Here is a 470,396-nt window from a genome sequence, read left to right as displayed (position 1 = left end):
AACCCGGATTTAACCCACACAGGTAAGTCCAATGGGGTGCAGGCATGTCCTCTATGCTTACAGCTTCCCGTGGGTGTTGGTTTGATACCGTTTGGGGACAGCCAAGGAGGCATCTGCAGGCAACAAAGGTAGGTGTGTGCTTGTGTGTGTGTTTCCTATGCAGATCCTAAGCCCAGTGTCACATGCAAGTAGGAGGAGTAAGAAGGGTTCCTGGCAAATCCGGGTTATGGATTGCATTTAAAAAGGCCCCGTGGGAGTGCAATGGGCCCCTGTCTTGCTGCTTAGCAATAATGGTATGGGTTTAGGTTCTGCTGTGTGTACTGGTGGTTGACTGCCCCCCAGCCCAGAGTGTGCATGGAAAATTGTCTGGCAGCCTCCCTGACAGCAAGCAGTGATAGTGCCCATGAAGGGGACCTTGTTGGGCCCGCCCCTTTCACGGTTATCGCTTCTCGGCCTTTTGGCTAAGATCAAGTGTAGTATCTGTTCTTATCAGTTTAATATCTGATACGTCCCCTATCTGGGGACCCATATATTAAATGGATTTTTGAGAACGGGGGCCGATTTCGAAGCTTGCTTCCGTCGCCCTATGCATTGACCCGATATGGCAGTATCTTCGGGTACAGTGCACCACCCCCTTACAGGGTTAAAAAGAAAGATTCCTACTTTCATTGCTACCTGCTTGCTGGCTAGCCAGCTAGCCAGCCCTGTGGGCCTTGCTGCTGCTGCAGCCAAAAAACAAAAGGTGGTGCTGCTGCTGCTTCTGCTTCTGCTTGTGTCTGGCCCCTGTTGGAGCGTCCAGGCACAGGACTTCTGCTGCTGCTGACTAAATGGCCTCCTTAATTGGATCATTTGAGTAGCCAGCACACCTGTGCAGGTAGGGCATGACATGATAGGCAGCTGCCTTGATAGCGGGTGGGTGCTGAATGTTCCTAATTGACAAAATAAGATTAATGCTTATGAAGAAATATAAAATCTCATCCCTTCCCCAATATCGCGCCACACCCCTACCCCTTAATTCCCTGGTTGAACTTGATGGACATATGTCTTTTTTCGACCGTACTAACTATGTAACTATGTAACATAACATGGGGGGGGGGGGGTCTCCTGGCTGTTCACACAGGTGTGTCATTGCTGTACATTGACCATGCATTGCTTCTGTGGTATTGCAAAGGCAAAGACAAATGCTTCCAGCCATCCATTGCACTAATGGATTGGTCATCAGCTGGCTGTCTATGTCCCGCATCAATATAGACCAAAGTACAGAGGGTTAGGCTATGCTATTGTGCACCTACCTGATGCATCAGAAGGTGCGAGGCCCTTGCTAAATTCTGTGCACAGACTTTGAGATCTATGCTTTAGACTGTATCTAAACCTGCTCCAACATGGACTGACATTCTGGCCTACTTTCAGCCGATGCGACTTGTCTGTCGCTGAACAGTCGCTTTTTATGTATTCAGCACCTATGTATAATGTTGTAAAAATGCTCTAGAAGCTAAAGTCGCAGAAATGTCACACATATTTGGCCTGCAACTTTCTGTGCGACAAATTCAGACAGGAAAAATCAGTATAAATCCTTAGAAAATTATCCCCCAGTGTCTCCATCTGCTGGCGGTATTGAATAAGCATTGCTGCACTGATGGGGTATGCATTAGACGAAAAAAAAGAAGAAAAAGAAGAATAATACGCCCAGAAAAGAGGCGAAAAGGAGAAAAACGTAAAAAAACGTGAAAAAAAAGTAAGAGGAAGAGAAGGGAAAAAAAGGTGGAAATGGGTTTAAAAGTGATTTCGGCGGAGAAATATATATATATATATATATATATATATATATATATATATGCGCACACACACACATAGATATAAACGTATTCTCCGTTGAGATATTGCAGCCGCTGCTGTGTCCAGGCCCAGGAGCCTTAGCACTGTGCTGTGATGTCACTCAATACCACTGACATCACTAGGTGTAAAACAACATCTCTCCTTTGCTGTGTATGTGACTAATGGAGCTGTTGGTGATGTCGTCTATTACGGCCTTCATAGAAGCAACAGGAGATTGTTGCATCCATCTTGAACCCTCAGAACTACAGTGCTATGATGTCACTCACTTCCACAGGCCTTGCAGAGTGTAAACAACAACAACCCAGCTTTGTTGTGTATGTAACCATAGGGATTTGTGATGTCACCTAGAACCTTCACAGCAGCGACAGCTTTATGAGGAGCATCAGCACTGCTCTGCTGAGCAGAACCATCACCGCCATAGGTTGTCAAATAACCCGGATTTAACCCACACAGGTAAGTCCAATGGGGTGCAGGCATGTCCTCTATGCTTACAGCTTCCCGTGGGTGTTGGTTTGATACCGTTTGGGGACAGCCAAGGAGGCATCTGCAGGCAACAAAGGTAGGTGTGTGCTTGTGTGTGTGTTTCCTATGCAGATCCTAAGCCCAGTGTCACATGCAAGTAGGAGGAGTAAGAAGGGTTCCTGGCAAATCCGGGTTATGGATTGCATTTAAAAAGGCCCCGTGGGAGTGCAATGGGCCCCTGTCTTGCTGCTTAGCAATAATGGTATGGGTTTAGGTTCTGCTGTGTGTACTGGTGGTTGACTGCCCCCCAGCCCAGAGTGTGCATGGAAAATTGTCTGGCAGCCTCCCTGACAGCAAGCAGTGATAGTGCCCATGAAGGGGACCTTGTTGGGCCCGCCCCTTTCACGGTTATCGCTTCTCGGCCTTTTGGCTAAGATCAAGTGTAGTATCTGTTCTTATCAGTTTAATATCTGATACGTCCCCTATCTGGGGACCATATATTAAATGGATTTTTGAGAACGGGGGCCGATTTCGAAGCTTGCTTCCGTCGCCCTATGCATTGACCCGATATGGCAGTATCTTCGGGTACAGTGCACCACCCCCTTACAGGGTTAAAAAGAAAGATTCCTACTTTCATTGCTACCTGCTTGCTGGCTAGCCAGCTAGCCAGCCCTGTGGGCCTTGCTGCTGCTGCAGCCAAAAAACAAAAGGTGGTGCTGCTGCTGCTTCTGCTGCTTCTGCTTCTGCTTGTGTCTGGCCCCTGTTGGAGCGTCCAGGCACAGGACTTCTGCTGCTGCTGACTAAATGGCCTCCTTAATTGGATCATTTGAGTAGCCAGCACACCTGTGCAGGTAGGGCATGACATGATAGGCAGCTGCCTTGATAGCGGGTGGGTGCTGAATGTTCCTAATTGACAAAATAAGATTAATGCTTATGAAGAAATATAAAATCTCATCCCTTCCCCAATATCGCGCCACACCCCTACCCCTTAATTCCCTGGTTGAACTTGATGGACATATGTCTTTTTTCGACCGTACTAACTATGTAACTATGTAACATAACATGGGGGGGGGGTCTCCTGGCTGTTCACACAGGTGTGTCATTGCTGTACATTGACCATGCATTGCTTCTGTGGTATTGCAAAGGCAAAGACAAATGCTTCCAGCCATCCATTGCACTAATGGATTGGTCATCAGCTGGCTGTCTATGTCCCGCATCAATATAGACCAAAGTACAGAGGGTTAGGCTATGCTATTGTGCACCTACCTGATGCATCAGAAGGTGCGAGGCCCTTGCTAAATTCTGTGCACAGACTTTGAGATCTATACTTTAGACTGTATCTAAACCTGCTCCAACATGGACTGACATTCTGGCCTACTTTCAGCCGATGCGACTTGTCTGTCGCTGAACAGTCGCTTTTTATGTATTCAGCACCTATGTATAATGTTGTAAAAATGCTCTAGAAGCTAAAGTCGCAGAAATGTCACACATATTTGGCCTGCAACTTTCTGTGCGACAAATTCAGACAGGAAAAATCAGTATAAATCCTTAGAAAATTATCCCCCAGTGTCTCCATCTGCTGGCGGTATTGAATAAGCATTGCTGCACTGATGGGGTATGCATTAGACGAAAAAAAAGAAGAAAAAGAAGAATAATACGCCCAGAAAAGAGGCGAAAAGGAGAAAAACGTAAAAAAACGTGAAAAAAAAAAAGTAAGAGGAAGAGAAGGGAAAAAAAGGTGGAAATGGGTTTAAAAGTGATTTCGGCGGAGAAATATATATATATATATATATATATATATATATATATATATATATATATATATATGCGCACACACACACATAGATATAAACGTATTCTCCGTTGAGATATTGCAGCCGCTGCTGTGTCCAGGCCCAGGAGCCTTAGCACTGTGCTGTGATGTCACTCAATACCACTGACATCACTAGGTGTAAACAACATCTCTCCTTTGCTGTGTATGTGACTATGGAGCTGTTTGGTGATGTCGTCTATTACGGCCTTCATAGAAGCAACAGGAGATTGTTGCATCCATCTTGAACCCTCAGAACTACAGTGCTATGATGTCACTCACTTCCACAGGCCTTGCAGAGTGTAAACAACAACAACCCAGCTTTGTTGTGTATGTAACCATAGGGATTTGTGATGTCACCTAGAACCTTCACAGCAGCGACAGCTTTATGAGGAGCATCAGCACTGCTCTGCCTGAGCAGAACCATCACCGCCATAGGTTGTCAAATAACCCGGATTTAACCCACACAGGTAAGTCCAATGGGGTGCAGGCATGTCCTCTATGCTTACAGCTTCCCGTGGGTGTTGGTTTGATACCGTTTGGGGACAGCCAAGGAGGCATCTGCAGGCAACAAAGGTAGGTGTGTGCTTGTGTGTGTGTTTCCTATGCAGATCCTAAGCCCAGTGTCACATGCAAGTAGGAGGAGTAAGAAGGGTTCCTGGCAAATCCGGGTTATGGATTGCATTTAAAAAGGCCCCGTGGGAGTGCAATGGGCCCCTGTCTTGCTGCTTAGCAATAATGGTATGGGTTTAGGTTCTGCTGTGTGTACTGGTGGTTGACTGCCCCCCAGCCCAGAGTGTGCATGGAAAATTGTCTGGCAGCCTCCCTGACAGCAAGCAGTGATAGTGCCCATGAAGGGGACCTTGTTGGGCCCGCCCCTTTCACGGTTATCGCTTCTCGGCCTTTTGGCTAAGATCAAGTGTAGTATCTGTTCTTATCAGTTTAATATCTGATACGTCCCCTATCTGGGGACCATATATTAAATGGATTTTTGAGAACGGGGGCCGATTTCGAAGCTTGCTTCCGTCGCCCTATGCATTGACCCGATATGGCAGTATCTTCGGGTACAGTGCACCACCCCCTTACAGGGTTAAAAAGAAAGATTCCTACTTTCATTGCTACCTGCTTGCTGGCTAGCCAGCTAGCCAGCCCTGTGGGCCTTGCTGCTGCTGCAGCCAAAAAACAAAAGGTGGTGCTGCTGCTGCTTCTGCTGCTTCTGCTTCTGCTTGTGTCTGGCCCCTGTTGGAGCGTCCAGGCACAGGACTTCTGCTGCTGCTGACTAAATGGCCTCCTTAATTGGATCATTTGAGTAGCCAGCACACCTGTGCAGGTAGGGCATGACATGATAGGCAGCTGCCTTGATAGCGGGTGGGTGCTGAATGTTCCTAATTGACAAAATAAGATTAATGCTTATGAAGAAATATAAAATCTCATCCCTTCCCCAATATCGCGCCACACCCCTACCCCTTAATTCCCTGGTTGAACTTGATGGACATATGTCTTTTTTCGACCGTACTAACTATGTAACTATGTAACATAACATGGAGGGGGGGGGTCTCCTGGCTGTTCACACAGGTGTGTCATTGCTGTACATTGACCATGCATTGCTTCTGTGGTATTGCAAAGGCAAAGACAAATGCTTCCAGCCATCCATTGCACTAATGGATTGGTCATCAGCTGGCTGTCTATGTCCCGCATCAATATAGACCAAAGTACAGAGGGTTAGGCTATGCTATTGTGCACCTACCTGATGCATCAGAAGGTGCGAGGCCCTTGCTAAATTCTGTGCACAGACTTTGAGATCTATGCTTTAGACTGTATCTAAACCTGCTCCAACATGGACTGACATTCTGGCCTACTTTCAGCCGATGCGACTTGTCTGTCGCTGAACAGTCGCTTTTTATGTATTCAGCACCTATGTATAATGTTGTAAAAATGCTCTAGAAGCTAAAGTCGCAGAAATGTCACACATATTTGGCCTGCAACTTTCTGTGCGACAAATTCAGACAGGAAAAATCAGTATAAATCCTTAGAAAATTATCCCCCAGTGTCTCCATCTGCTGGCGGTATTGAATAAGCATTGCTGCACTGATGGGGTATGCATTAGACGAAAAAAAAGAAGAAAAAGAAGAATAATACGCCCAGAAAAGAGGCGAAAAGGAGAAAAACGTAAAAAAACGTGAAAAAAAAGTAAGAGGAAGAGAAGGGAAAAAAAGGTGGAAATGGGTTTAAAAGTGATTTCGGCGGAGAAATATATATATATATATATATATATATATATATATATATATATATATATGCGCACACACACACATAGATATAAACGTATTCTCCGTTGAGATATTGCAGCCGCTGCTGTGTCCAGGCCCAGGAGCCTTAGCACTGTGCTGTGATGTCACTCAATACCACTGACATCACTAGGTGTAAACAACATCTCTCCTTTGCTGTGTATGTGACTATGGAGCTGTTTGGTGATGTCGTCTATTACGGCCTTCATAGAAGCAACAGGAGATTGTTGCATCCATCTTGAACCCTCAGAACTACAGTGCTATGATGTCACTCACTTCCACAGGCCTTGCAGAGTGTAAACAACAACAACCCAGCTTTGTTGTGTATGTAACCATAGGGATTTGTGATGTCACCTAGAACCTTCACAGCAGCGACAGCTTTATGAGGAGCATCAGCACTGCTCTGCCTGAGCAGAACCATCACCGCCATAGGTTGTCAAATAACCCGGATTTAACCCACACAGGTAAGTCCAATGGGGTGCAGGCATGTCCTCTATGCTTACAGCTTCCCGTGGGTGTTGGTTTGATACCGTTTGGGGACAGCCAAGGAGGCATCTGCAGGCAACAAAGGTAGGTGTGTGCTTGTGTGTGTGTTTCCTATGCAGATCCTAAGCCCAGTGTCACATGCAAGTAGGAGGAGTAAGAAGGGTTCCTGGCAAATCCGGGTTATGGATTGCATTTAAAAAGGCCCCGTGGGAGTGCAATGGGCCCCTGTCTTGCTGCTTAGCAATAATGGTATGGGTTTAGGTTCTGCTGTGTGTACTGGTGGTTGACTGCCCCCCAGCCCAGAGTGTGCATGGAAAATTGTCTGGCAGCCTCCCTGACAGCAAGCAGTGATAGTGCCCATGAAGGGGACCTTGTTGGGCCCGCCCCTTTCACGGTTATCGCTTCTCGGCCTTTTGGCTAAGATCAAGTGTAGTATCTGTTCTTATCAGTTTAATATCTGATACGTCCCCTATCTGGGGACCATATATTAAATGGATTTTTGAGAACGGGGGCCGATTTCGAAGCTTGCTTCCGTCGCCCTATGCATTGACCCGATATGGCAGTATCTTCGGGTACAGTGCACCACCCCCTTACAGGGTTAAAAAGAAAGATTCCTACTTTCATTGCTACCTGCTTGCTGGCTAGCCAGCTAGCCAGCCCTGTGGGCCTTGCTGCTGCTGCAGCCAAAAAACAAAAGGTGGTGCTGCTGCTGCTTCTGCTGCTTCTGCTTCTGCTTGTGTCTGGCCCCTGTTGGAGCGTCCAGGCACAGGACTTCTGCTGCTGCTGACTAAATGGCCTCCTTAATTGGATCATTTGAGTAGCCAGCACACCTGTGCAGGTAGGGCATGACATGATAGGCAGCTGCCTTGATAGCGGGTGGGTGCTGAATGTTCCTAATTGACAAAATAAGATTAATGCTTATGAAGAAATATAAAATCTCATCCCTTCCCCAATATCGCGCCACACCCCTACCCCTTAATTCCCTGGTTGAACTTGATGGACATATGTCTTTTTTCGACCGTACTAACTATGTAACTATGTAACATAACATGGGGGGGGGGGGTCTCCTGGCTGTTCACACAGGTGTGTCATTGCTGTACATTGACCATGCATTGCTTCTGTGGTATTGCAAAGGCAAAGACAAATGCTTCCAGCCATCCATTGCACTAATGGATTGGTCATCAGCTGGCTGTCTATGTCCCGCATCAATATAGACCAAAGTACAGAGGGTTAGGCTATGCTATTGTGCACCTACCTGATGCATCAGAAGGTGCGAGGCCCTTGCTAAATTCTGTGCACAGACTTTGAGATCTATGCTTTAGACTGTATCTAAACCTGCTCCAACATGGACTGACATTCTGGCCTACTTTCAGCCGATGCGACTTGTCTGTCGCTGAACAGTCGCTTTTTATGTATTCAGCACCTATGTATAATGTTGTAAAAATGCTCTAGAAGCTAAAGTCGCAGAAATGTCACACATATTTGGCCTGCAACTTTCTGTGCGACAAATTCAGACAGGAAAAATCAGTATAAATCCTTAGAAAATTATCCCCCAGTGTCTCCATCTGCTGGCGGTATTGAATAAGCATTGCTGCACTGATGGGGTATGCATTAGACGAAAAAAAAGAAGAAAAAGAAGAATAATACGCCCAGAAAAGAGGCGAAAAGGAGAAAAACGTAAAAAAACGTGAAAAAAAGTAAGAGGAAGAGAAGGGAAAAAAAGGTGGAAATGGGTTTAAAAGTGATTTCGGCGGAGAAATATATATATATATATATATATATATATATATATATATATATATATATATGCGCACACACACACATAGATATAAACGTATTCTCCGTTGAGATATTGCAGCCGCTGCTGTGTCCAGGCCCAGGAGCCTTAGCACTGTGCTGTGATGTCACTCAATACCACTGACATCACTAGGTGTAAACAACATCTCTCCTTTGCTGTGTATGTGACTATGGAGCTGTTTGGTGATGTCGTCTATTACGGCCTTCATAGAAGCAACAGGAGATTGTTGCATCCATCTTGAACCCTCAGAACTACAGTGCTATGATGTCACTCACTTCCACAGGCCTTGCAGAGTGTAAACAACAACAACCCAGCTTTGTTGTGTATGTAACCATAGGGATTTGTGATGTCACCTAGAACCTTCACAGCAGCGACAGCTTTATGAGGAGCATCAGCACTGCTCTGCCTGAGCAGAACCATCACCGCCATAGGTTGTCAAATAACCCGGATTTAACCCACACAGGTAAGTCCAATGGGGTGCAGGCATGTCCTCTATGCTTACAGCTTCCCGTGGGTGTTGGTTTGATACCGTTTGGGGACAGCCAAGGAGGCATCTGCAGGCAACAAAGGTAGGTGTGTGCTTGTGTGTGTGTTTCCTATGCAGATCCTAAGCCCAGTGTCACATGCAAGTAGGAGGAGTAAGAAGGGTTCCTGGCAAATCCGGGTTATGGATTGCATTTAAAAAGGCCCCGTGGGAGTGCAATGGGCCCCTGTCTTGCTGCTTAGCAATAATGGTATGGGTTTAGGTTCTGCTGTGTGTACTGGTGGTTGACTGCCCCCCAGCCCAGAGTGTGCATGGAAAATTGTCTGGCAGCCTCCCTGACAGCAAGCAGTGATAGTGCCCATGAAGGGGACCTTGTTGGGCCCGCCCCTTTCACGGTTATCGCTTCTCGGCCTTTTGGCTAAGATCAAGTGTAGTATCTGTTCTTATCAGTTTAATATCTGATACGTCCCCTATCTGGGGACCATATATTAAATGGATTTTTGAGAACGGGGGCCGATTTCAAAGCTTGCTTCCGTCGCCCTATGCATTGACCCGATATGGCAGTATCTTCGGGTACAGTGCACCACCCCCTTACAGGGTTAAAAAGAAAGATTCCTACTTTCATTGCTACCTGCTTGCTGGCTAGCCAGCTAGCCAGCCCTGTGGGCCTTGCTGCTGCTGCAGCCAAAAAACAAAAGGTGGTGCTGCTGCTGCTTCTGCTGCTTCTGCTTCTGCTTGTGTCTGGCCCCTGTTGGAGCATCCAGGCACAGGACTTCTGCTGCTGCTGACTAAATGGCCTCCTTAATTGGATCATTTGAGTAGCCAGCACACCTGTGCAGGTAGGGCATGACATGATAGGCAGCTGCCTTGATAGCGGGTGGGTGCTGAATGTTCCTAATTGACAAAATAAGATTAATGCTTATGAAGAAATATAAAATCTCATCCCTTCCCCAATATCGCGCCACACCCCTACCCCTTAATTCCCTGGTTGAACTTGATGGACATATGTCTTTTTTCGACCGTACTAACTATGTAACTATGTAACATAACATGGGGGGGGGGGGTCTCCTGGCTGTTCACACAGGTGTGTCATTGCTGTACATTGACCATGCATTGCTTCTGTGGTATTGCAAAGGCAAAGACAAATGCTTCCAGCCATCCATTGCACTAATGGATTGGTCATCAGCTGGCTGTCTATGTCCCGCATCAATATAGACCAAAGTACAGAGGGTTAGGCTATGCTATTGTGCACCTACCTGATGCATCAGAAGGTGCGAGGCCCTTGCTAAATTCTGTGCACAGACTTTGAGATCTATGCTTTAGACTGTATCTAAACCTGCTCCAACATGGACTGACATTCTGGCCTACTTTCAGCCGATGCGACTTGTCTGTCGCTGAACAGTCGCTTTTTATGTATTCAGCACCTATGTATAATGTTGTAAAAATGCTCTAGAAGCTAAAGTCGCAGAAATGTCACACATATTTGGCCTGCAACTTTCTGTGCGACAAATTCAGACAGGAAAAATCAGTATAAATCCTTAGAAAATTATCCCCCAGTGTCTCCATCTGCTGGCGGTATTGAATAAGCATTGCTGCACTGATGGGGTATGCATTAGACGAAAAAAAAGAAGAAAAAGAAGAATAATACGCCCAGAAAAGAGGCGAAAAGGAGAAAAACGTAAAAAAACGTGAAAAAAAAGTAAGAGGAAGAGAAGGGAAAAAAAGGTGGAAATGGGTTTAAAAGTGATTTCGGCGGAGAAATATATATATATATATATATATATATATATATATATATATATATATATATATATATATATGCGCACACACACACATAGATATAAACGTATTCTCCGTTGAGATATTGCAGCCGCTGCTGTGTCCAGGCCCAGGAGCCTTAGCACTGTGCTGTGATGTCACTCAATACCACTGACATCACTAGGTGTAAACAACATCTCTCCTTTGCTGTGTATGTGACTATGGAGCTGTTTGGTGATGTCGTCTATTACGGCCTTCATAGAAGCAACAGGAGATTGTTGCATCCATCTTGAACCCTCAGAACTACAGTGCTATGATGTCACTCACTTCCACAGGCCTTGCAGAGTGTAAACAACAACAACCCAGCTTTGTTGTGTATGTAACCATAGGGATTTGTGATGTCACCTAGAACCTTCACAGCAGCGACAGCTTTATGAGGAGCATCAGCACTGCTCTGCCTGAGCAGAACCATCACCGCCATAGGTTGTCAAATAACCCGGATTTAACCCACACAGGTAAGTCCAATGGGGTGCAGGCATGTCCTCTATGCTTACAGCTTCCCGTGGGTGTTGGTTTGATACCGTTTGGGGACAGCCAAGGAGGCATCTGCAGGCAACAAAGGTAGGTGTGTGCTTGTGTGTGTGTTTCCTATGCAGATCCTAAGCCCAGTGTCACATGCAAGTAGGAGGAGTAAGAAGGGTTCCTGGCAAATCCGGGTTATGGATTGCATTTAAAAAGGCCCCGTGGGAGTGCAATGGGCCCCTGTCTTGCTGCTTAGCAATAATGGTATGGGTTTAGGTTCTGCTGTGTGTACTGGTGGTTGACTGCCCCCCAGCCCAGAGTGTGCATGGAAAATTGTCTGGCAGCCTCCCTGACAGCAAGCAGTGATAGTGCCCATGAAGGGGACCTTGTTGGGCCCGCCCCTTTCACGGTTATCGCTTCTCGGCCTTTTGGCTAAGATCAAGTGTAGTATCTGTTCTTATCAGTTTAATATCTGATACGTCCCCTATCTGGGGACCATATATTAAATGGATTTTTGAGAACGGGGGCCGATTTCGAAGCTTGCTTCCGTCGCCCTATGCATTGACCCGATATGGCAGTATCTTCGGGTACAGTGCACCACCCCCTTACAGGGTTAAAAAGAAAGATTCCTACTTTCATTGCTACCTGCTTGCTGGCTAGCCAGCTAGCCAGCCCTGTGGGCCTTGCTGCTGCTGCAGCCAAAAAACAAAAGGTGGTGCTGCTGCTGCTTCTGCTGCTTCTGCTTCTGCTTGTGTCTGGCCCCTGTTGGAGCGTCCAGGCACAGGACTTCTGCTGCTGCTGACTAAATGGCCTCCTTAATTGGATCATTTGAGTAGCCAGCACACCTGTGCAGGTAGGGCATGACATGATAGGCAGCTGCCTTGATAGCGGGTGGGTGCTGAATGTTCCTAATTGACAAAATAAGATTAATGCTTATGAAGAAATATAAAATCTCATCCCTTCCCCAATATCGCGCCACACCCCTACCCCTTAATTCCCTGGTTGAACTTGATGGACATATGTCTTTTTTCGACCGTACTAACTATGTAACTATGTAACATAACATGGGGGGGGGGGGGTCTCCTGGCTGTTCACACAGGTGTGTCATTGCTGTACATTGACCATGCATTGCTTCTGTGGTATTGCAAAGGCAAAGACAAATGCTTCCAGCCATCCATTGCACTAATGGATTGGTCATCAGCTGGCTGTCTATGTCCCGCATCAATATAGACCAAAGTACAGAGGGTTAGGCTATGCTATTGTGCACCTACCTGATGCATCAGAAGGTGCGAGGCCCTTGCTAAATTCTGTGCACAGACTTTGAGATCTATGCTTTAGACTGTATCTAAACCTGCTCCAACATGGACTGACATTCTGGCCTACTTTCAGCCGATGCGACTTGTCTGTCGCTGAACAGTCGCTTTTTATGTATTCAGCACCTATGTATAATGTTGTAAAAATGCTCTAGAAGCTAAAGTCGCAGAAATGTCACACATATTTGGCCTGCAACTTTCTGTGCGACAAATTCAGACAGGAAAAATCAGTATAAATCCTTAGAAAATTATCCCCCAGTGTCTCCATCTGCTGGCGGTATTGAATAAGCATTGCTGCACTGATGGGGTATGCATTAGACGAAAAAAAAGAAGAAAAAGAAGAATAATACGCCCAGAAAAGAGGCGAAAAGGAGAAAAACGTAAAAAAACGTGAAAAAAAAGTAAGAGGAAGAGAAGGGAAAAAAAGGTGGAAATGGGTTTAAAAGTGATTTCGGCGGAGAAATATATATATATATATATATATATATATATATATATGCGCACACACACACATAGATATAAACGTATTCTCCGTTGAGATATTGCAGCCGCTGCTGTGTCCAGGCCCAGGAGCCTTAGCACTGTGCTGTGATGTCACTCAATACCACTGACATCACTAGGTGTAAACAACATCTCTCCTTTGCTGTGTATGTGACTATGGAGCTGTTTGGTGATGTCGTCTATTACGGCCTTCATAGAAGCAACAGGAGATTGTTGCATCCATCTTGAACCCTCAGAACTACAGTGCTATGATGTCACTCACTTCCACAGGCCTTGCAGAGTGTAAACAACAACAACCCAGCTTTGTTGTGTATGTAACCATAGGGATTTGTGATGTCACCTAGAACCTTCACAGCAGCGACAGCTTTATGAGGAGCATCAGCACTGCTCTGCCTGAGCAGAACCATCACCGCCATAGGTTGTCAAATAACCCGGATTTAACCCACACAGGTAAGTCCAATGGGGTGCAGGCATGTCCTCTATGCTTACAGCTTCCCGTGGGTGTTGGTTTGATACCGTTTGGGGACAGCCAAGGAGGCATCTGCAGGCAACAAAGGTAGGTGTGTGCTTGTGTGTGCGTTTCCTATGCAGATCCTAAGCCCAGTGTCACATGCAAGTAGGAGGAGTAAGAAGGGTTCCTGGCAAATCCGGGTTATGGATTGCATTTAAAAAGGCCCCGTGGGAGTGCAATGGGCCCCTGTCTTGCTGCTTAGCAATAATGGTATGGGTTTAGGTTCTGCTGTGTGTACTGGTGGTTGACTGCCCCCCAGCCCAGAGTGTGCATGGAAAATTGTCTGGCAGCCTCCCTGACAGCAAGCAGTGATAGTGCCCATGAAGGGGACCTTGTTGGGCCCGCCCCTTTCACGGTTATCGCTTCTCGGCCTTTTGGCTAAGATCAAGTGTAGTATCTGTTCTTATCAGTTTAATATCTGATACGTCCCCTATCTGGGGACCATATATTAAATGGATTTTTGAGAACGGGGGCCGATTTCGAAGCTTGCTTCCGTCGCCCTATGCATTGACCCGATATGGCAGTATCTTCGGGTACAGTGCACCACCCCCTTACAGGGTTAAAAAGAAAGATTCCTACTTTCATTGCTACCTGCTTGCTGGCTAGCCAGCTAGCCAGCCCTGTGGGCCTTGCTGCTGCTGCAGCCAAAAAACAAAAGGTGGTGCTGCTGCTGCTTCTGCTGCTTCTGCTTCTGCTTGTGTCTGGCCCCTGTTGGAGCGTCCAGGCACAGGACTTCTGCTGCTGCTGACTAAATGGCCTCCTTAATTGGATCATTTGAGTAGCCAGCACACCTGTGCAGGTAGGGCATGACATGATAGGCAGCTGCCTTGATAGCGGGTGGGTGCTGAATGTTCCTAATTGACAAAATAAGATTAATGCTTATGAAGAAATATAAAATCTCATCCCTTCCCCAATATCGCGCCACACCCCTACCCCTTAATTCCCTGGTTGAACTTGATGGACATATGTCTTTTTTCGACCGTACTAACTATGTAACTATGTAACATAACATGGGGGGGGGGGGTCTCCTGGCTGTTCACACAGGTGTGTCATTGCTGTACATTGACCATGCATTGCTTCTGTGGTATTGCAAAGGCAAAGACAAATGCTTCCAGCCATCCATTGCACTAATGGATTGGTCATCAGCTGGCTGTCTATGTCCCGCATCAATATAGACCAAAGTACAGAGGGTTAGGCTATGCTATTGTGCACCTACCTGATGCATCAGAAGGTGCGAGGCCCTTGCTAAATTCTGTGCACAGACTTTGAGATCTATGCTTTAGACTGTATCTAAACCTGCTCCAACATGGACTGACATTCTGGCCTACTTTCAGCCGATGCGACTTGTCTGTCGCTGAACAGTCGCTTTTTATGTATTCAGCACCTATGTATAATGTTGTAAAAATGCTCTAGAAGCTAAAGTCGCAGAAATGTCACACATATTTGGCCTGCAACTTTCTGTGCGACAAATTCAGACAGGAAAAATCAGTATAAATCCTTAGAAAATTATCCCCCAGTGTCTCCATCTGCTGGCGGTATTGAATAAGCATTGCTGCACTGATGGGGTATGCATTAGACGAAAAAAAAGAAGAAAAAGAAGAATAATACGCCCAGAAAAGAGGCGAAAAGGAGAAAAACGTAAAAAAACGTAAAAAAAAGTAAGAGGAAGAGAAGGGAAAAAAAGGTGGAAATGGGTTTAAAAGTGATTTCGGCGGAGAAATATATATATATATATATATATATATATATATATATATATATATATGCGCACACACACACATAGATATAAACGTATTCTCCGTTGAGATATTGCAGCCGCTGCTGTGTCCAGGCCCAGGAGCCTTAGCACTGTGCTGTGATGTCACTCAATACCACTGACATCACTAGGTGTAAACAACATCTCTCCTTTGCTGTGTATGTGACTATGGAGCTGTTTGGTGATGTCGTCTATTACGGCCTTCATAGAAGCAACAGGAGATTGTTGCATCCATCTTGAACCCTCAGAACTACAGTGCTATGATGTCACTCACTTCCACAGGCCTTGCAGAGTGTAAACAACAACAACCCAGCTTTGTTGTGTATGTAACCATAGGGATTTGTGATGTCACCTAGAACCTTCACAGCAGCGACAGCTTTATGAGGAGCATCAGCACTGCTCTGCCTGAGCAGAACCATCACCGCCATAGGTTGTCAAATAACCCGGATTTAACCCACACAGGTAAGTCCAATGGGGTGCAGGCATGTCCTCTATGCTTACAGCTTCCCGTGGGTGTTGGTTTGATACCGTTTGGGGACAGCCAAGGAGGCATCTGCAGGCAACAAAGGTAGGTGTGTGCTTGTGTGTGTGTTTCCTATGCAGATCCTAAGCCCAGTGTCACATGCAAGTAGGAGGAGTAAGAAGGGTTCCTGGCAAATCCGGGTTATGGATTGCATTTAAAAAGGCCCCGTGGGAGTGCAATGGGCCCCTGTCTTGCTGCTTAGCAATAATGGTATGGGTTTAGGTTCTGCTGTGTGTACTGGTGGTTGACTGCCCCCCAGCCCAGAGTGTGCATGGAAAATTGTCTGGCAGCCTCCCTGACAGCAAGCAGTGATAGTGCCCATGAAGGGGACCTTGTTGGGCCCGCCCCTTTCACGGTTATCGCTTCTCGGCCTTTTGGCTAAGATCAAGTGTAGTATCTGTTCTTATCAGTTTAATATCTGATACGTCCCCTATCTGGGGACCATATATTAAATGGATTTTTGAGAACGGGGGCCGATTTCGAAGCTTGCTTCCGTCGCCCTATGCATTGACCCGATATGGCAGTATCTTCGGGTACAGTGCACCACCCCCTTACAGGGTTAAAAAGAAAGATTCCTACTTTCATTGCTACCTGCTTGCTGGCTAGCCAGCTAGCCAGCCCTGTGGGCCTTGCTGCTGCTGCAGCCAAAAAACAAAAGGTGGTGCTGCTGCTGCTTCTGCTGCTTCTGCTTCTGCTTGTGTCTGGCCCCTGTTGGAGCATCCAGGCACAGGACTTCTGCTGCTGCTGACTAAATGGCCTCCTTAATTGGATCATTTGAGTAGCCAGCACACCTGTGCAGGTAGGGCATGACATGATAGGCAGCTGCCTTGATAGCGGGTGGGTGCTGAATGTTCCTAATTGACAAAATAAGATTAATGCTTATGAAGAAATATAAAATCTCATCCCTTCCCCAATATCGCGCCACACCCCTACCCCTTAATTCCCTGGTTGAACTTGATGGACATATGTCTTTTTTCGACCGTACTAACTATGTAACTATGTAACATAACATGGGGGGGGGGGTCTCCTGGCTGTTCACACAGGTGTGTCATTGCTGTACATTGACCATGCATTGCTTCTGTGGTATTGCAAAGGCAAAGACAAATGCTTCCAGCCATCCATTGCACTAATGGATTGGTCATCAGCTGGCTGTCTATGTCCCGCATCAATATAGACCAAAGTACAGAGGGTTAGGCTATGCTATTGTGCACCTACCTGATGCATCAGAAGGTGCGAGGCCCTTGCTAAATTCTGTGCACAGACTTTGAGATCTATGCTTTAGACTGTATCTAAACCTGCTCCAACATGGACTGACATTCTGGCCTACTTTCAGCCGATGCGACTTGTCTGTCGCTGAACAGTCGCTTTTTATGTATTCAGCACCTATGTATAATGTTGTAAAAATGCTCTAGAAGCTAAAGTCGCAGAAATGTCACACATATTTGGCCTGCAACTTTCTGTGCGACAAATTCAGACAGGAAAAATCAGTATAAATCCTTAGAAAATTATCCCCCAGTGTCTCCATCTGCTGGCGGTATTGAATAAGCATTGCTGCACTGATGGGGTATGCATTAGACGAAAAAAAAGAAGAAAAAGAAGAATAATACGCCCAGAAAAGAGGCGAAAAGGAGAAAAACGTAAAAAAACGTGAAAAAAAAGTAAGAGGAAGAGAAGGGAAAAAAAGGTGGAAATGGGTTTAAAAGTGATTTCGGCGGAGAAATATATATATATATATATATATATATATATATATATATATGCGCACACACACACATAGATATAAACGTATTCTCCGTTGAGATATTGCAGCCGCTGCTGTGTCCAGGCCCAGGAGCCTTAGCACTGTGCTGTGATGTCACTCAATACCACTGACATCACTAGGTGTAAACAACATCTCTCCTTTGCTGTGTATGTGACTATGGAGCTGTTTGGTGATGTCGTCTATTACGGCCTTCATAGAAGCAACAGGAGATTGTTGCATCCATCTTGAACCCTCAGAACTACAGTGCTATGATGTCACTCACTTCCACAGGCCTTGCAGAGTGTAAACAACAACAACCCAGCTTTGTTGTGTATGTAACCATAGGGATTTGTGATGTCACCTAGAACCTTCACAGCAGCGACAGCTTTATGAGGAGCATCAGCACTGCTCTGCCTGAGCAGAACCATCACCGCCATAGGTTGTCAAATAACCCGGATTTAACCCACACAGGTAAGTCCAATGGGGTGCAGGCATGTCCTCTATGCTTACAGCTTCCCGTGGGTGTTGGTTTGATACCGTTTGGGGACAGCCAAGGAGGCATCTGCAGGCAACAAAGGTAGGTGTGTGCTTGTGTGTGTGTTTCCTATGCAGATCCTAAGCCCAGTGTCACATGCAAGTAGGAGGAGTAAGAAGGGTTCCTGGCAAATCCGGGTTATGGATTGCATTTAAAAAGGCCCCGTGGGAGTGCAATGGGCCCCTGTCTTGCTGCTTAGCAATAATGGTATGGGTTTAGGTTCTGCTGTGTGTACTGGTGGTTGACTGCCCCCCAGCCCAGAGTGTGCATGGAAAATTGTCTGGCAGCCTCCCTGACAGCAAGCAGTGATAGTGCCCATGAAGGGGACCTTGTTGGGCCCGCCCCTTTCACGGTTATCGCTTCTCGGCCTTTTGGCTAAGATCAAGTGTAGTATCTGTTCTTATCAGTTTAATATCTGATACGTCCCCTATCTGGGGACCATATATTAAATGGATTTTTGAGAACGGGGGCCGATTTCGAAGCTTGCTTCCGTCGCCCTATGCATTGACCCGATATGGCAGTATCTTCGGGTACAGTGCACCACCCCCTTACAGGGTTAAAAAGAAAGATTCCTACTTTCATTGCTACCTGCTTGCTGGCTAGCCAGCTAGCCAGCCCTGTGGGCCTTGCTGCTGCTGCAGCCAAAAAACAAAAGGTGGTGCTGCTGCTGCTTCTGCTGCTTCTGCTTCTGCTTGTGTCTGGCCCCTGTTGGAGCGTCCAGGCACAGGACTTCTGCTGCTGCTGACTAAATGGCCTCCTTAATTGGATCATTTGAGTAGCCAGCACACCTGTGCAGGTAGGGCATGACATGATAGGCAGCTGCCTTGATAGCGGGTGGGTGCTGAATGTTCCTAATTGACAAAATAAGATTAATGCTTATGAAGAAATATAAAATCTCATCCCTTCCCCAATATCGCGCCACACCCCTACCCCTTAATTCCCTGGTTGAACTTGATGGACATATGTCTTTTTTCGACCGTACTAACTATGTAACTATGTAACATAACATGGGGGGGGGGTCTCCTGGCTGTTCACACAGGTGTGTCATTGCTGTACATTGACCATGCATTGCTTCTGTGGTATTGCAAAGGCAAAGACAAATGCTTCCAGCCATCCATTGCACTAATGGATTGGTCATCAGCTGGCTGTCTATGTCCCGCATCAATATAGACCAAAGTACAGAGGGTTAGGCTATGCTATTGTGCACCTACCTGATGCATCAGAAGGTGCGAGGCCCTTGCTAAATTCTGTGCACAGACTTTGAGATCTATGCTTTAGACTGTATCTAAACCTGCTCCAACATGGACTGACATTCTGGCCTACTTTCAGCCGATGCGACTTGTCTGTCGCTGAACAGTCGCTTTTTATGTATTCAGCACCTATGTATAATGTTGTAAAAATGCTCTAGAAGCTAAAGTCGCAGAAATGTCACACATATTTGGCCTGCAACTTTCTGTGCGACAAATTCAGACAGGAAAAATCAGTATAAATCCTTAGAAAATTATCCCCCAGTGTCTCCATCTGCTGGCGGTATTGAATAAGCATTGCTGCACTGATGGGGTATGCATTAGACGAAAAAAAAGAAGAAAAAGAAGAATAATACGCCCAGAAAAGAGGCGAAAAGGAGAAAAACGTAAAAAAACGTGAAAAAAAAGTAAGAGGAAGAGAAGGGAAAAAAAGGTGGAAATGGGTTTAAAAGTGATTTCGGCGGAGAAATATATATATATATATATATATATATATATATATATATATATATGCGCACACACACACATAGATATAAACGTATTCTCCGTTGAGATATTGCAGCCGCTGCTGTGTCCAGGCCCAGGAGCCTTAGCACTGTGCTGTGATGTCACTCAATACCACTGACATCACTAGGTGTAAACAACATCTCTCCTTTGCTGTGTATGTGACTATGGAGCTGTTTGGTGATGTCGTCTATTACGGCCTTCATAGAAGCAACAGGAGATTGTTGCATCCATCTTGAACCCTCAGAACTACAGTGCTATGATGTCACTCACTTCCACAGGCCTTGCAGAGTGTAAACAACAACAACCCAGCTTTGTTGTGTATGTAACCATAGGGATTTGTGATGTCACCTAGAACCTTCACAGCAGCGACAGCTTTATGAGGAGCATCAGCACTGCTCTGCCTGAGCAGAACCATCACCGCCATAGGTTGTCAAATAACCCGGATTTAACCCACACAGGTAAGTCCAATGGGGTGCAGGCATGTCCTCTATGCTTACAGCTTCCCGTGGGTGTTGGTTTGATACCGTTTGGGGACAGCCAAGGAGGCATCTGCAGGCAACAAAGGTAGGTGTGTGCTTGTGTGTGTGTTTCCTATGCAGATCCTAAGCCCAGTGTCACATGCAAGTAGGAGGAGTAAGAAGGGTTCCTGGCAAATCCGGGTTATGGATTGCATTTAAAAAGGCCCCGTGGGAGTGCAATGGGCCCCTGTCTTGCTGCTTAGCAATAATGGTATGGGTTTAGGTTCTGCTGTGTGTACTGGTGGTTGACTGCCCCCCAGCCCAGAGTGTGCATGGAAAATTGTCTGGCAGCCTCCCTGACAGCAAGCAGTGATAGTGCCCATGAAGGGGACCTTGTTGGGCCCGCCCCTTTCACGGTTATCGCTTCTCGGCCTTTTGGCTAAGATCAAGTGTAGTATCTGTTCTTATCAGTTTAATATCTGATACGTCCCCTATCTGGGGACCATATATTAAATGGATTTTTGAGAACGGGGGCCGATTTCGAAGCTTGCTTCCGTCGCCCTATGCATTGACCCGATATGGCAGTATCTTCGGGTACAGTGCACCACCCCCTTACAGGGTTAAAAAGAAAGATTCCTACTTTCATTGCTACCTGCTTGCTGGCTAGCCAGCTAGCCAGCCCTGTGGGCCTTGCTGCTGCTGCAGCCAAAAAACAAAAGGTGGTGCTGCTGCTGCTTCTGCTGCTTCTGCTTCTGCTTGTGTCTGGCCCCTGTTGGAGCGTCCAGGCACAGGACTTCTGCTGCTGCTGACTAAATGGCCTCCTTAATTGGATCATTTGAGTAGCCAGCACACCTGTGCAGGTAGGGCATGACATGATAGGCAGCTGCCTTGATAGCGGGTGGGTGCTGAATGTTCCTAATTGACAAAATAAGATTAATGCTTATGAAGAAATATAAAATCTCATCCCTTCCCCAATATCGCGCCACACCCCTACCCCTTAATTCCCTGGTTGAACTTGATGGACATATGTCTTTTTTCGACCGTACTAACTATGTAACTATGTAACATAACATGGGGGGGGGGGGTCTCCTGGCTGTTCACACAGGTGTGTCATTGCTGTACATTGACCATGCATTGCTTCTGTGGTATTGCAAAGGCAAAGACAAATGCTTCCAGCCATCCATTGCACTAATGGATTGGTCATCAGCTGGCTGTCTATGTCCCGCATCAATATAGACCAAAGTACAGAGGGTTAGGCTATGCTATTGTGCACCTACCTGATGCATCAGAAGGTGCGAGGCCCTTGCTAAATTCTGTGCACAGACTTTGAGATCTATGCTTTAGACTGTATCTAAACCTGCTCCAACATGGACTGACATTCTGGCCTACTTTCAGCCGATGCGACTTGTCTGTCGCTGAACAGTCACTTTTTATGTATTCAGCACCTATGTATAATGTTGTAAAAATGCTCTAGAAGCTAAAGTCGCAGAAATGTCACACATATTTGGCCTGCAACTTTCTGTGCGACAAATTCAGACAGGAAAAATCAGTATAAATCCTTAGAAAATTATCCCCCAGTGTCTCCATCTGCTGGCGGTATTGAATAAGCATTGCTGCACTGATGGGGTATGCATTAGACGAAAAAAAAGAAGAAAAAGAAGAATAATACGCCCAGAAAAGAGGCGAAAAGGAGAAAAACGTAAAAAAACGTGAAAAAAAAGTAAGAGGAAGAGAAGGGAAAAAAAGGTGGAAATGGGTTTAAAAGTGATTTCGGCGGAGAAATATATATATATATATATATATATATATATATATATATATATATGCGCACACACACACATAGATATAAACGTATTCTCCGTTGAGATATTGCAGCCGCTGCTGTGTCCAGGCCCAGGAGCCTTAGCACTGTGCTGTGATGTCACTCAATACCACTGACATCACTAGGTGTAAACAACATCTCTCCTTTGCTGTGTATGTGACTATGGAGCTGTTTGGTGATGTCGTCTATTACGGCCTTCATAGAAGCAACAGGAGATTGTTGCATCCATCTTGAACCCTCAGAACTACAGTGCTATGATGTCACTCACTTCCACAGGCCTTGCAGAGTGTAAACAACAACAACCCAGCTTTGTTGTGTATGTAACCATAGGGATTTGTGATGTCACCTAGAACCTTCACAGCAGCGACAGCTTTATGAGGAGCATCAGCACTGCTCTGCCTGAGCAGAACCATCACCGCCATAGGTTGTCAAATAACCCGGATTTAACCCACACAGGTAAGTCCAATGGGGTGCAGGCATGTCCTCTATGCTTACAGCTTCCCGTGGGTGTTGGTTTGATACCGTTTGGGGACAGCCAAGGAGGCATCTGCAGGCAACAAAGGTAGGTGTGTGCTTGTGTGTGTGTTTCCTATGCAGATCCTAAGCCCAGTGTCACATGCAAGTAGGAGGAGTAAGAAGGGTTCCTGGCAAATCCGGGTTATGGATTGCATTTAAAAAGGCCCCGTGGGAGTGCAATGGGCCCCTGTCTTGCTGCTTAGCAATAATGGTATGGGTTTAGGTTCTGCTGTGTGTACTGGTGGTTGACTGCCCCCCAGCCCAGAGTGTGCATGGAAAATTGTCTGGCAGCCTCCCTGACAGCAAGCAGTGATAGTGCCCATGAAGGGGACCTTGTTGGGCCCGCCCCTTTCACGGTTATCGCTTCTCGGCCTTTTGGCTAAGATCAAGTGTAGTATCTGTTCTTATCAGTTTAATATCTGATACGTCCCCTATCTGGGGACCATATATTAAATGGATTTTTGAGAACGGGGGCCGATTTCGAAGCTTGCTTCCGTCGCCCTATGCATTGACCCGATATGGCAGTATCTTCGGGTACAGTGCACCACCCCCTTACAGGGTTAAAAAGAAAGATTCCTACTTTCATTGCTACCTGCTTGCTGGCTAGCCAGCTAGCCAGCCCTGTGGGCCTTGCTGCTGCTGCAGCCAAAAAACAAAAGGTGGTGCTGCTGCTGCTTCTGCTGCTTCTGCTTCTGCTTGTGTCTGGCCCCTGTTGGAGCGTCCAGGCACAGGACTTCTGCTGCTGCTGACTAAATGGCCTCCTTAATTGGATCATTTGAGTAGCCAGCACACCTGTGCAGGTAGGGCATGACATGATAGGCAGCTGCCTTGATAGCGGGTGGGTGCTGAATGTTCCTAATTGACAAAATAAGATTAATGCTTATGAAGAAATATAAAATCTCATCCCTTCCCCAATATCGCGCCACACCCCTACCCCTTAATTCCCTGGTTGAACTTGATGGACATATGTCTTTTTTCGACCGTACTAACTATGTAACTATGTAACATAACATGGGGGGGGGGGGGGTCTCCTGGCTGTTCACACAGGTGTGTCATTGCTGTACATTGACCATGCATTGCTTCTGTGGTATTGCAAAGGCAAAGACAAATGCTTCCAGCCATCCATTGCACTAATGGATTGGTCATCAGCTGGCTGTCTATGTCCCGCATCAATATAGACCAAAGTACAGAGGGTTAGGCTATGCTATTGTGCACCTACCTGATGCATCAGAAGGTGCGAGGCCCTTGCTAAATTCTGTGCACAGACTTTGAGATCTATGCTTTAGACTGTATCTAAACCTGCTCCAACATGGACTGACATTCTGGCCTACTTTCAGCCGATGCGACTTGTCTGTCGCTGAACAGTCGCTTTTTATGTATTCAGCACCTATGTATAATGTTGTAAAAATGCTCTAGAAGCTAAAGTCGCAGAAATGTCACACATATTTGGCCTGCAACTTTCTGTGCGACAAATTCAGACAGGAAAAATCAGTATAAATCCTTAGAAAATTATCCCCCAGTGTCTCCATCTGCTGGCGGTATTGAATAAGCATTGCTGCACTGATGGGGTATGCATTAGACGAAAAAAAAGAAGAAAAAGAAGAATAATACGCCCAGAAAAGAGGCGAAAAGGAGAAAAACGTAAAAAAACGTGAAAAAAAAGTAAGAGGAAGAGAAGGGAAAAAAAGGTGGAAATGGGTTTAAAAGTGATTTCGGCGGAGAAATATATATATATATATATATATATATATATATATATATATATATATATATATATATATATGCGCACACACACACATAGATATAAACGTATTCTCCGTTGAGATATTGCAGCCGCTGCTGTGTCCAGGCCCAGGAGCCTTAGCACTGTGCTGTGATGTCACTCAATACCACTGACATCACTAGGTGTAAACAACATCTCTCCTTTGCTGTGTATGTGACTATGGAGCTGTTTGGTGATGTCGTCTATTACGGCCTTCATAGAAGCAACAGGAGATTGTTGCATCCATCTTGAACCCTCAGAACTACAGTGCTATGATGTCACTCACTTCCACAGGCCTTGCAGAGTGTAAACAACAACAACCCAGCTTTGTTGTGTATGTAACCATAGGGATTTGTGATGTCACCTAGAACCTTCACAGCAGCGACAGCTTTATGAGGAGCATCAGCACTGCTCTGCCTGAGCAGAACCATCACCGCCATAGGTTGTCAAATAACCCGGATTTAACCCACACAGGTAAGTCCAATGGGGTGCAGGCATGTCCTCTATGCTTACAGCTTCCCGTGGGTGTTGGTTTGATACCGTTTGGGGACAGCCAAGGAGGCATCTGCAGGCAACAAAGGTAGGTGTGTGCTTGTGTGTGTGTTTCCTATGCAGATCCTAAGCCCAGTGTCACATGCAAGTAGGAGGAGTAAGAAGGGTTCCTGGCAAATCCGGGTTATGGATTGCATTTAAAAAGGCCCCGTGGGAGTGCAATGGGCCCCTGTCTTGCTGCTTAGCAATAATGGTATGGGTTTAGGTTCTGCTGTGTGTACTGGTGGTAGACTGCCCCCCAGCCCAGAGTGTGCATGGAAAATTGTCTGGCAGCCTCCCTGACAGCAAGCAGTGATAGTGCCCATGAAGGGGACCTTGTTGGGCCCGCCCCTTTCACGGTTATCGCTTCTCGGCCTTTTGGCTAAGATCAAGTGTAGTATCTGTTCTTATCAGTTTAATATCTGATACGTCCCCTATCTGGGGACCATATATTAAATGGATTTTTGAGAACGGGGGCCGATTTCGAAGCTTGCTTCCGTCGCCCTATGCATTGACCCGATATGGCAGTATCTTCGGGTACAGTGCACCACCCCCTTACAGGGTTAAAAAGAAAGATTCCTACTTTCATTGCTACCTGCTTGCTGGCTAGCCAGCTAGTCAGCCCTGTGGGCCTTGCTGCTGCTGCAGCCAAAAAACAAAAGGTGGTGCTGCTGCTGCTTCTGCTGCTTCTGCTTCTGCTTGTGTCTGGCCCCTGTTGGAGCGTCCAGGCACAGGACTTCTGCTGCTGCTGACTAAATGGCCTCCTTAATTGGATCATTTGAGTAGCCAGCACACCTGTGCAGGTAGGGCATGACATGATAGGCAGCTGCCTTGATAGCGGGTGGGTGCTGAATGTTCCTAATTGACAAAATAAGATTAATGCTTATGAAGAAATATAAAATCTCATCCCTTCCCCAATATCGCGCCACACCCCTACCCCTTAATTCCCTGGTTGAACTTGATGGACATATGTCTTTTTTCGACCGTACTAACTATGTAACTATGTAACATAACATGGGGGGGGGGGTCTCCTGGCTGTTCACACAGGTGTGTCATTGCTGTACATTGACCATGCATTGCTTCTGTGGTATTGCAAAGGCAAAGACAAATGCTTCCAGCCATCCATTGCACTAATGGATTGGTCATCAGCTGGCTGTCTATGTCCCGCATCAATATAGACCAAAGTACAGAGGGTTAGGCTATGCTATTGTGCACCTACCTGATGCATCAGAAGGTGCGAGGCCCTTGCTAAATTCTGTGCACAGACTTTGAGATCTATGCTTTAGACTGTATCTAAACCTGCTCCAACATGGACTGACATTCTGGCCTACTTTCAGCCGATGCGACTTGTCTGTCGCTGAACAGTCGCTTTTTATGTATTCAGCACCTATGTATAATGTTGTAAAAATGCTCTAGAAGCTAAAGTCGCAGAAATGTCACACATATTTGGCCTGCAACTTTCTGTGCGACAAATTCAGACAGGAAAAATCAGTATAAATCCTTAGAAAATTATCCCCCAGTGTCTCCATCTGCTGGCGGTATTGAATAAGCATTGCTGCACTGATGGGGTATGCATTAGACGAAAAAAAAGAAGAAAAAGAAGAATAATACGCCCAGAAAAGAGGCGAAAAGGAGAAAAACGTAAAAAAACGTGAAAAAAAAGTAAGAGGAAGAGAAGGGAAAAAAAGGTGGAAATGGGTTTAAAAGTGATTTCGGCGGAGAAATATATATATATATATATATATATATATATATATATATATATGCGCACACACACACATAGATATAAACGTATTCTCCGTTGAGATATTGCAGCCGCTGCTGTGTCCAGGCCCAGGAGCCTTAGCACTGTGCTGTGATGTCACTCAATACCACTGACATCACTAGGTGTAAACAACATCTCTCCTTTGCTGTGTATGTGACTATGGAGCTGTTTGGTGATGTCGTCTATTACGGCCTTCATAGAAGCAACAGGAGATTGTTGCATCCATCTTGAACCCTCAGAACTACAGTGCTATGATGTCACTCACTTCCACAGGCCTTGCAGAGTGTAAACAACAACAACCCAGCTTTGTTGTGTATGTAACCATAGGGATTTGTGATGTCACCTAGAACCTTCACAGCAGCGACAGCTTTATGAGGAGCATCAGCACTGCTCTGCCTGAGCAGAACCATCACCGCCATAGGTTGTCAAATAACCCGGATTTAACCCACACAGGTAAGTCCAATGGGGTGCAGGCATGTCCTCTATGCTTACAGCTTCCCGTGGGTGTTGGTTTGATACCGTTTGGGGACAGCCAAGGAGGCATCTGCAGGCAACAAAGGTAGGTGTGTGCTTGTGTGTGTGTTTCCTATGCAGATCCTAAGCCCAGTGTCACATGCAAGTAGGAGGAGTAAGAAGGGTTCCTGGCAAATCCGGGTTATGGATTGCATTTAAAAAGGCCCCGTGGGAGTGCAATGGGCCCCTGTCTTGCTGCTTAGCAATAATGGTATGGGTTTAGGTTCTGCTGTGTGTACTGGTGGTTGACTGCCCCCCAGCCCAGAGTGTGCATGGAAAATTGTCTGGCAGCCTCCCTGACAGCAAGCAGTGATAGTGCCCATGAAGGGGACCTTGTTGGGCCCGCCCCTTTCACGGTTATCGCTTCTCGGCCTTTTGGCTAAGATCAAGTGTAGTATCTGTTCTTATCAGTTTAATATCTGATACGTCCCCTATCTGGGGACCATATATTAAATGGATTTTTGAGAACGGGGGCCGATTTCGAAGCTTGCTTCCGTCGCCCTATGCATTGACCCGATATGGCAGTATCTTCGGGTACAGTGCACCACCCCCTTACAGGGTTAAAAAGAAAGATTCCTACTTTCATTGCTACCTGCTTGCTGGCTAGCCAGCTAGCCAGCCCTGTGGGCCTTGCTGCTGCTGCAGCCAAAAAACAAAAGGTGGTGCTGCTGCTGCTTCTGCTGCTTCTGCTTCTGCTTGTGTCTGGCCCCTGTTGGAGCGTCCAGGCACAGGACTTCTGCTGCTGCTGACTAAATGGCCTCCTTAATTGGATCATTTGAGTAGCCAGCACACCTGTGCAGGTAGGGCATGACATGATAGGCAGCTGCCTTGATAGCGGGTGGGTGCTGAATGTTCCTAATTGACAAAATAAGATTAATGCTTATGAAGAAATATAAAATCTCATCCCTTCCCCAATATCGCGCCACACCCCTACCCCTTAATTCCCTGGTTGAACTTGATGGACATATGTCTTTTTTCGACCGTACTAACTATGTAACTATGTAACATAACATGGGGGGGGGGGGTCTCCTGGCTGTTCACACAGGTGTGTCATTGCTGTACATTGACCATGCATTGCTTCTGTGGTATTGCAAAGGCAAAGACAAATGCTTCCAGCCATCCATTGCACTAATGGATTGGTCATCAGCTGGCTGTCTATGTCCCGCATCAATATAGACCAAAGTACAGAGGGTTAGGCTATGCTATTGTGCACCTACCTGATGCATCAGAAGGTGCGAGGCCCTTGCTAAATTCTGTGCACAGACTTTGAGATCTATACTTTAGACTGTATCTAAACCTGCTCCAACATGGACTGACATTCTGGCCTACTTTCAGCCGATGCGACTTGTCTGTCGCTGAACAGTCGCTTTTTATGTATTCAGCACCTATGTATAATGTTGTAAAAATGCTCTAGAAGCTAAAGTCGCAGAAATGTCACACATATTTGGCCTGCAACTTTCTGTGCGACAAATTCAGACAGGAAAAATCAGTATAAATCCTTAGAAAATTATCCCCCAGTGTCTCCATCTGCTGGCGGTATTGAATAAGCATTGCTGCACTGATGGGGTATGCATTAGACGAAAAAAAAGAAGAAAAAGAAGAATAATATGCCCAGAAAAGAGGCGAAAAGGAGAAAAACGTAAAAAAACGTGAAAAAAAAGTAAGAGGAAGAGAAGGGAAAAAAAGGTGGAAATGGGTTTAAAAGTGATTTCGGCGGAGAAATATATATATATATATATATATATATATATATATATATATATATATGCGCACACACACACATAGATATAAACGTATTCTCCGTTGAGATATTGCAGCCGCTGCTGTGTCCAGGCCCAGGAGCCTTAGCACTGTGCTGTGATGTCACTCAATACCACTGACATCACTAGGTGTAAACAACATCTCTCCTTTGCTGTGTATGTGACTATGGAGCTGTTTGGTGATGTCGTCTATTACGGCCTTCATAGAAGCAACAGGAGATTGTTGCATCCATCTTGAACCCTCAGAACTACAGTGCTATGATGTCACTCACTTCCACAGGCCTTGCAGAGTGTAAACAACAACAACCCAGCTTTGTTGTGTATGTAACCATAGGGATTTGTGATGTCACCTAGAACCTTCACAGCAGCGACAGCTTTATGAGGAGCATCAGCACTGCTCTGCCTGAGCAGAACCATCACCGCCATAGGTTGTCAAATAACCCGGATTTAACCCACACAGGTAAGTCCAATGGGGTGCAGGCATGTCCTCTATGCTTACAGCTTCCCGTGGGTGTTGGTTTGATACCGTTTGGGGACAGCCAAGGAGGCATCTGCAGGCAACAAAGGTAGGTGTGTGCTTGTGTGTGTGTTTCCTATGCAGATCCTAAGCCCAGTGTCACATGCAAGTAGGAGGAGTAAGAAGGGTTCCTGGCAAATCCGGGTTATGGATTGCATTTAAAAAGGCCCCGTGGGAGTGCAATGGGCCCCTGTCTTGCTGCTTAGCAATAATGGTATGGGTTTAGGTTCTGCTGTGTGTACTGGTGGTTGACTGCCCCCCAGCCCAGAGTGTGCATGGAAAATTGTCTGGCAGCCTCCCTGACAGCAAGCAGTGATAGTGCCCATGAAGGGGACCTTGTTGGGCCCGCCCCTTTCACGGTTATCGCTTCTCGGCCTTTTGGCTAAGATCAAGTGTAGTATCTGTTCTTATCAGTTTAATATCTGATACGTCCCCTATCTGGGGACCATATATTAAATGGATTTTTGAGAACGGGGGCCGATTTCGAAGCTTGCTTCCGTCGCCCTATGCATTGACCCGATATGGCAGTATCTTCGGGTACAGTGCACCACCCCCTTACAGGGTTAAAAAGAAAGATTCCTACTTTCATTGCTACCTGCTTGCTGGCTAGCCAGCTAGCCAGCCCTGTGGGCCTTGCTGCTGCTGCAGCCAAAAAACAAAAGGTGGTGCTGCTGCTGCTTCTGCTGCTTCTGCTTCTTCTGCTTCTGCTTGTGTCTGGCCCCTGTTGGAGCGTCCAGGCACAGGACTTCTGCTGCTGCTGACTAAATGGCCTCCTTAATTGGATCATTTGAGTAGCCAGCACACCTGTGCAGGTAGGGCATGACATGATAGGCAGCTGCCTTGATAGCGGGTGGGTGCTGAATGTTCCTAATTGACAAAATAAGATTAATGCTTATGAAGAAATATAAAATCTCATCCCTTCCCCAATATCGCGCCACACCCCTACCCCTTAATTCCCTGGTTGAACTTGATGGACATATGTCTTTTTTCGACCGTACTAACTATGTAACTATGTAACATAACATGGGGGGGGGGTCTCCTGGCTGTTCACACAGGTGTGTCATTGCTGTACATTGACCATGCATTGCTTCTGTGGTATTGCAAAGGCAAAGACAAATGCTTCCAGCCATCCATTGCACTAATGGATTGGTCATCAGCTGGCTGTCTATGTCCCGCATCAATATAGACCAAAGTACAGAGGGTTAGGCTATGCTATTGTGCACCTACCTGATGCATCAGAAGGTGCGAGGCCCTTGCTAAATTCTGTGCACAGACTTTGAGATCTATGCTTTAGACTGTATCTAAACCTGCTCCAACATGGACTGACATTCTGGCCTACTTTCAGCCGATGCGACTTGTCTGTCGCTGAACAGTCGCTTTTTATGTATTCAGCACCTATGTATAATGTTGTAAAAATGCTCTAGAAGCTAAAGTCGCAGAAATGTCACACATATTTGGCCTGCAACTTTCTGTGCGACAAATTCAGACAGGAAAAATCAGTATAAATCCTTAGAAAATTATCCCCCAGTGTCTCCATCTGCTGGCGGTATTGAATAAGCATTGCTGCACTGATGGGGTATGCATTAGACGAAAAAAAAGAAGAAAAAGAAGAATAATACGCCCAGAAAAGAGGCGAAAAGGAGAAAAACGTAAAAAAACGTGAAAAAAAAGTAAGAGGAAGAGAAGGGAAAAAAAGGTGGAAATGGGTTTAAAAGTGATTTCGGCGGAGAAATATATATATATATATATATATATATATATATATATATATATATATATATATGCGCACACACACACATAGATATAAACGTATTCTCCGTTGAGATATTGCAGCCGCTGCTGTGTCCAGGCCCAGGAGCCTTAGCACTGTGCTGTGATGTCACTCAATACCACTGACATCACTAGGTGTAAACAACATCTCTCCTTTGCTGTGTATGTGACTATGGAGCTGTTTGGTGATGTCGTCTATTACGGCCTTCATAGAAGCAACAGGAGATTGTTGCATCCATCTAGAACCCTCAGAACTACAGTGCTATGATGTCACTCACTTCCACAGGCCTTGCAGAGTGTAAACAACAACAACCCAGCTTTGTTGTGTATGTAACCATAGGGATTTGTGATGTCACCTAGAACCTTCACAGCAGCGACAGCTTTATGAGGAGCATCAGCACTGCTCTGCCTGAGCAGAACCATCACCGCCATAGGTTGTCAAATAACCCGGATTTAACCCACACAGGTAAGTCCAATGGGGTGCAGGCATGTCCTCTATGCTTACAGCTTCCCGTGGGTGTTGGTTTGATACCGTTTGGGGACAGCCAAGGAGGCATCTGCAGGCAACAAAGGTAGGTGTGTGCTTGTGTGTGTGTTTCCTATGCAGATCCTAAGCCCAGTGTCACATGCAAGTAGGAGGAGTAAGAAGGGTTCCTGGCAAATCCGGGTTATGGATTGCATTTAAAAAGGCCCCGTGGGAGTGCAATGGGCCCCTGTCTTGCTGCTTAGCAATAATGGTATGGGTTTAGGTTCTGCTGTGTGTACTGGTGGTTGACTGCCCCCCAGCCCAGAGTGTGCATGGAAAATTGTCTGGCAGCCTCCCTGACAGCAAGCAGTGATAGTGCCCATGAAGGGGACCTTGTTGGGCCCGCCCCTTTCACGGTTATCGCTTCTCGGCCTTTTGGCTAAGATCAAGTGTAGTATCTGTTCTTATCAGTTTAATATCTGATACGTCCCCTATCTGGGGACCATATATTAAATGGATTTTTGAGAACGGGGGCCGATTTCGAAGCTTGCTTCCGTCGCCCTATGCATTGACCCGATATGGCAGTATCTTCGGGTACAGTGCACCACCCCCTTACAGGGTTAAAAAGAAAGATTCCTACTTTCATTGCTACCTGCTTGCTGGCTAGCCAGCTAGCCAGCCCTGTGGGCCTTGCTGCTGCTGCAGCCAAAAAACAAAAGGTGGTGCTGCTGCTGCTTCTGCTGCTTCTGCTTCTGCTTGTGTCTGGCCCCTGTTGGAGCGTCCAGGCACAGGACTTCTGCTGCTGCTGACTAAATGGCCTCCTTAATTGGATCATTTGAGTAGCCAGCACACCTGTGCAGGTAGGGCATGACATGATAGGCAGCTGCCTTGATAGCGGGTGGGTGCTGAATGTTCCTAATTGACAAAATAAGATTAATGCTTATGAAGAAATATAAAATCTCATCCCTTCCCCAATATCGCGCCACACCCCTACCCCTTAATTCCCTGGTTGAACTTGATGGACATATGTCTTTTTTCGACCGTACTAACTATGTAACTATGTAACATAACATGGGGGGGGGGGGTCTCCTGGCTGTTCACACAGGTGTGTCATTGCTGTACATTGACCATGCATTGCTTCTGTGGTATTGCAAAGGCAAAGACAAATGCTTCCAGCCATCCATTGCACTAATGGATTGGTCATCAGCTGGCTGTCTATGTCCCGCATCAATATAGACCAAAGTACAGAGGGTTAGGCTATGCTATTGTGCACCTACCTGATGCATCAGAAGGTGCGAGGCCCTTGCTAAATTCTGTGCACAGACTTTGAGATCTATGCTTTAGACTGTATCTAAACCTGCTCCAACATGGACTGACATTCTGGCCTACTTTCAGCCGATGCGACTTGTCTGTCGCTGAACAGTCGCTTTTTATGTATTCAGCACCTATGTATAATGTTGTAAAAATGCTCTAGAAGCTAAAGTCGCAGAAATGTCACACATATTTGGCCTGCAACTTTCTGTGCGACAAATTCAGACAGGAAAAATCAGTATAAATCCTTAGAAAATTATCCCCCAGTGTCTCCATCTGCTGGCGGTATTGAATAAGCATTGCTGCACTGATGGGGTATGCATTAGACGAAAAAAAAGAAGAAAAAGAAGAATAATACGCCCAGAAAAGAGGCGAAAAGGAGAAAAACGTAAAAAAACGTGAAAAAAAAGTAAGAGGAAGAGAAGGGAAAAAAAGGTGGAAATGGGTTTAAAAGTGATTTCGGCGGAGAAATATATATATATATATATATATATATATATATATATATATATGCGCACACACACACATAGATATAAACGTATTCTCCGTTGAGATATTGCAGCCGCTGCTGTGTCCAGGCCCAGGAGCCTTAGCACTGTGCTGTGATGTCACTCAATACCACTGACATCACTAGGTGTAAACAACATCTCTCCTTTGCTGTGTATGTGACTATGGAGCTGTTTGGTGATGTCGTCTATTACGGCCTTCATAGAAGCAACAGGAGATTGTTGCATCCATCTTGAACCCTCAGAACTACAGTGCTATGATGTCACTCACTTCCACAGGCCTTGCAGAGTGTAAACAACAACAACCCAGCTTTGTTGTGTATGTAACCATAGGGATTTGTGATGTCACCTAGAACCTTCACAGCAGCGACAGCTTTATGAGGAGCATCAGCACTGCTCTGCTTGAGCAGAACCATCACCGCCATAGGTTGTCAAATAACCCGGATTTAACCCACACAGGTAAGTCCAATGGGGTGCAGGCATGTCCTCTATGCTTACAGCTTCCCGTGGGTGTTGGTTTGATACAGTTTGGGGACAGCCAAGGAGGCATCTGCAGGCAACAAAGGTAGGTGTGTGCTTGTGTGTGTGTTTCCTATGCAGATCCTAAGCCCAGTGTCACATGCAAGTAGGAGGAGTAAGAAGGGTTCCTGGCAAATCCGGGTTATGGATTGCATTTAAAAAGGCCCCGTGGGAGTGCAATGGGCCCCTGTCTTGCTGCTTAGCAATAATGGTATGGGTTTAGGTTCTGCTGTGTGTACTGGTGGTTGACTGCCCCCCAGCCCAGAGTGTGCATGGAAAATTGTCTGGCAGCCTCCCTGACAGCAAGCAGTGATAGTGCCCATGAAGGGGACCTTGTTGGGCCCGCCCCTTTCACGGTTATCGCTTCTCGGCCTTTTGGCTAAGATCAAGTGTAATATCTGTTCTTATCAGTTTAATATCTGATACGTCCCCTATCTGGGGACCATATATTAAATGGATTTTTGAGAACGGGGGCCGATTTCGAAGCTTGCTTCCGTCGCCCTATGCATTGACCCGATATGGCAGTATCTTCGGGTACAGTGCACCACCCCCTTACAGGGTTAAAAAGAAAGATTCCTACTTTCATTGCTACCTGCTTGCTGGCTAGCCAGCTAGCCAGCCCTGTGGGCCTTGCTGCTGCTGCAGCCAAAAAACAAAAGGTGGTGCTGCTGCTGCTTCTGCTGCTTCTGCTTCTGCTTGTGTCTGGCCCCTGTTGGAGCGTCCAGGCACAGGACTTCTGCTGCTGCTGACTAAATGGCCTCCTTAATTGGATCATTTGAGTAGCCAGCACACCTGTGCAGGTAGGGCATGACATGATAGGCAGCTGCCTTGATAGCGGGTGGGTGCTGAATGTTCCTAATTGACAAAATAAGATTAATGCTTATGAAGAAATATAAAATCTCATCCCTTCCCCAATATCGCGCCACACCCCTACCCCTTAATTCCCTGGTTGAACTTGATGGACATATGTCTTTTTTTGACCGTACTAACTATGTAACTATGTAACATAACATGGGGGGGGGGGTCTCCTGGCTGTTCACACAGGTGTGTCATTGCTGTACATTGACCATGCATTGCTTCTGTGGTATTGCAAAGGCAAAGACAAATGCTTCCAGCCATCCATTGCACTAATGGATTGGTCATCAGCTGGCTGTCTATGTCCCGCATCAATATAGACCAAAGTACAGAGGGTTAGGCTATGCTATTGTGCACCTACCTGATGCATCAGAAGGTGCGAGGCCCTTGCTAAATTCTGTGCACAGACTTTGAGATCTATGCTTTAGACTGTATCTAAACCTGCTCCAACATGGACTGACATTCTGGCCTACTTTCAGCCGATGCGACTTGTCTGTCGCTGAACAGTCGCTTTTTATGTATTCAGCACCTATGTATAATGTTGTAAAAATGCTCTAGAAGCTAAAGTCGCAGAAATGTCACACATATTTGGCCTGCAACTTTCTGTGCGACAAATTCAGACAGGAAAAATCAGTATAAATCCTTAGAAAATTATCCCCCAGTGTCTCCATCTGCTGGCGGTATTGAATAAGCATTGCTGCACTGATGGGGTATGCATTAGACGAAAAAAAAGAAGAAAAAGAAGAATAATACGCCCAGAAAAGAGGCGAAAAGGAGAAAAACGTAAAAAAACGTAAAAAAAAGTAAGAGGAAGAGAAGGGAAAAAAAGGTGGAAATGGGTTTAAAAGTGATTTCGGCGGAGAAATATATATATACTATATATATATATATATATATATATATATATATATATGCGCACACACACACATAGATATAAACGTATTCTCCGTTGAGATATTGCAGCCGCTGCTGTGTCCAGGCCCAGGAGCCTTAGCACTGTGCTGTGATGTCACTCAATACCACTGACATCACTAGGTGTAAACAACATCTCTCCTTTGCTGTGTATGTGACTATGGAGCTGTTTGGTGATGTCGTCTATTACGGCCTTCATAGAAGCAACAGGAGATTGTTGCATCCATCTTGAACCCTCAGAACTACAGTGCTATGATGTCACTCACTTCCACAGGCCTTGCAGAGTGTAAACAACAACAACCCAGCTTTGTTGTGTATGTAACCATAGGGATTTGTGATGTCACCTAGAACCTTCACAGCAGCGACAGCTTTATGAGGAGCATCAGCACTGCTCTGCCTGAGCAGAACCATCACCGCCATAGGTTGTCAAATAACCCGGATTTAACCCACACAGGTAAGTCCAATGGGGTGCAGGCATGTCCTCTATGCTTACAGCTTCCCGTGGGTGTTGGTTTGATACCGTTTGGGGACAGCCAAGGAGGCATCTGCAGGCAACAAAGGTAGGTGTGTGCTTGTGTGTGTGTTTCCTATGCAGATCCTAAGCCCAGTGTCACATGCAAGTAGGAGGAGTAAGAAGGGTTCCTGGCAAATCCGGGTTATGGATTGCATTTAAAAAGGCCCCGTGGGAGTGCAATGGGCCCCTGTCTTGCTGCTTAGCAATAATGGTATGGGTTTAGGTTCTGCTGTGTGTACTGGTGGTTGACTGCCCCCCAGCCCAGAGTGTGCATGGAAAATTGTCTGGCAGCCTCCCTGACAGCAAGCAGTGATAGTGCCCATGAAGGGGACCTTGTTGGGCCCGCCCCTTTCACGGTTATCGCTTCTCGGCCTTTTGGCTAAGATCAAGTGTAGTATCTGTTCTTATCAGTTTAATATCTGATACGTCCCCTATCTGGGGACCATATATTAAATGGATTTTTGAGAACGGGGGCCGATTTCGAAGCTTGCTTCCGTCGCCCTATGCATTGACCCGATATGGCAGTATCTTCGGGTACAGTGCACCACCCCCTTACAGGGTTAAAAAGAAAGATTCCTACTTTCATTGCTACCTGCTTGCTGGCTAGCCAGCTAGCCAGCCCTGTGGGCCTTGCTGCTGCTGCAGCCAAAAAACAAAAGGTGGTGCTGCTGCTGCTTCTGCTGCTTCTGCTTCTGCTTGTGTCTGGCCCCTGTTGGAGCATCCAGGCACAGGACTTCTGCTGCTGCTGACTAAATGGCCTCCTTAATTGGATCATTTGAGTAGCCAGCACACCTGTGCAGGTAGGGCATGACATGATAGGCAGCTGCCTTGATAGCGGGTGGGTGCTGAATGTTCCTAATTGACAAAATAAGATTAATGCTTATGAAGAAATATAAAATCTCATCCCTTCCCCAATATCGCGCCACACCCCTACCCCTTAATTCCCTGGTTGAACTTGATGGACATATGTCTTTTTTCGACCGTACTAACTATGTAACTATGTAACATAACATGGGGGGGGGGGGGGGGGTCTCCTGGCTGTTCACACAGGTGTGTCATTGCTGTACATTGACCATGCATTGCTTCTGTGGTATTGCAAAGGCAAAGACAAATGCTTCCAGCCATCCATTGCACTAATGGATTGGTCATCAGCTGGCTGTCTATGTCCCGCATCAATATAGACCAAAGTACAGAGGGTTAGGCTATGCTATTGTGCACCTACCTGATGCATCAGAAGGTGCGAGGCCCTTGCTAAATTCTGTGCACAGACTTTGAGATCTATGCTTTAGACTGTATCTAAACCTGCTCCAACATGGACTGACATTCTGGCCTACTTTCAGCCGATGCGACTTGTCTGTCGCTGAACAGTCGCTTTTTATGTATTCAGCACCTATGTATAATGTTGTAAAAATGCTCTAGAAGCTAAAGTCGCAGAAATGTCACACATATTTGGCCTGCAACTTTCTGTGCGACAAATTCAGACAGGAAAAATCAGTATAAATCCTTAGAAAATTATCCCCCAGTGTCTCCATCTGCTGGCGGTATTGAATAAGCATTGCTGCACTGATGGGGTATGCATTAGACGAAAAAAAAAGAAGAAAAAGAAGAATAATACGCCCAGAAAAGAGGCGAAAAGGAGAAAAACGTAAAAAAACGTGAAAAAAAAGTAAGAGGAAGAGAAGGGAAAAAAAGGTGGAAATGGGTTTAAAAGTGATTTCGGCGGAGAAATATATATATATATATATATATATATATATATATATATATATGCGCACACACACACATAGATATAAACGTATTCTCCGTTGAGATATTGCAGCCGCTGCTGTGTCCAGGCCCAGGAGCCTTAGCACTGTGCTGTGATGTCACTCAATACCACTGACATCACTAGGTGTAAACAACATCTCTCCTTTGCTGTGTATGTGACTATGGAGCTGTTTGGTGATGTCGTCTATTACGGCCTTCATAGAAGCAACAGGAGATTGTTGCATCCATCTTGAACCCTCAGAACTACAGTGCTATGATGTCACTCACTTCCACAGGCCTTGCAGAGTGTAAACAACAACAACCCAGCTTTGTTGTGTATGTAACCATAGGGATTTGTGATGTCACCTAGAACCTTCACAGCAGCGACAGCTTTATGAGGAGCATCAGCACTGCTCTGCCTGAGCAGAACCATCACCGCCATAGGTTGTCAAATAACCCGGATTTAACCCACACAGGTAAGTCCAATGGGGTGCAGGCATGTCCTCTATGCTTACAGCTTCCCGTGGGTGTTGGTTTGATACCGTTTGGGGACAGCCAAGGAGGCATCTGCAGGCAACAAAGGTAGGTGTGTGCTTGTGTGTGTGTTTCCTATGCAGATCCTAAGCCCAGTGTCACATGCAAGTAGGAGGAGTAAGAAGGGTTCCTGGCAAATCCGGGTTATGGATTGCATTTAAAAAGGCCCCGTGGGAGTGCAATGGGCCCCTGTCTTGCTGCTTAGCAATAATGGTATGGGTTTAGGTTCTGCTGTGTGTACTGGTGGTTGACTGCCCCCCAGCCCAGAGTGTGCATGGAAAATTGTCTGGCAGCCTCCCTGACAGCAAGCAGTGATAGTGCCCATGAAGGGGACCTTGTTGGGCCCGCCCCTTTCACGGTTATCGCTTCTCGGCCTTTTGGCTAAGATCAAGTGTAGTATCTGTTCTTATCAGTTTTTCATGCCGGTGGACAGTAACACCGATATGGGGCTGGTGGGGATGGGTGCTGCATGGAGGATGCAGGTGTACCAGGGCTTTCCGGGGCTGGTTCTGAGGAATCAGCTCGACGGCTGCCCCGATGTGACCTGTTCCCTCCGGGTCTCGCCATGAGGCTGAGAGGGTCTAGAGCCGAGGTACTTTTGTGCCTCGGGGAGTGGTGACCCCGAGGTGCCGAAACTCACTGGGAGAATAGACTCACTGAGTTGAAGCACGGGCACCATAATCTCTTCACCTTGTGGCACTCACCTCTTGATTCCCGGCCTTCTGGCTAGGATCAGAGAAATTTTTATAGATCCGGCCGGATGTCCGGGCAGTATATCTGCACACATTCACTTATTTATTTCTTTTTTGTCTCACTGTGTCACTTTTTGCGTGTTGTGTGTTCACAGGATTTGTCAGGATGCGGTAGCCCTTCTGGGTGTCCCTCCTGGCGGTCTAGGGGAGGTGTGTGTGGCCATTAGGTTCCGCACCTCCCTGCAAACACCCCGGGTACTCCTGCTTTGGCAGGGTACCTACCGTAATCGGCTCTGCGGGCAGATACCTTGGCTAACGCCAAGGGGGATGCCGGGAGCATTTGTGGTCCCCTAGTAGCTTCGGCGAAAAGGGACATCGAACCTGGAACCTCGCAGGTACCTTTTGGTCCGGAGGCGAAGGGTAAGGTTTGTTGGGGGGCCTCTCTCCTATCGGAGAAGGGCTTGCGATAGACCGCATCCTTTGTGCACGTTTTTTTAGTGTAACACGTTTGCACTTTTTCTTGCACTTTGGGTGAATCGAAAGCACGTTCCTCGGCTTTAGATAAAAAAAAAAAAAAATCTGTTCTTATCAGTTTAATATCTGATACGTCCCCTATCTGGGGACCATATATTAAATGGATTTTTGAGAACGGGGGCCGATTTCGAAGCTTGCTTCCGTCGCCCTATGCATTGACCCGATATGGCAGTATCTTCGGGTACAGTGCACCACCCCCTTACAGGGTTAAAAAGAAAGATTCCTACTTTCATTGCTACCTGCTTGCTGGCTAGCCAGCTAGCCAGCCCTGTGGGCCTTGCTGCTGCTGCAGCCAAAAAACAAAAGGTGGTGCTGCTGCTGCTTCTGCTGCTTCTGCTTCTGCTTGTGTCTGGCCCCTGTTGGAGCGTCCAGGCACAGGACTTCTGCTGCTGCTGACTAAATGGCCTCCTTAATTGGATCATTTGAGTAGCCAGCACACCTGTGCAGGTAGGGCATGACATGATAGGCAGCTGCCTTGATAGCGGGTGGGTGCTGAATGTTCCTAATTGACAAAATAAGATTAATGCTTATGAAGAAATATAAAATCTCATCCCTTCCCCAATATCGCGCCACACCCCTACCCCTTAATTCCCTGGTTGAACTTGATGGACATATGTCTTTTTTCGACCGTACTAACTATGTAACTATGTAACATAACATGGGGGGGGGGGGGGGGGTCTCCTGGCTGTTCACACAGGTGTGTCATTGCTGTACATTGACCATGCATTGCTTCTGTGGTATTGCAAAGGCAAAGACAAATGCTTCCAGCCATCCATTGCACTAATGGATTGGTCATCAGCTGGCTGTCTATGTCCCGCATCAATATAGACCAAAGTACAGAGGGTTAGGCTATGCTATTGTGCACCTACCTGATGCATCAGAAGGTGCGAGGCCCTTGCTAAATTCTGTGCACAGACTTTGAGATCTATGCTTTAGACTGTATCTAAACCTGCTCCAACATGGACTGACATTCTGGCCTACTTTCAGCCGATGCGACTTGTCTGTCGCTGAACAGTCGCTTTTTATGTATTCAGCACCTATGTATAATGTTGTAAAAATGCTCTAGAAGCTAAAGTCGCAGAAATGTCACACATATTTGTCCTGCAACTTTCTGTGCGACAAATTCAGACAGGAAAAATCAGTATAAATCCTTAGAAAATGATCCCCCAGTGTCTCCATCTGCTGGCGGTATTGAATAAGCATTGCTGCACTGATGGGGTATGCATTAGACGAAAAAAAAGAAGAAAAAGAAGAATAATACGCCCAGAAAAGAGGCGAAAAGGAGAAAAACGTAAAAAAACGTGAAAAAAAAGTAAGAGGAAGAGAAGGGAAAAAAAGGTGGAAATGGGTTTAAAAGTGATTTCGGCGGAGAAATATATATATATATATATATATATATATATATATATATATATATGCGCACACACACACATAGATATAAACGTATTCTCCGTTGAGATATTGCAGCCGCTGCTGTGTCCAGGCCCAGGAGCCTTAGCACTGTGCTGTGATGTCACTCAATACCACTGACATCACTAGGTGTAAACAACATCTCTCCTTTGCTGTGTATGTGACTATGGAGCTGTTTGGTGATGTCGTCTATTACGGCCTTCATAGAAGCAACAGGAGATTGTTGCATCCATCTTGAACCCTCAGAACTACAGTGCTATGATGTCACTCACTTCCACAGGCCTTGCAGAGTGTAAACAACAACAACCCAGCTTTGTTGTGTATGTAACCATAGGGATTTGTGATGTCACCTAGAACCTTCACAGCAGCGACAGCTTTATGAGGAGCATCAGCACTGCTCTGCCTGAGCAGAACCATCACCGCCATAGGTTGTCAAATAACCCGGATTTAACCCACACAGGTAAGTCAATGGGGTGCAGGCATGTCCTCTATGCTTACAGCTTCCCGTGGGTGTTGGTTTGATACCGTTTGGGGACAGCCAAGGAGGCATCTGCAGGCAACAAAGGTAGGTGTGTGCTTGTGTGTGTGTTTCCTATGCAGATCCTAAGCCCAGTGTCACATGCAAGTAGGAGGAGTAAGAAGGGTTCCTGGCAAATCCGGGTTATGGATTGCATTTAAAAAGGCCCCGTGGGAGTGCAATGGGCCCCTGTCTTGCTGCTTAGCAATAATGGTATGGGTTTAGGTTCTGCTGTGTGTACTGGTGGTTGACTGCCCCCCAGCCCAGAGTGTGCATGGAAAATTGTCTGGCAGCCTCCCTGACAGCAAGCAGTGATAGTGCCCATGAAGGGGACCTTGTTGGGCCCGCCCCTTTCACGGTTATCGCTTCTCGGCCTTTTGGCTAAGATCAAGTGTAGTATCTGTTCTTATCAGTTTAATATCTGATACGTCCCCTATCTGGGGACCATATATTAAATGGATTTTTGAGAACGGGGGCCGATTTCGAAGCTTGCTTCCGTCGCCCTATGCATTGACCCGATATGGCAGTATCTTCGGGTACAGTGCACCACCCCCTTACAGGGTTAAAAAGAAAGATTCCTACTTTCATTGCTACCTGCTTGCTGGCTAGCCAGCTAGCCAGCCCTGTGGGCCTTGCTGCTGCTGCAGCCAAAAAACAAAAGGTGGTGCTGCTGCTGCTTCTGCTGCTTCTGCTTGTGTCTGGCCCCTGTTGGAGCGTCCAGGCACAGGACTTCTGCTGCTGCTGACTAAATGGCCTCCTTAATTGGATCATTTGAGTAGCCAGCACACCTGTGCAGGTAGGGCATGACATGATAGGCAGCTGCCTTGATAGCGGGTGGGTGCTGAATGTTCCTAATTGACAAAATAAGATTAATGCTTATGAAGAAATATAAAATCTCATCCCTTCCCCAATATCGCGCCACACCCCTACCCCTTAATTCCCTGGTTGAACTTGATGGACATATGTCTTTTTTCGACCGTACTAACTATGTAACTATGTAACATAACATGGGGGGGGGGGGGGGTCTCCTGGCTGTTCACACAGGTGTGTCATTGCTGTACATTGACCATGCATTGCTTCTGTGGTATTGCAAAGGCAAAGACAAATGCTTCCAGCCATCCATTGCACTAATGGATTGGTCATCAGCTGGCTGTCTATGTCCCGCATCAATATAGACCAAAGTACAGAGGGTTAGGCTATGCTATTGTGCACCTACCTGATGCATCAGAAGGTGCGAGGCCCTTGCTAAATTCTGTGCACAGACTTTGAGATCTATGCTTTAGACTGTATCTAAACCTGCTCCAACATGGACTGACATTCTGGCCTACTTTCAGCCGATGCGACTTGTCTGTCGCTGAACAGTCGCTTTTTATGTATTCAGCACCTATGTATAATGTTGTAAAAATGCTCTAGAAGCTAAAGTCGCAGAAATGTCACACATATTTGGCCTGCAACTTTCTGTGCGACAAATTCAGACAGGAAAAATCAGTATAAATCCTTAGAAAATTATCCCCCAGTGTCTCCATCTGCTGGCGGTATTGAATAAGCATTGCTGCACTGATGGGGTATGCATTAGACGAAAAAAAAGAAGAAAAAGAAGAATAATACGCCCAGAAAAGAGGCGAAAAGGAGAAAAACGTAAAAAAACGTGAAAAAAAAGTAAGAGGAAGAGAAGGGAAAAAAAGGTGGAAATGGGTTTAAAAGTGATTTCGGCGGAGAAATATATATATATATATATATATATATATATATATATATATATATGCGCACACACACACATAGATATAAACGTATTCTCCGTTGAGATATTGCAGCCGCTGCTGTGTCCAGGCCCAGGAGCCTTAGCACTGTGCTGTGATGTCACTCAATACCACTGACATCACTAGGTGTAAACAACATCTCTCCTTTGCTGTGTATGTGACTATGGAGCTGTTTGGTGATGTCGTCTATTACGGCCTTCATAGAAGCAACAGGAGATTGTTGCATCCATCTTGAACCCTCAGAACTACAGTGCTATGATGTCACTCACTTCCACAGGCCTTGCAGAGTGTAAACAACAACAACCCAGCTTTGTTGTGTATGTAACCATAGGGATTTGTGATGTCACCTAGAACCTTCACAGCAGCGACAGCTTTATGAGGAGCATCAGCACTGCTCTGCCTGAGCAGAACCATCACCGCCATAGGTTGTCAAATAACCCGGATTTAACCCACACAGGTAAGTCCAATGGGGTGCAGGCATGTCCTCTATGCTTACAGCTTCCCGTGGGTGTTGGTTTGATACCGTTTGGGGACAGCCAAGGAGGCATCTGCAGGCAACAAAGGTAGGTGTGTGCTTGTGTGTGTGTTTCCTATGCAGATCCTAAGCCCAGTGTCACATGCAAGTAGGAGGAGTAAGAAGGGTTCCTGGCAAATCCGGGTTATGGATTGCATTTAAAAAGGCCCCGTGGGAGTGCAATGGGCCCCTGTCTTGCTGCTTAGCAATAATGGTATGGGTTTAGGTTCTGCTGTGTGTACTGGTGGTTGACTGCCCCCCAGCCCAGAGTGTGCATGGAAAATTGTCTGGCAGCCTCCCTGACAGCAAGCAGTGATAGTGCCCATGAAGGGGACCTTGTTGGGCCCGCCCCTTTCACGGTTATCGCTTCTCGGCCTTTTGGCTAAGATCAAGTGTAGTATCTGTTCTTATCAGTTTAATATCTGATACGTCCCCTATCTGGGGACCATATATTAAATGGATTTTTGAGAACGGGGGCCGATTTCGAAGCTTGCTTCCGTCGCCCTATGCATTGACCCGATATGGCAGTATCTTCGGGTACAGTGCACCACCCCCTTACAGGGTTAAAAAGAAAGATTCCTACTTTCATTGCTACCTGCTTGCTGGCTAGCCAGCTAGCCAGCCCTGTGGGCCTTGCTGCTGCTGCAGCCAAAAAACAAAAGGTGGTGCTGCTGCTGCTTCTGCTGCTTCTGCTTCTGCTTGTGTCTGGCCCCTGTTGGAGCGTCCAGGCACAGGACTTCTGCTGCTGCTGACTAAATGGCCTCCTTAATTGGATCATTTGAGTAGCCAGCACACCTGTGCAGGTAGGGCATGACATGATAGGCAGCTGCCTTGATAGCGGGTGGGTGCTGAATGTTCCTAATTGACAAAATAAGATTAATGCTTATGAAGAAATATAAAATCTCATCCCTTCCCCAATATCGCGCCACACCCCTACCCCTTAATTCCCTGGTTGAACTTGATGGACATATGTCTTTTTTCGACCGTACTAACTATGTAACTATGTAACATAACATGGGGGGGGGGGGGGGGGGTCTCCTGGCTGTTCACACAGGTGTGTCATTGCTGTACATTGACCATGCATTGCTTCTGTGGTATTGCAAAGGCAAAGACAAATGCTTCCAGCCATCCATTGCACTAATGGATTGGTCATCAGCTGGCTGTCTATGTCCCGCATCAATATAGACCAAAGTACAGAGGGTTAGGCTATGCTATTGTGCACCTACCTGATGCATCAGAAGGTGCGAGGCCCTTGCTAAATTCTGTGCACAGACTTTGAGATCTATGCTTTAGACTGTATCTAAACCTGCTCCAACATGGACTGACATTCTGGCCTACTTTCAGCCGATGCGACTTGTCTGTCGCTGAACAGTCGCTTTTTATGTATTCAGCACCTATGTATAATGTTGTAAAAATGCTCTAGAAGCTAAATTCGCAGAAATGTCACACATATTTGGCCTGCAACTTTCTGTGCGACAAATTCAGACAGGAAAAATCAGTATAAATCCTTAGAAAATTATCCCCCAGTGTCTCCATCTGCTGGCGGTATTGAATAAGCATTGCTGCACTGATGGGGTATGCATTAGACGAAAAAAAAGAAGAAAAAGAAGAATAATACGCCCAGAAAAGAGGCGAAAAGGAGAAAAACGTAAAAAAACGTGAAAAAAAAGTAAGAGGAAGAGAAGGGAAAAAAAGGTGGAAATGGGTTTAAAAGTGATTTCGGCGGAGAAATATATATATATATATATATATATATATATATATATATATATGCGCACACACACACATAGATATAAACGTATTCTCCGTTGAGATATTGCAGCCGCTGCTGTGTCCAGGCCCAGGAGCCTTAGCACTGTGCTGTGATGTCACTCAATACCACTGACATCACTAGGTGTAAACAACATCTCTCCTTTGCTGTGTATGTGACTATGGAGCTGTTTGGTGATGTCGTCTATTACGGCCTTCATAGAAGCAACAGGAGATTGTTGCATCCATCTTGAACCCTCAGAACTACAGTGCTATGATGTCACTCACTTCCACAGGCCTTGCAGAGTGTAAACAACAACAACCCAGCTTTGTTGTGTATGTAACCATAGGGATTTGTGATGTCACCTAGAACCTTCACAGCAGCGACAGCTTTATGAGGAGCATCAGCACTGCTCTGCCTGAGCAGAACCATCACCGCCATAGGTTGTCAAATAACCCGGATTTAACCCACACAGGTAAGTCCAATGGGGTGCAGGCATGTCCTCTATGCTTACAGCTTCCCGTGGGTGTTGGTTTGATACCGTTTGGGGACAGCCAAGGAGGCATCTGCAGGCAACAAAGGTAGGTGTGTGCTTGTGTGTGTGTTTCCTATGCAGATCCTAAGCCCAGTGTCACATGCAAGTAGGAGGAGTAAGAAGGGTTCCTGGCAAATCCGGGTTATGGATTGCATTTAAAAAGGCCCCGTGGGAGTGCAATGGGCCCCTGTCTTGCTGCTTAGCAATAATGGTATGGGTTTAGGTTCTGCTGTGTGTACTGGTGGTTGACTGCCCCCCAGCCCAGAGTGTGCATGGAAAATTGTCTGGCAGCCTGCAAGCAGTGATAGTGCCCATGAAGGGGACCTTGTTGGGCCCGCCCCTTTCACGGTTATCGCTTCTCGGCCTTTTGGCTAAGATCAAGTGTAGTATCTGTTCTTATCAGTTTAATATCTGATACGTCCCCTATCTGGGGACCATATATTAAATGGATTTTTGAGAACGGGGGCCGATTTCGAAGCTTGCTTCCGTCGCCCTATGCATTGACCCGATATGGCAGTATCTTCGGGTACAGTGCACCACCCCCTTACAGGGTTAAAAAGAAAGATTCCTACTTTCATTGCTACCTGCTTGCTGGCTAGCCAGCTAGCCAGCCCTGTGGGCCTTGCTGCTGCTGCAGCCAAAAAACAAAAGGTGGTGCTGCTGCTGCTACTGCTGCTTCTGCTTCTGCTTGTGTCTGGCCCCTGTTGGAGCGTCCAGGCACAGGACTTCTGCTGCTGCTGACTAAATGGCCTCCTTAATTGGATCATTTGAGTAGCCAGCACACCTGTGCAGGTAGGGCATGACATGATAGGCAGCTGCCTTGATAGCGGGTGGGTGCTGAATGTTCCTAATTGACAAAATAAGATTAATGCTTATGAAGAAATATAAAATCTCATCCCTTCCCCAATATCGCGCCACACCCCTACCCCTTAATTCCCTGGTTGAACTTGATGGACATATGTCTTTTTTCGACCGTACTAACTATGTAACTATGTAACATAACATGGGGGGGGGGGGGGGGGTCTCCTGGCTGTTCACACAGGTGTGTCATTGCTGTACATTGACCATGCATTGCTTCTGTGGTATTGCAAAGGCAAAGACAAATGCTTCCAGCCATCCATTGCACTAATGGATTGGTCATCAGCTGGCTGTCTATGTCCCGCATCAATATAGACCAAAGTACAGAGGGTTAGGCTATGCTATTGTGCACCTACCTGATGCATCAGAAGGTGCGAGGCCCTTGCTAAATTCTGTGCACAGACTTTGAGATCTATGCTTTAGACTGTATCTAAACCTGCTCCAACATGGACTGACATTCTGGCCTACTTTCAGCCGATGCGACTTGTCTGTCGCTGAACAGTCGCTTTTTATGTATTCAGCACCTATGTATAATGTTGTAAAAATGCTCTAGAAGCTAAAGTCGCAGAAATGTCACACATATTTGGCCTGCAACTTTCTGTGCGACAAATTCAGACAGGAAAAATCAGTATAAATCCTTAGAAAATGATCCCCCAGTGTCTCCATCTGCTGGCGGTATTGAATAAGCATTGCTGCACTGATGGGGTATGCATTAGACGAAAAAAAAGAAGAAAAAGAAGAATAATACGCCCAGAAAAGAGGCGAAAAGGAGAAAAACGTAAAAAAACGTGAAAAAAAAGTAAGAGGAAGAGAAGGGAAAAAAAGGTGGAAATGGGTTTAAAAGTGATTTCGGCGGAGAAATATATATATATATATATATATATATATATATATATATATATATATGCGCACACACACACATAGATATAAACGTATTCTCCGTTGAGATATTGCAGCCGCTGCTGTGTCCAGGCCCAGGAGCCTTAGCACTGTGCTGTGATGTCACTCAATACCACTGACATCACTAGGTGTAAACAACATCTCTCCTTTGCTGTGTATGTGACTATGGAGCTGTTTGGTGATGTCGTCTATTACGGCCTTCATAGAAGCAACAGGAGATTGTTGCATCCATCTTGAACCCTCAGAACTACAGTGCTATGATGTCACTCACTTCCACAGGCCTTGCAGAGTGTAAACAACAACAACCCAGCTTTGTTGTGTATGTAACCATAGGGATTTGTGATGTCACCTAGAACCTTCACAGCAGCGACAGCTTTATGAGGAGCATCAGCACTGCTCTGCCTGAGCAGAACCATCACCGCCATAGGTTGTCAAATAACCCGGATTTAACCCACACAGGTAAGTCCAATGGGGTGCAGGCATGTCCTCTATGCTTACAGCTTCCCGTGGGTGTTGGTTTGATACCGTTTGGGGACAGCCAAGGAGGCATCTGCAGGCAACAAAGGTAGGTGTGTGCTTGTGTGTGTGTTTCCTATGCAGATCCTAAGCCCAGTGTCACATGCAAGTAGGAGGAGTAAGAAGGGTTCCTGGCAAATCCGGGTTATGGATTGCATTTAAAAAGGCCCCGTGGGAGTGCAATGGGCCCCTGTCTTGCTGCTTAGCAATAATGGTATGGGTTTAGGTTCTGCTGTGTGTACTGGTGGTTGACTGCCCCCCAGCCCAGAGTGTGCATGGAAAATTGTCTGGCAGCCTCCCTGACAGCAAGCAGTGATAGTGCCCATGAAGGGGACCTTGTTGGGCCCGCCCCTTTCACGGTTATCGCTTCTCGGCCTTTTGGCTAAGATCAAGTGTAGTATCTGTTCTTATCAGTTTAATATCTGATACGTCCCCTATCTGGGGACCATATATTAAATGGATTTTTGAGAACGGGGGCCGATTTCGAAGCTTGCTTCCGTCGCCCTATGCATTGACCCGATATGGCAGTATCTTCGGGTACAGTGCACCACCCCCTTACAGGGTTAAAAAGAAAGATTCCTACTTTCATTGCTACCTGCTTGCTGGCTAGCCAGCTAGCCAGCCCTGTGGGCCTTGCTGCTGCTGCAGCCAAAAAACAAAAGGTGGTGCTGCTGCTGCTACTGCTGCTTCTGCTTCTGCTTGTGTCTGGCCCCTGTTGGAGCGTCCAGGCACAGGACTTCTGCTGCTGCTGACTAAATGGCCTCCTTAATTGGATCATTTGAGTAGCCAGCACACCTGTGCAGGTAGGGCATGACATGATAGGCAGCTGCCTTGATAGCGGGTGGGTGCTGAATGTTCCTAATTGACAAAATAAGATTAATGCTTATGAAGAAATATAAAATCTCATCCCTTCCCCAATATCGCGCCACACCCCTACCCCTTAATTCCCTGGTTGAACTTGATGGACATATGTCTTTTTTCGACCGTACTAACTATGTAACTATGTAACATAACATGGGGGGGGGGGGGGGGGGGGTCTCCTGGCTGTTCACACAGGTGTGTCATTGCTGTACATTGACCATGCATTGCTTCTGTGGTATTGCAAAGGCAAAGACAAATGCTTCCAGCCATCCATTGCACTAATGGATTGGTCATCAGCTGGCTGTCTATGTCCCGCATCAATATAGACCAAAGTACAGAGGGTTAGGCTATGCTATTGTGCACCTACCTGATGCATCAGAAGGTGCGAGGCCCTTGCTAAATTCTGTGCACAGACTTTGAGATCTATGCTTTAGACTGTATCTAAACCTGCTCCAACATGGACTGACATTCTGGCCTACTTTCAGCCGATGCGACTTGTCTGTCGCTGAACAGTCGCTTTTTATGTATTCAGCACCTATGTATAATGTTGTAAAAATGCTCTAGAAGCTAAAGTCGCAGAAATGTCACACATATTTGGCCTGCAACTTTCTGTGCGACAAATTCAGACAGGAAAAATCAGTATAAATCCTTAGAAAATGATCCCCCAGTGTCTCCATCTGCTGGCGGTATTGAATAAGCATTGCTGCACTGATGGGGTATGCATTAGACGAAAAAAAAGAAGAAAAAGAAGAATAATACGCCCAGAAAAGAGGCGAAAAGGAGAAAAACGTAAAAAAACGTGAAAAAAAAGTAAGAGGAAGAGAAGGGAAAAAAAGGTGGAAATGGGTTTAAAAGTGATTTCGGCGGAGAAATATATATATATATATATATATATATATATATATATATATATATATGCGCACACACACACATAGATATAAACGTATTCTCCGTTGAGATATTGCAGCCGCTGCTGTGTCCAGGCCCAGGAGCCTTAGCACTGTGCTGTGATGTCACTCAATACCACTGACATCACTAGGTGTAAACAACATCTCTCCTTTGCTGTGTATGTGACTATGGAGCTGTTTGGTGATGTCGTCTATTACGGCCTTCATAGAAGCAACAGGAGATTGTTGCATCCATCTTGAACCCTCAGAACTACAGTGCTATGATGTCACTCACTTCCACAGGCCTTGCAGAGTGTAAACAACAACAACCCAGCTTTGTTGTGTATGTAACCATAGGGATTTGTGATGTCACCTAGAACCTTCACAGCAGCGACAGCTTTATGAGGAGCATCAGCACTGCTCTGCCTGAGCAGAACCATCACCGCCATAGGTTGTCAAATAACCCGGATTTAACCCACACAGGTAAGTCCAATGGGGTGCAGGCATGTCCTCTATGCTTACAGCTTCCCGTGGGTGTTGGTTTGATACCGTTTGGGGACAGCCAAGGAGGCATCTGCAGGCAACAAAGGTAGGTGTGTGCTTGTGTGTGTGTTTCCTATGCAGATCCTAAGCCCAGTGTCACATGCAAGTAGGAGGAGTAAGAAGGGTTCCTGGCAAATCCGGGTTATGGATTGCATTTAAAAAGGCCCCGTGGGAGTGCAATGGGCCCCTGTCTTGCTGCTTAGCAATAATGGTATGGGTTTAGGTTCTGCTGTGTGTACTGGTGGTTGACTGCCCCCCAGCCCAGAGTGTGCATGGAAAATTGTCTGGCAGCCTCCCTGACAGCAAGCAGTGATAGTGCCCATGAAGGGGACCTTGTTGGGCCCGCCCCTTTCACGGTTATCGCTTCTCGGCCTTTTGGCTAAGATCAAGTGTAGTATCTGTTCTTATCAGTTTAATATCTGATACGTCCCCTATCTGGGGACCATATATTAAATGGATTTTTGAGAACGGGGGCCGATTTCGAAGCTTGCTTCCGTCGCCCTATGCATTGACCCGATATGGCAGTATCTTCGGGTACAGTGCACCACCCCCTTACAGGGTTAAAAAGAAAGATTCCTACTTTCATTGCTACCTGCTTGCTGGCTAGCCAGCTAGCCAGCCCTGTGGGCCTTGCTGCTGCTGCAGCCAAAAAACAAAAGGTGGTGCTGCTGCTGCTTCTGCTGCTTCTGCTTCTGCTTGTGTCTGGCCCCTGTTGGAGCGTCCAGGCACAGGACTTCTGCTGCTGCTGACTAAATGGCCTCCTTAATTGGATCATTTGAGTAGCCAGCACACCTGTGCAGGTAGGGCATGACATGATAGGCAGCTGCCTTGATAGCGGGTGGGTGCTGAATGTTCCTAATTGACAAAATAAGATTAATGCTTATGAAGAAATATAAAATCTCATCCCTTCCCCAATATCGCGCCACACCCCTACCCCTTAATTCCCTGGTTGAACTTGATGGACATATGTCTTTTTTCGACCGTACTAACTATGTAACTATGTAACATAACATGGGGGGGGGGGGGGGGGGGTCTCCTGGCTGTTCACACAGGTGTGTCATTGCTGTACATTGACCATGCATTGCTTCTGTGGTATTGCAAAGGCAAAGACAAATGCTTCCAGCCATCCATTGCACTAATGGATTGGTCATCAGCTGGCTGTCTATGTCCCGCATCAATATAGACCAAAGTACAGAGGGTTAGGCTATGCTATTGTGCACCTACCTGATGCATCAGAAGGTGCGAGGCCCTTGCTAAATTCTGTGCACAGACTTTGAGATCTATGCTTTAGACTGTATCTAAACCTGCTCCAACATGGACTGACATTCTGGCCTACTTTCAGCCGATGCGACTTGTCTGTCGCTGAACAGTCGCTTTTTATGTATTCAGCACCTATGTATAATGTTGTAAAAATGCTCTAGAAGCTAAAGTCGCAGAAATGTCACACATATTTGGCCTGCAACTTTCTGTGCGACAAATTCAGACAGGAAAAATCAGTATAAATCCTTAGAAAATGATCCCCCAGTGTCTCCATCTGCTGGCGGTATTGAATAAGCATTGCTGCACTGATGGGGTATGCATTAGACGAAAAAAAAGAAGAAAAAGAAGAATAATACGCCCAGAAAAGAGGCGAAAAGGAGAAAAACGTAAAAAAACGTTAAAAAAAAGTAAGAGGAAGAGAAGGGAAAAAAAGGTGGAAATGGGTTTAAAAGTGATTTCGGCGGAGAAATATATATATATATATATATATATATATATATATATATATATATATGCGCACACACACACATAGATATAAACGTATTCTCCGTTGAGATATTGCAGCCGCTGCTGTGTCCAGGCCCAGGAGCCTTAGCACTGTGCTGTGATGTCACTCAATACCACTGACATCACTAGGTGTAAACAACATCTCTCCTTTGCTGTGTATGTGACTATGGAGCTGTTTGGTGATGTCGTCTATTACGGCCTTCATAGAAGCAACAGGAGATTGTTGCATCCATCTTGAACCCTCAGAACTACAGTGCTATGATGTCACTCACTTCCACAGGCCTTGCAGAGTGTAAACAACAACAACCCAGCTTTGTTGTGTATGTAACCATAGGGATTTGTGATGTCACCTAGAACCTTCACAGCAGCGACAGCTTTATGAGGAGCATCAGCACTGCTCTGCCTGAGCAGAACCATCACCGCCATAGGTTGTCAAATAACCCGGATTTAACCCACACAGGTAAGTCCAATGGGGTGCAGGCATGTCCTCTATGCTTACAGCTTCCCGTGGGTGTTGGTTTGATACCGTTTGGGGACAGCCAAGGAGGCATCTGCAGGCAACAAAGGTAGGTGTGTGCTTGTGTGTGTGTTTCCTATGCAGATCCTAAGCCCAGTGTCACATGCAAGTAGGAGGAGTAAGAAGGGTTCCTGGCAAATCCGGGTTATGGATTGCATTTAAAAAGGCCCCGTGGGAGTGCAATGGGCCCCTGTCTTGCTGCTTAGCAATAATGGTATGGGTTTAGGTTCTGCTGTGTGTACTGGTGGTTGACTGCCCCCCAGCCCAGAGTGTGCATGGAAAATTGTCTGGCAGCCTCCCTGACAGCAAGCAGTGATAGTGCCCATGAAGGGGACCTTGTTGGGCCCGCCCCTTTCACGGTTATCGCTTCTCGGCCTTTTGGCTAAGATCAAGTGTAGTATCTGTTCTTATCAGTTTAATATCTGATACGTCCCCTATCTGGGGACCATATATTAAATGGATTTTTGAGAACGGGGGCCGATTTCGAAGCTTGCTTCCGTCGCCCTATGCATTGACCCGATATGGCAGTATCTTCGGGTACAGTGCACCACCCCCTTACAGGGTTAAAAAGAAAGATTCCTACTTTCATTGCTACCTGCTTGCTGGCTAGCCAGCTAGCCAGCCCTGTGGGCCTTGCTGCTGCTGCAGCCAAAAAACAAAAGGTGGTGCTGCTGCTGCTTCTGCTGCTTCTGCTTCTGCTTGTGTCTGGCCCCTGTTGGAGCGTCCAGGCACAGGACTTCTGCTGCTGCTGACTAAATGGCCTCCTTAATTGGATCATTTGAGTAGCCAGCACACCTGTGCAGGTAGGGCATGACATGATAGGCAGCTGCCTTGATAGCGGGTGGGTGCTGAATGTTCCTAATTGACAAAATAAGATTAATGCTTATGAAGAAATATAAAATCTCATCCCTTCCCCAATATCGCGCCACACCCCTACCCCTTAATTCCCTGGTTGAACTTGATGGACATATGTCTTTTTTCGACCGTACTAACTATGTAACTATGTAACATAACATGGGGGGGGGGGTCTCCTGGCTGTTCACACAGGTGTGTCATTGCTGTACATTGACCATGCATTGCTTCTGTGGTATTGCAAAGGCAAAGACAAATGCTTCCAGCCATCCATTGCACTAATGGATTGGTCATCAGCTGGCTGTCTATGTCCCGCATCAATATAGACCAAAGTACAGAGGGTTAGGCTATGCTATTGTGCACCTACCTGATGCATCAGAAGGTGCGAGGCCCTTGCTAAATTCTGTGCACAGACTTTGAGATCTATGCTTTAGACTGTATCTAAACCTGCTCCAACATGGACTGACATTCTGGCCTACTTTCAGCCGATGCGACTTGTCTGTCGCTGAACAGTCGCTTTTTATGTATTCAGCACCTATGTATAATGTTGTAAAAATGCTCTAGAAGCTAAAGTCGCAGAAATGTCACACATATTTGGCCTGCAACTTTCTGTGCGACAAATTCAGACAGGAAAAATCAGTATAAATCCTTAGAAAATGATCCCCCAGTGTCTCCATCTGCTGGCGGTATTGAATAAGCATTGCTGCACTGATGGGGTATGCATTAGACGAAAAAAAAGAAGAAAAAGAAGAATAATACGCCCAGAAAAGAGGCGAAAAGGAGAAAAACGTAAAAAAACGTGAAAAAAAAGTAAGAGGAAGAGAAGGGAAAAAAAGGTGGAAATGGGTTTAAAAGTGATTTCGGCGGAGAAATATATATATATATATATATATATATATATATATATATATATATATGCGCACACACACACATAGATATAAACGTATTCTCCGTTGAGATATTGCAGCCGCTGCTGTGTCCAGGCCCAGGAGCCTTAGCACTGTGCTGTGATGTCACTCAATACCACTGACATCACTAGGTGTAAACAACATCTCTCCTTTGCTGTGTATGTGACTATGGAGCTGTTTGGTGATGTCGTCTATTACGGCCTTCATAGAAGCAACAGGAGATTGTTGCATCCATCTTGAACCCTCAGAACTACAGTGCTATGATGTCACTCACTTCCACAGGCCTTGCAGAGTGTAAACAACAACAACCCAGCTTTGTTGTGTATGTAACCATAGGGATTTGTGATGTCACCTAGAACCTTCACAGCAGCGACAGCTTTATGAGGAGCATCAGCACTGCTCTGCCTGAGCAGAACCATCACCGCCATAGGTTGTCAAATAACCCGGATTTAACCCACACAGGTAAGTCCAATGGGGTGCAGGCATGTCCTCTATGCTTACAGCTTCCCGTGGGTGTTGGTTTGATACCGTTTGGGGACAGCCAAGGAGGCATCTGCAGGCAACAAAGGTAGGTGTGTGCTTGTGTGTGTGTTTCCTATGCAGATCCTAAGCCCAGTGTCACATGCAAGTAGGAGGAGTAAGAAGGGTTCCTGGCAAATCCGGGTTATGGATTGCATTTAAAAAGGCCCCGTGGGAGTGCAATGGGCCCCTGTATTGCTGCTTAGCAATAATGGTATGGGTTTAGGTTCTGCTGTGTGTACTGGTGGTTGACTGCCCCCCAGCCCAGAGTGTGCATGGAAAATTGTCTGGCAGCCTCCCTGACAGCAAGCAGTGATAGTGCCCATGAAGGGGACCTTGTTGGGCCCGCCCCTTTCACGGTTATCGCTTCTCGGCCTTTTGGCTAAGATCAAGTGTAGTATCTGTTCTTATCAGTTTAATATCTGATACGTCCCCTATCTGGGGACCATATATTAAATGGATTTTTGAGAACGGGGGCCGATTTCGAAGCTTGCTTCCGTCGCCCTATGCATTGACCCGATATGGCAGTATCTTCGGGTACAGTGCACCACCCCCTTACAGGGTTAAAAAGAAAGATTCCTACTTTCATTGCTACCTGCTTGCTGGCTAGCCAGCTAGCCAGCCCTGTGGGCCTTGCTGCTGCTGCAGCCAAAAAACAAAAGGTGGTGCTGCTGCTGCTTCTGCTGCTTCTGCTTCTGCTTGTGTCTGGCCCCTGTTGGAGCGTCCAGGCACAGGACTTCTGCTGCTGCTGACTAAATGGCCTCCTTAATTGGATCATTTGAGAAGCCAGCACACCTGTGCAGGTAGGGCATGACATGATAGGCAGCTGCCTTGATAGCGGGTGGGTGCTGAATGTTCCTAATTGACAAAATAAGATTAATGCTTATGAAGAAATATAAAATCTCATCCCTTCCCCAATATCGCGCCACACCCCTACCCCTTAATTCCCTGGTTGAACTTGATGGACATATGTCTTTTTTCGACCGTACTAACTATGTAACTATGTAACATAACATGGGGGGGGGGGGGGGGGGGGGGGGTCTCCTGGCTGTTCACACAGGTGTGTCATTGCTGTACATTGACCATGCATTGCTTCTGTGGTATTGCAAAGGCAAAGACAAATGCTTCCAGCCATCCATTGCACTAATGGATTGGTCATCAGCTGGCTGTCTATGTCCCGCATCAATATAGACCAAAGTACAGAGGGTTAGGCTATGCTATTGTGCACCTACCTGATGCATCAGAAGGTGCGAGGCCCTTGCTAAATTCTGTGCACAGACTTTGAGATCTATGCTTTAGACTGTATCTAAACCTGCTCCAACATGGACTGACATTCTGGCCTACTTTCAGCCGATGCGACTTGTCTGTCGCTGAACAGTCGCTTTTTATGTATTCAGCACCTATGTATAATGTTGTAAAAATGCTCTAGAAGCTAAAGTCGCAGAAATGTCACACATATTTGGCCTGCAACTTTCTGTGCGACAAATTCAGACAGGAAAAATCAGTATAAATCCTTAGAAAATGATCCCCCAGTGTCTCCATCTGCTGGCGGTATTGAATAAGCATTGCTGCACTGATGGGGTATGCATTAGACGAAAAAAAAGAAGAAAAAGAAGAATAATACGCCCAGAAAAGAGGCGAAAAGGAGAAAAACGTAAAAAAACGTGAAAAAAAAGTAAGAGGAAGAGAAGGGAAAAAAAGGTGGAAATGGGTTTAAAAGTGATTTCGGCGGAGAAATATATATATATATATATATATATATATATATATATATATATATACGCGCACACACACACATATATATAAACGTATTCTCCGTTGAGATATTGCAGCCGCTGCTGTGTCCAGGCCCAGGAGCCTTAGCACTGTGCTGTGATGTCACTCAATACCACTGACATCACTAGGTGTAAACAACATCTCTCCTTTGCTGTGTATGTGACTATGGAGCTGTTTGGTGATGTCGTCTATTACGGCCTTCATAGAAGCAACAGGAGATTGTTGCATCCATCTTGAACCCTCAGAACTACAGTGCTATGATGTCACTCACTTCCACAGGCCTTGCAGAGTGTAAACAACAACAACCCAGCTTTGTTGTGTATGTAACCATAGGGATTTGTGATGTCACCTAGAACCTTCACAGCAGCGACAGCTTTATGAGGAGCATCAGCACTGCTCTGCCTGAGCAGAACCATCACCGCCATAGGTTGTCAAATAACCCGGATTTAACCCACACAGGTAAGTCCAATGGGGTGCAGGCATGTCCTCTATGCTTACAGCTTCCCGTGGGTGTTGGTTTGATACCGTTTGGGGACAGCCAAGGAGGCATCTGCAGGCAACAAAGGTAGGTGTGTGCTTGTGTGTGTGTTTCCTATGCAGATCCTAAGCCCAGTGTCACATGCAAGTAGGAGGAGTAAGAAGGGTTCCTGGCAAATCCGGGTTATGGATTGCATTTAAAAAGGCCCCGTGGGAGTGCAATGGGCCCCTGTCTTGCTGCTTAGCAATAATGGTATGGGTTTAGGTTCTGCTGTGTGTACTGGTGGTTGACTGCCCCCCAGCCCAGAGTGTGCATGGAAAATTGTCTGGCAGCCTCCCTGACAGCAAGCAGTGATAGTGCCCATGAAGGGGACCTTGTTGGGCCCGCCCCTTTCACGGTTATCGCTTCTCGGCCTTTTGGCTAAGATCAAGTGTAGTATCTGTTCTTATCAGTTTAATATCTGATACGTCCCCTATCTGGGGACCATATATTAAATGGATTTTTGAGAACGGGGGCCGATTTCGAAGCTTGCTTCCGTCGCCCTATGCATTGACCCGATATGGCAGTATCTTCGGGTACAGTGCACCACCCCCTTACAGGGTTAAAAAGAAAGATTCCTACTTTCATTGCTACCTGCTTGCTGGCTAGCCAGCTAGCCAGCCCTGTGGGCCTTGCTGCTGCTGCAGCCAAAAAACAAAAGGTGGTGCTGCTGCTGCTTCTGCTGCTTCTGCTTCTGCTTGTGTCTGGCCCCTGTTGGAGCGTCCAGGCACAGGACTTCTGCTGCTGCTGACTAAATGGCCTCCTTAATTGGATCATTTGAGTAGCCAGCACACCTGTGCAGGTAGGGCATGACATGATAGGCAGCTGCCTTGATAGCGGGTGGGTGCTGAATGTTCCTAATTGACAAAATAAGATTAATGCTTATGAAGAAATATAAAATCTCATCCCTTCCCCAATATCGCGCCACACCCCTACCCCTTAATTCCCTGGTTGAACTTGATGGACATATGTCTTTTTTCGACCGTACTAACTATGTAACTATGTAACATAACATGGGGGGGGGTCTCCTGGCTGTTCACACAGGTGTGTCATTGCTGTACATTGACCATGCATTGCTTCTGTGGTATTGCAAAGGCAAAGACAAATGCTTCCAGCCATCCATTGCACTAATGGATTGGTCATCAGCTGGCTGTCTATGTCCCGCATCAATATAGACCAAAGTACAGAGGGTTAGGCTATGCTATTGTGCACCTACCTGATGCATCAGAAGGTGCGAGGCCCTTGCTAAATTCTGTGCACAGACTTTGAGATCTATGCTTTAGACTGTATCTAAACCTGCTCCAACATGGACTGACATTCTGGCCTACTTTCAGCCGATGCGACTTGTCTGTCGCTGAACAGTCGCTTTTTATGTATTCAGCACCTATGTATAATGTTGTAAAAATGCTCTAGAAGCTAAAGTCGCAGAAATGTCACACATATTTGGCCTGCAACTTTCTGTGCGACAAATTCAGACAGGAAAAATCAGTATAAATCCTTAGAAAATGATCCCCCAGTGTCTCCATCTGCTGGCGGTATTGAATAAGCATTGCTGCACTGATGGGGTATGCATTAGACGAAAAAAAAGAAGAAAAAGAAGAATAATACGCCCAGAAAAGAGGCGAAAAGGAGAAAAACGTAAAAAGTGAAAAAAAAGTAAGAGGAAGAGAAGGGAAAAAAAGGTGGAAATGGGTTTAAAAGTGATTTCGGCGGAGAAATATATATATATATATATATATATATATATATATATATGCGCACACACACACATAGATATAAACGTATTCTCTGTTGAGATATTGCAGCCGCTGCTGTGTCCAGGCCCAGGAGCCTTAGCACTGTGCTGTGATGTCACTCAATACCACTGACATCACTAGGTGTAAACAACATCTCTCCTTTGCTGTGTATGTGACTATGGAGCTGTTTGGTGATGTCGTCTATTACGGCCTTCATAGAAGCAACAGGAGATTGTTGCATCCATCTTGAACCCTCAGAACTACAGTGCTATGATGTCACTCACTTCCACAGGCCTTGCAGAGTGTAAACAACAACAACCCAGCTTTGTTGTGTATGTAACCATAGGGATTTGTGATGTCACCTAGAACCTTCACAGCAGCGACAGCTTTATGAGGAGCATCAGCACTGCTCTGCCTGAGCAGAACCATCACCGCCATAGGTTGTCAAATAACCCGGATTTAACCCACACAGGTAAGTCCAATGGGGTGCAGGCATGTCCTCTATGCTTACAGCTTCCCGTGGGTGTTGGTTTGATACCGTTTGGGGACAGCCAAGGAGGCATCTGCAGGCAACAAAGGTAGGTGTGTGCTTGTGTGTGTGTTTCCTATGCAGATCCTAAGCCCAGTGTCACATGCAAGTAGGAGGAGTAAGAAGGGTTCCTGGCAAATCCGGGTTATGGATTGCATTTAAAAAGGCCCCGTGGGAGTGCAATGGGCCCCTGTCTTGCTGCTTAGCAATAATGGTATGGGTTTAGGTTCTGCTGTGTGTACTGGTGGTTGACTGCCCCCCAGCCCAGAGTGTGCATGGAAAATTGTCTGGCAGCCTCCCTGACAGCAAGCAGTGATAGTGCCCATGAAGGGGACCTTGTTGGGCCCGCCCCTTTCACGGTTATCGCTTCTCGGCCTTTTGGCTAAGATCAAGTGTAGTATCTGTTCTTATCAGTTTTCATGCTGGTGGGGATGGGTGCTGCATGGAGGATGCAGGTGTACCAGGGCTTTCCGGGGCTGGTTCTGAGGAATCAGCTCGACGGCTGCCCCGATGTGACCTGTTCCCTCCGGGTCTCGCCATGAGGCTGAGAGGGTCTAGAGCCGAGGTACTTTTGTGCCTCGGGGAGTGGTGACCCCGAGGTGCCGGAACTCACTGGGAGAATAGACTCACTGAGTTGAAGCACGGGCACCATAATCTCTTCACCTTGTGGCACTCACCTCTTGATTCCCGGCCTTCTGGCTAGGATCAGAGAAATTTTTATAGATCCGGCCGGATGTCCGGGCAGTATATCTGCACACATTCACTTATTTATTTATTTTTTGTCTCACTGTGTCACTTTTTGTGTGTTGTGTGTTCACAGGATTTGTCAGGATGCGGTAGCCCTTCTGGGTGTCCCTCCTGGCGGTCTAGGGGAGGTGTGTGTGGCCATTAGGTTCCGCACCTCCCTGCAAACACCCCGGGTACTCCTGCTTTGGCAGGGTACCTACCGTAATCGGCTCTGCGGGCAGATACCTTGGCTAACGCCAAGGGGGATGCCGGGAGCATTTGTGGTCCCCTAGTAGCTTCGGCGAAAAGGGACATCGAACCTGGAACCTCGCAGGTACCTTTTGGTCCGGAGGCGAAGGGTAAGGTTTGTTGGGGGGCCTCTCTCCTATCGGAGAAGGGCTTGCGATAGACCGCATCCTTTGTGCACGTTTTTTTAGTGTAACACGTTTGCACTTTTTCTTGCACTTTGGGTGAATCGAAAGCACGTTCCTCGGCTTTAGATAAAAAAAAAAAAAAAAAAAAAATCTGTTCTTATCAGTTTAATATCTGATACGTCCCCTATCTGGGGACCATATATTAAATGGATTTTTGAGAACGGGGGCCGATTTCGAAGCTTGCTTCCGTCGCCCTATGCATTGACCCGATATGGCAGTATCTTCGGGTACAGTGCACCACCCCCTTACAGGGTTAAAAAGAAAGATTCCTACTTTCATTGCTACCTGCTTGCTGGCTAGCCAGCTAGCCAGCCCTGTGGGCCTTGCTGCTGCTGCAGCCAAAAAACAAAAGGTGGTGCTGCTGCTGCTTCTGCTGCTTCTGCTTCTGCTTGTGTCTGGCCCCTGTTGGAGCGTCCAGGCACAGGACTTCTGCTGCTGCTGACTAAATGGCCTCCTTAATTGGATCATTTGAGTAGCCAGCACACCTGTGCAGGTAGGGCATGACATGATAGGCAGCTGCCTTGATAGCGGGTGGGTGCTGAATGTTCCTAATTGACAAAATAAGATTAATGCTTATGAAGAAATATAAAATCTCATCCCTTCCCCAATATCGCGCCACACCCCTACCCCTTAATTCCCTGGTTGAACTTGATGGACATATGTCTTTTTTCGACCGTACTAACTATGTAACTATGTAACATAACATGGGGGGGGGGGGGGGGGGGTCTCCTGGCTGTTCACACAGGTGTGTCATTGCTGTACATTGACCATGCATTGCTTCTGTGGTATTGCAAAGGCAAAGACAAATGCTTCCAGCCATCCATTGCACTAATGGATTGGTCATCAGCTGGCTGTCTATGTCCCGCATCAATATAGACCAAAGTACAGAGGGTTAGGCTATGCTATTGTGCACCTACCTGATGCATCAGAAGGTGCGAGGCCCTTGCTAAATTCTGTGCACAGACTTTGAGATCTATGCTTTAGACTGTATCTAAACCTGCTCCAACATGGACTGACATTCTGGCCTACTTTCAGCCGATGCGACTTGTCTGTCGCTGAACAGTCGCTTTTTATGTATTCAGCACCTATGTATAATGTTGTAAAAATGCTCTAGAAGCTAAAGTCGCAGAAATGTCACACATATTTGGCCTGCAACTTTCTGTGCGACAAATTCAGACAGGAAAAATCAGTATAAATCCTTAGAAAATGATCCCCCAGTGTCTCCATCTGCTGGCGGTATTGAATAAGCATTGCTGCACTGATGGGGTATGCATTAGACGAAAAAAAAGAAGAAAAAGAAGAATAATACGCCCAGAAAAGAGGCGAAAAGGAGAAAAACGTAAAAAAACGTGAAAAAAAAGTAAGAGGAAGAGAAGGGAAAAAAAGGTGGAAATGGGTTTAAAAGTGATTTCGGCGGAGAAATATATATATATATATATATATATATATATATATATATATGCGCACACACACACATAGATATAAACGTATTCTCCGTTGAGATATTGCAGCCGCTGCTGTGTCCAGGCCCAGGAGCCTTAGCACTGTGCTGTGATGTCACTCAATACCACTGACATCACTAGGTGTAAACAACATCTCTCCTTTGCTGTGTATGTGACTATGGAGCTGTTTGGTGATGTCGTCTATTACGGCCTTCATAGAAGCAACAGGAGATTGTTGCATCCATCTTGAACCCTCAGAACTACAGTGCTATGATGTCACTCACTTCCACAGGCCTTGCAGAGTGTAAACAACAACAACCCAGCTTTGTTGTGTATGTAACCATAGGGATTTGTGATGTCACCTAGAACCTTCACAGCAGCGACAGCTTTATGAGGAGCATCAGCACTGCTCTGCCTGAGCAGAACCATCACCGCCATAGGTTGTCAAATAACCCGGATTTAACCCACACAGGTAAGTCCAATGGGGTGCAGGCATGTCCTCTATGCTTACAGCTTCCCGTGGGTGTTGGTTTGATACCGTTTGGGGACAGCCAAGGAGGCATCTGCAGGCAACAAAGGTAGGTGTGTGCTTGTGTGTGTGTTTCCTATGCAGATCCTAAGCCCAGTGTCACATGCAAGTAGGAGGAGTAAGAAGGGTTCCTGGCAAATCCGGGTTATGGATTGCATTTAAAAAGGCCCCGTGGGAGTGCAATGGGCCCCTGTCTTGCTGCTTAGCAATAATGGTATGGGTTTAGGTTCTGCTGTGTGTACTGGTGGTTGACTGCCCCCCAGCCCAGAGTGTGCATGGAAAATTGTCTGGCAGCCTCCCTGACAGCAAGCAGTGATAGTGCCCATGAAGGGGACCTTGTTGGGCCCGCCCCTTTCACGGTTATCGCTTCTCGGCCTTTTGGCTAAGATCAAGTGTAGTATCTGTTCTTATCAGTTTAATATCTGATACGTCCCCTATCTGGGGACCATATATTAAATGGATTTTTGAGAACGGGGGCCGATTTCGAAGCTTGCTTCCGTCGCCCTATGCATTGACCCGATATGGCAGTATCTTCGGGTACAGTGCACCACCCCCTTACAGGGTTAAAAAGAAAGATTCCTACTTTCATTGCTACCTGCTTGCTGGCTAGCCAGCTAGCCAGCCCTGTGGGCCTTGCTGCTGCTGCAGCCAAAAAACAAAAGGTGGTGCTGCTGCTGCTTCTGCTGCTTCTGCTTCTGCTTGTGTCTGGCCCCTGTTGGAGCGTCCAGGCACAGGACTTCTGCTGCTGCTGACTAAATGGCCTCCTTAATTGGATCATTTGAGTAGCCAGCACACCTGTGCAGGTAGGGCATGACATGATAGGCAGCTGCCTTGATAGCGGGTGGGTGCTGAATGTTCCTAATTGACAAAATAAGATTAATGCTTATGAAGAAATATAAAATCTCATCCCTTCCCCAATATCGCGCCACACCCCTACCCCTTAATTCCCTGGTTGAACTTGATGGACATATGTCTTTTTTCGACCGTACTAACTATGTAACTATGTAACATAACATGGGGGGGGGTCTCCTGGCTGTTCACACAGGTGTGTCATTGCTGTACATTGACCATGCATTGCTTCTGTGGTATTGCAAAGGCAAAGACAAATGCTTCCAGCCATCCATTGCACTAATGGATTGGTCATCAGCTGGCTGTCTATGTCCCGCATCAATATAGACCAAAGTACAGAGGGTTAGGCTATGCTATTGTGCACCTACCTGATGCATCAGAAGGTGCGAGGCCCTTGCTAAATTCTGTGCACAGACTTTGAGATCTATGCTTTAGACTGTATCTAAACCTGCTCCAACATGGACTGACATTCTGGCCTACTTTCAGCCGATGCGACTTGTCTGTCGCTGAACAGTCGCTTTTTATGTATTCAGCACCTATGTATAATGTTGTAAAAATGCTCTAGAAGCTAAAGTCGCAGAAATGTCACACATATTTGGCCTGCAACTTTCTGTGCGACAAATTCAGACAGGAAAAATCAGTATAAATCCTTAGAAAATGATCCCCCAGTGTCTCCATCTGCTGGCGGTATTGAATAAGCATTGCTGCACTGATGGGGTATGCATTAGACGAAAAAAAAGAAGAAAAAGAAGAATAATACGCCCAGAAAAGAGGCGAAAAGGAGAAAAACGTAAAAAAACGTGAAAAAAAAGTAAGAGGAAGAGAAGGGAAAAAAAGGTGGAAATGGGTTTAAAAGTGATTTCGGCGGAGAAATATATATATATATATATATATATATATATATATATATATGCGCACACACACACATAGATATAAACGTATTCTCCGTTGAGATATTGCAGCCGCTGCTGTGTCCAGGCCCAGGAGCCTTAGCACTGTGCTGTGATGTCACTCAATACCACTGACATCACTAGGTGTAAACAACATCTCTCCTTTGCTGTGTATGTGACTATGGAGCTGTTTGGTGATGTCGTCTATTACGGCCTTCATAGAAGCAACAGGAGATTGTTGCATCCATCTTGAACCCTCAGAACTACAGTGCTATGATGTCACTCACTTCCACAGGCCTTGCAGAGTGTAAACAACAACAACCCAGCTTTGTTGTGTATGTAACCATAGGGATTTGTGATGTCACCTAGAACCTTCACAGCAGCGACAGCTTTATGAGGAGCATCAGCACTGCTCTGCCTGAGCAGAACCATCACCGCCATAGGTTGTCAAATAACCCGGATTTAACCCACACAGGTAAGTCCAATGGGGTGCAGGCATGTCCTCTATGCTTACAGCTTCCCGTGGGTGTTGGTTTGATACCGTTTGGGGACAGCCAAGGAGGCATCTGCAGGCAACAAAGGTAGGTGTGTGCTTGTGTGTGTGTTTCCTATGCAGATCCTAAGCCCAGTGTCACATGCAAGTAGGAGGAGTAAGAAGGGTTCCTGGCAAATCCGGGTTATGGATTGCATTTAAAAAGGCCCCGTGGGAGTGCAATGGGCCCCTGTCTTGCTGCTTAGCAATAATGGTATGGGTTTAGGTTCTGCTGTGTGTACTGGTGGTTGACTGCCCCCCAGCCCAGAGTGTGCATGGAAAATTGTCTGGCAGCCTCCCTGACAGCAAGCAGTGATAGTGCCCATGAAGGGGACCTTGTTGGGCCCGCCCCTTTCACGGTTATCGCTTCTCGGCCTTTTGGCTAAGATCAAGTGTAGTATCTGTTCTTATCAGTTTAATATCTAATACGTCCCCTATCTGGGGACCATATATTAAATGGATTTTTGAGAACGGGGGCCGATTTCGAAGCTTGCTTCCGTCGCCCTATGCATTGACCCGATATGGCAGTATCTTCGGGTACAGTGCACCACCCCCTTACAGGGTTAAAAAGAAAGATTCCTACTTTCATTGCTACCTGCTTGCTGGCTAGCCAGCTAGCCAGCCCTGTGGGCCTTGCTGCTGCTGCAGCCAAAAAACAAAAGGTGGTGCTGCTGCTGCTTCTGCTGCTTCTGCTTCTGCTTGTGTCTGGCCCCTGTTGGAGCGTCCAGGCACAGGACTTCTGCTGCTGCTGACTAAATGGCCTCCTTAATTGGATCATTTGAGTAGCCAGCACACCTGTGCAGGTAGGGCATGACATGATAGGCAGCTGCCTTGATAGCGGGTGGGTGCTGAATGTTCCTAATTGACAAAATAAGATTAATGCTTATGAAGAAATATAAAATCTCATCCCTTCCCCAATATCGCGCCACACCCCTACCCCTTAATTCCCTGGTTGAACTTGATGGACATATGTCTTTTTTCGACCGTACTAACTATGTAACTATGTAACATAACATGGGGGGGGGTCTCCTGGCTGTTCACACAGGTGTGTCATTGCTGTACATTGACCATGCATTGCTTCTGTGGTATTGCAAAGGCAAAGACAAATGCTTCCAGCCATCCATTGCACTAATGGATTGGTCATCAGCTGGCTGTCTATGTCCCGCATCAATATAGACCAAAGTACAGAGGGTTAGGCTATGCTATTGTGCACCTACCTGATGCATCAGAAGGTGCGAGGCCCTTGCTAAATTCTGTGCACAGACTTTGAGATCTATGCTTTAGACTGTATCTAAACCTGCTCCAACATGGACTGACATTCTGGCCTACTTTCAGCCGATGCGACTTGTCTGTCGCTGAACAGTCGCTTTTTATGTATTCAGCACCTATGTATAATGTTGTAAAAATGCTCTAGAAGCTAAAGTCGCAGAAATGTCACACATATTTGGCCTGCAACTTTCTGTGCGACAAATTCAGACAGGAAAAATCAGTATAAATCCTTAGAAAATGATCCCCCAGTGTCTCCATCTGCTGGCGGTATTGAATAAGCATTGCTGCACTGATGGGGTATGCATTAGACGAAAAAAAAGAAGAAAAAGAAGAATAATACGCCCAGAAAAGAGGCGAAAAGGAGAAAAACGTAAAAAAACGTGAAAAAAAAGTAAGAGGAAGAGAAGGGAAAAAAAGGTGGAAATGGGTTTAAAAGTGATTTCGGCGGAGAATATATATATATATATATATATATATATATATATATATATATATATATATATGCGCACACACACACATAGATATAAACGTATTCTCCGTTGAGATATTGCAGCCGCTGCTGTGTCCAGGCCCAGGAGCCTTAGCACTGTGCTGTGATGTCACTCAATACCACTGACATCACTAGGTGTAAACAACATCTCTCCTTTGCTGTGTATGTGACTATGGAGCTGTTTGGTGATGTCGTCTATTACGGCCTTCATAGAAGCAACAGGAGATTGTTGCATCCATCTTGAACCCTCAGAACTACAGTGCTATGATGTCACTCACTTCCACAGGCCTTGCAGAGTGTAAACAACAACAACCCAGCTTTGTTGTGTATGTAACCATAGGGATTTGTGATGTCACCTAGAACCTTCACAGCAGCGACAGCTTTATGAGGAGCATCAGCACTGCTCTGCCTGAGCAGAACCATCACCGCCATAGGTTGTCAAATAACCCGGATTTAACCCACACAGGTAAGTCCAATGGGGTGCAGGCATGTCCTCTATGCTTACAGCTTCCCGTGGGTGTTGGTTTGATACCGTTTGGGGACAGCCAAGGAGGCATCTGCAGGCAACAAAGGTAGGTGTGTGCTTGTGTGTGTGTTTCCTATGCAGATCCTAAGCCCAGTGTCACATGCAAGTAGGAGGAGTAAGAAGGGTTCCTGGCAAATCCGGGTTATGGATTGCATTTAAAAAGGCCCCGTGGGAGTGCAATGGGCCCCTGTCTTGCTGCTTAGCAATAATGGTATGGGTTTAGGTTCTGCTGTGTGTACTGGTGGTTGACTGCCCCCCAGCCCAGAGTGTGCATGGAAAATTGTCTGGCAGCCTCCCTGACAGCAAGCAGTGATAGTGCCCATGAAGGGGACCTTGTTGGGCCCGCCCCTTTCACGGTTATCGCTTCTCGGCCTTTTGGCTAAGATCAAGTGTAGTATCTGTTCTTATCAGTTTAATATCTGATACGTCCCCTATCTGGGGACCATATATTAAATGGATTTTTGAGAACGGGGGCCGATTTCGAAGCTTGCTTCCGTCGCCCTATGCATTGACCCGATATGGCAGTATCTTCGGGTACAGTGCACCACCCCCTTACAGGGTTAAAAAGAAAGATTCCTACTTTCATTGCTACCTGCTTGCTGGCTAGCCAGCTAGCCAGCCCTGTGGGCCTTGCTGCTGCTGCAGCCAAAAAACAAAAGGTGGTGCTGCTGCTGCTTCTGCTGCTTCTGCTTCTGCTTGTGTCTGGCCCCTGTTGGAGCGTCCAGGCACAGGACTTCTGCTGCTGCTGACTAAATGGCCTCCTTAATTGGATCATTTGAGTAGCCAGCACACCTGTGCAGGTAGGGCATGACATGATAGGCAGCTGCCTTGATAGCGGGTGGGTGCTGAATGTTCCTAATTGACAAAATAAGATTAATGCTTATGAAGAAATATAAAATCTCATCCCTTCCCCAATATCGCGCCACACCCCTACCCCTTAATTCCCTGGTTGAACTTGATGGACATATGTCTTTTTTCGACCGTACTAACTATGTAACTATGTAACATAACATGGGGGGGGGGGGGTCTCCTGGCTGTTCACACAGGTGTGTCATTGCTGTACATTGACCATGCATTGCTTCTGTGGTATTGCAAAGGCAAAGACAAATGCTTCCAGCCATCCATTGCACTAATGGATTGGTCATCAGCTGGCTGTCTATGTCCCGCATCAATATAGACCAAAGTACAGAGGGTTAGGCTATGCTATTGTGCACCTACCTGATGCATCAGAAGGTGCGAGGCCCTTGCTAAATTCTGTGCACAGACTTTGAGATCTATGCTTTAGACTGTATCTAAACCTGCTCCAACATGGACTGACATTCTGGCCTACTTTCAGCCGATGCGACTTGTCTGTCGCTGAACAGTCGCTTTTTATGTATTCAGCACCTATGTATAATGTTGTAAAAATGCTCTAGAAGCTAAAGTCGCAGAAATGTCACACATATTTGGCCTGCAACTTTCTGTGCGACAAATTCAGACAGGAAAAATCAGTATAAATCCTTAGAAAATGATCCCCCAGTGTCTCCATCTGCTGGCGGTATTGAATAAGCATTGCTGCACTGATGGGGTATGCATTAGACGAAAAAAAAGAAGAAAAAGAAGAATAATACGCCCAGAAAAGAGGCGAAAAGGAGAAAAACGTAAAAAAACGTGAAAAAAAAGTAAGAGGAAGAGAAGGGAAAAAAAGGTGGAAATGGGTTTAAAAGTGATTTCGGCGGAGAAATATATATATATATATATATATATATATATATATATATATATATGCGCACACACACACATAGATATAAACGTATTCTCCGTTGAGATATTGCAGCCGCTGCTGTGTCCAGGCCCAGGAGCCTTAGCACTGTGCTGTGATGTCACTCAATACCACTGACATCACTAGGTGTAAACAACATCTCTCCTTTGCTGTGTATGTGACTATGGAGCTGTTTGGTGATGTCGTCTATTACGGCCTTCATAGAAGCAACAGGAGATTGTTGCATCCATCTAGAACCCTCAGAACTACAGTGCTATGATGTCACTCACTTCCACAGGCCTTGCAGAGTGTAAACAACAACAACCCAGCTTTGTTGTGTATGTAACCATAGGGATTTGTGATGTCACCTAGAACCTTCACAGCAGCGACAGCTTTATGAGGAGCATCAGCACTGCTCTGCCTGAGCAGAACCATCACCGCCATAGGTTGTCAAATAACCCGGATTTAACCCACACAGGTAAGTCCAATGGGGTGCAGGCATGTCCTCTATGCTTACAGCTTCCCGTGGGTGTTGGTTTGATACCGTTTGGGGACAGCCAAGGAGGCATCTGCAGGCAACAAAGGTAGGTGTGTGCTTGTGTGTGTGTTTCCTATGCAGATCCTAAGCCCAGTGTCACATGCAAGTAGGAGGAGTAAGAAGGGTTCCTGGCAAATCCGGGTTATGGATTGCATTTAAAAAGGCCCCGTGGGAGTGCAATGGGCCCCTGTCTTGCTGCTTAGCAATAATGGTATGGGTTTAGGTTCTGCTGTGTGTACTGGTGGTTGACTGCCCCCCAGCCCAGAGTGTGCATGGAAAATTGTCTGGCAGCCTCCCTGACAGCAAGCAGTGATAGTGCCCATGAAGGGGACCTTGTTGGGCCCGCCCCTTTCACGGTTATCGCTTCTCGGCCTTTTGGCTAAGATCAAGTGTAGTATCTGTTCTTATCAGTTTAATATCTGATACGTCCCCTATCTGGGGACCATATATTAAATGGATTTTTGAGAACGGGGGCCGATTTCGAAGCTTGCTTCCGTCGCCCTATGCATTGACCCGATATGGCAGTATCTTCGGGTACAGTGCACCACCCCCTTACAGGGTTAAAAAGAAAGATTCCTACTTTCATTGCTACCTGCTTGCTGGCTAGCCAGCTAGCCAGCCCTGTGGGCCTTGCTGCTGCTGCAGCCAAAAAACAAAAGGTGGTGCTGCTGCTGCTTCTGCTGCTTCTGCTTCTGCTTGTGTCTGGCCCCTGTTGGAGCGTCCAGGCACAGGACTTCTGCTGCTGCTGACTAAATGGCCTCCTTAATTGGATCATTTGAGTAGCCAGCACACCTGTGCAGGTAGGGCATGACATGATAGGCAGCTGCCTTGATAGCGGGTGGGTGCTGAATGTTCCTAATTGACAAAATAAGATTAATGCTTATGAAGAAATATAAAATCTCATCCCTTCCCCAATATCGCGCCACACCCCTACCCCTTAATTCCCTGGTTGAACTTGATGGACATATGTCTTTTTTCGACCGTACTAACTATGTAACTATGTAACATAACATGGGGGGGGGGGGGGGGTTCTCCTGGCTGTTCACACAGGTGTGTCATTGCTGTACATTGACCATGCATTGCTTCTGTGGTATTGCAAAGGCAAAGACAAATGCTTCCAGCCATCCATTGCACTAATGGATTGGTCATCAGCTGGCTGTCTATGTCCCGCATCAATATAGACCAAAGTACAGAGGGTTAGGCTATGCTATTGTGCACCTACCTGATGCATCAGAAGGTGCGAGGCCCTTGCTAAATTCTGTGCACAGACTTTGAGATCTATACTTTAGACTGTATCTAAACCTGCTCCAACATGGACTGACATTCTGGCCTACTTTCAGCCGATGCGACTTGTCTGTCGCTGAACAGTCGCTTTTTATGTATTCAGCACCTATGTATAATGTTGTAAAAATGCTCTAGAAGCTAAAGTCGCAGAAATGTCACACATATTTGGCCTGCAACTTTCTGTGCGACAAATTCAGACAGGAAAAATCAGTATAAATCCTTAGAAAATTATCCCCCAGTGTCTCCATCTGCTGGCGGTATTGAATAAGCATTGCTGCACTGATGGGGTATGCATTAGACGAAAAAAAAGAAGAAAAAGAAGAATAATACGCCCAGAAAAGAGGCGAAAAGGAGAAAAACGTAAAAAAACGTGAAAAAAAAGTAAGAGGAAGAGAAGGGAAAAAAAGGTGGAAATGGGTTTAAAAGTGATTTCGGCGGAGAAATATATATATATATATATATATATATATATATATATATATATACGCGCACACACACACATATATATAAACGTATTCTCCGTTGAGATATTGCAGCCGCTGCTGTGTCCAGGCCCAGGAGCCTTAGCACTGTGCTGTGATGTCACTCAATACCACTGACATCACTAGGTGTAAACAACATCTCTCCTTTGCTGTGTATGTGACTATGGAGCTGTTTGGTGATGTCGTCTATTATGGCCTTCATAGAAGCAACAGGAGATTGTTGCATCCATCTAGAACCCTCAGAACTACAGTGCTATGATGTCACTCACTTCCACAGGCCTTGCAGAGTGTAAACAACAACAACCCAGCTTTGTTGTGTATGTAACCATAGGGATTTGTGATGTCACCTAGAACCTTCACAGCAGCGACAGCTTTATGAGGAGCATCAGCACTGCTCTGCCTGAGCAGAACCATCACCGCCATAGGTTGTCAAATAACCCGGATTTAACCCACACAGGTAAGTCCAATGGGGTGCAGGCATGTCCTCTATGCTTACAGCTTCCCGTGGGTGTTGGTTTGATACCGTTTGGGGACAGCCAAGGAGGCATCTGCAGGCAACAAAGGTAGGTGTGTGCTTGTGTGTGTGTTTCCTATGCAGATCCTAAGCCCAGTGTCACATGCAAGTAGGAGGAGTAAGAAGGGTTCCTGGCAAATCCGGGTTATGGATTGCATTTAAAAAGGCCCCGTGGGAGTGCAATGGGCCCCTGTCTTGCTGCTTAGCAATAATGGTATGGGTTTAGGTTCTGCTGTGTGTACTGGTGGTTGACTGCCCCCCAGCCCAGAGTGTGCATGGAAAATTGTCTGGCAGCCTCCCTGACAGCAAGCAGTGATAGTGCCCATGAAGGGCACCTTGTTGGGCCCGCCCCTTTCACGGTTATCGCTTCTCGGCCTTTTGGCTAAGATCAAGTGTAGTATCTGTTCTTATCAGTTTAATATCTGATACGTCCCCTATCTGGGGACCATATATTAAATGGATTTTTGAGAACGGGGGCCGATTTCGAAGCTTGCTTCCGTCGCCCTATGCATTGACCCGATATGGCAGTATCTTCGGGTACAGTGCACCACCCCCTTACAGGGTTAAAAAGAAAGATTCCTACTTTCATTGCTACCTGCTTGCTGGCTAGCCAGCTAGCCAGCCCTGTGGGCCTTGCTGCTGCTGCAGCCAAAAAACAAAAGGTGGTGCTGCTGCTGCTTCTGCTGCTTCTGCTTCTGCTTGTGTCTGGCCGCTGTTGGAGCGTCCAGGCACAGGACTTCTGCTGCTGCTGACTAAATGGCCTCCTTAATTGGATCATTTGAGTAGCCAGCACACCTGTGCAGGTAGGGCATGACATGATAGGCAGCTGCCTTGATAGCGGGTGGGTGCTGAATGTTCCTAATTGACAAAATAAGATTAATGCTTATGAAGAAATATAAAATCTCATCCCTTCCCCAATATCGCGCCACACCCCTACCCCTTAATTCCCTGGTTGAACTTGATGGACATATGTCTTTTTTCGACCGTACTAACTATGTAACTATGTAACATAACATGGGGGGGGGGGGGGTTCTCCTGGCTGTTCACACAGGTGTGTCATTGCTGTACATTGACCATGCATTGCTTCTGTGGTATTGCAAAGGCAAAGACAAATGCTTCCAGCCATCCATTGCACTAATGGATTGGTCATCAGCTGGCTGTCTATGTCCCGCATCAATATAGACCAAAGTACAGAGGGTTAGGCTATGCTATTGTGCACCTACCTGATGCATCAGAAGGTGCGAGGCCCTTGCTAAATTCTGTGCACAGACTTTGAGATCTATACTTTAGACTGTATCTAAACCTGCTCCAACATGGACTGACATTCTGGCCTACTTTCAGCCGATGCGACTTGTCTGTCGCTGAACAGTCGCTTTTTATGTATTCAGCACCTATGTATAATGTTGTAAAAATGCTCTAGAAGCTAAAGTCGCAGAAATGTCACACATATTTGGCCTGCAACTTTCTGTGCGACAAATTCAGACAGGAAAAATCAGTATAAATCCTTAGAAAATTATCCCCCAGTGTCTCCATCTGCTGGCGGTATTGAATAAGCATTGCTGCACTGATGGGGTATGCATTAGACGAAAAAAAAGAAGAAAAAGAAGAATAATACGCCCAGAAAAGAGGCGAAAAGGAGAAAAACGTAAAAAAACGTGAAAAAAAAGTAAGAGGAAGAGAAGGGAAAAAAAGGTGGAAATGGGTTTAAAAGTGATTTCGGCGGAGAAATATATATATATATATATATATATATATATATATATATATACGCGCACACACACACATATATATAAACGTATTCTCCGTTGAGATATTGCAGCCGCTGCTGTGTCCAGGCCCAGGAGCCTTAGCACTGTGCTGTGATGTCACTCAATACCACTGACATCACTAGGTGTAAACAACATCTCTCCTTTGCTGTGTATGTGACTATGGAGCTGTTTGGTGATGTCGTCTATTATGGCCTTCATAGAAGCAACAGGAGATTGTTGCATCCATCTAGAACCCTCAGAACTACAGTGCTATGATGTCTCTCACTTCCACAGGCCTTGCAGAGTGTAAACAACAACAACCCAGCTTTGTTGTGTATGTAACCATAGGGATTTGTGATGTCACCTAGAACCTTCACAGCAGCGACAGCTTTATGAGGAGCATCAGCACTGCTCTGCCTGAGCAGAACCATCACCGCCATAGGTTGTCAAATAACCCAGATTTAACCCACACAGGTAAGTCCAATGGGGTGCAGGCATGTCCTCTATGCTTACAGCTTCCCGTGGGTGTTGGTTTGATACCGTTTGGGGACAGCCAAGGAGGCATCTGCAGGCAACAAAGGTAGGTGTGTGCTTGTGTGTGTGTTTCCTATGCAGATCCTAAGCCCAGTGTCACATGCAAGTAGGAGGAGTAAGAAGGGTTCCTGGCAAATCCGGGTTATGGATTGCATTTAAAAAGGCCCCGTGGGAGTGCAATGGGCCCCTGTCTTGCTGCTTAGCAATAATGGTATGGGTTTAGGTTCTGCTGTGTGTACTGGTGGTTGACTGCCCCCCAGCCCAGAGTGTGCATGGAAAATTGTCTGGCAGCCTCCCTGACAGCAAGCAGTGATAGTGCCCATGAAGGGCACCTTGTTGGGCCCGCCCCTTTCACGGTTATCGCTTCTCGGCCTTTTGGCTAAGATCAAGTGTAGTATCTGTTCTTATCAGTTTAATATCTGATACGTCCCCTATCTGGGGACCATATATTAAATGGATTTTTGAGAACGGGGGCCGATTTCGAAGCTTGCTTCCGTCGCCCTATGCATTGACCCGATATGGCAGTATCTTCGGGTACAGTGCACCACCCCCTTACAGGGTTAAAAAGAAAGATTCCTACTTTCATTGCTACCTGCTTGCTGGCTAGCCAGCTAGCCAGCCCTGTGGGCCTTGCTGCTGCTGCAGCCAAAAAACAAAAGGTGGTGCTGCTGCTGCTTCTGCTGCTTCTGCTTCTGCTTGTGTCTGGCCGCTGTTGGAGCGTCCAGGCACAGGACTTCTGCTGCTGCTGACTAAATGGCCTCCTTAATTGGATCATTTGAGTAGCCAGCACACCTGTGCAGGTAGGGCATGACATGATAGGCAGCTGCCTTGATAGCGGGTGGGTGCTGAATGTTCCTAATTGACAAAATAAGATTAATGCTTATGAAGAAATATAAAATCTCATCCCTTCCCCAATATCGCGCCACACCCCTACCCCTTAATTCCCTGGTTGAACTTGATGGACATATGTCTTTTTTCGACCGTACTAACTATGTAACTATGTAACATAACATGGGGGGGGGGGGTCTCCTGGCTGTTCACACAGGTGTGTCATTGCTGTACATTGACCATGCATTGCTTCTGTGGTATTGCAAAGGCAAAGACAAATGCTTCCAGCCATCCATTGCACTAATGGATTGGTCATCAGCTGGCTGTCTATGTCCCGCATCAATATAGACCAAAGTACAGAGGGTTAGGCTATGCTATTGTGCACCTACCTGATGCATCAGAAGGTGCGAGGCCCTTGCTAAATTCTGTGCACAGACTTTGAGATCTATACTTTAGACTGTATCTAAACCTGCTCCAACATGGACTGACATTCTGGCCTACTTTCAGCCGATGCGACTTGTCTGTCGCTGAACAGTCGCTTTTTATGTATTCAGCACCTATGTATAATGTTGTAAAAATGCTCTAGAAGCTAAAGTCGCAGAAATGTCACACATATTTGGCCTGCAACTTTCTGTGCGACAAATTCAGACAGGAAAAATCAGTATAAATCCTTAGAAAATTATCCCCCAGTGTCTCCATCTGCTGGCGGTATTGAATAAGCATTGCTGCACTGATGGGGTATGCATTAGACGAAAAAAAAGAAGAAAAAGAAGAATAATACGCCCAGAAAAGAGGCGAAAAGGAGAAAAACGTAAAAAAACGTGAAAAAAAAGTAAGAGGAAGAGAAGGGAAAAAAAGGTGGAAATGGGTTTAAAAGTGATTTCGGCGGAGAAATATATATATATATATATATATATATATATATATATATATACGCGCACACACACACATATATATAAACGTATTCTCCGTTGAGATATTGCAGCCGCTGCTGTGTCCAGGCCCAGGAGCCTTAGCACTGTGCTGTGATGTCACTCAATACCACTGACATCACTAGGTGTAAACAACATCTCTCCTTTGCTGTGTATGTGACTATGGAGCTGTTTGGTGATGTCGTCTATTATGGCCTTCATAGAAGCAACAGGAGATTGTTGCATCCATCTAGAACCCTCAGAACTACAGTGCTATGATGTCACTCACTTCCACAGGCCTTGCAGAGTGTAAACAACAACAACCCAGCTTTGTTGTGTATGTAACCATAGGGATTTGTGATGTCACCTAGAACCTTCACAGCAGCGACAGCTTTATGAGGAGCATCAGCACTGCTCTGCCTGAGCAGAACCATCACCGCCATAGGTTGTCAAATAACCCGGATTTAACCCACACAGGTAAGTCCAATGGGGTGCAGGCATGTCCTCTATGCTTACAGCTTCCCGTGGGTGTTGGTTTGATACCGTTTGGGGACAGCCAAGGAGGCATCTGCAGGCAACAAAGGTAGGTGTGTGCTTGTGTGTGTGTTTCCTATGCAGATCCTAAGCCCAGTGTCACATGCAAGTAGGAGGAGTAAGAAGGGTTCCTGGCAAATCCGGGTTATGGATTGCATTTAAAAAGGCCCCGTGGGAGTGCAATGGGCCCCTGTCTTGCTGCTTAGCAATAATGGTATGGGTTTAGGTTCTGCTGTGTGTACTGGTGGTTGACTGCCCCCCAGCCCAGAGTGTGCATGGAAAATTGTCTGGCAGCCTCCCTGACAGCAAGCAGTGATAGTGCCCATGAAGGTCACCTTGTTGGGCCCGCCCCTTTCACGGTTATCGCTTCTCGGCCTTTTGGCTAAGATCAAGTGTAGTATCTGTTCTTATCAGTTTAATATCTGATACGTCCCCTATCTGGGGACCATATATTAAATGGATTTTTGAGAACGGGGGCCGATTTCGAAGCTTGCTTCCGTCGCCCTATGCATTGACCCGATATGGCAGTATCTTCGGGTACAGTGCACCACCCCCTTACAGGGTTAAAAAGAAAGATTCCTACTTTCATTGCTACCTGCTTGCTGGCTAGCCAGCTAGCCAGCCCTGTGGGCCTTGCTGCTGCTGCAGCCAAAAAACAAAAGGTGGTGCTGCTGCTGCTTCTGCTGCTTCTGCTTCTGCTTGTGTCTGGCCGCTGTTGGAGCGTCCAGGCACAGGACTTCTGCTGCTGCTGACTAAATGGCCTCCTTAATTGGATCATTTGAGTAGCCAGCACACCTGTGCAGGTAGGGCATGACATGATAGGCAGCTGCCTTGATAGCGGGTGGGTGCTGAATGTTCCTAATTGACAAAATAAGATTAATGCTTATGAAGAAATATAAAATCTCATCCCTTCCCCAATATCGCGCCACACCCCTACCCCTTAATTCCCTGGTTGAACTTGATGGACATATGTCTTTTTTCGACCGTACTAACTATGTAACTATGTAACATAACATGGGGGGGGGGGGGGGGGGTCTCCTGGCTGTTCACACAGGTGTGTCATTGCTGTACATTGACCATGCATTGCTTCTGTGGTATTGCAAAGGCAAAGACAAATGCTTCCAGCCATCCATTGCACTAATGGATTGGTCATCAGCTGGCTGTCTATGTCCCGCATCAATATAGACCAAAGTACAGAGGGTTAGGCTATGCTATTGTGCACCTACCTGATGCATCAGAAGGTGCGAGGCCCTTGCTAAATTCTGTGCACAGACTTTGAGATCTATACTTTAGACTGTATCTAAACCTGCTCCAACATGGACTGACATTCTGGCCTACTTTCAGCCGATGCGACTTGTCTGTCGCTGAACAGTCGCTTTTTATGTATTCAGCACCTATGTATAATGTTGTAAAAATGCTCTAGAAGCTAAAGTCGCAGAAATGTCACACATATTTGGCCTGCAACTTTCTGTGCGACAAATTCAGACAGGAAAAATCAGTATAAATCCTTAGAAAATTATCCCCCAGTGTCTCCATCTGCTGGCGGTATTGAATAAGCATTGCTGCACTGATGGGGTATGCATTAGACGAAAAAAAAGAAGAAAAAGAAGAATAATACGCCCAGAAAAGAGGCGAAAAGGAGAAAAACGTAAAAAAACGTGAAAAAAAAGTAAGAGGAAGAGAAGGGAAAAAAAGGTGGAAATGGGTTTAAAAGTGATTTCGGCGGAGAAATATATATATATATATATATATATATATATATATATATATACGCGCACACACACACATATATATAAACGTATTCTCCGTTGAGATATTGCAGCCGCTGCTGTGTCCAGGCCCAGGAGCCTTAGCACTGTGCTGTGATGTCACTCAATACCACTGACATCACTAGGTGTAAACAACATCTCTCCTTTGCTGTGTATGTGACTATGGAGCTGTTTGGTGATGTCGTCTATTATGGCCTTCATAGAAGCAACAGGAGATTGTTGCATCCATCTAGAACCCTCAGAACTACAGTGCTATGATGTCACTCACTTCCACAGGCCTTGCAGAGTGTAAACAACAACAACCCAGCTTTGTTGTGTATGTAACCATAGGGATTTGTGATGTCACCTAGAACCTTCACAGCAGCGACAGCTTTATGAGGAGCATCAGCACTGCTCTGCCTGAGCAGAACCATCACCGCCATAGGTTGTCAAATAACCCGGATTTAACCCACACAGGTAAGTCCAATGGGGTGCAGGCATGTCCTCTATGCTTACAGCTTCCCGTGGGTGTTGGTTTGATACCGTTTGGGGACAGCCAAGGAGGCATCTGCAGGCAACAAAGGTAGGTGTGTGCTTGTGTGTGTGTTTCCTATGCAGATCCTAAGCCCAGTGTCACATGCAAGTAGGAGGAGTAAGAAGGGTTCCTGGCAAATCCGGGTTATGGATTGCATTTAAAAAGGCCCCGTGGGAGTGCAATGGGCCCCTGTCTTGCTGCTTAGCAATAATGGTATGGGTTTAGGTTCTGCTGTGTGTACTGGTGGTTGACTGCCCCCCAGCCCAGAGTGTGCATGGAAAATTGTCTGGCAGCCTCCCTGACAGCAAGCAGTGATAGTGCCCATGAAGGGCACCTTGTTGGGCCCGCCCCTTTCACGGTTATCGCTTCTCGGCCTTTTGGCTAAGATCAAGTGTAGTATCTGTTCTTATCAGTTTAATATCTGATACGTCCCCTATCTGGGGACCATATATTAAATGGATTTTTGAGAACGGGGGCCGATTTCGAAGCTTGCTTCCGTCGCCCTATGCATTGACCCGATATGGCAGTATCTTCGGGTACAGTGCACCACCCCCTTACAGGGTTAAAAAGAAAGATTCCTACTTTCATTGCTACCTGCTTGCTGGCTAGCCAGCTAGCCAGCCCTGTGGGCCTTGCTGCTGCTGCAGCCAAAAAACAAAAGGTGGTGCTGCTGCTGCTTCTGCTGCTTCTGCTTCTGCTTGTGTCTGGCCGCTGTTGGAGCGTCCAGGCACAGGACTTCTTCTGCTGCTGACTAAATGGCCTCCTTAATTGGATCATTTGAGTAGCCAGCACACCTGTGCAGGTAGGGCATGACATGATAGGCAGCTGTCTTGATAGCGGGTGGGTGCTGAATGTTCCTAATTGACAAAATAAGATTAATGCTTATGAAGAAATATAAAATCTCATCCCTTCCCCAATATCGCGCCACACCCCTACCCCTTAATTCCCTGGTTGAACTTGATGGACATATGTCTTTTTTCGACCGTACTAACTATGTAACTATGTAACATAACATGGGGGGGGGGGGGGGGTCTCCTGGCTGTTCACACAGGTGTGTCATTGCTGTACATTGACCATGCATTGCTTCTGTGGTATTGCAAAGGCAAAGACAAATGCTTCCAGCCATCCATTGCACTAATGGATTGGTCATCAGCTGGCTGTCTATGTCCCGCATCAATATAGACCAAAGTACAGAGGGTTAGGCTATGCTATTGTGCACCTACCTGATGCATCAGAAGGTGCGAGGCCCTTGCTAAATTCTGTGCACAGACTTTGAGATCTATACTTTAGACTGTATCTAAACCTGCTCCAACATGGACTGACATTCTGGCCTACTTTCAGCCGATGCGACTTGTCTGTCGCTGAACAGTCGCTTTTTATGTATTCAGCACCTATGTATAATGTTGTAAAAATGCTCTAGAAGCTAAAGTCGCAGAAATGTCACACATATTTGGCCTGCAACTTTCTGTGCGACAAATTCAGACAGGAAAAATCAGTATAAATCCTTAGAAAATTATCCCCCAGTGTCTCCATCTGCTGGCGGTATTGAATAAGCATTGCTGCACTGATGGGGTATGCATTAGACGAAAAAAAAGAAGAAAAAGAAGAATAATACGCCCAGAAAAGAGGCGAAAAGGAGAAAAACGTAAAAAAACGTGAAAAAAAAGTAAGAGGAAGAGAAGGGAAAAAAAGGTGGAAATGGGTTTAAAAGTGATTTCGGCGGAGAAATATATATATATATATATATATATATATATATACGCGCACACACACACATATATATAAACGTATTCTCCGTTGAGATATTGCAGCCGCTGCTGTGTCCAGGCCCAGGAGCCTTAGCACTGTGCTGTGATGTCACTCAATACCACTGACATCACTAGGTGTAAACAACATCTCTCCTTTGCTGTGTATGTGACTATGGAGCTGTTTGGTGATGTCGTCTATTATGGCCTTCATAGAAGCAACAGGAGATTGTTGCATCCATCTAGAACCCTCAGAACTACAGTGCTATGATGTCACTCACTTCCACAGGCCTTGCAGAGTGTAAACAACAACAACCCAGCTTTGTTGTGTATGTAACCATAGGGATTTGTGATGTCACCTAGAACCTTCACAGCAGCGACAGCTTTATGAGGAGCATCAGCACTGCTCTGCCTGAGCAGAACCATCACCGCCATAGGTTGTCAAATAACCCGGATTTAACCCACACAGGTAAGTCCAATGGGGTGCAGGCATGTCCTCTATGCTTACAGCTTCCCGTGGGTGTTGGTTTGATACCGTTTGGGGACAGCCAAGGAGGCATCTGCAGGCAACAAAGGTAGGTGTGTGCTTGTGTGTGTGTTTCCTATGCAGATCCTAAGCCCAGTGTCACATGCAAGTAGGAGGAGTAAGAAGGGTTCCTGGCAAATCCGGGTTATGGATTGCATTTAAAAAGGCCCCGTGGGAGTGCAATGGGCCCCTGTCTTGCTGCTTAGCAATAATGGTATGGGTTTAGGTTCTGCTGTGTGTACTGGTGGTTGACTGCCCCCCAGCCCAGAGTGTGCATGGAAAATTGTCTGGCAGCCTCCCTGACAGCAAGCAGTGATAGTGCCCATGAAGGGCACCTTGTTGGGCCCGCCCCTTTCACGGTTATCGCTTCTCGGCCTTTTGGCTAAGATCAAGTGTAGTATCTGTTCTTATCAGTTTAATATCTGATACGTCCCCTATCTGGGGACCATATATTAAATGGATTTTTGAGAACGGGGGCCGATTTCGAAGCTTGCTTCCGTCGCCCTATGCATTGACCCGATATGGCAGTATCTTCGGGTACAGTGCACCACCCCCTTACAGGGTTAAAAAGAAAGATTCCTACTTTCATTGCTACCTGCTTGCTGGCTAGCCAGCTAGCCAGCCCTGTGGGCCTTGCTGCTGCTGCAGCCAAAAAACAAAAGGTGGTGCTGCTGCTGCTTCTGCTGCTTCTGCTTCTGCTTGTGTCTGGCCGCTGTTGGAGCGTCCAGGCACAGGACTTCTGCTGCTGCTGACTAAATGGCCTCCTTAATTGGATCATTTGAGTAGCCAGCACACCTGTGCAGGTAGGGCATGACATGATAGGCAGCTGCCTTGATAGCGGGTGGGTGCTGAATGTTCCTAATTGACAAAATAAGATTAATGCTTATGAAGAAATATAAAATCTCATCCCTTCCCCAATATCGCGCCACACCCCTACCCCTTAATTCCCTGGTTGAACTTGATGGACATATGTCTTTTTTCGACCGTACTAACTATGTAACTATGTAACATAACATGGGGGGGGGGGGTCTCCTGGCTGTTCACACAGGTGTGTCATTGCTGTACATTGACCATGCATTGCTTCTGTGGTATTGCAAAGGCAAAGACAAATGCTTCCAGCCATCCATTGCACTAATGGATTGGTCATCAGCTGGCTGTCTATGTCCCGCATCAATATAGACCAAAGTACAGAGGGTTAGGCTATGCTATTGTGCACCTACCTGATGCATCAGAAGGTGCGAGGCCCTTGCTAAATTCTGTGCACAGACTTTGAGATCTATACTTTAGACTGTATCTAAACCTGCTCCAACATGGACTGACATTCTGGCCTACTTTCAGCCGATGCGACTTGTCTGTCGCTGAACAGTCGCTTTTTATGTATTCAGCACCTATGTATAATGTTGTAAAAATGCTCTAGAAGCTAAAGTCGCAGAAATGTCACACATATTTGGCCTGCAACTTTCTGTGCGACAAATTCAGACAGGAAAAATCAGTATAAATCCTTAGAAAATTATCCCCCAGTGTCTCCATCTGCTGGCGGTATTGAATAAGCATTGCTGCACTGATGGGGTATGCATTAGACGAAAAAAAAGAAGAAAAAGAAGAATAATACGCCCAGAAAAGAGGCGAAAAGGAGAAAAACGTAAAAAAACGTGAAAAAAAAGTAAGAGGAAGAGAAGGGAAAAAAAAGGTGGAAATGGGTTTAAAAGTGATTTTGGCGGAGAAATATATATATATATATATATATATATATATATATATATATATATATACGCGCACACACACACATATATATAAACGTATTCTCCGTTGAGATATTGCAGCCGCTGCTGTGTCCAGGCCCAGGAGCCTTAGCACTGTGCTGTGATGTCACTCAATACCACTGACATCACTAGGTGTAAACAACATCTCTCCTTTGCTGTGTATGTGACTATGGAGCTGTTTGGTGATGTCGTCTATTATGGCCTTCATAGAAGCAACAGGAGATTGTTGCATCCATCTAGAACCCTCAGAACTACAGTGCTATGATGTCACTCACTTCCACAGGCCTTGCAGAGTGTAAACAACAACAACCCAGCTTTGTTGTGTATGTAACCATAGGGATTTGTGATGTCACCTAGAACCTTCACAGCAGCGACAGCTTTATGAGGAGCATCAGCACTGCTCTGCCTGAGCAGAACCATCACCGCCATAGGTTGTCAAATAACCCGGATTTAACCCACACAGGTAAGTCCAATGGGGTGCAGGCATGTCCTCTATGCTTACAGCTTCCCGTGGGTGTTGGTTTGATACCGTTTGGGGACAGCCAAGGAGGCATCTGCAGGCAACAAAGGTAGGTGTGTGCTTGTGTGTGTGTTTCCTATGCAGATCCTAAGCCCAGTGTCACATGCAAGTAGGAGGAGTAAGAAGGGTTCCTGGCAAATCCGGGTTATGGATTGCATTTAAAAAGGCCCCGTGGGAGTGCAATGGGCCCCTGTCTTGCTGCTTAGCAATAATGGTATGGGTTTAGGTTCTGCTGTGTGTACTGGTGGTTGACTGCCCCCCAGCCCAGAGTGTGCATGGAAAATTGTCTGGCAGCCTCCCTGACAGCAAGCAGTGATAGTGCCCATGAAGGGCACCTTGTTGGGCCCGCCCCTTTCACGGTTATCGCTTCTCGGCCTTTTGGCTAAGATCAAGTGTAGTATCTGTTCTTATCAGTTTAATATCTGATACGTCCCCTATCTGGGGACCATATATTAAATGGATTTTTGAGAACGGGGGCCGATTTCGAAGCTTGCTTCCGTCGCCCTATGCATTGACCCGATATGGCAGTATCTTCGGGTACAGTGCACCACCCCCTTACAGGGTTAAAAAGAAAGATTCCTACTTTCATTGCTACCTGCTTGCTGGCTAGCCAGCTAGCCAGCCCTGTGGGCCTTGCTGCTGCTGCAGCCAAAAAACAAAAGGTGGTGCTGCTGCTGCTTCTGCTGCTTCTGCTTCTGCTTGTGTCTGGCCGCTGTTGGAGCGTCCAGGCACAGGACTTCTGCTGCTGCTGACTAAATGGCCTCCTTAATTGGATCATTTGAGTAGCCAGCACACCTGTGCAGGTAGGGCATGACATGATAGGCAGCTGCCTTGATAGCGGGTGGGTGCTGAATGTTCCTAATTGACAAAATAAGATTAATGCTTATGAAGAAATATAAAATCTCATCCCTTCCCCAATATCGCGCCACACCCCTACCCCTTAATTCCCTGGTTGAACTTGATGGACATATGTCTTTTTTCGACCGTACTAACTATGTAACTATGTAACATAACATGGGGGGGGGGGGGGTTCTCCTGGCTGTTCACACAGGTGTGTCATTGCTGTACATTGACCATGCATTGCTTCTGTGGTATTGCAAAGGCAAAGACAAATGCTTCCAGCCATCCATTGCACTAATGGATTGGTCATCAGCTGGCTGTCTATGTCCCGCATCAATATAGACCAAAGTACAGAGGGTTAGGCTATGCTATTGTGCACCTACCTGATGCATCAGAAGGTGCGAGGCCCTTGCTAAATTCTGTGCACAGACTTTGAGATCTATACTTTAGACTGTATCTAAACCTGCTCCAACATGGACTGACATTCTGGCCTACTTTCAGCCGATGCGACTTGTCTGTCGCTGAACAGTCGCTTTTTATGTATTCAGCACCTATGTATAATGTTGTAAAAATGCTCTAGAAGCTAAAGTCGCAGAAATGTCACACATATTTGGCCTGCAACTTTCTGTGCGACAAATTCAGACAGGAAAAATCAGTATAAATCCTTAGAAAATTATCCCCCAGTGTCTCCATCTGCTGGCGGTATTGAATAAGCATTGCTGCACTGATGGGGTATGCATTAGACGAAAAAAAAGAAGAAAAAGAAGAATAATACGCCCAGAAAAGAGGCGAAAAGGAGAAAAACGTAAAAAAACGTGAAAAAAAAGTAAGAGGAAGAGAAGGGAAAAAAAGGTGGAAATGGGTTTAAAAGTGATTTCGGCGGAGAAATATATATATATATATATATATATATATATATATATATATACGCGCACACACACACATATATATAAACGTATTCTCCGTTGAGATATTGCAGCCGCTGCTGTGTCCAGGCCCAGGAGCCTTAGCACTGTGCTGTGATGTCACTCAATACCACTGACATCACTAGGTGTAAACAACATCTCTCCTTTGCTGTGTATGTGACTATGGAGCTGTTTGGTGATGTCGTCTATTATGGCCTTCATAGAAGCAACAGGAGATTGTTGCATCCATCTAGAACCCTCAGAACTACAGTGCTATGATGTCTCTCACTTCCACAGGCCTTGCAGAGTGTAAACAACAACAACCCAGCTTTGTTGTGTATGTAACCATAGGGATTTGTGATGTCACCTAGAACCTTCACAGCAGCGACAGCTTTATGAGGAGCATCAGCACTGCTCTGCCTGAGCAGAACCATCACCGCCATAGGTTGTCAAATAACCCAGATTTAACCCACACAGGTAAGTCCAATGGGGTGCAGGCATGTCCTCTATGCTTACAGCTTCCCGTGGGTGTTGGTTTGATACCGTTTGGGGACAGCCAAGGAGGCATCTGCAGGCAACAAAGGTAGGTGTGTGCTTGTGTGTGTGTTTCCTATGCAGATCCTAAGCCCAGTGTCACATGCAAGTAGGAGGAGTAAGAAGGGTTCCTGGCAAATCCGGGTTATGGATTGCATTTAAAAAGGCCCCGTGGGAGTGCAATGGGCCCCTGTCTTGCTGCTTAGCAATAATGGTATGGGTTTAGGTTCTGCTGTGTGTACTGGTGGTTGACTGCCCCCCAGCCCAGAGTGTGCATGGAAAATTGTCTGGCAGCCTCCCTGACAGCAAGCAGTGATAGTGCCCATGAAGGGCACCTTGTTGGGCCCGCCCCTTTCACGGTTATCGCTTCTCGGCCTTTTGGCTAAGATCAAGTGTAGTATCTGTTCTTATCAGTTTAATATCTGATACGTCCCCTATCTGGGGACCATATATTAAATGGATTTTTGAGAACGGGGGCCGATTTCGAAGCTTGCTTCCGTCGCCCTATGCATTGACCCGATATGGCAGTATCTTCGGGTACAGTGCACCACCCCCTTACAGGGTTAAAAAGAAAGATTCCTACTTTCATTGCTACCTGCTTGCTGGCTAGCCAGCTAGCCAGCCCTGTGGGCCTTGCTGCTGCTGCAGCCAAAAAACAAAAGGTGGTGCTGCTGCTGCTTCTGCTGCTTCTGCTTCTGCTTGTGTCTGGCCGCTGTTGGAGCGTCCAGGCACAGGACTTCTGCTGCTGCTGACTAAATGGCCTCCTTAATTGGATCATTTGAGTAGCCAGCACACCTGTGCAGGTAGGGCATGACATGATAGGCAGCTGCCTTGATAGCGGGTGGGTGCTGAATGTTCCTAATTGACAAAATAAGATTAATGCTTATGAAGAAATATAAAATCTCATCCCTTCCCCAATATCGCGCCACACCCCTACCCCTTAATTCCCTGGTTGAACTTGATGGACATATGTCTTTTTTCGACCGTACTAACTATGTAACTATGTAACATAACATGGGGGGGGGGGGTCTCCTGGCTGTTCACACAGGTGTGTCATTGCTGTACATTGACCATGCATTGCTTCTGTGGTATTGCAAAGGCAAAGACAAATGCTTCCAGCCATCCATTGCACTAATGGATTGGTCATCAGCTGGCTGTCTATGTCCCGCATCAATATAGACCAAAGTACAGAGGGTTAGGCTATGCTATTGTGCACCTACCTGATGCATCAGAAGGTGCGAGGCCCTTGCTAAATTCTGTGCACAGACTTTGAGATCTATACTTTAGACTGTATCTAAACCTGCTCCAACATGGACTGACATTCTGGCCTACTTTCAGCCGATGCGACTTGTCTGTCGCTGAACAGTCGCTTTTTATGTATTCAGCACCTATGTATAATGTTGTAAAAATGCTCTAGAAGCTAAAGTCGCAGAAATGTCACACATATTTGGCCTGCAACTTTCTGTGCGACAAATTCAGACAGGAAAAATCAGTATAAATCCTTAGAAAATTATCCCCCAGTGTCTCCATCTGCTGGCGGTATTGAATAAGCATTGCTGCACTGATGGGGTATGCATTAGACGAAAAAAAAGAAGAAAAAGAAGAATAATACGCCCAGAAAAGAGGCGAAAAGGAGAAAAACGTAAAAAAACGTGAAAAAAAAGTAAGAGGAAGAGAAGGGAAAAAAAGGTGGAAATGGGTTTAAAAGTGATTTCGGCGGAGAAATATATATATATATATATATATATATATATATATATATATACGCGCACACACACACATATATATAAACGTATTCTCCGTTGAGATATTGCAGCCGCTGCTGTGTCCAGGCCCAGGAGCCTTAGCACTGTGCTGTGATGTCACTCAATACCACTGACATCACTAGGTGTAAACAACATCTCTCCTTTGCTGTGTATGTGACTATGGAGCTGTTTGGTGATGTCGTCTATTATGGCCTTCATAGAAGCAACAGGAGATTGTTGCATCCATCTAGAACCCTCAGAACTACAGTGCTATGATGTCACTCACTTCCACAGGCCTTGCAGAGTGTAAACAACAACAACCCAGCTTTGTTGTGTATGTAACCATAGGGATTTGTGATGTCACCTAGAACCTTCACAGCAGCGACAGCTTTATGAGGAGCATCAGCACTGCTCTGCCTGAGCAGAACCATCACCGCCATAGGTTGTCAAATAACCCGGATTTAACCCACACAGGTAAGTCCAATGGGGTGCAGGCATGTCCTCTATGCTTACAGCTTCCCGTGGGTGTTGGTTTGATACCGTTTGGGGACAGCCAAGGAGGCATCTGCAGGCAACAAAGGTAGGTGTGTGCTTGTGTGTGTGTTTCCTATGCAGATCCTAAGCCCAGTGTCACATGCAAGTAGGAGGAGTAAGAAGGGTTCCTGGCAAATCCGGGTTATGGATTGCATTTAAAAAGGCCCCGTGGGAGTGCAATGGGCCCCTGTCTTGCTGCTTAGCAATAATGGTATGGGTTTAGGTTCTGCTGTGTGTACTGGTGGTTGACTGCCCCCCAGCCCAGAGTGTGCATGGAAAATTGTCTGGCAGCCTCCCTGACAGCAAGCAGTGATAGTGCCCATGAAGGTCACCTTGTTGGGCCCGCCCCTTTCACGGTTATCGCTTCTCGGCCTTTTGGCTAAGATCAAGTGTAGTATCTGTTCTTATCAGTTTAATATCTGATACGTCCCCTATCTGGGGACCATATATTAAATGGATTTTTGAGAACGGGGGCCGATTTCGAAGCTTGCTTCCGTCGCCCTATGCATTGACCCGATATGGCAGTATCTTCGGGTACAGTGCACCACCCCCTTACAGGGTTAAAAAGAAAGATTCCTACTTTCATTGCTACCTGCTTGCTGGCTAGCCAGCTAGCCAGCCCTGTGGGCCTTGCTGCTGCTGCAGCCAAAAAACAAAAGGTGGTGCTGCTGCTGCTTCTGCTGCTTCTGCTTCTGCTTGTGTCTGGCCGCTGTTGGAGCGTCCAGGCACAGGACTTCTGCTGCTGCTGACTAAATGGCCTCCTTAATTGGATCATTTGAGTAGCCAGCACACCTGTGCAGGTAGGGCATGACATGATAGGCAGCTGCCTTGATAGCGGGTGGGTGCTGAATGTTCCTAATTGACAAAATAAGATTAATGCTTATGAAGAAATATAAAATCTCATCCCTTCCCCAATATCGCGCCACACCCCTACCCCTTAATTCCCTGGTTGAACTTGATGGACATATGTCTTTTTTCGACCGTACTAACTATGTAACTATGTAACATAACATGGGGGGGGGGGGGGGGGGTCTCCTGGCTGTTCACACAGGTGTGTCATTGCTGTACATTGACCATGCATTGCTTCTGTGGTATTGCAAAGGCAAAGACAAATGCTTCCAGCCATCCATTGCACTAATGGATTGGTCATCAGCTGGCTGTCTATGTCCCGCATCAATATAGACCAAAGTACAGAGGGTTAGGCTATGCTATTGTGCACCTACCTGATGCATCAGAAGGTGCGAGGCCCTTGCTAAATTCTGTGCACAGACTTTGAGATCTATACTTTAGACTGTATCTAAACCTGCTCCAACATGGACTGACATTCTGGCCTACTTTCAGCCGATGCGACTTGTCTGTCGCTGAACAGTCGCTTTTTATGTATTCAGCACCTATGTATAATGTTGTAAAAATGCTCTAGAAGCTAAAGTCGCAGAAATGTCACACATATTTGGCCTGCAACTTTCTGTGCGACAAATTCAGACAGGAAAAATCAGTATAAATCCTTAGAAAATTATCCCCCAGTGTCTCCATCTGCTGGCGGTATTGAATAAGCATTGCTGCACTGATGGGGTATGCATTAGACGAAAAAAAAGAAGAAAAAGAAGAATAATACGCCCAGAAAAGAGGCGAAAAGGAGAAAAACGTAAAAAAACGTGAAAAAAAAGTAAGAGGAAGAGAAGGGAAAAAAAGGTGGAAATGGGTTTAAAAGTGATTTCGGCGGAGAAATATATATATATATATATATATATATATATATATATATATACGCGCACACACACACATATATATAAACGTATTCTCCGTTGAGATATTGCAGCCGCTGCTGTGTCCAGGCCCAGGAGCCTTAGCACTGTGCTGTGATGTCACTCAATACCACTGACATCACTAGGTGTAAACAACATCTCTCCTTTGCTGTGTATGTGACTATGGAGCTGTTTGGTGATGTCGTCTATTATGGCCTTCATAGAAGCAACAGGAGATTGTTGCATCCATCTAGAACCCTCAGAACTACAGTGCTATGATGTCACTCACTTCCACAGGCCTTGCAGAGTGTAAACAACAACAACCCAGCTTTGTTGTGTATGTAACCATAGGGATTTGTGATGTCACCTAGAACCTTCACAGCAGCGACAGCTTTATGAGGAGCATCAGCACTGCTCTGCCTGAGCAGAACCATCACCGCCATAGGTTGTCAAATAACCCGGATTTAACCCACACAGGTAAGTCCAATGGGGTGCAGGCATGTCCTCTATGCTTACAGCTTCCCGTGGGTGTTGGTTTGATACCGTTTGGGGACAGCCAAGGAGGCATCTGCAGGCAACAAAGGTAGGTGTGTGCTTGTGTGTGTGTTTCCTATGCAGATCCTAAGCCCAGTGTCACATGCAAGTAGGAGGAGTAAGAAGGGTTCCTGGCAAATCCGGGTTATGGATTGCATTTAAAAAGGCCCCGTGGGAGTGCAATGGGCCCCTGTCTTGCTGCTTAGCAATAATGGTATGGGTTTAGGTTCTGCTGTGTGTACTGGTGGTTGACTGCCCCCCAGCCCAGAGTGTGCATGGAAAATTGTCTGGCAGCCTCCCTGACAGCAAGCAGTGATAGTGCCCATGAAGGGCACCTTGTTGGGCCCGCCCCTTTCACGGTTATCGCTTCTCGGCCTTTTGGCTAAGATCAAGTGTAGTATCTGTTCTTATCAGTTTAATATCTGATACGTCCCCTATCTGGGGACCATATATTAAATGGATTTTTGAGAACGGGGGCCGATTTCGAAGCTTGCTTCCGTCGCCCTATGCATTGACCCGATATGGCAGTATCTTCGGGTACAGTGCACCACCCCCTTACAGGGTTAAAAAGAAAGATTCCTACTTTCATTGCTACCTGCTTGCTGGCTAGCCAGCTAGCCAGCCCTGTGGGCCTTGCTGCTGCTGCAGCCAAAAAACAAAAGGTGGTGCTGCTGCTGCTTCTGCTGCTTCTGCTTCTGCTTGTGTCTGGCCGCTGTTGGAGCGTCCAGGCACAGGACTTCTTCTGCTGCTGACTAAATGGCCTCCTTAATTGGATCATTTGAGTAGCCAGCACACCTGTGCAGGTAGGGCATGACATGATAGGCAGCTGTCTTGATAGCGGGTGGGTGCTGAATGTTCCTAATTGACAAAATAAGATTAATGCTTATGAAGAAATATAAAATCTCATCCCTTCCCCAATATCGCGCCACACCCCTACCCCTTAATTCCCTGGTTGAACTTGATGGACATATGTCTTTTTTCGACCGTACTAACTATGTAACTATGTAACATAACATGGGGGGGGGGGGGGGGTCTCCTGGCTGTTCACACAGGTGTGTCATTGCTGTACATTGACCATGCATTGCTTCTGTGGTATTGCAAAGGCAAAGACAAATGCTTCCAGCCATCCATTGCACTAATGGATTGGTCATCAGCTGGCTGTCTATGTCCCGCATCAATATAGACCAAAGTACAGAGGGTTAGGCTATGCTATTGTGCACCTACCTGATGCATCAGAAGGTGCGAGGCCCTTGCTAAATTCTGTGCACAGACTTTGAGATCTATACTTTAGACTGTATCTAAACCTGCTCCAACATGGACTGACATTCTGGCCTACTTTCAGCCGATGCGACTTGTCTGTCGCTGAACAGTCGCTTTTTATGTATTCAGCACCTATGTATAATGTTGTAAAAATGCTCTAGAAGCTAAAGTCGCAGAAATGTCACACATATTTGGCCTGCAACTTTCTGTGCGACAAATTCAGACAGGAAAAATCAGTATAAATCCTTAGAAAATTATCCCCCAGTGTCTCCATCTGCTGGCGGTATTGAATAAGCATTGCTGCACTGATGGGGTATGCATTAGACGAAAAAAAAGAAGAAAAAGAAGAATAATACGCCCAGAAAAGAGGCGAAAAGGAGAAAAACGTAAAAAAACGTGAAAAAAAAGTAAGAGGAAGAGAAGGGAAAAAAAGGTGGAAATGGGTTTAAAAGTGATTTCGGCGGAGAAATATATATATATATATATATATATATATATATACGCGCACACACACACATATATATAAACGTATTCTCCGTTGAGATATTGCAGCCGCTGCTGTGTCCAGGCCCAGGAGCCTTAGCACTGTGCTGTGATGTCACTCAATACCACTGACATCACTAGGTGTAAACAACATCTCTCCTTTGCTGTGTATGTGACTATGGAGCTGTTTGGTGATGTCGTCTATTATGGCCTTCATAGAAGCAACAGGAGATTGTTGCATCCATCTAGAACCCTCAGAACTACAGTGCTATGATGTCACTCACTTCCACAGGCCTTGCAGAGTGTAAACAACAACAACCCAGCTTTGTTGTGTATGTAACCATAGGGATTTGTGATGTCACCTAGAACCTTCACAGCAGCGACAGCTTTATGAGGAGCATCAGCACTGCTCTGCCTGAGCAGAACCATCACCGCCATAGGTTGTCAAATAACCCGGATTTAACCCACACAGGTAAGTCCAATGGGGTGCAGGCATGTCCTCTATGCTTACAGCTTCCCGTGGGTGTTGGTTTGATACCGTTTGGGGACAGCCAAGGAGGCATCTGCAGGCAACAAAGGTAGGTGTGTGCTTGTGTGTGTGTTTCCTATGCAGATCCTAAGCCCAGTGTCACATGCAAGTAGGAGGAGTAAGAAGGGTTCCTGGCAAATCCGGGTTATGGATTGCATTTAAAAAGGCCCCGTGGGAGTGCAATGGGCCCCTGTCTTGCTGCTTAGCAATAATGGTATGGGTTTAGGTTCTGCTGTGTGTACTGGTGGTTGACTGCCCCCCAGCCCAGAGTGTGCATGGAAAATTGTCTGGCAGCCTCCCTGACAGCAAGCAGTGATAGTGCCCATGAAGGGCACCTTGTTGGGCCCGCCCCTTTCACGGTTATCGCTTCTCGGCCTTTTGGCTAAGATCAAGTGTAGTATCTGTTCTTATCAGTTTAATATCTGATACGTCCCCTATCTGGGGACCATATATTAAATGGATTTTTGAGAACGGGGGCCGATTTCGAAGCTTGCTTCCGTCGCCCTATGCATTGACCCGATATGGCAGTATCTTCGGGTACAGTGCACCACCCCCTTACAGGGTTAAAAAGAAAGATTCCTACTTTCATTGCTACCTGCTTGCTGGCTAGCCAGCTAGCCAGCCCTGTGGGCCTTGCTGCTGCTGCAGCCAAAAAACAAAAGGTGGTGCTGCTGCTGCTTCTGCTGCTTCTGCTTCTGCTTGTGTCTGGCCGCTGTTGGAGCGTCCAGGCACAGGACTTCTGCTGCTGCTGACTAAATGGCCTCCTTAATTGGATCATTTGAGTAGCCAGCACACCTGTGCAGGTAGGGCATGACATGATAGGCAGCTGCCTTGATAGCGGGTGGGTGCTGAATGTTCCTAATTGACAAAATAAGATTAATGCTTATGAAGAAATATAAAATCTCATCCCTTCCCCAATATCGCGCCACACCCCTACCCCTTAATTCCCTGGTTGAACTTGATGGACATATGTCTTTTTTCGACCGTACTAACTATGTAACTATGTAACATAACATGGGGGGGGGGGGGTCTCCTGGCTGTTCACACAGGTGTGTCATTGCTGTACATTGACCATGCATTGCTTCTGTGGTATTGCAAAGGCAAAGACAAATGCTTCCAGCCATCCATTGCACTAATGGATTGGTCATCAGCTGGCTGTCTATGTCCCGCATCAATATAGACCAAAGTACAGAGGGTTAGGCTATGCTATTGTGCACCTACCTGATGCATCAGAAGGTGCGAGGCCCTTGCTAAATTCTGTGCACAGACTTTGAGATCTATACTTTAGACTGTATCTAAACCTGCTCCAACATGGACTGACATTCTGGCCTACTTTCAGCCGATGCGACTTGTCTGTCGCTGAACAGTCGCTTTTTATGTATTCAGCACCTATGTATAATGTTGTAAAAATGCTCTAGAAGCTAAAGTCGCAGAAATGTCACACATATTTGGCCTGCAACTTTCTGTGCGACAAATTCAGACAGGAAAAATCAGTATAAATCCTTAGAAAATTATCCCCCAGTGTCTCCATCTGCTGGCGGTATTGAATAAGCATTGCTGCACTGATGGGGTATGCATTAGACGAAAAAAAAGAAGAAAAAGAAGAATAATACGCCCAGAAAAGAGGCGAAAAGGAGAAAAACGTAAAAAAACGTGAAAAAAAAGTAAGAGGAAGAGAAGGGAAAAAAAAGGTGGAAATGGGTTTAAAAGTGATTTTGGCGGAGAAATATATATATATATATATATATATATATATATATATATATATATATACGCGCACACACACACATATATATAAACGTATTCTCCGTTGAGATATTGCAGCCGCTGCTGTGTCCAGGCCCAGGAGCCTTAGCACTGTGCTGTGATGTCACTCAATACCACTGACATCACTAGGTGTAAACAACATCTCTCCTTTGCTGTGTATGTGACTATGGAGCTGTTTGGTGATGTCGTCTATTATGGCCTTCATAGAAGCAACAGGAGATTGTTGCATCCATCTAGAACCCTCAGAACTACAGTGCTATGATGTCACTCACTTCCACAGGCCTTGCAGAGTGTAAACAACAACAACCCAGCTTTGTTGTGTATGTAACCATAGGGATTTGTGATGTCACCTAGAACCTTCACAGCAGCGACAGCTTTATGAGGAGCATCAGCACTGCTCTGCCTGAGCAGAACCATCACCGCCATAGGTTGTCAAATAACCCGGATTTAACCCACACAGGTAAGTCCAATGGGGTGCAGGCATGTCCTCTATGCTTACAGCTTCCCGTGGGTGTTGGTTTGATACCGTTTGGGGACAGCCAAGGAGGCATCTGCAGGCAACAAAGGTAGGTGTGTGCTTGTGTGTGTGTTTCCTATGCAGATCCTAAGCCCAGTGTCACATGCAAGTAGGAGGAGTAAGAAGGGTTCCTGGCAAATCCGGGTTATGGATTGCATTTAAAAAGGCCCCGTGGGAGTGCAATGGGCCCCTGTCTTGCTGCTTAGCAATAATGGTATGGGTTTAGGTTCTGCTGTGTGTACTGGTGGTTGACTGCCCCCCAGCCCAGAGTGTGCATGGAAAATTGTCTGGCAGCCTCCCTGACAGCAAGCAGTGATAGTGCCCATGAAGGGCACCTTGTTGGGCCCGCCCCTTTCACGGTTATCGCTTCTCGGCCTTTTGGCTAAGATCAAGTGTAGTATCTGTTCTTATCAGTTTAATATCTGATACGTCCCCTATCTGGGGACCATATATTAAATGGATTTTTGAGAACAGGGGCCGATTTCGAAGCTTGCTTCCGTCGCCCTATGCATTGACCCAATATGGCAGTATCTTCGGGTACAGTGCACCACCCCCTTACAGGGTTAAAAAGAAAGATTCCTACTTTCATTGCTACCTGCTTGCTGGCTAGCCAGCTAGCCAGCCCTGTGGGCCTTGCTGCTGCTGCAGCCAAAAAACAAAAGGTGGTGCTGCTGCTGCTTCTGCTGCTTCTGCTTCTGCTTGTGTCTGGCCGCTGTTGGAGCGTCCAGGCACAGGACTTCTGCTGCTGCTGACTAAATGGCCTCCTTAATTGGATCATTTGAGTAGCCAGCACACCTGTGCAGGTAGGGCATGACATGATAGGCAGCTGCCTTGATAGCGGGTGGGTGCTGAATGTTCCTAATTGACAAAATAAGATTAATGCTTATGAAGAAATATAAAATCTCATCCCTTCCCCAATATCGCGCCACACCCCTACCCCTTAATTCCCTGGTTGAACTTGATGGACATATGTCTTTTTTCGACCGTACTAACTATGTAACTATGTAACATAACATGGGGGGGGGGGGGGGTTCTCCTGGCTGTTCACACAGGTGTGTCATTGCTGTACATTGACCATGCATTGCTTCTGTGGTATTGCAAAGGCAAAGACAAATGCTTCCAGCCATCCATTGCACTAATGGATTGGTCATCAGCTGGCTGTCTATGTCCCGCATCAATATAGACCAAAGTACAGAGGGTTAGGCTATGCTATTGTGCACCTACCTGATGCATCAGAAGGTGCGAGGCCCTTGCTAAATTCTGTGCACAGACTTTGAGATCTATACTTTAGACTGTATCTAAACCTGCTCCAACATGGACTGACATTCTGGCCTACTTTCAGCCGATGCGACTTGTCTGTCGCTGAACAGTCGCTTTTTATGTATTCAGCACCTATGTATAATGTTGTAAAAATGCTCTAGAAGCTAAAGTCGCAGAAATGTCACACATATTTGGCCTGCAACTTTCTGTGCGACAAATTCAGACAGGAAAAATCAGTATAAATCCTTAGAAAATTATCCCCCAGTGTCTCCATCTGCTGGCGGTATTGAATAAGCATTGCTGCACTGATGGGGTATGCATTAGACGAAAAAAAAGAAGAAAAAGAAGAATAATACGCCCAGAAAAGAGGCGAAAAGGAGAAAAACGTAAAAAAACGTGAAAAAAAAGTAAGAGGAAGAGAAGGGAAAAAAAGGTGGAAATGGGTTTAAAAGTGATTTCGGCGGAGAAATATATATATATATATATATATATATATATATATATATATATATATATATACGCGCACACACACACATATATATAAACGTATTCTCCGTTGAGATATTGCAGCCGCTGCTGTGTCCAGGCCCAGGAGCCTTAGCACTGTGCTGTGATGTCACTCAATACCACTGACATCACTAGGTGTAAACAACATCTCTCCTTTGCTGTGTATGTGACTATGGAGCTGTTTGGTGATGTCGTCTATTATGGCCTTCATAGAAGCAACAGGAGATTGTTGCATCCATCTAGAACCCTCAGAACTACAGTGCTATGATGTCACTCACTTCCACAGGCCTTGCAGAGTGTAAACAACAACAACCCAGCTTTGTTGTGTATGTAACCATAGGGATTTGTGATGTCACCTAGAACCTTCACAGCAGCGACAGCTTTATGAGGAGCATCAGCACTGCTCTGCCTGAGCAGAACCATCACCGCCATAGGTTGTCAAATAACCCGGATTTAACCCACACAGGTAAGTCCAATGGGGTGCAGGCATGTCCTCTATGCTTACAGCTTCCCGTGGGTGTTGGTTTGATACCGTTTGGGGACAGCCAAGGAGGCATCTGCAGGCAACAAAGGTAGGTGTGTGCTTGTGTGTGTGTTTCCTATGCAGATCCTAAGCCCAGTGTCACATGCAAGTAGGAGGAGTAAGAAGGGTTCCTGGCAAATCCGGGTTATGGATTGCATTTAAAAAGGCCCCGTGGGAGTGCAATGGGCCCCTGTCTTGCTGCTTAGCAATAATGGTATGGGTTTAGGTTCTGCTGTGTGTACTGGTGGTTGACTGCCCCCCAGCCCAGAGTGTGCATGGAAAATTGTCTGGCAGCCTCCCTGACAGCAAGCAGTGATAGTGCCCATGAAGGGCACCTTGTTGGGCCCGCCCCTTTCACGGTTATCGCTTCTCGGCCTTTTGGCTAAGATCAAGTGTAGTATCTGTTCTTATCAGTTTAATATCTGATACGTCCCCTATCTGGGGACCATATATTAAATGGATTTTTGAGAACGGGGGCCGATTTCGAAGCTTGCTTCCGTCGCCCTATGCATTGACCCGATATGGCAGTATCTTCGGGTACAGTGCACCACCCCCTTACAGGGTTAAAAAGAAAGATTCCTACTTTCATTGCTACCTGCTTGCTGGCTAGCCAGCTAGCCAGCCCTGTGGGCCTTGCTGCTGCTGCAGCCAAAAAACAAAAGGTGGTGCTGCTGCTGCTTCTGCTGCTTCTGCTTCTGCTGCTTCTGCTTGTGTCTGGCCGCTGTTGGAGCGTCCAGGCACAGGACTTCTGCTGCTGCTGACTAAATGGCCTCCTTAATTGGATCATTTGAGTAGCCAGCACACCTGTGCAGGTAGGGCATGACATGATAGGCAGCTGCCTTGATAGCGGGTGGGTGCTGAATGTTCCTAATTGACAAAATAAGATTAATGCTTATGAAGAAATATAAAATCTCATCCCTTCCCCAATATCGCGCCACACCCCTACCCCTTAATTCCCTGGTTGAACTTGATGGACATATGTCTTTTTTCGACCGTACTAACTATGTAACTATGTAACATAACATGGGGGGGGGGGGGGTCTCCTGGCTGTTCACACAGGTGTGTCATTGCTGTACATTGACCATGCATTGCTTCTGTGGTATTGCAAAGGCAAAGACAAATGCTTCCAGCCATCCATTGCACTAATGGATTGGTCATCAGCTGGCTGTCTATGTCCCGCATCAATATAGACCAAAGTACAGAGGGTTAGGCTATGCTATTGTGCACCTACCTGATGCATCAGAAGGTGCGAGGCCCTTGCTAAATTCTGTGCACAGACTTTGAGATCTATACTTTAGACTGTATCTAAACCTGCTCCAACATGGACTGACATTCTGGCCTACTTTCAGCCGATGCGACTTGTCTGTCGCTGAACAGTCGCTTTTTATGTATTCAGCACCTATGTATAATGTTGTAAAAATGCTCTAGAAGCTAAAGTCGCAGAAATGTCACACATATTTGGCCTGCAACTTTCTGTGCGACAAATTCAGACAGGAAAAATCAGTATAAATCCTTAGAAAATTATCCCCCAGTGTCTCCATCTGCTGGCGGTATTGAATAAGCATTGCTGCACTGATGGGGTATGCATTAGACGAAAAAAAAGAAGAAAAAGAAGAATAATACGCCCAGAAAAGAGGCGAAAAGGAGAAAAACGTAAAAAAACGTGAAAAAAAAGTAAGAGGAAGAGAAGGGAAAAAAAGGTGGAAATGGGTTTAAAAGTGATTTCGGCGGAGAAATATATATATATATATATATATATATATATATATATATATATATATATACGCGCACACACACACATATATATAAACGTATTCTCCGTTGAGATATTGCAGCCGCTGCTGTGTCCAGGCCCAGGAGCCTTAGCACTGTGCTGTGATGTCACTCAATACCACTGACATCACTAGGTGTAAACAACATCTCTCCTTTGCTGTGTATGTGACTATGGAGCTGTTTGGTGATGTCGTCTATTATGGCCTTCATAGAAGCAACAGGAGATTGTTGCATCCATCTAGAACCCTCAGAACTACAGTGCTATGATGTCACTCACTTCCACAGGCCTTGCAGAGTGTAAACAACAACAACCCAGCTTTGTTGTGTATGTAACCATAGGGATTTGTGATGTCACCTAGAACCTTCACAGCAGCGACAGCTTTATGAGGAGCATCAGCACTGCTCTGCCTGAGCAGAACCATCACCGCCATAGGTTGTCAAATAACCCGGATTTAACCCACACAGGTAAGTCCAATGGGGTGCAGGCATGTCCTCTATGCTTACAGCTTCCCGTGGGTGTTGGTTTGATACCGTTTGGGGACAGCCAAGGAGGCATCTGCAGGCAACAAAGGTAGGTGTGTGCTTGTGTGTGTGTTTCCTATGCAGATCCTAAGCCCAGTGTCACATGCAAGTAGGAGGAGTAAGAAGGGTTCCTGGCAAATCCGGGTTATGGATTGCATTTAAAAAGGCCCCGTGGGAGTGCAATGGGCCCCTGTCTTGCTGCTTAGCAATAATGGTATGGGTTTAGGTTCTGCTGTGTGTACTGGTGGTTGACTGCCCCCCAGCCCAGAGTGTGCATGGAAAATTGTCTGGCAGCCTCCCTGACAGCAAGCAGTGATAGTGCCCATGAAGGGCACCTTGTTGGGCCCGCCCCTTTCACGGTTATCGCTTCTCGGCCTTTTGGCTAAGATCAAGTGTAGTATCTGTTCTTATCAGTTTAATATCTGATACGTCCCCTATCTGGGGACCATATATTAAATGGATTTTTGAGAACGGGGGCCGATTTCGAAGCTTGCTTCCGTCGCCCTATGCATTGACCCGATATGGCAGTATCTTCGGGTACAGTGCACCACCCCCTTACAGGGTTAAAAAGAAAGATTCCTACTTTCATTGCTACCTGCTTGCTGGCTAGCCAGCTAGCCAGCCCTGTGGGCCTTGCTGCTGCTGCAGCCAAAAAACAAAAGGTGGTGCTGCTGCTGCTTCTGCTGCTTCTGCTTCTGCTTGTGTCTGGCCGCTGTTGGAGCGTCCAGGCACAGGACTTCTGCTGCTGCTGACTAAATGGCCTCCTTAATTGGATCATTTGAGTAGCCAGCACACCTGTGCAGGTAGGGCATGACATGATAGGCAGCTGCCTTGATAGCGGGTGGGTGCTGAATGTTCCTAATTGACAAAATAAGATTAATGCTTATGAAGAAATATAAAATCTCATCCCTTCCCCAATATCGCGCCACACCCCTACCCCTTAATTCCCTGGTTGAACTTGATGGACATGTCTTTTTTCGACCGTACTAACTATGTAACTATGTAACATAACATGGGGGGGGGGGGGGTCTCCTGGCTGTTCACACAGGTGTGTCATTGCTGTACATTGACCATGCATTGCTTCTGTGGTATTGCAAAGGCAAAGACAAATGCTTCCAGCCATCCATTGCACTAATGGATTGGTCATCAGCTGGCTGTCTATGTCCCGCATCAATATAGACCAAAGTACAGAGGGTTAGGCTATGCTATTGTGCACCTACCTGATGCATCAGAAGGTGCGAGGCCCTTGCTAAATTCTGTGCACAGACTTTGAGATCTATACTTTAGACTGTATCTAAACCTGCTCCAACATGGACTGACATTCTGGCCTACTTTCAGCCGATGCGACTTGTCTGTCGCTGAACAGTCGCTTTTTATGTATTCAGCACCTATGTATAATGTTGTAAAAATGCTCTAGAAGCTAAAGTCGCAGAAATGTCACACATATTTGGCCTGCAACTTTCTGTGCGACAAATTCAGACAGGAAAAATCAGTATAAATCCTTAGAAAATTATCCCCCAGTGTCTCCATCTGCTGGCGGTATTGAATAAGCATTGCTGCACTGATGGGGTATGCATTAGACGAAAAAAAAGAAGAAAAAGAAGAATAATACGCCCAGAAAAGAGGCGAAAAGGAGAAAAACGTAAAAAAACGTGAAAAAAAAGTAAGAGGAAGAGAAGGGAAAAAAAGGTGGAAATGGGTTTAAAAGTGATTTCGGCGGAGAAATATATATATATATATATATATATATATATATATATATATATATACGCGCACACACACACATATATATAAACGTATTCTCCGTTGAGATATTGCAGCCGCTGCTGTGTCCAGGCCCAGGAGCCTTAGCACTGTGCTGTGATGTCACTCAATACCACTGACATCACTAGGTGTAAACAACATCTCTCCTTTGCTGTGTATGTGACTATGGAGCTGTTTGGTGATGTCGTCTATTATGGCCTTCATAGAAGCAACAGGAGATTGTTGCATCCATCTAGAACCCTCAGAACTACAGTGCTATGATGTCACTCACTTCCACAGGCCTTGCAGAGTGTAAACAACAACAACCCAGCTTTGTTGTGTATGTAACCATAGGGATTTGTGATGTCACCTAGAACCTTCACAGCAGCGACAGCTTTATGAGGAGCATCAGCACTGCTCTGCCTGAGCAGAACCATCACCGCCATAGGTTGTCAAATAACCCGGATTTAACCCACACAGGTAAGTCCAATGGGGTGCAGGCATGTCCTCTATGCTTACAGCTTCCCGTGGGTGTTGGTTTGATACCGTTTGGGGACAGCCAAGGAGGCATCTGCAGGCAACAAAGGTAGGTGTGTGCTTGTGTGTGTGTTTCCTATGCAGATCCTAAGCCCAGTGTCACATGCAAGTAGGAGGAGTAAGAAGGGTTCCTGGCAAATCCGGGTTATGGATTGCATTTAAAAAGGCCCCGTGGGAGTGCAATGGGCCCCTGTCTTGCTGCTTAGCAATAATGGTATGGGTTTAGGTTCTGCTGTGTGTACTGGTGGTTGACTGCCCCCCAGCCCAGAGTGTGCATGGAAAATTGTCTGGCAGCCTCCCTGACAGCAAGCAGTGATAGTGCCCATGAAGGGCACCTTGTTGGGCCCGCCCCTTTCACGGTTATCGCTTCTCGGCCTTTTGGCTAAGATCAAGTGTAGTATCTGTTCTTATCAGTTTAATATCTGATACGTCCCCTATCTGGGGACCATATATTAAATGGATTTTTGAGAACGGGGGCCGATTTCGAAGCTTGCTTCCGTCGCCCTATGCATTGACCCGATATGGCAGTATCTTCGGGTACAGTGCACCACCCCCTTACAGGGTTAAAAAGAAAGATTCCTACTTTCATTGCTACCTGCTTGCTGGCTAGCCAGCTAGCCAGCCCTGTGGGCCTTGCTGCTGCTGCAGCCAAAAAACAAAAGGTGGTGCTGCTGCTGCTTCTGCTGCTTCTGCTTCTGCTTGTGTCTGGCCGCTGTTGGAGCGTCCAGGCACAGGACTTCTGCTGCTGCTGACTAAATGGCCTCCTTAATTGGATCATTTGAGTAGCCAGCACACCTGTGCAGGTAGGGCATGACATGATAGGCAGCTGCCTTGATAGCGGGTGGGTGCTGAATGTTCCTAATTGACAAAATAAGATTAATGCTTATGAAGAAATATAAAATCTCATCCCTTCCCCAATATCGCGCCACACCCCTACCCCTTAATTCCCTGGTTGAACTTGATGGACATATGTCTTTTTTCGACCGTACTAACTATGTAACTATGTAACATAACATGGGGGGGGGGGGGGGGGGGGTTCTCCTGGCTGTTCACACAGGTGTGTCATTGCTGTACATTGACCATGCATTGCTTCTGTGGTATTGCAAAGGCAAAGACAAATGCTTCCAGCCATCCATTGCACTAATGGATTGGTCATCAGCTGGCTGTCTATGTCCCGCATCAATATAGACCAAAGTACAGAGGGTTAGGCTATGCTATTGTGCACCTACCTGATGCATCAGAAGGTGCGAGGCCCTTGCTAAATTCTGTGCACAGACTTTGAGATCTATACTTTAGACTGTATCTAAACCTGCTCCAACATGGACTGACATTCTGGCCTACTTTCAGCCGATGCGACTTGTCTGTCGCTGAACAGTCGCTTTTTATGTATTCAGCACCTATGTATAATGTTGTAAAAATGCTCTAGAAGCTAAAGTCGCAGAAATGTCACACATATTTGGCCTGCAACTTTCTGTGCGACAAATTCAGACAGGAAAAATCAGTATAAATCCTTAGAAAATTATCCCCCAGTGTCTCCATCTGCTGGCGGTATTGAATAAGCATTGCTGCACTGATGGGGTATGCATTAGACGAAAAAAAAGAAGAAAAAGAAGAATAATACGCCCAGAAAAGAGGCGAAAAGGAGAAAAACGTAAAAAAACGTGAAAAAAAAGTAAGAGGAAGAGAAGGGAAAAAAAGGTGGAAATGGGTTTAAAAGTGATTTCGGCGGAGAAATATATATATATATATATATATATATATATATATATATATATATGCGCACACACACACATATATATAAACGTATTCTCCGTTGAGATATTGCAGCCGCTGCTGTGTCCAGGCCCAGGAGCCTTAGCACTGTGCTGTGATGTCACTCAATACCACTGACATCACTAGGTGTAAACAACATCTCTCCTTTGCTGTGTATGTGACTATGGAGCTGTTTGGTGATGTCGTCTATTATGGCCTTCATAGAAGCAACAGGAGATTGTTGCATCCATCTAGAACCCTCAGAACTACAGTGCTATGATGTCACTCACTTCCACAGGCCTTGCAGAGTGTAAACAACAACAACCCAGCTTTGTTGTGTATGTAACCATAGGGATTTGTGATGTCACCTAGAACCTTCACAGCAGCGACAGCTTTATGAGGAGCATCAGCACTGCTCTGCCTGAGCAGAACCATCACCGCCATAGGTTGTCAAATAACCCGGATTTAACCCACACAGGTAAGTCCAATGGGGTGCAGGCATGTCCTCTATGCTTACAGCTTCCCGTGGGTGTTGGTTTGATACCGTTTGGGGACAGCCAAGGAGGCATCTGCAGGCAACAAAGGTAGGTGTGTGCTTGTGTGTGTGTTTCCTATGCAGATCCTAAGCCCAGTGTCACATGCAAGTAGGAGGAGTAAGAAGGGTTCCTGGCAAATCCGGGTTATGGATTGCATTTAAAAAGGCCCCGTGGGAGTGCAATGGGCCCCTGTCTTGCTGCTTAGCAATAATGGTATGGGTTTAGGTTCTGCTGTGTGTACTGGTGGTTGACTGCCCCCCAGCCCAGAGTGTGCATGGAAAATTGTCTGGCAGCCTCCCTGACAGCAAGCAGTGATAGTGCCCATGAAGGGCACCTTGTTGGGCCCGCCCCTTTCACGGTTATCGCTTCTCGGCCTTTTGGCTAAGATCAAGTGTAGTATCTGTTCTTATCAGTTTAATATCTGATACGTCCCCTATCTGGGGACCATATATTAAATGGATTTTTGAGAACGGGGGCCGATTTTGAAGCTTGCTTCCGTCGCCCTATGCATTGACCCGATATGGCAGTATCTTCGGGTACAGTGCACCACCCCCTTACAGGGTTAAAAAGAAAGATTCCTACTTTCATTGCTACCTGCTTGCTGGCTAGCCAGCTAGCCAGCCCTGTGGGCCTTGCTGCTGCTGCAGCCAAAAAACAAAAGGTGGTGCTGCTGCTGCTTCTGCTGCTTCTGCTTGTGTCTGGCCGCTGTTGGAGCGTCCAGGCACAGGACTTCTGCTGCTGCTGACTAAATGGCCTCCTTAATTGGATCATTTGAGTAGCCAGCACACCTGTGCAGGTAGGGCATGACATGATAGGCAGCTGCCTTGATAGCGGGTGGGTGCTGAATGTTCCTAATTGACAAAATAAGATTAATGCTTATGAAGAAATATAAAATCTCATCCCTTCCCCAATATCGCGCCACACCCCTACCCCTTAATTCCCTGGTTGAACTTGATGGACATATGTCTTTTTTCGACCGTACTAACTATGTAACTATGTAACATAACATGGGGGGGGGGGGGGGTCTCCTGGCTGTTCACACAGGTGTGTCATTGCTGTACATTGACCATGCATTGCTTCTGTGGTATTGCAAAGGCAAAGACAAATGCTTCCAGCCATCCATTGCACTAATGGATTGGTCATCAGCTGGCTGTCTATGTCCCGCATCAATATACACCAAAGTACAGAGGGTTAGGCTATGCTATTGTGCACCTACCTGATGCATCAGAAGGTGCGAGGCCCTTGCTAAATTCTGTGCACAGACTTTGAGATCTATACTTTAGACTGTATCTAAACCTGCTCCAACATGGACTGACATTCTGGCCTACTTTCAGCCGATGCGACTTGTCTGTCGCTGAACAGTCGCTTTTTATGTATTCAGCACCTATGTATAATGTTGTAAAAATGCTCTAGAAGCTAAAGTCGCAGAAATGTCACACATATTTGGCCTGCAACTTTCTGTGCGACAAATTCAGACAGGAAAAATCAGTATAAATCCTTAGAAAATTATCCCCCAGTGTCTCCATCTGCTGGCGGTATTGAATAAGCATTGCTGCACTGATGGGGTATGCATTAGACGAAAAAAAAGAAGAAAAAGAAGAATAATACGCCCAGAAAAGAGGCGAAAAGGAGAAAAACGTAAAAAAACGTGAAAAAAAAGTAAGAGGAAGAGAAGGGAAAAAAAGGTGGAAATGGGTTTAAAAGTGATTTCGGCGGAGAAATATATATATATATATATATATATATATATATATATATATACGCGCACACACACACATATATATAAACGTATTCTCCGTTGAGATATTGCAGCCGCTGCTGTGTCCAGGCCCAGGAGCCTTAGCACTGTGCTGTGATGTCACTCAATACCACTGACATCACTAGGTGTAAACAACATCTCTCCTTTGCTGTGTATGTGACTATGGAGCTGTTTGGTGATGTCGTCTATTATGGCCTTCATAGAAGCAACAGGAGATTGTTGCATCCATCTAGAACCCTCAGAACTACAGTGCTATGATGTCACTCACTTCCACAGGCCTTGCAGAGTGTAAACAACAACAACCCAGCTTTGTTGTGTATGTAACCATAGGGATTTGTGATGTCACCTAGAACCTTCACAGCAGCGACAGCTTTATGAGGAGCATCAGCACTGCTCTGCCTGAGCAGAACCATCACCGCCATAGGTTGTCAAATAACCCGGATTTAACCCACACAGGTAAGTCCAATGGGGTGCAGGCATGTCCTCTATGCTTACAGCTTCCCGTGGGTGTTGGTTTGATACCGTTTGGGGACAGCCAAGGAGGCATCTGCAGGCAACAAAGGTAGGTGTGTGCTTGTGTGTGTGTTTCCTATGCAGATCCTAAGCCCAGTGTCACATGCAAGTAGGAGGAGTAAGAAGGGTTCCTGGCAAATCCGGGTTATGGATTGCATTTAAAAAGGCCCCGTGGGAGTGCAATGGGCCCCTGTCTTGCTGCTTAGCAATAATGGTATGGGTTTAGGTTCTGCTGTGTGTACTGGTGGTTGACTGCCCCCCAGCCCAGAGTGTGCATGGAAAATTGTCTGGCAGCCTCCCTGACAGCAAGCAGTGATAGTGCCCATGAAGGGCACCTTGTTGGGCCCGCCCCTTTCACGGTTATCGCTTCTCGGCCTTTTGGCTAAGATCAAGTGTAGTATCTGTTCTTATCAGTTTAATATCTGATACGTCCCCTATCTGGGGACCATATATTAAATGGATTTTTGAGAACGGGGGCCGATTTTGAAGCTTGCTTCCGTCGCCATATGCATTGACCCGATATGGCAGTATCTTCGGGTACAGTGCACCACCCCCTTACAGGGTTAAAAAGAAAGATTCCTACTTTCATTGCTACCTGCTTGCTGGCTAGCCAGCTAGCCAGCCCTGTGGGCCTTGCTGCTGCTGCAGCCAAAAAACAAAAGGTGGTGCTGCTGCTGCTTCTGCTGCTTCTGCTTCTGCTTGTGTCTGGCCGCTGTTGGAGCGTCCAGGCACAGGACTTCTGCTGCTGCTGACTAAATGGCCTCCTTAATTGGATCATTTGAGTAGCCAGCACACCTGTGCAGGTAGGGCATGACATGATAGGCAGCTGCCTTGATAGCGGGTGGGTGCTGAATGTTCCTAATTGACAAAATAAGATTAATGCTTATGAAGAAATATAAAATCTCATCCCTTCCCCAATATCGCGCCACACCCCTACCCCTTAATTCCCTGGTTGAACTTCATGGACATATGTCTTTTTTCGACCGTACTAACTATGTAACTATGTAACATAACATGGGGGGGGGGGGGGGGGGGTCTCCTGGCTGTTCACACAGGTGTGTCATTGCTGTACATTGACCATGCATTGCTTCTGTGGTATTGCAAAGGCAAAGACAAATGCTTCCAGCCATCCATTGCACTAATGGATTGGTCATCAGCTGGCTGTCTATGTCCCGCATCAATATAGACCAAAGTACAGAGGGTTAGGCTATGCTATTGTGCACCTACCTGATGCATCAGAAGGTGCGAGGCCCTTGCTAAATTCTGTGCACAGACTTTGAGATCTATACTTTAGACTGTATCTAAACCTGCTCCAACATGGACTGACATTCTGGCCTACTTTCAGCCGATGCGACTTGTCTGTCGCTGAACAGTCGCTTTTTATGTATTCAGCACCTATGTATAATGTTGTAAAAATGCTCTAGAAGCTAAAGTCGCAGAAATGTCACACATATTTGGCCTGCAACTTTCTGTGCGACAAATTCAGACAGGAAAAATCAGTATAAATCCTTAGAAAATTATCCCCCAGTGTCTCCATCTGCTGGCGGTATTGAATAAGCATTGCTGCACTGATGGGGTATGCATTAGACGAAAAAAAAGAAGAAAAAGAAGAATAATACGCCCAGAAAAGAGGCGAAAAGGAGAAAAACGTAAAAAAACGTGAAAAAAAAGTAAGAGGAAGAGAAGGGAAAAAAAGGTGGAAATGGGTTTAAAAGTGATTTCGGCGGAGAAATATATATATATAAATATATATATATATATATATATATATATATATATATATATACGCGCACACACACACATATATATAAACGTATTCTCCGTTGAGATATTGCAGCCGCTGCTGTGTCCAGGCCCAGGAGCCTTAGCACTGTGCTGTGATGTCACTCAATACCACTGACATCACTAGGTGTAAACAACATCTCTCCTTTGCTGTGTATGTGACTATGGAGCTGTTTGGTGATGTCGTCTATTATGGCCTTCATAGAAGCAACAGGAGATTGTTGCATCCATCTAGAACCCTCAGAACTACAGTGCTATGATGTCACTCACTTCCACAGGCCTTGCAGAGTGTAAACAACAACAACCCAGCTTTGTTGTGTATGTAACCATAGGGATTTGTGATGTCACCTAGAACCTTCACAGCAGCGACAGCTTTATGAGGAGCATCAGCACTGCTCTGCCTGAGCAGAACCATCACCGCCATAGGTTGTCAAATAACCCGGATTTAACCCACACAGGTAAGTCCAATGGGGTGCAGGCATGTCCTCTATGCTTACAGCTTCCCGTGGGTGTTGGTTTGATACCGTTTGGGGACAGCCAAGGAGGCATCTGCAGGCAACAAAGGTAGGTGTGTGCTTGTGTGTGTGTTTCCTATGCAGATCCTAAGCCCAGTGTCACATGCAAGTAGGAGGAGTAAGAAGGGTTCCTGGCAAATCCGGGTTATGGATTGCATTTAAAAAGGCCCCGTGGGAGTGCAATGGGCCCCTGTCTTGCTGCTTAGCAATAATGGTATGGGTTTAGGTTCTGCTGTGTGTACTGGTGGTTGACTGCCCCCCAGCCCAGAGTGTGCATGGAAAATTGTCTGGCAGCCTCCCTGACAGCAAGCAGTGATAGTGCCCATGAAGGGCACCTTGTTGGGCCCGCCCCTTTCACGGTTATCGCTTCTCGGCCTTTTGGCTAAGATCAAGTGTAGTATCTGTTCTTATCAGTTTAATATCTGATACGTCCCCTATCTGGGGACCATATATTAAATGGATTTTTGAGAACGGGGGCCGATTTCGAAGCTTGCTTCCGTCGCCCTATGCATTGACCCGATATGGCAGTATCTTCGGGTACAGTGCACCACCCCCTTACAGGGTTAAAAAGAAAGATTCCTACTTTCATTGCTACCTGCTTGCTGGCTAGCCAGCTAGCCAGCCCTGTGGGCCTTGCTGCTGCTGCAGCCAAAAAACAAAAGGTGGTGCTGCTGCTGCTTCTGCTGCTTCTGCTTGTGCTTGTGTCTGGCCGCTGTTGGAGCGTCCAGGCACAGGACTTCTGCTGCTGCTGACTAAATGGCCTCCTTAATTGGATCATTTGAGTAGCCAGCACACCTGTGCAGGTAGGGCATGACATGATAGGCAGCTGCCTTGATAGCGGGTGGGTGCTGAATGTTCCTAATTGACAAAATAAGATTAATGCTTATGAAGAAATATAAAATCTCATCCCTTCCCCAATATCGCGCCACACCCCTACCCCTTAATTCCCTGGTTGAACTTGATGGACATATGTCTTTTTTCGACCGTACTAACTATGTAACTATGTAACATAACATGGGGGGGGGGGGGGGGTCTCCTGGCTGTTCACACAGGTGTGTCATTGCTGTACATTGACCATGCATTGCTTCTGTGGTATTGCAAAGGCAAAGACAAATGCTTCCAGCCATCCATTGCACTAATGGATTGGTCATCAGCTGGCTGTCTATGTCCCGCATCAATATAGACCAAAGTACAGAGGGTTAGGCTATGCTATTGTGCACCTACCTGATGCATCAGAAGGTGCGAGGCCCTTGCTAAATTCTGTGCACAGACTTTGAGATCTATACTTTAGACTGTATCTAAACCTGCTCCAACATGGACTGACATTCTGGCCTACTTTCAGCCGATGCGACTTGTCTGTCGCTGAACAGTCGCTTTTTATGTATTCAGCACCTATGTATAATGTTGTAAAAATGCTCTAGAAGCTAAAGTCGCAGAAATGTCACACATATTTGGCCTGCAACTTTCTGTGCGACAAATTCAGACAGGAAAAATCAGTATAAATCCTTAGAAAATTATCCCCCAGTGTCTCCATCTGCTGGCGGTATTGAATAAGCATTGCTGCACTGATGGGGTATGCATTAGACGAAAAAAAAGAAGAAAAAGAAGAATAATACGCCCAGAAAAGAGGCGAAAAGGAGAAAAACGTAAAAAAACGTGAAAAAAAAGTAAGAGGAAGAGAAGGGAAAAAAAGGTGGAGATGGGTTTAAAAGTGATTTCGGCGGAGAAATATATATATATATATATATATATATATATATACGCGCACACACACACATATATATAAACGTATTCTCCGTTGAGATATTGCAGCCGCTGCTGTGTCCAGGCCCAGGAGCCTTAGCACTGTGCTGTGATGTCACTCAATACCACTGACATCACTAGGTGTAAACAACATCTCTCCTTTGCTGTGTATGTGACTATGGAGCTGTTTGGTGATGTCGTCTATTATGGCCTTCATAGAAGCAACAGGAGATTGTTGCATCCATCTAGAACCCTCAGAACTACAGTGCTATGATGTCACTCACTTCCACAGGCCTTGCAGAGTGTAAACAACAACAACCCAGCTTTGTTGTGTATGTAACCATAGGGATTTGTGATGTCACCTAGAACCTTCACAGCAGCGACAGCTTTATGAGGAGCATCAGCACTGCTCTGCCTGAGCAGAACCATCACCGCCATAGGTTGTCAAATAACCCGGATTTAACCCACACAGGTAAGTCCAATGGGGTGCAGGCATGTCCTCTATGCTTACAGCTTCCCGTGGGTGTTGGTTTGATACCGTTTGGGGACAGCCAAGGAGGCATCTGCAGGCAACAAAGGTAGGTGTGTGCTTGTGTGTGTGTTTCCTATGCAGATCCTAAGCCCAGTGTCACATGCAAGTAGGAGGAGTAAGAAGGGTTCCTGGCAAATCCGGGTTATGGATTGCATTTAAAAAGGCCCCGTGGGAGTGCAATGGGCCCCTGTCTTGCTGCTTAGCAATAATGGTATGGGTTTAGGTTCTGCTGTGTGTACTGGTGGTTGACTGCCCCCCAGCCCAGAGTGTGCATGGAAAATTGTCTGGCAGCCTCCCTGACAGCAAGCAGTGATAGTGCCCATGAAGGGCACCTTGTTGGGCCCGCCCCTTTCACGGTTATCGCTTCTCGGCCTTTTGGCTAAGATCAAGTGTAGTATCTGTTCTTATCAGTTTAATATCTGATACGTCCCCTATCTGGGGACCATATATTAAATGGATTTTTGAGAACGGGGGCCGATTTCGAAGCTTGCTTCCGTCGCCCTATGCATTGACCCGATATGGCAGTATCTTCGGGTACAGTGCACCACCCCCTTACAGGGTTAAAAAGAAAGATTCCTACTTTCATTGCTACCTGCTTGCTGGCTAGCCAGCTAGCCAGCCCTGTGGGCCTTGCTGCTGCTGCAGCCAAAAAACAAAAGGTGGTGCTGCTGCTGCTTCTGCTGCTTCTGCTTCTGCTTGTGTCTGGCCGCTGTTGGAGCGTCCAGGCACAGGACTTCTGCTGCTGCTGACTAAATGGCCTCCTTAATTGGATCATTTGAGTAGCCAGCACACCTGTGCAGGTAGGGCATGACATGATAGGCAGCTGCCTTGATAGCGGGTGGGTGCTGAATGTTCCTAATTGACAAAATAAGATTAATGCTTATGAAGAAATATAAAATCTCATCCCTTCCCCAATATCGCGCCACACCCCTACCCCTTAATTCCCTGGTTGAACTTGATGGACATATGTCTTTTTTCGACCGTACTATGTAACTATGTAACATAACATGGGGGGGGGGGGGGGGGTCTCCTGGCTGTTCACACAGGTGTGTCATTGCTGTACATTGACCATGCATTGCTTCTGTGGTATTGCAAAGGCAAAGACAAATGCTTCCAGCCATCCATTGCACTAATGGATTGGTCATCAGCTGGCTGTCTATGTCCCGCATCAATATAGACCAAAGTACAGAGGGTTAGGCTATGCTATTGTGCACCTACCTGATGCATCAGAAGGTGCGAGGCCCTTGCTAAATTCTGTGCACAGACTTTGAGATCTATACTTTAGACTGTATCTAAACCTGCTCCAACATGGACTGACATTCTGGCCTACTTTCAGCCGATGCGACTTGTCTGTCGCTGAACAGTCGCTTTTTATGTATTCAGCACCTATGTATAATGTTGTAAAAATGCTCTAGAAGCTAAAGTCGCAGAAATGTCACACATATTTGGCCTGCAACTTTCTGTGCGACAAATTCAGACAGGAAAAATCAGTATAAATCCTTAGAAAATTATCCCCCAGTGTCTCCATCTGCTGGCGGTATTGAATAAGCATTGCTGCACTGATGGGGTATGCATTAGACGAAAAAAAAGAAGAAAAAGAAGAATAATACGCCCAGAAAAGAGGCGAAAAGGAGAAAAACGTAAAAAAACGTGAAAAAAAAGTAAGAGGAAGAGAAGGGAAAAAAAGGTGGAAATGGGTTTAAAAGTGATTTCGGCGGAGAAATATATATATATATATATATATATATATATATATATACGCGCACACACACACATATATATAAACGTATTCTCCGTTGAGATATTGCAGCCGCTGCTGTGTCCAGGCCCAGGAGCCTTAGCACTGTGCTGTGATGTCACTCAATACCACTGACATCACTAGGTGTAAACAACATCTCTCCTTTGCTGTGTATGTGACTATGGAGCTGTTTGGTGATGTCGTCTATTATGGCCTTCATAGAAGCAACAGGAGATTGTTGCATCCATCTAGAACCCTCAGAACTACAGTGCTATGATGTCACTCACTTCCACAGGCCTTGCAGAGTGTAAACAACAACAACCCAGCTTTGTTGTGTATGTAACCATAGGGATTTGTGATGTCACCTAGAACCTTCACAGCAGCGACAGCTTTATGAGGAGCATCAGCACTGCTCTGCCTGAGCAGAACCATCACCGCCATAGGTTGTCAAATAACCCGGATTTAACCCACACAGGTAAGTCCAATGGGGTGCAGGCATGTCCTCTATGCTTACAGCTTCCCGTGGGTGTTGGTTTGATACCGTTTGGGGACAGCCAAGGAGGCATCTGCAGGCAACAAAGGTAGGTGTGTGCTTGTGTGTGTGTTTCCTATGCAGATCCTAAGCCCAGTGTCACATGCAAGTAGGAGGAGTAAGAAGGGTTCCTGGCAAATCCGGGTTATGGATTGCATTTAAAAAGGCCCCGTGGGAGTGCAATGGGCCCCTGTCTTGCTGCTTAGCAATAATGGTATGGGTTTAGGTTCTGCTGTGTGTACTGGTGGTTGACTGCCCCCCAGCCCAGAGTGTGCATGGAAAATTGTCTGGCAGCCTCCCTGACAGCAAGCAGTGATAGTGCCCATGAAGGGCACCTTGTTGGGCCCGCCCCTTTCACGGTTATCGCTTCTCGGCCTTTTGGCTAAGATCAAGTGTAGTATCTGTTCTTATCAGTTTAATATCTGATACGTCCCCTATCTGGGGACCATATATTAAATGGATTTTTGAGAACGGGGGCCGATTTCGAAGCTTGCTTCCGTCGCCCTATGCATTGACCCGATATGGCAGTATCTTCGGGTACAGTGCACCACCCCCTTACAGGGTTAAAAAGAAAGATTCCTACTTTCATTGCTACCTGCTTGCTGGCTAGCCAGCTAGCCAGCCCTGTGGGCCTTGCTGCTGCTGCAGCCAAAAAACAAAAGGTGGTGCTGCTGCTGCTTCTGCTGCTTCTGCTTCTGCTTGTGTCTGGCCGCTGTTGGAGCGTCCAGGCACAGGACTTCTGCTGCTGCTGACTAAATGGCCTCCTTAATTGGATCATTTGAGTAGCCAGCACACCTGTGCAGGTAGGGCATGACATGATAGGCAGCTGCCTTGATAGCGGGTGGGTGCTGAATGTTCCTAATTGACAAAATAAGATTAATGCTTATGAAGAAATATAAAATCTCATCCCTTCCCCAATATCGCGCCACACCCCTACCCCTTAATTCCCTGGTTGAACTTGATGGACATATGTCTTTTTTCGACCGTACTAACTATGTAACTATGTAACATAACATGGGGGGGGGGGGGGGGGGGGTCTCCTGGCTGTTCACACAGGTGTGTCATTGCTGTACATTGACCATGCATTGCTTCTGTGGTATTGCAAAGGCAAAGACAAATGCTTCCAGCCATCCATTGCACTAATGGATTGGTCATCAGCTGGCTGTCTATGTCCCGCATCAATATAGACCAAAGTACAGAGGGTTAGGCTATGCTATTGTGCACCTACCTGATGCATCAGAAGGTGCGAGGCCCTTGCTAAATTCTGTGCACAGACTTTGAGATCTATACTTTAGACTGTATCTAAACCTGCTCCAACATGGACTGACATTCTGGCCTACTTTCAGCCGATGCGACTTGTCTGTCGCTGAACAGTCGCTTTTTATGTATTCAGCACCTATGTATAATGTTGAAAAATGCTCTAGAAGCTAAAGTCGCAGAAATGTCACACATATTTGGCCTGCAACTTTCTGTGCGACAAATTCAGACAGGAAAAATCAGTATAAATCCTTAGAAAATTATCCCCCAGTGTCTCCATCTGCTGGCGGTATTGAATAAGCATTGCTGCACTGATGGGGTATGCATTAGACGAAAAAAAAGAAGAAAAAGAAGAATAATACGCCCAGAAAAGAGGCGAAAAGGAGAAAAACGTAAAAAAACGTGAAAAAAAAGTAAGAGGAAGAGAAGGGAAAAAAAGGTGGAAATGGGTTTAAAAGTGATTTCGGCGGAGAAATATATATATATATATATATATATATATATATATATATATATACGCGCACACACACACATATATATAAACGTATTCTCCGTTGAGATATTGCAGCCGCTGCTGTGTCCAGGCCCAGGAGCCTTAGCACTGTGCTGTGATGTCACTCAATACCACTGACATCACTAGGTGTAAACAACATCTCTCCTTTGCTGTGTATGTGACTATGGAGCTGTTTGGTGATGTCGTCTATTATGGCCTTCATAGAAGCAACAGGAGATTGTTGCATCCATCTAGAACCCTCAGAACTACAGTGCTATGATGTCACTCACTTCCACAGGCCTTGCAGAGTGTAAACAACAACAACCCAGCTTTGTTGTGTATGTAACCATAGGGATTTGTGATGTCACCTAGAACCTTCACAGCAGCGACAGCTTTATGAGGAGCATCAGCACTGCTCTGCCTGAGCAGAACCATCACCGCCATAGGTTGTCAAATAACCCGGATTTAACCCACACAGGTAAGTCCAATGGGGTGCAGGCATGTCCTCTATGCTTACAGCTTCCCGTGGGTGTTGGTTTGATACCGTTTGGGGACAGCCAAGGAGGCATCTGCAGGCAACAAAGGTAGGTGTGTGCTTGTGTGTGTGTTTCCTATGCAGATCCTAAGCCCAGTGTCACATGCAAGTAGGAGGAGTAAGAAGGGTTCCTGGCAAATCCGGGTTATGGATTGCATTTAAAAAGGCCCCGTGGGAGTGCAATGGGCCCCTGTCTTGCTGCTTAGCAATAATGGTATGGGTTTAGGTTCTGCTGTGTGTACTGGTGGTTGACTGCCCCCCAGCCCAGAGTGTGCATGGAAAATTGTCTGGCAGCCTCCCTGACAGCAAGCAGTGATAGTGCCCATGAAGGGCACCTTGTTGGGCCCGCCCCTTTCACGGTTATCGCTTCTCGGCCTTTTGGCTAAGATCAAGTGTAGTATCTGTTCTTATCAGTTTAATATCTGATACGTCCCCTATCTGGGGACCATATATTAAATGGATTTTTGAGAACGGGGGCCGATTTCGAAGCTTGCTTCCGTCGCCCTATGCATTGACCCGATATGGCAGTATCTTCGGGTACAGTGCACCACCCCCTTACAGGGTTAAAAAGAAAGATTCCTACTTTCATTGCTACCTGCTTGCTGGCTAGCCAGCTAGCCAGCCCTGTGGGCCTTGCTGCTGCTGCAGCCAAAAAACAAAAGGTGGTGCTGCTGCTGCTTCTGCTGCTTCTGCTTCTGCTTGTGTCTGGCCGCTGTTGGAGCGTCCAGGCACAGGACTTCTGCTGCTGCTGACTAAATGGCCTCCTTAATTGGATCATTTGAGTAGCCAGCACACCTGTGCAGGTAGGGCATGACATGATAGGCAGCTGCCTTGATAGCGGGTGGGTGCTGAATGTTCCTAATTGACAAAATAAGATTAATGCTTATGAAGAAATATAAAATCTCATCCCTTCCCCAATATCGCGCCACACCCCTACCCCTTAATTCCCTGGTTGAACTTGATGGACATATGTCTTTTTTCGACCGTACTAACTATGTAACTATGTAACATAACATGGGGGGGGGGGGGGGTCTCCTGGCTGTTCACACAGGTGTGCCATTGCTGTACATTGACCATGCATTGCTTCTGTGGTATTGCAAAGGCAAAGACAAATGCTTCCAGCCATCCATTGCACTAATGGATTGGTCATCAGCTGGCTGTCTATGTCCCGCATCAATATAGACCAAAGTACAGAGGGTTAGGCTATGCTATTGTGCACCTACCTGATGCATCAGAAGGTGCGAGGCCCTTGCTAAATTCTGTGCACAGACTTTGAGATCTATACTTTAGACTGTATCTAAACCTGCTCCAACATGGACTGACATTCTGGCCTACTTTCAGCCGATGCGACTTGTCTGTCGCTGAACAGTCGCTTTTTATGTATTCAGCACCTATGTATAATGTTGTAAAAATGCTCTAGAAGCTAAAGTCGCAGAAATGTCACACATATTTGGCCTGCAACTTTCTGTGCGACAAATTCAGACAGGAAAAATCAGTATAAATCCTTAGAAAATTATCCCCCAGTGTCTCCATCTGCTGGCGGTATTGAATAAGCATTGCTGCACTGATGGGGTATGCATTAGACGAAAAAAAAGAAGAAAAAGAAGAATAATACGCCCAGAAAAGAGGCGAAAAGGAGAAAAACGTAAAAAAACGTGAAAAAAAAGTAAGAGGAAGAGAAGGGAAAAAAAGGTGGAAATGGGTTTAAAAGTGATTTCGGCGGAGAAATATATATATATATATATATATATATATATATATATATATACGCGCACACACACACATATATATAAACGTATTCTCCGTTGAGATATTGCAGCCGCTGCTGTGTCCAGGCCCAGGAGCCTTAGCACTGTGCTGTGATGTCACTCAATACCACTGACATCACTAGGTGTAAACAACATCTCTCCTTTGCTGTGTATGTGACTATGGAGCTGTTTGGTGATGTCGTCTATTATGGCCTTCATAGAAGCAACAGGAGATTGTTGCATCCATCTAGAACCCTCAGAACTACAGTGCTATGATGTCACTCACTTCCACAGGCCTTGCAGAGTGTAAACAACAACAACCCAGCTTTGTTGTGTATGTAACCATAGGGATTTGTGATGTCACCTAGAACCTTCACAGCAGCAACAGCTTTATGAGGAGCATCAGCACTGCTCTGCCTGAGCAGAACCATCACCGCCATAGGTTGTCAAATAACCCGGATTTAACCCACACAGGTAAGTCCAATGGGGTGCAGGCATGTCCTCTATGCTTACAGCTTCCCGTGGGTGTTGGTTTGATACCGTTTGGGGACAGCCAAGGAGGCATCTGCAGGCAACAAAGGTAGGTGTGTGCTTGTGTGTGTTTCCTATGCAGATCCTAAGCCCAGTGTCACATGCAAGTAGGAGGAGTAAGAAGGGTTCCTGGCAAATCCGGGTTATGGATTGCATTTAAAAAGGCCCCGTGGGAGTGCAATGGGCCCCTGTCTTGCTGCTTAGCAATAATGGTATGGGTTTAGGTTCTGCTGTGTGTACTGGTGGTTGACTGCCCCCCAGCCCAGAGTGTGCATGGAAAATTGTCTGGCAGCCTCCCTGACAGCAAGCAGTGATAGTGCCCATGAAGGGCACCTTGTTGGGCCCGCCCCTTTCACGGTTATCGCTTCTCGGCCTTTTGGCTAAGATCAAGTGTAGTATCTGTTCTTATCAGTTTAATATCTGATACGTCCCCTATCTGGGGACCATATATTAAATGGATTTTTGAGAACGGGGGCCGATTTCGAAGCTTGCTTCCGTCGCCCTATGCATTGACCCGATATGGCAGTATCTTCGGGTACAGTGCACCACCCCCTTACAGGGTTAAAAAGAAAGATTCCTACTTTCATTGCTACCTGCTTGCTGGCTAGCCAGCAAGCCAACCCTGTGGGCCTTGCTGCTGCTGCAGCCAAAAAACAAAAGGTGGTGCTGCTGCTGCTTCTGCTGCTTCTGCTTCTGCTTGTGTCTGGCCGCTGTTGGAGCGTCCAGGCACAGGACTTCTGCTGCTGCTGACTAAATGGCCTCCTTAATTGGATCATTTGAGTAGCCAGCACACCTGTGCAGGTAGGGCATGACATGATAGGCAGCTGCCTTGATAGCGGGTGGGTGCTGAATGTTCCTAATTGACAAAATAAGATTAATGCTTATGAAGAAATATAAAATCTCATCCCTTCCCCAATATCGCGCCACACCCCTACCCCTTAATTCCCTGGTTGAACTTGATGGACATATGTCTTTTTTCGACCGTACTAACTATGTAACTATGTAACATAACATGGGGGGGGGGGGGGTCTCCTGGCTGTTCACACAGGTGTGTCATTGCTGTACATTGACCATGCATTGCTTCTGTGGTATTGCAAAGGCAAAGACAAATGCTTCCAGCCATCCATTGCACTAATGGATTGGTCATCAGCTGGCTGTCTATGTCCCGCATCAATATACACCAAAGTACAGAGGGTTAGGCTATGCTATTGTGCACCTACCTGATGCATCAGAAGGTGCGAGGCCCTTGCTAAATTCTGTGCACAGACTTTGAGATCTATACTTTAGACTGTATCTAAACCTGCTCCAACATGGACTGACATTCTGGCCTACTTTCAGCCGATGCGACTTGTCTGTCGCTGAACAGTCGCTTTTTATGTATTCAGCACCTATGTATAATGTTGTAAAAATGCTCTAGAAGCTAAAGTCGCAGAAATGTCACACATATTTGGCCTGCAACTTTCTGTGCGACAAATTCAGACAGGAAAAATCAGTATAAATCCTTAGAAAATTATCCCCCAGTGTCTCCATCTGCTGGCGGTATTGAATAAGCATTGCTGCACTGATGGGGTATGCATTAGACGAAAAAAAAGAAGAAAAAGAAGAATAATACGCCCAGAAAAGAGGCGAAAAGGAGAAAAACGTAAAAAAACGTGAAAAAAAAGTAAGAGGAAGAGAAGGGAAAAAAAGGTGGAAATGGGTTTAAAAGTGATTTCGGCGGAGAAATATATATATATATATATATATATATATATATATATATATATATACGCGCACACACACACATATATATAAACGTATTCTCCGTTGAGATATTGCAGCCGCTGCTGTGTCCAGGCCCAGGAGCCTTAGCACTGTGCTGTGATGTCACTCAATACCACTGACATCACTAGGTGTAAACAACATCTCTCCTTTGCTGTGTATGTGACTATGGAGCTGTTTGGTGATGTCGTCTATTATGGCCTTCATAGAAGCAACAGGAGATTGTTGCATCCATCTAGAACCCTCAGAACTACAGTGCTATGATGTCACTCACTTCCACAGGCCTTGCAGAGTGTAAACAACAACAACCCAGCTTTGTTGTGTATGTAACCATAGGGATTTGTGATGTCACCTAGAACCTTCACAGCAGCGACAGCTTTATGAGGAGCATCAGCACTGCTCTGCCTGAGCAGAACCATCACCGCCATAGGTTGTCAAATAACCCGGATTTAACCCACACAGGTAAGTCCAATGGGGTGCAGGCATGTCCTCTATGCTTACAGCTTCCCGTGGGTGTTGGTTTGATACCGTTTGGGGACAGCCAAGGAGGCATCTGCAGGCAACAAAGGTAGGTGTGTGCTTGTGTGTGTGTTTCCTATGCAGATCCTAAGCCCAGTGTCACATGCAAGTAGGAGGAGTAAGAAGGGTTCCTGGCAAATCCGGGTTATGGATTGCATTTAAAAAGGCCCCGTGGGAGTGCAATGGGCCCCTGTCTTGCTGCTTAGCAATAATGGTATGGGTTTAGGTTCTGCTGTGTGTACTGGTGGTTGACTGCCCCCCAGCCCAGAGTGTGCATGGAAAATTGTCTGGCAGCCTCCCTGACAGCAAGCAGTGATAGTGCCCATGAAGGGCACCTTGTTGGGCCCGCCCCTTTCACGGTTATCGCTTCTCGGCCTTTTGGCTAAGATCAAGTGTAGTATCTGTTCTTATCAGTTTAATATCTGATACGTCCCCTATCTGGGGACCATATATTAAATGGATTTTTGAGAACGGGGGCCGATTTCGAAGCTTGCTTCCGTCGCCCTATGCATTGACCCGATATGGCAGTATCTTCGGGTACAGTGCACCACCCCCTTACAGGGTTAAAAAGAAAGATTCCTACTTTCATTGCTACCTGCTTGCTGGCTAGCCAGCTAGCCAGCCCTGTGGGCCTTGCTGCTGCAGCCAAAAAACAAAAGGTGGTGCTGCTGCTGCTGCTTCTGCTTCTGCTTCTGCTTGTGTCTGGCCGCTGTTGGAGCGTCCAGGCACAGGACTTCTGCTGCTGCTGACTAAATGGCCTCCTTAATTGGATCATTTGAGTAGCCAGCACACCTGTGCAGGTAGGGCATGACATGATAGGCAGCTGCCTTGATAGCGGGTGGGTGCTGAATGTTCCTAATTGACAAAATAAGATTAATGCTTATGAAGAAATATAAAATCTCATCCCTTCCCCAATATCGCGCCACACCCCTACCCCTTAATTCCCTGGTTGAACTTGATGGACATATGTCTTTTTTCGACCGTACTAACTATGTAACTATGTAACATAACATGGGGGGGGGGGGGGGGTCTCCTGGCTGTTCACACAGGTGTGTCATTGCTGTACATTGACCATGCATTGCTTCTGTGGTATTGCAAAGGCAAAGACAAATGCTTCCAGCCATCCATTGCACTAATGGATTGGTCATCAGCTGGCTGTCTATGTCCCGCGTCAATATAGACCAAAGTACAGAGGGTTAGGCTATGCTATTGTGCACCTACCTGATGCATCAGAAGGTGCGAGGCCCTTGCTAAATTCTGTGCACAGACTTTGAGATCTATACTTTAGACTGTATCTAAACCTGCTCCAACATGGACTGACATTCTGGCCTACTTTCAGCCGATGCGACTTGTCTGTCGCTGAACAGTCGCTTTTTATGTATTCAGCACCTATGTATAATGTTGTAAAAATGCTCTAGAAGCTAAAGTCGCAGAAATGTCACACATATTTGGCCTGCAACTTTCTGTGCGACAAATTCAGACAGGAAAAATCAGTATAAATCCTTAGAAAATTATCCCCCAGTGTCTCCATCTGCTGGCGGTATTGAATAAGCATTGCTGCACTGATGGGGTATGCATTAGACGAAAAAAAAGAAGAAAAAGAAGAATAATACGCCCAGAAAAGAGGCGAAAAGGAGAAAAACGTAAAAAAACGTGAAAAAAAAGTAAGAGGAAGAGAAGGGAAAAAAAGGTGGAAATGGGTTTAAAAGTGATTTCGGCGGAGAAATATATATATATATATATATATATATATATATATATATATATATATATATACGCGCACACACACACATATATATAAACGTATTCTCCGTTGAGATATTGCAGCCGCTGCTGTGTCCAGGCCCAGGAGCCTTAGCACTGTGCTGTGATGTCACTCAATACCACTGACATCACTAGGTGTAAACAACATCTCTCCTTTGCTGTGTATGTGACTATGGAGCTGTTTGGTGATGTCGTCTATTATGGCCTTCATAGAAGCAACAGGAGATTGTTGCATCCATCTAGAACCCTCAGAACTACAGTGCTATGATGTCACTCACTTCCACAGGCCTTGCAGAGTGTAAACAACAACAACCCAGCTTTGTTGTGTATGTAACCATAGGGATTTGTGATGTCACCTAGAACCTTCACAGCAGCGACAGCTTTATGAGGAGCATCAGCACTGCTCTGCCTGAGCAGAACCATCACCGCCATAGGTTGTCAAATAACCCGGATTTAACCCACACAGGTAAGTCCAATGGGGTGCAGGCATGTCCTCTATGCTTACAGCTTCCCGTGGGTGTTGGTTTGATACCGTTTGGGGACAGCCAAGGAGGCATCTGCAGGCAACAAAGGTAGGTGTGTGCTTGTGTGTGTGTTTCCTATGCAGATCCTAAGCCCAGTGTCACATGCAAGTAGGAGGAGTAAGAAGGGTTCCTGGCAAATCCGGGTTATGGATTGCATTTAAAAAGGCCCCGTGGGAGTGCAATGGGCCCCTGTCTTGCTGCTTAGCAATAATGGTATGGGTTTAGGTTCTGCTGTGTGTACTGGTGGTTGACTGCCCCCCAGCCCAGAGTGTGCATGGAAAATTGTCTGGCAGCCTCCCTGACAGCAAGCAGTGATAGTGCCCATGAAGGGCACCTTGTTGGGCCCGCCCCTTTCACGGTTATCGCTTCTCGGCCTTTTGGCTAAGATCAAGTGTAGTATCTGTTCTTATCAGTTTAATATCTGATACGTCCCCTATCTGGGGACCATATATTAAATGGATTTTTGAGAACGGGGGCCGATTTCGAAGCTTGCTTCCGTCGCCCTATGCATTGACCCGATATGGCAGTATCTTCGGGTACAGTGCACCACCCCCTTACAGGGTTAAAAAGAAAGATTCCTACTTTCATTGCTACCTGCTTGCTGGCTAGCCAGCTAGCCAGCCCTGTGGGCCTTGCTGCTGCTGCAGCCAAAAAACAAAAGGTGGTGCTGCTGCTGCTTCTGCTGCTTCTGCTTCTGCTTGTGTCTGGCCGCTGTTGGAGCGTCCAGGCACAGGACTTCTGCTGCTGCTGACTAAATGGCCTCCTTAATTGGATCATTTGAGTAGCCAGCACACCTGTGCAGGTAGGGCATGACATGATAGGCAGCTGCCTTGATAGCGGGTGGGTGCTGAATGTTCCTAATTGACAAAATAAGATTAATGCTTATGAAGAAATATAAAATCTCATCCCTTCCCCAATATCGCGCCACACCCCTACCCCTTAATTCCCTGGTTGAACTTGATGGACATATGTCTTTTTTCGACCGTACTAACTATGTAACTATGTAACATAACATGGGGGGGGGGGGGGGGTCTCCTGGCTGTTCACACAGGTGTGTCATTGCTGTACATTGACCATGCATTGCTTCTGTGGTATTGCAAAGGCAAAGACAAATGCTTCCAGCCATCCATTGCACTAATGGATTGGTCATCAGCTGGCTGTCTATGTCCCGCATCAATATAGACCAAAGTACAGAGGGTTAGGCTATGCTATTGTGCACCTACCTGATGCATCAGAAGGTGCGAGGCCCTTGCTAAATTCTGTGCACAGACTTTGAGATCTATACTTTAGACTGTATCTAAACCTGCTCCAACATGGACTGACATTCTGGCCTACTTTCAGCCGATGCGACTTGTCTGTCGCTGAACAGTCGCTTTTTATGTATTCAGCACCTATGTATAATGTTGTAAAAATGCTCTAGAAGCTAAAGTCGCAGAAATGTCACACATATTTGGCCTGCAACTTTCTGTGCGACAAATTCAGACAGGAAAAATCAGTATAAATCCTTAGAAAATTATCCCCCAGTGTCTCCATCTGCTGGCGGTATTGAATAAGCATTGCTGCACTGATGGGGTATGCATTAGACGAAAAAAAAGAAGAAAAAGAAGAATAATACGCCCAGAAAAGAGGCGAAAAGGAGAAAAACGTAAAAAAACGTGAAAAAAAAGTAAGAGGAAGAGAAGGGAAAAAAAGGTGGAAATGGGTTTAAAAGTGATTTCGGCGGAGATATATATATATATATATATATATATATATATATATATATATATATATATATATATATATACGCGCACACACACACATATATATAAACGTATTCTCCGTTGAGATATTGCAGCCGCTGCTGTGTCCAGGCCCAGGAGCCTTAGCACTGTGCTGTGATGTCACTCAATACCACTGACATCACTAGGTGTAAACAACATCTCTCCTTTGCTGTGTATGTGACTATGGAGCTGTTTGGTGATGTTGTCTATTACGGCCTTCATAGAAGCAACAGGAGATTGTTGCATCCATCTAGAACCCTCAGAACTACAGTGCTATGATGTCACTCACTTCCACAGGCCTTGCAGAGTGTAAACAACAACAACCCAGCTTTGTTGTGTATGTAACCATAGGGATTTGTGATGTCACCTAGAACCTTCACAGCAGCGACAGCTTTATGAGGAGCATCAGCACTGCTCTGCCTGAGCAGAACCATCACCGCCATAGGTTGTCAAATAACCCGGATTTAACCCACACAGGTAAGTCCAATGGGGTGCAGGCATGTCCTCTATGCTTACAGCTTCCCGTGGGTGTTGGTTTGATACCGTTTGGGGACAGCCAAGGAGGCATCTGCAGGCAACAAAGGTAGGTGTGTGCTTGTGTGTGTGTTTCCTATGCAGATCCTAAGCCCAGTGTCACATGCAAGTAGGAGGAGTAAGAAGGGTTCCTGGCAAATCCGGGTTATGGATTGCATTTAAAAAGGCCCCGTGGGAGTGCAATGGGCCCCTGTCTTGCTGCTTAGCAATAATGGTATGGGTTTAGGTTCTGCTGTGTGTACTGGTGGTTGACTGCCCCCCAGCCCAGAGTGTGCATGGAAAATTGTCTGGCAGCCTCCCTGACAGCAAGCAGTGATAGTGCCCATGAAGGGCACCTTGTTGGGCCCGCCCCTTTCACGGTTATCGCTTCTCGGCCTTTTGGCTAAGATCAAGTGTAGTATCTGTTCTTATCAGTTTAATATCTGATACGTCCCCTATCTGGGGACCATATATTAAATGGATTTTTGAGAACGGGGGCCGATTTCGAAGCTTGCTTCCGTCGCCCTATGCATTGACCCGATATGGCAGTATCTTCGGGTACAGTGCACCACCCCCTTACAGGGTTAAAAAGAAAGATTCCTACTTTCATTGCTACCTGCTTGCTGGCTAGCCAGCTAGCCAGCCCTGTGGGCCTTGCTGCTGCTGCAGCCAAAAAACAAAAGGTGGTGCTGCTGCTGCTTCTGCTGCTTCTGCTTCTGCTTGTGTCTGGCCGCTGTTGGAGCGTCCAGGCACAGGACTTCTGCTGCTGCTGACTAAATGGCCTCCTTAATTGGATCATTTGAGTAGCCAGCACACCTGTGCAGGTAGGGCATGACATGATAGGCAGCTGCCTTGATAGCGGGTGGGTGCTGAATGTTCCTAATTGACAAAATAAGATTAATGCTTATGAAGAAATATAAAATCTCATCCCTTCCCCAATATCGCGCCACACCCCTACCCCTTAATTCCCTGGTTGAACTTGATGGACATATGTCTTTTTTCGACCGTACTAACTATGTAACTATGTAACATAACATGGGGGGGGGGGGGGGGTCTCCTGGCTGTTCACACAGGTGTGTCATTGCTGTACATTGACCATGCATTGCTTCTGTGGTATTGCAAAGGCAAAGACAAATGCTTCCAGCCATCCATTGCACTAATGGATTGGTCATCAGCTGGCTGTCTATGTCCCGCATCAATATAGACCAAAGTACAGAGGGTTAGGCTATGCTATTGTGCACCTACCTGATGCATCAGAAGGTGCGAGGCCCTTGCTAAATTCTGTGCACAGACTTTGAGATCTATACTTTAGACTGTATCTAAACCTGCTCCAACATGGACTGACATTCTGGCCTACTTTCAGCCGATGCGACTTGTCTGTCGCTGAACAGTCGCTTTTTATGTATTCAGCACCTATGTATAATGTTGTAAAAATGCTCTAGAAGCTAAAGTCGCAGAAATGTCACACATATTTGGCCTGCAACTTTCTGTGCGACAAATTCAGACAGGAAAAATCAGTATAAATCCTTAGAAAATTATCCCCCAGTGTCTCCATCTGCTGGCGGTATTGAATAAGCATTGCTGCACTGATGGGGTATGCATTAGACGAAAAAAAAGAAGAAAAAGAAGAATAATACGCCCAGAAAAGAGGCGAAAAGGAGAAAAACGTAAAAAAACGTGAAAAAAAAGTAAGAGGAAGAGAAGGGAAAAAAAGGTGGAAATGGGTTTAAAAGTGATTTCGGCGGAGAAATATATATATATATATATATATATATATATATATATATATATATATACGCGCACACACACACATATATATAAACGTATTCTCCGTTGAGATATTGCAGCCGCTGCTGTGTCCAGGCCCAGGAGCCTTAGCACTGTGCTGTGATGTCACTCAATACCACTGACATCACTAGGTGTAAACAACATCTCTCCTTTGCTGTGTATGTGACTATGGAGCTGTTTGGTGATGTCGTCTATTACGGCCTTCATAGAAGCAACAGGAGATTGTTGCATCCATCTAGAACCCTCAGAACTACAGTGCTATGATGTCACTCACTTCCACAGGCCTTGCAGAGTGTAAACAACAACAACCCAGCTTTGTTGTGTATGTAACCATAGGGATTTGTGATGTCACCTAGAACCTTCACAGCAGCGACAGCTTTATGAGGAGCATCAGCACTGCTCTGCCTGAGCAGAACCATCACCGCCATAGGTTGTCAAATAACCCGGATTTAACCCACACAGGTAAGTCCAATGGGGTGCAGGCATGTCCTCTATGCTTACAGCTTCCCGTGGGTGTTGGTTTGATACCGTTTGGGGACAGCCAAGGAGGCATCTGCAGGCAACAAAGGTAGGTGTGTGCTTGTGTGTGTGTTTCCTATGCAGATCCTAAGCCCAGTGTCACATGCAAGTAGGAGGAGTAAGAAGGGTTCCTGGCAAATCCGGGTTATGGATTGCATTTAAAAAGGCCCCGTGGGAGTGCAATGGGCCCCTGTCTTGCTGCTTAGCAATAATGGTATGGGTTTAGGTTCTGCTGTGTGTACTGGTGGTTGACTGCCCCCCAGCCCAGAGTGTGCATGGAAAATTGTCTGGCAGCCTCCCTGACAGCAAGCAGTGATAGTGCCCATGAAGGGCACCTTGTTGGGCCCGCCCCTTTCACGGTTATCGCTTCTCGGCCTTTTGGCTAAGATCAAGTGTAGTATCTGTTCTTATCAGTTTAATATCTGATACGTCCCCTATCTGGGGACCATATATTAAATGGATTTTTGAGAACGGGGGCCGATTTCGAAGCTTGCTTCCGTCGCCCTATGCATTGACTCGATATGGCAGTATCTTCGGGTACAGTGCACCACCCCCTTACAGGGTTAAAAAGAAAGATTCCTACTTTCATTGCTACCTGCTTGCTGGCTAGCCAGCTAGCCAGCCCTGTGGGCCTTGCTGCTGCTGCAGCCAAAAAACAAAAGGTGGTGCTGCTGCTGCTTCTGCTGCTTCTGCTTCTGCTTGTGTCTGGCCGCTGTTGGAGCGTCCAGGCACAGGACTTCTGCTGCTGCTGACTAAATGGCCTCCTTAATTGGATCATTTGAGTAGCCAGCACACCTGTGCAGGTAGGGCATGACATGATAGGCAGCTGCCTTGATAGCGGGTGGGTGCTGAATGTTCCTAATTGACAAAATAAGATTAATGCTTATGAAGAAATATAAAATCTCATCCCTTCCCCAATATCGCGCCACACCCCTACCCCTTAATTCCCTGGTTGAACTTGATGGACATATGTCTTTTTTCGACCGTACTAACTATGTAACTATGTAACATAACATGGGGGGGGGGGGGGGGGGGTCTCCTGGCTGTTCACACAGGTGTGTCATTGCTGTACATTGACCATGCATTGCTTCTGTGGTATTGCAAAGGCAAAGACAAATGCTTCCATCCATCCATTGCACTAATGGATTGGTCATCAGCTGGCTGTCTATGTCCCGCATCAATATAGACCAAAGTACAGAGGGTTAGGCTATGCTATTGTGCACCTACCTGATGCATCAGAAGGTGCGAGGCCCTTGCTAAATTCTGTGCACAGACTTTGAGATCTATACTTTAGACTGTATCTAAACCTGCTCCAACATGGACTGACATTCTGGCCTACTTTCAGCCGATGCGACTTGTCTGTCGCTGAACAGTCGCTTTTTATGTATTCAGCACCTATGTATAATGTTGTAAAAATGCTCTAGAAGCTAAAGTCGCAGAAATGTCACACATATTTGGCCTGCAACTTTCTGTGCGACAAATTCAGACAGGAAAAATCAGTTTAAATCCTTAGAAAATTATCCCCCAGTGTCTCCATCTGCTGGCGGTATTGAATAAGCATTGCTGCACTGATGGGGTATGCATTAGACGAAAAAAAAGAAGAAAAAGAAGAATAATACGCCCAGAAAAGAGGCGAAAAGGAGAAAAACGTAAAAAAACGTGAAAAAAAAGTAAGAGGAAGAGAAGGGAAAAAAAGGTGGAAATGGGTTTAAAAGTGATTTCGGCGGAGAAATATATATATATATATATATATATATATATATATATATATATATATATACGCGCACACACACACATATATATAAACGTATTCTCCGTTGAGATATTGCAGCCGCTGCTGTGTCCAGGCCCAGGAGCCTTAGCACTGTGCTGTGATGTCACTCAATACCACTGACATCACTAGGTGTAAACAACATCTCTCCTTTGCTGTGTATGTGACTATGGAGCTGTTTGGTGATGTCGTCTATTATGGCCTTCATAGAAGCAACAGGAGATTGTTGCATCCATCTAGAACCCTCAGAACTACAGTGCTATGATGTCACTCACTTCCACAGGCCTTGCAGAGTGTAAACAACAACAACCCAGCTTTGTTGTGTATGTAACCATAGGGATTTGTGATGTCACCTAGAACCTTCACAGCAGCGACAGCTTTATGAGGAGCATCAGCACTGCTCTGCCTGAGCAGAACCATCACCGCCATAGGTTGTCAAATAACCCGGATTTAACCCACACAGGTAAGTCCAATGGGGTGCAGGCATGTCCTCTATGCTTACAGCTTCCCGTGGGTGTTGGTTTGATACCGTTTGGGGACAGCCAAGGAGGCATCTGCAGGCAACAAAGGTAGGTGTGTGCTTGTGTGTGTGTTTCCTATGCAGATCCTAAGCCCAGTGTCACATGCAAGTAGGAGGAGTAAGAAGGGTTCCTGGCAAATCCGGGTTATGGATTGCATTTAAAAAGGCCCCGTGGGAGTGCAATGGGCCCCTGTCTTGCTGCTTAGCAATAATGGTATGGGTTTAGGTTCTGCTGTGTGTACTGGTGGTTGACTGCCCCCCAGCCCAGAGTGTGCATGGAAAATTGTCTGGCAGCCTCCCTGACAGCAAGCAGTGATAGTGCCCATGAAGGGCACCTTGTTGGGCCCGCCCCTTTCACGGTTATCGCTTCTCGGCCTTTTGGCTAAGATCAAGTGTAGTATCTGTTCTTATCAGTTTAATATCTGATACGTCCCCTATCTGGGGACCATATATTAAATGGATTTTTGAGAACGGGGGCCGATTTCGAAGCTTGCTTCCGTCGCCCTATGCATTGACCCGATATGGCAGTATCTTCGGGTACAGTGCACCACCCCCTTACAGGGTTAAAAAGAAAGATTCCTACTTTCATTGCTACCTGCTTGCTGGCTAGCCAGCTAGCCAGCCCTGTGGGCCTTGCTGCTGCTGCAGCCAAAAAACAAAAGGTGGTGCTGCTGCTGCTTCTGCTGCTTCTGCTTCTGCTTGTGTCTGGCCGCTGTTGGAGCGTCCAGGCACAGGACTTCTGCTGCTGCTGACTAAATGGCCTCCTTAATTGGATCATTTGAGTAGCCAGCACACCTGTGCAGGTAGGGCATGACATGATAGGCAGCTGCCTTGATAGCGGGTGGGTGCTGAATGTTCCTAATTGACAAAATAAGATTAATGCTTATGAAGAAATATAAAATCTCATCCCTTCCCCAATATCGCGCCACACCCCTACCCCTTAATTCCCTGGTTGAACTTGATGGACATATGTCTTTTTTCGACCGTACTAACTATGTAACTATGTAACATAACATGGGGGGGGGGGGGGGGTCTCCTGGCTGTTCACACAGGTGTGTCATTGCTGTACATTGACCATGCATTGCTTCTGTGGTATTGCAAAGGCAAAGACAAATGCTTCCAGCCATCCATTGCACTAATGGATTGGTCATCAGCTGGCTGTCTATGTCCCGCATCAATATAGACCAAAGTACAGAGGGTTAGGCTATGCTATTGTGCACCTACCTGATGCATCAGAAGGTGCGAGGCCCTTGCTAAATTCTGTGCACAGACTTTGAGATCTATACTTTAGACTGTATCTAAACCTGCTCCAACATGGACTGACATTCTGGCCTACTTTCAGCCGATGCGACTTGTCTGTCGCTGAACAGTCGCTTTTTATGTATTCAGCACCTATGTATAATGTTGTAAAAATGCTCTAGAAGCTAAAGTCGCAGAAATGTCACACATATTTGGCCTGCAACTTTCTGTGCGACAAATTCAGACAGGAAAAATCAGTTTAAATCCTTAGAAAATTATCCCCCAGTGTCTCCATCTGCTGGCGGTATTGAATAAGCATTGCTGCACTGATGGGGTATGCATTAGACGAAAAAAAAGAAGAAAAAGAAGAATAATACGCCCAGAAAAGAGGCGAAAAGGAGAAAAACGTAAAAAAACGTGAAAAAAAAGTAAGAGGAAGAGAAGGGAAAAAAAGGTGGAAATGGGTTTAAAAGTGATTTCGGCGGAGAAATATATATATATATATATATATATATATATATATATATATATATACGCGCACACACACACATATATATAAACGTATTCTCCGTTGAGATATTGCAGCCGCTGCTGTGTACAGGCCCAGGAGCCTTAGCACTGTGCTGTGATGTCACTCAATACCACTGACATCACTAGGTGTAAACAACATCTCTCCTTTGCTGTGTATGTGACTATGGAGCTGTTTGGTGATGTCGTCTATTATGGCCTTCATAGAAGCAACAGGAGATTGTTGCATCCATCTAGAACCCTCAGAACTACAGTGCTATGATGTCACTCACTTCCACAGGCCTTGCAGAGTGTAAACAACAACAACCCAGCTTTGTTGTGTATGTAACCATAGGGATTTGTGATGTCACCTAGAACCTTCACAGCAGCGACAGCTTTATGAGGAGCATCAGCACTGCTCTGCCTGAGCAGAACCATCACCGCCATAGGTTGTCAAATAACCCGGATTTAACCCACACAGGTAAGTCCAATGGGGTGCAGGCATGTCCTCTATGCTTACAGCTTCCCGTGGGTGTTGGTTTGATACCGTTTGGGGACAGCCAAGGAGGCATCTGCAGGCAACAAAGGTAGGTGTGTGCTTGTGTGTGTGTTTCCTATGCAGATCCTAAGCCCAGTGTCACATGCAAGTAGGAGGAGTAAGAAGGGTTCCTGGCAAATCCGGGTTATGGATTGCATTTAAAAAGGCCCCGTGGGAGTGCAATGGGCCCCTGTCTTGCTGCTTAGCAATAATGGTATGGGTTTAGGTTCTGCTGTGTGTACTGGTGGTTGACTGCCCCCCAGCCCAGAGTGTGCATGGAAAATTGTCTGGCAGCCTCCCTGACAGCAAGCAGTGATAGTGCCCATGAAGGGGACCTTGTTGGGCCCGCCCCTTTCACGGTTATCGCTTCTCGGCCTTTTGGCTAAGATCAAGTGTAGTATCTGTTCTTATCAGTTTAATATCTGATACGTCCCCTATCTGGGGACCATATATTAAATGGATTTTTGAGAACGGGGGCCGATTTCGAAGCTTGCTTCCGTCGCCCTATGCATTGACCCGATATGGCAGTATCTTCGGGTACAGTGCACCACCCCCTTACAGGGTTAAAAAGAAAGATTCCTACTTTCATTGCTACCTGCTTGCTGGCTAGCCAGCTAGCCAGCCCTGTGGGCCTTGCTGCTGCTACAGCCAAAAAACAAAAGGTGGTGCTGCTGCTGCTTCTGCTGCTTCTGCTTCTGCTTGTGTCTGGCCGCTGTTGGAGCGTCCAGGCACAGGACTTCTGCTGCTGCTGACTAAATGGCCTCCTTAATTGGATCATTTGAGTAGCCAGCACACCTGTGCAGGTAGGGCATGACATGATAGGCAGCTGCCTTGATAGCGGGTGGGTGCTGAATGTTCCTAATTGACAAAATAAGATTAATGCTTATGAAGAAATATAAAATCTCATCCCTTCCCCAATATCGCGCCACACCCCTACCCCTTAATTCCCTGGTTGAACTTGATGGACATATGTCTTTTTTCGACCGTACTAACTATGTAACTATGTAACATAACATGGGGGGGGGGTCTCCTGGCTGTTCACACAGGTGTGTCATTGCTGTACATTGACCATGCATTGCTTCTGTGGTATTGCAAAGGCAAAGACAAATGCTTCCAGCCATCCATTGCACTAATGGATTGGTCATCAGCTGGCTGTCTATGTCCCGCATCAATATAGACCAAAGTACAGAGGGTTAGGCTATGCTATTGTGCACCTACCTGATGCATCAGAAGGTGCGAGGCCCTTGCTAAATTCTGTGCACAGACTTTGAGATCTATACTTTAGACTGTATCTAAACCTGCTCCAACATGGACTGACATTCTGGCCTACTTTCAGCCGATGCGACTTGTCTGTCGCTGAACAGTCGCTTTTTATGTATTCAGCACCTATGTATAATGTTGTAAAAATGCTCTAGAAGCTAAAGTCGCAGAAATGTCACACATATTTGGCCTGCAACTTTCTGTGCGACAAATTCAGACAGGAAAAATCAGTATAAATCCTTAGAAAATTATCCCCCAGTGTCTCCATCTGCTGGCGGTATTGAATAAGCATTGCTGCACTGATGGGGTATGCATTAGACGAAAAAAAAGAAGAAAAAGAAGAATAATACGCCCAGAAAAGAGGCGAAAAGGAGAAAAACGTAAAAAAACGTGAAAAAAAAGTAAGAGGAAGAGAAGGGAAAAAAAGGTGGAAATGGGTTTAAAAGTGATTTCGGCGGAGAAATATATATATATATATATATATATATATATATATATATATATATATACGCGCACACACACACATATATATAAACGTATTCTCCGTTGAGATATTGCAGCCGCTGCTGTGTCCAGGCCCAGGAGCCTTAGCACTGTGCTGTGATGTCACTCAATACCACTGACATCACTAGGTGTAAACAACATCTCTCCTTTGCTGTGTATGTGACTATGGAGCTGTTTGGTGATGTCGTCTATTATGGCCTTCATAGAAGCAACAGGAGATTGTTGCATCCATCTAGAACCCTCAGAACTACAGTGCTATGATGTCACTCACTTCCACAGGCCTTGCAGAGTGTAAACAACAACAACCCAGCTTTGTTGTGTATGTAACCATAGGGATTTGTGATGTCACCTAGAACCTTCACAGCAGCGACAGCTTTATGAGGAGCATCAGCACTGCTCTGCCTGAGCAGAACCATCACCGCCATAGGTTGTCAAATAACCCGGATTTAACCCACACAGGTAAGTCCAATGGGGTGCAGGCATGTCCTCTATGCTTACAGCTTCCCGTGGGTGTTGGTTTGATACCGTTTGGGGACAGCCAAGGAGGCATCTGCAGGCAACAAAGGTAGGTGTGTGCTTGTGTGTGTGTTTCCTATGCAGATCCTAAGCCCAGTGTCACATGCAAGTAGGAGGAGTAAGAAGGGTTCCTGGCAAATCCGGGTTATGGATTGCATTTAAAAAGGCCCCGTGGGAGTGCAATGGGCCCCTGTCTTGCTGCTTAGCAATAATGGTATGGGTTTAGGTTCTGCTGTGTGTACTGGTGGTTGACTGCCCCCCAGCCCAGAGTGTGCATGGAAAATTGTCTGGCAGCCTCCCTGACAGCAAGCAGTGATAGTGCCCATGAAGGGCACCTTGTTGGGCCCGCCCCTTTCACGGTTATCGCTTCTCGGCCTTTTGGCTAAGATCAAGTGTAGTATCTGTTCTTATCAGTTTAATATCTGATACGTCCCCTATCTGGGGACCATATATTAAATGGATTTTTGAGAACGGGGGCCGATTTCGAAGCTTGCTTCCGTCGCCCTATGCATTGACCCGATATGGCAGTATCTTCGGGTACAGTGCACCACCCCCTTACAGGGTTAAAAAGAAAGATTCCTACTTTCATTGCTACCTGCTTACTGGCTAGCCAGCTAGCCAGCCCTGTGGGCCTTGCTGCTGCTGCAGCCAAAAAACAAAAGGTGGTGCTGCTGCTGCTTCTGCTGCTTCTGCTTCTGCTTGTGTCTGGCCGCTGTTGGAGCGTCCAGGCACAGGACTTCTGCTGCTGCTGACTAAATGGCCTCCTTAATTGGATCATTTGAGTAGCCAGCACACCTGTGCAGGTAGGGCATGACATGATAGGCAGCTGCCTTGATAGCGGGTGGGTGCTGAATGTTCCTAATTGACAAAATAAGATTAATGCTTATGAAGAAATATAAAATCTCATCCCTTCCCCAATATCGCGCCACACCCCTACCCCTTAATTCCCTGGTTGAACTTGATGGACATATGTCTTTTTTCGACCGTACTAACTATGTAACTATGTAACATAACATGGGGGGGGGGGGTCTCCTGGCTGTTCACACAGGTGTGTCATTGCTGTACATTGACCATGCATTGCTTCTGTGGTATTGCAAAGGCAAAGACAAATGCTTCCAGCCATCCATTGCACTAATGGATTGGTCATCAGCTGGCTGTCTATGTCCCGCATCAATATAGACCAAAGTACAGAGGGTTAGGCTATGCTATTGTGCACCTACCTGATGCATCAGAAGGTGCGAGGCCCTTGCTAAATTCTGTGCACAGACTTTGAGATCTATACTTTAGACTGTATCTAAACCTGCTCCAACATGGACTGACATTCTGGCCTACTTTCAGCCGATGCGACTTGTCTGTCGCTGAACAGTCGCTTTTTATGTATTCAGCACCTATGTATAATGTTGTAAAAATGCTCTAGAAGCTAAAGTCGCAGAAATGTCACACATATTTGGCCTGCAACTTTCTGTGCGACAAATTCAGACAGGAAAAATCAGTATAAATCCTTAGAAAATTATCCCCCAGTGTCTCCATCTGCTGGCGGTATTGAATAAGCATTGCTGCACTGATGGGGTATGCATTAGACGAAAAAAAAGAAGAAAAAGAAGAATAATACGCCCAGAAAAGAGGCGAAAAGGAGAAAAACGTAAAAAAACGTGAAAAAAAAGTAAGAGGAAGAGAAGGGAAAAAAAGGTGGAAATGGGTTTAAAAGTGATTTCGGCGGAGAAATATATATATATATATATATATATATATATATATATATATATACGCGCACACACACACATATATATAAACGTATTCTCCGTTGAGATATTGCAGCCGCTGCTGTGTCCAGGCCCAGGAGCCTTAGCACTGTGCTGTGATGTCACTCAATACCACTGACATCACTAGGTGTAAACAACATCTCTCCTTTGCTGTGTATGTGACTATGGAGCTGTTTGGTGATGTCGTCTATTATGGCCTTCATAGAAGCAACAGGAGATTGTTGCATCCATCTAGAACCCTCAGAACTACAGTGCTATGATGTCACTCACTTCCACAGGCCTTGCAGAGTGTAAACAACAACAACCCAGCTTTGTTGTGTATGTAACCATAGGGATTTGTGATGTCACCTAGAACCTTCACAGCAGCGACAGCTTTATGAGGAGCATCAGCACTGCTCTGCCTGAGCAGAACCATCACCGCCATAGGTTGTCAAATAACCCGGATTTAACCCACACAGGTAAGTCCAATGGGGTGCAGGCATGTCCTCTATGCTTACAGCTTCCCGTGGGTGTTGGTTTGATACCGTTTGGGGACAGCCAAGGAGGCATCTGCAGGCAACAAAGGTAGGTGTGTGCTTGTGTGTGTGTTTCCTATGCAGATCCTAAGCCCAGTGTCACATGCAAGTAGGAGGAGTAAGAAGGGTTCCTGGCAAATCCGGGTTATGGATTGCATTTAAAAAGGCCCCGTGGGAGTGCAATGGGCCCCTGTCTTGCTGCTTAGCAATAATGGTATGGGTTTAGGTTCTGCTGTGTGTACTGGTGGTTGACTGCCCCCCAGCCCAGAGTGTGCATGGAAAATTGTCTGGCAGCCTCCCTGACAGCAAGCAGTGATAGTGCCCATGAAGGGCACCTTGTTGGGCCCGCCCCTTTCACGGTTATCGCTTCTCGGCCTTTTGGCTAAGATCAAGTGTAGTATCTGTTCTTATCAGTTTAATATCTGATACGTCCCCTATCTGGGGACCATATATTAAATGGATTTTTGAGAACGGGGGCCGATTTCGAAGCTTGCTTCCGTCGCCCTATGCATTGACCCGATATGGCAGTATCTTCGGGTACAGTGCACCACCCCCTTACAGGGTTAAAAAGAAAGATTCCTACTTTCATTGCTACCTGCTTGCTGGCTAGCCAGCTAGCCAGCCCTGTGGGCCTTGCTGCTGCTGCAGCCAAAAAACAAAAGGTGGTGCTGCTGCTGCTTCTGCTGCTTCTGCTTCTGCTTGTGTCTGGCCGCTGTTGGAGCGTCCAGGCACAGGACTTCTGCTGCTGCTGACTAAATGGCCTCCTTAATTGGATCATTTGAGTAGCCAGCACACCTGTGCAGGTAGGGCATGACATGATAGGCAGCTGCCTTGATAGCGGGTGGGTGCTGAATGTTCCTAATTGACAAAATAAGATTAATGCTTATGAAGAAATATAAAATGTCATCCCTTCCCCAATATCGCGCCACACCCCTACCCCTTAATTCCCTGGTTGAACTTGATGGACATATGTCTTTTTTCGACCGTACTAACTATGTAACTATGTAACATAACATGGGGGGGGGGGGGGGTCTCCTGGCTGTTCACACAGGTGTGTCATTGCTGTACATTGACCATGCATTGCTTCTGTGGTATTGCAAAGGCAAAGACAAATGCTTCCAGCCATCCATTGCACTAATGGATTGGTCATCAGCTGGCTGTCTATGTCCCGCATCAATATAGACCAAAGTACAGAGGGTTAGGCTATGCTATTGTGCACCTACCTGATGCATCAGAAGGTGCGAGGCCCTTGCTAAATTTTGTGCACAGACTTTGAGATCTATACTTTAGACTGTATCTAAACCTGCTCCAACATGGACTGACATTCTGGCCTACTTTCAGCCGATGCGACTTGTCTGTCGCTGAACAGTCGCTTTTTATGTATTCAGCACCTATGTATAATGTTGAAAAATGCTCTAGAAGCTAAAGTCGCAGAAATGTCACACATATTTGGCCTGCAACTTTCTGTGCGACAAATTCAGACAGGAAAAATCAGTATAAATCCTTAGAAAATTATCCCCCAGTGTCTCCATCTGCTGGCGGTATTGAATAAGCATTGCTGCACTGATGGGGTATGCATTAGACGAAAAAAAGAAGAAAAAGAAGAATAATACGCCCAGAAAAGAGGCGAAAAGGAGAAAAACGTAAAAAAACGTGAAAAAAAAGTAAGAGGAAGAGAAGGGAAAAAAAGGTGGAAATGGGTTTAAAAGTGATTTCGGCGGAGAAATATATATATATATATATATATATATATATATATATATATATACGCGCACACACACACATATATATAAACGTATTCTCCGTTGAGATATTGCAGCCGCTGCTGTGTCCAGGCCCAGGAGCCTTAGCACTGTGCTGTGATGTCACTCAATACCACTGACATCACTAGGTGTAAACAACATCTCTCCTTTGCTGTGTATGTGACTATGGAGCTGTTTGGTGATGTCGTCTATTATGGCCTTCATAGAAGCAACAGGAGATTGTTGCATCCATCTAGAACCCTCAGAACTACAGTGCTATGATGTCACTCACTTCCACAGGCCTTGCAGAGTGTAAACAACAACAACCCAGCTTTGTTGTGTATGTAACCATAGGGATTTGTGATGTCACCTAGAACCTTCACAGCAGCGACAGCTTTATGAGGAGCATCAGCACTGCTCTGCCTGAGCAGAACCATCACCGCCATAGGTTGTCAAATAACCCGGATTTAACCCACACAGGTAAGTCCAATGGGGTGCAGGCATGTCCTCTATGCTTACAGCTTCCCGTGGGTGTTGGTTTGATACCGTTTGGGGACAGCCAAGGAGGCATCTGCAGGCAACAAAGGTAGGTGTGTGCTTGTGTGTGTGTTTCCTATGCAGATCCTAAGCCCAGTGTCACATGCAAGTAGGAGGAGTAAGAAGGGTTCCTGGCAAATCCGGGTTATGGATTGCATTTAAAAAGGCCCCGTGGGAGTGCAATGGGCCCCTGTCTTGCTGCTTAGCAATAATGGTATGGGTTTAGGTTCTGCTGTGTGTACTGGTGGTTGACTGCCCCCCAGCCCAGAGTGTGCATGGAAAATTGTCTGGCAGCCTCCCTGACAGCAAGCAGTGATAGTGCCCATGAAGGGCACCTTGTTGGGCCCGCCCCTTTCACGGTTATCGCTTCTCGGCCTTTTGGCTAAGATCAAGTGTAGTATCTGTTCTTATCAGTTTAATATCTGATACGTCCCCTATCTGGGGACCATATATTAAATGGATTTTTGAGAACGGGGGCCGATTTCGAAGCTTGCTTCCGTCGCCCTATGCATTGACCCGATATGGCAGTATCTTCGGGTACAGTGCACCACCCCCTTACAGGGTTAAAAAGAAAGATTCCTACTTTCATTGCTACCTGCTTGCTGGCTAGCCAGCTAGCCAGCCCTGTGGGCCTTGCTGCTGCTGCAGCCAAAAAACAAAAGGTGGTGCTGCTGCTGCTTCTGCTGCTTCTGCTTCTGCTTGTGTCTGGCCGCTGTTGGAGCGTCCAGGCACAGGACTTCTGCTGCTGCTGACTAAATGGCCTCCTTAATTGGATCATTTGAGTAGCCAGCACACCTGTGCAGGTAGGGCATGACATGATAGGCAGCTGCCTTGATAGCGGGTGGGTGCTGAATGTTCCTAATTGACAAAATAAGATTAATGCTTATGAAGAAATATAAAATCTCATCCCTTCCCCAATATCGCGCCACACCCCTACCCCTTAATTCCCTGGTTGAACTTGATGGACATATGTCTTTTTTCGACCTTACTAACTATGTAACTATGTAACATAACATGGGGGGGGGGGGGGGGTCTCCTGGCTGTTCACACAGGTGTGTCATTGCTGTACATTGACCATGCATTGCTTCTGTGGTATTGCAAAGGCAAAGACAAATGCTTCCAGCCATCCATTGCACTAATGGATTGGTCATCAGCTGGCTGTCTATGTCCCGCATCAATATAGACCAAAGTACAGAGGGTTAGGCTATGCTATTGTGCACCTACCTGATGCATCAGAAGGTGCGAGGCCCTTGCTAAATTCTGTGCACAGACTTTGAGATCTATACTTTAGACTGTATCTAAACCTGCTCCAACATGGACTGACATTCTGGCCTACTTTCAGCCGATGTGACTTGTCTGTCGCTGAACAGTCGCTTTTTATGTATTCAGCACCTATGTATAATGTTGAAAAATGCTCTAGAAGCTAAAGTCGCAGAAATGTCACACATATTTGGCCTGCAACTTTCTGTGCGACAAATTCAGACAGGAAAAATCAGTATAAATCCTTAGAAAATTATCCCCCAGTGTCTCCATCTGCTGGCGGTATTGAATAAGCATTGCTGCACTGATGGGGTATGCATTAGACGAAAAAAAGAAGAAAAAGAAGAATAATACGCCCAGAAAAGAGGCGAAAAGGAGAAAAACGTAAAAAAACGTGAAAAAAAAGTAAGAGGAAGAGAAGGGAAAAAAAGGTGGAAATGGGTTTAAAAGTGATTTTGGCGGAGAATATATATATATATATATATATATATATATATATATATATATATATACGCGCACACACACACATATATATAAACGTATTCTCCGTTGAGATATTGCAGCCGCTGCTGTGTCCAGGCCCAGGAGCCTTAGCACTGTGCTGTGATGTCACTCAATACCACTGACATCACTAGGTGTAAACAACATCTCTCCTTTGCTGTGTATGTGACTATGGAGCTGTTTGGTGATGTCGTCTATTATGGCCTTCATAGAAGCAACAGGAGATTGTTGCATCCATCTAGAACCCTCAGAACTACAGTGCTATGATGTCACTCACTTCCACAGGCCTTGCAGAGTGTAAACAACAACAACCCAGCTTTGTTGTGTATGTAACCATAGGGATTTGTGATGTCACCTAGAACCTTCACAGCAGCGACAGCTTTATGAGGAGCATCAGCACTGCTCTGCCTGAGCAGAACCATCACCGCCATAGGTTGTCAAATAACCCGGATTTAACCCACACAGGTAAGTCCAATGGGGTGCAGGCATGTCCTCTATGCTTACAGCTTCCCGTGGGTGTTGGTTTGATACCGTTTGGGGACAGCCAAGGAGGCATCTGCAGGCAACAAAGGTAGGTGTGTGCTTGTGTGTGTGTTTCCTATGCAGATCCTAAGCCCAGTGTCACATGCAAGTAGGAGGAGTAAGAAGGGTTCCTGGCAAATCCGGGTTATGGATTGCATTTAAAAAGGCCCCGTGGGAGTGCAATGGGCCCCTGTCTTGCTGCTTAGCAATAATGGTATGGGTTTAGGTTCTGCTGTGTGTACTGGTGGTTGACTGCCCCCCAGCCCAGAGTGTGCATGGAAAATTGTCTGGCAGCCTCCCTGACAGCAAGCAGTGATAGTGCCCATGAAGGGCACCTTGTTGGGCCCGCCCCTTTCACGGTTATCGCTTCTCGGCCTTTTGGCTAAGATCAAGTGTAGTATCTGTTCTTATCAGTTTAATATCTGATACGTCCCCTATCTGGGGACCATATATTAAATGGATTTTTGAGAACGGGGGCCGATTTCGAAGCTTGCTTCCGTCGCCCTATGCATTGACCCGATATGGCAGTATCTTCGGGTACAGTGCACCACCCCCTTACAGGGTTAAAAAGAAAGATTCCTACTTTCATTGCTACCTGCTTGCTGGCTAGCCAGCTAGCCAGCCCTGTGGGCCTTGCTGCTGCTGCAGCCAAAAAACAAAAGGTGGTGCTGCTGCTGCTTCTGCTGCTTCTGCTTCTGCTTGTGTCTGGCCGCTGTTGGAGCGTCCAGGCACAGGACTTCTGCTGCTGCTGACTAAATGGCCTCCTTAATTGGATCATTTGAGTAGCCAGCACACCTGTGCAGGTAGGGCATGACATGATAGGCAGCTGCCTTGATAGCGGGTGGGTGCTGAATGTTCCTAATTGACAAAATAAGATTAATGCTTATGAAGAAATATAAAATCTCATCCCTTCCCCAATATCGCGCCACACCCCTACCCCTTAATTCCCTGGTTGAACTTGATGGACATATGTCTTTTTTCGACCGTACTAACTATGTAACTATGTAACATAACATGGGGGGGGGGGGGGGGGGGGGGGTCTCCTGGCTGTTCACACAGGTGTGTCATTGCTGTACATTGACCATGCATTGCTTCTGTGGTATTGCAAAGGCAAAGACAAATGCTTCCAGCCATCCATTGCACTAATGGATTGGTCATCAGCTGGCTGTCTATGTCCCGCATCAATATAGACCAAAGTACAGAGGGTTAGGCTATGCTATTGTGCACCTACCTGATGCATCAGAAGGTGCGAGGCCCTTGCTAAATTCTGTGCACAGACTTTGAGATCTATACTTTAGACTGTATCTAAACCTGCTCCAACATGGACCGACATTCTGGCCTACTTTCAGCCGATGCGACTTGTCTGTCGCTGAACAGTCGCTTTTTATGTATTCAGCACCTATGTATAATGTTGTAAAAATGCTCTAGAAGCTAAAGTCGCAGAAATGTCACACATATTTGGCCTGCAACTTTCTGTGCGACAAATTCAGACAGGAAAAATCAGTATAAATCCTTAGAAAATTATCCCCCAGTGTCTCCATCTGCTGGCGGTATTGAATAAGCATTGCTGCACTGATGGGGTATGCATTAGACGAAAAAAAAGAAGAAAAAGAAGAATAATACGCCCAGAAAAGAGGCGAAAAGGAGAAAAACGTAAAAAAACGTGAAAAAAAAGTAAGAGGAAGAGAAGGGAAAAAAAGGTGGAAATGGGTTTAAAAGTGATTTTGGCGGAGAAATATATATATATATATATATATATATATATATATATATATATATATACGCGCACACACACACATATATATAAACGTATTCTCCGTTGAGATATTGCAGCCGCTGCTGTGTCCAGGCCCAGGAGCCTTAGCACTGTGCTGTGATGTCACTCAATACCACTGACATCACTAGGTGTAAACAACATCTCTCCTTTGCTGTGTATGTGACTATGGAGCTGTTTGGTGATGTCGTCTATTATGGCCTTCATAGAAGCAACAGGAGATTGTTGCATCCATCTAGAACCCTCAGAACTACAGTGCTATGATGTCACTCACTTCCACAGGCCTTGCAGAGTGTAAACAACAACAACCCAGCTTTGTTGTGTATGTAACCATAGGGATTTGTGATGTCACCTAGAACCTTCACAGCAGCGACAGCTTTATGAGGAGCATCAGCACTGCTCTGCCTGAGCAGAACCATCACCGCCATAGGTTGTCAAATAACCCGGATTTAACCCACACAGGTAAGTCCAATGGGGTGCAGGCATGTCCTCTATGCTTACAGCTTCCCGTGGGTGTTGGTTTGATACCGTTTGGGGACAGCCAAGGAGGCATCTGCAGGCAACAAAGGTAGGTGTGTGCTTGTGTGTGTGTTTCCTATGCAGATCCTAAGCCCAGTGTCACATGCAAGTAGGAGGAGTAAGAAGGGTTCCTGGCAAATCCGGGTTATGGATTGCATTTAAAAAGGCCCCGTGGGAGTGCAATGGGCCCCTGTCTTGCTGCTTAGCAATAATGGTATGGGTTTAGGTTCTGCTGTGTGTACTGGTGGTTGACTGCCCCCCAGCCCAGAGTGTGCATGGAAAATTGTCTGGCAGCCTCCCTGACAGCAAGCAGTGATAGTGCCCATGAAGGGCACCTTGTTGGGCCCGCCCCTTTCACGGTTATCGCTTCTCGGCCTTTTGGCTAAGATCAAGTGTAGTATCTGTTCTTATCAGTTTAATATCTGATACGTCCCCTATCTGGGGACCATATATTAAATGGATTTTTGAGAACGGGGGCCGATTTCGAAGTCGCCCTATGCATTGACCCGATATGGCAGTATCTTCGGGTACAGTGCACCACCCCCTTACAGGGTTAAAAAGAAAGATTCCTACTTTCATTGCTACCTGCTTGCTGGCTAGCCAGCTAGCCAGCCCTGTGGCCTTGCTGCTGCTGCAGCCAAAAAACAAAAGGTGGTGCTGCTGCTGCTTCTGCTGCTTCTGCTTCTGCTTGTGTCTGGCCGCTGTTGGAGCGTCCAGGCACAGGACTTCTGCTGCTGCTGACTAAATGGCCTCCTTAATTGGATCATTTGAGTAGCCAGCACACCTGTGCAGGTAGGGCATGACATGATAGGCAGCTGCCTTGATAGCGGTGGGTGCTGAATGTTCCTAATTGACAAAATAAGATTAATGCTTATGAAGAAATATAAAAATAAAATCTCATCCCTTCCCCAATATCGCGCCACACCCCTACCCCTTAATTCCCTGGTTGAACTTGATGGACATATGTCTTTTTTCGACCGTACTAACTATGTAACTATGTAACATAACATGGGGGGGGGGGGGGTCTCCTGGCTGTTCACACAGGTGTGTCATTGCTGTACATTGACCATGCATTGCTTCTGTGGTATTGCAAAGGCAAAGACAAATGCTTCCAGCCATCCATTGCACTAATGGATTGGTCATCAGCTGGCTGTCTATGTCCCGCATCAATATAGACCAAAGTACAGAGGGTTAGGCTATGCTATTGTGCACCTACCTGATGCATCAGAAGGTGCGAGGCCCTTGCTAAATTCTGTGCACAGACTTTGAGATCTATACTTTAGACTGTATCTAAACCTGCTCCAACATGGACTGACATTCTGGCCTACTTTCAGCCGATGCGACTTGTCTGTCGCTGAACAGTCGCTTTTTATGTATTCAGCACCTATGTATAATGTTGTAAAAATGCTCTAGAAGCTAAAGTCGCAGAAATGTCACACATATTTGGCCTGCAACTTTCTGTGCGACAAATTCAGACAGGAAAAATCAGTATAAATCCTTAGAAAATTATCCCCCAGTGTCTCCATCTGCTGGCGGTATTGAATAAGCATTGCTGCACTGATGGGGTATGCATTAGACGAAAAAAAAGAAGAAAAAGAAGAATAATACGCCCAGAAAAGAGGCGAAAAGGAGAAAAACGTAAAAAAACGTGAAAAAAAAGTAAGAGGAAGAGAAGGGAAAAAAAGGTGGAAATGGGTTTAAAAGTGATTTCGGCGGAGAAATATATATATATATATATATATATATATATATATATATACGCGCACACACACACATATATATAAACGTATTCTCCGTTGAGATATTGCAGCCGCTGCTGTGTCCAGGCCCAGGAGCCTTAGCACTGTGCTGTGATGTCACTCAATACCACTGACATCACTAGGTGTAAACAACATCTCTCCTTTGCTGTGTATGTGACTATGGAGCTGTTTGGTGATGTCGTCTATTATGGCCTTCATAGAAGCAACAGGAGATTGTTGCATCCATCTAGAACCCTCAGAACTACAGTGCTATGATGTCACTCACTTCCACAGGCCTTGCAGAGTGTAAACAACAACAACCCAGCTTTGTTGTGTATGTAACCATAGGGATTTGTGATGTCACCTAGAACCTTCACAGCAGCGACAGCTTTATGAGGAGCATCAGCACTGCTCTGCCTGAGCAGAACCATCACCGCCATAGGTTGTCAAATAACCCGGATTTAACCCACACAGGTAAGTCCAATGGGGTGCAGGCATGTCCTCTATGCTTACAGCTTCCCGTGGGTGTTGGTTTGATACCGTTTGGGGACAGCCAAGGAGGCATCTGCAGGCAACAAAGGTAGGTGTGTGCTTGTGTGTGTGTTTCCTATGCAGATCCTAAGCCCAGTGTCACATGCAAGTAGGAGGAGTAAGAAGGGTTCCTGGCAAATCCGGGTTATGGATTGCATTTAAAAAGGCCCCGTGGGAGTGCAATGGGCCCCTGTCTTGCTGCTTAGCAATAATGGTATGGGTTTAGGTTCTGCTGTGTGTACTGGTGGTTGACTGCCCCCCAGCCCAGAGTGTGCATGGAAAATTGTCTGGCAGCCTCCCTGACAGCAAGCAGTGATAGTGCCCATGAAGGGCACCTTGTTGGGCCCGCCCCTTTCACGGTTATCGCTTCTCGGCCTTTTGGCTAAGATCAAGTGTAGTATCTGTTCTTATCAGTTTAATATCTGATACGTCCCCTATCTGGGGACCATATATTAAATGGATTTTTGAGAACGGGGGCCGATTTCGAAGCTTGCTTCCGTCGCCCTATGCATTGACCCGATATGGCAGTATCTTCGGGTACAGTGCACCACCCCCTTACAGGGTTAAAAAGAAAGATTCCTACTTTCATTGCTACCTGCTTGCTGGCTAGCCAGCTAGCCAGCCCTGTGGGCCTTGCTGCTGCTGCAGCCAAAAAACAAAAGGTGGTGCTGCTGCTGCTTCTGCTGCTTCTGCTTCTGCTTGTGTCTGGCCGCTGTTGGAGCGTCCAGGCACAGGACTTCTGCTGCTGCTGACTAAATGGCCTCCTTAATTGGATCATTTGAGTAGCCAGCACACCTGTGCAGGTAGGGCATGACATGATAGGCAGCTGCCTTGATAGCGGGTGGGTGCTGAATGTTCCTAATTGACAAAATAAGATTAATGCTTATGAAGAAATATAAAATCTCATCCCTTCCCCAATATCGCGCCACACCCCTACCCCTTAATTCCCTGGTTGAACTTGATGGACATATGTCTTTTTTCGACCGTACTAACTATGTAACTATGTAACATAACATGGGGGGGGGGGGGTCTCCTGGCTGTTCACACAGGTGTGTCATTGCTGTACATTGACCATGCATTGCTTCTGTGGTATTGCAAAGGCAAAGACAAATGCTTCCAGCCATCCATTGCACTAATGGATTGGTCATCAGCTGGCTGTCTATGTCCCGCATCAATATAGACCAAAGTACAGAGGGTTAGGCTATGCTATTGTGCACCTACCTGATGCATCAGAAGGTGCGAGGCCCTTGCTAAATTCTGTGCACAGACTTTGAGATCTATACTTTAGACTGTATCTAAACCTGCTCCAACATGGACTGACATTCTGGCCTACTTTCAGCCGATGCGACTTGTCTGTCGCTGAACAGTCGCTTTTTATGTATTCAGCACCTATGTATAATGTTGTAAAAATGCTCTAGAAGCTAAAGTCGCAGAAATGTCACACATATTTGGCCTGCAACTTTCTGTGCGACAAATTCAGACAGGAAAAATCAGTATAAATCCTTAGAAAATTATCCCCCAGTGTCTCCATCTGCTGGCGGTATTGAATAAGCATTGCTGCACTGATGGGGTATGCATTAGACGAAAAAAAAGAAGAAAAAGAAGAATAATACGCCCAGAAAAGAGGCGAAAAGGAGAAAAACGTAAAAAAACGTGAAAAAAAAGTAAGAGGAAGAGAAGGGAAAAAAAGGTGGAAATGGGTTTAAAAGTGATTTCGGCGGAGAAATATATATATATATATATATATATATATATATATATATATATACGCGCACACACACACATATATATAAACGTATTCTCCGTTGAGATATTGCAGCCGCTGCTGTGTCCAGGCCCAGGAGCCTTAGCACTGTGCTGTGATGTCACTCAATACCACTGACATCACTAGGTGTAAACAACATCTCTCCTTTGCTGTGTATGTGACTATGGAGCTGTTTGGTGATGTCGTCTATTATGGCCTTCATAGAAGCAACAGGAGATTGTTGCATCCATCTAGAACCCTCAGAACTACAGTGCTATGATGTCACTCACTTCCACAGGCCTTGCAGAGTGTAAACAACAACAACCCAGCTTTGTTGTGTATGTAACCATAGGGATTTGTGATGTCACCTAGAACCTTCACAGCAGCGACAGCTTTATGAGGAGCATCAGCACTGCTCTGCCTGAGCAGAACCATCACCGCCATAGGTTGTCAAATAACCCGGATTTAACCCACACAGGTAAGTCCAATGGGGTGCAGGCATGTCCTCTATGCTTACAGCTTCCCGTGGGTGTTGGTTTGATACCGTTTGGGGACAGCCAAGGAGGCATCTGCAGGCAACAAAGGTAGGTGTGTGCTTGTGTGTGTGTTTCCTATGCAGATCCTAAGCCCAGTGTCACATGCAAGTAGGAGGAGTAAGAAGGGTTCCTGGCAAATCCGGGTTATGGATTGCATTTAAAAAGGCCCCGTGGGAGTGCAATGGGCCCCTGTCTTGCTGCTTAGCAATAATGGTATGGGTTTAGGTTCTGCTGTGTGTACTGGTGGTTGACTGCCCCCCAGCCCAGAGTGTGCATGGAAAATTGTCTGGCAGCCTCCCTGACAGCAAGCAGTGATAGTGCCCATGAAGGGCACCTTGTTGGGCCCGCCCCTTTCACGGTTATCGCTTCTCGGCCTTTTGGCTAAGATCAAGTGTAGTATCTGTTCTTATCAGTTTAATATCTGATACGTCCCCTATCTGGGGACCATATATTAAATGGATTTTTGAGAACGGGGGCCGATTTCGAAGCTTGCTTCCGTCGCCCTATGCATTGACCCGATATGGCAGTATCTTCGGGTACAGTGCACCACCCCCTTACAGGGTTAAAAAGAAAGATTCCTACTTTCATTGCTACCTGCTTGCTGGCTAGCCAGCTAGCCAGCCCTGTGGGCCTTGCTGCTGCTGCAGCCAAAAAACAAAAGGTGGTGCTGCTGCTGCTTCTGCTGCTTCTGCTTCTGCTTGTGTCTGGCCGCTGTTGGAGCGTCCAGGCACAGGACTTCTGCTGCTGCTGACTAAATGGCCTCCTTAATTGGATCATTTGAGTAGCCAGCACACCTGTGCAGGTAGGGCATGACATGATAGGCAGCTGCCTTGATAGCGGGTGGGTGCTGAATGTTCCTAATTGACAAAATAAGATTAATGCTTATGAAGAAATATAAAATCTCATCCCTTCCCCAATATCGCGCCACACCCCTACCCCTTAATTCCCTGGTTGAACTTGATGGACATATGTCTTTTTTCGACCGTACTAACTATGTAACTATGTAACATAACATGGGGGGGGGGGGGGGGTCTCCTGGCTGTTCACACAGGTGTGTCATTGCTGTACATTGACCATGCATTGCTTCTGTGGTATTGCAAAGGCAAAGACAAATGCTTCCAGCCATCCATTGCACTAATGGATTGGTCATCAGCTGGCTGTCTATGTCCCGCATCAATATAGACCAAAGTACAGAGGGTTAGGCTATGCTATTGTGCACCTACCTGATGCATCAGAAGGTGCGAGGCCCTTGCTAAATTCTGTGCACAGACTTTGAGATCTATACTTTAGACTGTATCTAAACCTGCTCCAACATGGACCGACATTCTGGCCTACTTTCAGCCGATGCGACTTGTCTGTCGCTGAACAGTCGCTTTTTATGTATTCAGCACCTATGTATAATGTTGTAAAAATGCTCTAGAAGCTAAAGTCGCAGAAATGTCACACATATTTGGCCTGCAACTTTCTGTGCGACAAATTCAGACAGGAAAAATCAGTATAAATCCTTAGAAAATTATCCCCCAGTGTCTCCATCTGCTGGCGGTATTGAATAAGCATTGCTGCACTGATGGGGTATGCATTAGACGAAAAAAAAGAAGAAAAAGAAGAATAATACGCCCAGAAAAGAGGCGAAAAGGAGAAAAACGTAAAAAAACGTGAAAAAAAAGTAAGAGGAAGAGAAGGGAAAAAAAGGTGGAAATGGGTTTAAAAGTGATTTCGGCGGAGAAATATATATATATATATATATATATATATATATATATATATATATATACGCGCACACACACACATATATATAAACGTATTCTCCGTTGAGATATTGCAGCCGCTGCTGTGTCCAGGCCCAGGAGCCTTAGCACTGTGCTGTGATGTCACTCAATACCACTGACATCACTAGGTGTAAACAACATCTCTCCTTTGCTGTGTATGTGACTATGGAGCTGTTTGGTGATGTCGTCTATTATGGCCTTCATAGAAGCAACAGGAGATTGTTGCATCCATCTAGAACCCTCAGAACTACAGTGCTATGATGTCACTCACTTCCACAGGCCTTGCAGAGTGTAAACAACAACAACCCAGCTTTGTTGTGTATGTAACCATAGGGATTTGTGATGTCACCTAGAACCTTCACAGCAGCGACAGCTTTATGAGGAGCATCAGCACTGCTCTGCCTGAGCAGAACCATCACCGCCATAGGTTGTCAAATAACCCGGATTTAACCCACACAGGTAAGTCCAATGGGGTGCAGGCATGTCCTCTATGCTTACAGCTTCCCGTGGGTGTTGGTTTGATACCGTTTGGGGACAGCCAAGGAGGCATCTGCAGGCAACAAAGGTAGGTGTGTGCTTGTGTGTGTGTTTCCTATGCAGATCCTAAGCCCAGTGTCACATGCAAGTAGGAGGAGTAAGAAGGGTTCCTGGCAAATCCGGGTTATGGATTGCATTTAAAAAGGCCCCGTGGGAGTGCAATGGGCCCCTGTCTTGCTGCTTAGCAATAATGGTATGGGTTTAGGTTCTGCTGTGTGTACTGGTGGTTGACTGCCCCCCAGCCCAGAGTGTGCATGGAAAATTGTCTGGCAGCCTCCCTGACAGCAAGCAGTGATAGTGCCCATGAAGGGCACCTTGTTGGGCCCGCCCCTTTCACGGTTATCGCTTCTCGGCCTTTTGGCTAAGATCAAGTGTAGTATCTGTTCTTATCAGTTTAATATCTGATACGTCCCCTATCTGGGGACCATATATTAAATGGATTTTTGAGAACGGGGGCCGATTTCGAAGCTTGCTTCCGTCGCCCTATGCATTGACCCGATATGGCAGTATCTTCGGGTACAGTGCACCACCCCCTTACAGGGTTAAAAAGAAAGATTCCTACTTTCATTGCTACCTGCTTGCTGGCTAGCCAGCTAGCCAGCCCTGTGGGCCTTGCTGCTGCTGCAGCCAAAAAACAAAAGGTGGTGCTGCTGCTGCTTCTGCTGCTTCTGCTTCTGCTTGTGTCTGGCCGCTGTTGGAGCGTCCAGGCACAGGACTCCTGCTGCTGCTGACTAAATGGCCTCCTTAATTGGATCATTTGAGTAGCCAGCACACCTGTGCAGGTAGGGCATGACATGATAGGCAGCTGCCTTGATAGCGGGTGGGTGCTGAATGTTCCTAATTGACAAAATAAGATTAATGCTTATGAAGAAATATAAAATCTCATCCCTTCCCCAATATCGCGCCACACCCCTACCCCTTAATTCCCTGGTTGAACTTGATGGACATATGTCTTTTTTCGACCGTACTAACTATGTAACTATGTAACATAACATGGGGGGGGGGGGGGTCTCCTGGCTGTTCACACAGGTGTGTCATTGCTGTACATTGACCATGCATTGCTTCTGTGGTATTGCAAAGGCAAAGACAAATGCTTCCAGCCATCCATTGCACTAATGGATTGGTCATCAGCTGGCTGTCTATGTCCCGCATCAATATAGACCAAAGTACAGAGGGTTAGGCTATGCTATTGTGCACCTACCTGATGCATCAGAAGGTGCGAGGCCCTTGCTAAATTCTGTGCACAGACTTTGAGATCTATACTTTAGACTGTATCTAAACCTGCTCCAACATGGACTGACATTCTGGCCTACTTTCAGCCGATGCGACTTGTCTGTCGCTGAACAGTCGCTTTTTATGTATTCAGCACCTATGTATAATGTTGTAAAAATGCTCTAGAAGCTAAAGTCGCAGAAATGTCACACATATTTGGCCTGCAACTTTCTGTGCGACAAATTCAGACAGGAAAAATCAGTATAAATCCTTAGAAAATTATCCCCCAGTGTCTCCATCTGCTGGCGGTATTGAATAAGCATTGCTGCACTGATGGGGTATGCATTAGACGAAAAAAAAGAAGAAAAAGAAGAATAATACGCCCAGAAAAGAGGCGAAAAGGAGAAAAACGTAAAAAAACGTGAAAAAAAAGTAAGAGGAAGAGAAGGGAAAAAAAGGTGGAAATGGGTTTAAAAGTGATTTCGGCGGAGAAATATATATATATATATATATATATATATATATATATATACGCGCACACACACACATATATATAAACGTATTCTCCGTTGAGATATTGCAGCCGCTGCTGTGTCCAGGCCCAGGAGCCTTAGCACTGTGCTGTGATGTCACTCAATACCACTGACATCACTAGGTGTAAACAACATCTCTCCTTTGCTGTGTATGTGACTATGGAGCTGTTTGGTGATGTCGTCTATTATGGCCTTCATAGAAGCAACAGGAGATTGTTGCATCCATCTAGAACCCTCAGAACTACAGTGCTATGATGTCACTCACTTCCACAGGCCTTGCAGAGTGTAAACAACAACAACCCAGCTTTGTTGTGTATGTAACCATAGGGATTTGTGATGTCACCTAGAACCTTCACAGCAGCGACAGCTTTATGAGGAGCATCAGCACTGCTCTGCCTGAGCAGAACCATCACCGCCATAGGTTGTCAAATAACCCGGATTTAACCCACACAGGTAAGTCCAATGGGGTGCAGGCATGTCCTCTATGCTTACAGCTTCCCGTGGGTGTTGGTTTGATACCGTTTGGGGACAGCCAAGGAGGCATCTGCAGGCAACAAAGGTAGGTGTGTGCTTGTGTGTGTGTTTCCTATGCAGATCCTAAGCCCAGTGTCACATGCAAGTAGGAGGAGTAAGAAGGGTTCCTGGCAAATCCGGGTTATGGATTGCATTTAAAAAGGCCCCGTGGGAGTGCAATGGGCCCCTGTCTTGCTGCTTAGCAATAATGGTATGGGTTTAGGTTCTGCTGTGTGTACTGGTGGTTGACTGCCCCCCAGCCCAGAGTGTGCATGGAAAATTGTCTGGCAGCCTCCCTGACAGCAAGCAGTGATAGTGCCCATGAAGGGCACCTTGTTGGGCCCGCCCCTTTCACGGTTATCGCTTCTCGGCCTTTTGGCTAAGATCAAGTGTAGTATCTGTTCTTATCAGTTTAATATCTGATACGTCCCCTATCTGGGGACCATATATTAAATGGATTTTTGAGAACGGGGGCCGATTTCGAAGCTTGCTTCCGTCGCCCTATGCATTGACCCGATATGGCAGTATCTTCGGGTACAGTGCACCACCCCCTTACAGGGTTAAAAAGAAAGATTCCTACTTTCATTGCTACCTGCTTGCTGGCTAGCCAGCTAGCCAGCCCTGTGGGCCTTGCTGCTGCTGCAGCCAAAAAACAAAAGGTGGTGCTGCTGCTGCTTCTGCTGCTTCTGCTTCTGCTTGTGTCTGGCCGCTGTTGGAGCGTCCAGGCACAGGACTTCTGCTGCTGCTGACTAAATGGCCTCCTTAATTGGATCATTTGAGTAGCCAGCACACCTGTGCAGGTAGGGCATGACATGATAGGCAGCTGCCTTGATAGCGGGTGGGTGCTGAATGTTCCTAATTGACAAAATAAGATTAATGCTTATGAAGAAATATAAAATCTCATCCCTTCCCCAATATCGCGCCACACCCCTACCCCTTAATTCCCTGGTTGAACTTGATGGACATATGTCTTTTTTCGACCGTACTAACTATGTAACTATGTAACATAACATGGGGGGGGGGGGGGTCTCCTGGCTGTTCACACAGGTGTGTCATTGCTGTACATTGACCATGCATTGCTTCTGTGGTATTGCAAAGGCAAAGACAAATGCTTCCAGCCATCCATTGCACTAATGGATTGGTCATCAGCTGGCTGTCTATGTCCCGCATCAATATAGACCAAAGTACAGAGGGTTAGGCTATGCTATTGTGCACCTACCTGATGCATCAGAAGGTGCGAGGCCCTTGCTAAATTCTGTGCACAGACTTTGAGATCTATACTTTAGACTGTATCTAAACCTGCTCCAACATGGACTGACATTCTGGCCTACTTTCAGCCGATGCGACTTGTCTGTCGCTGAACAGTCGCTTTTTATGTATTCAGCACCTATGTATAATGTTGTAAAAATGCTCTAGAAGCTAAAGTCGCAGAAATGTCACACATATTTGGCCTGCAACTTTCTGTGCGACAAATTCAGACAGGAAAAATCAGTATAAATCCTTAGAAAATTATCCCCCAGTGTCTCCATCTGCTGGCGGTATTGAATAAGCATTGCTGCACTGATGGGGTATGCATTAGACGAAAAAAAAGAAGAAAAAGAAGAATAATACGCCCAGAAAAGAGGCGAAAAGGAGAAAAACGTAAAAAAACGTGAAAAAAAAGTAAGAGGAAGAGAAGGGAAAAAAAGGTGGAAATGGGTTTAAAAGTGATTTCGGCGGAGAAATATATATATATATATATATATATATATATATATATATACGCGCACACACACACATATATATAAACGTATTCTCCGTTGAGATATTGCAGCCGCTGCTGTGTCCAGGCCCAGGAGCCTTAGCACTGTGCTGTGATGTCACTCAATACCACTGACATCACTAGGTGTAAACAACATCTCTCCTTTGCTGTGTATGTGACTATGGAGCTGTTTGGTGATGTCGTCTATTATGGCCTTCATAGAAGCAACAGGAGATTGTTGCATCCATCTAGAACCCTCAGAACTACAGTGCTATGATGTCACTCACTTCCACAGGCCTTGCAGAGTGTAAACAACAACAACCCAGCTTTGTTGTGTATGTAACCATAGGGATTTGTGATGTCACCTAGAACCTTCACAGCAGCGACAGCTTTATGAGGAGCATCAGCACTGCTCTGCCTGAGCAGAACCATCACCGCCATAGGTTGTCAAATAACCCGGATTTAACCCACACAGGTAAGTCCAATGGGGTGCAGGCATGTCCTCTATGCTTACAGCTTCCCGTGGGTGTTGGTTTGATACCGTTTGGGGACAGCCAAGGAGGCATCTGCAGGCAACAAAGGTAGGTGTGTGCTTGTGTGTGTGTTTCCTATGCAGATCCTAAGCCCAGTGTCACATGCAAGTAGGAGGAGTAAGAAGGGTTCCTGGCAAATCCGGGTTATGGATTGCATTTAAAAAGGCCCCGTGGGAGTGCAATGGGCCCCTGTCTTGCTGCTTAGCAATAATGGTATGGGTTTAGGTTCTGCTGTGTGTACTGGTGGTTGACTGCCCCCCAGCCCAGAGTGTGCATGGAAAATTGTCTGGCAGCCTCCCTGACAGCAAGCAGTGATAGTGCCCATGAAGGGCACCTTGTTGGGCCCGCCCCTTTCACGGTTATCGCTTCTCGGCCTTTTGGCTAAGATCAAGTGTAGTATCTGTTCTTATCAGTTTAATATCTGATACGTCCCCTATCTGGGGACCATATATTAAATGGATTTTTGAGAACGGGGGCCGATTTCGAAGCTTGCTTCCGTCGCCCTATGCATTGACCCGATATGGCAGTATCTTCGGGTACAGTGCACCACCCCCTTACAGGGTTAAAAAGAAAGATTCCTACTTTCATTGCTACCTGCTTGCTGGCTAGCCAGCTAGCCAGCCCTGTGGGCCTTGCTGCTGCTGCAGCCAAAAAACAAAAGGTGGTGCTGCTGCTGCTTCTGCTGCTTCTGCTTCTGCTTGTGTCTGGCCGCTGTTGGAGCGTCCAGGCACAGGACTTCTGCTGCTGCTGACTAAATGGCCTCCTTAATTGGATCATTTGAGTAGCCAGCACACCTGTGCAGGTAGGGCATGACATGATAGGCAGCTGCCTTGATAGCGGGTGGGTGCTGAATGTTCCTAATTGACAAAATAAGATTAATGCTTATGAAGAAATATAAAATCTCATCCCTTCCCCAATATCGCGCCACACCCCTACCCCTTAATTCCCTGGTTGAACTTGATGGACATATGTCTTTTTTCGACCGTACTAACTATGTAACTATGTAACATAACATGGGGGGGGGGGGGGGGTCTCCTGGCTGTTCACACAGGTGTGTCATTGCTGTACATTGACCATGCATTGCTTCTGTGGTATTGCAAAGGCAAAGACAAATGCTTCCAGCCATCCATTGCACTAATGGATTGGTCATCAGCTGGCTGTCTATGTCCCGCATCAATATAGACCAAAGTACAGAGGGTTAGGCTATGCTATTGTGCACCTACCTGATGCATCAGAAGGTGCGAGGCCCTTGCTAAATTCTGTGCACAGACTTTGAGATCTATACTTTAGACTGTATCTAAACCTGCTCCAACATGGACTGACATTCTGGCCTACTTTCAGCCGATGCGACTTGTCTGTCGCTGAACAGTCGCTTTTTATGTATTCAGCACCTATGTATAATGTTGTAAAAATGCTCTAGAAGCTAAAGTCGCAGAAATGTCACACATATTTGGCCTGCAACTTTCTGTGCGACAAATTCAGACAGGAAAAATCAGTATAAATCCTTAGAAAATTATCCCCCAGTGTCTCCATCTGCTGGCGGTATTGAATAAGCATTGCTGCACTGATGGGGTATGCATTAGACGAAAAAAAAGAAGAAAAAGAAGAATAATACGCCCAGAAAAGAGGCGAAAAGGAGAAAAACGTAAAAAAACGTGAAAAAAAAGTAAGAGGAAGAGAAGGGAAAAAAAGGTGGAAATGGGTTTAAAAGTGATTTCGGCGGAGAAATATATATATATATATATATATATATATATATATATATATATATATATATATATACGCGCACACACACACATATATATAAACGTATTCTCCGTTGAGATATTGCAGCCGCTGCTGTGTCCAGGCCCAGGAGCCTTAGCACTGTGCTGTGATGTCACTCAATACCACTGACATCACTAGGTGTAAACAACATCTCTCCTTTGCTGTGTATGTGACTATGGAGCTGTTTGGTGATGTCGTCTATTATGGCCTTCATAGAAGCAACAGGAGATTGTTGCATCCATCTAGAACCCTCAGAACTACAGTGCTATGATGTCACTCACTTCCACAGGCCTTGCAGAGTGTAAACAACAACAACCCAGCTTTGTTGTGTATGTAACCATAGGGATTTGTGATGTCACCTAGAACCTTCACAGCAGCGACAGCTTTATGAGGAGCATCAGCACTGCTCTGCCTGAGCAGAACCATCACCGCCATAGGTTGTCAAATAACCCGGATTTAACCCACACAGGTAAGTCCAATGGGGTGCAGGCATGTCCTCTATGCTTACAGCTTCCCGTGGGTGTTGGTTTGATACCGTTTGGGGACAGCCAAGGAGGCATCTGCAGGCAACAAAGGTAGGTGTGTGCTTGTGTGTGTGTTTCCTATGCAGATCCTAAGCCCAGTGTCACATGCAAGTAGGAGGAGTAAGAAGGGTTCCTGGCAAATCCGGGTTATGGATTGCATTTAAAAAGGCCCCGTGGGAGTGCAATGGGCCCCTGTCTTGCTGCTTAGCAATAATGGTATGGGTTTAGGTTCTGCTGTGTGTACTGGTGGTTGACTGCCCCCCAGCCCAGAGTGTGCATGGAAAATTGTCTGGCAGCCTCCCTGACAGCAAGCAGTGATAGTGCCCATGAAGGGCACCTTGTTGGGCCCGCCCCTTTCACGGTTATCGCTTCTCGGCCTTTTGGCTAAGATCAAGTGTAGTATCTGTTCTTATCAGTTTAATATCTGATACGTCCCCTATCTGGGGACCATATATTAAATGGATTTTTGAGAACGGGGGCCGATTTCGAAGCTTGCTTCCGTCGCCCTATGCATTGACCCGATATGGCAGTATCTTCGGGTACAGTGCACCACCCCCTTACAGGGTTAAAAAGAAAGATTCCTACTTTCATTGCTACCTGCTTGCTGGCTAGCCAGCTAGCCAGCCCTGTGGGCCTTGCTGCTGCTGCAGCCAAAAAACAAAAGGTGGTGCTGCTGCTGCTTCTGCTGCTTCTGCTTCTGCTTGTGTCTGGCCGCTGTTGGAGCGTCCAGGCACAGGACTTCTGCTGCTGCTGACTAAATGGCCTCCTTAATTGGATCATTTGAGTAGCCAGCACACCTGTGCAGGTAGGGCATGACATGATAGGCAGCTGCCTTGATAGCGGGTGGGTGCTGAATGTTCCTAATTGACAAAATAAGATTAATGCTTATGAAGAAATATAAAATCTCATCCCTTCCCCAATATCGCGCCACACCCCTACCCCTTAATTCCCTGGTTGAACTTGATGGACATATGTCTTTTTTCGACCGTACTAACTATGTAACTATGTAACATAACATGGGGGGGGGGGGGGGGTCTCCTGGCTGTTCACACAGGTGTGTCATTGCTGTACATTGACCATGCATTGCTTCTGTGGTATTGCAAAGGCAAAGACAAATGCTTCCAGCCATCCATTGCACTAATGGATTGGTCATCAGCTGGCTGTCTATGTCCCGCATCAATATAGACCAAAGTACAGAGGGTTAGGCTATGCTATTGTGCACCTACCTGATGCATCAGAAGGTGCGAGGCCCTTGCTAAATTCTGTGCACAGACTTTGAGATCTATACTTTAGACTGTATCTAAACCTGCTCCAACATGGACTGACATTCTGGCCTACTTTCAGCCGATGCGACTTGTCTGTCGCTGAACAGTCGCTTTTTATGTATTCAGCACCTATGTATAATGTTGTAAAAATGCTCTAGAAGCTAAAGTCGCAGAAATGTCACACATATTTGGCCTGCAACTTTCTGTGCGACAAATTCAGACAGGAAAAATCAGTTTAAATCCTTAGAAAATTATCCCCCAGTGTCTCCATCTGCTGGCGGTATTGAATAAGCATTGCTGCACTGATGGGGTATGCATTAGACGAAAAAAAAGAAGAAAAAGAAGAATAATACGCCCAGAAAAGAGGCGAAAAGGAGAAAAACGTAAAAAAACGTGAAAAAAAAGTAAGAGGAAGAGAAGGGAAAAAAAGGTGGAAATGGGTTTAAAAGTGATTTCGGCGGAGAAATATATATATATATATATATATATATATATATATATATATATATATACGCGCACACACACACATATATATAAACGTATTCTCCGTTGAGATATTGCAGCCGCTGCTGTGTCCAGGCCCAGGAGCCTTAGCACTGTGCTGTGATGTCACTCAATACCACTGACATCACTAGGTGTAAACAACATCTCTCCTTTGCTGTGTATGTGACTATGGAGCTGTTTGGTGATGTCGTCTATTATGGCCTTCATAGAAGCAACAGGAGATTGTTGCATCCATCTAGAACCCTCAGAACTACAGTGCTATGATGTCACTCACTTCCACAGGCCTTGCAGAGTGTAAACAACAACAACCCAGCTTTGTTGTGTATGTAACCATAGGGATTTGTGATGTCACCTAGAACCTTCACAGCAGCGACAGCTTTATGAGGAGCATCAGCACTGCTCTGCCTGAGCAGAACCATCACCGCCATAGGTTGTCAAATAACCCGGATTTAACCCACACAGGTAAGTCCAATGGGGTGCAGGCATGTCCTCTATGCTTACAGCTTCCCGTGGGTGTTGGTTTGATACCGTTTGGGGACAGCCAAGGAGGCATCTGCAGGCAACAAAGGTAGGTGTGTGCTTGTGTGTGTGTTTCCTATGCAGATCCTAAGCCCAGTGTCACATGCAAGTAGGAGGAGTAAGAAGGGTTCCTGGCAAATCCGGGTTATGGATTGCATTTAAAAAGGCCCCGTGGGAGTGCAATGGGCCCCTGTCTTGCTGCTTAGCAATAATGGTATGGGTTTAGGTTCTGCTGTGTGTACTGGTGGTTGACTGCCCCCCAGCCCAGAGTGTGCATGGAAAATTGTCTGGCAGCCTCCCTGACAGCAAGCAGTGATAGTGCCCATGAAGGGCACCTTGTTGGGCCCGCCCCTTTCACGGTTATCGCTTCTCGGCCTTTTGGCTAAGATCAAGTGTAGTATCTGTTCTTATCAGTTTAATATCTGATACGTCCCCTATCTGGGGACCATATATTAAATGGATTTTTGAGAACGGGGGCCGATTTCGAAGCTTGCTTCCGTCGCCCTATGCATTGACCCGATATGGCAGTATCTTCGGGTACAGTGCACCACCCCCTTACAGGGTTAAAAAGAAAGATTCCTACTTTCATTGCTACCTGCTTGCTGGCTAGCCAGCTAGCCAGCCCTGTGGGCCTTGCTGCTGCTGCAGCCAAAAAACAAAAGGTGGTGCTGCTGCTGCTTCTGCTGCTTCTGCTTCTGCTTGTGTCTGGCCGCTGTTGGAGCGTCCAGGCACAGGACTTCTGCTGCTGCTGACTAAATGGCCTCCTTAATTGGATCATTTGAGTAGCCAGCACACCTGTGCAGGTAGGGCATGACATGATAGGCAGCTGCCTTGATAGCGGGTGGGTGCTGAATGTTCCTAATTGACAAAATAAGATTAATGCTTATGAAGAAATATAAAATCTCATCCCTTCCCCAATATCGCGCCACACCCCTACCCCTTAATTCCCTGGTTGAACTTGATGGACATATGTCTTTTTTCGACCGTACTAACTATGTAACTATGTAACATAACATGGGGGGGGGGGGGGGGGGTCTCCTGGCTGTTCACACAGGTGTGTCATTGCTGTACATTGACCATGCATTGCTTCTGTGGTATTGCAAAGGCAAAGACAAATGCTTCCAGCCATCCATTGCACTAATGGATTGGTCATCAGCTGGCTGTCTATGTCCCGCATCAATATAGACCAAAGTACAGAGGGTTAGGCTATGCTATTGTGCACCTACCTGATGCATCAGAAGGTGCGAGGCCCTTGCTAAATTCTGTGCACAGACTTTGAGATCTATACTTTAGACTGTATCTAAACCTGCTCCAACATGGACTGACATTCTGGCCTACTTTCAGCCGATGCGACTTGTCTGTCGCTGAACAGTCGCTTTTTATGTATTCAGCACCTATGTATAATGTTGAAAAATGCTCTAGAAGCTAAAGTCGCAGAAATGTCACACATATTTGGCCTGCAACTTTCTGTGCGACAAATTCAGACAGGAAAAATCAGTATAAATCCTTAGAAAATTATCCCCCAGTGTCTCCATCTGCTGGCGGTATTGAATAAGCATTGCTGCACTGATGGGGTATGCATTAGACGAAAAAAAAGAAGAAAAAGAAGAATAATACGCCCAGAAAAGAGGCGAAAAGGAGAAAAACGTAAAAAAACGTGAAAAAAAAGTAAGAGGAAGAGAAGGGAAAAAAAGGTGGAAATGGGTTTAAAAGTGATTTCGGCGGAGAAATATATATATATATATATATATATATATATATATATATATATATATACGCGCACACACACACATATATATAAACGTATTCTCCGTTGAGATATTGCAGCCGCTGCTGTGTCCAGGCCCAGGAGCCTTAGCACTGTGCTGTGATGTCACTCAATACCACTGACATCACTAGGTGTAAACAACATCTCTCCTTTGCTGTGTATGTGACTATGGAGCTGTTTGGTGATGTCGTCTATTATGGCCTTCATAGAAGCAACAGGAGATTGTTGCATCCATCTAGAACCCTCAGAACTACAGTGCTATGATGTCACTCACTTCCACAGGCCTTGCAGAGTGTAAACAGTTGTGTATGTAACCATAGGGATTTGTGATGTCACCTAGAACCTTCACAGCAGCGACAGCTTTATGAGGAGCATCAGCACTGCTCTGGCCTGAGCAGAACCATCACCGCCATAGGTTGTCAAATAACCCGGATTTAACCCCACACAGGTAAGTCCAATGGGGTGCAGGCATGTCCTCTATGCTTACAGCTTCCGTGGGTGTTGGTTTGATACCGTTTGGGGACAGCCAGGAGGCATCTGCAGGCAACAAAGGTAGGTGTGTGCTTGTGTGTGTGTTTCCTATGCAGATCCTAAGCCCAGTGTCACATGCAAGTAGGAGGAGTAAGAAGGGTTCCTGGCAAATCCGGGTTATGGATTGCATTAAAAAGGCCCCGTGGGAGTGCAATGGGCCCCTGTCTTGCTGCTTAGCAATAATGGTATGGGTTTAGGTTCTGCTGTGTGTACTGGTGGTTGACTGCCCCCAGCCCAGAGTGTGCATGGAAAATTGTCTGGCAGCCTCCCTGACAGCAAGCAGTGATAGTGCCCATGAAGGGGACCTGTTGGGCCCGCCCCTTTCACGGTTATCGCTTCTCGGCCTTTTGGCTAAGATCAAGTGTAGTATCTGTTCTTATCAGTTTAATATCTGATACGTCCCCTATCTGGGGACCATATATTAAATGGATTTTTGAGAACGGGGGCCGATTTCGAAGCTTGCTTCCGTCGCCCTATGCATTGACCCGATATGGCAGTATCTTCGGGTACAGTGCACCACCCCCTTACAGGTGTAAAAAGAAAGATTCCTACTTTCATTGCTACCTGCTTGCTGGCTAGCCAGCTAGCCAGCCCTGTGGGCCTTGCTGCTGCTGCAGCCAAAAAACAAAAGGTGGTGCTGCTGCTGCTTCTGCTGCTTCTGCTTCTGCTTGTGTCTGGCCGCTGTTGGAGCGTCCAGGCACAGGACTTCTGCTGCTGCTGACTAAATGGCCTCCTTAATTGGATCATTTGAGTAGCCAGCACACCTGTGCAGGTAGGGCATGACATGATAGGCAGCTGCCTTGATAGCGGGTGGGGTGCTGAATGTTCCTAATTGACAAAATAAGATTAATGCTTATGAAGAAATATAAAATCTCATCCCTTCCCCAATATCGCGCACACCCCTACCCCTTAATTCCCTGGTTGAACTTGATGGACATATGTCTTTTTTCGACCGTACTAACTATGTAACTATGTAACATAACATGGGGGGGGGGGGGGGGTCTCCTGGCTGTTCACACAGGTGTGTCATTGCTGTACATTGACCATGCATTGCTTCTGTGGTATTGCAAAGGCAAAGACAAATGCTTCCAGCCATCCATTGCACTAATGGATTGGTCATCAGCTGGCTGTCTTATGTCCCGCATCAATATAGACCAAAGTACAGAGGGTTAGGCTATGCTATTGTGCACCTACCTGATGCATCAGAAGGTGCGAGGCCCTTGCTAAATTCTGTGCACAGACTTTGAGATTCTATACTTTAGACTGTATCTAAACCTGCTCCAACATGGACTGACATTCTGGCCTACTTTCAGCCGATGCGACTTGTCTGTCGCTGAACAGTCGCTTTTTATGTATTCAGCACCTATGTATAATGTTGTAAAAATGCTCTAGAAGCTAAAGTCGCAGAAATGTCACACATATTTGGCCTGCAACTTTCTGTGCGACAAATTCAGACAGGAAAAATCAGTATATATCCTTAGAAAATTATCCCCCAGTGTCTCCATCTGCTGGCGGTATTGAATAAGCATTGCTGCACTGATGGGGTATGCATTAGACGAAAAAAAGAAGAAAAAGAAGAATAATACGCCCAGAAAAGAGGCGAAAAGGAGAAAAACGTAAAAAAACGTGAAAAAAAAGTAAGAGGAAGAGAAGGGAAAAAAAGGTGGAAATGGGTTTAAAAGTGATTTCGGCGGAGAAATATATATATATATATATATATATATATATATATATATATATACGCGCACACACACACATATATATAAACGTATTCTCCGTTGAGATATTGCAGCCGCTGCTGTGTCCAGGCCCAGGAGCCTTAGCACTGTGCTGTGATGTCACTCAATACCACTGACATCACTAGGTGTAAAACAACATCTCTCCTTTGCTGTGTATGTGACTATGAGCTGTTTGGTGATGTCGTCTATTATGGCCTTCATAGAAGCAACAGGAGATTGTTGCATCCATCTAGAACCCTCAGAACTACAGTGCTAAGATGTCACTCACTTCCACAGGCCTTGCAGAGTGTAAACAACAACAACCAGCTTTGTTGTGTATGTAACCATAGGGATTTGTGATGTCACCTAGAACCTTCACAGCAGCGACAGCTTTATGAGGAGCATCAGCACTGCTCTGCCTGAGCAGAACCATCACCGCCATAGGTTGTCAAATAACCCGGATTTAACCCACACAGTAAGTCAATGGGGTGCAGGCATGTCCTCTATGCTTACAGCTTCCCGTGGGTGTTGGTTTGATACCGTTTGGGGACAGCCAAGGAGGCATCTGCAGGCAACAAAGGTAGGTGTGTGCTTGTGTGTGTGTTTCCTATGCAGATCCTAAGCCCAGTGTCACATGCAAGTAGGAGGAGTAAGAAGGGTTCCTGGCAAATCCGGGTTATGGATTGCATTTAAAAAGGCCCCGTGGGAGTGCAATGGGCCCCTGTCTTGCTGCTTAGCAATAATGGTATGGGTTTAGGTTCTGCTGTGTGTACTGGTGGTTGACTGCCCCCCAGCCCAGAGTGTGCATGGAAAATTGTCTGGCAGCCTCCCTGACAGCAAGCAGTGATAGTGCCCATGAAGGGCACCTTGTTGGGCCCGCCCCTTTCACGGTTATCGCTTCTCGGCCTTTTGGCTAAGATCAAGTGTAGTATCTGTTCTTATCAGTTTAATATCTGATACGTCCCCTATCTGGGGACCATATATTAAATGGATTTTTGAGAACGGGGGCCGATTTCGAAGCTTGCTTCCCCGTCGCCCTATGCATTGACCCGATATGGCAGTATCTTCGGGTACAGTGCACCACCCCCCTTACAGGGTTAAAAAGAAAGATTCCTACTTTCATTGCTACCTGCTTGCTGGCTAGCCAGCTAGCCAGCCCTGTGGGCCTTGCTGCTGCTGCAGCCAAAAAACAAAAGGTGGTGCTGCTGCTGCTTCTGCTGCTTCTGCTTCTGCTTGTGTCTGGCCGCTGTTGGAGCGTCCAGGCACAGGACTTCTGCTGCTGCTGACTAAATGGCCTCCTTAATTGGATCATTTGAGTAGCCAGCACACCTGTGCAGGTAGGGCATGACATGATAGGCAGCTGCCTTGATAGCGGGTGGGTGCTGAATGTTCCTAATTGACAAAATAAGATTAATGCTTATGAAGAAATATAAAATCTCATCCCTTCCCCAATATCGCGCCACACCCCTACCCCTTAATTCCCTGGTTGAACTTGATGGACATATGTCTTTTTTTCGACCGTACTAACTATGTAACTATGTAACATAACATGGGGGGGGGGGGGGGGTCTCCTGGCTGTTCACACAGGGTGTGTCATTGCTGTACATTGACCATGCATTGCTTCTGTGGTATTGCAAAGGCAAAGACAAATGCTTCCAGCCATCCATTGCACTAATGGATTGGTCATCAGCTGGCTGTCTATGTCCCGCATCAATATAGACCAAAGTACAGAGGGTTAGGCTATGCTATTGTGCACCTACCTGATGCATCAGAAGGTGCGAGGCCCTTGCTAAATTCTGTGCACAGACTTTGAGATCTATACTTTAGACTGTATCTAAACCTGCTCCAACATGGACTGACATTCTGGCCTACTTTCAGCCGATGCGACTTGTCTGTCGCTGAACAGTCGCTTTTTATGTATTCAGCACCTATGTATAATGTTGTAAAAATGCTCTAGAAGCTAAAGTCGCAGAAATGTCACACATATTTGGCCTGCAACTTTCTGTGCGACAAATTCAGACAGGAAAAATCAGTATAAATCCTTAGAAAATTATCCCCCAGTGTCTCCATCTGCTGGCGGTATTGAATAAGCATTGCTGCACTGATGGGGTATGCATTAGACGAAAAAAAAGAAGAAAAAGAAGAATAATACGCCAGAAAAGAGGCGAAAAGGAGAAAAACGTAAAAAAACGTGAAAAAAAAGTAAGAGGAAGAGAAGGGAAAAAAAGGTGGGAAATGGGTTTAAAAGTGATTTCGGCGGAGAAATATATATATATATATATATATATATATATATACGCGCACACACACACATATATATATAAACGTATTCTCCGTTGAGATATTGCAGCCGCTGCTGTGTCCAGGCCCAGGAGCCTTAGCACTGTGCTGTGATGTCACTCAATACACTGACATCACTAGGTGTAAAACAACATCTCTCCTTTGCTGTGTATGTGACTATGGAGCTGTTTGGTGATGTCGTCTATTATGGCCTTCATAGAAGCAACAGGAGATTGTTGCATCACATCTAGAACCCTCAGAACTACAGTGCTATGATGTCACTCACTTCCACAGGCCTTGCAGAGTGTAAACAACAACAACCCAGCTTTGTTGTGTATGTAACCATAGGGATTTGTGATGTCACCTAGAACCTTCACAGCAGCGACAGCTTTATGAGGAGCCATCAGCACTGCTCTGCCTGAGCAGAACCATCACCGCCATAGGTTGTCAAATAACCCGGATTTAACCCACACAGGTAAGTCCAATGGGGTGCAGGCATGTCCTCTATGCTTACAGCTTCCCGGTGGGTTTGTTATTGGTTTGATACCGTTTGGGGACAGCCAAGGAGGCATCTGCAGGCAACAAAGGTAGGTGTGTGCTTGTGTTGTGTGTTTCCTATGCAGATCCTAAGCCCAGTGTCACATGCAAGTAGGAGGAGTAAGAAGGGTTCCTGGCAAATCCGGGTTATGGGATTGCATTTAAAAAGGCCCTGTGGGAGTGCAATGGGCCCCTGTCTTGCTGCTTAGCAATAATGGTATGGGTTTAGGTTCTGCTGTGTGTACTGGTGGTTGACTGCCCCCAGCCCAGAGTGTGCATGGAAAATTGTCTGGCAGCCTCCCTGACAGCAAGCAGTGATAGTGCCCATGAAGGGCACCTTGTTGGGCCCGCCCCTTTCACGGTTATCGCTTCTCGGCCTTTTGGCTAAGATCAAGTGTAGTATCTGTTCTTATCAGTTTAATATCTGATACGTCCCCTATCTGGGGACCATATATTAAATGGATTTTTGAGAACGGGGGGCCGATTTCGAAGCTTGCTTCCGTCGCCCTATGCATTGACCCGATATGGCAGTATCTTTCGGGTACAGTGCACCACCCCTTACAGGGTTAAAAAGAAAGATTCCTACTATTCATTGCTACCTGCTTGCTGGCTAGCCAGCTAGCCAGCCCCTGTGGGCCTTGCTGCTGCTTGCAGCCAAAAAACAAAAGGGGTGGTGCTGCTGCTGCTTCTGCTTCTGCTGCTTCTGCTTGTGTCTGGCCCCTGTTGGAGCGTCCAGGCACAGGACTTCTGCTGCTGCTGACTAAATGGCCTCCTTAATTGGATCATTTGAGTAGCCAGCACACCTGTGCAGGTAGGGCATGACATGATAGGCAGCTGCCTTGATAGCGGGTGGGTGCTGAATGTTCCTAATTGACAAAATAAGATTAAATGCTTATGAAGAAATATAAAATCTCATCCCTTCCCCAATATCGCGCCACACCCCCTACCCCTTAATTCCTGGTTGAACTTGATGGACATATGTCTTTTTTCGACCGTACTAACTATGTAACTATGTAACATAACATGGGGGGGGGGGGGGGGGGGTCTCCTGGCTGTTTCACACAGGTGTGTCATTGCTGTACATTGACCATGCATTGCTTCTGTGGTATTGCAAAGGCAAAGGACAAATGCTTCCAGCCATCCATTGCACTAATGGATTGGTCATCAGCTGGCTGTCTATGTCCCGCATCAATATAGACCAAAGTACAGAGGTTAGGCTATGCTATTGTGCACCTACCTGATGCATCAGAAGGTGCGAGGCCCTTGCTAAATTCTGTGCACAGACTTTGAGATCTATACTTTAGGACTGTATCTAAACCTGCTCCAACATGGACTGACATTCTGGCCTACTTTCAGCCCGATGCGACTTGTCTGTCGCTGAACAGTCGCTTTTTATGTATTCAGCACCCTATGTATAATGTTGTAAAAATGCTCTAGAAGCTAAAGTCGCAGAAATGTCACACATATTTGGCCTGCAACTTTCTGTGCGACAAATTCAGACAGGAAAAATCAGTATAAATCCTTAGAAAATTATCCCCCAGTGTCTCCATCTGCTGGCGGTATTGAATAAGCATTGCTGCACTGATGGGGTATGCATTAGACGAAAAAAAAGAAGAAAAAGAAGAATAATACGCCCAGAAAAGAGGCGAAAAGGAGAAAAACGTAAAAAAACGTGAAAAAAAAGTAAGAGGAAGAGAAGGGAAAAAAAGGTGGAAATGGGTTTTAAAAGTGATTTCGGCGAGAAAATATATATATATATATATATATATATATATATATATATATACGCGCACACACACACATATATATAAACGTATTCTCCGTTGAGATATTGGCAGCCGCTGCTGTGTCCAGGCCCAGGAGCCTTAGCACTGTGCTGTGATGTCACTCAATACCACTGACATCACTAGGTGTAAACAACATCTCTCCTTTGCTGTGTATGTGACTATGGAGCTGTTTGGTGATGTCGTCTATTATGGCCTTCATAGAAGCAACAGGAGATTGTTGCATCATCTAGAACCCTCAGAACTACAGTGCTATGATGTCACTCACTTCCACAGGCCTTGCAGAGTGTAAACAACAACAACCCAGCTTTGTTGTGTATGTAACCATAGGGATTTGTGATGTCACCTAGAACCTTCACAGCAGCGACAGCTTTATGAGGAGTATCAGCACTGCTCTGCCTGAGCAGAACCATCACCGCCATAGGTTGTCAAATAACCCGGATTTAACCCACACAGGTAAGTCCAATGGGGTGCAGGCATGTCCTCTATGCTTACAGCTTCCCGTGGGTGTGGTTTGATACCGTTTGGGGACAGCCAAGGAGGCATCTGCAGGCAACAAAGGTAGGTGTGTGCTTGTGTGTGTGTTTCCTATGCAGATCCTAAGCCCAGTGTCACATGCAAGTAGGAGGAGTAAGAAGGGTTCCTGGCAAATCCGGGTTATGGATTGCATTTAAAAAGGCCCCGTGGGAGTGCAATGGGCCCCTGTCTTGCTGCTTAGCAATAATGGTATGGGTTTAGGTTCTGCTGTGTGTACTGGTGTTGGGACTGCCCCCCAGCCCAGAGTGTGCATGGAAAATTGTCTGGCAGCCCTCCCTGACAGCATGCAGTGATAGTGCCCATGAAGGGCACCTTGTTGGGCCCGCCCCTTTCACGGTTATCGCTTCTCGGCCTTTTGGCTAAGATCAAGTGTAGTATCTGTTCTTATCAGTTTAATATCTGATACGTCCCTATCTGGGGACCATATATTAAATGGATTTTTGAGAACGGGGGCCGATTTCGAAGCTTGCTTCCGTTCGCCCTATGCATTGACCCGATATGGCAGTATCTTCGGGTACAGTGCACCACCCCCTTACAGGGTTAAAAAGAAAGATTCCTACTTTCATTGCTACCTGCTTGCTGGCTAGCCAGCTAGCCAGCCCTGTGGGGCCTTGCTGCTGCTGCAGCCAAAAAACAAAAGGTGGTGCTGCTGCTGCTTCTGCTGCTTCTGCTTCTGCTTGTGTCTGGCCGCTGTTGGAGCGTCAGGCACAGGACTTCTGCTGCTGCTGACTAAATGGCCTCCTTAATTGGATCATTTGAGTAGCCAGCACACCTGTGCAGGTAGGGCATGACATGATAGGCAGCTGCCTTGATAGCGGGTGGGTGCTGAATGTTCCTAATTGACAAAATAAGATTAATGCTTATGAAGAAATATAAATCTCATCCCTTCCCCAATATCGCGCCACACCCCTACCCCTTAATTCCCTGGTTGAACTTGATGGACATATGTCTTTTTTCGACCGTACTAACTATGTAACTATGTAACATAACATGGGGGGGGGGGGGGGGGGGTCTCCTGGCTGTTCACACAGGTGTGTCATTGCTGTACATTGACCATGCATTGCTTCTGTGGTATTGCAAAGGCAAAGACAAATGCTTCCAGCCATCCATTGCACTAATGGATTGGTCATCAGCTGGCTGTCTATGTCCCGCATCAATATAGACCAAAGTACAGAGGGTTAGGCTATGCTATTGTGCACCTACCTGATGCATCAGAAGGTGCGAGGCCCTTGCTAAATTCTGTGCACAGACTTTGAGATCTATACTTTAGACTGTATCTAAACCTGCTCCAACATGGACTGACACATTCTGGGCCTACTTTCAGCCGATGCGACTTGTCTGTCGCTGAACAGTCGCTTTTTATGTATTCAGCACCTATGTATAATGTTGTAAAAATGCTCTAGAAGCTAAAGTCGCAGAAATGTCACACATATTTGGCCTGCAACTTTCTGTGCGACAAATTCAGACAGGAAAAATCAGTATAAATCCTTAGAAAATTATCCCCCAGTGTCTCCATCTGCTGGCGGTATTGAATAAGCATTGCTGCACTGATGGGGTATGCATTAGACGAAAAAAAAGAAGAAAAAGAAGAATAATACGCTCAGAAAAGAGGCGAAAAGGAGAAAAACGTAAAAAAACGTGAAAAAAAAGTAAGAGGAAGAGAAGGGAAAAAAAGGTGGAAATGGGTTTAAAAGTGATTTCGGCGGAGAAATATATATATATATATATATATATATATATATATATATATATACGCGCACACACACACATATATATAAACGTATTCTCCGTTGAGATATTGCAGCCGCTGCTGTGTCCAGGCCCAGGAGCCTTAGCACTGTGCTGTGATGTCACTCAATACCACTGACATCACTAGGTGTAAACAACATCTCTCCTTTGCTGTGTATGTGACTATGGGAAGCTGTTTGGTGATGTCGTCTATTATGGCCTTCATAGAAGCAACAGGAGATTGTTGCATCCATCTAGAAACCTCAGAACTACAGTGCTATGATGTCACTCACTTCCACAGGCCTTGCAGAGTGTAAACAACAACAACCCAGCTTTGTTGTGTATGTAACCATAGGGATTTGTGATGTCACCTAGAACCTTCACAGCAGCGACAGCTTTATGAGGAGCATCAGCACTGCTCTGCCTGAGCAGAACCATCACCGCCATAGGTTGTCAAATAACCCGGATTTAACCCACACAGGTAAGTCCAATGGGGTGCAGGCATGTCCTCTATGCTTACAGCTTCCCGTGGGTGTTGGTTTGATACCGTTTGGGGACAGCCAAGGAGGCATCTGCAGGCAACAAAGGTAGGTGTGTGCTTGTGTGTGTGTTTCCCTATGCAGATCCTAAGCCCAGTGTCACATGCAAGTAGGAGGAGTAAGAAGGGTTCCTGGCAAATCCGGGTTATGGATTGCATTTAAAAAGGCCCCGTGGGGAGTGCAATGGGCCCCTGTCTTGCTGCTTAGCAATAATGGTATGGGTTTAGGTTCTGCTGTGTGTACTGGTGGTTGACTGCCCCCCAGCCCAGAGTGTGCATGGAAAATTGTCTGGCAGCCTCCCTGACAGCAAGCAGTGATAGTGCCCATGAAGGGGACCTTGTTGGGCCCGCCCCTTTCACGGTTATCGCTTCTCGGCCTTTTGGCTAAGATCAAGTGTAGTATCTGTTCTTATCAGTTTAATATCTGATACGTCCCCTATCTGGGGACCATATATTAAATGGATTTTTGAGAACGGGGGCCGATTTCGAAGCTTGCTTCCGTCGCCCTATGCATTGACCCGATATGGCAGTATCTTCGGGTACAGTGCACCACCCCCTTACAGGGTTAAAAAGAAAGATTCCTACTTTCATTGCTACCTGCTTGCTGGGCTAGCCAGCTAGCCAGCCTGTGGGCCTTGCTGCTGCTGCAGCCAAAAACAAAAGGTGGTGCTGCTGCTGCTTCTGCTGCTTCTGCTTCTGCTTGTGTCTGGCCCCTGTTGGAGCGTCCAGGCACAGGACTTCTGCTGCTGCTGACTAAATGGCCTCCTTAATTGGATCATTTGAGTAGCCAGCACACCTGTGCAGGTAGGCATGACATGATAGGCAGCTGCCTTGATAGCGGGTGGGTTGCTGAATGTTCCTATTGACAAAATAAGATTAATGCTTATGAAGAAATATAAAATCTCATCCTTCCCCAATATCGCGCCACACCCCTACCCCTTAATTCCCTGGTTGAACTTGATGGACATATGTCTTTTTTCGGACCGTACTAACTATGTAACTATGTAACATAACATGGGGGGGGGTCTCCTGGCTGTTCACACAGGTGTGTCATTGCTGTACATTGACCATGCATTGCTTCTGTGGTATTGCAAAGGCAAAGACAAATGCTTCCAGCCCATCCATTGCACTAATGGATTGGTCATCAGCTGGCTGTCTATGTCCCGCATCAATATAGACCAAAGTACAGAGGGTTAGGCTATGCTATTGTGCACCTACCTGATGCATCAGAAGGTGCGAGGCCCTTGCTAAATTCTGTGCACAGACTTTGAGATCTATGCTTTAGACTGTATCTAAACCTGCTCCAACATGGACTGACATTCTGGCCCTACTTTCAGCCGATGCGACTTGTCTGTCGCTGAACAGTCGCTTTTTATGTATTCAGCACCTATGTATAATGTTGTAAAAATGCTCTAGAAGCTAAAGTCGCAGAAATGTCACACATATTTGGCCTGCAACTTTCTGTGCGACAAATTCAGACAGAAAAATCAGTATAAATCCTTAGAAAATTATCCCCCAGTGTCTCCATCTGCTGGCGGTATTGAATAAGCATTGCTGCACTGATGGGGTATGCATTAGACGGAAAAAAAGAAGAAAAAGAAGAATAATACGCCCAGAAAAGAGGCGAAAAGGAGAAAAACGTAAAAAAAACGTGAAAAAAAAGTAAGAGGAAGAGAAGGGAAAAAAAGGTGGAAATGGGTTTAAAAGTGATTTCGGCGGAGAAATATATATATATATATATATATATATATATATATATATATATATATATATATATATATATGCGCACACACACACATAGATATAAACGTATTCTCCGTTGAGATATTGCAGCCGCTGCTGTGTCCAGGCCCAGGAGCCTTAGCACTGTGCTGTGATGTCACTCAATACCACTGACATCACTAGGTGTAAACAACATCTCTCCTTTGCTGTGTATGTGACTATGGAGCTGTTTGGTGATGTCGTCTATTACGGCCTTCATAGAAGCAACAGGAGATTGTTGCATCCATCTTGAACCCTCAGAACTACAGTGCTATGATGTCACTCACTTCCACAGGCCTTGCAGAGTGTAAACAACAACAACCCAGCGTTGTTGTTGTATTGTAACCATAGGATTTGTGATGTCACCTAGAACCTTCACAGCAGCGACAGCTTTATATGAGGAGCATCAGCACTTGCTCTGCCCTGAGGCAGAACCATCACCGCCATAGGTTGTCAAATAACCCGGATTTAACCCACACAGGTAAGTCCAATGGGGGTGCAGGCATGTCCTCTATGCTTACAGCTTCCCGTGGGTGTTGTTTGATACCGTTTGGGGACAGCCAAGGAGGCATCTGGCAGGGGCAACAAAGGTAGGTGTGTGCTTGTGTGTGTGTTTCCTATGCAGATCCTAAGCCCAGTGTCACATGCAAGTAGGAGGAGTAAGAGGGTTCCTGGCAAATCCGGGTTATGGATTGCATTTAAAAAGGCCCCGTGGGAGTGCAATGGGCCCCTGTCTTGCTGCTTAGCAATAATGGTATGGGTTTAGGTTCTGCTGTGTGTACTGGTGGTTGACTGCCCCCCAGCCCAGAGTGTGCATGGGAAAATTGTCTGGCAGCCTCCCTGACAGCAAGCAGTGATAGTGCCCATGAAGGGGACCTTGTTGGGCCCGCCCCTTTCACGGTTATCGCTTCTCGGCCTTTTGGCTAAGATCAAGTGTAGTATCTGTTCTTATCAGTTTAATATCTGATACGTCCCCTATCTGGGGACCATATATTAAATGGATTTTTGAGAACGGGGGGCCGATTTCGAAGCTTGCTTCCGTCGCCCTATGCATTGACCCGATATGGCAGTATCTTCGGGTACAGTGCACCACCCCCTTACAGGGTTAAAAAGAAAGATTCCTACTTTCATTGCTACCTGCTTGCTGGCTAGCCAGCTAGCCAGCCCTGTGGGCCTTGCTGCTGCTGCAGCCAAAAAACAAAAGGTGGTGCTGCTGCTGCTTCTGCTGCTTCTGCTTCTGCTTGTGTCTGGCCCCTGTTGGAGCGTCCAGGCACAGACTTCTGCTGCTGCTGACTAAATGGCCTCCTTAATTGGATCATTTGAGTAGCCAGCACACCTGTGCAGGTAGGGCATGACATGATAGGCAGCTGCCTTGATAGCGGGGTGGGTGCTGAATGTTCCTAATTGACAAAATAAGATTAATGCTTATGAAGAAATATAAAATCTCATCCCTTCCCCAATATCGCGCCACACCCCTACCCCTTAATTCCCTGGTTGAACTTGATGGACATATGTCTTTTTTCGACCGTACTAACTATGTAACTATGTAACATAACATGGGGGGGGGGGGGGGGTCTCCTGGCTGTTCACACAGGTGTGTCATTGCTGTACATTGACCATGCATTGCTTCTGTGGTATTGCAAAGGCAAAGACAAATGCTTCCAGCCATCCATTGCACTAATGGATTGGTCATCAGCTGGCTGTCTATGTCCCGCATCAATATAGACCAAAGTACAGAGGGTTAGGCTATGCTATTGTGCACCTACCTGATGCATCAGAAGGGTGCGAGGCCCTTGCTAAATTCTGTGCACAGACTTTGAGATCTATGCTTTAGACTGTATCTAAACCTGCTCCAACATGGACTGACATTCTGGCCTACTTTCAGCCGATGCGACTTGTCTGTCGCTGAACAGTCGCTTTTTAATGTATTCAGCACCTATGTATAATGTTGTAAAAATGCTCTAGAAGCTAAAGTCGCAGAAATGTCACACATATTTGGCCATGCAACTTCTGTGCGACAAATTCAGACAGGAAAAATCAGTATAAATCCTTAGAAAATTATCCCCCAGTGTCTCCATCTGCTGGCGGTATTGAATAAGCATTGCTGCACTGATGGGGTATGCATTAGACGAAAAAAAAAGAAGAAAAAGAAGAATAATACGCCCAGAAAAGAGGCGAAAAGGAGAAAAACGTAAAAAAACGTGAAAAAAAAGTAAGAGGAAGAGAAGGGAAAAAAAGGTGGAAATGGGTTTAAAAGTGATTTCGGCGGAGAAATATATATATATATATATATATATATATATATATATATATATATATGCGCACACACACACATAGATATAAACGTATTCTCCGTTGAGATATTGCAGCCGCTGCTGTGTCCAGGCCCAGGAGCCTTAGCACTGTGCTGTGATGTCACTCAATTTCACTGACATCACTAGTGTAAACAACATCTCTCCTTTGCTGTGTATGTGACTATGGAGCTGTTTGGTGATGTCGTCTATTACGGCCTTCATAGAAGCAACAGGAGATTGTTGCATCCATCTTGAACCCTCAGAACTACAGTGCTATGAGGTCACTCACTTCCACAGGCCTTGCAGAGTGTAAACAACAACAACCCAGCTTTGTTGTGTATGTAACCATAGGGATTTGTGATGTCACCTAGAACCTTCACAGCAGCGACAGCTTTATGAGGAGCATCAGCACTGCTCTGCCTGAGCAGAACCATCACCGCCATAGGTTGTCAAATAACCCGGATTTAACCCACACAGGTAAGTCCAATGGGGTGCAGGCATGTCCTCTATGCTTACAGCTTCCCGTGGGTGTTGGTTTGATACCGTTTGGGGACAGCCAAGGAGCATCTGCAGGCAACAAAGGTAGGTGTGTGCTTGTGTGTGTGTTTCCTATGCAGATCCTAAGCCCAGTGTCACATGCAAGTAGGAGGAGTAAGAAGGGTTTCCTGGCAAATCCGGGTTATGGATTGCATTTAAAAAGGCCCCGTGGGAGTGCAATGGGCCCCTGTCTTGCTGCTTAGCAATAATGGTATGGGTTTATGGTTCTGCTGTGTGTACTGGTGGTTGACTGCCCCCCAGCCCAGAGTGTGCATGGAAAATTGTCTGGCAGCCTCCCTGACAGCAAGCAGTGATAGTGCCCATGAAGGGGACCTTGTTGGGCCCGCCCTTTCACGGTTATCGCTTCTCGGCCTTTTGGCTAAGATCAAGTGTAGTATCTGTTTCTTATCAGTTTAATATCTGATACGTCCCCTATCTGGGGACCATATATTAAATGGATTTTTGAGAACGGGGGCCGATTTCGAAGCTTGCTTCCGTCGCCCTATGCATTGACCGATATGGCAGTATCTTCGGGTACAGTGCACCACCCCCTTACAGGGTTAAAAAGAAAGATTCCTACTTTCATTGCTACCTGCTTGCTGGCTAGCCAGCTAGCCAGCCCTGTGGGCCTTGCTGCTGCAGCCAAAAAACAAAAGGTGGTGCTGCTGCTGCTGCTTCTGCTGCTTCTGCTTGTGTTCTGGCCGCTGTTGGAGCGTCCCAGGCACAGGACTTCTGCTGCTGCTGACTAAATGGCCTCCTTAATTGGATCATTTGAGTAGCCAGCACACCTGTGCAGGTAGGGCATGACATGATAGGCAGCTGCCTTGATAGCGGGTGGGTGCTGAATGTTCCTAATTGACAAAATAAGATTAATGCTTATGAAGAAAATATAAAATCTCATCCCTTCCCCAATATCGCGCCACACCCCTACCCCTTAATTCCCTGGTTGAACTTGATGGACATATGTCTTTTTTCGACCGTACTAACTATGTAACTATGTAACATAACATGGGGGGGGGGGGGGGGTCTCCTGGCTGTTCACACAGGTGTGTCATTGCTGTACATTGACCATGCATTGCTTCTGTGGTATTGCAAAGGCAAAGACAAATGCTTCCAGCCATCCATTGCACTAATGGATTGGTCATCAGCTGGCTGTCTATGGTCCCGCATCAATATAGACCAAAGTACAGAGGGTTAGGCTATGCTATTGTGCACCTACCTGATGCATCAGAAGGTGCGAGGCCCTTGCTAAATTCTGTGCACAGACTTTGAGATCTATGCTTTAGACTGTATCTAACTGCTCCAACATGGACTGACATTCTGGCCTACTTTCAGCCGATGCGACTTGTCTGTCGCTGAACAGTCGCTTTTTATGTATTCAGCACCTATGTATAATGTTGTAAAAATGCTCTAGAAGCTAAAGTCGCAGAAATGTCACACATATTTGGCCTGCAACTTTCTGTGCGACAAATTCAGACAGGAAAAATCAGTATAAATCCTTAGAAAATTATCCCCCAGTGTCTCCATCTGCCTGGCGGTATTGAATAAGGCATTGCTGCACTGATGGGGTATGCATTTAGACGAAAAAAAAGAAGAAAAAGAAGAATAATACGCCCAGAGAAGAGGCGAAAAGGAGAAAAACGTTAAAAAACTTGAAAAAAAAGTAAGAGGAAGAGAAGGAAAAAAAGGTGGAAATGGGTTTAAAAGTGATTTCGGCGGAGAAATATATATATATATATATATATATATATATATATATATATGCGCACACACACACTAGATATAAACGTATTCTCCGTTGAGATATTGCAGCCGCTGCTGTGTCCAGGCCCAGGAGCCTTAGCACTGTGCTGTGATGTCACTCAATACCACTGACATCACTAGGTGTAAACAAACATCTCTCCTTTGCTGTGTATGTGACTATGGAGCTGTTTGGTGATGTCGTCTATTACGGCCTTCATAGAAGCAACAGAGAGATTGTTGCATCTCATCTTGAACCCTCAGAACTACAGTGCTATGATGTCACTCACTTCCACAGGCCTTGCAGAGTGTAAACAACAACAACCCAGCTTTGTTGTGTATGTAACCATAGGGATTTGTGATGTCACCTAGAACCTTCACAGCAGCGACAGCTTTTATGAGGAGCATCAGCACTGCTCTGCCTGAGCAGGAACCATCACCGCCATAGGTTGTCAAATAACCCGGATTTAACCCACACAGGTAAGTCCAATGGGGTGCAGGCATGTCCTCTATGCTTACAGCTTCCCGTGGGTGTTGGTTTGATACCGTTTGGGGACAGCCAAGGAGGCATCTGCAGGCAACAAAGGTAGGTGTGTGCTTGTGTGTGTGTTTCCTATGCAGATCCTAAGCCCAGTGTCACATGCAAGTAGGAGGAGTAAGAAGGGTTCCTGGCAAATCCGGGTTATGGATTGCATTTAAAAAGGCCCCGTGGGAGTGCAATGGGCCCCTGTCTTGCTGCTTAGCAATAATGGTATGGGTTTAGGTTCTGCTGTGTGTACTGGTGGTTGACTGCCCCCCAGCCCAGAGTGTGCATGGAAAATTGTCTGGCAGCCTCCCTGACAGCAAGCAGTGATAGTGCCCATGAAGGGGACCTTGTTGGGCCCGCCCCTTTCACGGTTATCGCTTCTCGGCCTTTTGGCTAAGATCAAGTGTAGTATCTGTTCTTATCAGTTTAATATCTGATACGTCCCCTATCTGGGGACCATATATTAAATGGATTTTTGAGAACGGGGGCCGATTTCGAAGCTTGCTTCCGTCGCCCTATGCATTGACCCGATATGGCAGTATCTTCGGGTACAGTGCACCACCCCCTTACAGGGTTAAAAAGAAAGATTCCTACTTTCATTGCTACCTGCTTGCTGGCTAGCCAGCTAGCCAGCCCTGTGGGCCTTGCTGCTGCTGCAGCCAAAAAACAAAAGGTGGTGCTGCTGCTGCTTCTGCTGCTTCTGCTTCTGCTTGTGTCTGGCCCCTGTTGGAGCGTCCAGGCACAGGACTTCTGCTGCTGCTGACTAAATGGCCTCCTTAATTGGATCATTTGAGTAGCCAGCACACCTGTGCAGGTAGGGCATGACATGATAGGCAGCTGCCTTGATAGCGGGTGGGTGCTGAATGTTCCTAATTGACAAAATAAGATTAATGCTTATGAAGAAATATAAAATCTCATCCCTTCCCCAATATCGCGCCACACCCCTACCCCTTAATTCCCTGGTTGAACTTGATGGACATATGTCTTTTTTCGAGCGTACTAACTATGTACCTATGTAACATAACATGGGGGGGGGGGGGTCTCCTGGCTGTTCACACAGGTGTGTCATTGCTGTACATTGACCATGCATTGCTTCTGTGGTATTGCAAAGGCAAAGACAAATGCTTCCAGCCATCCATTGCACTAATGGATTGGTCATCAGCTGGCTGTCTATGTCCCGCATCAATATAGACCAAAGTACAGAGGGTTAGGCTATGCTATTGTGCACCTACCTGATGCATCAGAAGGTGCGAGGCCCTTGCTAAATTCTGTGCACAGACTTTGAGATCTATGCTTTAGACTGTATCTAAACCTGCTCCAACATGGACTGACATTCTGGCCTACTTTCAGCCGATGCGACTTGTCTGTCGCTGAACAGTCGCTTTTTATGTATTCAGCACCTATGTATAATGTTGTAAAAATGCTCTAGAAGCTAAAGTCGCAGAAATGTCACACATATTTGGCCTGCAACTTTCTGTGCGACAAATTCAGACAGGAAAAATCAGTATAAATCCTTAGAAAATTATCCCCCAGTGTCTCCATCTGCTGGCGGTATTGAATAAGCATTGCTGCACTGATGGGGTATGCATTAGACGAAAAAAAAGAAGAAAAAGAAGAATAATACGCCCAGAAAAGAGGCGAAAAGGAGAAAAACGTAAAAAAACGTGAAAAAAAAGTAAGAGGAAGAGAAGGGAAAAAAAGGTGGAAATGGGTTTAAAAGTGATTTCGGCGGAGAAATATATATATATATATATATATATATATATATATATATATATATGCGCACACACACACATAGATATAAACGTATTCTCCGTTGAGATATTGCAGCCGCTGCTGTGTCCAGGCCCAGGAGCCTTAGCACTGTGCTGTGATGTCACTCAATACCACTGACATCACTAGGTGTAAACAACATCTCTCCTTTGCTGTGTATGTGACTATGGAGCTGTTTGGTGATGTCGTCTATTACGGCCTTCATAGAAGCAACAGGAGATTGTTGCATCCATCTTGAACCCTCAGAACTACAGTGCTATGATGTCACTCACTTCCACAGGCCTTGCAGAGTGTAAACAACAACAACCCAGCTTTGTTGTGTATGTAACCATAGGGATTTGTGATGTCACCTAGAACCTTCACAGCAGCGACAGCTTTATGAGGAGCATCAGCACTGCTCTGCCTGAGCAGAACCATCACCGCCATAGGTTGTCAAATAACCCGGATTTAACCCACACAGGTAAGTCCAATGGGGTGCAGGCATGTCCTCTATGCTTACAGCTTCCCGTGGGTGTTGGTTTGATACCGTTTGGGGACAGCCAAGGAGGCATCTGCAGGCAACAAAGGTAGGTGTGTGCTTGTGTGTGTGTTTCCTATGCAGATCCTAAGCCCAGTGTCACATGCAAGTAGGAGGAGTAAGAAGGGTTCCTGGCAAATCCGGGTTATGGATTGCATTTAAAAAGGCCCCGTGGGAGTGCAATGGGCCCCTGTCTTGCTGCTTAGCAATAATGGTATGGGTTTAGGTTCTGCTGTGTGTACTGGTGGTTGACTGCCCCCCAGCCCAGAGTGTGCATGGAAAATTGTCTGGCAGCCTCCCTGACAGCAAGCAGTGATAGTGCCCATGAAGGGGACCTTGTTGGGCCCGCCCCTTTCACGGTTATCGCTTCTCGGCCTTTTGGCTAAGATCAAGTGTAGTATCTGTTCTTATCAGTTTAATATCTGATACGTCCCCTATCTGGGGACCATATATTAAATGGATTTTTGAGAACGGGGGCCGATTTCGAAGCTTGCTTCCGTCGCCCTATGCATTGACCCGATATGGCAGTATCTTCGGGTACAGTGCACCACCCCCTTACAGGGTTAAAAAGAAAGATTCCTACTTTCATTGCTACCTGCTTGCTGGCTAGCCAGCTAGCCAGCCCTGTGGGCCTTGCTGCTGCTGCAGCCAAAAAACAAAAGGTGGTGCTGCTGCTGCTTCTTCTGCTTCTGCTTGTGTCTGGCCCCTGTTGGAGCGTCCAGGCACAGGACTTCTGCTGCTGCTGACTAAATGGCCTCCTTAATTGGATCATTTGAGTAGCCAGCACACCTGTGCAGGTAGGGCATGACATGATAGGCAGCTGCCTTGATAGCGGGTGGGTGCTGAATGTTCCTAATTGACAAAATAAGATTAATGCTTATGAAGAAATATAAAATCTCATCCCTTCCCCAATATCGCGCCACACCCCTACCCCTTAATTCCCTGGTTGAACTTGATGGACATATGTCTTTTTTCGACCGTACTAACTATGTAACTATGTAACATAACATGGGGGGGGGGGGGGGGGGGGGTCTCCTGGCTGTTCACACAGGTGTGTCATTGCTGTACATTGACCATGCATTGCTTCTGTGGTATTGCAAAGGCAAAGACAAATGCTTCCAGCCATCCATTGCACTAATGGATTGGTCATCAGCTGGCTGTCTATGTCCCGCATCAATATAGACCAAAGTACAGAGGGTTAGGCTATGCTATTGTGCACCTACCTGATGCATCAGAAGGTGCGAGGCCCTTGCTAAATTCTGTGCACAGACTTTGAGATCTATGCTTTAGACTGTATCTAAACCTGCTCCAACATGGACTGACATTCTGGCCTACTTTCAGCCGATGCGACTTGTCTGTCGCTGAACAGTCGCTTTTTATGTATTCAGCACCTATGTATAATGTTGTAAAAATGCTCTAGAAGCTAAAGTCGCAGAAATGTCACACATATTTGGCCTGCAACTTTCTGTGCGACAAATTCAGACAGGAAAAATCAGTATAAATCCTTAGAAAATTATCCCCCAGTGTCTCCATCTGCTGGCGGTATTGAATAAGCATTGCTGCACTGATGGGGTATGCATTAGACGAAAAAAAAGAAGAAAAAGAAGAATAATACGCCCAGAAAAGAGGCGAAAAGGAGAAAAACGTAAAAAAACGTGAATAAAAGTAAGAGGAAGAGAAGGGAAAAAAAGGTGGAAATGGGTTTAAAAGTGATTTCGGCGGAGAAATATATATATATATATATATATATATATATATATATATATATATATATGCGCACACACACACATAGATATAAACGTATTCTCCGTTGAGATATTGCAGCCGCTGCTGTGTCCAGGCCCAGGAGCCTTAGCACTGTGCTGTGATGTCACTCAATACCACTGACATCACTAAGTGTAAACAACATCTCTCCTTTGCTGTGTATGTGACTATGGAGCTGTTTGGTGATGTCGTCTATTACGGCCTTCATAGAAGCAACAGGAGATTGTTGCATCCATCTTGAACCCTCAGAACTACAGTGCTATGATGTCACTCACTTCCACAGGCCTTGCAGAGTGTAAACAACAACAACCCAGCTTTGTTGTGTATGTAACCATAGGGATTTGTGATGTCACCTAGAACCTTCACAGCAGCGACAGCTTTATGAGGAGCATCAGCACTGCTCTGCCTGAGCAGAACCATCACCGCCATAGGTTGTCAAATAACCCGGATTTAACCCACACAGGTAAGTCCAATGGGGTGCAGGCATGTCCTCTATGCTTACAGCTTCCCGTGGGTGTTGGTTTGATACCGTTTGGGGACAGCCAAGGAGGCATCTGCAGGCAACAAAGGTAGGTGTGTGCTTGTGTGTGTGTTTCCTATGCAGATCCTAAGCCCAGTGTCACATGCAAGTAGGAGGAGTAAGAAGGGTTCCTGGCAAATCCGGGTTATGGATTGCATTTAAAAAGGCCCCGTGGGAGTGCAATGGGCCCCTGTCTTGCTGCTTAGCAATAATGGTATGGGTTTAGGTTCTGCTGTGTGTACTGGTGGTTGACTGCCCCCCAGCCCAGAGTGTGCATGGAAAATTGTCTGGCAGCCTCCCTGACAGCAAGCAGTGATAGTGCCCATGAAGGGGACCTTGTTGGGCCCGCCCCTTTCACGGTTATCGCTTCTCGGCCTTTTGGCTAAGATCAAGTGTAGTATCTGTTCTTATCAGTTTAATATCTGATACGTCCCCTATCTGGGGACCATATATTAAATGGATTTTTGAGAACGGGGGCCGATTTCGAAGCTTGCTTCCGTCGCCCTATGCATTGACCCGATATGGCAGTATCTTCGGGTACAGTGCACCACCCCCTTACAGGGTTAAAAAGAAAGATTCCTACTTTCATTGCTACCTGCTTGCTGGCTAGCCAGCTAGCCAGCCCTGTGGGCCTTGCTGCTGCTGCAGCCAAAAAACAAAAGGTGGTGCTGCTGCTGCTTCTGCTGCTTCTGCTTCTGCTTGTGTCTGGCCCCTGTTGGAGCGTCCAGGCACAGGACTTCTGCTGCTGCTGACTAAATGGCCTCCTTAATTGGATCATTTGAGTAGCCAGCACACCTGTGCAGGTAGGGCATGACATGATAGGCAGCTGCCTTGATAGCGGGTGGGTGCTGAATGTTCCTAATTGACAAAATAAGATTAATGCTTATGAAGAAATATAAAATCTCATCCCTTCCCCAATATCGCGCCACACCCCTACCCCTTAATTCCCTGGTTGAACTTGATGGACATATGTCTTTTTTCGACCGTACTAACTATGTAACTATGTAACATAACATGGGGGGGGGGGGGGGGGGGTCTCCTGGCTGTTCACACAGGTGTGTCATTGCTGTACATTGACCATGCATTGCTTCTGTGGTATTGCAAAGGCAAAGACAAATGCTTCCAGCCATCCATTGCACTAATGGATTGGTCATCAGCTGGCTGTCTATGTCCCGCATCAATATAGACCAAAGTACAGAGGGTTAGGCTATGCTATTGTGCACCTACCTGATGCATCAGAAGGTGCGAGGCCCTTGCTAAATTCTGTGCACAGACTTTGAGATCTATGCTTTAGACTGTATCTAAACCTGCTCCAACATGGACTGACATTCTGGCCTACTTTCAGCCGATGCGACTTGTCTGTCGCTGAACAGTCGCTTTTTATGTATTCAGCACCTATGTATAATGTTGTAAAAATGCTCTAGAAGCTAAAGTCGCAGAAATGTCACACATATTTGGCCTGCAACTTTCTGTGCGACAAATTCAGACAGGAAAAATCAGTATAAATCCTTAGAAAATTATCCCCCAGTGTCTCCATCTGCTGGCGGTATTGAATAAGCATTGCTGCACTGATGGGGTATGCATTAGACGAAAAAAAAGAAGAAAAAGAAGAATAATACGCCCAGAAAAGAGGCGAAAAGGAGAAAAACGTAAAAAAACGTGAAAAAAAAGTAAGAGGAAGAGAAGGGAAAAAAAGGTGGAAATGGGTTTAAAAGTGATTTCGGCGGAGAAATATATATATATATATATATATATATATATATATATATATATATATATATATATGCGCACACACACACATAGATATAAACGTATTCTCCGTTGAGATATTGCAGCCGCTGCTGTGTCCAGGCCCAGGAGCCTTAGCACTGTGCTGTGATGTCACTCAATACCACTGACATCACTAGGTGTAAACAACATCTCTCCTTTGCTGTGTATGTGACTATGGAGCTGTTTGGTGATGTCGTCTATTACGGCCTTCATAGAAGCAACAGGAGATTGTTGCATCCATCTTGAACCCTCAGAACTACAGTGCTATGATGTCACTCACTTCCACAGGCCTTGCAGAGTGTAAACAACAACAACCCAGCTTTGTTGTGTATGTAACCATAGGGATTTGTGATGTCACCTAGAACCTTCACAGCAGCGACAGCTTTATGAGGAGCATCAGCACTGCTCTGCCTGAGCAGAACCATCACCGCCATAGGTTGTCAAATAACCCGGATTTAACCCACACAGGTAAGTCCAATGGGGTGCAGGCATGTCCTCTATGCTTACAGCTTCCCGTGGGTGTTGGTTTGATACCGTTTGGGGACAGCCAAGGAGGCATCTGCAGGCAACAAAGGTAGGTGTGTGCTTGTGTGTGTGTTTCCTATGCAGATCCTAAGCCCAGTGTCACATGCAAGTAGGAGGAGTAAGAAGGGTTCCTGGCAAATCCGGGTTATGGATTGCATTTAAAAAGGCCCCGTGGGAGTGCAATGGGCCCCTGTCTTGCTGCTTAGCAATAATGGTATGGGTTTAGGTTCTGCTGTGTGTACTGGTGGTTGACTGCCCCCCAGCCCAGAGTGTGCATGGAAAATTGTCTGGCAGCCTCCCTGACAGCAAGCAGTGATAGTGCCCATGAAGGGGACCTTGTTGGGCCCGCCCCTTTCACGGTTATCGCTTCTCGGCCTTTTGGCTAAGATCAAGTGTAGTATCTGTTCTTATCAGTTTAATATCTGATACGTCCCCTATCTGGGGACCATATATTAAATGGATTTTTGAGAACGGGGGCCGATTTCGAAGCTTGCTTCCGTCGCCCTATGCATTGACCCGATATGGCAGTATCTTCGGGTACAGTGCACCACCCCCTTACAGGGTTAAAAAGAAAGATTCCTACTTTCATTGCTACCTGCTTGCTGGCTAGCCAGCTAGCCAGCCCTGTGGGCCTTGCTGCTGCTGCAGCCAAAAAACAAAAGGTGGTGCTGCTGCTGCTTCTGCTGCTTCTGCTTCTGCTTGTGTCTGGCCCCTGTTGGAGCGTCCAGGCACAGGACTTCTGCTGCTGCTGACTAAATGGCCTCCTTAATTGGATCACTTGAGTAGCCAGCACACCTGTGCAGGTAGGGCATGACATGATAGGCAGCTGCCTTGATAGCGGGTGGGTGCTGAATGTTCCTAATTGACAAAATAAGATTAATGCTTATGAAGAAATATAAAATCTCATCCCTTCCCCAATATCGCGCCACACCCCTACCCCTTAATTCCCTGGTTGAACTTGATGGACATATGTCTTTTTTCGACCGTACTAACTATGTAACTATGTAACATAACATGGGGGGGGGGGGGGGGGGGGGGGGTCTCCTGGCTGTTCACACAGGTGTGTCATTGCTGTACATTGACCATGCATTGCTTCTGTGGTATTGCAAAGGCAAAGACAAATGCTTCCAGCCATCCATTGCACTAATGGATTGGTCATCAGCTGGCTGACTATGTCCCGCATCAATATAGACCAAAGTACAGAGGGTTAGGCTATGCTATTGTGCACCTACCTGATGCATCAGAAGGTGCGAGGCCCTTGCTAAATTCTGTGCACAGACTTTGAGATCTATGCTTTAGACTGTATCTAAACCTGCTCCAACATGGACTGACATTCTGGCCTACTTTCAGCCGATGCGACTTGTCTGTCGCTGAACAGTCGCTTTTTATGTATTCAGCACCTATGTATAATGTTGTAAAAATGCTCTAGAAGCTAAAGTCGCAGAAATGTCACACATATTTGGCCTGCAACTTTCTGTGCGACAAATTCAGACAGGAAAAATCAGTATAAATCCTTAGAAAATTATCCCCCAGTGTCTCCATCTGCTGGCGGTATTGAATAAGCATTGCTGCACTGATGGGGTATGCATTAGACGAAAAAAAAGAAGAAAAAGAAGAATAATACGCCCAGAAAAGAGGCGAAAAGGAGAAAAACGTAAAAAAACGTGAAAAAAAAGTAAGAGGAAGAGAAGGGAAAAAAAGGTGGAAATGGGTTTAAAAGTGATTTCGGCGGAGAAATATATATATATATATATATATATATATATATATATATATATATGCGCACACACACACATAGATATAAACGTATTCTCCGTTGAGATATTGCAGCCGCTGCTGTGTCCAGGCCCAGGAGCCTTAGCACTGTGCTGTGATGTCACTCAATACCACTGACATCACTAGGTGTAAACAACATCTCTCCTTTGCTGTGTATGTGACTATGGAGCTGTTTGGTGATGTCGTCTATTACGGCCTTCATAGAAGCAACAGGAGATTGTTGCATCCATCTTGAACCCTCAGAACTACAGTGCTATGATGTCACTCACTTCCACAGGCCTTGCAGAGTGTAAACAACAACAACCCAGCTTTGTTGTGTATGTAACCATAGGGATTTGTGATGTCACCTAGAACCTTCACAGCAGCGACAGCTTTATGAGGAGCATCAGCACTGCTCTGCCTGAGCAGAACCATCACCGCCATAGGTTGTCAAATAACCCGGATTTAACCCACACAGGTAAGTCCAATGGGGTGCAGGCATGTCCTCTATGCTTACAGCTTCCCGTGGGTGTTGGTTTGATACCGTTTGGGGACAGCCAAGGAGGCATCTGCAGGCAACAAAGGTAGGTGTGTGCTTGTGTGTGTGTTTCCTATGCAGATCCTAAGCCCAGTGTCACATGCAAGTAGGAGGAGTAAGAAGGGTTCCTGGCAAATCCGGGTTATGGATTGCATTTAAAAAGGCCCCGTGGGAGTGCAATGGGCCCCTGTCTTGCTGCTTAGCAATAATGGTATGGGTTTAGGTTCTGCTGTGTGTACTGGTGGTTGACTGCCCCCCAGCCCAGAGTGTGCATGGAAAATTGTCTGGCAGCCTCCCTGACAGCAAGCAGTGATAGTGCCCATGAAGGGGACCTTGTTGGGCCCGCCCCTTTCACGGTTATCGCTTCTCGGCCTTTTGGCTAAGATCAAGTGTAGTATCTGTTCTTATCAGTTTAATATCTGATACGTCCCCTATCTGGGGACCATATATTAAATGGATTTTTGAGAACGGGGGCCGATTTCGAAGCTTGCTTCCGTCGCCCTATGCATTGACGCGATATGGCAGTATCTTCGGGTACAGTGCACCACCCCCTTACAGGGTTAAAAAGAAAGATTCCTACTTTCATTGCTACCTGCTTGCTGGCTAGCCAGCTAGCCAGCCCTGTGGGCCTTGCTGCTGCTGCAGCCAAAAAACAAAAGGTGGTGCTGCTGCTGCTTCTGCTGCTTCTGCTTCTGCTTGTGTCTGGCCCCTGTTGGAGCGTCCAGGCACAGGACTTCTGCTGCTGCTGACTAAATGGCCTCCTTAATTGGATCATTTGAGTAGCCAGCACACCTGTGCAGGTAGGGCATGACATGATAGGCAGCTGCCTTGATAGCGGGTGGGTGCTGAATGTTCCTAATTGACAAAATAAGATTAATGCTTATGAAGAAATATAAAATCTCATCCCTTCCCCAATATCGCGCCACACCCCTACCCCTTAATTCCCTGGTTGAACTTGATGGACATATGTCTTTTTTCGACCGTACTAACTATGTAACTATGTAACATAACATGGGGGGGGGGGGGTCTCCTGGCTGTTCACACAGGTGTGTCATTGCTGTACATTGACCATGCATTGCTTCTGTGGTATTGCAAAGGCAAAGACAAATGCTTCCAGCCATCCATTGCACTAATGGATTGGTCATCAGCTGGCTGTCTATGTCCCGCATCAATATAGACCAAAGTACAGAGGGTTAGGCTATGCTATTGTGCACCTACCTGATGCATCAGAAGGTGCGAGGCCCTTGCTAAATTCTGTGCACAGACTTTGAGATCTATGCTTTAGACTGTATCTAAACCTGCTCCAACATGGACTGACATTCTGGCCTACTTTCAGCCGATGCGACTTGTCTGTCGCTGAACAGTCGCTTTTTATGTATTCAGCACCTATGTATAATGTTGTAAAAATGCTCTAGAAGCTAAAGTCGCAGAAATGTCACACATATTTGGCCTGCAACTTTCTGTGCGACAAATTCAGACAGGAAAAATCAGTATAAATCCTTAGAAAATTATCCCCCAGTGTCTCCATCTGCTGGCGGTATTGAATAAGCATTGCTGCACTGATGGGGTATGCATTAGACGAAAAAAAAGAAGAAAAAGAAGAATAATACGCCCAGAAAAGAGGCGAAAAGGAGAAAAACGTAAAAAAACGTGAAAAAAAAGTAAGAGGAAGAGAAGGGAAAAAAAGGTGGAAATGGGTTTAAAAGTGATTTCGGCGGAGAAATATATATATATATATATATATATATATATATATATATATATATATATATGCGCACACACACACATAGATATAAACGTATTCTCCGTTGAGATATTGCAGCCGCTGCTGTGTCCAGGCCCAGGAGCCTTAGCACTGTGCTGTGATGTCACTCAATACCACTGACATCACTAGGTGTAAACAACATCTCTCCTTTGCTGTGTATGTGACTATGGAGCTGTTTGGTGATGTCGTCTATTACGGCCTTCATAGAAGCAACAGGAGATTGTTGCATCCATCTTGAACCCTCAGAACTACAGTGCTATGATGTCACTCACTTCCACAGGCCTTGCAGAGTGTAAACAACAACAACCCAGCTTTGTTGTGTATGTAACCATAGGGATTTGTGATGTCACCTAGAACCTTCACAGCAGCGACAGCTTTATGAGGAGCATCAGCACTGCTCTGCCTGAGCAGAACCATCACCGCCATAGGTTGTCAAATAACCCGGATTTAACCCACACAGGTAAGTCCAATGGGGTGCAGGCATGTCCTCTATGCTTACAGCTTCCCGTGGGTGTTGGTTTGATACCGTTTGGGGACAGCCAAGGAGGCATCTGCAGGCAACAAAGGTAGGTGTGTGCTTGTGTGTGTGTTTCCTATGCAGATCCTAAGCCCAGTGTCACATGCAAGTAGGAGGAGTAAGAAGGGTTCCTGGCAAATCCGGGTTATGGATTGCATTTAAAAAGGCCCCGTGGGAGTGCAATGGGCCCCTGTCTTGCTGCTTAGCAATAATGGTATGGGTTTAGGTTCTGCTGTGTGTACTGGTGGTTGACTGCCCCCCAGCCCAGAGTGTGCATGGAAAATTGTCTGGCAGCCTCCCTGACAGCAAGCAGTGATAGTGCCCATGAAGGGGACCTTGTTGGGCCCGCCCCTTTCACGGTTATCGCTTCTCGGCCTTTTGGCTCAGATCAAGTGTAAACTTGGTCTGGGTCAGGGGTGCGTGTTTCTCTGCTTGCAGAGGGTTTTTTTCAGGAGGCGATACTGTGGTCTCAGACCGACAGAGAAGATGGCAGCTGGATTCGTTAAGAACACTATTCGGGTGAAGGTGGAGGTTTCTGATGTGGAGAAGAATAAGATCACGTTTGTGGGGCGTCGTTTGGTGGAGGACATGGCCGGGATACCGATGAAGGACGTCTTTTGCTTACAGGAAAGTAAGCGGCAAGGTATATATGATGTGAGTTTCTACACTATTAATGGGTGCCTGTCCTTTTACCAGAGCCTGCGTGAGAATGTGGAAAATACCATTATGAAGAATGTGTCATTTGAGCCTTTGTTTGAGTTGGAGGAGAAACCCCTTTTAGTCCGTGTATACAACCCGGTTATGGATGTGAAGTTGGTGGAAAATTTTTTGAAGCAGTACTGTGAGACTGTCAGAGGAGGGATTGCACAGAAGAGCATATTGGGAGTGTTTAATGCGGAGTATAAGTTTTTGGTGAAGTTGAAGCAAGATGCCAGTGGAATTTACGGAGTGCAGCATCCCCCGGCGAGTTTTTCTATTGCGGGGCAGAGAGGTTATCTTACCTACCCTGGGCAGCCCATGTTCTGCAGAAAGTGCCATATGTTTGGGCATGTGAAGGAGAATTGTGCGGCTGTGAGAGTGTGCAGGAATTGCCAGAAAGAGGGACATGAGGCCAATGCGTGTCCTGAGCCAAAAAAATGCCATGTATGTGGAGAGGCTGGACATGTGATGAGAGAGTGCCCGGAAGAGAGAAAAAGGAGGGAGGAGGAGAAGATCGAAAGACAGAAAGAGGTAGAAAGGAAGCAGGAGGAGGGAAAGAGATACCTGGAAGAGAGAGATAAAATGGAGACAAGTGCTGTGATGGAGGGGACTCCAGTTTTGGAGGGGACTCCAGTTTTGGAGGGGTCTCCAATTTTGGAGGGAAATCCAATTTTGGAGGGAAAGCCCATTTTGGAGGGAAAACCCGTTTTGGCGGGAAAACCTGGACTTAAGCTTATGGAGAGCAAGACTGTGGCTGTGGTGCAGAAGGAGTTGGAGGAAGAGATGGAGAATGAGCCTGTGATTGAAGATTTTACTACCGATTCAGAGAGTGCTGTGTCTTCAGGAAGGCATAGAGGGAAGAAAGTGGCGGATGATTTGTGTCACAGGTATCCAAAAAAAGCGAGAAAGAAAGAATGGGCTGAGAGGAGTGAGGAGACTTCGTTTAGTTCGAGAAACCCTTTCGAACCATTATTTAGATCCGAGGTGGATCAGGAAGGTCATGGACAAGTACCGCTTGGTACCTTAACCCGTAGAACATCGCATTGATTGGTGTTTTCTTTTGTATATAGGTGATTGTTTTGTTGTGTTTTTTTCCTTTGTTTTTTTTCATATGGGGATAGTAGTATGTCTTTTAAAATAATTTCATCTAATGTTAGGGTGTTTAGGAGTAGGGTTAGGAGGGCTGCAATTTTGCAGGAGTTGGCAGGTATGGGGGCTGATGTTATTTGTGTACAAGAGTGTGGGTTGGTGGAAGAGGTAGGGAAGGGGGAGTGGGGATATGGGGATTCTGTGTGGTCTATGTCTTCTGTAAATAGGAATGATGGGGTTGGTGTGTTATTTAAGGATAAGAGGTTCAAGGTAGAGAGCCATACAGTGATTGAAGAGGGAAGGTGTTTGATGGTTAAGGTGGAGGTGGGTGGAGTTAAGGTTCGAATATTTAATGTGTATGCGTCTGTTAAGAAGAATGAGAGGGTGGAGTTGTTTGAGAAGTTAAAGTTGTTTTTGCCGGGGAGAGAGCCTATGGTATGTGTGGGGGATTTCAATTGTGAGATTGAAGGGAGTAAGATCGATGTATCTGGTAGGATGTTGAGGAATGTGGTGAATGATTTGAGGTTGCAAGATGTGGCTAAGTTGTGTAATGTTGATGTGTGTCCGACTTATTTTTCAGATAGGGGAAAGTGTGCTTCAAGATTGGATATGTGTTTTGTGTCAAAAGGAGTGGTGGGTAGGGAGTATATGCAAATGAAGGTATTGTATTCAGATCATGAGTGTGTAAGATGTGATTTGGGGTTTAATGTGGAATGTTTGAGTGGGCGGGGTTTATGGAAATTGAATGTTAGTTTGATGGAGGAGGGAGGGGTGTATGAGAGGTATGTGAAGAAGTATGAGGTTTGGAAGAGGAGGAAAGCTGATTTTGTGGATGTATTGCAGTGGTGGAGTTGGGTGAAGGAGAGAACGCATGTTTTCTTTAAAAGAGAGGGGTATAAGAGAGCTGCGGGAAAGAGAAGAAGGTATGAGTGGCTGCAGAAGAGATTGATCTTTTTGAAAAAATGGAGGAAGAGTGGTGGTTGTGTGGAGAGTGAGATTGAAGAGATTAAGAAGGAAGTAGAGAAGTGGATGTTGGAGAGAGGAAGAGAGATTGTGTATCAGGCTAAGTTGAATAAGTTGGAGAAGGGTGAGAGATGCTCAAGGTTTTTCTTTAAAAGGGTGTCTGGTAAAAGAGAGGAGTTGATAGAGGTGTATGATAAGGATGGTGTGATGGTTAAAGGAAAAAGAGTGTTGAGTGTGGTTGAGGATTTTTATAAGGATTTATATGCTGAGAAGGAGTGTGATATGGGTCTGCAGTCTGAGGTGATTGGGAAGATTGAGAGCAGAGTGCATGACAGGGAGGCAGATAGCCTGGTGAAAGGTGTGGGAGTGAAAGAATTGGAGTTGGTGATTAAAAGTATGGCTAGAAATAAGACACCAGGTGAGGATGGGTTGCCGGTGGAATTTTATGCTAGAATGTGGGAGACGGTTAAAGTGGATTTGGTGGAGATTTATGATTTTGTGTGCAAGAATGGTAGATTGGAGGAAAGTATGAAGAGTGGAGTGGTGGTATTGATCTTTAAAAAAGGGGATAGAAAGGATGTGAGGAATTGGAGACCGATTACGTTATTGAATGTTGATTATAAAATTCTTGCAAAGGTGTTGGCGAATAGAATGAGGGATGTGATTGATCAGGTGATTGGAGAAGAACAAGTATGTGGTGTGCCAAAAAGAAGGATAAGTGAGAATTTGGGTTTGTTGCGTGATGTATTATGGGATTGCTTGGGTAGAGATCAGTGTGTTGGAGTGTTGTCTTTGGATTTTGAGAAAGCTTTTGATAGGTTGTCACATGAGTTTTTATTTAAAGTGTTGGATAGAATGGGTTTTCCGGAAGGTTTTGTTAAAATGATTAGAGTATTGTATGATGGAGTGTATAGTAAAGTATTAATTAATGGCTGGGTTAGTAAGAAAGTGAATGTGTGTTCTGGAGTGAGACAGGGGTGTCCCCTGTCACCCTTGGTCTTTATATGTGCGATAGAGCCTTTGTTGGAGTTGTTGAGAAGGGATAAGTGTATGAGAGGTGTGAGGATTCCTGGGAGTGGTGGGAGAGACTTGAAAGTGTTGGCATATATGGATGATGTTTGTGTGATCTGTGAGTATGTTGGAGCTTTGCAGAGAGCAAAGTTGTTGGCTGGGTTTTTTTGCGGTGCTTCTGGTTTTAGAGTTAATTGGGATAAGAGTGAGTATAAGGTTTTTGGAAGGATGTATGAAGTAGAGGATGTAGGGGTGAAATGTGTAGACGGAGCGATTAAGGTGTTGGGAGTTAAATTTGATGAGAGGCTGGATGGAAGAGAAAGTTGGGAAGAGGTTGGTGTTAGAATAAAGAGGAAGTTGGATTTTTGGAGTATGAGAGAGTTGTCAATGATTGGTAAGATTGTGGTGATCAAGAGTGTGATATTGCCGATCCTGTTGTATGTGGCTTTGGTGTTTCCACCAGGTTATATGACACTGAGAAAGTTGAATAGGATTTTGTTTGTATTTTTCTGGGGGTCGAAAGTGGAGAAGGTGAGAAGAGAGAATGTGATGAAAGAGTGTAGGAATGGAGGAATGAATTTTCCTAATGTTGAAGTGTATCTGGGGATTAATCTATTGTTTGCTGTGAGGAGAAGTATGGGAGAGCAGTGGAAATTTGCATGTATGATGAGGTTTCTAGGAGGGGGTGTGTTATGCAGATTAGGGTGGATGGAGAGAGATCTGAGAAAGCCGTATGCTTTGGTGAGTCCTGGTTGGTATGGGTTTGTTGAGGTGTTCATGAGAAAGTTTGGTTTGATAGGTGTGAGACAGGATGTGTTAAAGGAGAAGAAGAGTATGGTGAAGTGTATTAGGGAGAAGGAAGTTCAGTGTAATATTAATATGGTGAGAGGACAGAATGTGAGTAAAGTGTGGAAGAGTTTGCAGACAGATGGTATGACTAATAGACAGAGAGAGATTGTATGGCAGAGTTTGCATGGTGCATTGCCAGTAAGAGAGGTACAGAAGAGTCGGGGGATTGGAAGGAGTGAGAGATGTCCGAGAGAGGGTTGTGGAGGGAATGAGAGTATTATGCATTTGTTTTGGAATTGTGATAGAGCGCAAGAAGTGTGGAAGGGAATTGGTCCGTTGGCCAAAGAATTGATGGGGGTAAGAAAGTGGTCTTTTGAAATGATTATGTTTGGTCTGGCGGTGGTAGGTGGGAGGAAGGAGAGAATGTTATATGTGTTGTTAGCGATAATTAAGGAGGTATTGTGGGATGTTAGGAATTTGTATATATTTAAGAAGAAGGATGTGTCGGTTGAAGAGTGTATGAGAATGATATTAGATAGATTGCATACTGTATATTTGTGGGATAAGAAGAGATTTGGAGAGGATGATGCGGAGGGGACTTGGAAGTTTTTAAAATGGAGACACGTGGTGAGGGTTTGAGGGTGGTGTGTTGTTATGCTATGTACTTTGTTTTTGGGTGTATTTTGTTATATGTTGATAAAGTAACCTAATGATGAGTTTGATGAATTGTGACTAAGTTCAGTAAATCTGAGAGGCAAACGTGAAGTAAACCTGAACGATTAAGTTTTAATTCAAACCTGAAGGTTTTAAAAAAAAAAAAAAAAAAAAAAAAAAAAAAAAATCTGTTCTTATCAGTTTAATATCTGATACGTCCCCTATCTGGGGACCATATATTAAATGGATTTTTGAGAACGGGGGCCGATTTCGAAGCTTGCTTCCGTCGCCCTATGCATTGACCCGATATGGCAGTATCTTCGGGTACAGTGCACCACCCCCTTACAGGGTTAAAAAGAAAGATTCCTACTTTCATTGCTACCTGCTTGCTGGCTAGCCAGCTAGCCAGCCCTGTGGGCCTTGCTGCTGCTGCAGCCAAAAAACAAAAGGTGGTGCTGCTTCTGCTGCTTCTGCTTCTGCTTGTGTCTGGCCCCTGTTGGAGCGTCCAGGCACAGGACTTCTGCTGCTGCTGACTAAATGGCCTCCTTAATTGGATCATTTGAGTAGCCAGCACACCTGTGCAGGTAGGGCATGACATGATAGGCAGCTGCCTTGATAGCGGGTGGGTGCTGAATGTTCCTAATTGACAAAATAAGATTAATGCTTATGAAGAAATATAAAATCTCATCCCTTCCCCAATATCGCGCCACACCCCTACCCCTTAATTCCCTGGTTGAACTTGATGGACATATGTCTTTTTTCGACCGTACTAACTATGTAACTATGTAACATAACATGGGGGGGGGGGGGGTCTCCTGGCTGTTCACACAGGTGTGTCATTGCTGTACATTGACCATGCATTGCTTCTGTGGTATTGCAAAGGCAAAGACAAATGCTTCCAGCCATCCATTGCACTAATGGATTGGTCATCAGCTGGCTGTCTATGTCCCGCATCAATATAGACCAAAGTACAGAGGGTTAGGCTATGCTATTGTGCACCTACCTGATGCATCAGAAGGTGCGAGGCCCTTGCTAAATTCTGTGCACAGACTTTGAGATCTATGCTTTAGACTGTATCTAAACCTGCTCCAACATGGACTGACATTCTGGCCTACTTTCAGCCGATGCGACTTGTCTGTCGCTGAACAGTCGCTTTTTATGTATTCAGCACCTATGTATAATGTTGTAAAAATGCTCTAGAAGCTAAAGTCGCAGAAATGTCACACATATTTGGCCTGCAACTTTCTGTGCGACAAATTCAGACAGGAAAAATCAGTATAAATCCTTAGAAAATTATCCCCCAGTGTCTCCATCTGCTGGCGGTATTGAATAAGCATTGCTGCACTGATGGGGTATGCATTAGACGAAAAAAAAGAAGAAAAAGAAGAATAATACGCCCAGAAAAGAGGCGAAAAGGAGAAAAACGTAAAAAAACGTGAAAAAAAAGTAAGAGGAAGAGAAGGGAAAAAAAGGTGGAAATGGGTTTAAAAGTGATTTCGGCGGAGAAATATATATATATATATATATATATATATATATATATATATATATATATATATATGCGCACACACACACATAGATATAAACGTATTCTCCGTTGAGATATTGCAGCCGCTGCTGTGTCCAGGCCCAGGAGCCTTAGCACTGTGCTGTGATGTCACTCAATACCACTGACATCACTAGGTGTAAACAACATCTCTCCTTTGCTGTGTATGTGACTATGGAGCTGTTTGGTGATGTCGTCTATTACGGCCTTCATAGAAGCAACAGGAGATTGTTGCATCCATCTTGAACCCTCAGAACTACAGTGCTATGATGTCACTCACTTCCACAGGCCTTGCAGAGTGTAAACAACAACAACCCAGCTTTGTTGTGTATGTAACCATAGGGATTTGTGATGTCACCTAGAACCTTCACAGCAGCGACAGCTTTATGAGGAGCATCAGCACTGCTCTGCCTGAGCAGAACCATCACCGCCATAGGTTGTCAAATAACCCGGATTTAACCCACACAGGTAAGTCCAATGGGGTGCAGGCATGTCCTCTATGCTTACAGCTTCCCGTGGGTGTTGGTTTGATACCGTTTGGGGACAGCCAAGGAGGCATCTGCAGGCAACAAAGGTAGGTGTGTGCTTGTGTGTGTGTTTCCTATGCAGATCCTAAGCCCAGTGTCACATGCAAGTAGGAGGAGTAAGAAGGGTTCCTGGCAAATCCGGGTTATGGATTGCATTTAAAAAGGCCCCGTGGGAGTGCAATGGGCCCCTGTCTTGCTGCTTAGCAATAATGGTATGGGTTTAGGTTCTGCTGTGTGTACTGGTGGTTGACTGCCCCCCAGCCCAGAGTGTGCATGGAAAATTGTCTGGCAGCCTCCCTGACAGCAAGCAGTGATAGTGCCCATGAAGGGGACCTTGTTGGGCCCGCCCCTTTCACGGTTATCGCTTCTCGGCCTTTTGGCTAAGATCAAGTGTAGTATCTGTTCTTATCAGTTTAATATCTGATACGTCCCCTATCTGGGGACCATATATTAAATGGATTTTTGAGAACGGGGGCCGATTTCGAAGCTTGCTTCCGTCGCCCTATGCATTGACCCGATATGGCAGTATCTTCGGGTACAGTGCACCACCCCCTTACAGGGTTAAAAAGAAAGATTCCTACTTTCATTGCTACCTGCTTGCTGGCTAGCCAGCTAGCCAGCCCTGTGGGCCTTGCTGCTGCTGCAGCCAAAAAACAAAAGGTGGTGCTGCTGCTGCTTCTGCTGCTTCTGCTTCTGCTTGTGTCTGGCCCCTGTTGGAGCGTCCAGGCACAGGACTTCTGCTGCTGCTGACTAAATGGCCTCCTTAATTGGATCATTTGAGTAGCCAGCACACCTGTGCAGGTAGGGCATGACATGATAGGCAGCTGCCTTGATAGCGGGTGGGTGCTGAATGTTCCTAATTGACAAAATAAGATTAATGCTTATGAAGAAATATAAAATCTCATCCCTTCCCCAATATCGCGCCACACCCCTACCCCTTAATTCCCTGGTTGAACTTGATGGACATATGTCTTTTTTCGACCGTACTAACTATGTACCTATGTAACATAACATGGGGGGGGGGGGGGGGTCTCCTGGCTGTTCACACAGGTGTGTCATTGCTGTACATTGACCATGCATTGCTTCTGTGGTATTGCAAAGGCAAAGACAAATGCTTCCAGCCATCCATTGCACTAATGGATTGGTCATCAGCTGGCTGTCTATGTCCCGCATCAATATAGACCAAAGTACAGAGGGTTAGGCTATGCTATTGTGCACCTACCTGATGCATCAGAAGGTGCGAGGCCCTTGCTAAATTCTGTGCACAGACTTTGAGATCTATGCTTTAGACTGTATCTAAACCTGCTCCAACATGGACTGACATTCTGGCCTACTTTCAGCCGATGCGACTTGTCTGTCGCTGAACAGTCGCTTTTTATGTATTCAGCACCTATGTATAATGTTGTAAAAATGCTCTAGAAGCTAAAGTCGCAGAAATGTCACACATATTTGGCCTGCAACTTTCTGTGCGACAAATTCAGACAGGAAAAATCAGTATAAATCCTTAGAAAATTATCCCCCAGTGTCTCCATCTGCTGGCGGTATTGAATAAGCATTGCTGCACTGATGGGGTATGCATTAGACGAAAAAAAAGAAGAAAAAGAAGAATAATACGCCCAGAAAAGAGGCGAAAAGGAGAAAAACGTAAAAAAACGTGAAAAAAAAGTAAGAGGAAGAGAAGGGAAAAAAAGGTGGAAATGGGTTTAAAAGTGATTTCGGCGGAGAAATATATATATATATATATATATATATATATATATATGCGCACACACACACATAGATATAAACGTATTCTCCGTTGAGATATTGCAGCCGCTGCTGTGTCCAGGCCCAGGAGCCTTAGCACTGTGCTGTGATGTCACTCAATACCACTGACATCACTAGGTGTAAACAACATCTCTCCTTTGCTGTGTATGTGACTATGGAGCTGTTTGGTGATGTCGTCTATTACGGCCTTCATAGAAGCAACAGGAGATTGTTGCATCCATCTTGAACCCTCAGAACTACAGTGCTATGATGTCACTCACTTCCACAGGCCTTGCAGAGTGTAAACAACAACAACCCAGCTTTGTTGTGTATGTAACCATAGGGATTTGTGATGTCACCTAGAACCTTCACAGCAGCGACAGCTTTATGAGGAGCATCAGCACTGCTCTGCCTGAGCAGAACCATCACCGCCATAGGTTGTCAAATAACCCGGATTTAACCCACACAGGTAAGTCCAATGGGGTGCAGGCATGTCCTCTATGCTTACAGCTTCCCGTGGGTGTTGGTTTGATACCGTTTGGGGACAGCCAAGGAGGCATCTGCAGGCAACAAAGGTAGGTGTGTGCTTGTGTGTGTGTTTCCTATGCAGATCCTAAGCCCAGTGTCACATGCAAGTAGGAGGAGTAAGAAGGGTTCCTGGCAAATCCGGGTTATGGATTGCATTTAAAAAGGCCCCGTGGGAGTGCAATGGGCCCCTGTCTTGCTGCTTAGCAATAATGGTATGGGTTTAGGTTCTGCTGTGTGTACTGGTGGTTGACTGCCCCCCAGCCCAGAGTGTGCATGGAAAATTGTCTGGCAGCCTCCCTGACAGCAAGCAGTGATAGTGCCCATGAAGGGGACCTTGTTGGGCCCGCCCCTTTCACGGTTATCGCTTCTCGGCCTTTTGGCTAAGATCAAGTGTAGTATCTGTTCTTATCAGTTTAATATCTGATACGTCCCCTATCTGGGGACCATATATTAAATGGATTTTTGAGAACGGGGGCCGATTTCGAAGCTTGCTTCCGTCGCCCTATGCATTGACCCGATATGGCAGTATCTTCGGGTACAGTGCACCACCCCCTTACAGGGTTAAAAAGAAAGATTCCTACTTTCATTGCTACCTGCTTGTTGGCTAGCCAGCTAGCCAGCCCTGTGGGCCTTGCTGCTGCTGCAGCCAAAAAACAAAAGGTGGTGCTGCTGCTGCTTCTGCTGCTTCTGCTTCTGCTTGTGTCTGGCCCCTGTTGGAGCGTCCAGGCACAGGACTTCTGCTGCTGCTGACTAAATGGCCTCCTTAATTGGATCATTTGAGTAGCCAGCACACCTGTGCAGGTAGGGCATGACATGATAGGCAGCTGCCTTGATAGCGGGTGGGTGCTGAATGTTCCTAATTGACAAAATAAGATTAATGCTTATGAAGAAATATAAAATCTCATCCCTTCCCCAATATCGCGCCACACCCCTACCCCTTAATTCCCTGGTTGAACTTGATGGACATATGTCTTTTTTCGACCGTACTAACTATGTAACTATGTAACATAACATGGGGGGGGGGGGGGGGGTCTCCTGGCTGTTCACACAGGTGTGTCATTGCTGTACATTGACCATGCATTGCTTCTGTGGTATTGCAAAGGCAAAGACAAATGCTTCCAGCCATCCATTGCACTAATGGATTGGTCATCAGCTGGCTGTCTATGTCCCGCATCAATATAGACCAAAGTACAGAGGGTTAGGCTATGCTATTGTGCACCTACCTGATGCATCAGAAGGTGCGAGGCCCTTGCTAAATTCTGTGCACAGACTTTGAGATCTATGCTTTAGACTGTATCTAAACCTGCTCCAACATGGACTGACATTCTGGCCTACTTTCAGCCGATGCGACTTGTCTGTCGCTGAACAGTCGCTTTTTATGTATTCAGCACCTATGTATAATGTTGTAAAAATGCTCTAGAAGCTAAAGTCGCAGAAATGTCACACATATTTGGCCTGCAACTTTCTGTGCGACAAATTCAGACAGGAAAAATCAGTATAAATCCTTAGAAAATTATCCCCCAGTGTCTCCATCTGCTGGCGGTATTGAATAAGCATTGCTGCACTGATGGGGTATGCATTAGACGAAAAAAAAGAAGAAAAAGAAGAATAATACGCCCAGAAAAGAGGCGAAAAGGAGAAAAACGTAAAAAAACGTGAAAAAAAAGTAAGAGGAAGAGAAGGGAAAAAAAGGTGGAAATGGGTTTAAAAGTGATTTCGGCGGAGAAATATATATATATATATATATATATATATATATATATATATATATATATGCGCACACACACACATAGATATAAACGTATTCTCCGTTGAGATATTGCAGCCGCTGCTGTGTCCAGGCCCAGGAGCCTTAGCACTGTGCTGTGATGTCACTCAATACCACTGACATCACTAGGTGTAAACAACATCTCTCCTTTGCTGTGTATGTGACTATGGAGCTGTTTGGTGATGTCGTCTATTACGGCCTTCATAGAAGCAACAGGAGATTGTTGCATCCATCTTGAACCCTCAGAACTACAGTGCTATGATGTCACTCACTTCCACAGGCCTTGCAGAGTGTAAACAACAACAACCCAGCTTTGTTGTGTATGTAACCATAGGGATTTGTGATGTCACCTAGAACCTTCACAGCAGCGACAGCTTTATGAGGAGCATCAGCACTGCTCTGCCTGAGCAGAACCATCACCGCCATAGGTTGTCAAATAACCCGGATTTAACCCACACAGGTAAGTCCAATGGGGTGCAGGCATGTCCTCTATGCTTACAGCTTCCCGTGGGTGTTGGTTTGATACCGTTTGGGGACAGCCAAGGAGGCATCTGCAGGCAACAAAGGTAGGTGTGTGCTTGTGTGTGTGTTTCCTATGCAGATCCTAAGCCCAGTGTCACATGCAAGTAGGAGGAGTAAGAAGGGTTCCTGGCAAATCCGGGTTATGGATTGCATTTAAAAAGGCCCCGTGGGAGTGCAATGGGCCCCTGTCTTGCTGCTTAGCAATAATGGTATGGGTTTAGGTTCTGCTGTGTGTACTGGTGGTTGACTGCCCCCCAGCCCAGAGTGTGCATGGAAAATTGTCTGGCAGCCTCCCTGACAGCAAGCAGTGATAGTGCCCATGAAGGGGACCTTGTTGGGCCCGCCCCTTTCACGGTTATCGCTTCTCGGCCTTTTGGCTAAGATCAAGTGTAGTATCTGTTCTTATCAGTTTAATATCTGATACGTCCCCTATCTGGGGACCATATATTAAATGGATTTTTGAGAACGGGGGCCGATTTCGAAGCTTGCTTCCGTCGCCCTATGCATTGACCCGATATGGCAGTATCTTCGGGTACAGTGCACCACCCCCTTACAGGGTTAAAAAGAAAGATTCCTACTTTCATTGCTACCTGCTTGCTGGCTAGCCAGCTAGCCAGCCCTGTGGGCCTTGCTGCTGCTGCAGCCAAAAAACAAAAGGTGGTGCTGCTGCTGCTTCTGCTGCTTCTGCTTCTGCTTGTGTCTGGCCCCTGTTGGAGCGTCCAGGCACAGGACTTCTGCTGCTGCTGACTAAATGGCCTCCTTAATTGGATCATTTGAGTAGCCAGCACACCTGTGCAGGTAGGGCATGACATGATAGGCAGCTGCCTTGATAGCGGGTGGGTGCTGAATGTTCCTAATTGACAAAATAAGATTAATGCTTATGAAGAAATATAAAATCTCATCCCTTCCCCAATATCGCGCCACACCCCTACCCCTTAATTCCCTGGTTGAACTTGATGGACATATGTCTTTTTTCGACCGTACTAACTATGTACCTATGTAACATAACATGGGGGGGGGGGGGGGGGTCTCCTGGCTGTTCACACAGGTGTGTCATTGCTGTACATTGACCATGCATTGCTTCTGTGGTATTGCAAAGGCAAAGACAAATGCTTCCAGCCATCCATTGCACTAATGGATTGGTCATCAGCTGGCTGTCTATGTCCCGCATCAATATAGACCAAAGTACAGAGGGTTAGGCTATGCTATTGTGCACCTACCTGATGCATCAGAAGGTGCGAGGCCCTTGCTAAATTCTGTGCACAGACTTTGAGATCTATGCTTTAGACTGTATCTAAACCTGCTCCAACATGGACTGACATTCTGGCCTACTTTCAGCCGATGCGACTTGTCTGTCGCTGAACAGTCGCTTTTTATGTATTCAGCACCTATGTATAATGTTGTAAAAATGCTCTAGAAGCTAAAGTCGCAGAAATGTCACACATATTTGGCCTGCAACTTTCTGTGCGACAAATTCAGACAGGAAAAATCAGTATAAATCCTTAGAAAATTATCCCCCAGTGTCTCCATCTGCTGGCGGTATTGAATAAGCATTGCTGCACTGATGGGGTATGCATTAGACGAAAAAAAAGAAGAAAAAGAAGAATAATACGCCCAGAAAAGAGGCGAAAAGGAGAAAAACGTAAAAAAACGTGAAAAAAAAGTAAGAGGAAGAGAAGGGAAAAAAAGGTGGAAATGGGTTTAAAAGTGATTTCGGCGGAGAAATATATATATATATATATATATATATATATATGCGCACACACACACATAGATATAAACGTATTCTCCGTTGAGATATTGCAGCCGCTGCTGTGTCCAGGCCCAGGAGCCTTAGCACTGTGCTGTGATGTCACTCAATACCACTGACATCACTAGGTGTAAACAACATCTCTCCTTTGCTGTGTATGTGACTATGGAGCTGTTTGGTGATGTCGTCTATTACGGCCTTCATAGAAGCAACAGGAGATTGTTGCATCCATCTTGAACCCTCAGAACTACAGTGCTATGATGTCACTCACTTCCACAGGCCTTGCAGAGTGTAAACAACAACAACCCAGCTTTGTTGTGTATGTAACCATAGGGATTTGTGATGTCACCTAGAACCTTCACAGCAGCGACAGCTTTATGAGGAGCATCAGCACTGCTCTGCCTGAGCAGAACCATCACCGCCATAGGTTGTCAAATAACCCGGATTTAACCCACACAGGTAAGTCCAATGGGGTGCAGGCATGTCCTCTATGCTTACAGCTTCCCGTGGGTGTTGGTTTGATACCGTTTGGGGACAGCCAAGGAGGCATCTGCAGGCAACAAAGGTAGGTGTGTGCTTGTGTGTGTGTTTCCTATGCAGATCCTAAGCCCAGTGTCACATGCAAGTAGGAGGAGTAAGAAGGGTTCCTGGCAAATCCGGGTTATGGATTGCATTTAAAAAGGCCCCGTGGGAGTGCAATGGGCCCCTGTCTTGCTGCTTAGCAATAATGGTATGGGTTTAGGTTCTGCTGTGTGTACTGGTGGTTGACTGCCCCCCAGCCCAGAGTGTGCATGGAAAATTGTCTGGCAGCCTCCCTGACAGCAAGCAGTGATAGTGCCCATGAAGGGGACCTTGTTGGGCCCGCCCCTTTCACGGTTATCGCTTCTCGGCCTTTTGGCTAAGATCAAGTGTAGTATCTGTTCTTATCAGTTTAATATCTGATACGTCCCCTATCTGGGGACCATATATTAAATGGATTTTTGAGAACGGGGGCCGATTTCGAAGCTTGCTTCCGTCGCCCTATGCATTGACCCGATATGGCAGTATCTTCGGGTACAGTGCACCACCCCCTTACAGGGTTAAAAAGAAAGATTCCTACTTTCATTGCTACCTGCTTGCTGGCTAGCCAGCTAGCCAGCCCTGTGGGCCTTGCTGCTGCTGCAGCCAAAAAACAAAAGGTGGTGCTGCTTCTGCTGCTTCTGCTTCTGCTTGTGTCTGGCCCCTGTTGGAGCGTCCAGGCACAGGACTTCTGCTGCTGCTGACTAAATGGCCTCCTTAATTGGATCATTTGAGTAGCCAGCACACCTGTGCAGGTAGGGCATGACATGATAGGCAGCTGCCTTGATAGCGGGTGGGTGCTGAATGTTCCTAATTGACAAAATAAGATTAATGCTTATGAAGAAATATAAAATCTCATCCCTTCCCCAATATCGCGCCACACCCCTACCCCTTAATTCCCTGGTTGAACTTGATGGACATATGTCTTTTTTCGACCGTACTAACTATGTAACTATGTAACATAACATGGGGGGGGGGGGGGGTCTCCTGGCTGTTCACACAGGTGTGTCATTGCTGTACATTGACCATGCATTGCTTCTGTGGTATTGCAAAGGCAAAGACAAATGCTTCCAGCCATCCATTGCACTAATGGATTGGTCATCAGCTGGCTGTCTATGTCCCGCATCAATATAGACCAAAGTACAGAGGGTTAGGCTATGCTATTGTGCACCTACCTGATGCATCAGAAGGTGCGAGGCCCTTGCTAAATTCTGTGCACAGACTTTGAGATCTATGCTTTAGACTGTATCTAAACCTGCTCCAACATGGACTGACATTCTGGCCTACTTTCAGCCGATGCGACTTGTCTGTCGCTGAACAGTCGCTTTTTATGTATTCAGCACCTATGTATAATGTTGTAAAAATGCTCTAGAAGCTAAAGTCGCAGAAATGTCACACATATTTGGCCTGCAACTTTCTGTGCGACAAATTCAGACAGGAAAAATCAGTATAAATCCTTAGAAAATTATCCCCCAGTGTCTCCATCTGCTGGCGGTATTGAATAAGCATTGCTGCACTGATGGGGTATGCATTAGACGAAAAAAAAGAAGAAAAAGAAGAATAATACGCCCAGAAAAGAGGCGAAAAGGAGAAAAACGTAAAAAAACGTGAAAAAAAAGTAAGAGGAAGAGAAGGGAAAAAAAGGTGGAAATGGGTTTAAAAGTGATTTCGGCGGAGAAATATATATATATATATATATATATATATATATATATATATATATATATGCGCACACACACACATAGATATAAACGTATTCTCCGTTGAGATATTGCAGCCGCTGCTGTGTCCAGGCCCAGGAGCCTTAGCACTGTGCTGTGATGTCACTCAATACCACTGACATCACTTGGTGTAAACAACATCTCTCCTTTGCTGTGTATGTGACTATGGAGCTGTTTGGTGATGTCGTCTATTACGGCCTTCATAGAAGCAACAGGAGATTGTTGCATCCATCTTGAACCCTCAGAACTACAGTGCTATGATGTCACTCACTTCCACAGGCCTTGCAGAGTGTAAACAACAACAACCCAGCTTTGTTGTGTATGTAACCATAGGGATTTGTGATGTCACCTAGAACCTTCACAGCAGCGACAGCTTTATGAGGAGCATCAGCACTGCTCTGCCTGAGCAGAACCATCACCGCCATAGGTTGTCAAATAACCCGGATTTAACCCACACAGGTAAGTCCAATGGGGTGCAGGCATGTCCTCTATGCTTACAGCTTCCCGTGGGTGTTGGTTTGATACCGTTTGGGGACAGCCAAGGAGGCATCTGCAGGCAACAAAGGTAGGTGTGTGCTTGTGTGTGTGTTTCCTATGCAGATCCTAAGCCCAGTGTCACATGCAAGTAGGAGGAGTAAGAAGGGTTCCTGGCAAATCCGGGTTATGGATTGCATTTAAAAAGGCCCCGTGGGAGTGCAATGGGCCCCTGTCTTGCTGCTTAGCAATAATGGTATGGGTTTAGGTTCTGCTGTGTGTACTGGTGGTTGACTGCCCCCCAGCCCAGAGTGTGCATGGAAAATTGTCTGGCAGCCTCCCTGACAGCAAGCAGTGATAGTGCCCATGAAGGGGACCTTGTTGGGCCCGCCCCTTTCACGGTTATCGCTTCTCGGCCTTTTGGCTAAGATCAAGTGTAGTATCTGTTCTTATCAGTTTAATATCTGATACGTCCCCTATCTGGGGACCATATATTAAATGGATTTTTGAGAACGGGGGCCGATTTCGAAGCTTGCTTCCGTCGCCCTATGCATTGACCCGATATGGCAGTATCTTCGGGTACAGTGCACCACCCCCTTACAGGGTTAAAAAGAAAGATTCCTACTTTCATTGCTACCTGCTTGCTGGCTAGCCAGCTAGCCAGCCCTGTGGGCCTTGCTGCTGCTGCAGCCAAAAAACAAAAGGTGGTGCTGCTGCTGCTTCTGCTGCTTCTGCTTCTGCTTGTGTCTGGCCCCTGTTGGAGCGTCCAGGCACAGGACTTCTGCTGCTGCTGACTAAATGGCCTCCTTAATTGGATCATTTGAGTAGCCAGCACACCTGTGCAGGTAGGGCATGACATGATAGGCAGCTGCCTTGATAGCGGGTGGGTGCTGAATGTTCCTAATTGACAAAATAAGATTAATGCTTATGAAGAAATATAAAATCTCATCCCTTCCCCAATATCGCGCCACACCCCTACCCCTTAATTCCCTGGTTGAACTTGATGGACATATGTCTTTTTTCGACCGTACTAACTATGTACCTATGTAACATAACATGGGGGGGGGGGGGGGGGGTCTCCTGGCTGTTCACACAGGTGTGTCATTGCTGTACATTGACCATGCATTGCTTCTGTGGTATTGCAAAGGCAAAGACAAATGCTTCCAGCCATCCATTGCACTAATGGATTGGTCATCAGCTGGCTGTCTATGTCCCGCATCAATATAGACCAAAGTACAGAGGGTTAGGCTATGCTATTGTGCACCTACCTGATGCATCAGAAGGTGCGAGGCCCTTGCTAAATTCTGTGCACAGACTTTGAGATCTATGCTTTAGACTGTATCTAAACCTGCTCCAACATGGACTGACATTCTGGCCTACTTTCAGCCGATGCGACTTGTCTGTCGCTGAACAGTCGCTTTTTATGTATTCAGCACCTATGTATAATGTTGTAAAAATGCTCTAGAAGCTAAAGTCGCAGAAATGTCACACATATTTGGCCTGCAACTTTCTGTGCGACAAATTCAGACAGGAAAAATCAGTATAAATCCTTAGAAAATTATCCCCCAGTGTCTCCATCTGCTGGCGGTATTGAATAAGCATTGCTGCACTGATGGGGTATGCATTAGACGAAAAAAAAGAAGAAAAAGAAGAATAATACGCCCAGAAAAGAGGCGAAAAGGAGAAAAACGTAAAAAAACGTGAAAAAAAAGTAAGAGGAAGAGAAGGGAAAAAAAGGTGGAAATGGGTTTAAAAGTGATTTCGGCGGAGAAATATATATATATATATATATATATATATATATATGCGCACACACACACATAGATATAAACGTATTCTCCGTTGAGATATTGCAGCCGCTGCTGTGTCCAGGCCCAGGAGCCTTAGCACTGTGCTGTGATGTCACTCAATACCACTGACATCACTAGGTGTAAACAACATCTCTCCTTTGCTGTGTATGTGACTATGGAGCTGTTTGGTGATGTCGTCTATTACGGCCTTCATAGAAGCAACAGGAGATTGTTGCATCCATCTTGAACCCTCAGAACTACAGTGCTATGATGTCACTCACTTCCACAGGCCTTGCAGAGTGTAAACAACAACAACCCAGCTTTGTTGTGTATGTAACCATAGGGATTTGTGATGTCACCTAGAACCTTCACAGCAGCGACAGCTTTATGAGGAGCATCAGCACTGCTCTGCCTGAGCAGAACCATCACCGCCATAGGTTGTCAAATAACCCGGATTTAACCCACACAGGTAAGTCCAATGGGGTGCAGGCATGTCCTCTATGCTTACAGCTTCCCGTGGGTGTTGGTTTGATACCGTTTGGGGACAGCCAAGGAGGCATCTGCAGGCAACAAAGGTAGGTGTGTGCTTGTGTGTGTGTTTCCTATGCAGATCCTAAGCCCAGTGTCACATGCAAGTAGGAGGAGTAAGAAGGGTTCCTGGCAAATCCGGGTTATGGATTGCATTTAAAAAGGCCCCGTGGGAGTGCAATGGGCCCCTGTCTTGCTGCTTAGCAATAATGGTATGGGTTTAGGTTCTGCTGTGTGTACTGGTGGTTGACTGCCCCCCAGCCCAGAGTGTGCATGGAAAATTGTCTGGCAGCCTCCCTGACAGCAAGCAGTGATAGTGCCCATGAAGGGGACCTTGTTGGGCCCGCCCCTTTCACGGTTATCGCTTCTCGGCCTTTTGGCTAAGATCAAGTGTAGTATCTGTTCTTATCAGTTTAATATCTGATACGTCCCCTATCTGGGGACCATATATTAAATGGATTTTTGAGAACGGGGGCCGATTTCGAAGCTTGCTTCCGTCGCCCTATGCATTGACCCGATATGGCAGTATCTTCGGGTACAGTGCACCACCCCCTTACAGGGTTAAAAAGAAAGATTCCTACTTTCATTGCTACCTGCTTGTTGGCTAGCCAGCTAGCCAGCCCTGTGGGCCTTGCTGCTGCTGCAGCCAAAAAACAAAAGGTGGTGCTGCTGCTGCTTCTGCTGCTTCTGCTTCTGCTTGTGTCTGGCCCCTGTTGGAGCGTCCAGGCACAGGACTTCTGCTGCTGCTGACTAAATGGCCTCCTTAATTGGATCATTTGAGTAGCCAGCACACCTGTGCAGGTAGGGCATGACATGATAGGCAGCTGCCTTGATAGCGGGTGGGTGCTGAATGTTCCTAATTGACAAAATAAGATTAATGCTTATGAAGAAATATAAAATCTCATCCCTTCCCCAATATCGCGCCACACCCCTACCCCTTAATTCCCTGGTTGAACTTGATGGACATATGTCTTTTTTCGACCGTACTAACTATGTAACTATGTAACATAACATGGGGGGGGGGGGGGGTCTCCTGGCTGTTCACACAGGTGTGTCATTGCTGTACATTGACCATGCATTGCTTCTGTGGTATTGCAAAGGCAAAGACAAATGCTTCCAGCCATCCATTGCACTAATGGATTGGTCATCAGCTGGCTGTCTATGTCCCGCATCAATATAGACCAAAGTACAGAGGGTTAGGCTATGCTATTGTGCACCTACCTGATGCATCAGAAGGTGCGAGGCCCTTGCTAAATTCTGTGCACAGACTTTGAGATCTATGCTTTAGACTGTATCTAAACCTGCTCCAACATGGACTGACATTCTGGCCTACTTTCAGCCGATGCGACTTGTCTGTCGCTGAACAGTCGCTTTTTATGTATTCAGCACCTATGTATAATGTTGTAAAAATGCTCTAGAAGCTAAAGTCGCAGAAATGTCACACATATTTGGCCTGCAACTTTCTGTGCGACAAATTCAGACAGGAAAAATCAGTATAAATCCTTAGAAAATTATCCCCCAGTGTCTCCATCTGCTGGCGGTATTGAATAAGCATTGCTGCACTGATGGGGTATGCATTAGACGAAAAAAAAGAAGAAAAAGAAGAATAATACGCCCAGAAAAGAGGCGAAAAGGAGAAAAACGTAAAAAAACGTGAAAAAAAAGTAAGAGGAAGAGAAGGGAAAAAAAGGTGGAAATGGGTTTAAAAGTGATTTCGGCGGATAAATATATATATATATATATATATATATATATATATATATATATATATATGCGCACACACACACATAGATATAAACGTATTCTCCGTTGAGATATTGCAGCCGCTGCTGTGTCCAGGCCCAGGAGCCTTAGCACTGTGCTGTGATGTCACTCAATACCACTGACATCACTAGGTGTAAACAACATCTCTCCTTTGCTGTGTATGTGACTATGGAGCTGTTTGGTGATGTCGTCTATTACGGCCTTCATAGAAGCAACAGGAGATTGTTGCATCCATCTTGAACCCTCAGAACTACAGTGCTATGATGTCACTCACTTCCACAGGCCTTGCAGAGTGTAAACAACAACAACCCAGCTTTGTTGTGTATGTAACCATAGGGATTTGTGATGTCACCTAGAACCTTCACAGCAGCGACAGCTTTATGAGGAGCATCAGCACTGCTCTGCCTGAGCAGAACCATCACCGCCATAGGTTGTCAAATAACCCGGATTTAACCCACACAGGTAAGTCCAATGGGGTGCAGGCATGTCCTCTATGCTTACAGCTTCCCGTGGGTGTTGGTTTGATACCGTTTGGGGACAGCCAAGGAGGCATCTGCAGGCAACAAAGGTAGGTGTGTGCTTGTGTGTGTGTTTCCTATGCAGATCCTAAGCCCAGTGTCACATGCAAGTAGGAGGAGTAAGAAGGGTTCCTGGCAAATCCGGGTTATGGATTGCATTTAAAAAGGCCCCGTGGGAGTGCAATGGGCCCCTGTCTTGCTGCTTAGCAATAATGGTATGGGTTTAGGTTCTGCTGTGTGTACTGGTGGTTGACTGCCCCCCAGCCCAGAGTGTGCATGGAAAATTGTCTGGCAGCCTCCCTGACAGCAAGCAGTGATAGTGCCCATGAAGGGGACCTTGTTGGGCCCGCCCCTTTCACGGTTATCGCTTCTCGGCCTTTTGGCTAAGATCAAGTGTAGTATCTGTTCTTATCAGTTTAATATCTGATACGTCCCCTATCTGGGGACCATATATTAAATGGATTTTTGAGAACGGGGGCCGATTTCGAAGCTTGCTTCCGTCGCCCTATGCATTGACCCGATATGGCAGTATCTTCGGGTACAGTGCACCACCCCCTTACAGGGTTAAAAAGAAAGATTCCTACTTTCATTGCTACCTGCTTGCTGGCTAGCCAGCTAGCCAGCCCTGTGGGCCTTGCTGCTGCTGCAGCCAAAAAACAAAAGGTGGTGCTGCTGCTGCTTCTGCTGCTTCTGCTTCTGCTTGTGTCTGGCCCCTGTTGGAGTGTCCAGGCACAGGACTTCTGCTGCTGCTGACTAAATGGCCTCCTTAATTGGATCATTTGAGTAGCCAGCACACCTGTGCAGGTAGGGCATGACATGATAGGCAGCTGCCTTGATAGCGGGTGGGTGCTGAATGTTCCTAATTGACAAAATAAGATTAATGCTTATGAAGAAATATAAAATCTCATCCCTTCCCCAATATCGCGCCACACCCCTACCCCTTAATTCCCTGGTTGAACTTGATGGACATATGTCTTTTTTCGACCGTACTAACTATGTAACTATGTAACATAACATGGGGGGGGGGGGGGGGTCTCCTGGCTGTTCACACAGGTGTGTCATTGCTGTACATTGACCATGCATTGCTTCTGTGGTATTGCAAAGGCAAAGACAAATGCTTCCAGCCATCCATTGCACTAATGGATTGGTCATCAGCTGGCTGTCTATGTCCCGCATCAATATAGACCAAAGTACAGAGGGTTAGGCTATGCTATTGTGCACCTACCTGATGCATCAGAAGGTGCGAGGCCCTTGCTAAATTCTGTGCACAGACTTTGAGATCTATGCTTTAGACTGTATCTAAACCTGCTCCAACATGGACTGACATTCTGGCCTACTTTCAGCCGATGCGACTTGTCTGTCGCTGAACAGTCGCTTTTTATGTATTCAGCACCTATGTATAATGTTGTAAAAATGCTCTAGAAGCTAAAGTCGCAGAAATGTCACACATATTTGGCCTGCAACTTTCTGTGCGACAAATTCAGACAGGAAAAATCAGTATAAATCCTTAGAAAATTATCCCCCAGTGTCTCCATCTGCTGGCGGTATTGAATAAGCATTGCTGCACTGATGGGGTATGCATTAGACGAAAAAAAAGAAGAAAAAGAAGAATAATACGCCCAGAAAAGAGGCGAAAAGGAGAAAAACGTAAAAAAACGTGAAAAAAAAGTAAGAGGAAGAGAAGGGAAAAAAAGGTGGAAATGGGTTTAAAAGTGATTTCGGCGGAGAAATATATATATATATATATATATATATATATATGCGCACACACACACATAGATATAAACGTATTCTCCGTTGAGATATTGCAGCCGCTGCTGTGTCCAGGCCCAGGAGCCTTAGCACTGTGCTGTGATGTCACTCAATACCACTGACATCACTAGGTGTAAACAACATCTCTCCTTTGCTGTGTATGTGACTATGGAGCTGTTTGGTGATGTCGTCTATTACGGCCTTCATAGAAGCAACAGGAGATTGTTGCATCCATCTTGAACCCTCAGAACTACAGTGCTATGATGTCACTCACTTCCACAGGCCTTGCAGAGTGTAAACAACAACAACCCAGCTTTGTTGTGTATGTAACCATAGGGATTTGTGATGTCACCTAGAACCTTCACAGCAGCGACAGCTTTATGAGGAGCATCAGCACTGCTCTGCCTGAGCAGAACCATCACCGCCATAGGTTGTCAAATAACCCGGATTTAACCCACACAGGTAAGTCCAATGGGGTGCAGGCATGTCCTCTATGCTTACAGCTTCCCGTGGGTGTTGGTTTGATACCGTTTGGGGACAGCCAAGGAGGCATCTGCAGGCAACAAAGGTAGGTGTGTGCTTGTGTGTGTGTTTCCTATGCAGATCCTAAGCCCAGTGTCACATGCAAGTAGGAGGAGTAAGAAGGGTTCCTGGCAAATCCGGGTTATGGATTGCATTTAAAAAGGCCCCGTGGGAGTGCAATGGGCCCCTGTCTTGCTGCTTAGCAATAATGGTATGGGTTTAGGTTCTGCTGTGTGTACTGGTGGTTGACTGCCCCCCAGCCCAGAGTGTGCATGGAAAATTGTCTGGCAGCCTCCCTGACAGCAAGCAGTGATAGTGCCCATGAAGGGGACCTTGTTGGGCCCGCCCCTTTCACGGTTATCGCTTCTCGGCCTTTTGGCTAAGATAAGTGTAGTATCTGTTCTTATCAGTTTAATATCTGATACGTCCCCTATCTGGGGACCATATATTAAATGGATTTTTGAGAACGGGGGCCGATTTCGAAGCTTGCTTCCGTCGCCCTATGCATTGACCCGATATGGCAGTATCTTCGGGTACAGTGCACCACCCCCTTACAGGGTTAAAAAGAAAGATTCCTACTTTCATTGCTACCTGCTTGCTGGCTAGCCAGCTAGCCAGCCCTGTGGGCCTTGCTGCTGCTGCAGCCAAAAAACAAAAGGTGGTGCTGCTGCTGCTTCTGCTGCTTCTGCTTCTGCTTGTGTCTGGCCCCTGTTGGAGTGTCCAGGCACAGGACTTCTGCTGCTGCTGACTAAATGGCCTCCTTAATTGGATCATTTGAGTAGCCAGCACACCTGTGCAGGTAGGGCATGACATGATAGGCAGCTGCCTTGATAGCGGGTGGGTGCTGAATGTTCCTAATTGACAAAATAAGATTAATGCTTATGAAGAAATATAAAATCTCATCCCTTCCCCAATATCGCGCCACACCCCTACCCCTTAATTCCCTGGTTGAACTTGATGGACATATGTCTTTTTTCGACCGTACTAACTATGTAACTATGTAACATAACATGGGGGGGGGGGGGGGGTCTCCTGGCTGTTCACACAGGTGTGTCATTGCTGTACATTGACCATGCATTGCTTCTGTGGTATTGCAAAGGCAAAGACAAATGCTTCCAGCCATCCATTGCACTAATGGATTGGTCATCAGCTGGCTGTCTATGTCCCGCATCAATATAGACCAAAGTACAGAGGGTTAGGCTATGCTATTGTGCACCTACCTGATGCATCAGAAGGTGCGAGGCCCTTGCTAAATTCTGTGCACAGACTTTGAGATCTATGCTTTAGACTGTATCTAAACCTGCTCCAACATGGACTGACATTCTGGCCTACTTTCAGCCGATGCGACTTGTCTGTCGCTGAACAGTCGCTTTTTATGTATTCAGCACCTATGTATAATGTTGTAAAAATGCTCTAGAAGCTAAAGTCGCAGAAATGTCACACATATTTGGCCTGCAACTTTCTGTGCGACAAATTCAGACAGGAAAAATCAGTATAAATCCTTAGAAAATTATCCCCCAGTGTCTCCATCTGCTGGCGGTATTGAATAAGCATTGCTGCACTGATGGGGTATGCATTAGACGAAAAAAAAGAAGAAAAAGAAGAATAATACGCCCAGAAAAGAGGCGAAAAGGAGAAAAACGTAAAAAAACGTGAAAAAAAAGTAAGAGGAAGAGAAGGGAAAAAAAGGTGGAAATGGGTTTAAAAGTGATTTCGGCGGAGAAATATATATATATATATATATATATATATATATGCGCACACACACACATAGATATAAACGTATTCTCCGTTGAGATATTGCAGCCGCTGCTGTGTCCAGGCCCAGGAGCCTTAGCACTGTGCTGTGATGTCACTCAATACCACTGACATCACTAGGTGTAAACAACATCTCTCCTTTGCTGTGTATGTGACTATGGAGCTGTTTGGTGATGTCGTCTATTACGGCCTTCATAGAAGCAACAGGAGATTGTTGCATCCATCTTGAACCCTCAGAACTACAGTGCTATGATGTCACTCACTTCCACAGGCCTTGCAGAGTGTAAACAACAACAACCCAGCTTTGTTGTGTATGTAACCATAGGGATTTGTGATGTCACCTAGAACCTTCACAGCAGCGACAGCTTTATGAGGAGCATCAGCACTGCTCTGCCTGAGCAGAACCATCACCGCCATAGGTTGTCAAATAACCCGGATTTAACCCACACAGGTAAGTCCAATGGGGTGCAGGCATGTCCTCTATGCTTACAGCTTCCCGTGGGTGTTGGTTTGATACCGTTTGGGGACAGCCAAGGAGGCATCTGCAGGCAACAAAGGTAGGTGTGTGCTTGTGTGTGTGTTTCCTATGCAGATCCTAAGCCCAGTGTCACATGCAAGTAGGAGGAGTAAGAAGGGTTCCTGGCAAATCCGGGTTATGGATTGCATTTAAAAAGGCCCCGTGGGAGTGCAATGGGCCCCTGTCTTGCTGCTTAGCAATAATGGTATGGGTTTAGGTTCTGCTGTGTGTACTGGTGGTTGACTGCCCCCCAGCCCAGAGTGTGCATGGAAAATTGTCTGGCAGCCTCCCTGACAGCAAGCAGTGATAGTGCCCATGAAGGGGACCTTGTTGGGCCCGCCCCTTTCACGGTTATCGCTTCTCGGCCTTTTGGCTAAGATCAAGTGTAGTATCTGTTCTTATCAGTTTAATATCTGATACGTCCCCTATCTGGGGACCATATATTAAATGGATTTTTGAGAACGGGGGCCGATTTCGAAGCTTGCTTCCGTCGCCCTATGCATTGACCCGATATGGCAGTATCTTCGGGTACAGTGCACCACCCCCTTACAGGGTTAAAAAGAAAGATTCCTACTTTCATTGCTACCTGCTTGCTGGCTAGCCAGCTAGCCAGCCCTGTGGGCCTTGCTGCTGCTGCAGCCAAAAAACAAAAGGTGGTGCTGCTGCTGCTTCTGCTTGTGTCTGGCCCCTGTTGGAGCGTCCAGGCACAGGACTTCTGCTGCTGCTGACTAAATGGCCTCCTTAATTGGATCATTTGAGTAGCCAGCACACCTGTGCAGGTAGGGCATGACATGATAGGCAGCTGCCTTGATAGCGGGTGGGTGCTGAATGTTCCTAATTGACAAAATAAGATTAATGCTTATGAAGAAATATAAAATCTCATCCCTTCCCCAATATCGCGCCACACCCCTACCCCTTAATTCCCTGGTTGAACTTGATGGACATATGTCTTTTTTCGACCGTACTAACTATGTAACTATGTAACATAACATGGGGGGGGGGGGGGTCTCCTGGCTGTTCACACAGGTGTGTCATTGCTGTACATTGACCATGCATTGCTTCTGTGGTATTGCAAAGGCAAAGACAAATGCTTCCAGCCATCCATTGCACTAATGGATTGGTCATCAGCTGGCTGTCTATGTCCCGCATCAATATAGACCAAAGTACAGAGGGTTAGGCTATGCTATTGTGCACCTACCTGATGCATCAGAAGGTGCGAGGCCCTTGCTAAATTCTGTGCACAGACTTTGAGATCTATGCTTTAGACTGTATCTAAACCTGCTCCAACATGGACTGACATTCTGGCCTACTTTCAGCCGATGCGACTTGTCTGTCGCTGAACAGTCGCTTTTTATGTATTCAGCACCTATGTATAATGTTGTAAAAATGCTCTAGAAGCTAAAGTCGCAGAAATGTCACACATATTTGGCCTGCAACTTTCTGTGCGACAAATTCAGACAGGAAAAATCAGTATAAATCCTTAGAAAATTATCCCCCAGTGTCTCCATCTGCTGGCGGTATTGAATAAGCATTGCTGCACTGATGGGGTATGCATTAGACGAAAAAAAAGAAGAAAAAGAAGAAGAATACGCCCAGAAAAGAGGCGAAAAGGAGAAAAACGTAAAAAAACGTGAAAAAAAAGTAAGAGGAAGAGAAGGGAAAAAAAGGTGGAAATGGGTTTAAAAGTGATTTCGGCGGAGAATATATATATATATATATATATATATATATATATATATATATATATGCGCACACACACACATAGATATAAACGTATTCTCCGTTGAGATATTGCAGCCGCTGCTGTGTCCAGGCCCAGGAGCCTTAGCACTGTGCTGTGATGTCACTCAATACCACTGACATCACTAGGTGTAAACAACATCTCTCCTTTGCTGTGTATGTGACTATGGAGCTGTTTGGTGATGTCGTCTATTACGGCCTTCATAGAAGCAACAGGAGATTGTTGCATCCATCTTGAACCCTCAGAACTACAGTGCTATGATGTCACTCACTTCCACAGGCCTTGCAGAGTGTAAACAACAACAACCCAGCTTTGTTGTGTATGTAACCATAGGGATTTGTGATGTCACCTAGAACCTTCACAGCAGCGACAGCTTTATGAGGAGCATCAGCACTGCTCTGCCTGAGCAGAACCATCACCGCCATAGGTTGTCAAATAACCCGGATTTAACCCACACAGGTAAGTCCAATGGGGTGCAGGCATGTCCTCTATGCTTACAGCTTCCCGTGGGTGTTGGTTTGATACCGTTTGGGGACAGCCAAGGAGGCATCTGCAGGCAACAAAGGTAGGTGTGTGCTTGTGTGTGTGTTTCCTATGCAGATCCTAAGCCCAGTGTCACATGCAAGTAGGAGGAGTAAGAAGGGTTCCTGGCAAATCCGGGTTATGGATTGCATTTAAAAAGGCCCCGTGGGAGTGCAATGGGCCCCTGTCTTGCTGCTTAGCAATAATGGTATGGGTTTAGGTTCTGCTGTGTGTACTGGTGGTTGACTGCCCCCCAGCCCAGAGTGTGCATGGAAAATTGTCTGGCAGCCTCCCTGACAGCAAGCAGTGATAGTGCCCATGAAGGGGACCTTGTTGGGCCCGCCCCTTTCACGGTTATCGCTTCTCGGCCTTTTGGCTAAGATCAAGTGTAGTATCTGTTCTTATCAGTTTAATATCTGATACGTCCCCTATCTGGGGACCATATATTAAATGGATTTTTGAGAACGGGGGCCGATTTCGAAGCTTGCTTCCGTCGCCCTATGCATTGACCCGATATGGCAGTATCTTCGGGTACAGTGCACCACCCCCTTACAGGGTTAAAAAGAAAGATTCCTACTTTCATTGCTACCTGCTTGCTGGCTAGCCAGCTAGCCAGCCCTGTGGGCCTTGCTGCTGCTGCAGCCAAAAAACAAAAGGTGGTGCTGCTGCTGCTTCTGCTGCTTCTGCTTCTGCTTGTGTCTGGCCCCTGTTGGAGCGTCCAGGCACAGGACTTCTGCTGCTGCTGACTAAATGGCCTCCTTAATTGGATCATTTGAGTAGCCAGCACACCTGTGCAGGTAGGGCATGACATGATAGGCAGCTGCCTTGATAGCGGGTGGGTGCTGAATGTTCCTAATTGACAAAATAAGATTAATGCTTATGAAGAAATATAAAATCTCATCCCTTCCCCAATATCGCGCCACACCCCTACCCCTTAATTCCCTGGTTGAACTTGATGGACATATGTCTTTTTTCGACCGTACTAACTATGTAACTATGTAACATAACATGGGGGGGGGGGGGGGTCTCCTGGCTGTTCACACAGGTGTGTCATTGCTGTACATTGACCATGCATTGCTTCTGTGGTATTGCAAAGGCAAAGACAAATGCTTCCAGCCATCCATTGCACTAATGGATTGGTCATCAGCTGGCTGTCTATGTCCCGCATCAATATAGACCAAAGTACAGAGGGTTAGGCTATGCTATTGTGCACCTACCTGATGCATCAGAAGGTGCGAGGCCCTTGCTAAATTCTGTGCACAGACTTTGAGATCTATGCTTTAGACTGTATCTAAACCTGCTCCAACATGGACTGACATTCTGGCCTACTTTCAGCCGATGCGACTTGTCTGTCGCTGAACAGTCGCTTTTTATGTATTCAGCACCTATGTATAATGTTGTAAAAATGCTCTAGAAGCTAAAGTCGCAGAAATGTCACACATATTTGGCCTGCAACTTTCTGTGCGACAAATTCAGACAGGAAAAATCAGTATAAATCCTTAGAAAATTATCCCCCAGTGTCTCCATCTGCTGGCGGTATTGAATAAGCATTGCTGCACTGATGGGGTATGCATTAGACGAAAAAAAAGAAGAAAAAGTAGAATAATACGCCCAGAAAAGAGGCGAAAAGGAGAAAAACGTAAAAAAACGTGAAAAAAAAGTAAGAGGAAGAGAAGGGAAAAAAAGGTGGAAATGGGTTTAAAAGTGATTTCGGCGGAGAAATATATATATATATATATATATATATATATATATATATATATATATGCGCACACACACACATAGATATAAACGTATTCTCCGTTGAGATATTGCAGCCGCTGCTGTGTCCAGGCCCAGGAGCCTTAGCACTGTGCTGTGATGTCACTCAATACCACTGACATCACTAGGTGTAAACAACATCTCTCCTTTGCTGTGTATGTGACTATGGAGCTGTTTGGTGATGTCGTCTATTACGGCCTTCATAGAAGCAACAGGAGATTGTTGCATCCATCTTGAACCCTCAGAACTACAGTGCTATGATGTCACTCACTTCCACAGGCCTTGCAGAGTGTAAACAACAACAACCCAGCTTTGTTGTGTATGTAACCATAGGGATTTGTGATGTCACCTAGAACCTTCACAGCAGCGACAGCTTTATGAGGAGCATCAGCACTGCTCTGCCTGAGCAGAACCATCACCGCCATAGGTTGTCAAATAACCCGGATTTAACCCACACAGGTAAGTCCAATGGGGTGCAGGCATGTCCTCTATGCTTACAGCTTCCCGTGGGTGTTGGTTTGATACCGTTTGGGGACAGCCAAGGAGGCATCTGCAGGCAACAAAGGTAGGTGTGTGCTTGTGTGTGTGTTTCCTATGCAGATCCTAAGCCCAGTGTCACATGCAAGTAGGAGGAGTAAGAAGGGTTCCTGGCAAATCCGGGTTATGGATTGCATTTAAAAAGGCCCCGTGGGAGTGCAATGGGCCCCTGTCTTGCTGCTTAGCAATAATGGTATGGGTTTAGGTTCTGCTGTGTGTACTGGTGGTTGACTGCCCCCCAGCCCAGAGTGTGCATGGAAAATTGTCTGGCAGCCTCCCTGACAGCAAGCAGTGATAGTGCCCATGAAGGGGACCTTGTTGGGCCCGCCCCTTTCACGGTTATCGCTTCTCGGCCTTTTGGCTAAGATCTTGTATCTTGTCAAGGGGCTCTGAGTTCGTCGAACCTTCGGCCTTGAGGCATCGGCGGTTTTTTAGCCGTCTTAAGCCTCATGCTGCTATAGGAGGAGGACTTACAAAGAACGGGAAGGCGATCCCCCATGGCGACCCTTAGGTTTGCTGCGCATACTGAAACTCGGATTAAGAACACCTTCCGTATTGAAGTGGATGAGGAGAAAAAGGAGAAGATGACTTTGGAATTTTTTGTCAAGAGAATTATGCTGGATTTATTGCACATTCAGAGAGAAGATGTGTTTTGCCTAAAAGACCCAGGTAAAGGACTTTTCATTCTTACCTTGACTTCCGCATCTGCATGTGACCATATGTTTGAGAAAGTTCGGGAGCTTGCCAATGAGGAGGATATGAAAGGACTTGTTTTCATTGCTCTATATTCTAATGGCGATGTTCCACTGGTGGTTACTATGCACGATCCATACGTGGATATAAGAGACATTGTCTTATTTTTAAACCAATATTGTGCGGAAGTCAAATACTCTCATAAAATAATGAATGCAATGGACTTTTGGACTGGAAAGCATAAGTTTGCTGTTAAGTTCAGAGAAGATGTGAGAGGAATTGGAGGTCTGTGTCGCCCACCTGCAAATTTTTTAATTGGGCGTAAACGTGGCTATTTATTCTACCCTGGGATGCCGTATTATTGCAGGAAATGCCATGAATATGGTCATACACAAGAATCTTGCAAAGAGGAAGTGGTTATTTGCAAAAGATGTGGCCAAAAAGGCCACACCACTTTGGACTGTCAAAATGAGATTCTGTGTAATGTGTGTAAGCAGAAAGGACACGCTTTTAAGGATTGTCCTCAACGCTCCTGGGCCAATATTGTGGCTACGTCGGCTGGTCCCTCGATGAGGAAGAGCTCCATGGATGCTGTGCCTGTGCCTAAGACCCACACCCTGAAAGTGACGCCTGAGTCTTCTGCTACCGGAATTCCTGTGATACCTGCTGTGGCTCATGTCTCCAAAAGCATTGTGTCCCCGGGGAAGGTCGTGGGACCTGAGACAGAAGTGAGGGGTTCTCCTCTCATGGAAGTTGAAGGTCCTGGACCGCCCAGAAGGGATACAGAGGAGATGGATGTAGAAGAACGGCGAAAGAGGAAAAGCAGAGACCGGAAAGAGGAAAAGGGCCTTAACATCAAAAGGAGTGGTCGAGTTAGTGCGGACGAGGGGAACGTGGAGATTGTCTGCCAAAAGGTTATAACAGCATCCGACCCTGTTAATATTGAGGAATTTGTGTCACCACCTACAGATTGGGGTTCTTTGTCTGAGGATAATGAATGACCCAGGAGCTACCAAGTGTTAATATCTCCTCCTTCAATGTGAGGAGTTTGAAGAGCCCAGAGAGGAGGGCTGCTTTATTTTCTTTCTTGTCTTCTTTGCCTACAGACATTTTATTTTTACAGGAATGTGCCATTGATTATGATATCAATTATTCATCTTTGAGATCTGAATGGACTCTTGGCCCGTCTGTGTGGTCAGGGGATAATGAGAGGAAAGTGACTGGTGTTGGCATACTGTTCAAGAGCAGTGAGTATAAAGTTACCTCCTTCACAGACATTGTACCCGGTAGAGCCCTGCTCGTTCATATTATTTATAATGACATGAATATGAGACTTTTAAATGTATATGCCTCTCCAGATAAGGATGAAAGATCTGATTTATTAGAGAAAATTCAGTTTTATTTACCGGGTTCATCCCCGCTTATCATCGCTGGTGATTTTAATTGTATAATGGCAGGAGAGGAGCGGGCTGGAGGATCTGAACAAAGGAAAGATAAGACTGAAAAACAACTAAAGGATTTTATAGTTGATTTTAATTTAAAAGATTTGTGGAGAACCTCTTTCCCTAATGACCCTGGGTATACCTGGGGGAATAGCCTTTATATGTCAAGGATTGATTATATTTTTGCTTCTGGATTTGCATTTTATGGGAATATGCAATTGACTTCTAACTTTTTTTCAGATCATAAGATTCTATCTGCTACATGTAAGTTTGATGGGGTTTGCAGAGCCAAAGGAGTCTGGCGTCTGAATGTCTCTTTGCTTGAAGATGAAGAAATTAAATGTAATTTTATCTATCTTTTTAAAAAATTGCAGACCTCAAGGACTAATTTTAATTCTCTTTTAGCATGGTGGGAATTCTGCAAGGTAAAATTTAAAGAGTATTTTATTAAGATGGGTGTTAAAAAAACAAAAGAGAAATTGAAATGGTATAGAGATCTTAACACAAAACTACAAACCTATTATCAACTCAAAGAGCTGGGTGTATATGTAGACGATCTGATTTTAAGTGTTAAAAGTGATATTCAGAAGGCTATAACTAACAAAGGGAAAGAAATAATTTTTAACTCCAAAGTTGAATGTAAAGAGAAGGATGAAAAGTGTACAAGATTCTTTTTTAAAAAGGTAATGGAAACAAAAAAGTTAATGATTAACATTGAGGATGAAACTACTAATGTAGGAATGTTATCCAAAGCTAAATCCTTTTATCAAGATCTGTTTAATGAGAAACCCATTGATATATCTGCTGCTAATTTTCTCCTAAGCACTTTAGATTGTGGTTTAAGTAAGGAGGACCAAGATGCACTTTGCACAGAAGTAAGATGCCAAGAATTAGAAATTGCTGCTAAAAGTTTATCCACAGGTAAAACACCAGGTTCGGATGGACTTCCTGTAGAGTTTTATAAAACCTTTTGGGAAATTTTTAAAGATGATTTGCTTAATATTTTTAAGGAGGCTTTTAATTCTGATGTTCTACCTTTATCTTGGAGGAGTGGTATAGTGTCTCTGGTCCCCAAAAAGGGGGATAGGAACAGCTTAGAAAATTGGAGACCAATTACGCTTCTTAATGTTGATTATAAGATTATGTCAAAAATTTTTGTTAACAGAATGAAGCCTTTTTTGTACAAGGTCATCCATGTGGATCAGGTATGTGGTGTCCCAGGAAGGAGTGTAGCTGAACCTTTAAATGCTATTAGGGACGTCATATGGTATCAGCAAGAGCGGAATCAAAATCTAGCCATTCTATCTCTAGATTTTCATAAAGCTTTCGATAGAGTATCACATTGTTTTTTATGGATGGTTTTACAACGCATGGGTTTTCCTAACATATTTATTAAGCAAATTGCTCTCTTATATAAAGGTTCTTTTAGCAGGATTTTAATAAATGGTTTCCTTACGGATTTTATTAATTTATCATCAGGGGTAAAGCAAGGCTGCCCTCTGTCTCCTATACTGTTCATATGTGCAATAGAACCTCTGTTAAACTTAATAAGGAATGATAAAATAATAAAAGGAGTGCCAGTTCCTGGAGGTAATAGTGCCACCCTTAAAGTGTGTGGCTATATGGATGATATTAATGTTTTTTGTGAAAGTGCCTTCTCTTTACAAAGAGTTGTTGATGTTACTGATTTCTTTTGTAAAGCTTCTGCTTTTAAACTTAATTTATCTAAATGTGACTGTTTTTATATAGGTAAATGGGAAAACGTGCAAATACCAAACCTAAAATTACAGTCAGAAAAAATAAAAATCCTTGGAGTCATCTTTGATAAAAATAACAATGGTGAGGAAAGTTGGCTAATGGTAAAAGAAAAGGTAAAGAAGAAGGTAGACTTTTGGTCCCTTAGGAAATTATCTTTAGAAGGTAAAATTTTGGTGATTAAGGCTATGCTTATACCCATTATGCTCTATTTAAATATGATTTATCCTCCTAATGAACTTATGTCTAGGCAACTTCAGAGGATTCTCTTTGAGTTTCTATGGAGTTCTAAAGCAGAAAAATTAAAAAGAGATATTATGTATAAGTCACAAAAAAATGGAGGAAAACAGGTTCCCTGTATTAGAAAATTTTTATACTTAAGGTTTTTTAGTTGGTGTTTTAGGGGACTTTTTATGAAAAGTGTATGGTCCTGTTTTTTAAAGTACTCTGCGGGACATATTTTTAGAAGAAGAAAATGGGTGTTTTTATCATTATCTTCTCCTGTACTTTTAACTCCGCCTAAACATTATGCCATCTTAGAAAAAATTATACGTATGTATAACCTTAAAGACTTTGACTTGTTAACCTTGAGGGATGCTCGCAAGATAGAAGTACAGTTAAATTTGCAAGAAGAAATATGTATGGTCTCTAATTTTTCTTATAATAGGTGTGTACAAATATGGAAAAAGGTAAATGAGCCATATCTTTTTAATGAGCACAAGGATTTAGCATGGATGATTATCCATGAGTGTCTTCCGGTAAGATTTTTCCAATATAGAAGAGGTCTAAATGCTGTATGTGTCTGTCCCCGGGAAAATTGCAATATAGATGAAACTGTTTTGCACCTTTTCTGGAATTGTTATTTTGCACAAAAGGTTTTTAGACTAATTGGTTCTTTATTGAAATTCCTAACAGGTCTAAAAGTTTTAAATCATGAAGTTGTTTTATATGGCAAAAGTGATGGAGTTACGAAAGAAAAAGAGAGAATTTTGTGGATTTTTATCAACTGTACAAAAAATGTATTATGGAAAGTTCGTAATATCCTTGTCTTCAAAAGAGATTTTATTTGTGAAAAAGAATGTTTGAAGATGATATACAGTGAAGTTTACTTGTACTATTTAATTGATAAAAAGAGATATGGGCAGAAAAAAGCATTAGCTATGTGGAATTTACATTTATGGAAAACAGTATTTGATATATTGTAAAAATTTCTTGTGATGTATTTAAGTTTTTGAGTTTTTTCAATAAAAATGTAAAAAAAAAAAAAAAAATCTGTTCTTATCAGTTTAATATCTGATACGTCCCCTATCTGGGGACCATATATTAAATGGATTTTTGAGAACGGGGGCCGATTTCGAAGCTTGCTTCCGTCGCCCTATGCATTGACCCGATATGGCAGTATCTTCGGGTACAGTGCACCACCCCCTTACAGGGTTAAAAAGAAAGATTCCTACTTTCATTGCTACCTGCTTGCTGGCTAGCCAGCTAGCCAGCCCTGTGGGCCTTGCTGCTGCTGCAGCCAAAAAACAAAAGGTGGTGCTGCTGCTGCTTCTGCTGCTTCTGCTTCTGCTTGTGTCTGGCCCCTGTTGGAGCGTCCAGGCACAGGACTTCTGCTGCTGCTGACTAAATGGCCTCCTTAATTGGATCATTTGAGTAGCCAGCACACCTGTGCAGGTAGGGCATGACATGATAGGCAGCTGCCTTGATAGCGGGTGGGTGCTGAATGTTCCTAATTGACAAAATAAGATTAATGCTTATGAAGAAATATAAAATCTCATCCCTTCCCCAATATCGCGCCACACCCCTACCCCTTAATTCCCTGGTTGAACTTGATGGACATATGTCTTTTTTCGACCGTACTAACTATGTAACTATGTAACATAACATGGGGGGGGGGGGGGGGGGTCTCCTGGCTGTTCACACAGGTGTGTCATTGCTGTACATTGACCATGCATTGCTTCTGTGGTATTGCAAAGGCAAAGACAAATGCTTCCAGCCATCCATTGCACTAATGGATTGGTCATCAGCTGGCTGTCTATGTCCCGCATCAATATAGACCAAAGTACAGAGGGTTAGGCTATGCTATTGTGCACCTACCTGATGCATCAGAAGGTGCGAGGCCCTTGCTAAATTCTGTGCACAGACTTTGAGATCTATGCTTTAGACTGTATCTAAACCTGCTCCAACATGGACTGACATTCTGGCCTATTTTCAGCCGATGCGACTTGTCTGTCGCTGAACAGTCGCTTTTTATGTATTCAGCACCTATGTATAATGTTGTAAAAATGCTCTAGAAGCTAAAGTCGCAGAAATGTCACACATATTTGGCCTGCAACTTTCTGTGCGACAAATTCAGACAGGAAAAATCAGTATAAATCCTTAGAAAATTATCCCCCAGTGTCTCCATCTGCTGGCGGTATTGAATAAGCATTGCTGCACTGATGGGGTATGCATTAGACGAAAAAAAAGAAGAAAAAGAAGAATAATACGCCCAGAAAAGAGGCGAAAAGGAGAAAAACGTAAAAAAACGTGAAAAAAAAGTAAGAGGGAGAGAAGGGAAAAAAAGGTGGAAATGGGTTTAAAAGTGATTTCGGCGGAGAAATATATATATATATATATATATATATATATATATATATATGCGCACACACACACAAAGATATAAACGTATTCTCCGTTGAGATATTGCAGCCGCTGCTGTGTCCAGGCCCAGGAGCCTTAGCACTGTGCTGTGATGTCACTCAATACCACTGACATCACTAGGTGTAAACAACATCTCTCCTTTGCTGTGTATGTGACTATGGAGCTGTTTGGTGATGTCGTCTATTACGGCCTTCATAGAAGCAACAGGAGATTGTTGCATCCATCTAGAACCCTCAGAACTACAGTGCTATGATGTCACTCACTTCCACAGGCCTTGCAGAGTGTAAACAACAACAACCCAGCTTTGTTGTGTATGTAACCATAGGGATTTGTGATGTCACCTAGAACCTTCACAGCAGCGACAGCTTTATGAGGAGCATCAGCACTGCTCTGCCTGAGCAGAACCATCACCGCCATAGGTTGTCAAATAACCCGGATTTAACCCACACAGGTAAGTCCAATGGGGTGCAGGCATGTCCTCTATGCTTACAGCTTCCCGTGGGTGTTGGTTTGATACCGTTTGGGGACAGCCAAGGAGGCATCTGCAGGCAACAAAGGTAGGTGTGTGCTTGTGTGTGTGTTTCCTATGCAGATCCTAAGCCCAGTGTCACATGCAAGTAGGAGGAGTAAGAAGGGTTCCTGGCAAGTCCGGGTTATGGATTGCATTTAAAAAGGCCCCGTGGGAGTGCAATGGGCCCCTGTCTTGCTGCTTAGCAATAATGGTATGGGTTTAGGTTCTGCTGTGTGTACTGGTGGTTGACTGCCCCCCAGCCCAGAGTGTGCATGGAAAATTGTCTGGCAGCCTCCCTGACAGCAAGCAGTGATAGTGCCCATGAAGGGGACCTTGTTGGGCCCGCCCCTTTCACGGTTATCGCTTCTCGGCCTTTTGGCTAAGATCAAGTGTAGTATCTGTTCTTATCAGTTTAATATCTGATACGTCCCCTATCTGGGGACCATATATTAAATGGATTTTTGAGAACGGGGGCCGATTTCGAAGCTTGCTTCCGTCGCCCTATGCATTGACCCGATATGGCAGTATCTTCGGGTACAGTGCACCACCCCCTTACAGGGTTAAAAAGAAAGATTCCTACTTTCATTGCTACCTGCTTGCTGGCTAGCCAGCTAGCCAGCCCTGTGGGCCTTGCTGCTGCTGCAGCCAAAAAACAAAAGGTGGTGCTGCTGCTGCTTCTGCTGCTTCTGCTTGTGTCTGGCCCCTGTTGGAGCGTCCAGGCACAGGACTTCTGCTGCTGCTGACTAAATGGCCTCCTTAATTGGATCATTTGAGTAGCCAGCACACCTGTGCAGGTAGGGCATGACATGATAGGCAGCTGCCTTGATAGCGGGTGGGTGCTGAATGTTCCTAATTGACAAAATAAGATTAATGCTTATGAAGAAATATAAAATCTCATCCCTTCCCCAATATCGCGCCACACCCCTACCCCTTAATTCCCTGGTTGAACTTGATGGACATATGTCTTTTTTCGACCGTACTAACTATGTAACTATGTAACATAACATGGGGGGGGGGGGGGGTCTCCTGGCTGTTCACACAGGTGTGTCATTGCTGTACATTGACCATGCATTGCTTCTGTGGTATTGCAAAGGCAAAGACAAATGCTTCCAGCCATCCATTGCACTAATGGATTGGTCATCAGCTGGCTGTCTATGTCCCGCATCAATATAGACCAAAGTACAGAGGGTTAGGCTATGCTATTGTGCACCTACCTGATGCATCAGAAGGTGCGAGGCCCTTGCTAAATTCTGTGCACAGACTTTGAGATCTATGCTTTAGACTGTATCTAAACCTGCTCCAACATGGACTGACATTCTGGCCTACTTTCAGCCGATGCGACTTGTCTGTCGCTGAACAGTCGCTTTTTATGTATTCAGCACCTATGTATAATGTTGTAAAAATGCTCTAGAAGCTAAAGTCGCAGAAATGTCACACATATTTGGCCTGCAACTTTCTGTGCGACAAATTCAGACAGGAAAAATCAGTATAAATCCTTAGAAAATTATCCCCCAGTGTCTCCATCTGCTGGCGGTATTGAATAAGCATTGCTGCACTGATGGGGTATGCATTAGACGAAAAAAAAGAAGAAAAAGTAGAATAATACGCCCAGAAAAGAGGCGAAAAGGAGAAAAACGTAAAAAAACGTGAAAAAAAAGTAAGAGGAAGAGAAGGGAAAAAAAGGTGGAAATGGGTTTAAAAGTGATTTCGGCGGAGAAATATATATATATATATATATATATATATATATATATATATATATATATATATGCGCACACACACACATAGATATAAACGTATTCTCCGTTGAGATATTGCAGCCGCTGCTGTGTCCAGGCCCAGGAGCCTTAGCACTGTGCTGTGATGTCACTCAATACCACTGACATCACTAGGTGTAAACAACATCTCTCCTTTGCTGTGTATGTGACTATGGAGCTGTTTGGTGATGTCGTCTATTACGGCCTTCATAGAAGCAACAGGAGATTGTTGCATCCATCTTGAACCCTCAGAACTACAGTGCTATGATGTCACTCACTTCCACAGGCCTTGCAGAGTGTAAACAACAACAACCCAGCTTTGTTGTGTATGTAACCATAGGGATTTGTGATGTCACCTAGAACCTTCACAGCAGCGACAGCTTTATGAGGAGCATCAGCACTGCTCTGCCTGAGCAGAACCATCACCGCCATAGGTTGTCAAATAACCCGGATTTAACCCACACAGGTAAGTCCAATGGGGTGCAGGCATGTCCTCTATGCTTACAGCTTCCCGTGGGTGTTGGTTTGATACCGTTTGGGGACAGCCAAGGAGGCATCTGCAGGCAACAAAGGTAGGTGTGTGCTTGTGTGTGTGTTTCCTATGCAGATCCTAAGCCCAGTGTCACATGCAAGTAGGAGGAGTAAGAAGGGTTCCTGGCAAATCCGGGTTATGGATTGCATTTAAAAAGGCCCCGTGGGAGTGCAATGGGCCCCTGTCTTGCTGCTTAGCAATAATGGTATGGGTTTAGGTTCTGCTGTGTGTACTGGTGGTTGACTGCCCCCCAGCCCAGAGTGTGCATGGAAAATTGTCTGGCAGCCTCCCTGACAGCAAGCAGTGATAGTGCCCATGAAGGGGACCTTGTTGGGCCCGCCCCTTTCACGGTTATCGCTTCTCGGCCTTTTGGCTAAGATCTTGTATCTTGTCAAGGGGCTCTGAGTTCGTCGAACCTTCGGCCTTGAGGCATCGGCGGTTTTTTAGCCGTCTTAAGCCTCATGCTGCTATAGGAGGAGGACTTACAAAGAACGGGAAGGCGATCCCCCATGGCGACCCTTAGGTTTGCTGCGCATACTGAAACTCGGATTAAGAACACCTTCCGTATTGAAGTGGATGAGGAGAAAAAGGAGAAGATGACTTTGGAATTTTTTGTCAAGAGAATTATGCTGGATTTATTGCACATTCAGAGAGAAGATGTGTTTTGCCTAAAAGACCCAGGTAAAGGACTTTTCATTCTTACCTTGACTTCCGCATCTGCATGTGACCATATGTTTGAGAAAGTTCGGGAGCTTGCCAATGAGGAGGATATAAAAGGACTTGTTTTCATTGCTCTATATTCTAATGGCGATGTTCCACTGGTGGTTACTATGCACGATCCATACGTGGATATAAGAGACATTGTCTTATTTTTAAACCAATATTGTGCGGAAGTCAAATACTCTCATAAAATAATGAATGCAATGGACTTTTGGACTGGAAAGCATAAGTTTGCTGTTAAGTTCAGAGAAGATGTGAGAGGAATTGGAGGTCTGTGTCGCCCACCTGCAAATTTTTTAATTGGGCGTAAACGTGGCTATTTATTCTACCCTGGGATGCCGTATTATTGCAGGAAATGCCATGAATATGGTCATACACAAGAATCTTGCAAAGAGGAAGTGGTTATTTGCAAAAGATGTGGCCAAAAAGGCCACACCACTTTGGACTGTCAAAATGAGATTCTGTGTAATGTGTGTAAGCAGAAAGGACACGCTTTTAAGGATTGTCCTCAACGCTCCTGGGCCAATATTGTGGCTACGTCGGCTGGTCCCTCGATGAGGAAGAGCTCCATGGATGCTGTGCCTGTGCCTAAGACCCACACCCTGAAAGTGACGCCTGAGTCTTCTGCTACCGGAATTCCTGTGATACCTGCTGTGGCTCATGTCTCCAAAAGCATTGTGTCCCCGGGGAAGGTCGTGGGACCTGAGACAGAAGTGAGGGGTTCTCCTCTCATGGAAGTTGAAGGTCCTGGACCGCCCAGAAGGGATACAGAGGAGATGGATGTAGAAGAACGGCGAAAGAGGAAAAGCAGAGACCGGAAAGAGGAAAAGGGCCTTAACATCAAAAGGAGTGGTCGAGTTAGTGCGGACGAGGGGAACGTGGAGATTGTCTGCCAAAAGGTTATAACAGCATCCGACCCTGTTAATATTGAGGAATTTGTGTCACCACCTACAGATTGGGGTTCTTTGTCTGAGGATAATGAATGACCCAGGAGCTACCAAGTGTTAATATCTCCTCCTTCAATGTGAGGAGTTTGAAGAGCCCAGAGAGGAGGGCTGCTTTATTTTCTTTCTTGTCTTCTTTGCCTACAGACATTTTATTTTTACAGGAATGTGCCATTGATTATGATATCAATTATTCATCTTTGAGATCTGAATGGACTCTTGGCCCGTCTGTGTGGTCAGGGGATAATGAGAGGAAAGTGACTGGTGTTGGCATACTGTTCAAGAGCAGTGAGTATAAAGTTACCTCCTTCACAGACATTGTACCCGGTAGAGCCCTGCTCGTTCATATTATTTATAATGACATGAATATGAGACTTTTAAATGTATATGCCTCTCCAGATAAGGATGAAAGATCTGATTTATTAGAGAAAATTCAGTTTTATTTACCGGGTTCATCCCCGCTTATCATCGCTGGTGATTTTAATTGTATAATGGCAGGAGAGGAGCGGGCTGGAGGATCTGAACAAAGGAAAGATAAGACTGAAAAACAACTAAAGGATTTTATAGTTGATTTTAATTTAAAAGATTTGTGGAGAACCTCTTTCCCTAATGACCCTGGGTATACCTGGGGGAATAGCCTTTATATGTCAAGGATTGATTATATTTTTGCTTCTGGATTTGCATTTTATGGGAATATGCAATTGACTTCTAACTTTTTTTCAGATCATAAGATTCTATCTGCTACATGTAAGTTTGATGGGGTTTGCAGAGCCAAAGGAGTCTGGCGTCTGAATGTCTCTTTGCTTGAAGATGAAGAAATTAAATGTAATTTTATCTATCTTTTTAAAAAATTGCAGACCTCAAGGACTAATTTTAATTCTCTTTTAGCATGGTGGGAATTCTGCAAGGTAAAATTTAAAGAGTATTTTATTAAGATGGGTGTTAAAAAAACAAAAGAGAAATTGAAATGGTATAGAGATCTTAACACAAAACTACAAACCTATTATCAACTCAAAGAGCTGGGTGTATATGTAGACGATCTGATTTTAAGTGTTAAAAGTGATATTCAGAAGGCTATAACTAACAAAGGGAAAGAAATAATTTTTAACTCCAAAGTTGAATGTAAAGAGAAGGATGAAAAGTGTACAAGATTCTTTTTTAAAAAGGTAATGGAAACAAAAAAGTTAATGATTAACATTGAGGATGAAACTACTAATGTAGGAATGTTATCCAAAGCTAAATCCTTTTATCAAGATCTGTTTAATGAGAAACCCATTGATATATCTGCTGCTAATTTTCTCCTAAGCACTTTAGATTGTGGTTTAAGTAAGGAGGACCAAGATGCACTTTGCACAGAAGTAAGATGCCAAGAATTAGAAATTGCTGCTAAAAGTTTATCCACAGGTAAAACACCAGGTTCGGATGGACTTCCTGTAGAGTTTTATAAAACCTTTTGGGAAATTTTTAAAGATGATTTGCTTAATATTTTTAAGGAGGCTTTTAATTCTGATGTTCTACCTTTATCTTGGAGGAGTGGTATAGTGTCTCTGGTCCCCAAAAAGGGGGATAGGAACAGCTTAGAAAATTGGAGACCAATTACGCTTCTTAATGTTGATTATAAGATTATGTCAAAAATTTTTGTTAACAGAATGAAGCCTTTTTTGTACAAGGTCATCCATGTGGATCAGGTATGTGGTGTCCCAGGAAGGAGTGTAGCTGAACCTTTAAATGCTATTAGGGACGTCATATGGTATCAGCAAGAGCGGAATCAAAATCTAGCCATTCTATCTCTAGATTTTCATAAAGCTTTCGATAGAGTATCACATTGTTTTTTATGGATGGTTTTACAACGCATGGGTTTTCCTAACATATTTATTAAGCAAATTGCTCTCTTATATAAAGGTTCTTTTAGCAGGATTTTAATAAATGGTTTCCTTACGGATTTTATTAATTTATCATCAGGGGTAAAGCAAGGCTGCCCTCTGTCTCCTATACTGTTCATATGTGCAATAGAACCTCTGTTAAACTTAATAAGGAATGATAAAATAATAAAAGGAGTGCCAGTTCCTGGAGGTAATAGTGCCACCCTTAAAGTGTGTGGCTATATGGATGATATTAATGTTTTTTGTGAAAGTGCCTTCTCTTTACAAAGAGTTGTTGATGTTACTGATTTCTTTTGTAAAGCTTCTGCTTTTAAACTTAATTTATCTAAATGTGACTGTTTTTATATAGGTAAATGGGAAAACGTGCAAATACCAAACCTAAAATTACAGTCAGAAAAAATAAAAATCCTTGGAGTCATCTTTGATAAAAATAACAATGGTGAGGAAAGTTGGCTAATGGTAAAAGAAAAGGTAAAGAAGAAGGTAGACTTTTGGTCCCTTAGGAAATTATCTTTAGAAGGTAAAATTTTGGTGATTAAGGCTATGCTTATACCCATTATGCTCTATTTAAATATGATTTATCCTCCTAATGAACTTATGTCTAGGCAACTTCAGAGGATTCTCTTTGAGTTTCTATGGAGTTCTAAAGCAGAAAAATTAAAAAGAGATATTATGTATAAGTCACAAAAAAATGGAGGAAAACAGGTTCCCTGTATTAGAAAATTTTTATACTTAAGGTTTTTTAGTTGGTGTTTTAGGGGACTTTTTATGAAAAGTGTATGGTCCTGTTTTTTAAAGTACTCTGCGGGACATATTTTTAGAAGAAGAAAATGGGTGTTTTTATCATTATCTTCTCCTGTACTTTTAACTCCGCCTAAACATTATGCCATCTTAGAAAAAATTATACGTATGTATAACCTTAAAGACTTTGACTTGTTAACCTTGAGGGATGCTCGCAAGATAGAAGTACAGTTAAATTTGCAAGAAGAAATATGTATGGTCTCTAATTTTTCTTATAATAGGTGTGTACAAATATGGAAAAAGGTAAATGAGCCATATCTTTTTAATGAGCACAAGGATTTAGCATGGATGATTATCCATGAGTGTCTTCCGGTAAGATTTTTCCAATATAGAAGAGGTCTAAATGCTGTATGTGTCTGTCCCCGGGAAAATTGCAATATAGATGAAACTGTTTTGCACCTTTTCTGGAATTGTTATTTTGCACAAAAGGTTTTTAGACTAATTGGTTCTTTATTGAAATTCCTAACAGGTCTAAAAGTTTTAAATCATGAAGTTGTTTTATATGGCAAAAGTGATGGAGTTACGAAAGAAAAAGAGAGAATTTTGTGGATTTTTATCAACTGTACAAAAAATGTATTATGGAAAGTTCGTAATATCCTTGTCTTCAAAAGAGATTTTATTTGTGAAAAAGAATGTTTGAAGATGATATACAGTGAAGTTTACTTGTACTATTTAATTGATAAAAAGAGATATGGGCAGAAAAAAGCATTAGCTATGTGGAATTTACATTTATGGAAAACAGTATTTGATATATTGTAAAAATTTCTTGTGATGTATTTAAGTTTTTGAGTTTTTTCAATAAAAATGTAAAAAAAAAAAAAAAAATCTGTTCTTATCAGTTTAATATCTGATACGTCCCCTATCTGGGGACCATATATTAAATGGATTTTTGAGAACGGGGGCCGATTTCGAAGCTTGCTTCCGTCGCCCTATGCATTGACCCGATATGGCAGTATCTTCGGGTACAGTGCACCACCCCCTTACAGGGTTAAAAAGAAAGATTCCTACTTTCATTGCTACCTGCTTGCTGGCTAGCCAGCTAGCCAGCCCTGTGGGCCTTGCTGCTGCTGCAGCCAAAAAACAAAAGGTGGTGCTTCTGCTGCTTCTGCTTCTGCTTGTGTCTGGCCCCTGTTGGAGCGTCCAGGCACAGGACTTCTGCTGCTGCTGACTAAATGGCCTCCTTAATTGGATCATTTGAGTAGCCAGCACACCTGTGCAGGTAGGGCATGACATGATAGGCAGCTGCCTTGATAGCGGGTGGGTGCTGAATGTTCCTAATTGACAAAATAAGATTAATGCTTATGAAGAAATATAAAATCTCATCCCTTCCCCAATATCGCGCCACACCCCTACCCCTTAATTCCCTGGTTGAACTTGATGGACATATGTCTTTTTTCGACCGTACTAACTATGTAACTATGTAACATAACATGGGGGGGGGGGGGGGGTCTCCTGGCTGTTCACACAGGTGTGTCATTGCTGTACATTGACCATGCATTGCTTCTGTGGTATTGCAAAGGCAAAGACAAATGCTTCCAGCCATCCATTGCACTAATGGATTGGTCATCAGCTGGCTGTCTATGTCCCGCATCAATATAGACCAAAGTACAGAGGGTTAGGCTATGCTATTGTGCACCTACCTGATGCATCAGAAGGTGCGAGGCCCTTGCTAAATTCTGTGCACAGACTTTGAGATCTATGCTTTAGACTGTATCTAAACCTGCTCCAACATGGACTGACATTCTGGCCTACTTTCAGCCGATGCGACTTGTCTGTCGCTGAACAGTCGCTTTTTATGTATTCAGCACCTATGTATAATGTTGTAAAAATGCTCTAGAAGCTAAAGTCGCAGAAATGTCACACATATTTGGCCTGCAACTTTCTGTGCGACAAATTCAGACAGGAAAAATCAGTATAAATCCTTAGAAAATTATCCCCCAGTGTCTCCATCTGCTGGCGGTATTGAATAAGCATTGCTGCACTGATGGGGTATGCATTAGACGAAAAAAAAGAAGAAAAAGAAGAATAATACGCCCAGAAAAGAGGCGAAAAGGAGAAAAACGTAAAAAAACGTGAAAAAAAAGTAAGAGGAAGAGAAGGGAAAAAAAGGTGGAAATGGGTTTAAAAGTGATTTCGGCGGAGAAATATATATATATATATATATATATATATATATATATATATATATATGCGCACACACACACAAAGATATAAACGTATTCTCCGTTGAGATATTGCAGCCGCTGCTGTGTCCAGGCCCAGGAGCCTTAGCACTGTGCTGTGATGTCACTCAATACCACTGACATCACTAGGTGTAAACAACATCTCTCCTTTGCTGTGTATGTGACTATGGAGCTGTTTGGTGATGTCGTCTATTACGGCCTTCATAGAAGCAACAGGAGATTGTTGCATCCATCTTGAACCCTCAGAACTACAGTGCTATGATGTCACTCACTTCCACAGGCCTTGCAGAGTGTAAACAACAACAACCCAGCTTTGTTGTGTATGTAACCATAGGGATTTGTGATGTCACCTAGAACCTTCACAGCAGCGACAGCTTTATGAGGAGCATCAGCACTGCTCTGCCTGAGCAGAACCATCACCGCCATAGGTTGTCAAATAACCCGGATTTAACCCACACAGGTAAGTCCAATGGGGTGCAGGCATGTCCTCTATGCTTACAGCTTCCCGTGGGTGTTGGTTTGATACCGTTTGGGGACAGCCAAGGAGGCATCTGCAGGCAACAAAGGTAGGTGTGTGCTTGTGTGTGTGTTTCCTATGCAGATCCTAAGCCCAGTGTCACATGCAAGTAGGAGGAGTAAGAAGGGTTCCTGGCAAGTCCGGGTTATGGATTGCATTTAAAAAGGCCCCGTGGGAGTGCAATGGGCCCCTGTCTTGCTGCTTAGCAATAATGGTATGGGTTTAGGTTCTGCTGTGTGTACTGGTGGTTGACTGCCCCCCAGCCCAGAGTGTGCATGGAAAATTGTCTGGCAGCCTCCCTGACAGCAAGCAGTGATAGTGCCCATGAAGGGGACCTTGTTGGGCCCGCCCCTTTCACGGTTATCGCTTCTCGGCCTTTTGGCTAAGATCAAGTGTAGTATCTGTTCTTATCAGTTTAATATCTGATACGTCCCCTATCTGGGGACCATATATTAAATGGATTTTTGAGAACGGGGGCCGATTTCGAAGCTTGCTTCCGTCGCCCTATGCATTGACCCGATATGGCAGTATCTTCGGGTACAGTGCACCACCCCCTTACAGGGTTAAAAAGAAAGATTCCTACTTTCATTGCTACCTGCTTGCTGGCTAGCCAGCTAGCCAGCCCTGTGGGCCTTGCTGCTGCTGCAGCCAAAAAACAAAAGGTGGTGCTGCTGCTGCTTCTGCTGCTTCTGCTTCTGCTTGTGTCTGGCCCCTGTTGGAGCGTCCAGGCACAGGACTTCTGCTGCTGCTGACTAAATGGCCTCCTTAATTGGATCATTTGAGTAGCCAGCACACCTGTGCAGGTAGGGCATGACATGATAGGCAGCTGCCTTGATAGCGGGTGGGTGCTGAATGTTCCTAATTGACAAAATAAGATTAATGCTTATGAAGAAATATAAAATCTCATCCCTTCCCCAATATCGCGCCACACCCCTACCCCTTAATTCCCTGGTTGAACTTGATGGACATATGTCTTTTTTCGACCGTACTAACTATGTAACTATGTAACATAACATGGGGGGGGGGGGGGGTCTCCTGGCTGTTCACACAGGTGTGTCATTGCTGTACATTGACCATGCATTGCTTCTGTGGTATTGCAAAGGCAAAGACAAATGCTTCCAGCCATCCATTGCACTAATGGATTGGTCATCAGCTGGCTGTCTATGTCCCGCATCAATATAGACCAAAGTACAGAGGGTTAGGCTATGCTATTGTGCACCTACCTGATGCATCAGAAGGTGCGAGGCCCTTGCTAAATTCTGTGCACAGACTTTGAGATCTATGCTTTAGACTGTATCTAAACCTGCTCCAACATGGACTGACATTCTGGCCTACTTTCAGCCGATGCGACTTGTCTGTCGCTGAACAGTCGCTTTTTATGTATTCAGCACCTATGTATAATGTTGTAAAAATGCTCTAGAAGCTAAAGTCGCAGAAATGTCACACATATTTGGCCTGCAACTTTCTGTGCGACAAATTCAGACAGGAAAAATCAGTATAAATCCTTAGAAAATTATCCCCCAGTGTCTCCATCTGCTGGCGGTATTGAATAAGCATTGCTGCACTGATGGGGTATGCATTAGACGAAAAAAAAGAAGAAAAAGAAGAATAATACGCCCAGAAAAGAGGCGAAAAGGAGAAAAACGTAAAAAAACGTGAAAAAAAAGTAAGAGGAAGAGAAGGGAAAAAAAGGTGGAAATGGGTTTAAAAGTGATTTCGGCGGAGAAATATATATATATATATATATATATATATATATATATATATATGCGCACACACACACATAGATATAAACGTATTCTCCGTTGAGATATTGCAGCCGCTGCTGTGTCCAGGCCCAGGAGCCTTAGCACTGTGCTGTGATGTCACTCAATACCACTGACATCACTAGGTGTAAACAACATCTCTCCTTTGCTGTGTATGTGACTATGGAGCTGTTTGGTGATGTCGTCTATTATGGCCTTCATAGAAGCAACAGGAGATTGTTGCATCCATCTTGAACCCTCAGAACTACAGTGCTATGATGTCACTCACTTCCACAGGCCTTGCAGAGTGTAAACAACAACAACCCAGCTTTGTTGTGTATGTAACCATAGGGATTTGTGATGTCACCTAGAACCTTCACAGCAGCGACAGCTTTATGAGGAGCATCAGCACTGCTCTGCCTGAGCAGAGCCATCACCGCCATAGGTTGTCAAATAACCCGGATTTAACCCACACAGGTAAGTCCAATGGGGTGCAGGCATGTCCTCTATGCTTACAGCTTCCCGTGGGTGTTGGTTTGATACCGTTTGGGGACAGCCAAGGAGGCATCTGCAGGCAACAAAGGTAGGTGTGTGCTTGTGTGTGTGTTTCCTATGCAGATCCTAAGCCCAGTGTCACATGCAAGTAGGAGGAGTAAGAAGGGTTCCTGGCAAATCCGGGTTATGGATTGCATTTAAAAAGGCCCCGTGGGAGTGCAATGGGCCCCTGTCTTGCTGCTTAGCAATAATGGTATGGGTTTAGGTTCTGCTGTGTGTACTGGTGGTTGACTGCCCCCCAGCCCAGAGTGTGCATGGAAAATTGTCTGGCAGCCTCCCTGACAGCAAGCAGTGATAGTGCCCATGAAGGGGACCTTGTTGGGCCCGCCCCTTTCACGGTTATCGCTTCTCGGCCTTTTGGCTAAGATCAAGTGTAGTATCTGTTCTTATCAGTTTAATATCTGATACGTCCCCTATCTGGGGACCATATATTAAATGGATTTTTGAGAACGGGGGCCGATTTCGAAGCTTGCTTCCGTCGCCCTATGCATTGACCCGATATGGCAGTATCTTCGGGTACAGTGCACCACCCCATTACAGGGTTAAAAAGAAAGATTCCTACTTTCATTGCTACCTGCTTGCTGGCTAGCCAGCTAGCCAGCCCTGTGGGCCTTGCTGCTGCTGCAGCCAAAAAACAAAAGGTGGTGCTGCTGCTGCTTCTGCTGCTTCTGCTTGTGTCTGGCCCCTGTTGGAGCGTCCAGGCACAGGACTTCTGCTGCTGCTGACTAAATGGCCTCCTTAATTGGATCATTTGAGTAGCCAGCACACCTGTGCAGGTAGGGCATGACATGATAGGCAGCTGCCTTGATAGCGGGTGGGTGCTGAATGTTCCTAATTGACAAAATAAGATTAATGCTTATGAAGAAATATAAAATCTCATCCCTTCCCCAATATCGCGCCACACCCCTACCCCTTAATTCCCTGGTTGAACTTGATGGACATATGTCTTTTTTCGACCGTACTAACTATGTAACTATGTAACATAACATGGGGGGGGGGGGGGGTCTCCTGGCTGTTCACACAGGTGTGTCATTGCTGTACATTGACCATGCATTGCTTCTGTGGTATTGCAAAGGCAAAGACAAATGCTTCCAGCCATCCATTGCACTAATGGATTGGTCATCAGCTGGCTGTCTATGTCCCGCATCAATATAGACCAAAGTACAGAGGGTTAGGCTATGCTATTGTGCACCTACCTGATGCATCAGAAGGTGCGAGGCCCTTGCTAAATTCTGTGCACAGACTTTGAGATCTATGCTTTAGACTGTATCTAAACCTGCTCCAACATGGACTGACATTCTGGCCTACTTTCAGCCGATGCGACTTGTCTGTCGCTGAACAGTCGCTTTTTATGTATTCAGCACCTATGTATAATGTTGTAAAAATGCTCTAGAAGCTAAAGTCGCAGAAATGTCACACATATTTGGCCTGCAACTTTCTGTGCGACAAATTCAGACAGGAAAAATCAGTATAAATCCTTAGAAAATTATCCCCCAGTGTCTCCATCTGCTGGCGGTATTGAATAAGCATTGCTGCACTGATGGGGTATGCATTAGACGAAAAAAAAGAAGAAAAAGAAGAATAATACGCCCAGAAAAGAGGCGAAAAGGAGAAAAACGTAAAAAAACGTGAAAAAAAAGTAAGAGGAAGAGAAGGGAAAAAAAGGTGGAAATGGGTTTAAAAGTGATTTCGGCGGAGAAATATATATATATATATATATATATATATATATATATATGCGCACACACACACATAGATATAAACGTATTCTCCGTTGAGATATTGCAGCCGCTGCTGTGTCCAGGCCCAGGAGCCTTAGCACTGTGCTGTGATGTCACTCAATACCACTGACATCACTAGGTGTAAACAACATCTCTCCTTTGCTGTGTATGTGACTATGGAGCTGTTTGGTGATGTCGTCTATTACGGCCTTCATAGAAGCAACAGGAGATTGTTGCATCCATCTTGAACCCTCAGAACTACAGTGCTATGATGTCACTCACTTCCACAGGCCTTGCAGAGTGTAAACAACAACAACCCAGCTTTGTTGTGTATGTAACCATAGGGATTTGTGATGTCACCTAGAACCTTCACAGCAGCGACAGCTTTATGAGGAGCATCAGCACTGCTCTGCCTGAGCAGAACCATCACCGCCATAGGTTGTCAAATAACCCGGATTTAACCCACACAGGTAAGTCCAATGGGGTGCAGGCATGTCCTCTATGCTTACAGCTTCCCGTGGGTGTTGGTTTGATACCGTTTGGGGACAGCCAAGGAGGCATCTGCAGGCAACAAAGGTAGGTGTGTGCTTGTGTGTGTGTTTCCTATGCAGATCCTAAGCCCAGTGTCACATGCAAGTAGGAGGAGTAAGAAGGGTTCCTGGCAAATCCGGGTTATGGATTGCATTTAAAAAGGCCCCGTGGGAGTGCAATGGGCCCCTGTCTTGCTGCTTAGCAATAATGGTATGGGTTTAGGTTCTGCTGTGTGTACTGGTGGTTGACTGCCCCCCAGCCCAGAGTGTGCATGGAAAATTGTCTGGCAGCCTCCCTGACAGCAAGCAGTGATAGTGCCCATGAAGGGGACCTTGTTGGGCCCGCCCCTTTCACGGTTATCGCTTCTCGGCCTTTTGGCTAAGATCAAGTGTAGTATCTGTTCTTATCAGTTTAATATCTGATACGTCCCCTATCTGGGGACCATATATTAAATGGATTTTTGAGAACGGGGGCCGATTTCGAAGCTTGCTTCCGTCGCCCTATGCATTGACCCGATATGGCAGTATCTTCGGGTACAGTGCACCACCCCCTTACAGGGTTAAAAAGAAAGATTCCTACTTTCATTGCTACCTGCTTGCTGGCTAGCCAGCTAGCCAGCCCTGTGGGCCTTGCTGCTGCTGCAGCCAAAAAACAAAAGGTGGTGCTGCTGCTGCTGCTTCTGCTTCTGCTTGTGTCTGGCCCCTGTTGGAGCGTCCAGGCACAGGACTTCTGCTGCTGCTGACTAAATGGCCTCCTTAATTGGATCATTTGAGTAGCCAGCACACCTGTGCAGGTAGGGCATGACATGATAGGCAGCTGCCTTGATAGCGGGTGGGTGCTGAATGTTCCTAATTGACAAAATAAGATTAATGCTTATGAAGAAATATAAAATCTCATCCCTTCCCCAATATCGCGCCACACCCCTACCCCTTAATTCCCTGGTTGAACTTGATGGACATATGTCTTTTTTCGACCGTACTAACTATGTAACTATGTAACATAACATGGGGGGGGGGGGGGGGGGTCTCCTGGCTGTTCACACAGGTGTGTCATTGCTGTACATTGACCATGCATTGCTTCTGTGGTATTGCAAAGGCAAAGACAAATGCTTCCAGCCATCCATTGCACTAATGGATTGGTCATCAGCTGGCTGTCTATGTCCCGCATCAATATAGACCAAAGTACAGAGGGTTAGGCTATGCTATTGTGCACCTACCTGATGCATCAGAAGGTGCGAGGCCCTTGCTAAATTCTGTGCACAGACTTTGAGATCTATGCTTTAGACTGTATCTAAACCTGCTCCAACATGGACTGACATTCTGGCCTACTTTCAGCCGATGCGACTTGTCTGTCGCTGAACAGTCGCTTTTTATGTATTCAGCACCTATGTATAATGTTGTAAAAATGCTCTAGAAGCTAAAGTCGCAGAAATGTCACACATATTTGGCCTGCAACTTTCTGTGCGACAAATTCAGACAGGAAAAATCAGTATAAATCCTTAGAAAATTATCCCCCAGTGTCTCCATCTGCTGGCGGTATTGAATAAGCATTGCTGCACTGATGGGGTATGCATTAGACGAAAAAAAAGAAGAAAAAGAAGAATAATACGCCCAGAAAAGAGGCGAAAAGGAGAAAAACGTAAAAAAACGTGAAAAAAAAGTAAGAGGAAGAGAAGGGAAAAAAAGGTGGAAATGGGTTTAAAAGTGATTTCGGCGGAGAAATATATATATATATATATATATATATATATATATATATATATATATATATATATGCGCACACACACACATAGATATAAACGTATTCTCCGTTGAGATATTGCAGCCGCTGCTGTGTCCAGGCCCAGGAGCCTTAGCACTGTGCTGTGATGTCACTCAATACCACTGACATCACTAGGTGTAAACAACATCTCTCCTTTGCTGTGTATGTGACTATGGAGCTGTTTGGTGATGTCGTCTATTACGGCCTTCATAGAAGCAACAGGAGATTGTTGCATCCATCTTGAACCCTCAGAACTACAGTGCTATGATGTCACTCACTTCCACAGGCCTTGCAGAGTGTAAACAACAACAACCCAGCTTTGTTGTGTATGTAACCATAGGGATTTGTGATGTCACCTAGAACCTTCACAGCAGCGACAGCTTTATGAGGAGCATCAGCACTGCTCTGCCTGAGCAGAACCATCACCGCCATAGGTTGTCAAATAACCCGGATTTAACCCACACAGGTAAGTCCAATGGGGTGCAGGCATGTCCTCTATGCTTACAGCTTCCCGTGGGTGTTGGTTTGATACCGTTTGGGGACAGCCAAGGAGGCATCTGCAGGCAACAAAGGTAGGTGTGTGCTTGTGTGTGTGTTGCCTATGCAGATCCTAAGCCCAGTGTCACATGCAAGTAGGAGGAGTAAGAAGGGTTCCTGGCAAATCCGGGTTATGGATTGCATTTAAAAAGGCCCCGTGGGAGTGCAATGGGCCCCTGTCTTGCTGCTTAGCAATAATGGTATGGGTTTAGGTTCTGCTGTGTGTACTGGTGGTTGACTGCCCCCCAGCCCAGAGTGTGCATGGAAAATTGTCTGGCAGCCTCCCTGACAGCAAGCAGTGATAGTGCCCATGAAGGGGACCTTGTTGGGCCCGCCCCTTTCACGGTTATCGCTTCTCGGCCTTTTGGCTAAGATCAAGTGTAGTATCTGTTCTTATCAGTTTAATATCTGATACGTCCCCTATCTGGGGACCATATATTAAATGGATTTTTGAGAACGGGGGCCGATTTCGAAGCTTGCTTCCGTCGCCCTATGCATTGACCCGATATGGCAGTATCTTCGGGTACAGTGCACCACCCCCTTACAGGGTTAAAAAGAAAGATTCCTACTTTCATTGCTACCTGCTTGCTGGCTAGCCAGCTAGCCAGCCCTGTGGGCCTTGCTGCTGCTGCAGCCAAAAAACAAAAGGTGGTGCTGCTGCTGCTTCTGCTGCTTCTGCTTCTGCTTGTGTCTGGCCCCTGTTGGAGCGTCCAGGCACAGGACTTCTGCTGCTGCTGACTAAATGGCCTCCTTAATTGGATCATTTGAGTAGCCAGCACACCTGTGCAGGTAGGGCATGACATGATAGGCAGCTGCCTTGATAGCGGGTGGGTGCTGAATGTTCCTAATTGACAAAATAAGATTAATGCTTATGAAGAAATATAAAATCTCATCCCTTCCCCAATATCGCGCCACACCCCTACCCCTTAATTCCCTGGTTGAACTTGATGGACATATGTCTTTTTTCGACCGTACTAACTATGTAACTATGTAACATAACATGGGGGGGGGGGGGGGTCTCCTGGCTGTTCACACAGGTGTGTCATTGCTGTACATTGACCATGCATTGCTTCTGTGGTATTGCAAAGGCAAAGACAAATGCTTCCAGCCATCCATTGCACTAATGGATTGGTCATCAGCTGGCTGTCTATGTCCCGCATCAATATAGACCAAAGTACAGAGGGTTAGGCTATGCTATTGTGCACCTACCTGATGCATCAGAAGGTGCGAGGCCCTTGCTAAATTCTGTGCACAGACTTTGAGATCTATGCTTTAGACTGTATCTAAACCTGCTCCAACATGGACTGACATTCTGGCCTACTTTCAGCCGATGCGACTTGTCTGTCGCTGAACAGTCGCTTTTTATGTATTCAGCACCTATGTATAATGTTGTAAAAATGCTCTAGAAGCTAAAGTCGCAGAAATGTCACACATATTTGGCCTGCAACTTTCTGTGCGACAAATTCAGACAGGAAAAATCAGTATAAATCCTTAGAAAATTATCCCCCAGTGTCTCCATCTGCTGGCGGTATTGAATAAGCATTGCTGCACTGATGGGGTATGCATTAGACGAAAAAAAAGAAGAAAAAGAAGAATAATACGCCCAGAAAAGAGGCGAAAAGGAGAAAAACGTAAAAAAACGTGAAAAAAAAGTAAGAGGAAGAGAAGGGAAAAAAAGGTGGAAATGGGTTTAAAAGTGATTTCGGCGGAGAAATATATATATATATATATATATATATATATATATATATATATATATATGCGCACACACACACATAGATATAAACGTATTCTCCGTTGAGATATTGCAGCCGCTGCTGTGTCCAGGCCCAGGAGCCTTAGCACTGTGCTGTGATGTCACTCAATACCACTGACATCACTAGGTGTAAACAACATCTCTCCTTTGCTGTGTATGTGACTATGGAGCTGTTTGGTGATGTCGTCTATTACGGCCTTCATAGAAGCAACAGGAGATTGTTGCATCCATCTTGAACCCTCAGAACTACAGTGCTATGATGTCACTCACTTCCACAGGCCTTGCAGAGTGTAAACAACAACAACCCAGCTTTGTTGTGTATGTAACCATAGGGATTTGTGATGTCACCTAGAACCTTCACAGCAGCGACAGCTTTATGAGGAGCATCAGCACTGCTCTGCCTGAGCAGAACCATCACCGCCATAGGTTGTCAAATAACCCGGATTTAACCCACACAGGTAAGTCCAATGGGGTGCAGGCATGTCCTCTATGCTTACAGCTTCCCGTGGGTGTTGGTTTGATACCGTTTGGGGACAGCCAAGGAGGCATCTGCAGGCAACAAAGGTAGGTGTGTGCTTGTGTGTGTGTTTCCTATGCAGATCCTAAGCCCAGTGTCACATGCAAGTAGGAGGAGTAAGAAGGGTTCCTGGCAAATCCGGGTTATGGATTGCATTTAAAAAGGCCCCGTGGGAGTGCAATGGGCCCCTGTCTTGCTGCTTAGCAATAATGGTATGGGTTTAGGTTCTGCTGTGTGTACTGGTGGTTGACTGCCCCCCAGCCCAGAGTGTGCATGGAAAATTGTCTGGCAGCCTCCCTGACAGCAAGCAGTGATAGTGCCCATGAAGGGGACCTTGTTGGGCCCGCCCCTTTCACGGTTATCGCTTCTCGGCCTTTTGGCTAAGATCAAGTGTAGTATCTGTTCTTATCAGTTTAATATCTGATACGTCCCCTATCTGGGGACCATATATTAAATGGATTTTTGAGAACGGGGGCCGATTTCGAAGCTTGCTTCCGTCGCCCTATGCATTGACCCGATATGGCAGTATCTTCGGGTACAGTGCACCACCCCCTTACAGGGTTAAAAAGAAAGATTCCTACTTTCATTGCTACCTGCTTGCTGGCTAGCCAGCTAGCCAGCCCTGTGGGCCTTGCTGCTGCTGCAGCCAAAAAACAAAAGGTGGTGCTGCTGCTGCTTCTGCTGCTTCTGCTTCTGCTTGTGTCTGGCCCCTGTTGGAGCGTCCAGGCACAGGACTTCTGCTGCTGCTGACTAAATGGCCTCCTTAATTGGATCATTTGAGTAGCCAGCACACCTGTGCAGGTAGGGCATGACATGATAGGCAGCTGCCTTGATAGCGGGTGGGTGCTGAATGTTCCTAATTGACAAAATAAGATTAATGCTTATGAAGAAATATAAAATCTCATCCCTTCCCCAATATCGCGCCACACCCCTACCCCTTAATTCCCTGGTTGAACTTGATGGACATATGTCTTTTTTCGACCGTACTAACTATGTAACTATGTAACATAACATGGGGGGGGGGGGGGGTCTCCTGGCTGTTCACACAGGTGTGTCATTGCTGTACATTGACCATGCATTGCTTCTGTGGTATTGCAAAGGCAAAGACAAATGCTTCCAGCCATCCATTGCACTAATGGATTGGTCATCAGCTGGCTGTCTATGTCCCGCATCAATATAGACCAAAGTACAGAGGGTTAGGCTATGCTATTGTGCACCTACCTGATGCATCAGAAGGTGCGAGGCCCTTGCTAAATTCTGTGCACAGACTTTGAGATCTATGCTTTAGACTGTATCTAAACCTGCTCCAACATGGACTGACATTCTGGCCTACTTTCAGCCGATGCGACTTGTCTGTCGCTGAACAGTCGCTTTTTATGTATTCAGCACCTATGTATAATGTTGTAAAAATGCTCTAGAAGCTAAAGTCGCAGAAATGTCACACATATTTGGCCTGCAACTTTCTGTGCGACAAATTCAGACAGGAAAAATCAGTATAAATCCTTAGAAAATTATCCCCCAGTGTCTCCATCTGCTGGCGGTATTGAATAAGCATTGCTGCACTGATGGGGTATGCATTAGACGAAAAAAAAGAAGAAAAAGAAGAATAATACGCCCAGAAAAGAGGCGAAAAGGAGAAAAACGTAAAAAAACGTGAAAAAAAAGTAAGAGGAAGAGAAGGGAAAAAAAGGTGGAAATGGGTTTAAAAGTGATTTCGGCGGAGAAATATATATATATATATATATATATATATATATATATATATATATGCGCACACACACACATAGATATAAACGTATTCTCCGTTGAGATATTGCAGCCGCTGCTGTGTCCAGGCCCAGGAGCCTTAGCACTGTGCTGTGATGTCACTCAATACCACTGACATCACTAGGTGTAAACAACATCTCTCCTTTGCTGTGTATGTGACTATGGAGCTGTTTGGTGATGTCGTCTATTACGGCCTTCATAGAAGCAACAGGAGATTGTTGCATCCATCTTGAACCCTCAGAACTACAGTGCTATGATGTCACTCACTTCCACAGGCCTTGCAGAGTGTAAACAACAACAACCCAGCTTTGTTGTGTATGTAACCATAGGGATTTGTGATGTCACCTAGAACCTTCACAGCAGCGACAGCTTTATGAGGAGCATCAGCACTGCTCTGCCTGAGCAGAACCATCACCGCCATAGGTTGTCAAATAACCCGGATTTAACCCACACAGGTAAGTCCAATGGGGTGCAGGCATGTCCTCTATGCTTACAGCTTCCCGTGGGTGTTGGTTTGATACCGTTTGGGGACAGCCAAGGAGGCATCTGCAGGCAACAAAGGTAGGTGTGTGCTTGTGTGTGTGTTTCCTATGCAGATCCTAAGCCCAGTGTCACATGCAAGTAGGAGGAGTAAGAAGGGTTCCTGGCAAATCCGGGTTATGGATTGCATTTAAAAAGGCCCCGTGGGAGTGCAATGGGCCCCTGTCTTGCTGCTTAGCAATAATGGTATGGGTTTAGGTTCTGCTGTGTGTACTGGTGGTTGACTGCCCCCCAGCCCAGAGTGTGCATGGAAAATTGTCTGGCAGCCTCCCTGACAGCAAGCAGTGATAGTGCCCATGAAGGGGACCTTGTTGGGCCCGCCCCTTTCACGGTTATCGCTTCTCGGCCTTTTGGCTAAGATCAAGTGTAGTATCTGTTCTTATCAGTTTAATATCTGATACGTCCCCTATCTGGGGACCATATATTAAATGGATTTTTGAGAACGGGGGCCGATTTCGAAGCTTGCTTCCGTCGCCCTATGCATTGACCCGATATGGCAGTATCTTCGGGTACAGTGCACCACCCCCTTACAGGGTTAAAAAGAAAGATTCCTACTTTCATTGCTACCTGCTTGCTGGCTAGCCAGCTAGCCAGCCCTGTGGGCCTTGCTGCTGCAGCCAAAAAACAAAAGGTGGTGCTGCTGCTGCTTCTGCTGCTTCTGCTTCTGCTTGTGTCTGGCCCCTGTTGGAGCGTCCAGGCACAGGACTTCTGCTGCTGCTGACTAAATGGCCTCCTTAATTGGATCATTTGAGTAGCCAGCACACCTGTGCAGGTAGGGCATGACATGATAGGCAGCTGCCTTGATAGCGGGTGGGTGCTGAATGTTCCTAATTGACAAAATAAGATTAATGCTTATGAAGAAATATAAAATCTCATCCCTTCCCCAATATCGCGCCACACCCCTACCCCTTAATTCCCTGGTTGAACTTGATGGACATATGTCTTTTTTCGACCGTACTAACTATGTAACTATGTAACATAACATGGGGGGGGGGGGGGGGGGGTCTCCTGGCTGTTCACACAGGTGTGTCATTGCTGTACATTGACCATGCATTGCTTCTGTGGTATTGCAAAGGCAAAGACAAATGCTTCCAGCCATCCATTGCACTAATGGATTGGTCATCAGCTGGCTGTCTATGTCCCGCATCAATATAGACCAAAGTACAGAGGGTTAGGCTATGCTATTGTGCACCTACCTGATGCATCAGAAGGTGCGAGGCCCTTGCTAAATTCTGTGCACAGACTTTGAGATCTATGCTTTAGACTGTATCTAAACCTGCTCCAACATGGACTGACATTCTGGCCTACTTTCAGCCGATGCGACTTGTCTGTCGCTGAACAGTCGCTTTTTATGTATTCAGCACCTATGTATAATGTTGTAAAAATGCTCTAGAAGCTAAAGTCGCAGAAATGTCACACATATTTGGCCTGCAACTTTCTGTGCGACAAATTCAGACAGGAAAAATCAGTATAAATCCTTAGAAAATTATCCCCCAGTGTCTCCATCTGCTGGCGGTATTGAATAAGCATTGCTGCACTGATGGGGTATGCATTAGACGAAAAAAAAGAAGAAAAAGAAGAATAATACGCCCAGAAAAGAGGCGAAAAGGAGAAAAACGTAAAAAAACGTGAAAAAAAAGTAAGAGGAAGAGAAGGGAAAAAAAGGTGGAAATGGGTTTAAAAGTGATTTCGGCGGAGAAATATATATATATATATATATATATATATATATATATATATATATATATATATATATGCGCACACACACACATAGATATAAACGTATTCTCCGTTGAGATATTGCAGCCGCTGCTGTGTCCAGGCCCAGGAGCCTTAGCACTGTGCTGTGATGTCACTCAATACCACTGACATCACTAGGTGTAAACAACATCTCTCCTTTGCTGTGTATGTGACTATGGAGCTGTTTGGTGATGTCGTCTATTACGGCCTTCATAGAAGCAACAGGAGATTGTTGCATCCATCTTGAACCCTCAGAACTACAGTGCTATGATGTCACTCACTTCCACAGGCCTTGCAGAGTGTAAACAACAACAACCCAGCTTTGTTGTGTATGTAACCATAGGGATTTGTGATGTCACCTAGAACCTTCACAGCAGCGACAGCTTTATGAGGAGCATCAGCACTGCTCTGCCTGAGCAGAACCATCACCGCCATAGGTTGTCAAATAACCCGGATTTAACCCACACAGGTAAGTCCAATGGGGTGCAGGCATGTCCTCTATGCTTACAGCTTCCCGTGGGTGTTGGTTTGATACCGTTTGGGGACAGCCAAGGAGGCATCTGCAGGCAACAAAGGTAGGTGTGTGCTTGTGTGTGTGTTTCCTATGCAGATCCTAAGCCCAGTGTCACATGCAAGTAGGAGGAGTAAGAAGGGTTCCTGGCAAATCCGGGTTATGGATTGCATTTAAAAAGGCCCCGTGGGAGTGCAATGGGCCCCTGTCTTGCTGCTTAGCAATAATGGTATGGGTTTAGGTTCTGCTGTGTGTACTGGTGGTTGACTGCCCCCCAGCCCAGAGTGTGCATGGAAAATTGTCTGGCAGCCTCCCTGACAGCAAGCAGTGATAGTGCCCATGAAGGGGACCTTGTTGGGCCCGCCCCTTTCACGGTTATCGCTTCTCGGCCTTTTGGCTAAGATCAAGTGTAGTATCTGTTCTTATCAGTTTAATATCTGATACGTCCCCTATCTGGGGACCATATATTAAATGGATTTTTGAGAACGGGGGCCGATTTCGAAGCTTGCTTCCGTCGCCCTATGCATTGACCCGATATGGCAGTATCTTCGGGTACAGTGCACCACCCCCTTACAGGGTTAAAAAGAAAGATTCCTACTTTCATTGCTACCTGCTTGCTGGCTAGCCAGCTAGCCAGCCCTGTGGGCCTTGCTGCTGCTGCAGCCAAAAAACAAAAGGTGGTGCTGCTGCTGCTTCTGCTGCTTCTGCTTCTGCTTGTGTCTGGCCGCTGTTGGAGCGTCCAGGCACAGGACTTCTGCTGCTGCTGACTAAATGGCCTCCTTAATTGGATCATTTGAGTAGCCAGCACACCTGTGCAGGTAGGGCATGACATGATAGGCAGCTGCCTTGATAGCGGGTGGGTGCTGAATGTTCCTAATTGACAAAATAAGATTAATGCTTATGAAGAAATATAAAATCTCATCCCTTCCCCAATATCGCGCCACACCCCTACCCCTTAATTCCCTGGTTGAACTTGATGGACATATGTCTTTTTTCGACCGTACTAACTATGTAACTATGTAACATAACATGGGGGGGGGGGGGGGGTCTCCTGGCTGTTCACACAGGTGTGTCATTGCTGTACATTGACCATGCATTGCTTCTGTGGTATTGCAAAGGCAAAGACAAATGCTTCCAGCCATCCATTGCACTAATGGATTGGTCATCAGCTGGCTGTCTATGTCCCGCATCAATATAGACCAAAGTACAGAGGGTTAGGCTATGCTATTGTGCACCTACCTGATGCATCAGAAGGTGCGAGGCCCTTGCTAAATTCTGTGCACAGACTTTGAGATCTATGCTTTAGACTGTATCTAAACCTGCTCCAACATGGACTGACATTCTGGCCTACTTTCAGCCGATGCGACTTGTCTGTCGCTGAACAGTCGCTTTTTATGTATTCAGCACCTATGTATAATGTTGTAAAAATGCTCTAGAAGCTAAAGTCGCAGAAATGTCACACATATTTGGCCTGCAACTTTCTGTGCGACAAATTCAGACAGGAAAAATCAGTATAAATCCTTAGAAAATTATCCCCCAGTGTCTCCATCTGCTGGCGGTATTGAATAAGCATTGCTGCACTGATGGGGTATGCATTAGACGAAAAAAAAGAAGAAAAAGAAGAATAATACGCCCAGAAAAGAGGCGAAAAGGAGAAAAACGTAAAAAAACGTGAAAAAAAAGTAAGAGGAAGAGAAGGGAAAAAAAGGTGGAAATGGGTTTAAAAGTGATTTCGGCGGAGAAATATATATATATATATATATATATATATATATATATATATATATGCGCACACACACACATAGATATAAACGTATTCTCCGTTGAGATATTGCAGCCGCTGCTGTGTCCAGGCCCAGGAGCCTTAGCACTGTGCTGTGATGTCACTCAATACCACTGACATCACTAGGTGTAAACAACATCTCTCCTTTGCTGTGTATGTGACTATGGAGCTGTTTGGTGATGTCGTCTATTACGGCCTTCATAGAAGCAACAGGAGATTGTTGCATCCATCTTGAACCCTCAGAACTACAGTGCTATGATGTCACTCACTTCCACAGGCCTTGCAGAGTGTAAACAACAACAACCCAGCTTTGTTGTGTATGTAACCATAGGGATTTGTGATGTCACCTAGAACCTTCACAGCAGCGACAGCTTTATGAGGAGCATCAGCACTGCTGTGCCTGAGCAGAACCATCACCGCCATAGGTTGTCAAATAACCCGGATTTAACCCACACAGGTAAGTCCAATGGGGTGCAGGCATGTCCTCTATGCTTACAGCTTCCCGTGGGTGTTGGTTTGATACCGTTTGGGGACAGCCAAGGAGGCATCTGCAGGCAACAAAGGTAGGTGTGTGCTTGTGTGTGTGTTTCCTATGCAGATCCTAAGCCCAGTGTCACATGCAAGTAGGAGGAGTAAGAAGGGTTCCTGGCAAATCCGGGTTATGGATTGCATTTAAAAAGGCCCCGTGGGAGTGCAATGGGCCCCTGTCTTGCTGCTTAGCAATAATGGTATGGGTTTAGGTTCTGCTGTGTGTACTGGTGGTTGACTGCCCCCCAGCCCAGAGTGTGCATGGAAAATTGTCTGGCAGCCTCCCTGACAGCAAGCAGTGATAGTGCCCATGAAGGGGACCTTGTTGGGCCCGCCCCTTTCACGGTTATCGCTTCTCGGCCTTTTGGCTAAGATCAAGTGTAGTATCTGTTCTTATCAGTTTAATATCTGATACGTCCCCTATCTGGGGACCATATATTAAATGGATTTTTGAGAACGGGGGCCGATTTCGAAGCTTGCTTCCGTCGCCCTATGCATTGACCCGATATGGCAGTATCTTCGGGTACAGTGCACCACCCCCTTACAGGGTTAAAAAGAAAGATTCCTACTTTCATTGCTACCTGCTTGCTGGCTAGCCAGCTAGCCAGCCCTGTGGGCCTTGCTGCTGCTGCAGCCAAAAAACAAAAGGTGGTGCTGCTGCTGCTTCTGCTGCTTCTGCTTCTGCTTGTGTCTGGCCCCTGTTGGAGCGTCCAGGCACAGGACTTCTGCTGCTGCTGACTAAATGGCCTCCTTAATTGGATCATTTGAGTAGCCAGCACACCTGTGCAGGTAGGGCATGACATGATAGGCAGCTGCCTTGATAGCGGGTGGGTGCTGAATGTTCCTAATTGACAAAATAAGATTAATGCTTATGAAGAAATCTAAAATCTCATCCCTTCCCCAATATCGCGCCACACCCCTACCCCTTAATTCCCTGGTTGAACTTGATGGACATATGTCTTTTTTCGACCGTACTAACTATGTAACTATGTAACATAACATGGGGGGGGGGGGGGGGTCTCCTGGCTGTTCACACAGGTGTGTCATTGCTGTACATTGACCATGCATTGCTTCTGTGGTATTGCAAAGGCAAAGACAAATGCTTCCAGCCATCCATTGCACTAATGGATTGGTCATCAGCTGGCTGTCTATGTCCCGCATCAATATAGACCAAAGTACAGAGGGTTAGGCTATGCTATTGTGCACCTACCTGATGCATCAGAAGGTGCGAGGCCCTTGCTAAATTCTGTGCACAGACTTTGAGATCTATGCTTTAGACTGTATCTAAACCTGCTCCAACATGGACTGACATTCTGGCCTACTTTCAGCCGATGCGACTTGTCTGTCGCTGAACAGTCGCTTTTTATGTATTCAGCACCTATGTATAATGTTGTAAAAATGCTCTAGAAGCTAAAGTCGCAGAAATGTCACACATATTTGGCCTGCAACTTTCTGTGCGACAAATTCAGACAGGAAAAATCAGTATAAATCCTTAGAAAATTATCCCCCAGTGTCTCCATCTGCTGGCGGTATTGAATAAGCATTGCTGCACTGATGGGGTATGCATTAGACGAAAAAAAAGAAGAAAAAGAAGAATAATACGCCCAGAAAAGAGGCGAAAAGGAGAAAAACGTAAAAAAACGTGAAAAAAAAGTAAGAGGAAGAGAAGGGAAAAAAAGGTGGAAATGGGTTTAAAAGTGATTTCGGCGGAGAAATATATATATATATATATATATATATATATATATATATATATATATGCGCACACACACACATAGATATAAACGTATTCTCCGTTGAGATATTGCAGCCGCTGCTGTGTCCAGGCCCAGGAGCCTTAGCACTGTGCTGTGATGTCACTCAATACCACTGACATCACTAGGTGTAAACAACATCTCTCCTTTGCTGTGTATGTGACTATGGAGCTGTTTGGTGATGTCGTCTATTACGGCCTTCATAGAAGCAACAGGAGATTGTTGCATCCATCTTGAACCCTCAGAACTACAGTGCTATGATGTCACTCACTTCCACAGGCCTTGCAGAGTGTAAACAACAACAACCCAGCTTTGTTGTGTATGTAACCATAGGGATTTGTGATGTCACCTAGAACCTTCACAGCAGCGACAGCTTTATGAGGAGCATCAGCACTGCTCTGCCTGAGCAGAACCATCACCGCCATAGGTTGTCAAATAACCCGGATTTAACCCACACAGGTAAGTCCAATGGGGTGCAGGCATGTCCTCTATGCTTACAGCTTCCCGTGGGTGTTGGTTTGATACCGTTTGGGGACAGCCAAGGAGGCATCTGCAGGCAACAAAGGTAGGTGTGTGCTTGTGTGTGTGTTTCCTATGCAGATCCTAAGCCCAGTGTCACATGCAAGTAGGAGGAGTAAGAAGGGTTCCTGGCAAATCCGGGTTATGGATTGCATTTAAAAAGGCCCCGTGGGAGTGCAATGGGCCCCTGTCTTGCTGCTTAGCAATAATGGTATGGGTTTAGGTTCTGCTGTGTGTACTGGTGGTTGACTGCCCCCCAGCCCAGAGTGTGCATGGAAAATTGTCTGGCAGCCTCCCTGACAGCAAGCAGTGATAGTGCCCATGAAGGGGACCTTGTTGGGCCCGCCCCTTTCACGGTTATCGCTTCTCGGCCTTTTGGCTAAGATCAAGTGTAGTATCTGTTCTTATCAGTTTAATATCTGATACGTCCCCTATCTGGGGACCATATATTAAATGGATTTTTGAGAACGGGGGCCGATTTCGAAGCTTGCTTCCGTCGCCCTATGCATTGACCCGATATGGCAGTATCTTCGGGTACAGTGCACCACCCCCTTACAGGGTTAAAAAGAAAGATTCCTACTTTCATTGCTACCTGCTTGCTGGCTAGCCAGCTAGCCAGCCCTGTGGGCCTTGCTGCTGCTGCAGCCAAAAAACAAAAGGTGGTGCTGCTGCTGCTTCTGCTGCTTCTGCTTCTGCTTGTGTCTGGCCCCTGTTGGAGCGTCCAGGCACAGGACTTCTGCTGCTGCTGACTAAATGGCCTCCTTAATTGGATCATTTGAGTAGCCAGCACACCTGTGCAGGTAGGGCATGACATGATAGGCAGCTGCCTTGATAGCGGGTGGGTGCTGAATGTTCCTAATTGACAAAATAAGATTAATGCTTATGAAGAAATATAAAATCTCATCCCTTCCCCAATATCGCGCCACACCCCTACCCCTTAATTCCCTGGTTGAACTTGATGGACATATGTCTTTTTTCGACCGTACTAACTATGTAACTATGTAACATAACATGGGGGGGGGGGGGGGTCTCCTGGCTGTTCACACAGGTGTGTCATTGCTGTACATTGACCATGCATTGCTTCTGTGGTATTGCAAAGGCAAAGACAAATGCTTCCAGCCATCCATTGCACTAATGGATTGGTCATCAGCTGGCTGTCTATGTCCCGCATCAATATAGACCAAAGTACAGAGGGTTAGGCTATGCTATTGTGCACCTACCTGATGCATCAGAAGGTGCGAGGCCCTTGCTAAATTCTGTGCACAGACTTTGAGATCTATGCTTTAGACTGTATCTAAACCTGCTCCAACATGGACTGACATTCTGGCCTACTTTCAGCCGATGCGACTTGTCTGTCGCTGAACAGTCGCTTTTTATGTATTCAGCACCTATGTATAATGTTGTAAAAATGCTCTAGAAGCTAAAGTCGCAGAAATGTCACACATATTTGGCCTGCAACTTTCTGTGCAACAAATTCAGACAGGAAAAATCAGTATAAATCCTTAGAAAATTATCCCCCAGTGTCTCCATCTGCTGGCGGTATTGAATAAGCATTGCTGCACTGATGGGGTATGCATTAGACGAAAAAAAAGAAGAAAAAGAAGAATAATACGCCCAGAAAAGAGGCGAAAAGGAGAAAAACGTAAAAAAACGTGAAAAAAAAGTAAGAGGAAGAGAAGGGAAAAAAAGGTGGAAATGGGTTTAAAAGTGATTTCGGCGGAGAAATATATATATATATATATATATATATATATATATATATATATATGCGCACACACACACATAGATATAAACGTATTCTCCGTTGAGATATTGCAGCCGCTGCTGTGTCCAGGCCCAGGAGCCTTAGCACTGTGCTGTGATGTCACTCAATACCACTGACATCACAAGGTGTAAACAACATCTCTCCTTTGCTGTGTATGTGACTATGGAGCTGTTTGGTGATGTCGTCTATTACGGCCTTCATAGAAGCAACAGGAGATTGTTGCATCCATCTTGAACCCTCAGAACTACAGTGCTATGATGTCACTCACTTCCACAGGCCTTGCAGAGTGTAAACAACAACCCAGCTTTGTTGTGTATGTAACCATAGGGATTTGTGATGTCACCTAGAACCTTCACAGCAGCGACAGCTTTATGAGGAGCATCAGCACTGCTCTGCCTGAGCAGAACCATCACCGCCATAGGTTGTCAAATAACCCGGATTTAACCCACACAGGTAAGTCCAATGGGGTGCAGGCATGTCCTCTATGCTTACAGCTTCCCGTGGGTGTTGGTTTGATACCGTTTGGGGACAGCCAAGGAGGCATCTGCAGGCAACAAAGGTAGGTGTGTGCTTGTGTGTGTGTTTCCTATGCAGATCCTAAGCCCAGTGTCACATGCAAGTAGGAGGAGTAAGAAGGGTTCCTGGCAAATCCGGGTTATGGATTGCATTTAAAAAGGCCCCGTGGGAGTGCAATGGGCCCCTGTCTTGCTGCTTAGCAATAATGGTATGGGTTTAGGTTCTGCTGTGTGTACTGGTGGTTGACTGCCCCCCAGCCCAGAGTGTGCATGGAAAATTGTCTGGCAGCCTCCCTGACAGCAAGCAGTGATAGTGCCCATGAAGGGGACCTTGTTGGGCCCGCCCCTTTCACGGTTATCGCTTCTCGGCCTTTTGGCTAAGATCAAGTGTAGTATCTGTTCTTATCAGTTTAATATCTGATACGTCCCCTATCTGGGGACCATATATTAAATGGATTTTTGAGAACGGGGGCCGATTTCGAAGCTTGCTTCCGTCGCCCTATGCATTGACCCGATATGGCAGTATCTTCGGGTACAGTGCACCACCCCCTTACAGGGTTAAAAAGAAAGATTCCTACTTTCATTGCTACCTGCTTGCTGGCTAGCCAGCTAGCCAGCCCTGTGGGCCTTGCTGCTGCTGCAGCCAAAAAACAAAAGGTGGTGCTGCTTCTGCTTCTGCTTGTGTCTGGCCGCTGTTGGAGCGTCCAGGCACAGGACTTCTGCTGCTGCTGACTAAATGGCCTCCTTAATTGGATCATTTGAGTAGCCAGCACACCTGTGCAGGTAGGGCATGACATGATAGGCAGCTGCCTTGATAGCGGGTGGGTGCTGAATGTTCCTAATTGACAAAATAAGATTAATGCTTATGAAGAAATCTAAAATCTCATCCCTTCCCCAATATCGCGCCACACCCCTACCCCTTAATTCCCTGGTTGAACTTGATGGACATATGTCTTTTTTCGACCGTACTAACTATGTAACTATGTAACATAACATGGGGGGGGGGGGGGGGGGGTCTCCTGGCTGTTCACACAGGTGTGTCATTGCTGTACATTGACCATGCATTGCTTCTGTGGTATTGCAAAGGCAAAGACAAATGCTTCCAGCCATCCATTGCACTAATGGATTGGTCATCAGCTGGCTGTCTATGTCCCGCATCAATATAGACCAAAGTACAGAGGGTTAGGCTATGCTATTGTGCACCTACCTGATGCATCAGAAGGTGCGAGGCCCTTGCTAAATTCTGTGCACAGACTTTGAGATCTATGCTTTAGACTGTATCTAAACCTGCTCCAACATGGACTGACATTCTGGCCTACTTTCAGCCGATGCGACTTGTCTGTCGCTGAACAGTCGCTTTTTATGTATTCAGCACCTATGTATAATGTTGTAAAAATGCTCTAGAAGCTAAAGTCGCAGAAATGTCACACATATTTGGCCTGCAACTTTCTGTGCGACAAATTCAGACAGGAAAAATCAGTATAAATCCTTAGAAAATTATCCCCCAGTGTCTCCATCTGCTGGCGGTATTGAATAAGCATTGCTGCACTGATGGGGTATGCATTAGACGAAAAAAAAGAAGAAAAAGAAAGAATAATACGCCCAGAAAAGAGGCGAAAAGGAGAAAAACGTAAAAAAACGTGAAAAAAAAGTAAGAGGAAGAGAAGGGAAAAAAAGGTGGAAATGGGTTTAAAAGTGATTTCGGCGGAGAAATATATATATATATATATATATATATATATATATATATATATATGCGCACACACACACATAGATATAAACGTATTCTCCGTTGAGATATTGCAGCCGCTGCTGTGTCCAGGCCCAGGAGCCTTAGCACTGTGCTGTGATGTCACTCAATACCACTGACATCACTAGGTGTAAACAACATCTCTCCTTTGCTGTGTATGTGACTATGGAGCTGTTTGGTGATGTCGTCTATTACGGCCTTCATAGAAGCAACAGGAGATTGTTGCATCCATCTTGAACCCTCAGAACTACAGTGCTATGATGTCACTCACTTCCACAGGCCTTGCAGAGTGTAAACAACAACAACCCAGCTTTGTTGTGTATGTAACCATAGGGATTTGTGATGTCACCTAGAACCTTCACAGCAGCGACAGCTTTATGAGGAGCATCAGCACTGCTCTGCCTGAGCAGAACCATCACCGCCATAGGTTGTCAAATAACCCGGATTTAACCCACACAGGTAAGTCCAATGGGGTGCAGGCATGTCCTCTATGCTTACAGCTTCCCGTGGGTGTTGGTTTGATACCGTTTGGGGACAGCCAAGGAGGCATCTGCAGGCAACAAAGGTAGGTGTGTGCTTGTGTGTGTGTTTCCTATGCAGATCCTAAGCCCAGTGTCACATGCAAGTAGGAGGAGTAAGAAGGGTTCCTGGCAAATCCGGGTTATGGATTGCATTTAAAAAGGCCCCGTGGGAGTGCAATGGGCCCCTGTCTTGCTGCTTAGCAATAATGGTATGGGTTTAGGTTCTGCTGTGTGTACTGGTGGTTGACTGCCCCCCAGCCCAGAGTGTGCATGGAAAATTGTCTGGCAGCCTCCCTGACAGCAAGCAGTGATAGTGCCCATGAAGGGGACCTTGTTGGGCCCGCCCCTTTCACGGTTATCGCTTCTCGGCCTTTTGGCTAAGATCAAGTGTAGTATCTGTTCTTATCAGTTTAATATCTGATACGTCCCCTATCTGGGGACCATATATTAAATGGATTTTTGAGAACGGGGGCCGATTTCGAAGCTTGCTTCCGTCGCCCTATGCATTGACCCGATATGGCAGTATCTTCGGGTACAGTGCACCACCCCCTTACAGGGTTAAAAAGAAAGATTCCTACTTTCATTGCTACCTGCTTGCTGGCTAGCCAGCTAGCCAGCCCTGTGGGCCTTGCTGCTGCTGCAGCCAAAAAACAAAAGGTGGTGCTGCTGCTGCTTCTGCTGCTTCTGCTTCTGCTTGTGTCTGGCCCCTGTTGGAGCGTCCAGGCACAGGACTTCTGCTGCTGCTGACTAAATGGCCTCCTTAATTGGATCATTTGAGTAGCCAGCACACCTGTGCAGGTAGGGCATGACATGATAGGCAGCTGCCTTGATAGCGGGTGGGTGCTGAATGTTCCTAATTGACAAAATAAGATTAATGCTTATGAAGAAATATAAAATCTCATCCCTTCCCCAATATCGCGCCACACCCCTACCCCTTAATTCCCTGGTTGAACTTGATGGACATATGTCTTTTTTCGACCGTACTAACTATGTAACTATGTAACATAACATGGGGGGGGGGGTCTCCTGGCTGTTCACACAGGTGTGTCATTGCTGTACATTGACCATGCATTGCTTCTGTGGTATTGCAAAGGCAAAGACAAATGCTTCCAGCCATCCATTGCACTAATGGATTGGTCATCAGCTGGCTGTCTATGTCCCGCATCAATATAGACCAAAGTACAGAGGGTTAGGCTATGCTATTGTGCACCTACCTGATGCATCAGAAGGTGCGAGGCCCTTGCTAAATTCTGTGCACAGACTTTGAGATCTATGCTTTAGACTGTATCTAAACCTGCTCCAACATGGACTGACATTCTGGCCTACTTTCAGCCGATGCGACTTGTCTGTCGCTGAACAGTCGCTTTTTATGTATTCAGCACCTATGTATAATGTTGTAAAAATGCTCTAGAAGCTAAAGTCGCAGAAATGTCACACATATTTGGCCTGCAACTTTCTGTGCGACAAATTCAGACAGGAAAAATCAGTATAAATCCTTAGAAAATTATCCCCCAGTGTCTCCATCTGCTGGCGGTATTGAATAAGCATTGCTGCACTGATGGGGTATGCATTAGACGAAAAAAAAGAAGAAAAAGAAGAATAATACGCCCAGAAAAGAGGCGAAAAGGAGAAAAACGTAAAAAAACGTGAAAAAAAAGTAAGAGGAAGAGAAGGGAAAAAAAGGTGGAAATGGGTTTAAAAGTGATTTCGGCGGAGAAATATATATATATATATATATATATATATATATATATGCGCACACACACACATAGATATAAACGTATTCTCCGTTGAGATATTGCAGCCGCTGCTGTGTCCAGGCCCAGGAGCCTTAGCACTGTGCTGTGATGTCACTCAATACCACTGACATCACTAGGTGTAAACAACATCTCTCCTTTGCTGTGTATGTGACTATGGAGCTGTTTGGTGATGTCGTCTATTACGGCCTTCATAGAAGCAACAGGAGATTGTTGCATCCATCTTGAACCCTCAGAACTACAGTGCTATGATGTCACTCACTTCCACAGGCCTTGCAGAGTGTAAACAACAACAACCCAGCTTTGTTGTGTATGTAACCATAGGGATTTGTGATGTCACCTAGAACCTTCACAGCAGCGACAGCTTTATGAGGAGCATCAGCACTGCTCTGCCTGAGCAGAACCATCACCGCCATAGGTTGTCAAATAACCCGGATTTAACCCACACAGGTAAGTCCAATGGGGTGCAGGCATGTCCTCTATGCTTACAGCTTCCCGTGGGTGTTGGTTTGATACCGTTTGGGGACAGCCAAGGAGGCATCTGCAGGCAACAAAGGTAGGTGTGTGCTTGTGTGTGTGTTTCCTATGCAGATCCTAAGCCCAGTGTCACATGCAAGTAGGAGGAGTAAGAAGGGTTCCTGGCAAATCCGGGTTATGGATTGCATTTAAAAAGGCCCCGTGGGAGTGCAATGGGCCCCTGTCTTGCTGCTTAGCAATAATGGTATGGGTTTAGGTTCTGCTGTGTGTACTGGTGGTTGACTGCCCCCCAGCCCAGAGTGTGCATGGAAAATTGTCTGGCAGCCTCCCTGACAGCAAGCAGTGATAGTGCCCATGAAGGGGACCTTGTTGGGCCCGCCCCTTTCACGGTTATCGCTTCTCGGCCTTTTGGCTAAGATCAAGTGTAGTATCTGTTCTTATCAGTTTAATATCTGATACGTCCCCTATCTGGGGACCATATATTAAATGGATTTTTGAGAACGGGGGCCGATTTCGAAGCTTGCTTCCGTCGCCCTATGCATTGACCCGATATGGCAGTATCTTCGGGTACAGTGCACCACCCCCTTACAGGGTTAAAAAGAAAGATTCCTACTTTCATTGCTACCTGCTTGCTGGCTAGCCAGCTAGCCAGCCCTGTGGGCCTTGCTGCTGCTGCAGCCAAAAAACAAAAGGTGGTGCTGCTGCTGCTTCTGCTGCTTCTGCTTCTGCTTGTGTCTGGCCCCTGTTGGAGCGTCCAGGCACAGGACTTCTGCTGCTGCTGACTAAATGGCCTCCTTAATTGGATCATTTGAGTAGCCAGCACACCTGTGCAGGTAGGGCATGACATGATAGGCAGCTGCCTTGATAGCGGGTGGGTGCTGAATGTTCCTAATTGACAAAATAAGATTAATGCTTATGAAGAAATATAAAATCTCATCCCTTCCCCAATATCGCGCCACACCCCTACCCCTTAATTCCCTGGTTGAACTTGATGGACATATGTCTTTTTTCGACCGTACTAACTATGTAACTATGTAACATAACATGGGGGGGGGGGGGGGGGTCTCCTGGCTGTTCACACAGGTGTGTCATTGCTGTACATTGACCATGCATTGCTTCTGTGGTATTGCAAAGGCAAAGACAAATGCTTCCAGCCATCCATTGCACTAATGGATTGGTCATCAGCTGGCTGTCTATGTCCCGCATCAATATAGACCAAAGTACAGAGGGTTAGGCTATGCTATTGTGCACCTACCTGATGCATCAGAAGGTGCGAGGCCCTTGCTAAATTCTGTGCACAGACTTTGAGATCTATGCTTTAGACTGTATCTAAACCTGCTCCAACATGGACTGACATTCTGCCCTACTTTCAGCCGATGCGACTTGTCTGTCGCTGAACAGTCGCTTTTTATGTATTCAGCACCTATGTATAATGTTGTAAAAATGCTCTAGAAGCTAAAGTCGCAGAAATGTCACACATATTTGGCCTGCAACTTTCTGTGCGACAAATTCAGACAGGAAAAATCAGTATAAATCCTTAGAAAATTATCCCCCAGTGTCTCCATCTGCTGGCGGTATTGAATAAGCATTGCTGCACTGATGGGGTATGCATTAGACGAAAAAAAAGAAGAAAAAGAAGAATAATACGCCCAGAAAAGAGGCGAAAAGGAGAAAAACGTAAAAAAACGTGAAAAAAAAGTAAGAGGAAGAGAAGGGAAAAAAAGGTGGAAATGGGTTTAAAAGTGATTTCGGCGGAGAAATATATATATATATATATATATATATATATATATATATGCGCACACACACACATAGATATAAACGTATTCTCCGTTGAGATATTGCAGCCGCTGCTGTGTCCAGGCCCAGGAGCCTTAGCACTGTGCTGTGATGTCACTCAATACCACTGACATCACTAGGTGTAAACAACATCTCTCCTTTGCTGTGTATGTGACTATGGAGCTGTTTGGTGATGTCGTCTATTATGGCCTTCATAGAAGCAACAGGAGATTGTTGCATCCATCTTGAACCCTCAGAACTACAGTGCTATGATGTCACTCACTTCCACAGGCCTTGCAGAGTGTAAACAACAACAACCCAGCTTTGTTGTGTATGTAACCATAGGGATTTGTGATGTCACCTAGAACCTTCACAGCAGCGACAGCTTTATGAGGAGCATCAGCACTGCTCTGCCTGAGCAGAACCATCACCGCCATAGGTTGTCAAATAACCCGGATTTAACCCACACAGGTAAGTCCAATGGGGTGCAGGCATGTCCTCTATGCTTACAGCTTCCCGTGGGTGTTGGTTTGATACCGTTTGGGGACAGCCAAGGAGGCATCTGCAGGCAACAAAGGTAGGTGTGTGCTTGTGTGTGTGTTTCCTATGCAGATCCTAAGCCCAGTGTCACATGCAAGTAGGAGGAGTAAGAAGGGTTCCTGGCAAATCCGGGTTATGGATTGCATTTAAAAAGGCCCCGTGGGAGTGCAATGGGCCCCTGTCTTGCTGCTTAGCAATAATGGTATGGGTTTAGGTTCTGCTGTGTGTACTGGTGGTTGACTGCCCCCCAGCCCAGAGTGTGCATGGAAAATTGTCTGGCAGCCTCCCTGACAGCAAGCAGTGATAGTGCCCATGAAGGGGACCTTGTTGGGCCCGCCCCTTTCACGGTTATCGCTTCTCGGCCTTTTGGCTAAGATCAAGTGTAGTATCTGTTCTTATCAGTTTAATATCTGATACGTCCCCTATCTGGGGACCATATATTAAATGGATTTTTGAGAACGGGGGCCGATTTCGAAGCTTGCTTCCGTCGCCCTATGCATTGACCCGATATGGCAGTATCTTCGGGTACAGTGCACCACCCCCTTACAGGGTTAAAAAGAAAGATTCCTACTTTCATTGCTACCTGCTTGCTGGCTAGCCAGCTAGCCAGCCCTGTGGGCCTTGCTGCTGCTGCAGCCAAAAAACAAAAGGTGGTGCTGCTGCTGCTTCTGCTGCTTCTGCTTCTGCTTGTGTCTGGCCCCTGTTGGAGCGTCCAGGCACAGGACTTCTGCTGCTGCTGACTAAATGGCCTCCTTAATTGGATCATTTGAGTAGCCAGCACACCTGTGCAGGTAGGGCATGACATGATAGGCAGCTGCCTTGATAGCGGGTGGGTGCTGAATGTTCCTAATTGACAAAATAAGATTAATGCTTATGAAGAAATATAAAATCTCATCCCTTCCCCAATATCGCGCCACACCCCTACCCCTTAATTCCCTGGTTGAACTTGATGGACATATGTCTTTTTTCGACCGTACTAACTATGTAACTATGTAACATAACATGGGGGGGGGGGGGGGGGGGGGGGTCTCCTGGCTGTTCACACAGGTGTGTCATTGCTGTACATTGACCATGCATTGCTTCTGTGGTATTGCAAAGGCAAAGACAAATGCTTCCAGCCATCCATTGCACTAATGGATTGGTCATCAGCTGGCTGTCTATGTCCCGCATCAATATAGACCAAAGTACAGAGGGTTAGGCTATGCTATTGTGCACCTACCTGATGCATCAGAAGGTGCGAGGCCCTTGCTAAATTCTGTGCACAGACTTTGAGATCTATGCTTTAGACTGTATCTAAACCTGCTCCAACATGGACTGACATTCTGCCCTACTTTCAGCCGATGCGACTTGTCTGTCGCTGAACAGTCGCTTTTTATGTATTCAGCACCTATGTATAATGTTGTAAAAATGCTCTAGAAGCTAAAGTCGCAGAAATGTCACACATATTTGGCCTGCAACTTTCTGTGCGACAAATTCAGACAGGAAAAATCAGTATAAATCCTTAGAAAATTATCCCCCAGTGTCTCCATCTGCTGGCGGTATTGAATAAGCATTGCTGCACTGATGGGGTATGCATTAGACGAAAAAAAAGAAGAAAAAGAAGAATAATACGCCCAGAAAAGAGGCGAAAAGGAGAAAAACGTAAAAAAACGTGAAAAAAAAGTAAGAGGAAGAGAAGGGAAAAAAAGGTGGAAATGGGTTTAAAAGTGATTTCGGCGGAGATATATATATATATATATATATATATATATATATATATATATATGCGCACACACACACATAGATATAAACGTATTCTCCGTTGAGATATTGCAGCCGCTGCTGTGTCCAGGCCCAGGAGCCTTAGCACTGTGCTGTGATGTCACTCAATACCACTGACATCACTAGGTGTAAACAACATCTCTCCTTTGCTGTGTATGTGACTATGGAGCTGTTTGGTGATGTCGTCTATTACGGCCTTCATAGAAGCAACAGGAGATTGTTGCATCCATCTTGAACCCTCAGAACTACAGTGCTATGATGTCACTCACTTCCACAGGCCTTGCAGAGTGTAAACAACAACAACCCAGCTTTGTTGTGTATGTAACCATAGGGATTTGTGATGTCACCTAGAACCTTCACAGCAGCGACAGCTTTATGAGGAGCATCAGCACTGCTCTGCCTGAGCAGAACCATCACCGCCATAGGTTGTCAAATAACCCGGATTTAACCCACACAGGTAAGTCCAATGGGGTGCAGGCATGTCCTCTATGCTTACAGCTTCCCGTGGGTGTTGGTTTGATACCGTTTGGGGACAGCCAAGGAGGCATCTGCAGGCAACAAAGGTAGGTGTGTGCTTGTGTGTGTGTTTCCTATGCAGATCCTAAGCCCAGTGTCACATGCAAGTAGGAGGAGTAAGAAGGGTTCCTGGCAAATCCGGGTTATGGATTGCATTTAAAAAGGCCCCGTGGGAGTGCAATGGGCCCCTGTCTTGCTGCTTAGCAATAATGGTATGGGTTTAGGTTCTGCTGTGTGTACTGGTGGTTGACTGCCCCCCAGCCCAGAGTGTGCATGGAAAATTGTCTGGCAGCCTCCCTGACAGCAAGCAGTGATAGTGCCCATGAAGGGGACCTTGTTGGGCCCGCCCCTTTCACGGTTATCGCTTCTCGGCCTTTTGGCTAAGATCAAGTGTAGTATCTGTTCTTATCAGTTTAATATCTGATACGTCCCCTATCTGGGGACCATATATTAAATGGATTTTTGAGAACGGGGGCCGATTTCGAAGCTTGCTTCCGTCGCCCTATGCATTGACCCGATATGGCAGTATCTTCGGGTACAGTGCACCACCCCCTTACAGGGTTAAAAAGAAAGATTCCTACTTTCATTGCTACCTGCTTGCTGGCTAGCCAGCTAGCCAGCCCTGTGGGCCTTGCTGCTGCTGCAGCCAAAAAACAAAAGGTGGTGCTGCTGCTGCTTCTGCTGCTTCTGCTTCTGCTTGTGTCTGGCCCCTGTTGGAGCGTCCAGGCACAGGACTTCTGCTGCTGCTGACTAAATGGCCTCCTTAATTGGATCATTTGAGTAGCCAGCACACCTGTGCAGGTAGGGCATGACATGATAGGCAGCTGCCTTGATAGCGGGTGGGTGCTGAATGTTCCTAATTGACAAAATAAGATTAATGCTTATGAAGAAATATAAAATCTCATCCCTTCCCCAATATCGCGCCACACCCCTACCCCTTAATTCCCTGGTTGAACTTGATGGACATATGTCTTTTTTCGACCGTACTAACTATGTAACTATGTAACATAACATGGGGGGGGGTCTCCTGGCTGTTCACACAGGTGTGTCATTGCTGTACATTGACCATGCATTGCTTCTGTGGTATTGCAAAGGCAAAGACAAATGCTTCCAGCCATCCATTGCACTAATGGATTGGTCATCAGCTGGCTGTCTATGTCCCGCATCAATATAGACCAAAGTACAGAGGGTTAGGCTATGCTATTGTGCACCTACCTGATGCATCAGAAGGTGCGAGGCCCTTGCTAAATTCTGTGCACAGACTTTGAGATCTATGCTTTAGACTGTATCTAAACCTGCTCCAACATGGACTGACATTCTGGCCTACTTTCAGCCGATGCGACTTGTCTGTCGCTAAACAGTCGCTTTTTATGTATTCAGCACCTATGTATAATGTTGTAAAAATGCTCTAGAAGCTAAAGTCGCAGAAATGTCACACATATTTGGCCTGCAACTTTCTGTGCGACAAATTCAGACAGGAAAAATCAGTATAAATCCTTAGAAAATTATCCCCCAGTGTCTCCATCTGCTGGCGGTATTGAATAAGCATTGCTGCACTGATGGGGTATGCATTAGACGAAAAAAAAGAAGAAAAAGAAGAATAATACGCCCAGAAAAGAGGCGAAAAGGAGAAAAACGTAAAAAAACGTGAAAAAAAAGTAAGAGGAAGAGAAGGGAAAAAAAGGTGGAAATGGGTTTAAAAGTGATTTCGGCGGAGAAATATATATATATATATATATATATATATATATATATATATATATATATATATGCGCACACACACACATAGATATAAACGTATTCTCCGTTGAGATATTGCAGCCGCTGCTGTGTCCAGGCCCAGGAGCCTTAGCACTGTGCTGTGATGTCACTCAATACCACTGACATCACTAGGTGTAAACAACATCTCTCCTTTGCTGTGTATGTGACTATGGAGCTGTTTGGTGATGTCGTCTATTATGGCCTTCATAGAAGCAACAGGAGATTGTTGCATCCATCTTGAACCCTCAGAACTACAGTGCTATGATGTCACTCACTTCCACAGGCCTTGCAGAGTGTAAACAACAACAACCCAGCTTTGTTGTGTATGTAACCATAGGGATTTGTGATGTCACCTAGAACCTTCACAGCAGCGACAGCTTTATGAGGAGCATCAGCACTGCTCTGCCTGAGCAGAACCATCACCGCCATAGGTTGTCAAATAACCCGGATTTAACCCACACAGGTAAGTCCAATGGGGTGCAGGCATGTCCTCTATGCTTACAGCTTCCCGTGGGTGTTGGTTTGATACCGTTTGGGGACAGCCAAGGAGGCATCTGCAGGCAACAAAGGTAGGTGTGTGCTTGTGTGTGTGTTTCCTATGCAGATCCTAAGCCCAGTGTCACATGCAAGTAGGAGGAGTAAGAAGGGTTCCTGGCAAATCCGGGTTATGGATTGCATTTAAAAAGGCCCCGTGGGAGTGCAATGGGCCCCTGTCTTGCTGCTTAGCAATAATGGTATGGGTTTAGGTTCTGCTGTGTGTACTGGTGGTTGACTGCCCCCCAGCCCAGAGTGTGCATGGAAAATTGTCTGGCAGCCTCCCTGACAGCAAGCAGTGATAGTGCCCATGAAGGGGACCTTGTTGGGCCCGCCCCTTTCACGGTTATCGCTTCTCGGCCTTTTGGCTAAGATCAAGTGTAGTATCTGTTCTTATCAGTTTAATATCTGATACGTCCCCTATCTGGGGACCATATATTAAATGGATTTTTGAGAACGGGGGCCGATTTCGAAGCTTGCTTCCGTCGCCCTATGCATTGACCCGATATGGCAGTATCTTCGGGTACAGTGCACCACCCCCTTACAGGGTTAAAAAGAAAGATTCCTACTTTCATTGCTACCTGCTTGCTGGCTAGCCAGCTAGCCAGCCCTGTGGGCCTTGCTGCTGCTGCAGCCAAAAAACAAAAGGTGGTGCTGCTGCTGCTGCTTCTGCTGCTTCTGCTTCTGCTTGTGTCTGGCCCCTGTTGGAGCGTCCAGGCACAGGACTTCTGCTGCTGCTGACTAAATGGCCTCCTTAATTGGATCATTTGAGTAGCCAGCACACCTGTGCAGGTAGGGCATGACATGATAGGCAGCTGCCTTGATAGCGGGTGGGTGCTGAATGTTCCTAATTGACAAAATAAGATTAATGCTTATGAAGAAATATAAAATCTCATCCCTTCCCCAATATCGCGCCACACCCCTACCCCTTAATTCCCTGGTTGAACTTGATGGACATATGTCTTTTTTCGACCGTACTAACTATGTAACTATGTAACATAACATGGGGGGGGGGGGGGGGGGGGTCTCCTGGCTGTTCACACAGGTGTGTCATTGCTGTACATTGACCATGCATTGCTTCTGTGGTATTGCAAAGGCAAAGACAAATGCTTCCAGCCATCCATTGCACTAAATGGATTGGTCATCAGCTGGCTGTCTATGTCCCGCATCAATATAGACCAAAGTACAGAGGGTTAGGCTATGCTATTGTGCACCTACCTGATGCATCAGAAGGTGCGAGGCCCTTGCTAAATTCTGTGCACAGACTTTGAGATCTATGCTTTAGACTGTATCTAAACCTGCTCCAACATGGACTGACATTCTGGCCTACTTTCAGCCGATGCGACTTGTCTGTCGCTGAACAGTCGCTTTTTATGTATTCAGCACCTATGTATAATGTTGTAAAAATGCTCTAGAAGCTAAAGTCGCAGAAATGTCACACATATTTGGCCTGCAACTTTCTGTGCGACAAATTCAGACAGGAAAAATCAGTATAAATCCTTAGAAAATTATCCCCCAGTGTCTCCATCTGCTGGCGGTATTGAATAAGCATTGCTGCACTGATGGGGTATGCATTAGATGAAAAAAAAGAAGAAAAAGAAGAATAATACGCCCAGAAAAGAGGCGAAAAGGAGAAAAACGTAAAAAAACGTGAAAAAAAAGTAAGAGGAAGAGAAGGGAAAAAAAGGTGGAAATGGGTTTAAAAGTGATTTCGGCGGAGAAATATATATATATATATATATATATATATATATATATATATATATATGCGCACACACACACATAGATATAAACGTATTCTCCGTTGAGATATTGCAGCCGCTGCTGTGTCCAGGCCCAGGAGCCTTAGCACTGTGCTGTGATGTCACTCAATACCACTGACATCACTAGGTGTAAACAACATCTCTCCTTTGCTGTGTATGTGACTATGGAGCTGTTTGGTGATGTCGTCTATTACGGCCTTCATAGAAGCAACAGGAGATTGTTGCATCCATCTTGAACCCTCAGAACTACAGTGCTATGATGTCACTCACTTCCACAGGCCTTGCAGAGTGTAAACAACAACAACCCAGCTTTGTTGTGTATGTAACCATAGGGATTTGTGATGTCACCTAGAACCTTCACAGCAGCGACAGCTTTATGAGGAGCATCAGCACTGCTCTGCCTGAGCAGAACCATCACCGCCATAGGTTGTCAAATAACCCGGATTTAACCCACACAGGTAAGTCCAATGGGGTGCAGGCATGTCCTCTATGCTTACAGCTTCCCGTGGGTGTTGGTTTGATACCGTTTGGGGACAGCCAAGGAGGCATCTGCAGGCAACAAAGGTAGGTGTGTGCTTGTGTGTGTGTTTCCTATGCAGATCCTAAGCCCAGTGTCACATGCAAGTAGGAGGAGTAAGAAGGGTTCCTGGCAAATCCGGGTTATGGATTGCATTTAAAAAGGCCCCGTGGGAGTGCAATGGGCCCCTGTCTTGCTGCTTAGCAATAATGGTATGGGTTTAGGTTCTGCTGTGTGTACTGGTGGTTGACTGCCCCCCAGCCCAGAGTGTGCATGGAAAATTGTCTGGCAGCCTCCCTGACAGCAAGCAGTGATAGTGCCCATGAAGGGGACCTTGTTGGGCCCGCCCCTTTCACGGTTATCGCTTCTCGGCCTTTTGGCTAAGATCAAGTGTAGTATCTGTTCTTATCAGTTTAATATCTGATACGTCCCCTATCTGGGGACCATATATTAAATGGATTTTTGAGAACGGGGGCCGATTTCGAAGCTTGCTTCCGTCGCCCTATGCATTGACCCGATATGGCAGTATCTTCGGGTACAGTGCACCACCCCCTTACAGGGTTAAAAAGAAAGATTCCTACTTTCATTGCTACCTGCTTGCTGGCTAGCCAGCTAGCCAGCCCTGTGGGCCTTGCTGCTGCTGCAGCCAAAAAACAAAAGGTGGTGCTGCTGCTGCTTCTGCTGCTTCTGCTTCTGCTTGTGTCTGGCCCCTGTTGGAGCGTCCAGGCACAGGACTTCTGCTGCTGCTGACTAAATGGCCTCCTTAATTGGATCATTTGAGTAGCCAGCACACCTGTGCAGGTAGGGCATGACATGATAGGCAGCTGCCTTGATAGCGGGTGGGTGCTGAATGTTCCTAATTGACAAAATAAGATTAATGCTTATGAAGAAATATAAAATCTCATCCCTTCCCCAATATCGCGCCACACCCCTACCCCTTAATTCCCTGGTTGAACTTGATGGACATATGTCTTTTTTCGACCGTACTAACTATGTAACTATGTAACATAACATGGGGGGGGTCTCCTGGCTGTTCACACAGGTGTGTCATTGCTGTACATTGACCATGCATTGCTTCTGTGGTATTGCAAAGGCAAAGACAAATGCTTCCAGCCATCCATTGCACTAATGGATTGGTCATCAGCTGGCTGTCTATGTCCCGCATCAATATAGACCAAAGTACAGAGGGTTAGGCTATGCTATTGTGCACCTACCTGATGCATCAGAAGGTGCGAGGCCCTTGCTAAATTCTGTGCACAGACTTTGAGATCTATGCTTTAGACTGTATCTAAACCTGCTCCAACATGGACTGACATTCTGGCCTACTTTCAGCCGATGCGACTTGTCTGTCGCTGAACAGTCGCTTTTTATGTATTCAGCACCTATGTATAATGTTGTAAAAATGCTCTAGAAGCTAAAGTCGCAGAAATGTCACACATATTTGGCCTGCAACTTTCTGTGCGACAAATTCAGACAGGAAAAATCAGTATAAATCCTTAGAAAATTATCCCCCAGTGTCTCCATCTGCTGGCGGTATTGAATAAGCATTGCTGCACTGATGGGGTATGCATTAGACGAAAAAAAAGAAGAAAAAGAAGAATAATACGCCCAGAAAAGAGGCGAAAAGGAGAAAAACGTAAAAAAACGTGAAAAAAAAGTAAGAGGAAGAGAAGTGAAAAAAAGGTGGAAATGGGTTTAAAAGTGATTTCGGCGGAGAAATATATATATATATATATATATATATATATATATATATGCGCACACACACACATAGATATAAACGTATTCTCCGTTGAGATATTGCAGCCGCTGCTGTGTCCAGGCCCAGGAGCCTTAGCACTGTGCTGTGATGTCACTCAATACCACTGACATCACTAGGTGTAAACAACATCTCTCCTTTGCTGTGTATGTGACTATGGAGCTGTTTGGTGATGTCGTCTATTACGGCCTTCATAGAAGCAACAGGAGATTGTTGCATCCATCTTGAACCCTCAGAACTACAGTGCTATGATGTCACTCACTTCCACAGGCCTTGCAGAGTGTAAACAACAACAACCCAGCTTTGTTGTGTATGTAACCATAGGGATTTGTGATGTCACCTAGAACCTTCACAGCAGCGACAGCTTTATGAGGAGCATCAGCACTGCTCTGCCTGAGCAGAACCATCACCGCCATAGGTTGTCAAATAACCCGGATTTAACCCACACAGGTAAGTCCAATGGGGTGCAGGCATGTCCTCTATGCTTACAGCTTCCCGTGGGTGTTGGTTTGATACCGTTTGGGGACAGCCAAGGAGGCATCTGCAGGCAACAAAGGTAGGTGTGTGCTTGTGTGTGTGTTTCCTATGCAGATCCTAAGCCCAGTGTCACATGCAAGTAGGAGGAGTAAGAAGGGTTCCTGGCAAATCCGGGTTATGGATTGCATTTAAAAAGGCCCCGTGGGAGTGCAATGGGCCCCTGTCTTGCTGCTTAGCAATAATGGTATGGGTTTAGGTTCTGCTGTGTGTACTGGTGGTTGACTGCCCCCCAGCCCAGAGTGTGCATGGAAAATTGTCTGGCAGCCTCCCTGACAGCAAGCAGAGTGATAGTGCCCATGAAGGGGACCTTGTTGGGCCCGCCCCTTTCACGGTTATCGCTTCTCGGCCTTTTGGCTAAGATCAAGTGTAGTATCTGTTCTTATCAGTTTAATATCTGATACGTCCCCTATCTGGGGACCATATATTAAATGGATTTTTGAGAACGGGGGCCGATTTCGAAGCTTGCTTCCGTCGCCCTATGCATTGACCCGATATGGCAGTATCTTCGGGTACAGTGCACCACCCCCTTACAGGGTTAAAAAGAAAGATTCCTACTTTCATTGCTACCTGCTTGCTGGCTAGCCAGCTAGCCAGCCCTGTGGGCCTTGCTGCTGCTGCAGCCAAAAAACAAAAGGTGGTGCTGCTGCTGCTTCTGCTGCTTCTGCTTCTGCTTGTGTCTGGCCCCTGTTGGAGCGTCCAGGCACAGGACTTCTGCTGCTGCTGACTAAATGGCCTCCTTAATTGGATCATTTGAGTAGCCAGCACACCTGTGCAGGTAGGGCATGACATGATAGGCAGCTGCCTTGATAGCGGGTGGGTGCTGAATGTTCCTAATTGACAAAATAAGATTAATGCTTATGAAGAAATATAAAATCTCATCCCTTCCCCAATATCGCGCCACACCCCTACCCCTTAATTCCCTGGTTGAACTTGATGGACATATGTCTTTTTTCGACCGTACTAACTATGTAACTATGTAACATAACATGGGGGGGGGGGGTCTCCTGGCTGTTCACACAGGTGTGTCATTGCTGTACATTGACCATGCATTGCTTCTGTGGTATTGCAAAGGCAAAGACAAATGCTTCCAGCCATCCATTGCACTAATGGATTGGTCATCAGCTGGCTGTCTATGTCCCGCATCAATATAGACCAAAGTACAGAGGGTTAGGCTATGCTATTGTGCACCTACCTGATGCATCAGAAGGTGCGAGGCCCTTGCTAAATTCTGTGCACAGACTTTGAGATCTATGCTTTAGACTGTATCTAAACCTGCTCCAACATGGACTGACATTCTGGCCTACTTTCAGCCGATGCGACTTGTCTGTCGCTGAACAGTCGCTTTTTATGTATTCAGCACCTATGTATAATGTTGTAAAAATGCTCTAGAAGCTAAAGTCGCAGAAATGTCACACATATTTGGCCTGCAACTTTCTGTGCGACAAATTCAGACAGGAAAAATCAGTATAAATCCTTAGAAAATTATCCCCCAGTGTCTCCATCTGCTGGCGGTATTGAATAAGCATTGCTGCACTGATGGGGTATGCATTAGACGAAAAAAAAGAAGAAAAAGAAGAATAATACGCCCAGAAAAGAGGCGAAAAGGAGAAAAACGTAAAAAAACGTGAAAAAAAAGTAAGAGGAAGAGAAGGGAAAAAAAGGTGGAAATGGGTTTAAAAGTGATTTCGGCGGAGAAATATATATATATATATATATATATATATATATATATATATATATGCGCACACACACACATAGATATAAACGTATTCTCCGTTGAGATATTGCAGCCGCTGCTGTGTCCAGGCCCAGGAGCCTTAGCACTGTGCTGTGATGTCACTCAATACCACTGACATCACTAGGTGTAAACAACATCTCTCCTTTGCTGTGTATGTGACTATGGAGCTGTTTGGTGATGTCGTCTATTACGGCCTTCATAGAAGCAACAGGAGATTGTTGCATCCATCTAGAACCCTCAGAACTACAGTGCTATGATGTCACTCACTTCCACAGGCCTTGCAGAGTGTAAACAACAACAACCCAGCTTTGTTGTGTATGTAACCATAGGGATTTGTGATGTCACCTAGAACCTTCACAGCAGCGACAGCTTTATGAGGAGCATCAGCACTGCTCTGCCTGAGCAGAACCATCACCGCCATAGGTTGTCAAATAACCCGGATTTAACCCACACAGGTAAGTCCAATGGGGTGCAGGCATGTCCTCTATGCTTACAGCTTCCCGTGGGTGTTGGTTTGATACCGTTTGGGGACAGCCAAGGAGGCATCTGCAGGCAACAAAGGTAGGTGTGTGCTTGTGTGTGTGTTTCCTATGCAGATCCTAAGCCCAGTGTCACATGCAAGTAGGAGGAGTAAGAAGGGTTCCTGGCAAATCCGGGTTATGGATTGCATTTAAAAAGGCCCCGTGGGAGTGCAATGGGCCCCTGTCTTGCTGCTTAGCAATAATGGTATGGGTTTAGGTTCTGCTGTGTGTACTGGTGGTTGACTGCCCCCCAGCCCAGAGTGTGCATGGAAAATTGTCTGGCAGCCTCCCTGACAGCAAGCAGTGATAGTGCCCATGAAGGGGACCTTGTTGGGCCCGCCCCTTTCACGGTTATCGCTTCTCGGCCTTTTGGCTAAGATCAAGTGTAGTATCTGTTCTTATCAGTTTAATATCTGATACGTCCCCTATCTGGGGACCATATATTAAATGGATTTTTGAGAACGGGGGCCGATTTCGAAGCTTGCTTCCGTCGCCCTATGCATTGACCCGATATGGCAGTATCTTCGGGTACAGTGCACCACCCCCTTACAGGGTTAAAAAGAAAGATTCCTACTTTCATTGCTACCTGCTTGCTGGCTAGCCAGCTAGCCAGCCCTGTGGGCCTTGCTGCTGCTGCAGCCAAAAAACAAAAGGTGGTGCTGCTGCTGCTTCTGCTGCTTCTGCTTCTGCTTGTGTCTGGCCCCTGTTGGAGCGTCCAGGCACAGGACTTCTGCTGCTGCTGACTAAATGGCCTCCTTAATTGGATCATTTGAGTAGCCAGCACACCTGTGCAGGTAGGGCATGACATGATAGGCAGCTGCCTTGATAGCGGGTGGGTGCTGAATGTTCCTAATTGACAAAATAAGATTAATGCTTATGAAGAAATATAAAATCTCATCCCTTCCCCAATATCGCGCCACACCCCTACCCCTTAATTCCCTGGTTGAACTTGATGGACATATGTCTTTTTTCGACCGTACTAACTATGTAACTATGTAACATAACATGGGGGGGGGGGGGGTCTCCTGGCTGTTCACACAGGTGTGTCATTGCTGTACATTGACCATGCATTGCTTCTGTGGTATTGCAAAGGCAAAGACAAATGCTTCCAGCCATCCATTGCACTAATGGATTGGTCATCAGCTGGCTGTCTATGTCCCGCATCAATATAGACCAAAGTACAGAGGGTTAGGCTATGCTATTGTGCACCTACCTGATGCATCAGAAGGTGCGAGGCCCTTGCTAAATTCTGTGCACAGACTTTGAGATCTATACTTTAGACTGTATCTAAACCTGCTCCAACATGGACTGACATTCTGGCCTACTTTCAGCCGATGCGACTTGTCTGTCGCTGAACAGTCGCTTTTTATGTATTCAGCACCTATGTATAATGTTGTAAAAATGCTCTAGAAGCTAAAGTCGCAGAAATGTCACACATATTTGGCCTGCAACTTTCTGTGCGACAAATTCAGACAGGAAAAATCAGTATAAATCCTTAGAAAATTATCCCCCAGTGTCTCCATCTGCTGGCGGTATTGAATAAGCATTGCTGCACTGATGGGGTATGCATTAGACGAAAAAAAAGAAGAAAAAGAAGAATAATACGCCCAGAAAAGAGGCGAAAAGGAGAAAAACGTAAAAAAACGTGAAAAAAAAGTAAGAGGAAGAGAAGGGAAAAAAAGGTGGAAATGGGTTTAAAAGTGATTTCGGCGGAGAAATATATATATATATATATATATATATATATATATATATATATATATATATATGCGCACACACACACATAGATATAAACGTATTCTCCGTTGAGATATTGCAGCCGCTGCTGTGTCCAGGCCCAGGAGCCTTAGCACTGTGCTGTGATGTCACTCAATACCACTGACATCACTAGGTGTAAACAACATCTCTCCTTTGCTGTGTATGTGACTATGGAGCTGTTTGGTGATGTCGTCTATTACGGCCTTCATAGAAGCAACAGGAGATTGTTGCATCCATCTTGAACCCTCAGAACTACAGTGCTATGATGTCACTCACTTCCACAGGCCTTGCAGAGTGTAAACAACAACAACCCAGCTTTGTTGTGTATGTAACCATAGGGATTTGTGATGTCACCTAGAACCTTCACAGCAGCGACAGCTTTATGAGGAGCATCAGCACTGCTCTGCCTGAGCAGAACCATCACCGCCATAGGTTGTCAAATAACCCGGATTTAACCCACACAGGTAAGTCCAATGGGGTGCAGGCATGTCCTCTATGCTTACAGCTTCCCGTGGGTGTTGGTTTGATACCGTTTGGGGACAGCCAAGGAGGCATCTGCAGGCAACAAAGGTAGGTGTGTGCTTGTGTGTGTGTTTCCTATGCAGATCCTAAGCCCAGTGTCACATGCAAGTAGGAGGAGTAAGAAGGGTTCCTGGCAAATCCGGGTTATGGATTGCATTTAAAAAGGCCCCGTGGGAGTGCAATGGGCCCCTGTCTTGCTGCTTAGCAATAATGGTATGGGTTTAGGTTCTGCTGTGTGTACTGGTGGTTGACTGCCCCCCAGCCCAGAGTGTGCATGGAAAATTGTCTGGCAGCCTCCCTGACAGCAAGCAGTGATAGTGCCCATGAAGGGGACCTTGTTGGGCCCGCCCCTTTCACGGTTATCGCTTCTCGGCCTTTTGGCTAAGATCAAGTGTCTTGCCCTAAGGTATTCGGGTACCCCTCTCCTCGGCCTTGTGGGATCGCCCAGGTTTATTGCCTGGGCTTCACCCACCTGCTGCTATTGGGGAGAGGGCTTAGTCCCAGGATAACGGGAAGGTGATCATCGGAGGACGGGTCTGCCGGAGAGGATGGCTAATGCGCCGAACGCTCCTAATACAGTACGGCTGTTTATCGAGGAGGAAAAGAGGAGTGCCTACGGGATTTTGCATGTCCAGCAGAAGGTCGTGGAAGGAGTGCTGAGGATGCCGCATGCTTCCATCTTCTGTGTCCAGGTCTTTCCCAGCCAAGGATTCTTTGACGTGACCTTCTACAACCTGGATGATCTCCGTACCTGTCTCTACCGGAGTAAGGAGAATGCTTCTCACCCTGACCTACAAGGGATCCGATTCATTTCCTGCGAGGCTCGGCCTAAGAAAGTTCCAGTGGTAGTGCATATGTACAACCCTTTTGTGCGGGATGAGGAGATCCAGACCTTTCTAAGAAGGTATTGTGTGTCTGTTTCTGGTGCGGAGAGGAAAAATAACATCCTGGGGACTTTCACAGGCATGAGACGTTTTTGGGTGGAGTTTAGGCCTGCCCCCGAGGGTGGTGCTGAAGGTTTTTGTCACCCCCCGCAGAACTTTGCGATAGGGAACAACAGGGGGTTTCTGCACTACCCGGGGATGCCAAGTTTTTGCCGGGACTGTTTTTGCTTTGGTCATACCAGAGAGAACTGTACAACCGGGCAGGTTTGCAGGAACTGCCACAAGCCTGATCACCGCACTGCAGACTGTCCCGAGAAACGCAAGTGTCATTTCTGTGGTTCTTCGGATCACCTGGCTAGGAGTTGCCCCACTTACCAGTCCGGGGCACCCCGATCATATGCAATGGCTCTTCGAGGTGGGACAGTTCCTGAGGACTCCAATGCTGCCAGGGCAGGCGATGCAGAGGTTAGCGTGCTGACCAGTGAAGCAGAGTCTGCCCCTGTTTTTCCTTCCATTTCTAGGTCTGTTCCGGATGCTTTGGTGGCAGAGGGGGAGAAGGCGGAGTCTGTTTCGGGGGCATCTGTTTCGGAGGCCTCTGATCCCCCAGAGGAGATGACTGTGGACAAAGAATCCTTGAAGAGAAAGATGCCGGTGGAAGAATCGGAGGATGACTGTCCGACTCCTCAGAGTCAAAGGATTGAGGACTTTCCTAGCCCGGGAAGGGAGGAGGCAGGTGGAGGGTCGTCATGTCAGATTGATTCTGACTCCTCTTTATCCTCCCTGGGCACAGGTTATTTGGAGGAATGTTCAGTCAAAAAATTGACAAAGACTCTTAAGTTTAAGGAAGGGGAGGCAAAAAATAAGGGTAGAGGTCGGGGAAAGGCTAGGCCTCCTTTTGATAATGCTTGATTTTGTATTTCCTTTTTTTCCTTCAAATGTTTGAATGAGTTTAACAATTGGTTCTCTAAATGTCCGCAGTATTAGATCTTTAGAAAGGAGATCCGCCATTTTTGATTTACTTTCTAGATATTCTTTTGATGTTCTAGGTCTCCAGGAGTGCTGCTTGGATGGGGAGCCAAATATCTCCTGGCCTTATGGGCAATCGGTATGGTCTGGTTCAATGGAACGTAATTCGGGGGTGGGGATTTTGTTCAAAAGTAATGAGTTTGTTGTTAAAAAAGTTGTCCATATTGTTCCGGGTAGGGTATTATTAGTGCATTTTATTTTCAGGGGTTTCACATATAAAGTAATTAATGTTTATGCTCCAACTGGGAGGAAGGAAAGAGGGGAGGTGTTTGAGAAATTATATTTCTTTTTGAGTGGGAGGGATGATGTGTTCCTTATAGGGGATTTCAATTGTATAATAACAGAGGGGGATAGGAGTAGTACTACGGTGGGTGGTGGGTCTGGTTTAGACAGTACTAGTAAGCAGCTTAAAGAGATTGTAAATTTATTTGGGTTAAAGGATTCCTTTGTTGCCCATAATGATGGTACTATCGGTTATACATATTTTTCTAACAATACAAGTTCGCGTATTGATTTCATTTTTGTCTCAAAACTAATGTCTGTTTCTAATTTCAGACGGAGGAGGTTACCGTTCACGGATCATGCCTGGATTGAGTGTGTGGTAAAAGGTGGTGGTCTAAGTGAGTATGGAAAGGGTGTTTGGAAGTTGAATGTGTCTTTATTGGATAATGAATGTGTATTACAAGAATATAGGGAGCGTTTTGATGGATGGGTGTTGAGGAAGGATGCATTTTATAGTGTGGTTGAGTGGTGGGAGTGGGTGAAGTTAGAGACTAAAAGGTTTTTTATTAAAAAAGGGTGTGAGAAAGGGAGGAAAGATAGAGAAGAGTATGAGAGATGGCAAAGAAGGTTAGAGTATTTGTATGAATTGAGGCGTTTGGGGATGAGTGTTGAGAAGGAGATTGAGGAAGCTCGTGGAAGTGTGAATGAGTGTCTGGAGAGGAATGGAAGGAAGATTATTGCACAGGCTAGGGTTGAAGTGAAAGAGAAGGATGAGAAATGTAGCAAATTTTTCTTTAAAAAGGCATTCAGTAAAAAAACTGAGATGATGAGTGTTTTTACGAATGATGGGGTAGAGGTCTTTGGTAAGGATGAGGTGTTAGAGGAAGTGTGGAAGTTTTATTCTGATTTATTCACGGAGAAGGAGCGGGACGTGACTCTAGAGGAGGAATGTTTGGGATATGTGGATAAGCGTTTGGATGAAATTGATGGGTTCTTTATGGAAGAGGATGTGAGGAAGAGTGAGGTGGAGGATGCTGTGAATGGGATGAAGAAAGGAAAGGTGGCAGGGAGTGATGGTTTGCCTGTGGAATTTTATCTTGTGTTTTGGGATATGTTAGGGGATTATGTATGGGAGGTGTGTAAGGAAGTACTTAGGAGAGGGAAGTTATCTAAAAGTATGAGTGAGAGTGTGACTGTGTTATTGTTTAAAAAAGGGGATAAGAGGGATCTTAAAAATTGGAGGCCTATAGCGCTCTTGAATTGTGATTACAAAATTATTGCTAAAGTTATTGCGAATAGGTTAAAGGATGTGATTGATTGTATGATAGGTGAGGAGCAAATGTGTACAGTGCCTGATCGTAGGATTTCTGAATGTCTGTTAGGTCTGAGGGATGTATTGTGGGACTGTAAAACTAGGAAGCAAGGTGTGGCTGTTGTTACGGTGGATTTTGAAAAAGCGTATGATAGGGTGGTGCATGATTTATTGTTTAGGGTTTTGAGGAGGATGAATGTGCCGGACAGAATGGTGAAGTGGATTGAATGTTTGTATAGGGACATTTATAGTAAGATTCAGGTCAATGGTTTTCTGAGTAGGGAAGTGAGTATAAAATCTGGAGTGCGGCAGGGGTGTCCCCTGTCGCCAATTCTTTTTATTTGTATGATTGAGCCTTTGTTGGGGATGATTAGGAGAGATAAGGTGATGCGGGGTATAGAAATACCTGGTAGTCATGGGAAGGATATGCGAGTGATTGGTTACATGGATGATGTTACTGTTGTATGTAAGTCAATGGCAGGGGTAAGGCGTGCTAAGTTATTGATTGAGTGTTTCTGTTTAATGAGTGGGTTTAAGCTTAATGTTGGGAAGAGTGGTTGTAAATTTTTTGAGGGGTGGGGAGAGAGTGGGTTGTGCGAGTGGCCTGTGAGAGAGGGGGGTGTGGAAGTGCTTGGGGTGGTGTTTGATAATGATTTGTATGGGAAAGAAAGTTGGGAGAGGGTTTTGGGGAGGGTGGGGAATAAAATAAACTTCTGGTCTTTAAGGACTTTATCGATTGAGGGAAGGATTCTGGTTATTAAAGCTGTTATAATTCCTATTTTGCTTTATGTTAATTATGTGTTTCCTCCACCGGATAGGTGTCTGGCAAGAATTATCAGGCAGATCTTTGTTTTCTTATGGAATTCAAGGATGGAGAAATTGAGTCGTGGGAAGGTGGTGAAAAGCAGAATGCATGGTGGGAAAGGAATGATGAATGTGGAAGTGTTCCTGGCTGTGAAGTATGTCAGTTTTTGTCTCGCTATAAGTAAGAAGGAATGTGTGTTTGGGTGCATGGTAAGGTATTTGGCTGGTAATGTGTTGTTGAAATATAAGCTAATGGAAAGGGACTTAAGGGTACCTGTAAGTTTTGAGGTTCCTTGGTTCTATCAGAGAATAGGGCGCTGTGTCAGGAAAAATAATCTGGAATGTGTGACTGAATGGAATGATAGTAAGAAGGTGATGAAAGTGTTGGAGCAGAGAGAAACAGTGGAATGTGTGGGAGGTCTGTCTGAGAAGGATTGTAAGGTAGTGTGGAAAAATGTCAGTCACAAGGAACTGACAAATAAACAAAAGGACTTGTCTTGGATGTTAGCTCATGGGTGTCTGCCAACAAGGGAATTTCAGAGGAGAAGGAGATTGGTAGACAGTGAAGTGTGTCCCAGGGATGGTTGCGGTGGATGTGAGAATTATGTACATGTGTTTTGGGAGTGTGGTTATGCGAAGTCTGTGTGGAGAAAAATGTCTGGTCTAATTAAAAATCTTACTGGAATTGAAATCTTATCCTTTAATATGATGATGTTTGGTTTGTGTGCAGTGGAGAGAGAGAAGGCAAGAGTGTTATGGTTCATAGTAAATTGTGTAAAAGAGGTTCTGTGGGATGTAAGGAATATTAGGATTTTCAATCAAACTGAAGTAAGTGTGAAGGAATGTCTGGGCATGATCCGTGGTAAAATTTACCTTTACGTATTATGTGATAGGAAAAACTATGGTTCTGATGATGCAGAGGGGATCTGGAAACACAAAAAATGGAAGTACTGGTTATGATTGTATTCTTATTTGTCTTTCTTTTTCTTTTCTTACAGATTATATCCTGATATGAAGGGACAGTTGGAGGGACAGAATCCGCTGCAATTTATTTTTTCTGAGGGAAAGTCATGAAGGGAAAGCTTTTTGTTATATGTACATGTAAAGACATGCTTCCTGTATATATTGTATATGTCAAATATGTGTTATTCATGTGTTTTCAGATGAATATGTAATTTTTTGAATGATTTACTTGGTTATGTATTGTATATTTCCTTTTCAATAAAAAAAAAAAAAAAATCTGTTCTTATCAGTTTAATATCTGATACGTCCCCTATCTGGGGACCATATATTAAATGGATTTTTGAGAACGGGGGCCGATTTCGAAGCTTGCTTCCGTCGCCCTATGCATTGACCCGATATGGCAGTATCTTCGGGTACAGTGCACCACCCCCTTACAGGGTTAAAAAGAAAGATTCCTACTTTCATTGCTACCTGCTTGCTGGCTAGCCAGCTAGCCAGCCCTGTGGGCCTTGCTGCTGCTGCAGCCAAAAAACAAAAGGTGGTGCTGCTGCTGCTTCTGCTGCTTCTGCTTCTGCTTGTGTCTGGCCCCTGTTGGAGCGTCCAGGCACAGGACTTCTGCTGCTGCTGACTAAATGGCCTCCTTAATTGGATCATTTGAGTAGCCAGCACACCTGTGCAGGTAGGGCATGACATGATAGGCAGCTGCCTTGATAGCGGGTGGGTGCTGAATGTTCCTAATTGACAAAATAAGATTAATGCTTATGAAGAAACATAAAATCTCATCCCTTCCCCAATATCGCGCCACACCCCTACCCCTTAATTCCCTGGTTGAACTTGATGGACATATGTCTTTTTTCGACCGTACTAACTATGTAACTATGTAACATAACATGGGGGGGGGGGGGGGGGGGGTCTCCTGGCTGTTCACACAGGTGTGTCATTGCTGTACATTGACCATGCATTGCTTCTGTGGTATTGCAAAGGCAAAGACAAATGCTTCCAGCCATCCATTGCACTAATGGATTGGTCATCAGCTGGCTGTCTATGTCCCGCATCAATATAGACCAAAGTACAGAGGGTTAGGCTATGCTATTGTGCACCTACCTGATGCATCAGAAGGTGCGAGGCCCTTGCTAAATTCTGTGCACAGACTTTGAGATCTATGCTTTAGACTGTATCTAAACCTGCTCCAACATGGACTGACATTCTGGCCTACTTTCAGCCGATGCGACTTGTCTGTCGCTGAACAGTCGCTTTTTATGTATTCAGCACCTATGTATAATGTTGTAAAAATGCTCTAGAAGCTAAAGTCGCAGAAATGTCACACATATTTGGCCTGCAACTTTCTGTGCGACAAATTCAGACAGGAAAAATCAGTATAAATCCTTAGAAAATTATCCCCCAGTGTCTCCATCTGCTGGCGGTATTGAATAAGCATTGCTGCACTGATGGGGTATGCATTAGACGAAAAAAAAGAAGAAAAAGAAGAATAATACGCCCAGAAAAGAGGCGAAAAGGAGAAAAACGTAAAAAAACGTGAAAAAAAAGTAAGAGGAAGAGAAGGGAAAAAAAGGTGGAAATGGGTTTAAAAGTGATTTCGGCGGAGAAATATATATATATATATATATATATATATATATATATATATATATATGCGCACACACACACATAGATATAAACGTATTCTCCGTTGAGATATTGCAGCCGCTGCTGTGTCCAGGCCCAGGAGCCTTAGCACTGTGCTGTGATGTCACTCAATACCACGGACATCACTAGGTGTAAACAACATCTCTCCTTTGCTGTGTATGGGACTATGGAGCTGTTTGGTGATGTCGTCTATTACGGCCTTCATAGAAGCAACAGGAGATTGTTGCATCCATCTTGAACCCTCAGAACTACAGTGCTATGATGTCACTCACTTCCACAGGCCTTGCAGAGTGTAAACAACAACAACCCAGCTTTGTTGTGTATGTAACCATAGGGATTTGTGATGTCACCTAGAACCTTCACAGCAGCGACAGCTTTATGAGGAGCATCAGCACTGCTCTGCCTGAGCAGAACCATCACCGCCATAGGTTGTCAAATAACCCGGATTTAACCCACACAGGTAAGTCCAATGGGGTGCAGGCATGTCCTCTATGCTTACAGCTTCCGTGGGTGTTGGTTTGATACCGTTTGGGGACAGCCAAGGAGGCATCTGCAGGCAACAAAGGTAGGTGTGTGCTTGTGTGTGTGTTTCCTATGCAGATCCTAAGCCCAGTGTCACATGCAAGTAGGAGGAGTAAGAAGGGTTCCTGGCAAATCCGGGTTATGGATTGCATTTAAAAAGGCCCCGTGGGAGTGCAATGGGCCCCTGTCTTGCTGCTTAGCAATAATGGTATGGGTTTAGGTTCTGCTGTGTGTACTGGTGGTTGACTGCCCCCCAGCCCAGAGTGTGCATGGAAAATTGTCTGGCAGCCTCCCTGACAGCAAGCAGTGATAGTGCCCATGAAGGGGACCTTGTTGGGCCCGCCCCTTTCACGGTTATCGCTTCTCGGCCTTTTGGCTAAGATCAAGTGTAGTATCTGTTCTTATCAGTTTAATATCTGATACGTCCCCTATCTGGGGACCATATATTAAATGGATTTTTGAGAACGGGGGCCGATTTCGAAGCTTGCTTCCGTCGCCCTATGCATTGACCCGATATGGCAGTATCTTCGGGTACAGTGCACCACCCCCTTACAGGGTTAAAAAGAAAGATTCCTACTTTCATTGCTACCTGCTTGCTGGCTAGCCAGCTAGCCAGCCCTGTGGGCCTTGCTGCTGCTGCAGCCAAAAAACAAAAGGTGGTGCTGCTGCTGCTTCTGCTGCTTCTGCTTCTGCTTGTGTCTGGCCCCTGTTGGAGCGTCCAGGCACAGGACTTCTGCTGCTGCTGACTAAATGGCCTCCTTAATTGGATCATTTGAGTAGCCAGCACACCTGTGCAGGTAGGGCATGACATGATAGGCAGCTGCCTTGATAGCGGGTGGGTGCTGAATGTTCCTAATTGACAAAATAAGATTAATGCTTATGAAGAAATATAAAATCTCATCCCTTCCCCAATATCGCGCCACACCCCTACCCCTTAATTCCCTGGTTGAACTTGATGGACATATGTCTTTTTTCGACCGTACTAACTATGTAACTATGTAACATAACATGGGGGGGGGGGGGGGGGGTCTCCTGGCTGTTCACACAGGTGTGTCATTGCTGTACATTGACCATGCATTGCTTCTGTGGTATTGCAAAGGCAAAGACAAATGCTTCCAGCCATCCATTGCACTAATGGATTGGTCATCAGCTGGCTGTCTATGTCCCGCATCAATATAGACCAAAGTACAGAGGGTTAGGCTATGCTATTGTGCACCTACCTGATGCATCAGAAGGTGCGAGGCCCTTGCTAAATTCTGTGCACAGACTTTGAGATCTATGCTTTAGACTGTATCTAAACCTGCTCCAACATGGACTGACATTCTGGCCTACTTTCAGCCGATGCGACTTGTCTGTCGCTGAACAGTCGCTTTTTATGTATTCAGCACCTATGTATAATGTTGTAAAAATGCTCTAGAAGCTAAAGTCGCAGAAATGTCACACATATTTGGCCTGCAACTTTCTGTGCGACAAATTCAGACAGGAAAAATCAGTATAAATCCTTAGAAAATTATCCCCCAGTGTCTCCATCTGCTGGCGGTATTGAATAAGCATTGCTGCACTGATGGGGTATGCATTAGACGAAAAAAAAGAAGAAAAAGAAGAATAATACGCCCAGAAAAGAGGCGAAAAGGAGAAAAACGTAAAAAAACGTGAGAAAAAAGTAAGAGGAAGAGAAGGGAAAAAAAGGTGGAAATGGGTTTAAAAGTGATTTCGGCGGAGAAATATATATATATATATATATATATATATATATATATATATATATATATGCGCACACACACACATAGATATAAACGTATTCTCCGTTGAGATATTGCAGCCGCTGCTGTGTCCAGGCCCAGGAGCCTTAGCACTGTGCTGTGATGTCACTCAATACCACTGACATCACTAGGTGTAAACAACATCTCTCCTTTGCTGTGTATGTGACTATGGAGCTGTTTGGTGATGTCGTCTATTACGGCCTTCATAGAAGCAACAGGAGATTGTTGCATCCATCTTGAACCCTCAGAACTACAGTGCTATGATGTCACTCACTTCCACAGGCCTTGCAGAGTGTAAACAACAACAACCCAGCTTTGTTGTGTATGTAACCATAGGGATTTGTGATGTCACCTAGAACCTTCACAGCAGCGACAGCTTTATGAGGAGCATCAGCACTGCTCTGCCTGAGCAGAACCATCACCGCCATAGGTTGTCAAATAACCCGGATTTAACCCACACAGGTAAGTCCAATGGGGTGCAGGCATGTCCTCTATGCTTACAGCTTCCCGTGGGTGTTGGTTTGATACCGTTTGGGGACAGCCAAGGAGGCATCTGCAGGCAACAAAGGTAGGTGTGTGCTTGTGTGTGTGTTTCCTATGCAGATCCTAAGCCCAGTGTCACATGCAAGTAGGAGGAGTAAGAAGGGTTCCTGGCAAATCCGGGTTATGGATTGCATTTAAAAAGGCCCCGTGGGAGTGCAATGGGCCCCTGTCTTGCTGCTTAGCAATAATGGTATGGGTTTAGGTTCTGCTGTGTGTACTGGTGGTTGACTGCCCCCCAGCCCAGAGTGTGCATGGAAAATTGTCTGGCAGCCTCCCTGACAGCAAGCAGTGATAGTGCCCATGAAGGGGACCTTGTTGGGCCCGCCCCTTTCACGGTTATCGCTTCTCGGCCTTTTGGCTAAGATCAAGTGTAGTATCTGTTCTTATCAGTTTTTCATGCCGGTGGACAGTAACGCCGGTATGGGGCTGGTGGGGATGGGTGCTGCATGGAGGATGCAGGTGTACCAGGGCTTTCCGGGGCTGGTTCTGAGGAATCAGCTCGACGGCTGCCCCGATGTGACCTGTTCCCTCCGGGTCTCGCCATGAGGCTGAGAGGGTCTAGAGCCGAGGTACTTTGTGCCTCGGGGAGTGGTGACCCCGAGGTGCCGAAACTCACTGGGAGAATAGGCTCACTGAGTTGAAGCACGGGCACCATAATCTCTTCACCTTGTGGCACTCACCTCTTGATTCCCGGCCTTCTGGCTAGGATCAGAGAAATTTTTTATAGATCCGGCCGGATGTCCGGGCAGTATATCTGCACACATTCACTTATTTATTTCTTTTTTGTCTCACTGTGTCACTTTTTGCGTGTTGTGTGTTCACAGGATTGGTCAGGATGCGGTAGCCCTTCTGGGTGTCCCTCCTGGCGGTCTAGGGGAGGTGTGTGTGGCCATTAGGTTCCGCACCTCCCTGCAAACACCCCGGGTACTCCTGCTTTGGCAGGGTACCTACCGTAATCGGCTCTGCGGGCAGATACCTTGGCTAACGCCAAGGGGGATGCCGGGAGCATTTGTGGTCCCCTAGTAGCTTCGGCGAAAAGGGACATCGAACCTGGAACCTCGCAGGTACCTTTTGGTCCGGAGGCGAAGGGTAAGGTTTGTTGGGGGGCCTCTCTCCTATCGGAGAAGGGCTTGCGATAGACCGCATCCTTTGTGCACGTTTTTTTAGTGTAACACGTTTGCACTTTTTCTTGCACTTTGGGTGAATCGAAAGCACGTTCCTCGGCTTTAGATAAAAAAAAAAAAAAAAAAAAATCTGTTCTTATCAGTTTAATATCTGATACGTCCCCTATCTGGGGACCATATATTAAATGGATTTTTGAGAACGGGGGCCGATTTCGAAGCTTGCTTCCGTCGCCCTATGCATTGACCCGATATGGCAGTATCTTCGGGTACAGTGCACCACCCCCTTACAGGGTTAAAAAGAAAGATTCCTACTTTCATTGCTACCTGCTTGCTGGCTAGCCAGCTAGCCAGCCCTGTGGGCCTTGCTGCTGCTGCAGCCAAAAAACAAAAGGTGGTGCTGCTGCTGCTTCTGCTGCTTCTGCTTCTGCTTGTGTCTGGCCCCTGTTGGAGCGTCCAGGCACAGGACTTCTGCTGCTGCTGACTAAATGGCCTCCTTAATTGGATCATTTGAGTAGCCAGCACACCTGTGCAGGTAGGGCATGACATGATAGGCAGCTGCCTTGATAGCGGGTGGGTGCTGAATGTTCCTAATTGACAAAATAAGATTAATGCTTATGAAGAAATATAAAATCTCATCCCTTCCCCAATATCGCGCCACACCCCTACCCCTTAATTCCCTGGTTGAACTTGATGGACATATGTCTTTTTTCGACCGTACTAACTATGTAACTATGTAACATAACATGGGGGGGGGGGGGGGGGTCTCCTGGCTGTTCACACAGGTGTGTCATTGCTGTACATTGACCATGCATTGCTTCTGTGGTATTGCAAAGGCAAAGACAAATGCTTCCAGCCATCCATTGCACTAATGGATTGGTCATCAGCTGGCTGTCTATGTCCCGCATCAATATAGACCAAAGTACAGAGGGTTAGGCTATGCTATTGTGCACCTACCTGATGCATCAGAAGGTGCGGGGCCCTTGCTAAATTCTGTGCACAGACTTTGAGATCTATGCTTTAGACTGTATCTAAACCTGCTCCAACATGGACTGACATTCTGGCCTACTTTCAGCCGATGCGACTTGTCTGTCGCTGAACAGTCGCTTTTTATGTATTCAGCACCTATGTATAATGTTGTAAAAAGACTCTAGAAGCTAAAGTCGCAGAAATGTCACACATATTTGGCCTGCAACTTTCTGTGCGACAAATTCAGACAGGAAAAATCAGTATAAATCCTTAGAAAATTATCCCCCAGTGTCTCCATCTGCTGGCGGTATTGAATAAGCATTGCTGCACTGATGGGGTATGCATTAGACGAAAAAAAAGAAGAAAAAGAAGAATAATACGCCCAGAAAAGAGGCGAAAAGGAGAAAAACGTAAAAAAACGTGAAAAAAAAGTAAGAGGAAGAGAAGGGAAAAAAAGGTGGAAATGGGTTTAAAAGTGATTTTGGCGGAGAAATATATATATATATATATATATATATATATATATATATATATATATATGCGCACACACACACATAGATATAAACGTATTCTCCGTTGAGATATTGCAGCCGCTGCTGTGTCCAGGCCCAGGAGCCTTAGCACTGTGCTGTGATGTCACTCAATACCACTGACATCACTAGGTGTAAACAACATCTCTCCTTTGCTGTGTATGTGACTATGGAGCTGTTTGGTGATGTCGTCTATTACGGCCTTCATAGAAGCAACAGGAGATTGTTGCATCCATCTTGAACCCTCAGAACTACAGTGCTATGATGTCACTCACTTCCACAGGCCTTGCAGAGTGTAAACAACAACAACCCAGCTTTGTTGTGTATGTAACCATAGGGATTTGTGATGTCACCTAGAACCTTCACAGCAGCGACAGCTTTATGAGGAGCATCAGCACTGCTCTGCCTGAGCAGAACCATCACCGCCATAGGTTGTCAAATAACCCGGATTTAACCCACACAGGTAAGTCCAATGGGGTGCAGGCATGTCCTCTATGCTTACAGCTTCCCGTGGGTGTTGGTTTGATACCGTTTGGGGACAGCCAAGGAGGCATCTGCAGGCAACAAAGGTAGGTGTGTGCTTGTGTGTGTGTTTCCTATGCAGATCCTAAGCCCAGTGTCACATGCAAGTAGGAGGAGTAAGAAGGGTTCCTGGCAAATCCGGGTTATGGATTGCATTTAAAAAGGCCCCGTGGGAGTGCAATGGGCCCCTGTCTTGCTGCTTAGCAATAATGGTATGGGTTTAGGTTCTGCTGTGTGTACTGGTGGTTGACTGCCCCCCAGCCCAGAGTGTGCATGGAAAATTGTCTGGCAGCCTCCCTGACAGCAAGCAGTGATAGTGCCCATGAAGGGGACCTTGTTGGGCCCGCCCCTTTCACGGTTATCGCTTCTCGGCCTTTTGGCTAAGATCAAGTGTAGTATCTGTTCTTATCAGTTTAATATCTGATACGTCCCCTATCTGGGGACCATATATTAAATGGATTTTTGAGAACGGGGGCCGATTTCGAAGCTTGCTTCCGTCGCCCTATGCATTGACCCGATATGGCAGTATCTTCGGGTACAGTGCACCACCCCCTTACAGGGTTAAAAAGAAAGATTCCTACTTTCATTGCTACCTGCTTGCTGGCTAGCCAGCTAGCCAGCCCTGTGGGCCTTGCTGCTGCTGCAGCCAAAAAACAAAAGGTGGTGCTGCTGCTGCTTCTGCTGCTTCTGCTTCTGCTTGTGTCTGGCCCCTGTTGGAGCGTCCAGGCACAGGACTTCTGCTGCTGCTGACTAAATGGCCTCCTTAATTGGATCATTTGAGTAGCCAGCACACCTGTGCAGGTAGGGCATGACATGATAGGCAGCTGCCTTGATAGCGGGTGGGTGCTGAATGTTCCTAATTGACAAAATAAGATTAATGCTTATGAAGAAATATAAAATCTCATCCCTTCCCCAATATCGCGCCACACCCCTACCCCTTAATTCCCTGGTTGAACTTGATGGACATATGTCTTTTTTCGACCGTACTAACTATGTAACTATGTAACATAACATGGGGGGGGGGGGGGGGGGTCTCCTGGCTGTTCACACAGGTGTGTCATTGCTGTACATTGACCATGCATTGCTTCTGTGGTATTGCAAAGGCAAAGACAAATGCTTCCAGCCATCCATTGCACTAATGGATTGGTCATCAGCTGGCTGTCTATGTCCCGCATCAATATAGACCAAAGTACAGAGGGTTAGGCTATGCTATTGTGCACCTACCTGATGCATCAGAAGGTGCGAGGCCCTTGCTAAATTCTGTGCACAGACTTTGAGATCTATGCTTTAGACTGTATCTAAACCTGCTCCAACATGGACTGACATTCTGGCCTACTTTCAGCCGATGCGACTTGTCTGTCGCTGAACAGTCGCTTTTTATGTATTCAGCACCTATGTATAATGTTGTAAAAATGCTCTAGAAGCTAAAGTCGCAGAAATGTCACACATATTTGGCCTGCAACTTTCTGTGCGACAAATTCAGACAGGAAAAATCAGTATAAATCCTTAGAAAATTATCCCCCAGTGTCTCCATCTGCTGGCGGTATTGAATAAGCATTGCTGCACTGATGGGGTATGCATTAGACGAAAAAAAAGAAGAAAAAGAAGAATAATACGCCCAGAAAAGAGGCGAAAAGGAGAAAAACGTAAAAAAACGTGAAAAAAAAGTAAGAGGAAGAGAAGGGAAAAAAAGGTGGAAATGGGTTTAAAAGTGATTTCGGCGGAGAATATATATATATATATATATATATATATATATATATATATATATATATATGCGCACACACACACATAGATATAAACGTATTCTCCGTTGAGATATTGCAGCCGCTGCTGTGTCCAGGCCCAGGAGCCTTAGCACTGTGCTGTGATGTCACTCAATACCACTGACATCACTAGGTGTAAACAACATCTCTCCTTTGCTGTGTATGTGACTATGGAGCTGTTTGGTGATGTCGTCTATTACGGCCTTCATAGAAGCAACAGGAGATTGTTGCATCCATCTTGAACCCTCAGAACTACAGTGCTATGATGTCACTCACTTCCACAGGCCTTGCAGAGTGTAAACAACAACAACCCAGCTTTGTTGTGTATGTAACCATAGGGATTTGTGATGTCACCTAGAACCTTCACAGCAGCGACAGCTTTATGAGGAGCATCAGCACTGCTCTGCCTGAGCAGAACCATCACCGCCATAGGTTGTCAAATAACCCGGATTTAACCCACACAGGTAAGTCCAATGGGGTGCAGGCATGTCCTCTATGCTTACAGCTTCCCGTGGGTGTTGGTTTGATACCGTTTGGGGACAGCCAAGGAGGCATCTGCAGGCAACAAAGGTAGGTGTGTGCTTGTGTGTGTGTTTCCTATGCAGATCCTAAGCCCAGTGTCACATGCAAGTAGGAGGAGTAAGAAGGGTTCCTGGCAAATCCGGGTTATGGATTGCATTTAAAAAGGCCCCGTGGGAGTGCAATGGGCCCCTGTCTTGCTGCTTAGCAATAATGGTATGGGTTTAGGTTCTGCTGTGTGTACTGGTGGTTGACTGCCCCCCAGCCCAGAGTGTGCATGGAAAATTGTCTGGCAGCCTCCCTGACAGCAAGCAGTGATAGTGCCCATGAAGGGGACCTTGTTGGGCCCACCCCTTTCACGGTTATCGCTTCTCGGCCTTTTGGCTAAGATCAAGTGTAGTATCTGTTCTTATCAGTTTAATATCTGATACGTCCCCTATCTGGGGACCATATATTAAATGGATTTTTGAGAACGGGGGCCGATTTCGAAGCTTGCTTCCGTCGCCCTATGCATTGACCCGATATGGCAGTATCTTCGGGTACAGTGCACCACCCCCTTACAGGGTTAAAAAGAAAGATTCCTACTTTCATTGCTACCTGCTTGCTGGCTAGCCAGCTAGCCAGCCCTGTGGGCCTTGCTGCTGCTGCAGCCAAAAAAAACAAAAGGTGGTGCTGCTGCTGCTTCTGCTGCTTCTGCTTGTGTCTGGCCCCTGTTGGAGCGTCCAGGCACAGGACTTCTGCTGCTGCTGACTAAATGGCCTCCTTAATTGGATCATTTGAGTAGCCAGCACACCTGTGCAGGTAGGGCATGACATGATAGGCAGCTGCCTTGATAGCGGGTGGGTGCTGAATGTTCCTAATTGACAAAATAAGATTAATGCTTATGAAGAAATATAAAATCTCATCCCTTCCCCAATATCGCGCCACACCCCTACCCCTTAATTCCCTGGTTGAACTTGATGGACATATGTCTTTTTTCGACCGTACTAACTATGTAACTATGTAACATAACATGGGGGGGGGGGGGGGTCTCCTGGCTGTTCACACAGGTGTGTCATTGCTGTACATTGACCATGCATTGCTTCTGTGGTATTGCAAAGGCAAAGACAAATGCTTCCAGCCATCCATTGCACTAATGGATTGGTCATCAGCTGGCTGTCTATGTCCCGCATCAATATAGACCAAAGTACAGAGGGTTAGGCTATGCTATTGTGCACCTACCTGATGCATCAGAAGGTGCGAGGCCCTTGCTAAATTCTGTGCACAGACTTTGAGATCTATGCTTTAGACTGTATCTAAACCTGCTCCAACATGGACTGACATTCTGGCCTACTTTCAGCCGATGCGACTTGTCTGTCGCTGAACAGTCGCTTTTTATGTATTCAGCACCTATGTATAATGTTGTAAAAATGCTCTAGAAGCTAAAGTCGCAGAAATGTCACACATATTTGGCCTGCAACTTTCTGTGCGACAAATTCAGACAGGAAAAATCAGTATAAATCCTTAGAAAATTATCCCCCAGTGTCTCCATCTGCTGGCGGTATTGAATAAGCATTGCTGCACTGATGGGGTATGCATTAGACGAAAAAAAAGAAGAAAAAGAAGAATAATACGCCCAGAAAAGAGGCGAAAAGGAGAAAAACGTAAAAAAACGTGAAAAAAAAGTAAGAGGAAGAGAAGGGAAAAAAAGGTGGAAATGGGTTTAAAAGTGATTTCGGCGGAGAATATATATATATATATATATATATATATATATATATATATATATATATGCGCACACACACACATAGATATAAACGTATTCTCCGTTGAGATATTGCAGCCGCTGCTGTGTCCAGGCCCAGGAGCCTTATCACTGTGCTTTGATGTTACTCAATACCACTGACATCACTAGGTGTAAACAACATCTCTCCTTTGCTGTGTATGTGACTATGGAGCTGTTTGGTGATGTCGTCTATTACGGCCTTCATAGAAGCAACAGGAGATTGTTGCATCCATCTTGAACCCTCAGAACTACAGTGCTATGATGTCACTCACTTCCACAGGCCTTGCAGAGTGTAAACAACAACAACCCAGCTTTGTTGTGTATGTAACCATAGGGATTTGTGATGTCACCTAGAACCTTCACAGCAGCGACAGCTTTATGAGGAGCATCAGCACTGCTCTGCCTGAGCAGAACCATCACCGCCATAGGTTGTCAAATAACCCGGATTTAACCCACACAGGTAAGTCCAATGGGGTGCAGGCATGTCCTCTATGCTTACAGCTTCCCGTGGGTGTTGGTTTGATACCGTTTGGGGACAGCCAAGGAGGCATCTGCAGGCAACAAAGGTAGGTGTGTGCTTGTGTGTGTGTTTCCTATGCAGATCCTAAGCCCAGTGTCACATGCAAGTAGGAGGAGTAAGAAGGGTTCCTGGCAAATCCGGGTTATGGATTGCATTTAAAAAGGCCCCGTGGGAGTGCAATGGGCCCCTGTCTTGCTGCTTAGCAATAATGGTATGGGTTTAGGTTCTGCTGTGTGTACTGGTGGTTGACTGCCCCCCAGCCCAGAGTGTGCATGGAAAATTGTCTGGCAGCCTCCCTGACAGCAAGCAGTGATAGTGCCCATGAAGGGGACCTTGTTGGGCCCGCCCCTTTCACGGTTATCGCTTCTCGGCCTTTTGGCTAAGATCAAGTGTAGTATCTGTTCTTATCAGTTTAATATCTGATACGTCCCCTATCTGGGGACCATATATTAAATGGATTTTTGAGAACGGGGGCCGATTTCGAAGCTTGCTTCCGTCGCCCTATGCATTGACCCGATATGGCAGTATCTTCGGGTACAGTGCACCACCCCCTTACAGGGTTAAAAAGAAAGATTCCTACTTTCATTGCTACCTGCTTGCTGGCTAGCCAGCTAGCCAGCCCTGTGGGCCTTGCTGCTGCTGCAGCCAAAAAACAAAAGGTGGTGCTGCTGCTGCTTCTGCTGCTTCTGCTTCTGCTTGTGTCTGGCCCCTGTTGGAGCGTCCAGGCACAGGACTTCTGCTGCTGCTGACTAAATGGCCTCCTTAATTGGATCATTTGAGTAGCCAGCACACCTGTGCAGGTAGGGCATGACATGATAGGCAGCTGCCTTGATAGCGGGTGGGTGCTGAATGTTCCTAATTGACAAAATAAGATTAATGCTTATGAAGAAATATAAAATCTCATCCCTTCCCCAATATCGCGCCACACCCCTACCCCTTAATTCCCTGGTTGAACTTGATGGACATATGTCTTTTTTCGACCGTACTAACTATGTAACATAACATGGGGGGGGGGGGGGGGTGTCTCCTGGCTGTTCACACAGGTGTGTCATTGCTGTACATTGACCATGCATTGCTTCTGTGGTATTGCAAAGGCAAAGACAAATGCTTCCAGCCATCCATTGCACTAATGGATTGGTCATCAGCTGGCTGTCTATGTCCCGCATCAATATAGACCAAAGTACAGAGGGTTAGGCTATGCTATTGTGCACCTACCTGATGCATCAGAAGGTGCGAGGCCCTTGCTAAATTCTGTGCACAGACTTTGAGATCTATGCTTTAGACTGTATCTAAACCTGCTCCAACATGGACTGACATTCTGGCCTACTTTCAGCCGATGCGACTTGTCTGTCGCTGAACAGTCGCTTTTTATGTATTCAGCACCTATGTATAATGTTGTAAAAATGCTCTAGAAGCTAAAGTCGCAGAAATGTCACACATATTTGGCCTGCAACTTTCTGTGCGACAAATTCAGACAGGAAAAATCAGTATAAATCCTTAGAAAATTATCCCCCAGTGTCTCCATCTGCTGGCGGTATTGAATAAGCATTGCTGCACTGATGGGGTATGCATTAGACGAAAAAAAAGAAGAAAAAGAAGAATAATACGCCCAGAAAAGAGGCGAAAAGGAGAAAAACGTAAAAAAACGTGAAAAAAAAGTAAGAGGAAGAGAAGGGAAAAAAAGGTGGAAATGGGTTTAAAAGTGATTTCGGCGGAGAAATATATATATATATATATATATATATATATATATATATATATGCGCACACACACACATAGATATAAACGTATTCTCCGTTGAGATATTGCAGCCGCTGCTGTGTCCAGGCCCAGGAGCCTTAGCACTGTGCTGTGATGTCACTCAATACCACTGACATCACTAGGTGTAAACAACATCTCTCCTTTGCTGTGTATGTGACTATGGAGCTGTTTGGTGATGTCGTCTATTACGGCCTTCATAGAAGCAACAGGAGATTGTTGCATCCATCTTGAACCCTCAGAACTACAGTGCTATGATGTCACTCACTTCCACAGGCCTTGCAGAGTGTAAACAACAACAACCCAGCTTTGTTGTGTATGTAACCATAGGGATTTGTGATGTCACCTAGAACCTTCACAGCAGCGACAGCTTTATGAGGAGCATCAGCACTGCTCTGCCTGAGCAGAACCATCACCGCCATAGGTTGTCAAATAACCCGGATTTAACCCACACAGGTAAGTCCAATGGGGTGCAGGCATGTCCTCTATGCTTACAGCTTCCCGTGGGTGTTGGTTTGATACCGTTTGGGGACAGCCAAGGAGGCATCTGCAGGCAACAAAGGTAGGTGTGTGCTTGTGTGTGTGTTTCCTATGCAGATCCTAAGCCCAGTGTCACATGCAAGTAGGAGGAGTAAGAAGGGTTCCTGGCAAATCCGGGTTATGGATTGCATTTAAAAAGGCCCCGTGGGAGTGCAATGGGCCCCTGTCTTGCTGCTTAGCAATAATGGTATGGGTTTAGGTTCTGCTGTGTGTACTGGTGGTTGACTGCCCCCCAGCCCAGAGTGTGCATGGAAAATTGTCTGGCAGCCTCCCTGACAGCAAGCAGTGATAGTGCCCATGAAGGGGACCTTGTTGGGCCCGCCCCTTTCACGGTTATCGCTTCTCGGCCTTTTGGCTAAGATCAAGTGTAGTATCTGTTCTTATCAGTTTAATATCTGATACGTCCCCTATCTGGGGACCATATATTAAATGGATTTTTGAGAACGGGGGCCGATTTCGAAGCTTGCTTCCGTCGCCCTATGCATTGACCCGATATGGCAGTATCTTCGGGTACAGTGCACCACCCCCTTACAGGGTTAAAAAGAAAGATTCCTACTTTCATTGCTACCTGCTTGCTGGCTAGCCAGCTAGCCAGCCCTGTGGGCCTTGCTGCTGCTGCAGCCAAAAAACAAAAGGTGGTGCTGCTGCTGCTTCTGCTGCTTCTGCTTCTGCTTGTGTCTGGCCCCTGTTGGAGCGTCCAGGCACAGGACTTCTGCTGCTGCTGACTAAATGGCCTCCTTAATTGGATCATTTGAGTAGCCAGCACACCTGTGCAGGTAGGGCATGACATGATAGGCAGCTGCCTTGATAGCGGGTGGGTGCTGAATGTTCCTAATTGACAAAATAAGATTAATGCTTATGAAGAAATATAAAATCTCATCCCTTCCCCAATATCGCGCCACACCCCTACCCCTTAATTCCCTGGTTGAACTTGATGGACATATGTCTTTTTTCGACCGTACTAACTATGTAACTATGTAACATAACATGGGGGGGGGGGGGGGGTCTCCTGGCTGTTCACACAGGTGTGTCATTGCTGTACATTGACCATGCATTGCTTCTGTGGTATTGCAAAGGCAAAGACAAATGCTTCCAGCCATCCATTGCACTAATGGATTGGTCATCAGCTGGCTGTCTATGTCCCGCATCAATATAGACCAAAGTACAGAGGGTTAGGCTATGCTATTGTGCACCTACCTGATGCATCAGAAGGTGCGAGGCCCTTGCTAAATTCTGTGCACAGACTTTGAGATCTATGCTTTAGACTGTATCTAAACCTGCTCCAACATGGACTGACATTCTGGCCTACTTTCAGCCGATGCGACTTGTCTGTCGCTGAACAGTCGCTTTTTATGTATTCAGCACCTATTATAATGTTGTAAAAATGCTCTAGAAGCTAAAGTCGCAGAAATGTCACACATATTTGGCCTGCAACTTTCTGTGCGACAAATTCAGACAGGAAAAATCAGTATAAATCCTTAGAAAATTATCCCCCAGTGTCTCCATCTGCTGGCGGTATTGAATAAGCATTGCTGCACTGATGGGGTATGCATTAGACGAAAAAAAAGAAGAAAAAGAAGAATAATACGCCCAGAAAAGAGGCGAAAAGGAGAAAAACGTAAAAAAACGTGAAAAAAAAGTAAGAGGAAGAGAAGGGAAAAAAAGGTGGAAATGGGTTTAAAAGTGATTTCGGCGGAGAATATATATATATATATATATATATATATATATATATATATATATATGCGCACACACACACATAGATATAAACGTATTCTCCGTTGAGATATTGCAGCCGCTGCTGTGTCCAGGCCCAGGAGCCTTAGCACTGTGCTGTGATGTCACTCAATACCACTGACATCACTAGGTGTAAACAACATCTCTCCTTTGCTGTGTATGTGACTATGGAGCTGTTTGGTGATGTCGTCTATTACGGCCTTCATAGAAGCAACAGGAGATTGTTGCATCCATCTTGAACCCTCAGAACTACAGTGCTATGATGTCACTCACTTCCACAGGCCTTGCAGAGTGTAAACAACAACAACCCAGCTTTGTTGTGTATGTAACCATAGGGATTTGTGATGTCACCTAGAACCTTCACAGCAGCGACAGCTTTATGAGGAGCATCAGCACTGCTCTGCCTGAGCAGAACCATCACCGCCATAGGTTGTCAAATAACCCGGATTTAACCCACACAGGTAAGTCCAATGGGGTGCAGGCATGTCCTCTATGCTTACAGCTTCCCGTGGGTGTTGGTTTGATACCGTTTGGGGACAGCCAAGGAGGCATCTGCAGGCAACAAAGGTAGGTGTGTGCTTGTGTGTGTGTTTCCTATGCAGATCCTAAGCCCAGTGTCACATGCAAGTAGGAGGAGTAAGAAGGGTTCCTGGCAAATCCGGGTTATGGATTGCATTTAAAAAGGCCCCGTGGGAGTGCAATGGGCCCCTGTCTTGCTGCTTAGCAATAATGGTATGGGTTTAGGTTCTGCTGTGTGTACTGGTGGTTGACTGCCCCCCAGCCCAGAGTGTGCATGGAAAATTGTCTGGCAGCCTCCCTGACAGCAAGCAGTGATAGTGCCCATGAAGGGGACCTTGTTGGGCCCGCCCCTTTCACGGTTATCGCTTCTCGGCCTTTTGGCTAAGATCAAGTGTAGTATCTGTTCTTATCAGTTTAATATCTGATACGTCCCCTATCTGGGGACCATATATTAAATGGATTTTTGAGAACGGGGGCCGATTTCGAAGCTTGCTTCCGTCGCCCTATGCATTGACCCGATATGGCAGTATCTTCGGGTACAGTGCACCACCCCCTTACAGGGTTAAAAAGAAAGATTCCTACTTTCATTGCTACCTGCTTGCTGGCTAGCCAGCTAGCCAGCCCTGTGGGCCTTGCTGCTGCTGCAGCCAAAAAACAAAAGGTGGTGCTGCTGCTGCTTCTGCTGCTTCTGCTTCTGCTTGTGTCTGGCCCCTGTTGGAGCATCCAGGCACAGGACTTCTGCTGCTGCTGACTAAATGGCCTCCTTAATTGGATCATTTGAGTAGCCAGCACACCTGTGCAGGTAGGGCATGACATGATAGGCAGCTGCCTTGATAGCGGGTGGGTGCTGAATGTTCCTAATTGACAAAATAAGATTAATGCTTATGAAGAAACATAAAATCTCATCCCTTCCCCAATATCGCGCCACACCCCTACCCCTTAATTCCCTGGTTGAACTTGATGGACATATGTCTTTTTTCGACCGTACTAACTATGTAACTATGTAACATAACATGGGGGGGGGGGGGGGGGGGTCTCCTGGCTGTTCACACAGGTGTGTCATTGCTGTACATTGACCATGCATTGCTTCTGTGGTATTGCAAAGGCAAAGACAAATGCTTCCAGCCATCCATTGCACTAATGGATTGGTCATCAGCTGGCTGTCTATGTCCCGCATCAATATAGACCAAAGTACAGAGGGTTAGGCTATGCTATTGTGCACCTACCTGATGCATCAGAAGGTGCGAGGCCCTTGCTAAATTCTGTGCACAGACTTTGAGATCTATGCTTTAGACTGTATCTAAACCTGCTCCAACATGGACTGACATTCTGGCCTACTTTCAGCCGATGCGACTTGTCTGTCGCTGAACAGTCGCTTTTTATGTATTCAGCACCTATGTATAATGTTGTAAAAATGCTCTAGAAGCTAAAGTCGCAGAAATGTCACACATATTTGGCCTGCAACTTTCTGTGCGACAAATTCAGACAGGAAAAATCAGTATAAATCCTTAGAAAATTATCCCCCAGTGTCTCCATCTGCTGGCGGTATTGAATAAGCATTGCTGCACTGATGGGGTATGCATTAGACGAAAAAAAAGAAGAAAAAGAAGAATAATACGCCCAGAAAAGAGGCGAAAAGGAGAAAAACGTAAAAAAACGTGAAAAAAAAGTAAGAGGAAGAGAAGGGAAAAAAAGGTGGAAATGGGTTTAAAAGTGATTTCGGCGGAGAAATATATATATATATATATATATATATATATATATATATATATATATATGCGCACACACACACATAGATATAAACGTATTCTCCGTTGAGATATTGCAGCCGCTGCTGTGTCCAGGCCCAGGAGCCTTAGCACTGTGCTGTGATGTCACTCAATACCACTGACATCACTAGGTGTAAACAACATCTCTCCTTTGCTGTGTATGTGACTATGGAGCTGTTTGGTGATGTCGTCTATTACGGCCTTCATAGAAGCAACAGGAGATTGTTGCATCCATCTTGAACCCTCAGAACTACAGTGCTATGATGTCACTCACTTCCACAGGCCTTGCAGAGTGTAAACAGCAACAACCCAGCTTTGTTGTGTATGTAACCATAGGGATTTGTGATGTCACCTAGAACCTTCACAGCAGCGACAGCTTTATGAGGAGCATCAGCACTGCTCTGCCTGAGCAGAACCATCACCGCCATAGGTTGTCAAATAACCCGGATTTAACCCACACAGGTAAGTCCAATGGGGTGCAGGCATGTCCTCTATGCTTACAGCTTCCCGTGGGTGTTGGTTTGATACCGTTTGGGGACAGCCAAGGAGGCATCTGCAGGCAACAAAGGTAGGTGTGTGCTTGTGTGTGTGTTTCCTATGCAGATCCTAAGCCCAGTGTCACATGCAAGTAGGAGGAGTAAGAAGGGTTCCTGGCAAATCCGGGTTATGGATTGCATTTAAAAAGGCCCCGTGGGAGTGCAATGGGCCCCTGTCTTGCTGCTTAGCAATAATGGTATGGGTTTAGGTTCTGCTGTGTGTACTGGTGGTTGACTGCCCCCCAGCCCAGAGTGTGCATGGAAAATTGTCTGGCAGCCTCCCTGACAGCAAGCAGTGATAGTGCCCATGAAGGGGACCTTGTTGGGCCCGCCCCTTTCACGGTTATCGCTTCTCGGCCTTTTGGCTAAGATCAAGTGTAGTATCTGTTCTTATCAGTTTTCATGCTGGTGGGGATGGGTGCTGCATGGAGGATGCAGGTGTACCAGGGCTTTCCGGGGCTGGTTCTGAGGAATCAGCTCGACGGCTGCCCCGATGTGACCTGTTCCCTTCGGGTCTCGCCATGAGGCTGAGAGGGTCTAGAGCCGAGGTACTTTTGTGCCTCGGGGAGTGGTGACCCCGAGGTGCCGAAACTCACTGGGAGAATAGACTCACTGAGTTGAAGCACGGGCACCATAATCTCTTCACCTTGTGGCACTCACCTCTTGATTCCCGGCCTTCTGGCTAGGATCAGAGAAATTTTTATAGATCCGGCCGGATGTCCGGGCAGTATATCTGCACACATTCACTTATTTATTTATTTTTTGTCTCACTGTGTCACTTTTTGCGTGTTGTGTGTTCACAGGATTTGTCAGGATGCGGTAGCCCTTCTGGGTGTCCCTCCTGGCGGTCTAGGGGAGGTGTGTGTGGCCATTAGGTTCCGCACCTCCCTGCAAACACCCCGGGTACTCCTGCTTTGGCAGGGTACCTACCGTAATCGGCTCTGCGGGCAGATACCTTGGCTAACGCCAAGGGGGATGCCGGGAGCATTTGTGGTCCCCTAGTAGCTTCGGCGAAAAGGGACATCGAACCTGGAACCTCGCAGGTACCTTTTGGTCCGGAGGCGAAGGGTAAGGTTTGTTGGGGGGCCTCTCTCCTATCGGAGAAGGGCTTGCGATAGACCGCATCCTTTGTGCACGTTTTTTTTTAGTGTAACACGTTTGCACTTTTTCTTGCACTTTGGGTGAATCGAAAGCACGTTCCTCGGCTTTAGATAAAAAAAAAAAAAAAAAAAAAAAAAATCTGTTCTTATCAGTTTAATATCTGATACGTCCCCTATCTGGGGACCATATATTAAATGGATTTTTGAGAACGGGGGCCGATTTCGAAGCTTGCTTCCGTCGCCCTATGCATTGACCCGATATGGCAGTATCTTCGGGTACAGTGCACCACCCCCTTACAGGGTTAAAAAGAAAGATTCCTACTTTCATTGCTACCTGCTTGCTGGCTAGCCAGCTAGCCAGCCCTGTGGGCCTTGCTGCTGCTGCAGCCAAAAAACAAAAGGTGGTGCTGCTGCTGCTTCTGCTGCTTCTGCTTCTGCTTGTGTCTGGCCCCTGTTGGAGCGTCCAGGCACAGGACTTCTGCTGCTGCTGACTAAATGGCCTCCTTAATTGGATCATTTGAGTAGCCAGCACACCTGTGCAGGTAGGGCATGACATGATAGGCATCTGCCTTGATAGCGGGTGGGTGCTGAATGTTCCTAATTGACAAAATAAGATTAATGCTTATGAAGAAACATAAAATCTCATCCCTTCCCCAATATCGCGCCACACCCCTACCCCTTAATTCCCTGGTTGAACTTGATGGACATATGTCTTTTTTCGACCGTACTAACTATGTAACTATGTAACATAACATGGGGGGGGGGGGGGGGGGTCTCCTGGCTGTTCACACAGGTGTGTCATTGCTGTACATTGACCATGCATTGCTTCTGTGGTATTGCAAAGGCAAAGACAAATGCTTCCAGCCATCCATTGCACTAATGGATTGGTCATCAGCTGGCTGTCTATGTCCCGCATCAATATAGACCAAAGTACAGAGGGTTAGGCTATGCTATTGTGCACCTACCTGATGCATCAGAAGGTGCGAGGCCCTTGCTAAATTCTGTGCACAGACTTTGAGATCTATGCTTTAGACTGTATCTAAACCTGCTCCAACATGGACTGACATTCTGGCCTACTTTCAGCCGATGCGACTTGTCTGTCGCTGAACAGTCGCTTTTTATGTATTCAGCACCTATGTATAATGTTGTAAAAATGCTCTAGAAGCTAAAGTCGCAGAAATGTCACACATATTTGGCCTGCAACTTTCTGTGCGACAAATTCAGACAGGAAAAATGAGTATAAATCCTTAGAAAATTATCCCCCAGTGTCTCCATCTGCTGGCGGTATTGAATAAGCATTGCTGCACTGATGGGGTATGCATTAGACGAAAAAAAAGAAGAAAAAGAAGAATAATACGCCCAGAAAAGAGGCGAAAAGGAGAAAAACGTAAAAAAACGTGAAAAAAAAGTAAGAGGAAGAGAAGGGAAAAAAAGGTGGAAATGGGTTTAAAAGTGATTTCGGCGGAGAAATATATATATATATATATATATATATATATATATATATATATATATATGCGCACACACACACATAGATATAAACGTATTCTCCGTTGAGATATTGCAGCCGCTGCTGTGTCCAGGCCCAGGAGCCTTAGCACTGTGCTGTGATGTCACTCAATACCACTGACATCACTAGGTGTAAACAACATCTCTCCTTTGCTGTGTATGTGACTATGGAGCTGTTTGGTGATGTCGTCTATTACGGCCTTCATAGAAGCAACAGGAGATTGTTGCATCCATCTTGAACCCTCAGAACTACAGTGCTATGATGTCACTCACTTCCACAGGCCTTGCAGAGTGTAAACAACAACAACCCAGCTTTGTTGTGTATGTAACCATAGGGATTTGTGATGTCACCTAGAACCTTCACAGCAGCGACAGCTTTATGAGGAGCATCAGCACTGCTCTGCCTGAGCAGAACCATCACCGCCATAGGTTGTCAAATAACCCGGATTTAACCCACACAGGTAAGTCCAATGGGGTGCAGGCATGTCCTCTATGCTTACAGCTTCCCGTGGGTGTTGGTTTGATACCGTTTGGGGACAGCCAAGGAGGCATCTGCAGGCAACAAAGGTAGGTGTGTGCTTGTGTGTGTGTTTCCTATGCAGATCCTAAGCCCAGTGTCACATGCAAGTAGGAGGAGTAAGAAGGGTTCCTGGCAAATCCGGGTTATGGATTGCATTTAAAAAGGCCCCGTGGGAGTGCAATGGGCCCCTGTCTTGCTGCTTAGCAATAATGGTATGGGTTTAGGTTCTGCTGTGTGTACTGGTGGTTGACTGCCCCCCAGCCCAGAGTGTGCATGGAAAATTGTCTGGCAGCCTCCCTGACAGCAAGCAGTGATAGTGCCCATGAAGGGGACCTTGTTGGGCCCGCCCCTTTCACGGTTATCGCTTCTCGGCCTTTTGGCTAAGATCAAGTGTAGTATCTGTTCTTATCAGTTTAATATCTGATACGTCCCCTATCTGGGGACCATATATTAAATGGATTTTTGAGAACGGGGGCCGATTTCGAAGCTTGCTTCCGTCGCCCTATGCATTGACCCGATATGGCAGTATCTTCGGGTACAGTGCACCACCCCCTTACAGGGTTAAAAAGAAAGATTCCTACTTTCATTGCTACCTGCTTGCTGGCTAGCCAGCTAGCCAGCCCTGTGGGCCTTGCTGCTGCTGCAGCCAAAAAACAAAAGGTGGTGCTGCTGCTGCTTCTGCTGCTTCTGCTTCTGCTTGTGTCTGGCCCCTGTTGGAGCGTCCAGGCACAGGACTTCTGCTGCTGCTGACTAAATGGCCTCCTTAATTGGATCATTTGAGTAGCCAGCACACCTGTGCAGGTAGGGCATGATATGATAGGCAGCTGCCTTGATAGCGGGTGGGTGCTGAATGTTCCTAATTGACAAAATAAGATTAATGCTTATGAAGAAATATAAAATCTCATCCCTTCCCCAATATCGCGCCACACCCCTACCCCTTAATTCCCTGGTTGAACTTGATGGACATATGTCTTTTTTCGACCGTACTAACTATGTAACTATGTAACATAACATGGGGGGGGGGGGGGGGGTCTCCTGGCTGTTCACACAGGTGTGTCATTGCTGTACATTGACCATGCATTGCTTCTGTGGTATTGCAAAGGCAAAGACAAATGCTTCCAGCCATCCATTGCACTAATGGATTGGTCATCAGCTGGCTGTCTATGTCCCGCATCAATATAGACCAAAGTACAGAGGGTTAGGCTATGCTATTGTGCACCTACCTGATGCATCAGAAGGTGCGAGGCCCTTGCTAAATTCTGTGCACAGACTTTGAGATCTATGCTTTAGACTGTATCTAAACCTGCTCCAACATGGACTGACATTCTGGCCTACTTTCAGCCGATGCGACTTGTCTGTCGCTGAACAGTCGCTTTTTATGTATTCAGCACCTATGTATAATGTTGTAAAAATGCTCTAGAAGCTAAAGTCGCAGAAATGTCACACATATTTGGCCTGCAACTTTCTGTGCGACAAATTCAGACAGGAAAAATCAGTATAAATCCTTAGAAAATTATCCCCCAGTGTCTCCATCTGCTGGCGGTATTGAATAAGCATTGCTGCACTGATGGGGTATGCATTAGACGAAAAAAAAGAAGAAAAAGAAGAATAATACGCCCAGAAAAGAGGCGAAAAGGAGAAAAACGTAAAAAAACGTGAAAAAAAAGTAAGAGGAAGAGAAGGGAAAAAAAGGTGGAAATGGGTTTAAAAGTGATTTCGGCGGAGAAATATATATATATATATATATATATATATATATATATATATATATATGCGCACACACACACATAGATATAAACGTATTCTCCGTTGAGATATTGCAGCCGCTGCTGTGTCCAGGCCCAGGAGCCTTAGCACTGTGCTGTGATGTCACTCAATACCACTGACATCACTAGGTGTAAACAACATCTCTCCTTTGCTGTGTATGTGACTATGGAGCTGTTTGGTGATGTCGTCTATTACGGCCTTCATAGAAGCAACAGGAGATTGTTGCATCCATCTAGAACCCTCAGAACTACAGTGCTATGATGTCACTCACTTCCACAGGCCTTGCAGAGTGTAAACAACAACAACCCAGCTTTGTTGTGTATGTAACCATAGGGATTTGTGATGTCACCTAGAACCTTCACAGCAACGACAGCTTTATGAGGAGCATCAGCACTGCTCTGCCTGAGCAGAACCATCACCGCCATAGGTTGTCAAATAACCCGGATTTAACCCACACAGGTAAGTCCAATGGGGTGCAGGCATGTCCTCTATGCTTACAGCTTCCCGTGGGTGTTGGTTTGATACCGTTTGGGGACAGCCAAGGAGGCATCTGCAGGCAACAAAGGTAGGTGTGTGCTTGTGTGTGTGTTTCCTATGCAGATCCTAAGCCCAGTGTCACATGCAAGTAGGAGGAGTAAGAAGGGTTCCTGGCAAATCCGGGTTATGGATTGCATTTAAAAAGGCCCCGTGGGAGTGCAATGGGCCCCTGTCTTGCTGCTTAGCAATAATGGTATGGGTTTAGGTTCTGCTGTGTGTACTGGTGGTTGACTGCCCCCCAGCCCAGAGTGTGCATGGAAAATTGTCTGGCAGCCTCCCTGACAGCAAGCAGTGATAGTGCCCATGAAGGGGACCTTGTTGGGCCCGCCCCTTTCACGGTTATCGCTTCTCGGCCTTTTGGCTAAGATCAAGTGTAGTATCTGTTCTTATCAGTTTAATATCTGATACGTCCCCTATCTGGGGACCATATATTAAATGGATTTTTGAGAACGGGGGCCGATTTCGAAGCTTGCTTCCGTCGCCCTATGCATTGACCCGATATGGCAGTATCTTCGGGTACAGTGCACCACCCCCTTACAGGGTTAAAAAGAAAGATTCCTACTTTCATTGCTACCTGCTTGCTGGCTAGCCAGCTAGCCAGCCCTGTGGGCCTTGCTGCTGCTGCAGCCAAAAAACAAAAGGTGGTGCTGCTGCTGCTTCTGCTGCTTCTGCTTCTGCTTGTGTCTGGCCCCTGTTGGAGCGTCCAGGCACAGGACTTCTGCTGCTGCTGACTAAATGGCCTCCTTAATTGGATCATTTGAGTAGCCAGCACACCTGTGCAGGTAGGGCATGACATGATAGGCAGCTGCCTTGATAGCGGGTGGGTGCTGAATGTTCCTAATTGACAAAATAAGATTAATGCTTATGAAGAAATATAAAATCTCATCCCTTCCCCAATATCGCGCCACACCCCTACCCCTTAATTCCCTGGTTGAACTTGATGGACATATGTCTTTTTTCGACCGTACTAACTATGTAACTATGTAACATAACATGGGGGGGGGGGGGGGGGGGTCTCCTGGCTGTTCACACAGGTGTGTCATTGCTGTACATTGACCATGCATTGCTTCTGTGGTATTGCAAAGGCAAAGACAAATGCTTCCAGCCATCCATTGCACTAATGGATTGGTCATCAGCTGGCTGTCTATGTCCCGCATCAATATAGACCAAAGTACAGAGGGTTAGGCTATGCTATTGTGCACCTACCTGATGCATCAGAAGGTGCGAGGCCCTTGCTAAATTCTGTGCACAGACTTTGAGATCTATGCTTTAGACTGTATCTAAACCTGCTCCAACATGGACTGACATTCTGGCCTACTTTCAGCCGATGCGACTTGTCTGTCGCTGAACAGTCGCTTTTTATGTATTCAGCACCTATGTATAATGTTGTAAAAATGCTCTAGAAGCTAAAGTCGCAGAAATGTCACACATATTTGGCCTGCAACTTTCTGTGCGACAAATTCAGACAGGAAAAATCAGTATAAATCCTTAGAAAATTATCCCCCAGTGTCTCCATCTGCTGGCGGTATTGAATAAGCATTGCTGCACTGATGGGGTATGCATTAGACGAAAAAAAAGAAGAAAAAGAAGAATAATACGCCCAGAAAAGAGGCGAAAAGGAGAAAAACGTAAAAAAACGTGAAAAAAAAGTAAGAGGAAGAGAAGGGAAAAAAAGGTGGAAATGGGTTTAAAAGTGATTTCGGCGGAGAAATATATATATATATATATATATATATATATATATATATACGCGCACACACACACATATATATAAACGTATTCTCCGTTGAGATATTGCAGCCGCTGCTGTGTCCAGGCCCAGGAGCCTTAGCACTGTGCTGTGATGTCACTCAATACCACTGACATCACTAGGTGTAAACAACATCTCTCCTTTGCTGTGTATGTGACTATGGAGCTGTTTGGTGATGTCGTCTATTATGGCCTTCATAGAAGCAACAGGAGATTGTTGCATCCATCTAGAACCCTCAGAACTACAGTGCTATGATGTCACTCACTTCCACAGGCCTTGCAGAGTGTAAACAACAACAACCCAGCTTTGTTGTGTATGTAACCATAGGGATTTGTGATGTCACCTAGAACCTTCACAGCAGCGACAGCTTTATGAGGAGCATCAGCACTGCTCTGCCTGAGCAGAACCATCACCGCCATAGGTTGTCAAATAACCCGGATTTAACCCACACAGGTAAGTCCAATGGGGTGCAGGCATGTCCTCTATGCTTACAGCTTCCCGTGGGTGTTGGTTTGATACCGTTTGGGGACAGCCAAGGAGGCATCTGCAGGCAACAAAGGTAGGTGTGTGCTTGTGTGTGTGTTTCCTATGCAGATCCTAAGCCCAGTGTCACATGCAAGTAGGAGGAGTAAGAAGGGTTCCTGGCAAATCCGGGTTATGGATTGCATTTAAAAAGGCCCCGTGGGAGTGCAATGGGCCCCTGTCTTGCTGCTTAGCAATAATGGTATGGGTTTAGGTTCTGCTGTGTGTACTGGTGGTTGACTGCCCCCCAGCCCAGAGTGTGCATGGAAAATTGTCTGGCAGCCTCCCTGACAGCAAGCAGTGATAGTGCCCATGAAGGGGACCTTGTTGGGCCCGCCCCTTTCACGGTTATCGCTTCTCGGCCTTTTGGCTAAGATCAAGTGTAGTAATACAGGAGATCTGGTCAGAAGGTACTCGGGTACCCCTCTCCTCGGCCTTGTGGGATCGCCCAGGTTTATTGCCTGGGCTTCACCCACTTGTTGCTATTGGGGAGAGGGCCTAGTCCCAGGGTAACGAGTAGCGATCGCCTCTCAAGACCTTCGGGTGGAGAGAGGTTAGAACCATGGATGATGATCCGGATCCAGGTTCTGTGCCGGCATACGCAAGGATCAAAAACACCGTGAGAGTCATTCTCACGGATGATACCAAAAGGGCGGACGATTTGAAATTCGTAGTAGAGGACGTGCTCGGAGGAGTTTTCGGAATACAGAAGGGCGAGATATTGGCAATCCAGGACTACCCGAAGCGTAAAATTTTTGATGTGACGTTCACACAAAATGGCATCCACAGAGATTTTGTTACCAGAGCTGCTGCGAGTAAAGACAAAAAGCTTCAGGGTGTCCGGATTATTGAGCATGTTCTAGATGATATTAAGCTGGTGGTAGTAAAGATGTATTCCCCTTTCGCCAACCTACACGATGTTGAGTTGTTTTTACAAGTCTATTTTAGTAAGGTTGAGTGCAGAGGAAAAATCATGAACAGCTGTGGCATCTGGACATCTAAGTGGAGATTTCAGGTTACATGCAAAAAAGATGACAGATTGCCAGGGGGAATACAACTACCACCAGCTCGTTTTAAAATAAATAATATGTGTGGCGACCTCTTTTATGCGGGGATGCCAAGCTACTGCAGGAAGTGTCACAGATATGGACACACAAAAGAAAACTGTGAAAGTACATGCAAAAAATGTGGTAGCACACAGCACGAGACAGAGAAATGCACAAGAGGAGGGAGGTGCAATTTCTGTCAACAATTCGGTCACCTTTTCTCCTCTTGTCCCCACAGACATAGGACGGAGCAGCAGTGGCAACCCTGGAGGCAGCAAGGACAGCAACCGGGACACCAGCCGAGACAAGCAGAGCCAGTGATTACCCCCCCACAAGAGGTAAGCGGTGAGATGGAGAAGGAGAAAGACCCCCCTCAGGCAAAAGGAGGGGACCCTAAAGAGCAGAGGATGGCCAAAAAACGTGCAAGTGGTGGAAAAACTGGCCCCCAGGAGCATGCTGGGTTAAGAGAGGAGCGGACGGCGGCCGAATCCGCTCCTCAGCAACCTCTGGCTCAGGGTCCCCCTGAGAGCGATGATCCGGGTGGAGAGGTGAAGGTTAAAAGGCGGAGGGGCTCCAGAAGACTCTATTCGGAGGCGGTCCAGGGGGAGCCGATGGAAGTACCTGCGGATGCAGGGAACCCAAGTGACGTTCCTCCACAGGTCCCCATAGGGGATACCCCCCCTCCTCCCTGCCAGGAGGAGGTTTCAGGGGTGACCGTCTCTGAGGTACCAGAGACGGAACTAAGTGAACACCCGACCCCTATGGAGGGGCAAGAGGTGGAAGAACCCAATGAGTCTGGAGCCCTGATTGCCAGGATGCCCGAGAACAACTATGCCTCAATCATGATGGAGGAGGGGGGTCGGCTGAGTGATGGTGCCTCCTCTCCTGCTTCCTCTATGCGTACAGTTGAGTCAGATTTTGGGGGGTATGAGGCTTCGGAGGGGGAATCAGAGGTGTAAGACGTTTTCTTGTACATTCCCATGGCTGAGTTGTCCGGTCTGTCCTTGAACGTGAGAAGTGTGAGCGCCAGAGTAAGAAGGGTTGCCCTATTTAATTACTTGTCGGTTTTTGCTGCTTCCGTCCTTTTCCTGCAGGAATGTGGCATCCCGCACAGATTAAATTATAAAGAATATGAAGATGATTGGGTGCACGGTCCATCAGTCTGGTCTGGATCAAATGAGTCCAGATCAGCAGGGGTCGCCATACTTTTTAAAGGGAACGTTTTAATTGAGAGTTTTAACGAAATTTTACCAGGCAGAATTTTATTGGTCAACGCTTTTATTAATGGTATTAAATGGCAGTTTTTAAATTTTTATGGTTCTCCTGATAAGAATGAAAGAATAAAAATGTTGGAGATTTTACCCCTTTTTATTAACAATTCTAGTCCTCTTGTTTTATCAGGTGATTTTAATTGTATTTTAAGGGGAGAACGCCGTTTTTCGAACGCAGTGAGTAGGAACTATGATAAGACGTCTTTTATGTTAAAAAACTTGATTTTAGATTTTAATCTCACTGATGTTTTTAAAAAATGTAATTTTAACGTACCAGAGGAAGACGGTGTTACCTGGAGCAATGCAAGCTGTAGCTCCAGGATAGATTTTATTTTTTGTTCTTATCAAGTACTGCCTTTTAACTGTGATCTTTTTACCAATGTTTTTTCTGACCATAAATTATTGTATTTTAAAGTTAAAAGTGATTTTAAAAGGAGAACTGGTAGGAATGCCTGGAAGTTAAACGTGTCCCTTTTAGAAGATCCGCAGGTTTTATCAGATTTTATCACCTTTTACAAGGAATGCAGACGAGTAAAAGACCCCAACACTCCCACCAGTATCTGGTGGGAAAAAATGAAACTAAAAATAAAAGAATTTTTTATCCGTGTTGGGGTTAGGAAAGCTAAAGAAAAACGTGAATTTTATAATATCCTAAATACTCGTCTGCAAACCCTGTACAAATTCAGAGCACATGGGATGGAGGTGGAGAAGGAGGTACATGATCTTAAAAAAGAAATAACTAAGTGCCTGGAGCAGAAAGGAAAAGAAATTATCTTTAGGTCTCGAATACAGCATCTTGAGGAAAACGAGACCTGCTCCAGGTATTTTTTTAAGAAAATACATGAAAATAGAAGGTTAATAGAAAACATTGAAGGAGTGAATGATGTACAGGGTATTTTAAAAAAGGTGCAAGAGTTTTATGCGGATCTTTTTAATGTAAAACACATTGATGAATGTTTTATGAATGACTCGTTAAAGGAGATCACCAATTTTTTAGATCCTGTCTCACAGTCTTTTTTATTGCAGAATATTTCAGAGCAGGAGATTTTAGAGACCGTCAAGAGTTTTAAAACAGGTAAAGTGCCTGGGCCGGATGGTATACCCATTGAATTTTATGTTACTTTTTATGGTATTTTAAAAGAAGATTTGTTCTCCCTTTTTACGGAAGTCTTTAAGTCTAAAATCCTCCCAGGCTCATGGAAGAAGGGTGATGTCTCCCTGCTATTCAAAAAGGGAGACCGGTCGGAACTCAAAAACTGGAGACCAATCACCCTTCTGAACTGCGACTATAAAATAATGGCGAAACTGTGTGCTAACCGCTTAAAGAACGTAATCCATAAAATAATTCATACAAACCAAGTCTGTGGGGTGCCTGGGAGGAGTTTATGGGAGAACCTAAACCTTTTAAAGGATGTAATTAGCGACACCAAATTAAGAAAAGGAAAGCTGGCGGTTTTATCCATAGATTTTGAAAAAGCTTTCGACAGGGTGTCACATTTTTATCTTTTTAAGGTTTTAGAGAAAATGGGTATACCTGATGGCTTTTTATTGTCTCTTAGAGCTTTTTATGATAACTGTACTAGTAAAATTTTAGTAAATGGTTTTAAGACACAGGGCGTGATTTTAAATTCCGGAGTGAAGCAGGGGTGTCCCTTGTCCCCACTACTCTTCATTTGCGCAATAGAGCCTCTTTTATGTACAATACGAAAGGATAAGCAGATCCATGGAGTCCCCCTGCCAGGAGGAGGGGGACTAGAGGCGAAGGTAGTGGGGTACATGGACGATGTTGCGGTGTTTTGCAGGGACACCCCATCGCTTCAGAAGACGCTAAAACAGATTCAATATTTTAATTGTGCCTCCGGTTTTAAAGTCAATTTTAACAAAAGTAACATTTTAAACATAGGCGGAATGCCTTTGTATGATGTGCCCGTCCCTGTGTCTGAGTCGGTGCAGATTTTAGGTGTCTCCTTTGACGAGTCTAATAATGGTTTTAATAGCTGGGACTTGGTGGCTCAAAAAATAAATAAGAAAATATGTATGTGGAACATGCGAGAACTTACAATGGAAGGGAAGGTTTTAATTACAAAAATGGTGCTTTTACCTATTTTATTGTATTTAAGTCTGGTTTTCCCACCCCCCGAAATGGTTCTAAAGAAAATAACAAAAGCTTGTTTTACTTTCTTTTGGAGTTCTAAGAGCGAAAAATTAAAGAGACAAATTGTGATAAAACCGAACTCCAGGGGCGGTAAGGATTTTCCAGATTTTAAAGCTTTCCTTTTAATAAAGTTTTTTAGCATGTGTTTTACTACTGTTTTTAAAGATAGCTACTGGTCTTATTTTGTTCGTTTTAATACTGGTTATTTTATGCGGAGGAACGGCTGGTTTTCTACAGTTTTAAGTTGCCCTTATTCTTTGAATTTACCCCCTCAATACATGATTTTAGGAAAAATTTTAAACTTATATAATTTTAAAGGTAAAAGTGTTCAGGATCTGTGCAATAGCAAAAAACTACTAAAGGAAATAAAAGAAACCAGTACCGTGACTCCCATCAAAAATTTTAACGAACAGAAGTGTATACAGATTTGGAAGATGTTGAGTATTAATTATCTTTTTAATTCACAGAAGGACCTGGCCTGGAGCTGCGCACACGAGTGTCTTCCATGCCGGGCATTCCAGCACCGAAGAGGATTATCCAACTCTGCAACCTGCCCGAGGGAGGGATGCCGACAAGAGGAGACCGTGCACCATCTAATATGGACTTGTTTTTACTCGCAGAAAATATGGACAAAGATACTCCCTCTGGTAAAAAGGATAACTGGACTAAAAGACTTAAATATTGCAGTGGTTTTTTATGGTTGCCTGGAATGCCCAACACGGACTCAAGAGACTATTGCATGGAAGATCATAAACTGTGTGAAGGCAGCTCTGTGGAAGGCCAGGAATATTTTATTGTTCAAGCATGAGGTTTTATCTGTGAAGGACATTTTATCTATCTGTTTTTATGAAATGTACCAGTACTATCTTTTAGACAAGAAGAGATTTCCGCTTTTATCTAGAAAATGGTTTTTAAAAGAATGGAATTCTATCTTGTAAAGCCACCAAGTGCCCATTTTATGTTTTAATATGTTGTAAATATGTTATTTATATGTAACTGTATTTATTGACATATTTGCACAACTTTGTTAACATTATTTAATTTTTAATAAAGTTGCCCCCGTAAGGGTAGTCAAGTTAAAAAAAAAAAATCTGTTCTTATCAGTTTAATATCTGATACGTCCCCTATCTGGGGACCATATATTAAATGGATTTTTGAGAACGGGGGCCGATTTCGAAGCTTGCTTCCATCGCCCTATGCATTGACCCGATATGGCAGTATCTTCGGGTACAGTGCACCACCCCCTTACAGGGTTAAAAAGAAAGATTCCTACTTTCATTGCTACCTGCTTGCTGGCTAGCCAGCTAGCCAGCCCTGTGGGCCTTGCTGCTGCTGCAGCCAAAAAACAAAAGGTGGTGCTGCTGCTGCTTCTGCTGCTTCTGCTTCTGCTTGTGTCTGGCCCCTGTTGGAGCGTCCAGGCACAGGACTTCTGCTGCTGCTGACTAAATGGCCTCCTTAATTGGATCATTTGAGTAGCCAGCACACCTGTGCAGGTAGGGCATGACATGATAGGCAGCTGCCTTGATAGCGGGTGGGTGCTGAATGTTCCTAATTGACAAAATAAGATTAATGCTTATGAAGAAATATAAAATCTCATCCCTTCCCCAATATCGCGCCACACCCCTACCCCTTAATTCCCTGGTTGAACTTGATGGACATATGTCTTTTTTCGACCGTACTAACTATGTAACTATGTAACATAACATGGGGGGGGGGGTCTCCTGGCTGTTCACACAGGTGTGTCATTGCTGTACATTGACCATGCATTGCTTCTGTGGTATTGCAAAGGCAAAGACAAATGCTTCCAGCCATCCATTGCACTAATGGATTGGTCATCAGCTGGCTGTCTATGTCCCGCATCAATATAGACCAAAGTACAGAGGGTTAGGCTATGCTATTGTGCACCTACCTGATGCATCAGAAGGTGCGAGGCCCTTGCTAAATTCTGTGCACAGACTTTGAGATCTATGCTTTAGACTGTATCTAAACCTGCTCCAACATGGACTGACATTCTGGCCTACTTTCAGCCGATGCGACTTGTCTGTCGCTGAACAGTCGCTTTTTATGTATTCAGCACCTATGTATAATGTTGTAAAAATGCTCTAGAAGCTAAAGTCGCAGAAATGCCACACATATTTGGCCTGCAACTTTCTGTGCGACAAATTCAGACAGGAAAAATCAGTATAAATCCTTAGAAAATTATCCCCCAGTGTCTCCATCTGCTGGCGGTATTGAATAAGCATTGCTGCACTGATGGGGTATGCATTAGACGAAAAAAAAGAAGAAAAAGAAGAATAATACGCCCGCCCAGAAAAGAGGCGAAAAGGAGAAAAACGTAAAAAAACGTGAAAAAAAAGTAAGAGGAAGAGAAGGGAAAAAAAGGTGGAAATGGGTTTAAAAGTGATTTCGGCGGAGAAATATATATATATATATATATATATATATATATATATATATATATGCGCACACACACACATAGATATAAACGTATTCTCCGTTGAGATATTGCAGCCGCTGCTGTGTCCAGGCCCAGGAGCCTTAGCACTGTGCTGTGATGTCACTCAATACCACTGACATCACTAGGTGTAAACAACATCTCTCCTTTGCTGTGTATGTGACTATGGAGCTGTTTGGTGATGTCGTCTATTACGGCCTTCATAGAAGCAACAGGAGATTGTTGCATCCATCTTGAACCCTCAGAACTACAGTGCTATGATGTCACTCACTTCCACAGGCCTTGCAGAGTGTAAACAACAACAACCCAGCTTTGTTGTGTATGTAACCATAGGGATTTGTGATGTCACCTAGAACCTTCACAGCAGCGACAGCTTTATGAGGAGCATCAGCACTGCTCTGCCTGAGCAGAACCATCACCGCCATAGGTTGTCAAATAACCCGGATTTAACCCACACAGGTAAGTCCAATGGGGTGCAGGCATGTCCTCTATGCTTACAGCTTCCCGTGGGTGTTGGTTTGATACCGTTTGGGGACAGCCAAGGAGGCATCTGCAGGCAACAAAGGTAGGTGTGTGCTTGTGTGTGTGTTTCCTATGCAGATCCTAAGCCCAGTGTCACATGCAAGTAGGAGGAGTAAGAAGGGTTCCTGGCAAATCCGGGTTATGGATTGCATTTAAAAAGGCCCCGTGGGAGTGCAATGGGCCCCTGTCTTGCTGCTTAGCAATAATGGTATGGGTTTAGGTTCTGCTGTGTGTACTGGTGGTTGACTGCCCCCCAGCCCAGAGTGTGCATGGAAAATTGTCTGGCAGCCTCCCTGACAGCAAGCAGTGATAGTGCCCATGAAGGGGACCTTGTTGGGCCCGCCCCTTTCACGGTTATCGCTTCTCGGCCTTTTGGCTAAGATCAAGTGTAGTATATGTTCTTATCAGTTTAATATCTGATACGTCCCCTATCTGGGGACCATATATTAAATGGATTTTTGAGAACGGGGGCCGATTTCGAAGCTTGCTTCCGTCGCCCTATGCATTGACCCGATATGGCAGTATCTTCGGGTACAGTGCACCACCCCCTTACAGGGTTAAAAAGAAAGATTCCTACTTTCATTGCTACCTGCTTGCTGGCTAGCCAGCTAGCCAGCCCTGTGGGCCTTGCTGCTGCTGCAGCCAAAAAACAAAAGGTGGTGCTGCTGCTGCTTCTGCTGCTTCTGCTTCTGCTTGTGTCTGGCCCCTGTTGGAGCGTCCAGGCACAGGACTTCTGCTGCTGCTGACTAAATGGCCTCCTTAATTGGATCATTTGAGTAGCCAGCACACCTGTGCAGGTAGGGCATGACATGATAGGCAGCTGCCTTGATAGCGGGTGGGTGCTGAATGTTCCTAATTGACAAAATAAGATTAATGCTTATGAAGAAATATAAAATCTCATCCCTTCCCCAATATCGCGCCACACCCCTACCCCTTAATTCCCTGGTTGAACTTGATGGACATATGTCTTTTTTCGACCGTACTAACTATGTAACTATGTAACATAACATGGGGGGGGGGGGGGGGTCTCCTGGCTGTTCACACAGGTGTGTCATTGCTGTACATTGACCATGCATTGCTTCTGTGGTATTGCAAAGGCAAAGACAAATGCTTCCAGCCATCCATTGCACTAATGGATTGGTCATCAGCTGGCTGTCTATGTCCCGCATCAATATAGACCAAAGTACAGAGGGTTAGGCTATGCTATTGTGCACCTACCTGATGCATCAGAAGGTGCGAGGCCCTTGCTAAATTCTGTGCACAGACTTTGAGATCTATGCTTTAGACTGTATCTAAACCTGCTCCAACATGGACTGACATTCTGGCCTACTTTCAGCCGATGCGACTTGTCTGTCGCTGAACAGTCGCTTTTTATGTATTCAGCACCTATGTATAATGTTGTAAAAATGCTCTAGAAGCTAAAGTCGCAGAAATGTCACACATATTTGGCCTGCAACTTTCTGTGCGACAAATTCAGACAGGAAAAATCAGTATAAATCCTTAGAAAATTATCCCCCAGTGTCTCCATCTGCTGGCGGTATTGAATAAGCATTGCTGCACTGATGGGGTATGCATTAGACGAAAAAAAAGAAGAAAAAGAAGAATAATACGCCCAGAAAAGAGGCGAAAAGGAGAAAAACGTAAAAAAACGTGAAAAAAAAGTAAGAGGAAGAGAAGGGAAAAAAAGGTGGAAATGGGTTTAAAAGTGATTTCGGCGGAGAAATATATATATATATATATATATATATATATATATATATGCGCACACACACACATAGATATAAACGTATTCTCCGTTGAGATATTGCAGCCGCTGCTGTGTCCAGGCCCAGGAGCCTTAGCACTGTGCTGTGATGTCACTCAATACCACTGACATCACTAGGTGTAAACAACATCTCTCCTTTGCTGTGTATGTGACTATGGAGCTGTTTGGTGATGTCGTCTATTACGGCCTTCATAGAAGCAACAGGAGATTGTTGCATCCATCTTGAACCCTCAGAACTACAGTGCTATGATGTCACTCACTTCCACAGGCCTTGCAGAGTGTAAACAACAACAACCCAGCTTTGTTGTGTATGTAACCATAGGGATTTGTGATGTCACCTAGAACCTTCACAGCAGCGACAGCTTTATGAGGAGCATCAGCACTGCTCTGCCTGAGCAGAACCATCACCGCCATAGGTTGTCAAATAACCCGGATTTAACCCACACAGGTAAGTCCAATGGGGTGCAGGCATGTCCTCTATGCTTACAGCTTCCCGTGGGTGTTGGTTTGATACCGTTTGGGGACAGCCAAGGAGGCATCTGCAGGCAACAAAGGTAGGTGTGTGCTTGTGTGTGTGTTTCCTATGCAGATCCTAAGCCCAGTGTCACATGCAAGTAGGAGGAGTAAGAAGGGTTCCTGGCAAATCCGGGTTATGGATTGCATTTAAAAAGGCCCCGTGGGAGTGCAATGGGCCCCTGTCTTGCTGCTTAGCAATAATGGTATGGGTTTAGGTTCTGCTGTGTGTACTGGTGGTTGACTGCCCCCCAGCCCAGAGTGTGCATGGAAAATTGTCTGGCAGCCTCCCTGACAGCAAGCAGTGATAGTGCCCATGAAGGGGACCTTGTTGGGCCCGCCCCTTTCACGGTTATCGCTTCTCGGCCTTTTGGCTAAGATCAAGTGTAGTATCTGTTCTTATCAGTTTAATATCTGATACGTCCCCTATCTGGGGACCATATATTAAATGGATTTTTGAGAACGGGGGCCGATTTCGAAGCTTGCTTCCGTCGCCCTATGCATTGACCCGATATGGCAGTATCTTCGGGTACAGTGCACCACCCCCTTACAGGGTTAAAAAGAAAGATTCCTACTTTCATTGCTACCTGCTTGCTGGCTAGCCAGCTAGCCAGCCCTGTGGGCCTTGCTGCTGCTGCAGCCAAAAAACAAAAGGTGGTGCTGCTGCTGCTTCTGCTGCTTCTGCTTCTGCTTGTGTCTGGCCCCTGTTGGAGCGTCCAGGCACAGGACTTCTGCTGCTGCTGACTAAATGGCCTCCTTAATTGGATCATTTGAGTAGCCAGCACACCTGTGCAGGTAGGGCATGACATGATAGGCAGCTGCCTTGATAGCGGGTGGGTGCTGAATGTTCCTAATTGACAAAATAAGATTAATGCTTATGAAGAAACATAAAATCTCATCCCTTCCCCAATATCGCGCCACACCCCTACCCCTTAATTCCCTGGTTGAACTTGATGGACATATGTCTTTTTTCGACCGTACTAACTATGTAACTATGTAACATAACATGGGGGGGGGGGGGGTCTCCTGGCTGTTCACACAGGTGTGTCATTGCTGTACATTGACCATGCATTGCTTCTGTGGTATTGCAAAGGCAAAGACAAATGCTTCCAGCCATCCATTGCACTAATGGATTGGTCATCAGCTGGCTGTCTATGTCCCGCATCAATATAGACCAAAGTACAGAGGGTTAGGCTATGCTATTGTGCACCTACCTGATGCATCAGAAGGTGCGAGGCCCTTGCTAAATTCTGTGCACAGACTTTGAGATCTATGCTTTAGACTGTATCTAAACCTGCTCCAACATGGACTGACATTCTGGCCTACTTTCAGCCGATGCGACTTGTCTGTCGCTGAACAGTCGCTTTTTATGTATTCAGCACCTATGTATAATGTTGTAAAAATGCTCTAGAAGCTAAAGTCGCAGAAATGTCACACATATTTGGCCTGCAACTTTCTGTGCGACAAATTCAGACAGGAAAAATCAGTATAAATCCTTAGAAAATTATCCCCCAGTGTCTCCATCTGCTGGCGGTATTGAATAAGCATTGCTGCACTGATGGGGTATGCATTAGACGAAAAAAAAGAAGAAAAAGAAGAATAATACGCCCAGAAAAGAGGCGAAAAGGAGAAAAACGTAAAAAAACGTGAAAAAAAAGTAAGAGGAAGAGAAGGGAAAAAAAGGTGGAAATGGGTTTAAAAGTGATTTCGGCGGAGAAATATAAATATATATATATATATATATATATATATATATATATATATATATGCGCACACACACACATAGATATAAACGTATTCTCCGTTGAGATATTGCAGCCGCTGCTGTGTCCAGGCCCAGGAGCCTTAGCACTGTGCTGTGATGTCACTCAATACCACTGACATCACTAGGTGTAAACAACATCTCTCCTTTGCTGTGTATGTGACTATGGAGCTGTTTGGTGATGTCGTCTATTACGGCCTTCATAGAAGCAACAGGAGATTGTTGCATCCATCTTGAACCCTCAGAACTACAGTGCTATGATGTCACTCACTTCCACAGGCCTTGCAGAGTGTAAACAACAACAACCCAGCTTTGTTGTGTATGTAACCATAGGGATTTGTGATGTCACCTAGAACCTTCACAGCAGCGACAGCTTTATGAGGAGCATCAGCACTGCTCTGCCTGAGCAGAACCATCACCGCCATAGGTTGTCAAATAACCCGGATTTAACCCACACAGGTAAGTCCAATGGGGTGCAGGCATGTCCTCTATGCTTACAGCTTCCCGTGGGTGTTGGTTTGATACCGTTTGGGGACAGCCAAGGAGGCATCTGCAGGCAACAAAGGTAGGTGTGTGCTTGTGTGTGTGTTTCCTATGCAGATCCTAAGCCCAGTGTCACATGCAAGTAGGAGGAGTAAGAAGGGTTCCTGGCAAATCCGGGTTATGGATTGCATTTAAAAAGGCCCCGTGGGAGTGCAATGGGCCCCTGTCTTGCTGCTTAGCAATAATGGTATGGGTTTAGGTTCTGCTGTGTGTACTGGTGGTTGACTGCCCCCCAGCCCAGAGTGTGCATGGAAAATTGTCTGGCAGCCTCCCTGACAGCAAGCAGTGATAGTGCCCATGAAGGGGACCTTGTTGGGCCCGCCCCTTTCACGGTTATCGCTTCTCGGCCTTTTGGCTAAGATCAAGTGTAGTATCTGTTCTTATCAGTTTAATATCTGATACGTCCCCTATCTGGGGACCATATATTAAATGGATTTTTGAGAACGGGGGCCGATTTCGAAGCTTGCTTCCGTCGCCCTATGCATTGACCCGATATGGCAGTATCTTCGGGTACAGTGCACCACCCCCTTACAGGGTTAAAAAGAAAGATTCCTACTTTCATTGCTACCTGCTTGCTGGCTAGCCAGCTAGCCAGCCCTGTGGGCCTTGCTGCTGCTGCAGCCAAAAAACAAAAGGTGGTGCTGCTGCTGCTTCTGCTGCTTCTGCTTCTGCTTGTGTCTGGCCCCTGTTGGAGCGTCCAGGCACAGGACTTCTGCTGCTGCTGACTAAATGGCCTCCTTAATTGGATCATTTGAGTAGCCAGCACACCTGTGCAGGTAGGGCATGACATGATAGGCAGCTGCCTTGATAGCGGGTGGGTGCTGAATGTTCCTAATTGACAAAATAAGATTAATGCTTATGAAGAAACATAAAATCTCATCCCTTCCCCAATATCGCGCCACACCCCTACCCCTTAATTCCCTGGTTGAACTTGATGGACATATGTCTTTTTTCGACCGTACTAACTATGTAACTATGTAACATAACATGGGGGGGGGGGGGGGTCTCCTGGCTGTTCACACAGGTGTGTCATTGCTGTACATTGACCATGCATTGCTTCTGTGGTATTGCAAAGGCAAAGACAAATGCTTCCAGCCATCCATTGCACTAATGGATTGGTCATCAGCTGGCTGTCTATGTCCCGCATCAATATAGACCAAAGTACAGAGGGTTAGGCTATGCTATTGTGCACCTACCTGATGCATCAGAAGGTGCGAGGCCCTTGCTAAATTCTGTGCACAGACTTTGAGATCTATGCTTTAGACTGTATCTAAACCTGCTCCAACATGGACTGACATTCTGGCCTACTTTCAGCCGATGCGACTTGTCTGTCGCTGAACAGTCGCTTTTTATGTATTCAGCACCTATGTATAATGTTGTAAAAATGCTCTAGAAGCTAAAGTCGCAGAAATGTCACACATATTTGGCCTGCAACTTTCTGTGCGACAAATTCAGACAGGAAAAATCAGTATAAATCCTTAGAAAATTATCCCCCAGTGTCTCCATCTGCTGGCGGTATTGAATAAGCATTGCTGCACTGATGGGGTATGCATTAGACGAAAAAAAAGAAGAAAAAGAAGAATAATACGCCCAGAAAAGAGGCGAAAAGGAGAAAAACGTAAAAAAACGTGAAAAAAAAGTAAGAGGAAGAGAAGGGAAAAAAAGGTGGAAATGGGTTTAAAAGTGATTTCGGCGGAGAAATATAATATATATATATATATATATATATATATATATATATATATATATATATATGCGCACACACACACATAGATATAAACGTATTCTCCGTTGAGATATTGCAGCCGCTGCTGTGTCCAGGCCCAGGAGCCTTAGCACTGTGCTGTGATGTCACTCAATACCACTGACATCACTAGGTGTAAACAACATCTCTCCTTTGCTGTGTATGTGACTATGGAGCTGTTTGGTGATGTCGTCTATTACGGCCTTCATAGAAGCAACAGGAGATTGTTGCATCCATCTTGAACCCTCAGAACTACAGTGCTATGATGTCACTCACTTCCACAGGCCTTGCAGAGTGTAAACAACAACAACCCAGCTTTGTTGTGTATGTAACCATAGGGATTTGTGATGTCACCTAGAACCTTCACAGCAGCGACAGCTTTATGAGGAGCATCAGCACTGCTCTGCCTGAGCAGAACCATCACCGCCATAGGTTGTCAAATAACCCGGATTTAACCCACACAGGTAAGTCCAATGGGGTGCAGGCATGTCCTCTATGCTTACAGCTTCCCGTGGGTGTTGGTTTGATACCGTTTGGGGACAGCCAAGGAGGCATCTGCAGGCAACAAAGGTAGGTGTGTGCTTGTGTGTGTGTTTCCTATGCAGATCCTAAGCCCAGTGTCACATGCAAGTAGGAGGAGTAAGAAGGGTTCCTGGCAAATCCGGGTTATGGATTGCATTTAAAAAGGCCCCGTGGGAGTGCAATGGGCCCCTGTCTTGCTGCTTAGCAATAATGGTATGGGTTTAGGTTCTGCTGTGTGTACTGGTGGTTGACTGCCCCCCAGCCCAGAGTGTGCATGGAAAATTGTCTGGCAGCCTCCCTGACAGCAAGCAGTGATAGTGCCCATGAAGGGGACCTTGTTGGGCCCGCCCCTTTCACGGTTATCGCTTCTCGGCCTTTTGGCTAAGATCAAGTGTAGTATCTGTTCTTATCAGTTTAATATCTGATACGTCCCCTATCTGGGGACCATATATTAAATGGATTTTTGAGAACGGGGGCCGATTTCGAAGCTTGCTTCCGTCGCCCTATGCATTGACCCGATATGGCAGTATCTTCGGGTACAGTGCACCACCCCCTTACAGGGTTAAAAAGAAAGATTCCTACTTTCATTGCTACCTGCTTGCTGGCTAGCCAGCTAGCCAGCCCTGTGGGCCTTGCTGCTGCTGCAGCCAAAAAACAAAAGGTGGTGCTGCTGCTGCTTCTGCTGCTTCTGCTTCTGCTTGTGTCTGGCCCCTGTTGGAGCGTCCAGGCACAGGACTTCTGCTGCTGCTGACTAAATGGCCTCCTTAATTGGATCATTTGAGTAGCCAGCACACCTGTGCAGGTAGGGCATGACATGATAGGCAGCTGCCTTGATAGCGGGTGGGTGCTGAATGTTCCTAATTGACAAAATAAGATTAATGCTTATGAAGAAACATAAAATCTCATCCCTTCCCCAATATCGCGCCACACCCCTACCCCTTAATTCCCTGGTTGAACTTGATGGACATATGTCTTTTTTCGACCGTACTAACTATGTAACTATGTAACATAACATGGGGGGGGGGGGGGGGGTCTCCTGGCTGTTCACACAGGTGTGTCATTGCTGTACATTGACCATGCATTGCTTCTGTGGTATTGCAAAGGCAAAGACAAATGCTTCCAGCCATCCATTGCACTAATGGATTGGTCATCAGCTGGCTGTCTATGTCCCGCATCAATATAGACCAAAGTACAGAGGGTTAGGCTATGCTATTGTGCACCTACCTGATGCATCAGAAGGTGCGAGGCCCTTGCTAAATTCTGTGCACAGACTTTGAGATCTATGCTTTAGACTGTATCTAAACCTGCTCCAACATGGACTGACATTCTGGCCTACTTTCAGCCGATGCGACTTGTCTGTCGCTGAACAGTCGCTTTTTATGTATTCAGCACCTATGTATAATGTTGTAAAAATGCTCTAGAAGCTAAAGTCGCAGAAATGTCACACATATTTGGCCTGCAACTTTCTGTGCGACAAATTCAGACAGGAAAAATCAGTATAAATCCTTAGAAAATTATCCCCCAGTGTCTCCATCTGCTGGCGGTATTGAATAAGCATTGCTGCACTGATGGGGTATGCATTAGACGAAAAAAAAGAAGAAAAAGAAGAATAATACGCCCAGAAAAGAGGCGAAAAGGAGAAAAACGTAAAAAAACGTGAAAAAAAAGTAAGAGGAAGAGAAGGGAAAAAAAGGTGGAAATGGGTTTAAAAGTGATTTCGGCGGAGAAATATATATATATATATATATATATATATATATGCGCACACACACACATAGATATAAACGTATTCTCCGTTGAGATATTGCAGCCGCTGCTGTGTCCAGGCCCAGGAGCCTTAGCACTGTGCTGTGATGTCACTCAATACCACTGACATCACTAGGTGTAAACAACATCTCTCCTTTGCTGTGTATGTGACTATGGAGCTGTTTGGTGATGTCGTCTATTACGGCCTTCATAGAAGCAACAGGAGATTGTTGCATCCATCTTGAACCCTCAGAACTACAGTGCTATGATGTCACTCACTTCCACAGGCCTTGCAGAGTGTAAACAACAACAACCCAGCTTTGTTGTGTATGTAACCATAGGGATTTGTGATGTCACCTAGAACCTTCACAGCAGCGACAGCTTTATGAGGAGCATCAGCACTGCTCTGCCTGAGCAGAACCATCACCGCCATAGGTTGTCAAATAACCCGGATTTAACCCACACAGGTAAGTCCAATGGGGTGCAGGCATGTCCTCTATGCTTACAGCTTCCCGTGGGTGTTGGTTTGATACCGTTTGGGGACAGCCAAGGAGGCATCTGCAGGCAACAAAGGTAGGTGTGTGCTTGTGTGTGTGTTTCCTATGCAGATCCTAAGCCCAGTGTCACATGCAAGTAGGAGGAGTAAGAAGGGTTCCTGGCAAATCCGGGTTATGGATTGCATTTAAAAAGGCCCCGTGGGAGTGCAATGGGCCCCTGTCTTGCTGCTTAGCAATAATGGTATGGGTTTAGGTTCTGCTGTGTGTACTGGTGGTTGACTGCCCCCCAGCCCAGAGTGTGCATGGAAAATTGTCTGGCAGCCTCCCTGACAGCAAGCAGTGATAGTGCCCATGAAGGGGACCTTGTTGGGCCCGCCCCTTTCACGGTTATCGCTTCTCGGCCTTTTGGCTAAGATCAAGTGTAGTATCTGTTCTTATCAGTTTAATATCTGATACGTCCCCTATCTGGGGACCATATATTAAATGGATTTTTGAGAACGGGGGCCGATTTCGAAGCTTGCTTCCGTCGCCCTATGCATTGACCCGATATGGCAGTATCTTCGGGTACAGTGCACCACCCCCTTACAGGGTTAAAAAGAAAGATTCCTACTTTCATTGCTACCTGCTTGCTGGCTAGCCAGCTAGCCAGCCCTGTGGGCCTTGCTGCTGCTGCAGCCAAAAAACAAAAGGTGGTGCTGCTGCTGCTTCTGCTGCTTCTGCTTCTGCTTGTGTCTGGCCCCTGTTGGAGCGTCCAGGCACAGGACTTCTGCTGCTGCTGACTAAATGGCCTCCTTAATTGGATCATTTGAGTAGCCAGCACACCTGTGCAGGTAGGGCATGACATGATAGGCAGCTGCCTTGATAGCGGGTGGGTGCTGAATGTTCCTAATTGACAAAATAAGATTAATGCTTATGAAGAAATATAAAATCTCATCCCTTCCCCAATATCGCGCCACACCCCTACCCCTTAATTCCCTGGTTGAACTTGATGGACATATGTCTTTTTTCGACCGTACTAACTATGTAACTATGTAACATAACATGGGGGGGGGGGGGGGGGTCTCCTGGCTGTTCACACAGGTGTGTCATTGCTGTACATTGACCATGCATTGCTTCTGTGGTATTGCAAAGGCAAAGACAAATGCTTCCAGCCATCCATTGCACTAATGGATTGGTCATCAGCTGGCTGTCTATGTCCCGCATCAATATAGACCAAAGTACAGAGGGTTAGGCTATGCTATTGTGCACCTACCTGATGCATCAGAAGGTGCGAGGCCCTTGCTAAATTCTGTGCACAGACTTTGAGATCTATGCTTTAGACTGTATCTAAACCTGCTCCAACATGGACTGACATTCTGGCCTACTTTCAGCCGATGCGACTTGTCTGTCGCTGAACAGTCGCTTTTTATGTATTCAGCACCTATGTATAATGTTGTAAAAATGCTCTAGAAGCTAAAGTCGCAGAAATGTCACACATATTTGGCCTGCAACTTTCTGTGCGACAAATTCAGACAGGAAAAATCAGTATAAATCCTTAGAAAATTATCCCCCAGTGTCTCCATCTGCTGGCGGTATTGAATAAGCATTGCTGCACTGATGGGGTATGCATTAGACGAAAAAAAAGAAGAAAAAGAAGAATAATACGCCCAGAAAAGAGGCGAAAAGGAGAAAAACGTAAAAAAACGTGAAAAAAAAGTAAGAGGAAGAGAAGGGAAAAAAAGGTGGAAATGGGTTTAAAAGTGATTTCGGCGGAGAAATATATATATATATATATATATATATATATATATATATATATATATATATATGCGCACACACACACATAGATATAAACGTATTCTCCGTTGAGATATTGCAGCCGCTGCTGTGTCCAGGCCCAGGAGCCTTAGCACTGTGCTGTGATGTCACTCAATACCACTGACATCACTAGGTGTAAACAACATCTCTCCTTTGCTGTGTATGTGACTATGGAGCTGTTTGGTGATGTCGTCTATTACGGCCTTCATAGAAGCAACAGGAGATTGTTGCATCCATCTTGAACCCTCAGAACTACAGTGCTATGATGTCACTCACTTCCACAGGCCTTGCAGAGTGTAAACAACAACAACCCAGCTTTGTTGTGTATGTAACCATAGGGATTTGTGATGTCACCTAGAACCTTCACAGCAGCGACAGCTTTATGAGGAGCATCAGCACTGCTCTGCCTGAGCAGAACCATCACCGCCATAGGTTGTCAAATAACCCGGATTTAACCCACACAGGTAAGTCCAATGGGGTGCAGGCATGTCCTCTATGCTTACAGCTTCCCGTGGGTGTTGGTTTGATACCGTTTGGGGACAGCCAAGGAGGCATCTGCAGGCAACAAAGGTAGGTGTGTGCTTGTGTGTGTGTTTCCTATGCAGATCCTAAGCCCAGTGTCACATGCAAGTAGGAGGAGTAAGAAGGGTTCCTGGCAAATCCGGGTTATGGATTGCATTTAAAAAGGCCCCGTGGGAGTGCAATGGGCCCCTGTCTTGCTGCTTAGCAATAATGGTATGGGTTTAGGTTCTGCTGTGTGTACTGGTGGTTGACTGCCCCCCAGCCCAGAGTGTGCATGGAAAATTGTCTGGCAGCCTCCCTGACAGCAAGCAGTGATAGTGCCCATGAAGGGGACCTTGTTGGGCCCGCCCCTTTCACGGTTATCGCTTCTCGGCCTTTTGGCTAAGATCAAGTGTAGTATCTGTTCTTATCAGTTTAATATCTGATACGTCCCCTATCTGGGGACCATATATTAAATGGATTTTTGAGAACGGGGGCCGATTTCGAAGCTTGCTTCCGTCGCCCTATGCATTGACCCGATATGGCAGTATCTTCGGGTACAGTGCACCACCCCCTTACAGGGTTAAAAAGAAAGATTCCTACTTTCATTGCTACCTGCTTGCTGGCTAGCCAGCTAGCCAGCCCTGTGGGCCTTGCTGCTGCTGCAGCAGCCAAAAAACAAAAGGTGGTGCTGCTTCTGCTGCTTCTGCTTCTGCTTGTGTCTGGCCCCTGTTGGAGCGTCCAGGCACAGGACTTCTGCTGCTGCTGACTAAATGGCCTCCTTAATTGGATCATTTGAGTAGCCAGCACACCTGTGCAGGTAGGGCATGACATGATAGGCAGCTGCCTTGATAGCGGGTGGGTGCTGAATGTTCCTAATTGACAAAATAAGATTAATGCTTATGAAGAAATATAAAATCTCATCCCTTCCCCAATATCACGCCACACCCCTACCCCTTAATTCCCTGGTTGAACTTGATGGACATATGTCTTTTTTCGACCGTACTAACTATGTAACTATGTAACATAACATGGGGGGGGGGGGGTCTCCTGGCTGTTCACACAGGTGTGTCATTGCTGTACATTGACCATGCATTGCTTCTGTGGTATTGCAAAGGCAAAGACAAATGCTTCCAGCCATCCATTGCACTAATGGATTGGTCATCAGCTGGCTGTCTATGTCCCGCATCAATATAGACCAAAGTACAGAGGGTTAGGCTATGCTATTGTGCACCTACCTGATGCATCAGAAGGTGCGAGGCCCTTGCTAAATTCTGTGCACAGACTTTGAGATCTATGCTTTAGACTGTATCTAAACCTGCTCCAACATGGACTGACATTCTGGCCTACTTTCAGCCGATGCGACTTGTCTGTCGCTGAACAGTCGCTTTTTATGTATTCAGCACCTATGTATAATGTTGTAAAAATGCTCTAGAAGCTAAAGTCGCAGAAATGTCACACATATTTGGCCTGCAACTTTCTGTGCGACAAATTCAGACAGGAAAAATCAGTATAAATCCTTAGAAAATTATCCCCCAGTGTCTCCATCTGCTGGCGGTATTGAATAAGCATTGCTGCACTGATGGGGTATGCATTAGACGAAAAAAAAGAAGAAAAAGAAGAATAATACGCCCAGAAAAGAGGCGAAAAGGAGAAAAACGTAAAAAAACGTGAAAAAAAAGTAAGAGGAAGAGAAGGGAAAAAAAGGTGGAAATGGGTTTAAAAGTGATTTCGGCGGAGAAATATATATATATATATATATATATATATATATATATATATGCGCACACACACACATAGATATAAACGTATTCTCCGTTGAGATATTGCAGCCGCTGCTGTGTCCAGGCCCAGGAGCCTTAGCACTGTGCTGTGATGTCACTCAATACCACTGACATCACTAGGTGTAAACAACATCTCTCCTTTGCTGTGTATGTGACTATGGAGCTGTTTGGTGATGTCGTCTATTACGGCCTTCATAGAAGCAACAGGAGATTGTTGCATCCATCTTGAACCCTCAGAACTACAGTGCTATGATGTCACTCACTTCCACAGGCCTTGCAGAGTGTAAACAACAACAACCCAGCTTTGTTGTGTATGTAACCATAGGGATTTGTGATGTCACCTAGAACCTTCACAGCAGCGACAGCTTTATGAGGAGCATCAGCACTGCTCTGCCTGAGCAGAACCATCACCGCCATAGGTTGTCAAATAACCCGGATTTAACCCACACAGGTAAGTCCAATGGGGTGCAGGCATGTCCTCTATGCTTACAGCTTCCCGTGGGTGTTGGTTTGATACCGTTTGGGGACAGCCAAGGAGGCATCTGCAGGCAACAAAGGTAGGTGTGTGCTTGTGTGTGTGTTTCCTATGCAGATCCTAAGCCCAGTGTCACATGCAAGTAGGAGGAGTAAGAAGGGTTCCTGGCAAATCCGGGTTATGGATTGCATTTAAAAAGGCCCCGTGGGAGTGCAATGGGCCCCTGTCTTGCTGCTTAGCAATAATGGTATGGGTTTAGGTTCTGCTGTGTGTACTGGTGGTTGACTGCCCCCCAGCCCAGAGTGTGCATGGAAAATTGTCTGGCAGCCTCCCTGACAGCAAGCAGTGATAGTGCCCATGAAGGGGACCTTGTTGGGCCCGCCCCTTTCACGGTTATTGCTTCTCGGCCTTTTGGCTAAGATCAAGTGTAGTATCTGTTCTTATCAGTTTAATATCTGATACGTCCCCTATCTGGGGACCATATATTAAATGGATTTTTGAGAACGGGGGCCGATTTCGAAGCTTGCTTCCGTCGCCCTATGCATTGACCCGATATGGCAGTATCTTCGGGTACAGTGCACCACCCCCTTACAGGGTTAAAAAGAAAGATTCCTACTTTCATTGCTACCTGCTTGCTGGCTAGCCAGCTAGCCAGCCCTGTGGGCCTTGCTGCTGCTGCAGCCAAAAAACAAAAGGTGGTGCTGCTGCTGCTTCTGCTGCTTCTGCTTCTGCTTGTGTCTGGCCCCTGTTGGAGCGTCCAGGCACAGGACTTCTGCTGCTGCTGACTAAATGGCCTCCTTAATTGGATCATTTGAGTAGCCAGCACACCTGTGCAGGTAGGGCATGACATGATAGGCAGCTGCCTTGATAGCGGGTGGGTGCTGAATGTTCCTAATTGACAAAATAAGATTAATGCTTATGAAGAAATATAAAATCTCATCCCTTCCCCAATATCGCGCCACACCCCTACCCCTTAATTCCCTGGTTGAACTTGATGGACATATGTCTTTTTTCGACCGTACTAACTATGTAACTATGTAACATAACATGGGGGGGGGGGGGTCTCCTGGCTGTTCACACAGGTGTGTCATTGCTGTACATTGACCATGCATTGCTTCTGTGGTATTGCAAAGGCAAAGACAAATGCTTCCAGCCATCCATTGCACTAATGGATTGGTCATCAGCTGGCTGTCTATGTCCCGCATCAATATAGACCAAAGTACAGAGGGTTAGGCTATGCTATTGTGCACCTACCTGATGCATCAGAAGGTGCGAGGCCCTTGCTAAATTCTGTGCACAGACTTTGAGATCTATGCTTTAGACTGTATCTAAACCTGCTCCAACATGGACTGACATTCTGGCCTACTTTCAGCCGATGCGACTTGTCTGTCGCTGAACAGTCGCTTTTTATGTATTCAGCACCTATGTATAATGTTGTAAAAATGCTCTAGAAGCTAAAGTCGCAGAAATGTCACACATATTTGGCCTGCAACTTTCTGTGCGACAAATTCAGACAGGAAAAATCAGTATAAATCCTTAGAAAATTATCCCCCAGTGTCTCCATCTGCTGGCGGTATTGAATAAGCATTGCTGCACTGATGGGGTATGCATTAGACGAAAAAAAAGAAGAAAAAGAAGAATAATACGCCCAGAAAAGAGGCGAAAAGGAGAAAAACGTAAAAAAACGTGAAAAAAAAGTAAGAGGAAGAGAAGGGAAAAAAAGGTGGAAATGGGTTTAAAAGTGATTTCGGCGGAGAAATATATATATATATATATATATATATATATATATATATATATGCGCACACACACACATAGATATAAACGTATTCTCCGTTGAGATATTGCAGCCGCTGCTGTGTCCAGGCCCAGGAGCCTTAGCACTGTGCTGTGATGTCACTCAATACCACTGACATCACTAGGTGTAAACAACATCTCTCCTTTGCTGTGTATGTGACTATGGAGCTGTTTGGTGATGTCGTCTATTACGGCCTTCATAGAAGCAACAGGAGATTGTTGCATCCATCTTGAACCCTCAGAACTACAGTGCTATGATGTCACTCACTTCCACAGGCCTTGCAGAGTGTAAACAACAACAACCCAGCTTTGTTGTGTATGTAACCATAGGGAAGGGATTTGTGATGTCACCTAGAACCTTCACAGCAGCGACAGCTTTATGAGGAGCATCAGCACTGCTCTGCCTGAGCAGAACCATCACCGCCATAGGTTGTCAAATAACCCGGATTTAACCCACACAGGTAAGTCCAATGGGGTGCAGGCATGTCCTCTATGCTTACAGCTTCCCGTGGGTGTTGGTTTGATACCGTTTGGGGACAGCCAAGGAGGCATCTGCAGGCAACAAAGGTAGGTGTGTGCTTGTGTGTGTGTTTCCTATGCAGATCCTAAGCCCAGTGTCACATGCAAGTAGGAGGAGTAAGAAGGGTTCCTGGCAAATCCGGGTTATGGATTGCATTTAAAAAGGCCCCGTGGGAGTGCAATGGGCCCCTGTCTTGCTGCTTAGCAATAATGGTATGGGTTTAGGTTCTGCTGTGTGTACTGGTGGTTGACTGCCCCCCAGCCCAGAGTGTGCATGGAAAATTGTCTGGCAGCCTCCCTGACAGCAAGCAGTGATAGTGCCCATGAAGGGGACCTTGTTGGGCCCGCCCCTTTCACGGTTATCGCTTCTCGGCCTTTTGGCTAAGATCAAGTGTAGTATCTGTTCTTATCAGTTTAATATCTGATACGTCCCCTATCTGGGGACCATATATTAAATGGATTTTTGAGAACGGGGGCCGATTTCGAAGCTTGCTTCCGTCGCCCTATGCATTGACCCGATATGGCAGTATCTTCGGGTACAGTGCACCACCCCCTTACAGGGTTAAAAAGAAAGATTCCTACTTTCATTGCTACCTGCTTGCTGGCTAGCCAGCTAGCCAGCCCTGTGGGCCTTGCTGCTGCTGCAGCCAAAAAACAAAAGGTGGTGCTGCTGCTGCTTCTGCTGCTTCTGCTTCTGCTTGTGTCTGGCCCCTGTTGGAGCGTCCAGGCACAGGACTTCTGCTGCTGCTGACTAAATGGCCTCCTTAATTGGATCATTTGAGTAGCCAGCACACCTGTGCAGGTAGGGCATGACATGATAGGCAGCTGCCTTGATAGCGGGTGGGTGCTGAATGTTCCTAATTGACAAAATAAGATTAATGCTTATGAAGAAATATAAAATCTCATCCCTTCCCCAATATCGCGCCACACCCCTACCCCTTAATTCCCTGGTTGAACTTGATGGACATATGTCTTTTTTCGACCGTACTAACTATGTAACTATGTAACATAACATGGGGGGGGGGGGGGGGTCTCCTGGCTGTTCACACAGGTGTGTCATTGCTGTACATTGACCATGCATTGCTTCTGTGGTATTGCAAAGGCAAAGACAAATGCTTCCAGCCATCCATTGCACTAATGGATTGGTCATCAGCTGGCTGTCTATGTCCCGCATCAATATAGACCAAAGTACAGAGGGTTAGGCTATGCTATTGTGCACCTACCTGATGCATCAGAAGGTGCGAGGCCCTTGCTAAATTCTGTGCACAGACTTTGAGATCTATGCTTTAGACTGTATCTAAACCTGCTCCAACATGGACTGACATTCTGGCCTACTTTCAGCCGATGCGACTTGTCTGTCGCTGAACAGTCGCTTTTTATGTATTCAGCACCTATGTATAATGTTGTAAAAATGCTCTAGAAGCTAAAGTCGCAGAAATGTCACACATATTTGGCCTGCAACTTTCTGTGCGACAAATTCAGACAGGAAAAATCAGTATAAATCCTTAGAAAATTATCCCCCAGTGTCTCCATCTGCTGGCGGTATTGAATAAGCATTGCTGCACTGATGGGGTATGCATTAGACGAAAAAAAAGAAGAAAAAGAAGAATAATACGCCCAGAAAAGAGGCGAAAAGGAGAAAAACGTAAAAAAACGTGAAAAAAAAGTAAGAGGAAGAGAAGGGAAAAAAAGGTGGAAATGGGTTTAAAAGTGATTTCGGCGGAGAAATATATATATATATATATATATATATATATATATATATGCGCACACACACACATAGATATAAACGTATTCTCCGTTGAGATATTGCAGCCGCTGCTGTGTCCAGGCCCAGGAGCCTTAGCACTGTGCTGTGATGTCACTCAATACCACTGACATCACTAGGTGTAAACAACATCTCTCCTTTGCTGTGTATGTGACTATGGAGCTGTTTGGTGATGTCGTCTATTACGGCCTTCATAGAAGCAACAGGAGATTGTTGCATCCATCTTGAACCCTCAGAACTACAGTGCTATGATGTCACTCACTTCCACAGGCCTTGCAGAGTGTAAACAACAACAACCCAGCTTTGTTGTGTATGTAACCATAGGGATTTGTGATGTCACCTAGAACCTTCACAGCAGCGACAGCTTTATGAGGAGCATCAGCACTGCTCTGCCTGAGCAGAACCATCACCGCCATAGGTTGTCAAATAACCCGGATTTAACCCACACAGGTAAGTCCAATGGGGTGCAGGCATGTCCTCTATGCTTACAGCTTCCCGTGGGTGTTGGTTTGATACCGTTTGGGGACAGCCAAGGAGGCATCTGCAGGCAACAAAGGTAGGTGTGTGCTTGTGTGTGTGTTTCCTATGCAGATCCTAAGCCCAGTGTCACATGCAAGTAGGAGGAGTAAGAAGGGTTCCTGGCAAATCCGGGTTATGGATTGCATTTAAAAAGGCCCCGTGGGAGTGCAATGGGCCCCTGTCTTGCTGCTTAGCAATAATGGTATGGGTTTAGGTTCTGCTGTGTGTACTGGTGGTTGACTGCCCCCCAGCCCAGAGTGTGCATGGAAAATTGTCTGGCAGCCTCCCTGACAGCAAGCAGTGATAGTGCCCATGAAGGGGACCTTGTTGGGCCCGCCCCTTTCACGGTTATCGCTTCTCGGCCTTTTGGCTAAGATCAAGTGTAGTATCTGTTCTTATCAGTTTAATATCTGATACGTCCCCTATCTGGGGACCATATATTAAATGGATTTTTGAGAACGGGGGCCGATTTCGAAGCTTGCTTCCGTCGCCCTATGCATTGACCCGATATGGCAGTATCTTCGGGTACAGTGCACCACCCCCTTACAGGGTTAAAAAGAAAGATTCCTACTTTCATTGCTACCTGCTTGCTGGCTAGCCAGCTAGCCAGCCCTGTGGGCCTTGCTGCTGCTGCAGCCAAAAAACAAAAGGTGGTGCTGCTGCTGCTTCTGCTTCTGCTTGTGTCTGGCCCCTGTTGGAGCGTCCAGGCACAGGACTTCTGCTGCTGCTGACTAAATGGCCTCCTTAATTGGATCATTTGAGTAGCCAGCACACCTGTGCAGGTAGGGCATGACATGATAGGCAGCTGCCTTGATAGCGGGTGGGTGCTGAATGTTCCTAATTGACAAAATAAGATTAATGCTTATGAAGAAATATAAAATCTCATCCCTTCCCCAATATCGCGCCACACCCCTACCCCTTAATTCCCTGGTTGAACTTGATGGACATATGTCTTTTTTCGACCGTACTAACTATGTAACTATGTAACATAACATGGGGGGGGGGGGGTCTCCTGGCTGTTCACACAGGTGTGTCATTGCTGTACATTGACCATGCATTGCTTCTGTGGTATTGCAAAGGCAAAGACAAATGCTTCCAGCCATCCATTGCACTAATGGATTGGTCATCAGCTGGCTGTCTATGTCCCGCATCAATATAGACCAAAGTACAGAGGGTTAGGCTATGCTATTGTGCACCTACCTGATGCATCAGAAGGTGCGAGGCCCTTGCTAAATTCTGTGCACAGACTTTGAGATCTATGCTTTAGACTGTATCTAAACCTGCTCCAACATGGACTGACATTCTGGCCTACTTTCAGCCGATGCGACTTGTCTGTCGCTGAACAGTCGCTTTTTATGTATTCAGCACCTATGTATAATGTTGTAAAAATGCTCTAGAAGCTAAAGTCGCAGAAATGTCACACATATTTGGCCTGCAACTTTCTGTGCGACAAATTCAGACAGGAAAAATCAGTATAAATCCTTAGAAAATTATCCCCCAGTGTCTCCATCTGCTGGCGGTATTGAATAAGCATTGCTGCACTGATGGGGTATGCATTAGACGAAAAAAAAGAAGAAAAAGAAGAATAATACGCCCAGAAAAGAGGCGAAAAGGAGAAAAACGTAAAAAAACGTGAAAAAAAAGTAAGAGGAAGAGAAGGGAAAAAAAGGTGGAAATGGGTTTAAAAGTGATTTCGGCGGAGAAATATATATATATATATATATATATATATATATATATATATATATATGCGCACACACACACATAGATATAAACGTATTCTCCGTTGAGATATTGCAGCCGCTGCTGTGTCCAGGCCCAGGAGCCTTAGCACTGTGCTGTGATGTCACTCAATACCACTGACATCACTAGGTGTAAACAACATCTCTCCTTTGCTGTGTATGTGACTATGGAGCTGTTTGGTGATGTCGTCTATTACGGCCTTCATAGAAGCAACAGGAGATTGTTGCATCCATCTTGAACCCTCAGAACTACAGTGCTATGATGTCACTCACTTCCACAGGCCTTGCAGAGTGTAAACAACAACAACCCAGCTTTGTTGTGTATGTAACCATAGGGATTTGTGATGTCACCTAGAACCTTCACAGCAGCGACAGCTTTATGAGGAGCATCAGCACTGCTCTGCCTGAGCAGAACCATCACCGCCATAGGTTGTCAAATAACCCGGATTTAACCCACACAGGTAAGTCCAATGGGGTGCAGGCATGTCCTCTATGCTTACAGCTTCCCGTGGGTGTTGGTTTGATACCGTTTGGGGACAGCCAAGGAGGCATCTGCAGGCAACAAAGGTAGGTGTGTGCTTGTGTGTGTGTTTCCTATGCAGATCCTAAGCCCAGTGTCACATGCAAGTAGGAGGAGTAAGAAGGGTTCCTGGCAAATCCGGGTTATGGATTGCATTTAAAAAGGCCCCGTGGGAGTGCAATGGGCCCCTGTCTTGCTGCTTAGCAATAATGGTATGGGTTTAGGTTCTGCTGTGTGTACTGGTGGTTGACTGCCCCCCAGCCCAGAGTGTGCATGGAAAATTGTCTGGCAGCCTCCCTGACAGCAAGCAGTGATAGTGCCCATGAAGGGGACCTTGTTGGGCCCGCCCCTTTCACGGTTATCGCTTCTCGGCCTTTTGGCTAAGATCAAGTGTAGTATCTGTTCTTATCAGTTTAATATCTGATACGTCCCCTATCTGGGGACCATATATTAAATGGATTTTTGAGAACGGGGGCCGATTTCGAAGCTTGCTTCCGTCGCCCTATGCATTGACCCGATATGGCAGTATCTTCGGGTACAGTGCACCACCCCCTTACAGGGTTAAAAAGAAAGATTCCTACTTTCATTGCTACCTGCTTGCTGGCTAGCCAGCTAGCCAGCCCTGTGGGCCTTGCTGCTGCTGCAGCCAAAAAACAAAAGGTGGTGCTGCTGCTGCTTCTGCTGCTTCTGCTTCTGCTTGTGTCTGGCCCCTGTTGGAGCGTCCAGGCACAGGACTTCTGCTGCTGCTGACTAAATGGCCTCCTTAATTGGATCATTTGAGTAGCCAGCACACCTGTGCAGGTAGGGCATGACATGATAGGCAGCTGCCTTGATAGCGGGTGGGTGCTGAATGTTCCTAATTGACAAAATAAGATTAATGCTTATGAAGAAATATAAAATCTCATCCCTTCCCCAATATCGCGCCACACCCCTACCCCTTAATTCCCTGGTTGAACTTGATGGACATATGTCTTTTTTCGACCGTACTAACTATGTAACTATGTAACATAACATGGGGGGGGGGGGGGGGTCTCCTGGCTGTTCACACAGGTGTGTCATTGCTGTACATTGACCATGCATTGCTTCTGTGGTATTGCAAAGGCAAAGACAAATGCTTCCAGCCATCCATTGCACTAATGGATTGGTCATCAGCTGGCTGTCTATGTCCCGCATCAATATAGACCAAAGTACAGAGGGTTAGGCTATGCTATTGTGCACCTACCTGATGCATCAGAAGGTGCGAGGCCCTTGCTAAATTCTGTGCACAGACTTTGAGATCTATGCTTTAGACTGTATCTAAACCTGCTCCAACATGGACTGACATTCTGGCCTACTTTCAGCCGATGCGACTTGTCTGTCGCTGAACAGTCGCTTTTTATGTATTCAGCACCTATGTATAATGTTGTAAAAATGCTCTAGAAGCTAAAGTCGCAGAAATGTCACACATATTTGGCCTGCAACTTTCTGTGCGACAAATTCAGACAGGAAAAATCAGTATAAATCCTTAGAAAATTATCCCCCAGTGTCTCCATCTGCTGGCGGTATTGAATAAGCATTGCTGCACTGATGGGGTATGCATTAGACGAAAAAAAAGAAGAAAAAGAAGAATAATACGCCCAGAAAAGAGGCGAAAAGGAGAAAAACGTAAAAAAACGTGAAAAAAAAGTAAGAGGAAGAGAAGGGAAAAAAAGGTGGAAATGGGTTTAAAAGTGATTTCGGCGGAGAAATATATATATATATATATATATATATATATATATATATATATGCGCACACACACACATAGATATAAACGTATTCTCCGTTGAGATATTGCAGCCGCTGCTGTGTCCAGGCCCAGGAGCCTTAGCACTGTGCTGTGATGTCACTCAATACCACTGACATCACTAGGTGTAAACAACATCTCTCCTTTGCTGTGTATGTGACTATGGAGCTGTTTGGTGATGTCGTCTATTACGGCCTTCATAGAAGCAACAGGAGATTGTTGCATCCATCTTGAACCCTCAGAACTACAGTGCTATGATGTCACTCACTTCCACAGGCCTTGCAGAGTGTAAACAACAACAACCCAGCTTTGTTGTGTATGTAACCATAGGGATTTGTGATGTCACCTAGAACCTTCACAGCAGCGACAGCTTTATGAGGAGCATCAGCACTGCTCTGCCTGAGCAGAACCATCACCGCCATAGGTTGTCAAATAACCCGGATTTAACCCACACAGGTAAGTCCAATGGGGTGCAGGCATGTCCTCTATGCTTACAGCTTCCCGTGGGTGTTGGTTTGATACCGTTTGGGGACAGCCAAGGAGGCATCTGCAGGCAACAAAGGTAGGTGTGTGCTTGTGTGTGTGTTTCCTATGCAGATCCTAAGCCCAGTGTCACATGCAAGTAGGAGGAGTAAGAAGGGTTCCTGGCAAATCCGGGTTATGGATTGCATTTAAAAAGGCCCCGTGGGAGTGCAATGGGCCCCTGTCTTGCTGCTTAGCAATAATGGTATGGGTTTAGGTTCTGCTGTGTGTACTGGTGGTTGACTGCCCCCCAGCCCAGAGTGTGCATGGAAAATTGTCTGGCAGCCTCCCTGACAGCAAGCAGTGATAGTGCCCATGAAGGGGACCTTGTTGGGCCCGCCCCTTTCACGGTTATCGCTTCTCGGCCTTTTGGCTAAGATCAAGTGTAGTATCTGTTCTTATCAGTTTAATATCTGATACGTCCCCTATCTGGGGACCATATATTAAATGGATTTTTGAGAACGGGGGCCGATTTCGAAGCTTGCTTCCGTCGCCCTATGCATTGACCCGATATGGCAGTATCTTCGGGTACAGTGCACCACCCCCTTACAGGGTTAAAAAGAAAGATTCCTACTTTCATTGCTACCTGCTTGCTGGCTAGCCAGCTAGCCAGCCCTGTGGGCCTTGCTGCTGCTGCAGCCAAAAAACAAAAGGTGGTGCTGCTGCTGCTTCTGCTGCTTCTGCTTCTGCTTGTGTCTGGCCCCTGTTGGAGCGTCCAGGCACAGGACTTCTGCTGCTGCTGACTAAATGGCCTCCTTAATTGGATCATTTGAGTAGCCAGCACACCTGTGCAGGTAGGGCATGACATGATAGGCAGCTGCCTTGATAGCGGGTGGGTGCTGAATGTTCCTAATTGACAAAATAAGATTAATGCTTATGAAGAAATATAAAATCTCATCCCTTCCCCAATATCGCGCCACACCCCTACCCCTTAATTCCCTGGTTGAACTTGATGGACATATGTCTTTTTTCGACCGTACTAACTATGTAACTATGTAACATAACATGGGGGGGGGGGGGGTCTCCTGGCTGTTCACACAGGTGTGTCATTGCTGTACATTGACCATGCATTGCTTCTGTGGTATTGCAAAGGCAAAGACAAATGCTTCCAGCCATCCATTGCACTAATGGATTGGTCATCAGCTGGCTGTCTATGTCCCGCATCAATATAGACCAAAGTACAGAGGGTTAGGCTATGCTATTGTGCACCTACCTGATGCATCAGAAGGTGCGAGGCCCTTGCTAAATTCTGTGCACAGACTTTGAGATCTATGCTTTAGACTGTATCTAAACCTGCTCCAACATGGACTGACATTCTGGCCTACTTTCAGCCGATGCGACTTGTCTGTCGCTGAACAGTCGCTTTTTATGTATTCAGCACCTATGTATAATGTTGTAAAAATGCTCTAGAAGCTAAAGTCGCAGAAATGTCACACATATTTGGCCTGCAACTTTCTGTGCGACAAATTCAGACAGGAAAAATCAGTATAAATCCTTAGAAAATTATCCCCCAGTGTCTCCATCTGCTGGCGGTATTGAATAAGCATTGCTGCACTGATGGGGTATGCATTAGACGAAAAAAAAGAAGAAAAAGAAGAATAATACGCCCAGAAAAGAGGCGAAAAGGAGAAAAACGTAAAAAAACGTGAAAAAAAAGTAAGAGGAAGAGAAGGGAAAAAAAGGTGGAAATGGGTTTAAAAGTGATTTCGGCGGAGAAATATATATATATATATATATATATATATATATATATGCGCACACACACACATAGATATAAACGTATTCTCCGTTGAGATATTGCAGCCGCTGCTGTGTCCAGGCCCAGGAGCCTTAGCACTGTGCTGTGATGTCACTCAATACCACTGACATCACTAGGTGTAAACAACATCTCTCCTTTGCTGTGTATGTGACTATGGAGCTGTTTGGTGATGTCGTCTATTACGGCCTTCATAGAAGCAACAGGAGATTGTTGCATCCATCTTGAACCCTCAGAACTACAGTGCTATGATGTCACTCACTTCCACAGGCCTTGCAGAGTGTAAACAACAACAACCCAGCTTTGTTGTGTATGTAACCATAGGGATTTGTGATGTCACCTAGAACCTTCACAGCAGCGACAGCTTTATGAGGAGCATCAGCACTGCTCTGCCTGAGCAGAACCATCACCGCCATAGGTTGTCAAATAACCCGGATTTAACCCACACAGGTAAGTCCAATGGGGTGCAGGCATGTCCTCTATGCTTACAGCTTCCCGTGGGTGTTGGTTTGATACCGTTTGGGGACAGCCAAGGAGGCATCTGCAGGCAACAAAGGTAGGTGTGTGCTTGTGTGTGTGTTTCCTATGCAGATCCTAAGCCCAGTGTCACATGCAAGTAGGAGGAGTAAGAAGGGTTCCTGGCAAATCCGGGTTATGGATTGCATTTAAAAAGGCCCCGTGGGAGTGCAATGGGCCCCTGTCTTGCTGCTTAGCAATAATGGTATGGGTTTAGGTTCTGCTGTGTGTACTGGTGGTTGACTGCCCCCCAGCCCAGAGTGTGCATGGAAAATTGTCTGGCAGCCTCCCTGACAGCAAGCAGTGATAGTGCCCATGAAGGGGACCTTGTTGGGCCCGCCCCTTTCACGGTTATCGCTTCTCGGCCTTTTGGCTAAGATCAAGTGTAGTTTCGGCTCACTTGGTCTGGCCAGAGGGTGTCTGGGGTACCCGGCTCCTTGGCCTTGGGGGATCGTCCTTCCTAACGGAGGGACTTCACCCCCTTGCTGCAATTGGGGAGCCGGCCTAGTCCCCGGACAACGGGGAGCGATCCCCTTTCACTGCCCACATTCTGTGGGGGAGTGTCTTTTGTTCCTGTTGGACGTGATTTTCTACAAGATGGCAGAAGAACCGGAGATGCCTGGAACCAGAGAAGAGGAGATGCCCTTTTTCGGGAGGATTAAAAATGGCGTTCGCATCCTGCTGAAGGACTCTGCTAAGAGAGGAAGAGGACTTTCTTTTGTAGTGGAGGACATGCTGTTTGGACTTCTGCACGTATCCAAGGTACAGATTCTGTCTATGCTGGAATTCCCCAAGAGGGGGTGTTATGACATAATCTTTGTCTCTGATGAAGATTGTGATTCATTTTGTAAGAAAGTGGATGCCTCTAAGACTCATGTAATCTGGGAAGGCGTGGAAGTTATTCCCCATTTTCCAGGGAAAGAAAAAATATTGACTGTAAGAATGTATAGTCCATATATCCCTGAAGAGGACATAGTTGTTTTTTTGGACCAGTTTTGTGAAGAGATTGTGCCTTTGGGTAAAGTATTTAACCAGTATGGGGTTTGGACAACAAAATGGAAGTTTAAAGTAAAATTTAGGGAGGAGGCGGGAGGGGGAACAGTGTTTCCTCCTTCCCGTTTCAAGATAGGTTCCATAAATGGGGACCTGTTTTTTGCTGGAATGCAGAATTTCTGCCGTAAGTGCAGACAATATGGACACCTGAAAGATGAATGTACGTATCTATGGTGTTATAAATGCCAGAAGGAAGGACATGGAACAGAGTCGTGTACCCAGAGGGGTAAATGTAATTTGTGTAACCAAAGTGGACATTTGTACGCAAATTGTCCAAAGAAGAAAAAGAAGAGAGAAGATGTGGGTTTGCTGCAAGATGAACCAGAAATTAATAAGAAGACTGGGCATTACTCTAAAAACTGCCCAGAAAAATCTGTGGCTATGGAGTTTGAAAGTGAAGTAAAGTTGAAGAGGAAGAAAAAAGAAGAAGAAAGTGGGAGTGAGGCTTCTGAAGGGGAGCCAACAGAGGAATTGAAGAAAAGATTTCTTGGTGAATATTTTGTTGGTTTTTTGGGCGAGGTGCTGGACCAAGCCCCAAAGGAAGAAAGAGAAGTATTTGTGCAAGATTTACTAAAATTTAAAATAAAAGTGAACACTCGACTTAAAACTGCGAGGGAAAAAGTATTGCAGTCCTTAAAGCCTGATGTGGGACGCTTCATGGCGACCTACCAAGTGTCGCCATGGTTGGCAGTTCCAGTTAAAAAAGCTTTGAAGAGTGGAGCTCTTCAATTCGGATTAATTGATTATTTGGGAGTTTTTGCTTGGAGAAAGGGTTTGATTTTGGAATAAGGTTTATTTGAGTTTTTGTTGTTAGTTATGTTGTTTTAATTTGTTTTATTTTGGAAATAAATAAAAAAGTTACCTGATGATGAGCACAAAAATCTAGTTCACATAAGATCTTAGAACTATGATTTAGTTCTGAGGGAAACTTAAAAAAAAAATCTGTTCTTATCAGTTTAATATCTGATACGTCCCCTATCTGGGGACCATATATTAAATGGATTTTTGAGAACGGGGGCCGATTTCGAAGCTTGCTTCCGTCGCCCTATGCATTGACCCGATATGGCAGTATCTTCGGGTACAGTGCACCACCCCCTTACAGGGTTAAAAAGAAAGATTCCTACTTTCATTGCTACCTGCTTGCTGGCTAGCCAGCTAGCCAGCCCTGTGGGCCTTGCTGCTGCTGCAGCCAAAAAACAAAAGGTGGTGCTGCTGCTGCTTCTGCTGCTTCTGCTTCTGCTTGTGTCTGGCCCCTGTTGGAGCGTCCAGGCACAGGACTTCTGCTGCTGCTGACTAAATGGCCTCCTTAATTGGATCATTTGAGTAGCCAGCACACCTGTGCAGGTAGGGCATGACATGATAGGCAGCTGCCTTGATAGCGGGTGGGTGCTGAATGTTCCTAATTGACAAAATAAGATTAATGCTTATGAAGAAATATAAAATCTCATCCCTTCCCCAATATCGCGCCACACCCCTACCCCTTAATTCCCTGGTTGAACTTGATGGACATATGTCTTTTTTCGACCGTACTAACTATGTAACTATGTAACATAACATGGGGGGGGGGGGGGGGGTCTCCTGGCTGTTCACACAGGTGTGTCATTGCTGTACATTGACCATGCATTGCTTCTGTGGTATTGCAAAGGCAAAGACAAATGCTTCCAGCCATCCATTGCACTAATGGATTGGTCATCAGCTGGCTGTCTATGTCCCGCATCAATATAGACCAAAGTACAGAGGGTTAGGCTATGCTATTGTGCACCTACCTGATGCATCAGAAGGTGCGAGGCCCTTGCTAAATTCTGTGCACAGACTTTGAGATCTATGCTTTAGACTGTATCTAAACCTGCTCCAACATGGACTGACATTCTGGCCTACTTTCAGCCGATGCGACTTGTCTGTCGCTGAACAGTCGCTTTTTATGTATTCAGCACCTATGTATAATGTTGTAAAAATGCTCTAGAAGCTAAAGTCGCAGAAATGTCACACATATTTGGCCTGCAACTTTCTGTGCGACAAATTCAGACAGGAAAAATCAGTATAAATCCTTAGAAAATTATCCCCCAGTGTCTCCATCTGCTGGCGGTATTGAATAAGCATTGCTGCACTGATGGGGTATGCATTAGACGAAAAAAAAGAAGAAAAAGAAGAATAATACGCCCAGAAAAGAGGCGAAAAGGAGAAAAACGTAAAAAAACGTGAAAAAAAAGTAAGAGGAAGAGAAGGGAAAAAAAGGTGGAAATGGGTTTAAAAGTGATTTCGGCGGAGAATATATATATATATATATATATATATATATATATATATATATATATGCGCACACACACACATAGATATAAACGTATTCTCCGTTGAGATATTGCAGCCGCTGCTGTGTCCAGGCCCAGGAGCCTTAGCACTGTGCTGTGATGTCACTCAATACCACTGACATCACTAGGTGTAAACAACATCTCTCCTTTGCTGTGTATGTGACTATGGAGCTGTTTGGTGATGTCGTCTATTACGGCCTTCATAGAAGCAACAGGAGATTGTTGCATCCATCTTGAACCCTCAGAACTACAGTGCTATGATGTCACTCACTTCCACAGGCCTTGCAGAGTGTAAACAACAACAACCCAGCTTTGTTGTGTATGTAACCATAGGGATTTGTGATGTCACCTAGAACCTTCACAGCAGCGACAGCTTTATGAGGAGCATCAGCACTGCTCTGCCTGAGCAGAACCATCACCGCCATAGGTTGTCAAATAACCCGGATTTAACCCACACAGGTAAGTCCAATGGGGTGCAGGCATGTCCTCTATGCTTACAGCTTCCCGTGGGTGTTGGTTTGATACCGTTTGGGGACAGCCAAGGAGGCATCTGCAGGCAACAAAGGTAGGTGTGTGCTTGTGTGTGTGTTTCCTATGCAGATCCTAAGCCCAGTGTCACATGCAAGTAGGAGGAGTAAGAAGGGTTCCTGGCAAATCCGGGTTATGGATTGCATTTAAAAAGGCCCCGTGGGAGTGCAATGGGCCCCTGTCTTGCTGCTTAGCAATAATGGTATGGGTTTAGGTTCTGCTGTGTGTACTGGTGGTTGACTGCCCCCCAGCCCAGAGTGTGCATGGAAAATTGTCTGGCAGCCTCCCTGACAGCAAGCAGTGATAGTGCCCATGAAGGGGACCTTGTTGGGCCCGCCCCTTTCACGGTTATCGCTTCTCGGCCTTTTGGCTAAGATCAAGTGTAGTATCTGTTCTTATCAGTTTAATATCTGATACGTCCCCTATCTGGGGACCATATATTAAATGGATTTTTGAGAACGGGGGCCGATTTCGAAGCTTGCTTCCGTCGCCCTATGCATTGACGCGATATGGCAGTATCTTCGGGTACAGTGCACCACCCCCTTACAGGGTTAAAAAGAAAGATTCCTACTTTCATTGCTACCTGCTTGCTGGCTAGCCAGCTAGCCAGCCCTGTGGGCCTTGCTGCTGCTGCAGCCAAAAAACAAAAGGTGGTGCTGCTGCTGCTTCTGCTGCTTCTGCTTCTGCTTGTGTCTGGCCCCTGTTGGAGCGTCCAGGCACAGGACTTCTGCTGCTGCTGACTAAATGGCCTCCTTAATTGGATCATTTGAGTAGCCAGCACACCTGTGCAGGTAGGGCATGACATGATAGGCAGCTGCCTTGATAGCGGGTGGGTGCTGAATGTTCCTAATTGACAAAATAAGATTAATGCTTATGAAGAAATATAAAATCTCATCCCTTCCCCAATATCGCGCCACACCCCTACCCCTTAATTCCCTGGTTGAACTTGATGGACATATGTCTTTTTTCGACCGTACTAACTATGTAACTATGTAACATAACATGGGGGGGGGGGGGGGGGGGTCTCCTGGCTGTTCACACAGGTGTGTCATTGCTGTACATTGACCATGCATTGCTTCTGTGGTATTGCAAAGGCAAAGACAAATGCTTCCAGCCATCCATTGCACTAATGGATTGGTCATCAGCTGGCTGTCTATGTCCCGCATCAATATAGACCAAAGTACAGAGGGTTAGGCTATGCTATTGTGCACCTACCTGATGCATCAGAAGGTGCGAGGCCCTTGCTAAATTCTGTGCACAGACTTTGAGATCTATGCTTTAGACTGTATCTAAACCTGCTCCAACATGGACTGACATTCTGGCCTACTTTCAGCCGATGCGACTTGTCTGTCGCTGAACAGTCGCTTTTTATGTATTCAGCACCTATGTATAATGTTGTAAAAATGCTCTAGAAGCTAAAGTCGCAGAAATGTCACACATATTTGGCCTGCAACTTTCTGTGCGACAAATTCAGACAGGAAAAATCAGTATAAATCCTTAGAAAATTATCCCCCAGTGTCTCCATCTGCTGGCGGTATTGAATAAGCATTGCTGCACTGATGGGGTATGCATTAGACGAAAAAAAAGAAGAAAAAGAAGAATAATACGCCCAGAAAAGAGGCGAAAAGGAGAAAAACGTAAAAAAACGTGAAAAAAAAGTAAGAGGAAGAGAAGGGAAAAAAAGGTGGAAATGGGTTTAAAAGTGATTTCGGCGGAGAAATATATATATATATATATATATATATATATATATATATATGCGCACACACACACATAGATATAAACGTATTCTCCGTTGAGATATTGCAGCCGCTGCTGTGTCCAGGCCCAGGAGCCTTAGCACTGTGCTGTGATGTCACTCAATACCACTGACATCACTAGGTGTAAACAACATCTCTCCTTTGCTGTGTATGTGACTATGGAGCTGTTTGGTGATGTCGTCTATTACGGCCTTCATAGAAGCAACAGGAGATTGTTGCATCCATCTTGAACCCTCAGAACTACAGTGCTATGATGTCACTCACTTCCACAGGCCTTGCAGAGTGTAAACAACAACAACCCAGCTTTGTTGTGTATGTAACCATAGGGATTTGTGATGTCACCTAGAACCTTCACAGCAGCGACAGCTTTATGAGGAGCATCAGCACTGCTCTGCCTGAGCAGAACCATCACCGCCATAGGTTGTCAAATAACCCGGATTTAACCCACACAGGTAAGTCCAATGGGGTGCAGGCATGTCCTCTATGCTTACAGCTTCCCGTGGGTGTTGGTTTGATACCGTTTGGGGACAGCCAAGGAGGCATCTGCAGGCAACAAAGGTAGGTGTGTGCTTGTGTGTGTGTTTCCTATGCAGATCCTAAGCCCAGTGTCACATGCAAGTAGGAGGAGTAAGAAGGGTTCCTGGCAAATCCGGGTTATGGATTGCATTTAAAAAGGCCCCGTGGGAGTGCAATGGGCCCCTGTCTTGCTGCTTAGCAATAATGGTATGGGTTTAGGTTCTGCTGTGTGTACTGGTGGTTGACTGCCCCCCAGCCCAGAGTGTGCATGGAAAATTGTCTGGCAGCCTCCCTGACAGCAAGCAGTGATAGTGCCCATGAAGGGGACCTTGTTGGGCCCGCCCCTTTCACGGTTATCGCTTCTCGGCCTTTTGGCTAAGATCAAGTGTAGTATCTGTTCTTATCAGTTTAATATCTGATACGTCCCCTATCTGGGGACCATATATTAAATGGATTTTTGAGAACGGGGGCCGATTTCGAAGCTTGCTTCCGTCGCCCTATGCATTGACCCGATATGGCAGTATCTTCGGGTACAGTGCACCACCCCCTTACAGGGTTAAAAAGAAAGATTCCTACTTTCATTGCTACCTGCTTGCTGGCTAGCCAGCTAGCCAGCCCTGTGGGCCTTGCTGCTGCTGCAGCCAAAAAACAAAAGGTGGTGCTGCTGCTGCTTCTGCTGCTTCTGCTTCTGCTTGTGTCTGGCCCCTGTTGGAGCATCCAGGCACAGGACTTCTGCTGCTGCTGACTAAATGGCCTCCTTAATTGGATCATTTGAGTAGCCAGCACACCTGTGCAGGTAGGGCATGACATGATAGGCAGCTGCCTTGATAGCGGGTGGGTGCTGAATGTTCCTAATTGACAAAATAAGATTAATGCTTATGAAGAAATATAAAATCTCATCCCTTCCCCAATATCGCGCCACACCCCTACCCCTTAATTCCCTGGTTGAACTTGATGGACATATGTCTTTTTTCGACCGTACTAACTATGTAACTATGTAACATAACATGGGGGGGGTCTCCTGGCTGTTCACACAGGTGTGTCATTGCTGTACATTGACCATGCATTGCTTCTGTGGTATTGCAAAGGCAAAGACAAATGCTTCCAGCCATCCATTGCACTAATGGATTGGTCATCAGCTGGCTGTCTATGTCCCGCATCAATATAGACCAAAGTACAGAGGGTTAGGCTATGCTATTGTGCACCTACCTGATGCATCAGAAGGTGCGAGGCCCTTGCTAAATTCTGTGCACAGACTTTGAGATCTATGCTTTAGACTGTATCTAAACCTGCTCCAACATGGACTGACATTCTGGCCTACTTTCAGCCGATGCGACTTGTCTGTCGCTGAACAGTCGCTTTTTATGTATTCAGCACCTATGTATAATGTTGTAAAAATGCTCTAGAAGCTAAAGTCGCAGAAATGTCACACATATTTGGCCTGCAACTTTCTGTGCGACAAATTCAGACAGGAAAAATCAGTATAAATCCTTAGAAAATTATCCCCCAGTGTCTCCATCTGCTGGCGGTATTGAATAAGCATTGCTGCACTGATGGGGTATGCATTAGACGAAAAAAAAGAAGAAAAAGAAGAATAATACGCCCAGAAAAGAGGCGAAAAGGAGAAAAACGTAAAAAAACGTGAAAAAAAAGTAAGAGGAAGAGAAGGGAAAAAAAGGTGGAAATGGGTTTAAAAGTGATTTCGGCGGAGAATATATATATATATATATATATATATATATATATATATATATATATGCGCACACACACACATAGATATAAACGTATTCTCCGTTGAGATATTGCAGCCGCTGCTGTGTCCAGGCCCAGGAGCCTTAGCACTGTGCTGTGATGTCACTCAATACCACTGACATCACTAGGTGTAAACAACATCTCTCCTTTGCTGTGTATGTGACTATGGAGCTGTTTGGTGATGTCGTCTATTACGGCCTTCATAGAAGCAACAGGAGATTGTTGCATCCATCTTGAACCCTCAGAACTACAGTGCTATGATGTCACTCACTTCCACAGGCCTTGCAGAGTGTAAACAACAACAACCCAGCTTTGTTGTGTATGTAACCATAGGGATTTGTGATGTCACCTAGAACCTTCACAGCAGCGACAGCTTTATGAGGAGCATCAGCACTGCTCTGCCTGAGCAGAACCATCACCGCCATAGGTTGTCAAATAACCCGGATTTAACCCACACAGGTAAGTCCAATGGGGTGCAGGCATGTCCTCTATGCTTACAGCTTCCCGTGGGTGTTGGTTTGATACCGTTTGGGGACAGCCAAGGAGGCATCTGCAGGCAACAAAGGTAGGTGTGTGCTTGTGTGTGTGTTTCCTATGCAGATCCTAAGCCCAGTGTCACATGCAAGTAGGAGGAGTAAGAAGGGTTCCTGGCAAATCCGGGTTATGGATTGCATTTAAAAAGGCCCCGTGGGAGTGCAATGGGCCCCTGTCTTGCTGCTTAGCAATAATGGTATGGGTTTAGGTTCTGCTGTGTGTACTGGTGGTTGACTGCCCCCCAGCCCAGAGTGTGCATGGAAAATTGTCTGGCAGCCTCCCTGACAGCAAGGCAGCCTCCCTGACAGCAAGCAGTGATAGTGCCCATGAAGGGGACCTTGTTGGGCCCGCCCCTTTCACGGTTATCGCTTCTCGGCCTTTTGGCTAAGATCAAGTGTAGTATCTGTTCTTATCAGTTTAATATCTGATACGTCCCCTATCTGGGGACCATATATTAAATGGATTTTTGAGAACGGGGGCCGATTTCGAAGCTTGCTTCCGTCGCCCTATGCATTGACCCGATATGGCAGTATCTTCGGGTACAGTGCACCACCCCCTTACAGGGTTAAAAAGAAAGATTCCTACTTTCATTGCTACCTGCTTGCTGGCTAGCCAGCTAGCCAGCCCTGTGGGCCTTGCTGCTGCTGCAGCCAAAAAACAAAAGGTGGTGCTGCTGCTGCTGCTTCTGCTTCTGCTTGTGTCTGGCCCCTGTTGGAGCGTCCAGGCACAGGACTTCTGCTGCTGCTGACTAAATGGCCTCCTTAATTGGATCATTTGAGTAGCCAGCACACCTGTGCAGGTAGGGCATGACATGATAGGCAGCTGCCTTGATAGCGGGTGGGTGCTGAATGTTCCTAATTGACAAAATAAGATTAATGCTTATGAAGAAATATAAAATCTCATCCCTTCCCCAATATCGCGCCACACCCCTACCCCTTAATTCCCTGGTTGAACTTGATGGACATATGTCTTTTTTCGACCGTACTAACTATGTAACTATGTAACATAACATGGGGGGGGGGGGGGGTCTCCTGGCTGTTCACACAGGTGTGTCATTGCTGTACATTGACCATGCATTGCTTCTGTGGTATTGCAAAGGCAAAGACAAATGCTTCCAGCCATCCATTGCACTAATGGATTGGTCATCAGCTGGCTGTCTATGTCCCGCATCAATATAGACCAAAGTACAGAGGGTTAGGCTATGCTATTGTGCACCTACCTGATGCATCAGAAGGTGCGAGGCCCTTGCTAAATTCTGTGCACAGACTTTGAGATCTATGCTTTAGACTGTATCTAAACCTGCTCCAACATGGACTGACATTCTGGCCTACTTTCAGCCGATGCGACTTGTCTGTCGCTGAACAGTCGCTTTTTATGTATTCAGCACCTATGTATAATGTTGTAAAAATGCTCTAGAAGCTAAAGTCGCAGAAATGTCACACATATTTGGCCTGCAACTTTCTGTGCGACAAATTCAGACAGGAAAAATCAGTATAAATCCTTAGAAAATTATCCCCCAGTGTCTCCATCTGCTGGCGGTATTGAATAAGCATTGCTGCACTGATGGGGTATGCATTAGACGAAAAAAAAGAAGAAAAAGAAGAATAATACGCCCAGAAAAGAGGCGAAAAGGAGAAAAACGTAAAAAAACGTGAAAAAAAGTAAGAGGAAGAGAAGGGAAAAAAAGGTGGAAATGGGTTTAAAAGTGATTTCGGCGGAGAATATATATATATATATATATATATATATATATATATATGCGCACACACACACATAGATATAAACGTATTCTCCGTTGAGATATTGCAGCCGCTGCTGTGTCCAGGCCCAGGAGCCTTAGCACTGTGCTGTGATGTCACTCAATACCACTGACATCACTAGGTGTAAACAACATCTCTCCTTTGCTGTGTATGTGACTATGGAGCTGTTTGGTGATGTCGTCTATTACGGCCTTCATAGAAGCAACAGGAGATTGTTGCATCCATCTTGAACCCTCAGAACTACAGTGCTATGATGTCACTCACTTCCACAGGCCTTGCAGAGTGTAAACAACAACAACCCAGCTTTGTTGTGTATGTAACCATAGGGATTTGTGATGTCACCTAGAACCTTCACAGCAGCGACAGCTTTATGAGGAGCATCAGCACTGCTCTGCCTGAGCAGAACCATCACCGCCATAGGTTGTCAAATAACCCGGATTTAACCCACACAGGTAAGTCCAATGGGGTGCAGGCATGTCCTCTATGCTTACAGCTTCCCGTGGGTGTTGGTTTGATACCGTTTGGGGACAGCCAAGGAGGCATCTGCAGGCAACAAAGGTAGGTGTGTGCTTGTGTGTGTGTTTCCTATGCAGATCCTAAGCCCAGTGTCACATGCAAGTAGGAGGAGTAAGAAGGGTTCCTGGCAAATCCGGGTTATGGATTGCATTTAAAAAGGCCCCGTGGGAGTGCAATGGGCCCCTGTCTTGCTGCTTAGCAATAATGGTATGGGTTTAGGTTCTGCTGTGTGTACTGGTGGTTGACTGCCCCCCAGCCCAGAGTGTGCATGGAAAATTGTCTGGCAGCCTCCCTGACAGCAAGCAGTGATAGTGCCCATGAAGGGGACCTTGTTGGGCCCGCCCCTTTCACGGTTATCGCTTCTCGGCCTTTTGGCTAAGATCAAGTGTAGTATCTGTTCTTATCAGTTTAATATCTGATACGTCCCCTATGTGGGGACCATATATTAAATGGATTTTTGAGAACGGGGGCCGATTTCGAAGCTTGCTTCCGTCGCCCTATGCATTGACCCGATATGGCAGTATCTTCGGGTACAGTGCACCACCCCCTTACAGGGTTAAAAAGAAAGATTCCTACTTTCATTGCTACCTGCTTGCTGGCTAGCCAGCTAGCCAGCCCTGTGGGCCTTGCTGCTGCTGCAGCCAAAAAACAAAAGGTGGTGCTGCTGCTGCTTCTGCTGCTTCTGCTTCTGCTTGTGTCTGGCCCCTGTTGGAGCGTCCAGGCACAGGACTTCTGCTGCTGCTGACTAAATGGCCTCCTTAATTGGATCATTTGAGTAGCCAGCACACCTGTGCAGGTAGGGCATGACATGATAGGCAGCTGCCTTGATAGCGGGTGGGTGCTGAATGTTCCTAATTGACAAAATAAGATTAATGCTTATGAAGAAATATAAAATCTCATCCCTTCCCCAATATCGCGCCACACCCCTACCCCTTAATTCCCTGGTTGAACTTGATGGACATATGTCTTTTTTCGACCGTACTAACTATGTAACTATGTAACATAACATGGGGGGGGGGGGGGGGGTCTCCTGGCTGTTCACACAGGTGTGTCATTGCTGTACATTGACCATGCATTGCTTCTGTGGTATTGCAAAGGCAAAGACAAATGCTTCCAGCCATCCATTGCATTAATGGATTGGTCATCAGCTGGCTGTCTATGTCCCGCATCAATATAGACCAAAGTACAGAGGGTTAGGCTATGCTATTGTGCACCTACCTGATGCATCAGAAGGTGCGAGGCCCTTGCTAAATTCTGTGCACAGACTTTGAGATCTATGCTTTAGACTGTATCTAAACCTGCTCCAACATGGACTGACATTCTGGCCTACTTTCAGCCGATGCAACTTGTCTGTCGCTGAACAGTCGCTTTTTATGTATTCAGCACCTATGTATAATGTTGTAAAAATGCTCTAGAAGCTAAAGTCGCAGAAATGTCACACATATTTGGCCTGCAACTTTCTGTGCGACAAATTCAGACAGGAAAAATCAGTATAAATCCTTAGAAAATTATCCCCCAGTGTCTCCATCTGCTGGCGGTATTGAATAAGCATTGCTGCACTGATGGGGTATGCATTAGACGAAAAAAAAGAAGAAAAAGAAGAATAATACGCCCAGAAAAGAGGCGAAAAGGAGAAAAACGTAAAAAAACGTGAAAAAAAAGTAAGAGGAAGAGAAGGGAAAAAAAGGTGGAAATGGGTTTAAAAGTGATTTCGGCGGAGAAATATATATATATATATATATATATATATATATATATATATGCGCACACACACACATAGATATAAACGTATTCTCCGTTGAGATATTGCAGCCGCTGCTGTGTCCAGGCCCAGGAGCCTTAGCACTGTGCTGTGATGTCACTCAATACCACTGACATCACTAGGTGTAAACAACATCTCTCCTTTGCTGTGTATGTGACTATGGAGCTGTTTGGTGATGTCGTCTATTACGGCCTTCATAGAAGCAACAGGAGATTGTTGCATCCATCTTGAACCCTCAGAACTACAGTGCTATGATGTCACTCACTTCCACAGGCCTTGCAGAGTGTAAACAACAACAACCCAGCTTTGTTGTGTATGTAACCATAGGGATTTGTGATGTCACCTAGAACCTTCACAGCAGCGACAGCTTTATGAGGAGCATCAGCACTGCTCTGCCTGAGCAGAACCATCACCGCCATAGGTTGTCAAATAACCCGGATTTAACCCACACAGGTAAGTCCAATGGGGTGCAGGCATGTCCTCTATGCTTACAGCTTCCCGTGGGTGTTGGTTTGATACCGTTTGGGGACAGCCAAGGAGGCATCTGCAGGCAACAAAGGTAGGTGTGTGCTTGTGTGTGTGTTTCCTATGCAGATCCTAAGCCCAGTGTCACATGCAAGTAGGAGGAGTAAGAAGGGTTCCTGGCAAATCCGGGTTATGGATTGCATTTAAAAAGGCCCCGTGGGAGTGCAATGGGCCCCTGTCTTGCTGCTTAGCAATAATGGTATGGGTTTAGGTTCTGCTGTGTGTACTGGTGGTTGACTGCCCCCCAGCCCAGAGTGTGCATGGAAAATTGTCTGGCAGCCTCCCTGACAGCAAGCAGTGATAGTGCCCATGAAGGGGACCTTGTTGGGCCCGCCCCTTTCACGGTTATCGCTTCTCGGCCTTTTGGCTAAGATCAAGTGTAGTATCTGTTCTTATCAGTTTAATATCTGATACGTCCCCTATGTGGGGACCATATATTAAATGGATTTTTGAGAACGGGGGCCGATTTCGAAGCTTGCTTCCGTCGCCCTATGCATTGACCCGATATGGCAGTATCTTCGGGTACAGTGCACCACCCCCTTACAGGGTTAAAAAGAAAGATTCCTACTTTCATTGCTACCTGCTTGCTGGCTAGCCAGCTAGCCAGCCCTGTGGGCCTTGCTGCTGCTGCAGCCAAAAAACAAAAGGTGGTGCTGCTGCTGCTTCTGCTGCTTCTGCTTCTGCTTGTGTCTGGCCCCTGTTGGAGCGTCCAGGCACAGGACTTCTGCTGCTGCTGACTAAATGGCCTCCTTAATTGGATCATTTGAGTAGCCAGCACACCTGTGCAGGTAGGGCATGACATGATAGGCAGCTGCCTTGATAGCGGGTGGGTGCTGAATGTTCCTAATTGACAAAATAAGATTAATGCTTATGAAGAAATATAAAATCTCATCCCTTCCCCAATATCGCGCCACACCCCTACCCCTTAATTCCCTGGTTGAACTTGATGGACATATGTCTTTTTTCGACCGTACTAACTATGTAACTATGTAACATAACATGGGGGGGGGGGGGGGGGGTCTCCTGGCTGTTCACACAGGTGTGTCATTGCTGTACATTGACCATGCATTGCTTCTGTGGTATTGCAAAGGCAAAGACAAATGCTTCCAGCCATCCATTGCATTAATGGATTGGTCATCAGCTGGCTGTCTATGTCCCGCATCAATATAGACCAAAGTACAGAGGGTTAGGCTATGCTATTGTGCACCTACCTGATGCATCAGAAGGTGCGAGGCCCTTGCTAAATTCTGTGCACAGACTTTGAGATCTATGCTTTAGACTGTATCTAAACCTGCTCCAACATGGACTGACATTCTGGCCTACTTTCAGCCGATGCGACTTGTCTGTCGCTGAACAGTCGCTTTTTATGTATTCAGCACCTATGTATAATGTTGTAAAAATGCTCTAGAAGCTAAAGTCGCAGAAATGTCACACATATTTGGCCTGCAACTTTCTGTGCGACAAATTCAGACAGGAAAAATCAGTATAAATCCTTAGAAAATTATCCCCCAGTGTCTCCATCTGCTGGCGGTATTGAATAAGCATTGCTGCACTGATGGGGTATGCATTAGACGAAAAAAAAGAAGAAAAAGAAGAATAATACGCCCAGAAAAGAGGCGAAAAGGAGAAAAACGTAAAAAAACGTGAAAAAAAAGTAAGAGGAAGAGAAGGGAAAAAAAGGTGGAAATGGGTTTAAAAGTGATTTCGGCGGAGAAATATATATATATATATATATATATATATATATATATATATATATATGCGCACACACACACATAGATATAAACGTATTCTCCGTTGAGATATTGCAGCCGCTGCTGTGTCCAGGCCCAGGAGCCTTAGCACTGTGCTGTGATGTCACTCAATACCACTGACATCACTAGGTGTAAACAACATCTCTCCTTTGCTGTGTATGTGACTAAGGAGCTGTTTGGTGATGTCGTCTATTACGGCCTTCATAGAAGCAACAGGAGATTGTTGCATCCATCTTGAACCCTCAGAACTACAGTGCTATGATGTCACTCACTTCCACAGGCCTTGCAGAGTGTAAACAACAACAACCCAGCTTTGTTGTGTATGTAACCATAGGGATTTGTGATGTCACCTAGAACCTTCACAGCAGCGACAGCTTTATGAGGAGCATCAGCACTGCTCTGCCTGAGCAGAACCATCACCGCCATAGGTTGTCAAATAACCCGGATTTAACCCACACAGGTAAGTCCAATGGGGTGCAGGCATGTCCTCTATGCTTACAGCTTCCCGTGGGTGTTGGTTTGATACCATTTGGGGACAGCCAAGGAGGCATCTGCAGGCAACAAAGGTAGGTGTGTGCTTGTGTGTGTGTTTCCTATGCAGATCCTAAGCCCAGTGTCACATGCAAGTAGGAGGAGTAAGAAGGGTTCCTGGCAAATCCGGGTTATGGATTGCATTTAAAAAGGCCCCGTGGGAGTGCAATGGGCCCCTGTCTTGCTGCTTAGCAATAATGGTATGGGTTTAGGTTCTGCTGTGTGTACTGGTGGTTGACTGCCCCCCAGCCCAGAGTGTGCATGGAAAATTGTCTGGCAGCCTCCCTGACAGCAAGCAGTGATAGTGCCCATGAAGGGGACCTTGTTGGGCCCGCCCCTTTCACGGTTATCGCTTCTCGGCCTTTTGGCTAAGATCACGTGTGGATTTCTGTGCGTGGTTTGGGTTGAAAGGAGTGGTGATCGGGGCCCTCTTTACGGGGGGGCCCTGGATTGTTGCTGAGCTGCGATCGTGGGTTTTACCTGCAAAAATGAGCGAGAAGGCGCGTGGACTTGAGGACACGGTGCGGATCTACGTTCCTGGCGAGCACCGGGGGACGATCGGACTTGACCAAATCGTTTTGGAGATTCTTCGCAAGCTTGATTACCTACAGGTATGGAATGTATTGGCTATACAGGATTTTCCTAGGCAAGGAATTTATGATATTACTTTTTGTGGTTCTGAGATTTGCCAGAGAGTCTATATGGATCTTGAAGAAATGAAGAGGAAAAGTGAGCCTGCTATAATGAGGAAGATTAAAGTGGAACCGTTATTTATGAATACAACAAAGGTAGTAATTGTCCACATGTATAATCCTAAGGTTTCTGATGAAATGGTTACAAACTTTTTGTTCCGGTATTGCGAGGAAGTGAAATTTATAGGAAGACTTAAGAACAAGTTTGGGTACTTTAATTGTAAGAGAAAGTTTATTGTAAAATTTAAAAAAGATGAAGGAATGCAAGATGGAAGGAAGAGCATACCACAGGTGTTTTCTATCGGAGGAGAGAGAGGTTTCTGCTTTTATGAAGGCCAGTTGCAATATTGTAGAAAGTGCCATGCCTATGGCCATGTGCAGGATTATTGCCCTGAGAAAGGAGAATGTTGCAGAAATTGTGGGAAAACTGGTCACGAAGCAAGTATCTGTACAGAGAAGAAGACATGTGATATCTGTGGAAGTGAGGAACATTTGGCAAGAGGCTGTGATATGTGGTACAAAAAGAAGAGAAGTTATGCTGATGCAGCTGGGAATAGAGGAGAACAAAGAGAAAAAGGGGGAGGGAGGTTTGTTCCTGGAGTTGGTGAGAGTGTGAGTGTTAATGTGGCACAGGTGGCTGAGGAAAGTTCTGTGATAGTGGAGCACATTAGCACTCAGGAGAGGTCAGGGGAGGAGGGTGTTTCCACTGCTGTGACTGGTGAGGAGACAGGTGTGGGAGGTGAATTTACCTTGGTGAAAAAGAAAAAAGCAAAAAAAGTGAAAGTGGTGGAGAAAATTGAGACAGTGTATGGTGATGTTCTTTCTAGTGAAGAGGCTATGGATGATATTGAATGTCCAAACCCAATTGTGGGGGAGGAGGAGGGAATGGAAGTTGTTGGGTCATCTCAGAGATCTCTAACACCTGGTCAGAGAGTTTCTCGCAGTAAGGAAGAAGAGGAGGAGGAAGATGAGGATGTGCAGGTTGTGAATAAAAGGTGTAAGACAGGGAGCTGGTCTGAGGATCAGGAAGCCCTTGTTCTTGGTAGTGATAATGAAATAGACAGGGACTCTAACATAGGGTCGCCTGATTGTTTTGCAAGTTTACATAGGAAAGTTGAAGGCCAAAATGTTAATTTCTAAGTTAAGATGGATTTTAAAGCATTTGGTTTTCTTTTCCTAGTTATTATGACTTTGGTTGTAACAACTATTAATGTAAGAAGTATTGAGTCTGAAATTAGGAGAGCTGCAATTTTTGATATTCTTGAGAATGTTAGAAGTGATGTGATATGTTTACAGGAGTGTGCAATAAAGTCAGCACCTTATGCAAATGAGTGGAAGTGTGGGCAGTCCTTCTGGTCCACATGTGCAGAAAACAAAAATGAAGGTGTGGGGATTTTATTGCGAAACAGGGACATTAAAGTTTTAAATTGCCAAATTTTAGTACCTGGTCGTTGTATGGTTTTAATTTTTGAGGTTTTGGGCCAGAGGATGAGAATTTTTAATGTGTATGCTCCAGCAGAAAAACAAGCACGTTTGTCTTTTTTAGAGTCCCTTAAGTTTTTTATCCCTGGTCGTGAAGATACTATTATTGTTGGCGATTTTAACTGCATTAGATCCGTCAATGATCGTGAGAGCTCTGCTGAGGTTAGAACTGATATTACTTCCAATGTTTTAAATCAAATTATTCAAGACTTGCATTTTACTGATGTTGGACTGATGGTTAGCACTGATGAAAGATATACGTACATATCAGATAGTGGCCACTGTAAATCCCGGATCGATTACATCCTGGTCTCTGATGGGATTAAGGTGGTCCGGTGCAATCAAATGATGTCAACTTTCTCAGACCACAAGATGGTGTCGGCTGAGATAAGTGTCACAGAGTCCCTTCATTTTGGGAGGGGGCTCTGGAAATTAAATGTAAGTCTATTGGAAGATGAGGAAATAATGGCTGGTTTTAATCATGTGTTTTTATCCTGTGCTTCTAAACAACCTGATTTTAGTAATGTCTTAGTGTGGTGGGAATGGGCTAAAGGAGAGTTTTCTAATTTCTTTAAGATGTTTTGCATAAAGAGAGCACAAGAGAAGAGGAGGAGTGATGAAAGGCTTGTATCCCGGTTAGAGACTCTCTATAAGTTTAAACGTGTTGGTGTGGAGGTGGAGGATGAGATTGTTAAGGTGAAGGGGGAGATGAAAAAAAGGTTGTTGGAAAAGGGAAGGAATATTGTATATAAGTCTAAAGTGCAACACCTAGAAGAAAATGAGCAGTGTACACGGTATTTCTTTAAAAAATGTTTTAATGCTAAAGGTGTTTTTAAATCTGTTTTTACCCCTACAGGGGAAGTTTTTGGAGAGGAGATGGTGAAGGAGATTGGCAGATTTTATGAGACACTCTTTAGTAATAAGAGCAGAGCCAGTGAGACGGAGATGAATGATTATTGTAATATTTTGGAGAATAATGTTCCTGTTGAAAAAGTAGATTTTTTGATTGATGATGTTAGTGAAGGGGAGATCAAGCAGGCCCTGGATAAGATGGCCAAAGGGAAGACACCAGGCTGTGATGGTCTCCCCGCTGAGTTTTATTCCGCGTTCTGGAATATTTTAAGTAAAGAGTTTACACGGGTGGTGCAATATGTTTTTAACTCAGGTGTTTTAGCTGAATCTATGAAGAAAGGGGTCATAACATTAATTCATAAAAAAGGTGATGGCAGAGATCTTAAAAATTGGAGACCTATAACTTTATTAAATTGTGACTACAAGATAATTGCTAAGATTGTGGCTAATAGACTGAGTGATGTAGTGGACCACCTTGTGGGAGAATACCAAGTTTGTGCAGTACCGAAAAGAAAAATAACAGATAATTTATTGCTTTTAAGAGACTCTATTTATTACAGTAACTTTAACAAGAATGCACTGTTTGTTGAGTCCATAGATTTCGAAAAGGCTTATGATAAGGTTGCACATGATTTTATGTTCATTGCTTTAAAACACTTAGGTATTCCAGAAAAGTTATTATCTGTTATTATGAGTTTTTATCATGGGGTGACAAGTCAGATTTTAGTAAATGGGCATGTGGGGCCTGCTTTTAATGTCTTGTCTGGAGTCAGACAGGGATGCCCACTCTCCCCAATTCTGTTTATATGCGTTATAGAGGGCCTGTTGAAGAATGTGCAGAAAGATAAATGTGTGAGTGGTGTTTTTATTCCAGGTAGTGATGGTAGTAAGTTAAAGGTTTTAAGTTATATGGATGATGTGGTTTTTACTTGTACATCCCAAGCAGATCTCAACAGAGTAAATTTGCATGTGAGGATTTTTTGTTGTGTGGCTGGGATGAATGTGAACTGGGGGAAGTGCCAATTATGCAGTTTTGGGAACCAAGAGAATATAGTAGTGGATGGTGTTAAGGAAAAAGAAGACATTGAAGTGCTAGGAGTGATATTTGACAAAGACCTCAAAGGAAAGAAAAGTTATGAGACTTTGGACAGTAAAATTGAGAAGAAGCTATCCTTCTGGAGGCTAAGGAACTTGTCACTTAAAGGGAAAGTTCTTATCATTAAGTCTGTAATCCTACCGCTTCTCTTGTATACGGCTATGGTGCTTCCTCCAGGGAAGTTATGGACTAGGAGAGTTACAAGGAAGCTTTTTGTGTTCTTCTGGGGGTCTAAGATGGAGAAAATGAGAAGAGAAGAAGTGATGAAGAGTATGAATTTGGGCGGATATAACTTTCCAAACATTGATCTGTTTTTAAAGGTGCACTATTTTCTTTTAATTTTTAAATTGATACAGTGCAATAATAGGGCGGCAGACATGAGTAAATACCTTGCAGGATGGTTGTTTTCCAAATGGGGCTGGTGTGAGAGGGATTTGAGGAGACCCATAGCACATGTGATACCTACCTTCTATGTGCTCCTCAGGTCTTTCAATGATCAATTTGGTTTGAGCTCTTTAGGTGAACCTGATAAAAAGAAAATAGAACAAGAAATAAGGAAAAATGAGAGATTATATGAAGTACCATTCTGCACTAATGCTCAGTCTGTGAAGATTTGGAAGTTTTTTAAAGTTATTGGACTATCAAACAGACAAAAAGACGTTAGTTGGATGTCCTTTCATGGCTGCCTCCCAACCCGATCTTTTTTAAATGGAAGAGGTTTGAGAATAAGTGACAGATGCCCAAGAGAGGGTTGTGGAGGTAGAGAAGACTTAGTGCACCTTTATTGGGACTGTTTTTATGCAAAAGAATTTTTTATGTTTTTAAAGAGGTTTTTAATCCAACTCACTGGATATAATAGTTTTTCTTTTGAGAAAGTTTTTATTGGTCAAGATCTTAGTAAAAAGGAAGATACACGTACTAATTGGATTCTTTTTTCTGTTTTTAAAGAGGTTTTATGGGACTCACGCAATTTGCTTGTTTTTAAAAATGTTGTTATTTCTCCGAGGGAATTGAAAAGATTGTTTTTAGTAAGGATTTTTACTATCTTTCTACTGGACAAAAAGAGAATTGGTGAAGAAGAAGCGGAGAAAATCTGGATGCATACACGATGGAAGAATTTATAAGAAGTACGTAAAGGAGAAAGCTGTAAGTTTTTGACCAATTTCTGTGATTGTTTTTGACATGTTTTTTTGTTTTGTTGTTTAGTCACTTTTTCTTGCCACTCGGTTCCCTTAGTTAGTTTTTTCCGTATGATGTTTTTTCAGATATTGTTTTAAGTGACGAGTCTTGGTAGGTGACCTAATGATCGTCCAAACAATAGTCTGTAACTGAGGAAAAAAGAAAAAAAAAAAAAAAAAAAAAAAAAAAAAAAAATCTGTTCTTATCAGTTTAATATCTGATACGTCCCCTATCTGGGGACCATATATTAAATGGATTTTTGAGAACGGGGGCCGATTTCGAAGCTTGCTTCCGTCGCCCTATGCATTGACCCGATATGGCAGTATCTTCGGGTACAGTGCACCACCCCCTTACAGGGTTAAAAAGAAAGATTCCTACTTTCATTGCTACCTGCTTGCTGGCTAGCCAGCTAGCCAGCCCTGTGGGCCTTGCTGCTGCTGCAGCCAAAAAACAAAAGGTGGTGCTGCTGCTGCTTCTGCTGCTTCTGCTTCTGCTTGTGTCTGGCCCCTGTTGGAGCGTCCAGGCACAGGACTTCTGCTGCTGCTGACTAAATGGCCTCCTTAATTGGATCATTTGAGTAGCCAGCACACCTGTGCAGGTAGGGCATGACATGATAGGCAGCTGCCTTGATAGCGGGTGGGTGCTGAATGTTCCTAATTGACAAAATAAGATTAATGCTTATGAAGAAATATAAAATCTCATCCCTTCCCCAATATCGCGCCACACCCCTACCCCTTAATTCCCTGGTTGAACTTGATGGACATATGTCTTTTTTCGACCGTACTAACTATGTAACTATGTAACATAACATGGGGGGGGGGGGGGTCTCCTGGCTGTTCACACAGGTGTGTCATTGCTGTACATTGACCATGCATTGCTTCTGTGGTATTGCAAAGGCAAAGACAAATGCTTCCAGCCATCCATTGCACTAATGGATTGGTCATCAGCTGGCTGTCTATGTCCCGCATCAATATAGACCAAAGTACAGAGGGTTAGGCTATGCTATTGTGCACCTACCTGATGCATCAGAAGGTGCGAGGCCCTTGCTAAATTCTGTGCACAGACTTTGAGATCTATGCTTTAGACTGTATCTAAACCTGCTCCAACATGGACTGACATTCTGGCCTACTTTCAGCCGATGCGACTTGTCTGTCGCTGAACAGTCGCTTTTTATGTATTCAGCACCTATGTATAATGTTGTAAAAATGCTCTAGAAGCTAAAGTCGCAGAAATGTCACACATATTTGGCCTGCAACTTTCTGTGCGACAAATTCAGACAGGAAAAATCAGTATAAATCCTTAGAAAATTATCCCCCAGTGTCTCCATCTGCTGGCGGTATTGAATAAGCATTGCTGCACTGATGGGGTATGCATTAGACGAAAAAAAAGAAGAAAAAGAAGAATAATACGCCCAGAAAAGAGGCGAAAAGGAGAAAAACGTAAAAAAAACGTGAAAAAAAAGTAAGAGGAAGAGAAGGGAAAAAAAGGTGGAAATGGGTTTAAAAGTGATTTCGGCAGAGAATATATATATATATATATATATATATATATATATATATATATATGCGCACACACACACATAGATATAAACGTATTCTCCGTTGAGATATTGCAGCCGCTGCTGTGTCCAGGCCCAGGAGCCTTAGCACTGTGCTGTGATGTCACTCAATACCACTGACATCACTAGGTGTAAACAACATCTCTCCTTTGCTGTGTATGTGACTATGGAGCTGTTTGGTGATGTCGTCTATTACGGCCTTCATAGAAGCAACAGGAGATTGTTGCATCCATCTTGAACCCTCAGAACTACAGTGCTATGATGTCACTCACTTCCACAGGCCTTGCAGAGTGTAAACAACAACAACCCAGCTTTGTTGTGTATGTAACCATAAGGATTTGTGATGTCACCTAGAACCTTCACAGCAGCGACAGCTTTATGAGGAGCATCAGCACTGCTCTGCCTGAGCAGAACCATCACCGCCATAGGTTGTCAAATAACCCGGATTTAACCCACACAGGTAAGTCCAATGGGGTGCAGGCATGTCCTCTATGCTTACAGCTTCCCGTGGGTGTTGGTTTGATACCGTTTGGGGACAGCCAAGGAGGCATCTGCAGGCAACAAAGGTAGGTGTGTGCTTGTGTGTGTGTTTCCTATGCAGATCCTAAGCCCAGTGTCACATGCAAGTAGGAGGAGTAAGAAGGGTTCCTGGCAAATCCGGGTTATGGATTGCATTTAAAAAGGCCCCGTGGGAGTGCAATGGGCCCCTGTCTTGCTGCTTAGCAATAATGGTATGGGTTTAGGTTCTGCTGTGTGTACTGGTGGTTGACTGCCCCCCAGCCCAGAGTGTGCATGGAAAATTGTCTGGCAGCCTCCCTGACAGCAAGCAGTGATAGTGCCCATGAAGGGGACCTTGTTGGGCCCGCCCCTTTCACGGTTATCGCTTCTCGGCCTTTTGGCTCCGATCAAGTGTAAACTTGGTCTGGGTCAGGGGTGCGGGTGTTCTGCTGAGCAGGAATCCGGAGTGGTGATCTTACTGTGGAATCGACAGACAGAGAAGAACAATGGCTGGAAAGGAATACCTCCCTGCGATTGAGAAGACTGTACGTTTTGTGGTGGAAACTTCTGACCGGGGTAAGAATCGGATTGAGTACATTGGACATGAACTTGTGGAGAAATTGGGTGGTTTTGGCATGGATAGTTTGTTCTGTGTGCAAGAGAATAGGAAGCAAGGAATATATGATGTGTCCTTCATCTATGAAGCTGATTGCCAGAACTTCTATGAATGTTTGAAAAGAAATGCCAATAACCCTGTCTTGGAAAATGTAAAGTTTTTTCCTCTGTTTGAGATGGGAGTGAAGACTCTGTTTGTACATATGTACAATCCATTCTTAGACCCGGATATGATTAAGAACTTTCTAAGTATCTACTGTGAAAGTGTCCAAGGGGGAGTGAAGCAAACTAGTAGTTTGGGTGTGTTTAATGGCACATGGAAGTTCTTTGTAAAACTGAAGCTGGATCCTGGGAGCATTGGTGGAGTGAAACACCCACCGGCCAATTTTTCAATCGCCGGAAACCGGGGTTATGTCTATTATTATGGCCAGCCATTGTTTTGCCGTGATTGTTTGCTGTTTGGACATGTTAAAGAGGCTTGTCCAGGTAATAAGAAGTGCCGAAATTGTAAAATGCCAGGGCATGAAGCGGGAGCTTGTCCACAGCCCAGAACTTGTGATCTTTGTGGCCTTGTTGGACATGTGTATAGAAATTGTCCGGAGGTGGCTAAAAGGGAGAAGGAGAAAGAGGCCAGAAAAGATTTGGCATTTAAAAAAAGGGAAAAGGCAAAGGCAGACATGGCAGAAAAGAGTGTGATTGCTATTATTGAGAAAGCAACGGTGGTGGAAGAGAAGGTGCAGGAGGAGATTGAAGAGGAGATGGAGGAGGAGGTGAGAATTGAAGAGGTGCCTAGTCCTCAGGTGTCTGGCACTCAAAAAGTTGAATGGTCGAATTCAGAAGAGGAAAGTGCTAAAGAGAGAGATGAAGATCTTTTTCGTCCCCCACGGAAGGCGGCGAGAGGTGCCAGTGGTGAAAAGATGGAGCAGACGGTGGTGGAGACGAGTAATCGTTTTGCCGCAATATCTGAGGGTGAAATGGATAAATGCATTGGAGAAGAAACTTCTCCCTCGACACTGAGCCGTAAAGTTCATTAACTCTCTTCTAGGTTTTTTCTTCCTATGGGTTGTTATTTGATTTGATATGTCTTTTTCGGTTAGTTTGTCAAATGTTAGAGTCTTTAAAAATAAGAATAGAAGAGCGGCCATTCTGGAGGAATTGGCAGGAACTAATAATGACATAATTTGTCTACAGGAATGTGGATTGGATTTTCCTCCAAAAAAGGAGGAGTGGAGATATGGACCAGCAGTGTGGTCTTGCTCTAATGTAAATAGAAATGATGGAGTTGGGGTTTTGTTTAGGAATAATAAGTTTAAAGTTTGTAGTCAAATGGTGTTAAGGGAAGGAAGGTGTGTGTTGGTGGAGGTTGGGTTACATGGGTTTAAGTTTAAGTTAATTAATGTTTATGCACCTGTGAATAAGGAGGAGAGGGTGGGTTTGTTTGAAATAATTAAGGGGTTTTTGTCTGGGAAGGAACCAGTGTTGTTAGTAGGTGATTTCAACTGTGAGATTGGGAGGGATGCGGATGTTTCTGGAAATATGCTTAAGAGTATGGTGAGTGATTTCAAGTTAAGAGATGTGGTTGAAGTGTGTGGTGTGAATCCTGTGTTAGCAACATATCATGCTGAGAGTGGAAGGAGTGAGTCAAGATTAGATATGTGTTTTGTGTCCAAAATGATAGGATGTATGTGGTATAAGCAAGAGAGAGTGATTTATTCTGATCATGAGCGTGTGAGTTGTGGTTTGGTGTTGGATGAGATTTGCATAAGTGGGAGGGGTTACTGGAAGCTTAATGTGAAACTGTTGGATGAAAAGGAGGTATATGATAGGTATATTAAGAAGTATAAGTTATGGTGTGAGAAGAAAAAAGAATTTTTGGATTTATTGTGTTGGTGGGAGTGGGTTAAAGAAAGAACTAAGGTTTTTTTCAAGAGGGAAGGTTATAAAAGGAAAGCTAGGGAAAGAAAGAAGTATGAATGGCTGAATAAAAGGTTGGGGTTTCTCATTAAGTTGAAAAAGAAGGGATGGAGAGTGGATGGTAAGATTGATGCTGTGAAAAGAGATATAAAGGATTGGTTGAATGAAAGAGGAAAAGAGTTAATGTACCGAGCAAAAGTGGACAAATTGGAGAAGGATGAAAAGTGTTCAAGATATTTTTTTAAGAAAGTGATTGGGAGAAAGGATGATTTAGTGAGTGTGTATGATAAGGATGGTGGTTTGGTGAGAGGCAAAGCTGTACTGAATGTGGTGAAAGAGTTTTATGAGGACTTATATGCAGTCAAACAGTGTGATAGGGGTTTGGCTGAGGAAGTGCTGGAAGTGATTGATAAGAAGGTAGATTGTAATGAGTATGAGAGTTTAATGAGAGAGATTGGAATGGAAGAAATTAAAAGGACGGTTGATAGTATGGCTAAAAATAAGACTCCTGGAGAGGATGGGTTGCCGGCTGAGTTTTATGTGAAATTGTGGGATGTACTGAAGGATGATATGGAGAGTATCTTTAAGTATATGTGGGCTAATGGAAGATTGGTGGAAAGTATGAAGAGTGGGATAGTGGTTTTGATTTATAAGAAAGGGGATGTGAATGATGTAAGGAATTGGAGGCCGATAACTTTGTTGAATGTGGATTATAAAATATTTGCAAAGCTGATTACAAATAGAATGAGGGACGTGATAGAGCAAGTGATTGGGGAGGAGCAAGTGTGTGGTGTGCCAGGAAGAAGAATTAGTGAGAATTTGTGTTTGTTGAGAGATATATTGTGGGATGGTATGTGTAGAAAGCAGGTGGTTCGTGTGTTGTCAATTGATTTTGAAAAAGCTTTTGACCGTTTGTCGCATGGGTTTTTGTTTAAGGTGCTAGTTAAAATGGGGTTTCCAGGTGATTTTGTGAATATTGTGAGAATGTTGTATAAGGAAGTGTATAGTAAGATTCTGATTAATGGATGGATGACTGAGGAGATTAAAGTATGTTCAGGGGTGAGACAGGGATGTCCCTTGTCACCTATTGCTTTTATTTGTGCTATGGAACCATTATTAGAATTATTGCGTAAGGATAAATGTGTGAGAGGTGTGAGAGTTCCGGGGGGTCGTGGTAAAGAGGTTAAAGTGTTGGCTTATATGGATGATGTATGTGTGGTAAGTGAATCTGTTGCGGCTGTAAGAAGATCCAAGTTATTGGTAAGTCTGTTTTGTGGTGCGTCTGGTTTTAAGGTCAATTGGGGAAAGAGTGAATATAAATGTTTTGGTGGTGTGACTCAGAGTGAGGATGTTGGTATGGAAGGGGTGGAAGGGCCTATTCAAGTGTTGGGGGTTAAGATGGATGAACGGTTGGATGGTAGAAATAGTTGGGAGGATGTGGGGAAGAGAGTGCAAAAGAAATTGAATTTTTGGAGGTTGAGAGAGTTGTCAATGGTTGGTAAGGTTATGATAGTGAAGAGTGTGATTTTGCCAATACTGTTATATGTTGCTGTTGTGTTTCCGCCAAGTTATATGGTTTTGCGAAAGGTGAAAAGAATGTTATTTGTGTTTTTGTGGGGTACAAAGATGGAAAGAGTTAAGAGAGAGATTGTAATGAAAGATGGTAAAAATGGAGGAATGGACTTTCCGAATGTTGATGTGTATCTGGGTGTGAATATTGTTTTTGCTTTGAAAAGAATGATGGGAGGTGAAAAGAGTTGTGCATGTATGGTGAGATATTTGGGTGGCAGTGTGTTATGTAAATTGGGTTGGTTGGAAAGAGATTTGAGAGTGCCTTATGCTTTTGTGTGTCCTAGTTGGTATGTATATGTGGTGAAATTTTTGGAGAATTATAGGTTGATTGGTGTGGGTCCAGAAGTGTTTGTGAGTAAAAAGAGTATGATTGGGTACATTAAAAAAGAGGAAGTTGAATGTTCAATTAATATGGTGAGAGCTGTAGATGTGGGGAGAGTGTGGAAGAGTATAATGACTGTTGGAGTAACAAATAGACAACGTGAGATAGTATGGCAGAGTTTGCATGGTGCGTTACCGGTAAGAGAATTTCAAAGAAATAGAGGGATTGGAAGGTATGAGAGGTGTCCAAGAGATGGGTGTGATGGGATTGAGAGTGTGATGCATGTATTTTGGAATTGTGAAATGGCGCAAGGTGTGTGGAAAGGGGTGAGTTTGCTGTTTAAAGAATTGACTGGTATAAGGTATATGTCGTATGATGTGGTTATGTTTGGACTTAGTATGGTAGGGAGAGATAAGGAAAGGGTTTTTTTTGTGTTGCTTGCCATTATTAAAGAAGTACTTTGGGATGTTAGGAATTTATGTGTATTCAAAAGAAATAACGTGTCGGTGGAGGGTTGTATTAAGATGATTCTAGATAGGTTATATGTTGTTTATTTGTGTGATAGGAAGAATTTGGGGGATAAGGATGCTGAGGGGATATGGAAGTTTTTGAAATGGAGATATCTTGTAAGTTTGTAATTGGTGATGGTATTTATGTTTGTTTGAAATTGAAAATAAAAAGAAAGACCTAATGATGAGTTGGACTTTACTTCAGAAAGTCTAAGTGACGAAGTATGGAGTTGGATTTTGATGTTTTAATGTCCAAACCTGAAGGTTTAAAAAAAAAAAAAAAAAAATCTGTTCTTATCAGTTTAATATCTGATACGTCCCCTATCTGGGGACCATATATTAAATGGATTTTTGAGAACGGGGGCCGATTTCGAAGCTTGCTTCCGTCGCCCTATGCATTGACCCGATATGGCAGTATCTTCGGGTACAGTGCACCACCCCCTTACAGGGTTAAAAAGAAAGATTCCTACTTTCATTGCTACCTGCTTGCTGGCTAGCCAGCTAGCCAGCCCTGTGGGCCTTGCTGCTGCTGCAGCCAAAAAACAAAAGGTGGTGCTGCTTCTGCTGCTTCTGCTTCTGCTTGTGTCTGGCCCCTGTTGGAGCGTCCAGGCACAGGACTTCTGCTGCTGCTGACTAAATGGCCTCCTTAATTGGATCATTTGAGTAGCCAGCACACCTGTGCAGGTAGGGCATGACATGATAGGCAGCTGCCTTGATAGCGGGTGGGTGCTGAATGTTCCTAATTGACAAAATAAGATTAATGCTTATGAAGAAATATAAAATCTCATCCCTTCCCCAATATCGCGCCACACCCCTACCCCTTAATTCCCTGGTTGAACTTGATGGACATATGTCTTTTTTCGACCGTACTAACTATGTAACTATGTAACATAACATGGGGGGGGGGGGGGGTCTCCTGGCTGTTCACACAGGTGTGTCATTGCTGTACATTGACCATGCATTGCTTCTGTGGTATTGCAAAGGCAAAGACAAATGCTTCCAGCCATCCATTGCACTAATGGATTGGTCATCAGCTGGCTGTCTATGTCCCGCATCAATATAGACCAAAGTACAGAGGGTTAGGCTATGCTATTGTGCACCTACCTGATGCATCAGAAGGTGCGAGGCCCTTGCTAAATTCTGTGCACAGACTTTGAGATCTATGCTTTAGACTGTATCTAAACCTGCTCCAACATGGACTGACATTCTGGCCTACTTTCAGCCGATGCGACTTGTCTGTCGCTGAACAGTCGCTTTTTATGTATTCAGCACCTATGTATAATGTTGTAAAAATGCTCTAGAAGCTAAAGTCGCAGAAATGTCACACATATTTGGCCTGCAACTTTCTGTGCGACAAATTCAGACAGGAAAAATCAGTATAAATCCTTAGAAAATTATCCCCCAGTGTCTCCATCTGCTGGCGGTATTGAATAAGCATTGCTGCACTGATGGGGTATGCATTAGACGAAAAAAAAGAAGAAAAAGAAGAATAATACGCCCAGAAAAGAGGCGAAAAGGAGAAAAACGTAAAAAAACGTGAAAAAAAAGTAAGAGGAAGAGAAGGGAAAAAAAGGTGGAAATGGGTTTAAAAGTGATTTCGGCGGAGAATATATATATATATATATATATATATATATATATATATGCGCACACACACACATAGATATAAACGTATTCTCCGTTGAGATATTGCAGCCGCTGCTGTGTCCAGGCCCAGGAGCCTTAGCACTGTGCTGTGATGTCACTCAATACCACTGACATCACTAGGTGTAAACAACATCTCTCCTTTGCTGTGTATGTGACTATGGAGCTGTTTGGTGATGTCGTCTATTACGGCCTTCATAGAAGCAACAGGAGATTGTTGCATCCATCTTGAACCCTCAGAACTACAGTGCTATGATGTCACTCACTTCCACAGGCCTTGCAGAGTGTAAACAACAACAACCCAGCTTTGTTGTGTATGTAACCATAGGGATTTGTGATGTCACCTAGAACCTTCACAGCAGCGACAGCTTTATGAGGAGCATCAGCACTGCTCTGCCTGAGCAGAACCATCACCGCCATTGGTTGTCAAATAACCCGGATTTAACCCACACAGGTAAGTCCAATGGGGTGCAGGCATGTCCTCTATGCTTACAGCTTCCCGTGGGTGTTGGTTTGATACCGTTTGGGGACAGCCAAGGAGGCATCTGCAGGCAACAAAGGTAGGTGTGTGCTTGTGTGTGTGTTTCCTATGCAGATCCTAAGCCCAGTGTCACATGCAAGTAGGAGGAGTAAGAAGGGTTCCTGGCAAATCCGGGTTATGGATTGCATTTAAAAAGGCCCCGTGGGAGTGCAATGGGCCCCTGTCTTGCTGCTTAGCAATAATGGTATGGGTTTAGGTTCTGCTGTGTGTACTGGTGGTTGACTGCCCCCCAGCCCAGAGTGTGCATGGAAAATTGTCTGGCAGCCTCCCTGACAGCAAGCAGTGATAGTGCCCATGAAGGGGACCTTGTTGGGCCCGCCCCTTTCACGGTTATCGCTTCTCGGCCTTTTGGCTAAGATCAAGTGTAGTATCTGTTCTTATCAGTTTTCATGCTGGTGGGGATGGGTGCTGCATGGAGGATGCAGGTGTACCAGGGCTTTCCGGGGCTGGTTCTGAGGAATCAGCTCGACGGCTGCCCCGATGTGACCTGTTCCCTCCGGGTCTCGCCATGAGGCTGAGAGGGTCTAGAGCCGAGGTACTTTTGTGCCTCGGGGAGTGGTGACCCCGAGGTGCCGAAACTCACTGGGAGAATAGGCTCACTGAGTTGAAGCACGGGCACCATAATCTCTTCACCTTGTGGCACTCACCTCTTGATTCCCGGCCTTCTGGCTAGGATCAGAGAAATTTTTATAGATCCGGCCGGATGTCCGGGCAGTATATCTGCACACATTCACTTATTTATTTATTTTTTGTCTCACTGTGTCACTTTTTGCGTGTTGTGTGTTCACAGGATTTGTCAGGATGCGGTAGCCCTTCTGGGTGTCCCTCCTGGCGGTCTAGGGGAGGTGTGTGTGGCCATTAGGTTCCGCACCTCCCTGCAAACACCCCGGGTACTCCTGCTTCGCAGGGTACCTACCGTAATCGGCTCTGCGGGCAGATACCTTGGCTAACGCCAAGGGGGATGCCGGGAGCATTTGTGGTCTCCTAGTAGCTTCGGCGAAAAGGGACATCGAACCTGGAACCTCGCAGGTACCTCTTGGTCCGGAGGCGAAGGGTAAGGTTTGTTGGGGGGCCTCTCTCCTATCGGAGAAGGGCTTGCGATAGACCGCATCCTTTGTGCACGTTTTTTTAGTGTAACACGTTTGCACTTTTTCTTGCACTTTGGGTGAATCGAAAGCACGTTCCTCGGCTTTAAAAGGAAAAAAAAAATAATGTACCGAGCAAAAGTGGACAAATTGGAGAAGGATGAAAAGTGTTCAAGATATTTTTTTAAGAAAGTGATTGGGAGAAAGGATGATTTAGTGAGTGTGTATGATAAGGATGGTGGTTTGGTGAGAGGCAAAGCTGTACTGAATGTGGTGAAAGAGTTTTATGAGGACTTATATGCAGTCAAACAGTGTGATAGGGGTTTGGCTGAGGAAGTGCTGGAAGTGATTGATAAGAAGGTAGATTGTAATGAGTATGAGAGTTTAATGAGAGAGATTGGAATGGAAGAAATTAAAAGGACGGTTGATAGTATGGCTAAAAATAAGACTCCTGGAGAGGATGGGTTGCCGGCTGAGTTTTATGTGAAATTGTGGGATGTACTGAAGGATGATATGGAGAGTATCTTTAAGTATATGTGGGCTAATGGAAGATTGGTGGAAAGTATGAAGAGTGGGATAGTGGTTTTGATTTATAAGAAAGGGGATGTGAATGATGTAAGGAATTGGAGGCCGATAACTTTGTTGAATGTGGATTATAAAATATTTGCAAAGCTGATTACAAATAGAATGAGGGACGTGATAGAGCAAGTGATTGGGGAGGAGCAAGTGTGTGGTGTGCCAGGAAGAAGAATTAGTGAGAATTTGTGTTTGTTGAGAGATATATTGTGGGATGGTATGTGTAGAAAGCAGGTGGTTCGTGTGTTGTCAATTGATTTTGAAAAAGCTTTTGACCGTTTGTCGCATGGGTTTTTGTTTAAGGTGCTAGTTAAAATGGGGTTTCCAGGTGATTTTGTGAATATTGTGAGAATGTTGTATAAGGAAGTGTATAGTAGGATTCTGATTAATGGATGGATGACTGAGGAGATTAAAGTATGTTCAGGGGTGAGACAGGGATGTCCCTTGTCACCTATTGCTTTTATTTGTGCTATGGAACCATTATTAGAATTATTGCGTAAGGATAAATGTGTGAGAGGTGTGAGAGTTCCGGGGGGTCGTGGTAAAGAGGTTAAAGTGTTGGCTTATATGGATGATGTATGTGTGGTAAGTGAATCTGTTGCGGCTGTAAGAAGATCCAAGTTATTGGTAAGTCTGTTTTGTGGTGCGTCTGGTTTTAAGGTCAATTGGGGAAAGAGTGAATATAAATGTTTTGGTGGTGTGACTCAGAGTGAGGATGTTGGTATGGAAGGGGTGGAAGGGCCTATTCAAGTGTTGGGGGTTAAGATGGATGAACGGTTGGATGGTAGAAATAGTTGGGAGGATGTGGGGAAGAGAGTGCAAAAGAAATTGAATTTTTGGAGGTTGAGAGAGTTGTCAATGGTTGGTAAGGTTATGATAGTGAAGAGTGTGATTTTGCCAATACTGTTATATGTTGCTGTTGTGTTTCCGCCAAGTTATATGGTTTTGCGAAAGGTGAAAAGAATGTTATTTGTGTTTTTGTGGGGTACAAAGATGGAAAGAGTTAAGAGAGAGATTGTAATGAAAGATGGTAAAAATGGAGGAATGGACTTTCCGAATGTTGATGTGTATCTGGGTGTGAATATTGTTTTTGCTTTGAAAAGAATGATGGGAGGTGAAAAGAGTTGTGCATGTATGGTGAGATATTTGGGTGGCAGTGTGTTATGTAAATTGGGTTGGTTGGAAAGAGATTTGAGAGTGCCTTATGCTTTTGTGTGTCCTAGTTGGTATGTATATGTGGTGAAATTTTTGGAGAATTATAGGTTGATTGGTGTGGGTCCAGAAGTGTTTGTGAGTAAAAAGAGTATGATTGGGTACATTAAAAAAGAGGAAGTTGAATGTTCAATTAATATGGTGAGAGCTGTAGATGTGGGGAGAGTGTGGAAGAGTATAATGACTGTTGGAGTAACAAATAGACAACGTGAGATAGTATGGCAGAGTTTGCATGGTGCGTTACCGGTAAGAGAATTTCAAAGAAATAGAGGGATTGGAAGGTATGAGAGGTGTCCAAGAGATGGGTGTGATGGGATTGAGAGTGTGATGCATGTATTTTGGAATTGTGAAATGGCGCAAGGTGTGTGGAAAGGGGTGAGTTTGCTGTTTAAAGAATTGACTGGTATAAGGTATATGTCGTATGATGTGGTTATGTTTGGACTTAGTATGGTAGGGAGAGATAAGGAAAGGGTTTTTTTTGTGTTGCTTGCCATTATTAAAGAAGTACTTTGGGATGTTAGGAATTTATGTGTATTCAAAAGAAATAACGTGTCGGTGGAGGGTTGTATTAAGATGATTCTAGATAGGTTATATGTTGTTTATTTGTGTGATAGGAAGAATTTGGGGGATAAGGATGCTGAGGGGATATGGAAGTTTTTGAAATGGAGATATCTTGTAAGTTTGTAATTGGTGATGGTATTTATGTTTGTTTGAAATTGAAAATAAAAAGAAAGACCTAATGATGAGTTGGACTTTACTTCAGAAAGTCTAAGTGACGAAGTATGGAGTTGGATTTTGATGTTTTAATGTCCAAACCTGAAGGTTTAAAAAAAAAAAAAAAAAAATCTGTTCTTATCAGTTTAATATCTGATACGTCCCCTATCTGGGGACCATATATTAAATGGATTTTTGAGAACGGGGGCCGATTTCGAAGCTTGCTTCCGTCGCCCTATGCATTGACCCGATATGGCAGTATCTTCGGGTACAGTGCACCACCCCCTTACAGGGTTAAAAAGAAAGATTCCTACTTTCATTGCTACCTGCTTGCTGGCTAGCCAGCTAGCCAGCCCTGTGGGCCTTGCTGCTGCTGCAGCCAAAAAACAAAAGGTGGTGCTGCTTCTGCTGCTTCTGCTTCTGCTTGTGTCTGGCCCCTGTTGGAGCGTCCAGGCACAGGACTTCTGCTGCTGCTGACTAAATGGCCTCCTTAATTGGATCATTTGAGTAGCCAGCACACCTGTGCAGGTAGGGCATGACATGATAGGCAGCTGCCTTGATAGCGGGTGGGTGCTGAATGTTCCTAATTGACAAAATAAGATTAATGCTTATGAAGAAATATAAAATCTCATCCCTTCCCCAATATCGCGCCACACCCCTACCCCTTAATTCCCTGGTTGAACTTGATGGACATATGTCTTTTTTCGACCGTACTAACTATGTAACTATGTAACATAACATGGGGGGGGGGGGGTCTCCTGGCTGTTCACACAGGTGTGTCATTGCTGTACATTGACCATGCATTGCTTCTGTGGTATTGCAAAGGCAAAGACAAATGCTTCCAGCCATCCATTGCACTAATGGATTGGTCATCAGCTGGCTGTCTATGTCCCGCATCAATATAGACCAAAGTACAGAGGGTTAGGCTATGCTATTGTGCACCTACCTGATGCATCAGAAGGTGCGAGGCCCTTGCTAAATTCTGTGCACAGACTTTGAGATCTATGCTTTAGACTGTATCTAAACCTGCTCCAACATGGACTGACATTCTGGCCTACTTTCAGCCGATGCGACTTGTCTGTCGCTGAACAGTCGCTTTTTATGTATTCAGCACCTATGTATAATGTTGTAAAAATGCTCTAGAAGCTAAAGTCGCAGAAATGTCACACATATTTGGCCTGCAACTTTCTGTGCGACAAATTCAGACAGGAAAAATCAGTATAAATCCTTAGAAAATTATCCCCCAGTGTCTCCATCTGCTGGCGGTATTGAATAAGCATTGCTGCACTGATGGGGTATGCATTAGACGAAAAAAAAGAAGAAAAAGAAGAATAATACGCCCAGAAAAGAGGCGAAAAGGAGAAAAACGTAAAAAAACGTGAAAAAAAAGTAAGAGGAAGAGAAGGGAAAAAAAGGTGGAAATGGGTTTAAAAGTGATTTCGGCGGAGAAATATATATATATATATATATATATATATATATATATATATATATATGCGCACACACACACATAGATATAAACGTATTCTCCGTTGAGATATTGCAGCCGCTGCTGTGTCCAGGCCCAGGAGCCTTAGCACTGTGCTGTGATGTCACTCAATACCACTGACATCACTAGGTGTAAACAACATCTCTCCTTTGCTGTGTATGTGACTATGGAGCTGTTTGGTGATGTCGTCTATTACGGCCTTCATAGAAGCAACAGGAGATTGTTGCATCCATCTTGAACCCTCAGAACTACAGTGCTATGATGTCACTCACTTCCACAGGCCTTGCAGAGTGTAAACAACAACAACCCAGCTTTGTTGTGTATGTAACCATAGGGATTTGTGATGTCACCTAGAACCTTCACAGCAGCGACAGCTTTATGAGGAGCATCAGCACTGCTCTGCCTGAGCAGAACCATCACCGCCATTGGTTGTCAAATAACCCGGATTTAACCCACACAGGTAAGTCCAATGGGGTGCAGGCATGTCCTCTATGCTTACAGCTTCCCGTGGGTGTTGGTTTGATACCGTTTGGGGACAGCCAAGGAGGCATCTGCAGGCAACAAAGGTAGGTGTGTGCTTGTGTGTGTGTTTCCTATGCAGATCCTAAGCCCAGTGTCACATGCAAGTAGGAGGAGTAAGAAGGGTTCCTGGCAAATCCGGGTTATGGATTGCATTTAAAAAGGCCCCGTGGGAGTGCAATGGGCCCCTGTCTTGCTGCTTAGCAATAATGGTATGGGTTTAGGTTCTGCTGTGTGTACTGGTGGTTGACTGCCCCCCAGCCCAGAGTGTGCATGGAAAATTGTCTGGCAGCCTCCCTGACAGCAAGCAGTGATAGTGCCCATGAAGGGGACCTTGTTGGGCCCGCCCCTTTCACGGTTATCGCTTCTCGGCCTTTTGGCTAAGATCACGTGTGGATTTCTGTGCGTGGTTTGGGTTGAAAGGAGTGGTGATCGGGGCCCTCTTTACGGGGGGGCCCTGGATTGTTGCTGAGCTGCGATCGTGGGTTTTACCTGCAAAAATGAGCGAGAAGGCGCGTGGACTTGAGGACACGGTGCGGATCTACGTTCCTGGCGAGCACCGGGGGACGATCGGACTTGACCAAATCGTTTTGGAGATTCTTCGCAAGCTTGATTACCTACAGGTATGGAATGTATTGGCTATACAGGATTTTCCTAGGCAAGGAATTTATGATATTACTTTTTGTGGTTCTGAGATTTGCCAGAGAGTCTATATGGATCTTGAAGAAATGAAGAGGAAAAGTGAGCCTGCTATAATGAGGAAGATTAAAGTGGAACCGTTATTTATGAATACAACAAAGGTAGTAATTGTCCACATGTATAATCCTAAGGTTTCTGATGAAATGGTTACAAACTTTTTGTTCCGGTATTGCGAGGAAGTGAAATTTATAGGAAGACTTAAGAACAAGTTTGGGTACTTTAATTGTAAGAGAAAGTTTATTGTAAAATTTAAAAAAGATGAAGGAATGCAAGATGGAAGGAAGAGCATACCACAGGTGTTTTCTATCGGAGGAGAGAGAGGTTTCTGCTTTTATGAAGGCCAGTTGCAATATTGTAGAAAGTGCCATGCCTATGGCCATGTGCAGGATTATTGCCCTGAGAAAGGAGAATGTTGCAGAAATTGTGGGAAAACTGGTCACGAAGCAAGTATCTGTACAGAGAAGAAGACATGTGATATCTGTGGAAGTGAGGAACATTTGGCAAGAGGCTGTGATATGTGGTACAAAAAGAAGAGAAGTTATGCTGATGCAGCTGGGAATAGAGGAGAACAAAGAGAAAAAGGGGGAGGGAGGTTTGTTCCTGGAGTTGGTGAGAGTGTGAGTGTTAATGTGGCACAGGTGGCTGAGGAAAGTTCTGTGATAGTGGAGCACATTAGCACTCAGGAGAGGTCAGGGGAGGAGGGTGTTTCCACTGCTGTGACTGGTGAGGAGACAGGTGTGGGAGGTGAATTTACCTTGGTGAAAAAGAAAAAAGCAAAAAAAGTGAAAGTGGTGGAGAAAATTGAGACAGTGTATGGTGATGTTCTTTCTAGTGAAGAGGCTATGGATGATATTGAATGTCCAAACCCAATTGTGGGGGAGGAGGAGGGAATGGAAGTTGTTGGGTCATCTCAGAGATCTCTAACACCTGGTCAGAGAGTTTCTCGCAGTAAGGAAGAAGAGGAGGAGGAAGATGAGGATGTGCAGGTTGTGAATAAAAGGTGTAAGACAGGGAGCTGGTCTGAGGATCAGGAAGCCCTTGTTCTTGGTAGTGATAATGAAATAGACAGGGACTCTAACATAGGGTCGCCTGATTGTTTTGCAAGTTTACATAGGAAAGTTGAAGGCCAAAATGTTAATTTCTAAGTTAAGATGGATTTTAAAGCATTTGGTTTTCTTTTCCTAGTTATTATGACTTTGGTTGTAACAACTATTAATGTAAGAAGTATTGAGTCTGAAATTAGGAGAGCTGCAATTTTTGATATTCTTGAGAATGTTAGAAGTGATGTGATATGTTTACAGGAGTGTGCAATAAAGTCAGCACCTTATGCAAATGAGTGGAAGTGTGGGCAGTCCTTCTGGTCCACATGTGCAGAAAACAAAAATGAAGGTGTGGGGATTTTATTGCGAAACAGGGACATTAAAGTTTTAAATTGCCAAATTTTAGTACCTGGTCGTTGTATGGTTTTAATTTTTGAGGTTTTGGGCCAGAGGATGAGAATTTTTAATGTGTATGCTCCAGCAGAAAAACAAGCACGTTTGTCTTTTTTAGAGTCCCTTAAGTTTTTTATCCCTGGTCGTGAAGATACTATTATTGTTGGCGATTTTAACTGCATTAGATCCGTCAATGATCGTGAGAGCTCTGCTGAGGTTAGAACTGATATTACTTCCAATGTTTTAAATCAAATTATTCAAGACTTGCATTTTACTGATGTTGGACTGATGGTTAGCACTGATGAAAGATATACGTACATATCAGATAGTGGCCACTGTAAATCCCGGATCGATTACATCCTGGTCTCTGATGGGATTAAGGTGGTCCGGTGCAATCAAATGATGTCAACTTTCTCAGACCACAAGATGGTGTCGGCTGAGATAAGTGTCACAGAGTCCCTTCATTTTGGGAGGGGGCTCTGGAAATTAAATGTAAGTCTATTGGAAGATGAGGAAATAATGGCTGGTTTTAATCATGTGTTTTTATCCTGTGCTTCTAAACAACCTGATTTTAGTAATGTCTTAGTGTGGTGGGAATGGGCTAAAGGAGAGTTTTCTAATTTCTTTAAGATGTTTTGCATAAAGAGAGCACAAGAGAAGAGGAGGAGTGATGAAAGGCTTGTATCCCGGTTAGAGACTCTCTATAAGTTTAAACGTGTTGGTGTGGAGGTGGAGGATGAGATTGTTAAGGTGAAGGGGGAGATGAAAAAAAGGTTGTTGGAAAAGGGAAGGAATATTGTATATAAGTCTAAAGTGCAACACCTAGAAGAAAATGAGCAGTGTACACGGTATTTCTTTAAAAAATGTTTTAATGCTAAAGGTGTTTTTAAATCTGTTTTTACCCCTACAGGGGAAGTTTTTGGAGAGGAGATGGTGAAGGAGATTGGCAGATTTTATGAGACACTCTTTAGTAATAAGAGCAGAGCCAGTGAGACGGAGATGAATGATTATTGTAATATTTTGGAGAATAATGTTCCTGTTGAAAAAGTAGATTTTTTGATTGATGATGTTAGTGAAGGGGAGATCAAGCAGGCCCTGGATAAGATGGCCAAAGGGAAGACACCAGGCTGTGATGGTCTCCCCGCTGAGTTTTATTCCGCGTTCTGGAATATTTTAAGTAAAGAGTTTACACGGGTGGTGCAATATGTTTTTAACTCAGGTGTTTTAGCTGAATCTATGAAGAAAGGGGTCATAACATTAATTCATAAAAAAGGTGATGGCAGAGATCTTAAAAATTGGAGACCTATAACTTTATTAAATTGTGACTACAAGATAATTGCTAAGATTGTGGCTAATAGACTGAGTGATGTAGTGGACCACCTTGTGGGAGAATACCAAGTTTGTGCAGTACCGAAAAGAAAAATAACAGATAATTTATTGCTTTTAAGAGACTCTATTTATTACAGTAACTTTAACAAGAATGCACTGTTTGTTGAGTCCATAGATTTCGAAAAGGCTTATGATAAGGTTGCACATGATTTTATGTTCATTGCTTTAAAACACTTAGGTATTCCAGAAAAGTTATTATCTGTTATTATGAGTTTTTATCATGGGGTGACAAGTCAGATTTTAGTAAATGGGCATGTGGGGCCTGCTTTTAATGTCTTGTCTGGAGTCAGACAGGGATGCCCACTCTCCCCAATTCTGTTTATATGCGTTATAGAGGGCCTGTTGAAGAATGTGCAGAAAGATAAATGTGTGAGTGGTGTTTTTATTCCAGGTAGTGATGGTAGTAAGTTAAAGGTTTTAAGTTATATGGATGATGTGGTTTTTACTTGTACATCCCAAGCAGATCTCAACAGAGTAAATTTGCATGTGAGGATTTTTTGTTGTGTGGCTGGGATGAATGTGAACTGGGGGAAGTGCCAATTATGCAGTTTTGGGAACCAAGAGAATATAGTAGTGGATGGTGTTAAGGAAAAAGAAGACATTGAAGTGCTAGGAGTGATATTTGACAAAGACCTCAAAGGAAAGAAAAGTTATGAGACTTTGGACAGTAAAATTGAGAAGAAGCTATCCTTCTGGAGGCTAAGGAACTTGTCACTTAAAGGGAAAGTTCTTATCATTAAGTCTGTAATCCTACCGCTTCTCTTGTATACGGCTATGGTGCTTCCTCCAGGGAAGTTATGGACTAGGAGAGTTACAAGGAAGCTTTTTGTGTTCTTCTGGGGGTCTAAGATGGAGAAAATGAGAAGAGAAGAAGTGATGAAGAGTATGAATTTGGGCGGATATAACTTTCCAAACATTGATCTGTTTTTAAAGGTGCACTATTTTCTTTTAATTTTTAAATTGATACAGTGCAATAATAGGGCGGCAGACATGAGTAAATACCTTGCAGGATGGTTGTTTTCCAAATGGGGCTGGTGTGAGAGGGATTTGAGGAGACCCATAGCACATGTGATACCTACCTTCTATGTGCTCCTCAGGTCTTTCAATGATCAATTTGGTTTGAGCTCTTTAGGTGAACCTGATAAAAAGAAAATAGAACAAGAAATAAGGAAAAATGAGAGATTATATGAAGTACCATTCTGCACTAATGCTCAGTCTGTGAAGATTTGGAAGTTTTTTAAAGTTATTGGACTATCAAACAGACAAAAAGACGTTAGTTGGATGTCCTTTCATGGCTGCCTCCCAACCCGATCTTTTTTAAATGGAAGAGGTTTGAGAATAAGTGACAGATGCCCAAGAGAGGGTTGTGGAGGTAGAGAAGACTTAGTGCACCTTTATTGGGACTGTTTTTATGCAAAAGAATTTTTTATGTTTTTAAAGAGGTTTTTAATCCAACTCACTGGATATAATAGTTTTTCTTTTGAGAAAGTTTTTATTGGTCAAGATCTTAGTAAAAAGGAAGATACACGTACTAATTGGATTCTTTTTTCTGTTTTTAAAGAGGTTTTATGGGACTCACGCAATTTGCTTGTTTTTAAAAATGTTGTTATTTCTCCGAGGGAATTGAAAAGATTGTTTTTAGGAAGGATTTTTACTATCTTTCTACTGGACAAAAAGAGAATTGGTGAAGAAGAAGCGGAGAAAATCTGGATGCATACACGATGGAAGAATTTATAAGAAGTACGTAAAGGAGAAAGCTGTAAGTTTTTGACCAATTTCTGTGATTGTTTTTGACATGTTTTTTTGTTTTGTTGTTTAGTCACTTTTTCTTGCCACTCGGTTCCCTTAGTTAGTTTTTTCCGTATGATGTTTTTTCAGATATTGTTTTAAGTGACGAGTCTTGGTAGGTGACCTAATGATCGTCCAAACAATAGTCTGTAACTGAGGAAAAGAAAAAAAAAAAAAAAAAAAAAAAAAAAAAAAAAAAATCTGTTCTTATCAGTTTAATATCTGATACGTCCCCTATCTGGGGACCATATATTAAATGGATTTTTGAGAACGGGGGCCGATTTCGAAGCTTGCTTCCGTCGCCCTATGCATTGACCCGATATGGCAGTATCTTCGGGTACAGTGCACCACCCCCTTACAGGGTTAAAAAGAAAGATTCCTACTTTCATTGCTACCTGCTTGCTGGCTAGCCAGCTAGCCAGCCCTGTGGGCCTTGCTGCTGCTGCAGCCAAAAAACAAAAGGTGGTGCTGCTGCTGCTTCTGCTGCTTCTGCTTCTGCTTGTGTCTGGCCGCTGTTGGAGCGTCCAGGCACAGGACTTCTGCTGCTGCTGACTAAATGGCCTCCTTAATTGGATCATTTGAGTAGCCAGCACACCTTTGCAGGTAGGGCATGACATGATAGGCAGCTGCCTTGATAGCGGGTGGGTGCTGAATGTTCCTAATTGACAAAATAAGATTAATGCTTATGAAGAAATATAAAATCTCATCCCTTCCCCAATATCGCGCCACACCCCTACCCCTTAATTCCCTGGTTGAACTTGATGGACATATGTCTTTTTTCGACCGTACTAACTATGTAACTATGTAACATAACATGGGGGGGGGGGGGGGGTCTCCTGGCTGTTCACACAGGTGTGTCATTGCTGTACATTGACCATGCATTGCTTCTGTGGTATTGCAAAGGCAAAGACAAATGCTTCCAGCCATCCATTGCACTAATGGATTGGTCATCAGCTGGCTGTCTATGTCCCGCATCAATATAGACCAAAGTACAGAGGGTTAGGCTATGCTATTGTGCACCTACCTGATGCATCAGAAGGTGCGAGGCCCTTGCTAAATTCTGTGCACAGACTTTGAGATCTATGCTTTAGACTGTATCTAAACCTGCTCCAACATGGACTGACATTCTGGCCTACTTTCAGCCGATGCGACTTGTCTGTCGCTGAACAGTCGCTTTTTATGTATTCAGCACCTATGTATAATGTTGTAAAAATGCTCTAGAAGCTAAAGTCGCAGAAATGTCACACATATTTGGCCTGCAACTTTCTGTGCGACAAATTCAGACAGGAAAAATCAGTATAAATCCTTAGAAAATTATCCCCCAGTGTCTCCATCTGCTGGCGGTATTGAATAAGCATTGCTGCACTGATGGGGTATGCATTAGACGAAAAAAAAGAAGAAAAAGAAGAATAATACGCCCAGAAAAGAGGCGAAAAGGAGAAAAACGTAAAAAAACGTGAAAAAAAAGTAAGAGGAAGAGAAGGGAAAAAAAGGTGGAAATGGGTTTAAAAGTGATTTCGGCGGAGAAATATATATATATATATATATATATATATATATATGCGCACACACACACATAGATATAAACGTATTCTCCGTTGAGATATTGCAGCCGCTGCTGTGTCCAGGCCCAGGAGCCTTAGCACTGTGCTGTGATGTCACTCAATACCACTGACATCACTAGGTGTAAACAACATCTCTCCTTTGCTGTGTATGTGACTATGGAGCTGTTTGGTGATGTCGTCTATTACGGCCTTCATAGAAGCAACAGGAGATTGTTGCATCCATCTTGAACCCTCAGAACTACAGTGCTATGATGTCACTCACTTCCACAGGCCTTGCAGAGTGTAAACAACAACAACCCAGCTTTGTTGTGTATGTAACCATAGGGATTTGTGATGTCACCTAGAACCTTCACAGCAGCGACAGCTTTATGAGGAGCATCAGCACTGCTCTGCCTGAGCAGAACCATCACCGCCATAGGTTGTCAAATAACCCGGATTTAACCCACACAGGTAAGTCCAATGGGGTGCAGGCATGTCCTCTATGCTTACAGCTTCCCGTGGGTGTTGGTTTGATACCGTTTGGGGACAGCCAAGGAGGCATCTGCAGGCAACAAAGGTAGGTGTGTGCTTGTGTGTGTGTTTCCTATGCAGATCCTAAGCCCAGTGTCACATGCAAGTAGGAGGAGTAAGAAGGGTTCCTGGCAAATCCGGGTTATGGATTGCATTTAAAAAGGCCCCGTGGGAGTGCAATGGGCCCCTGTCTTGCTGCTTAGCAATAATGGTATGGGTTTAGGTTCTGCTGTGTGTACTGGTGGTTGACTGCCCCCCAGCCCAGAGTGTGCATGGAAAATTGTCTGGCAGCCTCCCTGACAGCAAGCAGTGATAGTGCCCATGAAGGGGACCTTGTTGGGCCCGCCCCTTTCACGGTTATCGCTTCTCGGCCTTTTGGCTCCGATCAAGTGTAAACTTGGTCTGGGTCAGGGGTGCGGGTGTTCTGCTGAGCAGGAATCCGGAGTGGTGATCTTACTGTGGAATCGACAGACAGAGAAGAACAATGGCTGGAAAGGAATACCTCCCTGCGATTGAGAAGACTGTACGTTTTGTGGTGGAAACTTCTGACCGGGGTAAGAATCGGATTGAGTACATTGGACATGAACTTGTGGAGAAATTGGGTGGTTTTGGCATGGATAGTTTGTTCTGTGTGCAAGAGAATAGGAAGCAAGGAATATATGATGTGTCCTTCATCTATGAAGCTGATTGCCAGAACTTCTATGAATGTTTGAAAAGAAATGCCAATAACCCTGTCTTGGAAAATGTAAAGTTTTTTCCTCTGTTTGAGATGGGAGTGAAGACTCTGTTTGTACATATGTACAATCCATTCTTAGACCCGGATATGATTAAGAACTTTCTAAGTATCTACTGTGAAAGTGTCCAAGGGGGAGTGAAGCAAACTAGTAGTTTGGGTGTGTTTAATGGCACATGGAAGTTCTTTGTAAAACTGAAGCTGGATCCTGGGAGCATTGGTGGAGTGAAACACCCACCGGCCAATTTTTCAATCGCCGGAAACCGGGGTTATGTCTATTATTATGGCCAGCCATTGTTTTGCCGTGATTGTTTGCTGTTTGGACATGTTAAAGAGGCTTGTCCAGGTAATAAGAAGTGCCGAAATTGTAAAATGCCAGGGCATGAAGCGGGAGCTTGTCCACAGCCCAGAACTTGTGATCTTTGTGGCCTTGTTGGACATGTGTATAGAAATTGTCCGGAGGTGGCTAAAAGGGAGAAGGAGAAAGAGGCCAGAAAAGATTTGGCATTTAAAAAAAGGGAAAAGGCAAAGGCAGACATGGCAGAAAAGAGTGTGATTGCTATTATTGAGAAAGCAACGGTGGTGGAAGAGAAGGTGCAGGAGGAGATTGAAGAGGAGATGGAGGAGGAGGTGAGAATTGAAGAGGTGCCTAGTCCTCAGGTGTCTGGCACTCAAAAAGTTGAATGGTCGAATTCAGAAGAGGAAAGTGCTAAAGAGAGAGATGAAGATCTTTTTCGTCCCCCACGGAAGGCGGCGAGAGGTGCCAGTGGTGAAAAGATGGAGCAGACGGTGGTGGAGACGAGTAATCGTTTTGCCGCAATATCTGAGGGTGAAATGGATAAATGCATTGGAGAAGAAACTTCTCCCTCGACACTGAGCCGTAAAGTTCATTAACTCTCTTCTAGGTTTTTTCTTCCTATGGGTTGTTATTTGATTTGATATGTCTTTTTCGGTTAGTTTGTCAAATGTTAGAGTCTTTAAAAATAAGAATAGAAGAGCGGCCATTCTGGAGGAATTGGCAGGAACTAATAATGACATAATTTGTCTACAGGAATGTGGATTGGATTTTCCTCCAAAAAAGGAGGAGTGGAGATATGGACCAGCAGTGTGGTCTTGCTCTAATGTAAATAGAAATGATGGAGTTGGGGTTTTGTTTAGGAATAATAAGTTTAAAGTTTGTAGTCAAATGGTGTTAAGGGAAGGAAGGTGTGTGTTGGTGGAGGTTGGGTTACATGGGTTTAAGTTTAAGTTAATTAATGTTTATGCACCTGTGAATAAGGAGGAGAGGGTGGGTTTGTTTGAAATAATTAAGGGGTTTTTGTCTGGGAAGGAACCAGTGTTGTTAGTAGGTGATTTCAACTGTGAGATTGGGAGGGATGCGGATGTTTCTGGAAATATGCTTAAGAGTATGGTGAGTGATTTCAAGTTAAGAGATGTGGTTGAAGTGTGTGGTGTGAATCCTGTGTTAGCAACATATCATGCTGAGAGTGGAAGGAGTGAGTCAAGATTAGATATGTGTTTTGTGTCCAAAATGATAGGATGTATGTGGTATAAGCAAGAGAGAGTGATTTATTCTGATCATGAGCGTGTGAGTTGTGGTTTGGTGTTGGATGAGATTTGCATAAGTGGGAGGGGTTACTGGAAGCTTAATGTGAAACTGTTGGATGAAAAGGAGGTATATGATAGGTATATTAAGAAGTATAAGTTATGGTGTGAGAAGAAAAAAGAATTTTTGGATTTATTGTGTTGGTGGGAGTGGGTTAAAGAAAGAACTAAGGTTTTTTTCAAGAGGGAAGGTTATAAAAGGAAAGCTAGGGAAAGAAAGAAGTATGAATGGCTGAATAAAAGGTTGGGGTTTCTCATTAAGTTGAAAAAGAAGGGATGGAGAGTGGATGGTAAGATTGATGCTGTGAAAAGAGATATAAAGGATTGGTTGAATGAAAGAGGAAAAGAGTTAATGTACCGAGCAAAAGTGGACAAATTGGAGAAGGATGAAAAGTGTTCAAGATATTTTTTTAAGAAAGTGATTGGGAGAAAGGATGATTTAGTGAGTGTGTATGATAAGGATGGTGGTTTGGTGAGAGGCAAAGCTGTACTGAATGTGGTGAAAGAGTTTTATGAGGACTTATATGCAGTCAAACAGTGTGATAGGGGTTTGGCTGAGGAAGTGCTGGAAGTGATTGATAAGAAGGTAGATTGTAATGAGTATGAGAGTTTAATGAGAGAGATTGGAATGGAAGAAATTAAAAGGACGGTTGATAGTATGGCTAAAAATAAGACTCCTGGAGAGGATGGGTTGCCGGCTGAGTTTTATGTGAAATTGTGGGATGTACTGAAGGATGATATGGAGAGTATCTTTAAGTATATGTGGGCTAATGGAAGATTGGTGGAAAGTATGAAGAGTGGGATAGTGGTTTTGATTTATAAGAAAGGGGATGTGAATGATGTAAGGAATTGGAGGCCGATAACTTTGTTGAATGTGGATTATAAAATATTTGCAAAGCTGATTACAAATAGAATGAGGGACGTGATAGAGCAAGTGATTGGGGAGGAGCAAGTGTGTGGTGTGCCAGGAAGAAGAATTAGTGAGAATTTGTGTTTGTTGAGAGATATATTGTGGGATGGTATGTGTAGAAAGCAGGTGGTTCGTGTGTTGTCAATTGATTTTGAAAAAGCTTTTGACCGTTTGTCGCATGGGTTTTTGTTTAAGGTGCTAGTTAAAATGGGGTTTCCAGGTGATTTTGTGAATATTGTGAGAATGTTGTATAAGGAAGTGTATAGTAAGATTCTGATTAATGGATGGATGACTGAGGAGATTAAAGTATGTTCAGGGGTGAGACAGGGATGTCCCTTGTCACCTATTGCTTTTATTTGTGCTATGGAACCATTATTAGAATTATTGCGTAAGGATAAATGTGTGAGAGGTGTGAGAGTTCCGGGGGGTCGTGGTAAAGAGGTTAAAGTGTTGGCTTATATGGATGATGTATGTGTGGTAAGTGAATCTGTTGCGGCTGTAAGAAGATCCAAGTTATTGGTAAGTCTGTTTTGTGGTGCGTCTGGTTTTAAGGTCAATTGGGGAAAGAGTGAATATAAATGTTTTGGTGGTGTGACTCAGAGTGAGGATGTTGGTATGGAAGGGGTGGAAGGGCCTATTCAAGTGTTGGGGGTTAAGATGGATGAACGGTTGGATGGTAGAAATAGTTGGGAGGATGTGGGGAAGAGAGTGCAAAAGAAATTGAATTTTTGGAGGTTGAGAGAGTTGTCAATGGTTGGTAAGGTTATGATAGTGAAGAGTGTGATTTTGCCAATACTGTTATATGTTGCTGTTGTGTTTCCGCCAAGTTATATGGTTTTGCGAAAGGTGAAAAGAATGTTATTTGTGTTTTTGTGGGGTACAAAGATGGAAAGAGTTAAGAGAGAGATTGTAATGAAAGATGGTAAAAATGGAGGAATGGACTTTCCGAATGTTGATGTGTATCTGGGTGTGAATATTGTTTTTGCTTTGAAAAGAATGATGGGAGGTGAAAAGAGTTGTGCATGTATGGTGAGATATTTGGGTGGCAGTGTGTTATGTAAATTGGGTTGGTTGGAAAGAGATTTGAGAGTGCCTTATGCTTTTGTGTGTCCTAGTTGGTATGTATATGTGGTGAAATTTTTGGAGAATTATAGGTTGATTGGTGTGGGTCCAGAAGTGTTTGTGAGTAAAAAGAGTATGATTGGGTACATTAAAAAAGAGGAAGTTGAATGTTCAATTAATATGGTGAGAGCTGTAGATGTGGGGAGAGTGTGGAAGAGTATAATGACTGTTGGAGTAACAAATAGACAACGTGAGATAGTATGGCAGAGTTTGCATGGTGCGTTACCGGTAAGAGAATTTCAAAGAAATAGAGGGATTGGAAGGTATGAGAGGTGTCCAAGAGATGGGTGTGATGGGATTGAGAGTGTGATGCATGTATTTTGGAATTGTGAAATGGCGCAAGGTGTGTGGAAAGGGGTGAGTTTGCTGTTTAAAGAATTGACTGGTATAAGGTATATGTCGTATGATGTGGTTATGTTTGGACTTAGTATGGTAGGGAGAGATAAGGAAAGGGTTTTTTTTGTGTTGCTTGCCATTATTAAAGAAGTACTTTGGGATGTTAGGAATTTATGTGTATTCAAAAGAAATAACGTGTCGGTGGAGGGTTGTATTAAGATGATTCTAGATAGGTTATATGTTGTTTATTTGTGTGATAGGAAGAATTTGGGGGATAAGGATGCTGAGGGGATATGGAAGTTTTTGAAATGGAGATATCTTGTAAGTTTGTAATTGGTGATGGTATTTATGTTTGTTTGAAATTGAAAATAAAAAGAAAGACCTAATGATGAGTTGGACTTTACTTCAGAAAGTCTAAGTGACGAAGTATGGAGTTGGATTTTGATGTTTTAATGTCCAAACCTGAAGGTTTAAAAAAAAAAAAAAAAAAATCTGTTCTTATCAGTTTAATATCTGATACGTCCCCTATCTGGGGACCATATATTAAATGGATTTTTGAGAACGGGGGCCGATTTCGAAGCTTGCTTCCGTCGCCCTATGCATTGACCCGATATGGCAGTATCTTCGGGTACAGTGCACCACCCCCTTACAGGGTTAAAAAGAAAGATTCCTACTTTCATTGCTACCTGCTTGCTGGCTAGCCAGCTAGCCAGCCCTGTGGGCCTTGCTGCTGCTGCAGCCAAAAAACAAAAGGTGGTGCTGCTTCTGCTGCTTCTGCTTCTGCTTGTGTCTGGCCCCTGTTGGAGCGTCCAGGCACAGGACTTCTGCTGCTGCTGACTAAATGGCCTCCTTAATTGGATCATTTGAGTAGCCAGCACACCTGTGCAGGTAGGGCATGACATGATAGGCAGCTGCCTTGATAGCGGGTGGGTGCTGAATGTTCCTAATTGACAAAATAAGATTAATGCTTATGAAGAAATATAAAATCTCATCCCTTCCCCAATATCGCGCCACACCCCTACCCCTTAATTCCCTGGTTGAACTTGATGGACATATGTCTTTTTTCGACCGTACTAACTATGTAACTATGTAACATAACATGGGGGGGGGGGGGGTCTCCTGGCTGTTCACACAGGTGTGTCATTGCTGTACATTGACCATGCATTGCTTCTGTGGTATTGCAAAGGCAAAGACAAATGCTTCCAGCCATCCATTGCACTAATGGATTGGTCATCAGCTGGCTGTCTATGTCCCGCATCAATATAGACCAAAGTACAGAGGGTTAGGCTATGCTATTGTGCACCTACCTGATGCATCAGAAGGTGCGAGGCCCTTGCTAAATTCTGTGCACAGACTTTGAGATCTATGCTTTAGACTGTATCTAAACCTGCTCCAACATGGACTGACATTCTGGCCTACTTTCAGCCGATGCGACTTGTCTGTCGCTGAACAGTCGCTTTTTATGTATTCAGCACCTATGTATAATGTTGTAAAAATGCTCTAGAAGCTAAAGTCGCAGAAATGTCACACATATTTGGCCTGCAACTTTCTGTGCGACAAATTCAGACAGGAAAAATCAGTATAAATCCTTAGAAAATTATCCCCCAGTGTCTCCATCTGCTGGCGGTATTGAATAAGCATTGCTGCACTGATGGGGTATGCATTAGACGAAAAAAAAGAAGAAAAAGAAGAATAATACGCCCAGAAAAGAGGCGAAAAGGAGAAAAACGTAAAAAAACGTGAAAAAAAAGTAAGAGGAAGAGAAGGGAAAAAAAGGTGGAAATGGGTTTAAAAGTGATTTCGGCGGAGAATATATATATATATATATATATATATATATATATATATGCGCACACACACACATAGATATAAACGTATTCTCCGTTGAGATATTGCAGCCGCTGCTGTGTCCAGGCCCAGGAGCCTTAGCACTGTGCTGTGATGTCACTCAATACCACTGACATCACTAGGTGTAAACAACATCTCTCCTTTGCTGTGTATGTGACTATGGAGCTGTTTGGTGATGTCGTCTATTACGGCCTTCATAGAAGCAACAGGAGATTGTTGCATCCATCTTGAACCCTCAGAACTACAGTGCTATGATGTCACTCACTTCCACAGGCCTTGCAGAGTGTAAACAACAACAACCCAGCTTTGTTGTGTATGTAACCATAGGGATTTGTGATGTCACCTAGAACCTTCACAGCAGCGACAGCTTTATGAGGAGCATCAGCACTGCTCTGCCTGAGCAGAACCATCACCGCCATTGGTTGTCAAATAACCCGGATTTAACCCACACAGGTAAGTCCAATGGGGTGCAGGCATGTCCTCTATGCTTACAGCTTCCCGTGGGTGTTGGTTTGATACCGTTTGGGGACAGCCAAGGAGGCATCTGCAGGCAACAAAGGTAGGTGTGTGCTTGTGTGTGTGTTTCCTATGCAGATCCTAAGCCCAGTGTCACATGCAAGTAGGAGGAGTAAGAAGGGTTCCTGGCAAATCCGGGTTATGGATTGCATTTAAAAAGGCCCCGTGGGAGTGCAATGGGCCCCTGTCTTGCTGCTTAGCAATAATGGTATGGGTTTAGGTTCTGCTGTGTGTACTGGTGGTTGACTGCCCCCCAGCCCAGAGTGTGCATGGAAAATTGTCTGGCAGCCTCCCTGACAGCAAGCAGTGATAGTGCCCATGAAGGGGACCTTGTTGGGCCCGCCCCTTTCACGGTTATCGCTTCTCGGCCTTTTGGCTAAGATCAAGTGTAGTATCTGTTCTTATCAGTTTAATATCTGATACGTCCCCTATCTGGGGACCATATATTAAATGGATTTTTGAGAACGGGGGCCGATTTCGAAGCTTGCTTCCGTCGCCCTATGCATTGACCCGATATGGCAGTATCTTCGGGTACAGTGCACCACCCCCTTACAGGGTTAAAAAGAAAGATTCCTACTTTCATTGCTACCTGCTTGCTGGCTAGCCAGCTAGCCAGCCCTGTGGGCCTTGCTGCTGCTGCAGCCAAAAAACAAAAGGTGGTGCTGCTGCTGCTTCTGCTGCTTCTGCTTCTGCTTGTGTCTGGCCGCTGTTGGAGCGTCCAGGCACAGGACTTCTGCTGCTGCTGACTAAATGGCCTCCTTAATTGGATCATTTGAGTAGCCAGCACACCTTTGCAGGTAGGGCATGACATGATAGGCAGCTGCCTTGATAGCGGGTGGGTGCTGAATGTTCCTAATTGACAAAATAAGATTAATGCTTATGAAGAAATATAAAATCTCATCCCTTCCCCAATATCGCGCCACACCCCTACCCCTTAATTCCCTGGTTGAACTTGATGGACATATGTCTTTTTTCGACCGTACTAACTATGTAACTATGTAACATAACATGGGGGGGGGGGGGGGTCTCCTGGCTGTTCACACAGGTGTGTCATTGCTGTACATTGACCATGCATTGCTTCTGTGGTATTGCAAAGGCAAAGACAAATGCTTCCAGCCATCCATTGCACTAATGGATTGGTCATCAGCTGGCTGTCTATGTCCCGCATCAATATAGACCAAAGTACAGAGGGTTAGGCTATGCTATTGTGCACCTACCTGATGCATCAGAAGGTGCGAGGCCCTTGCTAAATTCTGTGCACAGACTTTGAGATCTATGCTTTAGACTGTATCTAAACCTGCTCCAACATGGACTGACATTCTGGCCTACTTTCAGCCGATGCGACTTGTCTGTCGCTGAACAGTCGCTTTTTATGTATTCAGCACCTATGTATAATGTTGTAAAAATGCTCTAGAAGCTAAAGTCGCAGAAATGTCACACATATTTGGCCTGCAACTTTCTGTGCGACAAATTCAGACAGGAAAAATCAGTATAAATCCTTAGAAAATTATCCCCCAGTGTCTCCATCTGCTGGCGGTATTGAATAAGCATTGCTGCACTGATGGGGTATGCATTAGACGAAAAAAAAGAAGAAAAAGAAGAATAATACGCCCAGAAAAGAGGCGAAAAGGAGAAAAACGTAAAAAAACGTGAAAAAAAAGTAAGAGGAAGAGAAGGGAAAAAAAGGTGGAAATGGGTTTAAAAGTGATTTCGGCGGAGAAATATATATATATATATATATATATATATATATATATATATATATATATATGCGCACACACACACATAGATATAAACGTATTCTCCGTTGAGATATTGCAGCCGCTGCTGTGTCCAGGCCCAGGAGCCTTAGCACTGTGCTGTGATGTCACTCAATACCACTGACATCACTAGGTGTAAACAACATCTCTCCTTTGCTGTGTATGTGACTATGGAGCTGTTTGGTGATGTCGTCTATTACGGCCTTCATAGAAGCAACAGGAGATTGTTGCATCCATCTTGAACCCTCAGAACTACAGTGCTATGATGTCACTCACTTCCACAGGCCTTGCAGAGTGTAAACAACAACAACCCAGCTTTGTTGTGTATGTAACCATAGGGATTTGTGATGTCACCTAGAACCTTCACAGCAGCGACAGCTTTATGAGGAGCATCAGCACTGCTCTGCCTGAGCAGAACCATCACCGCCATAGGTTGTCAAATAACCCGGATTTAACCCACACAGGTAAGTCCAATGGGGTGCAGGCATGTCCTCTATGCTTACAGCTTCCCGTGGGTGTTGGTTTGATACCGTTTGGGGACAGCCAAGGAGGCATCTGCAGGCAACAAAGGTAGGTGTGTGCTTGTGTGTGTGTTTCCTATGCAGATCCTAAGCCCAGTGTCACATGCAAGTAGGAGGAGTAAGAAGGGTTCCTGGCAAATCCGGGTTATGGATTGCATTTAAAAAGGCCCCGTGGGAGTGCAATGGGCCCCTGTCTTGCTGCTTAGCAATAATGGTATGGGTTTAGGTTCTGCTGTGTGTACTGGTGGTTGACTGCCCCCCAGCCCAGAGTGTGCATGGAAAATTGTCTGGCAGCCTCCCTGACAGCAAGCAGTGATAGTGCCCATGAAGGGGACGTTGTTGGGCCCGCCCCTTTCACGGTTATCGCTTCTCGGCCTTTTGGCTAAGATCGGGGTTTATTGCCTCGGTCGGCGCTGAGGGTGCGAGTGAACTGCGCCGCGACTAGCTGCGTAGGTGATCAAGACTGTGGTACTCGTTACCGACAGATTTGGAAAGATGGCTGGATCCAACATGTCTGCAGTGGAGAAGACCGTACGCATCAAGGTGCTAACCACGGATCGTCTAAGAAACAGCATTGAATACATCGGCCATACCATTGTGGAGCGACTGGCAGGATTTTCCTTGAGCGACCTCTTTTGTGTCCAGGAGAACAAGCGCCAAGGTATTTATGACGTGTCCTTCTTATATGATGCTGACTGCCAGAACTTTTATGAGTGCTTAAAACGGAACAGTGGAAGTGAGGTTTTGCGGGATGTGTCCTTTTATCCCCTTTTTGAAATGGGGACAAAGACTTTGTTTATCCACATGTACAATCCGTTTGTTGATGTCTCTATGATTAAGAACTTCTTGAGCATCTATTGTGTGTCTATTGCTGGTGGTACTAAGCAGACAAGCAGCATTGGTGTATTTAATGGCACGTATAAGTTCTTTGTGAAGTTGCGGCTTGATGGAGATTGCATTGGAGGCGTTAAGCACCCTCCGGCGAACTTTACCATTGCTGGTTTCAGAGGTTATCTCTATTACTACGGACAGCCATCTTTCTGTAGAAATTGTCTATTGTTTGGACATGTGAAGGAGGCCTGCCCTGGCAGTAAGAAATGCAGGAACTGTAAGCAACCGGGGCATGAGGCGGGTGCATGTCCACACCCGAGGACCTGTGACCTATGTGGGGAAGCTGGCCATGTGTACAAGAACTGTCCAGTGTTGAAGAGGAGGGAGGAGGAGAGGAGAATGGAAGAGGAAATGGTGGAGAGGAGGAGGGCAGCTGCAGCTGCGGCTGCAGTGGTTCCTGCAAGAGAGAGCGTTATTATTGGAGAGGTACAGAGTCCTGTGGTGGTAGAGGAGCAAGTGAAGGTGGTGGAGGAGCAAGTGGTGGTGGAGGAGGAGCAAATGGCGGTGCAAGTGGAAGAAGGGGAGATTGAGGATGCTCCCAGTCCCCCGGCTGAGGAGTCGCCGCAAATTGAAGAGTGGTCTTCTTCTGAGGGTGAAGACCGTGAGGAGAGACATAGAGAGAGAGAGGATGACTTTGATCTTTTTCGTCCCCCCAAGAAGACGGCCAGGAAGCTTTCTGGTGGACAGATGGAGTCGACGCTGGTGGCTACGGACAATCGGTATCAACCGCTATCTGAGAGCGACATGGATGCGTGCTCTGCGGGAGAAGCTTCTCCCACACCGCTGAGGAAAGCTACCTAAATAACTTTCTTCTTTTCTGTCAAATTCTTCCTTAGGGTTGTTAAGATGGTGGTATGTCTTTTTTAGTCGGTTCTATAAACGTTAGAGTCTTTAGAAGTAAAGTCAGAAGGACAGTAATTTTGGAGGACTTGGCAGGGAAAAAAGCGGACATTATTTGTTTGCAGGAATGTGGGCTAAATGATATTCCGGGGAAGGGAGAATGGGCTTATGGTCCTGCTGTTTGGTCGGTGTCTGGGCATAATAGGAATGATGGGGTAGGGGTGCTTTTTAAGAGCTTTAAGTTTGAAGTTTGTAGTTATGTGGTAATAGAGGAGGGGAGGTGTATCATGGTGGAGGTTAAGGTGCAGGGGGTTAAATTTAGGTTGATAAATGTGTATGCGCCGGTAAGGAGGGAGGAGCGGGTGGGGTTGTTGGAGGTAATTAAGAGGTTTCTGCCGGGTAAAATACCTTTGGTGTGGGTGGGGGATTTCAATTGTGAAATTGAGGGGAATGTGGATGTATCTGGGAATATTCTTAAAAGTATGGTGTGTGACTTTAAGTTAAAGGATGTGGCTGAAGCGTGTGGAGTGTGTCCTTTGTTAGATACATATTATTCTGATAGTGGAAGTCATAGTTCCAGACTTGATATGTGTTTTGTGTCTAAGGGTGTGTTATGTAAGAATTATATGCAAGAAAAAGTAGGATATTCAGATCATGAGTATGTGTGTTGTGAGTTAGTATTGGATGCAGATTGTGTGAGTGGGAGGGGTGTATGGAAATTAAATGTTAAATTGTTGGAAGTGGAAGGAGTGTATGATAGATATGTTAATAAGTATAGGGGTTGGTGTAAGAAAAAGAATGATTTTCCTGATATATTGTGTTGGTGGGAATGGGTTAAGGGTCAAACAAAAGTTTTCTTTAAAAGAGAGGGATATAAGCGGAATGCTGGGAGGAAGAAGAAGTATGAATGGTTGAATAAAAGATTGGTGTTTCTCAATAAGTTAAAGAAGTATGGCTGGAGTGTGGGTGAGCAGATTGAGGTTGTGAAGAGTGATCTAAAAAATTGGTTGAATGATAAAGGTAAAGAGTTGATGTATCAAGCAAAACTTGATAAGTTAGAGAAAGATGAGAAATGTTCGAGATATTTCTTTAAAAAAGTTATTGGGAAGAGAGAGGATATGGTAAGAGTGTATGATGATGATGGCTGTCTGGTTAAAGGAAAAGCTGTGTTGGGAGTGGTTAAAAGTTTTTATGAAGAGTTGTATGCGGTAAAAGATTGTGAAGAGGACTTGCAGGATGAAGTGTTGAGAGTGCTTGATAAGAGGGTGGATGGTAGTGAATATGGGACTCTGATGAGAGAGATTGGAGAGGAGGAAGTGAAGAGGACTGTGGATAGTATGTCAAGAAATAAAACGCCTGGAGAGGATGGGTTGCCTGTTGAATTTTATGCTTGGATTTGGGATGTTGTGAAGGATGATTTGGTGGAAGTGTATAGGTATATGTGGAGGAAGGAGAGAATGGTGGAAAGTATGAAGAGTGGAGTGGTTGTGTTGATTTATAAGAAAGGTGATGTGAATGATGTGAGGAATTGGAGGCCGATAACTTTGTTGAATGTAGATTATAAGGTGTTTGCTAAAATAATTACAAATAGGATGAGAGATGTGGTTGAGCAGGTGATTGGAGAAGAACAAGTGTGTGGAGTGCCTGGGAGAAGAATAAATGAAAATTTGTGTTTGTTGAGAGATTTGTTATGGGATAGTATGAGTAGGAAACAGGAGGTTAGAGTGATGTCGATAGATTTTGAAAAGGCGTTTGATCGTCTGTCACATAGGTTTTTGTTTAGAGTATTAGTGAGAATGGGATTCCCGGGTGATTTTGTAAATGTTGTAAGGATGCTGTATGATGGAGTATATAGTAAGGTTTTGATAAATGGTTGGATGTCTGAGAAGGTGAAAGTATGTTCTGGTGTAAGGCAGGGTTGTCCGTTGTCCCCTATGGCTTTTATATGTGCTATGGAGCCATTATTAGAGATGTTGCGGCGGGATAAGTGTGTTAGAGGGTTAAAAATTCCAGGGAGTGGTGGGAGAGAAGTCAAAGTTTTGGCCTACATGGATGATGTGTGTATTTTGGGAGAGTCTGTGGCTGTTATGAGAAGGGCAAAGTTACTAGTTGGATTGTTTTGTGGAGCGTCTGGGTTTAAGGTGAATTGGGACAAAAGTGAGTATAAATGTTTTGGTAGTATGCAAGGAAGTGAGGATGTGGGTATGAAGAATATTGAAGGTGGTATTCAGGTTTTAGGTGTTAAAATGGATGAAAGATTGGATGGGAGAGAAAGTTGGGATGATGTAGAGAAGAGAGTGGCCAAAAAATTGAGTCTTTGGAGGTTGAGAGATTTGTCTATGGTTGGGAAAGTGCTGGTTGTGAAAAGTGTAATATTGCCTATTTTATTGTATGTGGCAATAGTGTTTCCGCCAAGTTATATGGTTTTAAGGAAGTTAAAAAGAATTTTGTTTGTGTTTTTTTGGGGTACAAAAGTGGAAAGAGTGAGGAGAGAAGTTGTGATGAAGGATGGTAGTAAGGGTGGAATGGGATTTCCAAATCTAGATGTGTATTTGGGGGTGAATGTGGTGTTTGCGGTTAGAAGGATGATGAGAGGAGAAAAGAATTTTGCATGTATGTTGAGATATTTAGGTGGGCGTGTGTTATGCAAATTAGGTTGGCTGGAGAGAGATTTGAGAGTGCCTTATGCGTTTGTGTGCCCGAGTTGGTATTTGTATGTGGAAAAGTTTTTGGAGAGTTATAGGTTGATTGGTGTGAGAAAGGAGTTGTTTGAAAGTAAGAAGAATGTGTTTGGGTATGTCGCCGCAAGTGAGGTGGAGTGTCCGATTAATATGGTAAGAGGCCAGGATGTGTCTAAGGTGTGGAAGAGTTTAATGACAGATGGAATATCAAATAGACAGAGAGAGATAGGATGGCAGTGTTTGCATGGAGCCCTACCAGTAAGAGAGTTCCAAAGGAATAGAGGTATTGGAAGGAGTGAAATATGTCCGAGGGAAGATTGTAGTGGGGTTGAAAGTGTGATGCATGTGATTTGGAATTGTGACATGGCTCAGAATGTATGGAGAGGGATAGGTCCGTTGTGTAAGGAGTTGACTGTGATAAATAGGTTCTCATATGAGGTTGTGATGTTTGGTCTTAGTATGATTGGAAGAAAGAATGAAAGGGTGTTGTTTGTGTTGTTGGCGATTGTGAAGGAAGTCTTGTGGGATGTTAGAAATTTATATGTGTTTAAGAGAAAAGATGTGACTGTGGAAGGAAGTTTAAGAATGATTCTGGATAGGTTGTACACCGTTTATTTACGTGATAAAAAGAAATTAGGTGAAATAGATGCAGAGGGGATATGGAAATTTTTGAAGTGGAGACATGTTGTAAGGGTGTAATGGTGATGGTATTTGAATTTGTTTTGAATTTGCTTTGAACAAATAAAGAATGACCTAATGATGAGTTAGACTTCACCATGAGTCAAAAATGACGCATTATCTAAGTGGTGTTTAGTCTAAACCTGAAGGTTTATAAAAAAAAAAAAAAAAAAAAAAAATCTGTTCTTATCAGTTTAATATCTGATACGTCCCCTATCTGGGGACCATATATTAAATGGATTTTTGAGAACGGGGGCCGATTTCGAAGCTTGCTTCCGTCGCCCTATGCATTGACCCGATATGGCAGTATCTTCGGGTACAGTGCACCACCCCCTTACAGGGTTAAAAAGAAAGATTCCTACTTTCATTGCTACCTGCTTGCTGGCTAGCCAGCTAGCCAGCCCTGTGGGCCTTGCTGCTGCTGCAGCCAAAAAACAAAAGGTGGTGCTGCTGCTGCTTCTGCTGCTTCTGCTTCTGCTTGTGTCTGGCCGCTGTTGGAGCGTCCAGGCACAGGACTTCTGCTGCTGCTGACTAAATGGCCTCCTTAATTGGATCATTTGAGTAGCCAGCACACCTTTGCAGGTAGGGCATGACATGATAGGCAGCTGCCTTGATAGCGGGTGGGTGCTGAATGTTCCTAATTGACAAAATAAGATTAATGCTTATGAAGAAATATAAAATCTCATCCCTTCCCCAATATCGCGCCACACCCCTACCCCTTAATTCCCTGGTTGAACTTGATGGACATATGTCTTTTTTCGACCGTACTAACTATGTAACTATGTAACATAACATGGGGGGGGGGGGGGGTCTCCTGGCTGTTCACACAGGTGTGTCATTGCTGTACATTGACCATGCATTGCTTCTGTGGTATTGCAAAGGCAAAGACAAATGCTTCCAGCCATCCATTGCACTAATGGATTGGTCATCAGCTGGCTGTCTATGTCCCGCATCAATATAGACCAAAGTACAGAGGGTTAGGCTATGCTATTGTGCACCTACCTGATGCATCAGAAGGTGCGAGGCCCTTGCTAAATTCTGTGCACAGACTTTGAGATCTATGCTTTAGACTGTATCTAAACCTGCTCCAACATGGACTGACATTCTGGCCTACTTTCAGCCGATGCGACTTGTCTGTCGCTGAACAGTCGCTTTTTATGTATTCAGCACCTATGTATAATGTTGTAAAAATGCTCTAGAAGCTAAAGTCGCAGAAATGTCACACATATTTGGCCTGCAACTTTCTGTGCGACAAATTCAGACAGGAAAAATCAGTATAAATCCTTAGAAAATTATCCCCCAGTGTCTCCATCTGCTGGCGGTATTGAATAAGCATTGCTGCACTGATGGGGTATGCATTAGACGAAAAAAAAGAAGAAAAAGAAGAATAATACGCCCAGAAAAGAGGCGAAAAGGAGAAAAACGTAAAAAAACGTGAAAAAAAAGTAAGAGGAAGAGAAGGGAAAAAAAGGTGGAAATGGGTTTAAAAGTGATTTCGGCGGAGAAATATATATATATATATATATATATATATATATATATATATATATATATATATATGCGCACACACACACATAGATATAAACGTATTCTCCGTTGAGATATTGCAGCCGCTGCTGTGTCCAGGCCCAGGAGCCTTAGCACTGTGCTGTGATGTCACTCAATACCACTGACATCACTAGGTGTAAACAACATCTCTCCTTTGCTGTGTATGTGACTATGGAGCTGTTTGGTGATGTCGTCTATTACGGCCTTCATAGAAGCAACAGGAGATTGTTGCATCCATCTTGAACCCTCAGAACTACAGTGCTATGATGTCACTCACTTCCACAGGCCTTGCAGAGTGTAAACAACAACAACCCAGCTTTGTTGTGTATGTAACCATAGGGATTTGTGATGTCACCTAGAACCTTCACAGCAGCGACAGCTTTATGAGGAGCATCAGCACTGCTCTGCCTGAGCAGAACCATCACCGCCATAGGTTGTCAAATAACCCGGATTTAACCCACACAGGTAAGTCCAATGGGGTGCAGGCATGTCCTCTATGCTTACAGCTTCCCGTGGGTGTTGGTTTGATACCGTTTGGGGACAGCCAAGGAGGCATCTGCAGGCAACAAAGGTAGGTGTGTGCTTGTGTGTGTGTTTCCTATGCAGATCCTAAGCCCAGTGTCACATGCAAGTAGGAGGAGTAAGAAGGGTTCCTGGCAAATCCGGGTTATGGATTGCATTTAAAAAGGCCCCGTGGGAGTGCAATGGGCCCCTGTCTTGCTGCTTAGCAATAATGGTATGGGTTTAGGTTCTGCTGTGTGTACTGGTGGTTGACTGCCCCCCAGCCCAGAGTGTGCATGGAAAATTGTCTGGCAGCCTCCCTGACAGCAAGCAGTGATAGTGCCCATGAAGGGGACCTTGTTGGGCCCGCCCCTTTCACGGTTATCGCTTCTCGGCCTTTTGGCTAAGATCAAGTGTAGTATCTGTTCTTATCAGTTTAATATCTGATACGTCCCCTATCTGGGGACCATATATTAAATGGATTTTTGAGAACGGGGGCCGATTTCGAAGCTTGCTTCCGTCGCCCTATGCATTGACCCGATATGGCAGTATCTTCGGGTACAGTGCACCACCCCCTTACAGGGTTAAAAAGAAAGATTCCTACTTTCATTGCTACCTGCTTGCTGGCTAGCCAGCTAGCCAGCCCTGTGGGCCTTGCTGCTGCTGCAGCCAAAAAACAAAAGGTGGTGCTGCTGCTGCTTCTGCTGCTTCTGCTTCTGCTTGTGTCTGGCCCCTGTTGGAGCGTCCAGGCACAGGACTTCTGCTGCTGCTGACTAAATGGCCTCCTTAATTGGATCATTTGAGTAGCCAGCACACCTGTGCAGGTAGGGCATGACATGATAGGCAGCTGCCTTGATAGCGGGTGGGTGCTGAATGTTCCTAATTGACAAAATAAGATTAATGCTTATGAAGAAATATAAAATCTCATCCCTTCCCCAATATCGCGCCACACCCCTACCCCTTAATTCCCTGGTTGAACTTGATGGACATATGTCTTTTTTCGACCGTACTAACTATGTAACTATGTAACATAACATGGGGGGGGGGTCTCCTGGCTGTTCACACAGGTGTGTCATTGCTGTACATTGACCATGCATTGCTTCTGTGGTATTGCAAAGGCAAAGACAAATGCTTCCAGCCATCCATTGCACTAATGGATTGGTCATCAGCTGGCTGTCTATGTCCCGCATCAATATAGACCAAAGTACAGAGGGTTAGGCTATGCTATTGTGCACCTACCTGATGCATCAGAAGGTGCGAGGCCCTTGCTAAATTCTGTGCACAGACTTTGAGACCTATGCTTTAGACTGTATCTAAACCTGCTCCAACATGGACTGACATTCTGGCCTACTTTCAGCCGATGCGACTTGTCTGTCGCTGAACAGTCGCTTTTTATGTATTCAGCACCTATGTATAATGTTGTAAAAATGCTCTAGAAGCTAAAGTCGCAGAAATGTCACACATATTTGGCCTGCAACTTTCTGTGCGACAAATTCAGACAGGAAAAATCAGTATAAATCCTTAGAAAATTATCCCCCAGTGTCTCCATCTGCTGGCGGTATTGAATAAGCATTGCTGCACTGATGGGGTATGCATTAGACGAAAAAAAAGAAGAAAAAGAAGAATAATACGCCCAGAAAAGAGGCGAAAAGGAGAAAAACGTAAAAAAACGTGAAAAAAAAGTAAGAGGAAGAGAAGGGAAAAAAAGGTGGAAATGGGTTTAAAAGTGATTTCGGCGGAGAAATATATATATATATATATATATATATATATATATATATATATATATACGCGCACACACACACATATATATAAACGTATTCTCCGTTGAGATATTGCAGCCGCTGCTGTGTCCAGGCCCAGGAGCCTTAGCACTGTGCTGTGATGTCACTCAATACCACTGACATCACTAGGTGTAAACAACATCTCTCCTTTGCTGTGTATGTGACTATGGAGCTGTTTGGTGATGTCGTCTATTATGGCCTTCATAGAAGCAACAGGAGATTGTTGCATCCATCTAGAACCCTCAGAACTACAGTGCTATGATGTCACTCACTTCCACAGGCCTTGCAGAGTGTAAACAACAACAACCCAGCTTTGTTGTGTATGTAACCATAGGGATTTGTGATGTCACCTAGAACCTTCACAGCAGCGACAGCTTTATGAGGAGCATCAGCACTGCTCTGCCTGAGCAGAACCATCACCGCCATAGGTTGTCAAATAACCCGGATTTAACCCACACAGGTAAGTCCAATGGGGTGCAGGCATGTCCTCTATGCTTACAGCTTCCCGTGGGTGTTGGTTTGATACCGTTTGGGGACAGCCAAGGAGGCATCTGCAGGCAACAAAGGTAGGTGTGTGCTTGTGTGTGTGTTTCCTATGCAGATCCTAAGCCCAGTGTCACATGCAAGTAGGAGGAGTAAGAAGGGTTCCTGGCAAATCCGGGTTATGGATTGCATTTAAAAAGGCCCCGTGGGAGTGCAATGGGCCCCTGTCTTGCTGCTTAGCAATAATGGTATGGGTTTAGGTTCTGCTGTGTGTACTGGTGGTTGACTGCCCCCCAGCCCAGAGTGTGCATGGAAAATTGTCTGGCAGCCTCCCTGACAGCAAGCAGTGATAGTGCCCATGAAGGGCACCTTGTTGGGCCCGCCCCTTTCACGGTTATCGCTTCTCAGCCTTTTGGCTAAGATCAAGTGTAGTATCTGTTCTTATCAGTTTAATATCTGATACGTCCCCTATCTGGGGACCATATATTAAATGGATTTTTGAGAACGGGGGCCGATTTCGAAGCTTGCTTCCGTCGCCCTATGCATTGACCCGATATGGCAGTATCTTCGGGTACAGTGCACCACCCCCTTACAGGGTTAAAAAGAAAGATTCCTACTTTCATTGCTACCTGCTTGCTGGCTAGCCAGCTAGCCAGCCCTGTGGGCCTTGCTGCTGCTGCAGCCAAAAAACAAAAGGTGGTGCTGCTGCTGCTTCTGCTGCTTCTGCTTCTGCTTGTGTCTGGCCGCTGTTGGAGCGTCCAGGCACAGGACTTCTGCTGCTGCTGACTAAATGGCCTCCTTAATTGGATCATTTGAGTAGCCAGCACACCTGTGCAGGTAGGGCATGACATGATAGGCAGCTGCCTTGATAGCTGGTGGGTGCTGAATGTTCCTAATTGACAAAATAAGATTAATGCTTATGAAGAAATATAAAATCTCATCCCTTCCCCAATATCGCGCCACACCCCTACCCCTTAATTCCCTGGTTGAACTTGATGGACATATGTCTTTTTTCGACCGTACTAACTATGTAACTATGTAACATAACATGGGGGGGGGGGGGGGGGGGGGTCTCCTGGCTGTTCACACAGGTGTGTCATTGCTGTACATTGACCATGCATTGCTTCTGTGGTATTGCAAAGGCAAAGACAAATGCTTCCAGCCATCCATTGCACTAATGGATTGGTCATCAGCTGGCTGTCTATGTCCCGCATCAATATAGACCAAAGTACAGAGGGTTAGGCTATGCTATTGTGCACCTACCTGATGCATCAGAAGGTGCGAGGCCCTTGCTAAATTCTGTGCACAGACTTTGAGATCTATACTTTAGACTGTATCTAAACCTGCTCCAACATGGACTGACATTCTGGCCTACTTTCAGCCGATGCGACTTGTCTGTCGCTGAACAGTCGCTTTTTATGTATTCAGCACCTATGTATAATGTTGTAAAAATGCTCTAGAAGCTAAAGTCGCAGAAATGTCACACATATTTGGCCTGCAACTTTCTGTGCGACAAATTCAGACAGGAAAAATCAGTATAAATCCTTAGAAAATTATCCCCCAGTGTCTCCATCTGCTGGCGGTATTGAATAAGCATTGCTGCACTGATGGGGTATGCATTAGACGAAAAAAAAGAAGAAAAAGAAGAATAATACGCCCAGAAAAGAGGCGAAAAGGAGAAAAACGTAAAAAAACGTGAAAAAAAAGTAAGAGGAAGAGAAGGGAAAAAAAGGTGGAAATGGGTTTAAAAGTGATTTCGGCGGAGAAATATATATATATATATATATATATATATATATATACGCGCACACACACACATATATATAAACGTATTCTCCGTTGAGATATTGCAGCCGCTGCTGTGTCCAGGCCCAGGAGCCTTAGCACTGTGCTGTGATGTCACTCAATACCACTGACATCACTAGGTGTAAACAACATCTCTCCTTTGCTGTGTATGTGACTATGGAGCTGTTTGGTGATGTCGTCTATTATGGCCTTCATAGAAGCAACAGGAGATTGTTGCATCCATCTAGAACCCTCAGAACTACAGTGCTATGATGTCACTCACTTCCACAGGCCTTGCAGAGTGTAAACAACAACAACCCAGCTTTGTTGTGTATGTAACCATAGGGATTTGTGATGTCACCTAGAACCTTCACAGCAGCGACAGCTTTATGAGGAGCATCAGCACTGCTCTGCCTGAGCAGAACCATCACCGCCATAGGTTGTCAAATAACCCGGATTTAACCCACACAGGTAAGTCCAATGGGGTGCAGGCATGTCCTCTATGCTTACAGCTTCCCGTGGGTGTTGGTTTGATACCGTTTGGGGACAGCCAAGGAGGCATCTGCAGGCAACAAAGGTAGGTGTGTGCTTGTGTGTGTGTTTCCTATGCAGATCCTAAGCCCAGTGTCACATGCAAGTAGGAGGAGTAAGAAGGGTTCCTGGCAAATCCGGGTTATGGATTGCATTTAAAAAGGCCCCGTGGGAGTGCAATGGGCCCCTGTCTTGCTGCTTAGCAATAATGGTATGGGTTTAGGTTCTGCTGTGTGTACTGGTGGTTGACTGCCCCCCAGCCCAGAGTGTGCATGGAAAATTGTCTGGCAGCCTCCCTGACAGCAAGCAGTGATAGTGCCCATGAAGGGCACCTTGTTGGGCCCGCCCCTTTCACGGTTATCGCTTCTCGGCCTTTTGGCTAAGATCAAGTGTAGTATCTGTTCTTATCAGTTTAATATCTGATACGTCCCCTATCTGGGGACCATATATTAAATGGATTTTTGAGAACGGGGGCCGATTTCGAAGCTTGCTTCCGTCGCCCTATGCATTGACCCGATATGGCAGTATCTTCGGGTACAGTGCACCACCCCCTTACAGGGTTAAAAAGAAAGATTCCTACTTTCATTGCTACCTGCTTGCTGGCTAGCCAGCTAGCCAGCCCTGTGGGCCTTGCTGCTGCTGCAGCCAAAAAACAAAAGGTGGTGCTGCTGCTGCTTCTGCTGCTTCTGCTTGTGTCTGGCCGCTGTTGGAGCGTCCAGGCACAGGACTTCTGCTGCTGCTGACTAAATGGCCTCCTTAATTGGATCATTTGAGTAGCCAGCACACCTGTGCAGGTAGGGCATGACATGATAGGCAGCTGCCTTGATAGCGGGTGGGTGCTGAATGTTCCTAATTGACAAAATAAGATTAATGCTTATGAAGAAATATAAAATCTCATCCCTTCCCCAATATCGCGCCACACCCCTACCCCTTAATTCCCTGGTTGAACTTGATGGACATATGTCTTTTTTCGACCGTACTAACTATGTAACTATGTAACATAACATGGGGGGGGGGGGGGGGGTCTCCTGGCTGTTCACACAGGTGTGTCATTGCTGTACATTGACCATGCATTGCTTCTGTGGTATTGCAAAGGCAAAGACAAATGCTTCCAGCCATCCATTGCACTAATGGATTGGTCATCAGCTGGCTGTCTATGTCCCGCATCAATATAGACCAAAGTACAGAGGGTTAGGCTATGCTATTGTGCACCTACCTGATGCATCAGAAGGTGCGAGGCCCTTGCTAAATTCTGTGCACAGACTTTGAGATCTATACTTTAGACTGTATCTAAACCTGCTCCAACATGGACTGACATTCTGGCCTACTTTCAGCCGATGCGACTTGTCTGTCGCTGAACAGTCGCTTTTTATGTATTCAGCACCTATGTATAATGTTGTAAAAATGCTCTAGAAGCTAAAGTCGCAGAAATGTCACACATATTTGGCCTGCAACTTTCTGTGCGACAAATTCAGACAGGAAAAATCAGTATAAATCCTTAGAAAATTATCCCCCAGTGTCTCCATCTGCTGGCGGTATTGAATAAGCATTGCTGCACTGATGGGGTATGCATTAGACGAAAAAAAAGAAGAAAAAGAAGAATAATACGCCCAGAAAAGAGGCGAAAAGGAGAAAAACGTAAAAAAACGTGAAAAAAAAGTAAGAGGAAGAGAAGGGAAAAAAAGGTGGAAATGGGTTTAAAAGTGATTTCGGCGGAGAAATATATATATATATATATATATATATATATATATATATATATATATATACGCGCACACACACACATATATATAAACGTATTCTCCGTTGAGATATTGCAGCCGCTGCTGTGTCCAGGCCCAGGAGCCTTAGCACTGTGCTGTGATGTCACTCAATACCACTGACATCACTAGGTGTAAACAACATCTCTCCTTTGCTGTGTATGTGACTATGGAGCTGTTTGGTGATGTCGTCTATTATGGCCTTCATAGAAGCAACAGGAGATTGTTGCATCCATCTAGAACCCTCAGAACTACAGTGCTATGATGTCACTCACTTCCACAGGCCTTGCAGAGTGTAAACAACAACAACCCAGCTTTGTTGTGTATGTAACCATAGGGATTTGTGATGTCACCTAGAACCTTCACAGCAGCGACAGCTTTATGAGGAGCATCAGCACTGCTCTGCCTGAGCAGAACCATCACCGCCATAGGTTGTCAAATAACCCGGATTTAACCCACACAGGTAAGTCCAATGGGGTGCAGGCATGTCCTCTATGCTTACAGCTTCCCGTGGGTGTTGGTTTGATACCGTTTGGGGACAGCCAAGGAGGCATCTGCAGGCAACAAAGGTAGGTGTGTGCTTGTGTGTGTGTTTCCTATGCAGATCCTAAGCCCAGTGTCACATGCAAGTAGGAGGAGTAAGAAGGGTTCCTGGCAAATCCGGGTTATGGATTGCATTTAAAAAGGCCCCGTGGGAGTGCAATGGGCCCCTGTCTTGCTGCTTAGCAATAATGGTATGGGTTTAGGTTCTGCTGTGTGTACTGGTGGTTGACTGCCCCCCAGCCCAGAGTGTGCATGGAAAATTGTCTGGCAGCCTCCCTGACAGCAAGCAGTGATAGTGCCCATGAAGGGCACCTTGTTGGGCCCGCCCCTTTCACGGTTATCGCTTCTCGGCCTTTTGGCTAAGATCAAGTGTAGTATCTGTTCTTATCAGTTTAATATCTGATACGTCCCCTATCTGGGGACCATATATTAAATGGATTTTTGAGAACGGGGGCCGATTTCGAAGCTTGCTTCCGTCGCCCTATGCATTGACCCGATATGGCAGTATCTTCGGGTACAGTGCACCACCCCCTTACAGGGTTAAAAAGAAAGATTCCTACTTTCATTGCTACCTGCTTGCTGGCTAGCCAGCTAGCCAGCCCTGTGGGCCTTGCTGCTGCTGCAGCCAAAAAACAAAAGGTGGTGCTGCTGCTGCTTCTGCTGCTTCTGCTTCTGCTTGTGTCTGGCCGCTGTTGGAGCGTCCAGGCACAGGACTTCTGCTGCTGCTGACTAAATGGCCTCCTTAATTGGATCATTTGAGTAGCCAGCACACCTGTGCAGGTAGGGCATGACATGATAGGCAGCTGCCTTGATAGCGGGTGGGTGCTGAATGTTCCTTATTGACAAAATAAGATTAATGCTTATGAAGAAATATAAAATCTCATCCCTTCCCCAATATCGCGCCACACCCCTACCCCTTAATTCCCTGGTTGAACTTGATGGACATATGTCTTTTTTCGACCGTACTAACTATGTAACTATGTAACATAACATGGGGGGGGGGGGGGGTCTCCTGGCTGTTCACACAGGTGTGTCATTGCTGTACATTGACCATGCATTGCTTCTGTGGTATTGCAAAGGCAAAGACAAATGCTTCCAGCCATCCATTGCACTAATGGATTGGTCATCAGCTGGCTGTCTATGTCCCGCATCAATATAGACCAAAGTACAGAGGGTTAGGCTATGCTATTGTGCACCTACCTGATGCATCAGAAGGTGCGAGGCCCTTGCTAAATTCTGTGCACAGACTTTGAGATCTATACTTTAGACTGTATCTAAACCTGCTCCAACATGGACTGACATTCTGGCCTACTTTCAGCCGATGCGACTTGTCTGTCGCTGAACAGTCGCTTTTTATGTATTCAGCACCTATGTATAATGTTGTAAAAATGCTCTAGAAGCTAAAGTCGCAGAAATGTCACACATATTTGGCCTGCAACTTTCTGTGCGACAAATTCAGACAGGAAAAATCAGTATAAATCCTTAGAAAATTATCCCCCAGTGTCTCCATCTGCTGGCGGTATTGAATAAGCATTGCTGCACTGATGGGGTATGCATTAGACGAAAAAAAAGAAGAAAAAGAAGAATAATACGCCCAGAAAAGAGGCGAAAAGGAGAAAAACGTAAAAAAACGTGAAAAAAAAGTAAGAGGAAGAGAAGGGAAAAAAAGGTGGAAATGGGTTTAAAAGTGATTTCGGCGGAGAAATATATATATATATATATATATATATATATATATATATATATATACGCGCACACACACACATATATATAAACGTATTCTCCGTTGAGATATTGCAGCCGCTGCTGTGTCCAGGCCCAGGAGCCTTAGCACTGTGCTGTGATGTCACTCAATACCACTGACATCACTAGGTGTAAACAACATCTCTCCTTTGCTGTGTATGTGACTATGGAGCTGTTTGGTGATGTCGTCTATTATGGCCTTCATAGAAGCAACAGGAGATTGTTGCATCCATCTAGAACCCTCAGAACTACAGTGCTATGATGTCACTCACTTCCACAGGCCTTGCAGAGTGTAAACAACAACAACCCAGCTTTGTTGTGTATGTAACCATAGGGATTTGTGATGTCACCTAGAACCTTCACAGCAGCGACAGCTTTATGAGGAGCATCAGCACTGCTCTGCCTGAGCAGAACCATCACCGCCATAGGTTGTCAAATAACCCGGATTTAACCCACACAGGTAAGTCCAATGGGGTGCAGGCATGTCCTCTATGCTTACAGCTTCCCGTGGGTGTTGGTTTGATACCGTTTGGGGACAGCCAAGGAGGCATCTGCAGGCAACAAAGGTAGGTGTGTGCTTGTGTGTGTGTTTCCTATGCAGATCCTAAGCCCAGTGTCACATGCAAGTAGGAGGAGTAAGAAGGGTTCCTGGCAAATCCGGGTTATGGATTGCATTTAAAAAGGCCCCGTGGGAGTGCAATGGGCCCCTGTCTTGCTGCTTAGCAATAATGGTATGGGTTTAGGTTCTGCTGTGTGTACTGGTGGTTGACTGCCCCCCAGCCCAGAGTGTGCATGGAAAATTGTCTGGCAGCCTCCCTGACAGCAAGCAGTGATAGTGCCCATGAAGGGCACCTTGTTGGGCCCGCCCCTTTCACGGTTATCGCTTCTCGGCCTTTTGGCTAAGATCAAGTGTAGTATCTGTTCTTATCAGTTTAATATCTGATACGTCCCCTATCTGGGGACCATATATTAAATGGATTTTTGAGAACGGGGGCCGATTTCGAAGCTTGCTTCCGTCGCCCTATGCATTGACCCGATATGGCAGTATCTTCGGGTACAGTGCACCACCCCCTTACAGGGTTAAAAAGAAAGATTCCTACTTTCATTGCTACCTGCTTGCTGGCTAGCCAGCTAGCCAGCCCTGTGGGCCTTGCTGCTGCTGCAGCCAAAAAACAAAAGGTGGTGCTGCTGCTGCTTCTGCTGCTTCTGCTTCTGCTTGTGTCTGGCCGCTTGTTGGAGCGTCCAGGCACAGGACTTCTGCTGTTGCTGACTAAATGGCCTCCTTAATTGGATCATTTGAGTAGCCAGCACACCTGTGCAGGTAGGGCATGACATGATAGGCAGCTGCCTTGATAGCGGGTGGGTGCTGAATGTTCCTAATTGACAAAATAAGATTAATGCTTATGAAGAAATATAAAATCTCATCCCTTCCCCAATATCGCGCCACACCCCTACCCCTTAATTCCCTGGTTGAACTTGATGGACATATGTCTTTTTTCGACCGTACTAACTATGTAACTATGTAACATAACATGGGGGGGGGGGGGGGGGTCTCCTGGCTGTTCACACAGGTGTGTCATTGCTGTACATTGACCATGCATTGCTTCTGTGGTATTGCAAAGGCAAAGACAAATGCTTCCAGCCATCCATTGCACTAATGGATTGGTCATCAGCTGGCTGTCTATGTCCCGCATCAATATAGACCAAAGTACAGAGGGTTAGGCTATGCTATTGTGCACCTACCTGATGCATCAGAAGGTGCGAGGCCCTTGCTAAATTCTGTGCACAGACTTTGAGATCTATACTTTAGACTGTATCTAAACCTGCTCCAACATGGACTGACATTCTGGCCTACTTTCAGCCGATGCGACTTGTCTGTCGCTGAACAGTCGCTTTTTATGTATTCAGCACCTATGTATAATGTTGTAAAAATGCTCTAGAAGCTAAAGTCGCAGAAATGTCACACATATTTGGCCTGCAACTTTCTGTGCGACAAATTCAGACAGGAAAAATCAGTATAAATCCTTAGAAAATTATCCCCCAGTGTCTCCATCTGCTGGCGGTATTGAATAAGCATTGCTGCACTGATGGGGTATGCATTAGACGAAAAAAAAGAAGAAAAAGAAGAATAATACGCCCAGAAAAGAGGCGAAAAGGAGAAAAACGTAAAAAAAACGTGAAAAAAAAGTAAGAGGAAGATAAGGGAAAAAAAGGTGGAAATGGGTTTAAAAGTGATTTCGGCGGAGAAATATATATATATATATATATATATATATATATATATATATATATACGCGCACACACACACATATATATAAACGTATTCTCCGTTGAGATATTGCAGCCGCTGCTGTGTCCAGGCCCAGGAGCCTTAGCACTGTGCTGTGATGTCACTCAATACCACTGACATCACTAGGTGTAAACAACATCTCTCCTTTGCTGTGTATGTGACTATGGAGCTGTTTGGTGATGTCGTCTATTATGGCCTTCATAGAAGCAACAGGAGATTGTTGCATCCATCTAGAACCCTCAGAACTACAGTGCTATGATGTCACTCACTTCCACAGGCCTTGCAGAGTGTAAACAACAACAACCCAGCTTTGTTGTGTATGTAACCATAGGGATTTGTGATGTCACCTAGAACCTTCACAGCAGCGACAGCTTTATGAGGAGCATCAGCACTGCTCTGCCTGAGCAGAACCATCACCGCCATAGGTTGTCAAATAACCCGGATTTAACCCACACAGGTAAGTCCAATGGGGTGCAGGCATGTCCTCTATGCTTACAGCTTCCCGTGGGTGTTGGTTTGATACCGTTTGGGGACAGCCAAGGAGGCATCTGCAGGCAACAAAGGTAGGTGTGTGCTTGTGTGTGTGTTTCCTATGCAGATCCTAAGCCCAGTGTCACATGCAAGTAGGAGGAGTAAGAAGGGTTCCTGGCAAATCCGGGTTATGGATTGCATTTAAAAAGGCCCCGTGGGAGTGCAATGGGCCCCTGTCTTGCTGCTTAGCAATAATGGTATGGGTTTAGGTTCTGCTGTGTGTACTGGTGGTTGACTGCCCCCCAGCCCAGAGTGTGCATGGAAAATTGTCTGGCAGCCTCCCTGACAGCAAGCAGTGATAGTGCCCATGAAGGGCACCTTGTTGGGCCCGCCCCTTTCACGGTTATCGCTTCTCGGCCTTTTGGCTAAGATCAAGTGTAGTATCTGTTCTTATCAGTTTAATATCTGATACGTCCCCTATCTGGGGACCATATATTAAATGGATTTTTGAGAACGGGGGCCGATTTCGAAGCTTGCTTCCGTCGCCCTATGCATTGACCCGATATGGCAGTATCTTCGGGTACAGTGCACCACCCCCTTACAGGGTTAAAAAGAAAGATTCCTACTTTCATTGCTACCTGCTTGCTGGCTAGCCAGCTAGCCAGCCCTGTGGGCCTTGCTGCTGCTGCTTCTGCTGCTTCTGCTTCTGCTTGTGTCTGGCCGCTGTTGGAGCGTCCAGGCACAGGACTTCTGCTGCTGCTGACTAAATGGCCTCCTTAATTGGATCATTTGAGTAGCCAGCACACCTGTGCAGGTAGGGCATGACATGATAGGCAGCTGCCTTGATAGCGGGTGGGTGCTGAATGTTCCTAATTGACAAAATAAGATTAATGCTTATGAAGAAATATAAAATCTCATCCCTTCCCCAATATCGCGCCACACCCCTACCCCTTAATTCCCTGGTTGAACTTGATGGACATATGTCTTTTTTCGACCGTACTAACTATGTAACTATGTAACATAACATGGGGGGGGGGGGGGGGTCTCCTGGCTGTTCACACAGGTGTGTCATTGCTGTACATTGACCATGCATTGCTTCTGTGGTATTGCAAAGGCAAAGACAAATGCTTCCAGCCATCCATTGCACTAATGGATTGGTCATCAGCTGGCTGTCTATGTCCCGCATCAATATAGACCAAAGTACAGAGGGTTAGGCTATGCTATTGTGCACCTACCTGATGCATCAGAAGGTGCGAGGCCCTTGCTAAATTCTGTGCACAGACTTTGAGATCTATACTTTAGACTGTATCTAAACCTGCTCCAACATGGACTGACATTCTGGCCTACTTTCAGCCGATGCGACTTGTCTGTCGCTGAACAGTCGCTTTTTATGTATTCAGCACCTATGTATAATGTTGTAAAAATGCTCTAGAAGCTAAAGTCGCAGAAATGTCACACATATTTGGCCTGCAACTTTCTGTGCGACAAATTCAGACAGGAAAAATCAGTATAAATCCTTAGAAAATTATCCCCCAGTGTCTCCATCTGCTGGCGGTATTGAATAAGCATTGCTGCACTGATGGGGTATGCATTAGACGAAAAAAAAGAAGAAAAAGAAGAATAATACGCCCAGAAAAGAGGCGAAAAGGAGAAAAACGTAAAAAAACGTGAAAAAAAAGTAAGAGGAAGAGAAGGGAAAAAAAGGTGGAAATGGGTTTAAAAGTGATTTCGGCGGAGAAATATATATATATATATATATATATATATATATATATATACGCGCACACACACACATATATATAAACGTATTCTCCGTTGAGATATTGCAGCCGCTGCTGTGTCCAGGCCCAGGAGCCTTAGCACTGTGCTGTGATGTCACTCAATACCACTGACATCACTAGGTGTAAACAACATCTCTCCTTTGCTGTGTATGTGACTATGGAGCTGTTTGGTGATGTCGTCTATTATGGCCTTCATAGAAGCAACAGGAGATTGTTGCATCCATCTAGAACCCTCAGAACTACAGTGCTATGATGTCACTCACTTCCACAGGCCTTGCAGAGTGTAAACAACAACAACCCAGCTTTGTTGTGTATGTAACCATAGGGATTTGTGATGTCACCTAGAACCTTCACAGCAGCGACAGCTTTATGAGGAGCATCAGCACTGCTCTGCCTGAGCAGAACCATCACCGCCATAGGTTGTCAAATAACCCGGATTTAACCCACACAGGTAAGTCCAATGGGGTGCAGGCATGTCCTCTATGCTTACAGCTTCCCGTGGGTGTTGGTTTGATACCGTTTGGGGACAGCCAAGGAGGCATCTGCAGGCAACAAAGGTAGGTGTGTGCTTGTGTGTGTGTTTCCTATGCAGATCCTAAGCCCAGTGTCACATGCAAGTAGGAGGAGTAAGAAGGGTTCCTGGCAAATCCGGGTTATGGATTGCATTTAAAAAGGCCCCGTGGGAGTGCAATGGGCCCCTGTCTTGCTGCTTAGCAATAATGGTATGGGTTTAGGTTCTGCTGTGTGTACTGGTGGTTGACTGCCCCCCAGCCCAGAGTGTGCATGGAAAATTGTCTGGCAGCCTCCCTGACAGCAAGCAGTGATAGTGCCCATGAAGGGCACCTTGTTGGGCCCGCCCCTTTCACGGTTATCGCTTCTCGGCCTTTTGGCTAAGATCAAGTGTAGTATCTGTTCTTATCAGTTTAATATCTGATACGTCCCCTATCTGGGGACCATATATTAAATGGATTTTTGAGAACGGGGGCCGATTTCGAAGCTTGCTTCCGTCGCCCTATGCATTGACCCGATATGGCAGTATCTTCGGGTACAGTGCACCACCCCCTTACAGGGTTAAAAAGAAAGATTCCTACTTTCATTGCTACCTGCTTGCTGGCTAGCCAGCTAGCCAGCCCTGTGGGCCTTGCTGCTGCTGCAGCCAAAAAACAAAAGGTGGTGCTGCTGCTGCTTCTGCTGCTTCTGCTTCTGCTTGTGTCTGGCCGCTGTTGGAGCGTCCAGGCACAGGACTTCTGCTGCTGCTGACTAAATGGCCTCCTTAATTGGATCATTTGAGTAGCCAGCACACCTGTGCAGGTAGGGCATGACATGATAGGCAGCTGCCTTGATAGCGGGTGGGTGCTGAATGTTCCTAATTGACAAAATAAGATTAATGCTTATGAAGAAATATAAAATCTCATCCCTTCCCCAATATCGCGCCACACCCCTACCCCTTAATTCCCTGGTTGAACTTGATGGACATATGTCTTTTTTCGACCGTACTAACTATGTAACTATGTAACATAACATGGGGGGGGGGGGGGGGGGGGTTCTCCTGGCTGTTCACACAGGTGTGTCATTGCTGTACATTGACCATGCATTGCTTCTGTGGTATTGCAAAGGCAAAGACAAATGCTTCCAGCCATCCATTGCACTAATGGATTGGTCATCAGCTGGCTGTCTATGTCCCGCATCCATCAATATAGACCAAAGTACAGAGGGTTAGGCTATGCTATTGTGCACCTACCTGATGCATCAGAAGGTGCGAGGCCCTTGCTAAATTCTGTGCACAGACTTTGAGATCTATACTTTAGACTGTATCTAAACCTGCTCCAACATGGACTGACATTCTGGCCTACTTTCAGCCGATGCGACTTGTCTGTCGCTGAACAGTCGCTTTTTATGTATTCAGCACCTATGTATAATGTTGTAAAAATGCTCTAGAAGCTAAAGTCGCAGAAATGTCACACATATTTGGCCTGCAACTTTCTGTGCGACAAATTCAGACAGGAAAAATCAGTATAAATCCTTAGAAAATTATCCCCCAGTGTCTCCATCTGCTGGCGGTATTGAATAAGCATTGCTGCACTGATGGGGTATGCATTAGACGAAAAAAAAGAAGAAAAAGAAGAATAATACGCCCAGAAAAGAGGCGAAAAGGAGAAAAACGTAAAAAAACGTGAAAAAAAAGTAAGAGGAAGAGAAGGGAAAAAAAGGTGGAAATGGGTTTAAAAGTGATTTCGGCGGAGAAATATATATATATATATATATATATATATATATATATACGCGCACACACACACATATATATAAACGTATTCTCCGTTGAGATATTGCAGCCGCTGCTGTGTCCAGGCCCAGGAGCCTTAGCACTGTGCTGTGATGTCACTCAATACCACTGACATCACTAGGTGTAAACAACATCTCTCCTTTGCTGTGTATGTGACTATGGAGCTGTTTGGTGATGTCGTCTATTATGGCCTTCATAGAAGCAACAGGAGATTGTTGCATCCATCTAGAACCCTCAGAACTACAGTGCTATGATGTCACTCACTTCCACAGGCCTTGCAGAGTGTAAACAACAACAACCCAGCTTTGTTGTGTATGTAACCATAGGGATTTGTGATGTCACCTAGAACCTTCACAGCAGCGACAGCTTTATGAGGAGCATCAGCACTGCTCTGCCTGAGCAGAACCATGACCGCCATAGGTTGTCAAATAACCCGGATTTAACCCACACAGGTAAGTCCAATGGGGTGCAGGCATGTCCTCTATGCTTACAGCTTCCCGTGGGTGTTGGTTTGATACCTTTTGGGGACAGCCAAGGAGGCATCTGCAGGCAACAAAGGTAGGTGTGTGCTTGTGTGTGTGTTTCCTATGCAGATCCTAAGCCCAGTGTCACATGCAAGTAGGAGGAGTAAGAAGGGTTCCTGGCAAATCCGGGTTATGGATTGCATTTAAAAAGGCCCCGTGGGAGTGCAATGGGCCCCTGTCTTGCTGCTTAGCAATAATGGTATGGGTTTAGGTTCTGCTGTGTGTACTGGTGGTTGACTGCCCCCCAGCCCAGAGTGTGCATGGAAAATTGTCTGGCAGCCTCCCTGACAGCAAGCAGTGATAGTGCCCATGAAGGGCACCTTGTTGGGCCCGCCCCTTTCACGGTTATCGCTTCTCGGCCTTTTGGCTAAGATCAAGTGTAGTATCTGTTCTTATCAGTTTTCATGCTGGTGGGGATGGGTGCTGCATGGAGGATGCAGGTGTACCAGGGCTTTCCGGGGCTGGTTCTGAGGAATCAGCTCGACGGCTGCCCCGATGTGACCTGTTCCCTCCGGGTCTCGCCATGAGGCTGAGAGGGTCTAGAGCCGAGGTACTTTGTGCCTCGGGGAGTGGTGACCCCGAGGTGCCGAAACTCACTGGGAGAATAGGCTCACTGAGTTGAAGCACGGGCACCATAATCTCTTCACCTTGTGGCACTCACCTCTTGATTCCCGGCCTTCTGGCTAGGATCAGAGAAATTTTTATAGATCCGGCCGGATGTCCGGGCAGTATATCTGCACACATTCACTTATTTATTTCTTTTTTGTCTCACTGTGTCACCTTTTGCGTGTTGTGTGTTCACAGGATTTGTCAGGATGCGGTAGCCCTTCTGGGTGTCCCTCCTGGCGGTCTAGGGGAGGTGTGTGTGGCCATTAGGTTCCGCACCTCCCTGCAAACACCCCGGGTACTCCTGCTTTGGCAGGGTACCTACCGTAATTGGCTCTGCGGGCAGATACCTTGGCTAACGCCAAGGGGGATGCCGGGAGCATTTGTGGTCCCCTAGTAGCTTCGGCGAAAAGGGACATCGAACCTGGAACCTCGCAGGTACCTTTTGGTCCGGAGGCGAAGGGTAAGGTTTGTTGGGGGGCCTCTCTCCTATCGGAGAAGGGCTTGCGATAGACCGCATCCTTTGTGCACGTTTTTTTAGTGTAACACGTTTGCACTTTTTCTTGCACTTTGGGTGAATCGAAAGCACGTTCCTCGGCTTTAGATAAAAAAAAAAAAAAATCTGTTCTTATCAGTTTAATATCTGATACGTCCCCTATCTGGGGACCATATATTAAATGGATTTTTGAGAACGGGGGCCGATTTCGAAGCTTGCTTCCGTCGCCCTATGCATTGACCCGATATGGCAGTATCTTCGGGTACAGTGCACCACCCCCTTACAGGGTTAAAAAGAAAGATTCCTACTTTCATTGCTACCTGCTTGCTGGCTAGCCAGCTAGCCAGCCCTGTGGGCCTTGCTGCTGCTGCAGCCAAAAAACAAAAGGTGGTGCTGCTGCTGCTTCTGCTGCTTCTGCTTCTGCTTGTGTCTGGCCGCTGTTGGAGCGTCCAGGCACAGGACTTCTGCTGCTGCTGACTAAATGGCCTCCTTAATTGGATCATTTGAGTAGCCAGCACACCTGTGCAGGTAGGGCATGACATGATAGGCAGCTGCCTTGATAGCGGGTGGGTGCTGAATGTTCCTAATTGACAAAATAAGATTAATGCTTATGAAGAAATATAAAATCTCATCCCTTCCCCAATATCGCGCCACACCCCTACCCCTTAATTCCCTGGTTGAACTTGATGGACATATGTCTTTTTTCGACCGTACTAACTATGTAACTATGTAACATAACATGGGGGGGGGGGGGGGGGTTCTCCTGGCTGTTCACACAGGTGTGTCATTGCTGTACATTGACCATGCATTGCTTCTGTGGTATTGCAAAGGCAAAGACAAATGCTTCCAGCCATCCATTGCACTAATGGATTGGTCATCAGCTGGCTGTCTATGTCCCGCATCAATATAGACCAAAGTACAGAGGGTTAGGCTATGCTATTGTGCACCTACCTGATGCATCAGAAGGTGCGAGGCCCTTGCTAAATTCTGTGCACAGACTTTGAGATCTATACTTTAGACTGTATCTAAACCTGCTCCAACATGGACTGACATTCTGGCCTACTTTCAGCCGATGCGACTTGTCTGTCGCTGAACAGTCGCTTTTTATGTATTCAGCACCTATGTATAATGTTGTAAAAATGCTCTAGAAGCTAAAGTCGCAGAAATGTCACACATATTTGGCCTGCAACTTTCTGTGCGACAAATTCAGACAGGAAAAATCAGTATAAATCCTTAGAAAATTATCCCCCAGTGTCTCCATCTGCTGGCGGTATTGAATAAGCATTGCTGCACTGATGGGGTATGCATTAGACGAAAAAAAAGAAGAAAAAGAAGAATAATACGCCCAGAAAAGAGGCGAAAAGGAGAAAAACGTAAAAAAACGTGAAAAAAAAGTAAGAGGAAGAGAAGGGAAAAAAAGGTGGAAATGGGTTTAAAAGTGATTTCGGCGGAGAAATATATATATATATATATATATATATATATATATATATATATATATATATACGCGCACACACACACATATATATAAACGTATTCTCCGTTGAGATATTGCAGCCGCTGCTGTGTCCAGGCCCAGGAGCCTTAGCACTGTGCTGTGATGTCACTCAATACCACTGACATCACTAGGTGTAAACAACATCTCTCCTTTGCTGTGTATGTGACTATGGAGCTGTTTGGTGATGTCGTCTATTATGGCCTTCATAGAAGCAACAGGAGATTGTTGCATCCATCTAGAACCCTCAGAACTACAGTGCTATGATGTCACTCACTTCCACAGGCCTTGCAGAGTGTAAACAACAACAACCCAGCTTTGTTGTGTATGTAACCATAGGGATTTGTGATGTCACCTAGAACCTTCACAGCAGCGACAGCTTTATGAGGAGCATCAGCACTGCTCTGCCTGAGCAGAACCATCACCGCCATAGGTTGTCAAATAACCCGGATTTAACCCACACAGGTAAGTCCAATGGGGTGCAGGCATGTCCTCTATGCTTACAGCTTCCCGTGGGTGTTGGTTTGATACCGTTTGGGGACAGCCAAGGAGGCATCTGCAGGCAACAAAGGTAGGTGTGTGCTTGTGTGTGTGTTTCCTATGCAGATCCTAAGCCCAGTGTCACATGCAAGTAGGAGGAGTAAGAAGGGTTCCTGGCAAATCCGGGTTATGGATTGCATTTAAAAAGGCCCCGTGGGAGTGCAATGGGCCCCTGTCTTGCTGCTTAGCAATAATGGTATGGGTTTAGGTTCTGCTGTGTGTACTGGTGGTTGACTGCCCCCCAGCCCAGAGTGTGCATGGAAAATTGTCTGGCAGCCTCCCTGACAGCAAGCAGTGATAGTGCCCATGAAGGGCACCTTGTTGGGCCCGCCCCTTTCACGGTTATCGCTTCTCGGCCTTTTGGCTAAGATCAAGTGTAGTATCTGTTCTTATCAGTTTAATATCTGATACGTCCCCTATCTGGGGACCATATATTAAATGGATTTTTGAGAACGGGGGCCGATTTCGAAGCTTGCTTCCGTCGCCCTATGCATTGACCCGATATGGCAGTATCTTCGGGTACAGTGCACCACCCCCTTACAGGGTTAAAAAGAAAGATTCCTACTTTCATTGCTACCTGCTTGCTGGCTAGCCAGCTAGCCAGCCCTGTGGGCCTTGCTGCTGCTGCAGCCAAAAAACAAAAGGTGGTGCTGCTGCTGCTTCTGCTGCTTCTGCTTCTGCTTGTGTCTGGCCGCTGTTGGAGCGTCCAGGCACAGGACTTCTGCTGCTGCTGACTAAATGGCCTCCTTAATTGGATCATTTGAGTAGCCAGCACACCTGTGCAGGTAGGGCATGACATGATAGGCAGCTGCCTTGATAGCGGGTGGGTGCTGAATGTTCCTAATTGACAAAATAAGATTAATGCTTATGAAGAAATATAAAATCTCATCCCTTCCCCAATATCACGCCACACCCCTACCCCTTAATTCCCTGGTTGAACTTGATGGACATATGTCTTTTTTCGACCGTACTAACTATGTAACTATGTAACATAACATGGGGGGGGGGGGGGGTCTCCTGGCTGTTCACACAGGTGTGTCATTGCTGTACATTGACCATGCATTGCTTCTGTGGTATTGCAAAGGCAAAGACAAATGCTTCCAGCCATCCATTGCACTAATGGATTGGTCATCAGCTGGCTGTCTATGTCCCGCATCAATATAGACCAAAGTACAGAGGGTTAGGCTATGCTATTGTGCACCTACCTGATGCATCAGAAGGTGCGAGGCCCTTGCTAAATTCTGTGCACAGACTTTGAGATCTATACTTTAGACTGTATCTAAACCTGCTCCAACATGGACTGACATTCTGGCCTACTTTCAGCCGATGCGACTTGTCTGTCGCTGAACAGTCGCTTTTTATGTATTCAGCACCTATGTATAATGTTGTAAAAATGCTCTAGAAGCTAAAGTCGCAGAAATGTCACACATATTTGGCCTGCAACTTTCTGTGCGACAAATTCAGACAGGAAAAATCAGTATAAATCCTTAGAAAATTATCCCCCAGTGTCTCCATCTGCTGGCGGTATTGAATAAGCATTGCTGCACTGATGGGGTATGCATTAGACGAAAAAAAAGAAGAAAAAGAAGAATAATACGCCCAGAAAAGAGGCGAAAAGGAGAAAAACGTAAAAAAACGTGAAAAAAAAGTAAGAGGAAGAGAAGGGAAAAAAAGGTGGAAATGGGTTTAAAAGTGATTTCGGCGGAGAAATATATATATATATATATATATATATATATATATATATATATATACGCGCACACACACACATATATATAAACGTATTCTCCGTTGAGATATTGCAGCCGCTGCTGTGTCCAGGCCCAGGAGCCTTAGCACTGTGCTGTGATGTCACTCAATACCACTGACATCACTAGGTGTAAACAACATCTCTCCTTTGCTGTGTATGTGACTATGGAGCTGTTTGGTGATGTCGTCTATTATGGCCTTCATAGAAGCAACAGGAGATTGTTGCATCCATCTAGAACCCTCAGAACTACAGTGCTATGATGTCACTCACTTCCACAGGCCTTGCAGAGTGTAAACAACAACAACCCAGCTTTGTTGTGTATGTAACCATAGGGATTTGTGATGTCACCTAGAACCTTCACAGCAGCGACAGCTTTATGAGGAGCATCAGCACTGCTCTGCCTGAGCAGAACCATGACCGCCATAGGTTGTCAAATAACCCGGATTTAACCCACACAGGTAAGTCCAATGGGGTGCAGGCATGTCCTCTATGCTTACAGCTTCCCGTGGGTGTTGGTTTGATACCGTTTGGGGACAGCCAAGGAGGCATCTGCAGGCAACAAAGGTAGGTGTGTGCTTGTGTGTGTGTTTCCTATGCAGATCCTAAGCCCAGTGTCACATGCAAGTAGGAGGAGTAAGAAGGGTTCCTGGCAAATCCGGGTTATGGATTGCATTTAAAAAGGCCCCGTGGGAGTGCAATGGGCCCCTGTCTTGCTGCTTAGCAATAATGGTATGGGTTTAGGTTCTGCTGTGTGTACTGGTGGTTGACTGCCCCCCAGCCCAGAGTGTGCATGGAAAATTGTCTGGCAGCCTCCCTGACAGCAAGCAGTGATAGTGCCCATGAAGGGCACCTTGTTGGGCCCGCCCCTTTCACGGTTATCGCTTCTCGGCCTTTTGGCTAAGATCAAGTGTAGTATCTGTTCTTATCAGTTTAATATCTGATACGTCCCCTATCTGGGGACCATATATTAAATGGATTTTTGAGAACGGGGGCCGATTTCGAAGCTTGCTTCCGTCGCCCTATGCATTGACCCGATATGGCAGTATCTTCGGGTACAGTGCACCACCCCCTTACAGGGTTAAAAAGAAAGATTCCTACTTTCATTGCTACCTGCTTGCTGGCTAGCCAGCTAGCCAGCCCTGTGGGCCTTGCTGCTGCTGCAGCCAAAAAACAAAAGGTGGTGCTGCTGCTGCTTCTGCTGCTTCTGCTTCTGCTTGTGTCTGGCCGCTGTTGGAGCGTCCAGGCACAGGACTTCTGCTGCTGCTGACTAAATGGCCTCCTTAATTGGATCATTTGAGTAGCCAGCACACCTGTGCAGGTAGGGCATGACATGATAGGCAGCTGCCTTGATAGCGGGTGGGTGCTGAATGTTCCTAATTGACAAAATAAGATTAATGCTTATGAAGAAATATAAAATCTCATCCCTTCCCCAATATCGCGCCACACCCCTACCCCTTAATTCCCTGGTTGAACTTGATGGACATATGTCTTTTTTCGACCGTACTAACTATGTAACTATGTAACATAACATGGGGGGGGGGGGGGTTCTCCTGGCTGTTCACACAGGTGTGTCATTGCTGTACATTGACCATGCATTGCTTCTGTGGTATTGCAAAGGCAAAGACAAATGCTTCCAGCCATCCATTGCACTAATGGATTGGTCATCAGCTGGCTGTCTATGTCCCGCATCAATATAGACCAAAGTACAGAGGGTTAGGCTATGCTATTGTGCACCTACCTGATGCATCAGAAGGTGCGAGGCCCTTGCTAAATTCTGTGCACAGACTTTGAGATCTATACTTTAGACTGTATCTAAACCTGCTCCAACATGGACTGACATTCTGGCCTACTTTCAGCCGATGCGACTTGTCTGTCGCTGAACAGTCGCTTTTTATGTATTCAGCACCTATGTATAATGTTGTAAAAATGCTCTAGAAGCTAAAGTCGCAGAAATGTCACACATATTTGGCCTGCAACTTTCTGTGCGACAAATTCAGACAGGAAAAATCAGTATAAATCCTTAGAAAATTATCCCCCAGTGTCTCCATCTGCTGGCGGTATTGAATAAGCATTGCTGCACTGATGGGGTATGCATTAGACGAAAAAAAAGAAGAAAAAGAAGAATAATACGCCCAGAAAAGAGGCGAAAAGGAGAAAAACGTAAAAAAACGTGAAAAAAAAGTAAGAGGAAGAGAAGGGAAAAAAAGGTGGAAATGGGTTTAAAAGTGATTTCGGCGGAGAAATATATATATATATATATATATATATATATATATATATATATATATATACGCGCACACACACACATATATATAAACGTATTCTCCGTTGAGATATTGCAGCCGCTGCTGTGTCCAGGCCCAGGAGCCTTAGCACTGTGCTGTGATGTCACTCAATACCACTGACATCACTAGGTGTAAACAACATCTCTCCTTTGCTGTGTATGTGACTATGGAGCTGTTTGGTGATGTCGTCTATTATGGCCTTCATAGAAGCAACAGGAGATTGTTGCATCCATCTAGAACCCTCAGAACTACAGTGCTATGATGTCACTCACTTCCACAGGCCTTGCAGAGTGTAAACAACAACAACCCAGCTTTGTTGTGTATGTAACCATAGGGATTTGTGATGTCACCTAGAACCTTCACAGCAGCGACAGCTTTATGAGGAGCATCAGCACTGCTCTGCCTGAGCAGAACCATCACCGCCATAGGTTGTCAAATAACCCGGATTTAACCCACACAGGTAAGTCCAATGGGGTGCAGGCATGTCCTCTATGCTTACAGCTTCCCGTGGGTGTTGGTTTGATACCGTTTGGGGACAGCCAAGGAGGCATCTGCAGGCAACAAAGGTAGGTGTGTGCTTGTGTGTGTGTTTCCTATGCAGATCCTAAGCCCAGTGTCACATGCAAGTAGGAGGAGTAAGAAGGGTTCCTGGCAAATCCGGGTTATGGATTGCATTTAAAAAGGCCCCGTGGGAGTGCAATGGGCCCCTGTCTTGCTGCTTAGCAATAATGGTATGGGTTTAGGTTCTGCTGTGTGTACTGGTGGTTGACTGCCCCCCAGCCCAGAGTGTGCATGGAAAATTGTCTGGCAGCCTCCCTGACAGCAAGCAGTGATAGTGCCCATGAAGGGCACCTTGTTGGGCCCGCCCCTTTCACGGTTATCGCTTCTTGGCCTTTTGGCTAAGATCAAGTGTAGTATCTGTTCTTATCAGTTTTCATGCTGGTGGGGATGGGTGCTGCATGGAGGATGCAGGTGTACCAGGGCTTTCCGGGGCTGGTTCTGAGGAATCAGCTCGACGGCTGCCCCGATGTGACCTGTTCCCTCCGGGTCTCGCCATGAGGCTGAGAGGGTCTAGAGCCGAGGTACTTTTGTGCCTCGGGGAGTGGTGACCCCGAGGTGCCGAAACTCACTGGGAGAATAGGCTCACTGAGTTGAAGCACGGGCACCATAATCTCTTCACCTTGTGGCACTCACCTCTTGATTCCCGGCCTTCTGGCTAGGATCAGAGAAATTTTTATAGATCCGGCCGGATGTCCGGGCAGTATATCTGCACACATTCACTTATTTATTTATTTTTTGTCTCACTGTGTCACTTTTTGCGTGTTGTGTGTTCACAGGATTTGTCAGGATGCGGTAGCCCTTCTGGGTGTCCCTCCTGGCGGTCTAGGGGAGGTGTGTGTGGCCATTAGGTTCCGCACCTCCCTGCAAACACCCCGGGTACTCCTGCTTCGCAGGGTACCTACCGTAATCGGCTCTGCGGGCAGATACCTTGGCTAACGCCAAGGGGGATGCCGGGAGCATTTGTGGTCTCCTAGTAGCTTCGGCGAAAAGGGACATCGAACCTGGAACCTCGCAGGTACCTTTTGGTCCGGAGGCGAAGGGTAAGGTTTGTTGGGGGGCCTCTCTCCTATCGGAGAAGGGCTTGCGATAGACCGCATCCTTTGTGCACGTTTTTTTAGTGTAACACGTTTGCACTTTTTCTTGCACTTTGGGTGAATCGAAAGCACGTTCCTCGGCTTTAGATAAAAAAAAAAAAAAAAAAAAATCTGTTCTTATCAGTTTAATATCTGATACGTCCCCTATCTGGGGACCATATATTAAATGGATTTTTGAGAACGGGGGCCGATTTCGAAGCTTGCTTCCGTCGCCCTATGCATTGACCCGATATGGCAGTATCTTCGGGTACAGTGCACCACCCCCTTACAGGGTTAAAAAGAAAGATTCCTACTTTCATTGCTACCTGCTTGCTGGCTAGCCAGCTAGCCAGCCCTGTGGGCCTTGCTGCTGCTGCAGCCAAAAAACAAAAGGTGGTGCTGCTGCTGCTTCTGCTGCTTCTGCTTCTGCTTGTGTCTGGCCGCTGTTGGAGCGTCCAGGCACAGGACTTCTGCTGCTGCTGACTAAATGGCCTCCTTAATTGGATCATTTGAGTAGCCAGCACACCTGTGCAGGTAGGGCATGACATGATAGGCAGCTGCCTTGATAGCGGGTGGGTGCTGAATGTTCCTAATTGACAAAATAAGATTAATGCTTATGAAGAAATATAAAATCTCATCCCTTCCCCAATATCGCGCCACACCCCTACCCCTTAATTCCCTGGTTGAACTTGATGGACATATGTCTTTTTTCGACCGTACTAACTATGTAACTATGTAACATAACATGGGGGGGGGGGGTCTCCTGGCTGTTCACACAGGTGTGTCATTGCTGTACATTGACCATGCATTGCTTCTGTGGTATTGCAAAGGCAAAGACAAATGCTTCCAGCCATCCATTGCACTAATGGATTGGTCATCAGCTGGCTGTCTATGTCCCGCATCAATATAGACCAAAGTACAGAGGGTTAGGCTATGCTATTGTGCACCTACCTGATGCATCAGAAGGTGCGAGGCCCTTGCTAAATTCTGTGCACAGACTTTGAGATCTATACTTTAGACTGTATCTAAACCTGCTCCAACATGGACTGACATTCTGGCCTACTTTCAGCCGATGCGACTTGTCTGTCGCTGAACAGTCGCTTTTTATGTATTCAGCACCTATGTATAATGTTGTAAAAATGCTCTAGAAGCTAAAGTCGCAGAAATGTCACACATATTTGGCCTGCAACTTTCTGTGCGACAAATTCAGACAGGAAAAATCAGTATAAATCCTTAGAAAATTATCCCCCAGTGTCTCCATCTGCTGGCGGTATTGAATAAGCATTGCTGCACTGATGGGGTATGCATTAGACGAAAAAAAAGAAGAAAAAGAAGAATAATACGCCCAGTAAAGAGGCGAAAAGGAGAAAAACGTAAAAAAACGTGAAAAAAAAGTAAGAGGAAGAGAAGGGAAAAAAAGGTGGAAATGGGTTTAAAAGTGATTTCGGCGGAGAAATATATATATATATATATATATATATATATATACGCGCACACACACACATATATATAAACGTATTCTCCGTTGAGATATTGCAGCCGCTGCTGTGTCCAGGCCCAGGAGCCTTAGCACTGTGCTGTGATGTCACTCAATACCACTGACATCACTAGGTGTAAACAACATCTCTCCTTTGCTGTGTATGTGACTATGGAGCTGTTTGGTGATGTCGTCTATTATGGCCTTCATAGAAGCAACAGGAGATTGTTGCATCCATCTAGAACCCTCAGAACTACAGTGCTATGATGTCACTCACTTCCACAGGCCTTGCAGAGTGTAAACAACAACAACCCAGCTTTGTTGTGTATGTAACCATAGGGATTTGTGATGTCACCTAGAACCTTCACAGCAGCGACAGCTTTATGAGGAGCATCAGCACTGCTCTGCCTGAGCAGAACCATCACCGCCATAGGTTGTCAAATAACCCGGATTTAACCCACACAGGTAAGTCCAATGGGGTGCAGGCATGTCCTCTATGCTTACAGCTTCCCGTGGGTGTTGGTTTGATACCGTTTGGGGACAGCCAAGGAGGCATCTGCAGGCAACAAAGGTAGGTGTGTGCTTGTGTGTGTGTTTCCTATGCAGATCCTAAGCCCAGTGTCACATGCAAGTAGGAGGAGTAAGAAGGGTTCCTGGCAAATCCGGGTTATGGATTGCATTTAAAAAGGCCCCGTGGGAGTGCAATGGGCCCCTGTCTTGCTGCTTAGCAATAATGGTATGGGTTTAGGTTCTGCTGTGTGTACTGGTGGTTGACTGCCCCCCAGCCCAGAGTGTGCATGGAAAATTGTCTGGCAGCCTCCCTGACAGCAAGCAGTGATAGTGCCCATGAAGGGCACCTTGTTGGGCCCGCCCCTTTCACGGTTATCGCTTCTCGGCCTTTTGGCTAAGATCAAGTGTAGTATCTGTTCTTATCAGTTTAATATCTGATACGTCCCCTATCTGGGGACCATATATTAAATGGATTTTTGAGAACGGGGGCCGATTTCGAAGCTTGCTTCCGTCGCCCTATGCATTGACCCGATATGGCAGTATCTTCGGGTACAGTGCACCACCCCCTTACAGGGTTAAAAAGAAAGATTCCTACTTTCATTGCTACCTGCTTGCTGGCTAGCCAGCTAGCCAGCCCTGTGGGCCTTGCTGCTGCTGCAGCCAAAAAACAAAAGGTGGTGCTGCTGCTGCTTCTGCTGCTTCTGCTTCTGCTTGTGTCTGGCCGCTGTTGGAGCGTCCAGGCACAGGACTTCTGCTGCTGCTGACTAAATGGCCTCTTTAATTGGATCATTTGAGTAGCCAGCACACCTGTGCAGGTAGGGCATGACATGATAGGCAGCTGCCTTGATAGCGGGTGGGTGCTGAATGTTCCTAATTGACAAAATAAGATTAATGCTTATGAAGAAATATAAAATCTCATCCCTTCCCCAATATCGCGCCACACCCCTACCCCTTAATTCCCTGGTTGAACTTGATGGACATATGTCTTTTTTCGACCGTACTAACTATGTAACTATGTAACATAACATGGGGGGGGGGGGTCTCCTGGCTGTTCACACAGGTGTGTCATTGCTGTACATTGACCATGCATTGCTTCTGTGGTATTGCAAAGGCAAAGACAAATGCTTCCAGCCATCCATTGCACTAATGGATTGGTCATCAGCTGGCTGTCTATGTCCCGCATCAATATAGACCAAAGTACAGAGGGTTAGGCTATGCTATTGTGCACCTACCTGATGCATCAGAAGGTGCGAGGCCCTTGCTAAATTCTGTGCACAGACTTTGAGATCTATACTTTAGACTGTATCTAAACCTGCTCCAACATGGACTGACATTCTGGCCTACTTTCAGCCGATGCGACTTGTCTGTCGCTGAACAGTCGCTTTTTATGTATTCAGCACCTATGTATAATGTTGTAAAAATGCTCTAGAAGCTAAAGTCGCAGAAATGTCACACATATTTGGCCTGCAACTTTCTGTGCGACAAATTCAGACAGGAAAAATCAGTATAAATCCTTAGAAAATTATCCCCCAGTGTCTCCATCTGCTGGCGGTATTGAATAAGCATTGCTGCACTGATGGGGTATGCATTAGACGAAAAAAAAGAAGAAAAAGAAGAATAATACGCCCAGAAAAGAGGCGAAAAGGAGAAAAACGTAAAAAAACGTGAAAAAAAAGTAAGAGGAAGAGAAGGGAAAAAAAGGTGGAAATGGGTTTAAAAGTGATTTCGGCGGAGAAATATATATATATATATATATATATATATTTATATATATATATATATACGCGCACACACACACATATATATAAACGTATTCTCCGTTGAGATATTGCAGCCGCTGCTGTGTCCAGGCCCAGGAGCCTTAGCACTGTGCTGTGATGTCACTCAATACCACTGACATCACTAGGTGTAAACAACATCTCTCCTTTGCTGTGTATGTGACTATGGAGCTGTTTGGTGATGTCGTCTATTATGGCCTTCATAGAAGCAACAGGAGATTGTTGCATCCATCTAGAACCCTCAGAACTACAGTGCTATGATGTCACTCACTTCCACAGGCCTTGCAGAGTGTAAACAACAACAACCCAGCTTTGTTGTGTATGTAACCATAGGGATTTGTGATGTCACCTAGAACCTTCACAGCAGCGACAGCTTTATGAGGAGCATCAGCACTGCTCTGCCTGAGCAGAACCATCACCGCCATAGGTTGTCAAATAACCCGGATTTAACCCACACAGGTAAGTCCAATGGGGTGCAGGCATGTCCTCTATGCTTACAGCTTCCCGTGGGTGTTGGTTTGATACCGTTTGGGGACAGCCAAGGAGGCATCTGCAGGCAACAAAGGTAGGTGTGTGCTTGTGTGTGTGTTTCCTATGCAGATCCTAAGCCCAGTGTCACATGCAAGTAGGAGGAGTAAGAAGGGTTCCTGGCAAATCCGGGTTATGGATTGCATTTAAAAAGGCCCCGTGGGAGTGCAATGGGCCCCTGTCTTGCTGCTTAGCAATAATGGTATGGGTTTAGGTTCTGCTGTGTGTACTGGTGGTTGACTGCCCCCCAGCCCAGAGTGTGCATGGAAAATTGTCTGGCAGCCTCCCTGACAGCAAGCAGTGATAGTGCCCATGAAGGGCACCTTGTTGGGCCCGCCCCTTTCACGGTTATCGCTTCTCGGCCTTTTGGCTAAGATCAAGTGTAGTATCTGTTCTTATCAGTTTAATATCTGATACGTCCCCTATCTGGGGACCATATATTAAATGGATTTTTGAGAACGGGGGCCGATTTCGAAGCTTGCTTCCGTCGCCCTATGCATTGACCCGATATGGCAGTATCTTCGGGTACAGTGCACCACCCCCTTACAGGGTTAAAAAGAAAGATTCCTACTTTCATTGCTACCTGCTTGCTGGCTAGCCAGCTAGCCAGCCCTGTGGGCCTTGCTGCTGCTGCAGCCAAAAAACAAAAGGTGGTGCTGCTGCTGCTTCTGCTGCTTCTGCTTCTGCTTGTGTCTGGCAGCTGTTGGAGCGTCCAGGCACAGGACTTCTGCTGCTGCTGACTAAATGGCCTCCTTAATTGGATCATTTGAGTAGCCAGCACACCTGTGCAGGTAGGGCATGACATGATAGGCAGCTGCCTTGATAGCGGGTGGGTGCTGAATGTTCCTAATTGACAAAATAAGATTAATGCTTATGAAGAAATATAAAATCTCATCCCTTCCCCAATATCGCGCCACACCCCTACCCCTTAATTCCCTGGTTGAACTTGATGGACAGATGTCTTTTTTCGACCGTACTAACTATGTAACTATGTAACATAACATGGGGGGGGGGGGGGGTCTCCTGGCTGTTCACACAGGTGTGTCATTGCTGTACATTGACCATGCATTGCTTCTGTGGTATTGCAAAGGCAAAGACAAATGCTTCCAGCCATCCATTGCACTAATGGATTGGTCATCAGCTGGCTGTCTATGTCCCGCATCAATATAGACCAAAGTACAGAGGGTTAGGCTATGCTATTGTGCACCTACCTGATGCACCAGAAGGTGCGAGGCCCTTGCTAAATTCTGTGCACAGACTTTGAGATCTATACTTTAGACTGTATCTAAACCTGCTCCAACATGGACTGACATTCTGGCCTACTTTCAGCCGATGCGACTTGTCTGTCGCTGAACAGTCGCTTTTTATGTATTCAGCACCTATGTATAATGTTGTAAAAATGCTCTAGAAGCTAAAGTCGCAGAAATGTCACACATATTTGGCCTGCAACTTTCTGTGCGACAAATTCAGACAGGAAAAATCAGTATAAATCCTTAGAAAATTATCCCCCAGTGTCTCCATCTGCTGGCGGTATTGAATAAGCATTGCTGCACTGATGGGGTATGCATTAGACGAAAAAAAAGAAGAAAAAGAAGAATAATACGCCCAGAAAAGAGGCGAAAAGGAGAAAAACGTAAAAAAACGTGAAAAAAAAGTAAGAGGAAGAGAAGGGAAAAAAAGGTGGAAATGGGTTTAAAAGTGATTTCGGCGGAGAATATATATATATATATATATATATATATATATATATATATATATACGCGCACACACACACATATATATAAACGTATTCTCCGTTGAGATATTGCAGCCGCTGCTGTGTCCAGGCCCAGGAGCCTTAGCACTGTGCTGTGATGTCACTCAATACCACTGACATCACTAGGTGTAAACAACATCTCTCCTTTGCTGTGTATGTGACTATGGAGCTGTTTGGTGATGTCGTCTATTATGGCCTTCATAGAAGCAACAGGAGATTGTTGCATCCATCTAGAACCCTCAGAACTACAGTGCTATGATGTCACTCACTTCCACAGGCCTTGCAGAGTGTAAACAACAACAACCCAGCTTTGTTGTGTATGTAACCATAGGGATTTGTGATGTCACCTAGAACCTTCACAGCAGCGACAGCTTTATGAGGAGCATCAGCACTGCTCTGCCTGAGCAGAACCATCACCGCCATAGGTTGTCAAATAACCCGGATTTAACCCACACAGGTAAGTCCAATGGGGTGCAGGCATGTCCTCTATGCTTACAGCTTCCCGTGGGTGTTGGTTTGATACCGTTTGGGGACAGCCAAGGAGGCATCTGCAGGCAACAAAGGTAGGTGTGTGCTTGTGTGTGTGTTTCCTATGCAGATCCTAAGCCCAGTGTCACATGCAAGTAGGAGGAGTAAGAAGGGTTCCTGGCAAATCCGGGTTATGGATTGCATTTAAAAAGGCCCCGTGGGAGTGCAATGGGCCCCTGTCTTGCTGCTTAGCAATAATGGTATGGGTTTAGGTTCTGCTGTGTGTACTGGTGGTTGACTGCCCCCCAGCCCAGAGTGTGCATGGAAAATTGTCTGGCAGCCTCCCTGACAGCAAGCAGTGATAGTGCCCATGAAGGGCACCTTGTTGGGCCCGCCCCTTTCACGGTTATCGCTTCTCGGCCTTTTGGCTAAGATCAAGTGTAGTATCTGTTCTTATCAGTTTAATATCTGATACGTCCCCTATCTGGGGACCATATATTAAATGGATTTTTGAGAACGGGGGCCGATTTCGAAGCTTGCTTCCGTCGCCCTATGCATTGACCCGATATGGCAGTATCTTCGGGTACAGTGCACCACCCCCTTACAGGGTTAAAAAGAAAGATTCCTACTTTCATTGCTACCTGCTTGCTGGCTAGCCAGCTAGCCAGCCCTGTGGGCCTTGCTGCTGCTGCAGCCAAAAAACAAAAGGTGGTGCTGCTGCTGCTTCTGCTGCTTCTGCTTCTGCTTGTGTCTGGCCGCTGTTGGAGCGTCCAGGCACAGGACTTCTGCTGCTGCTGACTAAATGGCCTCCTTAATTGGATCATTTGAGTAGCCAGCACACCTGTGCAGGTAGGGCATGACATGATAGGCAGCTGCCTTGATAGCGGGTGGGTGCTGAATGTTCCTAATTGACAAAATAAGATTAATGCTTATGAAGAAATATAAAATCTCATCCCTTCCCCAATATCGCGCCACACCCCTACCCCTTAATTCCCTGGTTGAACTTGATGGACATATGTCTTTTTTCGACCGTACTAACTATGTAACTATGTAACATAACATGGGGGGGGGGGTCTCCTGGCTGTTCACACAGGTGTGTCATTGCTGTACATTGACCATGCATTGCTTCTGTGGTATTGCAAAGGCAAAGACAAATGCTTCCAGCCATCCATTGCACTAATGGATTGGTCATCAGCTGGCTGTCTATGTCCCGCATCAATATAGACCAAAGTACAGAGGGTTAGGCTATGCTATTGTGCACCTACCTGATGCATCAGAAGGTGCGAGGCCCTTGCTAAATTCTGTGCACAGACTTTGAGATCTATACTTTAGACTGTATCTAAACCTGCTCCAACATGGACTGACATTCTGGCCTACTTTCAGCCGATGCGACTTGTCTGTCGCTGAACAGTCGCTTTTTATGTATTCAGCACCTATGTATAATGTTGTAAAAATGCTCTAGAAGCTAAAGTCGCAGAAATGTCACACATATTTGGCCTGCAACTTTCTGTGCGACAAATTCAGACAGGAAAAATCAGTATAAATCCTTAGAAAATTATCCCCCAGTGTCTCCATCTGCTGGCGGTATTGAATAAGCATTGCTGCACTGATGGGGTATGCATTAGACGAAAAAAAAGAAGAAAAAGAAGAATAATACGCCCAGAAAAGAGGCGAAAAGGAGAAAAACGTAAAAAAACGTGAAAAAAAAGTAAGAGGAAGAGAAGGGAAAAAAAGGTGGAAATGGGTTTAAAAGTGATTTCGGCGGAGAAATATATATATATATATATATATATATATATATATATATATACGCGCACACACACACATATATATAAACGTATTCTCCGTTGAGATATTGCAGCCGCTGCTGTGTCCAGGCCCAGGAGCCTTAGCACTGTGCTGTGATGTCACTCAATACCACTGACATCACTAGGTGTAAACAACATCTCTCCTTTGCTGTGTATGTGACTATGGAGCTGTTTGGTGATGTCGTCTATTATGGCCTTCATAGAAGCAACAGGAGATTGTTGCATCCATCTAGAACCCTCAGAACTACAGTGCTATGATGTCACTCACTTCCACAGGCCTTGCAGAGTGTAAACAACAACAACCCAGCTTTGTTGTGTATGTAACCATAGGGATTTGTGATGTCACCTAGAACCTTCACAGCAGCGACAGCTTTATGAGGAGCATCAGCACTGCTCTGCCTGAGCAGAACCATCACCGCCATAGGTTGTCAAATAACCCGGATTTAACCCACACAGGTAAGTCCAATGGGGTGCAGGCATGTCCTCTATGCTTACAGCTTCCCGTGGGTGTTGGTTTGATACCGTTTGGGGACAGCCAAGGAGGCATCTGCAGGCAACAAAGGTAGGTGTGTGCTTGTGTGTGTGTTTCCTATGCAGATCCTAAGCCCAGTGTCACATGCAAGTAGGAGGAGTAAGAAGGGTTCCTGGCAAATCCGGGTTATGGATTGCATTTAAAAAGGCCCCGTGGGAGTGCAATGGGCCCCTGTCTTGCTGCTTAGCAATAATGGTATGGGTTTAGGTTCTGCTGTGTGTACTGGTGGTTGACTGCCCCCCAGCCCAGAGTGTGCATGGAAAATTGTCTGGCAGCCTCCCTGACAGCAAGCAGTGATAGTGCCCATGAAGGGGACCTTGTTGGGCCCGCCCCTTTCACGGTTATCGCTTCTCGGCCTTTTGGCTAAGATCAAGTGTAGTATCTGTTCTTATCAGTTTAATATCTGATACGTCCCCTATCTGGGGACCATATATTAAATGGATTTTTGAGAACGGGGGCCGATTTCGAAGCTTGCTTCCGTCGCCCTATGCATTGACCCGATATGGCAGTATCTTCGGGTACAGTGCACCACCCCCTTACAGGGTTAAAAAGAAAGATTCCTACTTTCATTGCTACCTGCTTGCTGGCTAGCCAGCTAGCCAGCCCTGTGGGCCTTGCTGCTGCTGCAGCCAAAAAACAAAAGGTGGTGCTGCTGCTGCTTCTGCTGCTTCTGCTTCTGCTTGTGTCTGGCCGCTGTTGGAGCGTCCAGGCACAGGACTTCTGCTGCTGCTGACTAAATGGCCTCCTTAATTGGATCATTTGAGTAGCCAGCACACCTGTGCAGGTAGGGCATGACATGATAGGCAGCTGCCTTGATAGCGGGTGGGTGCTGAATGTTCCTAATTGACAAAATAAGATTAATGCTTATGAAGAAATATAAAATCTCATCCCTTCCCCAATATCGCGCCACACCCCTACCCCTTAATTCCCTGGTTGAACTTGATGGACATATGTCTTTTTTCGACCGTACTAACTATGTAACTATGTAACATAACATGGGGGGGGGGTCTCCTGGCTGTTCACACAGGTGTGTCATTGCTGTACATTGACCATGCATTGCTTCTGTGGTATTGCAAAGGCAAAGACAAATGCTTCCAGCCATCCATTGCACTAATGGATTGGTCATCAGCTGGCTGTCTATGTCCCGCATCAATATAGACCAAAGTACAGAGGGTTAGGCTATGCTATTGTGCACCTACCTGATGCATCAGAAGGTGCGAGGCCCTTGCTAAATTCTGTGCACAGACTTTGAGATCTATACTTTAGACTGTATCTAAACCTGCTCCAACATGGACTGACATTCTGGCCTACTTTCAGCCGATGCGACTTGTCTGTCGCTGAACAGTCGCTTTTTATGTATTCAGCACCTATGTATAAGCACCTATGTATAATGTTGTAAAAATGCTCTAGAAGCTAAAGTCGCAGAAATGTCACACATATTTGGCCTGCAACTTTCTGTGCGACAAATTCAGACAGGAAAAATCAGTATAAATCCTTAGAAAATTATCCCCCAGTGTCTCCATCTGCTGGCGGTATTGAATAAGCATTGCTGCACTGATGGGGTATGCATTAGACGAAAAAAAAGAAGAAAAAGAAGAATAATACGCCCAGAAAAGAGGCGAAAAGGAGAAAAACGTAAAAAACGTGAAAAAAAAGTAAGAGGAAGAGAAGGGAAAAAAAGGTGGAAATGGGTTTAAAAGTGATTTCGGCGGAGAAATATATATATATATATATATATATATATATATATATATATATATATACGCGCACACACACACATATATATAAACGTATTCTCCGTTGAGATATTGCAGCCGCTGCTGTGTCCAGGCCCAGGAGCCTTAGCACTGTGCTGTGATGTCACTCAATACCACTGACATCACTAGGTGTAAACAACATCTCTCCTTTGCTGTGTATGTGACTATGGAGCTGTTTGGTGATGTCGTCTATTATGGCCTTCATAGAAGCAACAGGAGATTGTTGCATCCATCTAGAACCCTCAGAACTACAGTGCTATGATGTCACTCACTTCCACAGGCCTTGCAGAGTGTAAACAACAACAACCCAGCTTTGTTGTGTATGTAACCATAGGGATTTGTGATGTCACCTAGAACCTTCACAGCAGCGACAGCTTTATGAGGAGCATCAGCACTGCTCTGCCTGAGCAGAACCATCACCGCCATAGGTTGTCAAATAACCCGGATTTAACCCACACAGGTAAGTCCAATGGGGTGCAGGCATGTCCTCTATGCTTACAGCTTCCCGTGGGTGTTGGTTTGATACCGTTTGGGGACAGCCAAGGAGGCATCTGCAGGCAACAAAGGTAGGTGTGTGCTTGTGTGTGTGTTTCCTATGCAGATCCTAAGCCCAGTGTCACATGCAAGTAGGAGGAGTAAGAAGGGTTCCTGGCAAATCCGGGTTATGGATTGCATTTAAAAAGGCCCCGTGGGAGTGCAATGGGCCCCTGTCTTGCTGCTTAGCAATAATGGTATGGGTTTAGGTTCTGCTGTGTGTACTGGTGGTTGACTGCCCCCCAGCCCAGAGTGTGCATGGAAAATTGTCTGGCAGCCTCCCTGACAGCAAGCAGTGATAGTGCCCATGAAGGGCACCTTGTTGGGCCCGCCCCTTTCACGGTTATCGCTTCTCGGCCTTTTGGCTAAGATCAAGTGTAGTATCTGTTCTTATCAGTTTAATATCTGATACGTCCCCTATCTGGGGACCATATATTAAATGGATTTTTGAGAACGGGGGCCGATTTCGAAGCTTGCTTCCGTCGCCCTATGCATTGACCCGATATGGCAGTATCTTCGGGTACAGTGCACCACCCCCTTACAGGGTTAAAAAGAAAGATTCCTACTTTCATTGCTACCTGCTTGCTGGCTAGCCAGCTAGCCAGCCCTGTGGGCCTTGCTGCTGCTGCAGCCAAAAAACAAAAGGTGGTGCTGCTGCTGCTTCTGCTGCTTCTGCTTCTGCTTGTGTCTGGCCGCTGTTGGAGCGTCCAGGCACAGGACTTCTGCTGCTGCTGACTAAATGGCCTCCTTAATTGGATCATTTGAGTAGCCAGCACACCTGTGCAGGTAGGGCATGACATGATAGGCAGCTGCCTTGATAGCGGGTGGGTGCTGAATGTTCCTAATTGACAAAATAAGATTAATGCTTATGAAGAAATATAAAATCTCATCCCTTCCCCAATATCGCGCCACACCCCTACCCCTTAATTCCCTGGTTGAACTTGATGGACATATGTCTTTTTTCGACCGTACTAACTATGTAACTATGTAACATAACATGGGGGGGGGGGGTCTCCTGGCTGTTCACACAGGTGTGTCATTGCTGTACATTGACCATGCATTGCTTCTGTGGTATTGCAAAGGCAAAGACAAATGCTTCCAGCCATCCATTGCACTAATGGATTGGTCATCAGCTGGCTGTCTATGTCCCGCATCAATATAGACCAAAGTACAGAGGGTTAGGCTATGCTATTGTGCACCTACCTGATGCATCAGAAGGTGCGAGGCCCTTGCTAAATTCTGTGCACAGACTTTGAGATCTATACTTTAGACTGTATCTAAACCTGCTCCAACATGGACTGACATTCTGGCCTACTTTCAGCCGATGCGACTTGTCTGTCGCTGAACAGTCGCTTTTTATGTATTCAGCACCTATGTATAATGTTGTAAAAATGCTCTAGAAGCTAAAGTCGCAGAAATGTCACACATATTTGGCCTGCAACTTTCTGTGCGACAAATTCAGACAGGAAAAATCAGTATAAATCCTTAGAAAATTATCCCCCAGTGTCTCCATCTGCTGGCGGTATTGAATAAGCATTGCTGCACTGATGGGGTATGCATTAGACGAAAAAAAAGAAGAAAAAGAAGAATAATACGCCCAGAAAAGAGGCGAAAAGGAGAAAAACGTAAAAAAACGTGAAAAAAAAGTAAGAGGAAGAGAAGGGAAAAAAAGGTGGAAATGGGTTTAAAAGTGATTTCGGCGGAGAAATATATATATATATATATATATATATATATATATATATATATACGCGCACACACACACATATATATAAACGTATTCTCCGTTGAGATATTGCAGCCGCTGCTGTGTCCAGGCCCAGGAGCCTTAGCACTGTGCTGTGATGTCACTCAATACCACTGACATCACTAGGTGTAAACAACATCTCTCCTTTGCTGTGTATGTGACTATGGAGCTGTTTGGTGATGTCGTCTATTATGGCCTTCATAGAAGCAACAGGAGATTGTTGCATCCATCTAGAACCCTCAGAACTACAGTGCTATGATGTCACTCACTTCCACAGGCCTTGCAGAGTGTAAACAACAACAACCCAGCTTTGTTGTGTATGTAACCATAGGGATTTGTGATGTCACCTAGAACCTTCACAGCAGCGACAGCTTTATGAGGAGCATCAGCACTGCTCTGCCTGAGCAGAACCATCACCGCCATAGGTTGTCAAATAACCCGGATTTAACCCACACAGGTAAGTCCAATGGGGTGCAGGCATGTCCTCTATGCTTACAGCTTCCCGTGGGTGTTGGTTTGATACCGTTTGGGGACAGCCAAGGAGGCATCTGCAGGCAACAAAGGTAGGTGTGTGCTTGTGTGTGTGTTTCCTATGCAGATCCTAAGCCCAGTGTCACATGCAAGTAGGAGGAGTAAGAAGGGTTCCTGGCAAATCCGGGTTATGGATTGCATTTAAAAAGGCCCCGTGGGAGTGCAATGGGCCCCTGTCTTGCTGCTTAGCAATAATGGTATGGGTTTAGGTTCTGCTGTGTGTACTGGTGGTTGACTGCCCCCCAGCCCAGAGTGTGCATGGAAAATTGTCTGGCAGCCTCCCTGACAGCAAGCAGTGATAGTGCCCATGAAGGGCACCTTGTTGGGCCCGCCCCTTTCACGGTTATCGCTTCTCGGCCTTTTGGCTAAGATCAAGTGTAGTATCTGTTCTTATCAGTTTTCATGCTGGTGGGGATGGGTGCTGCATGGAGGATGCAGGTGTACCAGGGCTTTCCGGGGCTGGTTCTGAGGAATCAGCTCGACGGCTGCCCCGATGTGACCTGTTCCCTCCGGGTCTCGCCATGAGGCTGAGAGGGTCTAGAGCCGAGGTACTTTTGTGCCTCGGGGAGTGGTGACCCCGAGGTGCCGAAACTCACTGGGAGAATAGGCTCACTGAGTTGAAGCACGGGCACCATAATCTCTTCACCTTGTGGCACTCACCTCTTGATTCCCGGCCTTCTGGCTAGGATCAGAGAAATTTTTATAGATCCGGCCGGATGTCCGGGCAGTATATCTGCACACATTCACTTATTTATTTATTTTTTGTCTCACTGTGTCACTTTTTGCGTGTTGTGTGTTCACAGGATTTGTCAGGATGCGGTAGCCCTTCTGGGTGTCCCTCCTGGCGGTCTAGGGGAGGTGTGTGTGGCCATTAGGTTCCGCACCTCCCTGCAAACACCCCGGGTACTCCTGCTTCGCAGGGTACCTACCGTAATCGGCTCTGCGGGCAGATACCTTGGCTAACGCCAAGGGGGATGCCGGGAGCATTTGTGGTCTCCTAGTAGCTTCGGCGAAAAGGGACATCGAACCTGGAACCTCGCAGGTACCTTTTGGTCCGGAGGCGAAGGGTAAGGTTTGTTGGGGGGCCTCTCTCCTATCGGAGAAGGGCTTGCGATAGACCGCATCCTTTGTGCACGTTTTTTTTTAGTGTAACACGTTTGCACTTTTTCTTGCACTTTGGGTGAATCGAAAGCACGTTCCTCGGCTTTAAAAAAAAAAAAAAAAAAAAAATCTGTTCTTATCAGTTTAATATCTGATACGTCCCCTATCTGGGGACCATATATTAAATGGATTTTTGAGAACGGGGGCCGATTTCGAAGCTTGCTTCCGTCGCCCTATGCATTGACCCGATATGGCAGTATCTTCGGGTACAGTGCACCACCCCCTTACAGGGTTAAAAAGAAAGATTCCTACTTTCATTGCTACCTGCTTGCTGGCTAGCCAGCTAGCCAGCCCTGTGGGCCTTGCTGCTGCTGCAGCCAAAAAACAAAAGGTGGTGCTGCTGCTGCTTCTGCTGCTTCTGCTTCTGCTTGTGTCTGGCCCCTGTTGGAGCGTCCAGGCACAGGACTTCTGCTGCTGCTGACTAAATGGCCTCCTTAATTGGATCATTTGAGTAGCCAGCACACCTGTGCAGGTAGGGCATGACATGATAGGCAGCTGCCTTGATAGCGGGTGGGTGCTGAATGTTCCTAATTGACAAAATAAGATTAATGCTTATGAAGAAATATAAAATCTCATCCCTTCCCCAATATCGCGCCACACCCCTACCCCTTAATTCCCTGGTTGAACTTGATGGACATATGTCTTTTTTCGACCGTACTAACTATGTAACTATGTAACATAACATGGGGGGGGGGGTCTCCTGGCTGTTCACACAGGTGTGTCATTGCTGTACATTGACCATGCATTGCTTCTGTGGTATTGCAAAGGCAAAGACAAATGCTTCCAGCCATCCATTGCACTAATGGATTGGTCATCAGCTGGCTGTCTATGTCCCGCATCAATATAGACCAAAGTACAGAGGGTTAGGCTATGCTATTGTGCACCTACCTGATGCATCAGAAGGTGCGAGGCCCTTGCTAAATTCTGTGCACAGACTTTGAGATCTATACTTTAGACTGTATCTAAACCTGCTCCAACATGGACTGACATTCTGGCCTACTTTCAGCCGATGCGACTTGTCTGTCGCTGAACAGTCGCTTTTTATGTATTCAGCACCTATGTATAATGTTGTAAAAATGCTCTAGAAGCTAAAGTCGCAGAAATGTCACACATATTTGGCCTGCAACTTTCTGTGCGACAAATTCAGACAGGAAAAATCAGTATAAATCCTTAGAAAATTATCCCCCAGTGTCTCCATCTGCTGGCGGTATTGAATAAGCATTGCTGCACTGATGGGGTATGCATTAGACGAAAAAAAAGAAGAAAAAGAAGAATAATACGCCCAGAAAAGAGGCGAAAAGGAGAAAAACGTAAAAAAACGTGAAAAAAAAGTAAGAGGAAGAGAAGGGAAAAAAAGGTGGAAATGGGTTTAAAAGTGATTTCGGCGGAGAAATATATATATATATATATATATATATATATATATATATATATATATACGCGCACACACACACATATATATAAACGTATTCTCCGTTGAGATATTGCAGCCGCTGCTGTGTCCAGGCCCAGGAGCCTTAGCACTGTGCTGTGATGTCACTCAATACCACTGACATCACTAGGTGTAAACAACATCTCTCCTTTGCTGTGTATGTGACTATGGAGCTGTTTGGTGATGTCGTCTATTATGGCCTTCATAGAAGCAACAGGAGATTGTTGCATCCATCTAGAACCCTCAGAACTACAGTGCTATGATGTCACTCACTTCCACAGGCCTTGCAGAGTGTAAACAACAACAACCCAGCTTTGTTGTGTATGTAACCATAGGGATTTGTGATGTCACCTAGAACCTTCACAGCAGCGACAGCTTTATGAGGAGCATCAGCACTGCTCTGCCTGAGCAGAACCATCACCGCCATAGGTTGTCAAATAACCCGGATTTAACCCACACAGGTAAGTCCAATGGGGTGCAGGCATGTCCTCTATGCTTACAGCTTCCCGTGGGTGTTGGTTTGATACCGTTTGGGGACAGCCAAGGAGGCATCTGCAGGCAACAAAGGTAGGTGTGTGCTTGTGTGTGTGTTTCCTATGCAGATCCTAAGCCCAGTGTCACATGCAAGTAGGAGGAGTAAGAAGGGTTCCTGGCAAATCCGGGTTATGGATTGCATTTAAAAAGGCCCCGTGGGAGTGCAATGGGCCCCTGTCTTGCTGCTTAGCAATAATGGTATGGGTTTAGGTTCTGCTGTGTGTACTGGTGGTTGACTGCCCCCCAGCCCAGAGTGTGCATGGAAAATTGTCTGGCAGCCTCCCTGACAGCAAGCAGTGATAGTGCCCATGAAGGGCACCTTGTTGGGCCCGCCCCTTTCACGGTTATCGCTTCTCGGCCTTTTGGCTAAGATCAAGTGTAGTATCTGTTCTTATCAGTTTAATATCTGATACGTCCCCTATCTGGGGACCATATATTAAATGGATTTTTGAGAACGGGGGCCGATTTCGAAGCTTGCTTCCGTCGCCCTATGCATTGACCCGATATGGCAGTATCTTCGGGTACAGTGCACCACCCCCTTACAGGGTTAAAAAGAAAGATTCCTACTTTCATTGCTACCTGCTTGCTGGCTAGCCAGCTAGCCAGCCCTGTGGGCCTTGCTGCTGCTGCTGCAGCCAAAAAACAAAAGGTGGTGCTGCTGCTGCTTCTGCTGCTTCTGCTTCTGCTTGTGTCTGGCCGCTGTTGGAGCGTCCAGGCACAGGACTTCTGCTGCTGCTGACTAAATGGCCTCCTTAATTGGATCATTTGAGTAGCCAGCACACCTGTGCAGGTAGGGCATGACATGATAGGCAGCTGCCTTGATAGCGGGTGGGTGCTGAATGTTCCTAATTGACAAAATAAGATTAATGCTTATGAAGAAATATAAAATCTCATCCCTTCCCCAATATCGCGCCACACCCCTACCCCTTAATTCCCTGGTTGAACTTGATGGACATATGTCTTTTTTCGACCGTACTAACTATGTAACTATGTAACATAACATGGGGGGGGGGGGGTGTCTCCTGGCTGTTCACACAGGTGTGTCATTGCTGTACATTGACCATGCATTGCTTCTGTGGTATTGCAAAGGCAAAGACAAATGCTTCCAGCCATCCATTGCACTAATGGATTGGTCATCAGCTGGCTGTCTATGTCCCGCATCAATATAGACCAAAGTACAGAGGGTTAGGCTATGCTATTGTGCACCTACCTGATGCATCAGAAGGTGCGAGGCCCTTGCTAAATTCTGTGCACAGACTTTGAGATCTATACTTTAGACTGTATCTAAACCTGCTCCAACATGGACTGACATTCTGGCCTACTTTCAGCCGATGCGACTTGTCTGTCGCTGAACAGACGCTTTTTATGTATTCAGCACCTATGTATAATGTTGTAAAAATGCTCTAGAAGCTAAAGTCGCAGAAATGTCACACATATTTGGCCTGCAACTTTCTGTGCGACAAATTCAGACAGGAAAAATCAGTATAAATCCTTAGAAAATTATCCCCCAGTGTCTCCATCTGCTGGCGGTATTGAATAAGCATTGCTGCACTGATGGGGTATGCATTAGACGAAAAAAAAGAAGAAAAAGAAGAATAATACGCCCAGAAAAGAGGCGAAAAGGAGAAAAACATAAAAAAAACGTGAAAAAAAAGTAAGAGGAAGAGAAGGGAAAAAAAGGTGGAAATGGGTTTAAAAGTGATTTCGGCGGAGAATATATATATATATATATATATATATATATATATATATATATATATATACGCGCACACACACACATATATATAAACGTATTCTCCGTTGAGATATTGCAGCCGCTGCTGTGTCCAGGCCCAGGAGCCTTAGCACTGTGCTGTGATGTCACTCAATACCACTGACATCACTAGGTGTAAACAACATCTCTCCTTTGCTGTGTATGTGACTATGGAGCTGTTTGGTGATGTCGTCTATTATGGCCTTCATAGAAGCAACAGGAGATTGTTGCATCCATCTAGAACCCTCAGAACTACAGTGCTATGATGTCACTCACTTCCACAGGCCTTGCAGAGTGTAAACAACAACAACCCAGCTTTGTTGTGTATGTAACCATAGGGATTTGTGATGTCACCTAGAACCTTCACAGCAGCGACAGCTTTATGAGGAGCATCAGCACTGCTCTGCCTGAGCAGAACCATCACCGCCATAGGTTGTCAAATAACCCGGATTTAACCCACACAGGTAAGTCCAATGGGGTGCAGGCATGTCCTCTATGCTTACAGCTTCCCGTGGGTGTTGGTTTGATACCGTTTGGGGACAGCCAAGGAGGCATCTGCAGGCAACAAAGGTAGGTGTGTGCTTGTGTGTGTGTTTCCTATGCAGATCCTAAGCCCAGTGTCACATGCAAGTAGGAGGAGTAAGAAGGGTTCCTGGCAAATCCGGGTTATGGATTGCATTTAAAAAGGCCCCGTGGGAGTGCAATGGGCCCCTGTCTTGCTGCTTAGCAATAATGGTATGGGTTTAGGTTCTGCTGTGTGTACTGGTGGTTGACTGCCCCCCAGCCCAGAGTGTGCATGGAAAATTGTCTGGCAGCCTCCCTGACAGCAAGCAGTGATAGTGCCCATGAAGGGCACCTTGTTGGGCCCGCCCCTTTCACGGTTATCGCTTCTCGGCCTTTTGGCTAAGATCAAGTGTAGTATCTATTCTTATCAGTTTAATATCTGATACGTCCCCTATCTGGGGACCATATATTAAATGGATTTTTGAGAACGGGGGCCGATTTCGAAGCTTGCTTCCGTCGCCCTATGCATTGACCCGATATGGCAGTATCTTCGGGTACAGTGCACCACCCCCTTACAGGGTTAAAAAGAAAGATTCCTACTTTCATTGCTACCTGCTTGCTGGCTAGCCAGCTAGCCAGCCCTGTGGGCCTTGCTGCTGCTGCAGCCAAAAAACAAAAGGTGGTGCTGCTGCTGCTTCTGCTGCTTCTGCTTCTGCTTGTGTCTGGCCGCTGTTGGAGCGTCCAGGCACAGGACTTCTGCTGCTGCTGACTAAATGGCCTCCTTAATTGGATCATTTGAGTAGCCAGCACACCTGTGCAGGTAGGGCATGACATGATAGGCAGCTGCCTTGATAGCGGGTGGGTGCTGAATGTTCCTAATTGACAAAATAAGATTAATGCTTATGAAGAAATATAAAATCTCATCCCTTCCCCAATATCGCGCCACACCCCTACCCCTTAATTCCCTGGTTGAACTTGATGGACATATGTCTTTTTTCGACCGTACTAACTATGTAACTATGTAACATAACATGGGGGGGGGGGGGGGGTCTCCTGGCTGTTCACACAGGTGTGTCATTGCTGTACATTGACCATGCATTGCTTCTGTGGTATTGCAAAGGCAAAGACAAATGCTTCCAGCCATCCATTGCACTAATGGATTGGTCATCAGCTGGCTGTCTATGTCCCGCATCAATATAGACCAAAGTACAGAGGGTTAGGCTATGCTATTGTGCACCTACCTGATGCATCAGAAGGTGCGAGGCCCTTGCTAAATTCTGTGCACAGACTTTGAGATCTATACTTTAGACTGTATCTAAACCTGCTCCAACATGGACTGACATTCTGGCCTACTTTCAGCCGATGCGATTTGTCTGTCGCTGAACAGTCGCTTTTTATGTATTCAGCACCTATGTATAATGTTGTAAAAATGCTCTAGAAGCTAAAGTCGCAGAAATGTCACACATATTTGGCCTGCAACTTTCTGTGCGACAAATTCAGACAGGAAAAATCAGTATAAATCCTTAGAAAATTATCCCCCAGTGTCTCCATCTGCTGGCGGTATTGAATAAGCATTGCTGCACTGATGGGGTATGCATTAGACGAAAAAAAAGAAGAAAAAGAAGAATAATACGCCCAGAAAAGAGGCGAAAAGGAGAAAAACGTAAAAAAACGTGAAAAAAAAGTAAGAGGAAGAGAAGGGAAAAAAAGGTGGAAATGGGTTTAAAAGTGATTTCGGCGGAGAAATATATATATATATATATATATATATATATATATATATATATATATATATATATACGCGCACACACACACATATATATAAACGTATTCTCCGTTGAGATATTGCAGCCGCTGCTGTGTCCAGGCCCAGGAGCCTTAGCACTGTGCTGTGATGTCACTCAATACCACTGACATCACTAGGTGTAAACAACATCTCTCCTTTGCTGTGTATGTGACTATGGAGCTGTTTGGTGATGTCGTCTATTATGGCCTTCATAGAAGCAACAGGAGATTGTTGCATCCATCTAGAACCCTCAGAACTACAGTGCTATGATGTCACTCACTTCCACAGGCCTTGCAGAGTGTAAACAACAACAACCCAGCTTTGTTGTGTATGTAACCATAGGGATTTGTGATGTCACCTAGAACCTTCACAGCAGCGACAGCTTTATGAGGAGCATCAGCACTGCTCTGCCTGAGCAGAACCATCACCGCCATAGGTTGTCAAATAACCCGGATTTAACCCACACAGGTAAGTCCAATGGGGTGCAGGCATGTCCTCTATGCTTACAGCTTCCCGTGGGTGTTGGTTTGATACCGTTTGGGGACAGCCAAGGAGGCATCTGCAGGCAACAAAGGTAGGTGTGTGCTTGTGTGTGTGTTTCCTATGCAGATCCTAAGCCCAGTGTCACATGCAAGTAGGAGGAGTAAGAAGGGTTCCTGGCAAATCCGGGTTATGGATTGCATTTAAAAAGGCCCCGTGGGAGTGCAATGGGCCCCTGTCTTGCTGCTTAGCAATAATGGTATGGGTTTAGGTTCTGCTGTGTGTACTGGTGGTTGACTGCCCCCCAGCCCAGAGTGTGCATGGAAAATTGTCTGGCAGCCTCCCTGACAGCAAGCAGTGATAGTGCCCATGAAGGGCACCTTGTTGGGCCCGCCCCTTTCACGGTTATCGCTTCTCGGCCTTTTGGCTAAGATCAAGTGTAGTATCTGTTCTTATCAGTTTAATATCTGATACGTCCCCTATCTGGGGACCATATATTAAATGGATTTTTGAGAACGGGGGCCGATTTCGAAGCTTGCTTCCGTCGCCCTATGCATTGACCCGATATGGCAGTATCTTCGGGTACAGTGCACCACCCCCTTACAGGGTTAAAAAGAAAGATTCCTACTTTCATTGCTACCTGCTTGCTGGCTAGCCAGCTAGCCAGCCCTGTGGGCCTTGCTGCTGCTGCAGCCAAAAAACAAAAGGTGGTGCTGCTGCTGCTTCTGCTGCTTCTGCTTCTGCTTGTGTCTGGCCGCTGTTGGAGCGTCCAGGCACAGGACTTCTGCTGCTGCTGACTAAATGGCCTCCTTAATTGGATCATTTGAGTAGCCAGCACACCTGTGCAGGTAGGGCATGACATGATAGGCAGCTGCCTTGATAGCGGGTGGGTGCTGAATGTTCCTAATTGACAAAATAAGATTAATGCTTATGAAGAAATATAAAATCTCATCCCTTCCCCAATATCGCGCCACACCCCTACCCCTTAATTCCCTGGTTGAACTTGATGGACATATGTCTTTTTTCGACCGTACTAACTATGTAACTATGTAACATAACATGGGGGGGGGGGGGTCTCCTGGCTGTTCACACAGGTGTGTCATTGCTGTACATTGACCATGCATTGCTTCTGTGGTATTGCAAAGGCAAAGACAAATGCTTCCAGCCATCCATTGCACTAATGGATTGGTCATCAGCTGGCTGTCTATGTCCCGCATCAATATAGACCAAAGTACAGAGGGTTAGGCTATGCTATTGTGCACCTACCTGATGCATCAGAAGGTGCGAGGCCCTTGCTAAATTCTGTGCACAGACTTTGAGATCTATACTTTAGACTGTATCTAAACCTGCTCCAACATGGACTGACATTCTGGCCTACTTTCAGCCGATGCGACTTGTCTGTCGCTGAACAGTCGCTTTTTATGTATTCAGCACCTATGTATAATGTTGTAAAAATGCTCTAGAAGCTAAAGTCGCAGAAATGTCACACATATTTGGCCTGCAACTTTCTGTGCGACAAATTCAGACAGGAAAAATCAGTATAAATCCTTAGAAAATTATCCCCCAGTGTCTCCATCTGCTGGCGGTATTGAATAAGCATTGCTGCACTGATGGGGTATGCATTAGACGAAAAAAAAGAAGAAAAAGAAGAATAATACGCCCAGAAAAGAGGCGAAAAGGAGAAAAACGTAAAAAAACGTGAAAAAAAAGTAAGAGGAAGAGAAGGGAAAAAAAGGTGGAAATGGGTTTAAAAGTGATTTCGGCGGAGAAATATATATATATATATATATATATATATATATATATATATATATATACGCGCACACACACACATATATATAAACGTATTCTCCGTTGAGATATTGCAGCCGCTGCTGTGTCCAGGCCCAGGAGCCTTAGCACTGTGCTGTGATGTCACTCAATACCACTGACATCACTAGGTGTAAACAACATCTCTCCTTTGCTGTGTATGTGACTATGGAGCTGTTTGGTGATGTCGTCTATTATGGCCTTCATAGAAGCAACAGGAGATTGTTGCATCCATCTAGAACCCTCAGAACTACAGTGCTATGATGTCACTCACTTCCACAGGCCTTGCAGAGTGTAAACAACAACAACCCAGCTTTGTTGTGTATGTAACCATAGGGATTTGTGATGTCACCTAGAACCTTCACAGCAGCGACAGCTTTATGAGGAGCATCAGCACTGCTCTGCCTGAGCAGAACCATCACCGCCATAGGTTGTCAAATAACCCGGATTTAACCCACACAGGTAAGTCCAATGGGGTGCAGGCATGTCCTCTATGCTTACAGCTTCCCGTGGGTGTTGGTTTGATACCGTTTGGGGACAGCCAAGGAGGCATCTGCAGGCAACAAAGGTAGGTGTGTGCTTGTGTGTGTGTTTCCTATGCAGATCCTAAGCCCAGTGTCACATGCAAGTAGGAGGAGTAAGAAGGGTTCCTGGCAAATCCGGGTTATGGATTGCATTTAAAAAGGCCCCGTGGGAGTGCAATGGGCCCCTGTCTTGCTGCTTAGCAATAATGGTATGGGTTTAGGTTCTGCTGTGTGTACTGGTGGTTGACTGCCCCCCAGCCCAGAGTGTGCATGGAAAATTGTCTGGCAGCCTCCCTGACAGCAAGCAGTGATAGTGCCCATGAAGGGCACCTTGTTGGGCCCGCCCCTTTCACGGTTATCGCTTCTCGGCCTTTTGGCTAAGATCAAGTGTAGTATCTGTTCTTATCAGTTTAATATCTGATACGTCCCCTATCTGGGGACCATATATTAAATGGATTTTTGAGAACGGGGGCCGATTTCGAAGCTTGCTTCCGTCGCCCTATGCATTGACCCGATATGGCAGTATCTTCGGGTACAGTGCACCACCCCCTTACAGGGTTAAAAAGAAAGATTCCTACTTTCATTGCTATCTGCTTGCTGGCTAGCCAGCTAGCCAGCCCTGTGGGCCTTGCTGCTGCTGCAGCCAAAAAACAAAAGGTGGTGCTGCTGCTGCTTCTGCTGCTTCTGCTTCTGCTTGTGTCTGGCCGCTGTTGGAGCGTCCAGGCACAGGACTTCTGCTGCTGCTGACTAAATGGCCTCCTTAATTGGATCATTTGAGTAGCCAGCACACCTGTGCAGGTAGGGCATGACATGATAGGCAGCTGCCTTGATAGCGGGTGGGTGCTGAATGTTCCTAATTGACAAAATAAGATTAATGCTTATGAAGAAATATAAAATCTCATCCCTTCCCCAATATCGCGCCACACCCCTACCCCTTAATTCCCTGGTTGAACTTGATGGACATATGTCTTTTTTCGACCGTACTAACTATGTAACTATGTAACATAACATGGGGGGGGGGGGGGGGTCTCCTGGCTGTTCACACAGGTGTGTCATTGCTGTACATTGACCATGCATTGCTTCTGTGGTATTGCAAAGGCAAAGACAAATGCTTCCAGCCATCCATTGCACTAATGGATTGGTCATCAGCTGGCTGTCTATGTCCCGCATCAATATAGACCAAAGTACAGAGGGTTAGGCTATGCTATTGTGCACCTACCTGATGCATCAGAAGGTGCGAGGCCCTTGCTAAATTCTGTGCACAGACTTTGAGATCTATACTTTAGACTGTATCTAAACCTGCTCCAACATGGACTGACATTCTGGCCTACTTTCAGCCGATGCGACTTGTCTGTCGCTGAACAGTCGCTTTTTATGTATTCAGCACCTATGTATAATGTTGTAAAAATGCTCTAGAAGCTAAAGTCGCAGAAATGTCACACATATTTGGCCTGCAACTTTCTGTGCGACAAATTCAGACAGGAAAAATCAGTATAAATCCTTAGAAAATTATCCCCCAGTGTCTCCATCTGCTGGCGGTATTGAATAAGCATTGCTGCACTGATGGGGTATGCATTAGACGAAAAAAAAGAAGAAAAAGAAGAATAATACGCCCAGAAAAGAGGCGAAAAGGAGAAAAACGTAAAAAAACGTGAAAAAAAAGTAAGAGGAAGAGAAGGGAAAAAAAGGTGGAAATGGGTTTAAAAGTGATTTCGGCGGAGAAATATATATATATATATATATATATATATATATATATATATATATATATATATATACGCGCACACACACACATATATATAAACGTATTCTCCGTTGAGATATTGCAGCCGCTGCTGTGTCCAGGCCCAGGAGCCTTAGCACTGTGCTGTGATGTCACTCAATACCACTGACATCACTAGGTGTAAACAACATCTCTCCTTTGCTGTGTATGTGACTATGGAGCTGTTTGGTGATGTCGTCTATTATGGCCTTCATAGAAGCAACAGGAGATTGTTGCATCCATCTAGAACCCTCAGAACTACAGTGCTATGATGTCACTCACTTCCACAGGCCTTGCAGAGTGTAAACAACAACAACCCAGCTTTGTTGTGTATGTAACCATAGGGATTTGTGATGTCACCTAGAACCTTCACAGCAGCGACAGCTTTATGAGGAGCATCAGCACTGCTCTGCCTGAGCAGAACCATCACCGCCATAGGTTGTCAAATAACCCGGATTTAACCCACACAGGTAAGTCCAATGGGGTGCAGGCATGTCCTCTATGCTTACAGCTTCCCGTGGGTGTTGGTTTGATACCGTTTGGGGACAGCCAAGGAGGCATCTGCAGGCAACAAAGGTAGGTGTGTGCTTGTGTGTGTGTTTCCTATGCAGATCCTAAGCCCAGTGTCACATGCAAGTAGGAGGAGTAAGAAGGGTTCCTGGCAAATCCGGGTTATGGATTGCATTTAAAAAGGCCCCGTGGGAGTGCAATGGGCCCCTGTCTTGCTGCTTAGCAATAATGGTATGGGTTTAGGTTCTGCTGTGTGTACTGGTGGTTGACTGCCCCCCAGCCCAGAGTGTGCATGGAAAATTGTCTGGCAGCCTCCCTGACAGCAAGCAGTGATAGTGCCCATGAAGGGCACCTTGTTGGGCCCGCCCCTTTCACGGTTATCGCTTCTCGGCCTTTTGGCTAAGATCAAGTGTAGTATCTGTTCTTATCAGTTTAATATCTGATACGTCCCCTATCTGGGGACCATATATTAAATGGATTTTTGAGAACGGGGGCCGATTTCGAAGCTTGCTTCCGTCGCCCTATGCATTGACCCGATATGGCAGTATCTTCGGGTACAGTGCACCACCCCCTTACAGGGTTAAAAAGAAAGATTCCTACTTTCATTGCTACCTGCTTGCTGGCTAGCCAGCTAGCCAGCCCTGTGGGCCTTGCTGCTGCAGCCAAAAAACAAAAGGTGGTGCTGCTGCTGCTGCTTCTGCTGCTTCTGCTTCTGCTTGTGTCTGGCCCCTGTTGGAGCGTCCAGGCACAGGACTTCTGCTGCTGCTGACTAAATGGCCTCCTTAATTGGATCATTTGAGTAGCCAGCACACCTGTGCAGGTAGGGCATGACATGATAGGCAGCTGCCTTGATAGCGGGTGGGTGCTGAATGTTCCTAATTGACAAAATAAGATTAATGCTTATGAAGAAATATAAAATCTCATCCCTTCCCCAATATCGCGCCACACCCCTACCCCTTAATTCCCTGGTTGAACTTGATGGACATATGTCTTTTTCGACCGTACTAACTATGTAACTATGTAACATAACATTGGGGGGGGGGGGGGGGGGTCTCCTGGCTGTTCACACAGGTGTGTCATTGCTGTACATTGACCATGCATTGCTTCTGTGGTATTGCAAAGGCAAAGACAAATGCTTCCAGCCATCCATTGCACTAATGGATTGGTCATCAGCTGGCTGTCTATGTCCCGCATCAATATAGACCAAAGTACAGAGGGTTAGGCTATGCTATTGTGCACCTACCTGATGCATCAGAAGGTGCGAGGCCCTTGCTAAATTCTGTGCACAGACTTTGAGATCTATACTTTAGACTGTATCTAAACCTGCTCCAACATGGACTGACATTCTGGCCTACTTTCAGCCGATGCGACTTGTCTGTCGCTGAACAGTCGCTTTTTATGTATTCAGCACCTATGTATAATGTTGTAAAAATGCTCTAGAAGCTAAAGTCGCAGAAATGTCACACATATTTGGCCTGCAACTTTCTGTGCGACAAATTCAGACAGGAAAAATCAGTATAAATCCTTAGAAAATTATCCCCCAGTGTCTCCATCTGCTGGCGGTATTGAATAAGCATTGCTGCACTGATGGGGTATGCATTAGACGAAAAAAAAGAAGAAAAAGAAGAATAATACGCCCAGAAAAGAGGCGAAAAGGAGAAAAACGTAAAAAAACGTGAAAAAAAAGTAAGAGGAAGAGAAGGGAAAAAAAGGTGGAAATGGGTTTAAAAGTGATTTCGGCGGAGAAATATATATATATATATATATATATATATATATATATATTTCCAAAACACAGACTCTAATGATACTCAAAAGAGGGACACTACCGTGGACAATAATAATATTGATTTTTTAGGGGTAACCAGTGGCCCAAAAGAGGACCCACACGGAGAGGGGGCCGCCGCCATGGACGCTCCCGTAAAAACCCGAGCACAACGGAACCCCAAGACGGCACAAGCCAAGCTTCCATTCAAGAAGAAATAGATCATACATCCACGGTAAATTTGTCCTCCACCCCTTTAACATCTGAACAACTACAGCTATTAGCTAGAGGGTTAAACTACTGTCCTACACAAATTACTGATTGGTTCCAACTAGAGTTGGATTTAATACAATTTTTTCGTAAAGTTAAACTCAAAATATGGTTTTTTGAACATCCTATGAACCAAACTGAATTTGTACCACCTAACTCATCCCACATCAATGGTTTTTCTTTTTGTGATTATAATCTTAACATTCCCAGCCGGTTCCAACCACACATTGACTCATGCAGTTTTGATACGTTTTGTCAATTTGTTAAACGGGATATCGAGAAATTAAAGGGGATTCAAACTATACCCCACAAAACTAATCTTACTAAAATTGAGGCCTTAGCCCTCAATGACCTGATCCATAGCCACAACTTGGTGATGAAGCCCGCTGACAAGGGCGGAGCTGTTGTGGTTATGGATCGGAGTAAATACATTGGGGAGGCCAACCGTCAACTATCGGATGGGTTGACATACAAAAAACTTTCAAAAGACCCTACTAAGGAAATAACTGCACGGGTCAAGTATATGCTGGATAAGGCTTTAGACTCTGATATCATTGATAAACCATTGTACAATTTTTTATTGGTTGAGCACCCTGTGGTGCCGGTTCTATACCTTTTACCAAAGATACACAAGTCCCTGGTGGACCCCCCCGGGAGACCTATTGTCTCCGGGCGGGGTTCCATCACCAGTGGCTTGTCTATCTTTACTGATCAAGTATTAAGACCTTATGTAATGAGAACTAGGTCGTATTTGAGGGACACATCAGACTTTCTTAAAAAGATTGCTGAACTTGATATACCAGAGGGGGCCTTTATTGCTACATTGGACGTTGTCAGCCTGTACACCTCCATCCCACACGATGGGGGTGTACGGGCTGTCAGATCCATGATAAATTCTGATTTTTCACATGCACAGATTGAGTTCATAGTTGAGTTATTATACACCATTTTGCAAAATAATTATTTTTTATTCAATGATGCTTTTTACCTCCAGACCACCGGCACCGCCATGGGCACGAACGTGGCACCCACGTACGCTAACGTGTACATGGCGGTGCTGGAGGAGACGTTCGTCTATGTGTCCCACCATGCCGACAAATTGTTGGGATGGTGGCGTTACATAGACGACGTCTTCTTGGTCTGGAAGGGCAGTAGGGAGGAACTGGATTCCTTCCATTATTTTTTGAACTCTATTGACCCTCACATTCAATTTACTTTGACCGCTTCACAGGAGTCTGTTAACTTTTTGGATACCTTGGTTTCTGTTCACACACAGCGTTTAGTCACCAGCCTTTATGTTAAACCAACAGATTCCAATTCCACTTTACACTTCAATAGTAACCATCCCCGCTCAATGGTCCGATCACTGCCCACTAGTCAAATGATCAGGGCAAGACGGATCATTGAGCGGGAGGAAGAAATTGAACCTGCCTTGGACAAGATGATAGCGAACTTCAGGAGACGTGGATACCCTCCACGCCTCTTGGAAGATAGCAAACAGAAAGTTATGAAAATGGATCGCAAAAAACTCATTTATGAGACAACATCAAAAAAGTCACAGACCAGAATGGCTTTTGTATCCACATTTGGTGACCACTCGGGCCAATTGGCCAGAGTCGTTACCAAGCATTGGAAATTATTGAAAGAAAGTTTTCCATTAGTCCCTGAGTTTGCGAGTCCGCCCCTGATGTCATACCGAAGGTCCCGCAACCTCAGAGACAGACTTATTAAATCGGATGTGTCCAGACAGACACCCTCACAAAGGTATCTGTCTGTCAAAAACAAGGGATCTTTTCCATGCTGCCAGTGTGTTAACTGTCCCCTGATGCTGAAAGGGGGCCAGTTCACCCATCCTAAAACAGGAAAAGTGTACAATTTGAAACATTATTTGACATGTACATCTACTTTTGTAATATACGCTTTGATATGCCCATGTGGTCTCGTCTATGTTGGCGAGACCACATGGGATTTCAAAACACGTATAAACCATCACCGGTATACTATTAGGAAAAAGCGTTTGGATCTACCGGTATCCAAGCACTTCACCGAAATGTGTCATTCCGAGTGGGATCTTCGCTTTGTCCTTTTAGACCACACTCCCCCCCTCAAAAGGGGTGGGGATCGCGTTAGTAAACTTAAGAAGACAGAACTAAGATGGATATATCAGCTTGGGTCTCTTAGACCCAATGGACTCAATGTAGATTTCACGGTCACCCCACAGATTTATTTGGCGTAACCCCTAGCAACCAGTAGATACACAAACTCATTTCCAGTTTAGTTAGTGGTGACGAGATATTAAGATCAATATATATTTATTCATGAACATGTACTTACACTTGTTCTCTTTTTTTATATATCTTAGGTTGGCGTGATGATGATGGCTGCGATCACTACTTTCAACATAATTCTTTAAAAATTACCTTTTATCTGTAATTGTTTGGTTGTCATATGGTGCAATAAATAACGTTGTTCGTGACTCACACCCCAACACAACGCTTTTGTCTACTTTATTTTTCCTTTCTTTATTTCACCCTCATTATTATCCTCATTATTAATTTTTGATATTTTTTATTTTCAATTTACTTTCTACATTTATTTTTATTTCATAATTTTTCATTTTTTATTTCTTATTTTTTTATTTTTTTATTTTTTTATTTTTTATTATTTCTATTTTTCGGATATAATAGCCGCGCAAGGGAGAACGCACTACAACTATGGTTCTATACACTGACGCAGGCACCCCCCGGCGAAAAATGCCCACCTTGATTATGGTTAATCTCACTCTCAATTCCCAGCGGACACCTAGAATGCCCGCGGGTACAAGAGGTCTCCCTGTCAGCATATGTGCAAGCACGCAATGCGGGGGTAAGAGGATAAAAAACCTAGAGGTGAGAGGGAAGGATGTGCCACAGTGTAACAACAAGACAGACATTGTGCAACATAGTATCATATCATTTTATTCATCTTTATTTACATTATTTTATTATTATTACTTTTTTTATTATTTTTCAGTTATGTTTATTTTATTTTATCTTATCTATTATTATTTTTCTTCATTAGTTTTATTTAATTTTTATTTATTTTTTATTTACATTTATTGTTATTTTATTTTAATTATTTATTATTTTTTATTTTTTATTTATTTTTTATTTTTTATCTTTTTGTTTGACTCTACTTTTCTACCATTTTTCTATCTCATTTTTTTCTATATTATACTTTTTTTCTACATTATACTTTCTTTATTCATTACTAGGTGTTGCTAGGAGTGACGGCCACACAACGCTTACTGCACCTGTTCACACGGGGGAATTTCCCTGATCTGCGCAACTGTGCAGAGAAGGGAACTCAGGACGTGATGATGCGGACGAAGCGAGAGTGAGTCATGTGATTGTCACATGACCTACCTCGCTTTCGGAACCATCGACCTGTCCGACTCCCTGCATGACAACCAAAATTGTTTACCTTACCACCGGATGTGACGTGGGGTGATGGAACTGGTCATGTGACCGGGTGTTTCCATCTACCCACACGCCATATGCCTTGGGACATGAATCTGCCATTATGGCGTTTACCTTGTATGGATATAGGGGTGAGTGCAGCCTACATACTCCGCCTACCTGATTGCTATTTTAAAGTTTGCACATGTTTACCAATTATGATTGTTTATACACTTTATGCGATCTGTTTATAATATTTTGCAGCCTTCGACCTGCTGTTTTATTTTTAATACACCATTCACTTCTCCTCTTATATTACAATGGTTTTATTACCGTGTATCTTATGTTGTTGTACACTTATATTTATGTATGCCTTAATGATTTGATTGCATACTCATATCGTTTTAATCACCTGCACACCTTTATATACTTCCTGTTTGTCACTACTATGATGCTTGAGAAAGGCTGCATGGCAGCTGAAACGTTGCTCTGTATTAGTATGGAATAAATCACTTTATTTTTGCACCTATTCCTGGAGTGCTGCGGATTACTACCTTTGATATATATATATATATATATATATATATATATATATATATACGCGCACACACACACATATATATAAACGTATTCTCCGTTGAGATATTGCAGCCGCTGCTGTGTCCAGGCCCAGGAGCCTTAGCACTGTGCTGTGATGTCACTCAATACCACTGACATCACTAGGTGTAAACAACATCTCTCCTTTGCTGTGTATGTGACTATGGAGCTGTTTGGTGATGTCGTCTATTATGGCCTTCATAGAAGCAACAGGAGATTGTTGCATCCATCTAGAACCCTCAGAACTACAGTGCTATGATGTCACTCACTTCCACAGGCCTTGCAGAGTGTAAACAACAACAACCCAGCTTTGTTGTGTATGTAACCATAGGGATTTGTGATGTCACCTAGAACCTTCACAGCAGCGACAGCTTTATGAGGAGCATCAGCACTGCTCTGCCTGAGCAGAACCATCACCGCCATAGGTTGTCAAATAACCCGGATTTAACCCACACAGGTAAGTCCAATGGGGTGCAGGCATGTCCTCTATGCTTACAGCTTCCCGTGGGTGTTGGTTTGATACCGTTTGGGGACAGCCAAGGAGGCATCTGCAGGCAACAAAGGTAGGTGTGTGCTTGTGTGTGTGTTTCCTATGCAGATCCTAAGCCCAGTGTCACATGCAAGTAGGAGGAGTAAGAAGGGTTCCTGGCAAATCCGGGTTATGGATTGCATTTAAAAAGGCCCCGTGGGAGTGCAATGGGCCCCTGTCTTGCTGCTTAGCAATAATGGTATGGGTTTAGGTTCTGCTGTGTGTACTGGTGGTTGACTGCCCCCCAGCCCAGAGTGTGCATGGAAAATTGTCTGGCAGCCTCCCTGACAGCAAGCAGTGATAGTGCCCATGAAGGGCACCTTGTTGGGCCCGCCCCTTTCACGGTTATCGCTTCTCGGCCTTTTGGCTAAGATCAAGTGTAGTATCTGTTCTTATCAGTTTAATATCTGATACGTCCCCTATCTGGGGACCATATATTAAATGGATTTTTGAGAACGGGGGCCGATTTCGAAGCTTGCTTCCGTCGCCCTATGCATTGACCCGATATGGCAGTATCTTCGGGTACAGTGCACCACCCCCTTACAGGGTTAAAAAGAAAGATTCCTACTTTCATTGCTACCTGCTTGCTGGCTAGCCAGCTAGCCAGCCCTGTGGGCCTTGCTGCTGCTGCAGCCAAAAAACAAAAGGTGGTGCTGCTGCTGCTTCTGCTGCTTCTGCTTCTGCTTGTGTCTGGCCGCTGTTGGAGCGTCCAGGCACAGGACTTCTGCTGCTGCTGACTAAATGGCCTCCTTAATTGGATCATTTGAGTAGCCAGCACACCTGTGCAGGTAGGGCATGACATGATAGGCAGCTGCCTTGATAGCGGGTGGGTGCTGAATGTTCCTAATTGACAAAATAAGATTAATGCTTATGAAGAAATATAAAATCTCATCCCTTCCCCAATATCGCGCCACACCCCTACCCCTTAATTCCCTGGTTGAACTTGATGGACATATGTCTTTTTTCGACCGTACTAACTATGTAACTATGTAACATAACATGGGGGGGGGGGGGGTCTCCTGGCTGTTCACACAGGTGTGTCATTGCTGTACATTGACCATGCATTGCTTCTGTGGTATTGCAAAGGCAAAGACAAATGCTTCCAGCCATCCATTGCACTAATGGATTGGTCATCAGCTGGCTGTCTATGTCCCGCATCAATATAGACCAAAGTACAGAGGGTTAGGCTATGCTATTGTGCACCTACCTGATGCATCAGAAGGTGCGAGGCCCTTGCTAAATTCTGTGCACAGACTTTGAGATCTATACTTTAGACTGTATCTAAACCTGCTCCAACATGGACTGACATTCTGGCCTACTTTCAGCCGATGCGACTTGTCTGTCGCTGAACAGTCGCTTTTTATGTATTCAGCACCTATGTATAATGTTGTAAAAATGCTCTAGAAGCTAAAGTCGCAGAAATGTCACACATATTTGGCCTGCAACTTTCTGTGCGACAAATTCAGACAGGAAAAATCAGTATAAATCCTTAGAAAATTATCCCCCAGTGTCTCCATCTGCTGGCGGTATTGAATAAGCATTGCTGCACTGATGGGGTATGCATTAGACGAAAAAAAAGAAGAAAAAGAAGAATAATACGCCCAGAAAAGAGGCGAAAAGGAGAAAAACGTAAAAAAACGTGAAAAAAAAAGTAAGAGGAAGAGAAGGGAAAAAAAGGTGGAAATGGGTTTAAAAGTGATTTCGGCGGAGAAATATATATATATATATATATATATATATATATATACGCGCACACACACACATATATATAAACGTATTCTCCGTTGAGATATTGCAGCCGCTGCTGTGTCCAGGCCCAGGAGCCTTAGCACTGTGCTGTGATGTCACTCAATACCACTGACATCACTAGGTGTAAACAACATCTCTCCTTTGCTGTGTATGTGACTATGGAGCTGTTTGGTGATGTCGTCTATTATGGCCTTCATAGAAGCAACAGGAGATTGTTGCATCCATCTAGAACCCTCAGAACTACAGTGCTATGATGTCACTCACTTCCACAGGCCTTGCAGAGTGTAAACAACAACAACCCAGCTTTGTTGTGTATGTAACCATAGGGATTTGTGATGTCACCTAGAACCTTCACAGCAGCGACAGCTTTATGAGGAGCATCAGCACTGCTCTGCCTGAGCAGAACCATCACCGCCATAGGTTGTCAAATAACCCGGATTTAACCCACACAGGTAAGTCCAATGGGGTGCAGGCATGTCCTCTATGCTTACAGCTTCCCGTGGGTGTTGGTTTGATACCGTTTGGGGACAGCCAAGGAGGCATCTGCAGGCAACAAAGGTAGGTGTGTGCTTGTGTGTGTGTTTCCTATGCAGATCCTAAGCCCAGTGTCACATGCAAGTAGGAGGAGTAAGAAGGGTTCCTGGCAAATCCGGGTTATGGATTGCATTTAAAAAGGCCCCGTGGGAGTGCAATGGGCCCCTGTCTTGCTGCTTAGCAATAATGGTATGGGTTTAGGTTCTGCTGTGTGTACTGGTGGTTGACTGCCCCCCAGCCCAGAGTGTGCATGGAAAATTGTCTGGCAGCCTCCCTGACAGCAAGCAGTGATAGTGCCCATGAAGGGCACCTTGTTGGGCCCGCCCCTTTCACGGTTATCGCTTCTTGGCCTTTTGGCTAAGATCAAGTGTAGTATCTGTTCTTATCAGTTTAATATCTGATACGTCCCCTATCTGGGGACCATATATTAAATGGATTTTTGAGAACGGGGGCCGATTTCGAAGCTTGCTTCCGTCGCCCTATGCATTGACCCGATATGGCAGTATCTTCGGGTACAGTGCACCACCCCCTTACAGGGTTAAAAAGAAAGATTCCTACTTTCATTGCTACCTGCTTGCTGGCTAGCCAGCTAGCCAGCCCTGTGGGCCTTGCTGCTGCTGCAGCCAAAAAACAAAAGGTGGTGCTGCTGCTGCTTCTGCTGCTTCTGCTTCTGCTTGTGTCTGGCCGCTGTTGGAGCGTCCAGGCACAGGACTTCTGCTGCTGCTGACTAAATGGCCTCCTTAATTGGATCATTTGAGTAGCCAGCACACCTGTGCAGGTAGGGCATGACATGATAGGCAGCTGCCTTGATAGCGGGTGGGTGCTGAATGTTCCTAATTGACAAAATAAGATTAATGCTTATGAAGAAATATAAAATCTCATCCCTTCCCCAATATCGCGCCACACCCCTACCCCTTAATTCCCTGGTTGAACTTGATGGACATATGTCTTTTTTCGACCGTACTAACTATGTAACTATGTAACATAACATGGGGGGGGGGGGGGGGGGGTCTCCTGGCTGTTCACACAGGTGTGTCATTGCTGTACATTGACCATGCATTGCTTCTGTGGTATTGCAAAGGCAAAGACAAATGCTTCCAGCCATCCATTGCACTAATGGATTGGTCATCAGCTGGCTGTCTATGTCCCGCATCAATATAGACCAAAGTACAGAGGGTTAGGCTATGCTATTGTGCACCTACCTGATGCATCAGAAGGTGCGAGGCCCTTGCTAAATTCTGTGCACAGACTTTGAGATCTATACTTTAGACTGTATCTAAACCTGCTCCAACATGGACTGACATTCTGGCCTACTTTCAGCCGATGCGACTTGTCTGTCGCTGAACAGTCGCTTTTTATGTATTCAGCACCTATGTATAATGTTGTAAAAATGCTCTAGAAGCTAAAGTCGCAGAAATGTCACACATATTTGGCCTGCAACTTTCTGTGCGACAAATTCAGACAGGAAAAATCAGTTTAAATCCTTAGAAAATTATCCCCCAGTGTCTCCATCTGCTGGCGGTATTGAATAAGCATTGCTGCACTGATGGGGTATGCATTAGACGAAAAAAAAGAAGAAAAAGAAGAATAATACGCCCAGAAAAGAGGCGAAAAGGAGAAAAACGTAAAAAAACGTGAAAAAAAAGTAAGAGGAAGAGAAGGGAAAAAAAGGTGGAAATGGGTTTAAAAGTGATTTCGGCGGAGAAATATATATATATATATATATATATATATATATATATATATATATACGCGCACACACACACATATATATAAACGTATTCTCCGTTGAGATATTGCAGCCGCTGCTGTGTCCAGGCCCAGGAGCCTTAGCACTGTGCTGTGATGTCACTCAATACCACTGACATCACTAGGTGTAAACAACATCTCTCCTTTGCTGTGTATGTGACTATGGAGCTGTTTGGTGATGTCGTCTATTATGGCCTTCATAGAAGCAACAGGAGATTGTTGCATCCATCTAGAACCCTCAGAACTACAGTGCTATGATGTCACTCACTTCCACAGGCCTTGCAGAGTGTAAACAACAACAACCCAGCTTTGTTGTGTATGTAACCATAGGGATTTGTGATGTCACCTAGAACCTTCACAGCAGCGACAGCTTTATGAGGAGTATCAGCACTGCTCTGCCTGAGCAGAACCATCACCGCCATAGGTTGTCAAATAACCCGGATTTAACCCACACAGGTAAGTCCAATGGGGTGCAGGCATGTCCTCTATGCTTACAGCTTCCCGTGGGTGTTGGTTTGATACCGTTTGGGGACAGCCAAGGAGGCATCTGCAGGCAACAAAGGTAGGTGTGTGCTTGTGTGTGTGTTTCCTATGCAGATCCTAAGCCCAGTGTCACATGCAAGTAGGAGGAGTAAGAAGGGTTCCTGGCAAATCCGGGTTATGGATTGCATTTAAAAAGGCCCCGTGGGAGTGCAATGGGCCCCTGTCTTGCTGCTTAGCAATAATGGTATGGGTTTAGGTTCTGCTGTGTGTACTGGTGGTTGACTGCCCCCCAGCCCAGAGTGTGCATGGAAAATTGTCTGGCAGCCTCCCTGACAGCAAGCAGTGATAGTGCCCATGAAGGGCACCTTGTTGGGCCCGCCCCTTTCACGGTTATCGCTTCTCGGCCTTTTGGCTAAGATCAAGTGTAGTATCTGTTCTTATCAGTTTAATATCTGATACGTCCCCTATCTGGGGACCATATATTAAATGGATTTTTGAGAACGGGGGCCGATTTCGAAGCTTGCTTCCGTCGCCCTATGCATTGACCCGATATGGCAGTATCTTCGGGTACAGTGCACCACCCCCTTACAGGGTTAAAAAGAAAGATTCCTACTTTCATTGCTACCTGCTTGCTGGCTAGCCAGCTAGCCAGCCCTGTGGGCCTTGCTGCTGCTGCAGCCAAAAAACAAAAGGTGGTGCTGCTGCTGCTTCTGCTGCTTCTGCTTCTGCTTGTGTCTGGCCGCTGTTGGAGCGTCCAGGCACAGGACTTCTGCTGCTGCTGACTAAATGGCCTCCTTAATTGGATCATTTGAGTAGCCAGCACACCTGTGCAGGTAGGGCATGACATGATAGGCAGCTGCCTTGATAGCGGGTGGGTGCTGAATGTTCCTAATTGACAAAATAAGATTAATGCTTATGAAGAAATATAAAATCTCATCCCTTCCCCAATATCGCGCCACACCCCTACCCCTTAATTCCCTGGTTGAACTTGATGGACATATGTCTTTTTTCGACCGTACTAACTATGTAACTATGTAACATAACATGGGGGGGGGGGGTCTCCTGGCTGTTCACACAGGTGTGTCATTGCTGTACATTGACCATGCATTGCTTCTGTGGTATTGCAAAGGCAAAGACAAATGCTTCCAGCCATCCATTGCACTAATGGATTGGTCATCAGCTGGCTGTCTATGTCCCGCATCAATATAGACCAAAGTACAGAGGGTTAGGCTATGCTATTGTGCACCTACCTGATGCATCAGAAGGTGCGAGGCCCTTGCTAAATTCTGTGCACAGACTTTGAGATCTATACTTTAGACTGTATCTAAACCTGCTCCAACATGGACTGACATTCTGGCCTACTTTCAGCCGATGCGACTTGTCTGTCGCTGAACAGTTCACTTTTTATGTATTCAGCACCTATGTATAATGTTGTAAAAATGCTCTAGAAGCTAAAGTCGCAGAAATGTCACACATATTTGGCCTGCAACTTTCTGTGCGACAAATTCAGACAGGAAAAATCAGTATAAATCCTTAGAAAATTATCCCCCAGTGTCTCCATCTGCTGGCGGTATTGAATAAGCATTGCTGCACTGATGGGGTATGCATTAGACGAAAAAAAAGAAGAAAAAGAAGAATAATACGCCCAGAAAAGAGGCGAAAAGGAGAAAAACGTAAAAAAACGTGAAAAAAAAGTAAGAGGAAGAGAAGGGAAAAAAAGGTGGAAATGGGTTTAAAAGGGATTTCGGCGGAGAATATATATATATATATATATATATATATATATATATACGCGCACACACACACATATATATAAACGTATTCTCCGTTGAGATATTGCAGCCGCTGCTGTGTCCAGGCCCAGGAGCCTTAGCACTGTGCTGTGATGTCACTCAATACCACTGACATCACTAGGTGTAAACAACATCTCTCCTTTGCTGTGTATGTGACTATGGAGCTGTTTGGTGATGTCGTCTATTATGGCCTTCATAGAAGCAACAGGAGATTGTTGCATCCATCTAGAACCCTCAGAACTACAGTGCTATGATGTCACTCACTTCCACAGGCCTTGCAGAGTGTAAACAACAACAACCCAGCTTTGTTGTGTATGTAACCATAGGGATTTGTGATGTCACCTAGAACCTTCACAGCAGCGACAGCTTTATGAGGAGCATCAGCACTGCTCTGCCTGAGCAGAACCATCACCGCCATAGGTTGTCAAATAACCCGGATTTAACCCACACAGGTAAGTCCAATGGGGTGCAGGCATGTCCTCTATGCTTACAGCTTCCCGTGGGTGTTGGTTTGATACCGTTTGGGGACAGCCAAGGAGGCATCTGCAGGCAACAAAGGTAGGTGTGTGCTTGTGTGTGTGTTTCCTATGCAGATCCTAAGCCCAGTGTCACATGCAAGTAGGAGGAGTAAGAAGGGTTCCTGGCAAATCCGGGTTATGGATTGCATTTAAAAAGGCCCCGTGGGAGTGCAATGGGCCCCTGTCTTGCTGCTTAACAATAATGGTATGGGTTTAGGTTCTGCTGTGTGTACTGGTGGTTGACTGCCCCCCAGCCCAGAGTGTGCATGGAAAATTGTCTGGCAGCCTCCCTGACAGCAAGCAGTGATAGTGCCCATGAAGGGCACCTTGTTGGGCCCGCCCCTTTCACGGTTATCGCTTCTCGGCCTTTTGGCTAAGATCAAGTGTAGTATCTGTTCTTATCAGTTTAATATCTGATACGTCCCCTATCTGGGGACCATATATTAAATGGATTTTTGAGAACGGGGGCCGATTTCGAAGCTTGCTTCCGTCGCCCTATGCATTGACCCGATATGGCAGTATCTTCGGGTACAGTGCACCACCCCCTTACAGGGTTAAAAAGAAAGATTCCTACTTTCATTGCTACCTGCTTGCTGGCTAGCCAGCTAGCCAGCCCTGTGGGCCTTGCTGCTGCTGCAGCCAAAAAACAAAAGGTGGTGCTGCTTCTGCTTCTGCTTGTGTCTGGCCGCTGTTGGAGCGTCCAGGCACAGGACTTCTGCTGCTGCTGACTAAATGGCCTCCTTAATTGGATCATTTGAGTAGCCAGCACACCTGTGCAGGTAGGGCATGACATGATAGGCAGCTGCCTTGATAGCGGGTGGGTGCTGAATGTTCCTAATTGACAAAATAAGATTAATGCTTATGAAGAAATATAAAATCTCATCCCTTCCCCAATATCGCGCCACACCCCTACCCCTTAATTCCCTGGTTGAACTTGATGGACATATGTCTTTTTTCGACCGTACTAACTATGTAACTATGTAACATAACATGGGGGGGGGGGGGGGGGGGTCTCCTGGCTGTTCACACAGGTGTGTCATTGCTGTACATTGACCATGCATTGCTTCTGTGGTATTGCAAAGGCAAAGACAAATGCTTCCAGCCATCCATTGCACTAATGGATTGGTCATCAGCTGGCTGTCTATGTCCCGCATCAATATAGACCAAAGTACAGAGGGTTAGGCTATGCTATTGTGCACCTACCTGATGCATCAGAAGGTGCGAGGCCCTTGCTAAATTCTGTGCACAGACTTTGAGATCTATACTTTAGACTGTATCTAAACCTGCTCCAACATGGACTGACATTCTGGCCTACTTTCAGCCGATGCGACTTGTCTGTCGCTGAACAGTCGCTTTTTATGTATTCAGCACCTATGTATAATGTTGTAAAAATGCTCTAGAAGCTAAAGTCGCAGAAATGTCACACATATTTGGCCTGCAACTTTCTGTGCGACAAATTCAGACAGGAAAAATCAGTATAAATCCTTAGAAAATTATCCCCCAGTGTCTCCATCTGCTGGCGGTATTGAATAAGCATTGCTGCACTGATGGGGTATGCATTAGACGAAAAAAAAGAAGAAAAAGAAGAATAATACGCCCAGAAAAGAGGCGAAAAGGAGAAAAACGTAAAAAAACGTGAAAAAAAAGTAAGAGGAAGAGAAGGGAAAAAAAGGTGGAAATGGGTTTAAAAGTGATTTTGGCGGAGAAATATATATATATATATATATATATATATATATACGCGCACACACACACATATATATAAACGTATTCTCCGTTGAGATATTGCAGCCGCTGCTGTGTCCAGGCCCAGGAGCCTTAGCACTGTGCTGTGATGTCACTCAATACCACTGACATCACTAGGTGTAAACAACATCTCTCCTTTGCTGTGTATGTGACTATGGAGCTGTTTGGTGATGTCGTCTATTATGGCCTTCATAGAAGCAACAGGAGATTGTTGCATCCATCTAGAACCCTCAGAACTACAGTGCTATGATGTCACTCACTTCCACAGGCCTTGCAGAGTGTAAACAACAACAACCCAGCTTTGTTGTGTATGTAACCATAGGGATTTGTGATGTCACCTAGAACCTTCACAGCAGCGACAGCTTTATGAGGAGCATCAGCACTGCTCTGCCTGAGCAGAACCATCACCGCCATAGGTTGTCAAATAACCCGGATTTAACCCACACAGGTAAGTCCAATGGGGTGCAGGCATGTCCTCTATGCTTACAGCTTCCCGTGGGTGTTGGTTTGATACCGTTTGGGGACAGCCAAGGAGGCATCTGCAGGCAACAAAGGTAGGTGTGTGCTTGTGTGTGTGTTTCCTATGCAGATCCTAAGCCCAGTGTCACATGCAAGTAGGAGGAGTAAGAAGGGTTCCTGGCAAATCCGGGTTATGGATTGCATTTAAAAAGGCCCCGTGGGAGTGCAATGGGCCCCTGTCTTGCTGCTTAGCAATAATGGTATGGGTTTAGGTTCTGCTGTGTGTACTGGTGGTTGACTGCCCCCCAGCCCAGAGTGTGCATGGAAAATTGTCTGGCAGCCTCCCTGACAGCAAGCAGTGATAGTGCCCATGAAGGGCACCTTGTTGGGCCCGCCCCTTTCACGGTTATCGCTTCTCGGCCTTTTGGCTAAGATCAAGTGTAGTATCTGTTCTTATCAGTTTAATATCTGATACGTCCCCTATCTGGGGACCATATATTAAATGGATTTTTGAGAACGGGGGCCGATTTCGAAGCTTGCTTCCGTCGCCCTATGCATTGACCCGATATGGCAGTATCTTCGGGTACAGTGCACCACCCCCTTACAGGGTTAAAAAGAAAGATTCCTACTTTCATTGCTACCTGCTTGCTGGCTAGCCAGCTAGCCAGCCCTGTGGGCCTTGCTGCTGCTGCAGCCAAAAAACAAAAGGTGGTGCTGCTGCTGCTTCTGCTGCTTCTGCTTCTGCTTGTGTCTGGCCGCTGTTGGAGCGTCCAGGCACAGGACTTCTGCTGCTGCTGACTAAATGGCCTCCTTAATTGGATCATTTGAGTAGCCAGCACACCTGTGCAGGTAGGGCATGACATGATAGGCAGCTGCCTTGATAGCGGGTGGGTGCTGAATGTTCCTAATTGACAAAATAAGATTAATGCTTATGAAGAAATATAAAATCTCATCCCTTCCCCAATATCGCGCCACACCCCTACCCCTTAATTCCCTGGTTGAACTTGATGGACATATGTCTTTTTTCGACCGTACTAACTATGTAACTATGTAACATAACATGGGGGGGGGGGAGGGGGTCTCCTGGCTGTTCACACAGGTGTGTCATTGCTGTACATTGACCATGCATTGCTTCTGTGGTATTGCAAAGGCAAAGACAAATGCTTCCAGCCATCCATTGCACTAATGGATTGGTCATCAGCTGGCTGTCTATGTCCCGCATCAATATAGACCAAAGTACAGAGGGTTAGGCTATGCTATTGTGCACCTACCTGATGCATCAGAAGGTGCGAGGCCCTTGCTAAATTCTGTGCACAGACTTTGAGATCTATACTTTAGACTGTATCTAAACCTGCTCCAACATGGACTGACATTCTGGCCTACTTTCAGCCGATGCGACTTGTCTGTCGCTGAACAGTCGCTTTTTATGTATTCAGCACCTATGTATAATGTTGTAAAAATGCTCTAGAAGCTAAAGTCGCAGAAATGTCACACATATTTGGCCTGCAACTTTCTGTGCGACAAATTCAGACAGGAAAAATCAGTATAAATCCTTAGAAAATTATCCCCCAGTGTCTCCATCTGCTGGCGGTATTGAATAAGCATTGCTGCACTGATGGGGTATGCATTAGACGAAAAAAAAGAAGAAAAAGAAGAATAATACGCCCAGAAAAGAGGCGAAAAGGAGAAAAACGTAAAAAAACGTGAAAAAAAAGTAAGAGGAAGAGAAGAGAAAAAAAGGTGGAAATGGGTTTAAAAGTGATTTCGGCGGAGAAATATATATATATATATATATATATATATATATATATATATATATATATACGCGCACACACACACATATATATAAACGTATTCTCCGTTGAGATATTGCAGCCGCTGCTGTGTCCAGGCCCAGGAGCCTTAGCACTGTGCTGTGATGTCACTCAATACCACTGACATCACTAGGTGTAAACAACATCTCTCCTTTGCTGTGTATGTGACTATGGAGCTGTTTGGTGATGTCGTCTATTATGGCCTTCATAGAAGCAACAGGAGATTGTTGCATCCATCTAGAACCCTCAGAACTACAATGCTATGATGTCACTCACTTCCACAGGCCTTGCAGAGTGTAAACAACAACAACCCAGCTTTGTTGTGTATGTAACCATAGGGATTTGTGATGTCACCTAGAACCTTCACAGCAGCGACAGCTTTATGAGGAGCATCAGCACTGCTCTGCCTGAGCAGAACCATCACCGCCATAGGTTGTCAAATAACCCGGATTTAACCCACACAGGTAAGTCCAATGGGGTGCAGGCATGTCCTCTATGCTTACAGCTTCCCGTGGGTGTTGGTTTGATACCGTTTGGGGACAGCCAAGGAGGCATCTGCAGGCAACAAAGGTAGGTGTGTGCTTGTGTGTGTGTTTCCTATGCAGATCCTAAGCCCAGTGTCACATGCAAGTAGGAGGAGTAAGAAGGGTTCCTGGCAAATCCGGGTTATGGATTGCATTTAAAAAGGCCCCGTGGGAGTGCAATGGGCCCCTGTCTTGCTGCTTAGCAATAATGGTATGGGTTTAGGTTCTGCTGTGTGTACTGGTGGTTGACTGCCCCCCAGCCCAGAGTGTGCATGGAAAATTGTCTGGCAGCCTCCCTGACAGCAAGCAGTGATAGTGCCCATGAAGGGCACCTTGTTGGGCCCGCCCCTTTCACGGTTATCGCTTCTCGGCCTTTTGGCTAAGATCAAGTGTAGTATCTGTTCTTATCAGTTTAATATCTGATACGTCCCCTATCTGGGGACCATATATTAAATGGATTTTTGAGAACGGGGGCCGATTTCGAAGCTTGCTTCCGTCGCCCTATGCATTGACCCGATATGGCAGTATCTTCGGGTACAGTGCACCACCCCCTTACAGGGTTAAAAAGAAAGATTCCTACTTTCATTGCTACCTGCTTGCTGGCTAGCCAGCTAGCCAGCCCTGTGGGCCTTGCTGCTGCTGCAGCCAAAAAACAAAAGGTGGTGCTGCTGCTGCTTCTGCTGCTTCTGCTTGTGTCTGGCCGCTGTTGGAGCGTCCAGGCACAGGACTTCTGCTGCTGCTGACTAAATGGCCTCCTTAATTGGATCATTTGAGTAGCCAGCACACCTGTGCAGGTAGGGCATGACATGATAGGCAGCTGCCTTGATAGCGGGTGGGTGCTGAATGTTCCTAATTGACAAAATAAGATTAATGCTTATGAAGAAATATAAAATCTCATCCCTTCCCCAATATCGCGCCACACCCCTACCCCTTAATTCCCTGGTTGAACTTGATGGACATATGTCTTTTTTCGACCGTACTAACTATGTAACTATGTAACATAACATGGGGAGGGGGGGGGGGGTCTCCTGGCTGTTCACACAGGTGTGTCATTGCTGTACATTGACCATGCATTGCTTCTGTGGTATTGCAAAGGCAAAGACAAATGCTTCCAGCCATCCATTGCACTAATGGATTGGTCATCAGCTGGCTGTCTATGTCCCGCATCAATATAGACCAAAGTACAGAGGGTTAGGCTATGCTATTGTGCACCTACCTGATGCATCAGAAGGTGCGAGGCCCTTGCTAAATTCTGTGCACAGACTTTGAGATCTATACTTTAGACTGTATCTAAACCTGCTCCAACATGGACTGACATTCTGGCCTACTTTCAGCCGATGCGACTTGTCTGTCGCTGAACAGTCGCTTTTTATGTATTCAGCACCTATGTATAATGTTGTAAAAATGCTCTAGAAGCTAAAGTCGCAGAAATGTCACACATATTTGGCCTGCAACTTTCTGTGCGACAAATTCAGACAGGAAAAATCAGTATAAATCCTTAGAAAATTATCCCCCAGTGTCTCCATCTGCTGGCGGTATTGAATAAGCATTGCTGCACTGATGGGGTATGCATTAGACGAAAAAAAAGAAGAAAAAGAAGAATAATACGCCCAGAAAAGAGGCGAAAAGGAGAAAAACGTAAAAAAACGTGAAAAAAAAGTAAGAGGAAGAGAAGGGAAAAAAAGGTGGAAATGGGTTTAAAAGTGATTTCGGCGGAGAAATATATATATATATATATATATATATATATATATATATATATATATATACGCGCACACACACACATATATATAAACGTAT

The 470,396-nt window shown here is 45.4% G+C and overlaps 171 non-coding genes and 16 pseudogenes across 171 annotated transcripts; all 187 read left to right on the top strand.

Annotated features, from left to right (window-relative positions):
* The first annotated feature begins 441 nt into the window (after positions 1-441).
* Positions 442-633, top strand: LOC130305311 (U2 spliceosomal RNA). Its single transcript, XR_008854910.1, has one exon. It is a non-coding gene; the product is annotated as a U2 spliceosomal RNA (small nuclear RNA).
* A 2,075-nt stretch (positions 634-2,708) lies between these two features.
* On the top strand, positions 2,709-2,899 carry LOC130305310 (U2 spliceosomal RNA). The gene has a single exon (XR_008854909.1). It is a non-coding gene; the product is annotated as a U2 spliceosomal RNA (small nuclear RNA).
* A 2,098-nt stretch (positions 2,900-4,997) lies between these two features.
* Positions 4,998-5,188, top strand: LOC130305309 (U2 spliceosomal RNA). Its single transcript, XR_008854908.1, has one exon. It is a non-coding gene; the product is annotated as a U2 spliceosomal RNA (small nuclear RNA).
* Positions 5,189-7,279: 2,091 nt separating this feature from the next.
* On the top strand, positions 7,280-7,470 carry LOC130305308 (U2 spliceosomal RNA). Its single transcript, XR_008854907.1, has one exon. It is a non-coding gene; the product is annotated as a U2 spliceosomal RNA (small nuclear RNA).
* Positions 7,471-9,562: 2,092 nt separating this feature from the next.
* LOC130305330 (U2 spliceosomal RNA) lies at positions 9,563-9,753 on the top strand. The gene has a single exon (XR_008854929.1). It is a non-coding gene; the product is annotated as a U2 spliceosomal RNA (small nuclear RNA).
* A 2,103-nt stretch (positions 9,754-11,856) lies between these two features.
* Positions 11,857-12,047, top strand: LOC130305306 (U2 spliceosomal RNA). Its single transcript, XR_008854905.1, has one exon. It is a non-coding gene; the product is annotated as a U2 spliceosomal RNA (small nuclear RNA).
* A 2,080-nt stretch (positions 12,048-14,127) lies between these two features.
* On the top strand, positions 14,128-14,318 carry LOC130305305 (U2 spliceosomal RNA). The gene has a single exon (XR_008854903.1). It is a non-coding gene; the product is annotated as a U2 spliceosomal RNA (small nuclear RNA).
* Positions 14,319-16,406: 2,088 nt separating this feature from the next.
* Positions 16,407-16,597, top strand: LOC130305304 (U2 spliceosomal RNA). Its single transcript, XR_008854902.1, has one exon. It is a non-coding gene; the product is annotated as a U2 spliceosomal RNA (small nuclear RNA).
* A 2,082-nt stretch (positions 16,598-18,679) lies between these two features.
* On the top strand, positions 18,680-18,870 carry LOC130305303 (U2 spliceosomal RNA). The gene has a single exon (XR_008854901.1). It is a non-coding gene; the product is annotated as a U2 spliceosomal RNA (small nuclear RNA).
* Positions 18,871-20,955: 2,085 nt separating this feature from the next.
* Positions 20,956-21,146, top strand: LOC130305302 (U2 spliceosomal RNA). Its single transcript, XR_008854900.1, has one exon. It is a non-coding gene; the product is annotated as a U2 spliceosomal RNA (small nuclear RNA).
* Positions 21,147-23,233: 2,087 nt separating this feature from the next.
* LOC130305300 (U2 spliceosomal RNA) lies at positions 23,234-23,424 on the top strand. Its single transcript, XR_008854899.1, has one exon. It is a non-coding gene; the product is annotated as a U2 spliceosomal RNA (small nuclear RNA).
* A 2,105-nt stretch (positions 23,425-25,529) lies between these two features.
* Positions 25,530-25,720, top strand: LOC130305299 (U2 spliceosomal RNA). Its single transcript, XR_008854898.1, has one exon. It is a non-coding gene; the product is annotated as a U2 spliceosomal RNA (small nuclear RNA).
* Positions 25,721-27,804: 2,084 nt separating this feature from the next.
* On the top strand, positions 27,805-27,995 carry LOC130305298 (U2 spliceosomal RNA). Its single transcript, XR_008854897.1, has one exon. It is a non-coding gene; the product is annotated as a U2 spliceosomal RNA (small nuclear RNA).
* A 2,089-nt stretch (positions 27,996-30,084) lies between these two features.
* Positions 30,085-30,275, top strand: LOC130305297 (U2 spliceosomal RNA). The gene has a single exon (XR_008854896.1). It is a non-coding gene; the product is annotated as a U2 spliceosomal RNA (small nuclear RNA).
* Positions 30,276-32,377: 2,102 nt separating this feature from the next.
* On the top strand, positions 32,378-32,568 carry LOC130305296 (U2 spliceosomal RNA). Its single transcript, XR_008854895.1, has one exon. It is a non-coding gene; the product is annotated as a U2 spliceosomal RNA (small nuclear RNA).
* Positions 32,569-34,653: 2,085 nt separating this feature from the next.
* On the top strand, positions 34,654-34,844 carry LOC130305332 (U2 spliceosomal RNA). The gene has a single exon (XR_008854931.1). It is a non-coding gene; the product is annotated as a U2 spliceosomal RNA (small nuclear RNA).
* Positions 34,845-36,934: 2,090 nt separating this feature from the next.
* On the top strand, positions 36,935-37,125 carry LOC130305294 (U2 spliceosomal RNA). The gene has a single exon (XR_008854892.1). It is a non-coding gene; the product is annotated as a U2 spliceosomal RNA (small nuclear RNA).
* A 2,091-nt stretch (positions 37,126-39,216) lies between these two features.
* Positions 39,217-39,404, top strand: LOC130305382 (U2 spliceosomal RNA). Its single transcript, XR_008854965.1, has one exon. It is a non-coding gene; the product is annotated as a U2 spliceosomal RNA (small nuclear RNA).
* Positions 39,405-40,097: 693 nt separating this feature from the next.
* Positions 40,098-40,278, top strand: LOC130305359 (U2 spliceosomal RNA; annotated as a pseudogene).
* A 2,091-nt stretch (positions 40,279-42,369) lies between these two features.
* On the top strand, positions 42,370-42,560 carry LOC130305293 (U2 spliceosomal RNA). Its single transcript, XR_008854891.1, has one exon. It is a non-coding gene; the product is annotated as a U2 spliceosomal RNA (small nuclear RNA).
* A 2,084-nt stretch (positions 42,561-44,644) lies between these two features.
* Positions 44,645-44,835, top strand: LOC130305292 (U2 spliceosomal RNA). The gene has a single exon (XR_008854890.1). It is a non-coding gene; the product is annotated as a U2 spliceosomal RNA (small nuclear RNA).
* Positions 44,836-46,918: 2,083 nt separating this feature from the next.
* Positions 46,919-47,109, top strand: LOC130305291 (U2 spliceosomal RNA). Its single transcript, XR_008854889.1, has one exon. It is a non-coding gene; the product is annotated as a U2 spliceosomal RNA (small nuclear RNA).
* Positions 47,110-49,203: 2,094 nt separating this feature from the next.
* Positions 49,204-49,394, top strand: LOC130305290 (U2 spliceosomal RNA). Its single transcript, XR_008854888.1, has one exon. It is a non-coding gene; the product is annotated as a U2 spliceosomal RNA (small nuclear RNA).
* Positions 49,395-51,491: 2,097 nt separating this feature from the next.
* LOC130305288 (U2 spliceosomal RNA) lies at positions 51,492-51,682 on the top strand. The gene has a single exon (XR_008854885.1). It is a non-coding gene; the product is annotated as a U2 spliceosomal RNA (small nuclear RNA).
* Positions 51,683-53,778: 2,096 nt separating this feature from the next.
* Positions 53,779-53,969, top strand: LOC130305287 (U2 spliceosomal RNA). Its single transcript, XR_008854884.1, has one exon. It is a non-coding gene; the product is annotated as a U2 spliceosomal RNA (small nuclear RNA).
* A 2,088-nt stretch (positions 53,970-56,057) lies between these two features.
* LOC130305286 (U2 spliceosomal RNA) lies at positions 56,058-56,248 on the top strand. The gene has a single exon (XR_008854883.1). It is a non-coding gene; the product is annotated as a U2 spliceosomal RNA (small nuclear RNA).
* A 2,101-nt stretch (positions 56,249-58,349) lies between these two features.
* LOC130305284 (U2 spliceosomal RNA) lies at positions 58,350-58,540 on the top strand. The gene has a single exon (XR_008854882.1). It is a non-coding gene; the product is annotated as a U2 spliceosomal RNA (small nuclear RNA).
* A 2,075-nt stretch (positions 58,541-60,615) lies between these two features.
* Positions 60,616-60,775, top strand: LOC130305379 (U2 spliceosomal RNA; annotated as a pseudogene).
* A 693-nt stretch (positions 60,776-61,468) lies between these two features.
* On the top strand, positions 61,469-61,656 carry LOC130305364 (U2 spliceosomal RNA). The gene has a single exon (XR_008854959.1). It is a non-coding gene; the product is annotated as a U2 spliceosomal RNA (small nuclear RNA).
* Positions 61,657-63,746: 2,090 nt separating this feature from the next.
* Positions 63,747-63,937, top strand: LOC130305283 (U2 spliceosomal RNA). Its single transcript, XR_008854881.1, has one exon. It is a non-coding gene; the product is annotated as a U2 spliceosomal RNA (small nuclear RNA).
* Positions 63,938-66,017: 2,080 nt separating this feature from the next.
* LOC130305346 (U2 spliceosomal RNA) lies at positions 66,018-66,208 on the top strand. The gene has a single exon (XR_008854946.1). It is a non-coding gene; the product is annotated as a U2 spliceosomal RNA (small nuclear RNA).
* Positions 66,209-68,299: 2,091 nt separating this feature from the next.
* On the top strand, positions 68,300-68,490 carry LOC130305281 (U2 spliceosomal RNA). Its single transcript, XR_008854879.1, has one exon. It is a non-coding gene; the product is annotated as a U2 spliceosomal RNA (small nuclear RNA).
* Positions 68,491-70,578: 2,088 nt separating this feature from the next.
* LOC130305280 (U2 spliceosomal RNA) lies at positions 70,579-70,769 on the top strand. The gene has a single exon (XR_008854878.1). It is a non-coding gene; the product is annotated as a U2 spliceosomal RNA (small nuclear RNA).
* A 2,092-nt stretch (positions 70,770-72,861) lies between these two features.
* LOC130305279 (U2 spliceosomal RNA) lies at positions 72,862-73,052 on the top strand. Its single transcript, XR_008854877.1, has one exon. It is a non-coding gene; the product is annotated as a U2 spliceosomal RNA (small nuclear RNA).
* A 2,088-nt stretch (positions 73,053-75,140) lies between these two features.
* Positions 75,141-75,331, top strand: LOC130305278 (U2 spliceosomal RNA). Its single transcript, XR_008854876.1, has one exon. It is a non-coding gene; the product is annotated as a U2 spliceosomal RNA (small nuclear RNA).
* A 2,085-nt stretch (positions 75,332-77,416) lies between these two features.
* LOC130305277 (U2 spliceosomal RNA) lies at positions 77,417-77,607 on the top strand. The gene has a single exon (XR_008854875.1). It is a non-coding gene; the product is annotated as a U2 spliceosomal RNA (small nuclear RNA).
* A 2,091-nt stretch (positions 77,608-79,698) lies between these two features.
* Positions 79,699-79,889, top strand: LOC130305276 (U2 spliceosomal RNA). Its single transcript, XR_008854874.1, has one exon. It is a non-coding gene; the product is annotated as a U2 spliceosomal RNA (small nuclear RNA).
* A 2,081-nt stretch (positions 79,890-81,970) lies between these two features.
* Positions 81,971-82,161, top strand: LOC130305275 (U2 spliceosomal RNA). Its single transcript, XR_008854873.1, has one exon. It is a non-coding gene; the product is annotated as a U2 spliceosomal RNA (small nuclear RNA).
* Positions 82,162-84,253: 2,092 nt separating this feature from the next.
* LOC130305274 (U2 spliceosomal RNA) lies at positions 84,254-84,444 on the top strand. Its single transcript, XR_008854872.1, has one exon. It is a non-coding gene; the product is annotated as a U2 spliceosomal RNA (small nuclear RNA).
* A 2,088-nt stretch (positions 84,445-86,532) lies between these two features.
* On the top strand, positions 86,533-86,723 carry LOC130305273 (U2 spliceosomal RNA). Its single transcript, XR_008854871.1, has one exon. It is a non-coding gene; the product is annotated as a U2 spliceosomal RNA (small nuclear RNA).
* Positions 86,724-88,808: 2,085 nt separating this feature from the next.
* On the top strand, positions 88,809-88,999 carry LOC130305272 (U2 spliceosomal RNA). The gene has a single exon (XR_008854870.1). It is a non-coding gene; the product is annotated as a U2 spliceosomal RNA (small nuclear RNA).
* A 2,091-nt stretch (positions 89,000-91,090) lies between these two features.
* Positions 91,091-91,281, top strand: LOC130305270 (U2 spliceosomal RNA). Its single transcript, XR_008854868.1, has one exon. It is a non-coding gene; the product is annotated as a U2 spliceosomal RNA (small nuclear RNA).
* Positions 91,282-93,362: 2,081 nt separating this feature from the next.
* Positions 93,363-93,553, top strand: LOC130305269 (U2 spliceosomal RNA). Its single transcript, XR_008854867.1, has one exon. It is a non-coding gene; the product is annotated as a U2 spliceosomal RNA (small nuclear RNA).
* Positions 93,554-95,646: 2,093 nt separating this feature from the next.
* LOC130305340 (U2 spliceosomal RNA) lies at positions 95,647-95,837 on the top strand. The gene has a single exon (XR_008854939.1). It is a non-coding gene; the product is annotated as a U2 spliceosomal RNA (small nuclear RNA).
* Positions 95,838-97,936: 2,099 nt separating this feature from the next.
* LOC130305268 (U2 spliceosomal RNA) lies at positions 97,937-98,127 on the top strand. The gene has a single exon (XR_008854866.1). It is a non-coding gene; the product is annotated as a U2 spliceosomal RNA (small nuclear RNA).
* A 2,104-nt stretch (positions 98,128-100,231) lies between these two features.
* LOC130305267 (U2 spliceosomal RNA) lies at positions 100,232-100,422 on the top strand. The gene has a single exon (XR_008854865.1). It is a non-coding gene; the product is annotated as a U2 spliceosomal RNA (small nuclear RNA).
* Positions 100,423-102,511: 2,089 nt separating this feature from the next.
* On the top strand, positions 102,512-102,702 carry LOC130305266 (U2 spliceosomal RNA). Its single transcript, XR_008854864.1, has one exon. It is a non-coding gene; the product is annotated as a U2 spliceosomal RNA (small nuclear RNA).
* Positions 102,703-104,798: 2,096 nt separating this feature from the next.
* On the top strand, positions 104,799-104,989 carry LOC130305175 (U2 spliceosomal RNA). The gene has a single exon (XR_008854775.1). It is a non-coding gene; the product is annotated as a U2 spliceosomal RNA (small nuclear RNA).
* Positions 104,990-107,071: 2,082 nt separating this feature from the next.
* LOC130305335 (U2 spliceosomal RNA) lies at positions 107,072-107,262 on the top strand. Its single transcript, XR_008854933.1, has one exon. It is a non-coding gene; the product is annotated as a U2 spliceosomal RNA (small nuclear RNA).
* Positions 107,263-109,368: 2,106 nt separating this feature from the next.
* On the top strand, positions 109,369-109,559 carry LOC130305265 (U2 spliceosomal RNA). The gene has a single exon (XR_008854863.1). It is a non-coding gene; the product is annotated as a U2 spliceosomal RNA (small nuclear RNA).
* Positions 109,560-111,640: 2,081 nt separating this feature from the next.
* Positions 111,641-111,831, top strand: LOC130305264 (U2 spliceosomal RNA). Its single transcript, XR_008854862.1, has one exon. It is a non-coding gene; the product is annotated as a U2 spliceosomal RNA (small nuclear RNA).
* A 2,082-nt stretch (positions 111,832-113,913) lies between these two features.
* On the top strand, positions 113,914-114,104 carry LOC130305263 (U2 spliceosomal RNA). The gene has a single exon (XR_008854861.1). It is a non-coding gene; the product is annotated as a U2 spliceosomal RNA (small nuclear RNA).
* A 2,094-nt stretch (positions 114,105-116,198) lies between these two features.
* On the top strand, positions 116,199-116,389 carry LOC130305262 (U2 spliceosomal RNA). The gene has a single exon (XR_008854860.1). It is a non-coding gene; the product is annotated as a U2 spliceosomal RNA (small nuclear RNA).
* Positions 116,390-118,475: 2,086 nt separating this feature from the next.
* Positions 118,476-118,666, top strand: LOC130305261 (U2 spliceosomal RNA). The gene has a single exon (XR_008854859.1). It is a non-coding gene; the product is annotated as a U2 spliceosomal RNA (small nuclear RNA).
* A 2,091-nt stretch (positions 118,667-120,757) lies between these two features.
* LOC130305259 (U2 spliceosomal RNA) lies at positions 120,758-120,948 on the top strand. Its single transcript, XR_008854857.1, has one exon. It is a non-coding gene; the product is annotated as a U2 spliceosomal RNA (small nuclear RNA).
* A 2,096-nt stretch (positions 120,949-123,044) lies between these two features.
* On the top strand, positions 123,045-123,235 carry LOC130305258 (U2 spliceosomal RNA). The gene has a single exon (XR_008854856.1). It is a non-coding gene; the product is annotated as a U2 spliceosomal RNA (small nuclear RNA).
* A 2,107-nt stretch (positions 123,236-125,342) lies between these two features.
* LOC130305257 (U2 spliceosomal RNA) lies at positions 125,343-125,533 on the top strand. Its single transcript, XR_008854855.1, has one exon. It is a non-coding gene; the product is annotated as a U2 spliceosomal RNA (small nuclear RNA).
* A 2,095-nt stretch (positions 125,534-127,628) lies between these two features.
* LOC130305324 (U2 spliceosomal RNA) lies at positions 127,629-127,819 on the top strand. Its single transcript, XR_008854922.1, has one exon. It is a non-coding gene; the product is annotated as a U2 spliceosomal RNA (small nuclear RNA).
* A 2,100-nt stretch (positions 127,820-129,919) lies between these two features.
* Positions 129,920-130,110, top strand: LOC130305256 (U2 spliceosomal RNA). Its single transcript, XR_008854854.1, has one exon. It is a non-coding gene; the product is annotated as a U2 spliceosomal RNA (small nuclear RNA).
* A 2,093-nt stretch (positions 130,111-132,203) lies between these two features.
* LOC130305255 (U2 spliceosomal RNA) lies at positions 132,204-132,394 on the top strand. Its single transcript, XR_008854853.1, has one exon. It is a non-coding gene; the product is annotated as a U2 spliceosomal RNA (small nuclear RNA).
* Positions 132,395-134,483: 2,089 nt separating this feature from the next.
* Positions 134,484-134,674, top strand: LOC130305254 (U2 spliceosomal RNA). Its single transcript, XR_008854852.1, has one exon. It is a non-coding gene; the product is annotated as a U2 spliceosomal RNA (small nuclear RNA).
* Positions 134,675-136,761: 2,087 nt separating this feature from the next.
* LOC130305253 (U2 spliceosomal RNA) lies at positions 136,762-136,952 on the top strand. Its single transcript, XR_008854851.1, has one exon. It is a non-coding gene; the product is annotated as a U2 spliceosomal RNA (small nuclear RNA).
* A 2,088-nt stretch (positions 136,953-139,040) lies between these two features.
* On the top strand, positions 139,041-139,231 carry LOC130305252 (U2 spliceosomal RNA). Its single transcript, XR_008854850.1, has one exon. It is a non-coding gene; the product is annotated as a U2 spliceosomal RNA (small nuclear RNA).
* A 2,092-nt stretch (positions 139,232-141,323) lies between these two features.
* On the top strand, positions 141,324-141,514 carry LOC130305251 (U2 spliceosomal RNA). Its single transcript, XR_008854849.1, has one exon. It is a non-coding gene; the product is annotated as a U2 spliceosomal RNA (small nuclear RNA).
* Positions 141,515-143,616: 2,102 nt separating this feature from the next.
* LOC130305351 (U2 spliceosomal RNA) lies at positions 143,617-143,797 on the top strand (annotated as a pseudogene).
* Positions 143,798-145,886: 2,089 nt separating this feature from the next.
* LOC130305250 (U2 spliceosomal RNA) lies at positions 145,887-146,077 on the top strand. The gene has a single exon (XR_008854848.1). It is a non-coding gene; the product is annotated as a U2 spliceosomal RNA (small nuclear RNA).
* Positions 146,078-148,165: 2,088 nt separating this feature from the next.
* LOC130305248 (U2 spliceosomal RNA) lies at positions 148,166-148,356 on the top strand. The gene has a single exon (XR_008854846.1). It is a non-coding gene; the product is annotated as a U2 spliceosomal RNA (small nuclear RNA).
* A 2,095-nt stretch (positions 148,357-150,451) lies between these two features.
* LOC130305247 (U2 spliceosomal RNA) lies at positions 150,452-150,642 on the top strand. The gene has a single exon (XR_008854845.1). It is a non-coding gene; the product is annotated as a U2 spliceosomal RNA (small nuclear RNA).
* A 2,085-nt stretch (positions 150,643-152,727) lies between these two features.
* Positions 152,728-152,918, top strand: LOC130305246 (U2 spliceosomal RNA). Its single transcript, XR_008854844.1, has one exon. It is a non-coding gene; the product is annotated as a U2 spliceosomal RNA (small nuclear RNA).
* A 2,085-nt stretch (positions 152,919-155,003) lies between these two features.
* Positions 155,004-155,194, top strand: LOC130305245 (U2 spliceosomal RNA). Its single transcript, XR_008854843.1, has one exon. It is a non-coding gene; the product is annotated as a U2 spliceosomal RNA (small nuclear RNA).
* A 2,103-nt stretch (positions 155,195-157,297) lies between these two features.
* Positions 157,298-157,488, top strand: LOC130305244 (U2 spliceosomal RNA). Its single transcript, XR_008854842.1, has one exon. It is a non-coding gene; the product is annotated as a U2 spliceosomal RNA (small nuclear RNA).
* Positions 157,489-159,583: 2,095 nt separating this feature from the next.
* LOC130305243 (U2 spliceosomal RNA) lies at positions 159,584-159,774 on the top strand. The gene has a single exon (XR_008854841.1). It is a non-coding gene; the product is annotated as a U2 spliceosomal RNA (small nuclear RNA).
* Positions 159,775-161,851: 2,077 nt separating this feature from the next.
* On the top strand, positions 161,852-162,042 carry LOC130305242 (U2 spliceosomal RNA). The gene has a single exon (XR_008854840.1). It is a non-coding gene; the product is annotated as a U2 spliceosomal RNA (small nuclear RNA).
* A 2,089-nt stretch (positions 162,043-164,131) lies between these two features.
* Positions 164,132-164,324, top strand: LOC130305320 (U2 spliceosomal RNA). Its single transcript, XR_008854919.1, has one exon. It is a non-coding gene; the product is annotated as a U2 spliceosomal RNA (small nuclear RNA).
* A 2,095-nt stretch (positions 164,325-166,419) lies between these two features.
* Positions 166,420-166,612, top strand: LOC130305345 (U2 spliceosomal RNA). The gene has a single exon (XR_008854945.1). It is a non-coding gene; the product is annotated as a U2 spliceosomal RNA (small nuclear RNA).
* Positions 166,613-168,715: 2,103 nt separating this feature from the next.
* On the top strand, positions 168,716-168,906 carry LOC130305328 (U2 spliceosomal RNA). The gene has a single exon (XR_008854927.1). It is a non-coding gene; the product is annotated as a U2 spliceosomal RNA (small nuclear RNA).
* A 2,100-nt stretch (positions 168,907-171,006) lies between these two features.
* LOC130305241 (U2 spliceosomal RNA) lies at positions 171,007-171,197 on the top strand. The gene has a single exon (XR_008854839.1). It is a non-coding gene; the product is annotated as a U2 spliceosomal RNA (small nuclear RNA).
* A 2,109-nt stretch (positions 171,198-173,306) lies between these two features.
* On the top strand, positions 173,307-173,498 carry LOC130305321 (U2 spliceosomal RNA). Its single transcript, XR_008854920.1, has one exon. It is a non-coding gene; the product is annotated as a U2 spliceosomal RNA (small nuclear RNA).
* Positions 173,499-175,593: 2,095 nt separating this feature from the next.
* LOC130305350 (U2 spliceosomal RNA) lies at positions 175,594-175,784 on the top strand. The gene has a single exon (XR_008854950.1). It is a non-coding gene; the product is annotated as a U2 spliceosomal RNA (small nuclear RNA).
* Positions 175,785-177,873: 2,089 nt separating this feature from the next.
* On the top strand, positions 177,874-178,064 carry LOC130305240 (U2 spliceosomal RNA). Its single transcript, XR_008854838.1, has one exon. It is a non-coding gene; the product is annotated as a U2 spliceosomal RNA (small nuclear RNA).
* A 2,088-nt stretch (positions 178,065-180,152) lies between these two features.
* Positions 180,153-180,343, top strand: LOC130305239 (U2 spliceosomal RNA). The gene has a single exon (XR_008854837.1). It is a non-coding gene; the product is annotated as a U2 spliceosomal RNA (small nuclear RNA).
* A 2,093-nt stretch (positions 180,344-182,436) lies between these two features.
* On the top strand, positions 182,437-182,627 carry LOC130305237 (U2 spliceosomal RNA). The gene has a single exon (XR_008854835.1). It is a non-coding gene; the product is annotated as a U2 spliceosomal RNA (small nuclear RNA).
* Positions 182,628-184,731: 2,104 nt separating this feature from the next.
* On the top strand, positions 184,732-184,922 carry LOC130305236 (U2 spliceosomal RNA). Its single transcript, XR_008854834.1, has one exon. It is a non-coding gene; the product is annotated as a U2 spliceosomal RNA (small nuclear RNA).
* A 2,099-nt stretch (positions 184,923-187,021) lies between these two features.
* LOC130305337 (U2 spliceosomal RNA) lies at positions 187,022-187,212 on the top strand. Its single transcript, XR_008854935.1, has one exon. It is a non-coding gene; the product is annotated as a U2 spliceosomal RNA (small nuclear RNA).
* A 7,083-nt stretch (positions 187,213-194,295) lies between these two features.
* Positions 194,296-194,489, top strand: LOC130305367 (U2 spliceosomal RNA). Its single transcript, XR_008854962.1, has one exon. It is a non-coding gene; the product is annotated as a U2 spliceosomal RNA (small nuclear RNA).
* A 2,093-nt stretch (positions 194,490-196,582) lies between these two features.
* Positions 196,583-196,773, top strand: LOC130305235 (U2 spliceosomal RNA). The gene has a single exon (XR_008854833.1). It is a non-coding gene; the product is annotated as a U2 spliceosomal RNA (small nuclear RNA).
* Positions 196,774-198,856: 2,083 nt separating this feature from the next.
* LOC130305234 (U2 spliceosomal RNA) lies at positions 198,857-199,047 on the top strand. The gene has a single exon (XR_008854832.1). It is a non-coding gene; the product is annotated as a U2 spliceosomal RNA (small nuclear RNA).
* Positions 199,048-201,143: 2,096 nt separating this feature from the next.
* On the top strand, positions 201,144-201,334 carry LOC130305233 (U2 spliceosomal RNA). Its single transcript, XR_008854831.1, has one exon. It is a non-coding gene; the product is annotated as a U2 spliceosomal RNA (small nuclear RNA).
* A 2,080-nt stretch (positions 201,335-203,414) lies between these two features.
* On the top strand, positions 203,415-203,605 carry LOC130305232 (U2 spliceosomal RNA). The gene has a single exon (XR_008854830.1). It is a non-coding gene; the product is annotated as a U2 spliceosomal RNA (small nuclear RNA).
* Positions 203,606-205,693: 2,088 nt separating this feature from the next.
* LOC130305231 (U2 spliceosomal RNA) lies at positions 205,694-205,884 on the top strand. Its single transcript, XR_008854829.1, has one exon. It is a non-coding gene; the product is annotated as a U2 spliceosomal RNA (small nuclear RNA).
* Positions 205,885-207,967: 2,083 nt separating this feature from the next.
* On the top strand, positions 207,968-208,158 carry LOC130305230 (U2 spliceosomal RNA). The gene has a single exon (XR_008854828.1). It is a non-coding gene; the product is annotated as a U2 spliceosomal RNA (small nuclear RNA).
* Positions 208,159-210,252: 2,094 nt separating this feature from the next.
* Positions 210,253-210,443, top strand: LOC130305229 (U2 spliceosomal RNA). Its single transcript, XR_008854827.1, has one exon. It is a non-coding gene; the product is annotated as a U2 spliceosomal RNA (small nuclear RNA).
* Positions 210,444-212,522: 2,079 nt separating this feature from the next.
* Positions 212,523-212,712, top strand: LOC130305348 (U2 spliceosomal RNA). Its single transcript, XR_008854948.1, has one exon. It is a non-coding gene; the product is annotated as a U2 spliceosomal RNA (small nuclear RNA).
* Positions 212,713-214,791: 2,079 nt separating this feature from the next.
* On the top strand, positions 214,792-214,982 carry LOC130305228 (U2 spliceosomal RNA). Its single transcript, XR_008854826.1, has one exon. It is a non-coding gene; the product is annotated as a U2 spliceosomal RNA (small nuclear RNA).
* A 2,075-nt stretch (positions 214,983-217,057) lies between these two features.
* On the top strand, positions 217,058-217,248 carry LOC130305226 (U2 spliceosomal RNA). Its single transcript, XR_008854824.1, has one exon. It is a non-coding gene; the product is annotated as a U2 spliceosomal RNA (small nuclear RNA).
* Positions 217,249-224,121: 6,873 nt separating this feature from the next.
* On the top strand, positions 224,122-224,313 carry LOC130305357 (U2 spliceosomal RNA). The gene has a single exon (XR_008854954.1). It is a non-coding gene; the product is annotated as a U2 spliceosomal RNA (small nuclear RNA).
* A 2,089-nt stretch (positions 224,314-226,402) lies between these two features.
* Positions 226,403-226,593, top strand: LOC130305225 (U2 spliceosomal RNA). Its single transcript, XR_008854823.1, has one exon. It is a non-coding gene; the product is annotated as a U2 spliceosomal RNA (small nuclear RNA).
* Positions 226,594-233,466: 6,873 nt separating this feature from the next.
* LOC130305356 (U2 spliceosomal RNA) lies at positions 233,467-233,658 on the top strand. Its single transcript, XR_008854953.1, has one exon. It is a non-coding gene; the product is annotated as a U2 spliceosomal RNA (small nuclear RNA).
* Positions 233,659-235,742: 2,084 nt separating this feature from the next.
* LOC130305224 (U2 spliceosomal RNA) lies at positions 235,743-235,933 on the top strand. Its single transcript, XR_008854822.1, has one exon. It is a non-coding gene; the product is annotated as a U2 spliceosomal RNA (small nuclear RNA).
* Positions 235,934-238,021: 2,088 nt separating this feature from the next.
* On the top strand, positions 238,022-238,212 carry LOC130305223 (U2 spliceosomal RNA). The gene has a single exon (XR_008854821.1). It is a non-coding gene; the product is annotated as a U2 spliceosomal RNA (small nuclear RNA).
* Positions 238,213-240,290: 2,078 nt separating this feature from the next.
* On the top strand, positions 240,291-240,481 carry LOC130305222 (U2 spliceosomal RNA). Its single transcript, XR_008854820.1, has one exon. It is a non-coding gene; the product is annotated as a U2 spliceosomal RNA (small nuclear RNA).
* A 2,097-nt stretch (positions 240,482-242,578) lies between these two features.
* On the top strand, positions 242,579-242,769 carry LOC130305221 (U2 spliceosomal RNA). Its single transcript, XR_008854819.1, has one exon. It is a non-coding gene; the product is annotated as a U2 spliceosomal RNA (small nuclear RNA).
* Positions 242,770-244,863: 2,094 nt separating this feature from the next.
* On the top strand, positions 244,864-245,054 carry LOC130305220 (U2 spliceosomal RNA). Its single transcript, XR_008854818.1, has one exon. It is a non-coding gene; the product is annotated as a U2 spliceosomal RNA (small nuclear RNA).
* A 2,090-nt stretch (positions 245,055-247,144) lies between these two features.
* Positions 247,145-247,335, top strand: LOC130305219 (U2 spliceosomal RNA). The gene has a single exon (XR_008854817.1). It is a non-coding gene; the product is annotated as a U2 spliceosomal RNA (small nuclear RNA).
* A 2,103-nt stretch (positions 247,336-249,438) lies between these two features.
* LOC130305218 (U2 spliceosomal RNA) lies at positions 249,439-249,629 on the top strand. Its single transcript, XR_008854816.1, has one exon. It is a non-coding gene; the product is annotated as a U2 spliceosomal RNA (small nuclear RNA).
* A 2,091-nt stretch (positions 249,630-251,720) lies between these two features.
* Positions 251,721-251,911, top strand: LOC130305217 (U2 spliceosomal RNA). Its single transcript, XR_008854815.1, has one exon. It is a non-coding gene; the product is annotated as a U2 spliceosomal RNA (small nuclear RNA).
* Positions 251,912-254,004: 2,093 nt separating this feature from the next.
* On the top strand, positions 254,005-254,195 carry LOC130305215 (U2 spliceosomal RNA). The gene has a single exon (XR_008854813.1). It is a non-coding gene; the product is annotated as a U2 spliceosomal RNA (small nuclear RNA).
* Positions 254,196-256,282: 2,087 nt separating this feature from the next.
* Positions 256,283-256,473, top strand: LOC130305214 (U2 spliceosomal RNA). Its single transcript, XR_008854812.1, has one exon. It is a non-coding gene; the product is annotated as a U2 spliceosomal RNA (small nuclear RNA).
* A 2,080-nt stretch (positions 256,474-258,553) lies between these two features.
* Positions 258,554-258,744, top strand: LOC130305213 (U2 spliceosomal RNA). The gene has a single exon (XR_008854811.1). It is a non-coding gene; the product is annotated as a U2 spliceosomal RNA (small nuclear RNA).
* Positions 258,745-260,822: 2,078 nt separating this feature from the next.
* On the top strand, positions 260,823-261,013 carry LOC130305212 (U2 spliceosomal RNA). The gene has a single exon (XR_008854810.1). It is a non-coding gene; the product is annotated as a U2 spliceosomal RNA (small nuclear RNA).
* Positions 261,014-263,099: 2,086 nt separating this feature from the next.
* On the top strand, positions 263,100-263,290 carry LOC130305211 (U2 spliceosomal RNA). Its single transcript, XR_008854809.1, has one exon. It is a non-coding gene; the product is annotated as a U2 spliceosomal RNA (small nuclear RNA).
* Positions 263,291-265,386: 2,096 nt separating this feature from the next.
* LOC130305210 (U2 spliceosomal RNA) lies at positions 265,387-265,577 on the top strand. The gene has a single exon (XR_008854808.1). It is a non-coding gene; the product is annotated as a U2 spliceosomal RNA (small nuclear RNA).
* Positions 265,578-267,669: 2,092 nt separating this feature from the next.
* On the top strand, positions 267,670-267,860 carry LOC130305209 (U2 spliceosomal RNA). The gene has a single exon (XR_008854807.1). It is a non-coding gene; the product is annotated as a U2 spliceosomal RNA (small nuclear RNA).
* Positions 267,861-269,961: 2,101 nt separating this feature from the next.
* LOC130305208 (U2 spliceosomal RNA) lies at positions 269,962-270,152 on the top strand. The gene has a single exon (XR_008854806.1). It is a non-coding gene; the product is annotated as a U2 spliceosomal RNA (small nuclear RNA).
* Positions 270,153-272,231: 2,079 nt separating this feature from the next.
* On the top strand, positions 272,232-272,422 carry LOC130305207 (U2 spliceosomal RNA). The gene has a single exon (XR_008854805.1). It is a non-coding gene; the product is annotated as a U2 spliceosomal RNA (small nuclear RNA).
* A 2,087-nt stretch (positions 272,423-274,509) lies between these two features.
* LOC130305206 (U2 spliceosomal RNA) lies at positions 274,510-274,700 on the top strand. Its single transcript, XR_008854804.1, has one exon. It is a non-coding gene; the product is annotated as a U2 spliceosomal RNA (small nuclear RNA).
* Positions 274,701-281,894: 7,194 nt separating this feature from the next.
* On the top strand, positions 281,895-282,076 carry LOC130305352 (U2 spliceosomal RNA). Its single transcript, XR_008854951.1, has one exon. It is a non-coding gene; the product is annotated as a U2 spliceosomal RNA (small nuclear RNA).
* Positions 282,077-284,172: 2,096 nt separating this feature from the next.
* LOC130305203 (U2 spliceosomal RNA) lies at positions 284,173-284,363 on the top strand. The gene has a single exon (XR_008854802.1). It is a non-coding gene; the product is annotated as a U2 spliceosomal RNA (small nuclear RNA).
* A 2,097-nt stretch (positions 284,364-286,460) lies between these two features.
* On the top strand, positions 286,461-286,648 carry LOC130305383 (U2 spliceosomal RNA). Its single transcript, XR_008854966.1, has one exon. It is a non-coding gene; the product is annotated as a U2 spliceosomal RNA (small nuclear RNA).
* Positions 286,649-287,341: 693 nt separating this feature from the next.
* Positions 287,342-287,528, top strand: LOC130305363 (U2 spliceosomal RNA). Its single transcript, XR_008854958.1, has one exon. It is a non-coding gene; the product is annotated as a U2 spliceosomal RNA (small nuclear RNA).
* Positions 287,529-289,624: 2,096 nt separating this feature from the next.
* LOC130305202 (U2 spliceosomal RNA) lies at positions 289,625-289,815 on the top strand. Its single transcript, XR_008854801.1, has one exon. It is a non-coding gene; the product is annotated as a U2 spliceosomal RNA (small nuclear RNA).
* A 2,098-nt stretch (positions 289,816-291,913) lies between these two features.
* LOC130305201 (U2 spliceosomal RNA) lies at positions 291,914-292,104 on the top strand. Its single transcript, XR_008854800.1, has one exon. It is a non-coding gene; the product is annotated as a U2 spliceosomal RNA (small nuclear RNA).
* A 2,089-nt stretch (positions 292,105-294,193) lies between these two features.
* Positions 294,194-294,384, top strand: LOC130305200 (U2 spliceosomal RNA). Its single transcript, XR_008854799.1, has one exon. It is a non-coding gene; the product is annotated as a U2 spliceosomal RNA (small nuclear RNA).
* Positions 294,385-296,467: 2,083 nt separating this feature from the next.
* LOC130305199 (U2 spliceosomal RNA) lies at positions 296,468-296,658 on the top strand. Its single transcript, XR_008854798.1, has one exon. It is a non-coding gene; the product is annotated as a U2 spliceosomal RNA (small nuclear RNA).
* A 2,091-nt stretch (positions 296,659-298,749) lies between these two features.
* LOC130305198 (U2 spliceosomal RNA) lies at positions 298,750-298,940 on the top strand. Its single transcript, XR_008854797.1, has one exon. It is a non-coding gene; the product is annotated as a U2 spliceosomal RNA (small nuclear RNA).
* A 2,098-nt stretch (positions 298,941-301,038) lies between these two features.
* Positions 301,039-301,198, top strand: LOC130305374 (U2 spliceosomal RNA; annotated as a pseudogene).
* Positions 301,199-301,893: 695 nt separating this feature from the next.
* Positions 301,894-302,085, top strand: LOC130305366 (U2 spliceosomal RNA). Its single transcript, XR_008854961.1, has one exon. It is a non-coding gene; the product is annotated as a U2 spliceosomal RNA (small nuclear RNA).
* Positions 302,086-304,182: 2,097 nt separating this feature from the next.
* Positions 304,183-304,373, top strand: LOC130305197 (U2 spliceosomal RNA). The gene has a single exon (XR_008854796.1). It is a non-coding gene; the product is annotated as a U2 spliceosomal RNA (small nuclear RNA).
* Positions 304,374-306,467: 2,094 nt separating this feature from the next.
* On the top strand, positions 306,468-306,658 carry LOC130305196 (U2 spliceosomal RNA). Its single transcript, XR_008854795.1, has one exon. It is a non-coding gene; the product is annotated as a U2 spliceosomal RNA (small nuclear RNA).
* A 2,090-nt stretch (positions 306,659-308,748) lies between these two features.
* LOC130305384 (U2 spliceosomal RNA) lies at positions 308,749-308,881 on the top strand (annotated as a pseudogene).
* A 5,026-nt stretch (positions 308,882-313,907) lies between these two features.
* LOC130305355 (U2 spliceosomal RNA) lies at positions 313,908-314,113 on the top strand (annotated as a pseudogene).
* A 2,090-nt stretch (positions 314,114-316,203) lies between these two features.
* LOC130305338 (U2 spliceosomal RNA) lies at positions 316,204-316,394 on the top strand. The gene has a single exon (XR_008854936.1). It is a non-coding gene; the product is annotated as a U2 spliceosomal RNA (small nuclear RNA).
* A 2,085-nt stretch (positions 316,395-318,479) lies between these two features.
* LOC130305195 (U2 spliceosomal RNA) lies at positions 318,480-318,670 on the top strand. Its single transcript, XR_008854794.1, has one exon. It is a non-coding gene; the product is annotated as a U2 spliceosomal RNA (small nuclear RNA).
* A 2,095-nt stretch (positions 318,671-320,765) lies between these two features.
* On the top strand, positions 320,766-320,956 carry LOC130305194 (U2 spliceosomal RNA). The gene has a single exon (XR_008854793.1). It is a non-coding gene; the product is annotated as a U2 spliceosomal RNA (small nuclear RNA).
* A 2,101-nt stretch (positions 320,957-323,057) lies between these two features.
* Positions 323,058-323,248, top strand: LOC130305192 (U2 spliceosomal RNA). Its single transcript, XR_008854791.1, has one exon. It is a non-coding gene; the product is annotated as a U2 spliceosomal RNA (small nuclear RNA).
* A 2,080-nt stretch (positions 323,249-325,328) lies between these two features.
* LOC130305191 (U2 spliceosomal RNA) lies at positions 325,329-325,519 on the top strand. The gene has a single exon (XR_008854790.1). It is a non-coding gene; the product is annotated as a U2 spliceosomal RNA (small nuclear RNA).
* A 2,100-nt stretch (positions 325,520-327,619) lies between these two features.
* Positions 327,620-327,810, top strand: LOC130305190 (U2 spliceosomal RNA). Its single transcript, XR_008854789.1, has one exon. It is a non-coding gene; the product is annotated as a U2 spliceosomal RNA (small nuclear RNA).
* A 2,081-nt stretch (positions 327,811-329,891) lies between these two features.
* Positions 329,892-330,082, top strand: LOC130305315 (U2 spliceosomal RNA). The gene has a single exon (XR_008854913.1). It is a non-coding gene; the product is annotated as a U2 spliceosomal RNA (small nuclear RNA).
* A 2,091-nt stretch (positions 330,083-332,173) lies between these two features.
* LOC130305189 (U2 spliceosomal RNA) lies at positions 332,174-332,364 on the top strand. The gene has a single exon (XR_008854788.1). It is a non-coding gene; the product is annotated as a U2 spliceosomal RNA (small nuclear RNA).
* A 2,085-nt stretch (positions 332,365-334,449) lies between these two features.
* On the top strand, positions 334,450-334,640 carry LOC130305188 (U2 spliceosomal RNA). Its single transcript, XR_008854787.1, has one exon. It is a non-coding gene; the product is annotated as a U2 spliceosomal RNA (small nuclear RNA).
* A 2,081-nt stretch (positions 334,641-336,721) lies between these two features.
* LOC130305187 (U2 spliceosomal RNA) lies at positions 336,722-336,912 on the top strand. Its single transcript, XR_008854786.1, has one exon. It is a non-coding gene; the product is annotated as a U2 spliceosomal RNA (small nuclear RNA).
* A 2,089-nt stretch (positions 336,913-339,001) lies between these two features.
* LOC130305186 (U2 spliceosomal RNA) lies at positions 339,002-339,192 on the top strand. Its single transcript, XR_008854785.1, has one exon. It is a non-coding gene; the product is annotated as a U2 spliceosomal RNA (small nuclear RNA).
* A 3,693-nt stretch (positions 339,193-342,885) lies between these two features.
* LOC130305360 (U2 spliceosomal RNA) lies at positions 342,886-343,067 on the top strand. The gene has a single exon (XR_008854955.1). It is a non-coding gene; the product is annotated as a U2 spliceosomal RNA (small nuclear RNA).
* Positions 343,068-345,160: 2,093 nt separating this feature from the next.
* LOC130305336 (U2 spliceosomal RNA) lies at positions 345,161-345,351 on the top strand. The gene has a single exon (XR_008854934.1). It is a non-coding gene; the product is annotated as a U2 spliceosomal RNA (small nuclear RNA).
* A 2,090-nt stretch (positions 345,352-347,441) lies between these two features.
* LOC130305185 (U2 spliceosomal RNA) lies at positions 347,442-347,632 on the top strand. The gene has a single exon (XR_008854784.1). It is a non-coding gene; the product is annotated as a U2 spliceosomal RNA (small nuclear RNA).
* Positions 347,633-349,736: 2,104 nt separating this feature from the next.
* LOC130305184 (U2 spliceosomal RNA) lies at positions 349,737-349,927 on the top strand. The gene has a single exon (XR_008854783.1). It is a non-coding gene; the product is annotated as a U2 spliceosomal RNA (small nuclear RNA).
* Positions 349,928-352,003: 2,076 nt separating this feature from the next.
* LOC130305317 (U2 spliceosomal RNA) lies at positions 352,004-352,194 on the top strand. The gene has a single exon (XR_008854916.1). It is a non-coding gene; the product is annotated as a U2 spliceosomal RNA (small nuclear RNA).
* A 2,088-nt stretch (positions 352,195-354,282) lies between these two features.
* Positions 354,283-354,473, top strand: LOC130305316 (U2 spliceosomal RNA). The gene has a single exon (XR_008854914.1). It is a non-coding gene; the product is annotated as a U2 spliceosomal RNA (small nuclear RNA).
* Positions 354,474-361,659: 7,186 nt separating this feature from the next.
* On the top strand, positions 361,660-361,869 carry LOC130305371 (U2 spliceosomal RNA; annotated as a pseudogene).
* A 6,901-nt stretch (positions 361,870-368,770) lies between these two features.
* LOC130305370 (U2 spliceosomal RNA) lies at positions 368,771-368,949 on the top strand (annotated as a pseudogene).
* A 2,077-nt stretch (positions 368,950-371,026) lies between these two features.
* On the top strand, positions 371,027-371,186 carry LOC130305378 (U2 spliceosomal RNA; annotated as a pseudogene).
* Positions 371,187-374,386: 3,200 nt separating this feature from the next.
* Positions 374,387-374,565, top strand: LOC130305369 (U2 spliceosomal RNA; annotated as a pseudogene).
* A 7,175-nt stretch (positions 374,566-381,740) lies between these two features.
* On the top strand, positions 381,741-381,951 carry LOC130305373 (U2 spliceosomal RNA; annotated as a pseudogene).
* Positions 381,952-388,844: 6,893 nt separating this feature from the next.
* LOC130305368 (U2 spliceosomal RNA) lies at positions 388,845-389,023 on the top strand (annotated as a pseudogene).
* A 2,076-nt stretch (positions 389,024-391,099) lies between these two features.
* LOC130305183 (U2 spliceosomal RNA) lies at positions 391,100-391,290 on the top strand. Its single transcript, XR_008854782.1, has one exon. It is a non-coding gene; the product is annotated as a U2 spliceosomal RNA (small nuclear RNA).
* Positions 391,291-398,260: 6,970 nt separating this feature from the next.
* Positions 398,261-398,446, top strand: LOC130305372 (U2 spliceosomal RNA). Its single transcript, XR_008854963.1, has one exon. It is a non-coding gene; the product is annotated as a U2 spliceosomal RNA (small nuclear RNA).
* A 2,100-nt stretch (positions 398,447-400,546) lies between these two features.
* On the top strand, positions 400,547-400,737 carry LOC130305181 (U2 spliceosomal RNA). The gene has a single exon (XR_008854780.1). It is a non-coding gene; the product is annotated as a U2 spliceosomal RNA (small nuclear RNA).
* A 2,089-nt stretch (positions 400,738-402,826) lies between these two features.
* LOC130305318 (U2 spliceosomal RNA) lies at positions 402,827-403,017 on the top strand. Its single transcript, XR_008854917.1, has one exon. It is a non-coding gene; the product is annotated as a U2 spliceosomal RNA (small nuclear RNA).
* A 2,088-nt stretch (positions 403,018-405,105) lies between these two features.
* Positions 405,106-405,296, top strand: LOC130305180 (U2 spliceosomal RNA). The gene has a single exon (XR_008854779.1). It is a non-coding gene; the product is annotated as a U2 spliceosomal RNA (small nuclear RNA).
* A 2,092-nt stretch (positions 405,297-407,388) lies between these two features.
* LOC130305179 (U2 spliceosomal RNA) lies at positions 407,389-407,579 on the top strand. The gene has a single exon (XR_008854778.1). It is a non-coding gene; the product is annotated as a U2 spliceosomal RNA (small nuclear RNA).
* Positions 407,580-409,671: 2,092 nt separating this feature from the next.
* LOC130305177 (U2 spliceosomal RNA) lies at positions 409,672-409,862 on the top strand. The gene has a single exon (XR_008854777.1). It is a non-coding gene; the product is annotated as a U2 spliceosomal RNA (small nuclear RNA).
* Positions 409,863-411,958: 2,096 nt separating this feature from the next.
* LOC130305176 (U2 spliceosomal RNA) lies at positions 411,959-412,149 on the top strand. The gene has a single exon (XR_008854776.1). It is a non-coding gene; the product is annotated as a U2 spliceosomal RNA (small nuclear RNA).
* A 2,055-nt stretch (positions 412,150-414,204) lies between these two features.
* Positions 414,205-414,395, top strand: LOC130305415 (U2 spliceosomal RNA). The gene has a single exon (XR_008854996.1). It is a non-coding gene; the product is annotated as a U2 spliceosomal RNA (small nuclear RNA).
* Positions 414,396-416,489: 2,094 nt separating this feature from the next.
* On the top strand, positions 416,490-416,649 carry LOC130305380 (U2 spliceosomal RNA; annotated as a pseudogene).
* A 692-nt stretch (positions 416,650-417,341) lies between these two features.
* LOC130305358 (U2 spliceosomal RNA) lies at positions 417,342-417,522 on the top strand (annotated as a pseudogene).
* Positions 417,523-419,623: 2,101 nt separating this feature from the next.
* LOC130305414 (U2 spliceosomal RNA) lies at positions 419,624-419,814 on the top strand. The gene has a single exon (XR_008854995.1). It is a non-coding gene; the product is annotated as a U2 spliceosomal RNA (small nuclear RNA).
* A 2,092-nt stretch (positions 419,815-421,906) lies between these two features.
* Positions 421,907-422,097, top strand: LOC130305413 (U2 spliceosomal RNA). The gene has a single exon (XR_008854994.1). It is a non-coding gene; the product is annotated as a U2 spliceosomal RNA (small nuclear RNA).
* A 2,096-nt stretch (positions 422,098-424,193) lies between these two features.
* LOC130305381 (U2 spliceosomal RNA) lies at positions 424,194-424,353 on the top strand (annotated as a pseudogene).
* A 692-nt stretch (positions 424,354-425,045) lies between these two features.
* LOC130305362 (U2 spliceosomal RNA) lies at positions 425,046-425,232 on the top strand. Its single transcript, XR_008854957.1, has one exon. It is a non-coding gene; the product is annotated as a U2 spliceosomal RNA (small nuclear RNA).
* A 2,077-nt stretch (positions 425,233-427,309) lies between these two features.
* LOC130305412 (U2 spliceosomal RNA) lies at positions 427,310-427,500 on the top strand. The gene has a single exon (XR_008854993.1). It is a non-coding gene; the product is annotated as a U2 spliceosomal RNA (small nuclear RNA).
* Positions 427,501-429,591: 2,091 nt separating this feature from the next.
* Positions 429,592-429,782, top strand: LOC130305411 (U2 spliceosomal RNA). Its single transcript, XR_008854992.1, has one exon. It is a non-coding gene; the product is annotated as a U2 spliceosomal RNA (small nuclear RNA).
* Positions 429,783-431,873: 2,091 nt separating this feature from the next.
* On the top strand, positions 431,874-432,064 carry LOC130305409 (U2 spliceosomal RNA). Its single transcript, XR_008854990.1, has one exon. It is a non-coding gene; the product is annotated as a U2 spliceosomal RNA (small nuclear RNA).
* A 2,084-nt stretch (positions 432,065-434,148) lies between these two features.
* Positions 434,149-434,339, top strand: LOC130305408 (U2 spliceosomal RNA). The gene has a single exon (XR_008854989.1). It is a non-coding gene; the product is annotated as a U2 spliceosomal RNA (small nuclear RNA).
* Positions 434,340-436,441: 2,102 nt separating this feature from the next.
* LOC130305407 (U2 spliceosomal RNA) lies at positions 436,442-436,632 on the top strand. Its single transcript, XR_008854988.1, has one exon. It is a non-coding gene; the product is annotated as a U2 spliceosomal RNA (small nuclear RNA).
* A 2,087-nt stretch (positions 436,633-438,719) lies between these two features.
* On the top strand, positions 438,720-438,879 carry LOC130305376 (U2 spliceosomal RNA; annotated as a pseudogene).
* A 694-nt stretch (positions 438,880-439,573) lies between these two features.
* On the top strand, positions 439,574-439,757 carry LOC130305361 (U2 spliceosomal RNA). Its single transcript, XR_008854956.1, has one exon. It is a non-coding gene; the product is annotated as a U2 spliceosomal RNA (small nuclear RNA).
* Positions 439,758-441,847: 2,090 nt separating this feature from the next.
* On the top strand, positions 441,848-442,038 carry LOC130305406 (U2 spliceosomal RNA). The gene has a single exon (XR_008854987.1). It is a non-coding gene; the product is annotated as a U2 spliceosomal RNA (small nuclear RNA).
* A 2,099-nt stretch (positions 442,039-444,137) lies between these two features.
* On the top strand, positions 444,138-444,328 carry LOC130305344 (U2 spliceosomal RNA). Its single transcript, XR_008854944.1, has one exon. It is a non-coding gene; the product is annotated as a U2 spliceosomal RNA (small nuclear RNA).
* A 2,103-nt stretch (positions 444,329-446,431) lies between these two features.
* On the top strand, positions 446,432-446,622 carry LOC130305405 (U2 spliceosomal RNA). The gene has a single exon (XR_008854986.1). It is a non-coding gene; the product is annotated as a U2 spliceosomal RNA (small nuclear RNA).
* A 2,092-nt stretch (positions 446,623-448,714) lies between these two features.
* LOC130305404 (U2 spliceosomal RNA) lies at positions 448,715-448,905 on the top strand. The gene has a single exon (XR_008854985.1). It is a non-coding gene; the product is annotated as a U2 spliceosomal RNA (small nuclear RNA).
* A 2,103-nt stretch (positions 448,906-451,008) lies between these two features.
* Positions 451,009-451,199, top strand: LOC130305403 (U2 spliceosomal RNA). Its single transcript, XR_008854984.1, has one exon. It is a non-coding gene; the product is annotated as a U2 spliceosomal RNA (small nuclear RNA).
* Positions 451,200-457,574: 6,375 nt separating this feature from the next.
* Positions 457,575-457,765, top strand: LOC130305402 (U2 spliceosomal RNA). The gene has a single exon (XR_008854983.1). It is a non-coding gene; the product is annotated as a U2 spliceosomal RNA (small nuclear RNA).
* Positions 457,766-459,847: 2,082 nt separating this feature from the next.
* Positions 459,848-460,038, top strand: LOC130305313 (U2 spliceosomal RNA). The gene has a single exon (XR_008854911.1). It is a non-coding gene; the product is annotated as a U2 spliceosomal RNA (small nuclear RNA).
* Positions 460,039-462,134: 2,096 nt separating this feature from the next.
* On the top strand, positions 462,135-462,325 carry LOC130305401 (U2 spliceosomal RNA). Its single transcript, XR_008854982.1, has one exon. It is a non-coding gene; the product is annotated as a U2 spliceosomal RNA (small nuclear RNA).
* A 2,081-nt stretch (positions 462,326-464,406) lies between these two features.
* LOC130305400 (U2 spliceosomal RNA) lies at positions 464,407-464,597 on the top strand. The gene has a single exon (XR_008854981.1). It is a non-coding gene; the product is annotated as a U2 spliceosomal RNA (small nuclear RNA).
* A 2,069-nt stretch (positions 464,598-466,666) lies between these two features.
* On the top strand, positions 466,667-466,857 carry LOC130305398 (U2 spliceosomal RNA). Its single transcript, XR_008854979.1, has one exon. It is a non-coding gene; the product is annotated as a U2 spliceosomal RNA (small nuclear RNA).
* Positions 466,858-468,955: 2,098 nt separating this feature from the next.
* Positions 468,956-469,146, top strand: LOC130305397 (U2 spliceosomal RNA). The gene has a single exon (XR_008854978.1). It is a non-coding gene; the product is annotated as a U2 spliceosomal RNA (small nuclear RNA).
* Positions 469,147-470,396: the final 1,250 nt, after the last annotated feature.

This window comes from Hyla sarda, unplaced genomic scaffold (genome assembly GCF_029499605.1).
Source record: "Hyla sarda isolate aHylSar1 unplaced genomic scaffold, aHylSar1.hap1 scaffold_131, whole genome shotgun sequence".
Taxonomy (NCBI): domain Eukaryota; kingdom Metazoa; phylum Chordata; class Amphibia; order Anura; family Hylidae; genus Hyla; species Hyla sarda.
This window is presented reverse-complemented; position numbering and strand designations above follow the sequence as displayed.